General features: G+C 50.7%; 2 protein-coding genes across 5 annotated transcripts; both read right to left on the bottom strand.

Moving 5' to 3' along the window:
- Positions 1–6,229: 6,229 nt before the first annotated feature.
- Positions 6,230–29,028, bottom strand: CDC42EP4 (CDC42 effector protein 4). Of its 2 annotated transcripts, none has more exons than XM_053568348.1 (2): positions 28,883–29,028; positions 6,230–9,146 (listed from the first exon to the last, which is right to left on the bottom strand). In XM_053568348.1, the coding sequence occupies exon 2, from the start codon at positions 9,032–9,034 to the stop codon at positions 7,973–7,975; it is 1,062 nt and encodes a 353-aa protein (XP_053424323.1). In that variant the 5' UTR covers positions 9,035–9,146; positions 28,883–29,028; the 3' UTR covers positions 6,230–7,972. The 2 variants fall into 2 exon arrangements, with proteins under 2 accessions (XP_053424323.1, XP_053424324.1); XM_053568349.1 differs by lacking the exon at positions 28,883–29,028 and adding an exon at positions 27,868–28,412.
- A 15,882-nt stretch (positions 29,029–44,910) lies between these two features.
- Positions 44,911–339,448, bottom strand: SDK2 (sidekick cell adhesion molecule 2). Of its 3 annotated transcripts, XM_053568347.1 has the most exons (46): positions 339,445–339,448; positions 297,437–297,523; positions 181,102–181,261; positions 150,797–150,903; positions 137,651–137,798; positions 131,721–131,854; positions 124,644–124,755; positions 123,242–123,432; positions 123,020–123,103; positions 121,115–121,309; positions 119,862–119,978; positions 118,314–118,481; positions 117,274–117,376; positions 112,848–113,024; positions 112,324–112,460; positions 111,605–111,752; positions 109,228–109,368; positions 106,498–106,679; positions 105,899–106,014; positions 100,138–100,333; positions 99,884–99,982; positions 99,316–99,507; positions 97,924–98,045; positions 97,137–97,246; positions 96,871–97,021; positions 94,077–94,314; positions 93,260–93,375; positions 92,445–92,634; positions 90,906–91,004; positions 89,323–89,517; positions 88,026–88,227; positions 86,998–87,101; positions 86,437–86,507; positions 84,950–85,085; positions 82,857–82,913; positions 81,474–81,575; positions 81,246–81,361; positions 74,610–74,796; positions 72,239–72,376; positions 69,889–70,050; positions 67,689–67,814; positions 63,216–63,380; positions 61,830–61,970; positions 61,424–61,562; positions 59,675–59,801; positions 44,911–49,254 (listed from the first exon to the last, which is right to left on the bottom strand). In XM_053568347.1, the coding sequence occupies exons 2-46, from the start codon at positions 297,498–297,500 to the stop codon at positions 48,901–48,903; spliced, it is 6,519 nt and encodes a 2,172-aa protein (XP_053424322.1). In that variant the 5' UTR covers positions 297,501–297,523; positions 339,445–339,448; the 3' UTR covers positions 44,911–48,900. The 3 variants fall into 3 exon arrangements, with proteins under 3 accessions (XP_053424322.1, XP_053424320.1, XP_053424321.1); XM_053568345.1 differs by lacking the exon at positions 339,445–339,448 and having other exon boundaries at positions 297,437–298,098; XM_053568346.1 differs by lacking the exons at positions 82,857–82,913; positions 339,445–339,448 and having other exon boundaries at positions 297,437–298,098.
- Positions 339,449–574,273: the final 234,825 nt, after the last annotated feature.

Genomic DNA, 574,273 nt, shown 5'->3' on the forward strand with positions numbered 1-574,273 from the left:
GCCCTCAAGCCAGGCCCCGGGCAGTGACTTCTCCACCAGACAGGTGCGGTGGGCACAGAGCCAGGGCCCTCAGGACTTTCAGGGGCCCACACAAATGTTTTCATTTCCTTTAAAATTAGGAGAAAATCTGTGAGCCTATAAGTAAAATAAAATAAGATCTGGCACAAGTAACACCCCTCTTTTCTAACAAACTGTGGAAAGAAAGTTCTACAGAAGGGACTGAGTGCCAAAGGATTATACACTCAAATGGATCGAAATGAGAAAGGGGTTTTGTTTCTTAACAGAGTCTCACTCTGCCACCAAGGCTGGAGTGCTGTGGCAGCATCATAGCTCACAGCAACCTCACACTCCTGGGTCAAGTGATCCTCTGGCCTCGGCCTCCCAAGTAGCTGGGACTAACACCATAACACCTGGATAATTTTTTCTAATTTTAGTAGAGACAGGGTCTCACTCTTGCTCAGGCTGGTCTTGAACTCCTGAGCTTAAGAGATCCTCCTGCTTCGGCCTCCCAGAGTGCTGGGATTAGAGGCATGAGCCATTGTGCCTGACCCGAAATGGTGAGGTTTTTGTCTTTTCATGTTCCTTTATCAATTTCTTTCTTTCATATTTATTTATGTAATACTACTACTTAAAAGGGGTGTTATTTTAATGTATATTCATCTTTATATCAACAGGGTCATAAATATAATTAAAAAAAATTTTTTTTTGAGACAGAGTCTCACTTTGTTGCCCTCAATAGAGTGGCGTGGTGTCACAGCTCACAGTGACCTCCAATTCCTGGGCTTAAGTGATTCTCTTGCCTCAGCCTCCCAAGTAGCTGGGACTACAGGCACGCACCACAACACCCAGCTATTTTTTGGTTGTTGTTGTTGCAGTTTGGCCGGGGCTGGGTTTGAACCCGCCACCCTTGGTATATGGAGCTGGTGCCCTACTCACTGAGCCACAGGCGCCGCCCAATTTTAACAATTTTTATAGAGGAAGGGGCCCGTGAAAGTCACGGGCCCCTGGGACCGTGAAAGTCATGTCCTCCTGGGACCATGCCTCTTTTGTCCACTGTTGTATCTTCCAGCACCTCCAGGAATGCTTGGCACATAGAAGTTGCTCAACAAATAACTGACGAATAAATGGATCTCCACTATTATTTCTGCTTTTAAAGAATATAGCCTTGGGCGGCGCCTGTGGCTCAAGGAGTAGGGCGCTGGTCCCATATGCCAGAGGTGGCGGGTTCAAACCTAGCCCTGGCCAAAATCCAAAAAAAAAAAAGAATATAGCCTCACGTTTTCTATAGTCAACCAGGGGAGGAAGAATGAGTTTGATGCAGCAGCCTCCTCCTAGTCGGCCATGAAACAACACCCAGGCTACCCTGGGTATACAAAGATCAGCCCTTATGCCCAGCCTATTTTCTTAGTACCTTCCTCAAGCCACCTCTGTGTGGCCACTTCTCACTTGTACCCACATAGCAACATTCTACTGGCTAAAAGAAGTGTCAATTTTCTCAATCAAGCAGAAGTATATACATTTTCCCCAAGGAACTCCATAAATCTTTTTTTTTTTTTTTTTTGCTTTGAATAAAAAACATGTGACCTGAAAACAGTTTCATTTATCTTAAATTGTCCTTTTTTTTTTTTTTTTTTTTGAGAAAAAAGTGTTTCGTTCCTTCTCTAAGAGCAGTGTTTTTCAGTCTCCGACAGGATATTTGGCAATGTCTGGGGGCATTTTTTACCGTCACAACTTGAGGGGTGCACAGGCAGCCAATGGGCAGAGGTCAGGTCTGCCACCAACCCCCAATGCACAGGTTGGTTCCCAATGAAAAGAAGATCCAGCCCCAAAAGTTGATAGTGCTGAGGCTGGGAAGCCCTTCTCTGGGAGAGTCTGAATCACTTCTCTTGGATGAATGACGTGGATGACATCAGGACTTGGTCTTAGGGATCTGTGTCTTGCCATCACATGGCACATCTCTGGGGAAAGCAGCCTGTTGGGATTTGTGCGACTGTACCTGTGCCTTTGGCTGCTTAGGCTACTCTAACAAAATACCATAAACAACAGAAGTGTATTTCTTACAGTTTGGAGGCTGGGATGTCCAAGGTCAAGGTGCCAACAGATCTGGGTTCTGGTTTATAGGTGTCCTCTTCTCACTGTGTCCTCACATGGAACAAGGTAACTCTCTGGGGTCTCTTTTATAAGGGAAGTAATCCTTGTAATAAGGGGGGCCCCACCCTCATGACCTAGTCACCTCCTGAACTCCCCACCTGCTCATCCTATCATCTTGGGGGTTAGGATTTCAAAATAAGAATTTTGAGAAGACATGAACATTCAGACCATTGTGGTCTGTCTTAAGACTACTATTAAAGGCGTTACCTAGGGCGGCACCTGTGGCTCAGTGAGTAGGGCACTGGCCCCATATACCGAGGGTGGCGGGTTCAAACCCCGCCCCGGCCAAACTGCAACAAAAAAATAGCCGGGCGTTGTGGTGGGCGCCTGTAGTCCCAGCTACCCGGGAGGTTGAGAATCGCCTAAGCCCAGGAGTTAGAGGTTGCTGTGAGCTGTGTGATGCCACGACACTCTACCAAGGGTGATAAAGTGAGACTCTATCTCTATAAAAATAAATAAATAAATAAAAATAAAGGTGTTACCTATGACATCATTTCTCACTCCTGTAAGAATTCCTCTCAGAAAAGGCTGAGCTGCTCTTGTCTCTAATAGGCAGATTTCCCTCTTTGCTCTGACTAGTAGGAAGCTCAGAGTCCCATTTGCAGCCCACCTTTGAAAATGGTGGAGGCCCATCCATCCAGAGAAAATTTCTCTGTACTACCCTCTAGGTTCATTGTACTATTTGTTCCAGTGTTGTTTTCTCTCTGATCTATTTTTATACTATTGTGTTTATGTAGTTTTGTAAGCTGCCTCCAATCCTTTTTGGAACCAAGCAGGCCATAAAGAACACAAAATTCAGCAGAGCCCTGTAGCCTTGATGTGTACTTTTTAACATGCCAAGTGTCATTTTTAGGGTTGGACTCCTGCTGGGGAAGGCAGTTCCCCTTGGCTCTCCGGCCCTCCTGGGAGCCCTGCTCTTAGAGATCAACAGCTCAGTAGGTTAGAGCAACAGGTTTTAGAGGCAAAACTGCCAGTATCCATCTGCCTGCAAATACCCCTCCTTCCCCCAAAATGTTCTTTCCAGTCTCCCATCTGTCTATTGGCAGGAAGCCACAGGGCCCACAGGAGATTGCAAAGGGGGCAGTAGAGAGATACGCGCTCCCATTTGTATTCCTTATTTTCCTTTCTTGCATCTTAAATCAGGGACTCCAGGGTCCTGGGAAAAATTATGAGCATGTTAACACTATAGGTAAGGGGTGTGCCAGGAAGGGCGACTGCCCAGGTATGTAGGGAGTGGGGCACTTTGGAAGCCTGACACTGTGCCAGGGTCTAGGTGAGTCAGAGGGCTGGGGAGTGCCACACACACCTGAAAAGGACAACCCTTCCATATGGCCCCGAATTCTAGCATTTTCCAGCTACTTCTATAAATACAATACTCCCACCTCTGCGAGCAGGTTCACCCCTCTACCTGTCCCTCACCTGCCAGGCCACAAAGCCAGTGAATTTCATAACCTCTGCTCCACTCCACCCAGGGGACGTGGGACAATCAATGGCTTGTTCTCCCAGCTCTGAAATGAGGGGGAGTAGCCAGGTATTGTGGCGGGTGCCTGTAGTCCCAGCTACCTGGGGCTGAGGCAAGAGAATTGCTTAAGCCCAAGAGTTGGAGGTTGCTGTGAGTTGTGACACTGCTCTACTGAGAGCGACACAGTAAGACTCTGTCTCAATAAATGAATAAATAAATAAAAATAAAAATAAAAATAAAATGAGGGGGAGGAGGGGCCAGACCCTAATCTTTGAGGATCCTAAGAACCCCCTGCTGCCTTCCTATGCTCTCACAACCTCTGTTCCTTTTGTCTGCTTTCTTCTGGGAATGTGATACAGTGTTGGTGGAGAGGGTATGGCTGGGTGTTGGTGGTGAATGGCATGTGGGCTTGACAGACAAGGGGCCCTACCCAGAGCCCTGGTCCAGAGGGACCCTGGGAAGGGCAGGGCAGGCCAGCATTTGGACTTCAATGTGTCAGCAGCTGTTGCTGATGGGGCCTTGAGCTGCTGAGGCCCCACCTGACAGCAAGCAGCACACCTGTCCCTTGGGGACACAGCCCATGTGAGGTGGGCATATCCCGCTCAGCCAGGCAGCCGCTGACCCTTTATGCTATTGGCTCAGCCAGACCGCTGGCCTGACCTTGCCATTCTGGGTCCCACAGTGTAAATAACAAGATCGGAGAGCCTAGTGGTTGTGGAGAAGGGCTTCGGAGCCCATGACTGGGTCCCCACACCAGCTCCTTCTTTTAATATTCCTGGGGTGGGGGGTGGCTGCTTCCCCTATAAAATAGGGTGATAGGAATAGTGCCAACCTCAAGGAGTTGCTGTAAGAATTAAATGAGGCCAATACAAAGCCTAGTAGCAGGCATGCAGCAGTCCTAAGTGGTGGGGGATGCAGATGGAGATGCCTCGAAGGCAGCTGGGTCCAGGCCTGGGCAGGCAGTGGGGCTGGTGCCAACTCATTATTGGGCCAGAGGACTCTGGGTCCCATCGTGTTCTGGGAAATGTTGGCTGAGATCTGAATTATTAATAAAATTACTAAATTACCCAGAAGTAGTTCCTGGTCCCTTTGAGTTTTTGGAGGCAGAAGAGCCCTACAGACACTTTTAAGGCAAGAAGTGCCCTGTGGGGACCCTAAGAACCTGAGACCAAGAGGGAGAGAAGACGGAAGGACCCTCCCAAATCCGCTCAATTTGTTCCAAAGAAAGGCTCAAGGTAGGACCTTGTTATAAGGAAAGCTTTTTGGTAAAAAGTTGAACACTGAGCTGGCACGTAATTTTAAAGATGGAGAAAGTGAAGTGACTCAGAGTGGGAAAATCACTGGCTGAGGCCACCGGCAGTTCTGAGGAGCTCTGTGGCTGGGTGCGCTCTGCCTGCTCCCCGCGCTCTACCTCCCGGCCCCTGGAAACCTTTACTGGCAGGTACGACCCTTGAAGCTGAGGGTCAAACCAGCCCCTGGGTTTTCACCAGTGGTGGAGAAACAGACCCTGGGCAGTGCAGGACAGCAGTGTTTCCCTCTGGGGAGGCTAACGCCATGTCTGGGAGGGGCAGCCCCCACTCGTCTGCCTGGGCCTCACCCAGACACTGCCTTTTTTCCCCCCAGTCTCTAGAGTAGACTGTAGCCCCAGGGACCTGTCTCCCCATTCCCATCTCTACCCCTTCTTCCCACTCCCTCCTTTGGAGTCACCACAAGGCCCTGGGTGATATTTTAATTATTCCTCTAATTGCTTCCCAGAGACATAATTAGTGGGGAGCCTGAATTTCCCTGTAGATGCTCAGAGGGGAGGGGAAGGGTTTTCACCAGGAACTCAGGGGCACTGGGATCCCTGAGATTTCCCCATCTTTCTGGAGAGCAAGTGAGAGCTTTAGCCAGCAGTGAGCCACCCTGCGTGGGCCAGTGTTTCCTCCCGAGAGGCGCCCAGGCAGAGGGAGATATGGAGCCAGAGGGGCCTTGGGTCCTCACCTCTGGGCCCTATTTCCCAAGGCACTCAAGAGCGCTGAGGGTTTGAAAGTTAACACCGTAACACTAATTCTGGACTGTGGAGAAGGCAGCCTCGTGGACCCCTTAAGCATATTTCTTTATCTGGAAGATAGGGATATACAGATTCTACCTGGCTGAGCCCCAAGGTTGTACCAATAACCTGCCCCATGTAAGGTGATTCTCCAGGCCTGAATAGGGCAGAAGAGAGGGGAAGACAGAGCCTTCCCCTCCCCAAGAGAACCAAGTGCAGAGCCTGCACGCCACCATCCTGGTGGTGACAGCTCCCACACACCTCCATATCTAGGGGCTTGGGAGAACACAGCCTCCTGCATCCTAATCACAACTGGGCACACCCCCAACCCACCCCCATCAATGTGCACGCCCCACCCTGTAAGTGTGAGAAGAGCCCCATTTTACAAAGAATGAGGTACAGGGCATGTGAGTGACTAAGTGCCAAGGCCTCCAAATGCAGGTAGTTGGGACACGTGAGGCAGAGGAGCACATGAGGGCTTGTCCTTCCCAGAGGCTGCAGAGCAGTTGGGGAGGGCACGGCCCCAAGAGACACAGAGCAGCTGCCTCAGGCCCCTGTGGTCCAGCAGGGCCAGCCTCAGGACCCCATCCTGAAATAACCCTTCCCAAAAGCAGATAGAGACACCAGGCATGCTATAGGGCTTTTTTAATGTTTCCTCACTGTTTTAACAATATCATGAAAAAAATAGTTTAGAATCTCGAACTGACCTGGAAGGGTTTCAAGGGCACCTGGCGGGGGCTGTGCCCTCCCCCACCGTAGGAGCTGAGCCACTACAAACAGAAGCACCAAGGGGACACTGAATCAGGGACTAAGTTAGTGTCTCGAAATCAGGCGCTGGCAAAAAGTCAGAGGCCAGAGCCCTGGGAGGGACCCTAATTAGTTCCATCTCTCCCTCTACTGGATACAGTGGATTCAGGGAGGTGGGTCAGCCGGTTTGCAGGACAGAAAAGCAGTCAGTAGTCCCTCTACCCCTGAGCTTCTTTCTGCTCAATCCCCTCAGGTAGATTTACAGGATGCGGTGAAACTTAAATTTCAGGAAAATGACAAACAATTTTTTTGGTATAAATCTGTTCCGAATATTGCACGGGGCATATTTATATTAAAAAATGTTCTTTTACTTAAATTTCAATGCAGCATTCTGGGTTTGGTTTTGTTCTTGCTAAATCTGGCAACCCTACCCTCTGGGACCTGGCCTCTGAAGTGGGGGCGGGGCCCAAGAAAGGCAGGGGAAGTAGCCAGGACCCAGGGTGCAGGGAAGGAGAGGGGAAGGCAGGCCCAGCCAGGAGCAGCTCCCTCCACCCCCATAGGAATGAAATATTCTTTTCAAAGAAATCATTCTCTAGGACTTTCTACACTGGCCTTCTGCTGTTAATAGCCACAGGGAGGTAGGAAACCAAACATAGACACCCTCCATATAGTTCTAAATAAAGAATAAAGTTGGGAGGTGCTAATGTTGTTGAGCTGGTTTCTTTGCCAAAGGATGTCCCCTTAAAGACTTAAGTGCGACAACAGTCACTGTGAACTTCCAGGAGGAGACTTTGTATCAAGGTTTTCTAAAAGGGTTTGAGTCCCCTTCTGGGGACAGAACTATGAACACCATCCTGACATTACACTAGAAGGATTTAAACATAATAAAGAACAAACCAAGCCCTAGGGGCTGAGCAGTGACAGCCCCAGGCCTGTTCCTAGTGTCATCCTGTGAGGAGCCCTTCTTGAAAATCCAAGAAGCCTGGGGGCTTCCCTTTTTTTTTTTGTCCTGTTCTCTTCCCCTGGAAGGGGCTGCGTTTAGTGTATACACTTGGGTCGGCCTTCACCCCCACCCCAGTCCAGGTCAGCTCCACGGAGCCCTGGGCTTTCTGGTGCAAGGGCCGGGCAGTGTGACCACCCCCGTCCTTCTGCTGCACACACTCCATCAGCCATCACCACTGGTCATAGCAGAAACACTAGTAGGGAAAAGGACAGTCAGGCGTCCCCAGCCCTGGAGCCAAGGCTGCCTCTGGGCTGCACATGGCAGGAACTCAGTTTGACATCTGGCATCTGTCTGAGGCCAGGGTGCAGAAAAGGGAGGCCAAGGGAGGAAAACTGACTCCTGCCTCAAGGATACAGCCTCAGGGATGGTAGGATGTGCACGGTCAAGTTCCCTGGGTCCTCGGAGGATCCTCTGAAGGCCCTCAGGTCAGGCCGATATCCTTCCTCCCTTATCCACAAGGTCCAGGGTCCGTGGCCTGATGTACAAGGCTCTTGGCTGCCCCTGCACTATAAGGTCAAAGATCAGAGTGAGTGGGGGCAGGGAGTAGACGCAGCCAATCCCTGGAGCGGCCCCGGCCTCACACTCGGATCTCCTCTTCTTCCTCCTCCTCATCCATGAAGGAGAATTCCTTGTCTGGCTGCCTGGTGAGAGCGGCCCGAGCCCTGTCCGGGCCCCGGAAGGCAGGGCTGCGTTCCTCCAGGACGCCCGAGGTGTAGCTGGACAGGGAGCTGCTGTCCCGCGTGGTGTGGCTGCCCACACTGCGGGCTGAGCCAGGGCTGGGGGCGGCCGCCGCCCACCCCTCATCCTCCAGAGCGCGGTAGGGCAAGTCCTGGCCGGCCTTGCCTTCCTGCCTCGCCATGGGAGGGGCTGCCGAGGCAGGCAGGGGAGCCTGGGTGACAGAGCCAGGGCCCTTGCTGCCGTGGTAGCAGTCATCCTCTTCTGCAGGGTCCCACTCTTCTTTGTCCATGATGCTAAGCACATCGCCCAGCATGGAGGGCCCCAGGTCGATGTGGAAGGACATGATGGACTCTGCGTGCTTCAGCCCGTAGCTGGCCTTGGGCACGATTGGCAGATCTGTCAGGTCCCCAAAGGCCTGCTCATCGAGAAGGGGGTCGGGGGAATGGGGGCCTGTGGCCCCGTTCCGCCGGGGCACGGCCTCCCGGACACCTGCCTCCTCGTCACTGCCCTCCCCGGAGGCAGCCTTCTTCACGGGGCTGGACGATAGGCTCTTGGGTAGCTTGCTGGAGCCCTTCTCCGCAGCCTCCTTTTCGTTGAGCTGGGGCAGGGACATGGCGTTCTTGACAAAGATGGCCGAGTCCCGCAGGGAGCCCAGCATGTCCCTCTGTTCCCCATCCCCTCTTGTCACCGACTGTGACCGCTTGCTGCCCCGGAACTTCCGGGACAGGAGGCTGCGTTTGGAAGACGAGGAGGAGGCCTGTTCATCCAAGGACGCCCCGTCCAGCTCGCCAGCCTTGCTATTGAGGAAGGAGGTGTCCCCAAAGGCGTCTCCGGCCCGGCCCACATGCATGGTGTGGCGGAAGTCACCCAGAGGGGCGCTGATCATCTCGGCCGTGAGGTCCACACGGGAACGGCGTTTGGAGTGCACCGAGCTGGACACCAGCTGCTTGAGGATTGGCATCCTGCCAGATGGCTGAGGAGGAGGGTCCCCCCCAGGTAGCAGATGAGTCTGGGTTCAGATCTGAAGTCCAAGTCCAGTGGGTGGAGGGGGAAGTCACGCAAAGATCATAGGGCTGCAGGCAGAAGACAGAAAGCAAAGGGTTAACACTGGCCGTGCGCACAGCAAAAAAGCCCATCTGCCAAGGAGTTGCCATTTGAACCCCAGCTCTCCCACTGAAGTGCAATGTGAAATGGGCCAGCAATCAATTTTATAACTCTGCCTATTTTCACCTATAGGTTCTCAGAGCAGAGGAGTGATTTTGCAAATCTGGTTAGCGTTCCTGTTGGCATAGACAGACTTGTCCTGAAACTTGAAAGAGTTTTAATCTCTTTTCTAAGGGAAAATGCCTCCCCTATCCCTGCAAACCAGGATGCTGCTAGAGCAGACGGGGCCATATCTATAGACAGGTGCATATGGTCATCCCAGGGGAGAAACTGGGTCTGACTTGGTGTCTATGAACAGCCAGCCTGGAGACATGGTGGAAGTTCTTTCTGCTGTCTAACCTCCATCCCTATGGAGTTAATGGACGTCTCAGTCTGTGTCACAGTCCTCAGACAGAAAAAGGAATGGTCAGGACCGGCCCAGGGAGACGGAGATACTGCCCAGCTCTTCTGTGTACGTGACGTGGGTGGCACAGTTCTCGTTCTGAATCAGAATTGGGGTGAGGCTGCTGGGACTCACAGAACCAGCTCCCTGGCTTTCCAGTCCTTGCTGATGTCCTGTCAATGTGGATCCTGCCTGTGACATCTCCACTGCAGCACCCCAAGCTCTCTCCTCCCAGCGAAATCAAGACTGCTCAAGACTGGGAAGCTCTGTCCCAGCAGCTGTAATCATTAGGGCAGAGGGAGGCACGGGCTGGACGCTAGGTGACTTAGACTCTAGGTGACTTAAGACTCCCAGGTGATGAACCAGAAATCCAAAGACCAGCAGAAGTGGAGCCCAGGGGGGCTTGGAGGCACCATCTATGCCTCTCCTGACAAGGGCCAAGCTGAAGTTCAGTGTTGGGTCCAAAACAGCCCCTTTCTCCCCAAAGGGACTTACCCCAAATGTAGCTGGGCAGGGTAGGGGGAGACAGGTCAGGGCAGACTAGGACACCAGGTGCCTGCCTCGTACCTGGTCCTGCCAGCAGAATGCTCCCCAGGGGCACCTCAGTTCAGACTTTCCCACTGTCCAGACTGTGGATGCCCACTTGAGGCCACAGCATCCCACCTAGCCCCTAACATCAGCCTAGCAGTTATCCCTGTCTCCCCAGCTGTCTCTCTCCAGTCCACCGTTCTCTCTTAGCTACAACAAGATCCATCCAGAGGACGCCCACCCAGCAAAGGCCCCTAGACCAGTGACCAGGCCTTGCCTTTCTCCCCAACATGTCTCTTGCCCTCCTGACCCTCTGTGCTCAGCTCTACCTCCTGAGCTTCTGTGAGGGACACACCCAATGTCCTTTAGGGTTCAGCTCTCAAGAAACCTTCCTCAGCTGGGGCAGTCCTCCTGGCCACCTGCCCCCTCGTGGCACTCTGGATGTCCCCGCTCCCTGCTGGCTGGACTGTAATTTTCCCACTGGAGCGTGAGCTTCCGGAGAGTTCTCACAGATCTGCTCACCAATGAATCTGGTCCAGCGGGGCATCCCTCAGCATTTCCCCTTCTCAGCCTACAGCTCAGCTCCGGGGCTCCCTGCCTGACTGCTCTGAGTCCTGTCTCCCATTCCCTACACTCTCACTACCCTGCCAAGCTTCTGCCACCCAGTCTGATGGCTCCCGCCACCAGCAAGTGACCCCCTCCCGATGCCCAGGCAGGCACATTGCTTATCACTCAGCAAACAAACTTCCCTGGGGCGGGTGGGGGAGCCAGGTGCCAGGGCAGACCTCCCACACAGAACCAGGCAAGGACACTCCTTGCAGGCCCCAAGCTAAACCTCTACAATCAGTCATCAGTCAGCACTCCCCGCTCCCCACCAAGCCCTTAGGAAAGTCACCTTCCCCTAACCCTAACTGGAATTGTCCCTGGGGCTCCCCTTCTGTCTAACCCCATTCTCTACACAATTAGACATTGGATAGCTAGACCAGGAAGGGATACTTTTTGCAAAGGGCCAGAGTGAACAGTCTCAGCTTAGTGGCTGTAGCTTTTCACAGCTACTTGGCCTTCTTAGTATCAAAGTAGCCACAGGCAACTTGTCAAAAAGTGGACGTGGCTGTGCTCCAATAAAGCTTTATTTATAGAGAGCTTCTCGGCTGGTGAGCACACCGAGGTGCTGGGAGGGTGGGACCCTGCCTCCACCCTTTACCTTTGACTATTCCTGAGCCGTATCCTTTATAATAAACAGTAAAAGTAAACAAAATAAAATAAGCCACCCCTCCACCTTTATTTACAAAAGCAAATGATAGACCGTATTTGCCCATGGGCTATAGTTTGTGGATCCCTGAATATGGTGTGTGACCTTCTGGGCCAGCCCTGGACCTCCAGGCCAAACTTTGGGGAAAACTCTCCAGGGCTAGGAGAAAAGTAGAGTCTGCCTCCTCGGTCACACTGGGAACTGAAGGAAAATAAGCAAGATTTCAAATGAACTCTCAGTCTCAGGCACCTGCTGCTGCCAGTGCAGTGAGGGGACCGGGAAGGCCTTGTCTTCCACCTGCCTGCAACAAAGTTGTTGTGCAATCCTAGAGCAGGCGCTGACACTACTGGTACTTTGGGCTGCATGTTTTTTTCTGGGCAGGGGGGTTGTCCTGTGCACCGTAGGAGGTTCAGCAGCATCCTTAGCCTCTGCCTACCAGGTGCCAGCAGCATCCGCCCCACTGCCATGACAGCCAAAATTGTCTCAAGATACTTTCCAATGTCCCCTGGGAGGCAAAACTGCCCCATGCGGAGAACCACTGACCCACAGTGAGAACACACAGGTGAGAACAGAGCAGGTGTGACTTGCCAGGTAAGGCAACAGCAAAAAGGGAGATGGGGAGGAGGCAAGAGGGAACACAGTGACAGGGACCTCCAGAGTTGCGTAAGGGTTTCAGCATAACAGCAGGAATGCCCAGGCCGAGGAGCAACATCACACTCTGTGGTTTCCTGAACTTAAGTGCTTATTAGAAAAAAGAGAAAGGAAAACCACAGGCCCCGCTGCCCGTGCTGCACACCACTGTGGCCTCCATTGTTATTCCAAGGCTTACATGTAGTGTGATGATGCATGGGTGGGTCCTCCCTGCCCCCCAGCACATCCTACCTACCCCCCAAGCACATCTTTGTGGGTCAGAAGAGACAGTGGGAAACTTAAAATCCACACGTGGTGCTGCCACGTTCATGTACACCCACCCTAGGCCAGAAGCCCCAGGGTCTCCCCCACGGCCCCACACCCCAGAAGAGCAGGCCCCAGTCTGCCCAGTGCTGTCTGCTTCCTGTGATCACACTCTTGGGGGGCTGGCCTGTGAAAAGCCACCTTCAACATCCAGCAGCGAAGAGTCTGAGACAGCCGGGCCTCAATGTCATTGCCTGTTTGGGCCACCACCCCAGCCAGGAGGGATGGGTTTCTGGGGTCCCAGTGCTCAGAATACATAGGCCAAGCAGCAGGCTGGAGGGCCAGCAAGGGCTTGCCCAATGGGCTGCCTTAAGTCCTTGGTTTCACTGGCCTACGTGACATCGAGTCACCTGGAGCTTCTAACAGAGAACATGGAATTTCAAGGTAGGGAAGAGAGGACAGCCCTTGCTCCAGCCGGAGGCTGGGACTGCTCCTGGGGTGCTAGCAGTTTGGGAGGCTATAGTGCCCACCCCAGAAGGGGACGGTGCCACAGGGAGCTATGGGTTGGGAAGGGATGTTGCTGGGCACCATGACTCAGCTGTGGGGAAATGGCCGAAACAAGCTGCCCGACAACGGGCAGCCACTCCCCACAGCCTGCCCTGGGAGGGACACCCGCTCCCCACCCCGGAAGCCACATCCCACTTTCCTAGCAGGGCAGGAAAACAGCTCACAGCTCTCTCTGGAGCCTCGGGAGGACCAGATTCCTCTACTGTCAGCCTGCTGACCACAGACCCTGCCCTGAAGGCAGAAGTGGTGAGCCCTCCCCTGAAGGCCAGGTCCCTGGCTGGGTCTAGTCCAACCAGGCCCATAGCTCAGCCCCAGTCATGGGACTAAATTGGAAAAACTTGCCGAGACCCCTCGCCCCCCTTCCTGGCAGGACACACAAAGAGCACGGCCCTCCCAGGTCAGCCGGCCTAGCAGCCCTGAGCCTGAAGGGCAGGCTGAACCGACACACCCTGTTCTAAGTGTCCAGGCAGGGGCCAGGCCCGAGCTCCCCTAGGGCAGCCAGGCTGGCCGCTCTCTGCAGCTGCCCCATGGCTAACCCCAGTACACAGAGCACACAGCCCTCAATGCACACTACCACTTCCACCAGGCAGTGTGCCCTCCATCAGGCCTGGCCGGGTTATTCTGACCATCCATGTGACACTGGGTCTAGGCAACGTGGCTGGAGAGAAGAGGCCTTTTGGCACATGACAACTTCAGTCATGACTTGGATTGGCTGCAGGAGGCTTTGTTCATTTGCTCATCATTCATTCATTCTTTCAATGACTTTCTGCAGACCCACCAATACCAACTCCTCTAGGCCATAGAGATAAAGCAGTGAAAAGAACACATTGTTATTCCAAGGTTTACATGTAGTGTGAGCATGCATGGGTGGAGGGTGGTGGTGTGAACCTCTAAGTAAAACAGACTGTGAGGAGGGCAAGGGAAATGGGGTTATGCCAGCAGGTGTGTGTATGGGGGAGGAGGGTCTGGGGAAGGCCCTCACAGTGAGCTGACCATGAGAAGGAACCACCCATCAAAGGGCAGTCCAGGCAGAGGGAGCGGCTTGTGCAAAGACCCCGAGGTAGGAACAAGCTTATGGCATTTGAGGAACAGAATGAAACCTGCATGGCCAGGGGCCAGATCACACAGAGCTCTTCCTATAGGACTAGGTGAAGAGTCTGGATGCCACTCTGTGTGCACGAGGAGGCTGACGGCCATGTGTGAGCAGGAAAAATCTAATCTGTGCAGTTGGAGGCTCCCTGCATTGGTAGCGCAGAGGGCAGGGAGCAGGAATTCAGTCAGGGTGAGAGTTTAGGTCAGAAAGGAGGGAGACCAGTGTGCAGTTGTGGCCAAGGAGGACAGAGGGGGACACGTCAGGGCACATCTTGGATATAGAAGCCCTAGGAGTTGCTGAGGGGCCAGAGTTGCTGCTCCCAGCCCCAGGCAACCCTTTCCTTGTCCACCTGGCAGGTGAGGGGCCCCTTCTCATGGGGAGGGGCTGATGTCCTACCCCTAAGGCAGAACCTAACTCTGCCAAAGCAGGGAGGCATCCTGCCACACATGTATGTCAGCCTGGGGAGGCTGTGTGGGGAAATCAACAGAACACGGGCCACTAATCTCTGAGATCTGAGGGACCCTGGCTTTTGTCACCAAAGAAAGGTCTGATGCTTTCTGGAATGCTCACTAGCCTTGAGCTGCAAAGACAGGAAGACACAGGGAAGGTAGAAGAATGTTCTACTCAAACAGCTGATGGCAGCTACGTGAATGGGAGAGAACTGTGGCTGCATCATTGTTACACATTCCTAGAGGAATTGCCACAGGGACTGTGCTGTGATTTCTGGCCAACTGTAGTACTACCGGGAATCTTTTAGCTCCTTTACGTCCCCTGCCAGGAAGGCCTCATACAGAAAGTGACGTTGCACAAGTGTGAGGTTAAGGCTCACTGTCTTAAAATATTCTGAGCCGAGTAGCCATAACTAATAATAATTGTTTTTAAATGCCCAGAATGGGAACATCAAATATCACTATTATGACTCCTGTACCATTTACGTGTCTGTGTTAAATGTCTCCCTAAAATACCTGGGTGTGGCGGGATCATACTCCCACAGATGGAAAGACCAAATTAAAAGCCTTGCCCTAGGTCATGGATTGAAGCCAGGACTTAATTCCCACTTCGGGACTCCATTCGCCAAAACAGCAATGCAAGATCAAAAGTGTGGGAGCATTGTATGAAAATACTGAGCACGTGGGCGGCGCCTGTGGCTCAGTCGGTAAGGCACCGGCCTCATATACCGAGGGTGGCGGGTTCAAACCCGGCCCCGGCCAAACTGCAACCAAAAAATAGCCAGGCGTTGTGGCGGGCGCCTGTAGTCCCAGCTGCTCGGGAGGCTGAGGCAAGAGAATCGCTTAAGCCCGGGAGTTGGAGGTTGCTGAGAGCTGTGTGAGGCCACGGCACTCTACCGAGGGCCATAAAGTGAGACTCTTGTCTCTACAAAAAAAAGAAAAAGAAAATACTGAGCATGTAATTTACATGTGGGTGTATGCATGCAAATGTATTCTTACAGGTTATATATGTGTCAATCCGTGCATTCATTTTTAGTTTTCCTAAAACAAACAAACAAACAACAATAACAACAATAAAGGCTCGGTGCCTGTAGCTCGAGTGGCTAAGGCACCAGCCACATACTCCAGAGCTGGCGGGTTCGAATCCAGCCCGGGCCTGCCAAACAACAATGACAACTACAACCAAAAAATAGCCGGGCATTGTGGCGGGCACTCGTAGTCCCAGTTACTTGGGCGGCTGAGGCAAGAGAATCACTTAAGCCCAGGAATTGGAGGTTGCTGTTAGCTGTGACGACACAGCACTCTACCCAGGGCAACAGCTTGAGGCTCTGTCTCAAAACAACGACGACAACAACAACAAAAAAAACACTACGAGTATTAGTTCTGGTGTGTCCTTACCACATGTCAGTGGATTTTCTGACATATCCCTGAGAGTGCTACAGCACCCACGATGTCACATGACTCCCACTGAGACTGAGAGATGGGACACCCAGGAGATAATCCAACCCAGTGGCCTGGATGAGGCTGTTGGGCAAGGAGAAGCTGCTTGCCAGGGGTCACAGAGTTCAACCCAGGTGGTACTGGGGCTCGAGGGCCTTGCCTCTTGATCTAAAGACTTTTCCCAGATGACATCTGAAGTGACTTACTGCCAGACACCAGGTCAGACCTTCTGGTGTTTGTTGCAACCTTGTCCAGATTAAAAGTTGAAAAGAGCTTCCTTCTCACCCAGCAACTGGCACAAGGTGCCACCAGGCAGGGAGATAAAAGTTATAAAACCCTGATCCAAGAGCTGCTCTCAGTCAAAATGATCCCAGGGTGCGGTGGTCTTGGGGCACCTGCAACGAAGGTGAAGTGTCTTCAAATAATGGCTTTAAATCAAGTATGATTCAGTCTCAGTGCCCATAGCATAGTGGTTACGGCACCAGCCACATACCCCGAGGCTGGAGGGTTCAAACCAGGCCCGGGCCAGCTAAACAACAATGACAACTGCAACAAAAAATTAGCCGGGCATTGTGGCAGGCGCCTGTAGTCCCAGCTATTTGGGAAGCTGAGGCAAGAGAACTGCTTAAGCCCAAGAGTTGGACATTGCTGTGAGCTGTGACTCCACAGCACTCTACTAAGGGCAACATAGTGAGACTCTGTCTCAAAAACAAACAAAAAATACTAGTATGATTCAGCAACCTCCACGTGAAGAAACCCAGCCCTATTAGAACTATTTCAGAGGAGGGAAAAAGTCACACAGGTATTTGGTGAAACCTTACTTACAATAGCAAAAGACTCGAAACAACCTCCCGTCCAATGGTAAAGGAAGGTCTAGAAAGCTGGGAGCCATTAACTCAGTGCAGTCACGAAAGACGGGAATGAAGGCCACGCGGCCACGTGGAAGGCTGTTTCCCAAACGGCAGTGAGTGGAAGGGCACAAAAAGGGCAGGACCATACACTTGCTCACACACAGTGGTTGCAACACTACACAGGCATTCGTGAATAAAGACACAAAGGGCAAGCAGAGCAGTGAAGTTTTGTTTGCCTGGAGAGGAAAACAGGCTGCTTCTTTAAAAAAGTTGCCTTTAATGTGGTAATGCCCTTTTAATTAAAAATAAAAAAATCCCAAAGCATCAAAGGTTGAAGGAAAAGGTATTAATTTCAAAACTATCTAGTTCTCGGGACTCAGCGGCCGAAGCCCAGGACAAGGCCCCAGCCAGGGGTCTCCATGCACCCCGCAGCGCTCTTGCGTCTGAACATCGACTGATGTCTGCCTTACTTTCTCTTCCTCCTCCCAAGTCCCCCCAGAGCCAGGCCTGTTTCGTAGGTCTGCATTTTATTCTAAGTTGTCTGTAACAACCTGATGTCCAAGGAAATGGGGAGATAAGAACCCCCCACCTCCAAAAATAAATAAATAAAAAAGAACTCACTCCCCAGCAGCTGCTTCCTGACGCTGGAGCCGCCTCCGCTGAGTAGATGAGAGACAACAGTCACTCCCACCCCACCGGAGGCTGGCCTCTCTCCAGTGACACTTAAGCTCTGAGCTGAAGGCCAGCCTCCTACCGGACAGCGGGATCCCAGCAGACACATCCTGGGCAGGTGCAGGTTTAGCTGCTGCTGCACCTGTGGCCCCAGCTCGGTGAGACTGGTCAGTGTGAGGGAGCAGAGGAAAGCAAGAGGGGGTGGGTGAGGATCGTACCCGGCCACCTGCCAACCCCCAAACTGTGTGCAGAATTAGCATTACCACCAACAGTTCCCACTCACTGGGTGTCTGCCACATGCCAGACATTGTGCCTGGGACAACGCAAACTTGTGTCCTTGAACCTCAAAGCAACCCTGCAAGGAAGGTCCCATGATTTCCCCCTTTTTAATCTGCCCTTCTGGTCTGTAAGGCCCCCAATTCAAAGCAAGGAAACCTGAGGCTCGGGTGGAGGGAATGCTGCTCCACATTCTCACAGCTTCCAAACATTTGGGGATTTGAGCCCACCGCTGGCAGACCTGCACATGGAGAGACAGGCTAGGAGGGGCTGGGGGACCCATTTATCTAAGACTCTTGAGGGTGGCGCCTGTGGCTCACTGAGTAGGGTGCTGGCCCCATATACCGAGGGTGGTGGGTTCAAACCCAGCCCTGGCCAAATTGCAACCAAAAAATAGCCGGGCGTTGTGGCGGGCGCCTGTAGTCCCAGCTACTTGGGAGGCTGAGGTAAGAGAATTGCCTAAACCCAGGAGTTGGAGGTTGCTGTGAGCTGTGATGCCATAGCACTCTACCGAGGGTGATAAAGTGAAACTGTCTCTTAAAAAAAAAAAAAAAAAGACTCTTGGAACTGAGACTCAGGGTATCGCCCCCACATCAGAGATCTGCCCCCAGGGATGGCTGTATGTGAAGCCTCTTCAAAAGTGAGTCCTCTCAAGGAGGCCCCTATTCCTACTTCTGCCCTTGGGATCCTCCCAGGGTTCTGATTCCCTGGGAGGTGTGGGGGCTGGGGGAGACAGACCACTCTAAAGCAGAAGCCAGGGCTCCTTCGGCGTAGTTGGGAGTAGACAGCACAGAGACATTCTTACGCCCGCTCTGCACCAATCTTCATCTTGTCTTCTTTGGTTGTTTCAGCTCCTGATGGGGAAGACCAGAACCCTGACCCAACACCGCTCTGAAACCTCCAGGCTGGGTGCCCTGAGTGCACTCTACCCTCACTGCCTGACTGCCCACACAGCTCAGGCTTGTAGACTCAAAAGGGCCACTGCCCGGCCACATTGGAGCAGGTTCCCTTTCCTAGAGAAAAGAAGCATCTTCTGCTTTCACGGCCCCACCCTGGAAGGAAAGGAAAGAGGCAAAGTCCCAGATTTTACTGCATGTTCCCCGCAGCTGCAAGCAGGGAGGCTGGGGAGGTTGATGAATCAGCCAGAGCGGGGCTCACAGGGTGAACTGGACGAGGAAGAAAGTACCGCTCATGCCAGAGCTCCTCAGCTACTTCCACTTTCCGATGCCTCCCTATGACTTATTCAGTGACTTACGCCGACACCGGCAGCCACTCGCCTCACATGGCCACTGAGCACTTGAAATGTAGTCAGTCCTAATGCAGAAGTGCCCGAGGATAAAACACACACTGGATTTCAGAGACTTATTATGAAAAAGAATGTATTTTTAATACATGAATGAGATTAACCTTATTACTATTTTTATATTTTATATTGATATTAATGTTAATATACTTTAGTTCAAATATAGTGGGTTAAATAAAATGCTTGATGCATTTATTTCCTTTTATTTTTTAAAATGTAGCTGTTAAAATTGTCAATTATACCCCGTCTCTACTAAAACAGGTGCCCATAGTCCCAGCTACTCAGGAGGCTGAGGCAAGAGGATCACTTGAGCCCAAGAGCTTGAAGTTGCTGTGAGCTGTGATGCCACGGCACGGTACCCAGGGCAATGGACTGAGACTATCTCAAAAAAAAAAAAAAAAAAAAAAAAGTCAATCATGTACAGGACTTGTGTGAGACTTCTATCAGCACTGATTTAGACATTTTTCCCTTATTACGCCAGCAGCACTTTCCATTATCAATGGGGGAATAAAGTCAACCATTCGCATCTGGACCACAATATTTATGTGTTAACAAATTATACTACATTATTTTAAATTGAGTCTTAATATCTAATTTTCACATCCAGTCAGCCACCCACAAATGCGACGTTCGAAACTCGTACAACTATCCTTTCAGTGAAACAGACCCCTATCTTTAACTATTTCCGGAGGATATGTTCTTAAAAATGAGTAAAATTACTTTGCTTCCTTATTGTTAATTTGTTCTTTGCAGGTTATGCCAAGTTATAGTTCCACCAATATAGGATGTTGTCCCACACCAAGGGCTACATTTTCTTTTACTGAACTTGAAAACAACACTCTTCTCCATCACCTTGAAACTTGCAATTTGCATCCCTTTTGATTACTAATGGGTGTAGTTTTTAAAAATGTGTTATTGGCCTCCGAACCCTTTTATCCATTTTCCTGCCTCGGGGTTGAGGGGCAAGGGCTTGTCTTTTCCAGTGGATTTGAGGGACTTCCTTAAATGTTAAAGCTGCTTAAATCTTTGACAGTCATATTTTGCAAACATTTCTGCAAATTTATCATATGCTTGTTTACATTATGGTGATTTTATTGTTTGCTTTCCCATAGAGTGCTTGTTAATTCCTACATCATCTAATCTGTTCATAGTTTCTGGCTTTTATATCATGAAGCAAAGACCTTCCTGACCCCCAGGTTTGGGGTGGGGGGATAAAACAGGAGGAAATAACAGCAAACTAGAGATGTCTGTGACTTATAAAACTGTGGGTCACTTAAAATAGAAAAAAGTACATAGTCATTTTAGTTACTGATTCTTTATAAAATTAATTTCATTTTAAAATATGAACAAAGCAACAAATTCTACCTTTATTATATATTGAATTCTTTATGATAGCACCCAGCCATGGGCCTATTTTCAGACTTCCTTTCCTGTTCATTGATTTTTCTTTTTTTTTTTTGGAAACAGTCTCAACTATGTCATCCTTGGTGGAGTGCCGTGGCGTCACAGCTCATAGCAACCTCAAACTCTTGGGCTCAAGGGATTCTCTTGCCTCAGGCTCCTAAGTAGCTCGGACTGCAGGCGCCCGCCACAACACCCGGCTATTTTTTTTGTTGCAGTTGTCATTGTTGTTTTAGCTGGCCCGGGCTGGGTTTGAACCCACCAGCCTCAGTGTAGGTACCCAGTGCCCTACCCACTGAGCTATGGGCGCCGCCATTGATTTCTGTTAATTTCTAAAGCAAGTCTATACTGTCACTATGTATAATATGAGTACCATCTTAACTTTTTTCCCTAAAATGTTCTTGGGCTTTTCTAATCTAATCTAGTCTTCCGGATGGACTTTAGAACATTTTATTAAGTTACAAAAGAAATCCTGATGGATTACACTGAAATGGAAAGAAAATAATAAATTACTCCAGGAAAAATTAACCATCCCAATATTAAGTCTTCATATCCATGTATTCAAGTCTTACAGACATTCTCCATTAAATTTTGTGGTTTTTTTCTAAGTCTTACCCATTTCTTGTCATGTGTATTCTGGATTATTTTATGGCTTCTTGTCATTGCAAATGCATTTTGAATACTTATATTTACATTTACACACTTACATTTTCTGACTGGTTATAGCTGGTATATGGGAAAGTTACCTTTTCCCCTCTGATGCATTTAATGGCCACCTCACTAAAACTTAACACTGCCTTGCATGCTCTAATCAACTTTAAGATTGAATCTTTGGGGCTCTGCAAATAGACAAGCTCGTCATCTGCAACTAATAATAATTTGGGGCTGGGAGTAAGTGGCTCGCAACTGTAATCCCAGCACTATGGAAGGCTAAAATCGGAGGACTGCTTGAACCCAGGAGTTCAAGATCAGCCCGAGGAACACAGAGAAACCCTGTCTTTAAAAAAAAAAAAAGGGGGGGGGGGAATAAAAAGAAAAAGGAAAAAAGTGGAATGTGCCTACAGTCCTGGTACTCCGGGAGGCCAAGGCAGGAAGATCACTTGAGCCCAGGGGTTCAAGGCTGTGGTGAACTGTGATCATGCCACTGTACTCCAGCCTGTGCGACAGAGCAAGATCCTACCACAAAGAAAGAAAAACTGATGCCGGAGGTGGCGGGTTCAAACCCAGCCCCGGCCAAAAAACCAAAAAAAAAAAAAAAAAAAAAAAAAGAAAGAAAAACTGCTTCCTTCATTCCTTATTTTTATCTTGTTACATTTGCTACAATTGCCAATATAATGTTCAACAATACTATTTACAGTGATATTTTATGCCTCAGTCATCTGCTCCAGTAGCCACTAGCCACATAGGGCTACGAGGCTTAAAACGTGGCCAATATGGCTAAGAAATGATATTTTTTAACTTACTTAATTTTAACTATTTTACCTTTAAAAATTGATGTTTGATTCAGTTACTGGAAAAGTACGTTTGAAACAACTTGAATACATCAATCTACTTTTCAACTGTCAATTTCATGCATTCCAAATGCTGATTTAGTATCTATGAAATTTAGCATTGAAGCTGAAATGTGCTACAGCTGTAAAATACACACAGATTTGGATATCTTCATAAAAAAAGCATAAGATATAAAAACCTAGACAAATATAAAGAGACAAAATGAAAAAAGAAGAAAACTCAAAACAATAAAACATGAAACAAAAAAGCAGGAAAAAATGAAATAAATGATAATATTTTAATGAACAAGGTTAAAGTACAGTATATTACTAAGATTGATTTCCTCTTTCTTTAGTTTTTAGAATGTAAGGAGCATTATAGTCCTACTGACAGCACTGTCCAAGCATTACGCTGCTAGCCCATCCCGCTCACCATGGTGATTGGAATATCATCCAGATACTCTCCATCATCTTAAGGAATTCATAATTCTTACATTTTATAGGAAAATGATGCCAATAACTCAGCCAGACTGAGCTATGGAAAAATACATCATGGCTCGAATACTTTACCCTTTAGTTGCTGGAAAATACAGGAGGAGTCCAGTCCAGTGTAAGCAGTGCCTTGTAATCAAGGCATTCTGGAATAACGCCTTCCAATGTGACTCTTGACCAATACCAAGACTGTCTGCTGAGGAACCCACTCCGGGAAGTGTTATCCCAGAACTCTCCCAGCCTGAGGGGATGGACCCTCCCTGGACCGGCAGTAACTATTCCCGGGCTATTTAATAGGTTGTAGAGAAGTCTGAGAAAGAAGGTAGGATTTATAGTACCAGGCGCTGTGCTGGATGCTTTCTTTTGATTAAACTTCTTTTAAGAAATGTCCTAGGGCGGCGCTTGTGGCTCGAGGAGTAGAGTGCCGGTCCCATATGCCGGAGGTGGCGGGTTCAAACCCAGCCCCGGCCAAAAACCACAAAAAAAAAAAAGAAATGTCCTAGGCATTTGAAAGACTTTATTCTTGTATTCTTCCTCACACATCCTCACCCTCCATCTTGCAGATAAGAGAACTGAGGCTTACAGAGATAAATGACTCACTCAAGTCACACAGTTGGTAAGGACAGAGCTAATGACCCAGATGTGCTTGATTCTGAACTCTGGGCTTTTTTTTTTTTTTTTAATGTTTTTTTGTTGTTGTTTTTTTCCTGTTTATTTATTTATTTTTTTTGTAGAGACAGAGTCTCACTGTACTGCCCTCGGGTAGAGTGCCGTGGCGTCACACGGCTCACAGCAACCTCTAACTCTTGGGCTTACGAGATTCTCCTGCCTCGGCCTCCCGAGCAGCTGGGACTATAGGCGCCCGCCACAACGCCCGGCTATTTTTTTGTTGCAGTTTGGCCGGGGCTGGGTTTGAACCCGCCACCCTCGGCATATGGGGCCGGCGCCCTACTCACTGAGCCACAGGCGCCGCCCAGTGAACTCTGGGCTTTTAACACTGCCCTGTAAGCAACATCAGGGGAGGGTCATAGTGTCACTGTGGCTCAGGCCTAGGAGATGTGACGAAGGTTATGGATGCTTAGACACCCACAGGACACACAGTTTTGCATAAAATTTCAGGTTCACACCTCCCAGTCTGGGCACCCCATTCCCTACTAACCCATGAAAAAGTACGGATCAATCCTAAGAAACGTAGACCTGAGGACCCCACTCCCAGAGGTCCATCCTGTTGGGAACTGCTGCGCCTCGTGGGCTGGAATCAGCCACTCTCTGCCTGCCTCCCCCAGTTTGCTGCCACATCTACCTTCGTCCTTAGCCCAGGACCAGATGTTTCAAGCCCAGGGAAGGAAGTCAGCAGGAGGATGAAGGAGAAAGCATCGCCTCCTACCTGGGTTTAGAACAGCCCCCAGAAAAGAAAAGGAGCCAAGGCCTGGGAGTGACCGCAAGTGGACAACTGAGGGGTCAAGACGGTGTGGAGCCGGTGACTCAAGGATGTCCGGCAACTTCACTTGTTTACAGGGTCCTTCCTGGAAATGCACACGTCCCACAGCCTGCCACCTGACGTGAGTCAGCGTCCACCCGCTGGGAGAGGAGACCCGGGAGAGGCAGGAAGGGTGCCTGGTGCCCTCCCACCACTACCCAATGCCCCTGTGCCAGGCAGACCTCCCTCCTCTGGAAATGGCCCCTCAGTTTTTGCCTGGATCTCAGGAGGAAGAAGCGGGGCTGGAAATCAGATCTGCCAGGCCTGGTTTGGTTTCACTTCACTTCTCCCAAGAGTCAAGTGATCAGCTGAGGAGTGGAGAGTTCAAGAACACTCTGGAGGGTGGGGGTCTCTAGAAGGAGACCTGTGGATCTGGACTCACTCCAAAGCAGGCAGGCAAGTGTCCCATCTTGGCCCTGCCGGAACTTGGGAGCAAAGGGCCAGACCCCAGGTGACCAGTCATGTGCGCGTCAGTCCCCGCCTCAGCTTTCAAAGTGATTGATAACATCGAGCACCTCTCAGCCATTACTACAGGATTAAATAAACTAACACACAGAAAGCATTCAGCACAGTGCCGTGCTAGGGGTGGGCACTCTTACCTGTGTGCTGTGAAAATGATGCTGCAATGTGCTCTCAGCCAATGCCCTGTGTTTTAGAGAGGCTGGGGGGTGGGGTGGAGTTCTGGCAAACCCAGGGACACTTGGGCCACTGCCACTCCTCTAAATTCAAAAAGAACACACCTCCGAGGCTGCCTAATACAAAAGACTCCACAGTGAGCCATGGCCTGAACCTTTTCTCAAAGTCATGGGGGTCCCTAGCATTACCTATGACAGGGGAAAGGGTCCTCTAGCTGCCTAAGCCCACACATGTATTCTGCCTGCCCTCTGGAGTTCCCATCAGCAGCAGGGTTGGGCAACTCTCAGACTTGGTTTCTTTCCTGATATGACTTCCCTCCTCCCTTCTTCACCTTTTAACCTTTAATGGCCCAGGACAGAGGAGCCTGGTTTCTCTCTAACAAGACTTAAGCTCTTTCCGATTTCAGTTGAATAGTGTGGGGAGGAGGTAGGTAAAGAGAAACTCCCCCATTCCTCCCTAGGATAAGGATAAAAGATAACCCAGGAATTTGCAGACCCCTGGGTGCTACTAGCAACACATAATGCAAAGAAAACTTCAACAAGACAAAAAAAACCAATAAAATACAACTTGCTCCTTTGGACCAAAGCAGATGCTCATTAGAGGTGCCCACATATTGTCCTGCACCCTCGGTTCTTCTTGGGCTCTCCCAGGCCTTCTACCAATTGATCAGGAGTGGGAGGGGCAGGGGCAACATTCTAGGCAAAGGAAAAGGGAGACCCAAGTAGGTAGGAGCTCCTACTTGAGGGTAGGAACTTGTAGGGCAGAGAGCCTGGAACACAGAATCTGGCCTCACTGTCACATTTGGAAAGATCTAAAGCTGAGGTCTCCAGACCAAGTGCACTGTACTGTAAACACTTCATGGGCACAGGCAAAAGGAAAAGCTAGAGACTCACTCAGGAAGGCTAGAGGCTGCCCCAGCTGGCCTCCTCTGCTACCCAGATAGCCAAGGCAGAAGATGGTAGCCAGAGAAGATGGTGGCTAGCTGCGACCAAGCACAGATGCCCAGGGATTTTCTCAGATGTATTCAGCTCCACACCAGGTGTGCAGATCACTCAGGAACACACCCCAGACTGCCCTCACCTGAGCCTCCCCAAAAGGGAGACCCATTCTCAACTTGGTGGAGAACACCAGTTCCCCTGCTCCTGGCAAAGGATGCCAGCGTTGCCACCTTGGCATGGAGCCCAGAGTTACAAGCTGGCAGTGCCTAGGGGGGGACTCCAATGTACGTTAGTTGGAAGGAAGCCCAGGCTCCTCAAGGAGGCATATTTTAAGCTTCAACTTCAGGGGAACAGTGATGGGAATATAGGAAACTAATGGCTAGCCTTTCTTCACATACACCACAAGCAAACAGGGTTGTGTCCAGGCCTCCTGAGGCCCCCTCTGCACTACCATCCGATTCCCTGCCCACATGGGCTTAGCCTGCCCAGAGCACCCTTGAACTACTGGCTGGAGTTGGCCTTTCAGATACTCTTCCAGACAGCCCCTCAAAGTGTCCCCTGACTGGGGAATTTGATTCTTTTCCCCAAGGTCTAGGAAAGGCCTCCAGTACCTAAGTCAGAAGACTAAGCACAGGTCAGCTCTCTCAGCTTCCAGGGCGGGATTGCTCAACCCTCTTCCTCCGCCCCCAAGCCTTATCTCTGGCATCAACCCAGATTCCCGTTCTTTCAAAGGACAGACTCCTCCTCCCTCCCTCTCCACCCTTGCAGGGACAAGCTCCTCTGAGTCTGTGGAACAAGAAGGTCCAGCCAGAGAAGTCTAGAGCTGCTTCCCAGAGCAATCCCAGTCACACTGGCTTCTGACACCTCCACTTCCAACCCAATCCAAAGGTGGGAGGGGGAGAGACTGAAAGGGCATAGCCCGTCCTGGCCACAGAAATCAATCAACCACTTCTAAGGTGGGAGAGGTTCGAATCTCTGAACCAGAGCCAACTCAGGCCCATCTGGAAGAGCTCCTGACTTGTCAGGAAGGGTCTCAGTTTCCTCTCCTGGGTCAACATTTGCCTACCCCTTCCCACCCTCCTGATTTACAGATAAGCCCCCCACCCTTTGCTTATGACTACCTGGTCTCAGTCCAGAGGCCCCTGACTCGGGTTCCAGAGGCACCAGGGTGGAAGTATGCTGGGTACACACTTGGGAGCGCGACACGCATCCGTGGGGGGTGGGGGGTGGGGGAGTGGCATGAGCAAGAGACAAATAAGGGGAAAAGAAGGGTTAAGAGAGAAAAAGGCAGAACCACCAGAACATGGAAGAAATGCTCCAAGTACACAGCATAACCCAAGCTATCAGTCCTCGAACTCAGGGGGCTACAGGTAGGGCTGAGACTCACCCCAGGATTGCCATAGGCTCACAGTATCACACTGGCTCCTCCTAGTCCCTGCAGGCACCACCAGGATCCCTCAGAAGACCGGGAACCCCAGTGGTGACCTCCTGAGGTTTACTGAGCCCCCTCTTGTGGGAAGGAGCAGCTGTCCTCAAGCAGTGGAGGGACCAAGTCCAAGTTCAGAGGAGATAAACCACCACACTAATCAGTCAGTCACATGGGTAGCTCACAGGGACACTTGATGAGAGCAGGGGACACACAGGAACTACCACTCTCAGCAGGGTCCCAGCTGCACGGCAGGGATGGAGCCTCACCACATCCCCTTGGATGCCCCACTACTCCAGGGGAGCCCTGGGGCCGCCTGAGGCCTGGCTCAGTTCCAGCCTACTCTCCAGTTCTGGGAGGAACCCACAGCTCAGCTCTCTTCCTTTGTGCCCTGTTCTTTGTTCTCTTAAAATTCAGTCCATCCTGCTGGTGGTCCCTCCTCCAAACCAGCCTCAGAAAGGGGCGGGGGCTGCTGGGAGTTATTAGAAACCCAGACTGAGCAGAGAAGTTGCAAGCAGGGGGCCCCTGTAACGGGCCCTTATTGTTTACACTCCCTGGACCAGCAGAGCTTTCTCTGGTCCAGATGGCCGCTGAGGGTGAGTGGAGAGAGACTCTTCCTCCAGCATCCAACCCCTCCAGGGAGGGCAGGAACCCTCACAGCAGAGGGCCTCTCCAGGACTCTACACTGATTCAGCTGCTCAGCTACCTGGGCCAAGGGGCGTTGGACTCAGCGAGGGATGTGGGAGCGAGTCGGACTGCAAGGGGTGGGGATAACGGAGGGGGAGAAGTTCGAGAAACAAGAAAAGAAAAAGCACTGTATTTCCCCTCCATTCTCCCAGGGAGAAAAGGAAAACTTCCAAAGCCCCGGCCACAGTCATCGAGCAAACACAAGGAAACTGGTTTGAGTTAGAAGAGAACACCCCTCCCCCCAACCTCTCTGGGTCTCTCCCCCCACACACACACACTCTGTCCTCTCCCAGGAAGCCGGCCCAGCTCCAGCCCTCCCGCCCGGGCTCCCAGTTCCCTCCCGGCTCTCCGGTCTCCGGGCTGGGGCACTCACCAGCAGCGGCGCGGCTCCCGCGCAGGCGGGACAGCTCCTGGGGGACGTGCCAGGGGCAGGGGGCACTTTTGTATCCCCGGTTGGGGGCGCTCCAGGGAGGGGGCGGAGCCAGCGACAGCCGATTCTAGCTCAACCGCCCGGGGCGAGTGATTAAATCATTAACCGACCGCTCCCCGCTCCAGGCGCGCGGCCCCGCGCGAGGCCGGCTCCCCGATTCCCCGGCTCCGAAGGGGCGGCCAGGTCGGTTGGGCCCCACCCCGCCGGGAGGCGTCTGGGCCTCTCTCGGCCGCGGCCTCCAGATCTTCCGAGGTGGCAGGCGGGGCAGGAGCCTGGCGGGGGAGGGAAGGGCTCGCGAGGGGGTGGGATTGGTTCCTTCGTCCATTCCCATCCAGGCAGCTCCTTCCCTCCTTCTCCTGGCCTGGTGACACTGGGTGGCGTGCGCTGCAGTGTGTGTACGAGAGCGAAAGCGTTTGTACACGCCTCCGCCACTAGAGGCAAATAATTCGGTTCTTATCCACCGAGAACTCTTTGCGCATACACGCCCCCTCGGGGAGACCCGGCCGGCCGCGCGCCGCGGATGGTAGCGCTCCCACCCACACCCACGCACGACTCGTTCCTGGGCAGGGGGGTGGCCCTCTGCAACCTGACCCCTTCCCTACCTCAGCGGCGCCCTTAGCCAGGCCCGCGAGTCCCACTCTGGAGAGAAGAAATCCAGTCCCGGCGACCCTGTGTCCGGCTCTCTGCCACCCTCCCCTCCCTAAAACCGGCTCTGCTGGGATACAGGGTGAGCGGCGCCCGGTCCCAGGCACCCAAACCGCCTCCACGCGCCCTGGCCACAGTCCTGCCGCCCCGGGGAGGGCGCCGTGGACCGGAGGGTCTCCCTGCGCCTTCCTCCCCGCAGCCCAGGTTTTTGCAATCCTCTTCGCCCCGTATGGGGGCTTGAGCCCCCCAGGACGAGCCCACCCAGGCCTCGCCAGCAGGTTGTCATGTCTAGAAGCGGGTGCCCGTCACCTACCTCGGTCCCCAGAGACCCAAGCGCCGAACTGGAGTGGTTGCTTCCCCCCTTTCGGTAGGCTCCGCTCGGCGGCAGGGCGGGCGGCCCATCTCAGCGCCGGCGTTTGTCTCGCTCCGGCGCTGGGGCTTTCAGGGCTGGCAGCCTCCGGGACACTCCCCTCCCAGGCTCCGCCCGCGCCCGCCCCCCGCCTCCTGCGCTCGCCGTCACTGCGCCACCGCAGCCAATGGCCGCCGGCAGCCTTATCCCGGCCGCTGGTCCTGCAGTGTTCAAATCTGAAAGCCGGAAACTCTCCGAGTTTCTCGTGGGGCGGCAGCTTCCGCAGACCCCACTGCCCCAGCCAGAGCTCCAGCCGCGAACCCCTTCTGAACCCCTCCAGGGACAGGGCCGCGCCTCGCTCTGGTCTCTTAAGGCTCTTTCCCATTCCGCGTAATGACACGAAAAAGATAACGACAGCCCTGGTGGCGTTTCTCGTTCTTGCTCCCTCCCAGATCTGCTAATCACCTCCAGGCCCCAGTACTGCCCGAGATGGCTGCAGGAGGCCCGACGCCACCAGATTCGTGGATTCCATCCCAGACTTAATGGAGACAAGAGGGGGCGGGGAAGACCCGCAGCACCCGGGCCGGGCCGGGCCTGGGTGTGAGAAGGCTCTGGGCAGGGCGACTTGGCATTGATGACTCTTAAGTCCCAAGTCTGTAGCCTTTGCTTCCAAAGTATCAGCTGAAGCTAAATTTTGCTCCTACGGACCGTCAAGGGGGATTAACTCCTGAGACGCAGGCTCAGGCTCCACTATTTTCAGAAGAATAGTTTCCAGTGGTAAATGGTCATTACCAAAGTAATAAATATTGAGATAATCAACAAAAGAGTCCAGACCTGTGGACACAGAGCGAAAGTTCCCTTGTCGTTAGGTCGCCTCTGGTTTTTAAAGGGGGTGAAGGTGGTGAAGGCTTTAGATTCTTTCACACCAGTGGCCGGGAGGTCCCTCAGCCCCTAGGAACAGCCATCTTTCTGAGAACTCCACAGCCCTTCCCTCTGCCAGTGAGAGCAATCACTTCTTGGGATCTAATGGTTGTTGCTACTGCATCCTGCGGTGACGGGAAAGATGGGGTTCAGAGTAGTTTAGAAAGCAGACCCCTGAATTCTATCTCTGGAGGGCTCACCTCCCCACCCCTGATGAGCCTCCCTCTGCACACGTGTCCCACAAGCAGCAGGTCCCTCTGCCTGCCTCATCTGGCAGTTGTGGAGAGGAATGAGATATTAGGTGTGAAGGGGCTTTATGAATGTAAAACAGCCACAAGAGAGTAGATGGTTGTGATTTGGGGGTCAAAGATGTCCTCAAAAGAAACAGGAGCTGCAACGGAACTCTGGGAAAGCCTGGTTGGAAAGAGGTTTGGAAGCACCTCTGGCTTGCAATTCTAGCTGTGTCTTGTATGAACTGACAAGTTACCAGCACGCTTCCCTATCTAGCAAATGAGACCAGCAGCCTGCCTTCCCTCACTGGGATGAGATCACCCAAGGAAGGCACCTGGCCATCCCCTGGGCACATGTGGCTGCCAGTGGGTCCCTAACCACTGGTGCCCTCCCCCACTGCTCCCAGGTGGAAGCCCTCCCCATTCCAGGCTGGCCAGAACCTTTTCCTTCTGAAATCACAGCTTAAGTCTTATCTATTCCAAAAACAGCTTTCCTGGTTTTCTCTGAGATTATCTCCCTCTTCCCATCTCCTTTTCCATTTCAAGTAAATTATTTTGCCCCCTCCCACTAGCTGTAAATAATTTTTTTTTTGTTTGTTTGTTTTGTTTTTGTAGAGACAGAGTCTCACTTTATGGCCCTCTGTAGAGTGCCGTGGCCTCACACAGCTCACAGCAACCTCCAACTCCTGGGCTTAAGCGATTCTCTTGCCTCAGCCTCCCGAGTAGCTGGGACTACAGGCGCAGGCCACAACGCCCCCCCCGCTAAATTTGTTTTCTTTTTTGCAAGTGTTTAGGTTGGGCCTTCCCAGTTAGATTCCATATCAATTTAAAAGGCCTCTACGACAAAGTCTTAGGTCCCTTTGTAATTCTGTTCTTTATCCAAATTCAGGCTCCTTCCACAAACATTTAACATTAGTGGGGCGGCGCCTGTGGCTCAGTGAGCAGGGGGTGGCAGGTTCAAACCCAGCCCCGGCCAAACTGCAACAAAAAAATAGCCGGGCGTTGTGGCGGGCGCCTGTAGTCCCAGCTACTCGGGAGGCTGAGGCAGGAGAATCGCCTAAGCCCAGGAGTTGGAGGTTGCTGTGAGCTGTGTGATGCCACGGCACTCTACCGAGGGCAATAAAGTGAAACTCTGTCTCTACAAAACAAAAAACATTAGTGGAGGTTTGCCTTTGGGGACAAAGATAGGAAAGTCCAATCTCTGCTCTCTTGCTCTCAGGATGTCTGCAGTAGAAACAGGATGCCCAGGGGAAGGGGCTCAGTAGATGCTTCTAGACTGCACTGTAGCACTGTGGGGGAAACTTGACTTTTAAAAAATTGCTGGCTGGTCTTGGTGGCTCATGCCTGTAATCCTAGGCCTCTGGGAGGCCCTGGAAGGTGGTTTGCTTGAGCTCAGGTGTTCAAGACTAGCCTGAGCAAGAGCAAGGCCCTTTCTCTACTAAAAATAGAAAAACTAGCCAGGTATTGTGGTGGGCGCCTATAGTCCCAGTTACTTGGGAGGCTGGGGCAAGAGGATCACCTGAGCCCGAGTCTGAGGTTGCTATGAGCTATACTGTTACCGAACTCTACCCAGGATGACAGAGATGTCTCAACAAGAAAAAAAAAAAGGAGGTGCTATTTTTCCTTGATGTTTGGAATTCCAAGCTTCCAGACCTGTGGATTTCTTTCCTCCACTGAAGCTAAGTTTTGCTCTAACCTGGTAGGCTAGAGCTGTCCATGAACACAGAGAAGAAATTAACAAAATAAAAAAACTTAAGGCTTGAATACCTACCTTGAAATTTCTGGCAAGCTCTCTAAGCTCCAGATTTGGGGGAAGGATTTGAGGTCTTAACTGCACCTTTGTTGTAACTTGACCTACAAGCCTTTAGGCCTAGGCGTGTGTCTCTGCCTGTCTGGGGTGGCTGGGGCCTGCCTCTGGCACTTGGGCAGGATCCTTGCACTTTGTGGGGCTGGCACGTCAGTGGTGCAGCTCCGCCCCCCAACACACACCTCCCAGTGATTGTTAATGTTGGGATCTGGGCATTTTATTTGACATTGTTTTTTTTGTTTGTTTGTTTGTTTTGGTTTGGTTTTTGAGACAGAGTTTCATTATGTCGCCCTCGGTAAAGTGTCGTGGCATCACAGCTCACAGCACCCTCAAACTCTTGGGCTTAAGCGATTCTCTTGCTTCAGCCTCCTGAGTAGCTGGGACTACAGGCGCCCGCCACAACACCTGGCTATTTTTGGTTGCAGTTGTCATTGTTGTTTAGCATGCCTGGGCCGGGCTCAAACCCACCAGCTTTGGTGTATGTGGCCGGAGCCCTACTTACTGAGCTACAGGCGCCAAGCCTAGTTGACATCATTTTGCCTGGCCCATAGAGATTGGTTAAGAGGATGATTAATCTATTTTCTTGCAGAGAAGTTGGAAGCCTCACTCATTCTAGGCTGGTCTTTGTGCTAAACTGTGGTTCTGGCAGGTTATTTCCTTTTCTGAAATAGGCTTCCCACAAGAACAGTCTATGACTTCCCATGGCTCTCCTGAGTTTCTCTATTCTCTACTGAGGTGAGACAAGATGGTCCCGGACTGGTCATCTCAAGGTGTCACCAGAGCCTGGTGTCAGCACAGTTTAAGGTGGGGCCTTGCTGACCCAAGTCAGAAGCCATCTGTTGGGGGTCTGAGAGGCTGTTTGACTTCTTACTTCCCTGTTCTCGGGAACCACCTGGAGCCATTTCACAGGGCTGGGCCAACCTCTGCTGAGCAGCTGGTAAAACCCTGAGGACACCAAGTTGCTGGCAGAGTGCCTGGGGCTCCGGGCAAAGCCCCCCACCACCACTGTGGGAAAAGTACCTGCATGTGGGGGCTCTTTTGCACCAGGCTTCAGTTGCCTAGCCCCCCTCCTCTGGGGGAGCTAACACATGTCAGGGCTCCACGGCAGCTGGGCCACGCTAGGGTAGAGCAGTAGGTTTTCCCCATGGGTTCCTTGGGGACAGGATGGTGTTCAGTGTGTGTTGGAATCTCCCATGGGGGTTCGCACACTGTACGTTTTCTAGGAGAATGAATGAGCACATGCTCAGTCCACACCCTTCCCTTCCCTTCCATTTTCAACCTCAGCCTCTGACTGAGCTCTGTTTGGCCACTTCCTCCACAAGATGAGCTTTGCTCGCCTTCTACAGCGTCATACATCCTCTTAGAGTGCAACTCCCAAGGGCTCAGGGGGTGAAGAAGGCTGCTGGGCCTCAGAGGTCTCCTGGCCCAGACAGATGCTGTTCATCAAGCTGGGGACTCTCTGGGAATAGAAGGTGACAGCAGGATTGAGCTGGGCCCAAAGGAGAGATGAGGTAGGTGGAGGGGTGGTACCAGAGATGTCATGAAATTTATTGGAAATGAGGCCAGACGTGGGATTCAGAACACCTAGGTCATACTTACTGTGTGACTTTACAGGAGCCACTTGGTCCCTCGGAGTCTTATCTATAAGGAGGGCATGGTGATAAATCAGACCACGGCGGGTTCGCAGAACGATTGGGGGAGATAAACTATGTGGTCCTGCTTTATGAACTGTCAAATCCAACAGTTACTGTCAAGATGCCAGTTAACTGTTACTGTTGTTGCTAAGTTGAGCTTTAGGCTTCTGGGTATTGTGGCTCCCAAAGCCCAGGCTTCCCCACCCCACACTGGGCAGTTCTGGCTGTCACTGTGCTTTGTTATGTTATTAACAGGTTGCCCTGACCACTGAGCTGGGGCATTTCCAGGGAAGCAAAAGATGATATTGAACTTCTTGAGGGAAGAGTGGGCAAAAAGAGCCACAGCCAAAGCCCTGGGCTCCTGAAAGTTCCACTAATGGCAGGGACTCCTGAAGGAATGTTCCATCTTATCCCCAGATTTATGAAGGCCAGAGCTTCACTTGCCAGTGACCCCTGGGGAAAGGGAGAGAACCCAGCAGTGCCCTGAAACAGAGGCTTCCTCCTGGTGTTCCCAGGGCCCTCAAGTTTGGATTAGGACCAGAGCCCCAGGGCTCCGATGATCCTGGGTTCAAAGCCTGACTGTCACTGTGTGACCTGAGAAGTCACTTGAGCTCCCTTATACTCAGTTTTCTCACCTGTACAACGGGGACCACGCGGGCCCCACCTCCAGGTGCTGGCATAAGGTTGGTGGATGACGTAGGCAGAGCACAGCACCAAGCCAGGGCCGGGCCGTGGGCCTTCTTGAATCCCAGCAGGTCTCAAAATCAAGGACCCAAGTTAGACCTTTCGGATCAATGTTGGTCCTGAGTGTCCATCCTTGCCACGGAATGGGGACATCCCTGTTAGTGTTTCCTGGAACTGAGATAACAGAAAAAATTAACAGCTTTATCTGTGAGAGTCGGTCTTGGCTTTCTGATGGTAGGTTCACTTAGAGTGGTCATGCCTTCTGAGCTCTGAAGAACGGCCGACGAGAGCTAGAGCCCTCCCAACCTCCAGAGAGCTGGAAAGAAAGGGTGTGGTGTGAGGACAGCGCTTCTGTCTGTGGTGCTCTCCTGAGAGCTCAGCTCAGGGGTACATGTGACTTAAACAAGACACACTTAGAGAAGGCAGGGGCCACTGCTCGAGTACTTTTTTTATTGATCAAGCCCTTTACTGTATATTAGGAGCTCCATGTCTCAAACCCACCAAGTAGTTGTTACTCCTGTCCCCTTTTCTTCACATCAAAACCAGAAAAGACTAACTTACCCGAGAGTGAATAAGGCCAGATCCTGGGTTAGAAACACCTATGGTCAGGCTGCAGCCTCAGATCCACGAAACAGCAGGAAAGGATTCCAGCAGAAGCAAGAATCATTTTGCTTCTATCCTGAGCCATGGTGGGTGGGAGGAGGTTGCCAGGCTGAGCCTGGGCCTCATCTTCACCAAGCAGACAGACTGCCTGGGAGGGGTCTATGTTGTCTCAAGGAGAGTGGACTTGTGCTGCTTCAAGGCATTCTTAGCAGGCCACAGTAATGGCCCAAATCACCACCTGCCCCCCTCGCCCTCTGCCATCCCCCAGCCTGCATACACACCAGAGGCCCCCATCAGCTCTCTTCCCAGAGCTCAGCTCATGGCCTAGGGGTGAGGATTACTGGAGCTGACGGCATCACTCAGCATCCTCTTCATCCCAATGTGATGTGACACCTCTGCCCAGATGTTCCAAGCCCTTAAAGGAGCAGTCCCCTCCAATCAGGAGATGCTGGTACTTGCACCATTTACTGGGGCACTCCCACCTTCTACATGTTCTTTGAACCGAGCCCCCCAGATCCCACACCCTGTAATTAAGCTCTGAAGCTTGGGTACTTCTGTCTGAGGCTCTTCCCACTTTCCCAGCCTCCTACACCTAGAAAGAGAGGCTCGTCTGAAAGAAAAGAGGCTTTAAGAGACGAGTGAGATGTGTCTTACCCTCTTGTCTAGACACATCTGACCCTGAACTCCAGCCAGTGAGATTGTGATTTTGAGCCAATAGTTGCAAAAACAGGGCCAAAAGGGGGAAGGGCTTGGCATCTCCGTGCCCCCCACTCCCGGGTTGTAGGGAGAGTGAGGGGAAGGTGCAGGAAAAGGTATTTATGGGCCGCCCGTAATTGTCAAAGCTCATCACTGTGGCTGCAGAGTTTGTTTTCTCTTCTCCAGAGTTTTTTAGTTTCCTGAGTGTTATCTTGGGAGTTTAGTGTATGTGTGTGTCCTTTGGTCTTGGGAAGCCTGGGAGTCATAACAACAACAACAACTCATCCTGGTCTGATGTCAAGGCTAATTTATACTTCCAAGTTGATGGCTTCATGCTACAGGACACCAGCTTTCTCCACTCTCCAAGCCCTCTGTCAGTTGCTCTCTAGAAAATAGTTGTATTGGAAGGCAAAAGACATGAGGGAGGCTGGCAATGGGGGCGGGGGGCACGTTGCCCCAGGCCCGGATGGGCAGTGTTTTCGAGTAGCAAATACAGTCTTGGCTGAGTAACGTCTGGGGAGTCCTCCAGCTGAGCAAAATTTTGTTTGTCCTAGGTCACCAGGAAGCAACAGGGACAGAGAAGTTGGGTGAGGAAGCTTAGGGGCCTTGTAATTGAGTCTGTGATAAACTAATTGCACAAATGTTTTCCGAAGAGAATGTTTCTCCCTTCTTTATGAGCAAATAGTCTGGCTGCTTTAGGGAGGGTGATAGAAAATTAGAGACCAGCTAAACCACTCACTTTCCAGAACAGAAAATAAAACCCAGAGAGTTGTTGAAGTTGAAGTGACTTGTCCAGGAGCACACATGCCCCTGTCAGCACAATCTGGGAGGAGATATGAGTTCTCCTAACTCCAGGCCAGCAATTGTTCTACTAATGGGAGATTTTCAAATTATTTTATTTTTGTGAACCGTGGATTCCTCCTCCCACGCCCCCTGCATGTGAGACTGTACGTGCTATAAAACAGATCGGTGGTCCTGCTGTGTGTCAAGTGGGGTGAGGGTCCCAGAGCCCTGTCTGCTCTGACTTTTTCAATGAATTTCTTGGGGTACCTTTGGGAGGCCCAAAGACTTCAGGATGCTGTCTGAAAAATCATAACACTCACATGAAAAGAGTAAGCCATCGAGAGAGTCTCTATAAGATGCTAGGCTCTCCTTTCCGAGTTTTACAGCAGTGGGGCCGCAGGACTCAAAATCTTTGCATAGCTCCCTCCTCGGCATGTGTGTCCTGCCAAATAGTATCTCTTGGCTCCTGGGCTTTTGAAAGGGGACCTTTGCTAGTGGAGGATGACTTCTTATTCACACCCCTCTCCCCTCTTGCAAAATTTGATCCTGCACCCTACTCATTTCCTCCCCCTTCCTTCCCCACCCCTTTAATTTCACCACCACTTCCCCCTTTCCCAGAGGGTTGCAGAGAAGGTGTGGGTCCATGTGAGACAGCTTGTTAGCCTTGTGGAACCCACAGGCAGGCTTGATGGTCTTATCCAAAGGCAGACTGCTTAGTCTGTGGGTCCAAGCATTCTATTTGGCATACACAGTTGTTCCAATTACTATTCTGTAGCAAAACAAACTCCTCTCACAAAACAACGCTTTTATTATGCTTCTGGACTCTGTGGGTCTCGGGAGTTTGGATAGCACACAGAAAAAATGGCTTGTTTCTGCTCATGATGTAAGGGGCCTCATCAGGGAAGACTTGGAGATACGAGTGACTCAGTGGCTGGGGGCTAGAATTACCTGGATCATCTTCACTCACACGTCTGATGGTTGCTGCTGGTTGTCAGCTGGGATCTCAGCTGGGCTGTCAGCCAGAACACCTACCTATGTATGGTCTCTCATTGTGGGCTAGTTTGGGCTTCCTCCCAAGATGGCGGCCAAGTGCTAAGATGGAGAGTCCCAAAAGAACCAGGAAACTATGTCACCTTTTATGACTGTATTAGATCATCAGACCTGACACAGTAAAGTACCACAAACAGCAGAATGATTGTCTCACCATTCTGAAGGCAGTGTTGGGTCCCTCTGAGGCTTGTGAAGGGGAATGTGCCCCAGACCTCTTATCTAGTCCCTGGTTGCCTCAGATGTCCCCTGGCTTACAGAGGCGTCATTCCAGCCTTCCATCTTCACATCTTCACATCGTCTCCCCTCTGTATACATCTGTTACTGTGTCCAAATGTCCCCCTTTTATGAGGACACCAGTCGCATTGGACGAGAGCCTACCTAATGACTTCATCTTAATTTGATCATCTGTAAAGACCCTGTTTCCAAATGAGGTCCTGTTCACAGGTGTGGGGTAGGAGTTCAACGTCTTTGGGGAGGACATAATTCAACCCATTACAGAGACCTAGCCTTGAGAGTCACAGAGCATCGCTTCTGCCTATAGTCACAAGGCCCTCCACCCAGTTTCAAGGGGAGGGAGCGTCCACACCAGCTCTCCATGGGAAGAGTGTCACAGGCGTGTAAAACGGGAGATGTTGCCGCAGTCATTTTTAGAAGATACAGTCTGCCACAACAGTGTTTAAAACACGTATATTTTTAGTTGCTAGTATTTAAGCATACGGGAAATTTACATAAAAACTTGATTTCTGGTTCTTGAGGCATCAGAAGGACCTGACAACATTGGGTGCTTATTTCCCCATGCCGGCAACCAGGGAGTGCCTCCCCCACCCCCACCAGGTGGGTGGGCCCTCCAGCTGCCCCACTCCCCCCTGTGCCCCCTGGTCCACTGTCAGTTGCCATCTAGTCTCTGTGCGGAACTGCTATTTCTCTTGCACTCAGCCTGGTTCTTTCATGAAGGTCCTTGCAGCCTCTCCCTGGGCAAGCACCCTCCCTGAGTGTGCCTCCCCACCCAAGGCTCTGCAGAGGAAGCTCCCGGGGGCAAACCTCCAGAACTTCCCCTAGGGTGAAATCTCCCTGTCAGGACCTGAACAATTCCACCCGGCCCCACCCCTGCCCTGAGAGCAGGCAGAAGGCAGCACAATAAGCCCTGTCTCTGATTCATGGCCCCAGTGTCTGCAGGACTGGTCCAGGCAGGACGACTGGGCTGGACAAGCACAGGCAACAGGCTGATTGCAGAGGGAAGGACAGGCTGGGGGCGGGAGGCTGCCCGGAAAACTGCAAACAGATGTGGTCATCATAGGCCCCCCTGGATGGGGTCCACTGGCCTCTTTCTGTCCCTCTACCACGAGTCTCTTTCCAAGAAATGACACCAGGGGCTACTTCTGGGGTGGTTTCCCTGACCTCCTGCCAATCCCATCCATTTGTATCTTCTAGAACAGTGGTTCTCAACCTTCCTAATACCGCAATGTATTTTCATTGTTACAAAGGAGTCACCACCCACAGGTTGAGAACCGCTGTTCTAGAACTTTTCCAGATATTCTCTGCTATTGGCCAAACCCTTTTGCAATAAATGCTGAGAAAGTAAACAATGCCAAGATTGCCAACGCTGTTTCTGTGTCACCCCAGGAGACTCAAATTGGAGCAATGATTTTTGACACAGGAGAGTCCACTGAGCGGAGAGCAGCCCTAGCCCTAGAGTCAGGGGCTGCTTCTTGCTGTTCTGGGCTCCTGCAGGAATGTGGGCAAGTCCCCTCTCCCCGAGGAGCTGAGCCCTCTTTAAGCTCAGTTGGGACAGACCCCAGGCATTAAGGATGTCCCTGAAGACCCTAGCTCTGCCACCTTGCACACCAACTTGGCCTCTCTGTGTCTTTTGCTCCTGATTTTGTAAGATTGAACGAGGTAATTTCTGCAAAGTCCTTTGCAAAGTGTCCGAGTGTGAGCTCTTGTTAGTATTCACATGTGTTCCTGATGCGTGTGTTTCCTCCATTTTGCATCATGCTGTTGGGGTCCAGAGCAATCGGGACTGGCGTCTCCCCTGCACGCCCAGACTGGAGCAGGGTGGGGTGCGGTGGGTCCGGGCACCAGGGTGGGAGCCTGCCCTTCCTCCCCTCTACCAGGCCCAGTGCCAGACCAGAAAGGGGCAGGTCCCGCCTCTATCCACAGATGGGCAGGCTATGCCTCTGTGCACCCCAAGTCCAATGCACCCAGTGCTCCCGAGACTCCCTGCCTTTACCCAGAGTCACAGCTGTTGGGGAGGGGCTCAAGAGTCCAAGTCACCAGCTGGGATAGAGTTACAGTCACCAGCCTCTGTGATTAATATTTTGCAAGTTGATGGCCTTTCCTGACCTCAAGGAATGACTGTTGTTTGTTTCTTAGTGAGGGTAGAGAGGATTCATAAAGGGGAGGAGGTTGGGAAGAAACAGGAAGACAAGTATCCTATCTACATAGTTGCCAATTTAATTCAGGGCAATTCAAGAATTGCCTTCCTTTCCTAGAGAAATCTTAGACTGCTGGGGGTTGGGGGTAGGAGAAGAAGGGAGCGGAAGGGAAGTTCAAGGTCCCAGCAGTGCCTCATGCTTGCTGGGACCCCACCAGCCTCCACCAGTTTACTGAACCTAGATTCCCAGAGATAAAAGATGCACATTGGAGCTCCCAGGACAGCTTCTCTCTCAAGCTCCGCTCTCTCCTTCTCTAGGGCTGCTGTAACAAATTAGCACAAACTGGGCCCTAAAACCAGCAAAGATCCATTTCCTGGCAGTCCTGGAAGGTGGAAGTCCCACATTAAGGTGTGAGCAGGGCCGTGCTCCCTCCACAGCTCCAGGGGAGGATCCTGCCCTGCCTGCCCCTCCTCCCTCCAGTGCACGTGGCCATGGGGACATCTCAGCTCCCAGCTGCATCTCTCCAATCTCTGCCTCTGTCTTCTCATGTTTTTTTCCATGTGTGGCTCCATGTGTCCTCTCTTCTTCCTGTAAGATCCCCTGTCACTGGACTTAGGGCCACCCGATCTAACAGGACCTCATCTTAACTAATTACATCTGCAAAGACTCTACTTCCAAATGAGGTCACATTCTGAGTTCCAAGTGGATGCAAATTTGGGGGGAACACTATACAACTACTCTACTACCCTTGAATACCTTATCTGGGGGTCACACCAGAACCCCACAGAGGTTCCAGCAAACGTGGATTGGACCATAGGCCACTTCAGACTGTAGTTGGTTAAATGCCTGAACCCACCTGTTTCTGTGCGGGCCCATGGCTAAGGATGATTGTTATAATTGTAAGCGATTCAGAAGAAATAACAACCAAAATGATATTTCCTTTCCTTACATGTGAAAATTATATACAATTCAAATTTCAGAGTCCATAAATAAAATTGGATTGGAATACAGCCATGCACATTTGTTTGTGTGCCGTGTGAGGCTGCCTCTGCCTTAGCGCAGAGACTCTGTGGCTCACAAAGCCTGAAGTATTTACTTTCTAGCCTTCTGGGGAAAGCATTCGCTGACCTGAGGACATTGCTATTCTGAAACAAAGTTTCCTGCCTAGACTGTGACCCAGTTTGAAGGTCTCTCCCTCTGGGTCAAGGAGCATCTGAACCCTGGGCGAAGGTTGCTCAGTGGTTAAGAGGGGGTCACAGTGACACCAGGCAGGCCTGGGTTCAAATCCCGGCTCTGGCATGTCCACGCAGGTCCTTTTCTCTCTGCATGCAGGAGTGTCTTTATCTCCAAGTAGGGAGGGGGGGACCTCACATTCTGGGGCTGCTGGGAGTATCCACAGGTGAGGCCTTTGGCAATGTTTACAAGCGCTGCACCTGCTTGCCAGAAGGGCTGCTGTTTCATGAAGCTCTAGTCGGCTTAAAAGGTCTTAGGTAACAGAAAGTCAAAGAACTCTTAAATTGTACAACACACCAGAAAATTCCACCCGTTATGGTGAAAAATCCCATAGGCCTCTCCTGTCCATGCTCACCTTCCCCTCTGCCCCACAGAGGGGCTGCCCCTTACAGACTACATCCCAGAACCCTCTGAACTCCTGTGGAGTTTGGACCATAAGAAGCCCAAGTGGGAGAATGGAAGGTGGCCAGAGAGCAAGGCTGGGAGCCATGGGCCCCCCAAGACTGGGGAGGTAATGACACCAGCTGGGGTCCTGGGGGCTGTGGTCCCTTAGCTTCCCAGCACCTCACCACAGCCTGGTGAGTGGTCTCTTTATTAAATGCTCCTCAAAGAAGCCCAATATGAGGACGCCAGTTCTTCCCAACTTCACCGATAGACTCTGAAAGCCTAGTCTAGCTCTCCCAAAGTTTCTAAGATTCCGAAATTTTCCACTGACATGCTTTCTGGCTAAGAAGAGTGCTGAGGCAGGGTGGAATACGGCTGGGTTAGGTAGTAGAAATCAGAATGACCCAAGTAGAATTGCTCCAAAAGCTCTGGGGAGATTCCACGTCAAGGTCATTTTATCTGTGAACAATGGCAGTAATTCCCTGCCTGTATAGAGCGTCGCATGGCTTACACATCCTGTTCACACACCATCTCCCTTCTAACACCCACTCACTTTCCTCTGAGGGATACAGAGCAGGGACCATCACTCTCATTTTCTGGAAGGAGAAAACTAAGGTCCTGAAAGGTTTGCATGAAGCCCCACAACAAGGTTAGAATTGGGACTTAACCCAGGCAGGTGGCTGTTTGAGCAAATGAAAACAGAGGATGCCAGGACGGCACCTGTGGCTCAAAGGAGTAGGGCACCGGCCCCATATATGGGAGGTGGTGGGTTCAAACCCAGCCCCCGCCCAAAACTGCAAAAAACAAACAAACAAAACACAGAGGATGCCTGGTTATATGTGAATTTTAGAGTTTATGTATTGTTTAAATGAATAATGTTTTGGGATAAGTATATCCCATGTAAAATATATTTGTATTTTATTTATTTATTTTTGAGACAGAGCATCAAGCTATAGCCCTGGGTAGAGTGCCGTGGCGTCACAGCTCACAGCAACCTCCAACTCCTGGGCTTAAGCCATTCTCTTGCTTCAGTCTCCCAAGTAGCTGGGACTACAGGCACCCGCCACAAAGCCTGGCTATTTTTTGGTTGTAGTTGTCATTGCTGTTTGGCAGGCCCCGGCTGGATTTGAACCCGCCAGCTCTGGTGTATGTGGCTGGCACCTTAGCTGCTTGAGCTACAGGTGCTGAGCCTATATTTTATTACTTTAACTGGCAACTCTAACTTGGGCCCAGGTTTCTGATATTCAAGGCCTATGTTTTCTGCTACAACAATGATGCTGACCCATAATAGGCTGAAGACAGCCTCTTAGCAGTGTAATTTCTCTCACATTTCACAAAAACTTGTCAGTCTTGGAGACTAGGAGCGGAGAAAAGTTGGAGGAAATTTCCTCCAAACATTAGTGAAGTCAGGGCAATTTCCTCCAGACATTAGTGAATGTGTCCCAGACCCTTCTGTTGGGAAAACTGGCATGGGATTAGCACAGACCCTCAAACAAAACCCTGGGTTTGAGAAGGTAGTCAGAGAACAAGCCTCCCTCTGAATTTGGGATCACAGCATCCCACCTGGTGGGCCAGGACTGAGTAGGAGATATAGCACAGGGTTAAAATTGACTTGCTGGTCCTCCCATGCCACCCCCAGCCCCAAATCACGGCTTGTGTCCAGGACATTGTCCACGTAGCTCTCCTCCCCTCCAACATGGCAGCCCCATGGCCCACCTGTGGGAGGGGCTTAAGCTGAGGGCCAGTAGTTGGCCTGGGAGCCAAGAAGGACAGCCCTGGTGGTTTGGGCCTTGCCCTCCTTCCAGGTGCAAAAAAGAAACAGGGAGTCTGGGGGCCTGGGGGTGAGCCCCTCTGGAGGTCACCTTTATCTAAGAGGTGGCCTCCCTCTACTTCCCACCATGAGTCAGAGGAGATGTTTCGCCCATCCCATTTATGGAGGCATAGTAAGACTAACAGAGGTTGAACTCAAGTTCAGGTGGAAGCTGGAATTAGTGGGAACCCAGGTTTGCCAAGCCCATGCTCTATAGTGTTAACCCCAAGGATAGTTACAAAAAATGAAAAAATGGGCAGCACTCATAGCTCAGTGAGTAGGGCGCCAGTCACATACACTGAGGCTGGCGGGTTGGAATCCGCCCCGGGCCAGCTAAAGCAACAATGACAACTACAACAGAAAAATAGTTGGGCGTTGTGCTGAGTGCCTCCCAGCTACTTGGAAGGCTGAGGCAAGAGAATCGCTTAAACCCAAGAATTTGAGGTTGCTACCCAGGGTGACAGCTTGAGACTCTGTATCAAAAAAAAAAAAAAAACAACAACAAAAAAAGAGTGAATGTGTCGAATTAGTTATGGACAAGAACTGTAAAATATTAGGTTAAAATAATATCTAGGATTCTGCTCTTGTATCAATCCATAATTTCTATATGTCCTTGCTTTACTGTAAAGAAACAGGCCAGGCACAGTGGCTCATGCCTGTAATCCTAGCACTTTGGTAGGCCAAGTTGGGAGGGTTGCTTGAAACCAGAAGTTCAAGATCAGCCTGGGCAACAGTGAGACCCGTCTCTACAGTAAATACATAAACAAACAAATAGAAACTGGAAAGCACTAGTGATAAAATTATAGGTGTGATTTATGCAAAGCAGGCAATAATAAAAAACTATCCTTTGAGCCCATTCTCATAAAAAAGAATAATGTTATGACCCAACATCAGATTGGCAAAGGAATTCACATTTGTGTGTTTTAAGTAAAAATAAAGTGTTTAAAAGTATATAAATGTAAGGACAAATTCCCTGCTTTTCCTGTGTCTCAATCAGTTGAGCACCCTCTATATGAATAAATGTCTGATGTGCATTATATAATCATGTGGATAATGCAGAATAAATATACCCAGGAATGGCATTAAATGCACAATTAAAATTATTTCTCCATCACTCTCTCTCATTTGAGTTCATGTGATTTCATGTACGTGAGATAAACGTGGTATAATGAAGCCCCACTGTATTCAGAAATTCAGCCATCTAACCCTGGCTCGATTAAGTGGTTTGGGCCACCAAACACACAGGGTTTCTCATAGCAGCAGGATCACTGGGACCTGAGATGCTAGCTTTATAGAAATGAAAGTAAGGGTTCTCAAGGAACTTGACTTAAAATATGGGAGGCAGCAAACGTCTCAGAGCCAGACTTAAGTACCTAACTTGTCTCTACCAGTTCCCAAGGGCAAGTCACTTAAACACTCTCTGCTCCAGGTTCCCTTCGAGAGGGTTTCCACATGTTAACATGTTATGCGTAAAGGGGTCAGCACAGTGCCCGGCACAGGGTGAATGCTGTGTTAGAAGTGTTAGCCAAGGCTATTATTTGTATGATTATTATTCACTGTCATTTGCATAATGCATCTGAGAAGTTCTTATCCTAAAAGTTTAAAACAAATAGAATACTACATTTCCCTTGAAGGCACAGGTGTCAACTCACCTGTACATTAAGAGCGCAGACAGACTGGACTGTGACTCTGCAGAAGCTCAGCATGGCTATACAAGCTATGTGGGGAAGGGGGTGCCCCGTTCACCTTCCGGGGAGAAAAAGAATAAATGTTGCCTCAAAATTCCAAAACAAAAGAGTTTATTTATAAAATACTGACAGTTTGACAGGACATGGCACTTCTCATGGTATATTTCAAACCAATTTCTTTCTTACCTTTCATTTAAAAAATAAACCTGCTAACGAGCTATATGACATAGATATATATATATTTTTTATTACAGATAGACACCTGCCATAACGAATATTCTCCCCGTAATTTTTCATTATATCTTTTAAATCAAAAAATAAAGATTTGTGTTGAATTTTTTTGTTTGTTTGGAGTCTGTAGGGGTGAGGAAAGGTAACACATTTAAATGCTTTTGGTCATTCTTATGGAAACAAAGAGAAGGGGAGGTGGTCCCAAGGGGTCACCTGTGCTCAGGTGCTCAGGGGTGCTGTGTGCACATGTCCACGGGCGCCCCAGCCAGGGGCCACACAGAGGCACCAGGGAGTGGGTGGTGGCTGCTCAGAGGGTCTTCCTCTCCATCTCCTGCCCACTGGCCTCCCCGCCAGTGGAGGCACCGTCAGATGTGCACTCTGGGAAGGGGAGGGAAAGCCCCCACCCAGCCAGAGTGACGCTATGGTGAGGCTCTGGCACCTTTAGAAGCGCTGCCCAGGGAGATGTGGGCAGCAACAGAAGGCCTCAAGGCAGCATGCGCTGTGCGGGGCAGTCCCGCTGTGCCCTTGTTTCCTCTGAATCTTGGCAGTGTCAGGTTTAGGGTAGGAACTGTTATGGGAGGGGAGAACACGGGGAGGCAGCCTGGGTCTGCAAACTCCCTGGAACCCTTGGAGGAAGGTGCTTCCGGAGCCCACAGCAGTTTTTTTTGGTTTCTCTCGGCAGTCTGGGTGTAGCAATGACGTGAACTCCGGAGGCGCAGCCAGGAGGGTGAAAGAGCAGCCCTGGTGTGCCCAGCCTGGGTTCCTGGGTGCCACACTGGGAGATTTCCTTAGGGCACAATGAGGCAATGCCAAGGGTGCCCGGTGTGTCCTGGCGGAAACCCTGCTTCTGGTGAAGTCATACGAGCAGGGCCCTGGCATTGTTGGCTCAGGAAATCAAAGGCCAAGAAGACTCCACATTATCCATGGGCAGTGCCCACCGCCACTTTCTAATGTGGCCAGAGGTCTGGGAGGAGGGCTGGGAACCTCCACTTCCCCCCAGCAGATATGTAAACAAGGGCAAAGACATGTCTTCTTAAAGACTCTAGAGTTTCACAGCTGGAAACTGGGGCTTCCAGATGTGGCTGGGGTGGTGGAGGCAATATTTCAGATGGGTGGGCACTGGCTAAGTGTGGGGCTTTAATTTTGACCTCATGCACTCATCTTAGATTCTGGTTGGCACAGAGTCCTTGCCCTCTCAGACAACAGATCCCCAGGTGCAAGTGACCCAGGCCGCCCATGCCTCCTCGGGGGACACAGCTTGGGCTATCAGAGGGAGTTGCAAGAGCCTCTTTGCTCACATTCATAGGTGTGTGTGATCTGTGTATATCTGTGTGTGCACTTCATGAGCACAGCTGTGCACCTGCACCTCACTGCATGTGCACACACGCATTGGCACGGATGCACGTGAGTGTGTGAGGAGAGGGTGGAGGAAAATCTTAGTGCACCAAATGGTTCATTAAAGGCAAAGGAAAATCGGCCTCATGTGCAGTTTATACACACACAACACGACGTTTTTACTCACCCCTCCCTCCTCCCTGCCAAATCCTGCACTGGCTGGGATAAAATAATTCCCTAATGCAAACTGAGAACGTCCTTAAATGGTTACACACTTGGAAGATAGGGAAAAGAATGAAGTTGTTAAAAAATAAAAAATGAGAGAAAAGAAAGCACAGCACGTGCTCAGGTGGGCAGCTGCAGATGTGCTGCTATGGAGATGCCAGATGCTGCAGAGGGGCCGCGGGGGCTGGCGGGGTGGGGGTGGGGTGTCCAGCTAACAGGTCAGAGGGGCCCTGAAGCACCTTAGTTCCTGAAGGAGCAAAACCTCAGCCCTTTGACCTCCCCTGGGGGAAGCATTCCTTCCACGACCCCTTTGGTGGAGAAACCACTGATGGAGCCCTGGAGCTGGGTCAGCCTGTCTGTGGAGCTGCCTTGCCTTTCAACATATCCCAGTGCACGTTTCCTGGGGGCCAAGTGTGTTGGGAAAAGCCTATGGCTGGGTGCACCCTTTCCTGGGCCTGGACCCTGACTTCTTTCCTTAGTCACCATTACGCAGTGTCTGATTTGGGGCTGGTATGAGGGTGTGTGCACGTGTGTGTGTGTGTGTGTGTGTGTGTGGAGATGCAGGCTCTCTCCCCACTTTGGTTTGCTTCTGAAATCTCCCTCCCCTCAGCGGGGCCAACAGGGTCTGTGCTGAGCACATCCAGGGAGCCCTGCGTCTCCTACTCATCCCCAGTGGGCCTCGGGCCAGCTTCCCAGGGCTGGCCAGGATTGTAGAGGGGCCTTGGACAGCCAGGGGAATCAGAGAGGCTCCTCCCCAAACCCCTGTGTCCGGAAGGACTAAGTGGGTGGGAAGATCCAGGCCACCAGAAGTGGCTTTTTAAAGAACATTCCTTGGCACGGTTTGTGTGTGTAAAAGTTTTCCCTCCCACCAGCTATTCTGGTCCCTCGGTCCCATCTGACCTGGCCTGGCCTGGCTGTGCATCTTGTTGGCCTGGCTGTGCATCTTGAACTGGGCTTCCTGAACTACCCTTCAGCGTTCCCAGCCCTGGCTGGGCGGAGGACAGCCCGGAGAACTCTGGGTGCCCCAGACTCTGCACCAGCCTGGCCTCCTCGCTGGGCTCCTGTGCCTCTGTGCTTAGGAGGCTGTGGGTTCAGAGAAAAAGGGACATAGATCTGAAAATGAGGACCCAGAGGGATTTCTTTTGGAGAGGATCCACAGACTTTTTTCCCTTGCAAATGCATGGGAGGGGTGTGTGTGCGTGTATGTTGGCAGGAACATACCTATCCAGGGGATAGTGATATCTGCTCAGGTGGAGGTTCCTCAGCCCCCTAGCTCCCCACCCTAGGCAAGCCTAATTTCCTTGTTTTAGCAGCTCCCATTTTCCTCCTCATTTAAGAATGGGAAAGGTAGTACCTGGATTGGAAGGAAGAGAACAGTCAAAGCTTCAATCTCATCTTCCTGATTTCCTGCAATGCATTTTCCCATAGTCTCCAGGCAGCCACCTTACACCCATGCCCTCCCCCCAAACCCCAAGCCTTCACCTCTCCTAGTCCTTGCTCAGGAAAGTGAATTCCAGCAAAAGGAGGCCGGGTTCAGTCCTGGGGGAAGTGTCCCTCAGCCCTCAGGGCCCTTTTCCTTTGATTCACAATTTAAAAAATAAATGCAGGAACAAGGAAGTAGCTAAGCAAATTCTTACCCTTTAGTTTTTTTTGTTTTTGTTTTTTCCTTTTTCTAAATAAACCAAATGCTTGTGGAGAAGCTGAGTCAGGGAGGCAGGCAGAAGAGGCTGCCGAGACAGGGCAGGTATTTGGGCACGGCCATCTGATGCCTGCCAGCCATGGGGATGGCGCAGGGAAGGAGAGGTGGGGGCAGAGAGAAGGCAGGATTTGCCTCTGGGAACGCCCATCTTTTTTGCACAGGAGCTACAGCAGCTGACCCGGACTTCCAGCACACGTTAGAAGCGGGCAGCTGGCTGGATGTCCAGAAGCTTCTACCTCCCTCAGCCATGACCTCCTGACAGCCCTCCGGTCCTTTGCTTTCTCTCCCCCTCTCTCTCCAGGGGCCCAACCCATTTGGTGCCCGCAAGGCAGGGACATGGCCACTCCCCAGCTCTGTGCAATTCCCAAAGGAGCAGGGAAGCCCCGATCTGGCGGAATAACCACTGGCCACACTCTTCATGGTTTTCTCCCCCTTCTCAACACTGGCTTTGCTGGTCCTGGAATTTCTGGACAAATAAACTTGGGAGGTGAAGAGTTGACTTGGTTTCTTGGTGTTTTTGTTTTCTGGCAGGCAGTGGGAGGAGGAGTGAGGGAGGAGCTTGGTTTTTCTTTCTTTTTTTTTTCTCTTCTGTTGTCAAACAAATGATGAAAATCCTGCTATGGGAGCCCGGGAACCAGGAGCGAGGCTGCTGGGGGGACGGTAGAGGGTGCTCTGCTGACTTGGGGGGTTCGGGGGGTTTTGGGGCGTTGGAGTCCGGCTGGCCTTGGGCCGGAAGAGGCTGCCCTGCTGGGTGCTGTTGCTGTTGGCGATGGTGGTGTGGTCCGGCTCGCCCGAGTCGCTCTCCGTGTAACTGTATGCCTGGGCCCGTGAGATGCCTTTCTGCTGCCGCCGCCATGAGTTGTAATAAGTGGGGTCGCTGATGTAGTGGTTCACAAAAGAGTGGGCCTTCTGGTGGCTTGAATCGACCTCGTACTCACTGTCACTTCCCTGGGAGGACACAAAATCAGGGTATATCAGTGGCCCCACAGGGACAGGATATTGTAATCAGGGCTGAAAGCACAGACCACTGGTTCGAATCTCTGCCCTACTTCTTTCAAAACTTGGGCTGTGGGCATCTCAAACATTCTTACCATCACAGGGGGATAAGTCCCTCTGTGCCACATTCTGTCTCCTTTACAGCAGATTTTAGACATGAAGCGCCTACTACAGTGTTGGCACCAAACACTTGATGTAGCGCTAACCTTTGTTTTCGTTCTTTTTTAAAAATTTGAGACAGAGTCTCATTCTACAGCTCAGGCTAGAGGGCTGTGGCATCATCATAGCTCACAGCAACCTCAAACTCCTGGGCTCCAGTGAGCCCTCCTACCTCAGCCTCCCGAGCAGCTGGGACTACAGGCTTGCACCACCATGCCTGGCTACTTTTTTCCATTTTTAGTAGCAATGGGCGTTTCACTCTTGCTCAGGCTGGTCTTGAATTACTGAGATAAAGGGATCCTCCCACCTTGGCCTCCCAGAGTGCTAGGATTACAGGTGTGAGCCATCTCACCTGCTCTAGCCTTTTTTTTTTCAATTGAAGTGAGTTTCACATAACCTCGAGTGAACCATGTTAAACAAGTGCCTGATTCAGTGTCATTTAGTACTTCAAAATGTTTTGCAAGCATCACTTCTGTCTAGTTCCAAATCCCTCTCACCACTCTTTCCCTTTTCCCATCCTCCTAGTCACCTCGGCCCTCTCCTCTGTCTCCTGGAATTTACCTATTCTGGATATTTCAGATAAGTGAAATCATACAATGTGTGGCCTTTTGTGTCTGGCCTCCCTGCGGCAGTGGAATGTTTTCAAAATTCATCCACAACATACTGAGTTCTCATCTCTGTCCAGCCAACCCCGGAATAAGAGGCTCCAGTTAGTGAGAAAATGCTGGTGCCTACCCCTGTGTATTCCAAAATAAAAGCAACACTCAGTTATAAAATAAGCATGGAAAAAACATCAACAGAAGTTCTGAATTTTCATGCAATGATAACCTCAAAGCTTTTTTTCTTTGAAAATATGAAATATTAAATTATTCTTTTTTTTTTTTTTGATACTTTGGTATCCTAGGCACAGGTTTCATCTCCCTATAGGGGACATCAGCCCGAGACAAGAGTCAATCTGGGTTTCAAAGTAAAATCTGAATTGTGGATCTAAAAATATCACACATACCCCCCACCCTGAGCTCCCAGCAATGTTTTGAAAACTAATAAGACAACAGATGGGGCCGCCCTCACAAGTCTCTGGAAGAGAAGTGCTCTGATTTCAGCGAACAGCACACACTCAGTGAAATGCAGCTCGGGGGACCCCACCCAGGCTTCCTTGCCCTGGCCTAGCTAGGGCCTGAGGGCAGTTATCAAATTATGTCAACCTAAGGAAAACTTATTATGGGCAGTGGTGAGGTGGGGGCAGAAAACCCAGCTTGCCTGATACAAATGAATTTGGGATGGCCATCTGTGTTCTGCTTTATGGGTAAATATGGAGTGCTGAGTTTGGCCAAATAACTTGTTCTCAGGAACTCAGGTCTTTCATAACATTGGGACCTTGAGAGACAGAGCTACGGTGCATAGAACCATACTGGTACCAACTGCCCAGAGCGGGGGCCTTGCCTGACAGCATGAACTGCCGACCTACACCAGCCCCATCACCCCGGTCAGTGTTCACACCTCTGGGCTGCAGCTACCTGAGCACCAAGGCTGTGTGCTACTGTGGCCATGTGAGTGGGGACCAGAACACCAGTGCAGACAGGGTGAAGGTTTTTGCTTAGGAAACCATCTAGCTGGGCTTGAACTCAGATCTCCCTGACTTCCAAAAGCCACGGAGATCCTCACTCCCACACTCCTGCCTGGGGCCCGCAGGACAGGAATGAGAGCCTCTTCCCTCCTATTGTGGGTGGGGGGATAAATGCACCTGAGCCCACCTGCTAATTTATGCCCTCTGGCTTCTCCCCTCCCTCTTCTCACCCCTCCTCAACCCCAGCCACTCTCCTTACTGACCCCCAACCCCAGCAGATTACACCACCACCACCTCCATCCTCTTGGCGGCCAGAACTGGCTGGCCAAGACAATGGAAAGTCCCTGGGCCTTCTCCCCATGACGCAAAGCCAGGGTACAAGTCCCTTTCTGTGCCCACGGCCCAGCTGCGGGCCCAGGAGAACAAAGGGGGTGCACACAGGCAGGGTGGCAACCTGGGACCAAGCCGAAAGCATCTGAGTGAGCAGTGTGGTTGCTGCGAGGCCTGAGGCTGAAGGTCTGGGGATGTGGGGGGCAGAGGGACACCCTGGAGTTTTCTCCTCTTCAGGTTGGGTCTCCCTACCCATTCATCAGCTGGAGTAGTTGCTGGCATTGTTCCCCGAAGTTCTAGAATTTTGGCTAGCCCCAGGCCTCAGCTGTGGAGAGCAACCCCCAGGTCACTGTGGGCCCCCATTTTACAATGAAGGATTTCTGGGGTGAGAGGTGGTTATGGCCCTGTGAAGCTTCTGTTCCAGCTGTGCTCAGCAAGGTGTTTGGAGCCACCACTCAGCCTCAGTGTCCTTGTTGTGAATGGGCAGATCTCACAGTGCAAAGAACTATTTAGGAGAGAGTGAGGGTGGGCCTCTTCAGGAGGGGGAGTGAGCAGCCTAGAAGCCCCCCTGGATCAGTGGGGCCAGAGCCAAGTGGGGGAGGCTGACTCAGCATTCAGGCAGCTGGGAAGGGAGAGGAAGGTTTAGCTCCTGCCCCTACACCCCAAGAGACGTGCCAAGAGGGGGCACATCTGGCCCGGAAGTGGCGGGGAGCGGGCCTCTCTGGCCCTCCCAGGGACCCATTCATGCAGGATCATCATGGCACTGGCTGTCTGCAGACCACCTACTGGGTGCCAGGCACCCTGTGGGCAGCAACCTGCGAGGATGGAGGCACAAAGAGGGGCAGCTGGGAACCAAACCGAGCTGTGCTGCAGGAGCGGCCGGGCTGGCTGCAGAGCCTGCTCTGCCCTCTCTCACCAGCTCTCCAAAGACCAGGGAGGGGGTCTTTGCATCAGCGACTGCTGATCCCGCCTTCAACTCTGTGAACATCTGTTTCTTTTCGGGGTGGGGGTGGGGTGAGAAGAAAGAAAGTGAGGGGGGACCAGGGGCTCCTATTGCAGCTTTCAACTCTCATGGGCCTTGATAATTGAATGCAGCTTCCCAGGAACTGGCTCAGCACAAAGGGGGCCTTTCAGGGGCTGCCCCGCCAGACCGCCAGGCAATCAAGCTTCAGCTCCCTAGTCCCTTAACAGCCCCTCAAAGCCACTCAATCAGCAATTATCAGAGTCTGGGGAGGGCAGCACAGACTCCAGGCCTGGTGATGGCAGTGGGGAGGGGGCCAGAAAGAAGGAGGACCCTGGAGAAAAGCGGGGGCAGAACTAAGCCCTTTCACTTTTTTGTTCATCTTCAGCCCTCATGATCCGGCAGCAGACCCCACAGGCAACGGGCAGGGGACCCTTACGTTGCTGAATCTCATGAAGTCTGGGAGGGATGTGTTACTCTTGATGACACTGGGAGGGATGTGTTACTCTTGATGACACAGAAGTCACCCTGTGCAGCTCCTTTGGAGTCTGGAAGCTAGAGCCCCCTCCCACATCTGCGGTCCCAGGGCCTCTTTAGCACCAATTCTAGCCTGAAGCTGGCAGCACCTCTGTGCTGGTCTCCTGGCCTGTGACCTCGGATGCCCTTACCCTGGAGCCAGCTGGGGCCCGCCCTGATTAAAGGTGGGGGTGGGGGTGATGTGCTGAATGTCTCTGGGTTCCTCTGAAAAACCTCACTCAAAGCCCCTCAAGGCAGTGTTGTTGGGGCCCTGGGTTTCCTGTGCTAAGACAGCTGGAAATTTGCCAGGAATGTCCTTTGAAAAATGCCAGCTCAGACATAATATCGAGTGTGCTCCTTACACCCTTATAGGTAAAGTGACAGCCAATGTGTGCCTGCCCCTCAGCTGTCACAGATGTCTGTGGCCAGGGGCTTCTCTGGAGGCCACTGAGGTGAGGCTGGAGGCAGTGAAGGCCTCTCTCTTTCAGTCTCCACCCCATGCCAGGCAGCCAGGAAAGGGCAGGTTGCAGGAGGCATGGCCTTCAGAGTCAGCGGGCCCTAGATCTGAATCCCAGCTGCCAAACTTCTGAGCTCTGTGATTGAGGACAGCTTCTTGGCTTCTCTGAGCCTTGGTTTCCCCAACTGTTAAATGGGGATATCCCACTTGAATGGCGGGTGTTTGAGGTTAAATTAGAACATGCAAAACACGGGGCTTGGCACATAGCAGGAGCCCCGTGTGTAGCCGTGTGTCACGCTCCCTGGACTTTCTCTGCCCTGTAGTGTGTTTTGAGTTCGGCATATGTTTGGGTTTTGAGTTCGGCATATGTTTGGGCTGCCAGAGTCTGTGCGGGTCGGGCCATGGAGAAAAAAGAGGGGCGGCCTCTGCTGAGCCTATGAGATGCATCACAACCAGATGGACAAGTGACAAACATGGTTAAAAGGTCAGAGCCACTCAGCAGAGGGCAATGACAGATTGTGACCATCGCTGCAGCCATCCTGGAACCCACACGGCTCCCTTCTACACATGAACTAGTTGCTCGGCAAATAAACGCCCCCTCCTCCAGGCAGAACTGAGACCCCAGGTGGAGGGGCCCCTTCCCTGAGGTCTCACAGCACTTTGTCTGCCCCTGCACCACAGGAAATAGACTTTTCCTCACTAGTTTCTTCCTGAAGTCGCCAAGGGTTCCATAATATTTTAATGAGAAATGAAAATGTGATTATTTACACATAGACGGTCTAGATTTAAGCCACTATAATGCAACCTTTGTAAGAGTTTGACTTGACCTCTACTGTAGACGCTCATTTATAGTAGAACAAATACCATATTTCTCATGTATATTGCACTTTTTGGCTCAGATTTTTTTTTTTTTTTTGTAGAGACAGAGTCTCACTTTATGGCCCTCGGTAAAGTGCCATGGCATCACAGCTCACAGCAACCTCCAACTCCTGGGCTTAAGCGATTCTCTTGCCTCAGCCTCCCAAGTAGCTGGGACTACAGGCACCCGCCACAACGCCGGGCTATTTTTTGGTTGCAGTTCAGCTGGGGCCGGGTTTGAACCCGCCACCCTCGGTATATGGGGCCGGCGCCTTACTGACTGAGCCGCAGGCGCCACCCTTCAGATTTTTTTTTTTTCCCCCCCCCGTACGAGACAGAATCTCACTTTGTTGCCCTCGGTAGAGTGCTATGGCTTCACAGTTCACAGCAACCTCTAGCTCTTGGGCTTAGGTGATTCTCTTGCCTCAGCCTCCAGAGTAGCTGGGACTATAGGCGCCCACCACAACACTTGGCTATTTTTTTGTTGCAGTTTGGCCGGGGTCAGGTTCAAACCCACCACTCTCGGTGTATGGGGCGGGTGCCCCTACCCACTGAGCCAGAGGTGCTGCCCTTGGCTCAGATTTTTGAGGGTAAAAATAAGGATAGTAGCACAGGGTGTCCCTAAAGTCACCATACATAGGAAAAATGGAAAATTGTCACTCTATGTGCCTTTACAAAGAGGTGAAACTATTTTGTAAATAAAACAATTACCTACACACAAACAAAAATTTGAATTAAAAATTTAAAAGATAAGACTTTTTTCATGAAAGTTTGGGCCAAAAATGTGGGCATGCATTATATACAGGAGAGCATTTTACAAGGCAAAATATGGTGGCTGTTGAGTAAACTCACCAAGGAATGAATGAATGAACTCCGTGGAGAGCCAAACCATCACTTACTCCTCACAGGTGCCACAGGGGGTCTCACCTGTGCAGTGTATAGGGCAGAGGTAACTGGAAGGTGTGGGGCTTCCTGACTCACTCTGTCTCTGTCTTTACCTGCAAACAGCTCTCATACCACTATTTGTGGTTTCAACAAATAGTACTGAAAATATGATTCATCCTATATATTTTCTTCTCACTTTTCATATAAGCTTAATTCTATTACAATGTGCTTGAAGGGGCTGTCCATCCATGATATTGTAAAGAATTGAAGATCAAGATTGGAAGGCGTGTATCATTGGCCTGGAATCTCCTTTTTTGTTGAGATTTATCTGTATGGTAAATACATATTTTTCTCTACCAAACTTGGGCTCTTATTTTGAAAACAGCTGGAATGCTGCCGCACTGCAGTTTTAGAAGCTCCATCAACAAGCCATGGGCTCTTTCAGTCTCCAGTCTCTAGGCACACCTCCCCTCGGCCTGGCGCCCCTTCTGTGCTCCTGGAGACACAGCTCAACTCTACCCTTAGCCCCTTCTCAGGGAGCCAGGCCCTCTCTCCTCTAGCCCCTCACCCACACTGGATTTGGCCTTTCTCACATCTTATAGTTGTGTGTTTGTTTATAGGTCAGATTGACTTCCTGTTTATTACCATATCACAGGGAAGTGGCTAGGCAGATTTCTGCCAGTTTTGGAATTCGCGATTTGGGTGGTCTGACTTAGAATATAAACCAGGCTGGTGTGTACAGAACTCACTCTTAGGAGTGAAGGGGGAAGGGAGCCTTCAACAAGGTAGGTGATCACTCTCCTAAGCAGCCAAAACTGAGCAGCCCACATCTGAGTGGCAGCTGGGCCTTAGGGACGTGCTGTGAATGAAGTGTCACAGGCAGGGTAACTTCCAGCAAGCGGCCCCATCATCAGCTCCAAATGAAAGTCATAGGGGTGGTTGCTCTGCACCCCAGAAACGGCAAGATGGCCCAGCAGCTTTGCACCTGCGCCAGTGAGCAGCAGCAGGAATGACGTCTCTGAGGGAGGCCAGTGCTAGGCATGTGTGTAGGATAATATTTAGAAATAAACATATCCTGCTTCAAGCACACAAACTCAGTGTGAGTTTAAAACGGTCACACAACAATGTGCTTCAAAAATAAGCATTGAGAAGTCAGTGTCTGTCTCTCCCTCCACACCCACTGGAGCTGGGCTCACTGTCTAGGGAAGATGTGGACACTCAGGCTGAGCTGCTGCTAAGACACAAGACCCAGGAGCATGGAGGAGAGACCCCCAAGCTGAAGCAGGTCCCCTTATCCCCTCACTCAGTCAGAAACAGCTCTGTCATCACAGAATCATAGAGCAGTCTGCCTGGGCACTCTTGGTGACAATTGGGGGCTATTCACCGCCAGCATGGGAGCAATTTAACAGTTAACAGTGGGTACAGAATACCAGGGCCGTGGGATGGGGGGACACAGGGGACCAAAGCCTTCCGAGCTGAACGTTCTCAGTGTCTTCCTGGGCTTTCCTTCTATGAAGAAGCCAGTGCTGGCCACAGCCTCCTAGGACCTAGACTACCCATGGTGACCCTGCAGCTGAGTGCCTGGTTTTCAAGAACAATTCTAGAGCAAACAGACCCAAACTGTCCTGGGTACATTTTCAAGAGCCCTGTGATGAGCCTAGCACTGCACCACCCTGGCCACAGCTCAGTTAACGTAGTCCCCATGACAGCCTCTGGATGGCCCTGCGCTGTGTGGGTGAGGGGCTGTGACGGGCCTCCCAGGTCAGAATCATTAAGGGGCAGGTGTCAGGACTCACACCCTGCACTGGCACCTAACCATGACAATGTGCTACTCTCCAAAAGAGTGTCTCCTAAGCAGCCCTCAGGGAAGGCCCGAAGGGCCCTCCTGGTGACCTCATTGTCTAAAGCTGCTAGGATTTGGGAAGGACTCTAGTGCCTAGAGCACTTCCTTTGAGTTTCTTTGTTCTTTGAGGGTGAGTTTGGGGTTTTTTTTTTAGAAAACCCATAGTTACTTGTCAAATGCACCAGATTACAGGAGTGAAGGTGAGTATCTGGTTCTCTCAAGTATCTCCTCAGCGGGTTCTGAAGGCTTTTCCAGAAAGCTCTGCAGTGAGGGTGACATGACTGGCCCGTGGGTGGGGCTCTGGGACAGGGTAGGACCTGGAGGTGGCTGACTGTAGCCAGAAGACCTGTGTGCAGTGTCTGGCCCTGAAATGCCAGAGCTGCAACCCCAGCTAGTACTTTCTGTCTTTTGGAGCCGAGCCAACTTGGACTATAGGCACCTGCCGCAACGCCCCGCTATTTTTTAGAGACAGGGTCTCGCTTTTGCTCAGTCTGGTCTCCAACTGGTGAGCTCAAGCGGTCCACCTGCCTTGGCCTCCCAGAGTGCCAGGATTACCGCATGAGCCACGGTGCTCATCAGTGTTACTCTGAAGGGGCCACGCTTCTTTGAATGTGTGAGTCTGGGTGTTGGTCAGGAAGGAGCAATAACTTTGCAGCCCCAAATCTTCGTTTCTCTATCCTGGGGACCTGTACTTGCTATTGAGTCCATTCTGGTGGTTAGCTTTTCATTCTTTTAATGACTAGTGACAGAAGGCCCAGGTACCATGTACCGTTTAAGACACTACAGATTCAACGGTGATCAGAAACATCACAAGTTCCTGCCTCTGTGGAACTTGGCTTTCTGAGTAAGTAAGCCTACGCCAACCAGGCCTCGCGGGACTCAAACCTTGAACCATGACGACCTCTGCAGGTCTCCAGAGCCTGGACTATGGTTGCCTGCCCTCAAGGCGGCTGCTTTCTGCACCCAGGAAGCCTCCTCTCTCTAGGGCATGTGCTCCATGGGAGTGACTGCTCCAAGTTGCTATGGAAACAGTGTTCCCTTGATGGGCTTGTTCTGAATAAGTCAGATGGAAGGCCAAGTGGGGATTTTTGGCACTCTTTGTCCGCCTGGGGAATAGCTTCTGAAGCAGGATGCTCTTCAGTTCAGGGGCTTTTCTCTTGGCCACTGCATCAAAGCTGGGGGGGGGGCCCAGCATGGCCCCATGGCCAAGGGATGATTCTGTGTCCCTCTGAGGGTCCTTCAGACTCATGCAGAGATGGTGACAACAGGCTTGTGAGATACCCGGGCAGTATCTTCTGCATTCAAAGGGCTCACTGCCCAATAGGTCAGTGCATAGACAAAGGGGGCGGAATAATAATGTCCTCTGCATAAGGCCAAGGTCCAGAGTGGCCAGACAGGGTCACACAGGAAGTCCTTCCTACCAGCCATCCCTCTGCATTGACAGAGGAATCCTGTATCACAGCCCCACGAGCAGAAGGAGTTCCTTTTGGCTTTCTGACTTCTACCTGGACTGTTTAGAGTTGAATGCTGGTTGCCAACTTTGTGGGGAAGAAAAAATTATACTTGAGGAAAAGGACCCAGGCCCCTGTGGGCTGACCTCGTGAGTCCCTAATATCAATGTGGCTGCCCATGGGCTCAGGGCAGCTCTACCCCTCCACTGAGTCCCAGCTAGACTAAGCCAGTCTAAGTTGGGGTCTCTCTCCCTGCCAGCTCTGAGCTAGGGGGTTAGGTCCAGCCTTCCCAGCTCTGCCAAGCCCCTCAGTAACCCTGGAGCCGAATAAACAGCAGCAAGTGAGAGGCTTGAGCCCGCAGCTTGCACCGACCCCGGGCTTCCAGGCACCTTCGGCCCGGACAACAGCCCTGCTTCCTGCTGGCACATCTTCTTTTGCCTCCTCTCCCAGGACTGGGCAGAAAGGTCCAGGGCATGGGATACAGTGGCCTTTGGTGTCCCCTTCCTTAGCAACTACCAGGCTTGGCCGAGGCCCGGGGAGAAAAGCTGCAACGTGGCATGGCTGGAACGCACTCAATGCCTCCCTCATGACCTGGGACAGCGTCCCCGAGTGACCCAGCTAATGGCAGCTCCCTAAAGCTCTGTGTCCTCTCAGTATAAAAGCTGCCATTGGCTGCATGGATGCCACGTGCCGTGCTCCGTGCTGAGCCCTCCTGTGCCTCATCTCGCAGATGTCCCTGCAGCCCCCTGAGAGAGTCTTCTCATCCCTTCCTGTTCTATAGATGGAGAAACTGCAGCTTAAAGAGGCTACTACCCGCGATGCCCAGCGCGCAGGCAGCAAAGCCGGGGCTCAAACTCAGGTCCAAACCTCCAAAGCTTAATGCCTTGCTGGTCTACACTGCCTCCCACCCTCAGGCTGCAGGGCACTGATCTGAGTAGTTAAGGTGAGCATTTGCTCAAGCCTCTGGTTGTTCAGTGCAGGGCTAGAGGTCAGCCTTCTCCTTGGAGTGTCCCTCTCTGTGCCTTCAGCATGCGTCATTGTAGGCCAGGCCTGCTGAGTAACTGAGCACATGGGGTGACTGCTGCCAGCCTAGAGAACCGTGCTGTCTCATGGGGACCTCGTATGATCAAGGTTCCAGGGACCCCACTGGCACTGGGTGCAGACTCGGAGCAGAACTCAGGAGGTGGCAGCTGGTCCACATATGACTTCGGGGTAGTTCCCTGGGCCCCTTAGTCTGTATGGCCCCATAGGGGAAGGAAGGAAGAAGCCGGGGTGCCCACTCCGAAGCTATATCCTTTCACTGCCCCACTGCCCTCTCCAGGGCACCTGGCCCTCCTCCCCTTACCTGAGAGTCGGAGATTTCTGAGGGCTTCTCCGTCAGGCTGCTGCTCTCTGCGGGGATGAGGTCATTGTATTTAGTGACATCCTCATCGGAGTAGTGGAGGCTGCCTGGGCTGGGCCGGGGAGGAGATCTGGAGAAAGAGCAGAGAAGTGGGGCTGAGAAATGGCTCCACTCAGCTGCCCCTGCCAGGAGACCACAGCAAGGCCTGGGGCAAGTGCCCACGAGTCCCCTCCACCCCGTGCTCCTCTTCCTCCCTGTGTCCACTTCACAGAGAATGGGCTTTGGAGAAAAGAGTCTGGAGGAGGATGAGGAGAGAAAAATGAGGTGTCTGCTCACTCTGGGGGAGGAAAATGTCACCATGGCTGGGTTCAGGGCCCCAAGCCTTGGGCTGGTTTGGTACAAATGGCATTTCCACGTACACACAGTGGCACAGGGACACACGGAGGCCTGGGTATGTGTGCTGCGCACCGTGGGTGGGAGAGGCCAGGAGAGGTCGGGGAAGGAGGCAGCTACTGGTGAAATGCCCCCTTGTTACATGTGCCAGGGCCCTGGAGCCAGCCTGGCGGGCCTGAGTGGCCATGCTGGGTCCGGCTAGGTCTGCCCTGGCAGCCGCAAATGGCTCTTTCTTCAGAAGGCTGGACCTGGCAGGGGATGAGAGCTCAGTCTCTCCAGCCCGCGAGCCCCTCCCGCTGTCCGCCTGATGAACACACACGTCGCTTGGTCCCTCCAAGATGGAGACAGAGAGAAGCTTTGTGAGCTCCCCTGAGGGAGGACTGACTCCCTGCCTGCTGCCTCCAGCGAGCCGGGAATGTCAACAGGGCTGAGGCTGAGACAGGCACCTCTCTGCCCAATCTCTCCTCAGCTCAGGGGAGCATGAAACTGCCACGTCATGTCCAGGAGGGCCAGGTGGGCCCAGCAGCCATACACGCCCTTGGAAATGGGCAGCCCAGTGGCCATAGGAAGAGACGTCAGGAGCAAACAGAAGCTGAACACATCCTACTGGCCTCGTCCTTCCCTCGAGAACGCTGTCCTCTAATGGTATAAATAAGGACGCGGAGAGAGGGTTTCCTGGACAGACGTAGGGGTAGGGCAATGCTACCATGGCTCCAAATAGCTCCCATCCCCTGCCCAGTCCAGCCAGTCAGGGAGCAGCAGTAAAGGGGGGGGGGTCCTGCTCTGTCATTCAGGTGTGGCTGCCCAGTCTGTCCCTGCGGGGGCAAGTGACTACTTGCAGGTCAGTTCCCAGAGCAGTCAGCTCCAAATAGCAGTAGGTTGGTTTAAAAAACGTGGCCAGTTATTTGCATTCTGCTGTCATTGGCAGGAGCCCTCAGTAGCCACCTCCCTGGTGTGCCCAGGCCCCCAGGCTGCAGCTTGGCCTGGTGGGGCCAGTATAACCCCTAGCTGTACTGCTCAGGCCAGGGGTAGGGAACCTGCAGCCTTAAGGCACTTGTGACCTTCCTGGTCCTTAAGCATGGCCTTTTGACTGAATCCAACTTTTACTAAACAAATCCTTTCATTACAAGGGGTATAGCAGAAAAAGATGAAACTTTTCTTGCTTCCTTTGGTGCTTAAAAAAAAACAGTTTGAAATCAGAAGGCTATACCTCTGCTGTTCATTCCCAGCCCTAGGGCATGAATGCTGTTTCCCAGGACAGGGTAAGGCCAAGTAAGTGCAGCCTGCTCTGTGATCCTCCCTGGAGTTCTCCACTCTGGGCACTGCTGGGGTCTGGCCCCCAAGCACAGGGCTCACTACCTGGTGTACAGGCCGTTCTTCCGGCAGAAGGAGTTCTTGACAGAGAGTCGCCGGTTGTTCAGCTCCAGGGCAGGGAAACTGCTTTCATCCAAGCTCATCATCTCCCCATGGCCTAGGGCTCCAGACTTGGCACTGTTCCCTGGGATGACAGTGGTGTCTTTTAGACCTCGTGACTGCCCATCTCCCACTCCACTCCCCCCACCTGGCTGGGCCACCCCCCTTTGTCTTGCTGGACTTGAGACCAACATAAGAGACTAGGATTGTGTGTAGGAAGCCCAGGCTGCCACTTAGCAACAGCAGGTGCACTGCTGGGAGGACACACCTACCACCTCCTGCCCTGGCCTAAAGGGAGACAGACACATGAAGGTCATGTCCAGCCCACAAGGCTCAGTGCTAGTCCTCTCACCTGCGTCTGTCTTCTTGGCGTACTTCTTGCTCTGGCCACGGATGATGAGCACAAAGACCAGAAGCAGAATGAAGATGAGGCCAACCAGGGCGAGGACCACCAAGAACCACCACTCCTCGTAGAAGGGGTTGGCTTTCTGGGCTGGAACACAGGTGGTGTCAGGTTGAGTGCGCTCAGCCTCCTCCTGCCTCCAGACCTTCTGCTCCAGCGGGGACCCTCCCACTGCCCACAGAGTTCACAGGAAGGCAGGGTCTCTGCCCTATGAATGTGGGGACAGTTTTATCTCAATGCCAGTCTGGTCAGTGGGTAAAGGGCTGCCTGAAGGGCTGATGTGAGATGGGTTCTGGGGTTGTTTCCCTACTCACTGGGAAAGAGTGCTGGAGTTGATTGGTGATGTCTGCCAAGGATACCGGTGGGGGACTGGTAGTGTGTACACTACTTTTCTTTTTTTTTGGTCCTTGACTAGGGGCTACCTTGACAAATAGACCTAACTTTGTGTGGGGACATGTGCCTCTCTGGCCTATAAGAGGCCAAGAGAGCTTTTCCTAAGGCTCAGTTTGGACTGATTTATTTTCCTGGTGGCAGAAAGCCAAGCAGGTGGGAGGATGGATGCAAGGAGGTCTTAGAATGCCTCTTCCATGCTCCCCATCTTCTAAAGCTGCGTGTGACTCTGCTTTCTGCACCCATCCAGAACTAGCCAAGCTGTTGTGAGCAAAGGGTGGGCTCTTCTCTTTCAAACCCGAAGCAGCTCTGTCCCATAACTTAGTTCTATCAGTATGGGCAAAGGAAGATGTGCATGGGGGTGGGGGAGATGGCAGGATTCTGGAGGGGAACTGCTAAGTGTCCTGCCTTGGGGAAGGGGCCTGAGCACCCAAGATGGTTATTGATTAGATCTGAGGTCATGTGTTTAGATTCTAGAGTCCTTTGTGTGCTCTGGGACATGAAGAAGAATGAGGGCCTTTACCCTGCCCAACTTGAGCACTGCCCAGTAGATCTAAACCCTGTCGGTGTCAGCTGCTGCTCCACAGGCTGCTAACTTGTCATCTTTGGGGGACGGTTTCCACGGAAACATAGTCCATGGCCTGGCACCCTCAAATCTCCTGGGCAGTAAGCACATGGAAGCTCACATCTTGGCCCATTGTATCATCCCTACCCAGAGCTTCTGGATTCTTGAATAGGAGCCCAAGAGATCCAAGGCTCCCACTTCATCTGGAGTTGAGGGCTGACCTGGGCCCTGGCCCCAGCACTGACTGCTATGGATCCTGGAGACGACAATGGATTCCCATCCCCACCCCCATGCCTTCAGTACTCAGGTGCCTCTCCTTCCCCACTGCCCAGCATCTGTCACCAGGTTCTGCCAAGGGCCACCCTCTCCCGGGTCAGTACCTGGAACAGACTGGGAGGGGCTGCTGGGGGTGCCGAAGCCATAGTCATTGACTGCGATGACTCGGAAGTCGTAGCTCACACCCGGCTTCAGGATGTCCATGCTGAACGTGTAGGAGCTCACCTCCTTGGGGATGTCCTTGATGAGGATGTCCCACAGCCCCTCATCTGCAGGGGCACAGAGAGGGAGCCCCGTGAGGCGAGGGGAGACAGAATCCCCCTTCCAGCCAGTCCTGACAGTGCTCCCTGGGGGCCGGGCCTGCTTGACCACCATGCTCACAGTGGGTGCTCAGATCGTGGTTTGCAGAGTTTTATAAGAGGACACCTTCAATTCTTTTAAAACAGATGACACATAAAAAGTACTACACAGAAGGTACTATCACAACCAACCCAGCACCACCATCCAGAGAAAGAGGCTCAGCACATCAGTGGGCAGGAGGAACTCTGCCCATTCCGGCTTCCACGTCATTGAAAACGGTGGCAGACATGATTTTAAGTGGCCGCCTAGGATTTTATCCCATGGGAATATCCTTCTTTACTTAGCTAGGCCCCTGCTTCCATAACCCCCTTTCATTTGATGCCACCACTGCATAAAACATATGGCAGTGGTGGCATCAGATGAAATAAGAGAATGTCTTTTCTTCTTTACAGTAGCAGTTGCAGGAAGGATCTGGGTTGCCTAAGATTGGTCAAGTTCCCTGGATTTGATAGGGCCCATTCTCAGCTGCCTCCTCTCTTAGGAGCAGAGATCAGTGGAGAAAGAGGGTGCTTAGATGGCCACCCCATCTCTGAGTTCCTGAGCTTTCTTCAGGCTTCCCTGTGTCCATGGCTCTCTGGGCCTCACCCAGTGGGACATAATTTGCTCTCAACTTTGTTCAAAAGGAAAGAGAGAGCTGCCTGTGCCAGGGAAGAGACGCACATCGACCACAGCCCAGGAGCATCCAGCATTTTGATGGGGAGGCCAAGAGGGGCCCTGGGCAGACACTCTTCACAGCCAGGGCTAGCCTGGCTTGACCGAGGATGAATCTCCCATCTGGCCAGTGCAGTGTCAAGCTGCCCTGGGCCCCGGTCAGAGAATCTCTTCGTGGAGGAAGGTCATTGGTGGGCCAGGCTCACAGGTTCTCCCTCCATGGCCTGCTCCTGGGAGGTCACCCAGTGGCTAGTGGGTCCTCTAGGCTGCTGCCATTGGGGAGCAAAAGATCCCTCAGTCCCCCGACCCAAGCACCTCTGGCTTTGGCCTCTGTGACACCATTCTTCTCGTCTGCTTCCGGACCCTTTCTCAGAGTTGCTCTTCAGGGGGGTCTGGGGCCCAGCTCCCACCCACACTGGGCTGATGGCTTCTCCCTGTTTCCTCACCGCACTCTTTCATAGGCCAGCTGTATACGCCGAGTACCCCAGTGGGGGCGCCTCGACTGCCCTACCATCGTTTGTGAATTCTGGACCAAGCGTGTGCAGGATCTACTGGGGGGCAGCCTCCCCACTCCAGCATGGATTCCCCCTATTTGGAAACGGCCGTGGGGGTCCTGTCTGCATTCAGAGCCGTTTTCACAGAGAGCGCCAAGACCTCGGCGTCATTCTTGGTCAGGCTTGTTTTAGGATTCTGCTTTGTACACATCGCATCTTCTTGTTTAATGTTGCTCTCTCCCCCCATCCTTTCCCCTTCTGGGCTGTGAAACCCCTCAAGGGCAAGGGCCACACCTAAGTTGCCTTTTTTTTTTTTTTTTTTTGAGACAGTGTCTCACTCTGTAGCCTAGGCTAGAGTGCCGTGGGGTTCCTGCTCACAGCAGCCTCAAACTCCTGGGCTCAAATGATCCCCTTGTCTCAGCCACAATACCTGGCTAGTGTATATATATATATATATATATCTTGGTGAGACAGAGTCTCATTATGTCGCCCTCGGTAGAGGGCCGGGTGTTACAGTTCACAGCAACCTCAAACTCTTGGGCTTAAGCAATTCTCTTGCCTCAGCCTCCCAAGTGCTGGGACTACAAGTGCCCACCACAATGCCTGGCTATTTTTTTTTGTTGTTGCAGTTGTATAACTGACCCGGGGTGGGTTCAAACCCGCCACCCTCGGTGTATGTGGCTGGTGCTGTAACTAGTGTGCTACGGGCACTGAGCTAACTTTGTCTATTTTTAATAGAGATGGGGACTTGCTCTTGCTCAGGCTGAGCTCAAGCAATCCACCTGCCTTGGCCTCCCAGAGTGTTAGGATGTCTAAATTGAATTCATCAGCCCAGCAGCTGGCCCTGGCTCCCTCTGAGTGCCTACTGAATGAATGAATGGAAGGGAAGCCTTCTGGAACTCCCTGGCCTTTTGTGGCATGGGTGTCCAGCATTGGCGCTTTGGGTCTTGCAATTTAAGTATTGGGGTATAGATCCATTTTCCCCATGTGACTTTGAATTCTTTCACTCATCTTCGAATAACAGTCATGATGTTGATGACCAGGATGGTGACAAAAGTTGGCACCACTCCTTTGTTAAGCATTCTGGGTCTACATGCTTTGCTTTTCATATCTACAGCCGTGGTGAGAGGAAAAACTACTGTCCCATTTTGCAGATGAGGACACTAGGGCTTGGAGAGAGCTGAACTCTTCTTCCTGAGGTCACACATACTTCTTGTCACCGCAAGTGGCAGAGCTGGCCTGACTCTGGTTGCCCAGGACAGGTGTGCACACTTAGTAATTTGCTGGATAGGCAAATTACTTGCCGAGGACCCTGCTGCCCCCTTCCAGAAGCAGGGCCTCCCGCCTATAATTTAACCCCACACAGAGACAATGGGTGGGGTCAGGGCAGCCAGGCCAGGCCAGAAGCTGCTAGAATGTCACACTGTGGTTCTGGCCTTAAGCCCTGGGAGCTAGCCATGCAGCAGGATGAGTTCCCTGGGCCTGTAAATCCCCCGAGCGAATCTCTCCCTGGGCCTACAGTGCCCTGCAGCTCTCTGGCGTGTTCGATTTATCCTATGTAGCAGGAAGAAGGGCCATGCAGGGGAGGCCATGGGACAAGAGCGCTTTCGACCTGAAGACCAGAAGGGGTAGGGGGCACAGAGGGAAGGAAATCCCCCGCCGTCCTCAGTCAGTAGCCTGCTCTCAGTCAGTCTCAGGGACAGCCCCAGGCCCTCTGCCCTCCTTTTTTCCTTTATCTGGTTTCTGACCCTGACCCCCAGGCGTCGGGCACTGCCTTAGTCTTAGCCTTTTGTGGGGTCCTTCCTTTCACTCTCAGTCCTGATTACACCTGTGGCCAAGTCATGGTCTCCAACTTAGAACACCAGGGTCCCATGCTGGGCCTCCCAGGGAACAGTGGAAAATCAATAGGGCCCAAGTCCAAGGCCAACATTCCATAGCCTGGCACCCTGGCTGGCCCACTTGGGTGGAATAAACAGGTGCAGGCCCTGGCTGGGAGAAGCACACTCTGGTCTCCTGGCCAACTCGGCAGCCAGCACCGGAGGGCCAGGAGGGACCATCTGGAGTGGGGAGTGAGCCAGCTCTGCGTGTGTCCTCTGGCGTGGCAATGGATCCTAGCAGCCAGGTATATTAGCTACTTGCAACTGCAATTATTAACATAAGATTAAGGCAAGGAGGGATTGGAATGGCTTCCAGGAGCTACTAGAATTATTACATTAACTCTTTGCTGCGGCGTGCTGAGCACCCAGCTACCCTGAGGTATTAAAGATTTATCCCTGGGATGTTTCCGTATTCCTCCTTAGATGTAGGAGCTACTGATACACTTGAATTCTTCTCCTATGATTATTATTTGCTATTCAGGCTGCGGCAACAAAGTCTTTTTTTTTCTCCGCTTCAGTCACCTAAGCACGGATCCATGGCATGCAAAGACTACGCCTCCAGCCCTTGCTGACTCTGGCACCTCTGATTAACTCAGATGCCTAGCAACATGGGAAGCCAGCAGGGCCGAGGCTCCTATGAGGGTGCTGAGCCAGGAAGCGGGTGTCAGGACAGTGAAACAGGAGCAGTGGGGACGGCCCCCAAGTGACTTATCAGGCGCTTGTCTCCTGATGGCTTTGGAATTTCTTGTGATTCGATTTCAGGCTTGACAGGAGAGGTTGGTACAATTACAGGAACAGCTGAGACAGCCTTGATGGCAGAGATTGGACTCAAAGAGGTAGCTGGGGTCTTCTTAGCTCTGGGGCAGAGGTCAGTGGGGTCATGTGGAGGGTGTGATGTTTAATCTCTGGAGCCCAGGGCTCGTGCCCCAACCTCCTCGAGGTCCTTGGCCCAAGTTGGTCCACACCAGCACCAAGAGCTGTTCCTGGGGGGCTTCCTGGGTATTCCCTGAGAGTCTGGCTCTGACGAGGCACCCGTATCCCACTCTTCAATAGCCCTCAGCCCAACATCAGCTGTCCTTCCCAGGCAGAGGACAGACACAGTGCCTCTAGGAGGGACTAGGGAGGAAGGAGGTCTCCACCCAGGGAGGGTGGAATCTGGGCCCCATGGGGCTGGGGCCAGCGGGATGGGGCACACCTGAAGGCCTGGCCTCTATGACGTAGCGGGTGATGGGCCCTTTGCCGGGGTCTCCGCTGGACCAGTGGATGGCAATGGCTGAGCTGTACCTCACGATGACGGGCACTCCGGGCGGCCCCGGGGCACCTGCAAACGACACATGGAGGGTAAGGGGATATATGGAAAGCAGAGGTGCCACCAGCCAGCCCCCATGCTGGTCTGCTGGCCCTTGGAGCCAGAGCAGGAGAGGTGACCTTTGTGGTAGGAGGAATAAGCCAGGGGCCTGTCTACAAGGGATCCCAAGCCCTTTTTCTCTTGGGGGTGCCGATGCAGAGGCCCAACAGTGTGCAGTCCCTACCAGGCCCACCGCTCCCAGATGGGAGGGCTGCCTTTCCAGAGCCTGACGCACAGTAGGTGCCTCCTGCATGCTTGGGGGACAAGGGTACGGGTCAGTACAGAGTTTGGGGGTGACAGGCTGGCTGGGTGGCCTCTGCCAGGAAGAAAGCCAAGTCCAGCCTTTCACTGAAGTTCCTCCAGGGCCCAGTGGAGACCGTGAGCCTGATGGGAGGCCGGCCCGGACTTACACAACCTGGCAGCCCTGCTGGGCCCTGCACCCATCCTGACCCATGGGCTTGGAGGGCCTCATTTCCTTCCTTCTTTCCTTCCCTGGGTATCATCCTGACTATAGCCCCAGGGCAAGGGCAGCAGGGATCACATGTAGTGGGGGACATAGCCCGGGAGGTGTGAAGGGTCGGGTGGCCCTCAGGACCCCCATGGCCATCTGCACAGAACAGCAGTCAGGGCTGAGGGAGCCATCATCTCCTCCTGGACCGAAGCTTCCAGCCAGTCCAGCCACCGCCAGGCTGCATGCTCTGCTCTGCAGAGCCGTCCACCCTCTCAGAGAAGCCCCACCTCCTCCTGGGTCCTCTCTGCCCTCCCTCGCCCTCTCCATACCCCTGGCCAGGGAACTTCCAGCCTCAGGTCAGAACAGCTGGTCCTTATCTTTGGACAGCCCTCTCCTGTCCTTCCCCTCCAGCGCCTGCCAGCTCTCTCTTCCTGCCTTTGTTTCCCAGGAAGCCAGCTCAGGTGAGAGGCAGCTTGGGCTGGGACTGGGGGCAGATGAAGGGCAGGGCCTGTGTATGTGTGCATGCTTGTGTTTGCACATGCATGTGTGCGATTGTGCAAGTGTGCGTGTGCACATTCAGTGTGTGTGTCTCATGGGGGTGGCTCCCTCCCCGGCAGCCATCTTCTAAACACTTTGTTCCAGGGAGTCCTGTGGCCTCTCTGCAGAACGGGACTGTGAGGAGTAGAAAGTGACCACATAGAAAGAGAAAGTGAAGAGTGACAACTCTGTAGGGCAGGCTCCCAGACCCAGGGCTCCTCCCAGGGTCTCCACCCACTCCTGGCTGCTGTGCCTGGTGCAGGAGGAGTTGGGATTTGGGGAAGGGCTGTGCTCCTTCTTAGGGAGGACACAGCAGTGTGGCCTGGGAGGTGGGTGGGGCGGCAGAGGGGTGAGGAGGGAAGCTGGGGCATTCTGTGGGAGGGTTGGGAGGGGTGGTGGGACAGAGGTTGCCAGGCTCTGCTCCATCAAAGAGTTTCTCAAGGTGCCACTTTCCCAGGAACCTCCAGGGACTCCTGTGATCAGTACAGATTGCTGGGCCCCACCTCAGCCCCAGGGGATGAGCATCTCTGAGCATCCACCCTGGGATGGTGATTTTAGCAGGAGCCGAGTGTGTCTCTTTCAAACCTCGCTCACTAGCTCAGAGGAACACTGCAGGGAGTGGGCTGGGGGTGTTCCTGGGGGTGGGAAGATGGCTCTGAGCAGGTGGAGGTGGGGGCCTGCCAGGCTGCCTCCTTCCTGGACAGAGGTGATGGGGGTGGCAGGACTGGGTGGGGAGGGACCATTAGAAAGGAAGGAGTAGAGTTGCCAGGTCAGGCCAGGCCAAGGGTACTGGGCCTGAAAGGGGAAGGGCCATTCTGGGGTTTGTGGCTTAAGGAACCCAAGGACACTATACCACTAACTACAGTAGAGAAGTTGGGTAGGAGGGGGGAGGAAAACGGCGGGGGGGGGGCGTGCTGGGTAGCAGGGGAAAGAGTGAGCCCCACTCTGGGTCCCTAGGGTCTAGCACAGCTTTTGACACCCAGGGCCTTCTGACTTGGGGTGAGGGGCTGAACAATTTAATGAGGAGGGTGGCAGCTCACAGTTGGCCCGTCACTCTACCTTCTCCTGGGCCTGTGGTGACGTTGGCTTCAATCTCCGGCCCGTAGGTGAAGGTCTTGGCTCTGATGCGGAACCTATAGGTCATCCCCTCTGCCAGGTCCTTCACCTTCAGCCACAGAGGGTTGCTCCCCTTCACGTCCACTGTCACTATCTTGCTGACTCCTGGGGGTAATCACAGCATGTGGGAGCTGCAGGGGGGCCATGGGGAAGGGGTGTGGCCATGGTTTGAGCCCCTGGACACTGGGCAGGGGCTTCGCTTCTTCAGACCAGGCTGAAATGTCACCCCTCCCCATACAGCGCCGTTGCCCACGTTACTTAGAAGCCGATCTCAGGAAAAAGGGCTCCATGATTAAGTAAGTTCAAGAAAAGCAGCATATTTTATGTGTCTGCTGAATAGCCCCTGGATCCTTCAGCATCTGGAGGAAAAAAAACTCCCCATCCTGTAATATAACCACTGTACTCAAAATTTATTACACCTCTATTTTATTCCCCTAGGTAACCTCCCACAAAACTAGAATTCTAAGGATAATTTACCAGGCAGTGTTTCTGTAAAGATGCACAGAAGTTTAGAGTTGGAGGGGATGTGCTTATGACCAGCTCCGGCCCCTGGGCCCCAGCCCTGCCAGGAGCTCACACTGAACCCTTCATCACCTGCACCCACCAGGCTCTTCCATCCCCAGACTGCAGCTGCAGGGGGGGGAGCTTGGGGTACCCCTCAGGAGGGGAGTCTGCACTCTGTGCTTTCCAGATCCAAATGCTTCCATTCGCACCCAGGGCCCATCTGTTTTTTAAAAGATAGAATGATGTATGCTCAGGAGCACCTTCCTGAAAGAGGCAAAGGCTTCCCAGGACCAGGAGCCGGGGCTGGGGCCTGGGGACTTAAGTAAGCTCCTCCCACTTCTGAACAAACTCCACATCAAGGCTTTGGTTGTTCCTACAGGAAATGGGGCTATAGGGTTCCTGGGAAGCTGGTTTGCTGCTGACAGCAAACAGAGCGGAGGCAAGAACTGGGGTTTGTACACTGCACCGGCCAGGCCAGGCAGCATGTAGCCACACTTGGTGGCTGGGCTATTGCGTGGGGATGGGAACATGAGTGCTGAGGAGGCCGTGTGCTCCAGATCCCACCAGACTGAGCACCCGGAGGCAAAGTGCTCACATCTGTTGGGCCAGGAGGGCCAGGTGGAGGCTCCTGGGAAGAGAGTTTGTCCTAGGTTCCTGCATCTGTCTTTGGGACTGTTGTCCTTTGCCCTATTCCTGGGCTATGCGCCTGACCAGACACACAAGGGGCTCAGCTGCCCCGTGGTGTTTTCACACATGGAGTTGCTGGCACCAGGTAGTGGCAGGAAGACCGAGGGCCATTGTTCTCAGGGGTGACCCAGAACTGCTGGCCATAGCCACATTCCCAGGGCCCTGCGCCTTGTTCTTGCCAGGCTCTGTTGCTACGGGAGGGGTGAGAGCGGGTTGGTGACCCAGAAGCCACCACACCCAGCTCTCGCTGGAATGAGACTCGGGCAGTGAGAAGCCCCATCCCCACCCTGCCTGAGTCCCTGTCCTCATAAGATGGTTGCCGGTAACAAAACAGCAATGGTTTCTGTACTGTTCACCTGAGCTCAGGCTTAGCACCCAGGGCTGGGCAGCCCTCTGTGGGTAGGAAGCTGGCAAGTGTCTGATGTCTACTGTCAGGGTCAGTGTGGCCCAGCCTGGAACAAGGTCCCTGATGGGTCCTGGGGGAAAGGGGAGGCTGTGAAGGAGGGTCTGACAATAGCTTGAATGAACAGGATTCAGGACACATGGGGGGCTGACTGCAGAGCAGGGTTCTATAACTGAGGTCCACACATGGTAAGAGGGGTACAGTGGCCCCAATCCTGGGGAGAGGTTCTAAGGCTTTGCTTCGATTCTCAACAAGGTTTCCGACTCTTCTCCCCCAAAGACACAGAAGGACTAACCCTAAGGTTTGGGAAGGAGTGAGAATGGGGTGGGACCTTGGGGGATCCCCCTGCTTCCTGGGCCCGACAGTCCTGTCCACTTTGGGACGCTGTATCTGGCTCCAGGTTCCCTTCACCCCTCCCCCATTTTCATTGACCAAAGAGGAAGGATATATGAGGTATTTAAAAATTCCCTGCCTGGAAGTTAACAGCCCAGGCCCCTGTTCCAACTTTGCCCTCAGTCTGCTGCTGCTTTGCCTCGGAAACTCCTGTTTTCTCGTCCAGGCCTCAGTGACCCCTTTTATAAGGTGGGGATACTCTTGCCACATCTACCCCACGTGCAGTGGCTATGACGGGGCCCCTGAGGAGAGAGGGCCTTTTTGCAAAGCGAGAGTCTGGGGTGCGTGCTGGGATGGCCTACTCACCGTCCACAGGGGTGCAGGGCTCATACACCAGCCTGTAGCCCTCCAGGATGCCATTGGGGAACTGCGGGGCTTCCCAGGAAACGTTCACGGAGGTTGTGGTCAGCTCGCTGAACCTGACCAAGCGGGGAGCACTGGGGGCTGCGGGAGACAGCAAGCAAAGGGTTTTGGTTTCTTCCCTCTGTGGATGCCTTGGGTTTGGCTCCAGGGAACCAGCAGGAGTACTGGGTCTGGCTCAGCAAGAACAAGACAGCAGGAATTAGCATGGTGGGGGCTGTTAGGAGAGTCACCAGGGGCCAGCAGGCCCCCTTCCTCTCCTCTACTTTCCAATTCCAGAGTCCCAAGAACTGGGAAAAAAGGAGACTTTATTTTCACTAGAATTGAGGAGTTCAGCCTTCCTCCTGAGTGGCTCTGAGCCCCAGCTCTGAGTATGGGATAAGCTGGTCCTCCCCCACCACCACCCTTGCAGGTGACGGTGGGCAAAGTCTTTTCCTGACTTTGTGGGGTTCCTCTTTTGGCTTCTGTGGAAGAAAAGACAGTGGGTGTCTTGGCAATAAACAAGCAGATGCCAGAACTGCCTTGGACAGACACGGCCTTCCTTCCAGCCCTGCGTTCCGGGGCTTGTTATGGAGACACCATGCTGTTAGGGGTGGCCAGAACCAAGGACAGTCCAGCCCTCCGGAAGAAATGTTTTCTTGGACTGAGAACCCTGGAGGGACTCTGCAAACAAGGGGGCAGGGGCTCCTGTGCGCAGGGAGACCAGAGGAGGGGAAGGAAGCACTCCACTTCGCTGGCTGGGGTGGGGGGTGTGGATGACCAGCTATTATTGTCCAGTGTGGCCTCCCATCAGGCCGGAGCTACTTGCGACCTGCTTCTGGCCCCTGCTGCAGGAGGCACAGTCAACGAGTGTCTTTGAAGCAGGGAGGTGAGATCAGGGGGCCTTTCCTGCCTCTCCTGGGAGGGATATGGGACAGAACATTCTGTGCTTCTGCCACAGCAACACAAGCCTTCTGGCTCCCAGGGGCTCCCATCTGGCCGATGACACTGGCAGAGAGTGGGAAACAGGCAGGGAGACCACTTCCACACCAGACGCTCACTCTCAGCCCAGCCTCGGCCAGGCCCCGGGGAGCCAGCAGAGCAGAGGGAAAGGCTGCCCCGGGGGCCGGGTCTTATTCCCAGAGGGTCATGATAGGCACAGACTCCCCACGTTGTAACTGACAATGTAGGAAGCAGCAGGTTGGACAGATGCTCAAGGGAGGCCAGGACAAAAGGCTGTGTGCCAGTTCACCAGGTCACAACTCTTGGTTCTCTCAGAAACCCTGGGTTCCAGCCTCTGCTCCCCTGCTGATGAGCTTGACTCTGGGCAAGAAGCAGGACTTCCCAGGTGACCCCTCACTCATTGTGAAAGAGGGATGCTGGCCACCCTGACCGTCCTCAGGGCTTCTGGGAGGGTCGCATGTGACACTGCCCAAGAAGGAACTCTGGATACTCATTTCAGGGGTTTGCTCTGCACACACAGGCCGAGGGACTCTTGCCACCAGCCACTCCTGCCTAGCCGCCCTGCCTCCATCCTCTCCCCCTCACCAGGCTGCCTCCTGCACAGCAGCCACTGTGACTCTCTCAAAACAGAAACCATATCCTCTTGCTCAACTGCTCCAACCTTCCGACAGCCTCCCTCACACTTAGACTTAATCCCAATCCCGACCCCCAGACGCTCAGTGACCTGCTTCTGCCCCATTTTCTTGCAAGCCACCTGGCTTTCTCTCTGGTTCCCTAATCTCCCCTGGGCTCCAGGCCTTCACATCTGCTGTCCCCTCTGTCCGGAACTACCCCCTCCTTACCTCCCTACCCCCTGCCTCCTGAACACCCCCTGGCTGACCTCTTCTCCTTGCTCAGATCTCACCTTCTCAGGGAGGCCTTTGTGGGCAAATCTACCCAGAGCCCCCCACGTGCCTCCCCGCCCCGCCCCTTGGATCACCTGCCCTTGCCACCACCTGCAGCTATTCAGCTGCTTGGTGGATCATCTGTGATCTGCCCTGCTGCCAGGGCAGGGAGCTCGGTGACCTCACTCACTGTTGTGTCTTTACACAGTGTGGCCTCAGAAAAGTCACTCAATAAATATTTGTGGGATGAATGAAGCCAGGGAGATAGAAGAAAGGCTGGTGGGAGCAGGGCAGGGGCTCGAGGGGGCTGGCTTGGGGTGGCTGCCTGGGGCTCTCACAACTTGTGGGGACAGCTGCTTTTCCCTGAGCACCTGCTGCCCTACTCAGGGCATCTTGGGGGAAGGCAGCTGCCTCTACTCCCCTCAAGAGCCTGGACACTAGATGTTCCCCCTGCTACAGAGCAACCCCCCCACCGCAGAGCCCTGCCTTACCTGCTTGCTGGGTCTGGCCCCTGGTGGGGGTGCTCCGAGGCCCATCCCCAGCAGCATTGAAGGCTGCCACGCTGACCATGTAGGCAGTGTAGCCAGTCAGGTTTTTGAGCTTCACACTGTTCTCAGCCAGGAAAAGCGTCTTCACCCGCTCCGTGAGGTTCGGACGCTGGGCTTCCCAGAAATAGATCTGCGGGCACAGAGGGTCATGGAGTGACAAAGGCAAAGAGGGGCCTTCCCTCCTGAATCACGGACCCGGGGTCTAATAAACACCCTCATTGTTAGGGGTCACCTAGGAAATGGTATAGAAGCCTTTAAGAGTGGGTTTAGAAACCCTCCCAGAACCTTCTTTCCATAGCCCAGCCCCTAGTGTCTACCTGACTATAAATGTGAGGGCAGGGCCCCCATGCATGGGGGGTGGGGGTGGGGTCCCTTGTGCCGTCAGTCCACTGCAGTAGTGACAGATCAGCGCTCAGGAAACAGTTCCTGGAGGAACAAACCCAGTGTATCCTGCAGGATTCTCAGCCAAGGAGGTAAAGACAGCACAGAGCCCACCCCAGCGGAGCATGGTGTGTGGGCTGCTGGCACTGCAGTGCCTGGGAGCCGGCAGCGGATGTACCTCGGACCTGCTCTATCAGCAGCTGCAAATGATAAGACCCCCCAGCACTGCACTTGCACACAGCGACTGCAAAGCAGCTGCAGAGGACGGCCAAGGTTGCAATGGCATTACTAGCAGGACGGCTCAGCCAGGCGGCTTCCCAGAGCTGTGGCTTTGTTGTGTATGGACATAGTGAGGATGAGGACGCCTGTTTCCCAGGCTCAAGCAAGGCCAGAAGATTTCCCCCAGGGACTTGGCTGGTTTCCCAAGGCTCCTCGTGGTAGATTTTAGGCCAGGAACACAACAGATGCTCAATAAGGTTTTCAAATGTTGCACGTTCAGCGGGGGTGAACACTCCTAGCTAGTGACGCGTGGAAGGCTCTTAAACTAGTTTTAGGTCGGCGCCTTCCAGAAAGCGCGGGCGGATCCCCCAAACACACAGAGACTTGAAGGTCCTTTGGCGCCACCTGCTGTCCAAAATGTTTTTTGCATGCTACGTCAATTTCTCAGTTTTCCGGACGACGCTCATCAAAGTGTTCCCCCTTGTGTGAAGGGATTGTTGGGACACCTTGTTATGAAATCCTGGCTTTTCTCCAACTCCTCTTCCCTTTTAAAAAGGGATTCTTCTCATATGTGTAGACGAGTGACTGCTGTAATCATCCATTAAGTCACCCATTCATTCACTCATCCCTCCCTTCATAACAACGGGGATACAACCGCCAACAAAGTTCCTGACTTTGGTATTCAGGGAAAGGTCAGGGTAATGCTAAAAGCCTGGGTGTTATCAGCACACAAGCAGCATTTTGCCACTGCACACCAAGAGAATTAATGGATTCTTTTAGAGAAGAGGGCCATGAATTGATTCCTGGGGCCTCAGGTGTTCAGTGGTTGGGGCAGGAGTCAGCATAACAAAGGAGAGTGGGGAGAAACAGCTGAGGGAAACTGAGGGAAGGAAGCATTTTGAGAGGAGGGTGGGATCTGCATGTCACATGTCACTGCTCAGTCCGTAGTCCGTGAGGCCTGATTTTGATCCATGAGTGACACGGGGATACCAGGGGCCTTGGCAGGAAGGGCCAGGAACCTACTTGGAGTAGATCAAGACACAAGGGGAGAGGGATTGGAGGTATGAGAGCAGATTCTTTTGAGGAATTTCTATTGCAAAGGGACCAAAGATGAGAGTAGGAAAAGGCATTGAGAGAGGAAACGTGTTCCAGAATGCTTTGATGTCCTGCCCATGGGAGGCATGCCCTAGAAAGAGAGAGGGTCAATGGCTGGAGCCATGATCTTGGGCAGGGGAGTGGGTTCAAGTCCAGAAGCCAGGGTTGTATAAACACATAATCTTGGAGCCCTGAGCAGGTGCATCTCATTTGTGTGTACTGAATTCAGCAGACCTTTGTTAGGTGGATGATTGGCAGTAAGAGGGACTATCACTTGTGCAAAAGGAGATGAGCCCAGATCCCAGTCCCCAAGGGCCACGTGGCCAAATTGGAGCACATAGACAAGTTTCCAGGTGTCTGCCAAAATACATCCACCAGAGGGCAGGATTGGGGTCCATCCAGCTTCCTTGTGACCAAACACCTAGAATCATGCCTGGGACATCATTCGTACTCAGTAAATACCTGCTGGGTGAATAATGTCGACAGGGCAGGTGCAGGAGCATACCATTATAATCACCACCTTCCTTCTATCCTTCTCAATGCCCTGCCCTTTATTTTCTTCTTTCCAGCTTTACAGAGGTACAAGCAACAAATCAAAATTGTACAGATTTAAGGTATAAAACACGATGTCTTGATCTATGTATATACTGTGAAATCATGACCACCATCGAGCTAGTTATCTGTCACCTTGAATAGCTACCTTTCTAAAAGTTTTGTGGTGAGAACACTAGAGCTACTCTTAGCAAATTTCAAGCATATGCAATATCATTAACGATCACCACCCTGCTGTACTTTAGATCCCAGAACTCCTCTTGCCTGAGGCCTTGTACCATTTGACCAGCATCCCCTTATCTCTCCACTCCCAACTCGATTCTACTCTCTGCTTCTGTCGGATTATTTTCAATTCCATGTATATGTGGGATCACATCATATTTGTCTTTTTGTGCCTGGCTTATTTCATCTGGCACGATGTCCTTCAGGTTCATTTTGTTGTTGCAAATAGCAGAATTCCCCTCGAGGCTGGATGATATTTGACTGCACACACACACCCCGCATTTTCTTTACACCTTCACATTCAGACATTTAGGTTGTTTTCACATTTTTTTTTTTTTTTTTGTAGAGACAGAGTCTCACTGTACTGCCCTTGGTAGAGTGCCATGGCGTCACACGGCTCACAGCAACCTCTAACTCCTGGGCTTACGCGATTCTCTTGCCTCAGCCTCCCGAGCAGCTGGGACTACAGGCGCCCGCCACAACGCCCGGCTATTTTTTTGTTGCAGTTTGGCTGGGGCTGGGTTTGAACCCGCCACCCTCAGCATATAGGGCTGGCGCCCTACTCACTGAGCCACAGGCGCCGCCCTGTTTTCATATTTTGGCTATTGTGAATCATACTGCAATTAACATGGGAGCACAGGTATCTCCCCAAGATCCCTATTCTGGTTATTTTGGGTAAATACCCAGTAGTGGGATTGCTGGATCATAGGATGGTTCTAATTTGAATTTTCTGAGGAACTCCCCTACAGCTACTAGTAATGGCTGTGCTAGTCTCCATTCCCACCAACAGCGGCAAGTGTTCCTTTTCCTCCATACTTTTGCCGACACTTACCATCCTAACAGGTGTGAGGCGATCTCTCACTGTGGTTTTGATTGATGATTGATCACCCTGCCATTCAGCCACATCAAGGGCCTTGTATACCCGTTGTTTTCTTTTGAGAAATGTCCATTCAGGTCCTTTGCCCCATTTTTTAACTGTGTTCCTGTTCTTTCTTGCTTCTTCCTATACAACTAGCAGAAAGCCAGCCCTGGTGAGATCGGTCCACACTCTACACAGCTGGGGGAAGTTTGTGAGCACAGCCTCAGGTGGGCCACGGCTGGGCTGGGCTGCCCTGCCCCACCCCTCTATTAAGATTCCTGCATTCTCCTCCCCTTTCCTCACTCCCAGCTGAGACCATGCACTGGGAAATTGAAATGATCAGATGAGACTTCACCTACCCTGCTGCCTCCTCTTCCTCTCCACCCACCCCTTCCCCGACTCCCTCCTACCACCCCAGCTGAACTGCTGGCACCCCTTAAGGCCACCCATGTTTATACACTAAATCCCAGACCCTCTCGCTCACCCTGGGACATCCTTCCACCATAGCTTCCTTGCTTCCCTGAGCTGTTAAGTTTCTTTTCTATCCTCTATCAGCACACAAAGTTATTTTTCCTATCCTAAACCCTCCTCTGCTGACAGCGTGTCTTTTCCTAGCTTTCACCCTGATTCTCTGCATTGCTTTAAAGCAAAACTCCACACATGGACTGGCCCCATTCTGTCCTGGATCCACCCCAAGCAGGCCTCAGCACCCTCCTCCACCCCCAATTCTTGTCAAGTTTGCCCATGAACACCACCATGTGACTGCAACGTCCAGGGCTCAGCAAACTTTTTCTGCAAAGGGTCAGGTAATCAATATTTTAGGCTATGCTGGTCACACATTCTCTGCCACTAATTCTCAGCTCTTTCCTTGTGTGAAAGTAGCCATAGGACAATTTGTACCCAGATGGACACGGATGTGTTCCAATAAAACTTTATTTACAAAAAATGGTGGCCAAAGGGACTAGGCCTGTGAGCTGAGGTTTGCCAATCCCTGATGGCACCTTGCTCTGGCTCTCTTCAGCTGTGGGCCATCTCATTCTCCCTCCTTCAAGAAGCCTGCTCTTTTTGTGGGTTCTGAGACCTCACTCACTTTTCCCCCAAGCTTAGGTTTCAGGCTTTGTTCTCTGTGACCAACTCATCTCCTGCCGGCACTGTCTATGTGCTGAGGATGCCTCAGTTCCCGTCTCTGGCTTGGACCCTCTCTCTCGAACTCCACACATGCACCTCCAGCCCCACTGTCTCCTCTTGAATGCCCAACAGACATCTTCAACCGGATACCTCTGGAGTCTGTCACCTGATCCTGCACCCCGGCCCCCTCCATCCCCTGTCTCTGCCTTTTCCTCAGTGATTGGCAGCTCTGTCATCCCATCATCATCCCATCACTCCTTAGCCTCGGATCTGTCCTGATGCCCCTGCTCTCACAGGCCATGCCCAGTTCATTAGCAAATTCTCTCAGCTCTGCCATGAACTGTGACGGAAGAGTGACCACCTCTCAATGATGCTTCCACCTGGTCCAGAACCCCATTCGAGCTGACCTGGGTAACTCAGCCACCTCTATATGGCTCCCAGGCTTTCCCCATCCCAGCCCCAGCTCAGCAGGGCAGTGAGTGTGACCTTCAACTGTCATCTACAGTCAGCGTAGCAGCCAAGCCCTGGAGGGCCCCAGGTGTGCTGGCCCTGTCTTCCCATCAAGCTCCAACTCACTCTGGGGACACACAGGACACTTTGCACTCTCCAAGCACCTGCCTACCTCAGGACTGTTGCTCTTCCTTCTCTGGAACATTCTCCTGGATCCAAGTGATTCATACTCTGTTCTTCAGATTTTTTCATATGTTACCATCTCATTAAGTCTTTTCCTAATAACCCTATTTAACATTCCAAACCTCCCTGCAGGTCTAGCTCTCCTCTAACTGGCTATTCGCTACCATCTGGTAAGTATCATTTATTTATTATATTGTTGATATTCTCCCCCTAAAATTTAAGCTCACGTCGTCTCTTTGCTCATGGCTTTACCCCCAGCACTGAGAATAATGCTGGGCAGAGAATAACTGCTCCATAAAGGTGTGTCAGTGAGTGACAGAAAGACCGGGGCCCTGGGGTGGTGCCTGGGTGTGCTTGCCTGTGCGCGGGTCACAGGTGGTCTGACCCAAGTGCAGAGTCATCTCAGCTGTGATGTGTTAACATCGTCGGTGATCATGGATGTCGATGCTGCTGTGCCGGGTAAGTTGTGCCTGGGAAGTGGCCGTTCCCTGATCCCTCATTTCACATCCATAGCTGCTGCCTGTGCAGCAGCAATATTTTCTGGGACATGCAGACGTCGGCTGGGTTATGTGTGGTACTGTGCACCCACATGCTTCCTGGGTCTGGATATCAACTTGCGACTTCTGAACCTCGACAGTCTGGAGGCTGCCAAACTGCTGCCGGCCCCACCTGGCCCCTCCCTCCTCAGGGGAGGCATATGCTGGAGGTGCAATATTTAGTTTTCCCAGCTGGTGCTTCAGGGCAAAGACGTGAGGGGTGCCATCCGTCTTCAGAGCTTCCTTGGCAAGATGCCCTTCCTCCTTCACCCCAGATGGAAAGCAACTCCTGTCTTAGACTGGGGCTACCTGATTCACAAGCCAGGAGGCCTCAGCAAGTTCTTCGCTGTGGCTTCAACATATGGGATGAGGGGCTGGGCAAGGGAAACCCTTAGGTTCCTGTGGCCCCCACTCTCCACCCTGGGTCACGGTACTGGGGCTAGTCTTAGGAATAACATCCAACCACCGAGAATTACTGGACACTTGTGCAGGAGACAGGACTCAGACGCAGCTAAGGGCTGTGTGTTCCACCCGCTCCAACCAGGGGGACATACTCCTTTTTGAAGCCACTTCCTCTAGTGCTCGCATGGCCAGGGCATCCTCTCCACCCCAGGGGTGAAGGCCAGCAGACCCAGAATCGAGTCAGATTCCAGCAGATTTGCACTCTCTGCTCTGTCTGTGGCCTCACCAGGCCTGGCTTGGAGTACTCTGCCCCTGAGCTCAGCCTGCCCTTAGGGGAGGGGCGTAGTTTTGCCCCAGCCGTATAGTATTTTTGCACACGGGGTACAAGCGGCCATGGTGGCAGGTGTGCAGCAGAGTCTGAAGGGGCACACCTGGTTGGGAGGAGGAAGGGCCTGGGGAAAGCTTCCACCTTCCACCTGTGGGTGGCTAGCCACAACCCCCCTACCTGGCCCCCTGCCCCAGCACCCCTTTGCTTTGCCAGAGCACCCCTACCTTGTACCCCTGGATGTCTCCATTCTGGCTGTCCAGCGGGGGTGGTTCCCATGTCACGTCCAGCTGCGTGGCTGTGGCCCCGTGGGCGGCCACGTTGCGGGGTGCTGCTGTGGGCACTGCAGGATGTGGAGGTGGGGAGTGAGTGTGCTAGAGAGGGGACGGGGGCAGGGGAGAGGGGTTGGGTGGGGAAGGCGTGCTGGGGGGCCAGACAGGGCAGGTGGCACTCACCTGCCTCCCCGACAAAGACCTCCTGAGGGGGGCTGGGGGGCCCCTCGCCCACGGTGTTGTACACGCTCATCCTTATCTCATATCGCCTGTGCTTAGTCAGGTCTGTGGGTGACAGCAGAGGAGGGACACACACCCAGTCACCGTCCCTGCCGGGAAGGAGCTCTCCAGGCAGAGGCTATAGGGGAGGGAGGAGGAGCCCCTGCAGCTCTAGTCCCCTGTGCAAGGCTTCAGGAAGAAATAGCTAAGAGGTAGGGGTCAGGGAATGCTCTGTCTCCCTATCAGCCTGGACAAGGATGATGCTGCTGGCTTCCTGGACTGGGCTGAGCATACATTTTATTATCCAACTGGACACTCCTGAGACTGTCACTCTGTACACTGGGATGACTGGTGCAAACCAAAGCTGCCGTGGGCAAGCTGGGCTGTAGGGCCATACCCTCTCCACCTGCCCTGTCTCCCCAGTGGGACAGGTTGCCCATAGCTCCCAGGACCAGGGCTCTGAACACTGCCCACAAGTTCTTTATATAGGTAGGCTCTTTTCTAGGAGAGGCGCTTATTGGATGTGAATTCTGGACTGAGAAACTCTATATTTTTGCCAGGTGTAGGGTGCTGGCATGAGGATGCCTGGCAGAAGCTGGAAGAGGAAGGTAGCTGTAAGAAAATAGGCTGGATCACCCTAAGTGGGGTCCACGATCCCTGCTGAAAGGTCCTCTCACCCTCTCCACTCTTTCCTCTGGCTACGGTTGTCTCCTGCAACAGGCCTGTACAGTGGGGGAGCCAGCCTTGTTAACTGGCCGTGCAGCTCATTCGGGCCAATGGCACTCAAACAAGGCCACCCTCTCCTGACCGTGAGGCCCTCCCACCCAAGGCCCTGCACCTTAGGAAGAACCATGGCTGGGGTTAGAAAAAGATCAGGGTAAGAGAGTGAACCTGCAGGAACGCGGCCTGGGCCCCAGAAGGAAGATGGGGACTGGGAACAAAATTGCTGTCTGCTCCCTCTGAGGGAAAGCCCTGGATCACAAGACCCCACTGGTTCAAGAAGTGCCCTGGATGTGACATGGACACCGGCCCACCCACCCAGCAGAGTCCCACAGCTCCTGCTGCAGCCCTGCGGTCATGGCTCCCCTCCCTGTCCCCCTCCCTGGGCTGCAGATTTTCCTTCCCCATCTCACATCCCACATAGGCCGAGCCTGGGGGAGACTGAGCCTGGGAATAGCCTGCTTGTTTGTGTATTTGGAGAGATCACGTGAGTTAAGGGTGGTCCCATTCTTTAAGCACCCTGGGGTGGGCACACTCCTTGGCCTGTGGTCAAGTGTCCTTGAGGCTCTGTTCCCCATCCCTGTGGGAGACCTGGGCCTGCGGCAGCAGCCGCCATGCAAGACTTACTGTCCAGCTCGTACTGCGTGAGGCTGGGCCGGCTCAGGTTGCGCACGGAGTACATGGCTGGGGGGCGCAGGGGGTCAGAGGGAGATAGCAGACAGAGGAGTTAGTGCACACACATCCCTGCCCTGCAGACAGACCTCTGATAAGGGGGTGGATGGGAGCGAGGTGGGGCTGGCCAGGTGATAGGCGGAAGGAGAGTTTGCAGGTTCCTGAGTTAGGGGTCAGGATAGGAGTGGGGGGAGGAGGTGGCTCCCAGCCCATGGTCACAAGTTGTCTCAAGCCCCTTAGAGCTGGCCTCCAGGCGGACAGCTCAACCCCCTCAAGCCCCAACTGACTCCCTTATTTCAAGGCAGAGTTCCTGAAAACTGCTATGAAATATGGGAGTTGTTAATTTCTCCATGTGAACCAGAAAAAGTTTTATTGCCTGGAAATATGACTGCATTATACACAGGCAATATAAAATTGCAACCACAAGCACATGTTGCCAACAAAGAGAAAACAAAAAGCACCACCCAAAACGCAAGCTGTTGGATCAGCTGCTTCCAGATATACAATCATATCATCTGCGAAGGGCGAAAGTTTGATCTCTTCTGACCCTGTATGGATACCCTTGATCGCCTTTTCTTCCCTAACTGTGGTGGCTAAAACTTCCACTACAATGTTAAAGAGCAGTGGAGACAATGGGCAGCTTTGTCTCGTTCCTGATCTGAGTGGAAATGGTTTCAATTTAACTCCATTCAATACGATATTGGCTGTGGGTTTGCTGTAGATGGCCTCTATCAGTTTAAGAAATGTCCCTTCTATACCAATTTTCTTAAGTGTTCTGATCATGAAGGGATGCTGGATATTATCAAAAGCTTTTTCTGCATCAATTGAGAGAATCATATGGTCTTTGTTTTTTGATTTGTTTATGTGCTGAATTATACTTATAGATTTACATATGTTAAACCAGCCTTGAGACCCCGGGATAAGACTGACTTGGTCATGATGTATAATTTGTTTGATGTGTTGCTGGATTCTGTTTGATAGGATCTTGTTGAATATTTTTGCATCTATATTCATTAGTGATATTGGTCTATAATTTTCTTTTTTTTTTCTTTTTTGGCCGGGGCTGGGTTTGAACCCACCACCTCCGGCATATGGGACTGGCGCCCAACTCCTTGAGCCACAGGCGCCGCCCCGGTCTATAATTTTCTTTTCTTGTTGCTTCCGAGTTTTTCTATTAATAATCCTTTGCTCCACACTCAATCATTTTGCTGTCTGCTAACTCGCTAGAAGACAAGCTCGCAAGGTTCAGGAGAGCTGGGAGGGGAGATGTCAAGATGAACGTCGGGAGGAGACGCTGTCAGACTGCTGCCTGCTCCCGCTGGCCTCTGCTTAGTGAGCCCCTCTCTCCCCGTGCAGCGGAGCCTGTGACACACCACCTCCCAAGTGGCCTTCAGTTCCGTCTCAGTTCTGCAATAGCCTCCAGCTGGCCTTCCTGCCTCTGGTTAGTCCCCTTTCACCAAGCAAAGCCCTCCTCCTCATGCTGCCAAAATGACCCACTTCGTGCAAGAGTCCAGCCATGTCACTTTCATGCTTAGGCCCTCCCAGGCATCCTCTCTTCCTGTGATTTCCATCTGGCTCCTGCTATCTCTGCTTCCCGCTACAGAGGCAGGCTGGACTTCCAGGACCTCAGGGCAGGGCAGTGACTTTCCCAAAGAACAAGAGGAGGCCCGGACTGCTGCTCTGGGGGTGTGACTGGGCATGGCTCTTAGTCCCTTGAAAGCAGCATGCTCCCTCCCACATGCTCCCATCCCTTCTGCCTGGTTAACTGGGCATCACCCTTCAGCCTCAGCACCTACACCACTACCAGGAAAGCCTCTCTTGACCTTCCTGACGTACTCCACAGCTGTCAGCCGAGGGGCCTTCGATGCCTACTCGGGGCTTACACCTGGAACGCCTGGCTCCAAGAGGGCAGGGACCCTGTCTGTCTTGGTTATTAGTGTCTTGGGGCACATAGAAGGTGCTCAGTAAATACTCAGTAAGCGCATGAATGGGAGGAGGAGCAGGGCTCCAGGTCAGAGGGATCCCCGATTCCCTCAGGCATCACTCACGGGTCAGCTCAGCCCAGGCGGCCGCAGGGTTGTTGATGCCTCGGAGTGTGAAGCCCCTCAGCCCTTCATAGAGCAGCTCCCGGTACCGGATCCGGAAGCCCAGGAGGATGCCGTTGATCTTGTCCTCTGCTGGGGGCTGCAGGGAAGGGAAGAGGGCGTGGGGAGGGGACCTGGGGCACGGCCCCATCCTTTCTTCCCACCAGGACCCTGCAGCCACAGAGCAGGGTCTATGTCTCAACCAGGAGATGAAATCAAGATAACATGGAGCAGTTTTAATCTGCAGAGCATTTCCAATGAGGCCATCCATTGCCGCAGTGTTCCCTGGGAGGCAGGTAAGGGCCAGAATCCTTTAATTGCCCTTCAACAGAGCAGGAAACTAAGGCTCAGAGATGTTAAGGAACTGGCCCAAGGTCACACAGCATCGCTAGGGGCTGGAGCATGATGCTGGACACAGAGTTTTCATAGAGCTATTTCTTGTCTGCCTCACCACATCTCCAGCCTCTCCGGGCCTGCTGGTCCTCACCTCGCCACCTGGCCAGCATTTCCTCCCTTCTCTTCAGCACACAGAAGGGTAAGCACCCCCCTCCCCATTATTTTCTCTTTGCTTCCACTCCCAGCTTTGTTGGAGAACTGGCTTTGGGAGAAGGCAGGAACCATCTTTTATGCAACTGCTTTTAAAAAACCTACTGAAACGGTTCATCCTTTTATTAGCTCCTTAATTACTTCCTTGGCTGCTGTGGGCAAGTCCCCACCCCCTCTGCCACGCTGACCAAGCTGCTCCAGCCTTGTCCCCGTCACAGCTATACTAGGTCATTCTTATCTGAGGCGAGGCATGTGCCCTCCTGGTTTTGTCCTCAATGGATTTCCTTTTGGGGAACTATATAGATGGGAAAGGGCAGTGCCTGTCCCTCTGCCCCATAGAAGCAGTCGGGAGTCTGCCCCTTTGAGGCCTCTGTGGGTGACCTGCTGAGCCAAGGCTGGGCTTTAGAGGGCCTGAGAGGGTCCTGACGAGCAGGACAGCCTGGGCTCTGAGTTTGGCCCGGCCTCCTCCAGGCCACAGCAGAGCAGATTGTGTATCCCGCAGACAGGCATGGAGGAAGGGGCATCTCCTCTCCACCTGGACAGTGGGTCCCTGCCCATGGTGACAGACATAGGTCTCAAGAATCCGTTCACTGACCACTGGGCCTCAGGCTAATAAACCAGACCCTGCTGCCTGCTAGCTGTGTGAGCTGAGGTAGTTCACATCCTCAGGCTCAGCCCTCACCTGCAGAGGGGCTGATTAACACCGGCCTGATGTGAATATCTGGAGAGTATCTGTGTGTGTGTACAAGCATGTATAGACTGTTCTGTGACATGCACACCTTCCCAGGTGCTCTGGAGACAGAGAATCTGGGGACCCCAGAAAGCCCTGGTGGGGACTGTTGGCTTGTAGTCCTGGGGCAGAGCTTATCTGAGTCCCCGTGGAAGCCCCCGTCTGCTGGGCTTACCTGCCATCGGATTAGCACGGAGGTGGTAGTGTGGGGGGTCACTGAGAGGATGGTGGGAGCTTCATCTGGGGCTGCAGGGAGAGGCAGGTACGTGGGCTCCAGGGGAAGCAGCCTCAGGTCCCCAGGAGCCCATGGGGACCAGAGTCTGCTGGCACCAGACCACAGGGCAGGTCCCGGTTAAACACCCTCTGTGCCCACTGGCCCAATTTCTGTAGAACAAAGGGCCAGTGTGGGGGGAGAGAGGTGCTATGATCTAAGCTCAGCCAGAACCCAAGGGTCCCAGAGGCCCCTCCCCACAAAGCCACAGGCCTCTATGCTGCTGCTTCCTGCCCCGTTCACTGGCAGCTTTCGGGACCTCAGAAAAAGAAGGCACTGGAAATCAGGTTAGGCCTGGGACCCTGAGCCCTTGCATAGGCCCCTTTGGCCCCAAACTCCTTGATACTCTTCCCTGGGGCACCTCCCCCATTAAGAGAACACCCAGCACCCAGGAAGTGGCTGGTGAGCCAAGAGAAAGCCCCCCCACCTGGAGAAGGTACTCCCACCGGGGAGGAGGACACTGACCGGCCTGCAGGGTGGTCAGCGACTCTGACTCCTCGCTGAACTCGCTGTCCCCAATGTCATTGGTTGCCTTCACTCGGAACTTGTAGGATGTGAAGGGCTTGAGCCTATGGGAATCGGTCCCGTGAACCAAGGGTTTCCCTGAAGACCTGGGCCCACACCTCCACCATGGGGTCTCACTGAGCTCTCCCTGCTCGGCAAAGGGGCCAGGGGTGCTGACTGACTGCACAGGGTCGGGGGGAACACTGGGGCTCTGATAGGATTGCTGCTACGAAGGGGACAAACCAGGTTCAGGCCCTGGGGGTCCAGGGAGCTCAGGCCAGTGCCCCCAGACCATGCCAGCATGGCGTGCCTCTAGCCCCCATCATAAGCCATAGGTCCCCAAGAAGAAATGTCTCTGTATGTCCCACCTCAGAAGACACACAGCCACGAAAGCGCCAATACCTCTCTCTCTGAACAACACCAAACCGCCATCTCTCCCTTCAATTTAACACATTTAGGAAGGGTGGAGCCTCTCAAGAGTTAACCCACACTTCATCTCTAGAAGCCTTATTCCCTCTCCAAGAGGGATTTATTGGGGATGGGGAGGAAAGTATTGCTCAAAACTCCCGGTCACATCAACTGGAATGTAAAAACTACAACCCACTGGGAATTAAACTGAAGCCAGAGTTGCGAATGCAGCTCCGCTGCCCTATTAAGGCTGGAGAGGAAGATGCTGCCTGGCTGGAAGAATCTCTAATGAAGGATGACAAGCACTTCACTGGAGGGGCACTTCTGGACTCCAGAAATAGATAATTAAGAGGCTACCCTCCCTACCAGGGCTCTGGAGGGAAAGCAGTAGGGTCTTAGGAGGGAGCTAATTTTGTGGGGGCAAGAGTAGACGGGAGGTCTTCTGGGCATGCGGATTAAGGGTTGGAGGCGGGGGGCAGGCTGGGGTGTTCTCAGAGGGCCCCCTGACCTCTGCCCCCACTACAGGACCACCGCCAGGGTTGCAGTGCAGAGTGGAGATGCTATGGGACCCCAGGCCTCACCTGTCCACGATGAAGGTGGAGGCATTGTGGCTCACGGAGGCGGAGTGCAGTGTCCACCTGCCGCTGGGCAGCTCGCGGGTCTGGACGGTGTAGTAGCGTACAGGGGACAGCCCGTCACTCCCCGGCTCCCAGGACAGCAGCACGCTGCGGGCTCTCACGTCCTTCTGGTGCACCACCGGCTTGCTGGGGGGCTGCGGGCGGTCTAGAGGGGTGGTGGAGGGCAAGGGGCAGCTAAGCCTGCGCAGGGAAGTGGCAAAGAGGGCTGGACTTTCTCAAGAGGGGAGGAGATGCTCTGGGCTCGGCCTGGTGCTGCCTCCCCACTGATTTCCATGCTCACAGAGGCTTGGCAGGATCTCCCCCCTGTGCACAGCCCGCACCTGGGCCTCTTGGTCAGAGATGCCCCCTCACACTCCTAGAGCCCTGTGGCCTGTGAATTTTTACCTCTTGGGGCACCCCCTAACCAAGGTGGAAGTGAGGAGGTCCCATGCCCTCCCTAGCTCCTTTGCTCCCATGGCAACAAGGCTTGGATGTGACTTGCACTGCCCCCCCACCACCATGGAGTAGGATGGAGCCCGTGTGGCCTGCTGTGGACTCTGCTTCCCACCACCCCCTCACGTGGCTTCCTTGTTTCCCCACCCCACTTCCCCGTCCCCTCCTGCAGGGCTCCTCAGCTCAGCATCGCTGGCGTTTGGCATGGTGGTTCTTCATGGGGTTGGGGGGGGGCTGTCTGTGCCCTCAAGGTGCTTAGCAGCCTCCCTGGCCTCTGCCCACTCAATGCCAGTAGCAGTCCCCAAGATGTGATAACCAAAATGTCTCCTGATATTCCCAACGTCCCTGAGAAGGCAAAGCAGCCCCCCAGTGAGAACCATCGTCCTACTAGTTTTTTCCGGTGACACCAATTGGGGCTTCAAGCCCACTTCTGAGGACCCCAAAGTTGGGCGAGGTTCTGGCTCAGAGCAGCAGGGTGCTGGTGGCTAGGGCTCCGGGCTGCAACTCTGACCCTACAGCCCTCCCGGTGAGACCAGAGGTGCGATGGGGAAAGAGAGAGGGAAGCTGGTCACCAGGTCACCAACTTCCCTCTGGAAAAGCAGAGCTGAGCAGGCTTCTCAGGAAGGGAACTCCCAGCTTAGGGATGGCAGATGCTGGGGCTCTTGCTGACCTTGACTTCAGAGATGGGAGCCACTTTCCAGTCCAGAGCACACTTGTCTAACCCCCAGCCTTCCCCTAGCAGAGGCTCCAAGCTGGGGGTGCATCTGTGACTGCCCCCAGGCCTCCCTAGCCCCCCATGGGCAGTCACCTCTCTTCTCAGTGGTCACCACTAAGGCCTCGGCAGCTTCTCCCCAGCCTTTGCGGGTCTGAGCTGTGATGCGGAACAGGTAGACGGACTCTGGCTTAAGGCCGGTGGCCGTGTACTGGCGGGCACTGGGCGCCAGCACCTCCACCGTGGCAGTGTTGGCTGTGGTGGTGTTGAGCCGGTGTGTGATCTGGTAAGCTGTGGGAAGGAAGCAAGTGACTGTGCAGGCAGGCAAGGCCAGCTGCCCTGCCCCAGGACCCCAAGAAAGGGCCTCTTTCCTTGGCCACAGCAGTGTCTGTGCATGGGCCATCTTGGCTGTGGTTTGTCTGAAGGCCTCTTGGTTACTTTCCAGTCTTGAGCTGCCACCTGGGGAGTATGAACCATGGACAGCACAATGTCTGTGACCCCCATAACAGTCCCAAGGAGGAAACGGAGGCTTGGAGAGTGTTTTTTTTTTTCTTTTTTGAGACAGAGTCTCACTCCATCGCCCTGGGTAGAGTGCTGTGTTGTCACAGCTCACAGCAACCTCAAACTCTTGGGCTTAAGCAATTCTCTTGCCTCAGCCTCCCAGGTAGCTAGGACTACAGGCGCCTGCCACAACGCCTGGCTATTTCTCTCATTGCAGTTGTCATTGTTGTTTTAGCTGACCCAGGCCGGGTTCGAACCTGCCAGCCTCAGTGTATGTGGCTGGTGCCATACCCACTGAGCTACAGGTGCTGCCACCACCCACTGCCACTGGTAGTGGTAAGTGCTTGAGCTGGAATTCCTGCCCAGGTTGTCTGGTCTAAGGCACTTGGCCTCCCACCCCAGCCCCCTAACTCGGGGGGTATGGCGTCCATCTGGGGCAGGCATTGCATGAGGCAGGACTGAAGGCCCTGGTACAGGTACATGTAGCCCAAGCCACCTTTTCTTTTTTTTTTTTAGAGACAGAGTCTCAGTTTGTCGCCCTCAGTAAAGTGCCATGGCGTCACAGCTCACAGCAACTTCCAGCTCTTGGGCTTAGGCGATTCTCTTGCCTCAGCCTCCCAAGTAGCTGGGACTACAGGCGCCCGCCACGATGCCCGGCTATTTTTTTGTTGTAGTTCGGCTGGGGCCGGGTTTGAACCCACCACTCTCAGTATATGGGGCCGGCGCCTTACCCACTGAGCCACAGGTGCTGCCCGCAAGCCACCTTTTCAAAAGAGGGGGCTGAGGCCGCAGAAGGCAACAGACTCACTTAAGTTTATGCAGCTGCTGACTTCAACCCTGGGTATGTGTTGGGGTTGGCAGGGGTGCCTTGAATGTGAGATGAAGATTCTGACCCACAGCCTCCCTCCCCTGAGCTTTGGGCCCTGCTTCCCAAAGCAGTGGTGTGGGTGTACTGAGCTGGCCAGTGTATCCTCACTTGGTCATGCCAAGCAACGGCATCTGAGGCCAACCAGATGGCCAGTTAGCTGGGACACTGACCTGGGCCTCCAGCAGATAACCTTATAGATTAAAAACTTCTAGCAAGAGGTGTAAGACTCAGATCCCACCCTTGAGGAAATGTGGACATCTTATGCTTCCTCCTTCTTGTAGCCAGGGCCCGGGACGGGGTGAAGGCCTACCAAGAATGATGCCGTTGGGGGCCGCAGGGGGCTGCCAGATCAGCCGCACGGACGTGGTCCTCACCTCTGGGAACAGGATACCCACGGGTGGTCCTGGGACTGAAGGCAGCAAAGGAGAAGAGGCTGACTGTGAGGCTGCCACCTGGCCCTGGCTGCAGCAGAGCAGCCAGCGGGGTGGAGGGGACCGGGCCGGAAGCTCAATGAATTTTCTTGGAGTGCTGCTCTGTGACTGGACTCCCAGTGTCAGGAGCCAGGGACACGAAAATGAAATCAATGAGGTTTCTACTCTACAATAAGTGTTATTTGGCAGCAACTAGAAGGTAGAATGAGGTTTCTACCCTCAAAAATAGCTGTTATTTGGCAGGGAGCCAAGGCTCCTGCTTCCTTTAGCTTAGAGTCCATGTACGTGCCAGACCTGGGCTGCCCTTATAGCCAGGCACACGGGCCCTGCCCTGGGTCTGTGCTTTAGAAGGTCCAACTTTGACTTTCTTCCACCCGTGGGTGAGGGGCCATGGGGCAATGCCCAGTTGCAGCCTGCACCAATCCTTTCTCTAGACCTTCCTCCAGAATCCTTACGGTAGACTGTGCACGCCTGGTCCCAGGAATAGCCAAGGGTAGTTGTTTTGGGGGTGTGGCTGGAGACCAAATGGTGTAGGCCAAAGGTAAGGGTGGGAGACAATGGAATAGAGGGTGGGGAGACTGGGGCGGGGGGACCTCTTCCTGTGTCACCTCCTTCTAGCACAGGATGCTAAGATGGCTGAGATTTCTAAACTTGAACTTGGCCTCCCAGGTTATTATAAGGGTATATTTATCAAGGCAGGAGGATGGAACATATTTAATTTAACAGTTCATTAACTTGACTTAAGACTTTAGACTTCACAGACGCATGGCATTTGGGCTTCCCTTTGCACTCTTCCTTGGATCCTGCGAATGTCTGAGGTGGGCAGCACGTGTGTGGGGAGGGGACAAGGGAGGAATCAGTCATTTTCTGATGGGGACTTAGGCTGCAGGGAGAGATGCCTGGAGCCTGGCTGGGGTCAAACTGGACCAGGAAGTTTGTGCCAGGAAAAATCAAGACTTTCTCTTCCATAGACCTTTATTCAAAGTGAATCTGCCCTAGGCAAAAAAAAAAAAAAATAAAAAAAAATAAATAAATAAAAATAAAACTGGTGCAAAGTCCCTGTTGTGTACCCTTTTCCTGGCGAGAGGAAAAATCTAGTCTTGATTCGTCCCTTGCCCCCTCCACACACATGCTGCCCACCTCAGACATTCGCAGGGTCCAAGCAGGGGTGCAAAAGGAGCCCAAATGCCACGCGTCTGTGTAGAGGGCAAGAGACTGAATCAGAAGTCAGACTGCCCTCCTGTGGTCTGCGAGGACATAGGGGCCGTAATGACCATCCCCTGAGTAAACCATCCCCTTAGCAGGTGACTAAGGGAATTGTGTCCTCAGAATGTGACCCCAGAGGGGCAAGGCCAGGTGGGCAGCAGGAAGGACGGCCCCTCCCAACCTCTCCCTTGGTCACCAGGGTTTGCGCTCACCATCATCCAGTGTCCGCTCCAGGACGGGAGGGTGGCTGGGTCTGCCGTCCCCGACGCGCGTGAAGGCCAGCACCTGAATCTGGTACAGCACGTACTTGCCCAGGCCCGTGAGCTGCGCGCTGCGGGACGAGTTGCCTTCCACCAGCCAGGACCGCGGCTGTACATCTGAGTCCTTCTCCTTGAACATCACCTGCCAGGGCCCAGCACTGCATGAGGGCCCCAGCCTGGGTCTCACCCACCAGCATCGCTCCCAAATCTCAGCCCCAGGAGCGTGGTGGGCAGACTTGGGCTCTTCAGGGTGGCTCTGCCCCGAGGGAGAGGTGGTGATTAAGCTAGTGTTCCCAGAGGGCTATGGACACAGAGATGAACCCTGCACAGCACTGGAAGTCTCCTTAGAGGAGCACCCAGGTGGGAAGACACGTCTGGACAGGAGGTGTGACTGTGCGAGGTCACACAGATGGAAGTGACAGAGCTACATCTGACAAGTTCAAGGCAAGGAAGGGCTGTACCACGTAGCTTGGCACAGCTATAAGAGGGATTCTAGAAAATAACAGAAACAGACTGGGCCCATCAGAGCTGCCAGTGAGGCTGGAGCCGCCCCAAGGATGCTGAGCCCTCACTGGACTCCTCTCTAACTGAGAAGGACTCCTTGGGCACTGTGGTGACAGGAGGATGGAATGCCAGGCAGATCCCTGCATCCACTGTAGGAGACAGAGATGCTGAGGGTGGACAGAGTACCATGGGCGGGGAGGCTGGGGGAGCCAGTGTGGTGAGACCCAGGCCAGTGTGTCCCCTCCTGGGACAACAGGACTCACCTTGTAGCCCAGCACAAGCCCATTGCGGTCGGCCTCAGGGACGTCACTCCAGCGCACCAGCATGCTGCTGGACGTGGTGGCCAGCGCAGACACGTTGGTGGGGCCAGAGGAGGGTACTGGGAGGAGAGGGTGGGGACAAGAAGTTAGGAGCCAACGCGGAGCCTCCAGTGAGAGGAACGGCGGGTGATGGGGTCAAGGGCGGCTGTACGTGGAGGGACACATGGCACAGATGTCTCCACACAGCACCTGATCTGATCCCACTGCGATGTCTTTTGAGTTTGGAATTTCAGAGAGGCTATTTCTGGCTACAGGTCTGCTTCAACCCCCTCACACCCCCGCTTAGGCTAATGTTAGATGAACTCGTGTTTCTTGCCAGCACAGCAGTGGGGCCTGTGGCCCAGAGGAGCCACCTGTCATCTAGAAGGTTTCAGGAGAAAGCTACAGGGCGCTGAGCCACATGCAGATGACTATTGACGGTACACTGGGCTCACCCTCTGTGGCGATCCTGGCCAGGCCACTAGGAGCTGCCACTTGTGCTTCTGGAAACTTCTGAGGGCAAACCCTTTCCCCAACCCTCCATCTCAGGCTCTTTCTGGCACCATTGTGTGTCAAGGTTAAGGATGAGGTCAGGGAGGTGGCTGAGAACCCCTAGGGAATAGTGGGGCAGTGGCAGGTGCTGGGGGACTTGGCAACATGGCAAGTGGCTCAGGCCTGAGGAGCACAAAGATGGAAGTTGTGTTTGAACAACATCAGCCTGGCTGAGCACAGAGAGACAGGAGCAGCCGTCAGCAGGGAGGCTGGGCAGGACGGGCCATACCTGACTCCCGGGTCCTGCCCATCACCATCTGGCTCCAGGGCCCACTGCCAATGGCGTTGAAGGCCTGGACCTGGACCCGGTACTCTGTCCACTCCTCCAGGTCCTCGATGGTGTACTCTCTCTCCACCCGGTCCTGGACCATGTGGCTCAGTGTCTTGCCATGGCCGTCTGACCGGCTGTACTTGATCTTGTAGCCCACCGACTCGGGGTTCCCATTGTACTCCATCTCTGGCAGGGGCTGCAGCAAGGCAGGGGCGGTACAGCGGCTGTGAGGTTCATGCCCCTCCTCCAGGGAGCCTCCAGGGCTGCCCAGCACACTGCCCAGCTGTGTGGCTTAGGCTGTGTAGCTCTGTGTCTGATAGCCTCTGTCTCCCTGGGGAGGCTGGAGAAGCAGCGCTTATTCTCCACCATGCAGGTGACAAACTCGTTACCCTGCCAAGGGAGTCTGGCCTTTTGAGGAGACCCACAGGGCTGTCTGTGCCACATGCTGATGAGCATAGCCACCTTTGGCCCTAGCTGTCTCTGCTGCTCAGCTCTGTCACTAGGGCTGCCAACACACACTGGGTTAAACTGCCTACAACATCTGGCCTCGCCTCATACCTGCCCTTGAGGGAGCAAGCGTGGGGAGAGGCAGGAAGTCTTTCCGTCCAGCAAACCTTAGTCTCTTCTGCTGCATCTTCAGCCTCATCTGAGTCTTATAAAAAAGACAGATTTCTTTCCTGGGCCTTAGGACTGGGCTGATGGGGCTGAGGTGGTCACTGGTTTGAGGTTGCTGGGATGAATCTGGGCAACACTGGTGGGCAGTGGAGGGGTGTGCATGTGAGGGGAACCCATGGTTGGAGGCAGGTGTGAGTGCAAAGCCGGCCTTCTGCTCCTCCTCTAAGGGGACAGGGCTGGAGCGCAGCATCTTCAGCCCCTGCCTCCCCCATCCTGTTCACCAAGGGGTTTAGGGGCTCACCACTTGCTGACCACTTCATCCCATCCCTCCACTTCAGCCCCTGACTGCCCTCTCACCATGCACCCCCTCCTGCTGGCCCGCCCCCTCCTGCAGTCACTTAGTGAAGCCAACCAAAGCCCATTAAGATAGCGATCGATGGGCCTGAGAGTGGGAGATGGGACTCGTGGCACGCTCCCGCACCTGCGAAGGAAAGGCAATGGACCATGCACCATTAGCACTGGCCTGACAGGTGCTTGGGGCCCTGCACCATGAAGCAACTGCCTTTCGAGTATCCCCCTCCGGCCTTGCCCTCCACATTGGACTCTTTAACCTTTTAGTATTTGGAAACCTTAAAGCAGGGGTCCTCAAACTATGGCCGGCGGGCCACATGCGGCGGTGTGAATTGTATTTGTTCCCATTTTGTTTTTTACTTCAAAATAAGATATGTGCAGTATGCATAAGAATTTGTGCATAGTTTTTTTTTTTTTTTTAAACTATAGTCTGGCCCTCCAACAGTCTGAGGGACAGTGAATTTGCCTACTGTTTAAAAAGTTTGAGGACGCCTGCCTTAAAGTGAGATTCAGGGGGCAAGAAGAGAGCCAGGCCCAGGTGGTGGTGGGAGTGTGGGAAACGGGGGGCGGGAGGCTGCACAGTTAAGATGCTGCTGGTGCATGAGGCACCTGCCATGGTGCTGTGGGTGGCTGGGCTGGGTGGGGACAGCTCTGCTCCGTGTCCCCACCCTGAGAGAGGAAGCACAGCTGGTAAATCAGTGAGCCGAGGGCTGGCATCAGGCTGTTCCCATATGTGAAAGGCACAGTGGCTTCCCAGTGAACCTGCCCAGGACGGTGTGTTTTGTAAGTCATGTTTGAGATGAACTAGGAAGAGATCTTATGTGGAAACTAAAGGAGTTTTGTGGTCCTGGGGCTGGGGGAGCAGAGGCAAGTGGGTGCTTTCCTACACTAGTGTCCTCAGACTTTCCAAGGAGCCCTGGTGTGTGGTGCTCTTCCCCACATCGATCTTAAAAGTCTGGTTTGTTCCAAGCACCTATTGGGATTGCCACTTTGTGGAACCTGTACTGGGAAACAATGTCCCAGGGGGGCCTGGTGCAGGGGCAGACTGCAGTGTGCCCAGGGGTTCAGGCTGTGAATCTGGGGCTACACGTTCCCTGGCTTGGGATCCCAGCCCTGCTGTTAATTAAAGGGTGTATGGGAGCCTTGGGCAAGCTATCTGATCTCTTTCTGCCCCAGTTTTCTCATCTGCAAAGTGGGAACCAGGATCACTCTGCTGTCACAGGCTTGCTGAGAGGGTTCAACGCCTGACTTTGAATAGAGCACTCTCAGCAGTGCCTGGCAGTAAGGAAGCCTCAGCACATTAGCACTGTCCCCCTGGGCAGTGTCACGGGGGGTAACGACCTGCAACATCCTTCCTGGTTTATGGCATACTCCCTGACTTAGCATGGTGGGAGACCTGGCACCTGCATGCCAGACCCATTACTTGAGAGCTGTGTGGCTGTGAGAAAGTTCCTTACCCATATGAGCCTCAGTTTTCCTAGCTGAAAACTGGGACAACAAAATATGTGCTCTGATTATTGGGAGGATCAAATGGGATAAAAAATGTAAATCTCTCAGCACTTGGCAATGCTCAGTAAGCAGCCTTTCCTGGCTCTTTCCCCTCATACAGGGCATTTCCTCATCTGGCTAAGATCAATTATCAGGCACCTTACCAGGCGAGTAAAAAAGTAAAAAAGAAGCAGCAGTTGTAGGTGTTTGGAGCGTGCCCTGTGTGAGTCAAGGTGGCCATGCAGGGCAGTGAGGGTCACAGAGACATCCTACCCTGGCACCCTTGGGAAAGCCTCACCATCCAGCGGAGCCACAGGCTGGTCTCGCTGGCCGTGCGCAGAGACACATTAGCCGGGGCCATGTCAGGAGGTGCCTGCAGGGTCTGGATCTTTCTAGAAGGCTGGCTGGGTGGGCTCGTGCCTACGATGTTCACCTGGCGCATGCGGAAGCTGGGGTGGGAGGAGAGTTGAGAAGATGGTCAGGGCTGGACCCCAGAGCCAAACTCTGTCCCCATGTGGGCAGCCCTTCTCGTCCACATCCCCACCCCCAGCTCTGCCCTGTTACCTGTAGTAGGTGAAGGGGTTGAGGTTGGGCACCTCCATGGAGCGCGCGTCAGGCTCGCCTGAGAGCTGGTGAATCAGCAGCCACTCCTCTCCTTCTCCGATCATGCCCACCTGGGAAAGGGAGGGACCCTTAGTCCTGTCCAGCCCACAGAGCCGAGGTGGGTGTGCTCCGAGCCCCAGCTCCTAGGAGGTACGAGCTTTGCCCAGGAAAAATCTTGGTTCAAATCTCAGGGCTCCCTGGAGGGCATCAAATGGAGATCCCTCCTTCCAGGCCCTTAAACATGCCTGCAGGAGTGACTCTGAGACCTTTGTGTTACAGCCTCATAGGGTGCTGGTTATACACACATGTCTGGGCTCCACCCTGCACTGGCCCATCAGAACCCCTGGTGGGGGGGTGTCCAGGAATCTGTGCATTTCACAAGCTCCCCAGGTGATTCTGCTAAACGCCTGGGTGCCGCTAAAACCCAAGGGCCAGGATCAGTTTTTGCCAGTGGGACGTAGGTGTCGGAATTTCTGAATGTTCCCTGGGTAATTGTAGGGTGTGGCTGAGACTGAGAACCACAGGTGACAGGGTGGCAGGCAGCAGCTGGGCATCTTTCCAGGCCAGCTGGTCAGCCCCCCACCAGGAGGGGTGTGCGTTTTCACATGCACAGGTGAGGTGGAGATGATATTGGGAAATGTGGGCATGTGGGGGATATGGGACCATCATAGTTACACAGACTGAAACACGCACTTGATTCTGCTCTTGAGAGTGTGTGGTGCCCGGGCTGCCCTCCGGCAGGTCCTACCTGGGCCTCCACCAGCCAGCGGGAGATGGAGGTCTTCCCGTCATAGCCGGGCCTGAACTGCAAGGTCACGGAGCGTGGGCCAATGTTAGAGATGCCCAGGTTGGTGGGGGGCCCTGGGAGTTCTGGAAAAAGAGAACAGGGTGGGAAAGGAGATGGGGCAGGAAGGCCCTTCCATAATGGACAGGACTTTTGGGGCACAGAGGTGAGCTGTGTGTCAACCAACACTGTTGCTGGAAATGACGTGGGTGGACCACAGCCAAGTCCTCATCCCACCAGCAGCCTTAGTCCCTGTGTCTGACAGCACGTCAGTCACTCAGGAGGCTGAGACAGCTCCGAGGGTGGGAGAGCTCTCCCAGGGCCAGGCAGCCGGGCCGGGTCCTTAAGAGGCTTCCTCTGATAGTCTGGATGTGAGGGAGGTTGAACTGGAACCAAGCCAGGCTCGGGAAGAAAGCGACAGGCCCAGTCCTCCCTCTACACCCACACGACCCCTCCCCCCTCACAGGCCCAGTGCTGGCTGAGGGAGGCTGGAAGGACAGGTGCGGAAGGCGGGCACCCTGAGGCTCTTGGGGCTCAGGATGACAGAAGAGCACAGGTTCTGGGGTCGGACTGTCTGAGTGGGAATCCAACTCCACCTCTTAGAGACTGTGTGTCTCTGGGCAAGTTGCCTACCTCTCTGTGCCTCCGTGTCTCCCTCTCTAGGATGGAGATGATAATGACAACACCTCCCTCCGGGCTATTGTGAGGACGAAATGAGTCGGCGTGTATAAAGCTCTTAGCTCCACACCCAGGGGACACCACATAGATACGTGTGCCCTGGCCATGCCCAGGAGCAGGCCACACAAGCGTAGCCTTACTGAGCTAGAGGGACCACACGTTATCCAGTCTAACTCCCCATACTTATAGATGGGGGAAGCTGAGGCACAGAGGAGCCACCTGACAAGGTCCCAGCTTGCTCTTTGCAGGAGGCCTGAGGTTACTCCCACTATGCTCTGCTGCCCCCCAAGCAATACTTCCACGGGTGAGAATCCCATTTGGACTTTCTGGGTGATACTGAGAATTCTTCCCCTCAATCACAGACCCTTAGGCCTGATGCAGGGCCTGGTGTGCAGTAGGGTGTGAAGGGAGGGGCCGGTGGGGCAGATGAGACAAGGGCAGGGATTCCGGGGGCCTGTGTTCTTCTGAGAGCTGCGGGAGGAGCAGCAATGAGCCTGAGGAGCCCCTGTCTGGAGACCTGGCCTGAAGGGAATTCAGCCTGCTCTGGGGAGGACCCAGACCCATGGACTACAAGGGCAGGGGAGGGCTCTGTGGGAGGAAAGACAAGGGCCACCTCCAATGGGACGCTATAAGGAGGGACAACGGAGGCCGGATCCTGTCCTGAGAACGTGTACTGACCTGGAGGTACCCCAGATGAGATGGTTGAGGCAGACACCTGGCCCTGGCCCTTGGAGGTCATGGCAGCCACCTCGATGGTGTAGGTGGTGAGGGCAGTGAGGCCTGTGACACGATACTCCAGGGTCACGTTGGGCAGGTAATGTGTCACGCGGGTGTTGGTTCGGTTGTACTCCTCCCAGGAGATCCGGTAGCCTGTGAGAGCAACCCCCCCCCAAGAGTTGGTGTGAACTTGGCTGTGACTGTAAGTTGGCCCTGACCCTTCACTCCACTTCCTGCATCTTTCCTAGGTTGGTAATCAGACCCACTGGGAGTTACCGGACTGAGGCAGGTGGGAGCTGCTGGCACTATGCTGGGGCCCTGAGGGTAAGCTGGGGGGATGCCACCATAAGTGGGGATTGCAGGAAAGAAAATCACTGTGGCAGCCACTTACGTCTGTGGCTGAAGACCTAGGACATGTAAAGAAGTGCCAGGAGCCTCCTCTGAGCCATCTCTGCTCTAAGGCGGGGGATGGATGAGCTGACCTGCCCGGCCCTGGCCACCTGTGACTCAGAGACACCGTGGTGCTTACCGGTGAGGATGCCGTTCTTCTCTCCTGGCTCCTGCCAGCTGACCTTCAGAGAGGTGTCCAGGATTTCACTGAAGCTCAGGTGTCCCACAGGCCCAGGCACTATACCCCAAAGGCCCCCACCATGCCAGTTAGAGCCAGAGAGAGACCACCATCCGCAAGGCAGCCTGCAGGCTCAGGACACCCCAGGATGGAGACAAGACCAGGACCGCCTTCTGCCCCGAGCGCCCTGCCTGGCACGGGTGGGAGGTGCCTACCATCCTCATGGGTGCGCACCAGCTGCGGGGTGCTGCGAGGCCCGTCTCCGGGAGTGGTGAAGCACAGCACCGAGGTGAAGTACTCCGTGAACTTCTTCAGGCCAGACACGAAGCCCACATGAATGCTGTCTTGAAAGTTAGGCCGGGCAGTCACCATGGTAACCTCCTCCTCCTGCTCCGGTTCCCAGGCAATCAGCTGGGGAGAGACCAGCAATTCAGGCAGGGCAGTAAGAGGGTTCCCAGTGAGGCCCAGCCCTCTGCCATAGGCTGGACTAGCCAATGGTCAGTGTTCAGGAGCTCAGGTTCCTGTGGTGCTCCCTCCCCAGGGAGTGACAAGCAGTGCAGGTGACCCACGGGCTGCTGGAGTTCACTTCAGTGCACTACCCCACTTTGTGGGCTGCTGGCTCTGTGCTGGGTGCTTTCCTCAGTTGGTTCTCACTTGATTCTCCTGGTGGCTCCCTGGGGGAGGCATTTCACCAGGACTGGGCTACATAACTCTGCAGGCCCAGTATACAATGAAAATGGAGGGCCTCCTTGTTCAAAAGTCATTAAGAACTGCAAGGCGACATCAGCAGAATCCTTAACTCAGTGTGGAGCTCTGGAGGACTGTGCAGGTCGCACACCCTTTTTATAGAAAAGGAAACTGAGGCTCCGAGAGGCTCACACAGCTGGGGGAAGCTGATGCTTGGATTCCAGGCCCTGAGCTCTTCCATGTTGCTCCTTACAGTCTGGGGCACCTTGGATACCTCTGAGGGTCACTTCCTGCAGAGCTGGACTTTTAATTTGTGGGCAACTGTTATCTTACACTGCTTTCAAGTTGGGATTTCAATCTTTTTTTTTTTTTTTTTTTGTAAAGACAGAGTCTCACTGTATGGCCCTCGGTAGAGTGCCGTGGCCTCACACAGCTCACAGCAACCTCCAACTCCTGGGCTTAGGCGATTCTCCTGCCTCAGCCTCCCGAGCAGCTGGGACTACAGGCGCCCGCCACAACGCCCGGCTATTTTTTTGTTGCAGTTTGGCCAGGGCTGGGTTTGAACCCGCCACCCTCGGCATATGGGGCCGGCGCCCTACTCACTGAGCCACAGGCGCCGCCTGGGATTTCAATCTTAAACATCACCCAGAAGCAGGGTACCGGCCAGAAACCCCATATGGAAACCACTTTCTCTCCAATCTCCCCCCTGCACCCTCCACCCACTGGTTGCCTAACCCCCCTCCATCGCGCTTCCTTCTTCTCTGCCACCTGTTCTCTCACCTTGCACTCCTGTTTTCTGAGCCCTTCATCTGTCTACAACAATGACAGCTGGTTTCAGAGATTTCCTCATTTATTTGAAGTTGATTAAATTGCAATTAATGGTGAAAAGCAACACTTGATGAGTTTTAATAAGCACGGGTATTTATAGATATAAAACAATACCAGACCAATGTCTCCTGATTAACTCGTGCCTATACCGATGCTTAATCTTCTCCTTTTCATGGCCGTGTGTTTATACAGGATGTTTTGAAATTTAATTGGTTTTGTGGAAAGATAGCCTATAGCAAGTTAATTAGACACTAATTAGACCCTAAAAATACCAAACAAAAATACTAAGTGGCATTTAATAAGGATGTTAAATATCCTCCTTATTTCGGTTGTTTCATAGCAATTAAATTGCCGAACTTCTTTGGAGTAGATTAAGAAACAAGTTTAATGTTTTAATTTAATTAATGTAAATTTGAATTAATTATGCTGTTAGAATTAATTGTGTGGTGTGTTCCCTGGCAAGTGTAGGATCTGGGTAAATATTTTTTTTTGTTGTTGGGTTCAGGCCAATTATAATCACTATAATTAAAAAAAAAAAAAGGAAAAATGTGTCTTTACAGATGCCTTAAAACAGTATCACTGGGCCTTGCTCACAAAAATGACCCAGAGGAAGTGCAAAGGGTCACATAAGTGTGGCTTTGTGGAGTCACAATGTTGATTTCATTACCCTACAGGTTCACGCCTAGAGCTCAACATGGTGGCAGAGCCGTGGCTTCCTGTGGCTGTTTCGAAATATTTCCATTGGGATCTCCAGCTGCACGTGAAGAGGAGATGTGGGGAGAAGAGGACTTCCCTTCAGGGCTGAGAGACGAGAATTGCCCTTTACATCATTCATTTCCTCATAGGGGCTGGGCTCTGGGCAGCTGTGGGATGAAACTTTGGTGCTCAGGTAAACACATACTGGGGCTACTGTCTGTTGGGCTCTTACCATCTGAAATGATTTCAAACCCCTTTGCAGAGCCTGGCACTAGGTTAAGCCCATCCCTGACCAGGCTCATTTAATCATCACAATAAGGATTAGATGGCAATCACTGTTCCCTGCTGTTACAAAAAAGGAAACCCAGGTTCAGGAAGGCTGAGTAGTGTGCACGTGGACCCACCAGGAGCTGAATCCAGATTTGTGGACCCTGAGATCTTCCATGACGACCTCTGTTTCCTAAAGGTCCACAGAGCTGCTGGGGGTTTAGGGTTTCTCTGAGATGTCTCCATGACTGACTTCTCCTTGTTAGAAGGATTGGGAGAACCAGGATTGAGGCTGATTTTTACCCCAAATTTGCTTTTTGGATTTGACTTTGGAACTGCATAAATGTTCTACATAATTATAGAACAAAATTAAACTAAAAAAAATCAATCCCTAAAAATTGAAAACAAAATGAAGCAAATAGACCTAATGATGGATTAAGCTGTAGCCACGTTACAGAGAGAAATGATTTCCAACACCTTTGCAGTCATGTGGAGTATATCCCCAGGGGGTGTACCCCAAGCACAAAAAGAACTGCAAGAAATTGGGAACTATTTGCAGTAACCAAAGTGTTGGTACTACTATTCCAAAACTGTTATGTGTGTGTGGGGTAAAGTAGGTGAATAAATACGCTGGTGTTGTAGGAACTGGATTGCAGTCTGGAGAAAGATACTGACAAAAGACAAATAAGATTATTAAAAGGCTTGTAGACATGAATTTTGAATTGAAATTATCAGTCTCTATTTTATCTTTTTTATTTATATATTTTTAAAGCAGCCACGCTGAGACTGAGCCCTGTGTAGTTGATGCGCTAAGACACGCACTGCCTGTGTAACCAGTGAAGCTGATGGACCATGCCTCAGCACCATGCTATTTTATCTTTTTTTTTTTTTTTTTTTTTTGGTTTTTGGCCAGGGCTGGGTTTGAACCCACCACCTCCGGCATATGGGACCGGCACCCTACCCTTTGAGCCACAGGCACCGCCCTATTTTATCTTTTTTAATAAAAGCATTTCCTTGCTATCCATTAACAAAACCATCCATGAAAAATGAGCACCCATGTGCCCAGATTGTGGTGTCTAACTATCATTTCCCACTGCAAGGAACAAGAGGTCCTTGAAGACTTGGCTGATCCCTGGCACGGTGTGGGGGGAATATATATAGCTTGGAGCATATTGTCATACCAGATTGCCAGGAGCTACCAGAGACTATGGGGATTATGCAGAGAGGACTCACAAGTCAAGTTGAAATGGCTGATGATGGGTCAATTTGGCATTGGTAGGAATAATAAGGGTAGAGGATTAAAACATATCAGATGTGTTTCTAAAAATCCTTAGGTACATAACACTACCAGAAACAAAACAAAAATATGCCTCCCTTCCACCTCAAACTTACCAGTTACTTTAGGCAAAAGAACTAATTCATTATGCTGAAAATTGGCAAATAATTGTAAAGAATTGAGCATCTGCCCTGTTTTTCCTAGATGAATGGAATTTCCGGGAAATAAACGGTGGGACCACACCTATGATGCATATTGCAAGGGTACAAGTCAAATCTGTCAAGTGTAGAACATAAATGTCTTAACACAATAATCAAGTAAATGAGGCAAAAGCTATGTTGATTGGTTTGATGTAAGCACATCAGATTGTATAAAAAAAATCAACACATTGTACCCCACATATGCATAAATGTATTCATGACCTATGTGTATATGACTTAACACAAAAAGAAAAAAGTTAATAAAGAAAAGCTTTCTTTTTTTTTTTTTCGGAAAGCAGTTCTGCTAATAAATCAAGAAGAAATTATAGTATTTGCCTATTTGCATTTTACAACCTGTATTGAAATAACAGGTCCTACAAAGGCTGTCGCGGCCAATAACATCACAGCAAGAGGGACAGCCAGCCTCTGTGCCTTCTAATGGAAATACACAACACCTTCCAGGAAGTAATATTTCGAAAAATAAAAATCATCAAACCTGAATCTGATTAGCCTCTAGCATTAAGTTGCAATTTACTGCAAATATAGTGTTCAGGGGAACGTGTTAAATGACCCCACGGGGATACAATCAGCAAAATCTAGACTGTGGAAAATTCTATAGAACAAATGACTTAGTTTCCACACCAAATAAATTACAAGAAATGAAAGAGAGAAGCCATAGATCAACTGAGATTTAGAAACCCCCCAACTGACTGTGATTGTGTGAACTTCATTTAAATTCTGAAGCAAATAAACCAAGGAGTAAAAGAAATTATGTAGCAATCAAGGAAATTTGAAGGCTGACTGGATAGGAGATGATATTAAAGGGACTGCTGATATTTTTAGGCATGATAATGATAATGTGGTTATTGTGGTTTTGTTTAAACAGAGACCTCAGCTATAATATATCTCTATAGAAATATTTATGAATGAAATGATGCAATGTCTGGGATTTGCTTCAAAATATTCTAGGAGAGGGGACAAGGTTTGGGGAATAGATGGGCCATGTTTGGCTGTGAGTTGGCAGTTGCTGACGGTGGGTATACAGGTGTTCACGAGAGCCTTCCCTTTACTTCTGTAGATGCTTAAAAATGTGCCCAATTCCCTTCTCAGTGGAAGTATGCAGGAACAAACATGGCTCTTTTTTTGTGATATAGCAGAACCCAAAGAAGCAGGGGGGGAAAAAAATCTCTGCTTTCATTTATTTGTACTAAAAAATTAAGTTATAGCAATTATTTTATTATTAAAACCACAATATAACATTTTCTTTATAAGGGTAAGAAAAAGTTCTGGTTTGAATCTGAGCTTTGCATTGAACTTGTCTCTCTGTTTTCCCTAGAACAAGGGACTCCTTTATTGTGCCTCAGTTTTTTCACCTGGAAAATGGGGTGATAATAATATGTCTTAGGGCTAGTGTGCCGCTTGCATGAGAGAACAATGCGAGTAGCCTGGTATATGGAAAGGGCCCTGTCTGAGCTTTTCTCACTCTTCCACCAGCTGCTGTGCTCCCAACATCGGGGTGATTCATTCTCACTAGCCTTTATGGAGTAGCTCCTGGGTGCTGGGCACTGACTGGACCTGGGAATCTGGTAGCCTCTGCAGCCTCTTGCTCTGGGTCACCGTGAGCCATTGCCTTAATTGTGCTGGCTGGCTGGCCCTTGAGGCCTGGGAGCTGTTTGCCTTAAAAGTTTGTAGCTCAGCCCTCCCATCTGTGGAATAAAACTTGTGCTTAGAATTGGTGGCAAGAAGCTAATTGTTCCCAGCTCAGCTCCTCTGCTCCTTGGCAATGTGGGCCTGTCCTTCCGTCTCCCCTGCCTGCCCCTAGGGTCCCTATAAGGAGACTTTTCCAGCAAGAGCTGAAAGTGCTGGGCTGCAGCCCCCAACCCAGAAAGCTCGGTCTGGCCTTGGGTTTGCACTGTTCCTGGGACGGAGAGGGCTGGGGTGGCTGCCCCCTCTTTTGCTGGCTCCCAGCGTCCCCCAGAGAACCTAGAGGCCTTCTCTTGGGGCAGGGAGAGGCCCATGTACCTTGTAGCCTTGGTTGATGCCGTTAATGAACTGGGGGCTGGGGGCGTTCCAGGTGAAGCGGATGGTCGTGGAATTGGTGGCTTCTGCGTGCACGTTGCCTGGAGGGACGGTGGGAACTAGAAGGGTGAGAGAGGCAGGGGTGGGGCCGATCAGTCTATCTTGCCCTGCTCAGTGGAGGCAACCCAGAGATGGGGGCTGTAGACCCTGCTTTGTCACCCCCCCATTCCCTCCCCTGTGTAGACGACTTAAGGTGCCTTCTACTCTCTCTGGATTAGCTTGGGTTTAATAAAACTTGCCTCATCGCCCTCACAGTGCACCAATAAATTAAGGGGATGGAGATGAAACATTCTCTGGGGGGTTTTCAGGAGGAACGCTAGATGTAAGCTGTTCCCTGATCCAGTTAATGTGAAATTCACGGAAGGGCCAACCTCCCTGAAGCCTCTGCCCTTCACCAGGTCCTAGCCACCTGCCTCTTCATCTGGGCACCCTCCCCTCTTGGAAGCTGGGCATGGCAGGGTGGTTCCAGACATAGACTGAGGTTCATAGGGACTGGCAGGCACAGAACCCGGGAGACGCAGAAGCACCTGCACCCTACCCACCTCCCTGCAGCGTCCACTCGGTGACTTTGCTACTGTAGACACCCAGTCCTGCGCTGTTGTAGGCAGCCACCTCGATCTCATAGTTGGTCCAAATAATGAGATCTTCCAGTAGCAGGTTGTTGACATCAGCATCCGTGATGTTCTTAAACTGGTACCCAACAGGCAGCCCAGCCAGGCAGTACCTGCGGGGGTGGGGGGGTAGGGAGGAGTCAGTGTTCTCTGAGGGGGAGGAGTCAGTGCTCTCTGAGGGGGAGGAGTCAGTGCACTCTGAGGGGGAGGAGTCAGTGCACTCTGAGGGGGAGGAGTCAGTGCTCTCTGAGGGGGAGGAGTCAGTGCACTCTGAGGGGGAGGAGTCAGTGTTCTCTGAGGGGGAGGAGTCAGTGTTCTCTGAGGGGGAGGAGTCAGTGCTCTCTGAGGGGGAGGAGTCAGTGCACTCTGAGGTGGAGGAGTCAGTGGGCTCCGCCTTTTGCCCCCAGAATTGTCTAGAGTGGTGCTGCCTGTACAGTAGAACTTTGTGGGATGGTGGGGCTGCTCCATGTCTGGGCTGTCCAATAGGTGGTCGCTTGTGCATGAGGCTGTTACGACCCTGAAATGTGTTTAGTGCAACTGAGGAATTTGAGTTTGACATGGATTTTTTTTTGGTAGATATATTGGAAAAAATTTTGAGATTTGCGACAATTTGAAAAAACTTGCTGGTAGACTAGACATAGTGAAAAAATTAAGAGAAAAGTAGGTCATAAATACATAAAATTTAAGGGCTAATCAACTGTTTATGTTCTCAGTAAGACTTCTGGTCAACCATGGGTATTACTAGTTAAGATTGGTGGGAGACAAAAGTTATATGTAGATTTTTTTTTTTTTTGCAGTTTTTGGCCGGGGCTGGGTTTGAACCCGCCATCTCCGGCATATGGGGCCGCCTCCCTACTCCTTTGAGCCACAGGCACCGCCTATACGTAGATTTTTGATTGCACAGGGAGTTGGTACCCCTAACCCCACATTGTTCAGGGTCTATTGTAGTTTAAATAGCCGTAGGTGACTGGTGGTTACCTGACAGGACAGGTGTTAGGGGATGTGTCTGGACTATTCTTTTTTTTTTTTTTTTTTGTAGAGACAGAGTCTCACTGTACCGCCCTCGGGTAGAGTGCCGTGGCGTCACACGGCTCACAGCAACCTCTAACTCTTGGGCTTAGGCGATTCTCTTGCCTCAGCCTCCCGAGCAGCTGGGACTACAGGCGCCCGCCACAACGCCCGGCTATTTTTCTGTTGCAGTTTGGCTGGGGCTGGGTTTGAACCCGCCACCCTCGGTATATGGGGCCGGCGCCCTGCTCACTGAGCCACAGGCTGATGGGGGAGGAGAAAGTGGTGTGCTGGCTGTCCAGGGATGCTGAGAGTCCCCAGGGCAGTTCTCACAGGTCTCAGCCTCTGAGGTCATTGGCAGAACAGGTGGGTTTATTCTCCTCCTCTCTCTAAGAGGCTCTCTGACTGTCACTTATGTAGGTGCAGTGAAATACTTGGGGGTCCTTACTCCACCATCTCTACCTCATATGGAAAAAAGAACTCATGACACCAACTTGGTGGAATCTGTACAAGCAAATCTCGGGTGTTACACGTGGAGGATGTATAACTCATATGAGCACCACAATGCACACATACCTTTGAGTCTAGTTACTGGAAAATGAGGGGCCCCCAAATATTCTGATGCATTATATTACTCCATAGCGGTGGTTCTCCAAACCTTAGAATGCATCAATATCTCCTGGAGCATTTTTCTTTTTGGTTTTTGGCCGGGGCTAGGTTTGACCTGGAGCATTTTTAAAAACACAGATTTCTGAGCTCATCCCCAACCCAAAGTTTCTGATTCAGTAGGTCTTGAGTAAGACTTGAGAATTTGCCTTTCTGACCAGTTCTCAGGCTGTGTCGACGCTGTCTGTCTGCAGACCATGCTTAGAGAATAACTGCCCTTTAGGGTGAACCAAAAACCTGTAGCAAAATGAACCAGTGATGGAGCACTCCAGTCAACAATTCTAAGTCTGGAGACTTGCAGTGCTGGGGGGTGTGCATGTGCAGGGACGAGGCGCGAGGAGTTGCCCAGCGTTTTGCAACCAGCTGGGATCCAGAATATTGACGAGAGTTCTCAGAAACCTCAAATAACATGCTAATTTGGATTTATGAATCCCACGCGTTAGTGACCCTTAATGACTCTCCTTTAGGTTACTAGCAAAGGAGTCCTCCTCAGTCAAGCATTAGGGTAAAAGTCTATCTCACTGGACTTCACTTCCAGTAAGAACCAAAGAAAGAACTCTTGCTTTTCAATCAATTCTTGGCCCGTTAGTTTCTTTGCTCACTGTTCATGTTGACAGAAATTTGGCCTGGGCTGGTATAATCTCCACTTCCCAGGTGCTGGCCCCTTGGACAGACCTCCTTCCTTGTTGATCTATGCCTGTGTCAGCTCTGACATATGGCAGACTTGTCCTTCCACAGATCTTTAGGTGACTGTACTAGAGCACCTCTCTCAAACTTTCCTGCTGGTTTCCAAGGCTCTTGTGCCTAGAAGTTCTTCTAGGAGTCTAACCCAAGCCCTTCCTACCACGATCTAGGCAATTCTTGCTGCCTGGCTCTTGCTCGATGGAGAAGGGCCTGCCATCAGTCTGCATTGTTTTCCAGTTCAGTTCCAATCTTCCCATCCCCTTCCCCTCAGATTGGCTTCCTGTCCTGAGAGTAAACACTTACCTGATGATGTAGCCCTTGAGGATTCCATTCTGGTGGCTCTCAGGAGGCGGCTGCCACTGGATCATGATGGACTGATTGGTCCGGCCACTGGCAATGACATTCTGTGGAGGGGCTGTGGGAGGTTCCTCAGGGAGGGAGACCCTGGATCAGAAAACACCAATGCTCTTAGTCCTGGGGGCAAATGCAGGAGTTTAATAGGATATGGGCTCTGCCAGGTCCCTTGAGCATTCTACATAATTGTTGTGTGCTTTTGGGCAAGTCATTTAACCTCTCTGAGCTTGTTTCTATACAAGAATTATAAAGATCTGCTTATAAAACTGGCTGAGGCTCAAATGATACAACATAGACAGCAGTCTTTTAAAAATGTTACAAAATACCACGTGTGGATTTTTGGTGCAACAGAGGGGTGAGGGCCTCAGTTTCCCATTTGTCAAAGAAACCGCTTGTTTGGGCTTTAAGGAGACAGTGTGCAAGTATTTTAGAAGTAGGAGTGTTAAGTGATCGCCTTCCAGTTGCCAGTGGATGGTGTACCTTAATGAAGCCTCCTTTGCTGACCAGCTGAGCCTGGTTGGGGTGGTGGGGGAAGGGCACGTTGTGTGGCTGAGGCTGCCAAGGGGGCCCACCCTGCCTCCGGAAGCCAAGCACTATGACGTTTCTCTCTCTGGCATCGCTAGGGAACACCGTGTTCCGCCCAAGTGTATTTTTCACATCACTGACACGTATCCATTAAAAACAAAAGTTAATTACTTTTGATGGATGTCTTTTCCTTTTTGTTTATTTTCATGTTTCTGCTTTCTGATGGATAGCTTTCCAAAACACACCATGCACGCCCATGTTTTCATAAAGATGGAACTGAAGGTGATTTCGCCTTTTCCTCGCCGACTCAGGGCCGTGAGTATGAAGATCTGTTAGGCAGACGGAGCAGTGCTGCCCAGCACAGCTGCAGAGCAGGGGCAAGGCACAGGGTGGGTGCCCCTGCACGTCAGGCCACTCCATGCTTGGGATTTTGTGCCTCCAGAGGGACTGGGCTGTGTCTGCTTGTTCCCAGTCCCAACTCCAGTGGTTCATATGTGGCGTGGCCCACAGGGGGAACTCAACCAGCAGTGAGTGAGTGAATTCTCCTGTGTCAGCTCTCCATGTAGGGCTGTCACCTGTCACTGTTCCCTCTGGTGGGAGTGACGTGAGAGTGTCAACCTAGTGAAGACCAGAGAGACCCACGCTTATCAGAATGGTGGCAAAACCACACTGATGGATTTAAGCTGGGGGGCTCTTTGTATGCACCCATGGGCGATTCTTTTTTGTTGTTATTTTTTTATTGTTTGGGATTCATTGAGGATACAAAGAATTAGGATACACTGATCGCATTTGTTAGATAAAGTCCCTCTCATAATTGTGTCCCGCCCCCATGAGGTGTGCCTTACACGGTGACCCACCATCTCCCACTCTCCTCCCCTATCCACACTTCCTCATTCTCCAACCCCCTCTTGTATTAGCTCATCTGCTGCCTTCCTATTAGAATTCAGTACATTGAATTCTTCCTTCTCCATTCTCGTGATGCTTTACTAAGAAGATGTGTTCCACCTCCATCCAGGTTAGTACAAAAGATGTAAAGTCTCCCTTATTTTAATGGCTAACTAGTATTCCATAGTGTACATATACCACAACTTGTTAATCCATTCCTGGGTTGATAGGCGTTTAGGCTGTTTCCACATTTTGGCGATTGTAAATTGAGCTGCGATAAACAGTCTGGTGCAAATGTCCTTGTGATAGAAGGATTTTTTTTTTCTTCTGGCTAGATGCCAAGGGCGATTCTTACAGAGGCACGCCCACATCTCAGGCACCTGTTAGGTGTGTCACGGTCACTCTGATCTCTCACACACATCTTTCCCAGCAGAGGCGGCTGCTTGTTCCACTGCGCTGAGGTGGATGGAATTTGCCTTCTACATAAACAGGTGTTCCACATCATTCGCTAAACAGATTACCTGCTATTTTTATTCAATTTCCATCATTTTACAAAAGCTTTGCTGGAGCCCTAACAGAGCCTGGCGTTGTGCAAGGCATTGGGTGTGGAGATCCATGTAGACCCGGCATCCCTCTGGAGCTTTGCGACCGCTTAACAACCATGGTGACCCACGGAGATGCAGAGAGGAAGAGGCCGGGCTTTGAACTTGCTTGGCTCACCGTTAGCATTTGTCGGGCACCTCGGTGCTGTACCCGCATCATCTCATGCCCTCTTTTCAGCATCTCTGAGAGGTGGTTTTGTTACTGGCTGAAACTTAGCTGGGACCTGCCACCTTGGTTTTGGCGTAGGCCTCCTCCCCCAGCCCCGCCCGGCTGGAGCCATGGAGATGCCCCTGGCAGAGCGCCTGCCCCTCACCTCTCCGTGTCCTTGCTGAACTGTCCTTTCCCCACATCGTTGATGGCACAAAGACGGAATTGGTAGGAGCGTGCGGGAACCAAGCCCTTGACAGTCACTGAGGTGGCTTCAGGGTCCACACTGGCCAGGAGTACAGTCCAGGGGGCATCTGCAGGGTCAGAGGGTGGGGCAGAGGCGGGCATCTTAGACGGGGACAGTGCATGCTTCTGGTGCCCCATTCCCTGCAGGGGTACAGGTCCTTTGGGCTGGCAAGAGAGGGCATCCCGGCTTGGTCCGGCAAAGCCCAGTATGTCATTTTCTAGGTCCCATCAGTGGTGCGGTCCCAGGGTGGAGGCAGGGACAGGGTGCTGGGAGGACGCAAGTGCTCAGGAGGACTGAGACGCCTTCGTCTTTCTTCCCCCCTCAAATTGACGAGCACTGTTCAAATTACGCCCACTAATTTTGGAGTGCCCAACTTGGGGACTTGGAGAATGAAAACAAAAATTAAAAAAAAATGTAACAGTCATTTTCTTCAAGGCTGCTGCTGTGCCAGCAGCTCCCAGGTGCCATCTCACTCTGCTGTCCCACAGCCTTGACTGGCAGACACCAGCATTCCTCGGACAGGCAAGGAAGCTGAGGCTATGGCAGGAAAGCTTTGTCAGAGGCCCAGGACCAGGAAGTGGGAGCCGGGACCCCAGCCCTGGGCTATGGCGGGGGTGTGGGGGGCAGGGGAACCTTACTGTTCTCCGACATCTCCAGGACGTAGCGGATCAGGGGGCTGTTGCCGTCGAAGGGCTTGGCCCATGTCAGGTTGATGGCTCTCCTCTCCGTGGTGCTCAGAGTGGCCACTGGGTGCTCTGGGGCGTGGGGCAGTTGCCTAGAGGAGAGAGAGGCATGGCGGGGCTGTCCTGTGTGGTCTATAGTGACACCAGGGTCTTGGGCTGGTGGGCCCTGCACGACTGTCCCTGACACCTTGTGCTCAGACATAAAACAGCCTTCAGGACACTACCTGGAGATTCTGGAATTGGAGCCTGCCTACCTAAAGCCATCCTCAGACCCACCACAAAGCTCTTGACAGAGGGCTTAACAGAGCTGGGAGAAAGGGGTCGAAGGATGCTTCGGGTGTGTCCTCAGAGAAGGTGAACAGGCCCACGTCACCCGTGGCCTGGTGGCCTGACATGAGGAAAGCAGGTGGCTCTGAGCGCTCTGGTCGCTGCTGCTGCCTGGACCTCCTTTGCCCTGGGCCTGGCAGGGCTGCCCTTACCTGACTCGCAGGTGGGCACTGCGAGAGTCATTGCCTCCAGCTGAGATCACCCGGCAGGTGTATGTGCCAATGTCCCCTGACCAGGTCTGTGAGACGTGCAGGGAGCCGTTTTTGTCCAGGCGGATACGGGGGTTGTTGTCCATGCCCAGAGCAGCCCCGTCCTTCTCCCAGACGTACCTGAGAGTGAGAAGCACCGATGAGAAAAGAGAGGGAGGGGAGCTCCAGGGGCTGGGCTCAGCACAAAGCCTGTTGCCAGAAGAGAGCTCCAAAGGTGGGCAGGGGGCTTTTCAGGGGCCACAGCGAGGACTGGGGAGGAGGACAGAGGAAGTCTGAGAATCCCAGGGGAGTTAATGGCATTAAGTCATTAATGATCATTTACACCTTTAGTTCAGGTAGGTCAAAGCGGTGTTGCTTTTGGCCAGAAGCCCCTGCAAAACAGCCAGCACAAACGAGCCAGTAAAGGTATTCTTCCAAAGAGGTTAAGAGATTACAGCTGGAAAAAAGAATTAAAGTTTCCGCATAGACTACATTTTGGAATTAGTTTTATGAGGGGAATCATTAGATCGATGCATCACTGTGACAAATTGACTTTAGTGTCCAAAAAATCACTTTAGCTTCGGTCGGTCAGTACAAAGGGGACTTGAGAAATTACACACATACCAGCTCCTGACAATAAGAAATATCTTCTCTGGAATTGTTCTTGAGGAAATGCAACCATTATCATTGTCATCAATGCACTCAGAGTGCCAGCTTTGGGGGGTAGGATGCCATTCTGTCCCCCCTTGGTTCTCAGCACAAGGGTGACTGAGATGCTTGCAGATAACCCCAATAAATGGGGGGAGCCGGATGGGGGCTGAGCTGCAGGCTCATAGAACTATCTGGGTTTAGAGATCTAAGATTACTAGGGAGAGCGAGTCTGTCGTATTTTTAATCTAAGTTTCGAAGTCCGCTAAAGTTAGCCATTGTTATATATTTTTAATGATACGTGGATATCTAGCAATCCATCCATCCATCCTGTTTTGAGAGCTGTTTTTTCCCTGCAACCAAATACCAAATTCTTTTTAATGCGACATTCCCACCCTGGTGTTTATTGATGCTTCAACATGGTTGCTCTGTAATTTAACTCATCCCACAATGCTGGACATTCAAGTTAGCTCCTTGTTCTCTGATATTAGTTATTGCTATGATGAGCATTTATGTACATTCCAAATCGCTTCCTCAAGGACAAAGTCTCAGCGGTAAAATTGCTGAGTTAGTGTATGGCTCTTAATACATATTGACAAATCAACAGCAGTAATCACCTTCAAGTCACCTGTTTATCTAGCAAAGAATCGCCCTTACCAGCATTCATGGAGAGGACAGAATTTTACTTAAAAGCAGATCTAGTTGCAGAGAGTAATTCTCATGTAAGAAACAACCTGGGGCAAGCAGTCTGTGCTTCAGGAAGTGATGTTTTAGGAAGCAATTATCATTGCTGTGAAGTATTTGTGCCAAAACAATTCAACTTGAATCTAATTAGTGGTCACTCAAATATGATTAGACACACAGGGGACAGCAGAACAAGTTAACAATACCATGAGAAAGTAGCTAGTCAAATCCAGAATGTGGAATACACATATTCTATGTGGGGGTCACCAAACTATGACCTGTTGCCTGTTTGTGTAAATAAAGTTTTATTGGCACACAGACGTGCCCCATTTGTTTATAATTTTGCACTATGAACACAGGTGTAGTCAGTCATGAGTCCATTCAGTTCAGGTAGGGTAGACATTTTTTCAAAATAATCTGCAATTATATAACTGGCTATTGAGCAAAATTGATGAGTGGTTTTTGGGGTCCTCTTGACTTTAAATAATAGTTCTCAGGATATGAAAGATGTGGCAAAATAGTAAAAGGATATTCATAATGATATTTCTTAATATTGCAAAAATTTAGAAATAATCCAAATATCCAGCAACATGGAATTGGTAAATATCCACGAAATGCACTACTGAATGATTATGTGATTTGTGTTATACAAAGACATTTATTGACACGGGAAGAGAGTCACAACAGGTTCTTAGGGGAAATGCTGATCAAAACCCAGCATGTTTCTAGTTTAAAATGGTACTGACTTTCTAACTGAGGGAAACAGATAATTTTACTTTTCTCCTCCTCTCTCTTTTTCATTTATTTGCATTTTCTATCTTTCCCTCTTAAAATGGAGTGGATTCCATAATAAGAACAAAATAGAAATATTTTAAAATAATGGCTAAATGTGGATTATTCAAATTTGATCTAGATCCAGATTAGATACCACAAAAAGGTGTTTTCTTCTAGAACTGTTCTGGAGGTTTTCGCTGGCAACCTGCACCTGCCCAGGACCTCAGCCCAGGACCCGAGCTCTACTCTGAGAACGTGTAACTCAGGGTTAAGTGGCTGCTGCTTTCGCTGGATTTGGTTGTTCAGATCCTTTCTAGTCTGTCTGCTCAGGGAACCCTGTTGTGTTCCAGCTGGAACAGGGGCTTTCAATTCTGGTGACACATTAGAATCACCTGGTGAAGTTATTAAAAAATGCTGATGTCTGGGTCCACCCTATGCCAAGATTTACCTCCCGAAGGTGGAAGTCCCCTACCCCATATCCAAGGAAGACAGGCTGAGATGGAAGATGTAGGGGTGGCCTTGAGCTTGGATTTTGTCAGTCTGGGGGATGAGGGGATGAGTTCTGATCTCCCCCTGTCTTGAAAAGTTTGACCTCAATGGTTAATTCCATTTAGGTTGAGTACCCCTCCAGTAAACTGGGACAGAGATTTCTCACCTGTAGGTCTTTGGGGATCCCTAAAGTATGGGTCTGCAGATACATGGCAAGAGATCCCAAATCCCTTTGCACACTAATAATTGTCTAGAGAATGAAAAAAATGTGCAAGTATTTCTCAAACATAAGTAGACAACATTTTTTTTTTGGCCAGGGCTAGGTTTGAACCCTCCACCTCCGGTATATGGGGCCGGCGCCCTACTCCTTTGAGCCACAGGCACCATCCAATTTTATACATAAAAACGCCAATTTTATACATAAAACACCAATTTAAAGTGATACTGAATTAACACAGCTTTTTGTTGTTAGGGAAATTGTTATTATTCACAATTAGTGAATGCTGAAGTACAGCTTCTACCTAACGCACAGGTCTGAGACTCACAGCAGTGTTCTACGTGGGTTCTCTCTGAGGACCTTTTTATGGTTGGTATATTTATTTATTTTTAGAAAAATCTATTAAACCCAGAAATAAACATATTGTGGATTATCTGCTGATAGTGTTCTAACTTCATCTATGTGATTTCAAGGTTCATGTTTGCATATGTGCCAGCACCACAAGATGACTGCCCTAAAGGGTCAACATCTGACAGCGAATGAGGTGTTTCTCCAACTGGGGCCGGATGTGTTCTCTTTGGCCAAGTGTAGGCCGGTGGAGCTGGACCCGGCTCCTGGGGGGTCTCATTTGGTGTGGCCGCACGGACTGTCATATGAGCAGTGACCACCAGGTGGCGCCCCAGGACGCAGCTGCCTCCTGGAGCGAGGGCAGCGCCGGCCCCTCCATCTCCACGCCCGCCCGTGGCTTCCTCGGTGATGATGTTGCTCTCGCTGGTAAGGTAGAGAAGCAACATGTAGGGCATACTTATTCTAAGGAAGCAGTTGCCTTTCCCCTGAGCATTCTGGAGCCCAAGGAAGAGACTGCAGGGAGGATTCCCTCCTGGTTTTAGTTCACAAAGCCGTGGGGGTGGGGGTGGGGGTAGGGGTTGGGCCAGGTGTCCCTCTCCCAAGCTTGGGTGGGGTCCAGGCTTTTGTGTCTTTTTTGGTTGCTCCTCCCAGCCTGTCCAGTGGCTTCCTCAGCAGGACCAGGTGCCCTGGAGGCCAAGTCCCTTGCTAAAGGCCCCAGCTTCCCCATGGTGGATTGGGGTGGACTCACATGGAGACCTTCCCCTCACATGGCTGTCTTGGAGGGTCACTCCAGGGGTCATCTCCTGCCCCAGCCCTCTGGCTGATGCCACGTCTGCTTACCCAGACTCCTGTGTGGCTCAGTTGGTGGCCAGAGGGTCTAAGCCTTGGGGTAGAAGGTGTCACAGAGTGCCACCCAGACTCATCTCTATCCGCCTCTCTCCCTATTCCCTCTCCCATCCTTCTTTTCTTCATTTTTCTGCCTCTCTACCTCTTTCCCACCCCACTTGGACATCACCTCAACTCAATTTCAGGTAGCCCAGCTCCCCAGGGTTAATTCTGCACCCCTATCTCACAGCCCTGCACTCAGCCCTGAACGGCCCCCGGGTGAGGCTGGGCCCCACTGCTGGCCACGCTGACCTCCCTGCTATTGATACTCCCCCAACTGTGAGCTTCCCCCACCCTGGTTCTCCCTCACCTTGCCTGAAGTCAGAGCAACAGCAGAGCTAGTACCTGACGGTCACTCGGGGGTCGTGGGTCACTCCGCATACCATGGAAGCCTGCGTGCCCTTGATGACACTCTGGTCCTGGGGTGGCCTGGTGATACGGGTCCGTGCTAAAAGACAGCGTGGAGATAGCCTGGTGAGCAGGGGTGTGGGCTCCAGCACTACACATGTGGCGTGTATGAGGTATGTGGGAAAGACGTCTTCTGGGGACTTGGGGCTGCATGGCTGGATGAAGGCAGACCTGGTCCAGCGAAGGTCCCAGTTAAAAAGAGTAACGTTCTCCCCACTACTGAAGTTCTCAGAAGCCACACTGATAGTGGGGCTTGTTTAATGTTGCTGTCACAAACCCATGTAAGGGATGGAGAAACAGAAGTCTGAGGACGGGCAGGGCCTTATAGCACCTGGGGTCCAGCCAGTGAGAAAATAGGGTCTTCAGATTTCCAGGCCAGTGCTTTGCCCACCAGCCTTCCACCGGGCTCAGCCCAGACAAGTGGCACACAGGTGTGTGTGTGTGCTGTGTGGATCCCAAGGTGGAAGGGTCGAAGTTGGGCTGGGACCGAACCAGCAGGTGGCCTGTTTGGGTGAATAAACTCTTTCTGGAACACAGCTGTGCCCTCTGGATTACATACTGTCTGGGCCACTTTCTAGAGGTAGAAGAGAACTTAGTCGAGAAGCCGTGACAGAAACTGGCTCAGAAAGCCAAAAACATTTACTATCTGGCCCTTTACTAAAAAAATTTGCCAATTTCTGTCCTAAAATATATGGAGACAGCTCTCCTGTAACCTCGATGTTCTCTTAACTCAGCCAAGCATGGCACAAGCTCTGCTCACATGGTGCTGTTGGTGGAGCCTTTACTTTCCTGGTCTCTGGCCTCTGAATTAGTTTGTCATTGTCCCTCTGATGAGAAGAGCCCTGACTGGGGCAGAAAACAGTGTGCAGAGGCTGGCCGTGTGAATGTGCTCATAGGCACCCTGTGTCCCCACGACCTTCTGGGAAGCACATGCTCACGCACGCATGTGTGGAGCCCCCCCAGCTCTGTACACTCACCCCAAACGACCAGGTCTGCTGAGGCCTCATCCACCCCACGAGAGTTGGTGGCCAAGCAGGTGTAGGTCCCAGCATCGGAGATGTGCGTGGGGCTGATGAGCAGGCTGCCTGACTCCAAGGGCGTGAAGCGCGGCAGCTGGACGGAGCCACTGGCCAGGATACGCTCCCCTGAGGGTGACATGGGGTGGGGGACTCAGCCTTCAGTCCCCTCCAGAGCATGTCCTGTCCCTCCCCTGGCAGGCTCCCAGCTCCAGAAATGCTAGAAACGGAGGGGACAAGCAGTGGCGGGGCTGAGCCCAGAGAGGGCTTCCTGGCTCAGGGATGGGTGCAAGGCACAGGGTCCCAGAGGGGCCTGGAGCCCCGTTCCCGGGTGCTTTTCCCCCCTGCCCCCCACTTCTGCCCTTCACTGGAGAAGACTACTCATGGCTTCCTGATGGCCGTGAGCCACAGCCTGGCACGGCCTGTGGAGGCAGCTGGCACCTGGTGTGTGTTGGGGAGACAGCTTTGACAAGGTGACAATGGGCACTCTGTGCAGGATGGTCTGGAGAGTCACCTTCAAGGGAGTGGAGGGAAGTGGTGCGGGTGGGGTGCAGAGGGATGCCCTGGTCAGGACAGACCTCCTTCTGCAGTGCGACCTGGGGAGGCCTCATGCCTAGCCTGGGGGGAGGGTCCCCATCAGAGAAAGAGAGGAGGGCAAGTGCGGGAGTGAGCCTTAGAGTGTAGATTTTTGTGACTGTATCATTTTAAACAAAATTCTCCCCTCTGTAGAGGGGCACCTCTGTGTGCAGCTGGGGATCACATGTGTCCATTTGCACACATGTCAGGTGGGTATGCTTGTCTCCATGTCTTGGCATGTGCTCCGTTATTTCCGTAAGCATTTACTGAGTACCTGCTCTGTGCCAAACTCTGCTCTAGCCCCTGGGTGACAGCAGTGGACAAGCCCGAGAGCCCGGACACTGCGGGGAGCAGGCAGTGGGCGAGGTGAACTGCAGATGACCTCCTTGTCAGTAGGTGGGGGATGTGGACTAGGGAGGGAATGTGGGGAGGGCCCACCTGAGCAGGGAGCTACTGTGTGCAAAGGGAGGGGTGTGAAGTGGATGTGTGACCCCAGAGGGGAAGAGGGAGCCAGAGGGACTTAGGTCGGCAGCTTGGGCTCTGCTGAGCCACCCTGGGAGGAGAGATGGCCTCCTCCCTGCACTGAGAGCCACCCCCTCCAGGATAACATCTGTCATCAAACACTCAGGGCTTCCCAGCACCATGCAAGCCTGTCACATACATGTTACGGACTAGCCTTCACGTCACCCCCGAGGTACATACATTCCCATTCTCAGTTCATAGATGGAGAACCTGAGGCTTGGGGTGAGTTGAGGCTGGTGAGCCCAGCATGTAGTGCATATTGTGATGTGAAAGATGCTTTCTTAGGCTGTGCAGTGTACAGCCTTCACAACTGTACATGGGGAGCCTAACCTGGCTGGCTCCAGAATCTAGTTCTGAAGGCTGACCCAGACTGTCACATGGCCACACCCTCTGGAGGTTTGTCTCACCTACCTTTCTGCCAAGTGATAGCTGGCCGGGGTGCTCCTGAGGTCTCACATGCCAGCACCACTGACATGCCATCGATCACCGTGCTATCCAGGGGGCCCCTGGTGATGTTGGGGGCGATGCCTGCAAACAGACAGTGGGACCGCTTAGCCAAACCCCAGGAGAAGCTCCTGTAGCCAGAGGGCCCGGGAACTTGGAGCCTACCAAAGGACAGGTCCTCATCCCCCCTGGTGTGAGGCCTTCTTGTTGCGAAGGAGCCCATGAGGGCTCCCCCATCGCCTGCCCTATGGAAGGACCCAGGTGATGCCAGTTCCCACCCTGCTTTTTCAGGCAGCCATTTGAGGGAAACCCAGGACCTCAGAGGGCAGCTCACATCCTCCGTGACAACATAAATGAAATTTACCCTTGAACAGCATGAAATGAAAGCTCTGGCTTTGTAAAAGAAAAACAGTTACTGCCAATAAGGGAACTTTGCCCACTTTCTAAGAGCACCAGAGAGCTCCCTTCAGCCTGGCTGCCTTGTGACCTCCTTGTTCTGTGCTCCTCTTCCCTAACCCCAGCACTCAAGGCAGGGTCTGTCAGATGTTGCAGGAGCAGGACGGAATACTTGCATTTGGAAGCGAGACATGAGATGGCAGCTCCTCAGTAGCCACCTTTGGGGCAGACCCAGCTCCCTCTGCCCCACGGCTGCTTGGCCCAGGGGACTCAGTTGCTCTAGGAGGCCCCTGAACAGCCTTTGCTGTTGAGCTGAGAGCACCGGTGCCCTGCACAGAGCTTTGTGCTTTGAGCCTGGCCACCCACAGCATCATCTGTGACTGACAAAATAACTCCATGAAGCAGCATGGGCAGCTGTTACGGCCACTAACAGAGACTCCAAGAGGTTCCCCCTCTTGCCAGTGGGGGAACTAAGGTGAAAGCGCTGGTTCTCTTCTTTGGAAACGTGAACGCGTCTCCTCCCGTGAGAAGGGGTTGCTTCAGGCCTGGAATCAGTGGTTTCATAGCTCCCTCCTTTTCTCAAAGAGCCAGTGAAGCCAGCCTTGTCTCCACAACACTGGGGAGAACTCCTAGAGCCTGAGACCCCCTCTGGAGTCTGGACTCGGGGCTGCAGAAGCCACCCAGGCTGCTGCACAAGGGACAGTCTTGGGGATCCTGTCTCTGCAGAATGGAGTGTGCTGTTCTCAGAAGCCCCTTGGCTTGGAGGGCAGCTGTGTCCTGGGCAAGAGGGGCTCAGGGGCAGGACATGGGAAGGCCCAACTTACTTGTGACGGCCAGGTAGGTGGAGGTTTGCACCTCGCCAGCCGCATTGCGAGCGAAGCACTGGAACATACCAGTGTCGTCGGGCACCAGGCTGCTGATCTGCAGACTGCCGTCACCAGGCTGCCGGAAGCGGGGCAGCTTCTCCACCTCTACCACGGCCGCGTCTTTGTACCAGGTGATGGTGGGTGGCGGCACACCTGTGGGCAACATGTGGGCCCACTGTCAGCTGGGAGGGGTGCTCAGGTGCAGGCTGAGGCCGGAAATCTGAGGGGGGCCGGTCCCTGGTGTGTCTGGGCCTCTAGGACCCTTTCAGAGGTGCCACTGGGGTCAGTTTAGTGTGGAATTCTGGATGGGACAAACTAATCTCTCTCTCTATATATATATTTGTTTTTGAGACAAAGTCTTACTCTGTCGCCCTGGGTAGAGTGTCGTGGCATCATCCTAGCTCACAGCAACCTCAAATTCTTGGGCTTTAGTGATCCTCTTGTCTCAGCCTCCTGAGTAGCTGGGACTACAGGTGCCCACCACAACATCTGACTAGTTTTAGTAGAGACAGGGTCACCCTCTTGCTCAGGCTGGTCCTGAGCTCAAGGGATCCTCCCAGAGTGTTAGGATTACAGGGGTGAGCCACCACCCCCAGCCTCATTTCTGATTTTTTACTACAGTGTTTAGCAGAGTGCTGGAAACCTCCAAGCAGGGGATGGTGTCCCAACCCCACTGCACATAGAGGTGCATGGGGCTCCCTCAGCCCCTCCATCTGGCCTGCTGAGTCCTCCCCTCAGTCTCTCCGGGTGGCTGCTCAAAAGTCACTTCCCCAGATAAGTTCACCACACCCTGTCCAAAGCAGCCCCCATCCATCTAACCCCCACTGAGCCCTTGCTTCTCCTTCCTGGCGCTCTCCCACCCTGCCATCAAACCATGCCATACTTCATCCAGCCCACCCCTCGCTTCCTGCTCCATTGCAGTATTTCTGAGGTGGGGAACTGTCTTCTAATCGACAGCATGTCATCATTTAATTGGCAGCCTTTTTTCTTTCTTAGTGGTACATAAAATAATGGGGCATCTCGCAACTCATGGCATTTTAGATAAAATGAAATAAGGCATCTTTATTTGTTTGTTGTCTTGCCCGTCTCCCTCCCAAGAATCTACGTTCTCTACTAGCAGGGATTTGCCTGTATCTCCCCACCCCTGAGAGCGATTTCGGCACATGGTAAGCCCTCAAAAAATATTTATTGCACGAGTGAATGATCTTTGCCTTCCCCTTGCAGAGTCTCAGAAGGGGAGTCGTTTTTCACCCCTCCGGCACGAGCCTCCCTCCCGCAGAGCTACACTTGGCCCCTTTGCTCAACGCCTCCCATTGCGCACGTTCTTCTCTCTCCATCATCCCGGATTTCATCCTGGCTGCAGGCTGTCTTTGGGCTCCGCTGAATCAGACGGAGAAAGGGTAGGGATGGGAAAGTAGAAATTCTTCAGCAAGTCTGACAAGGGGGGTTAAGTAGGAAAAGCGGTGGGAGGAGACAGAGCAAAATGGCCCAAAAAACAGCTGAGTGTGAGTGGCACATCGCAGGCGAGACACGCCCAGGGCCTGCTGGTTCTGACATTACAGTAATTTGGCATTGTCTACAACTCTCAAATTATGGGCAATTTGGGCCTGCAACCTGTCCTGAAATTACGGTGATTGGGGTTCATTTGTTACTCTCACGTTATGGTAACATAAGGGCTGATTTCCAGCTGGAGATGATGGTGATTTGGCCCATTTGGCTCCTGGGTACCTCGCCCAGGCAACTACTCTGTGCTGGGGGATGCGGCTTTGAGAAGGGGGTGGGGCTTAGAAATGTCCCTGACAGGGACGGGAGAGGCTGAAGGCCTGGGAACTCTGTGTCCCTCCAGCCGTACCACCACGTTACCTTTGGCCCAACAGGGGATGTCCACCACCTTCTCCATTTCTGCCGTGATGTGCCTCTCGGGCTCCTTGACAAACTGAGGCGGCTCTGCAGGAGGACGGACCAGGGAATGGGTCAGAGCCTGCTCCTTTAGGTCCAGCCGCTGCGGGGGCCACCCTTAAGGAGGCTGCTAGCTTAGCTGCCCCCAGCCCACAGGAGAGCCCCAAGTGCCCTGCTGTGCCTCACCCCACACGGAAAGGTAGGCTCCCCGGACCACAGACGGGACGCTGCTACTGCGCAGGACGGCCTCGCACTCATAGTACCCGGCGTCCCTGCCCGTGGGGTTGGGGATCGTGAGCCGGCGGTTGTAGTCACTGATGCCGCTGGACAGTGGCGCCCCGTCCTTCTTCCAAATGATGTGCAGCTTGATCAGGGGTCTGCAGGGTGGGAGGAAGGGGGTGTTCAGCCACAGGGACTTCTGGAGAACCTGCCTGGGGTCACATGCCTCCTGGCTACTCTCTACCTGCAAGATCTAGGGGTCTCAGTGTCTCCATCTGGAAAATGGACACAACTGTGCCTGCTCATGGGGTTGCTGTGATGATGAATACATTAAAGCAAGTACGTGTGTGCAACAGGGCCTGGCTGCAGGGTGGTAACTCTGCTCAGCAGCTCTGGCAAAGCCGGCAAGCAGCTGCCCCCAACCTCCCTCTGTGTGCTGTGTCCCACCCAGACATGCAGCAGCAATGTGGAAGTACAAGGGTGAGGGGCCCAGAGGGTGCAGAGGACAACCAGCGCAGACAGAAAAACCTGCCCCCACTGTGAGGGAGGCGTGAGTACGAGCCCTTCTATGCTGGAGCCCTGCGCTCCCAGGCTCCCGGGGTTTGGTCTTTCCAGGTACTTCTGCACAGTTCTGGGTGTACCCCAGAGGATAGGTCCAAAGTGGGCCTATGCTAGCCCCACGGGGTGTGCGGCAGAGTCCCATGGAAGAAGGGTCTGCGGCTGTGCAAGTCTGGGAAGCACTGCCTTGGGTGAGGTTGGCCAGGTTCTCTCTGGGGGTCTTCTCAGGGCCGTTAGTGAGCCCAGGGGCATCCTGGCAGCATTTCCCACACTGGGGTTTCCTAGCGCTCCCTTTCAGAGATGCTGCAAGAGGGACGTGCTTCCTGGGAATCTTCAGCCTGAGGGGACTTTGGGGACATCAGTCTGGCTCTCTGCAACGTATCAGTTCACCTTTGCTGAGCACTCATGAGGTGTCAGGTCAGGCTGGTGTCAGTGTGCCACTCCTCTGCTCAGATCACTCCCGTTTTACGGCTGAGCAGTTCAAGGACCTGTTCATTGTTTCCTCTGTAGGAAGGTGAGGGCTGCATGTGGCTGGGAAGGGGCTTCAGTGGCCCCTGATCCCAGGTCTGCCTTCCTGTCAAGCCAACACTCTTAACCACCATGGAAAGTGTCTCCCTTGCACACTGGTGTGCACACAAGGCCCTAATTTGAGAGGCAGTCTGCTGCACTCTGGGCTTCTGCCATGCCCCAGATGTCCTGGACAGGCTGGATGTCAGGATGCAGCCTTTCAGGATTGTGGTTAATCTCCCGTCAGTTCAGGAACAGCATTAAAGTTAGGAGATGGAAGCTGGGGCTGCGGGGTGTAACCCACCTGGCATTGGCCACACACTCCATGGTGACCTCCGAGGTTCCAGCCACCACACTGGTGTTCTTGGGAGGGATGATGATGGTGGGTGCAATGGGGTCTGCAGGCCCCCCAACATCTGGGGGAGAGGTCAGATGTTAGCTGGGTGCAAAGGTCAGTAACCCCATTCCTATCCAGCCCCATTAGAGGCTAAAGCCATAGAAGAATGGCCTGCTCCATTCATGGAGTAGAGCAGGTGGTCACAGGGACAACCCCAGAGCTGAATTTTTGGATACTGAGCCTGGGGACTATCTGGTCCCTCTTCTTCTTCTGATGAGTCACTACCCAATGTCCACGGACAGCCTGACACACCTCTTGTAAAGCAACCACGCCCTCCCTCCCTCACCACACCATCCAGCTCTATTCTCTTCAAAATCCTTCCCTTACTTTGTTGATTTAAATCTTTAGTACCCACCTCCTCTACCAGAACCCATACTCTCTGTACCAGGCCGAACGATGTCCTTCCCACCCCCAAATTCATGTCTACCTAGTGGCTAAAAATGTGACCTTTATCTGGAAACAAGGTTACTATGGATGTAGTGAATTAAGGTGAGGACACATGGGTCATGGTGGGCTCTTGCTCCACTATGACTGGTGTCCTCATACGAAGAGGGAAATTTAGACACAGACATATAGGCAAGGTGACCATGTGAAGATAGAGATCGGAGTGATGTATCTACAGGTGAGAAATGCCACGGATGGCCAGCAACACCAGAAGCCAGGAAGACAAGCTTCAGTGAGCACCGCTCTGCCTACAACTGGATTTCAGACTTCTGCCCTCCTGGACCAGGAGAGAATAAATCACTGTTTAATAAGCTGCCTGGCTGCTGGTACTTCTTTATGGCGGCCATAGGAGACTAATACAATGCCCGAGGCAGGAACCACATGGATATTTGCTCTGGGCTGAACTGTGTCTCCCTCCAAGTCATATGTGGGAGGCCTGACCCCCCCATGTGATGGCATTAGGTGGGGACTTGGGGAAGGCGTTAGGTTTAGATGAGGTCATGAGGGTGGGGCCCCCTTAATGGGATTAGCGTCCTTAGAAGAAGAGGAAGAGACCACAGCTTACTCTCTTTTCCTCTCTGCAATGTGAGGACACAGTGAGAGCATTGGTGGGCCAGCCAGATAGAGGACTGCAGCACACTGGCACCCTGACCTTGGACTTTTGGCCTCCAGAACTGTGAGATCATAACTGTCTATGGCTCAAGCTCCTGGCCTATGGCACCATTATGGCAGCTGATCTGATTCAGTCACAGAGAACGATGTCTGGCACAGAGTAGGTGCTCACAGACATTTGTTAGCTGAATAAATGAGTGCAACTAGAGTTATCATCATACAGCTCCCAGGATCAATGACCAGAATTAGCAAGAACTTCCCATGAGCAGGTTTTACTGGGGGGAAAAAAGAAACACCCCAAATTCTTTTAATAGAGGTGGTAGCATTTCCTTTTATATTTTTTTGAGTTCTTTAGGAAGTGGCCAGGTTTTTATCTTCAAGGGTCAGCGTAGGCCCAATATTGGCAGAAACTCTAATTCTCTGTGCACCTGCTCCACAGCTCCTGAAAATACAACCTCCGAGGGCCCTTACCCTCAGGACAAATCTATCCAGTTGGCACCCTTCCAGAAAGCTCTGGAAGTAGCAGGCCAGGATGACATGTGGGGCCCGGGGCAAGAGTGACAGGACATCCTTTATGGGGCCGGGGGGAGAGGAGGGTGGCCCCTCTCCCTTTCTGGGCCACCCCGGTCAGCCCTCAGGAAGGTTTTCCTATCTTGACTCCAGGACTTGCCAGAAAAGGCCCAGGAAAAATGGGAAGAAAATGTAAAAAATAAAGTAAAATGAAGGAGGAAAGAAAGGAAGCATATAAAGCAAAATAATTGCAACAATATAAAAGCCTCATGTAGGTGCCATAAAGAGCGATCAGATTGAAAGCTGCTGATATAGCTGAATCCATAAAAGTGTGCTCTAAGTTGTTTATTACATGTGGGGTGCACAGGTACCGCGGCCCAGATTAATGGGGCACGAGGAGGAGACAGACAGAGCCTGAGCCGCAGGGCTGCCTGGCAGGCTAGGTAAACAGGGTGCCCTCAGGAAGCCGAGCTTGTCTAGAAATACGAGTGCTGTCCCCAGCTGGCCGGCTCGTTGGCTCCAGGAAGAATGGAGGGCAGATTGACACCCAGCAAGGGACTGGAGCGAATGTCCAGGTGGGGGTGGCAAAGTGGGCCTGGAGTGCAGGGGGCGTGGCACACAGTCGGTACTCAATAAATGACAGTCTCTCCTCCTGGGGGTTTGCCTGCCTATGCAGGGTAAACTCTACTCACCACCCCAGGACTAGGTTATGAACCCAGAGAGTGGGGTGACAGGCCTCGGGGGCCACTGGACTGAGGTTAAGCCCCATAGAGACCAGGCAAAGCCTTGCACTTCCCAGGACTAGGGTGGGTAGGCAGCTTTCTGGAACTTGCAGAGGTGACAAAGGTAGGGCATTCGAGAGCCGGAGCACTGTGTGAGCCAGGGTGTGGGCACAGTGCCAGCATTGACAGGGATGGACATCCTCTGGGTAGAGGTGAGGGTCCTGGTCACATACTGCCCCTTCCAGGAGAAAGTGCTGATTGGTGACAACCCTTTTCCTGCCTGAGCCCAGATGTGTTCTCGGAATCTTTCTTAACATAGTGCAACTAACAGACCAGAGCTGGCAGGTGAGAGGAAACCCCCTGTGCAGGGGGAAGAGTTTAGACCAGGCTAGACTGCTGAGGTTGTAGAGGTCCAGCTCTGGGCTGGAAGTCGGCCCCAGGTGGGTGCGGTGGTGGCAACAGAGATTAAACCAGAGGACAAAATCAAGGGGACTCGGGGTGGTCTAGGTCTGGAGGAAGATAGAGGCCTATGAAGGTTTAGAGATGGTTTAGGAGGACAGTGGAGGCCTGGGGGAGAACTGGTTGTCAGAGGAGGGAGGCGAGTTTGGATTCTCTCGCTGAGGGCGGGACGGTGGCAGGATGTCTGAAGGAGACATTTAGGGATGTGAAGAGGCAGGAGCCCACTGTTGATGGGGACCTTTGGCCATTTGTGTAGGCACACCAGGTGAGAGCAGGAGCCTGGCCAGATCCGGGGAGCGTGGGAAATGGCGGAGAATGGGAGGAACCGGGGGCCGAGAACTAGATTGGGGGGTGCTTGATGACCTGGGGGAGGAGGAAGAAGTGACAGTGTCAGGGAGAATCTCCAGGGACAGAGTGTGGTGGTAGGTCCTGGAAGGTCAAGGAACAGGGGTACTGGGAGGGGGAGTCTAGCAGAGTTGACTGTTCAGGGGGCTGGGCAGCCAGTGGAAGGCCGGATCTGGATCTGGGGATCAAGATGGAGAGGGCAGTGGGGGAGGAGCTGACCAGTGGGGGAGGGAGACACAGGGTTCCCTTCCAAGGGCAGCCAGTTGAAAGGGAGATGGGTGCTCCCTCTGAGACTGACCCCATGGGGCCTGAGCCTGTGAACTGACCTGGGTAGGGGTTAATGTGCATCCTTTGCAGTCGGGAAACCAGTTATTAGTAAATGCCACTGGGAAGTGGATGATGTGATCTATCTGGCCCAGGTTCCTCAGCTTTCCTCCCTGTGAACCATAGGTGATAATAACTCGACCACCTGCCTCTGCATATTGTTGTAAGGGTGAGCTAGGTGAGCTCAGCAGAGGCTGAGACAGGGGCTGGTATGCAGCGATGCCAACAGAATGGGCCATTGGTATAAGCTAGAGGCAGAAAGGGACAGCTCAGAGTGGACGGAGGGAGGCAGAGATGGCCAGGGTGGCATGGACCCATCCTCTTAGGAGGGCCCTGCTGGGGAGCACTGTGCTAAGCTGTTTCCCTCTCTTGGGGACCAGCCGGGTGGGGGGTGGGGGAACCAAATACAGGACACAGCCAACAAATACAGGACACAGACTCATTAAATCCATTTTCTGGACAGAGGCCCAAGCAGGGACAGTGCTCAAAGCTGGTAAGGACAGGCTGGCCTAGAAGACAACAGTCTGTAGCTGGCAGGGGATTGGGGGGACCCTCATGTCTATAGGTATCCCCCAGGACCCCCAGGGTAGGAGCTGCCAGCTCCTGTCTGAGATCTGGGGCCTGGGAGGGTGCTGTTCCTTGCCTTGGCTGGGACTGAAGCCAGCACAGGGTGGTCTGGAGCAGATTTACTATGAATGAAGGCTGCTCCAGCCTCAGTGAGACACTGGGGCAAATTGGGCCCCAAAGGTCAAGCTATGCAAATAACAGGCAAGGTTGAGCAAAGGGGAGGGGTGTCTTCCAGGGGAGCTCCTGCCACAGATCGGGGACCCAGGGTGGAAGGAGGCAGAGGGGGCTTCTACATGGGAACCAAGTTGGATCCCACTGCCCCTGTACACCTTGCATAAAAGCCACAACAAGGGACATCTGCCATGAGCCATTCTTCCCAAACGTCTCATTTAATCCTCCCAAATTGCCATAGGCATCAGTTTACAAGATGAGGAAACTGAGCTTTAGGGACCACGTGACTTAGGTCCAGAGCGTGGTGCTGCACGGGTGTTAGCCACACCCCTCTCCTTATAACAACAGGCCACGGGCCACACGTGCTGTGCTCGTGAAATGCAGCTGCTGCCCCTTTGATTTAATGTGATTTAATCTTAACTAATTTACATTTAATTAAGAATGGATTCCTCAATCCAGTTATTAGGACACCTTTAAGTATATGTGGAACAACTTCTGCATATGAGACTCTACCTTTTCAGCTATAAATCTTATGAAATCTAAATACAGATCACGTTTTTCAGATGAAAATTTAACAGCGGATTGAGATGTGCTCTAAGTGTGAAACACACAAGGATTTTAAAGACAGGCTACAAAAAACAACCCCATGTAAGATATTCTATTCATATTTTTTATACTGATTGCATATTAAAATGATAATATTTTGGTTACGTTGGGTTAAATAAAATATGTTAAAAAATGAATATCATCTTTTTACTTTGTAAAAAATGGGTCTATTGGAAAAGGTAAAATTCCTTATGTGGCTCACATTGTATTTCTATGGGACAGTGTGATCCCCTGGTGTGGGGTGACCACCCAGGTAGAGAGTGTCCAGTTGCTGTGACAGTCTGGGTGAGGTCATCACGGTTACCCTGCATGAAGGACAACTCCTGGGGTCACTGGGTTGCTCTGCATTTCAGAGGGGCATGGACTCCTCAAGGCCGAGGGGGCACAGGAAGGGGTGTGGAGGGGAGAGTACAGGAAGGGGTGAGGGGGAAGGGGGAGCTGGCACTGGCCGTGGGAGAAGTTTCCACTGCTTCTGAGAAACTGGCTAGCAGGCAGGGGGGCTGGGGGATTTGTGGCCCAGAAAGAGGAGCAGGGTTCTGAAGTGCATTCACTCTCAGGGGGAGAAATTTGATAAAAATTAGCTGATTCTGCTCTCAATCACCTCATTAAAGTGGGAGCTGGGTGGCGGCAGGGTGGGAGAAGCAGCCAAATGGGTGAAGCCTGGGTAGATGGAAGGGGGCAGAGGGACCCTGCCTTTCCTCCTGGGGCCAGCTGGAGGACTGGGGGGTGATTGAAGGTGGATCAGGGAACTGGGACCCCCCCTTACTCAGCTGTGGAAGCAGCCAGGCTAACTCCTACGAGGAAGAGCTGGTTGCTGGAGGAGGGGCCCAGAGAGGAAGGCCCCTGACCTGGGGTCTCAGGGTAAACTGACTCACACAGGAAGATGCCTGGTTTTGACTTGGACCATGACCCACTCCCGTGTATCTGACCCTATCTTTGACATTGCACCTTACCAAACCACTGGATCCCACGAGACTCCAGGAAATCTGGTCCCTGGAAAATAGCTGACCAGCACCTATTAGGGAAAACCATCTCCCTCCCCTGACTAAATTCTTTTTTTTTTTTTTTTTTCTAGAGAAACAGCAGCGCCAGGTCATGGCCAGGGCCCAGACTGCTGAAAGTTGACTGAGACCCTGGTCCAGGTCAATGTCAGTGGTCACACCGTGGCCCTGATGGGTCAGTATCCAGAATGGAATTCTTTGGTCTAGGTTGGGGAGAGAGAAGCAGGAATGAGTCCTGCTGGGGTTTGAAAGGTGCAGGGACGGGGACTGGCAATTTTCTGGGCCCTGCAGGCACTGGAAGACAGAAGCTGGGAGCAGAGGAGGGGCACAGCAAGGCTCCCCACTGGCTGCGTCCTCATCTTGCTGCTGACAGGCGCCTACCAGTGCATCAGGGATGATAAATGAGACTTGCTTTGGGAGCAGGCATCGTACAGATGTGGAGGGATGTGAACATCTGGCTCCCCCAGCTCCAGCGTCAGCTCAGCTGCTGCAGGAAGCCTTGGTCTTGCCTCCCCAGCTACCCACTCCACCTTCTCTGTCCTGGGGTAGGAGCATGGAAGGAGGGGCTAGTCCAGCAGGAAAAACCCCGCCTGGGAGTGGAGTGGGGGACATCCTAGCATCTCATCAGTGCAGAGAAATCTGGCTTCAGTCTTGCCCTGACATGTCTGTGCAAAGCACACTGAGGGAGTCGCCGCTCATGTACGTCCCACTGAGTGCTGAGTTCTCTTGGGGAGAGCTTTGTCTCCCTCTCCCAGGGAGTTGGGGGTGTCTGAGGATGGAGGGGACCTTTTAGGCAGATACCTGGGCAAAGGGACTGTGTTCCCATTAGTGGGGACCTCCTGGCTCTGCGTACAGATGGTGCCTTTTATGTGCCAGGTGCGTAGAGGCAGTTAGTATATTTCTTCAAAAACAAGCTTTGATCTCCCAGCTCTCCTGGGGTGCTCACCTGAGCACTCACCCACGCATATACTCTCTCGCTCTGTCCCATAGCCCTGATAACAGTCTTGCTAAGCACCTCCTCTCCCGATGCAGAGCCTCAGATGTGTCACAGGAACGGGTTCCAGGGCTCAGCCCCTCCTCATCCTCTCTGCTCTGCGAGGGCCCCTGCCCGCCCATTGCCCATCCCCACCACTCCATCTTTCAAATGACCCCCTGGAGCCCCATTCCCTAGATTAATGCCCAGCTCCCTGTCGGGTCCCAGGCCCCGCCACAGGCTGACTTACTGTCCACGGCGAGAGTGATGGGCTGGCTGGTCTTGTTATCACCATTCTTGTCATTAACGGCCTGCACATAGTAACGGCCAGCATCAGGAGCCACAGTGGATAGGATGACAAGGGTGTTCTCCAGCGTGATGGCTCTGGGAAGAGGAAGAGGAAGAACATTCCTCTGACCGGCCTGAGGGGAGCAGGGACCCGGGGCAGGTCGACTGCTCACACCTCACCTGCCCCAGAGCTCTCCTCCTGTCCACCTCCCAGCCACCTGCTACCCATAAAGGGACTTGTTCTGTGAGCTTTGAATTCAGTTGAGAGGCCGCATCACAACTGCAGGTTCCCCACTGCTGGCCAGCACTGTCACCACGTTCAGCGTGCAGAGTTCCCAACATGATGCTGACAGCACAATCAGGCCCAGGTATATAGCACGTTCACGGCCAGAGGTTGAGATTGTCCACAGGAAGCTCCCCCAGCCCCTACGCCAAGGTTGTGCTAGGAGTCTTCTAAGCACCCCTCGAAATCTGTCCTGTGTCCTGCCCTTGATGGCCGTGTGCGGTTATCTCTGTCTGGGTAATGAGAAACGTTGCAGAATGAATGAGTGAATGACGGTGAATGAATGAATGGATGGTAATGGATACTACGTATAGAAATGAGCAGGGCCATTCCAGAATCAGTGCCTTAACCCTAATCCTAAATTTGTTTAGATTGATTCAAAGGCCCCAGCAAAGACTTCCGGGGTCCTATGGCCCTCAGGTTCCCTTTCCAGGTATCAGCTTCTACCTCCCTGTGGCTCGTCACCAAGTGTGGGCCCAGCTGGCCTGGCAGGGAGGGAAAGGTGGGCTGGTGCACTGTGGGTACAAGGATGGGCCTTTGCCCCAGCTGGTCCTCTTCCTGAGGTCCCATCACACAGCTCCTCCACAGGCCAGGCCCATAGGTCCCAGACCCACTTGTCCAAGTAGGAAGCTATGAGCTCCACCCAGGGTGTCGCCCATGTGGGCTCTGCCTGTCCCCTCCTTTCACCCACTCTCCCGATGACAAACAAAACCATTAGTTCGTCAAGTCTATCTGCAGATTTTAATGTGATGTGCCCGAGACAGCTGTTAAACATCCTTAATGCTAGTTTAACAAGGACAAATCCAGTTGAATTCTTTTCAAATTTTCCCATTAGGTGAATATTTCAGAGTTTTAAACAGGCTCTCAAATAAACATCCCGTTAATGCTTCTCCAGCCCAGCTTTCTCCCAGCCTGGCTGTGCCGGGCCCTCCTCTGTCTCCTGGTTTTGGGGCTTTGGACACGGAGACTCACACTGTCAGCGCAGCCCTCCTGCCAAAATGGCCGGGCATCTTAATCATGTCCAATGTACTTTTATTTTTTCTGAAGAGTTCTTTTAACCTCCAGCAAATGAGGTGAAAGGAGGTAGGGCCAGAGGCAGGCTAAAATATTTTCAAAGCCGCAAAATGGGATAGGGATGGTGACCATTTTCCTGCCTGGGAGTAACCCCCAGGGACCCTCGTCCTTAGGTGGATAGCGTAAGTGAGGGTGGCTGGGCTATGGGTCCTCCCCCGCAGGGCTCTGGGTGGGGCAGGCAGGTGTAAGCTCTGGAATGGTGCACACCTTCCTCCTGGGCAGGCTGCAGTGACCTCACCTGTGCGAGGGTGGCAACAGGGAGACGTTGGTGCAGTTCCTTCCCTCCCTGAGGGCGAGGGATTATGATTTCAGTTGCTGTTTCTGTTCTTTCCCCATTTGGCCTCAGGCAGCTCTGCAGCCCACTGACTGTCCCCCCCAGCCCCCAGACCAAGGACCAAACGTCAGGACCAAGGGCCACCCCATAGGTGGCAGTGCACAGGGACCATGCAGCTGCAATGGCTGCCTAGGAACAGGTTGAAGGAAGTCTCTGATGAGCTCACTGGGCCGGGAGACTTGGCCCACTTCCCAGGTCACCCGCCTGTCCTGGTCCCCTTTTGGCCTCCAGAGGCTCCGACCTCCAGTTTCCTCTCTCCTCAATTGGGAAGGCTCCCTATCCCTCTTCTCTCTGCGGCATGGCATTTTGTCTATATCATGATCGATCCTTCTACATCAGTGGTTCTCAAATGGGGGTGACTTTGCCCTCCAGGGGACATTTGACCATGTCTGGACAACTTTGGTGGCCACAGCTGTGGGGGTGCCACTACAACCAGTGGCAGAGGCCAGAGATGCTGCTAGGCAGGCACCCTACACCCTGCAAGGGAGGGCGGTCAGGCCCCAGACACAGAGCGGCTGTGGGTAAGACCCCGTCCCAGGTGTGGTGGCCCACTGCCCAGCGCAGCCCAGACTCCCCATCTGTAGTGGAGGGCTGCAGTCTCCGGGGAGCAAGGGACCTGCTGGGGCGGCGGGGCTGAGCTGGCGGGACGTGGAGGGAGGATGTGGTCCCCTCCTTGGCCTGCACCCTAAGCTCCTCCTGCACGATCCTCATCTCTTTCTGTCCCCATCAGAGTGGAATGACTCACAAGGCCTGTGTTGGTGCTGGCAAAGCTCCCATCAGCTGGGCCTCCTGCATGGCTGTTGGGGGCAGGACGTTAAATCCCAGGAAATCCACTTCTGCTGTGTTCGGCCACTGAGATTTGGGGTCCATCTGCTATTGCAGCCAGCACAGCCTTAATCGGCACCCATAGGAAGGCACCCTGGATGGGGACCCGCAGGACCTGGGTTCTTGTCCCCAACGTCGAGTGGAATAGGGGGAGAGAGGCCTGTGATCTGCCCTCCCTGTGACCCCAGCAGGTGATTAAGGAAGGTTGCTGGGTGTTTCCCTCTGCAGGGTGACTGTCCCCTTGATAATAGTCATGGATCTCACTGCCAAGGTGCACACAGCTGTCTCTGGCACTCTGGAAGCTCCTGGCCAGCTGCACCCCAGATGCACCTCACACAAGAAGATGCCGGAGGCGGAATTCTTGGGGGGCTGGGCCCGTAGGCTCACTTGGCCAGCAGAGGCTGAGCTCTATTTCTCAGCCAACACCTGGGTTCATACTAGGCCTTGGCTATTCAGCTCAACTTCTCTCTGCCCTCTGCCCCCCACCTGCTGCTCCTATTAAGCCAGCAGCCCCTTCTCCTCTGCTTCATGGAGCCCCCAAGTATAATTTAATTACAAATAAGATAAATCATCCTAGAATGTGTACAGCGCCCCCAGCACACATCTCTGTGAGAAATCTTGTCTCCTTTTCAACAGTGAGCCCCAGGGCACAGGCCAGGTGCTTCTACTAATCCCACTTCTGCCCCGAGGTGAGAGCAGCCTCTGTAGATAGCTGGGCCTCCTGAGCCCTGTGCTCCCCTCTGGCTGAGAGCACTCATCAGATATGCATCTCTGACTTGGACACCAGAGAATTTGCTTCCAGGGACCCTTTCCACCAGTTATGAATATTAATCTTTTATAATTGCTGAGATAAAACCACCACAGTGTTTTATAGTAGTTATGGCAGGAGTACTGTAGTAGTAGGAAGGGTGTGGGGTGTGTGTGGCCCGGAAGGTGTACACATGTGCCAGCCAGGGCTGTTCTGTCTTGGTGCCAGAGGGTGCTGGGAATGAAAAGAGGGTAAGGACAGAGACCAGGACTGAGAAGGGAGGTGAAAGGTTTAGGAAAGTGATGATGGGAGTGGGCTAGGGAAAGGGTTGCATCTAGCATAGCAAATGTGGGAGATGAGTGCTAGCACACCCCCTCCTGCGGCCATGGCAGACATTGCTAATCAACCATGATGCTCTTCCCATGAGTCTGGATAGGGCCTCAGACTTCTCAACACAGTCTTCCAGGCAGCCACTACTAATTGATTGACATGCAATAGGGCATGTGAGATAACCTCAGCCAGGAAGCAAGAAGGGTGCTGGGCCTCGTCTACCTAGCCCAGCACCTGTGTGGTAGAGCATCCCCCTCTACAACATAATCTCAATATCTGTGTTAGGGTTAACCATTCTCCGCTGGTTTTGTTGAATCTTAGGCCTAAGGGGGGCACAGTATGACTCACACAGCCTGAGTTCCACCTGTTAACTCGGAGTGTGACTTCAGTTCTTCACCCTGATCTGTATCCACATCCTCTGCCATGTGACTTTCCAGGTATCCTCTCTATAGCCACAAAAATGCTGCATAACAGACTTAAGGTTTGGAGTCTATTTCCCTGTCTTTTGATTCTGAGTTCTGTCATGTCTTTGCTTTGGCCAATGGGATGTTAACAGAGCTTAAAAAATGTATCTTTTTGCTTCCTCTCCTGCTCCTGGGCAACTGCCAAGAGGATGCGCTAGGTCTAGCTGGGGGGAAGATGGGACAAGGGACACACAGCTAGTCACCCCAGTTATCTAGTATGAGGCCTGTCTAGATCAGCGAAGAGCCAGCCAGCCCAGATGAGTGAAAGAGCCCAGCCAAGACCAGAAGAAACACCCAGGCAGGCCCAGGTGAAACTACCAACCTAAAGACTCATAAAAATCAGTGCTCAGGGCTTTAAGCCATTGAGGTATTTTGTTATGCAGCATTTTTGTGGCTGTAGATAGCTGATGCATCCTAGGATATTGGTTCTCAGCCCTGACTGCACATTAGAATAGCCTAGAGAGCTTTAAAAACTCCTGATGCCCAAATTTTATCCCATTTCAATTAAATCAGAGTATCTTAGGAAGGATCAGTATGTTTCAAAACTCTGGAATGATTTCAACAGGTAGCCAGGTCGAGAATCACCGTAGCAGGACTAACTTCTGCACAAGTATAATCACTTCATTATGTCTGTGTACCTGTTCTCAGGTGTTTTTTCCCATAAGACAAGACTTAATGACCCTGACTCCGGCACCTGTAAGGTTAGAATCAGCTGTGTGAGATTTGGCAAAGTAGTTGAATGCTTGGGAGCTTCACTTTGTGAAATGGGAATAAACCCAGGACACAGGGTTATTGTGGGGCCATTCATTCAACAACCTCTTTTTCAGCAGGTGCTCTGGGGGAGGGAAGAGAATGAGATTGAGAGCATCCTTTCCTCCCGGTGCACAGCTGTCCTGGAGGAGAGGGGACGTGCGCAGTGTGCCCGGCGCAGTCTGCAGAACACAGCAGCCACTCACACGGCAGCTGCTACTATTACCATGATACATGATACGTGCATGATGATGTTGTTACTATGCTTTTTCCACTAGAAAAGAACCAGGCATCTATCCCTCCACTCTTTGCAGAGACCAGGACAGGCTCTATCCAGCATACATGGCAGCTGAGTAGATCAGGAAAAGAGTGGTCTTCTGAGATAAGGGGAGAGTTGGAGCGGGAAGAGGAAAGCCTGAGCTGGCTCCAGGCCCTGAGGGGCCTCAGGAGGGCAGGGAGGGTGGTTGCACCCTGGGAGGAAATACATTGCTCTTGCCTTCTGAGGAGGTGTGGGGTGTTGGCTGCCACAGGTGACCCCAGGGGACACACAGAGGAGTCCTTGTGAACACTAAAAGGACTGTGTGTTTCCCTCCCGAAGGCTTCCCCTGGCCACACCTCCTCCCTGTAGCCAAGACACACATGGCCTTCGCACACCACTGGATCCAGCTCAGGAGACACCCAGGGCTGCCCGGCTGTCCGGGAGATGCCAGCACCTTCACTGGCCTGAGTCCTGGGCCTGTAGTCATGGTGACAGTGTCTTTGTACGTGCCAGTATGGCGTTTGGCAGTGCTCTGGGAAGCAGATATATTGTTCAGCTGAGTGTGGAGGCCATGCCTTGGGAGTGCCCAGGAAGGGGACCGAGTGTGGGCTGCAGGCTCCAGCCCTTGCATGCACATCCCAAGAAAGCCCCTCGTAAACCAGACTCCTGCCACCATCCTGGGAAGCCCCACCCCTCTGGCGATGCCCCAGAAAGCCTGGCAGGGGCTTCTGTAGAAAGGGTCCTTCTCAGCCTCGGGGCCTGCAGCTGGCCCCAAACCTCTCCCCCAGGGAGGGCCCCCTCCCGACTCCCAGAGTGGGCACTCACATGCGGCCGCTGGGTGGAATCTTGCGGCCATCCCGGAACCAGGTCACCTGCGGCCGGGGGAAGCTGGCGATGCGTGGGGCACGGAGGACTGCTGCCTCCCCATGGGACACGCTCTGGCGCTTCTCGCCCTCCTCAAAGCTGCCCATGTCTACAGGGGGAGAGCACAGGCAGGGGTCAGGGGCAGAGGTCAGCCTCGGGAGCTGCCTGCTCCTGGGCTGGGAGTGGTGTCTGCAGAAGGAACATTCAGGGCCGATAGGATGACTGTGGGGAAGGGGGCCACGTTGTTCGGACCACCCCAATCAGCCCACCGCCCCATTTTCTAACCCACCACTAGGGCATGCCCTGCTTTATACCTTTTTATCTTTCTTTTTTTTTTTTTTTTTTTGTAGAGACAGAGTCTCACTGTACCGCCCTCGGGTAGAGTGCCGTGGCGTCACACGGCTCACAGCAACCTCTAACTCTTGGGCTTACGCGATTCTCTTGCCTCAGCCTCCCGAGTAGCTGGGACTGCAGGCGCCTGCCACAACGCCCGGCTATTTTTTGGTTGCAGTTTGGCCGGGGCTGGGTTTGAACCCGCCACCCTCGGCATATGGGGCTGGCGCCCTACTCACTGAGCCACAGGCGCTGCCCAATATACCTTTTTATCTTTCTATCTTTGAATCAATTCAGCAACCATGGGAGGTTGGCCATTATTTCACATATTTTATGACTGAGAAAACTGCCCAAGTGGGCTCAGAGAGGTTAATTTGTCCAAGGTCATAGAGCTAGGAAGTGGCAGAGCTGGGATTTGAACTCAGGTCTGTAGGCCTGGAGTCAGGTGAGGTGGTTCCTCCTCCACACAGCACTGCTTCCAGCGCAGTGGGCAAGGGAGTAGGTGTGAGGCGACTGGCAGGCTCTGGGCCCTCTCGGAGAGGATTTCCCTCCCGTGCCTTGGTTGTGCCATATGTGAGGTTGCGTGGACATAAACACCATATGGCTCTTTTGAAAACATGCTTACCCCCTTGGCAGATAAAGGGGAGTGTTTGTCCCTGCTCCCATGTTCTGTCAGCCAGGAGGGGAGCAGAGCGCACAGGAGACAAGCAGAGGGGACTCCCTGGTTGCCTGCCTGCTGGGCTGGGGGACGGATTCCAGCAGCAGTGGCTTGGAGACGGGGCTTGGGAAGGGCTGTTTGTGCTCCCACCACACCCTTGAAAATTAATGTCTCCCTTCCTGCTCTATGTGTGGTCTGTGGGTCAGGAGGACGGGCACCACTGGGGTGCCCGCCAGAAATGCAGAGCCTCAGACCCCACCCCAGACCTGCTGGATCAGAACCGGCATTTTATATTTATTTTATTTTTTAATTTCAGAGTAATGCGAGGGTACAGACAACAAGGTCACAGTATTTGAATTTGTTAGGTAGAGTCCCTCTTATAGTTGTGTTCCACACCCCAAAGATGTGTGATACACCCCTAACCCTCCTCTTCCCTCCTCCCTCACTCCCCCTTCCCCCAACTTGAATTGAAATGAGTTTTTCTCCTATGTAGGTGTGAATACTAATATGATGCCTATAGGTTTCATATTAGTATTGTGTGAATTGGATATTTGCTTTTCCATTCTTGTGATACTTTACTGAGAAGAATGCGTTTCAACTCTATTCAGGTTAATACAAAAGATGTAGAGTCACCATCTTTTTTATGGCTAAATAGTATTCCACGGTATACATATCCCACAGCTTGTGTCCCTGGTCAACTGTGAGAGGCACTATTTGTCCCAAATGGACCTTCAGTGTCAGTATCACCTGTAGAGTTAAGATGCTGATGGGAGGCACACCCCCAAAGCTTCTGATCACCCCATACTCTGACCCAATCACTAGGATGTTTCTGGGCCTGGGCTCACCACACCTGTGTGCAGTGAAGTTTGACTGCAGACTCACAAGTCTTAGTCCCCATGGTTCTTACTCGTGGTGCAGCTCAGGATGCCCTAGGCCTCGGCAATCCCACAGTAGTGTGCTCCATCTTCTCTCCTCCCCTGGGCACAGAAAAGCCCTGCTTCAACGCACCTGGCTCTCTTGAGTCCTTGATTCATTTTCTTGACCTGCAAACTGCTGTACACCAAAATTTGGAACCACTGGCTTACACTTTCATTTCCAAAGCCCTGGATGTGACTCTTTCTGGCCACACTAGTTCCTTGGGAACCCTAAACAACCTAATGGTTTGACCATAGTTTCTCTATAAGTGACTCTCATGACTCCTCTGGCTCCGCTGTGAGCTCCCAGATCTAATTTCTGACAGTTTGTTGGGCACTTCTGCCAGAAGTGTCCTTTGTCACTTCCTGCCAAGCTCCTCCTCCTTTTTTTGAAGGTCTCGGTCTGTTGCCCAAGCTAGAGTGCAGTGGTGCCATCATAGCTCACAGCAACCTCAAACTCCTGGGCTCAAATAATCTTGCCTCAGCCTCCTGAGCAGCTGGGACAACATGTGTGCACCAACACATGGGCTAATTTTTTAATTTTATAGAAACGGGGTCTTGCTGTGTTGTTCAGGCTGATCTTGAGGTCTGGACTCCAGCGATCCTTTTGCATCGGCCTCCCGGAGTGATGGGATTACAGGTGTGAGCCACGGCATCAGATCTGCCTCTTGCATTCTTGGCTCTGTTAATAGCTCCTCTCCCAACCCTGATCACCTAAGCTCAAACCCTTAGAGTCTAGGGAGGCACTTCCCTTTCCTGTCCCCCACAAAGTCCTTCTGCTCTTCCTCTGGACCATCAACTGTCATTTACCAAGGCCCCTATGTCCCCTCAGGGGCCTGGCCCCTGACTCCAGTTGTGTAGACTTCCAGCATGTCTCCTACATTGGGTCCCCTTCCATCCCTCTGGCCACATGGCTGACCTGCACGGAGCATTTGGTATCTCCTCATTGCCCCAGGAGACTCTAAATTCCCTTGACTGGATTCAAGGTTCCTACCTAATCTGATCCCAACCAGCCTTTCTTGCCTCAATGCCCACACCACATCCCTCCACCCTGAGTCACTCACACCTGCCTCCCACCTTGGGGCCTATATTTGCTGGGCCCTTCCTGGAACGATACGGAACAAGCTGTGAGTCACCCTGTACCATGATTCTGCAGCATCCTGGAAGGAGGTAGTCAGTTAAGTGTTTCAAAAAACCTAATCTGCTGTTAGCCTACTTGCTCTAAACTTGGCAGGCAGTGTGTGTAATCATAGTTGCCTTGGAGTCTTTGAAACCTGAGTTCAAATCCTGGTTCCTGACAGCAACTGTGACCTTGGGTAAACCTTTTGACCTCATTGAACCTTAATTTCTTCTTCCTAAAATAAAGTTAAGAAGAGTTCCTTTTTTATAAGTCATACTGAGGATTACATGGGACAATATGTGTGTGTCAGGCTTTGTCTCTCCAAAGACAGCTGCCTCAGTATTTTGCCACCATTGCAGAAAGGAGTGTGATTAGTACCTCCTTTCATTGAGAAGTGGGGACTATGTCCCCTCCCTTGAATCTAGGGAGCTTGTGACTACTCCACCAATAGCATGTGCTGGAAAGATGCTATGTGACTTCTGAGGGTAGGTCATCAAAAGAATACAGCTCTCACCTGGCTTTCACTCGCCTGTCTATTGGCCCTTGGAATCCAGCCACCATGTTGTGAGGAAGCTCAATGTGGCCTAAGCGGACAAAGGAACAGCCCACATGGAGAGGAGCTGAGGCTGCCACATGATAGCCAGCATCAACATTAGACAGGGGAACAAACACATGAGCCCTCCGATAATCTCAGCTCCAGCCTTGGAGTCTTGCAGCTGAGGCCTCAGTCATCACAGAGGAGAAGCTCTGTGCAGAACACAGCAGAACAGGCTAGCCGTTCCCTTTCCTGGTTCCAGGATTACAGAATCTGTGAGCATAACAGATGACTTCTGTACACCATTATGGTTTGAGGTAATTTATTACACTACCATGGAAACTGGAAGCATATATAAAAGTGCTAAGAATATATCTAATATTTATAGTATTAAAATATTGGAATCATACACATTTTTCACAGTTTAGTTTGAATGTCACCTCCTTAACCCACATTACCCCCAAACCATCCAAATAGAATCAGAAAACAAAGACTCGTTGAGGACTTAACCCTACGTCAAGTTTCTCTCTAGGTAGACTTCATGTGGATCATCTCATTTAACTCTCACAATAACATGATAAGCCCAATTTTAACGAATATACAGTTTTAGTTGTTTTAAAATTTCTATTACTTGGCTCTGTCTATAAAAAAATTACATCAATGAATCACATTGATTTCAGTTCTTAAAATAATTTTATCTATTTAAAAAACTTTTCACAGAACTCAGAAGATATATTTGAACAATTTAAATCAATTTTATGGTAATAGTGTTTCTTTCTCCTCTCTCTAGTTTTATTAACTCCATTTTGTTGGTGAGGAAATGAAGGCTCGTGGAGATGGGGTGGCTTATCTCAGCATAAACAGTCAGGGCCGGGCCTGGCCAGCACTCGCACCCGGCCCTCGCTTCTGCAATTCCTGCCTGCCTCTTCATGACTCACATCCTGCATGAAAATGCTGCATGCACATTCTTGATCTTTTTCTAACAGATGGTAGAGGCAGTTACATTCATGAGCAAATCTTGCAAGAGACCTGGCCCCATGCTCTGCACACAGTAGTTTCTCTCAAAATTCTCCCAATGCCATCATTCAACACACTCTTTTTGGGGTCAGGCAGACTCTGTGGTGGGCACTGAAGAAAGACCAGGTCCCTGACCTCTTGGGTCGTCTAGCCTAGTCAGGGAGATGGGTGTAAGTACACTAACCCACAGCAAATGTTCAGTGGCAATTGTTAGAAGGGAAGGAATGGGGTTCTTCACGAGGGCAGTAGCAGGAGCACCTACTTTAGGCTGGAGGCGGGTGAGGCTTCTTTCAAGCTGAGAAATAAAGGAGTGTTAGCTAGGGGTGTGTGTGTTGGGGAGGAATTGTGTGAAGGGAGAAGGCGTAGTCAGAAGAAATAACAAGGCCAGTGGGACAGGGTGGTGGGTTTGTTCAATGGACGGATGGATGTTTGGATGAATAAATGGATGGATAAATCGCTGGATGGATGGATGAAGAGGGGAGATGGAGGGATAGATGGATAGATGGAGGAAGGGATGAAGAATGTATGTATTTATATTTATTTGTATGTTTGGGTTATGGGATAGCTGGTTGTACAAGGTATATATGTTTGGGTGGCTGATGGAGGGTTGTATGTAGGGGGGTATGTTTGGTGGCTGCTGGAGGGTTGTATGCAGGTGTGTATGTTTGGTGGCTGCTGGATGGTTGTATGTAGAGGGGTATGTTTGGTGGCTGCTGGAGGGTTGGATGTAGAGGGGTATGTTTGGTGGCTGCTGGAGGGTTGTATGTAGAGGGGTATGTTTGGTGGCTGATGGAAGGTTGTATGTAGAGGTGTATGTTTGGTGGCTGCTGGAGGGTTTATGTAGAGGGGTATGTTTGGTGGCTGCCGGAGGGTTGGATGTAGAGGGGTATGTTTGGTGGCTGCCAGAGGGTTGGATGTAGAGGGGTATGTTTGGTGGCTGCTGGAGGGTTGTATGTAAAGGGGTATGTTTGGTGGCTGCTGGAGGGTTGTATGTAGAGGGGTATGTTTGGTGGCTGATGGAAGGTTGTATGTAGAGGTGTATGTTTGGTGGCTGCTGGAGGGTTTATGTAGAGGGGTATGTTTGGTGGCTGCCGGAGGGTTGGATGTAGAGGGGTATGTTTGGTGGCTGCTGGAGGGTTGGATGTAGAGGGGTATGTTTGGTGGCTGATGGATGGTTGGATGTAGAGGGGTATGTTTGGTGGCTGCTGGAGGGTTGAATATAGAGGGGTATGTTTGGTGGCTGATGGAAGGTTGTATGTAGAGGGGTATGTTTGGTGGTTGCTGGATGGTTGTATGTAGACGGGTATGTTTCCTGGCTACTGGAAGGTTGTATGTAGAGGGGTATGATGGAGTGTTGTATGTAGAGGGATATGTTTGGTGGTTGATGAATGGTTGTATGTAGGTGTGTATTCTGGTGGTTGATGGATGGTTGTATTTTGCTATATGTTCATATGGTGAAACAGATGGAGGCCGGAAGGGCACAGCTGGCCTCAGTCCAGCTTCTGCAGTTGACCCTTCCCTGCACTCCTCTGCTGCACAATGTTCAATCCACACTGTGGCTCTCAGGCCCCCAGGTCCTCCTGCTCTCTCCATTATTCCACTTCATCAGATGTGCTTCCTGGGTCTGCTCAAGGAGAGCTTTGCCCGAGGAGGCCCTTTATGTGTTTGTGTATGTATGTTTTCATGTCTCACCCTTGTAAATACTGAGCTGCATCAGCCAAGGGCTGCAAAAGTGGGGTAGTCAGCCAGGCAGTGCAGGAGTGTGGGCCAGAGGAAAGGAAACCCAGTGATGAAGACCAAGGGCCCAGGGTGCCCAGGAAAACCATCCACATGGGGGTAGAAACAGGGAAGGGTTTATTGCCCCTGCTCTCTGAGGGATATGCTTGCTAACACACCATGTTATGCCCTACAGACCTGATTCAACTGTCCCGAAAAATTCCCCCAAGAACAAAGAAGTGTGGGCTTGGGGCACAGCAGGATGTGGCCTAAAAATTATTCCTGATGAATTTGGTTCATATCTTAAAAGGCCTTGTAAAGTAGGAGCCCTGCTTCAGAAGATATTCATTGCTTTTATGTATTTATTTTAAAAACACTTTAAAATCATGAAATACATCATGCATACAAAACAGCAAATATAATTATATGTATAGTTTAAAAAAGATGAATAAAATAAATACCCCTGGACCTGCCACACCGTGTAAGGACTAGAACACACCCTCCCCTCCCCCCCCGCACTCACCCCGTCCCCCTCAGAGGTCGTCTCTCTCCCGGGTTCTGTGGTAACGGTGCCACTGCTTTCCAGTTTCCTTACACATGGATGCATTCTTAAACAATTTATGGTCAATTTAGTCTGTTTTTAGGCTTTTTATACCTGGGATTATTCTGCATGTAGTCTTAGTCTTGCGTGGTTTGCTTTTTTGTGCCTTAGTTTTTGGAGCGCTACTCAGATCCTTGCACTTAGTCATTTTCACGGCTGCCTGAATTCTATGATCATAATAGCACAGCTCTACTGCATATTTGCTTTGTTTTCAGCGCTCTGCCGTCCTGCCAAGCACGGCCCCCTATGGACCCTCGGGTGCATAGGCTAAGGGGTCTCTAGGGTATAGGCCTAAAAACGGAACTGCGGGTTGTAGGGTAGGCACACATTAATTTTACTAATAATTCCAAACTGTTTTCCCAATTTGTATCCATTTACCAGTTTACACCCCCACCAGCAGCGACGAGAGTTTCCACCAACACTTGGGCTTAGACTCTGGTTTTTGCCAAATTGGAAGGCATGGAATGGTATTTCATCGTGGTTTTATGTGTTTGTCATGGAAACGACGCTTCTCCCTGCAACCAGATCATATCACGCCTCTGCCCCAACCGTCCACGACTTCTGTCTCATTCTGAGTAACATCCAAAGCACAGACCACAGTTCAGAAAGCTGTTGTCTGTCCCTAAGTTCCCCTCACCTCACCTCTTTCCATCCTCTGCTTCTCTCTTTCTGCTCCAGCTACCTGGCTTGAGACAGACACCCAAGTTCACCCCAGGGCCTTTGTACCTGCTGCTCCCTGGGCTGGAATGAGCTCTCACTCTGTCTCCCCAGCTTCCTTGGAGTCTCTGCTCAACTTCACTTCCTCCAAGAAGCCCCTCTCCTCCACCCTATGCAATAAGACCCCTCCTCTGTTTCTGCATTCCTTTCACCTGGCTTCAGTTCTCCTTATAATACCTCACCTTTCTTCCTATTACAAATGAGATTATGCACACACATTCACCTTTACATCTTGTATCTCTGGCTGCTTTCTTTGAGGGCAGGGAGGTGTGTCTTGGTTTTGTGTCCTGTTGTGCCCTCACTACCTAGAACAGTGCTCAGCAAATGTGGGGGCACACTACATAATAGTTATTTCAGGAATGATTTAAACATCCAGGTTAAATGGGTGTTCCAGAAAGACACAATAATATTATCTCGAACTGTCGCATGGCCCCTAAATCTTCTACATTTGATATTCATGCTTCAGATCGAGAATTTAGAAAAACAGCCATTTAGGTAGCATTTTAGGCATCAACTCAGTCTATGTGACAATGGGCAACTCCAGCCTATGTGACAATGGGCCTGATTCCCTCAAACCTCATTTTGTCCAAGGGGCTGCCGAGCTGCCTGGCAGGAGGCAAGCCTGCTAGCCTCCCTGGAAGGGCCCCTTGCCCTGCGATGGGTGGGTGGGTTTGGTGCTGGTTAGTGGTTCCCAGTCTGAGCCATGCAGAGGTGGGCTGGGGTGGGGAGGGGTGGCATCACCCAGGCGGAACCTGGACGTGGTGAACTCCAGGGAATCTATCCCCTCTGCAAGGCTCTCCCAACCCTGTCCGCCATACATCTGCTTGCCAAATGCCAGAGATGTATGGCAACTTTAAACATACAAAGGGACTCCTGGGTGGGGACAGGAAGGGGTTGGGGATGAGGGGATGTTTTATTGACTTCCCCTTAATTGCTGTAATTAAAAACATGTAAAGGATCCTTTTTTAATGACTTTGCCATTATCATTAGTTGTTAGCACAGCTGTCTTATTAATTTCTCATTAGAACTCAATTCACAGCCCCTCTTTGGGAATGGGGCTGGGGTAGCAGGGAGAACTGGCTGCCTGGAGCACCCGACACACCCTCCCCACCCTAGGAGGCAGAAACAGCCAAGGAGGGGAGAGGAGGGATTTGGAGGAGCAGCCATACCCCGCCTGCCCTCCAAAGTGTGTATGTGTGTGTAACACAGACGGCCAGACAGATGCAGGGGATCTGAAGGGCATAGACCTGGGAGAGCCTCAGGACCAGGTAGGGTGAGGGGAGCCAGGTGATGAGGGTGACAGGTATAAGGGGGAACCCACTCTCAGGTATGCAAGTGCAGGATGACCCCTGAGAGTGAGCGCCACCTTGAATTGGGCACCCCTAGTGCCTGCCTGCTGCACCCCAGTCCCAGCCCTGAAGAGTGGGAGTACAGGGGTGGCTAGGAATGTGCCTTCTTCTTGGGGGGAGAGAATTAGAATAAGAGAGGTTCTTTATTTCAAGACATCCTGCCTAGGTGACCTCTCAGAGAGAAAAAAGTCTATTCCTCCCTGAGTGTTGGCCAGGCTGGGAACCAGGTGCGGTGGTTTGTGTGCACTGATTCAGTAATCCTTTCAACCTGCCACCCAAGTAGGTACTGATAGCAGTGTTCCTTTTCACTGAGGAGAAAACACAGGCACAGAGAAGGTAAGTAACTTGCCCCAGGTCACATAGCTTGTGAGAGTAAGACTGGATTTCAACCCTGGGATCACGGCTGGGTTCATGACTACACCCTGTCATGCAGAAGAAGGTGAAGGTAGAATTATTGGCTGTGAGACCTTAGGCTGTCCTCGAACCCCTCTGAGCCTCAGTTTCCCCATCTTGACACGCAGCTCATAAGGTCAGAGCCATCCTGGGAAGCCCCTGGAGGAAGACATTCACACAGTGACACTGGAGGACAGTGTTCTGGAGGGTGCTCTGCACCAGGGGTGGGCCGGCTCTGCGCCTCTTTGGGGATGGTCCTATCCAGGCTGGGCCATGGGCCCTGACCCAGAGAGTCTCTTTAACTTTATTTTATTTTATTTTTTTAGAGACAGAGTCTTACTCTGTTGCCCTCGGTAGAGTCCATGGCATCACAGCTCACATAAGCAGCCTCCAGCTCTTGGGCTTAGCAATTCTCTTGCCTCAGCCTCCCCAGTAGCTGGGACTACAGGCACCCGCCACAACACCTGGCTATTTTTGTTGTTGTTGCAGTTTGGCCAGGGCCGGGTTTGAACTCGCCACCCTCGGTATATGGGGCCGGCGCCCTACTCACTGAGCCACAGGCACTGACCTCTCTTTAACTTTAATAGCTGGAATAAATTTCATTCTACAGATGGGGAAACTGAGGCCCAGAGAGGGAAAGGAAGGCGCCCAGAGTCCTAAGTGAGTCCGTACCTAGGTTGGGGCTAGAATCCAACACTTTCTGACCCCTGTGGTCACAGTGGCCATTAGATCAGGGTGGGGTGAGGATCAGAGATCATACCACATGCTGCCCTGCACAGCCACACTCAGGATGGGGGGCTGTTGTGGGGGAGAATGGTTTGGCTGGTGTCACCTTCCCCTGAATCCAGAATCCCTGGGGGAAGGGGTGGGGATTGGACAGTGGATTCTTCACCTTCCACATCTAGAGAGGGAGGCCAACCCTGGGCTGAGATGAGTGAGTCCGACCAGGGAGGAAGCTGGGGAGAGTAAACCCTTCCTTCGCAGGTTGGGGTGAGTATTCATCTCAAGGCCCAGACAGCATTATCGGGGGCTTCCCATATTTCCTAGCTTTAGGCACCAAAGGGCTGCACAGGGGTTTCCACTTTCTGATGCTATGGGGAAGCAGCTTCAAGGCCTGAGAAGCCATGTGTAGTGTTGGGTGCTGGTTCCCAGTGCTATTCTGGGGCAGCTGCGGATGGTGGCCAGGCAGGTGTTAACCTGGGTCAACCTCTCCACTCCCTCTTCACACCTGCCAAGGTGTCCTGCCTCCAGGGATGGGGGGCTATACTCCCATATGCACAGCTTGGTGGTAGCAGCACAGTATAGCATGGTGGGAAGTGGCGACAATCACGGTCACAACTGTGTTCAGAGGACACCTGGAACCCTGGACCAGAAGACCAGAATCCTCCAGGGAGAGGTGACCCACGGGCAGGCCGAGCTGGCAGGAGGGCATTGGGAAGGGCCAGCCCATTGCTTTGCATTTGGCCAGGACGGCATTTGCTGGACGCCATCCTGCTCTGTGGCCTGCTTTTTTTCTTTCTTAAAATGCTACTATGGAATATGAATGGCGGCTGTCACCCCCTAAACTGTGCCAGCTAGGCTAGGAGCTCTGGAGTTCTGACAGGCTTGGGAGGCAGGTGTTATTAAATACGTTTTATGGATGAGGAACCTGAGCTAGGCTGAGGCTCAGAGAAGTTCAGTCACTTTCCTGGGGTCGCACCCAGCAAGTGCCAGGTACACCAGGGTCTTTATCTAAGGCCTTCTGTCCACGATCAGGAACCCTTGCAGATGGGCCCGGTCACACTCCTCCAGCTTGGGGTAGGTGGACACCTGTGGGTCTGGCCTGGTTTCCAGTAGAGGCCCCCAGGCTGGGTTTGCATGTATGTGAGAAGGCGCCCGTATAAGGTGGCAGTGAAGGGGCTGAGTCTAGGGTGCATTCATTCCTGTCACAGCCGAGGAAAGTAGCACGTCAGCCACGTGAACACAGACCTCCCTTCCTTTCTTTCTGATCAGCACAGCTAACCCAGGGACACTGTTATTTCAAATCCAGAAAGTTCCTACTGTCTCCTATAAGCCAAGGGCTTGGAACAGACCTTCTCCACCCCCTACCCCAGCAATCTGGACTGAGTGGTGTTCTGGGTGGTATTTCCAATTGCACGTGCACCCCCCAAACATACACCTCCTGTACGCAGGTGAGCACAGGGGCTGACCAACCCAGACACACACATCTGTACTCGTAACCAATACATGCCTGTGTACACACTTGCATGTACTTTCATGCACACACACGGATACACATAGGCATGACACACGTGCACACACATGCTCACAACGTGGGTAGGGTAGGTGTCATTTCTTTCAAATATATAGGTGAGAGGCAGGCTGACCCAGACACACATGCACGTGCACACGCACAAGTATCCATGTGCATAACTTGCACACACACACACACACACACTCATTCCCTCCCAGACATACATGAACAAAAAGCAGCCTGACCCAGAGACGGCACGTGTCTCTCCAGAGCCCCAGCCCAGGTCCCCACTGCCCCTGGACTCTTGGCACTGACTAGATGGAGCGCCGGGGAGTCCTCCAGCTGCTGATAGCTGCCTGAAATCCATCATTTTAACTCAGGGCTCTTCTGCTCCTTGGAGTAAGTCGAGTTGGCATTAGTGCTGATTTATGGGGACAATCCGTCCTCCACTTCTGATTATGGTTGTTTTCCATAATTATTATAAACACTCCTTGCCTCACTCGAGATTTTCTTTCAGATTACTCTCTGTACTTCTCTTCATAGAGCAAGCTCTCTCCTAGGCGAACTCAGAGGCGTGCCCCATGGGCTCCAAATAAGAGGGTGTCTTTTTCTAAAAAAATAAAAAATGTGGGGATCTTCTAAGGATACCTACATTCTCATGTCCCAGAAATTTTCTCCCTAAGAAAACCCAGAATGAAATAGCCTGTAATGACTCTCATTTCTAGCAAACAGCAGGAATTTCAGGAAGGGGACAGAGCTTGGATGGGATACTGGGTCGTGGGAGAGGTGTCAGTGGGAGCTCTAGGGCCCTGGTCCCTGAGATTCCCTGGGTTCTTCTGCAGCTGCCCTCCTCCCATTCCTCATGGGAGGAATGTCTGCTGGGGTGTGGCAGCTGTCACCCTCAGGCCCAGTGGGGGTCTCCTGCTATACTTTCTGTGGATGCTCGTTCATCCTGCCTCCTACTTCAAGGGACCTCCCAACACCTCCGAAGATGATGGGCACTCCCAGGGTACTGTTGCTCCAAGATGAGTTAGATAGAGCAGTGAAGGCCCAGGGAAATCTGCTGAGAGGAGGGCTTCGGCTGGAGAGGCTCAGGGTGGCCATTCTCAAGACCCCCCTCCGCAAATGTGAGGCGGACCCCAGAGGAGGCGCCTAAAGCAGGTGGCAAGACCTCATTTTGAAAAAGTAGTTGTTTGGTTCCATTTGAAGGGCACTGAAGAGGTCACCCTCATCTGCAGCTCAGAGCACCATAGAGCCCAGCGCTCTCTGGCTGTGTCACTGGGTCACAAGGCCAGCAGGTGCATGTGGCACCTATCTGCTATCTGACCCTGGGAGCACCTGCTGCCTCTCTGGGCCTTGGTTCTACAACTATAAAATGAGAGCACTGGCCAGAAAGGCAGGGAGGGTCACCTTGCCCCCTGCAGGTGTGCACAGCCATGGCTGGATCTGGCTGTACCCAGAGTGTGGACCCTGCAGGCCTCTCGCAGCCCACTCCCCCACCCCAGGCCCCGTTGTACTTACAGGCCACCTGGACCTCCGTCTGCCGCTGCAGCAGGGCCCCCATCCGGTTTCGCACGATGCAGCGGTAGAAGCCCGCGTGTGCACGGTCCAGGCTGGTGATCATGTATCTAGGGGACAGACGAGACAGCTGGTGAGCGAGGCAGGCAGCTGCAGGGGGCAGAGGTCAGGGGCAGCCAGGCCACCCTTTTTGGCAAAGAAGGGGACCAGAGAACACTTCACTCTGTCATGGGGCCACAGGGTCCCTCCCGCAGGCAAGGAGACCTTTTCTCAGCTGCCCAGGAAGTGCCCTTACTTTTCCAAGGACGGAGGTCCTATTCTCCCAAGTCCTTGGTCCTGCTATGGCTCATCCTCCCAGGGCTATGTCAACTCTGTCTGACACTGCTGTCCTCCCCTGCATGTGACTCATGTGGATGAGAAAGGTGGGGACATTGATTTTTAGGCCTTGTATAGGACTGTGCTGTAAATATTAATTGAAATGGATGGATGTGACAGAGACGGGGAAATTTACAAGTTTCTCCAAATGCTCAGCATCATTCCTTCCTTAAAATTACAGACAGCTCCACTGCAGCGGGGTGGAGGGAAGAAGGCAAAGCCTGCAGGCAGCCAGCCTGCAGGTGTGGGCAGGATGCACCATTCCCAGCTGGGCCCATGGATGCTTGCCCTGGGAACACCTGTCACCCAGAGAATAGCAGAGTGTGGAGCTGGAGCAGGCAGCTGGAGACCTGGTGTGGTACCCTCACCTGGCTGAGAGGCAGGTCGGTGAGAAGAGGGCCTGACAGTGAGACATGGCAGGGTGGAGGGGGTAGGGGTCAGGGGCTCGTTCCCTGGTTCTCCCTCAGTGGTCACCTTTCCTGTTCCTGGGCAACAGTCCAGCAGGGCCCTCAGAGGAACAAGGGGTTCATGCCTTAGGTTATCTTGCTCCAATCCTTGGGTGTCCTGGGGTTTGCCCAACCGACTTGGTGGACAAGTTCATTGCTGCCTGACCCAGGGATATACCAATATGGCCACCCTGGCACGGAACAGCCTTATTCCCAGGAGTTGACAGTTTTGTTTTACACGAATTTTGGCTAGGGCCTTTTATTATTATCACCATCATCTTCTGATGGTGAAACAACACCTCTCCCTTTTACAGCACCGTCTCTGCAGCAGATGCTCTATTAAGTACTTTTCATATGATTCCTCCCTCCACACAGCAGTTCCCAGACTACTGAATATCATGGACCAGTAACACTTAAAAAAATGGGCAACACAAAACTCTCAACTTTTTACTTTGGCAAGATTATTAAAACCAGCCAACCAGAAAGCAAATAATCACAAACACCACCACCGCCACACAAACACACACAAAGAATAATACGAAAAAGTGCAAGAAAGGGAAAAATAAATGGTCAGCATTTTGTTTTAAAAGGACATTCCCGATGATAGAATGGAAACCTAATTTCAGCACAGAGGCTATTGGGGCACATCTTTAAACTTAAATTTCACATGATGCTCCCTGCCCTGGCCTGACTTATCTCCTTTCTGGGCACAGTTGCAGACCGTCATGGGCCAGATTTGAGACCTTTGACTTAATCTCCATGCTGACCCTATGGAGGAGGTACTTCTATTAGCACCCCTGTTTTAGAGGTGGAGAAGGTGAGCTCCAGAAATTTCTTTTTTTTTTAAATTTTTTTTTTGTAGAGACAGAGTCTCACTTTATGGCCCTCGGTAGAGTGCCGTGGCCTCACACAGCTCACAGCAACCTCCAACTCCTGGGCTTAAGCGATTCTCTTGCCTCAGCCTCCCGAGTAGCTGGGACTACAGGCGCCCGCCACAACGCCCAGCTATTTTTTGGTTGCAGTTCAGCCGGAGCTGGGTTTGAACCCGCCACCCTCGGTATATGGGGCCGGCGCCTTACTGACTGAGCCACAGGCGCCGCCCAGCTCCAGAAATTTCTCATCAGTGACCTATAGTTTCCCACAGAGTAGGAGGCAGGGCCAGGGTCCCTTGGAGACTTTCTGACTCTGAGCTTGGCCGTGAAGTGATCCCACAGCCCCAAGGCCACCTTCTGTCCCACACTGCACAGGCCTGACTCCCTTTGGCTTTGTGCATAACCTAGGACCTTCAGTCTGCCTGAGCCTCTTATCTCTGCCACTGGCTGCAGCTCTTATCTGTCTCTCGCTGTGACTGTGCACAGCGTGGTGACAGGGAAAGTAGCAAGTACTTGAGCTCCGGCAAATCTCTGCCCTGTTTCACCCCGTCCTCACGCCATCTGCTGCCTGCCCTCCCCCCGCCCCCCTCATCTCTCCTGAGGCAAGGGGCGGCAGCTCTGGGGAAATGTCTGGGTCTCTAAAATGATGGGGTGACCCCAGGCAGGAGATGGGAGGAGAGCTGGCTGGAAAAGCTCAGAACCTTTGAAAACAGAACCAGATATCACTAAAAAGCACCCAAGAGGGGAAAATAAATAGAAGTGTTCAGCCTCTGTCATAATGAAAGAAATTAAGATCCAAACAACAAGATGAGGTTTGCCTACTATTCTGTCAAAGAGTTTCAGGTATGGTCAAGAGTGAGGGGGAAGGGAAGGCTCCCCTGTAGGTACCTACAGTACCCTGATGGTATTGTAAATGCAAATCTATCCAAATTAGCATATGTAACTCTTTGACCCAGAGGTCGTGCTCCTGGGAGATGGCCTTTGCAACTCTGTGCCCCCCAAAATATGTACAAGGACGTTCCCTATAGCATTGCAGGTAATTGCAGAGACTGAGAAAAACTGGAAGCAAGCTAAGCGTCGGCCAAAATGGAATTGGACGGATAAACGATGCTGCAGCTGCGGGATGAAAGAAGAACTCCTTCATGGGATGAAGGCAGGAGGTCTCCAAGATACACAGAAGAATCAGGAGAAGAATCAGGGTGAGAGCAGAGGGGAGTTTGGTGAATAAAAACATCAGATAGTAAAATTCTAAACAATGTCAGAGGTGACCAGAATTCTTGGGGACAAGAATTATAACGTGTTCTTATCCCCCGCTGTTTATTGATATGGGCTACCAAACCCTTCCTTTAATGTTTTAGATCATATGAATCGAACAATAAAAATAATTTAAGTTTGCTGACAAAAAAAAAAAATCAAAGAATAGCGTGATGAAAGGATTGTAGAATATCATTTGGGTAAATTGAAATAGTAATAGATTTCTCTCTGCATGTACGCAAATATATGTGTGCAAACACACACACACAACCACACAAACACCCTGGTATATGCATCAAATTTTTTTGAGATGAATACTCCAGAATGTGTTATCTTCCTTTTGGGAGAGGTATCTGGGATGTGGAGGGAGGGAGACTGCTACTTTTTTGATTTTTATGTCTGTCTATGCCATTAGGATTTTCTTTATCGTATGCATATATTGCTTTTATTTTAAAAATAAAATAAAAAAATGCACTTTGTGCATATAATTTAAGTGTACATTATAAAAAAAAGGCACCAGGGACTCATTGGATCTGGGTTTGTTTGCTGATGTCAGTGAAGTGTGGTGAAATTTAAACTTTAATAAAAGTCAATTTCTGCAGGAGATTCTATGTCCTTTTGCTTCAGCCAGGAGCCCGCAGGCCCCTACCAAGGCCATAAGGAAGGCCAATGGGCTTCTGGCCTGTCCCCTCGCCTGAGGCCTCCCTTCTGTCCCCCTCCACGGTTGAGGGCAGGTGCTCCCCAGCCCGGCAGCAAGGGCCCTGGCTTGCTCCTCCTGCCTCCTGCTCCCTGGGCTGCCTCCTGGTGCTCCCTGCCTGGGAAACCTATTTCTGGCTTGGAGGCAACATTATTTAAAGTAACAGTTCCGCCCACTGCCTTTCCTACCAGGGAAACCCACTTCACTCTACCCAAATTGCAGTTCTTATCTCCCCGCCTCCGAGGCAGTGGAAGAGCCATTTGGCCAGAATCACGGTTTGCAAATCTAGGACTCTGTACGCGTCTCCGATAATGACAGTAACAGCACTCATTAACGCCATCGTGTTCCCTCCTGGACTGCCAGGACACACTCAGCCCGCAGCTGAGTCCCACCCACCCGTGGCTGGCAGCCCAGCAGGGGACTGGCTGAGTCCAGCCCTGTACAGGAGGGTGAATGAAGTGGCTTCTGGAGGAGGGAGGACCCAAGACAGCCCTGCCCACACCTAATCCACCCATGAGGAAATGTGACTTGGGAGAATGTGCCAAGATGTCCCTGCCAGGGAGATCTGGGCTTGACTTTCATTTCTGCTCTTTCTTAGGAGCATGGGCTGGGCAAGTTATGGAGGCTTGCAAACCTCAATTTCCCCATCTGTAAAATGGGGATAAAGATGGTCATCTTTAACGTGAGCCTCCCAAGAGGCTCTGGGTACAAATGCTTGGCATGTGGTGATGCACAGATGCCTGTTAAATGGAGGGGTGACAAGTAAGTCATTGTGGGGAGTGGAAGGTACTGGGGTGAAATATACAGGGACTTTGGTAGGACAAAGAAGGTATGGCAGGAGCCCTCCCCCTTGAGTGGGGATCCTTGAGTGGGGCTCCATGCCAAGGAACAGGGGACCACAGAGTCCCTTGCTTGCCACATTCCTCAGCTCTTGGCCCCCAGCCTCCCGATTGGCTACCGCTGTTTGCCTCTTCAAGGTGGAAGGGCAGGAGCCGGGCTCCTCCAGGGTTGGGCAGCAGAGCCTCTTCCTGGTGACCTGCAACCTCATTCTCCATCCAATGAACAAGAGCTGGGTGGGTGTGGCCTGCAGGAGTCTGTGCACACCTGACTCACCTGTCCTGAGGTCCCTGCAAAGGGCTGCTTACTTATTAATTTATTATTTATTATAGGAACTATATCCACATGATTCAAAATTCAAAGAATAAAAGAAAAACTAGGGAGCAAAAATCTCTTTCACCCTAGCCACCCAGCTGCCTTCTCATCCCTGACCTTCTCAGCTCACAGAGGCAGGAAACTGTTGCTAATTGTTACTTGAGCACCTTTTCAAATTTCTTTTTTTTTTTTTTTTTTGTAGAGACAGAGTTTCACTCCATCGCCCTCAGTAGAGTGCCATGGCCTCACACAGCCCACAGCAACCTCCAACTCCTGGGTTTAAGCGATTCTCTTGCCTCAGCCTCCCAAGTAGCTGGGACTACAGGCGCCTGCCACAACGCCCGGCTATTTTTTGGTTGCAGTTTGGCCGGGGCTGGGTTTGAACCCGCCACCCTCGGTATATGGGGCCGGCGCCTTACCGACTGAGCCACAGGCGCCGCCCTTTTTCAAATTTCTTTATGCAAATGAAACAAATACACATTCATAATCTTTTCTACACTGGAGACTCACGGCCTCCTGTATGCACTGCTCTGCTCCTTGCTTTGTGCAGGTGGCATTATACGTTGGAGATCTCTCCATAGCTAGATATGAGCATCCTTGGGCCTTCTGACAGCTGCTGAGGACGGAAGAATCTTCTGGATGGACGGAGCTTACTTTCTCCCAGTTAGATGGTCAAAAGGAGCAGGCGGTAGAGAGAGGGGCTGAGGCCTGGGCTTGGGGCTGGGGTAGAAAGACTGTGGGCAAGGAGGATGTGACAAGGACCCGCACCCATTCTTGTTATCCTGGTCACAGAGCGTCCTGATTTTAATCCGGCAGGACCCCGAGGCTCAGTCCTTTCTTCTGAGACAACGAGATGGGCTTGGGGTGGAGGGCAGAAGGCGGCCGTGGGAGAAGAGCCAGGACAGATCATTGGATTTTCAGAGACAAGAGAAGAGCAGGGGAGAAACTAACCACCTGACAAATGTGGCATCTTCTCCAGCACGCGGGGAGACACACAATGCCCTTTTTGGTTCGAGTCCTTGAGTGTCACAGTTGATATTTAAAATGATTCTTACTCGCATTAAATAAGATATTTCAATTCCACGAAGCTGTCAGGAGCTGATGCGGACACCAGAAATAATAGGCACACTCTCCTTGTGTTGTCCTCGTTAATAAATCAGACGCCCAGAGATGCGCGCGGCGATGCTAACATGGAGGAGGGGTGCGTGCGTGCCCACGTGCCACTTGTGTGCACGCACAGAGCACACTCATTTACACCCGCCCGTGTGCACAAGCACGCACACACACTCCTGCACACACATGCTTGCTCACACCCACATGAGTGTGCACACACAGGCTCCCTCCCACTAGACCTTCTTTCCTCAGGTCAAAGTACCCAGAGAGCAGGCAGCTGGGTCATCGTCTCTACTAGGGTGTTAGCTGGGGTCACTGCAGATGGCTGAGGCTGACAGGTTTCAGGGACAGCAGCGGGCAACAGAATCAGAAGACCCAGGTTTTCTTCCCTCTTCCCATGGGCTTTAGGCAACAGGCAGGAGAGGCAGCCGTGCCGGGTAGTGGCATACCCACACGTGTGTGTGTGTGTGTGTCCTCAGACACCTGTGAGCACACACGGAGCCTGTTCCGGCAGGAGGGAGACTTAGACTGTGGTCAAGGAACTGGCCACCTGGTTGGTGGCCTGCTAGAAATGAACTGACTCTACACTATGGATCTGCTTTCGCAAAGATTCTTCAGGAAAGAAGAACTCTTTCCAGGGCAATGGAAAGGGAAAGAATATGTACCGGGTACATACAAGGACAACAACAATAATATACATTCTGCAATAACACAGCAATAACTGTTACCGTCCTTGTACGGACTGTCACTGCTCGAAGGGCTTCAACACGTATCAATTCATTTAATCTCCACAATACTGGAAGAGGCAGTGCTAACATCAACCTCAGTTTAAGGCTGGGCATGGGGGTTCACACCTGTAATCTCGGCACCTTAGGAGGCCAAGGTGGGAGGATCACAAGAGAACAGGAGTTCGAGACCAGTCTGAGCAATATAGTGAGACGTTTGTCTTTACAAAATATTAAAATATTAATTGGCCATGGGGGTGCAGGCCTGTAGTCCCAGCTACTCGGGAGGCTGAGGTGGGAGGCTGAGTTTGAGACTGCAGGGAGCTATGATGTGCCAATGTACTCTAGGCCCGGACACAGAGTGAGACCCTGTCTCTAAGAAAACTACAACAACAACGACAACAAATTAACTCTGTTTACAAATGAGAAAACTGCAAGAGTAACTAACTCGCCCCAGGCCACGGGGCTAACAAGTGCCCAGCATGTTGGGACATCCTAGCATGCAGAGAACATGGACCTCAGCGGGAGGTGTATCCTACAGTTTGGGCTCTCTTATTTCCGAGGTTTGCTTTGAAGGACAGACAGTCTGCCTTTCGGCCCTGTGCCCCTTTCACATGGAGAGAAACAAGTGTTTCTGAGCAGGGCCTGAGGATTTGCTCTGGACCATGTTATTCAAAAGCTACTGCTAAGTACTAGCCAGTCTGGGGACAGCAGAGGCTCAGGAAGGAGGAGCTGGGTGGCTCCTGCAAACCCTGGTGGGTCTTCTGATTATGGAAGGGGGAGCTCGGGGATGGCAGAGGCTGAGACAAACAGCCAAGTTGATGGGCATGATAAGGTCACTGGAATGCCGCACTTCCCTCTGGTAGCAGTCTTACGGGACCTGAACTTATTGGGGGGGAGGGGAGAGGGAGTGAGGGAAAGAAAAAAGGGAGGAAGAGAGAATGAGAGAGAGAGAGGAAGGGGGAGGAGAAGGAGGGAAGGGGGAGAGAGAGACACAGAGACAGCCTGCACAGGGAGCAGGGGAGCGGAGGCATGGCAGTGGGCCTGCCTAGGAGGAGGATGTCAGGATACACCCTGTGGTGAGGATGGCAGGGCAAGTCAGGACCATGATTTCTGCTCTTCTATTTTAAGCGGTTTCCGTCCTGGGCTGTAATTCCCCTCCCACATCTCTGGTAAGTCTATGACAGGCCCGACTGGCTTCTGCTGATGTGCCTTGGGGAAGGATGCTCTGCTCCTGAATGGGAGGGGGAGGCTTGTTGAAGAGGAGGCAGCAGCCTCAGGAGGGGAGAGGCCGAGGAAAGATCCAGAATTGGTTCCAAGTAGGGGTCTGGAGAGGTGGCAGGTGAGCCCAGGCGACGTAAGCACAGTCTTCCAGAATCCCTGGAAGGCCGAGGAGGGGCCTGGACTTGTCCCCATACGGAGGATGGACATTTGGATAGCAAAGAATGTGGTGGCTCTTGGAAGTGGAGGGACTGTGACCCTGACAGTGCTGATTAAGCTCAGGTATCAACTTGTCTGGGCTAAGGAGTGCCCAGACAGCTGGTAAAGGATTAAATCCAGGTTTTTCCAGAAGAGATCAGCATCTGGTCTGTAGACTGACCAGACAAGATCACCCTACCCATGTGAGCACCACCCAACCCACCAAGCGCTCAGAGAGGACAAAAAGGTGGGAGGAGGAGGACTCTGCCCTGTCAGAAGATGGGACATCTATCTCCTGCCCTTGGACAGCAAAGCTCCTGGTTCTTGGGCCTTTGGACTTTGGGACTCACACCTAGGGCCTCCCCACTTCTCAGGCCTTTGGGTTCAAACTGAATTACACCACTGCCTCTCCTGGGTCCCCAGGTTGCAGTCGGTAGTTCAAGAGACTTCTTGGTCTACATAACCAGATGAGCCAAGTCTCATAAAAAAATATAGCAGAACTTCCATAGCTGACCACCTCCCTACACTGACCACCTCCTTAAGTTGACCTAACTTTCATAGATGGACAAGCACCGGATGTATGTGTCAGTATAGGAGGACAAGTGGACAAGTTGGCCTAGTGGACACGTCCAGGCCCCTCCTCAGCCATCCAGGGATTCTGGAAGACTGTGCTGAGCTCGCTGGACCTCGCCTTATGCTGAGTGTCTCCACATGCTGACGAGTTTGTTACAGTCCCTCGTGCGGTCACTTACAAGGTTCCACTCGTGTGTATAGGTATATCGTGTATGCTTAGAGCATCTCTTGTAATTGCAGAAGCCAAAGGTGACTTGTTTATTTTTTATTGGTATATATTGAGTATTACAATTTTAATAAGTTTTTTTCCTTTCTTAAAATGTGCATACTTTTTTTTTTTTTTAGCAACCTGGGTGTGTGTGTTCTGCTTCTCTGGAGAACTCCGACCAGTGTGCTGAATTCAGACCATGGGGGATAAACAATGCTGGTCACAGACACCAGGCTCTTCCCATTCACCTGTTTGTGTCTCAGCTCATAGGCCTATGGGGGCTGACCACCTCCGTTGAGGGGCAGATGGGGAAGGAAGGTTCGGGGGGCAGCCAGGACTCACTTAGGTCAGCAGGGAGAGACCCAGCCAGGCATCAGGACCCACACGAAGACCCAGCCTCTGGCAGGTGGAGGCCCCCAGTCACCTTATCCTCTGGCTCCGCCAAACTTTTGGCAGTTTCTAATGGAGACGAGCTGCCCCTCATTTCTCCATGTGCTGCCTCAGCCCACAGGTCCCCTTCTGCTTTGAGCCAAGACGTTTCCTCCAGGAGCCTATCTCAAATCCCCCCAGGCCCCCTCCGAATCCTCTCCAGTAAGACCTGGAGCATTCATCACAATTCAATGTAATGTTTTATTTACTTGCACGTGTCTCCCCGAGGCTATGTCTGTCCACTACTCCACACCCCACACCAGGCCTAGAACAATACTTGACCAATTACCAATACTTAACCAATTCATACTCCTGGATGAAACAGCCAGCATGAGCAGCCAAATAATGTCCCTGAGTGATGTCCACGGTGTAATCCCCAAAGCCTGTGAATGCTATCTTACAGGGTGTTATGGGTGGAACTGTGTCCTCCCACAAGAAATGTTGAAGTCCTAACTCTGATAATCGTGAATGTGACCTTATTGGAGATGGGTTCTTGGCAGGTGTAATCAAGTTAAGATGAGGTCATTAACAGGTGTCCTAGTCCAATAGGACTGGTGTGCTTATAAGAAGAGACACAGGGAGAAGGCCACGTGATGGTGGAGGCAGAGATTGGCATGATGTGTCCCCAAGCCAAGGCATGCCACGGATTCCAGCAATACCCCAAGCTGGTAGAGGGGCCTGGGGCAGATCTTCCCCCAGAGCCTCAGAGGGAGCCTGGCCCTGTCACACCTTTGCTTCAGGGTTTTAGTCTCGTGAACTTTGGGGGAATAAATTTCTGTAGTGGTCCTGTTTATGGCAGCAATAGGAAACTAACATATAAGGCAATGGGGGCTCAGTGGCTGTGAGTAAGTTAAGGATCTTAAAATGGGAGAGTATCTGGATTAACCAGGTGGGCTCAAGGTAGTCACAGCGTCCTTGAAGAGGGAGAGAGGAGAATCACAGCGAGGGGGTCACAAGCCAGGGAATGCAGGGAGCGTATAGAAGCTGGAGAAGACAAGGAGATGGTTCTCACTTAGACTTTCCAGAAGGAACACAGTCCTGCCAATATCTTAATTTTAAGACTTTTAACCTCTGAGGTCCAAGAGAACAGGTCAGCAATGTTTTAACTCACTAACTGCAATATTTGTTACAGCACCATGGAAAGCAAAGACAGCCAGGTGGACCCCAGGTCGGGGGTGGAACCAGGGAGACTGGCTGACAAAGTGGGAGTTGCAGTGGGTGGGGTGAGGGTGGGTACGGTACATTCTCTGCAGACCCTGGAGAAGCAGGCAGCTGCAGGGCTGAGCTGGGCTGGATGCAGATGTCCCGAGGGCTGCTCAGAAGAGATGCAGCTGGTGGGCTTGCATGACCACCTGTGATGGGTGGTCAGCTGCAGTGTGGGGGAGATGCCTCGGGGTCTCCCTGCTTTGACGGAAAAGCCTACAAGGCTCTCATTGATCTGGGCCCTCTGGTCCATGTCAGGGTGGCTGGCTGTGTTATTGAGCTGGGGGCTGATAACTGACAGCCCTGGCTTGGGCTGGCTGGAGGAGGGTGTCTGTCAGCCCTATGACCTTCGGGCCAATTAACTGCTCTCAATGAATAAGGACAGGACTTCATTAAACTGTTATCTATCAGCCCAGCACTGCACATAAAGGTCTGGCTGGCTGAGAGGGCAGGGGAGGAAGCCATGTGGGCCAGCGAGGTGAAGATGAGAGCAGGGCAAGGCTGGGAGGCTGAGAAGCACTTCCACACGGAAAGGGAGCAGAGGGACCCTCCCGCATAACCATCAGGATAGCAGCCTCTGAGCCAAACTCCTGACATCCACGGTCTGGTTACTCCCACGGAACTGCAGGGGGAAGGAACTCCTCTCCCCACCTTATACTCAGAGCACCTGGGCTCAGAGAGGTCAAGCATGTTGCCCAAAGTTGCTCAGCTATGAGATAGCCAAACAAGATTCCATTTCTGGTCCAACTGTGTCCTTAACCCATGTACCCCCCACCCAGGGGACCTGTCCTGGGTTCCTGGAGACCACTCTGGAGAAGGTCTTCTTCTCTGCTTATTTCTGCTTTGCACCCATGAGAAATTCCTGCAGGGAGCTGCCCAATCTTGCCTTGATCCAGGAGCTGTGTCATAGCCCTCCTGCCCCATTCCCGGGTGGGAACTGTGGTCTAGATGGGACGAGAGAAAGGAGCCCTGTGATATCACTCAAAGTGAAGAGCAACACAGGACGTGGTGTTTTATTATTAACACTAGGAGCAGAGAGAAGTAAGGTGCAGAGAGGACAAACTGTCCAGTTGCAAAGGGTTAAGGTTCAGGTTGCAGTAAAAATGACTGGGAAAAAAGTGAGATTCAAGTGGGAGTGATATGATTATTATTTTAAAAAATACCCCCAAACCTCCAAGAAAACAGAAAAGCAGAAAAGAAGAGCATCTGCCCTCACTCAGATGACAACTATGCTGTAGGATTCCTCCTGCTGCTCCCACCTCCTCTGCTGGGGAGAAAGGCCTCTCCATGTGGCTCACTCAGGGGCCAAGGAGGGCTCCTGCACCCAGCTGAAATTCTTTATGATTCTTTTTATGCCAAGGTGGATCAGAAAGAAACCAAATTAAAGCAAGCCGCTGAAGAGCCTGCACGGAAACTGGGCCTCAAAGGACCAGGTGGCCCAATCGCCGTGAGCAGGAGGAGTGGCCTCCCAGGCGTGCAGGGGAGAAGTCTCCTTCTGCGGCCTCCAAATAGACCTGCCGAGGCCGAGGCACCTCCACCGCTCCTACCCTGCACCATGGTGAGCAGCTCCCTGACCCAGAGGGCCTGCTTGCCTGGGGGGAGCATGGTGCTGGGCCATGAGGGGAGGATATTCTTTTCTTAGTGCTGCTGAAACAAAGTGCCTCAAACTGGGTGACATAAACCACCAGAAATGTGTTCTCTCACAGCTCTGGAGGCCAGAAGTCTGGAATCAGGTGTCAGCCGGGCTGTGCCCTCTGAAAGCGCTCAGGGAGCTTCCTTCCTGCCTCCTTCAGGTCTGGTGGCTCCAGGTTTCCTTGGCTTGTGGTGACATCACTCCAGTCTCTGCATCCACCCTCACACCGCCTCCTTCTCTGTGTGTCTGTCTTTATTTGCTGTTCTCTGTGTATCCTCTTCTCATAGGGACATTGTCATATTGGATCCTACACTCGTGTGACCTCATTTTAACTAATTACATCTGCAATGAACCTACGTCCAGATAAGGCCACCTTCTGTGGCACCAGGGGTTAGGATGTGAAGATATTTTTTGCAGGGGGAACAAATTCAGCATGTTTCTCAGCCCATGGCTTAGAGACCAGGGGCCGGTGGGACTTGGGGGGTGCATGTGTGCAGGGGTGGGGTGGGAGGGCTCAGGTAAACACAGGTGCTGACAGGGGAAATTGAGAGCAGGAAAGGCTTTGGGGAGGAGTTGCTGTACTGAGGGGAAGGCAAGGAGGGATAAGGGGTGCTGGGCAGGATGGGTGATATCGAAGAGCAGGACTCTTGGGACCCTGCATATGGCACTGGCCAGGGGAAAGACTGGACCCATAGCCCAGCCAGAGCCCACAGGGCTTTGTGGGCTGGGCTAAGGAGTTTGGGCTCTTCCCTGAGGACGGTAGGAATATACTGAGGGTATTAGAACAGAGGTTGGCAAACTACAGCCCACAGGCCACCTCTTAACAATAGGTGTACCAAGAATAGCTGTTATATTTTAAAATTGTTAAACAAAATCAAAAGAAGAGTAACATCTCATGACAGGCAAAAATTAGATGAAATTCAAATTTTGGCATCCAAAAAGTACCCCTGGAACACAGTCATGCCCATTGGTTGGCACGTCATCTGTGGCTGTTTTCGCTGAATAGCTGCAACAGACTAGATGGCCTGTGAGGCCGAAAACAGTCCCCACCTGCCCCCTTACAGTAGATGCCAGTCTTGGTGTAAGATGGTCAGGTTCACTTCTGCACACAGCTCTCTCTGTCTGCAGGGATTTGAGCCAGATGAGGCCAAAGAGCTGGAGGCCTTTTGGTCTTTGCCACAGACCTGGGGAGAGATGATGGGGCTGACCATGTGCCAAGGGGTTGGGGAGGGGCAGAGGGTGCCAGCAATGCTGGCATGTGGGGGTGCTTGATGGTCTGGGGTGGGGTAAGTTCAGGGGACACAGCTGGCTGAGGGGAGGATGGGCTAGCTGATGGAGAATGCAAGGTCTTGGGCTAAAAGGAAAAGAATGGTTCGTGGCTACAGAGGACACATGGGGCGGAGGGAGGTCCCTAAGAGGGACTTTGGGTTTCAAAGATGTGAGGCTGGGGCGTGTTTAGATGTTGCTGGTGGGAGCTGTTAGAAGGAGACAGCAAGGGCGGCGCCTGTGGCTCAGTCGGTAAGGCGCCGGCCCCATATACCGAGGGTGGCGGGTTCAAACCCGGCCCCGGCCAAACTGCAACCAAAAAATAGCCGGGCGTTGTGGCGGGCGCCTGTAGTCCCAGCTACTCAGGAGGCTGAGGCAAGAGAATCGCTTAAGCCCAAGAGTTGGAGGTTGCTGTGAGCTGTGTGAGGCCACGGCACTCTGCGGAGGGTGGTACAGTGAGACTCTGTCTCTACAAAAAAAAAAAGAAGGAGATAGCGAGAGAAGCACCAGTGACTGTGCCTGGCGGCAGGATGGGGGCTGGCAGGGCCTGGTTCACTGAGGCAGGGAGGCAGGAAGCGGGAGGAATTCCTACAGTGGCATCCAGTTCTTCAGGGAAGGGGGGGCGAGGGCGGGGTGCTGGGCAGGAGGTTCCAAACAGCAGCTGCAGGGAGCTAGGGAGCAGACTGGGGAAACCACGCAAAGGCCAGGTGAGGTGGGTACCGTGGCTCTGTACAGGTGCTGCCATCTCTGCAGGTGGCTGGGTTTTTGTCTTATGGAAGGAGTAAGATGGGTTAAAAGCTGGGCTGAGGCTGAGGACCAAGGCTGGGGTCCCTCTAGGAAGCAGATGGGCCCACATGCCGAGGGTCTAAAGGCACTGACAAAGAGACGGAACTGGCCTGGTGCACTGGTGGGGCAGCAAGTCCAGCCGGCAGGGAGCTCATGGCCAGGGAGGGAGTGACAGTGAACAGGCAGAGGCTTTCCACAGCCTCGCTGCTCACAGCATGGTGTGGGGAGCAGGGGCCTGTGTGTCACCTGGGAGTGGGTCACAAAAATGCAGCATCTCGGGGTCCCACCCAGACCTATTGATCAGAATCTGCAATTAGGAGTTCCCAGGTGATCTATAGCATACCAAAGTTTGGAGCACGCGCAGGGGTCTGTGAGGTGAAGCAGCAGGTGAGCGGGGGGAAGACAGAGGCTGGAACGAAGGTGACAGATGATGACAGGGCCAGGTGCTGCCAGTCCTGTTTCCCCATTTGTGAGATGACTCTGATTATAGTCTGATGAAGAGGCTGATCATAGCCCCAAAGAGTCAATCTTTAAGATCCCCACCTGTGGCCTCAGACAGCTCTCTGCTCCAACACCCACTGGACCTGGGGCCTCAGACAAGGGATGAGACCTCCTTAAACTCCATCTGCACAAACGCACACTTCTCCAGAGTCCTCCCTCTGCACGTTTTATCCTCCTACATCTGGTATTAGAATGTCCCCTTCAATTTCAAGCAACCTTCCTTCTACCACTTAGCAATAATTCACAAGCTGCCATCCTGCCAACGCCCACTTCCAGGGCAAAGCTTTTGTAATGTAGTGTGTATGCCTCTTAACCATTTCACGCGTGACATCCGTAATCATTTTTACTAGGTCCCTGTCTTTTTTTTTTAATCTATCATTCATGAAGTTTTAGCGTGTCATTCCCTTCATCCCATTTCTCCCATAAGTCCTGTGCTTTCTATGGCTTATTTTGCATGGCACGGGGATTTTTTAGGAATGCATAACATCACATCATGGGAGAACCGACTGCCAAGTGCTTAGCATGCACTGACATTCAGTAAGACACGTGTTCTTATGTATTTCCTGTTGTTACTGATCATTCAATCATCGTCGGAGTGCCCACGGTGTGCCAGGCACTGCATCAGGCTCTGCGTGTTAGCAGTGCACTGGAAGCATTAATGTGCTCAGGCAGGACCAGGTGGGCATGTAGCTGTGATTGTATGAGCTCTTTCCAGCCGGCCTCAGCTTACTGCCCAGCCGAGTCTTGCTCTCTGATCTTCACCAGGCTCCTGATTTCCCCAGGCCAGATGCTGTGGGCTTAATGAATGTTGATAAGGTTGGAGGATGAACTAGAAGTTCCCAGACGCTCCCTGCAACTTGCCTGGCAGGTCAAGGGCAGCCAGGCAGAGACCTCCCCCGCCACCCTGCAGTGCCCACTGATGGCAGCCCTGGTGAGGTGGGGGGTACATGGTGAGACACCCATTCCCTGTCCCAGGCCTACTTGACTCAAGGTCAGTGTGGACCTTCTCTGTCTGCAGCAAGGTCTCAGATGTGGCTAAGTTTCTCCTCTCTGGTATCTGCGGCTATACCTCCATCTATATCCGTGTCATCTTTATCCATGCCCACGTAGGTAGGGGAGCTAGCTTTAATTTGACTAACAAAGATGTGAAACAACCAAAACAGAAAAATCTGTCATATGGATTTCATGTTCTTTTAAAAAAAAGAACATTTTTTAATATCAAAAAAATATGAAAGACAGTTTTATACACAGAATGAATTTAATTGTGTAAGAGAGCCTGCCCATGGCCCGGGTTTTGATCAGTTCACAGTTGACCTGCTCCAATGCCATCCTGTACCTACCTCCACTCTTAAGAACCAGTGTTTGAAACCTGGACATTCCCTCACAACCCCGCAGGCCTTCCCTGCCCCCTCAGGGTGTGTCCTGACTTTTTCACCTTTTCAGTGGCCTGTCTCACCTTCCCTTCTTGCAGCACAGTTGGTAACTGATACTTTGCCCAATACACGGTGGGAGTTCCACAAGCCTGGGCAGACTGACCACTTGCACAGCTGGACAGCACCCCACTGACACACAGGATAAAAGGGGTCCTGAATCAAACCACCCAGCTTTGCTCTGCCCAAGTAGCTCTGCTCTAAGAGCTGGGGGGTGCGGGTGGAGAAAGAAGGTTTTTTGACTGTGTATTTTACTTGCTGTGTGACCTTGGGTAAGTTGCCTAATCTCTCTGTGCTTCAATTTCCTCAACTCTCAAGCAGAGGTAATTAACTATAGATACTAATCTGGGGCAAGCAATAGCTGTTCTAAGTGCTTTACATGTGATGATGCGTTTACTATTTATTAACTACCCTCTGAGATCAGCATTAATCATCTCCAAATTTGGCAGATGAAAATGAGGAAACCGGGTGGCGCCTGTGGCTCAGTCGGTAAGGCGCCGGCCCCATATACCAAGGGTGGCGGGTTCAAACCTGGCCCCGGCCAAACTGCAACCAAAAAAACAGCCGGGCATTGTGGCGGGCACCTGTAGTCCCAGCTACTTGGGAGGCTGAGGCAAGAGAATCGCTTAAGCCCAGGAGTTGGAGGTTGCTGTGAGCTGTGTGATGCCACGGCACTCTACCGAGGGCCATAAAGTGAGACTCTGTCTCTACAAAAGAAAAAGAAAATGAGGAAACCAAGGCACAGAGATGTTAAGTAACTTGCCCAAAATCACACAGCCAGTGAGTGGCAGAGCCCACTCTTCACCACCCTGCTATAGCCCCTACCTGAATATCTGTGAGGATTAAAGGAGATAGCACGTGCAGTGTGTCTGGTGCCAGGCCGGTGATAAGCACTGTTTAGGAGCTAGCTGCCGCTGCTATTGTTAGTGCTGTTATTATTTGCTTACTCATCTGTCCTGGGAGAAGGAAGCATTGCCCTCAGCCACCCTAACAGGCCCCGACGCTGGCCCAGTGCCCACTCAACTAAGCCCAGGTTTGTCCCAGCAAGCCAGCCCAGGGACCTTCACCACCAAGTGTCAGGAATTCAGGTCCCAGAGCTTCTGCTTGGCCCCTGGGCAGTTGGGCCAAGAGTCAACTCTCGCAGCTCTGCATGACTAACCTCCCACCCCCCACCCCTGACACCTGTGGGAGAATTAGACCAAAACTGCCAACGAAGCCTGGGAGACCCATCAGCTAAAAAAGGTAATTGGTGCAGGTGCTGGCATGGGCTGGGGAGTGGAGCACCAGACCCCAATATTGTGCAGCGACTCTATTAAGGATGAGGGGTCCATTTCTTTCTTCTCGACATTGTGGCTGACTTTGTGACTTGCTGTCACCCACGAAAAGTAAGGCTGGACCACTCTGACTCTAGGCCTCCAGGGCCTGGCCCACCTCCGTTTGCCCTCTCAGATCACAGCCTGGAAAGACCGTGCCATGGAGGACAAGAAGCCACGTGCAAAGAGAGATCAGCACCTGCCCCACTCTTCCCCCCAAACTCAGCCCACACTGACGGCCAGAAGAACTCAGCTTCATGGGGAGCCCAGAGAAAGAAGAGAGTGGCAGAGAAATGATAAGCCCTAGTAGTTGAAGCCACCACATGTTGGGTAGCTTTCCACGAGGCAGTGATAACTGACTAGAGTCTGTGGACAAGGCCAGGATCCTGCCCTTTGTACATTCTCTAAGGTCATAAGGGAAAGAGCAGCCCCAGTGGCCTGAGCCTCTGGATGTGCCCTGGGTTGACCTCCAGGGCCTGTGCCCAGTCTCCTCTGGGGACACTGTCTTTTGTGGCCACCGTTCCCCATTCTATAGCAAGGATGGCCTCATTCTCCCCCACCCCTGTGGGCCCACCTGTGCCTGGGCCCCCACCTGTGCTCCCTGCCCATCTTGAGCTGAGGAATACTCTGGCATTCTCCAGCCCCAGGGGCTGCTGGTTAGAGTCAAAACCCCTCTTTTCAACAATCGCCCCACCCCTAGACGTCCTGCCACCCCTGAGGACTTGGGCACCCCTGGGAGAAGACTGGGATGGGAATTTCAGAGTCACAGAAATCCCAGCTCTCCCACAAATCAGAGCAGAGAACTCTCTTAGGGGCACAAAGACCCAGAGGAGAGACACAGAGCCCTCCCATGCTGAGAGCTCCCTGAGAGGGGCTCTGAGGCAGGCACAGAGGAAGCAGGGGTCATTACTAACTCCCCGGGTGTCTGTCTAGACCATTTGCCTGCCTGAGCGCATAGCCGAGTCAAGATCTAATTAGTTTCTGTGCCCTGGCCGAGAGCCAAGGTGGGTGCAGGAAGACCTGGGAGGGTCAAAGGGAGGGGGGCTCTCAGGGCAAGCTGGGGTCTCTGGACCAGCTGTGTGGGGAGAAAGGATGAACACCTCATTTCCATACATTAGAATATCCCAGATAAAAAGCATATGTGCCTCTGACAGAAGCCTCCCCCAGGACTGTGATCTGCGCCTGCCCTACGCCCATCTGCGTGCACTGGTTACCAGGGATGCAGGCCAAATTCAAATATGTCAATTCCAGGTGATGAATGATCAAACTCTTCCTAATTTGCATGTGAAATTTCCTTGTGGTGGAAATAAATAGCCTCAGTTCATCAGAGAAGAGCTTTCCTCAGGAGGCTTTCATTAAAGGCGGCAGCACGCGCTATATTTGCATGATCTGTGCCGCTCACTGGGGAGTCTGCGTGGACGTGGCCACCTGGTCCCCAGGGCTGCCAAGATGGGCTGTGAAAAACGCATCTGTCACCGGTAGAGGGAGATGAGGGGGAGAAGAGAGGGTGTGGCTGTGGGTGCACACCTGTGCACATTCCACACTGCGTGCTCACAGGAGCCGGCGGTGGGTCCACATCCCCAGCCCCACACTAATTCTCACTGTGACCTCGGACAGGTCACTTTACCTCTCTGCCCCAGTTTCGATATCTGTAAAATGAGAAGTGTGATAACGACTTTGTACACTTCCCGGGCCATGCTGGGAGAAATAGATGATGACACCAGCGAAGGCCTACCATGCACGGCTGTGTGGGGACCATGCTGTGTGTCCCCAGAAGCCCTTGCTTTGATGGACATGCAGAGCTGCCCATCATAGGGTGCACAGGTGTCTTTGAGAGAGGTGCCCCTCCCTACCTGCCCAGTGGAACCTGTGGCTTCATCGAAATGTCTTCCCTAAGAGCTGTGGGGCTCTGGCATGATCTAGTGGGCAGACACATGGGGACGCCGAGGGAGCTCAGCAGACATCGAAGGGGAGAGAACGGTAAGAGCAGACCTTTGTCCTGCGGGGGCCCAGGCCTGGCAGTGCCCACTATCCCAACACAGTGAGTTGCTCCCATGTCCCTAGGGGCCAGCCCGACCAGGGAGATGCCACCAAAATCACTGGTCTTGCTGTCTTTACCTCTAATCATGCCAGAATGCAGCTGAGTTCCAAGCAGCCTGGGGCAGAGGCTCAGGGGTTCTGGGATTGAATTCTAATTCTGATGTGCCCTGTCCCCAAGGAAGTCACTTCTACTCAGAGCCACAGTGTCCCAGCTGTAAGACAGAGGCCAGGTGCTAGCTGAGGCACTCCATGGCCGTGTGACTCTCCTAAGGCCCTCGGTCCTCCCATTTTGTGCCTCTACCCCCACTGCTGCCCTGAGCCCAAGGCAACACCCACCACCATCTCCATCGCAGCCTCCTTGGGAGTGGGGGGCCCTTCCTCCCCAAGCCAGCACCCATCGTGGAGCATGAGGAAACAGGTTGCCATGGAAACAGCCAGCCAAGGTTTTAGAGACTCCTGCTTCCTTTTTTGACTTTCCCCTTACACTTTGAACTTATTAGTCTTAATTGACATAATTATTGTAATATGTTAGCCTGAGGCACCAAGAGCTGGCTGTGCCCCTTGCGGCCTCCCACCTGCCCTGCCCTGCCCTTTGGGGATCTCCCTGCCACGGCCCCCTGCTCCCCTCACCTCAGGGTTAGGAAGAACTTGTTCTAAAGCAGGAGGGTGGGTGGGACAGGTGACAGTGTGGGGCTGCAGGCCTGTATTAGGCGGCATTTCCGAGTGTCTTTGGAGATCAGGCGGGGTGTGTGACAGGTAATTAAGATCCCTGGCCATGGCCACACCCCCGTGTGCCCTCCGCCAGGGCCTGAGCCTCTGTGCCAGTCCTGTTAGCAGGACTGCCGGGAGGAGGGCAGGGGTAGGCTGGGGCTGGACTCCTGTGCTTCTGTGTGAATGGGCTTGAGCCGGGCTCTCGGTCCCTTTGAGCCTGCAACTTCTCCTCTGGGTAATGGGGATGTTACATCTGCCCTGCTCGTCCCCCACCAAGTAGCAAATACAGTGGTGTCAAGGAAGGCACCACTGTGCCACAGGAAACACCATATCCTGCATTGTTACGAAAAAAAGAGGGGCTGGAGGGAATCCCAGGAGAGACTGGGGGTTGGCCAGTCACTTCTGTCCTGTCCTCCTCCCATGCCAGGCCTCTGTGCCCACTCCTCTCCATGCCAGGCCCTGACCCCAGCATGGCAGGACCCTTATGCATGGAAGGACACTGTCTCCAGCTAGGAGAGTCGTGGGCACACCAGTGTCTCACTGTAGGACACTGTTCTCAGCAGAGGGTGCTGCTGCCCCAGGGCATGTTTGGCAAAGTCTGGAGACATTTGGGGTTGTCATATCTGGAGGGGGTGTCTATTGGCACCTAGTGGGTAGTGGCCAGGGCTGCCACTGAACACCTTACACAGGAAAAAACTTTCTGTCCCTGTTGTCAGCAGTGCTTTGGCTGGGAAGCCCTGCTCTAGCTCTGCCGTCCTCCTGGGCAGCAGCAGGCTGTGGTCTGAGGGTCCTTCAACTGTGCTTCTTCCCCTCACTCCCCCACTGAAGGCCTGCCCGGCACGTGCAGCGGATCCTTCAGCCTCCCCAGCTTCCCTGGATCTCCAAGAGTGGGAGGAGGCCACCTTGGGTCAGGGGAAGGACAGCCTCCTCCTCCTCCCAGCCCCTCCCTGAGGATCACCACATTTCTAAACTCGTTAACTTTTAATTACTACCTTCCCTCTGCCTGAGTACACTGGCTCCATGCCACGCACATCTCTATTAAAATTCAATTTATGCCCATCATAACTAATTCCTGCACTTCAGTTTCCTCACCGTCAGCCTCCAGCTTCAGACACGAGGTCCAAACACAGGGCTGAGCTGGAGTAACTCTCCCGAGGGGTTGGTCACAGGCAGACGGCTCTGACTTCCTTGAGGAATCTGACCTCATGGAATGAAGCATTGGCCAGGAGGGAGGTGGGGGAGCCTGCCTTGCTCAGAGGAGGAAGGTGGGTGGGAGTCGGCATCATTTTCATTGGTGTCCAGGCGCTCTTCCTAGCACTTGGTCTTGGGTGACATTCCCAGTGGCCCTGGGAGGCAGCTGTTTTGTTATTCCCATTTTATGGACTAGGCAACTGAGGCAGGGGTGAAGTAATTTGCTCTGAGACACCAAGTGAGCCAGAGACAGGACTGGGACTCACACTGGGGGAGGCTGGGGCTGGGTCTTGGAAGGTGAGCGAGGGTTTGTCAGGTAGAGGTGACAAGGACAGCACAGGTAGAGGGGAGGTGAGCGCAGGCCTGTGGACGCTAAGCAGCAGAGACTGCTGGCGAACTGCTGGACTCCTTCCTTCAGGGAAGAGGGCTGGGGAGGGTGGAGAATGGAGAGAAGGGTAGAACTGGGTCACACTTGGAGGACTGCCACCTCCTGTAAGACTCAGCCCAGAACTTTTTTCCTGGAATTCCAAGCCCAACCTCTGCCTTCTCAGGCCACTGTCCTCCTGCTTCCGTGGCCAGCTGGCTCATCCCACCATGATCCTCCCTCTCCCCATACTTTACTATTTGCCTGTGATGATCCCCTCCACAGGAAAAAACTTTCTGTCCCTGTTGTCAGCAGTGCTTTGGCTGGGAAGCCCTGCTCTAGCTCTGCCGTCCTCCTGGGCAGCAGCAGCCTCCCCTCATCCCCCACTCACCCCATCCCCCGCTCCAGAAGGCCCCCAGACATCAACGTTCCTAAATCTAGCTGACAGTTGTAGCATCCAGCAGTGGCTGACATGTTGACCACTTTGTCCTTCTGTGTCACCCTGGTCTCTAGCCTCCCTTCCCCCTCCCTCCAACCACTTCCAGCCCCCTCTTGGCTGAATTCTGGCGGTTGGTTTCTCCCCGTTATGCCCACTGGGACCTCAGAGCCCTTTCCTCTGATACCGTACCCATCCTCTCATCCTGCCGTGTTGACATCGGTGACTCCTAAGTCACCATCTTCAGGCTTTTCTTCTACTTCCCTGCTGGACATTTCTCCCTGAACGTCTCTCCCACCATCCAACACTGAGCACAGCATTTCCCCAGAAAGCCCCTTGTCTGCCAGGGTTTCCTTCCCCAGTGCCTCAACTCCTGCCTTCCTCCCTCTCTCCCATGGCCAGCTGACTGTCTGGTCCTGCCAATTCTCCCTCCTAAAATTGTCTCAGACCTGTCCCTCCCTCCCACCGCCCATCACGGTGCACAGGGCTCCCAGAGGGCCGTGCCCATGTGCATCTGCTCGGGTCCTTTCTCTGGGAAAATCCAGTCAAGGGCTCCACAGAGCTTCTGGCTGAAAATGCAGGTCCTAAGATGGCCTGTAAGTCCCCACCGGGTCTGACGCCTGCAGCCTGCCACTGTCTCGGCCACACTGACCTTCTGCCAGGTCCTCTGGCCCAGCCCGTGCCCACTCACTCGGCTCCCCCCTGCACACCTGCGACCTGCCTAACTCTTCTCATTCTCTAGGTCTCAGCTCCCCAGGGGAAAGCTTGACTCGTACATTCCCTCCAAAGCACGCATGTAAACCCGAGTCCATCAATGCCTGCTCGGCTATTTACTTCTGCTTATGTGCTCACAAGGCAAGGATCTTACTGCCTTATTTAGGGCTTTAGACACTGTCACCAGTGCCAGTGTCTGGTCACAACAGGCACAGGTGGACCTGTGTGGATCCCCTGCCAGGTTCACCGCCTTCTCTCATCATGTCCATTCAGCTCAGTGTCCTGAGTCTCCGGGGGGCTGGCCAACCCCTCCAGCCCCGACTCATCTCTTTCCGCCCCTCACTGAAACTTCAACACTCACTTGACCTTGGTCACCTACTGTCTCTCTGGTGGGGCACAGGGGGGTGGCCAGACATTGCCTCTTGTGTCATCCTCCTTGCCTAGCTCTGTGCCTGGCAGGCAGAAGCCCCCAAGTCCTTGCCTGATAAATGAGCAAATGTTGACATCTCCTGAAGTTCCTTTACTGGGATGGGAGGCAGAAGACCCAGCTCTCATCTTAGCTCTACGACTTCAGATCTTGGGGAAGAATTGGAACCTGAGCTTCACATTCCTCGTGTATCAAGACTCCTCCCTGCAGAAGCTGCTGCCGAGAAGGGGAACCTCTGTGAAAGAGGCCTGCACGGAGCCTGGCAGGGGGTAGGGAATGGTTTGGAGTGTTCCTTAGGAAGGGGTAGGACAGGGCCGTGTCTATGGTAAACTCCATGTAAGTGTTGGCTGTGAATATTCCTCCTGCGGTGGTGGCTTGGAAAGAAAAGACAGGCACAGTGAGGAGTGCAGAGGGACACGTGGTTGGGGCCCTGAAGACCCTGAGTGAAACCCTACTCTGCTTTCTAGCTGTTTGGCTTTGGGCAAGTTGCTGAACCTCTCTGAGCTGACTCCGAGTTATGAAGCATGGCCAATAACTGCACCCAGCTCCCAGGACTGCTGTCAGTAAGAGTTCAGCTTGGCCGCCGGCCCCAGCCTGGCATGTGCTCTCCTTGGGGAAGGCCCTCGGCCACCTGCTCTCACTTCTAAGGGGAGGCCAGAGACAGGGCCAGAGAAGTAAGGGACAAAGCAGCCGGCCCAGAGAATTTCTCCTCATCTTCTCCTCAGAGGAGTTTCAAAGGCTGCCGGCGGCTCTGAGTGTGTCTCCCTGCCTGCGTGGCCCCTGCCAGCATTGTCACAAGTATGAGGCTCTCTGCCTCAGATGGACTTTTTTCCCTGGTGGCCGAGCCTGTGCAGTTCCTGATACCACAGCTCTTAACACCCACCCAGCCTCACCACCAACATCAGCCTGGCCTTAGGGCTGAGCTCTGCCTGGGGCCAACCTCCACCCGGCTGGGGAGAGGAGTGGTGCGAACCATCTTGTGCCCTCCCGCCTGGCCCTCAGAAGAGGCTCTGCCTTCTTGCCTCTGAAGGCAGACAACCCACAGTCTGAGTGTAAGTATTAGCTGTGACAGCTCTTCTACTGCAGAGGCTTAGAAAGAAAAGATAAGCACAAGAGGAGTGGGCAGGGACATGGGGGTGGGGGGCCTGGAGAGATTCTGGGTGACATGTGACTCCAGGTACTGGCTGTATGGCCTTGGGCAAATTGCTGAATCTCTCTGAGCTGCCTGTGATTCCTAGTTATGAAGCACGGCTAATAGCTGCGCCTAGCTCTCAGAACTGCTGTCAGTAACAGCCCGGCTTGGCTGCGGGCCCCACCCCGGCATGTGCTCTGGCGCCCTGGAGGAAGGTCCTCTGCCTCTGAGGAGACAGAGGGGCCAAGTGCCCTGCGTGTGTCTGCGCAGACCTCCGGCTCTGCTCTTTGCATGGTCCTGGGCAAGTTCCAGAACATCTCTGAGCTTCAGGTTCCTGTCTGCAGAACGAAGGTTGCTCACCCCGCGGTGCTGTTGGGGGATGACGGATGTGAAGGACTTGTAGGTAGGTGAGCCTCCATAAACACTAGTGCTCCTGGGGGTGTGCCTGATGGGGCAGGGGAATCTCGGTGCATGCGTGTGGGGCATCTGCCTCACTCACTTTTTATTTTCCTATTTGATTTTAAGTATGAGAATAATTATGCAGGAGGTATTAGCAAGGCAGGACCAAATCATGTGTTCAATGGCCTCGTCACACGACAGGTGGTACTGACTTTCCTCCCTCTCTCCTCCTCCATGGCCACCTATTCTGTCATTTCTCAAGATGGTGGGGTCATCACCAGCCACACAGTGAAACCGGTGTAAACTGAGGCCGAGCAGATTCACCCTGGGGGGAGGGGAGCTGAGTGGGGAGAGTGTGGCCTGCTTTAAGAGGCTCTAACAGCCACTTGGGGGCCCGACTTTTATGACTTTTATGTGTGTTAGCAGGCCACATAGTCTGTAAGTTGCAAAATCACACCCACAAACTACGCATAGGCAGGCTCCCGCTGTTAAACCTGCACACAGAACTATGGAGGAATCACACATTCACACACAACAATACATCCCGTGAGTGCTGTGTTCAGCCTGCCTCCCCGCCACCCCTCCCAACCCCCATAGTCACTTTGTAAGCTGCTCGTCTATTCCTGGGTAGAGGTAGGCAGCAGGGCCAGTGCCCAGACCCCGGGGAAGGTCCCCAGGCAGGGTCTCTAAGAAAAAGGATCTCTTATCTTCAGAGTCAGATTTTACTCTGTCCTCTAGGCTTATATCCCCAACCCTGACTGCTACAGCCACTTGCCTTCTCAAACTGGAAATTGAAGGTCAGTTTCAAAATGGATAAAGATTTGTCACCAACAAGGGCCTCTCATAGCACTCGACCAAGAGGAGCTCTGTAAAGTGTCACAGGCCATGGCGGTGTCATTGGCATGGGAGAACAGAGCCCCCGGTGACCCCCTGGAGGAGACAGGCTCATCTACACATGTGATTTCTGGTGGGTTTGTTCTCAGATTTGCCCCATGACTCTATTGAAATAGAAACCTTGGATAATCCTAACAAGCACCATTACTTTGAGGTCTATTGCCCAGACATGGGGCTGGCTTGACCCCTAGACTCTCATGTAATCCTTACAATAACCCTCTAAGGTAGGTATTACTGCACCTGATTCCAGGAAGAGAAAACAAATTCCGGGGGCTGACTAATTCTGTTCAAGGTCACAGAGCTGGCAGGGGTGTGAGTGTACTCAGATAGGCCCTCTCCAAATTCTGACTTCTTTCCTCTCTAACCCCAGTGACGGACATGGATCCACATGCTTGTGCCATAGCTGCACATGCTCAGAAGGGTGCATGAGCTTGTCTTCACGTAGCTGCCACACACACGCCCCAGACCCATTTGGTTACAGACCCCACTGAGATTAAAGATCTCAGAGATTGGACATGAATGTAAACTTTCCTTCCTTTGGAAACGTACTTAAATTTATGGCAGCACTTCTAATCTTATTTTCGCTCAACTTGCTGAGTAAATTTAGCTATTTTCCTGCTTGAAAATTGGATATTATCACCCTACTGAAAGCCCGGGGTTTGTAAAAAATTGGGAAGTCCTGAGTAAGCAGCGGTCAGACAGCCACAGGAGGGTGGTGCTCACTTCCCATGTAATGTGCTCTTCCATATGTAAGGATTACAAGAGGTGAGCCTGGAACATTCTGTTGAGCCCAAAACAAGGAAGTACAAAACAGGTCAAAAGAACCCGTGATCCAGCTTGAAAGAGCTCCATTGGCCCAATTTTGGTTAATAGGAGCGTTGAAATGAACAATGACATGAGTGGATTAAAACACAGTAAAAAATATAATCCATCAGTTCATACTGATGTTAAATTATTTGAAGGGGTGAGAAGGGAAAGCACTTTACAAAAGAATGTCAACTTCTATAAATAAAAGAAAATCTCCTTACCACAACCACCATGGAAAGAATTGATTCAGGTTAGACTCATCAATGGATACGAAACCAGTGGGTGGGAGATTTCTGGGAAGGAGAATAGTCACACCGCCCCAAGTTATCTCTCTACAGGCCACTCATCAATGACAAAGAGAAGATATCTCGCCAATGGAGAAATCTGGTTGATCACATTGACCAGTTGATCAGACCTGACCAGTTGATAATCAGGCAAACCGTCCTCAGGTGACTTCCAGCAGGAAGTGTCGGGGATACGCACCTACAGAATATGGTTGCTAAAAATATTAAATGTGAGTCTAATCAGAAGGCTATAACTGGACAAATACACATTGAGGAAAATTCTGCAAAACTGGTTGGACTCTCAAAAATGCCAAAGCCACAAAAGAAAGGAAAAATCAACGAGGAATAGTCCTAACTGTGAGGCATATAAATAGTCATGACAATTAAAGGCAATGCATGGTCCCCGATGAGGTCCTGTATCAGACAACAACAACAAAATGGCCATAAAGGACAGTGGGACGAATAAATGTACATTAGGACAGGTGGAGAGATTTGAACACGGGCTGTGTATTAGATGGCAGTATTATACGATATCGATGTGAAATTTCCCAAGTGTGAATATTGGGCTGTGGTTCTGTAGACGAATGCCTTATTTCTAGAAAATAGTACTTAGGAGTGAAGCAACATGTCTACAACACATTCTTCAATAGTTCAATGAAGAAAGTGCATGTGTACACATGTGTACGGAGGAAGCAGAGCACGCCAATTAGCAACATGTGAACAACTGTTTGTGGCGTGATACTTACACTTTTCTAGCAGTTAAACATTTTCAAAATTAAAAAGAAAGTAAGAAGGAAAGTAACAAGCAAGGAAGCAAGCTAGCACCTGCTGTGGTCCAGGCCCTTACTGGGGACAAGGGTGGTGTTGTGGACACAGGTGGCTCCCATCTGCCCATCACCCTTTTCTCCTCCCGCTAACAGCTCTTCCTGTCCTTCCCTTCCGGGTAGCTATAGTGTGGGGTAGACACATGATGCAGGCCTGGCCAATCAGTGCTCCATGCTGCTTCCCACTGAGATTGGTCGGGGATGATATGAGCTGGACCAATCAGAATTCTTCCCTGAAACTACTAAGTGGAACTTCCAAGGAAGTTCCTTTTGGTCTGCAATCAGATAGCTACAGCCTGTGATCCTGGAACTTCTCAGTGTCCCTCATCACGATAATAAAGTAGGAACCCACAGGTGAGCACGGCTGGGCAGCCTGGGGGAGAGGGCTTGGCAGTATCAAGTTCTTGGTTTTACATCCAGGGGCCCGTGGGGACCCAAGGTTCTGGAGCTCTGACCTCAGTTCTGTGGTGTACTTGCAAAGTCCTGTGTAAATGATGAGAAGGCAAGGTGTCAGGGGATGTGTTGTGGGCAGTGGCAAAGGACAGAGGAGGGAGAAAAATGTGTGTGTTTGTGTGTGTGTGTGTGTGTACGAGAGAGAGAGGGATAGAACACGTGTATTATCAGGAAAGGCTTTTTAAAAGAGAAGAAATTTGAGCTAAGTCTTTCAGGATAGGGAAAGTTCTAAAAGGGGCAGTGTTCCCCCTGGAGAGGTTGGGACACTTTGGATAAAGGCAAAGAAGAGGGAATATGCAAAAAATTGTCCTGAGACTTATAGTGGTCTGGTTGGTGGGCATGTATTAGCCCAGATGGGAGTAGCAGGAGGTAAGAAGATGCTCTGATCAGGAGCTGACCTTCAAGAGTTCTAAAGTCAGACTTTACCCTGGGGACACAGCAAGTTTTTGAGGAAAGGAAAATCCTGATCAAACCTGCACTCAGGCACAACACCGTCACCATGCCGTAGGAGCCAACCCTCTCGGGGGCAAGGAGGAAAAGCGATGAGTTTCCCAAGTGCAAGCTCATTTATTTCCCGTGAAAAACTTCTACCCCACACAACTATAAAATGGAATATTTGCATTCTCCCCATTGCTTTGTTTTCTAGAATTTGTAGAGCACAGTTAGCAGAAAGATCGCTGAGGATACACATTAAGGAAGCTATTGCAGCAATCGTTCTTCAGCGACAGGCAGTCGGTAGATGGTGAAATATTCCAGCTCTGAAGTCAGACAAGTTGTATTTTAAGTCCAGCTCAGCAATCTAACCTTGGGTGATTTGTTTAACTTCTCTAAGCCTCAGTTTGCTTATCTGTACAATGGGGGAGCTTACTGAAACTATCACAGGACTGACAGCTGGATTACATGAGATAACCAGAGTGCACATCGTAACGTCTGTCATATAATAAGCTCTTTTTCATTGCCAATGATCATTATCATTATTATTATCAATAGCTGCTGGACCCTGACTGCTACGTGAAGGCCACCAGGGATAAGAGGCATCCCATTCCATTGCTGGGCAAGTCTGATGCTTCAGCTGAGCTGGAATCTACTTCTGGGTATTACCCACCCTTGTGTCTTAGCTGTGCCAAAAGTACAGCTCTGAATCAGATAAATAACTGACTCTTCTCCTGGATCCTGCCTTCAGCTCCCTGCCAGAAGTCCTGGGCAGACTGGGAGCCCTGGAACCACTTACATTTGTCAGGTGCCATCTGCATGCACTCAAGGGCACCAGGTGGCAACTGAAAACCATTGCAGGGACTGCCCAGGGAGGCCCCTCTGGGTCCTTGTGGTCTTTCTGGAGAGCCCAAGGCCCCAGTTGATCAGCCCCAGAAGACCTCTGGCTTCCTGATGCAGGTCCCTCACCATCTGTAGGAGGGGAGGGTGGTCTTCCTGCTCGGGACATACTATGCAGTCCAGCCCAGTCCAGTCCAGGGCCGAGGCAGAAAGACCTTGGTGGTGGGGGACACCCCAAACTCTGGCCTCTACACTCCCCAAAGGATGTGGTCTCTGGGGAGGACAGATGCTCAAGCAATCAACCCCCTCCTCTCATTTGCATTCCTGTCCCTGGTGGCAGATTTGTATCAACATCACCAGGGCAAGACAATCTTGTTTCCCCAACAAAACCGATTATGTACATCAGGCCAGGGAATTAATCACCAGCCACAGGGTTGGAGCCAATAAAAAAGGCAGAGATGTGAGGATAAGTGCAGGAGGGAGGCAGGCCAGGCCCGGCTGCCTCAGGCTCACCCTGCGGCGGCAGATCTTCTCTGGCTGAGACCCTGCCCTCTGTCCCCACTTTTGTTCTCCCCACTTGGAAGTGTCCTGGGAGAAAGAGGCCAGCAGGCATGGACACAAACAGGGAGTGAAGATAAGCACGGAGGACCTTGGCAGGTCACCTCCATGTGCCACCTGAATTGTCCCCTAAATAGATGTCCCCCCCTTTACTGATGCCAGGTTGCTGCATGCCCCACCCATCCACTGGACCCAAGGCCTCCCAATAGAGCCCCCTGGAGGGTTCTTCTTGACTGTGGGGCTTGGGTGAGGACCGGGCTTGGGCCACGGCCACCGCTGCTGGTGACGACCCCCTGCTGGTCATGAGCCACCCTGCCTAGGAAGCGCCCAGCCCACCACCCAGCCATCCTCTGCAGGGCTGTCTCACCCCCAGCCCTCTCATTCTGCAGTGAGGGAGGCGCGTTCACCTGTATTCCAGGGAGAACTTGGTCAGCTCCCTGTTGTTGTGGAGCCACTTGAACTCTAGCGGCCAGCTGCCCTCGGCCATGCATGTGAGCACCAGGCGGTTCCCTTCCAGGTGGACCTGCGTCCGCACAGGCTCTGTCTTGAAATACGGGGACACATCATCTGTAGGGAAACAAAGCCACCAGTTATCACTTTCTCACCTGCGTACCTTGGCTCATTTAGAAACCTGACGCTCTTGGGCAGGCGGAGCAAGGACATGTGGCTAGGTAGCACTTGAACTTGGGTCAATCTGACCCCAAGGCTTGGTCTTCAACATGAGTCCGCCACACACTCCAACCAGAGCCCTGGTACCCTCTCTGCCGGACCACGCCAGGCTCACAGACCTGCTGCCATTCCCACGCTCCGGCACCTTCCATCCCTTCCTGCTCAGAGTACCTGTCCACCCCACCCTCTTTGCTCTTGAGTTTCTCCCCCCCAGAGGAGAAGGCAGGAGGCGTCTAACTGTGCTCCAGCCACAGAATTACAAATTTCACTAGGAAAACAGGGAGGTGCCTGGTTGACACACAAGTCACAGAGGGTAAGGGGTCCCCTGAGTCCTGCTCCCCAAGGTTGGGTGAGCCCCTCAAGGGCCTCAAGCACAGAGTCAGTCCATGGGCCCCTCCACTGCTGGCTGCTAGATCATTCTGTCCTGGGCCAGCCTGCTTTACCTCCCCACTCACAGGTCAGCTGTCCGGGGACAGGAAACTCTGATGTTCAGGCTGTGGGGAGGGGGCCGAGTTGTTGCTGCACCTACCTCAACCCTGTGACCTCACTCATCCCAGAGAGCAGGCCCTGTCCCCACGGTTCCCTGCATCTGCTTTGCATGGGAAGGATAGAAATGCAGGCACCTGTCCTCTGGGGGACAGAGGGTAGAAGCGAGAAATGGAGGCACCTGTCCTCCTGGGGGACAGAGGGTAGAAGCGAGAAATGGAGGCACCTGTCCTCTGGGGGACAGAGGGTAGAAGCGAGAAATGGAGGCACCTGTCCTCCTGGGGGACAGAGGGTAGAAGCGAGAAATGGAGGCACCTGTCCTCTGGGGGACAGAGGGTAGAAGCGAGAAATGGAGGCACCTGTCCTCTGGGGGACAGAGGGTAGAAGCGAGAAATGCAGGCACCTGTCCTCTGGGGGACAGAGGGTAGAAGCGAGAAATGGAGGCACCTGTCCTCTGGGGGACAGAGGGTAGAAGCGAGAAATGGAGGCACCTGTCCTCTGGGGGACAGAGGGTAGAAGCGAGAAATGGAGGCACCTGTCCTCCTGGGGGACAGAGGGTAGAAGCGAGAAATGGAGGCACCTGTCCTCTGGGGGACAGAGGGTAGAAGCGAGAAATGGAGGCACCTGTCCTCTGGGGGACAGAGGGTAGAAGCGAGAAATGGAGGCACCTGTCCTCTGGGGGACAGAGGGTAGAAGCGAGAAATGGAGGCACCTGTCCTCTGGGGGACAGAGGGTAGAAGCGAGAAATGGAGGCACCTGTCCTCCTGGGGGACAGAGGGTAGAAGCGAGAAATGGAGGCACCTGTCCTCTGGGGGACAGAGGGTAGAAGCGAGAAATGGAGGCACCTGTCCTCTGGGGGACAGAGGGTAGAAGCGAGAAATGGAGGCACCTGTCCTCTGGGGGACAGAGGGTAGAAGCGAGAAATGGAGGCACCTGTCCTCCTGGGGGACAGAGGGTAGAAGCGAGAAATGGAGGCACCTGTCCTCTGGGGGACAGAGGGTAGAAGCGAGAAATGGAGGCACCTGTCCTCTGGGGGACAGAGGGTAGAAGCGAGAAATGGAGGCACCTGTCCTCTGGGGGACAGAGGGTAGAAGCGAGAAATGGAGGCACCTGTCCTCTGGGGGACAGAGGGTGGAAGCGAGAAATGGAGGCACCTGTCCTCTGGGGGACAGAGGGTAGAAGCGAGAAATGGAGGCACCTGTCCTCTGGGGGACAGAGGGTAGAAGCGAGAAATGGAGGCACCTGTCCTCTGGGGGACAGAGGGTAGAAGCGAGAAATGGAGGCACCTGTCCTCCTGGGGGACAGAGGGTAGAAGCGAGAAACAGAGGCACCTGTCCTCCTGGGGGACAGAGGGTGGAAGTGAGAGAGGACAAGGGCTGACAGAAGACAGTGGGGACAGAGGGCGGGGAGGCACTCAAGCCCAACACTGAGGAACTTGCCCTTTGGGGGCTGGATGGAGCTGGGAGGTGGGAGCCAGAGTCTAGTGACAGTATCAACAGGGACTATAGCATTTGCTGGGTTCTGGGCTGTTTCAGGAGCTCTACCACAGGCTTGTTTAATCCTCATGGCAACCCCACGACTACAGGGGATTATAATCCAAATTTCATAGAAGGGACGCCAAGGCTCCAAGGGGTTAGAAACCTGTCCAAGGTCACAGAGCCCTGAGGAACGAGCTGGACCTTGCAGAGGCCAAGTGCTTGAGCCCACACAGCCCTCAGGGAAGTGGGGACCAAAGTGGGAGGGGCGGATGGACAGGAGGGAAGAACCCACAGACCCCCAGAGTTTGTGCCTATGAGCCCTGGCACGTGGTAGACTGAGGGAGGGAGTTCCAAGGAAGTGCCACTTGACAGCCAACCTACTGAGCATCCACTAAGTGCTGGGGCCTGGAGCGGCATGCTGAGATGTCAGGTTCAAGCTCTCCGGCACAAGTGCATACACCTTCCGCTGACCACACAGTGCCCAGAGGGTGGGCCGTGCTAGAAGCCATGCAGGGAGAAGCTGGCAGGGCAGGCCCCAGGTTTCCTGACCCCCTGCATCCACAGACCTCTGTGTTCACACTACTGCTCTCCAGTTGCTTGGGTGGGGGATAATTATCCACCTTTCAGAGTCTTAATTTCTCTGCCAGAGGACCTCAGGAGAGAAACGGCTACCTCAACGTCTAAGCAGTGGAGGAGGTAGTGATTGTGAAAATGCTGGCCTTGAGCAGACGGCCTGCAAACACCCACTTCTTCCCTGAATGCTGAAGCCAGTGGGTAGACACTACCAGGCAGCCTTCTTTTGGACTAAGAAAGGAAACGAACCAGAGGAAGGCAGTGGGAGGAATGATGGAAAGGTGGAAGGGGGGCCCAGGCTGGCCAGGCAGCAGCAGGGACCCTCCTGCACCCTGGATGTTCCCCAGGGAGTGGCAGGGGGCAGGAGCCCTGGACCTCACCCATCCTGTCCTCCTCAGATTTCACCAGCACTGGGCATACATGGTCTCTGGACAAGTTCAGCATTTGTTTCCAGGCCTCACTCTGGGCTCAAGCACAGACTTACAACTCAACAGAAGCCATGGTGCATGTGTGGGGCCTAGTCCCCTGGCTCTGTTGCATGCCACCCATAAGACTTGCCCCCCACCTCCAAATCCAAGGGCTCAACTTCATGAGAATATAACTTGGGATGGTTTGTGGGGGCTCTTTCTTGAACACTCACCACCGCTACGGACCCTCACTGTGGGGGCTAACATGAGGGTGGGTTGATGATGGCTCAGAGGTGGCATAAGGCCTCACCCCCACCGCGGGCGTGTCTCCTTGTCTGACCACTGGTGTTTCAATTGTGCATTTCTTATGTTTATCTTTTCGCCGCTCTGCTCACAACTGCCAGGTGGACATACTATCCTAAAACAGGTTGAGAAGGTGCTTGGGGGAGGAGTGACCACCATCTCTTGGTTCCTCTTGGGGTGCTTGTGTCTCAAGGCCCTAGCCCACCTCGAGCCGGGTGGTGGGGAGGGCAGCGGGCACCCATTCACCCAGGAAAAGGACTCCCTGCCTGCTGCCTGCCAGGCCGCCAGCTCTGCTCTCAGCTTAACAAATGGGCACATTCTCACTTCAAAGGCGCATTCATATTCTCCAGCAGCTTTCAAGAGCCCTTTGAATCGCGTTTTTAAAAACCCTCTGTTCGTGGCTGTCATCACTCCTTTGTTTTAAAACAATAACGTTCCCAGCCCCCGAGTGATTAAATCCCTTCCATGCAGGGCTGACTCAGAGCTGGAACAGTCAGAGGGGGCGGGTGGTGTGTGCTTGTGTGCACACCCGTGCACGGGCGCGGGCACACACGCTCCAACACCCTCGCCTCTGTAAACCTGCTCACTGGGCAATTTGCTCCCAGGTCTGCATTTGCCAGTTCATTCCTCAGGCCCTCCCAGGGGTGCCCGCCTGCAGCCCAACGGCTTTTGCTTTTGCGATGATTCTGCTGGTGGCTGCTGGAGATAATGAGTCCAGGGAGGAGGGGGCGGGAGGGAGGCCTTTCCCCCAGGCGCTGCTGGGTCCCAGGCCTTGAGCCGAGCGCTCCGCATCCCTTGTCTCATGTTGTGCTCACAAGGCTCCTCTCCCCAAGTGCCTGCGGTGCAGTCATCCCTGTGATGGGGTGACCCTCTCCCCTAAGATCCCCCGCCCTCTGTATACAGGGGATTCTGGGAGGGAGCCCTATGCAGAATGCAGGGCAGTGGTAAGGAGTCCAGCCAGCCAGTTTTCCTCAGTGGACCTGGCAGGGGTTTGGGGGTGTGGGTGCCATGGGACGAAGGTGGGATAACAGTGCTTGTACATATGTGTCTGTATGAGTTCACATGTGTGTCCTTGTACCTGTGAACGTCAGCGTGTGAGTCTGTGTACCCCTGTGTACGCACCTCTATGTGTTCAAGTGTGTGTGTTTATGTGCCGGGACAGATTTCTCTGCTGTGAATGCATAGGAAGGTAACACAAACCATTGGCTGACTTGGGGAAAGTTACTTAACTTCTTAACTTCTTTGTACCTTAGCTGCGAATAGGGAATGTTTGCTGTGAAGATGAAACAAATTAATAAATACATAGCGCTCAGAACAGAGCCTGACACATGCTACAGGAGGGGCTGCTGTTATTACTATTGATCATACAAGCAGATGGGCAGATTAGCCCAGAGAGAAGAACTCACATCACATTGGCAGGGGTCAACAGCTCCCTTCAACCTTAACCCTAGGATGGTACAGTGTACAACCTGTGCAACTGTACATGGCAGCCCTGCAAGCCACCTTCTCTGTGGGAAGAGGATAACTGAGAATGGAGGAGAATTTTGGATAGAAAGAATTAACATTATAAAGACGTAATTCTCTTATAGCTTTCTTCACTTCAAAAACACATCCATGGAGGAATTTTTTTAAATATACCAAAGAGATACAAATGGATAGCCAAGAAAATTCTGAAAAAGAATGGTGAGCAGGAGACTCATGCAGACCCTGAACTATATTATAATTAAACCACGTGTTCTCATACAAATAGATTGATGCAGTCTAGAAGTCTAGAAATAGACCCCAATACATATGGGGGGTATTTAATGTACGATGAAAGTAGAATTTCAAATCAGTGGGTGAAAGACCAATTATTCCATAAATGGCTTTGGAACAGCTAGGGAGCCATTTGGGAATAAAAAATAAAGTTGAATCTCTTCCTGAGATTTTTTACCTCAAAAATAAATGCTAGATAGATCAATGTTTTAAACATGAAAAACGAAATTCTAAAAGAACTAGAAAAAAAAATAACAGAGATTCAAAAATATACAATCTTGGTAAAGCCAAGTACTTGCCAAGTGCTTTCTAAGTACTATACAAACTCCAGAAGGTCATAAAACAGATTGATACCTTCTACTATATAAAAATTCTGTGTGGAACAAGGACGACAACGAACCTTGTAAATAAAAAGAAGCAACCAATGACAGACCGGGGGACGATATCTGCAACTCTTATCATGGGCAAAGAGCTAATTTTCCTGATATAAAAACATTCCCACAAATCAATAAGAAAACGGTTAACAAACCGATAGAAAAATGGGCAAAGGATATGAAGTTCCCAGAAAAGAATTACGAATGACTCTGGAACACGTACAGAGATGCTTAGCCTCATGATAGGAGAAAGGCAAACTAAAACTCAGTAAGGTACCATTTCTTCCCCATCAATCAGCCAAGATGTGAAAGTGTGATACTCAGCGCTGGCCAATTTGTAGAGAAATAGGCGCGCTGGCACGCAGCTCTGTGGGGCTGGAGCAATTCAGCAATTGTATCAAAGCTAAAAACGCACACATCCTCCAATTCTCAGCTCTTCAAGGAATTTACCCTCTGCAGACACACCTGTGCATGTGTGAAATGACAGCACTTCAGAGCCATACGGCTTGTAAGAGCAAAAGCTGGGAAATGACCTGAATGCGCATCAAGAGTACACTGGGTAAAGGAATGACTGCACCTCCAAACAATAGAGGTCCCCGCAGTGGATGGCGCGAAGCTGATCCTGGAGAACTACCGCTAAGTGACAGAGTAAGGTACGGAACGGGGGGCATACTCTCCTACCATTTATGTAGACGTTTTTCTTTTTTCGTCAAGTATAAAAATGTATTTGCCTGGATAGGCATAGGCTCTTTCTAGTGGCCAACTGGTCCCGTGACACTTTAGGGAGGACTGAGTGTCTGGGGACTTGGGTGGGGTGGGGGGTTACCTTTCACTTTGTGTGACCTTTATATCATGCCACAGGGATGACTTCTTTTTTTTTTTTTTTGCAGTTTTTGGCTGGGGCTGAGTTTGAACCCGCCACCTCTGGCATATGGGGCCAGCGCCATACTCCTTTGAGCCACAGGCACCGCCTGGGATGACTTACTTCTTTATGACCAGATATGTGTATCCATGTACGTGAGTATGCGGGGTGAGCAGTCTTGGGGTAGCCCTGCTGGAAACAGGGGAAAGCACAGATTCTATGTGTATGATTAGGGGGTATCACTTGATAGAGGTCCCTGACTACCAAAGCCTGAGCCCCTTGAATGAAGAGCTGCCTTCAGGGGCAGGCAAAAGGCCTCGGCTCAGGGCTTCCTTCTAATTTCCCATGCAGGTCAAGGGGCCGCTGATGGCCATTTTCCCTCGACATTCCCACTGAATACTCCCATTGTCATCCTTAGGCTCTGGCTAAATGGCCCTATACAGAAGCTAATCTCAACTTCAAATTTCTTCTTCCCTGTAGCCCCCTGAAAAATAATGTCCAGAGTTGTCAGGCTCCCTCCACATCCGTGTCTCTGGGATTTGACCCCCCAGCCAGCCCAGCCCTGGGAACCATACCTCCCATGGAGCCATTCCTTCTGGGAACGCTGGCCAGCAAGCGGGCCCAAATGAAGGTCTCCACCAGCCACTGATGGGCCAAAAGATGTCCATCTAGCCTCCAGAGCAAGCTGGAAGGGGTATGGAGCTGGGACAGATTCCCCTCTCAGCTTTGAAACAGCCACAAGCCTTTTTTCCCTTAGTTGTTACAAGCTTCCCTGAAAAGCTCAGGAACAGGCGGTAGCCTGGGACTTCTAGATCTCCTGCCATCTCCTAGTCTTGACCCCCTTCCTTTTGTCCTCGCTGATCACTGCAGCCACCTAATGGATGCCTAGAAGCCTGTGCCTCTGAGACCTGGCTGGCCACAGACGCAAGCAGACGGGAGGACCCACCCGTCCCAAACCTTGCTTCTCCCTAAACTTCTATTCCTGCCGCCACCTTTGTTCCACACTATTCATGGAAGTTTCTATCCATGGAGCATTTGACATCCGTCATCTCAGTTAAGAGTCATGAGGACTTGCCAAGGAAAGTACTGTCGTTGTCCCCATTTGACATGTGAGAAAACTGACACTCAGAACGTTTCCATAATTGGACTCTGACACAGAGCCCCGGTTCTTTCTATCACAGACACAGGGATTCCCAAAGCTGCCTCTCCCTTCACACCCTGAGACCCGGAGCGCCGCAGGCAGCAGGTGGAGAATGGGGGACATACACTGAGGTTGGGGGACCTCGCTCAGCGTGCTATGTTTGAAGTCACACGCAGAGGTCATGCGGCATTTCTACTCCAGCTCACAATGTCACAGCCTAGAGCCAGATCTGGGATGAGGGTGGAACAAGGCCGGGACGGGAAGTACTTGGAAGGACAATGGTACAGAACATGTGTGGGGAGAGGCTTGTCTGCCGGGGTAAGGGCTCCAGAGGGACGGGCTGACAAGGAGCAGAGAAGGAAGGAGGTCACACGGCACAGAAGGTGGACAGATGTAAGCATGACGCACCGAGTAAACTGAGGCGGAGGCCAGCGCCTGGAGGGCTCCTCGGGCAGAGGAGGCTCCACTTGGAACCTCAGTCTCCAGCTCTACTTTCCACATAAGCCCCCTGGAGCCATCTTTTCCAGGAATCTGGCTTGAAGGTCCCAGTGGGAGAGGATAAATTAGGTACACATCCTTTTCCTATGCTAACTAAAGTTTGGCCTCCAGCAAACTCACCTCCGGGCCTTACCTCTTGTCTCTTGGGTAAAAGAGAGTTGGAAGCCCTTGCCCTAGAGACTTCCAAGGCTTGATAGGGGGATCAAAGGAGCTAAGGGGTATGAAGTTGGAGCAAACCACTTGGTACCTCAGGGATGCCCCTTTCTGAGACACAAACCTTTGGGGGTGACCACATGGGAAGAGATGGGGGCAGGGGCTGTTATGACCATTGCACCCATTTCCTGCTTCCCAGAACTATGTGCTCAAGGATCTGGCAGACTCCTGAATATTCCACATCTGACTTTTTCAAATTCTGCTCTCTCACCGTAGTCATTCTATACTGGCTCAAAACCTGGGTTCTGCCTAGGATAGCTTGTATGGTCTTGAGCAAAGTGTCAGGACTGGGGTAGAGACAGCCTGAGCCTCAGGAAGGGCTGCAAAACCCAATACAGGGGTCCCGGGGACAGGGTGCTACAGCCTTGCAGACTCTCTCCAGCTGCTGACAGAGGCCCCTGGGCCCAGGGCTGCCTGACATTCCCTTTCCTTCCCTCCTCCATGCCTGGCACAACCCACTGCTCCTGCCCCCCAGCCCTTTCCTCATGGGGTCCCCTCCCATCATTGCCTCTCCCACCAATGAGATGCTAATTTATGCCCCTCCCCTGCCTCCCTGTCTCTTGGCAGATGCCAGGTCCAGTGCGGCCCCTGTGCCGCCTGCATGCCAAGTGCTTCATTAGCCAGGAAAGAAGCTCCCGTGCTCCTTAATCTAATCCTCGCCAGTGACCTTCAGGAGCCAGGCACCTTCCAACATTGGGGGGCCCGGGAAGGTGAAACAATCAATTATGCCGTGGCCCCCGCAGCTGCTGCCGAATGGATTTCTTGCTCAAAAAAGCATGTTTGGAAAGCATCTAATGGAATGGATCATCAATTTGTTTGAATACACATCTAATCTGATTAGGGGGGCCTGGCCACCGGGGCAGCCGGTGCAACCAAGCCTGGACATGGCCCTGGCACCGTCAGCCAGGTGGTGAGGCCCAGCCCAGGGAAGGAGGGGTACGTACCCCAAGCCCACCACCCAGCCTTCCTGGGGTGTGGCCCACTGTATGTCCAGCCAAAAAGTCACAGAGAAAAGAACAAATCACACAGATGCCAGAAGGACTGTTTTTCTACAGCCCTGACCTTGGCACACAGCCTGGGACAGAGAATATGCTCAGGAAATATGTGGCGGATAAGTGACAGTAAAGCCCGGGGATGTTAATATTGTCACCTCCAGGGTAAGACTAGCTGATGCTTGCACCGGGTTGAACAGTCCCTGCCAAATTCACATTCTTCTCGAGACCTCAGAATGAGACCTTATTTGGAAATAGAGTTGTTTCAGATGCAATGCGTTAAGGTGAGGTCACATGAACGTGGGGTGGGTCTTCCAGGACTGCTGTCTGTACAAGAGGGGGAGAAACGGAGCAGGGACAGGTGAGGAGAAGACCCCAGGAGATAGCAGAGGCAGGGACTGGGCAGTGCAGCTGCCAGCCGTGGAGCACCAGGTCAGTTGCAGCCTTTGGGGGCTAGGACGAGGCAGGGGGATCCTCTGCTACAGCCTTCTGAGGGAATGTGGCCCTCTTGTCACCTCAATTTTAGAATTCTGGCTTCCAGAACTTCATTAGCCAGGAAAGAAGCTCCCGTGCTCCTTAGAGAAGAGAACAAATTTCTATTGTTTGAAAGCTGCCCAGTTTGCAGTATTTTGTTACGGAAGCCCTGGGAAACACACGACGCCTTTTGGAAACTTCTGTCCATCACTTCTCAGTGTGGCAGAGACTCAGAGTCCTGAGAAGTGAGTCTGGAGCCTGAGTCTTGCCTTGAAGGACCAGGGACAGTCCTTCCCAGATATGCCATATCCATGCCCCAGGGCCTTTGCATGTGCCATTGTGCTCCTGTGGGGAACCCTTTTCTTTCTTTCTTGGTGGGGAAAACATAGGGTTCAATCCATGTGAGCTCCTGTCCAGCACCCCTTCAAAGCTCAAATGCTGTGTCCTCTGTAACATTTTCCTAATGTCTTCCCTCAAGTCCCTCAGACTCCTGAGGTCACCTCTCTCACAGACTACCATGGTACCAAGCCACCCCCTGGAAGGCAGCCTGGGCTCTCTCATCTCCTCAGTCCTAGGAGCTGGCACCAGCCTGGTACGCAGGATGGCCCAGACCCAGACATGAACAGTGGATGACACACTTGCTGTGAGCTCAGCCAGGTCTGTTTCCTCGAGAGGGGCTGACCATCCATGGGACCTCTACGTCCCTGTCCAGCTCTGGTGCTGCAGGGTCTGAGTAGCTGAGAGTGGGACAACTACAGGGCCTGGAATGGGCCATCTGGGCTCAAATACAGTGGGCTCTGCCCCTCACTGGCCTCGTGACCCTGGGCAGCTCTCTGTACTCTGCACCTCAGTCTTTCCTGCTGAAAAATGGGAATAGTGGAGCCTGCCTCACAAGCCTGTTGAGAAGGGCCTGCCTCACAAGCCTGTTGATAGACCAGTGCCCAGCACGGAGAAAGGGCCCACCAAAAAAGAGGCTGTTCTCCCCCCTGTCTTTGCTTGGCATAACCTCTGCAAACCCATCTCACAGCCAGGGCCTCCCACAGGTAAATAACACCCAAGCAACCCCAGGCTTGCATGGAAAAAAGATGGTTCTCATTTCTGATAGGTTTATTTTGCAATTAACAGAGGGGAAGGAAGCCCTTTCTTACATTTCAGTTGGAGGGTTCAGAGATTAAACTTACACCATTGATTAGAATGTTTTTTGCCTAACGGTGCTATTATCATTTTAGTGTATTCAGATTCATTTGAGCTATAAAAGCGGCGATAATAAAATTCTCACGAACTCCTGGAATTCCTCCCAAGAAGTTTGATTATGCTGCATGGACCACAATCCTCTCCCCCTCACTGACCCCAAGACAGGATGGCATGTTGGAACCACTCTCTGGTTTTACTGCCTAGACCTAAGGCCCGGGAAATCAATGACGGCCTGTGTCAATGGTCAACTTTGCGGGGCGGGGGGTGAGCTGCCAGGCCAGGTCTGGGGGGCTCTGTGGAGACATGGTCCCTCCTCTTGTCTCTGTCACCCTTCTTTTGGGTGATGTTCTTGAAGCTTCCTCATAGGTGAGCTCTCTCCACTGCCTGGGTACCACTCCTCAGCCCATCCCCTAAGCTTGGGGACTCTAGTGACATACAGACACTGGCCTCCCACGGGCCTGGAGGAGGCCAGAATAAGGACACATAGGTCTAAGGGATGCTCCTGAGGACTCACAGCCTGGGGATCTCCAGGCTCTACCCCTTTGGCCAACAGCAGTGCCAGCAGACACAGGACACAGAAGGCTGTGCCATAAGGAACACACCAGCAGTTCCAAAGCACTGGCTGGGCGGTCAGCTAAGAGCAGACGGCGTATTGAGCTTGAGGAGAGGGAGACAGAAGTGAGGGGAAGATGGGGTTTAGGGAGGTGGCCCAGACTTAACACCAGCTTTGATTTCTTAACATGAAGGCAGAGGGCTGAGCTGGGCAGCAGATCTTTTAGGGGCTTGGCCTGCCCACACCCAGATGGGTTTGTTTCACCCAGTTTCAGGGGCTTCTCCTCACTTCCCGGTCCCTGGTATTAGGGCCGGGCAGCCCAGTCCAGGGAGAAGGACAAAGAAAGGGCGTGTTTTAAAAAAAATGGAGACTTTACATCCTTCGTATTAACCTGGATGGACGTGGAAGACATTATTCTTAGTAAAACATCACAAGAATGGAGAAGCATGAATCCTATGTACTCAATTTTGATATGAGGACAATTAATGACAATTATGGTTATGGGGGGGAAACAGAAAGAGGGAAGGAGGGAGGGGGGTGGGGCCTTGGTGTGTGTCACACTTTATGGGGGCAAGACATGATTGCAAGAGGGACTTTACCTAACAATTGCAATCAGTGTAACCTGGCTTATTGTACCCTCAATGAATCCCCAACAATAAAAAAAAAAAAAAAAAAAAAGAAAGGGCGTGTTTGTTAAGGCCTATTCCAGGCAGACGGCCTCATGTTTACCTTTTTAAATCCTCCCAACCACTTTGGGGGTGTTATGAGCACCTTCCTATTTCTCTCCTCTGAAGCTCAGGGAGACAGGGACCGGGTCACATGGGTTTTGAACCCACAGCTGTGCACCTCCACCTCCATGCAAGGCCTTTGACCTCCCCTGGAGTCAGGGCTATGTTTGGATCCCACAAAAGGAGTCCCTGTGGCTGGGCCTGGGGCTGGGGGAAAAGCAAAGCGTGCGTTGTTCTCCACACAGAGGCTGAGAGATGGAACCGCCCCTGCCAAGGAAGAACACACATTCATCAGGCTGGTGACCCAGTGTACCGGCGCTTTGTGGCGTGTAACAAAGACTGCAGAGCAGAAAATTGGAGTTCAATTTGCCGTCCATCCTGCACGCAGCGCTCAGCCCATTCCAGTCCCTGGCAGGCACCTCTGTGCTTTGTCATAAATAATAACACCACGCAGCTCCACGGCCCTCTCCGTAGTTATAGTCCTCGAGCAATTTACAAGCTGGATTATAGACAGAGGCCCGCACATGCCTGCCCATGGGCACATGCTGCCTGCTTACAGCCCCTCCCTGGTCATGCGCGGGGGCCCCACAGGCCACCCTCCTGTCCTGGTGTCACCAACCAGGGGCTCTGCCCAACGTGGAGGGAAGCAGCCCCTTGTCCACACCCCAGACGCTGAGCTCCGCTCTTGTCCCAGCCATTGTTCTGGCCTCTTTACTGTCTGTGGTGGGCAGCAAGAGCCCACTGCCCCTTGCTGGACCAAGGTCATAGCTACCATTTTTCTCTCTCCACCCACTTTAGAAAGCGGGTCTGGACCTCCTCCCCTTTGATCAATGGTGTCTCTGTGTCTCCATGGAACTCTACTGAGGGGTCGTGAAACAGCAACTGAGACCCATTAGTTCAACTTCTCATTTAATGTACGTAATGCCTGGAGCCCAAAGAAGTGTAGGACACCATCTCGGCTGCTGTACTGGCACTGAAGCCCAGGGCCACTGGCACTCAGTTCACGACACGGTGCAGCAACCTTGCAGGGAGGCCTGCCAGGGCTGGGGCAGACTGAGCTCCCTTAAAGCCCCTGGAAATATCCCTGAAGGGAAGGCCTTTGGGTCAGAGCTGGTTCCCCTCCTGCCATCAAACTGAGTAAAACTGAGGTCACATATTATATGACAGCATTTATACAAACTACCCACCATAGGGAAATCCACAGAGGCAGAGCTCAGACTGGTGGTCGCCAGGTGGCTGGGAGAAGGGGTACTGGGGAGCAATTGCTTAATGGGCATGGTGTCCTTTGGGGTGATAACAATGTTCTAGAATTCAGGAGAAGTGGTGGCTGCTCATCATTATGAATGTACCACAAATGCCACTGAATTATTTGCTCTATTATAGGATAATTTTATGTTAACGTAAATCTTCCTGCCATCAAAAATAAATAAACAAACATAAACTGGGTGCGGGGTCAGTGCCTGGGTCCTCCTTCCCCTGCCTCTCTGCGCAGGCAGTCCTCAGGAAAAAAGCTGCAGAGGAGTTCCGAAGACCCCTTTCTGTCCTAAGGGGTCCCCTGGCTCCTGGCTCAGCCACCAGGACTTAAGAGCATCTCCCTGAATAACTCAGGTGCTGGCTCTGCTTTTTGGTTCTGAAGGTGTCTCTATTCAGTCTCAGGGGGGCAGGACTCAGAGCCTGTGCTGGTCCCCTCTCTGGGCCACTACTAAGTTTGCAGGACATTTCGAATGAGGACAGAGAGGCTCGGATTTGTGGGTGGATGGGGGGTTGAGCCCCAAGTGTGCATTTACGAGCTGCTCGATACCAAGTCAGCACCTGTATTTTGGGAGCTACTGTCTCCAGGTTTGTACCAGGGGGTCCTGGAACACCTCCCTTGCTGGACTCAACACCATAGAGTGGACAAACACCCAGGGGCAGCACGGCTGGCTGAGGGCTTGGCATGCAGAGCTCACGCGGAGCTGGACTCTGAGCCCAGCCTCATGCTGGGGCCTCTGATGTGTCCTGTTATTCGCTCTATGTGCTGTGGGGTAGACTGCTCGCGATCCCACCTGACAGCTGGCGAGGTTGGGTCACTCCCAAGGTCATGTAATGAACGGGAAGAGGCCTGGGTGGAGCTATGAGGCCACACCAAGGGTTAGTTTTTTTGCACAATCCTGGTGTCATCAAAGGCCAATTCTGATCCCTGCCCTGGGCTGCAGGTTGACCCCCTGCCCCACCCCTACTCACCTTGGCCTGGCCTACCTGCCCAGCTCAAGTGCCTGGGTGGCAGTGACTCTCCCAGACAGCAGCCTGATCTGCCTGCTCAGGGAAGCAGAGGGAGTATTCTGCGAGGGACAGAGGGAAAGGCTTCAGGGCTCCTGTTCCAGGGGGCTGCATTCATATACCCCTGCTGGGGCTCCCTGCAGCCTCTTTCAGAGCCCATCTGTTGTGCACTAACCGTGGCCCAAGTGCAGCCTGCAGTAGGAGGTGAGAGTATCGGGGCTCTGCTACTGAGCCCTGATGGTTATCCACCCAGGGAGGTCAGTTGGCCTCCCTCTCACTCAATGCCACATCCCCAGATCTAATCAGGCCCTTGGTCTTCTCTGGAGGAGCCTGGGCCCAGCAGTTGACACCAGGGAATATGAGAGAGACACAGACACAAGGAAACGCATACCAATGAGAGAGCGGGCCAAGTTCACCCCGGCACCCTTCACATTGAAATGGGGCTTGTGTCGTCTCTGCCTCTGGTCTCCAGCCCCTCCCATGTGTGACATGAGGGGGGCAGTGGTTGAGGCTGGAAGCAGAAGAAAGCCTAGGCTGGAGGCCAGGCCCTGTCCCAGCTGTGCCCCTAACAACTAGAGCACCCTTGGCACCCATAGCCTCTTAGCTGCCCTAGTGGGAAGTATGGGGGGAGGGCTCATAGAGCCCCGCCTCTCTTGTTGGCAGATAGGGAAACAGAGGCTGAAGAGTAAAGAAGGATTGGAGGCCAGATTTTCTGAAACCAAGTCATCATGCCTCACTTGATAGCTCTTGGCCTTATCTTTCCCACCTGTTAAATGGGCACAAGGGTTTAATGGATATCCATTGTCCCTCTGCAGTCTAGGTTCTGCCCCAGGCTTTCCTGAGGATGTGTGGTTAGGCTGAGAGACACGCTTTCCTACATACCCCAAGCTGCCCTTCTCAATGGATTCCTGCTCCCCACCCCACCCCATGGGCTGAACCCTACCCCCTACAATACAGGTACCAGTGAATGTGACCTTACTTGGAGAAGTCTTTGCAGGTGTAATCACGTTCAGATGAGCTCATGGGGGTGGGGGTCCCCAATCTGACATGGTTGACAGAGACCCAGAGAGAGAGACGGCTATGTGATGACAGAGGCAGAGACTGGGGAGACGCAGCTCCAAGCCACGTGCCGCCTAAGGCAGCAAGCAGCACCAGAAGCCAGCAGAGGCAGGGCAGGACCCTCCCTGCCAGGCTCAGGGGAGTGTGGGCCTGCCGACATGGTGACTGCAGCCTCCTGGCCCCCAGAATGCCGAGACAAGAAACTTCTGTGTTTTCAGCCCTCCAGTCTGTGGTCCTTCATAACGGCAGCCCTAGGAAACTAATCCATCTCATTGCCAACACCCCCAACATGCTGGGCACTAAGCAGAGACCCTGTCCCTACCCAGGTTTCCCAGACATGCCCCCAGCAAATGAGTCCCCTCTTGGGACTCACCCATTCTCCATCATCCCCCAACCCCAAGTGACCCTTAAACTTCTGAGCGCCCGGCCAGGCTCTCACACACCTGGATCGTTTCTGTGCTTCGGTCCCTAATCTGGTTTCTTCCATGAAGAAGGAACTCAAATATCGAGCGAAGGGATAAAGTATAGGAGTTTCCTTGTTTCCAGAAGGCTCTGTGACACTTCACACTGGCCCTGGCTGGTCCATGCCGGCCCCAGCTTGCCCACTCCGGACCCACAGCCACATCACGCAGCAGCTCTGCAGCTGGGCCCAAGCGCAGCTGTTGGTGGCTGACTGTGTCCTGCTCAGCAGGGACCCACGGGCAGCAGGATTGGCATACTAGCAGGAGGCTGATGTGACTGATGGCTCTGCCCCAACAGGCCCTTTCCAATCCCTTCCCTGGAAGCGAGAGCTTTCTGGGAAAGAGAGCAGCATGGTCCCACCGCCATCCCCCAGAGTACACTGACTGCCCTTCCTTCCTGTCCCTCCTCCTGCCAAGGCTGAAGCTCTTGCCCCTGCCCTGCTGGACTAGGGGATCAGTGTGGAAGGCATGGTTGGTATTCACCATGTCTTGTGCTCCCCTTTTCTCTGGCAGGTCACCCCCATCCAAAGAGAGTGATGTGACAGTCACATATTCACTGCCCCCCGCCTCCACTCGGTGCAGCTGGCGAAGGGCCCTCAGCTTCCTCGGGCCGGACAGCTCTGTGCTCTGTGTGGTCCCTGAACCCACTTCACAGATGAGAAAACTGATGCTCAAAGGCATGAAGTGACTTAGCCCAGGTCACACAGATGACCCTGGAACTGGAAGACAGGGCTGTTGGTTTCCAAAGCCCAAACTCCTCACACCATGATGCATGAAGCAGGCTGAAAAGGTAACAAAGTTACCTGTAGGTGCTCCGTCCCCACCATCCTGGGGTCTCGGAGAGGCAGGAGCAAGAGGCCATCGCTCCAGTGGGAACACTGTTCCCAGGGACTGGGGCTGGCCTGGGATTTCCTGGGAAAGGCCGGACCCGGGCCCCCAACAGAGACCAAACCACCACGTACCTCACACGGGGGAGGCTATGGATGGCTGTGAAGAGACCCACCTTCCCCAGGACCCTGGGCAGTTGGCCACTCCTCCAGGCCTTGTTTCTGGAGGTCATGATGTGGCAGGTGACCTCTACCCACCCCTCCCCAGGGCACCAAGTTGTAAGCCAGATGGCATTTGAGGCAAGAAGCTGGGAGAAGTAAGGGCTCTCATCACCAGCTGTGAGACCTCAGCTCCCCACAGACAGCTGACACAGGGAGAGGGAGGGCCACAGAGCAGCCCTCCAGGGGCGAAGGCCAAGGGGTCCCAGGAGACCCTGGTTCACTCCCGCCAGGCCCAGGTGTGGGGGGCAGGAGGGTGGGCCGGGAGCCTGGGGTTTGGCATTGGACAAAGCCGGCATGGGAAAGTGAGAGTTTACAGGAAGGCTACAAGTTACTAGAAAGGACAATAAATTAATATAATAGGGCTGCTTGGATGGTGACAAGGGATAAAACATGTGGCCCAAAAAAGTCCCACGCGAGATTGTCAACAGGATGAATGAGAAGGGAAGGTGGAGGGGGGAACGAGTGGGACCAGGAGGCTCCCAGAACAGCCTGCAGCGGCAGCGGGTGGCTGTGCTCCCTGGGCTCCCCTCCTTCTCCACCCCTTCTTGGATCAACCTGGAGTCTGGGGCTTCCTGTCTATATGCCGCAAGGGGTTCCTGCTCTTTCCACTGGCTCCTCCACCCCCATCTACCCAGGAAGGACTCCCCATCTCGCCCCCTAGATTTCCAGGTCCCTTGACTCTATCCTGTGCAAATGCTCTCTGCCCTCAGCAGAATATGCACTTCACTCATTCATTCACTCAAGGGTCAAGTCACTCATTCCGCAAATGCTTTTTGAGCACCTATCACGTGCCAGGAGCTATCGCAGTGAGGAAGAAGGAACCCGCTGCCCTTGAGGAGCTCACAGGCACATGGAGGAGGTGCAGGAGCTGCTTGACATGCTCTGGAGCATAACAGAGCACAGCCCTGCATGTATCGGCCCGCTTGGCCGCTGTGGAGGCACCGTTCTTGGGACTGCGAGGGACCCTAGAGGAAGGGGTCCTTGAGCAGCGTCCTCAAGGGCCTGGGGAGTCAGGCAAGGGCAATTGGGAAGACTGGGTGGCAGAAGGTGCCATTTGTACAAAAGCCAGGACTTGAGAGAGGAAAGGTGGCTTCTAGGAACTTCAGTATTTTAGCAGGATGGGGCTGCAGGGTGCAGGGGGTGGGGGTGCAGATGCACGGGCAGGCCTGGGGAAGATGAACAGGGATCCAGCCCTGGCTTTTCCAGTTAGGAGCTGCATGACCTTGGGCAAATCTGTTAACCTCTTTGATCTGGCTTCCTCTTTGAGGCAAAGAGAATGAGGCAGGAATAATAGTGCCTGCTTCAGAGGAGAAATGAATGAATGCATGGGGAGGCTCAGGGTCCCAGAGCTTAAAGGGCTTATAAACTGTGCCGGAGGAGCTTGGATGTCATCCTGAGGGCAGTGGGGAGGCACTGTGTGTGTGTGTGTGTGTGTGTGCACGGGTGTGGGTGTGTCTGTGTGTATATGTGTATGTGTGCATGTGTGCACAAGTGCACTGATGGCTTGTCTGGGCAGGACCAGCCTGTGGCCCCATAAGCCAGCCCTGATGCCTCCACCTCCATCCTCTCTCGGAGGAGAGTCAGACACAGAGGGAAAGAAAAAGAAGTTAAGGTCTTGAGTGACCTTTGGTGAGACTGAGTGGAGGACCCTCCACTTCTCAGCATAGAGGACCTCGATGTCGTGACTCATCCCACAGATCTTTCTAGCTCAGGGAGTGAACACCACTGGGCGGTAGAGACACAGGATGCTCACAGCCAGGGAGGGCGGAACCCGTGAGGCATGACCACCACCGGGCACTGGCTCACTGCAGGTCAGGAACTTGGCAGATGGGCACTTGGGGCAGAGTGGGGCTACCGAGGAAAGTCGGGAAGCCCCATCAGGAAGCCCCATGGCAGAAGGGGGCAGCGTGTGAGTCATTGGCTGGTTGATCAACCCAGTGGCATTGGTCTGACAAGGGCTCTGCACAGGGGCTGAGGGCAGGATGACACAGTCCTCGAGCTCATGGAACTCAGCGGCTATCAAGAAACTTAGGTGTTAAATAGGGATTGCAAGAGCGAAGGTGTTTGGAAGGTGTGCAGGTGGCCATGGGAAGGCACAGACACAGGAGACACTCCCCCAGGGCGGAACCCAGGCAAAGAGGGGCAAAGAGTTTGGAAGGGACAGACGGCCTGGTTCACGCAGACTGGGCTGGGAACTAGGAGGGGGCGCTTGTTTCTGGAGCCCCAACAGGACAGGAGGAAGGTGGAAGGAACAGGAGGAGAATTCACAGGGCGCTCACTGGCCTCATCGCCAGGCCTGCCTGGGTCTAGGCTTTAAAGGCATTAGAAGTTGCTAAAGGGACAGTGTTAGCTCTGTGGCTTTCTCTACCTCTCCTGGCAGTGTGGAGGGGCTGGGGGAAGGAGGGAACAGTGGACGCTGAGACTGCAGGGGGAGGCTGCTGTCAGAGAACCGCTTTGCAGAAAAGATGCTGAGTCCAGTTGTGGGCATGTCGTGTCCAGGGGGAATGTCCTGGTGCATATTCAGGCCTGGAACCCAGAGAAGGGGCAAGGGGACATCAGTTAGCATGTGTAGGAGACTGGGGCTGCTACTTTACAAAACTTCCCAGAGAGAAAAGGGAGAGTGAGGAGGGAGGCAGTTCTGTGGCCACCGCTGAGCACATCTCCAGAGCCTCTCAGGGTTCTTACCCATTGGAGGTCCCTCAGCCCACTCCCAGTCTGTGCAGGTACAGTTGAAGGAACTAATGTGCGTCAAGTGCCTGCAATGTGCCAGGCCATCCCAGGTCCTTTAGGTGACACACCCAACCCTCAAGGTCACAGTTAGGAAGCAGCAGTGCAGTGAGGCTGAGGTTCTGCCCCAGCAAGGTCAAGTGGGGGGAGAGGGATTCACACCCGGGTCTGGCCAAGTCCTCAGGCTCTTGTCCCGAGGAGACCTGCTGTCTTGATGAGCTGTGGGTGAACAGGCAGGGCTGCCTGCACCGTGTCCTCCATCGCCTTCTCCCAAGCAAGTGGCCAGTCGTCCCATCCCTCCACCCCATCCCATCCTCTGCTGACTCTTTCACGCGGCAGGGCTCTCACCCAGCACAGCAGATCCATGTCTCTGGGGCTCATGTGCTCATCCTGTACTTGTCCCTGAAGGTTGAAGGTTTTATTTCCGGGAGAGAAGAGAGATAACTTACGGACAGGTCCATGCATCCATTACCCTTTGCACTCACTCAGGGGCAGGGGCAGGGAGAGCAGGCCTCGCCCCTGCACCTCAGTCTTCTTTGGGCTCCTTGGCCTCCCCCAGCACCTGCAGCTCGTTTGGTGGCTGTCCTGGTGCATGCTTCTTGTTCCTCTCTCTTTTCTGTCCTGAGTCTTTTTACATCACTTTGGCCATGTGAATGCTTCCTTTGGGGGCTTAGTTTTCTTTTCAGGCATGTGGGGAAAATATTTCCCTGTCCAGAAGAAAGATGGTTCTGAGGAGAGAGGAGGTGGTTTGGCTTGTAGCAACAAGCACGTCTGAGTAGGCATGAGGGAGCCCTGCAGGGCATGAGGGGGACGGAGGCAGCGGAGGTGCAGCAGGGTGGGAGGGACCAGGCTGGATGGCGAGAGGTTCTCCCTGGGCTGCAGAGCTGGGCAAACCCTCTTTGCCAGAAAGTGTCTCAACTTTCTCATCTGAGAAAGGGGGTAACAGCATCAACATCAAGAATGGAGTGACAATTAAAGAGGACAGGCTAGGAAGCCGGCTTATAACAAATGGTAGCCGCGTCAGGTTGGGGTACGAGGGTGGATAGTGCCCCTCAAATTCATTTCCGCCTGGAACCTCCTAACATGACCTTAATTTGGAAATAAGGACTTTGCAAGTGTAATTAATTAAGGTGAGGTCATCCTGGGTCAGAATGAGCCTTAAACCCAGCAACTGGTGCCCTTTCAAGAAGGCCATGTGTAGACACCCAGGGAAGGAGGCTGCATAAGGATGGGCTAGGAGCTGGAGTGACGCAGCCACAGAGGACACTTAGGGTTGCCAGCAAAGTCCAGGTGCCAGGACAGAGGCAAGGCATAGTCTGCCTTGCAGCCTCTAAAAGGAACTAACTTTTTGGCACCTTGATTTTCAACTTCTCTGTTCTAGACCGCTGAGTCTATTTCCGCTGTGTGAACCACCCAGACTGTGGCAATTTGTTACAGCAGCCACAGGGAGTGAACACAGTTGGTAACAAAGCAGAGAGAGATGTGCCCTTAACCTGCCTGCTGCCAAGAGGGGCCATGTGAAGTTCTGTATGGACATGGGGTGGGGTCTGGTGGAGCAAAACCATCCTTTCCACATTCTAGCAGGATTCTTTAAGCTTTGCTCCAACTTCTAGTGTCATCTCTGGTGACCATCTGTCGTGGCCATTTGGGTCTCCCTAGGACCCGTGGAATGCCAACAACCCCATACACTGGTGTCGGGGCTGAGCTGGGGCAGAGGTGGGGCAGGGAGGGATGGGAGGGATGATGTCACAGTGGTTCTCCCATGTGTCTGCCTCCCACCTCCACCCACAGCCTGGCTCCCCCCAGCTCCGGTTCCCACTAACTTTCCTCCATCAAGGTCTTAACAAGTGTCACGGCACCATATTAGCTTTCAGAAGGGAACCATTTTGGGCAACTGCTAGCAAGAACAACTATACCCCTATTTCTCCAGCAAATCTTCTGGCTAAAACCCACAGGAAACGATGACCCCATCTGTTTTCTCTGACAAAAGGCATCAGATTCCTCCTGATCCCCAGCCCTACGGAAGCTCACCACACCTTACTGGTTCTATCACTTCCTCTCAGAACTCCCTAATCCGGGTGTCTATCCCCTTCTCCTGGCCTTGCAGCCCCTCCTGCCCCTCCTAGGGTTCTGCCATGTTGGCGTTCCCAGCACTTTCTCATAGAGAGAACAGTCGCTTTTCTTTCCTGATTTTAGTTATCACTTGGATGCTAATGTCTCCCAGATCTTTAACCGTGATTTCTTGCCTGAATACGTCAATTGTATTTTGAAGGTCCAGGGTGCTCACAAGTTTAAAATTTCCAAAGCTGAGCTTAGGTCTCTGCAAACAGGGAAAGTTCCCCTAACTCTCTACTGGGGTTAGCAGTTTCGTTCACCTAGTTGTCTGAGCTGTCCCTGTCCCCTCCTCCCTTCCCCACCTCCCGTCATCACACCCCCATCCCAGGCCCTGGGAGCCCTGGCCACTCTGCTACGATGCTGCTTTGGCTCCAGAACTTAACACGTGTCTGGGCCATGTCTGTGTTTTATATATTTTAGCTAACAAATTAGTTAGTCCCACAGGGTTTACCACCTAAGCATTTCTTAATCTGGGGCAAGTCCCTCCCTCATCTCCTTTCATCTCCAATCTAGAATCCATCTCCAAAGGCACCCCATTGCAGACAGGACAAAATATTCCTTCATGAAGAATCCATAGCCCTTATTGTCATGGAACCTGATACAGGGTGGAGGTTCTGGAAATGCTGGTTAAACGGAAGAACTCTCCAGCTTGTGATTTCCTTACAAACCACACACCTTACTCTGGGGCCTTCACTCTGGACACCCACCGCCTGACTCCCACCACCCACTTCCCCGCCCCGTAGAGGCTGAGACCCCTGTCCCTGTCCGTGTGCTCCAACCCTCCTCACAACGCTCTCTTTATGCATTTGTCTCTCTCTCGAGGGGCTGATTTTGTGCCCCCAATCATCCCACGGGACCGTTAGCAATGTCTGGGATGTTTGTACCTATCACAATTTGGGGAAGGGATGCTATCCGCATCAGGTGGGTAGAGGCCAAGGCTGTCGCTTACCACCCTACAGTGCACAGGGCAGGCCCCACCACAGAGAACGGCCTGGCTCAGATGTCAAGGGTACCAAGGCTGAGAAAGCCTGGCTCAGATCTGTCTGTTCCCATGCCCCAGGGCCTAGCCTTGTGCCCACTGCATAGAAGGCCTCCCCATGTGTTTGCTGAGTAACTCTCTGCCCTAGGCCTAGCGTGAAATCCAATCATTTCTTCTCCCAATAGGAGGCCTGGGCTGCAAAGACAGGCTGCTGGCTGTCCCCAGGGCCCTGGAGTCAGGTGGCAGCTGGGAGCACTGTCCTTCAGAGAGACATTGCTTCCTTCAGGAGTCAGGGAGGATGCGACCGTTTTAGCTAACAGGTTGCCAGGGCTGTGATAACGTTGCCAGACAGTGAAATTGCCCTTCTCACCAACACTGACTGGCAGGCTGATGAGACAAACGGGCCTGTTAATTACGATTGTAATGGCAGTCACAAAGGGGATAATTTTTCCAAGGAAACAGGGGACTGAGGCTCTCATCCCACCAGAGATGGGGTCTAAGGCTTTGTCACGTTGCAGAGGAAGGAAGGGTCGCTTCATTATGGCCACTGCTCTGTGGGGGTGGTCAGCCGGGTCTGTCTTCAGTCACAGGCTTCCCAGGGGCCAGGGGCAGGTCAGCAAACTCTCTGACAGCCTCAGCACAGCAGTTTGCCAGACAGACGCTTAATAAGGACTTTAATAAAGATGAGTATGAACATCAAAGGGCTCTCTCAGCTTTCAGGTGCCGTCTCTCTCTGTTCCTCTCCAGCCACCTCCCTGTCTTGGAGCCTCTCCCTCCGGCCCTTCCAGAATCCCTTGTGCCCTGCAGGACACGGGCAAAGCGGCCCTCCTCCAGGCAAGGCCCAGGAAGTCCCCCTATTGGTCCCCTTTGGCTGGTACGTGTTGATGGAGATGTGCCAGTAACCGCAGCCTGACCCGGTTCCTTAGCACCCCTGGTCCAGCAGCCAAGGTCATGGCGGGCATGGTGCCAGGGCATGCTCGGGGCCCCATGGCCGATTGGCACGGTGGCCTGGCCTGGGTTCACAGCCAGGCTGCCAAGCCCGGAGGAGTGACATCCCCAGGGCAGGCCGAGTACATCCCCTGGCAGCCTGTCTTGTCACTGGGCACAGGTTTGTGTCTCCATAAGAACGCGAACAGTCTGGGTTTCCCCAAGTCCCTGGACACAGGCCCTGAAGCCCTCTAGGGACACAGAGCATCACTGTAGCCCAGTGCTATGTCCCAGGGCTGCGTGGGAGCAGGGTAGGCCTTTCCATCTGCAAGCCTCACTTCGCAAGATGCTCTGCACTGCCACTTGGGCCACACCCAGCTATGGATATGCCAGCGAGGCTTTCCAGAAACAGTCCTTCACCCCTAGGCAAGTTGGGGAGCCCATGTGGACATTCACCAGCCCCTTCCCTTCAGCCCCCGTGGGACTCCCTGTCCCCAGCAGGCCCCTCCAGCCTACCCTTCAGCTCTTCCAAGGAAGTGCTGCTCTTTGAGACTCGGCCCCAAAAGAAGGGTCATTATTGCTAATGCCTTTTCTCCCCCATCTGTTGTGATTGTTTACACTCCACTTGCTAATTAGAGACTAATTAGCTGGTGTTGAAATTCATCACTTTCCAAACACAACTGGCAGCAGGAAGAGCACAGGGAAGATGCGGGCAACATCTGCACCTCCGCGTCTGCCCAGACCCACTCTCTCCTCCTCAGCCCCTCTTCCTCCTTCCGCCTTCCTTCCAGTTAGCCCCCAGGAAACCTGGGGGTGTCTGCTCTTTCATTCTGTCCCCCACTGCAGTGCAATGCACATCTCACTGTGTGAATGAATGCTTGTGTGAATGAATGAATGAGGGCCAAAGAGCAGGTGTGACAGCAGGTGTGTTGTTGGGGGAAGGGGAGTGAGATTAACTAACTGGTGGGCATTGGGACACAAAGCCACCCGTGGTTCTGCAGAAGAGGGTGACGGATGGAGGAGGACCTGCAAGATGGCGTTCATGGGGGAGAGAGGGCAGCATTAAAGATATGATCCAGGTGGAGACCTGAGCTACACAAGGCCTTGGGGTGCTGGGTGGGGGTGTGAGGAAGGACAGACAGAGCTCATGTACAGCAGGCTGGGCAGCAGGGGAGGTGGCAGAGGGAGGCCGTGGCCTTGGAAGAGCAGAGACCTGGCACTGGCTGGTGTGGGCGAGGAAGGGTGATTACACAAAAAGAAATCTCCGTGGCCCGGAGATTGAAACCATCCATTTGCATGACAGCCAGGAGTGAGCGGGCCTGGGTCCTGACCTTCCTCCTCTCATCTCAGGGAGAGCGGCTGCTATTACCCAAGTCCCTTCTTCTAATGAGGCTGTGGGTAGCAGCCAGCTCCCTGGACTCCTGCATCTCCTGGTCTCCCTGTGGGGATGCTGAGATCCAGTGGCTGCTGGACCTGAGGGACCCAGAGGAGGGAGCAGTCTCAGCCTCCAGCCCAGGCCCTGGTGCACAGTTTGAGGAGGACTGGGGGTGCTCCAGAGATGCCCCCAGGACAGCCTGGAATCCAGAGGGGGAAAGAACAGCACCTGCTCTCTGTCCTGCTAGTGACATCCCAGAAGACAGCACCCTACAACCAGGGAGCCAAAAGTGACCTCTGCTCGAAATACTCATCTGTGTGTGACAAAACACAAGTTTGCCCTCATTCCTGTGTGGGTTGTGTGCACGTCTCACCTGACCTTCCTTGAGTGTGGGATTATGTGAAATCCCCCCCTCTGCCACTTTCTTGCTGTGCAGCTTAGGAGATGCTGCATAACTTCTCGGAGTGTGCTTATTCGTCTGTAAAATGGGGATGTTAACACCTCTCTAATGGGGTTGCTGTCTGGACAGAGGAAGTGACGGTTTCATCCTTTTGGCATATTGCCTGGTACTCACATGCCTTTGACATAAATGCCAGAGCGGGGCGTTCTGCAGTTTGGCTGCCTCCTGGAGAACACAGACTGCCTATTTCTTCCTTCCTCCATCTTTCCTCGCATACAGTGCTGTGCTGGTGAATGCTTAAAACCCTACTTTCCAGGAAAAATAAAAAGCCCTGGTTTGCTGCATTTGCCAATTTCCCTGGTGTAAATCCTGATACCATAGCTGATTTGAAGTTGTCAACAGGACATCAGTGAACACAGGTTAGGAAAAGAGGTGCACTGCCTGCTCGTCACCCAAGTATGGTGCAGGGCAGAGATCTCTATCAACGAACGTAACTAGCTGGGGGCAGATTGGGAAGCCGGGGAAGGCCAATTGAGAGCCTGGCACCCAATGCTTTGATCAGAAGTGGTCCTTGTCCTTGCATGGAGGAGGGGAGAGGGTAGCTGGGGGTGGGCTGTGCTTGCTGGAAGGACCACACCCACCTTCCAGATGCATAATTTCTTCCTGATTTCTCTTCCCTTCATGTCTATCCTGACACTTTCCCTTTGCTCGTTTCACTTATCTTATAAACTGTTACTGTGCTCCCCTCACTCTGTCTACACTGGCAAACTAACCCCATTTACTGCCTGGCAGGGTTTATGGGCAAGCACAAACCTGGGTGCTGACGTGTGTTCTCACACTGGAGCTGCATCAGATCACCCGGGGGGCTTGCTGGACCACAGATGTCTGGGGCCCACAAGCAAGCTCCCAGGTGATACTGCAGCCTCTGGGGGGTCCAGAGACCACCTTTTGGGAACCACTGGGCTTGAGGGAGAGCTGGGGTCAGCAAGCAGGCACCTTGGGGCCAGAGGGTGGCAGGCAGCATGGGGCTGGGAAGACCTGGGTGTTGGGGAGTTCAGAGTAACTCAACTCATTGTTGGAGTTCCATCCCCAAGCCTCCCTGACTCTCAGGAGACCAAGCCTCAGTGACTGGGAGGTCTTCACTGACTCCCAGCCCTCTGTCCTCCACATACTCCATGCCTTGAGGCTGGGCCCCCGGGTAAACCCCCGACCCCCCACTCTGTAACAGAGCTGAGTGTGCCAGTGCCTTTTCAGCCAGGGGACAGCAGGCCTGGAGGGCCAGGGAGAGATAGCTGGGCTGCTGGCTGTCACCTAGAGGCAGCAGGAGACCCTGCCCTCCACACTGCTGAGGGGGGTCCCAGAACCAACTCACTGCTCTCCTTCTTCCCCCAAGGCCTACAGAGGCCCCCCACATAGGCCAACAACACAAAACTATTAACAGTTTCTGCCTTGCACCCCCTGGTCATACTGGGGGCAAGTGACGAGGGTCTAATGGGGGCTTCTTTTAGGTTGGGGGGGTTACAAAGGGGTACCAGAGGGTGCAGGCCACCATGGCTGGCCTTCCCTGCTTCCTGCTGATATTCTAATCTCAGCCTCTGAGTAACTAATCCCTTCTAATGGGATCAGCATCTCTGCCCCCACTTTATTTACACAACAGGGACATGGAGCCCTCCCCTAAACAGTGGCAGGAGGGGCAGGAGTGAAATCTGGGGTGCAGAGGCAGCAGCCAGCCTGAGGCTTTGGGGATCATGAGGATGGATCTTAGCATGATGCTGATTAGAGTCAGTAGCTCAGGATGTGTGTATGTGTGTGTGTGTGAGAGCGCATGCGAGAGTGCACCCATGCACGTGTGTGTGTGCCTGGGTGCTTGGTTAATACTCAGCCACAGATATTAATCCCTTTTTATGCAGAGAGACGATGGAAGGTAAGCCCTGAGAAATCAAACTTGAACCTCAGCCAGCCTTCTGCCCCACTCCCCCTGCCCCTGCCAAATGGACCTGTCTGTTAACGAGGGAGATAAACGGAGAGGCCATCAAAGCAGATTTTCAATCTGTCGATTTTGCTTTGGGGCCTTCAGAACTTGATTTCTCACCTCCCCCTTCTGCCCGAGCCCCTGGCCTCCACTGCTTTCGATTCCCACTTTGTTCCCCACCCCCCACGCTTTTATCTCCTGAAGTTGGATCTATTGACCCGACTCATAAGGGCTCCTTTCATCGGACTCCAGATCTGCTAATGCAGAAGCAGCGGTGGGGGCAGCAAGGAGCAGAGAAGTGGGGAGAGCCTGGGGGGAGGGCTGTGGGCGAGAGGAGGCTTTTTAGAGGTGGGGTGGGGAATGTGGAGAAGCAGGCTGAGGCCTATGCAGGTGGGGACAGAGGCAGATGGAGAAACTCAACTGAGGTAGGGACAACGTGTGTGGAGCTGCATGAGATCACCCGGGGGTCTTGCCGGACCACACTGAGGGGGCTGGGCCCTTCTCCATGTGCCAATCCCACGGTGAATCTCCCTGGTGCATTGACTCAGTTTCCCCACTCTGAATTCACTTTGCTCTTAGTTGTCTTGCCAGGAGGCACCCTGAACCCATTCCTACAAGAAAAATGAAAAATGGTACTGAAGTATAAAGAACCCCAGCTTTTCTATTCGTGCACCCCCACCCTTCATCCGCATCAAAGAAAGGGGAATAAAGGGGGGAGGAGGGGACTTGGTCTTTGAGGCTGATCTCACCTGGCAAGTGGTACCCACTTAGCCCTTCAGAATGGGGTTTTATTCCCATTCTGCAGATGACCAGAGCATGGACAGGTAACTTACAGCTGGTACCTGGTAGACACAGACTTGTGACCACGGTGGGTTTTATAGCACCAGCCGGCAGGTAGAGCTCAGTGTATATTTATAACTACAGCACAGATGCAGAAGCCAGACAGCCTGATCTCCAATAGGTGCTGTGACTATGCTGATTTTACAGATGGGGAAACTGAGGCCCAGGGGAGGTCAAGGAACTTCCCAAGGGCACAAAGCTACAAATCAGAAGATCCATCATGAGCCCCTCAGTTTGTGCCACAGCCGCCCCACCAGGCCCCCCATCTCTCTTTTGTCTTAGACTCTCCTGGGCTGCTCCTCTACCCCATCCCCATCCCTTTGCCCCTTTTTAAAGGGGTCACTTAGGGTCTTCTGCCAGAAACTCACTCTGTGATGCTGGGGCCTAGGGGCCTTAACACAAGATTTGGGTTTTAAAATGCATAAGATAGCTTTTTTAGTAAATGCAAAAATAAGGAAATGGCGCCAGGTGACATTTGAAAAGATGAATGAATGAGCAAACCACCTCCTGGCCTCCTAATGAACAGAAGAAACAAAATAGGCTCTGCCTGTGCCCAGCCCACACTAGGGGTTTGGCCCTTGAGAAACATCACCATTCCTTCAAAAGCACCAAACTCTGCCACATCAGGGTGCAGGAGGGGAAGAGGCCAGGAAGAAACATTTATAGGGCACCCAGTGTATGCACAGCCATCTCTTCTCGGCCTTAAATGGTGAGGAGGACACTGGCTACAGTGTTACCACTTTCCAGGTGGGGGATGACCAGTCAGGAGTAGAGTGTACCTGGAAGCCAGGACCCTGGACTCTCTAGCCCAGTGCTCTGGTGGCTACACTGTCACAGCTCTCACTGTTAGGAGACCTAGTTCCTGACCCATCGATTGACATTCTGATTTCCTCTGCACACCCTAGGAGTGTTGTCCAGAATGTAGTGACCCACCCAGAGGAAGGGGGCAGGTGACCTCAAGAGAAGGCCAGAGAGTGGACCAATGGGGTAGCCCCCCCATGCTGAGTAGCACTGTGCAGCCGTGTCCCAGGTCCTCCGGAGCCCCCCTCCCCAAAGAGGAAAGGAGCCAGCTTATGCCCCTGCCCACCCCCCAAATCTCCCAAGAAACCAAGGAGAAGCCTTAGGGACATTCCCTTGTCACTTGAAATTTGTTTGACCATCACTCAGTGGACAGGTTGAGCAGGCCCCTGAAAGGGAAAAAACAACCACAAATGGGGAGAGTGAGAAATCATTCATTTGTCATCAAAGGGAAGTGAAGTCTGTGAGGGAGGCAGCCCAGGAGGGCCCGGGCAGGGTGGGCAGGGTCAGTGGAAAGGTGAGATTAAACATGCAGCTGTGTGTCAGCCCCACCGCTGAGCACATCCAGAAGCAGGCAGAGGCCGGCAGGAGAGGAGGGCACACTGACCAGGAGGGGAGGGAGAGTGGAACCTGGAGCCGGGGCTGGCAGGAGGCAGAAGCACGGCCAGGGTTTAGGCCCAATGACCCTTTGGTGAACGCACAAAGCAGGTGACACGAAGCAGGTGACACAGCACCAAGCCTTCTGCTTGGGTGGGAGCGAGGGTCCTGCTGAGCCTTGAATTGTGTCCCACTAAAGGACCCATGGAAGCTCTCGTCCCTGTGCCTATGAGAGGGCCCTTCTAAGGCATCAGGGCCTTTGCAGATGTGCAAAAGTCAAGATGAGGTCAGTAAGGTGGGCCCTAATCCACGGTGACTGGTGTTCTAAGAAGAGGGAGATGTGGGCAGAGGACACTGTGTGACCACAGAGGCAGAGACGGGGGTGACGCAGCTGTGAGAAAAGGGCTGCTCATGATTGGCGGCCACCACCAGAAGCAAGGAAGACCCAGAGAGATTCTCCTCAGTCTCGGACAGAGCTGGGCCCTGCTGACATCCTGAGTTCAGACTTTGGGCCTCTAGAACCGGAGACAATAGATTTCTCCTGTTTGGAGCCAGCCAGCTTGTGGGACTACATCACGGCAGTCTCAGGAAACTAATTCAGGTCTCAAGAATGACTTCCAACCCTGACTTGATTTCTCCTACCTCTTTGAATCTAACTGCAATCTCTCCTGCTATTAGTGATGATACTACCCTGTTTCCCCGAAAATAAGACAGTGTCTTATTTTAAGGTGTGCTCCCAAAGATGCGCTAAGTCTTATTTTCAGGGGACGTCTTATGGTTCCTGTAAGTAGGTCTTATTTTCGGAGGATGTCTTATTTTCAGGGAAATGGGGTACTGTAGTTTCAGTAGTGTCACTCACCGCCTCTTCGGCCCTCCTAACAGAGTACAGGACTTGGTCTGATATTTCTTACTAAACCCATTCTATCAATGAGGAAACTGAGGGCTAGCTAGGAAGGGTCATCTTTAGCACACCTGTCAGTCCGCGAGTAGTAGAGTCTCAGACTTGGGCACCCAGGCCAGAGTCCATTCCTCTACTTCTCCCCTCCCCAGCGTGGTCTACTCCTCAAATCAGGTCCCATCTAGGAGAGCAGTGAGCAGATAAAGAGATAAGTCAGTGGTCCAACATCTGTCTTCACTGGAGCAGGGACTAGGGCTAAGCCCCCAGGGCCCCTCACTCCAGCCACAGATGCAGGTGCGGAGCTGTGGCTGCACGGCTTGCCCCCGTCTCTCCTGTGGTGCTCACATTGCAAACGTGCTGTCAGTCATCCAGCTCTGTCGGCTACTGCCCTGCCACGCTGTGGGGCACCACCCCCAATCCTGGCTAAGAGCCAGGGGTAACTTCAGAAGAGCTGTGAGGACAGCTCTGGCTAGGGACAGACAATAGACCCAAGGGGCTGCAGTACCCACAAAGGGTGGAGCCCCTGGGGTCTATAGGGCATGTGTGGAGAAGGCTGACTGCCAAGAGCTTTGTGTCCTTCCGAAACATGGAACGGTGCCAGGCCCCGGCTCTCCCTGCGGGCAGAGCAGATGCAGGGCACGGATAATCCCCAGGCTGCGGATGGCATCAGAAGGACCAAGGCCAGCTTTGGCAGCACACTTAGCACGTGGGGCACCTCGCTGGCTGCTCCCCCCCACCCCCTCTCTGCATCCTCACCTCCATCCCCATTTCACAGATGAGGACACTGAACCTACAGAGAGCCCAGGTCACCTGCCCACTCCTTCCCTCTGCCGCTCCCTGGCTTGCATTTCTAAAGGCATATTTACCTTCCCGATCTCATCTGCTTTTGTTTGGTTTGATATGAAAATGAGTTTGCCCAGAATGCACAGCGGCAGAAGGCAGCGGGCGTGGGCGGAGCCGTGCTGAGTGGCAGGAGGGAGCAGACAGAGTTAAAAGCAGTCTGTCACTAAAGGAGACCCGCCCCCGAGATGTGTGAGATACCGCCAGCATGGGACCCTAGGCAGTGGGGCTCTTGCTTTGGGGGAACCACATGGGCGTGAATGCAAGTCCCGGCCTGTTTGCACCTGCGCACCCTCAGGACGGCACCACATCTCTTTGAGCTCACTTCTTTTGCCGATAAACGGTGACAACTGCGCCCGTTTCACAGGGTTGTCGAGACGAGGATTAAATAAAGCAGTGTCTGGGAAGCATGTGTTGCAAACTGCCAAGTGTCATGCAATACTGAGGGTGTATTTTTGGATTCTCGGCTCCCAGGGGCCTCGAAAGTGCCCAGGACTGGCCAACCCCATCCCAGTGGAGGAAGTGAGCTGGCCCCATGTCCCCACAGGGGGCCTGTGCCTCTCTGTCTGGCAGGGCCCATCCTCGTGCTGCCCACCCCTGCCTGGCACCTTCCAAGGCAGCTTCCCAGGGACCGGGCACAGCTGGCAGGTTGAAGGTTGAGGCTGGGACTCACCTGGTCATAGCAGGGGCAGCTCCTGGAAATATGGCTGCTCCATGGCCGGGGGGGGGGGATGCAAGAGAGGGCAGGGGTCTGCCCATCAGAACTCCCCTGGGACAGCCCTGGCTTGGTGAAACAGCTCAGTGGGAAAGAAGGAAAGCCCACAGAGCCTGGGCCTCTAGCTGGGGCAGGTGCAGTGAGGGACCCTCAGTGACCAGTGCCCTGCTGGGCAGGCTGGACGACTATCCCCTCTGTGAGGGTGGGTGGGGGCAGGGCAGGCTTATGAGGCAGCAGAGGACTGTTAGCCCCGGGGAAGGCCAACCATGGAGGGGCTGGTGCTGGAAGATCTGGGACTTCTGGCCTCTGGCAGTGCCAGGTGGGGCCTCAGATCACTTGGTCTCTTTCTCGGGGCCTGCAAGGGACCTGAGGCTCACATAATTTGGTAGCCTTCTTTCAGAACACAAAATATAAGATATAAAATTAGGCATAAAAGTTCCCAAATGGGGTGACGCCTGTGGCTCAACGGAGTGGGGCACCAGTCCCATGTGCTGGAGGTGGTGTGTTCAAACCTAGCCCCCAGCCCTGGCCAAAAACTGCAAAAAAAAAAAAAAAAAGTCCCCAAATGGCCACAGAGGTGAGGTGCCCTGAAGCCTGTGGGACACCCTGGAGATGACTGCAGTCTCACAGATGGTCAGAACGTATTAGGAAACACACTCCCTCTGCACGCCCAGAGTGCGCAGGTCTGGGATGCGATTGGTGTGAGTCCCAGGAGGAGAGTCAGGTCATGGGCTCTGGGGCCGTGCTCCCTCTGCAGTACAGACAGGCGTCTCCCCCACTCCCTGCAAGGCTCAGCTTCCTCTTTTATAAAGGGGGGAAGGGGACAGAGGAGCCTATAGATCCTCCCAGCTGTCACTCCTTCTGGGCTTCTGCAATTCTAGGAATAGGGATGAGTAACCTGTGGGCTTCAACTTCCTAAGGACACTGGAAGCTTCCTGCCCTTTGTCCAGGACTCCAGGACTCCAGAGGGACCAGGGAGGGCAGAAGGAGGACAAGGTAGTATGGGATGGGGTGTCTCCCTGGGGCTGAGGCAGTGACAGTGCCTGGATACCTAAGCCACCCACCTCTCCTGGGAAAAGATTCTATATTCTGAGAACAGGATGGTGCACAGCCATCACCCACCCCCTCACCTCCTACCCCCATAGAACCAGAGTTCATTTAAGCAGCAATCAGCCCAGCCCGCCTCCTGCTTCCTCCTTCCACTAGACAGAGAATCACTGCAGAGGAAAATACCAGGTTCCCCAAACTCTTCCTACAATCAACTCTGGAGTTATAATCACAGGAGGTGATGTGGGTGGGGAGTGCACCTAAATGCAGGGGTGGCCGTGATTCTGAGCCCAGGAAAAGCCTTTGGCCTAAGACAGAGCACTCTGGGTGCAAAGCCAGGTCTGTCCTCCAGGAAGCCCAGGGCGTAGTGGGAGAGGCAGCCTCCATCCCCCTGGGTGATGTCACTCAGCAAGCAAGGACAGAGAACCTTCTGGGTGAGGACACTGTGCCAGGCAGACCCGTTCCATGGGAGGAGGCAGACACTTAATGATGCCCAAGTGATGCTCAAAGCTGCAGGCAGAGGGACACCTGGGGGACACTGGGAAAGCTCCCCAGAGGAAGTCACACTTCAGAGTGGTCTTCAAGGTGAGTGGAGAGAAGCAGAGAAATGAGTATGGCATGTTTGGGAAACAGGAGGTAGTTTCACGTGGCCAAAGAAGGTCAGGGTACCTAGAAGCAAGGAGACGCTGCAGCTTTATCCCACAGTGATGGTCACTGCCCTTCCTGAGAGGGTTTTTACCTGCTGGACTCCTTTAAACTATCATGACAGACTATGAAGCCTGCCTGGCCCCTCATCCCGAGGTTGCAACTTTGGTAACTTCCTCCAGGAAGTCTTCCTTGACTGCCCCATGGACAGGCTGGGGCCTTCACATGTGTCCTTATAGTCCCCCTATGCCTAGCACCATCACTGCCATTCCCTTGCTTGTCACCCCCACCATGAGGACAGGGATGTTCCAGGCTTGTTAATCACTGTGTCACTGCAATAGGATCTGGCATGTAGCAGCTACTTCAATTTATGGAATGGAGAGACAGATAGATGGATGGATGACAGGAAGGAAGAAGGAGCCGTGGGTGGATGGGTAGAAGGACAGATACACATGTCTGCATGCATGGACTGGCAGGGGGAGGGAAGAGTGGGTGAACGGACGGCTGGATGAAGCTCACCTCTACTGGACTCACTCAAAGCCATCCTGCGTCTTCCCCAGCCCCCAGCCTGCCGCCCCCCTACTCCCACTGTATGTAGGTCGGTCCCAGCAGCAGGAGGGGAACCCTGCAGAGAGCTGATTGTGTCACCAGCTCAGGGAGACTTTCCTTCTTAATTAATTAATGTATGTACATGAGAGCTGCTTGAGGGACCATGGTGGGGATAGGTTAGGGGTGGGGGAAGGGAGAAGGACTGCACTTGAGTTACCCATGTCTTCTTGCAAGCTGGAAGGGACCAGAAAGAGGAGAACCCCCACCCCCACCCCTCCCCCGCCTAGGCTGATTACAGACAGCATGCAGGGAGGAGGTTCAGGACCGCACTGCCATTTCCAGCTGCTCCCCTAACCTGATCAATGCCAATTAACTTAAGACCCCACTGGGCTGGATGGTGCAACCACCAGGGGCTCCCTGAGGGGTGTCCCTGCTGCTGCAGAGGCTGCCCCAGGTCTGCCCAGCAGACTCGTCTGTCCGGTAAGGTTCTGGTGGTGTTCTTCTGCTGACCTCCAGGTATGCCTGGGGGCAAGACCCTTCTTCTGTGCCTGTGCTGAGCCCCTGTAGCCCCCAGGCTGCCCCCATCCCTCCCAGGGAGCTGGAGCTTTCTTAAGAACATACGAAGAGGTGAGAAGAGCTGCCCACAGGTGAACAGGAAGGGACTGAGGGGACAGCCCTGGGTGGGTAGAGGGTCTCTAAGAGGGCTGGGGTTACGTTTCTTCTCTGCAGCTCAGGATCCGGGAGGTGGTGGGTCCTGCAGGAGCCTGGCTGTAGATGGGGGAGGCTGATGGGACCCAGGACTAAGAGGAGGTCAATCCCACCACCAACTCAGGTGATGGGGATGGGGGAGAGGCTGGGGAGAGTGATGGCCAAAGGGGCTTTACAGGAAAGGTGGGGAGACAAGCCTTGCAACTTTGGGAACTGAGAGAGGGGATGGGAGGGAAGCCTGGGCCAGCCCAGCTGCCCCCTCCTCCCTTCTCCCCTCCCCAGGCTGTGGCAGGGGCAGGCTGAGGCAGAGTCCAGACCTACCCTCCCTCTCATGCAGGAGAGGAGGAAGGAATCAATTAATTCATTAGGCTGACATGTCTGAGAACATGGCTCCTGGGACTCGATGGACCTGGCGGCCAATGGTGGTTTAATGGGCACTTTCTCTCTGAAATGGCATTTGGACCAGCTGCTTCTTCCACAGCATGGGACGTGCTTAAAGATGTGAGGACCACAGGCAGGGCTGCTGCCTGAGGCAGGCGGGGCAGAGAAAGCCAGAGAATGGTAGGAGGCCCTTGGCCAGGGAAGGGCCCCTCCCAGTTGCTGTGGAGGCCATGCTGCCTCTGCTCCCAGCTGCCCCGGGACAGGACACTTGGATAAGGCCCCTCTAGGGCTGTAGGTGCAACAGTGCTGGCGGTTTGGTGGGGAGACCTTACTGCCTATCTCTGAGGCACAGGGCCCTTGTAGGTTCACAGAAGGTGTCTCCATAAGGTGTCCCATAAGTCCCTTTCAGTCTGACATGATTGGATCTGTGATCTGGTGGGAAATTTACATTTCAGAATCTACAGGCTTTTTTCAAATGCCCAACCATGAGGTTCAGGGTCCTGAGAACCTGGCAGCTCACAGGGTACAGGATGGCTTTGTTGGCACAGCTTGTTGGTGGCAGAGTTGAGATGTAAACCCAGACTCAGCAGGTCCTACAGGCCACACTCTCAGCCACTCCTCTGTGCTGTCCTACCAGGACCGTGGGGAAGCTGGACCTGGCTCCAGAGCCAGGCATAGGCTCCATGTGCCTGCCTCCTCCCTCACACATGTTCTTAGAGGTGGGCCCGCTGGTCCCAGCCTGCCCTGCCTAGGGGATCTGGCCTGCCTTCAGCTTAGTCTCCTCTTTTGGACACAGCTGCCTAGTGACTTGGTTGGCACCTCACACAGTGTCCACTCCCCTCCCTAGGAGCTTGGACAGGCTGTGGGCTTTGGGCTTAGATGGGCAGCAGGCTCTGAAGCTAGACCAGCCCCTCCACCTCCCTGTGCTGCTGGCAACCTCAGCTCAGACTGGGCAGGACTGCAGCCGGGGTGGCAGCTGAAGGAGGCCGATGGCTATGGAGAAAGCAGGAGTGGGCAAGTCCTGTTCCCAGCCCCTAGCAGACCTGCCTGTGCCATCCCAAACAGGGCAGTTGCCACAAAGCCATCTCCCTAGTCTCCCTCTTGGTCAGAAGGGACTGAGTAGGAAAGAACAGTTCAGAATGCCAGGGACTATGTTGGGTGCTTTTTGCATTTTGATTTTGTTTAATAAGATCAGCTGAAGTGTTATTAATCATCCTTTTTAAAGATTGAAGAAACTGAGGTTGAGACAGGTTAAGCCACATGCCTAATGCCACAGGCTACAAAGTGGCAGTGTGATGTCATTTACTCCTGGAATGTGTGCCCTTGCTGCTGTCCCAGAGCTTGGAGAATTCTGGTGATGTGTGTGCTGAGGGAGAGAGGACCCTGCCACCTGGCTGGCTGGCAGTGTGACCTGTGCCTCCAGATACCCTCTCCTCCATGTCCCTGTGAGCATCAAATCCTGCTCCCTGCTCCTCTCCTCCTCCTCCTCCCTGCAGCACCCTGGGCACAGGGTGATTGTTCCTCCTGGAACATGTGGCAAATAATCCTGATCCCATTTACAGGACAGAGAAGTGGATGCCAAGGCCCGACTGGCACATAAGCCAAGAGTTCTGGGCTCTCCCTGCAGACTGAACTTGCTAGGGCTCCCATTGGCCTAGCACTTGATCTTAGACATCAGCATGGTCTGCTCCTAGGAGGCCCTAGAAAGGATGTGACCTTGGACACTGCCCAGTCCTTGGACATGGTCCAGGGGAACTGGAGTGGGAGAAGCTCAGGCCTCCCTCTCATCAACCAAAGGTTCAGCCTCTATGTGACCTATGTACTTAAGCCTGCTGTTGTTCCAAGGATGGCACCTGGACATGGCTTCTCTGGGACCTAGCCAGCCTCCTGTTGGCCCCAGTTACACGCTCAGATTCCCTAAGACATGTCATCTCTGCCAGCAGCTGAAGCCATCAGGTTTTTCTTTCTCTCAGTACCACATTGAGTGTCAATGACAGCCCTGGCTGCCTCCTGAAGAGGCTCATCAAGGACTCCTGTGCCCACAACGCCATCAGCCTTCTTGTTGTTTGCCAAGGAACTGGGTGCCAGCAGCCCCCACCCTGGCCCTGTTGCTGGCTGATAAAGGAATGATTTTCCTGCCAAAGGAAAAAAACCCTGCAAGCAGCAGTCTTCACTTGTAAGGAAGCTCTCAGGTTCACAGAAGATGCCAGAGTGTGGAGCGGGGAGGGGCAAAGGAGAGAGGAGTGGGAAGAGAGGAGGGGCTGCCTCCTCCTGGCAGCCCTCCTGGACTGCTGCAGAGCAGCTGGCCAGCCAGCTGAAGCTGCTCCTGTTGAAGAAAGCTTCCCACGACTTCCTCCTTCCTCAGGGCTCTGTGGATGCTCTTTGCCCTTTAGCTTATACGTGATTAACTAATTTTTCGTTAAGTGATTAGATCCCTCATTCATTCAACCCAAAACCATTCATTGAGTGCTTGGCATCATAAACAAAGATCTACCCTCTGCCCTTGAGTTACTCATGGAGCAGGGGAAGAGAGAGAGCGCTGTAGGGCAAGGATGAGGGGCTAATCCAGCCTGGAGAGGTCAGAGAAGGCTTCCTGAAGGACTGGGTGACTAAGTCCTAAAGGATGGATGGGAGTCAAGCAGCAGAGGTGAGGGGTAAGCTCTAGGTGGAGGGGGGCCAAAGGGAACATGGCAGGTCCCACATGTGGGAGATGGGGGAGCGGGCAGAGATGAGCAGCGGGAGGGAAGGTGTGAGAGGGCTGTAGCAGACAGTAATCAGATTCTGCACCAGAAAGATCACCTCTGGCTTCAACTTGGAGTCTGGAGGTGGAAGGCCAGGTAGGGCAGGCTGTGATCTGGTTGAGGAGTGGTGCTGACCAGAATCAGAATAAGACAGTGGGTGGGGTCAGTGGGGGTGGAGAGAGGTGAACCAAACACCCTGATGCTCACCCTCCACTGCTCTGCCCGTGCCCTGGCGGGACTGAGCTCTGTTTCTTGGGCTTCTGAGTGCTCTTTCATGGTCTGGTGCTCCTGGCTATTTTCAGATCAGGGTGAGCCAGCTACTTGGAAATGAGCTTGGTGGAGTTCTGACCCTGACAGGGCAGGGTCCAGGGTGATAGCAGACTAAGGGGGCAGGAGCCATTGGCTGCCCCTGGCCTCTGAGTCACTCTGCTCCAGAATTGATGGCTCTGAAATCTTTTCTGCCAGATGCCGCATCCCTGGAAAGGACCCTAACCTGTAACCTTTCGCCCTTCTGGGAAATAGCTCAATTATTGGGCAAATGAGGAGCTGTCCCACAGTGGCTCACCTGGAATCAGAGGATTAGAAAGGGCTGGATGTGAGCACATTGTGGGTGAGTGGGTGTGGGGGGGGGAAATGCGGAAACCCTGGCAGGTGGGGAAGTGAGAAGCCACAGAGCTAAATATCCTCTCCCACCCCAGCCTGCCCGGTCACCTCCTGCCAGGCATGTCCCTTCTTCAAAGCAGAAATTCCATGGTAGATTAGCACAGAAGGCATTTGCTACAGGGTACCGGCTGCAGGTGAAGGAAAGCTGAGAAGCCCAGTGAGGCACAGAGTGGTAACTCAGGGAGCAGCAACACAGAAAGCCCATCTGCCACCCTTAGGCTGGAGGGAGCCAGGGAGGGATTGGGGTTGTGGAGCCCAGGGCCGGTCACCCATCCCCTGGGAGCTGGAGCCATGGTCAAGCCACCACTCTAAGGAAGCTGGGGAGGCCAGAAGAGAAGGGAGAACCCTGGCTCTTCTCTTGTTCCCATCCCCCACCCACCCCCACCCCCCAATCTCCTGCCAGTGCCTCTGACCAAACCCATCCTGGAACCAGCTGACCCCAGAGCCTGGCAACCAGAAGACAACCACCTGCGATTAGGACAGAACAGAAGAAGGACAGGGAAAGGATCTTGGCGGGGGTCACAGCCCAGGAGGGGCACAGTGGGTCACGATGGTAGTCTTAAGCCACAAGGCATGCCTGCCGGGGGCTCGGGGCTCACCCTGCTTTCCTTCCTGTCCAGTGCCAAGTGTTCGGCCAGCACTGCCAGGCGGTGGCATCTGGCTTCTAACCAGCTCCTGGTGCCATAGTAATGAATGCCCAGAAGCTCCCGGCCCAGCCCAATTCATCAAGTTCCCAGTGGCAGGTGGCACAGCCAGAGACCTTGCCCACCAGGAGCTTAATCCCCCAGACAAAGGATGGACTCATAAAGCACTGGGAGCTGCCGATTGCCTGAGCCAGCCTAGGAGCCTTGCAGCTCCTGCCAGAAAGGGAGGGCACAGCCGATGCTGGTGGTTTTCTCTTCCCTCCTATCATTTCATGTGCGCAGGGGGCTGGAAAGGAAGCCTAGAGCTCATCTAGGCCATTGTCCTGCCTCAGTCCCTACCTAACACATCCCAAGCCAAGCAGACACTAATGCAGCCCCTCTTTTTTCCTTATCTCCTTGCATGAATTAACAGCTTCCACTGGATGAAACAGTCAGCAGGGCAGCCATGGGCCCTGCCCTCATGCTGCTTATACACAAAGGGCCTCCAGCACCTTCCTCCTCTGTCCCCACAGGGCAGGGAGACCTTCAGAAGGTCTGCACACACACACCCCTGCCCCCCCCCACCCCCACCCCACCCCCCGCCTCATATGCTGTTGCTTTCCAAACTCTCAGCTTTCTAGAGGAAGCCAAGACCCATATATCCAGGAGACCCAACTCCAGGTTAGAGAGGAGGACGGAGAGGGGGAGGGCATTGGATTCAGAGGGCTGTGATTGGCTGCCACCAGGCTGACAGATGAGTGAAGGGACCAACCAAGACACTTGGGCAGCCTGAGTGGCAAGCAACCTAGAGCCGGGCAGATGCTGCTGCGGTCCCCAGGGCTGCCCTCCACCCTTTGGCCAGCTTCTTCCCTCCCTGTCTGGAGCCCAACTCTAAATCTCTTTGACATAAAATATTGTCAGAGAGCCGCAGCACAGAGAGATTAAAAAACAATAAAGAGAGCGAAACCCTCGTCTATAATTACCAGCCTCTAGCCGGCAGCAGCAGAAATGCACTAAAATTTTAATAGGAACCACTGCATTTAATTTAACGACACATTTTTTCAATTACCAGAATAATTGTTTTATTCATAAAATGAGTTTCAATAAAGAGGGTAATTTTCCTTTGTTTTTATTATTCATTTGTGCAACATATTTGAGATAGAATTCCCTCATGTTAAGGCAGCTTGGCAAGGACTCATGACATCTGTGGCATAGGTTGAAATCGGAGGGGGTGCAGGGGACCTAGGAGAAGGTGGACGTCCACATGGCCAGGTGACAGCCGGGTGGTAGAGGCACAGGCCTGAGTGTGCTAAGTAGAGCATCAAGCCTCTGTCCCCTGGAAAGTCTTGCAAAGTGCCTTGTACTTCACTTCCCATATTCATCCAGCCTCTCATGCTCACATCGTCCACTCACACTTGCTGAGCTCCCCGTGGCCAAGGGAGATTAGAAATGCACTGATGGAGGGAAGCAGGAGCCCAGATCCTCCCAAAACATCATCCTGCTAAACTGTAACACAGTCAGAGGCCAGGACCACTTGGAGGAATAAAGAGAGGCAGGCAGGCACCACCTGCCAAGAAGGCAGCCTGTTGCTAGAGAATTGGGAGCAGATTGCACTTAGGGACCCGGGGCTTCTCTCTCCCCAATATCTGATCAGATCCTGGTCGTGACCAATATCTATTGGGTGCCGACCAGGTGCTACCTAGATTAGCTTCTCAGCACCCAAGAAGTAGGCACTAGCACTACACTCTAGGTAGGAGAACCGAGGTGTGAACAGGTGAAGTAGGACTGGCAGGACATGGGAGAGCAGGATTAGAACCCTGCTCTAAGCCAGGCTGAATGCAGTGCCTGCAGATGATGAAGCTACTACCATGCCATGGGGCCTGGCGTGGGCTGCCTCTCCAATGGAGTTCCCTTACCAACTTTGACTTTGAACCAACTCACTTGCACTGCCCGCCCTGGCTTCGTTTACACTGCACTCTAAGCTCTCTTCTTGGCAAGCTCTCAACTCAAGAGCTCTCACCCGGAGCCTCTGGCTGGTACTTAGAGAAAGCTGGACTGTCTAGAGAGGAGCCAGAAAGGAGACGTTTGGGCCCATCTGGGTTCCGGGAGCATCCTAATCCGGGCCCTGTGGGATTGGCTGCAGCCCCCAGGTCAGGGCAGATGGCTGTGGCTTCTCTGGGTGGATGGATGCTAATAAAGAGGGGGCTCAGTGGCACGGAAATACCCTCTGGGGTGTGTGTTTATGCTGAACCCCATTAGAGCCAGATGAGAAGGGGCAGGACAGATCATAGTGGGCCAAGGGTTGGAACCTGAGGCTACCTCCATTAGGGAAGTTGATGTTGATGACAATTCTCACTGTCAAGGGCTTTACTCACACCCATTAGAGTCCTCATTGTGACCCTGGAAAGTAGGTATTATTATACCTTTGGTAATGATGAGGAAACTGAGGCCTTGAGACAGGTGGTTCTCAACCTTCCTAATGCTGCAATGTATTTTCATTGTTAAAAAGGGGTTGCGACCCACAGGTTGAGAACTATTGCCTTAAGAGATCAAACCAGCCTTGCTCAAAGCCATTAAGCCAGTAAGCAGCCTGGCGGGGAGTCACCCCAAGCCTTGCTAGTGTTTCCTTGTGAGCTGCCCTCTGGAAAACCCAGATGGCACATAGTTGGACAGGATGGGACAGAGACGTCTGAGGCTCAGGGTCACCACGGAGCTACTGTACCAGCCACATCATGCATCCCACCTGAGATCTCCCGCCGCAGGCCTGTAAACTCCCCACCCCTCAGCCCCCCAGGAGAACAGCCCTGCCCTCTGCCCCATTATAGCACAGCCTCTGCCTAGAGACAGGACTCATCCCCTTTCTGAAGAGTTGCAGGTGGAGGGGCAAGTCCAGCTCTGGCCTGAGCCTTTGTTTCCTATGAGCCTCTCTGGGAGTTCCCAGTGCTGAGAGGAGAAGGGATGCAGAGGCGGTGGGCTTCCTCTGAGAACACCTCTTTGAAGGAGGACATTTGGTAGCCCCAACACATCCTCCCTTACCCTTGCTCCTCACTGGGGAGGAGGCCACTGCTTGCTAGCCCTGGAGCAGACCCACTGCCCTCATCAACTCATGGCCTCTGGCCCCTTTCAGGTCTTCTGCTCCTTCCAGGAATCCCCCCACCTCCCCCACCGTGACACCCTGGGCCTCTTAAGGGCACAAGTTGTCCTTCCCTTTGGAAGCCCCATGCTTTCCACAATTTAGGCATAAGGGCCCAGCACCTGCATGAAGTGAGACAATTTCCACATTGTGAGAGGTGGTTCTCACAAATGAGGTTCCCTCAAAATTCATATATTGAAGTTCTAAGCCATGGTACCTCAAATATTTGGAGATAGGACCATTCAAGAGACAATTAAGGTTAAATGAAGCCACTGGGGTAAGCCCTAATTCAGTATGACTGGTGTACTTTAGTTTTTTTTTTTTTTTTGTAGAGACAGAGTCTCACTTTATGGCCCTCGGTAGAGTGCCGTGGCCTCACACAGCTCACAGCAACCTCCAACTCCTGGGCTTAAGCGATTCTCTTGCCTCAGCCTCCCGAGTAGCTGGGACTACAGGCGCCCGCCACAACGCCCGGCTAATGACTGGTGTCCTATACAAAGAAGAGATGAGGACACACATAGAGAGACCATGTGAAGACACAGGGAGAAGACGGCCAATAGCAGGCCAAGGACAGATCCTTCTCTCCAGGTCCTCAGAAGAAAACAACCCCAATAGCACCTTTGCTCTGGACGTCCACTCTCCAGAACTGTGGGAAAGTAAGATTGTCACTTAAGCCACCCAGTCTGGTATTCGTTACAGCAGCTCCACTAAACGAGGACTCACGCTTTTGTACATACCTCTTCCCTTCCTTGGAGCTTTCCTTCTGCTTCTCTGCAAGTGTAAGTTCTATGCATCACGCTGTGGCTCACAGCCCACCTTCTCCAGGAAGCCTGCTCTAATTAAACCCACTCTTTTCTCCTGTAACTCTTTGGAGCTCTCAGGTGTCCTGCTTGTAGGATATTGATTTACACGTATTCACGGGTTGTTCTGTAAATGTTACTGAGTCAATCGAGTGTGGGTTTTGTTACAGGATCAAAACTGTGAGCTTTCTACTGCCAAGGTCTGTGTCTCTTCTGTCCTCAGGAGCCCTCTAGGTGCTTTGAGTACAAGACAGCTTGGTGTCTGGAGTGGCTGGGGACCTGGCTGGGGACCAGGCTGGGCAGAAGGAGGAATGGGTCCTGGTTTGGTCCTTTGACAGCACCGATATCCGCCCCCATGCCTGGGTGACCCTAGCCTAGAGCATGTATTATCTAGCTGTGTGGCCAGCCCTAAGCTAGAGGCTGCACTCAGTCTTGTTCCCAAGAAGATTCAAGTTGAGCAGAGATCACAGAGGCCAGAGAAAGTAGAAAGAGTAACACAGCCACCATCTGTATAGATGGGCCAGAGAGGGCCTTATGGAGGACATGAGTCTCGGCCTGGTCTTGAAAGGAGGCAGGACTTGATTGGTTGAGGTAGGAGGGAGCTTATTGTGAGTGGGGAGAGCAGCTTGTGCAGAGGTGTGACATGTAAATGAATGTCTGGCTGGACTAGCCTGGAGGAGGTGTGCCTTGAGAGTGGTACGCTGGTCCCTGGACCCCATGGGTTTGTCCCCTTCTCTGTGTACTGAGGGTGCTACTGAGGACCAGGAAGGCAAGGGGCTTACCCAGCATTGCTCATTGTGTCCAGGCTTCTGGGAACATGGAGGTCACTATTCCGTCCCTCTCATCAGACAACCCTGGCTGGGCTAGTGCAAATCTCCCATCGTCTCCCTCTCTGCCTCAAAGTCCCCAAGCTCATCTGGGGAGGGCAAGGAAGGGCCCAGGTGGGGGCAGAGGAGGAGGAGGGGGGGCTGCCAGGCACCAAGATCACATAAGCAGCAGATGTCGGTGGATTAGCAGCTCTGCTTCCCAAAGCTGCCCGAGCCACTTAATATTCAGCAGACAGGATCGCTTCCCTTTCATAAAAAGCAAACATGGAATTGAAATCTGCAGACTCCAAACACCTGGGGAGCTTTGGAGTCTCCAAGCCTCGGACCTCAGGAAAGGGGTCCCAGCAATGAGACAAAGGGACAAGAGGGATGCAGGAATCCTTGCTAGTCAGAAACAGTGGATGGTCCCTGCCAGGAGGGAGGCTGTGGGTGCGCAGAGGGGCCTGGGCCTCTAGGCTCCAGGGACAGGCCCAGGGATTTGGGAGACACAGGGGCACTGTCCATGTGGCTTGTGCTAGACAATTGGCAAAGTGAGGCCCCTTTTAGAAGTCACTGCCAGGAAATGATACACGAAAGGATCATTCCTCTCCCTCTTAATGACCCCAGACACCGGGATGGAGGCACCGCTGCTGAGGCACATCAGCAAGATGGGAAGCTGCAGTTTCTTCCAAATAAACAGATCAACAGAGCAAAACAGCAAACAGCTTTAGTTAAACAGGAATAATTCCAAGAAGTCAGTGAGATTTTACCTTATGGATTTGTTGGCTGTTTTAAAAATAAATAAATAAAGGAAGATGATTTTCTTGGATTAGACAGAGCTCACCTTATCCATACGGGAAAGAAACAACTCCTGGTGTCAAGTGTGGCTGGGCAGCCTGCACAGGTGATGCCCCTTGGACATGAAGCTGTTTGTGGTCAGGCATTTATAGACCGTGAGTCACTTTTAGTAGACACATTCATGTTTGACCTACACACAACTCTTTCTTTAAGCACATATTTTAGGAAAAATATTTGCTGAATGCCTGTGGAGCTGTTGTTGTATTGTTGCCATTTTTGTTTCCTCCTGGAAGCTGTCCCCAGTTTGGAAGGAATTTAGTAAGGGGCACTAACTCAGCTTGCCCGGGTGGAAGGTGAGGATGGATGCTCTCAGCACCAATTCTGGAGGCAGACTACCCAGGTTCAAATGTGAGCTTTGCCTTCTGTTGCCTTCGAGACTTTGGGGGATTTTAGAGCCCTAGTTTCCTCATCTGTAAAAGGGGGGGGGTGATGATTAGAATAAAAACTCCCTCACAGGGGAGGCCTGGTGAGGCCTATATGGGTTAGAACTCATGGGGAATTTAGCACCAGATTTGTAGCCTGAGGCTATGGCTAGTGTTGAAATTGGAACCAAATGTCAATAAATTTCATTCTTACAAGTTAGAAACAGCCTGTTAAACAGGAAGCGCAGACACTGGCATTGATCTGCTGTGGCTTGAATTCTTCAGGATATTCTGGCTGTGTGAAATCAAGCAAGTCACTTAACTTCCGTGAGCTTCAGCTTCCTTATCTGTGAGATGGGAATAATGATAATACATTCCCCATAAGAGTGAAGTCCTAAGTGACTGAATAACAAATGCCGCTGGCCCTGCTGAAGGAGGCCCCACCCAGCCAAGGCTTAGGTCAAAGGCCTTGTAAGAGCCTCTGGACCTTGAAAGAATGTTTTATTATATTTCCTTCTCCCCTCCTTCTCGCCCTTCTTCCTCATCCTCCTTCTCTTTTTCTCCCCCCTTCCTCCTCCTCTCTCTCTCTCCCATCCTTTCTGTCCTTTCTTTCTGTCTGGGAGCTCTTCTTTCAATAGAGGGTGCAGACTGTCTGAGCTTTGAGACTCCAAAGCTTCAAAGTCCTGCCATTTTAACTTCCTTTCCCATTAAGAGTTCCTTGAACTCCGTGAGTCCCAATTTCCTGCCCTCAGGAAGACCTGCCTGCCGCCTCTCCCACGTGGTGATATGATGGGAAACTCTGCCACCCGGCAGCAGAAATTGGCAGCTGGTGGCATCGACCTGGCTTCTCTCTCACATCTCCACCCGGGGCTCCCTTTTGAGGACGCCTCCTCTCCCTGTTTCCCTGCCCATCCCCGACACCATGAGGCTGGGAGCCTCAGGGGTGTTAGCAGCTCCAGCTCCATGTCTGGGAGTGAGGCACCTTCCACTGAAGCAGCAGGGATGCAGGCCAGCTGTCAAGGGGGACCCCCAAAGTTCCACCCATAACTGACAGGGAGGCAAGACTTTCATCCCACAGCCTCACTGCACAAACGCTGGGGAAGCCAGCAAATCTGAGACTCTGGATGAGATTAGCTCTGCATAGGGCTCATGCAGAGTGCTTCCATTGATAACAATACTTCCAGAATGCTTCCATTAACAATGACTATGCCTAGGCAGAGACAGAAAAGAACTTATTCTGAAGCTAACTTCAGTTGGAAGGAAGGGAGGAAGGGAAAGCAGGGGAAAAGGAAGGAACAGAATAATGATGGAACACGTTTGCATGGCACTTTAAAAATGTCCAAGTACTATTATATCATCCAGGTTGCGAAGTTCACTGCTCAGGCATTATTATCCCATTAGACAGATAAAGAAACTGAGGCCCAAAGAGGAGGAAAGCCTTTCCCACCCCACATGTTGAGTCAGTGGCCAGGTTAGCAGAATTTGGGATGACCACAATCCCTAGGGGCAAGCTGCCGTTGGGTCTCAGCCCTCTCCCCCACCCCCCCCCAATGCGTGTTTCTTGCCTTAATCCTGGAGCCTCAGAGTTAAGAGATGTTCCCACCCACCGCAGCGCCAGGCCTGGCTCTGCAGCCTGGCTCCCAGGATGAGATCTCATTTCAAAAAGTGAAAAATCAGCTACAAAGCAAAGTGCAACAGGAAAACACCTGTGGGAAGGGAAGAGCACAGCCCCCCTCCCCTCCTCTCCCTTCTCTGTAGGGAGAAAGAGAACACTCAAGGATGCTTTCAGACAGAATCCCCACCCACACCAGGACCTGCAGGCAACAGCCAGGCCCTGAAAGTATTAATATTTGTCCCAATGCAGAGGGCAGAGTGACCCCAGGAAGGAGACAGCATGGCCGCCAGGTTCACGCTTTTACTGCCTGGCTCTGGGGAAGTTATGCAACCTCTCTGAGCCTTGGTAGAGGTGATAGTAACACATCCATCACAGAGTGCCAACGAGGATTAAATGGGATAATGTATGCAACACAGTTGGCAAGGAGCAAGGAGCTAAAAAATGGAATATATGATATGATATAATATACAATATCATAATTACACTATAATGTGTATATTTCTTTTTGTGGGCTCTTGAGAAAAAGAACTTTCTGCTGACATGGAGGGATGAGAGGAGTGGTTGGGGAGGACCCCGAGATGAGACCAGGAAGCCCTGAACAGTACGCGGGGGTGGGAGGGGGCAGGCACGCTGCCCTCTGGCCCGCCCCTCCCTGGCCTGCTACTGCACTTAGTACGGCTGCTCTCCAGCTTCTAGAGGCCGCCCCACAGCCTGAACAGGACACTGCAGGGAGGGGTGGCCCCTCCCCCTTTAATTCTTCCCTTCCCTCCTGTCCTGCCAGAGACAAGTGCCCCTAACACCAGTGCTCCAGAGTCAATGCCACAAAAACCTTGCCAAGATGGGACACAAGAGAGGGGACTCTTATCACCGGCCTCATAACTGAGCACTGGCAGCAGCCAGTTGTCATGGCCTCTTACTAAGCATTTCTTCTTCATCTTCAGGTCCGTGGGGTCAGTGGTGATTAATATGGGGTGGGACAGCATGGAGGGTTCATGGGGGGACGGGGTCCTCTGGGCTGTCACACCCTGCAAAGCAGGTCTGTGTCCTTGGTCCTGCCTTGACAGGTCTTTGGGCTGTCACACCCTGCAAAGCAGGTCTGTGTCCTTGGTCCTGCCATGACAGGTAGTGTAACACAGAGGACAGGGCACAGCCCTGGACACACACAGAGCCGGGTTTGAGTCCAGCCTCAGTTTCCTCATTGGTAGGATGCGTCACTGTTAGTGCCCCTACCAGAAAGCACAAGAATGACCTACAGACAGGGTGTCATTAAAATATTTAATAGCCAAAGTATCTTAAGAATGGAAGAAAAAGTATCCAATGTACTCAGCTCTACTATGAAACCAAATATAAGTGCTCATACCTCCTTATGAAAGCTATAACCCAATTATAGCCCAAGATGAAAGGGAAAGAGGAGGGGGAGGGGAAAGGTGGGGGGAAGGATGGGTGGAGGGAGGGTAATTGGTCGGACCACACTTATGGTGCATTTTGCAAGAGAACATGTCAAATCTACTAAGTGTAGAGTATAAATGTCTTAACACAATAATTAAGAAAGTGAGGTGAAGGCTATGTTAACCAGTTTGATGTTAAGTATTTCAAATTGTATATAAAACCAGCATATTGTACTCCATGATTGCATTAATGTACACAGCTATGATTTAATAAAAAATATATATCTAATAGACAGAAGCAAGTGGGCACCACTCAAGGGGCTGGAGCAGGGCTGGAGGCCCCCACTGCTGCGCCAGGTGTTAACCCTTCAGGTGCTGGGACAGTTGTTCCCTGGCTGTGTCAATACAGAACATCAATACCTTGACACCTACACAATGACAGGGGAATCCTGGGGACCACACACCCAGCTGGCAAGGTGACTGTGAAGGCTGGCAAGGTCATGGGTGCACACAGTGCGTCATGCAGAGCTACTGGCTCTCACCTCACCCCCACCCCCATTTCAGAGACACACAGTCTCCCTGACCTGCGGGCAGTGTCTGGGCCAGCAAGGACTTGTCTCAGGATTTGAGACCCCTTTGAGGTCGCGAAGTGGGGTAGGGGGTGTGATGCCAGCCTGGCTCTTCCTTGCCCCTCCCACCTTGGCCGTGTACAGCTAAATCAGCCCTACTCCACTGCCAGCTGGTATAGGAAAGAGGAGAGACACTGCCTTCCTCCTGTCACTGTACCCAGACTTTGAGGACCTGGTGAGTGTTCCACCCCAGACTCTACAACTTGGTGTTTCTAGCCAAGATAGGGCTACAGGAAGAACTATTTTGGGCCTGGAAAAAGCTGTGGCTGGCATGAAAAAGGAGACGATGATGGGGTTGGCAGGGCTGGCATCCTCTACCCACCCCACCCCACCCACTGGCCCCATGGGCAGCCCTCAGTCTGGCCTCAGCACAGACAATGAGGAGGCCATGAGGGAAGTGGGAGCTACAGGAGAGAGACCTGGAAGGCAGCTGGTGTAGGGGAGTAGAGGTGAGGGCATCAGCACAGGGCTGCCTGGGAGGCCCCCAAATGGTGATGTGGCATCAGAGCAGGAACCACAGTTCCCTGGGCTGCCACAGAGAAGGATAGGCAGCTTTCTTCTTCAGGCTGTACTCTGTGGTTGTCATGGGCCTAAGAGGTACATGACACTGGGCTGTGTGGGGAAATGGGGATCATGATGTCACTGGCCACCTTCTTCCCATGTGAGACTTAGGGCTGGCCTCTGCTCTAGCCTCCACTAGCCATGAGGCTGGACTCGAAGCAAGTGAAGGAGCGGCTGAGTGGGGGGAGCCAGAGGGCCCTGGGCACCACCACGGTGTGGCCACCACACTGGCCTCCCCTAGAACAAGTCTCTGCTCCTGAGGACTCTGTTCTGGAGCTGGGATGAGGGGAGGCCACGGTGGCACCAGCTGCAACAATTAAGGGAGGTTGTCAGAAATCTTAGTCATCAAAGTAACTAACACCTTCCTGTCGTATTTCAAAAAATTCAAATTAATGTAAAAAATTCCACATAAGACAACATATCAGAATGTTGGGCATACTCCAGGATGTCTGGGACCGTGGGGATGTGGAAAGGGTGAGCCTTGCAAGCATAGGGACTGATCTCTTTGTTAAACATCATGGAACTTTTGCATTAATTTGGATTTTTAAAAATATTGTATTAAAACACTACAGTAGAACTTTCATAGTTGACCACCTCCCTACACTGACCACCTTCTTATGTTGACCTAATTTTCATAGACTAGACAGGCACCCCGTGTACCTGTCAGCACCGTGGGCCTAGCTCCTTATGTTGACCACTTCCACATGCTCACCAGTTTGTGATAGCCCCTTGAGCGGTCAACTTACAGAGGTTTTACTGTATTTATTTTTATTACTGGAGTTTGGAGGCAGCTCCAAAATTATGCACTTGGTCTCATTCTGTTCCCTTTTTAGGTATCATTAACTTAGCTGTTTCTCCCACCCACTCTGAGACTTAGGCCAGGTGACGATATGAGAGAACAACATGAAACCCAGGGGAACACGATGCCGGACGCTTCTCAAAGGAAGAGGGGACAGGAGAAGCAGGTAGGAGGAAGGCAGGCACAGGGCAGGGGTGGGGGACACAGTTCTGGATGCCCAGGGTGCCGGGCAAGGCTGAGGACAGGGGAGTTGAGGGTGGGTCTTGGGGTGTGAGCAGCCAGAATGTGGTGGGGGGAGGGGAGAGGGAGAGAAAAGCTGAACACAGAGCAGGGCAAGAAAGAAAGAAAAATAGCTCCCAGAGACACTGCAGGAGCCCAGGGCTGCTGTGTACACTGGGTGCATGTTCTGCATGTGTGAGTAACACATTCTGACTCATTTCATCCTGACCCAGACTTAGGAGGTGGGTATATTTACTTTTCCCATTTTACAGATGTGGAAACTGAGGCACACACAAGTACCTGAAACTGTATTGCTGTGTTAAAGCTGGAATACGAGGTATCAACCCAGGCAATCCGACCCAGACATCAGCACTTTTAACCATCCAGGGAGGGAAGAAGGAAGGCAGGGCAAGGGAAGGAGGAGTGAGGTCTGCTCAGACATGGCCCTATTGCTGAATGCCCCCCGACTGGTCCTCAGACTGCAGCTAGCAAGGAGGCTCAGAGAGACACCTGCCATCGAGAGGAGCTGTGGACCTCAGTATGGCTAGACATGAATCATAGGCAATTTCACTTCCAGCCAGAAGTGAGCTCCCCAAGAAATAAGAAACAACTCTATTTATAAGTCACATTATATCTAACATGTCTTAGGGAAATTCATAACTAAAAAAAAATTTCTTTTAAATCCCTTTGTAATTGTTCTCTAATATATATCTCAGTTTGAAACTCCACAAGCAACTATCAGATGAACCCCCTCCCACAGACAACAACAATAAACAACAGCCTGAGGCCTGGACAGTAACCAGAAGGCGGCAGAGACTAGAGGACAGGAATGACCATGGGTGAGCTTCCCATATTTATGCGTTTTGCTTGAGGTCAGGCCCTAGTCCCTGCTAAGTTGTGCAGCTATTATACAATCTGGATAGAAAATCCACAGTCTTACAGGCATAAAGAACTAGAGCACAGAGTTCAGGATGACCACAGCAGTTAGAAATGGAAGGTGAGAATCTCATAGAGAGGACAGCCAGAGGGAGGAGCCACAAATTCTGTATATAAATTCTACTCAAACTATAGGGTGACCTCTGAAATAGTCATGCATGGGGCTGGCGCCAAGAAGCCTAGCAAAGGCTAGAGAGACTTAACGGACATTTCTGCTCTTGCCCACCATATAGGAGATAGAGTTTGGAATTTGAGCCCTGCCAAGTTAATTGTTTCCATTAAAAAAAAAAAAATCAATACACTTTAGATTAACATAACGAAATCTAGAGATTCTACAATGTGTCCTTCAAAATGTATAGGGTAGAGTCCAAAATTTTTAGGCAGACAAAAAAACAGGAAAATGTAATCCTTACACAATAGAAAAGGCAATCAAGGTGGACCATTTTAAAATGGCTAGTATAACTAGTCTCAAGGACATAAAGGAAAATAAAGTCACAATGAATGAGCAAATAGGAAATCTCAGAAGGGAAACAAAAACTACAAAAAAGGACCAGATAAAATTGCTAGATCTGACTACAATATCCGAAATTGAACATTCCCTGGATAGACTTAATAGCAGATTAAAGAGAAGAGTCAGTGAATGTGAAGACAAATCAAGAGAAAACATCCAAACTGAAGAAAAGACAGAAAAGAAGACTTAAAAAGCAAACGCAAAAAAACAAACCAGAGTCTCAGGGACTGTATGTAAAGAGGCCTAACAGATGGTGTAAATGGAGTCCTGGAATAGGCAAGAGAATGAATAAGGTATAATGAGCCGTTGAAGGAATAAAAGCTGAAAATCCCCCTAATTTGGAGAAAGACAGACCAAAGATTCAACCTCAGGCAGGATCAATACAAAGAGCAAAGAGTCGTTAACCCAAACGATCTGCCAATGGAGAGATCATCATCCTTTATCTTATAAACCACTGGACAGAGGACCAGCTTCTCTGTGGAGTTTCTGTAACTTTTGTGATACATTACATGACAATTTTACTGTCATCTCCCTAAAAAGAACTCAGGAGTGAGAAGTAAAAAGGCACCTAGTAGGTACTAAGCACCTTTGCATATATTTTCTTTTTTTTTTTTTTTTTTTTAGAGACAGAGTCTTACTGTACCGCCCTCGGGTAGAGTGCTGTGGCATCACACGGCTCACAGCAACCTCTAACTCTTAGGCTTACGCAATTCTCTTGCCTCAGCCTCCCGAGCAGCTGGGACTACAGGCACCCGCCACAATGCCCGGCTATTTTTTGGTTGCACTTTGGTAGGGGCTGGGTTTGAACCTGCCACCCTCGGTATATGGGGCCGGCGCCCTGCTCACTGAGCCACAGGCGCCGCCCTGCATATATTTTCTTAATCTATGCTCACCATAACCTCTATAAGAACCAAGACCTCTTGTCTCTAATTTATCTTATTGCTTTATTAATTAATTTTTTTTTACAAAAGTAAAACCTGGACAGAAGCTTACTAAGGCTCTGAGATATTAAGTACCTCACCTAAGATCATACAGCTCGTAGTAACTGGTGGAGGTGGGGTTGGAAGCCTAACCCCCAAACCCATTTTCTTGCCTTTGTGTTAGTACCTATTAACACCGGTCTCATGGTGAAATCACAAGGTGAGGAGTGGGGCTTTCAAAAATAATCTCCAACCCAGAGTAATTGAATCAGAATGGGCAGGGCTGGGGTCTAGGCATGGTGGGGTTTTTTTTTTTTTCCTTACCACGATACTAATGAGGAAGTGGTTTTTTTTTTTAAGTACCTCCATGTGAATTAAGATGTGCTATGGATTGGTAACCACTATTGTACACTATGCTATAGTCTGGAAAATATCAGACCAGAGAAGGAAATGGAGTCACTGCTGTTTACACCAGTAGAGGATGGTTAGAACATTCCATAAAGGCCCTTAGAACAGGGCTCCTGGCCCTGGTCTGTAAGCTTGTAACCCTCCATCCTTGTCTTTTCCCAGAGTTCTAGAAGATGCACAGCTGTCTCCCATTCTCAGCTATAGAAGCTATGGGGGTGATAAAAGCTTCCCAGGAGCCTCTGCAGAGCAAGGGCTGAGTTATGGGAGGCCACAGCCCTGGACGCAGGACACTTACTCTCAGTGAAGGATGAGCAGAAAGACCTCAGAGCCCTAACTCCTCCAGCCTGGAGGAGAGCAGGACCATTACTCTCCCCAGGACCCCTAGGAACTGTCCTGCAATCTTGGGGAGACAGTGAGGGAGGACGCCAGCCAGGCAGACACAGGATGATGGCACCATAGGCCAGGCTTGCCGCTTCTTGCCCCACCATTCACACCCCTGCCTCCAAAACCTTAGCCTGGCCTCAGGACACAGCTCCAAGCACCCCTGCTTCCAGCCCAGAGACCGTATGAGACTATGAGCTCCGGCCTCTGGTTCCCCAAATTCCAGCACACAGTAGCTGCTTAGCTAGTCTCCAAATGCAGACAGAGGTACAAGAGGCGGGCTCTCACTGCTGGCAGGTGAGTGGGTGGTGCAGCTTTGCGACTTGCCATTGGATTAGCCAAAGTGAGACCCACTGAGAACCCCTCTTGTGCTGGTGACGATGATAGTGATGACCTAGCAGCTACCCTTCACGGAGCACTCACTGCATGCCAGGCACTTAACATAGATTGCCTCATGGCCTCCTCATAACCACCCCACACTGTGCTATTATAGCTCCATTTCACAGGTGTGGAGACTGAGGTTCAGAGAGACAACGTCCCCGCCTGTGACAGAACTGATAGCACAGCCAGGTCTGTCTCTAATGCTGTTCTCCTCACTCCTGTGTTCCTCCCACCTTACTCTGGACTGAACTGAATTTAACTCTAAAGGACTCCCCCACCGGGTTGTGCCCAGGCCTCCAGGAATGTGACAGACCCCCACAAGTTCCCTGTCCCCTCTAAGATTCCTGCTTCTGGGAGCTCCTTACTGCATCCCAGCATGCAGCCTGGGGTCTGCTGTGAGCCCCGGCGTGGTCCCCAGAGGCCCACTTAGGCCCATCCCAGGCTCATTGACCAACTGGGGTCCCCGGGGGAGCATGTGGGAGCCCAGCCCAGCAGCCCCACAGGCACTCCCAGCAGCCTGTGCCTAAAGACCGCAGAAAGCCATTACAGCTCACTTAGCCGTAAACAGCTCTCCACAGCACTCATTAGGGCCACTGAGGAGCGCTCCTGGAGTGGGGGGGTGCTGAGTGGGGGCTACACCTCCTTACTGGAAATGCCACAGACTGCCTTCCAGGAAAGGTAAGCTGGGCTGGGGCCTGGCCAGCACCCCGCTCTCTCCTGCCCTCTCTGACTGCCCAGGTCTTATCTCCACCTGCCACAACGGCTCTCTCATCCCTAGGGTGTTTCCCAGCTGGCGAGGAGCTAGGGGCAGGCCAGACCAACCCAGCTGTGGTCAGTATATGGGGCTGACCACACTGGCCAAGACTTTAGGTGTGTGGCCCAGTATTCTGTCTCCCACACAGGAGAGCTTTCCCAAAGATTTTCACCTCTGTCTCTACAAAATCCTATTCAGGGCCCAGTAGATACCACAGGGCTAGGGCAGGTGCCCTTATCTAAATGGGGTGAACGTGGGGGCCCCAGGCTTTTCTGCTCACTCTCTCCCACCCTGTCCTGTCCCTTACTGGCCACGAGGGCCGAGGCAGGTGGGTGCCAGGGGACCGTGACCAGCGCACAGGGGGCTTTCTCTGTCAGGGGCTCTCCCGCCAGCTCCCACCACCCTCTGCACCCTGATGCTGCCCCCGCACCCGGCCCTCCCTGCCTTTCAAACTTCCTTGCTCTTATCACCCAGTTCTTCTTCTCAGCAAACACCCTATTTTCCAATTACATTTTTATTTGTGTGGTTATTTGCGTGTTGTCTGCTTTCCCGGCTGTTCTCTGAGCTCCGCAGGGACAGAGACGGTGCCTTTTAATTTGTCTCCTTATCTCCGGATGAGCCCAGTGCTGGGCACACGGGGGCCCATGGTGCAAACCCGATGAATGAACGAGGGAGGGATCCGAGGAGATCATGCTCAGTTTGCTTTAATTTCGTCCGGAGAAACGGGTCTTGACACCTTCCCATCACTGAGCACTCCCACAGCGCCCGTCCTCACAGTCAGGCTTCTTCCACCCGGACAGCACCAACTTGTCCTTTTCTTTCAGCTGAGGTGCCTCCCCCAGAAGGTCCTGGCCCCATCAAACACCCAACATGGTCCCCTGTGATGGCCACCTGGCTGTCTCCTACTCAGACTAAGGGGCAGGGGCCTAGGTGCCTGGCACAGATGTGCTGAAGGAACGAAGGAATGAAGGAACTACTGCTACTCTGGGACAGCACCTTCGCCTCAGGGACCTGACGACCTGGCCGTGGGATGGCCCCTTGCCATCCTCCACTTCCTCCCAATCAGCCATCCCTAGACACCTTCCTAATGCCTGAGCAAGACATCCCAGAGGACGTGCTCTGGGGCCAGCAGGAGTTGGGAGGCGACCAGGGTCTTTCTCTGTGTTGGGACAATGATGAAGCTAAGGACGGCGCCAGAAGAGACCCTGAGCTCCAGTGTGGTGGGCTGGAGGCCACCAGATTCTGACCCCACTCCTGCACCAGGGTGAGGACACTGGTCCTGGGCACTAGCAAGGCCAGGGCCACTAGGTCAGTCAAATTTCACTACCCTTCTGAATGCCCCACAGGCCACTCTGGGCCCCCCGCTGAACGCCTCTACAGATGCTGCCCACACACAGAGTCAAATCCAGAGTCCAGCTGTAACTTGTGCAGCCCCACGTGGATAAGCCACTACTCTCTTGAGCACTGGCCCAGTCTCCCCTCCACATGGACACACAGCCTTTCCTCAGGGCCTTGCTCTCAGGCTCCCTTTTCTCTCTCCACCTTTGTCTGGGTCACTGTCAAATGTCACTTCCCCCACAGTGGCCAACCCATGTCACCCCAGCTTCTTCATGGCCTTCATGGGCCTTATCCTTCCTTTTTTTTTTTTTTTTTTTTGAGACAGAGTCTCACTTTATCGCCCTCAGTAGAGTGCCGTGGTGTCACAGCTCACAGCCACCTCCAACACCTGGGCTTAGGCGATTCTCTTGCCTCAGCCTCCTGAGTAGCTGGAACTACAGGCGCCCGCCACAACGCCTGGCTATTTTTTTGTTGCAGTTTGGCCAGGGCCAGGTTTGAACCCGCCACCCTCAGTATATGGGGCTGGTGCCCTACTCACTGAGCCACAGGCACCGCCCACCTTGTCCCTCCTTGACGCCCTCTTGTAACTCGGCACTTCCCCATTCTCTGCCCCCCTTGGGAATGGGAGCTCCAAGAAGGCAAGGACTGTGTGTCTGTGTGCTTTCCGCCTGTCCCCCTAGCCCTAGAACTGTGCCTGGTACACAGAAGGTGCTCGAGAAACATGTGTCACATGAATGAATTAATATTTTAAAAATTCATTATTGGTTAATCAATCAGTCCCTTTAGGTCAAATCTGTCTGTAGAGGTACGTCAGATCTCAGCTGCGATCGATCACCCCGATCAGAGCTGACATCACATACATGCATGAATATGCGTGCACACACACACGCACAAATGCACACGCACACACAGGTCCCTGCACATGTGAGCACACAGCTAGCCACTGGCATTCCCCCTCCCTCTTCTGTGTCTTCAATCCCTTGGACACCCAGATCATGAACTTCATTTTTCCTCCTGCCTTTTCACAGTAGCAACAACTTAGGCTAATACCGTGTGTATTGGTGCAGAGTTTCTCATCCCACCCTGCTGGAGTGCTCCCCACTGCCCCGTGCTGGGTGCCTGCACGTGGCAGGAGGCACACCCTGGAAACTGGGTTGAGTTTACTCTTCACCGTCATCCCATCCCCCCATGAGAATGCAAGCCCCTCAGGAACAGACCCTGCCCCTTCCTGAGAAGCCCAGCCCCCAGCTGCTGCTGACGTCCCTCTCCCAGCCTGCAGGCAGCTGCGTTGCAATTGCCTGGGTATGTGCTGTCTCTCACGCTAGGCTGAGCTCCTGGAGCCCAGAGATTGTCTATTCATCTTTAATTCCATAATTACAAAGACAACAATCATATCGTACTTGCCAAGTGCCAGACACAATCCTACATGCTTTACACATATTAACTCGTTTAATCCTTACACCTCCTTGTGAGATAAATGTGATGATTGCCCTGGTCTGCAGATACGGTACAGAATGGCTCGGAGAGATTACGTGTTTTGCCCCAGGTTATGTGGCTTGCAAGAGACAGAGCTTCAGTCCCGGGGGTCCGCCTGGGAATCCATGCTCTCCGCTGCATCACTATACCACTTTTCCCAACCTAGCACGGTGCCCAGCATTCAGCAAGAGTTCTGGAAATACTTGGTGAAAGAATGAATCAATGAATGAAGTGCTGGTTTGGAGTGACTTCTGAAAGCCCTAGAGTATTTGGGGGCAGATTTAGACTCTCTGAGGGAGGGACCCAGGAGTCTTCCATTACAAATATAATCAGCTTCCCCCAAGCAGGGACTCAAGGAAGGTGGATTGTCCAAGCCCCTAAGCCAATCCACCACCAAAACCTGGAGCAGAGAGGACAAGTGCCTTCCCCAAGTCCTAGGCCTATCTGTGTTAAGATGCAGGACTTGAACTCTGAGTCTGTCGGTAGTTCTTCTATGCCCAGATGCCTCTGGGTGTTCCCTTGGGTTTACTCTGGAGAGTTCTATGTGCCCAGGCTCAGGACCCGCCCTCTTTGTTAAGTTGTACTTGGGTCATTGTTAACATGAGCATCTGACCTTTTAGTACAACCTGCGGAGAGGCGGGAGGCAGCTTGGCATTAAATGTTTATGAAGGGAGCTGGGGCAAGACTCTGGGTGCATCTGTCGGTCCAGAAGGGGAGGTGGAGGCCATGCTGCTGTATGTGGGGTGGGAGGGTCTCTTCTGGGTGACAGCTGAGCCTGGTGCTGGGGGCTGACCTGGAAGGACACACACACACACACACACACACACACACACACACACACACACACACGGCAGGGCCATGAAGTTGCCGCTGAACAGAACCAAAAGGCAACCAAATTCTGACACCCAAGGGGCTGCCCAGGATGTCTGGGAGAAGGTAAGTGTGGAAAATGTAAGATGATGAGCCAGATGGTGGGTTTTTCAAGGATGGAAAGAGCATCTTAAGGATGAGAAGACTGTCCCAGGATAGAAGGGCGTCCCAAGGACAGGAAGGGCACTTCAACCAGTAAACAGGATGGGAGAGGAGAGACGTGTTGAGGGAGAGTAGGCTTAGTGAGGGACAGAGAGAAAGCCAAGGGCGACCAGAGCAGATTCTCACCGCTATTGAACAGCAACACAGCCTAAGAAGATGCAACTTAATGCACTGCGAATAAAAAGGTGGCATTTTTATAAGGATCCTTGTAGTCATAGGGATAGTACACTCTCCCACAGATTCCCCAGAGAGGCCAGGGGGTTGCTAGTACCCACAGCTCTTCCTCGCCCTGTGGACTTTGCTCGGCTGTTGCTGACAGTGAAATTTTACAGCCATTGCCATAAACCCTTCAGCCTTAACTGCCTCACTCTGCTCTGGCCAGCTACCCCAGGGAACGCTAGTGCTGCTCAATTAGCGTCCTGGGTCTTCTGCGCAGTTCCAAGAACAGGTACTGATGCCAAGGCCTGAGGACTCTGTGAGAGGCATCAGGGCGCAGTGGTGGCCCTGCTCCCTGCTTCCCCAGTCTCGTGCCAGCCCCACCTGTGCTCACTTCCAAGGATCATGCCCCCAATGGGGACAGTCCTGGTTAGGGAATAAGATATAGGCTGGGTGTGGAGCTGAAGACCTCAAAGAGCTTTGGGATGACTGTCCTGAGAGCACTTCCTTGGGGCTGCATCTGGGTCCAGAGCCAGACTGAGGAGAGGGAGACGCTAACACCCACGAGTGCTGGTCGCTCTGGCTCAGGGCTTTTCAGAGACCTATAAAGTCTCCAGTTGAGTTTATCCCCAAAAACTCCTGAATGGGATCCGTTGGCACTAAATTCCCCGGATCAAATCCTGTTATTCCTCTTCTTACTTACTCAGCAGACAGACACTGAGCACGTACCGCGGCCCAGGCATTGTGCCGGGTATAGGAACACATGGGCAGCCCCTGCCCTTCAGAGGCTGAAAGTGCAGGGGGAGGAGAGGGTCCCCAGCCGGCATGGGAGGAATGATGGCTATGGTTCCCACCCTTCGTGGGTCAGACTGTTTATCATGGGTCAGTTTTCTCCAGGAGATCAAGGTGTCTTAATTTTTACCAGTGCTGGAATCAGCCCTCCCTGAGAGGTGCACAAGTGTGTGTGTGTGTGTGTGTGTGTGTGTGTGTGTTAGGCCACCGATGATGTTGGGCAAATCCTTGATTTTCTTATGCTTCAGTTTCCTCATGTGTGAAATAGCAATGATGTTCATATGTGGTCTGCAGAATAATGTCCCCAAAGAAGTCCATGCCCTGATACCCAGAATCTGTGACTATGTTACATTGTGGTGGCAAAAACGGTAAAGTTGCTAACCAAATGACTTGAAAAAAGGAAGACTGTCCTGGGTTATTGGAGCAGGCCCAGGGTAACCACAAGGGTCCTGAAATGCAGAAGAGGGCGGTGGGAGAGAGTTATGGCAAAGCAATGCAACAGGAAAAACGCTCAATGAAAGGCAGGGAGCCTCCAGAAACTGAAAAAGGCAAGGAGATGGATTCTCTCCTAGAGCCTCCAGCTCTACTGACATCTTGATTCTAGCCCAGGGAGCCCCTGGACTTTTGACCTCCAAAACTGGAAGATAACACATTTGTATTGTTCTGAGCCACCAAACATGTGGTAATTTGTTATAGTAGCTACAGGAAACTCACATGTCATGTCTACCTAATAGGATTGTCAAGGCAATTAATGACTTGATGAAATAGCAAATGCGTACACATGTTATTATTTAGGGGACCATGAGGACATGTTCTGTGGGTCAGGCCTAGGTGGGGTTCCTCATGGAGATAGAATGAAGGTTCAGGAGTCTTTGGGACAGAGGATTCAGCAGGCAAAGGGCCAGGGGCAGGGATTGGGGTTGGGTCAACAGGGTAAGGAGCTGAGCTTCCCAGAACACATCAGACAGGTAAGGGGGGCTCACCTTGTGCACCTGGCCACTAATGCCGGCCCAACCAAGACACTGTCTAGGCTGACTCCATCTCCCATTCGAGGCCTTGTTCTGGGACGTGACAGCCTGCCTGTACCCTGCGCCCTAACTTATCTCTACCCGGTGGTGCCCAAGTCACTATTCCTAAACCAAGCTCCCTGCTACATTTCCCATCCCAGGCTTCCTCTCCTCAGGGAGGGGCACCTGAGAGCAGCCCCAACATCTCCCTGCCCCTCAGCATCCTCAACAATTCCTCCTGAGCCTGAAAATTCTAGCTCTTTCCTCTGGCACCTCTATGTCTCTCCATCCCCACACCAGGGATCTGGCCTGAGCTGTGGCCACCTCCGCTGGCCCATTTGAGAGCCTCATATCCTTCTTCTGCATCCTCTTTTGGGCCTTCCAGGGCCATCTCCTCCCCACAAAGAGCTCTTCACAGTCAAATCCTGCCAGGCTCTTGGAATGGAGCCCATGGAGTTGGGCCCCTGCTGCCCTCTGCAGCCTCACTGGGCACCACTTTCCAGAATCTCCTGCAGAGCCCCTGCCCTGAACCCTGCATCCTTTCACTCTGTATCCCCCACTCCTCTTCCCTGACTGTTTCCTTAGTTTGTTTAGATCTGGGCTCAAAGGGCACACCCCCAAGGAAACTATGCTGGGCTGGGAGTCCAGATGCTGGCATCCAGTCCTGACCCCTGTGACCTTGCAATGTGGTCATGTTTGGAGACAGGGTCTTTGCAGAGATCACTAAGTAAAATAAGGTCACTAGGGTGGGCCCTATTTCCACAGTGTCCTTATAAGAAGAGATAGGACATAGATGTGTACAGAGGGACAACATGTGAGGATATAGGGGAGAGAGGGCCATGTATGGCCAAAGATAGAGGTCTCAGAAGAAACCAACCCCACCAACACCTTGATCTTGAACTTCCAGCCTCTGGAATTGTACAACAATAAATTTCCATTATGGCCACCTAGCAATCTCCATCCAGTGGCCTAGGGTGGGCTCTTCTTCCTGTTAGACACTCTCACTCATCCTGTTCTTCTTCTTGGCATGTACAGATTTGTAACTATATAGCCTCTGCCAGACCACAAAGCCCCATTTCCTGCCACTGATCCTCTGAGGACATGGTTTGCTGTCTAGGCCAAATTTAGTTACACTCACTCCCCAGAGTCAGCCCCTCTTATCTTAAGTGCAGTTCTCAGTTCTGCACTGTACCCTGAGTAGGTACTGGGGACTGTCCCCTCCCTTGAAGGGACAGTCTTCTTGGTCACCACTTGCTTCTCTGGAACATGGGCTCCCACTGACTCAGCCCAGGTGGGCTTCACAGGTGTGAGACTTGTGAAGTCACACAGGGCCCCAGTTCAGCAGGACCCATGCTTGGTCAAATGCTTTGCTGTTGCTGTTTTGAATTTCCTCAAGCTTTTATCTTTGGACTTGTGCTTTGTGAGTGAAGTGCCCTGGAGCAACAGCACACAAGTAAGAGCAGAGGAGCTTGATGGGGAAGGAGAAAGCCTGACATTTGGGTTCAGGCTGGGTAGCCCTTGTCCAAAATGCTGGGGACTGCAAGTGTTCCAAGTCTGGGATTTTTTTTTTTCAGGTTTTTGAATACTTGCATCATACATTTACCAGTTAAGCAGCCTAAATCTGAAAATATGAAATGTGGAATGCTCCAAAATCCCAAACTTTTCGAACACCAACATGATGCTCAAAGGACATGCTCACTGGAGCGTTTTGGATTTCGGATTTGACGTCTGAAATGCTCAGGCCACACCTGTCCAGCCTTTCACCTGCTTCTCACACACGGGCCAGGGGTGGGGGGGAGGTCACTTTACACTGGGCCCTTCTTTGCCAGTAACCCAGGCAGAGCTGAGCTCAGTCCCCCAAAACTTCTGCTAAGGAGTGGCTCCCTCTCAAGGATGCCTTAACCCTCCCAGAGAGGGCTTGGCGTTCATCTCCCTCCCTCACATCACCTTCGTTCTGACCTGGGATCCACACACCTGCAGACCTTGCTCCTCTCCTCACCTTCAAGGTGCTTTTCCAGGCACCCCCAGCTGTGGCGCTGCCCTGTGACCTCCCCTCCAGACTTATAGCAGGTGATCGGTCAGTGCTCCCCAGATAAGCCGCCGGCCACCCCTGCCTCTCCACCCACTCAAGAGGCAACACCCCAGAGGGCCAGCCTTTCAAGGGGCCTTCATCAGAGGACACCCCAAAGAAGAGACTCCTCTTCTCCTGTCTGTCCCCACCTGACCTGGGGCCTCTCTGACAGCCTGGTCAGACAGTAGTGAGTCTGCTGAGTGGGACAAGGTGTCGGATGGTGTCATTTGGGGAGTGGGCAGGACAGCCATTGGCAGAGCTGCCTGAGGGCGTCCAGCCTATTTAGAGCTGCACGGCCCACTCTACCCCTTGGGGGTCAGTGCAGGAACCCTCTCCAGCACCCTGTCCTGAGGCCTGGGTTCTGTGCTGATTGTCCCTGCCCCGCCCCTCCCCTATGTTACTAAGCACCCAACTTTGGGCTGAGCAGGGACAGTACCTGCTCTATGGGGGGAAGAAGGAACAAAGCAGGGGAGCAGGGTGCTGTGCAGGCACCAGCATTTTGTGGGGTTTTTTCATGCTGCAACAGCTGGTGCTGAATCTCAGAGCCTATGGCTGTGGCAATTATCAAAATGTTTACTGTGTGTCACTATTAATAATGCAGAATCCCCACTAGCCTCCTAGTCAGAAAAAGAGTGTGACAACCAAGGGGCTGGGCTTTCTGGAAGGGTCTGGCTCTCTTGCCTGCCAGGTCCTGACACTGCCTGGGCAGCCTCAGAGCAGGGAGAGGCTGCATCTTAAACGGGACTTTCACTCTCTCCCCTTGCTCAGCCAGCCCCTGAGAAGAGAACAGAATCCCTCCCTTCCTTAATGTCCCTCTTCACTCCTTCAGACAGCTCTACACTCTAGATCTGTCTACCTAGGAGCCTTCCAGAAGATTCTAACCCCCAGCATTGCACTCTGTCCTCTACGAGCAGAAGTGTGGTCAGGTGGGCTCTGGTCTCATCAGCCTGCCTCCCTGCCCTCCTCTGTGAGCTCTTGGGGCTGAGACATGGTCCCCCTACCAGCCCCCTCCTGCCTGCCCCAGGACCTTTACATGTGCTGTCTCCTCTCCCAGCAAACTGATTCCTCCCCTCTCTGCCTACTAACTCCTACGCAATCTTTAGGGGTCAGTTTAAATGTTGCCTCCTTTAGGAAGCCCTCCCAGACCCTCCATCTAGGTTATAGCCCCTGTTCAATATTTTCATAGAATCCTGTAAGTTGACTGATGACACCAATCCCTGTACTAACTAAATAATTTGTAATCTAATGTTTCTCCCTCCCTCTGGACTGAAAGCTCCCTGAGAGCAAACCACGGTTTCCTGCCCAGTGCTATCATCTGAGCATGCAGTAGTCAATTAATTCCCTTGGGATGAAGAAGTGAACGCCAAGGACATGCCCTGGTATGTGCAGACAGTACCTGCTGCTTTCCCCCCACTGGAGGGAGCACTTTGGGCTGCTGGGGCGTGCTGGATGGGCGGTCTGCTGTGGGACTAGAATTCTCCTCTCTGGAACAGCCCTGCATCTCTGTTGTCCATCCCAGTCCCCCTCCAAGGTACGGCCAGCTACCCCCAAAACAAAGCGGCAAGAGGGCTCTCGACCACTGTCCCCCACTCAGCAAGATGCCACCCCCCAAACTTCAAGGACTGCTGGAAGCAAAATTAGAAGAACTACCCTGTGCAGTGTGCCCTGGCTTTGACGATGGTCCTTAGGCCTCACCCCTGCTCACAAACCCATGAGCGCCTGGGCCTGCCTGGGGGCAGTGCAGGGACGAGAGCTGTCCACTAGCCATTCTGTCTGGGACTCGGACTCAAGCATGACCATGTTGGTGGTGGGCAGGGAGCAGCAGACAGTGAGGGCCACAGCCGCCGCCCTGGGCTGCCTGCCACGGGGGATTGGTGCCCATCTACATGAAGATTTTGACTTCTAATGTCAGGACACTGGCCACAGAGCCTACCTGGAATGGCCTGATTGGCAAGGAGGCTTGGCGTTGGGGGAGAAAAGTTCTTGCGAAGAAAGGCTGCAGCCCTCAAAGCTGGCCAGATCTTCCCCAGAGATCAGATGGGACAGGGGAGGGCATGCCTCCAGCTCCCTGTCCAGTGGGCACCCCAAGTCAGCAAAACACCTCTTGGCTGTGTCCTGTGCATTGGCCAACATGGACAGCTGGCTGCTGGGGACCCAGCCTCCCCTGCAGGCCTTTTCCTAGCTCCAGGATGGGGTATGGGTAGAGGTCCCATAGGGTTGGCCAGGGCTAAGAAGGTGGGAAGCCTACTCCTTTCTGGGGCTCTGAGAAGAAAAGTGTTGGGTGGGGTCATCTGATGGCACTTTTTCAGACATGAGTGCTCTGATGCCCAAGGATAGGACCTGTCCTCTCTTCTCCCAATGAGGGCAACAGCTGGCTCTGAGGACGGGGCCATGTCACTCCGCGCTATTCTGCTCTCGTGTCCACATGAGGCTTTGGAGCGAGTCAGCCCCCAACAAGTCCTTAGAGCACCTTCGGGTACCGGGGCCAGACCAGGGGCCATGAACTCTGGATGGAGGGTTCAGGGGCTGAGGCTGCCACTCCTGGTTCTGTGACCAACTAGCTGTGCAACCTTGGGCAGAACATGTTCTCCACTGAGCCTTAGTTTCCTCAACTGTCAAATGCAAGGGTTGGATCCCACATCGCAGTGGGGTGTCCCTGCTTTTTTCTCTGACTCTGTGCTCATGGGGCTTCCCTGCCTCTCCTTCCCCCATGTCCCCAGCTCTCTGCAGCTGAGGAGGAGACGTTGATTTAGAAGAGGAAAACTCAGAGGTCAAAGCCTACTGATTTGATATAGGTGATGGATGCTGATGGCTACTCTTCTGTGGTCACTGCTGATTAGAAACCAGTCTAGGATGGAAGATGAAAGACTGGAGGAGAAGAGGATGGAAGAGGGTCCATGCTCTGCTTAGGCCCTTGGTCTTGCTCAGAGAACAGTGACCCGGCACGCTGACAAGTGTTAGCTCACTCAGACTGCTCAGCCACCCAGCAAGGCAGGTGAAATGTGAAGAACTGAAGCTCAGAGAGGTTAAGTAACTTGCCCAGGGCCACACAGCTGAAGGCAGAGCCAGGACTTGAACCTGGATCTGTCTGATTCAGAATGCATATTCTTTCCCTTATGTCTTACACTTCCGGCTATGAGTGGCAGGGTCTAGGGGGATTCAGTGATAAGGGCATTAGGCTGAAATCAGGAGCCTGTGCAAGGCCAGCCCCCTCCTCTATCATCAGTCAGTGTGCCCTTGGACAGCTCAGGGGCTCTTTCTGGGCCTCGGTTTCCCCATCTGTGAAATGAATGAAGTTGTCAGTGCTTCTCAAGTTAATGTGAACAGGAATCTCTTGGAGGGTGAGAAACAAATTCTTGGGCCTGCCTCCAGCTATGCTGGGACCCCAGTTGGTCCCAAGTATGTCAGTGCTGGTGCTGCAGATGTCTGGACCAGCTCTGAGTAGCACTCACCAGAGAGCTTCTATGGTTTCTTTTGGATCTCAAAATGCACGACTGTTAGAAGCTTGGTGTGGGGGAGGGGCAAGGAGGAGGCCAGATAGTCATCAGAGCACACCCAGGGCAAACCCTGATCTCCACAGCTTGTGGGTGGGGGGAGGAATATGCTGGCCACAGCCCTCTGTCCCCCTCCTCTCTAGCAGGCCACCTATATCCCTCCTGCACTGGGGAGCCCTTCCCCCAGAGCCTGGACACTGCTCTCTGGCAAAGGGCGACAGTGATAAGAAGGGGCTCAGGAGCCAGGCAGGGGCTTTGGAAATGGGGGCTCCTCCACTTAGGAGCTATGTGACCCTGGGAAAGTCAGTTGAACTCTCTGAGCCCCAATTTCCATGCCTTTAAAATAAGGATGAGACGGGAATGACATATAGAATATTGTTTACATTAAATGTCCACACCCACATGCATCCCTGTAGACTCATGTATGCATTAACACATATATGTTACATAGGATGTCCTGGGATAAGAAATGGATGGTGGGCTTTTTGGCCGGAGACGCCATCTTCCAGTAATTCACCAAAATGACAAACACAAAGGGAAAGAGGAGAGGCCCCCGATACATGTTCTCTAGGCCTTTTAGAAAACATGGAGCTGTTCCTTGGGCCACATAGATGCGAATTTACAAGAAAGGTGATATTGTAGACATCAAGGGAATGGGTACTGTTCAAAAAGGCACGCCACACAAATGTCACCATGGCAAAACTGGAAGAGTCTACAATGTTACCCAGCATGCTGTTGGCATTGTTGTAAACAAACAAGTTAAGGGCAAGATCCTTGCGAAGAGGCTTAATGTTCGATGAGCATATTAAGCACCTTAAGAGCCAAGATAGCTTCCTGAAACGTGTGAAGGAAAATGATCAGAAAAAGAAGGAAGCCAAAGAGAAAGGTACCTGGGTTCAACTGAAGCGCCAGCCTGCGCCACCCAGAGAAGCCCACTTTGTGAGAACTAACGGAAAGGAGCCTGAGCTCCTGGAACCCATTCCCTATGAATTCATGGCATAATAAGCATATAACATAGCACACAGGAGTACCAGCGGACCCATGTTTTTAGGTGCAAGAACCTATTTATTCCCCATGAGCTCATGGCATAATAGGCGTACAGCATAGCACACAGGATAACCAATAGTCCCCATGTAACAGTGATGCAAGGTGCTGGAACCTGTTTCCCATGAATTCAAAAGTCAATCAAGCTTTGTCACATTCAATGGCAAGGCGCCTCCCTGAGCTACTGGAATCTCTTCCCCTATGAATTCATGGCATGGTAGATACAAATAATAGCATAAAAATGTTTCTTGTTCATTCACTACAAGTGTGTTTTTTTCCCCCCTCAAAGAAGTATTAATGTGTCCTAAAAAAAAAAAAAAAGAAATGGATGGTGGAAGTTAAGATTGACACGGTCGGGGACTCACAAGTCATTGGATACCTTTGGGGGAATCTCTGTATTTCAAGTTTAGCTGTCTTATTCTTCCAAAATGAGGTTCCACCTGCTTCCTGGGGCTGACATAGGGCTGATGGAGGTGGTCCCTACAAAAGGTTGAGCTTAATGCCTGGTATACAGCTAGCACTTGATGAAGTGCTAGCTCTCTTTCTCCCTTCTCCTCCCCAAAGACCCCCCCCCCCAATTTTCCCAGCCCACCTGCCATTCTCCTGGCCTGGACTTCCTCCCTCTTCCCTGTTCGCTTTTATATATTTACCCATTCTCCAAAAGGAAGGGGTGAGTACGGCTAGATCAATCCATCCACATCACTCACTTGGCTCCTCTCGCCTCCTCCTCCCACCCCTCACCCCCTAGCTGAGACTAAGCGCGCGTAAATTCCTTCTGGCTATTAATTAAAAGCAGCCTCTCTCTTAGCGCCAGTGTACTCGCCATAAATTAATAGCGGTCTTCTTAATCAAATCTTATCTCCTCCTCAAGCCATAAACACACAGAGCTCAAAGTGGTATCTCTGCGCACCCAGCCGTGAGATTTAATTTCTGATGCTTCAACAGATGGTGTAGGGTGGGTGGGAACCTGTTGGGGGGGCCACCCCAACTTAACTCCCAGAACCAGACCCCTAGTGGACCAGCTGGGTTGAATGAACCGCCTCCCCTGATGGTTGGGGGTGGAGCACGTCTGGTTCTTTAAACCTGAAGGTTTAGCGGTTTAGCTGCTATGATGACAATCTGTGGCCTTATGGCACCTTTCATATGTGTCACCCCATCTGATTCTCACAAGGAGCTGTAGGCAGCTCTACAAGGAGGCTGGGAGTAGGAATCCCCTATCAGAGATGGAAAAACTACGCATAATGTGTTCCTTAGCATCAGGTGTGGATGGAACTCCCGCTCCGCTGCTTTCTAGCTGCCACTCTGACCCTCAGTTTCCTTGTCTGTCCAAGTGGGGTTATGTAAAATGCCTCCCACAGCTCCAAAGTGAGAATGGGATAAAATGCCACATGCAGTGGCCCAGAGGAGTGCCCAGCCCAGAGTGACTGCACAGGGTATAGAGATTTTCCACTAAGTGACCTGCCCAGGATTATCCATCTGTCCAGCTACAAAGCGGAAGAGTCTGGATACAGACTCCGACTCCGTTCCACCCTCTTAGAATTCCATCCCCAGGCTCTGAAGCCTGAAGTCCCTTTGGATTTGCTAGGTCCCTTGGGCAAGCTTGGCCTAGCCCGCCCCTTCTCCTGGCCCATAAACCCCTACCCCAGTGAATGTCCATGAGCCCCACGACTGAGGGGGAGCCAGGAGCTGTCTGTGTCCCCAGACAGACCACGGCAGAGACTGGACAGAACATACAACTGGCAAACTCCCTGCTGCTGCCGTCACCACCCGGGGTGTTCCCTGGTGCACCTCTCTCCCTGAGTCACCCCAGCATCACCACCCTATGTAGCAGCTGAGAGTCTCCAATTTCCCTTCGGCTGTAGGGGCCTCAGGCCTGTCTCTCTGCCCATTTTCTCTGTCCCTTGCCCAGTGACTCACGCAGACAAGAGACAGAACTCGGAAGCACTTCTAGAGCCACTTTTCTCCTTCCAAGCTGACAGGTGCAGGTGTGCGCTCTTCTGGCTCTTGGTGCCCTTGGAAATCAGCTTTGCTGTCTGAGTCCAAGCACTCCACCCCTCGGCTCCTGGGCGAATGGCCCTCCCTGCCTTCATCAAACCCTCAGTCCCACTTCTCCGCCTCTGGCTCCCGGAATTTCACGGAATTAGCATCACCTTGCCTAAGCATACGGCTGCTTCCGCGTCAACATCTTGCTGCATTTTGAGTCTGAGGTTTTGTTTACTGTAAAATCATCAGGTTTGTCTGTAATTCTTCACAACCTTGGGGAGGCTTCCAAGAAACACCTTCTCATCATCTTTTCCCCTTGCCACCTCCGAAGCCCACCACGGTCACAAGGCGCTCACACAGCGGTTCTCAAAACGGGGTTCCTGGAGCAGCTGAAGTGACGGCAGCCAGGAACTTGGTAGAAAGGCACGTTTGGGGGCCTGCCCCAGACCTGATGAGTCAGAAATTCTGGTGGTGCAGCCAGCAGTTTGTGTTTTTATAAGCCTTCAGATGGCTCTGATACACATTCAAGTTTGATAAGCAATGCTGTAGGTCACTGGTTCTCATTAGGGGTGACTTTGGCCCCCAGGGGACATTTGGCAATGTCTGGAGGCATTTTGGGTCACGGCAACTGACATCAGCAGACAGAGGCCGGGGATGGTGCAAAACAGCCCGCAATGCACAGGATGGTCCCCACCACAGAGAAATTATCTGGCTCAAAATGGCAGTAGCACGGGGGCTGAAAAATCTTGCTATACCCAGGGACAGGGTCGCACAGTTCCAGGGTCCGGTTCACACAGGGCTTTGGTGATAGCAGGGGGATGCAGGGAGGCCTCTCTGCGCGCTGCAGGTGCTGGACACACATTAACCCACTTTAGTCCCACAAGGGCCCTGAGAGAGGGGCCCTCTTCTGACAGCCACATCACAGGAGGGGCCAGCCACCCACAGCACACGCAGCAACCCATCCGAGGCCTCGGCCGGCAAGCAGCGGGGCAGGGGTGGGAGCCCACAGCAGCCGAGGCCAGAGCCGGGTCCTCGGCTACCGCACACTTGACCTCGTCATGTACAGGGACTCGGCTGCTACTAAATGATTTGCTCGGGCAAGAAAGGACAATGCAAACATGGCACCCCCCACTCTCTCTTTCTGTCTAGTTAGTGCCTACAGTATGCTCGTCTCCAAGCTGACTGCTCTTCTGTGTCATGGTTTTAGTTCCAGGATGCAAGAAATTCCCACTCCAGCCTGGAGTGACGAATACGTGTGGGCACACGCACCGAACGCACAAACACACAACCCTGACCCACAAGGGGCATCTCTTTTGGTCTCTCCGGGGTGCAGAGCTGTAGGTGTGTGTAGCATTTGGAGAAACTGAATGGAATGACGGTGGCCCCTCAGGAGGGCTGGGCTTTGAGGTGAGGAGCAGATCTGCAGGTGTGAGAGAAGTAGCCAGAAAAATGCAGACAAGGAACGTGGCCTCAGAGTCAGGAAGACACATAGCTCTGAATCCTGCTCCATCACAACCAGTGGTGTGAGGCTTGACAAATTGTTTACTCCACAAGCCTCAGTTTCCCAATCTGCAAAGTGGGGACATTGCTGCTGGCCCCACAACATCAGGGAGGGATAAAAAGAGAAGCAATGGGATACCCGGCATCTACTCCTTCACAGGCTGCTCCTGAGGTGGCGCCAGCAGGTGGCTGGCCCTGAAGCAATGGGAAAGCTGGTCTGGTCATTGGAGGCTGGGGCTGGAGGAGGAGGGGGACAAACTAGCGACAAGCCTCATCCCCAGACAGCAGGAGCAGAGCATCTTGGTTCTGAGAAGTCCGCAGAATCACTGCAGACCAGCAGGTGTTACAGAGGTGCTAAGTACCATTAGCACCTAATTACATCTTTGTCCTTGAAGTAATCAGGTGAGCTAAAAAAGGATTAGAAAGCAGAGCATCTTAAAGAGAAAGCAGGCAGTCGCCAGCCAGAAATGTCCCCAAACATGCCCAGTCCTCTCCAGGGTGTGGCCTCCTTGCAGTGGCCAGAGGGCTCAGGGACGTCCAGGTGGTCAGAGAGGACACAAGGACACAGCCAGTGATAGACTTTCAAATGCCACCTCTGAAACTCTTAACCAGAATCGAGGTCTTGCCTCAATGGGAAACAGGATGCTGGTGAGGGTCCCTATGAACAGGGAGGCATTTGACAAAAGAGGACCTTTAGCAAGACAGGAATGGGACAGCTGTCTCTGGGATGGATGGAGAGGGAGGTTGATTCAGTGACCCAGGTGTGTGCCAATGTGGCTGAGTGCCATGAACATGCAAGAAAGGACAGGGACAGGCAGCCAACACCACTGGCCCAGCCATTCACTTCTCCTGTTGGAGAAGATGCTCAAAAGCTTGAGGGTCCGACAAGAAACACGCCAGCAACTCAACGCTGGCCTTGCCCATGGCTGAGAATGTGAGCTGAGCCCCAGTACCACCCCTGGAGCAGAACACTCAGGGCTGCTCCTTTAGACCCCAGCCTCTCGACAGTGCAAACCTGGAGGAAATACAGGTCAGAGATTCTAAATCTCAGAGGCGGGCCCAGCGGTGGCACATCTGCCCTTCCTCTTCGAGAACACCTGCGGCGTGTGTATGTCCTGTCTGGTAGCAGCTGGATCCTGGTACTCCTGTTCTGGAGTGTGCCTCCGGACAGCAGAGAGGGGCCCACTGAGGGTGTGATGTCCACAGGGACTGGAGGTGGCTGGGGTGTTGTACTGGGGCTTCTAGTCTCCAGCCCTGGCCATGTCATGCTCCTCCTGAGCTCCACCATGGGCTCTTTTAGATAAACACAAACACAGGACACCCACTTAAACTGGAACTTCTCTTCAGCCCAAGGCTGTTAGAGCTGGGCTTTTCAACTGCAGAAACCTGCAGGACATGCAGAGTGTACTTGCAAACTGGGGCACCACGCGGATGCTAAAAGGTGAAATGTTTATCTGCTATTCAATCCCACATGGGCATCCTGCCTCTGACCTGGCACCTGTCCACCTGGAGATGCCAGGAGCACAAGAACCAGAACATGTCGTGGTGAAAAGCACAGGACACGCCAGGACACCCCGTCCCCTCTCAGCACTCCCCACTAAGGTGGGCACATTATGTAGCTTTGGGGAGCTGGCTGGGCTGTACAGCGGATAACCCCCAAGGGCGGCCCTTGCAGATGTCAGGTTGGGGGGGCACCACTGTCTGCAAAGGTAAGGGGGCCCAAGTACTGAATGGATTGGAGGTTCAAGTAGGGGTTAAAGGTGCCCCTTAGGCACCCCGGCCTTGCTAGGGACACAGGACTCATGCTGCTAATGTGCCCAGCCTCAGTCCCTCACCTAACAGAGGAAGAGAGTTGATCTCCACGGCCCCTTTCAACTTAAAACCCAGACGCTGACGGCAGGCTCTTGGCCTTGATGTGTCAGTAAGAATGCATTCGGGGAATTGTAACTTGTCTACCAGCAGCCTCCTCAACATATAAAAAGGGAGGGAAATCCACAGCTGGAAAGAAGCATCATGGTTGAAGTCCTCAGCCAGGCCTCATGAGCTTGGCTCCATCCACCGCTTGGAATGATCCAGGCGCCTCTGCCCCTCGTCACACTGAAATTAGAGGTTGCTATGTGGGGTGGAGTTGCACCTGCTGGCAAGGTTAGACCTGTGTGATTAGAATGTGTGAGAGCAGATTTTATCCAGATAATAACAATTAAAATGATCAAAATGGAGTCGGAACCCAGCCAAGGAAGGCGTGTTGGAGGGAAAGAGTCTTAGGCCTTTTTATTTTTTAAGCAGGCCAACTGCACGTTGGCTGTAATGACTTCCTCCCCATGCTCTGGCAGTGCCTCCAACCATCTATCCCCACTAGCTCCCGGCCTGGGTGGCTGGTTTCAGAGATGTGGCTGTCTAGAGTCTATATGGGCATGCTAGGAGCCGTCACCCTGAGCCAAGCCCAGGGCAGGAAGAAGGAAAGAGGAGGTGGGGACTTAGGGAGGCTGGCTGAAGAATGCAGGGATGTGGGGGGCGGGGGGAACTAGACCGGCTGCTTCCAGGTTCTCCCCCTCTCTGGAATGAATGTCCAGAGAGGGCCTACTGAGCCCACCGCATATGACACCAAGTACTCTGGGGCATTTATGGCACCAAAGGGTTACAGATGAGTGACTTGTGCACACGCCTGGCTCCCAAGCTCACCCCAGAGTCACATGGGAAGAACCGTCAGAGTTCAGTTGGTGCACCCTGCACATTCTACACGTGACATCCAGGACGGGGCTGGGGGGCCGGGGGGCTGGGGGAGGAGCTTTCCTAAGCGCAGAGCACACTCCTCTCCCTTTCCTACCCTCCACCTGGCCCCCACTCCTTCAAGGATGGGTGCCTCCATCCTTGTCCTCTGCCACATCCACCCATGCCACCTGACATTCCAGTGCAGATGTAGGCCTCCCTGGGTCTGTCTGTCATCCCTGGGTCCAGAGTTGCTCCCGAGAGGCCCAAACACCTTTGTAATTCCAGTTGCTGGGGACCTCCGAACCCCCAAACTTTTGAGGGTAGCACAAAGTAAGAGAACTTCAGCATTTGTCCCCAACCCTGTCTAAACCACAAGAGCAACCTTCTTCCTTCCCACGTGGGCAGGCTCTACCCTAAAGGAACAACTATGGTGGGGGGAAAGGGTTCCCCCGGGAGACCATGAAGCATGTGCTCAGGGCCCTGGGGTGACCTGGGCAGCATTGGCTTTCCAGGGGTGGCCAAGAACTCTAGACCCAGAGGCAGGACACCCATCTTAGGAGGGCCAGAGCCCTCGGGGGAAGGAACAGATGGCACCCAAAGTTGGAACCTCCTCTCTGTAGTGCCCCCCCCCCATGTCATTCACGTGATGCCTGCTGATCAGATTTGGGGTTTCTTAACACACGGTAATCGGATCTCGGGAGGTGTTAACTGGATTAGGCAGAAGGCTTGCAGAAGACACTGGCTGCAAGTGGCTATTAAATGGCCAGGAAGCCCAGGCACATGACACGGGCAGGTTTCCAGACTCAGTCGTCCTCCTCTTCCCCCGCAGGAGGATGGCAGGCTGAGGGGGTACGTTGAGGGCTCAGAGGAGGCTCCAGTTCCTCAGCCCTCTTCTTATTTTGTCCCTGTCCCTTCACTGACCCTCCCGAGCCACATCACAGCGTCCTTCCTGCTCCGAGCCCTGCTGGTGTGGCTGGCTCTGCGCCTGGCACTTGGGTTGCATTGCCTCCTCTGCTCCCCACAGGGAGCTCACAAGGCAAGTTTCCACATCCTCATGAACAAGAAAAAGCAGAGACGTGGAGGCTAAGAAAATGATCCTGTAGCTTACAGTAATGGATATGTTTGGGATTCCAATCCAGGTCTAGCTAGTACTTTTTCCATCTCAAATCCACCTTCCCCAACTTAGTCCTGTCAAACTTACCCCAATGCCGGGGGCCCACCTGGTAGACTTCCCACCCTGGCCAGTCTCTGAGGGTGGTAATTTGTGGGCCCTAAGGGGAGGTCGGCCACTGGACAGCTCCGAATCCCCAGCACCTTAGGCAAGGACACTGGCCTTCCCACCACCAAAGGTGAGGGCCTGAGCCCGGGTCTTTAGACTGTTTTAGACTGAACAGCCTCAAGGCAGACCTTTCCTTGGGTATAAAGATGCCCTTTTGTCCCCAGGTGCTGCTTTGTAAGACTCTAGAGGCAAGAACTTGGGTATTCCTGGAATGTGTGTGGGGGTGGGGGGAGAGAGCGTGAGAGAGAGAGATACAGAGAGAGAATATCAGATAATCACAGAAGTTGGAGCCCCGGCGCTGTGGTTGCTGTCGGTCTCCCTGTCTACCCTACGATGGATAGATGACCACACACAGCATACACACAAGTGGACAGATGGTGCACTCCCAGCACGCACAGCCGGCCCTCTCCTCTGGCCTTCTCCCCGCAGCACCTACGGGCATCTGACATATAGATTCGACTTGTCTCCTCTACTGGTCGTGATACCACCATAACCAGAACCTCAAGGCCATGACAACAGAGACTCTGGCCTGGTGCCGTGCTCCCACTGCTGTGCCCCCAGTTCCTGGCACAGCCCCTGAAAGAAGGGCATTCAGTGATCACCTGTTGAAAGAGTGGAGCCACCAGAGAAAGTGAATGAGAAGGGGTGAGGGCCGGGGGCAGGGAGGAGCAGCTGGGTGAGCGCTGGGCCACATGCATGTGAGAAGGGTCGTCTATGAGACATGGAAATGGGGGAGTGGCTGAAGATCTTTAATGCCATTTGTTGTGTAACTCTCTTGTCCTCAGCTTTTGACTAAGAGTGTGCCCAGGGAAAGCCTAGGCATGTCAAGTGTGGCCAGGCCTGGAAGGTGGCCCCTATGGCACCCAGAGACTCTGCACAGAGCCAGCTTCCTGTACAGCCTTGTGCGAGGCTCTCAGCTCACATGTGACTGTGGACCCTGGGGGCCCAGAGGAAGCTGCCTGCTGCAAGGACATTGCCCAGGGCAGTCTTGGGGAGGTCATCAGGAGAAAAGCCTCTCCTCCTTGCCTGGAATGACCAGTGACCTTCTGGGGAGATCTGGAGTCATGGGAAGGCGGTCTGGCACCGAGGCCAGCTCCAGATGGCCCCAGCTGCTAGCCACAGCCCCAAGGGCAGGCAGGAAGCTGGGATGCAGGGAGTTTAGAGGAGGGCCTGGGGGGAGCTGTGTCATTTCAGGCCTGGTGTCCGCAGACCCTGGCAAGGGCTCGTCTTTTCTGGATTGCATGGACACAGCCAGAGGGCAGCAAGGGTCTGGGGTCACTGGAAGGGCAGACCCCATCCCGTTGGGCTCCCTGTTGGCCAGGACCAGCTGTTGAGGGTGCAGCAGACACAGCCCAGGCAGGCTGATGGGGAAGCAGGGAAGCCCAGGGGCCATGGCTGCAGGGGGACATAGTGAGGCCAAGAGTAGAGGCTTTCCTGGTTTTCTGGTCCCAGCCCCCCTCTCTCACCTGTCCCAACATGCTTGGCCTGCCCTGGGCAGGGACACACATGTAGGGGGTCCTGGGTAGCCTTTGGACAGAACTACTGGGCAATATGAGGAAACGGGCTCTGGAGAGGGGACCCACAGGATGTGTGGAGGCTGTGGGGGCCTCCATGAGAGAAGGCAGCCTAGTGTCCTGGTCAGTGACCAGGATGAGGTGTCAGCACACCAGGGTCCCCATCCTCACTCCAACAGGTAACGTGGGGGAAGCTTCCTCCCCTCTCTGGAGAGGGGGCATGGTGTAATGTGAAAGTCAGTTGGGGGTGGTGCCTGAGGCTGAGTGAGTAGGGCGCCGGCCCCCTATACCGAGGGTGGCCGGTTCAAAATCTGGCCCTGGTCAAACTGCAACAACAACAACAGAAAAAAAAAAAGAAAAAGAAAGTCAGTTGGAGCTCTACGCTGGCCCAGAGACCTCTGGCAGGTACTCAACCTCTGTGAGCCTCAGTTTCCTCCTCTGTAAAATGCGTTTGCACAAGTATATGAAAGCACCTGTCACACTGTACTCTGTCGATATATCTATGAATTTGCACACCTAGTCATTCTCCGTGCCCCAGTGCCCCAGCCTTTGAAAAGGGGCATTGGCTGACAGATATCTGATCCCTGCAGCATGTGTCCCGGGAGCTCCATCAACCCCTCCCAGCAGTCTCCAGCACCCGTCATTCCTACATGGAGAGGAGGAGGGGCAAGGATGTAGGGGAGGACACAGGACAGGATGGCTGGTCCCAGCCACCCTGACTTTTTGCCCCCATTAGCGTCTCCAGCCTTTATCTTCCCCCATGGCCTCCAGGTGACAGGCTTCTGGTGACAGCTCCCTGCCACAGCCAGAAGCATCTAAGCAAAGGAGGAAAATGGAACTGTCTTGGAATGAGAGGGACTGACCTTGTCCTCTGAGGCTGACTACTCACTGGCCTCCCTCCTTTCCAGCCCAGGAAGGTATGGGGGAGACCCTGACCATGTCCTTCCTAGGGCCCCAGGGACCTCTCCTTGCGTCAGTCTGTACCTGCTCCATGCCTGAACCAGGCCCGGTGTACCTGTGCTCACCTCACCTGCGTGGTATCCATGCCCACCCTGGCCAACCATTAGGCTGGCCCCAAGCTCCCCCGTGTGTTGGCTGCCCTCTGATGCCCATGCTCCTGGCTGGCTTGGAATGTCTTTTGTTCTCCCCACCTCCCAGGGACTTGCCAGGGTAGAGAATCTCCCTGGTACTGGCTACCCAGTTCCCCCTGGCCTGCTATGGGCCTCTGGCCACCCCTACTACCAACACAGTAGGGAACCCTGCCCTAGACGGAAGAAGAGAATTGGGGCAGTGCAATTTCTGGACCCTGGACACAGAGCTCCATGATCACATCTCAGCTCTGCCAGGAACAACTGACTGACCATGGGCAAACTATTTAACTACTGTTTTGTAAAGCAGGGGACTATATACTTTGCTTCTAGAACTTTCTGAGATTATGTGTGTAGCTGGCTGGCATGATCCCTGGCACATGGATAGCACAGGATTGACGAAAGCATAAATGTCACAGTTGTGCTTCTCGCCCCAACTCTCATGACTCATCAAATGATGAAGCCTTCCTGCAATCTCCCCTCATCCTTCTAGAAGTGTGTTAATAGGAGGTGCCATCTTGAGCTTCTGCACTTTTTATTTTATTTAGTTTTTAGGATACCCCTATAAGGGAAAACATTCTCCTTCTAGCTCCATAGATGAGGAAACTGAGGCTCAAAGGGTTTGGGTTACTACTCTGAGGTCACATAACTGGCTGATGGCTGACTGGAGAGCTGCTCTCAGGTGCCCTAAATCTAGGACTGTCCATCACATGTCTGCAGGGGCAGTATGCTAGGACTCCTGCCCTGCCACTGGCTACCCACTGTTATTTGGAAGTCATATGCAGAGTGAAAAAAAAAATCATGGACTCAGGGGCAGCTTGCTAGGGTTGGAGAGTGAGCCTCAGACCCTACCCCCCTGCCCTCCTGGGTCAGGGTCACCCAGTCATCGTGGGCCAGCTCGGGCGGCACCTCCCTGACAGCCAACTGGCTGAGGCAGCCACATGCATCAGCCAATTTTGTTTATTCTCCAGCCTTGTTTATAAGTCGATAAAATTCATAACACAGACAGTGCCTGGCTCCCCTGGCTCCTCCCAACCCTGGCCTGGCTCTCTTTCCCAGGGGATGTGGCTCTGCTCCTTATAGAAACCACTTGCTTAAACCAGCCCCACTTGAAAACCCATCACTGTCAGTAAATGACCCTCCAGGACAGGAAGCTGCCCATTAAGTGAGAGGCATTGGGCAGAAGGTGAACCGCTGGCCTCTTTCTTTCTGGGGGCTCCAAGGTGTCCTGCTGGAAGCAGTGGATCTGCACCCAAGGACGCCCCTGAAGTCCACACCTGCACCACCCACAGGGGAAGCTGGGGGCCCTGGACAGGGCAGTGAGAAGCCCTGGATTCTGGCTGGGGGCTGTCACTGCCAGCGAACTGCAAGACTGTGGGTAAGTCCATGATCCTGACCTCCTGTTTGCGTTTATACAATAAAATGAATGGCTCCAGACTGTTTTGCTTTTACCTTTAGCAGAATGCTTTCTTTCAGTAAAATTACTGAAAGAGTAATTCAGTAGAGTGCTCCCCAACAGGTGAGGGAGCCGAAAACAGACTCTTCTGTTTAAGGAGCAAGTGGGAAATGTACCATCCACCCAGAAAGAATCGCCCCTTTTCTTATTTTCCCAATGAAAGTCTAGGGGCTTCTAAAAGGCTAAGGCTGGACGTTTTTCACTGCTGCGTCCTGCCCAGTGGGCCTGACCCAGTGACGTGTCTCTAGGGATGTGTATAGAGGAAGAGGAGAAGTACGTAGAAGGGAGGGAGTGAAGAGAGGAACGGAAAAAGGAGGGAAGGAGGGAGGAGGGGGAGGGGAACACAAGTTAATCCGCTTCCTTTTCTCCTCACCTCAAGCATAACTTAAAACCCATCCTTCTACCCTGAGCCATTCCTTTCCTTCCTGGGACTCAGGATAAAATGAGAGGCCACACCCCAGTTCCCCGCTCCTGGGATCTGGGGAGCTAAGCCAGTGTCTTCACCACAGGGGCCGAGGGCTCCTGAGCTGTCACAGAGTGGAGGCTGTCTATCAGCGAAGGTGGGTGCCCAGTCCTGTCTGCTGACAGGATCAATGTGTCTCACACACCTGTGGTTATCTGTCAGAAGTGTGTGGCTGCTGTTGCAATTAATAAGCCAGACGTCCATTTAGAAGTGATACTGAATCCACAGCAGCCCTTTCTCACCACATGTCTTCTCAAACAGTGGTTGCTAAATAAATACCCAAGGGCAGGCAGAGATCCCTGAGTTTCCTGGGACAAGGGGTCCTGGTGCCGGCAAAGGAAGGGACTGGGTCCTGGGTGGCCCAAGTCCTGGTCAGCCCCAGCCGCCTCTGGGCGTAGCTGCTCCTGCCTTATCCTCAGTCCTGTCCAGTAGCACTGGATTTCTCTCCAGAAGCCCAGAGATGGCAGCTGTCTGCTGGGCCAGAGGCCACATCTGGAATTCATCCTCTTCATTAAATGAGTGGCTGTTTCCCAAGCTTCGGCTCCCTTGATCCCCCAAAGCCCTGTTCATGCTGCTAACAAGGACAGTAATTTGTTCATTAAAAATGGGCTGCCTGCCCGACAGGCCTCCCTGGCTTCTGCCTGCCCCGGGGGAGGGGGTCAGGGAGGGGTAGGAGCTTCTCAGTCCCAGGGGCAGGGGGACACCCAGGGCCTCTCCAGGGCAGATCCTCACCTGTTCTGGTCACTCAGACCCTAACTCCCCACATGACTTTGAGGATGCCCAAGGCAGTGTGGAGACAGTCAGTCCACCAGACAGCCCCCGGGAGCTCTTCTCCCACTCTGTGACAGGGTTTTGTGGCCATCCAATCAATGCTGACAACTGGATCTGGCATCAAGTCCCTTTGCAAACCACAGCCCATCAAGAGGCATTTATTGTCGTGCAAACAGTCCCCTCCCCAGTGCCCAGCCAGACCCATCTCCACTCCCTGCTGGGTCTCCTTGGTCTGTCCTTGGAGCAGCTCAGACAACTGATCCAAGCCACTCCCTCGTTTGCATTCCAATCTCTGCCCAAACTGGTCTGGGTCCACTGGGGGACAGAAACCAGGGTACCAGGGTCTAGGGGTCAGGACCCTGTGGGCAGCAACATGCCTGAGAGAGGCCATGAGGCCTTCAGACCTCCAGTCATTATTAATGATCTGCATTTGAGCATATTGACCCCCATATGAGGTGATGTACTGGGTTAAATAGTGTCCCCCCAAATTTATGTCTATTCAGAATCTCAGAATGTGAAATAGTGTTGTAGCAGATGTAATCAACTTCAAGGTCATGCTGGATTAATCCAATGATGCTGTCCTTATAAAAGGAGGGAAATTTGGATACAGACACACAGAGAAAGGAGAGGATGTGAGACACAGAGACCCAGGAAGAAGACCAGGTGATAACTCTGCAGAGCGTAGGGTGGCGCCCTACAAAACCAAGGACCCCCAGGGACTGCTGGCAGCCTTCAGAAGCGAGGAAGAGGCAGGGAACAGATTCTGCCTTGGAGCCTCCAGAAGGAGCCAGCCCTGCTGACACCCTGATGCTGCACTAGTTCTGGACCCCAGAACTGCATTTTAAGCACCCAGTTTGTACCACTTTGCTGCAACAGCCGAGGTAGAGTAACACGGGTGGGCAGGTTTGGAAAACTGAGGCCCAGAAGTTGGAGTGGTTCATCCCAAGGTCACAAAAACAAGGCAGGGACAGAATTGAGGCTGGAATTTGGAGTCCTACCTCCCCGCCACTAGGATCCCCTGTGAGTCCCAGGACTGAGAAGGAGCACAGGAAGGGAAGCCGGGGCTGGAGGGCCTGGGCACTGCAGGGGTGGGGTTTCTGCCACTGCATCCTCAGCTGCTCACGCAGCCCTGGAGCGGGGTCCTCGGCGGGGGTTCCTCATCTCTGAATCAGTATGGAGGATTCTCTCCCACTTAGCAGAGTGCCTGGCCAAACACATGGTTGGAAGAACAGGAAATATAAGTTCTTTTGCAAAATCCTCCTTTTTGGATGCCAGATGGAAATAAAATTGGACGACTTTTTTTTTCCCATTCTCCGTCTCTTAAATCTCAACAAACCCACACAAGGAATTCTGTGTCTGGGTCTGAGCACGGCCTTGAGGAGCGATGTTGATTTAACACAGGGCTTCTCCAGTTTGGGCGGGTCACCCTCTCGGTGGGGGCTGTCCTGTGCACTGTGGGATGTCAGGCACTGTCCTTGGCTTCTAGGCCCACTAGATGCCCAGAGCACTCAATCCCCATTCCCTGCAGGTGGTGACAACAAAATATCTGGAGATGTTGTCACATGTCGCCTGGGGGGGGGGGCAAAGTCTTCCACCATTGAGACTACTTTGTGCTGGCCTTAGGGGGTACAGAGATGAACCCCATCCTTAGAGGCCTCTCCATTGGGTGGAGAGGGAGGGCAAAGCACTGCCCTTAAGGAGTAGGTACTTAAGTATGGCAGGATAAGTGTGTAAGTATGTCCTAGAAGCCACCATTGCTGTCTGGCCTTGCAGAGAAGAAGCTTCCTATCCCAGGGGGTGCCCAGGCAGAGGCTGATTCCCCTGTGTGGAAGGGCTTCGTATTCTGGATGGAAGATTCACACTGACCACCCAGGTCCCTTCCCCTAGAACAGTGAGATTCTACCTGTGTGCCATGGCACACTGGTGTGCCGTGTGAGGATCTTAGGTTGTGTCATGAAGATTTTTAAAGATCATTAATTAAATTATTTCCAAAAGCAGTTCAAAGCACAGTAAGTATATTCTTTTTCTTACTCATTTATTTGATCAACATAATTTAAGTGTGACGTGGAAGTTTAACTACAGGATCAAGTGTGCCGTGAGATAAAAGTGATTGAAAAACACCGCTTAAGAAGATTCTAAAACTCTCTGAGCACCAGTCCCACTAAGTTGGAGAGATGACTCCCTTCTTTTCTGATATGCAACCACCTAGGTCCCAAGAACCTCATATTCTGAGCTTCCCAGGATGCAACTCCAGGCAAAACAACCTCCCCAGCGTACAGGCAGCTTGGTCCCCCAGGGCTCCCATCCCCAACTCTGAATCTATAACAAGACAGCAACCACTTAATACTTCACTGTTCTGTGCTGAGTACTTTTCAAACATCGTCTCATTAGCCTTCTCCTTAAAGCTGCCCTATGACAGAAGTAGTAGTATTCCCCCCTTTTAAAGAAGCAGAAACCAAGGCTCAGAGAGGTTAAGAAAGTTGCCAGAGGTCACACAGCATGTGATTGGTAGAGCTGGGATTCCAACCTGGGTCTACCTAATTCCTTTCATAACACAGGTCCTGGCACACATGGGATCCCCGAGGCTGTCCACCACGTGGGCCACTTCCTGGGGGAACAGAAACCAGTGGTCACAATGAGCCTCCTCTTCACAGCAGCTCTAGAAAGTGTTGAAGAGCAGAAGACATGAGAGGGAGGAGGGAGGGCAGAGCCTACAACAACATCCCCAGGCAGGAGGACAATGCCTGTCTCAGTGCCCAGGGCCAAATGGGCAGCAGGCCCCCTGGAGGCTGCCACAAGGAGGGAACGCCTGCCCCAGGCAGCACCACCACGTCAGCCTCCCTGGCCACAGGAGTATTTATTTCCAGGGTGAGGCTGGGAGTGGTTTCCAGGTGGGGGTCCATGGAAATAACGTGCTCACAGACACTCTCCTGAGGGAACAGAGCCCCATTCAGCCGAGCGGGCCCACAGAGCTAACAGGTTCCAGGAAGAGGGAAGGCAATTCCAAGAGGGACACCCAGTCAGAGCCAGCCCCTTCACCACCCCCATATCCTTCAGCTCCCTGCCAGGAAGACAAAACAGGCATGGGGCACAGAAAGGGACCTGGCGCTAGGGACACCCCCAGCTTGCCAGCCCACAAAACACAGCATTGCAACAACACACCACACTTTACATCACCAGAGACCCGTGGGCAGTTGGCTTAAAGGTACAAGTAGTTGCCTTGGGACCCCCCCCCACCATCACCTCTGCCTCTTCCCCTGCTAAGTCTCGGGGCTGAGGCAGGAAGACAGCTAGAAAACCGTCCCCAAATTTCAGGAGAAGTTGAGGAGCTGCTCAACATGAAGGGCACAGGGATGGGGGTATGGGCATAACACTGAGATTTTGGCCCAAGACATTGGGTGATGGACGGGTGGGTCCCTCACTGGGACAACGGGGATATAAACAGAGAAATAAGGGAGCTTAGTTTGGGGGCTGGTGCTGAGGGAAGGATTGGAAGATGCTGGCAAGGTCCAGGAGGTCTGGGGCTGGTCACAGCTACTTTGGCAGGAACTGTGGGAGAGGATGCTATCGGCATGGTGACATCAACCAAAGCCACAGGGGGTGAGAGTGGGGACGTTGGCAAACACCAACATTTAGTGGACCACTGCAGGAGGATGTGGCCACAGAGCAGTCCCCGAAGAAGAATGGGGAAGGCGGGAGCACCCCCACCCCCACCCTGGGGACTGTAGGCTGCTGAAAGCCAAGAAGGAGAGACCAGCTACAGACAAGAGTTCTACAGAGGGTAAGGCCTTTAGAGCTTCCAGGGACATGGAGGTCACAGGTAGCCTTGACCAGGAAGCTTTTGAGGAGGGAGGGGCAAGGCTGAAGGTGGGAGGGCAGTGAGGGGTGGGAGCAAATGGAGATGTCCACTTCAAGGAGACTGGAGCAAAGGAAAGATCTAGGGAAGAGGCTAGAGGGTCCAGGGAAATCGTCAGAGTGGGGAGCCTTGGCAGGTGTGTGCTGAGGGGAAGCACTTGGCAGAGAGAGAGAAAGAAGGTGCAGGTGAGACTGAGCAACCGAGCAGGTGAGGGGTGGAATCCAGGCTCACACGGAAGGTCTGGCCTTGACCACAGGAAATGGGAGCGCAGGAAGGCTGTGGTCTGAGAAGCTCTCATTTGAGGGGTTCTCCACCTCTTCAAGTAGGCTGTGGGGGCCATCTGTTGAGCAGAGGTAGCCAGAAGGACCCATAAATCTCATCTCATGTTTTCCTACTCTTTCCAGAGTCAGCCCAGCATCACTAGCCCAGTAGAGTTTCCATGTCACCTGATCCTAGAGAGTTCCCTGTCCTTCCTCTAAACTCTGGCAGTCCCCGGGACACCCCATGCCCTGACTGCACACACCATGATGGCGTGTTTAGGTGTCTGGGTTCCTCGCTAACTCTGTGCACACGCTCACAGGTCAGACGCACGTGTTCATCAGTGGCCCTGGGCACACAGCAGGTACTCCCAGAGCTTGCTGAGTGGCAGACACAAGGGTTGTCTATTTTCTGGCCCTACAGACTCAGCCTTCTGTGATTCACCAGGCCTGAGAAAGCTGACACCCCACTTCCCTGACAGCCCAGAGAGACCACAGAAAACGGTGGAGTTTGCTTTTTTCTCCTTGTGTTTTAAGGAAAACAAGGAAAACACATTCACTCATACCAAACAAATAAAATGAGGTAACCCTGTGGAAGTGCTGATGAGATCTAATTAGCGGAGACGGGCCTATGCTGGTTTTCCTTCACGAACATCCTATTTATTTGTGGGGGGCTGGCCAGGCGCCTCATGCTTGTTTCTTTTCTTTCTTTCTTCTCCCCCTACTCCTTCCCTGGGGAAGCCGGATGTCACAGGGGCTTAGGGGGCAGGTCTGTTGAGCCCCTCTTCTGAGGCAGGGCAGGGAGCTGCTTGTGGGGGAGGGGCTGGTGAGTAAAAGCTGGGAGAGGTTTGGGGGGAGGTAGAAAAATAGCAGCTACCACCTAGTCGGCGCCTGTCCCGGGTCAGGGCCTTTGCCGTTTTCAGCGCCATCTCCAACACTCACAACTGTGCAGGCAGGAATCAATGTTTCCACTTTGCACACGACACCCAAGCAGGTGTAAATCCACCAAAATGGTGTGGCAGGTGAATGGTGAGATTAGGTCCTAATCCAGGTGTGGCTCTGTCCAGGGCCTGGTTATTATTTTTTTTTTTGGGGGGGGGCAGGGGACGGAAAGCCTCTACCCACTTCATCCATTTAGAGTCCGTCCAGATTTTCAGTTCTAGAGATGGAGAGGGCAGGGGGGAGTCGACCAAGTAGGCACTGGTGTTCTTCACTCTGGAAGCACCTGCAGGGCTAAGCAGGAGTTGGGTGGAGACCATGCTGGGGGGCCTCCCTCCGTGCTGAGCACAGTAGTACCTGGTCAAAGGCTGAACAAAGGCCTGGGTGATTTTCCCAAGATGGAAAGCACAGGAATGGCCCAATAGCCAACACTTTTTGAGTGTCTCCAACATTCAAGTCTCTGTATTAGACCATGAAGCTGAACCAAGAGACTAGACTATGTGGCTAGACAGGTGCTGGGGACAGTCTCTTCCTCCCTTATTCATTCAACACCCTTTCTGTGAGCGGCCTCTTTGTCCCACATTCTCTGGAAGAGACCTGTTCCCGAGAAGAGGCAATTCTTGATGGAAGTGCAAATAAGAGGTGTAGACAGAGATCAAGAGGACTTTGTAGAATCCTCCAGATCTCTAAGGAGAAAGAGAAGAGTTCTCCTCTCCACCAGGATGGTGTGGACATGAACAAGCCCTGTTGGGAGGCAGTGCTGTGAAGGAGCACAGATGAGCGTTGCTCTGATCCACAGGCGCTTTGGCCAGTGGGATTGCTGCATAGCATACATTTCCTGGCCTGAGAGCAGGGAAGGCCACATTCTTTCAGCTGTTCATTCTACAGCTATGCATTTGTCCCACGGCTGGGCATCTGGGATCCACCAGGGACTTTTAAGACAAAGATCGCTGCCTTCAGGGAGCTCACACTCTGGCTGGGGCAGATGACGATGAACAGCAGTAAACAGGTAAATGATCGAATAGGTTAGAGACATGTGTCACAGGGATAAAAAGGAGAACACTTGGCAGGGGCAAGGGTCTGGGCGTGGGGAGAGGTATTGGGCATAGGCTGTGGTGCTCAGTGATGGAGGTGGTCCGGCACTGCTGGGGGAGGATACAGGGCAGATGATCAAAGAGGCAGCCAGGGAGGTTCCTGCAGTGCAGCGCTGAGGGCAGCAAGGTCAGCTGACCCAAGGTTCGCAGCAGGGGCCGCAGGGCAGCTTTGAGAGACGACAAGGACCACAGAGCAGAAGCTAACGGAGCAAGACAAAGGGGTCCCAAGAAACAACAGGGCTCAGGTCTCAGGGGCCTCACAAGCTTTCATAAGGACAACAGTTTTTACTCTGAGGGTTTGACACTGCAGGCTCTGACTTCTGGGGTTTTTAGTCGTTGTTGTTAATACTTCATGTTGGAAGGGTTTTAGGTTACTGTCCAGTTGCGAAGACAGAACAAAGCATTCCCATAGACCCCATCCCCAGTTCCCTGTTTCCTTGATGTGTACCATGGTACAATTGTCACAGCCAGGGAACCAATGTGCTCCATTTCCATTAACCACACTCCTCAGTGTGCTCACATTTTCCTGGTTTTCCCTAATGCCCTTTTCTGTTCCCAGACCCCATCCAGGATCCCACATCACATCTCCTTGAGCCCCTCTAGACTGTGACAGTTTCTCTGACGTGCCTTCTTTCTGGTGCCCTTGACAGCTCAGAGGGACACTGGTCAGGGACTTTGCAGACTGTCCCTCAAGTCGGATTTGTCTCATGTTTTTCTCAAGGTTAGATGGAGCTTATGGGTTTTGTGAAGGGGAGAGCACAGGTGACTTCCTCATCACATTCCATCAGGGTACACGCTACCAACCTGCCCACTCACTGGTGAGATAAATCCTGGTCAGCAGGGTGAGACAGGGTTTTCCAGCTTTCCTCACTGTAAAGTCACTTTTAAAAGTTCCCTTCTTATTGTGCATGCTCTTAGGAAGCCAGCCCACTAAGTGCAGGCTGCGCTCAAGGGGAGGGAAATCACATGTATTTTTTAAAGGATCATGGTAGTTGATCCTTTGTCACCCTGCAGTGATGACAAAGATGACAGTGGCCAGGACCAGTGCAGCGTCAGAAGAGGAGCTAAGCTCTGCATATATTAGCAATGTATAGTCTATTAATTATATGGTTCTATTGGTACAGGAGAAAGAGCAGAGTCAAAGTCTCCAGGCCTCAAGGTTTGGCTGGAGACAACTGTGTCTTGGCATTGCCCTTAACAAAGCCTGGGGGAAGGTCAGGAGCCTGCAAGACCTTGGGTGTGCTAGGTTGGGAAGACTTGGTCTGGACGGAGCTTGAGAGACAGGTCAGGGATACACACGAGCGTCTCAGGCACAGGGACTGGAGGAGATCACTAAGGTGAGTACTGTGGGGAGGAGGAGAGAGCGGAGGACTGAACCCAGGCTGCCCTGTCATCAGAGGCCGTACCAGGAGCAGGAGCCGGCGAGGGAGGCGCCTAACCCACAGGGACCTGAGAAAAAGACTGATGGATGGGGGCCAAGGGTTGAGGCCCAGCCCCACAGAGCAGCTTCGGTGGGTTTAGAAAAGAAAGAGAAGAGAGGGTTTAGAGGCAGGGGCATTAACGACTTTTTCAAGACATTTTGCTGGGGAGGCAACAGGAGCCTCTTTGCCCACATGCCGTTAACCACAGTTCACCAGGGTCTCCCCATATCACAAACAGGCCAAAGCACAGGAAGGAGGGAGGGAACCTCTGGGACCACGATGGGAGGAAGAAGTTATGTGAGAATCTCCTGGAAACCTCAAGAGTCCGTCTGGTAGACAGAGCCCCTGCCGGCTGGGGAGATGCCCCAGTGCGGCTATCAACAGGCACCTGTTAGGAGTTAAAAACAGTCTTCAGGCCTGGAGGGAGCGCTGGGGCAGTGGGCCAGGCAGTGTGGAGGGAAACAACTGCTCAGGTGCATGAGCCAGACAGAGGGGCCCCCAGGCACCCCTGCACACCCCATGTCCCCCTCCCTCGGGGGTGTCACTGTCTCTGGAAGGCACGAAAGCCTGGGATGCTCTGGAGCCGCCACTCTCCAAGGATCTCCAGACAGTGGGGTTGAAACTCCCTGAAAGTAAGTCCTAAAAGTTGTTGCTCATGAATATGTGTGCAATTTTCTCTAGGGAGAGAGCCCATAGGTCCTGTCAGCTCTCCAAAGGCATCCATCTCCTCAGGAGAGATGGGAGCACCCACCAGACACTTGTGAAACCCAGACATGCACCTTGTCCCCTGCTCCAGCCCAGAAGCTGCTTGCTCCCTCCAGACACTTCAGAAAGGGTGGAAAAAAATCAACCAGCCATTCTGTTACCAGCCTGAATTTTGGCTCATGATATGCTTCAAATGGCTGTAAATCCCAGGGACATGACTCTGTATCTGGGTCATTCACTGGGGCTCCGCGATTCACAGGGCAGCTTAGGTGCGGTGAGGATGCTGACAGCCAGCAGAGCCAGTGGCCCTGCTCATTTCCCCCAAGCAGCTGTGAGGGAGGCAGGGAGTGTGTATGTGTGTGGCTGGGGTGTGTTTCTGTGTGTCTGGGAAGGGTGGACAGGGAGTATGAGCGTATGTATTTGTGTATACATGTGTTCATGTATATATCTATGCATTTGGTGTGTGCACAAGTGGGGGTGTGTGTACATGTCAGAGGTACAGAGCCAGAGCGTGGAGATCCCTTGTGCATGGGGGCGGGATGTGGCCCCCACCTCCCAGCTTCTCAGAATGAACATGAGGAAGGCAGGATGTGAAATCAGCTACAGATCTCAATTCTGAATCTCCTGCACAGAGTGAAATTGCATTTTACTAGAAATGCAAGTAATCATGTAAGGGCAGGCATTGTGGTCATGCTTCAGTGATGCAAGAGGCAGCCCAGGGGCTCAGAGAGGGTGTGGTATTGCCCAAGCTCACACAGCTCTGAGGGACATAACTTCTGGTTCTTCCCGAGGGGAAAGGATCCAGTGCCCAAGGAGGAGCATTTAGATCTTTTCTCTCTTGCTCTCTTTTTCCCCCTCTCTCCCTCTCCCTTTCTCCCTGTGACACAGAGAGGGACAAAGATCCCTTCATCCAAGTTCAGCCTCCTGGGCTCTGTCCCTCCTTCTCCTAGCATTGGGGCTGTGACCCTGGCTTCCCCTGAACCTCCCTCTGGGAAGGGCCACCACCTTGGAAGGCCCAACACATCTAGGCACCGGGCACTTTCCAAAGAGAACCATGATTAAGCCAGCATCTTCTCTCTGCCAGAGTCAGGGCCTGCTCTAGCCAGCAGGGACATTTCCCAGAGCTTTCCAGAGGCACCCAAGAGGCTAGGCCATGGTACAGCAAGGCTGGGTATGGCCATTGTGTGTCTCTTCCCTGCTGGACACCTAGCTCCTGGGACAGGGGCCTTGGAGGGGTCCCAACACCTGGGCTGGGTATGTGCTTCCTTGATCCCTTGAAGTCTCGGCCCATGTGGCCTCTGCTCACGTGGTTGTGTAAACTCTGTCGGGGACTGACCAGGTGTGAAACTTGGAGGGAATTGCCAAAGACCTCGGAGCCTCCGTTTCCACAGCTTCCCTGAGATTGGACACTGGGAAGAAGCTAGAAAGGTTCTATGTGTCATTAGGGCTCAGGGACCCTGTCTTCACCTTAACTCTGTAGGGCACACTCACCCCATTGGGACCCACGCCCTTGGCAACACAAAAGGAGGGAGTCCAGCCTCTGCCCGCCCCGTGCCCTGCCGCCTGTCCTGGATGGAGATGCCATGAGGCCGGGTCAGAAGACGGTGTCTGTCTCTAGGCTCTGGGCTCAGACAGGGACGGAAGGGGAAAAACGGGAACCCCGGGCACTGGTTGCCGGTCACAGAGGGTTTTCCATCCCTCAGACACTTCTCCGTCTCAGGAGGGAGCCCACTTTTCCCGTCAGCCACCAGGGAAGTCTCCCCATAGCACAGTTGTGAATTAAGCATGCAGCCTAATGAGTTGATTTTATTAGTTTGCAAACGCATTGAGAACTCGTTATCAAAATAAACACCAATTCCTTTCACCCTGCCGCAGCCTCTTCAAGAGAGTAAAGATAAACACAGATACACAATGCCTGTGACCTGGCTGCACGTGGGCTGTACGCTGGCCCCTGCATGGTGGCACTGCCTTCATAGGGTCCCTGTGGCCCTGCTGGGGTCCTGGTGAAGAGAAGGCTGAGGGAAGGGAGTTCTCTGGCCTACAAGACCAGGTGGCTTCCCCAGCCTGACCCCATCAGGGCTTGGGAGTGAGGATAGGAGAAGAGGCCCAGAGGACCAGACAGCCCATTAATAATAACAGCAGCAGTGTGCAGGAGGCCTCTTATAGATCAGGCTCTGCTCTGTGCTGCGGGCCCTCTGATCTTCCACTTGTTCCATGGGGGAGCAAATAGGATCCCACTTTGTAGATGAAGAGATTGAGACCCGCTCAAGGTCATGTAGGGAGTAGGAGATGCAAAACAGCATGAGAGATTTTAGCCACGCCGGAGGCTTTCTCCTGCAGAGTTAAGTGAGGCCTGGATGAAACACAGCAAGACTGGTTTTCTCAAAAAAAAAAGCAAAAAACAAACAAACAAAAATGATCTCCATAATGCTGTGGCTGGCCAGGGGGCAGGAAGATGGACAAGCTGACCTTTGGAGGAGCAGCCCAGGGCCCTCCCAGCTCCAAACCTGGTCTCCCTGGAGACACCACTGAGTGAGTGGCCTGCTCCCCTGCTCCCCTCCCCTCCCCCACACTCCAGGTCCCTCTGGCTCCAGGCCCTTAGACAGAGATGGTTCCAGGCCGGCGGCATTAGCCACCAAGCCAGCAGGACAGGGACCGTATTGTCATGCTCTGCAGCCCGTGGTCTCTTTGGAAAGGATGTTCTAATCCCATTTCATCCGCTTTCCCTGGCTGTCAGCTGTTTGCAGGCATTTGGGAGGCAGGTTTCTGTAACTGGAGCCCTGGTGCGGCCCCTCCCCCACACATGCTCATCCATCTATCACCCTGTCCCAGACCCCTGTGTTGGCATCTTGGGCCTCCCCTCTCCCAGCTGCCCCATCTCTCTTTCTATTTTGGGCCCATAGCAGGGCAGGGCTGGGATGCCTCAGCCAAGCCCCCTCTGATGAGAAGGAGGTGAACCTGGGGGGGGTTGTCTTATGTAGTCCCTAGGGAAGGAATTAACTAAATTTTGGTGACTTTCTGCAAGTGAGGAGTGGGAAATAGGAATCTAAAAAGGCAAAGGACCTGTGCTCCTTAATTCAAAGTATCCTCCATAGCACAGCCAGGGACCTTGAGCTGTTAAAACAGAACAAAAGAAATAAGACCACAGCCCCTGCCCCTCTGGTACAGGAGATTCAGAAGACAGAGCCTGGCTTTCCCAGACTGGCCCTTTGGGGCCCCTGCCCTTCCCCAGACCTCTGTCCCTCCCCTTCCGCTGGACTTTGTACTTAACCGCTTTTTGTTCCCCAACTATGGCCTGGACTGTCCAGCCTCTGGCCATTCACTGAGCCTGGGACGCCCACTCCACCCTCCACTGCAGGCCCGGTTCTTGCCTGACTTCACAGCTCAGTCCAGGTAGGGATCTGGCTCTTCTCAGAAACTTTCCTGAACCCCAGCATGAACCAGGTACCCGGGCTTGGTTTCTTTAAAAGACTTTATGACGCATCTTTCTTAGCCCGAGTAGAGGTCAGGACCACAAAAACACATTCTAGCCATCTTTGAAAGACAGTTTGTAAAGGCTGCTCCTAAATTGTTGTGCAAATCACACCTGACACGGAGTAAGTGCTCAGTAAGTACCAGCTACCTCTATCATTGCTACTTTGCTTGTTCTATTTTTCAGCTCTTTGAACCGTGCCTGGCAAACAATGAGTATGTACTTGATATTAAAACTGTTGGCTCAAGAGTGCAGGATTCTATTTTAGAGTCTTAGCTAGATATGGCAAAAGAGAACCTTAAACCTCACTGATTTTAACATTCTCCTGTCACTGATGATGAATTGGAGTCCACAGAAGTAAAGGAACTTGCTCGAGTCCCCTGAATTGGTCACTGGCAGATCTGAGCCTAGACCCAGGCCCCCCGATTCCCTGACAATATCTTACTCACTGCCCAATGTCCTCCTCATCACTAGCCCTAGCCCACGTGGAACCACGTACTCTAGGAGGGCAAAGTGAGTCTTTGTAGAATCCAGGTCTTTGCATAAAACTCAGAGAACACCAGGGAAGAGGCAGGCCCCTCATTTCTGTGCACTCACAGAAAAGGAGGGAAAAACTCATTCTCCCCAAGCTCTGTTCCTTCCTCCATGCCCGGCCTTGTTTCTGTCTCCCACATGTGGCCCCAGGGCCTGCTGATGGCTGCAGTGAGAGTTGGTCTGAAATAAAACTCCTAGCTGGGTGGTGCCCAGGATGTGGGCATGGGGAGACAGGGTTCTGGGCAAGCTGGTCCAATGCCCCTCAGAGGCCACATTTTCAAATCACAGCCATGTAAAATAGGCCGCACGCACAGATACAAATGCACACAAAAACACGCATATACACATGTACACACAATAACACACTGAATACATACACACATCACGTGCGTATAAAACGTACACATGCACACATACACAAATATGCACACAGAAATGTGTGTACATTCATGCACACGACCTACAACGACACAGAGGCCCATATACATGTGAGCGTACAAACACAAACTCATTATGAACACACACACACGTATTTCTTCCCTCTGTGTTTGAGCTTGACAGCCCACACAAAGTACATGTGTGGTCCAGTTTGTGGAATTTGTGCCTCTTCTCTCCCCCCAAATGCCATAGAGGGACCAGGAAGGCAAATTAGTTGGACACGTCCTTGCAAACTGACCTCAGGGCACTGTGAAACCCGTGTTCAACTGCCCCAGACTTCCCCCCCAGGCTCCTTCACCCTCCCCACCTTCTCCCACCTTCTCTTGTCTTCTTCAAGCTGAGCACCTGCCTCCCCACAGCCTTCCCAGCCCCAGCTCAGAGTCTCCCACTCGCCACAGGCAGCCCAGAAGGAGAAAACAAGAAAGAATGAGGGCAGTTGTGACTGCTTTCTACCTGGGCGGGCTGACCCACTGCCCAGCGGAGGGCCACTGTGCAGTGTAGCCCTGAGCATGTATTATCTTTGCTTGGTTTGTTGCTTTGGTTTGTTTCCTTTTCCCGGATGAATTACCATGTGGCAGCAGATCCCTTTTCTGGAGCAATGGAGTTTTAGTCCTGAGTGTTTGGGGTGGGAAAAATTGATGTTCCAAGATGATGTGAAATAAAGAAAACAGGCTGGGTGCAGTGGCTCACACCTGTAATCTGACCGAGGCAGGAGAATCACTTGAAGCTGGGAGTTCAATACCAGCCTGAGCAATCCAGTGGGACTCCGTCCCTACCAAAAATAAAAAAATTACCTGGGGTGGTGCCTGTGGCTCAGAGGGTAGGGCGCCAGCCCCATATGCCAGAGGTTGCGGGTTCAAACCCAGCCCTGGCCAAAGAAAAGAAAAAAAATTACCTGGGTGTGGTGGTGTGTGCCTGTAGTTCCAGCTACTTGGGAGGCTAAGTGGGGAGGACAACTTGAGCCCAGGAGTTCAAGGTTGCAGTGAGCTGTGAAGACACCACTGAACTCTACCCAGGGCGACACAGTAAGATTCTGTCTCAAGGAAAAAAAAAAGGGAAAGAAGGAAGATAAGAAACTAAATAGTCCAGCTAGTTTTTGCAGAGTACCGTGACAGTGTGAGAGTCACAAGGATAGGAAACCCTGTCCCCTGGGCCCAGCCCTGGGAGAGGTGCTGAGAGATGGGCAGAGGAGTGTGTCCTCTGTGTCTCGCATGGAATGCCTGGGGAGGGGTCAGGTGCCAGGACTCAGGGACAGCTGAGCACGCAGGGGGTTGAGGGGTGGGCAGAGAAACAGCTCTGCTGGGAAGAATAGAGGGGAAGGAAGGGTATAAGGGTGGGTTTTTGCCTGCCCACACATGGCACAGGGGAGACCAGCAACAAATACTTATTGAATGGAAGAAAGAAGGGTAGGAAGGCCATAGCTGTGAGTACATACGTGTGCAGGGGTGGGCGAGGCAGCCGGCCTCATACCAAGCAAAGGAGGCAAAGGGCCACGGAGTGGAGGGGAGAGGACTCCAGGGGGTGTGAGTGACAGCAGGACTAGCAGTGAGGACAAGCTGACCACTAGGAGGGCCTCCTGATTCTAGACATGGGAGATCCTAGGGGGCTTTCCCAGCGTTTCTTAGGGAAGCATCTGTCACCTGCTCTCTCTGGAGAGTATGGAGAGACAAAGAGTCAGCATTTCTCTTTCCAGAATGGTTTGAACATAGTCTTGCTCTAGGCAGGGAGTGAGCACAGAGACCCATAGAGTCCCTTCTGGCTCCTGGATCTGACTTGGAACTCCAGGCAACGGAGGGAGGAAGGTCGCAGGTGGCACTGCCTATAACCGCATACACCTGGCTGCCAGGAACTCTCTGTGTCCAGCATCCCTGGTGGGGACAGGGAGCTGATGAGGGGGAGCTACTGCTATTTGCATTCTCCTGAATGATTTACCATCACTCCCGCCAATACAACTCCATCTCCTGGTGATTTAACTGGCTCTCCTGAAATCATAAATAATTAGTGAGCTGGTCCCTTATGCCACTTAACAGTGTGTGTTTTCAAAGCACTTTATGCCCATTAACTAAAGAATTCTTGATCTACTTCCAGGAGCAAAGGACAATAGTAAGAGAGTACCCAAAAAGACCTTTGGAAATCACGTCATCCATCCCTCCGCCTCTAGGAGGAAAACGAAAGAAAACCACATATAACCCTTTTTGATATTTTTGAGAAAATATCAACATCTAAAGGCCTTTAAACAAAACAGAAGAAAGAAAAACAAGCCATAACCAGGGTAGGCTGCTCTCTGGTAAGTTAAGGACAACTCAGCATGCCAAGAAGCCAAGGGGGTCATGCCATGTATGGTAGGCCAGGGAGGGAGGTCCCTTAATGGACAGAGAAGTGGTTAATTTAACCTAAATTGCAGAGACCTTGAAGCAATAAATAGGTTTCCTCACCTGCAGGTAGGGAAAATGATAATTTACAAAGTAAAAACCATTCATTAGCCTGTAAATGACACAGTTCTGATGCTGAGGAATGTCCCTCTTAATTAGCTCCCCCACCCTTGCCCAGACACATTTTAAGTTGTGCTTTTGGCTCGGGGCAGAGATGGCCCTTCATGCCAACTCACCTCTCCCTGTGAGGGAGCAGTCAGGGTGTCTGAGGATTCATTTACAGTTGCCGGAAACCAGGTCCTCCTGGGAGGCAGCAGTCAGCTAACCCCAAAGGCTGTGGAGCCAGAAGGAATCACAGCGGCTTCACTTTTTTGCCCTTTTAGAATCACAACTTCTTAATTATTTGATGAGGATCTATTGAAAACCTGTTGTATTCCCAAGACAGCCCTGAAAAGTGAGGAAAGGAGTCTCTATGTCAGCCCTACAAATAGGAAGGACACCTCGCTCTGGAATCTGGAGTCCACTTCATTCCCAGGAACCGCATGGGGGGACTCAGGGGAGCATGGGCCAAGCACAAGTCTTCTGCAGAGAATGTACCTGGACAGGTAGCTCCCCATTCTTCCACCGCCCCTGCCATCCTCACTAAGCCAAGGAAAACAATGTTAAGGGGAAAGGGGGGAGCAATGTTAGGGGAAGGTGAAGGGTCTGCATCTGGTATAGCTGAGCAAAGTCCTGCCAGAATACCAAACCCACAGCTAATCACTACATGCTCTGAACAGAATGCCAAAAAAGCAACTCCAGAAGGCACTGGGGAGTGGACCAGAACAGGCAGATTCCAGAGAGGACTTGGTGCTTGGGAGATATGGATGACACAATGTGAGTCTCCTATTTTTTTTTTTTTTAATGTTCAACTTAAGGGCATGCAGAAGTCAGCACAGCACAGAGAAAGCAGAACACAGCCGCGGCAAACAAAAAGTGTGGTACTATCCTAAGGATACACATAGAGGCCAGAGGAATAGAAGAGTCCAGAAATAAGTCCATACATCTATGGCCAGCTGATTTTTGATAAGGTTGCCAAGAAACCCAATGGGGGAAAACAGTCTCTTCAATAAATGGCACCAAATAACTGGATATCCACATGCAAAAGAATGAAACCCCTAACTCACACCACATAAAAAAATTAACTCAAAATGGATCGACAACCAAAATGTAAGCACTAAGCCATAAGACTCAGAAGAAAACATAGGGTAAAGTCATGCTGACCTTAAGTTTTGCAAAACATTTTTAGCAATGATGACAAAAGAAAAAATGATATAGCTGGAAAATGAAAAACTCTTATGTAGCAAAGGGTATAATCAGGAATATGAAAAGACAATCTGGGCGGCACCTGTGGCTCAAAGGAGTAGGGCGCCGACCCCATATACTGAAGGTGGCAGGTTCAAACCCAGCCCCGGTCAAAAACTGCAAAAAAAAAAAAAAAAAGAAAGAAAAGACAATCTACACAATGGGGAAAAAACTGCAAAAAAAAAAGAAAGAAAAGACAATCTACGCAATGGGGGAAAATTTATGCAAACTATATCTCTAATAAGCATTTTGTATCCAGCATATATAAAGAACTCCTACAACTCAACAATAACAAAAAGCATGATTTAAAAATGGGAAAGGACTTGAATAGATTTTCCTTTTCCAGAGAAGATCTACAGATGGCTAAAAAGCGTGTGAAAAGATGGTCAACATCAGTAGTCATTAGGGAAACACAAATCAAAACCACAATAAGCTAACGCTTCACATCCACCAGGAAAGCTGTAATTAAACAAATGGAAAATAACAAGTGTTAGTGTGAAGAAATTGAAACCTTCGTACACTGCTGACGGGAATGTAAAATGAACGGTTCGGTATCTAGAACACAGTTTGCTGGTTCTTTGAAAACCTAAACATAAAATTACCATATGACTCAGCAATTCCACTCCTAGGTCTGTACCCAAGAGAACTGAGAACAGGGATTCCAACAAACACACATACGTCCACGTTCACAGCAGCAATATGGATAATCTCCAACAGGTAAAAACAGCCCAAATGTCTATTAACAAACAAATAAACAAATTGTGCCATATACCTACAATAGAATACTATTTGGCCATAAAAAAGGAATAAAGTACCGATACATGCTATAATGTGGACGGGCCTCAAAAACATTGTGGTTGTGGGTGGTGCCTGTGGCTCAAAGGGATAGGGCGCCAGTCCCAAATGCTGGAGGTGGTGGGTTCAAACCCAGCCTTGGCCAAAAACCACAAAAAAAAAAAAAAAAACAGAAACAAAAACAAAACAAAAAAAAACATTGTGGTTGAGGAAGCTGGATACAAAATGTCACGTATTGTACGAATATCCAGAATAGGTAAATCCTAGATTCAGATTACATATTGGTTGTTGCCAGGGGCTGGAAAAGGGGATAAATAAAGAGTGACTGCTGAATTAGGTAGGGGGGTTCTTTTCAGAGTGATAAAACATTTTGAAACTAGATATAGGTGGTAGTTGCACAACATTGTGAATATACTAAGTGCCACTGTATTGTTCACTTTAAAATGATTAATTTTATGTCCTATAAAGTTCACCTAAATAAAAAAAAAAAAATCTCCAAAAGAAAACTCACAATCTAGAATTCAGGGTAACCACAGGCACTAAAAAGTGAAGGCAAGGCCTTGAAAGGAGACAGCCAAAAAAGCAGGAACTCCGAATTCTGTGCAAAGACTCAGCCTAAATCTCTGGTTGACCCTTGAACCATTTGTGTTTAGGGAAAACTGCAAGTAACCCAGCTGATGATAAAAGAACTGAACAGCCAATGATCTGAGATTTAAGCTACTGCCCTGAAAGAGAGCTTGCAGTTGGATCAACTAAGTTAATTCCCACCAAAGCAAAAATAAAATCAATACTCCTTGAAGAAATATAACAGAATCTCAATTCTCCATAATATACCACAAAGCCCAGGATACATTCAAAATTAGTCCACATACAAAAAACCTAGAAAATGCATCCCATTCTCAAGATAAAAGCCACGAGACAATCAACAAGGTTGACCTTGAAAGAACCAGATATTGAAATTAACAGACATGACTTTTAAAGCTATTACAACTATACTCAATGAGATAAATGACAGTGTACTCATAATGAATGAGAAAATAGTAAATCTTGAGAAAGCTAGAAATTCCAAATATGGAAATTTTAGAACTAAAAAATAAGATATATCAAATTTAAAACTTCACTGGATGGCCCTAACAAAAGAATGGAGAAAATAAAGGAAATAATGAGCTTGAAAACATGCTTATAGAAAGTATTTAATCTGAAGAACAGAGAGTAAAAACATTGGAAAAAGGTAACAGACTGGGACACTACCAAAGCATCTAACACAGGCATTCGTGAAGCCCAAGAAGGAAAGAGAGAATAGGGATGAAAAAAAAGATTTGAAGAAATAATGGCTCACGTTTTCTCAAATTTGGTGAAAGACAAATGTACAGATTCAAGATGATCAGTGTACCCTAAGCAAGATAAATACAAAGAAAATCAGACACAACAGAGTCAAACTTCAGAAAACCAAAGATAATGAAATGTTTGGGGTCCTTCTCAGCTACCTGTTCTGTTTTAGCTGTGGAATGATGAGACGGACCTGGAGATCAATCAACATGTCCTTTAGAGGCGGCTTCCTGCCCACATAGCCTCTGCAGGTGTCCTCAAACTTTTTAAACAGGGAGCCAGTTCACTGTCCCTTACACCGTTGGAGGCTGGACTATAGCTTAAAAAAAAAAAAAAAAAAAAAAAACTATGAACAAATTCCTATGCACACTGCACATATCTTATTTTGAAGTAAAAAAACAAAATAGGAACAAATACAATCACACCGCCTCATGGGGCCCGCGGGCCGCAGTTTGAAGACCCCTGCTACTGTATGGGGGAGGATGCTGTGCTCTGAATTTCCAACTTTCAGTAGGCTTTTCCCCGTCTCATTCCTGCTTAGCCCTAGGCTGTAAGTACATTCGTCTCTGCTGAACAGAGAGGTCAACCAAAGTGGAAAATAAAGCCTTTTAACCTTGGGTTGCCAGAAAGTCAGCAACATTTTGGGACTGGAGTCTCCCTCATGCCTCTAGCCTGATCTCCGAGCCCCATAGAGAGGTCTCTACTTTCTCTGTGATTCTCTCTTGACCTGCAGCTTGACCCTTCTGGATTCCAGAGGCCAGGGCTATTATCATGGCTAGATGGGTCTTCTCAGCTCAAGGAGAGAAATAACAGTGCTCAGTTCAGTGTTTGAGGACACAGGGAGGTAGGAAGTGCTGCAGCTGCTGCACAGGCTGAAATCCACCCCCTGTCTCACCCAGAGGGACTAGGAAAGACATGAAAAGATAAAGAAAGTTACAAGAGGTGACCCTTGGTCCCATGCCTCACTCACTCTTCCCATGAGACAAGGGCCCCAGAAGGACCAGAGGGGAGACAGCTTCAGTGGATCTCCTGAATCTCCAGTGGCCCAAGAGCCATGCTCAGATGCGATGTTTGGTATTACATAAATATTTGTTAAATAAATCACTGCGCAGGTGAGGCTGAGGCTGGTCCAGATCTCTAGCTTCTTTAGCTCTGAAGTCCAAAGTCCTCAGCTCAAAATTCAAGGAACTTGACCATGCAACTCTTTGTCATTCCTGGGAGACGTAGCCAGGGGCCCACCCATCCTGCACTTGACTGACAGTCCACTTTGGGACTTTGCCCTTGTACTGTCCTTATTTGAGTTCTCTTCCAGAGCCAGCCTGCAGCTCTGCACTCTGTCAAGTGAACATCTTCATGCTCCCAGGCCAGAAGTCCCATCCTCTTCAAAGTCCTTCCTGAATCCTCCTTCGAGAAGGCATGTCGTCCCCTCAAGATCATTACTTCCTATTTCCTTTTATTTAACAAATATTTATATAATGCCAACCATATGCCAGGGGCTCTTCTAAGAGCTTTTACAAATAATAACTGAGTTAATACTCACACTGTCTCTTGACATGACCTACTATTAGCTCCAATGTACAGAGAGGGAAACTGAGGCTCAGAGAGGCTAAGCTGCTTGCCCAAGGCCACGGAGACACTCTGGCTCCAAGGCCCACCTGCGCTGTTCTCCACTGCTCTGTAAATTGCTTAAGAGTAGGGATGCTCAGCTGTCTGTCCAGGTCTCTGAGTGGAAGGACGGAGTATGAGGAAGGAGGCCTTGTCACTCATTCCCAGACACTCAGAGCTTGAGTGGCAGGATTGGATAAGGAAGACCATGCCCTATTTCAAATTGGTTTCCTGTCCAATCTGCAAAAGCGGGGATGGGGTGGGGAGAGCTCAGTTGCCTAGCAGCTCCCTCCATCTGATGCTGGGACTACGTCCCATCATGGTCTGCTCCACTGTAGCCCACCCTGTTCCCTCACTCCTGTGGGCTCAGAGCTCTGGGCACTGAGCTCCTCCCTGGATATGTAATAGATCCACACTGTGCAGGAAATTGCCCTTAAATAAGTGATGGATTCCCAGGAGAGCTCTCCTGCTTGTGCCCCAGGAGGATTTGCTGTTTTGTTTATTTAAGGGGGTGATTCCTTTTCATGCTCTCCTTCCCGCATCAAAGGCCGCACTGCAGACCCTTACAAAGCAGGGCCTCTGGCTGTTTTTCCAGGTTCTCACTGCTGGCTGGGGCAGGGGGTAGAGGAGTTCCTCCAGAATGCAGGAAACCGGGATTCAAAATAGACAGTATTTAGGTGACCAGTAGACTCTCCCTACGCACTCCAGGAAGACTGGTGGAACTGATGGCTCATGTTTAGGAGAGTAGAAACCCTCTCAAGATCTTATTTTAAGATAGCAACACCAGCAAACAAACCCTAGTACTTTCCCAAATCTAAGATATGTACCCATTACCTGGGGATCTTAAAATGCAGATTCTGATTCACTGGGTAGGGTGGGGCCTGAGATTCTGCATTTTGGGCAAACACTGAGTCCTGCCACAAGCACCACTCTCAGTCCAGAGTTAACCCGCTTCTCCTGGGGGAAACGGGACCTCAGTACTGGTGGTGGGGGTACTGCTCTTAATAGGAAGGAGTGCTGTTTCTCCAGCACCTGTTGTGTGCCAGGCGCCCCGTGCCACTGCTCTACAACAGAAGGGAAATCTATCCAGGCTTGCAGGGTTTTCCTAACCTTACAGGGTCAGCCGGTCAACAGGATGGGATGTGAAAGGTGTAAACGACAGCATCCAGAGATTCAGGCCAGGTTTACTGAAAGGAGGGGGTGACCCGCCTTGGTGGTGCAAAGGGCTTCTGTGGCCAGGGGCAGTTAGAGATGACCTGTTATATAGGGATGTAGGAAGTGGGCAAATTCCACAGTTTGCCTAGAAAGTTGGCCCGAACTTCCCAGGGGCTGGGCGAGCCAGATCCTTTGTGTCTGTGTCTTAGGAGGAGAGGAGAAGGAGGGAAAGGGAAAGGATTGGTGTGTGGCTGCCTTAGGCCCCCCAACAGGAGGAAAACACACATAAGAAGAGTAACATTTTCTGTAAATAGGTATCACTGCTCCATTTTACAGATGAGGTAACTGAGGCTGGGTGAGAGCTTCAGGATCTTGCTGAGTTCCCACAGCCACCAAGCAAGCATCAGGGTCACGATATGAGGCGAGGTGTGCTCTGGCTTTGAGACAATGGTATTTTGTCCATGGCGTCTTCCAAGCTAAGGAAGGAGCCAAAGGTAGAGAGAGCAGCGCATTCCAGACAGGATGGGACAAGCCGGCACCCGATAAGGAAGAATTCCAAGTTCTGCCCCTCCACTCCCCTGCCATGATGAGTAGTCTCCCAGACAAAACGGCAGAGCTTAAGGGAAAAGTTTCTAGGCTGGCTGGCCATCCTGGCTTCCCCTTGTCTTACCCCCGGGAACTGCGATAAGAGAGTCTTCTTGTGTTGTCAGCTCTGTGAAACCCAGAGAAGGTGGCAATAGGAAAACATGACCCTGGTGGTTGGACTCTGCTGCACAGAGCAGGAAACTGAGGCCTGGGAGAACAGGAGGGTCCGTGAAGTTTCACCAGAGGGCAAGGCAGGCTTCATGCATGGGCTTGTGACCTGATTAGTCGCCCCAGCCCCCATGCTTAGAAGGGCCCACCCTTGGTTTAATACTCTCTTGTCACCATCTTGAAATTCTTAAGAACTTTTAACAAAGGGCCCACATTTTTGTTTTGCACCTGGCCCTACAAATTACACCACCAGTCCTGCCAAGGGTTGGAGAACATGCAGGGGCTCTCACAACTGCCTAGTAACTGCGCAGCACTGAATGAGACAGCCTGTGTCTGTCTGTGGGCAGGCTGGTGCAAGCCCATATCCCCACGGCAGCCAGCCCCGTCCACACCCCAGTGGCAGCCAGCGCCTGAGGGAATGGCGCACAAATGAAGAGTTTAGGGAGTGAGGAGTGAGGAGTGAGGAAGGACCTTCCGGGCCTGGGAAAGTGATGCCACAGAAAGGTGCCCAAGGCAGCCTGAAAACAGCCTCCATGTCCTCCCATGCCTGCAGACTAAGGAGTTGGCCAGGGCTGGGGAGGAGAGGAGAGGGGGCTGGGTCTCTCTAAGGAAACCTCCACCCCAACAATATCCAGACCCCTGATGGCTACCCACAGTGGATACTTGGAGCCCAGCTATGTCAGCCTGTCCCCAGGGACTCTGCGTAATTTGAGCCAAGCCCCTCACTTCAATTTTGAGATGGGACAAAGCCAGGTGAATTTGATTCAGAAGCTCTGGCCTGCCCTGAAGGAAGGCCCAGCTCAGGGGGGAGGGTTCCCTCCAGCTCCCCATCCCCCACTGGTTACTAGGCCTGGCAGGGCAGCCAAAGCCTGACATTCATTCCTCTGGGGCCACTGTCCCCAAGAGACAACAGGTGCTGGCCTCAAGCAGGGCAGAGGAAGGAATGTGGGGCTTGGGCAGGACAGGGGAAAGAATTCATCAGCATGTTCTAGGAGGATGGCGATGGGGAGAGGGAGTGATCTGGAGACCTGGGGACCAACCATGAGCTTGGAACTGCTGTGGTGAGGTTTCAGAGGGGTGGCCCCTCTCCATGGTCCCCTCCTTATTTTGGCCTGCCTGCACTCACAGAGTCCAACACTGGCTGGGGACCTAGGATCCAAGGAGGACCTTTGTGATATCAGACAACTGGAGAATATTGCCCACAGAAGCATCTTACATGTCTTGAGCCAATTCTGGCCCATTTTTTGGTTGCTAGGATCCACACTCACAGGGGCCACTGTGAAGATTAACTGCGTTAATACCTGGAGGCACTTAGACCAGAGCCTGGCAGGGGTTATATAAAGGGTGGACATTTCCGGATTTCACCCATTCCAAATACACATTTTTTTCATTTTTACTTCTTGGGGGTCAGAACACATCCTGTTGTGGGTTAACCGGAAGCATTTTTTTTTCTTTTTTTTTTTTTTATTGTTGGGGATTCATTGAGGGTACAATAAGCAGGTTACACTGATTGCAATTGTTAGGTAAAGTCCCTCCCGGAAGCATTTTTTTTTCTTTCTTGGCAGGTACATAAAATATCGTGCCTTTGAGTTGATGTGTCTTAGGTTCAATATGGGATGAGATGAGGAGGAGGAGGAGGATTCCGCATACCAAACTGCATCTTTCAGTGATGCCTCCTTCCTTGACAGTTGAGCACCCCTCAGGGTGCTCCTGAGCTCCCTGTGCCCTCTGGGAACAGGCACAGTGACCCCAGGAGCTGGGGAGGGGAAGGAGGGCTGGGCACACAAAACAAGTGTCCAGGAGTGGAAGTGCCTAAGGGCAGGGCCACATCTGAGGAAGCCAGTTGGTGTAGCCAAGCGCAACCTGACCTTGGTGGGTACACACTCCTGAGGTCCTTATTTGGTACCTTCGATTGCAGCTTAGCAACAGTAAGGGGAAAAAGCCCCCCAGGTCCCCTCAGGACCACGGGGCTCCTCTTGCCCTTTGCTCCAACGTCACCTTCTCCTCTGGGGCACCATTGGTAGAGTCCAGCCCTCTGGGACTCCTAGGCCACCTGCTTCTTCCCTGTACTTAGCACTTTCTGCATCATCTTATGTAACCCACCTCATGTCTTCACTGGATGGGGAGCAATTTGAGGGCAGGGACCCGCTTTGGGCTTTGCTGGATCCACACTGCTGCTTGGCACACAGTAGGTGCTTAGAAAATGCACAACGAGCAAGCAGAGGGTCATGGCTACATGGATCGTGGGGGAGGCTTCTGGCAAAAGCTGCTTCAGCCAGAGTGTCCCTTTCCCAGGAGGGAGGCCTCTCGGCTGGGGTTGGTTTTCTTTTCTTCCAAAGAAGGAGGTGAGGTGCAACAGGCACAAGAGCCGCCCGCGGACAGACGAGAGGAACGCCTGGCGGTCACGTCCCCAGGTACACCAAGCTCACGAGCTACCGAGTTCCAGCACACACCCCTGTGGGAGGAGTGGACACAGAGCTCACAGGGCAGGAGTGGCTCAGCTCGGCCACTGCGTGACACTGCAACTCGGGCCGCAGGAGAAGCGCCTTCTTCTCGGATCTTTATGCCAGGCCTTCTCACAGTATCAGCAGCACCCAGGACCCTTTTAGAAAGCAGATTCCCCAGCCCCCCTCCTAGACCCAGTGCTTCAGAAGCTCTGGGTTTGAGGCTCAGGAATCTGCATTCTAACAAGCCCGCCAAGGAGCTTTCAGTGTGGGCCCAAGGGTAAGGACCACTGCCCAGGCCATGCCTCCCCTTTGTCACGAGGCAGCTTACACCTGGGATCTGACAGTATGGCTGTTGAGGCCCACCTCAGATGGAGGGGCACCCCCTCACCCCTTCCAAGACCGGGGGCGCCGAGGCCCAGCACAGCGATGGATCTATGTCTCCTCCTTTCTCCCATCTCCCAATGTCTGGGACACACATGGTTGCTTTTGCTGGGACTCCGCCTGGGCTCAGAAGACCCAGCATCCCCTGAGCTCTTCCCCAGCAGAGGTGGAAGAGAAGCCACAGTCAGAGGCCTAATCTCTCTGAACTTGTCCCTGGGGTTGGACATTCCAAGTTCCTGGACACACAATTAAGTTCTAACATTCCAGGGGAGGTGGCAGGCTGGGGGTGCTCAAACAATGAGCCTGTGTTCCTCCTCTGCCTTTCTGCAGGATTATTCTTGAACTAGGGCTCTGCAAGGGAGGCTGAGCCATCAGAGCACCACTGACACCCTAGTGGTCCCTCCTGCCTCTGCTCAAGGCTCCGCTGAGGGTAGGGGGGCCCCTAAGCACACCACCTCCCTTTCTAGGGCCAGACAATGTTCCTTTGCCCTGATGGTTTTCAGCACTTTCTAGGTTCTCCATCCACCCTGGCGTTAGGGGGTAGTCAAACGCTGCGGACACCTCTCTTCTCCTTTCCCCAGGGCCAGGCCTCTCTCTTTCGGGGGCAGTGGGGAGCAGGCAGTGGACAGAGCACTCCAGCCACCTGAAGCCACAGCCAGAAGCGTCTCCCTGTCTTCATTAGTGCAATCACATCAACACTGACAGCAATGTATTTATTACTGTCCCAGCAATAACCATTTTTCACCCAGTGATGCGCAGACTGATCGTGAGCTGGGGCAGAGCTAATGAGAAGCACCCCTCGGCCCTCCTTGGCAGCTCCAGGCCCTCGATGGTCTGTCCACCAACCCACTCCCTGCCTACAAATGCTTCACCGGGGCAGGGAGAGGAGGGACTTGAAGGGGGAAGGTCAAGGGTCACCGGCTGAGCCAGCCAGCATTGTCCAAAGCCAACACTCACACTGCCCATGGGAAGGACACAGGAGGGCTGACCTAGCAATCCGGCATGAGCACTGGGCACAGACTCAGAGCAGAAGCTCTTCCTCTGCTCTGGGTCCCGAGTCCTTGAGCCAGAGCAGAAAGACAAACTACAGCGAAGGGCAGGCTGGCTGGCCCACAGGAGCCCAGATGCCGAGGGAACGCTGCTTGGTTTCCTGAAGCCTGAGAGACTTGGGAGGAGTGTAGAGGAGGCGCCTGAACCCAACTGAGGTTTCCTGAGCGCTGTCAGGGCAGGGCGGGCTGCTCCCAGCTGCTGCAGGGGTGAAAATTACAGTAAGTCCCTCCTTCGCCAGATGATGGTCTTCCAGGAAGCTCACATTTTCTGGAAGGAACCTACCACATCTAAATGAAAAAGGCCCCTGTGTGGTGGACATCCCTCTGGGGAGTGGCTTCTCCCCTAGTACTTGGTCTGACACTTCCCAAACAGGACCCCGCTGGCTTGCCCAGTCCAACAGGAGGAGGAAGGAGGGTCCAGGGAGAATCAGGAGACTGGTCCTCTCATGGTCTGGAGCAGACAGGCCAAGGCTGAGGGAGAACCCAGAAACCACCCCAGACACCCGACAGGGTCACTGAGTAAAGGACAATAGCCTTACTCTCAGATCCAGCACCCTCAAAAGACTCTTCCCTGGTGGACCGTCATGGTGGACCAGTAACATCAGCGATACGATTGCTTTAGAAAACATTACAGAAAATTTGAAACACAAATGGTTAAATGTGCGTGCGTGTGTGTGTGTGTGTGTGTGAATGTGCGTGCCTCTGTGTGTGTGAAGCATCTTAGACTCTTCTAGACAATATGACGCAAGAGATCATCTCACTCAAGTCTTTCAAAGGCAGGTTTTGACATGTATCCTGGGGGCGTCTAGGAAACCATGGGAAAACTTGCCACCACCTCCCGGCAGCACGGATCAGCTTTAAAATATCCCTTGTGTGTTAAAATAGAATTCATACAGGCCATGGGTAGAATGCAAATCCTCCTAGATTTAAAAAATGGAAAAGGACAAGCAGCAACTTTGGCTGCACGGCCAGGTCCTCCGGGGCACGTGTCCACCTTCCTCCATGGTGACAGTCTCCTGGGGAGGCGTTTGGAAATGCTGGGTATGCCCCCACATTTTCCCAACAAGGACATTTCTAGCCACGCAAGCTCAAAGATCCAAAGGAACCCAAGGAGAACCCTTGGTGTTGGCCTTTGAGGACACCGCCATCAACTGCTTCGGACGGTGTCACTGTTGCCTTCTCTCCGATTTCACTGGGATCCCCTGCAGCACCCTTCTCATTAACTGGGAAAAATAATTTATGTCTAATATCTTAATCTATGTTGATGAAGGGTTATGATCAAAATTCAAGTTTATAATTAAAGAAATCAGTTACACATACACATTAAAAGATAATTCAGAATCAATAAGGCCAAAGTGTCCAATGAGACATCTAGACCATCAGCATCCTGTGAGCTTGGAATGGAATGGGAGGACATGTCCCGGCTGGCAGTCTTGTGTTAAATTATGAGGGTGCAAGTGGGATCTGGGTCAGTGGGGAAGAGGACAGGGTCTCCTAAGGGCAGCAGAGGAGGAGGGGAATTAACGGGTTGGGGGAGGGCAGTCTGAGCTTGGGGGAGGGTTGGTGTGAGGCTAGGCAGAGGTGAGGATGCAGCAGCGTAAGCACCAGATGTGGAGAGTTTGGTGTTGGGACCACAGTCATAGGGAAGCCACTGGAGGTCTGTGAGCATGGGAGTTACAAGACAGGTCTCAGCATCTAGTTCCCATCACTGTAACCTATGGGCATTAAGAGAGGGCTCTGACTTCCGTCAGAAAGAGGAAAGGCTGTCCCAGGCTGCACTCTGTGCCCTACCTATGCCATCCAAGCCAGGGGGAAGCCTCTGGTCAAAGGAGACAATGGCCATATGCCCTGGACCCACCAGCCCAGGTAAGCAGCATGCTGAGCAATCCCCACAGGTGGACATCTGACCTGCAGGCATCACCTCTTCCTTCCAAGTCAAGAGATGTGGGCATGCTACTCAATGTTGCTCAACTTTGGTGCTAGCAATGCTAATAACATTAATGCTGTCTGGCCAACCGGATGTTTGTGAAAGCCACCCACATACATTTGAGGTTTTATGAAAGAATCCAATAAAAAAAAAATTCACATTAAGGCCTGAACAGCTGATAAAAGCTTGATACGTGGGTTCTTTATAGTGCATTTGCATTTTAAGTTACAGACACAGAATGTCTCAACCAAATAAGTAAATCCCTAACAGCACATGTTTGGGTGCCACTGGCAGGTCTGTGAAGGACAAAAGGAACAGAAGCCTTTGCAGTCAGGGCACCCATCAAATTGCAGGCCCAACGTTCACCTAGCTTTCCTATCAACAAGATGAAGATAATGATGACAGTGACATGACAAACATGTTTTCAGTGTCTGCTATACACTAAGCCCTGTGCTAAGAGCTTAGCACCTCTCATTACGGGCCATCACAACCTAAGGAAGAAAGTACTACAGTTATCCCCATTTTACAGATGAAGAAGCCAAGGCACAGAGGTTCGATTTCTGTGTAGATGAGGCTGTGTAACTCATACAAGGTCACCCAAACAGTAAACACCAGAAAGGATTTAAACCCAGGAAATTGTCCATATTCTAGGTTTCTTTGTGGTCTGAGCCATCCCACCTGGGCCCTGCCCCTCCAGGGAACCTCCATCGTCACATTCTGCTCTCACAGTTCAAAGCAGAGAATTAGAGGGTCTGTTCCAGATTCATAGTTAATTCATCTTACCTGGCGACAGCTAGGAGTTGGGGCGTCCAGCCATATTTCCGACCATTACGCAGATTGTGGGCAACACAACTGCCTCCCTGACCTGCACCTCCAGAGGGGTGCCCAGGGGAATTTGCTGGAGATCTAGCTCTTGCAGACCCTAAAGAGTCACTGGTGTCTACCCCAGAAGCAGAATGCCTGAATGGGCCTCATTATAGCAAATCATATTTCCTTCCGTTAGAATTATCACATCATCAAAATTTCATCACCCCTCTGGGTCACTAATAGCTTCCTATGTGGCATCAAACTTTAATTGGCTTTCTCCTCCTCTTGTTACCCCTCCCCCACATCCTGTTCAATTTAGAATCTTTGGGTCTTTCCTCTTTTTTGTGGTGCTCAATCCCTGGCAAGTCAATCAGGAATGCCCCAAGTGACCTTAAGGTGACTCCTTAAACAGCTCTGGGACATCTCAACCCCAGGAGGCCAGGATAGGAGAGGACCTCTCCCATTCTGCTAAGTTAAAGCCCAGTGAGAACACAGATAGGGTCGGGGCATGAGGAGGAAGGGAGGGGGAGCTGGAATTGCAAGGCCTATTTCCAAACTCCATCACTTCCTTGGATCAGCCCCAGTCTTCCCACAGCACAACTGTCTGGGTATCTCCCTGGTCCTCTCTCCTTGGGAAGATGGTAATGGTTGCTATGGAGGCCAAGGACAGCCTGGGGCAGTGGAAAGGTGTTGGTACCGTAGGACCCTGGGTCAAGTCTTGACTCCTTGACTTTCCCACTGGAGAGACTTGGGCAGTTAATCTCGGAGGCTCAGTTTACCCATATGTTGGAGTCATGGGGAGGACAAAGACAGACAATGGTGGTAATGCCCTTGTCTGACAAGCAGAGCCATGTACTGCAAAAGAAGGGAAAGAGAGTGGGGTAGGAAAAAGAGGTAGGTAAAATACAGAGTAAAGACGCCAGGGAAGAAAATCTGCCAGTGAAATGCAGTCCGAGATCCTCCCACCCCAAGAGCACTTGAGGAGGCAAACACAAAAGCATGAATTTAGCTGGAAGTGTCTATAAAGTGCTTTTGTAATTTGTCAGGCTCCATTCTGAGTATTCTATTTGTATTATCTCATTTAAGCCTTGTAAGCCTTTTATCTTTATTTTATAGACAAGGAAATGGAGGATGAGAATGTTAAATGACAGAGCTTGAGCCCAGCTCAGCCCAACCCTAAGGTACCCAACACTAGACGTGCCACTTCTCAATAGCTGAAAGAAAAAACAAACCAACCCCAAACAGAAGAAGTAGCACAGACTGGGGGCTGCTTCAGGAATGGCCCAGCCTTGTGCAAAGTAACTTTCTGAGACGCAGAGACCACATGTCTTCTCCGTGGTTATGAAGGAACGCGAGGCATTCCCAGTGCATGCGACCCCGTTCTCTTTTTCCAGCACAGGGAAGCTTGCACTTCCCAGCCCCTTGCCACTGGGAGGGACCACGTGATCAATTCTGGCTAACTGGCTGCAAGGGGAGGAAATACAGCTGAGAGTATTTAAGTGTCCCTGCAAGATCTTCCTTTCCCTTTTTCTCTGTAGCACTGATCGACAACTCTTTATATTCTGAACAGCTCATCCATGCATTGATGGGCATAACCCCCAAACTTTCTACCCATCCTCCCCATGGCTTCCTCATCACACAGCGGTCAGGGATTCGGTAAGGACCCAGAGGGCACCTAACCTAGAGGTCAGGCCTGCTGACCTGATAGCTTCACCTATCAGGCCAGAGTTGGGACTAGCTGAGAAAAAAGTACAAGAAGATCTGAGCTGGGGCTTCCATCTCAATGGCAATACTACCCCATTCTACATAGACACAATCCAGAACAGCTGGAGGACAGGGCTCCTGCCCTTGGGGTGCTCAGTGCACTGAGGGCTCTGCGGCTTGGGGTATACGTGATTGTGCATAAGAAACCACAGGAATTTCCCAGGCCAATCAGCCTGGATGAGGGGTAAGTGGCCAAAGTAGGCAGGTAGGGGCCAGACAGGCAAGGGCTTTGTGCCTTGGGTAAGTGTTCATTCATTCTTCATTTGCTCATTCTTATTTGTTGAGCTCCTTCTATGTGCCAGGCACTGCCCAATGACTGGGAACACAGCAGTGAGTAAAACAAGGCCTCTGTCCTCCTGAGAGAGAGACCAACGGCCAGCAAGTCAATGCGTGTTCATTGGAACCGAGTGTGATGGAGAAGGTCAAGCAGAGGGAGGGCCGGGTGCAGGGCGATGCCACACCTTAGGGTGCTAGGAGGCAGAAAAAGCATGTAGAAGACAGTCCTGAAGGAAATGGGAAGTGGGCCTGGCAGAGATCTGGGAGGTGTGGGCACCACTGCAGGTGCACCAGGGCTTCAGGTACCAGTGGGAGGCCTGGTGAGACCCAGGAAGAAAAGGCAGTCAGGTAGGGACAGGGCAGCAAGATGAGGTGGGAAAGGAGGAAGGGCAGCGGTTAGGACATCCCCGTGGCCTTGCGACACCATGTTATAATATTTAATATTTACAGACAGCCTGTTTACAGTGATTTGGACAATTTCATTTTATTGTTCAAAATAGCTCTGTAAGGTAGATACAATTATTTTGAACTCTTATTTGCTCATTTTTCAGGTGAGAAAACTGAGGCTCAGCTCAGCATCACCCAGTGGGTAGAGGCAGGATTCAAAGGGGCAGAGCCCATGATGGGAGCCATTGCCACATCTGAAGCCTCCCCAGGGCTTCCCAGGCCCAGCCAGGGGCTTTCCAGTCCAGACGCCTCGCCCAGGGAGTCTGATGAGACAAGCCCGGCAGCTTTCTCCCTCCCTCCCCCCAGGATGCTGAGCAACCCTGGACAGTCCTGGCTCAACACTGCTTACTGGCCCTGCCTTCTGCCCAGCACGTGGATAGCAAAGGGTAGACAGTGTGGGTGGAGGGGGAGGCAGCTGGGATATCTCAGCAACGGGCTTGTTTTCCATTACAGGCAGTGGGCCGCTGCCGGCAGGCGCTGCTCACCCATTTGTTGCTATTGGCATCCCAAGGCCCCAAATTATGATGACTAATTCCCACCGCTTTAGGCAGCTCCAGGGCTGTCTGCAGCAATGTGCTCCAGGGGGAACTGGGGTGGAAATCCCTCAGGCAGCATAGTAACACCCAACAACAATTCCAAGTCAGTCTCTTGACTCTCCGAAGGGATGGGAGAGTCAGGAGGGATCGGGAGGGAGGGTGCTAGCCAATCAGAAGACCCCTCAGATCACAGCCAGAGCCTAGGACAACCAGCCATTCAGAGGCCAATTTCTTAATCCACATAACTGTCCAACAACCAGTGTGTTTCATGAGGTATTGAGTCCTCCATCACCAAGGGAATGCAAGCAGAGGCCCATGGCTACTTGTGGTTGGTTTGTAGGCAGGGGACAACTCTAGATGGTTTTTTACACGTCTTTCAAGTCAAACTCAGTGATTCCCAGCCAGTCCTTAGGATAGAGGACAAGCCCATTCTCCCATGCCCTTTAGTTACAGCCCAACTACGTCCTGTGGTACAAAGTCAAATGCAGACCAATGTGCAGTTTAACACATCATTTTAAAGTCGCCCGTTCAGACACTGTTTAAACAGAGGACCGCTGTAAAGGATTTGGCCTCCTTCCCAGCCTCCCTGCCCTGCTAGAACAAGCCTCCTGGCCCCTATGCTGGCCTTCCCGCAGAGGACATAAGGGAGAGGCGGTCGATAAATATTTGCTGAACAAATGCATGAAAGGGGAGGATTTCTGAGGCAGGTGTCAGACTGCCAGCAGGATCAGGCCTCTGGTGGGGTGGGGGGGGCACCTGACTCTGTCCCTCCCAGACAGGGGCCATCTTCTATAGTCAATGGAAGCACCAGACTATAATTCTCCTCTAATCGTGGCCAGAATGTTCTGGACTCCCCAGCAGAAGGCAAGGGGTGCAAAAGGCGAGAGTAGGGACATCCCCCCATCCCGCTCTTGTGGCAGCTGAGCCCCAGGCAAGTGCGACACTCGGCCTCCTCGTAATTAGCAAAAGGCCCTGATCAATAAGTTATTTTTTGCTGTCAGTAATTAATAATTACAGCTTAGCCACACCATGTAATTAAACTTTCATCTGGCTCCCTCGAGTACTGTTTGGCTTTTATTGTGATTAGCTCCCAGCACTAAACTTTCTCCCTTCGGAGCCCTTTAGGAGCCTCCAGAACTGGAGTTTCCAATCCTCTGTCAGGGTTTTCCACTGCCTGGTTCACTCAGCTCAGACTCCCTTTTGTTCTTTCCCCAGGCATGGTTCTTTTGAAAGAACCTTCTGGACCAGCTGGCTCAGCTGCCGCTGTTCGCCTTCCAGCCCCTGGGGCTCACTAGGATGACCTCCGGCAGTCATCAAGCTTCCAAGCACATGAAAAATCTCTGGAGATGCTTGTTGAAAGACAGACTTCCAGGCTGGCTCAGACCTTTCCAGTCAGGGTGTCTGGGAGGGGAGCCCCGGAATCTGTACTTCTAAAAGCTCCCTGGGAGTGAAGCACTCAAGGGCCCATGGAAGGAAGTTAAAGAAAGGGCCTGAGTGTGGAAAAGGGGTTCAAGGTCTTGTTGGGGGGTGGCAGGGTATCATCTTTTAGGCCCTGGTCCCTTGGCTTACAGTGTTAAAACAATTATAACAAGGATGATAATGACAATTGCCATGTATTAAGCACCTTCTGTGTGCCAGGCTTTGCTGGGGGCCTCCCCTGGAATACCTCAAATCCTCATATTGACTCTGCCAGGCAGAAGCTGTTATTCCCAATGTGCAGACGAGGAAACCAAGGGTCTGAGTGGCTCAGAGCCTTGCCGAAGGCGGCCTCTCTGCAGCTAAGCATCAAAGCCAGATCATGAAAGCCCATTCTTTCAGCTGCCAAAGCCAATACCCTTTCATCACTGCACCTCATTTGGGAAATGAGTTTGAATCATGTGACATTGGTTGTGGGGAAAATGGTCAAATGTTGGCTTTCAGTATAACCAGGTGATGTTACTCAGGTCCAGCACCTGAAGCAAAACAGTCACCAGATAAAAGCCAGTGGCAGCAGTCAAAGGAAGGAACAACTGCTTGCTCCCTCATTCTGTGTCATACCTGGAGAATGGAGAGCGTGGGTTCAGAAGTCAGAGATACTTAGTGGCTTCAGCTACCCCCCAGGACTAAGGGCATGGCCTCAGACTGGAAGAAACTCACTCTCTAACTCTAATACAGGTAAGGAAGGACCTGGTGCCCTAACCTCACCCCTCCATCACTCAAACCCAGCACTGCCCCCAAGCCTAAGACCACATTCCCACAGGGGTCTGCAAGGTTTGCTGCCTGGGAGACAAATGGAAGGAGGGGGCCAGGGGCTGGAAAACACTCTGAGAGCCAGAACACAAATGGAGCAGCAGGGGACCTGGGCAGCCTGACTCAAAAAGGCAACAAACGAGAGCGGAGCAGGAGAGGGAGTGAAATCAATTGGACAGACTTTCACGGCTGCTGACAAGGGAGCCCCTCCTGCAGGGAGTGCAGGGACAGGAGCAGCCTGGCCTTAACTTTAACAGGACAAGTGGGATGTTGGCTTCAGGTGTCTGGTGCAGGTGTGGAGATGGGGCAGGAAGGGCCATGAAGATCCCAAAGGGAGGGCGATCAGGTGCCCTGGGGACTCGATAAGGGCCTGGTCCTTGTTGGGACAAGAATTGGTGAGCCACCTGCTCAGGGAATCATGCCATTGTTGGTGTCTGTGCGGTATGATGTTAGAAGGTTCCAGACAGAGGCCCTCCACGCCTCCTGGCTTTCCCCAACTAACCCCATGGTCATCTCAGAGCAAGTCTGTGTGATGCACCAGGGCAGAAGACAATCTGTTCCTACCCCACCCGCCTCACAATCCTCCTGGGCAGACATGTCCCAGGCAAAGAGACCCCAGGTAAGGAGACTCCAGCTGCAGCCAGTCCTGGATCCTGGGAGAAGGGCTCAGGAATCATCTGGTTCCAGTCCTGTCTCTGCCCCTAGATAGTAGAGTGGACTTGGGCAGGTCATCTAATGCCACTAGGCCTCAGTTTCCTTATCTGTTAAATGGATTGAGATGACCAATGAGGTCCCTGCCTGCTTGGAGATTTTATGATCATAAAAATTATAACTTTTATTACCTTACATTTATAGGGCTTGTTACAAAATTTCTAAGTGCTTTTTACATAAATTACCTCGTAAAACCATGCCTTCAACCCCGTGAGAACTGATTATTTCCATCTCTCTGATCTTGGCTCTATAGGTTGCCTGACGCTGGGGTTCCTTCTTCTCCGCAGGCTTGGAGACCCCAGGGGTAGACTGGGGAGTGGGTTGCAGCCCCCCGCAGTCCGGCGCCCCAGAGTGGTTCCGGGCTCCCTCCTGAGCCTGGAAGAGGGCAGGCTAAGCCCTGCTAGAGCTGGAGCTCCAGTCCAGGCTTCCTCTCTCTCCGCCCCCAGCAGGCGCCGCTCGGACACTGCTGGCACCGCTGTCTAAATCAGCAACCCCAAAGGCTAGAACCGCCGGTGGTGCAGCCGCCCTTGCCCGGGCAGACCTGCCTGAGGACTGGGAACGCCTGTGCCTCCGCCCTCAGAGGGGGACAGCGCAGATCACGCCTCCTATGCTTCTTAACACTCCCACTCCCAAAGCCACCAGTCCCTCACCGCTCGGTTGCTCGGGGCAGCCACAGGTCACAGCCGCGGCTGCAGAGACAATTGAGCGACCAGTGGAAGCTGGAGGCAGAGGCGGGACGCAGGGGGCGGAGGGGCGGGGACCGGAGGGGAGGCCTCAGACCCTCCCCGTGCGCCGCAATTACAGTGGGTCCAACGCCGCACCCGCGACCTCGGCTCCCGGCCCGCGCAGCGAAGCAGCTCAATCCTCAGCAGCCGGCCAGGCAGCCAGGCTTGGGTACCCGTACACGGCCAAGCTGGGCAACTGCCCTCCCGAGCGAACAAGCCGGCACCCAGCGCTCGCCCACCCCACTCCCTTGCCCCGGGCAGCCGGCGCCTGCCGGGCAGGGCCTTGTCCTTTCCCGCGGACGCTGAGCTGGGAACCAGGAGCCGGGTCTGGGCAGCTCGGTGGAGCCGAATGTCGCACCCCTCCCATGCCGGACCCAGGACCGCCACAGGGGACGGCGCCCCGCCCCCGCCCACCTTAGACTCTTCTCAGTCTCAGGGGGCGACCCCCACCTTCTTCCATTCGGAAGCTACAAGTCTCGAAGACTTGTGCCCCACCCCAAAAGACAGCCTCCAAAACTCGGAGGTGGGTGTCTGAAAACTCCCTGGAGAAAGCTCTGCCAAGGCTAAGCCTGGTGTCCAGGAGGCCACCGCGAGGCCAGCCAGCTCCCGCCACCCATCCCCCGTCCCCGTTCCAGCCCCCCAGCCCCACGTGGGGGTGGCCCTCCTTACCTTGGGCTCCCGCCGGGCCGATCTGCAGCAGAGCCAGCAGAGTCCAGATCAGCAGCCTCCACATGGTGACCAGCCTGGAGGGGGGTCCTCCAGGTCCTCCTCCCCGGCACCCTGCTTTATAATCCTGATGGGGTCGGGCACCCCGCGGCTTCGTCCCGGGAGACTGTCCACAAGGCTCCGGGCCCGGGTGTGATAAGCCCGGGAGGGGCAGCGCTGGCGACCCCAACCTTTCCTCCGCCTCTTCTGCCCAAGTCCGATCCTGCCCGCGCGCCCGGAAGGAGAGGAGAGAGCAAAAAGAAAGAGGCAGACCCGCCCTTTCGGACTCGGGGCACCTCTCTCTGACCACCCCAACTCCGACTCCGCCCAAGCAGGGCGGCCTCCGCGATCCGGCCGGGTCGCCGGCCCAGCTCCGGAATAAATGGACAACTTCAGGAAACTTCCTCCCGTGGCCACGTTGCCCGACCCCCGCCCCCTCCCCGCCCCCTGCTTGGGTTCTCCCGGCCGACGCAGTCCCCGCCGTTCCAGGCGCCGGGCCCCAGGCCCCGGAGACCCGGCCCAAACTGAGCACAGAGGCAGACGCGGGTGAGGGGCTTCTTTCAGGGGCGCCGGTTTCGGGGGGCGCGGTTAGCATAGCGGTCCGAATATCCCTAGAGCTGAAGTTTTCTTCTTTCTAACTTTGCAGTCGGCATCTGGCGGGGCCGAGCCGCCCCTCTGGGCTCCACCGCCCTAGCGCCGAATCCCGAGACTCCGGGTTGCCCCCTGGGGACGCCGGGGCCGGACGCGCCCTCGGCTCCGCGCCCAGCCGGCTCGCAAACTTTGCGGGGCCGGCGGCCAGGCGCTCAGCCTCGCGCGCCCATGTCTGCGTCGGCCGCGGGGCGGCTGAGGAGGCTGCCGGGCTCGGAGACCCCGACTGTCGCCTGCGCCCGCGCGCGGATCCTCCTGCCGACCGGAGGATGGAGATTGGCGGCTCTGCCCGCCGCCGCGCCCTGGCCGGAGCTCTGGGCGAGACGCACGGAGAGCCCGGCGGGCAGCCCCGGCTTCGGGGACGCCGCGTCCCCTCGGCCGCCTGGCTCTCGCAGATCGCTCCGGCCGGAGGAGCAGCGGCCGCCTCAGCGCTTGGCCCGCGCCGCCGCCGCCCGCCTCGGCCGCCCTCCGCTTCCCGGGCTTGGCGTCCTGAGAGCTGCTCCTGCCTGCGCGGAGCCGGAGCTGCGGGGGCAGCGTGAGCCGGGGACGAGCGCGGCGGAGGCGGAGACGAGGAGAGGGGGCCGAGCGCTACCCCGTGGCCACGACTGGAGAGCAGCCCGCGCGCCGGGAGGGGGCGGCGGCGGCGGCGGCGGCCCCGAGCCAGGCCCGGGAGCGAGCCCCGCAGGAACACAAACCGTCTGCGCGGCCGCGGGCGCCCGGGTGCTGCGGGACCCGCCGGGGGCAGCAGTTCCAGCCTCACGCCGGAGCGGGGAGGGGTGCGCTCGGGCACTCGCTCTCTCGCCCAGCCTTCCCCTGCAGCCTCGGTGGCACCCCGCTCTCAAAGGCCTCAATTCGACTCTGGTCTCGCCCCCAGGTCCCTTCCCCACAGGGAGTGACGGGGGTGGGGCGACGGTTCGGGAAGAGGGAATTGGTCAACTGGTTATCGCAGTCTCCCCTTCCTAGGTCCGGCTCTCAAATGTCTGGAAATGCTCAGAGCGGAGAGCGAGACAAAGGGGAGGCCTGGGACCCACCGAAGACTGAGAAAGTGAAGTTGGTGCCAAGGCGTATGCATTCTTTACGCATTCTCTTTTTACTTGGGAGCTCTGCTTGTGAAGCGTAGAAGAGAAGGAAACTGGTGGTGGTGGGAGGGGACACAAAGGAGCGACGGAGCCCGGAGGTGTCCTCTGCCCCTGAGGGCGACTGGGCTGGCTCAGGGGACCCAGTTAAACTTCCCTGGGCACTAGGGAAGTGCCTTTGTGGACTCCTTCCTCCACTAAACAATGTTAAAAATATTTTGGGACTGTGTTGGCATAAAGACAAGTATATTAATGTTACATATTAAAACATTCTCTTTAGCCTTTCTGATTTTAATAGAAATTAAACATTTCTATGGGTCCTGAAAAGACTGTGGTCTCTGGCACTGGGCCTGCAGAGTTTAGTGGAGAAGGCAGCCTTGCCCTCTGGGCAGTTCTGCTGGGAAACAGCAGAGATACCGCATGGCTCACCACAGCCCTTCTCTCATTTCTCTTCCTGGGGTCCTGTGAGTCTGGCCCCTTACTGCTGCAGTCCCTTTCTGGTCCTTGAAGTCTAGGACTTTGCCTACTGACTCTGCTGACTGCCCAGGGGCAGCTCCTTCCCTAAGGGTGTCCCTCTGTTTGCTGCAGAGAGGACATCCCCCCTGCAAAGATTTCATTACTCTTAGAGTCTCATATCACCTGCCTTGGAAGAAGAGCTCTGAGCATTTGCTGAAAATGGCTGAGAAGCTGGCCTGCCTTCCCTACATCCCCTCCAATCATCTATTTCAGACGGTGTTTGGCCACTTTTCCCTGGGGAACCTGTGCTCCCAGGCCAAAGCCACTCTGGCTGGCTGATTGATAAATGGAAGGGCTTTGGGGGGAAGGCAGCCTAGATAGGACCAGCTCTCCTTCCCCTTGGTGGCCACACAACTCCTACTTGCTTAAGTGAGGCCCAGGTGTGACCTCACTGCCCACCTGCCTGCTCTGAGCACCCCAGGTGAGGGCTCAGGCCCTTCTCAGAGCAGTAGGAACAGCTGGGCTTTAGGGTGCTGTTACACTGCTCACTCACAGAGGGGGCCTGAGAGCCAGATTTGCAGCAACTTCTCTTCCTTCTTCACCAGCAAAGGAATAGCAGAAAGGCTGCACCTCTGTTCACAGAGAGTGGGATTTCACCTGGATACAAATGTCCAAAACCTGGGATTCCACCCTGCTGGTATCCAATCCCTAGACTGCTGCAGCCAAGAGACTGAGCTGGATGTGTGTGGGGCCTGGAATGGTGCTTGTTCCCTTCCTAAGAGGAGGCCTCTTGTACAACCATGTGGAGCCCTACAAGCCTGGGCTTTAATCCCTAAAGGCCATGATAGGGGGCCAACCAGGGGCTGGAGTGAGGGAGGAGGTGCCTATTCTTTATTGGAAGTCACCAGGGCTGCCTGCAGGTTGGAAAAGAGAGAGGAACATAGCCTGCCAGCAGATCTCTGTGGATGAAGATTCAGGCTCTTTCTGGCCTCAACCTACGCACACACAAAGGGAACTCTCTGTTTTTGCTTCTTATCAGAGAAGGCTGAGCCAGGAGCCTGCCCCTTTGACTGAGAAAGTCACTTGCAGACACCATGACCTCATTCTTGCCACCAGCGGCATAATTAGAAGGTTGCAGACAGTGCAGTTACAGTGCGTGGCTCTCCCAGGCTCTGCTCTGCCTGCCTGTTGCAGCCCTGCCCCTTCCTAGTGGAGTCTCCGCAGACAGCGCTCCTGGAACACTCTGGGGATGGGATAGGGTCTTCCTTATTTACATCCCCTCTCCCTCCATCCCGAGGGACAGCACCTTGAGGAAGACTCTTCTCTCCCTTCCTTTGACTCTGTGAGTTTGGGAGGTGAGGGGCAGAGGCAGAGAGAAACACAATTCATTCCCAGGAAAGGGAAAGGCCTGGGTGGATGCAATTTGTCCCCACTTCTGCCTTCCCAAGTAGATGTGAGTTTTAAACATCCCCTTCTCCTAGAAAAACATTCGCTGAACCCCACATAGGACCACGCATAATCAGTGAAAGAGCCTCACTGCAGAATTTGTCAAGCAGCCTGTGGGGTGGGAAGTATATTATCCCATGTCCCAGCCAAGGAGATTGAAGACAAAACCCAGGACAGTCAAATGAAACTGTCCAATATTGCAGAAGGCCGAGACTCTCTAAGGTGGTGTAAGCCCCACCATCATTTATGCACAGAAACCAAAGGGTAGGCAGGGACAGAGGCAGCCTTTCAATATAGTTATTGTGTATTTTTTTCTTCTATTTTCAATCTCAAATGTAACAGCAGCTGGAACAGAGTGTTCAGTGGCAGGATCAGACTGCATCTTCCACCAGCCCTAGATATGTGTTGGGGACCTACAGGGACCAGCCAGATAGCAGGGATCGGGGTGCTGAGGAGGAAAGGGCACACGCCTCTACCCCACCCCTGTGCCCTCATCCCCTGCTTCCTGCTCCCCAAGTTACTCGGGTGCCACCCTTAGCCAAGAAGTGTACCCCATGGCTATTTTGCCAGGGATAAGGAGGCAGAAAGAGTGAGCATAGGATTGGACACGCTCAGTTTAGAAGAAAATGAAGGGGATGGGAAGGGGAGCCAGAGTAGAGGAAGCTGTAAAGCGATGGAGCTTCAGAGCAGAAGTACTCCCATACCCATTCATCCTTCCCAACACCATGTCCCAAAGGCTCATTTCTCTGCATGAGGTTGCTCTCAGGGTGGCTGTGGGGGGGCTGGGCCAAGACCCCCTGGAGTAGAGACCTTCAGCACAGCCATCTCTCCCCTCCTGGAGGGAGCTCAGACAACTGACGGCCTTGAAACATGGGCTTCGAGTAAATAACTAATGGCATCTGTTTTTCATTGTTGTTCTGTTTTGAAGGTAGAGAAAGGGAAGGAATGGACTAGATAGCAGTGGTTTATTAATCTCATCTGGAGAGACAAAGGCCCTGGGTCCCTGTCTCAGGCAGCTTGGGACTAAGATATAGGTTGCCAGGCTTAAACAGCAGAGAGTTTGGTTTTTGTTTTTCAACTATTTTGTTTAATTCTGGAAAACATTCTCAACACACATAAAAGCAGAGTGTACAGCATAGAACTCCGATGCTCAATATGGTGGTCACCAGCCACGTGTGGCTACAGAGCACTACAAATGTAGCTATTGACACGTGTTGAAATGATAATATTTTGAATATGTTGAGTTGAATAAAAAGACTTTTTAAAGTGGATTTCATCTATTTCTTTTTCCTTTTTAAGCATGGCTATTAGGAAATTCAAAATTACACACATGGCCCACATTATATATTTGGGGGGAATGTTGGCATTTACCTATACCTATGACTTCAACCATCAGCAACACATGGCTCAACTTGTTTTATTTATAGCCGTGTACTTTTTATTATTTTTATTTTTTTTTACTTCTTTGATGCCATCTTTACTGATGTACATAAGCTACATTTTATTGACAAGAACAGATATTTATTTCTCATGATTCTGGAGACTGAGTAGTCCAAGATCGAGGTGCTGGTGAGGGCTCTCTTCTTGGCTTATTGGTGGCTACCTTCTTGCTGTGTCCTCTGGGAGGGAAAAAGAGAGGAAGAGAGAGGGCAAGGGGAAGGCAGAGGGGAGGAGGGGAAGGGGCTCTGTTCTCTTCTCTTTTCATAAAGACGTTTATCCCATCATGAGGTCCCCATTCTCATGACTTGATCTAAACCTAATCACCCCTCGAAGGCCTTACCTCCTGATACTATCACATTGAGGATTAGGGATTTAACATATGAATTTGGGAGGAGACACAATCTTAATCCTGGCTCCACCCCACTCTCTATATTACCCCTTAAAATTTGCTTTCTCTTAGGAGAATGGTCCTAAGAGCTCAGTATACATATATGGCCGGGCCAGGGGCAGCCTGTGTCTTTAACTTTTCTGTGCCAAGGTCAAAATCACTACAGGTTTTACTCCTGGCTTTCAAGCTTTGGGATCTGGGGTTTCCAAAGTATGGCTGGACATATACCTAAACAGACCGGAGTTCCAGTTGAAGGAGAATATCCCCAAACCAAGACTAGCACAGAAATGTTCACTGGCTTGCTGGTCTGAAGCCAAATGCAAGCTGGAGAGAATAGAGGTTAAGAGACCACGGGAGACAGCATTTTTAAACAATAAAAACTGCTAAATGTAGGCTAGGCTGGGAAATGAAGTGAGGAGAGAAACAGAATCTTCTGTATCTGGGCTGCTGTCAGCCATTCTGGGGCATAGGCCAAGAGCATGGGGTGGAGGTGGGTGGGCCAGCCAAGACTGGTAGAAAATATAAGGCTATTTCCAGACAGGAGAGGGCGCTATAAACACTGCTGGAGGGTCCGGGAAGGAGGAGGTTGGTTGGGGCAGAATGTGTACTTTGTGGTCATTTCAGACACAAAGAAACAGTACCCACTTTATATGTGAATGTCTTTAATGTGTCTACCGTAAGATATATAAGCACCATGGAGAAGTCTGCCTCTGGGTGGCTGGGACATTGATCTTTGAATTGGACAAAGATTTAGAATCATTTAGGGCCATTCAAAATCACAGAGCGATGAACTCTAACTTGAACAAGGGTTATTTATTTAAACCGCTTAGTACAAAAAGATACTAGTGTATCTGCCTCCCCTGCCCCCCGCCCCCGCTCCGTAAACATCTGAAAGCTGAGAGAATCTACCTTTCTGAGTCTTCAGAGCCAAGTTCTCACAATTTAAAGGGCAAAGGCCTTTGATGGGACATGTTCCCCGCCAGCCACTCTGACCTCCCTGCCCTTCTGCAGCCGCACCTGAAACATTCCCCCTCCCATGTCCTCAGGGCTCACTCCCTCACCTTCCCTGTGTCTGTTTAGATAGTACCTGTCCAGAGAGGCCTCCCTGTCACTCACCTTGAAAGGGTAATCCCACTTTGGGGCGATGTTCAACACAGAAAATTCTGGTGACTAATCACGGCTATTGCAGGCTGGTCCCTGGCACCAGCACGTATTGCTGCACGTCAGCCCTGCTGACTCACAAACACAGGTGCATTCACACATGTGCACACACATCCTCCCTGTCCCCCTTTCCTATTTTGTTTCCCTTCGGCCCTTTTGCCACCATCTGATATAAATACTACAGATGTCACTTATTAATTTATTTCTTGCCTGCCTTCTCTCACTCGACTATAAGCGCTTTGAAGGCAGGGATTTCTGCTTGTTCCTCTTTGTGCCTTCACAAAATCCAAATCAGGCTCGGTGCCTGTGGCTCAAGTGGCTAAGGTGCCAGCCACATACACCTGAGCTGGCGGGTTCGAATCCAGCCTGGGCCCACCAAACAACAAGGACGGCTGCAACCAAAAAATAGCCAGGCGTTGTGGCAGGTGCCTGTAGTCCCAGCTACTTGGGAGGCGGAGGCAGGAGACTCACTTGAGCCCAGGGGTTGGAGGTTACTGTGATCTGTGATGTCACAGCACAAACTAACTTTTGTTTTTTTTTGAGACAGCTTGAGGCTCTGTCTCAAAAACAAACAAACAAACAAAAAAAAAATCCAGGGCGGTGCCTGTGGCTCAGTGAGTAGGGCGCCGGCCCCATATGCCGAGGGTGGCGGGTTCAAACCCAGCCCCGGCCAAACTGCAACAACAACAACAACAAAATAGCCAGGCGTTGTGGCTGGCGCCTGTAGTCCCAGCTGCTCGGGAGGCTAAGGCAAGAGAATCGCGTAAGAGTTGGAGGTTGCTGTGAGCCGTGTGACGCCACGGCACTCTACCCGAGGGCGGTACAGTGAGACTCTGTCTCTACAAAAAAAAAAGAAAAATCCAAATCAGAACAAGTGATGATATTTGTTCAATGTGATCAAAACAATGAGAGATAATACACCTGACATGTGAGCAGCTTTTCAATTTCATCACTGTGTCTTTACTTCCGTTGACCTTGCAAATGAAGCTATTTATACCTCAAATGTGTGTTTCCCGGTATTTGGGTTTATAGACTCCCTGATCCCTAAAAATTAACCCAAAGTGGTGACTATCTGTAATATATACAATCGCGTACATTAAATTCATTTCCAAGAAGTAAGGTTTTGCAGAGCTAAATAAGTTGGAAGACAGCATGAGTTTTAGGCCTGAAGCTACTTTTTACCAACTATGCAAAATATAAACACATTCTAAGTTCTAGGCTGTGAAAGACCGAGGCCTGCTTTCTTGGTTTCTGAAAATGATGCTTCTCTTTATTGAAGTTTACACCTCAGAATCCCTAAAAGCCAATGCATATGAAATATGATTTCATTTACATTCTAGGATCAAAGCCCACCAGTGCTGGGATGAGATAAAAATGCGGGAGAGAATGAGGCTGAGACTGAGTGTCTCAGAGATCTGAATTCAAATTCCAGCTTCACAGCTACTGGCAGAGGAAGCCACCTTTCTAAGTCTTCATTTCCACATAGATCAAATGAGACTGATAAAAATACTTGCCTTATAATATTGTGGAGATTAAATGAGAGAACATAGAGGGTTTGGCTAATAAAAATAATAGTAACCAGTATGATCCAAAAATCATTCCCTCAATGATTGCTTAGTTTTGTTTTGTTTTTTGTTTGTTTGTTTTTTGCAGTTTTTGGCCAGGGCTGGGTTTGAACCCACCACCTCTGGCATATGGGGCCAGTGCCCTACCCCTTTGAGCCACAGGCACCACCCATGATTGCTTAGATTTTTGGAATGATCTTGTTGTTACTCAAGATAATGAAACTCTAGACTTTAGAGAAGGAGTGGGTAGACTGCAGTCTGTGTCCAGATCTGGCCCACCAGCTGTTTTTGTAAATCAAGTTTTATTGGAACTCAACTATGTCCATTCATTTGCATATTGTCTGTGATTGCTTTAGCACCAGGACAGTGTAAAATAGTGACACCACAGATCTTCTGGCCTGCAAATTTTAAGTAGTAACTATGTAGCCTTCTACAGAAAAAGTTTGCCAACTCTGCTGTAGAAGGAAATGAAGGCAAGTCATCCCATATCTTTCTGTAGACTTTTGGGTTCTGAGAGTACACCTGTCCAGGTCTGCTCTCACCCTCATCTGCAGGTAGAAGATCCACCCGGCAATCCTTTCAAACTTGTCTGAAGCCATCCGAGGGCACCAGTGCAGTGATTTGAGGTTATCCTAGCTTCCCTGCACCTGACTTTTATCTGGCTAAAAATCGCAGAAGTCTGTACAATGTAGAAAGTGGAACAGAGAACAAATCTCCTCTGTCTTGGGTACAGAAACAGCAACCTGGTTTGCTTGTATCACTCGCTTTGTCCCAGAGCCCTGTAGACTCTAGGTCCCCCCTCTCTGCCTTAACAGACCTCCCTGGACTTGGTTCTTCTCTGCCTTATTTATCCCACTGCTTCCTTTGCCCTTGCTGCTGTGGGCTCATGGCCTTTTCAAGTCTCTCTCTCCTTCTCACACTCCTTTACATGTAAGCTCCTGGCTGAGATCTGCCCTGCCTGGGTCTGCCATGGCCAGAAAAGCCCTGCCAGCCAGCGCTCTGTTGAACACAACAGGGCACTTAGTCAGGAACACCAAGGTCGGGTCTGTTCTCCTTTCCTTAACTTCTATCATATACCCTAAATGAGGCTGAATCTCCCTAATTCCTATAAACGCACAATGTTAAAGTGTTCCCTGGAAACTCCCGTTTGTCCTTAACCATTTTATCCAAGGCCACTCTCTCCTTGCTGTCCTGTTCCAAAATCCTTATAACTATCCACTTCTCTCTCATGCCAATTTTCTACAATCTGATTTTTACTAGCTTCTGTGAAGCTTCATTCCATTATAGCCGTGCATTTCTTTACACTAAAGCATTTTCCTTGCCTTTTGTTTTCATCTCCCTCTTTTCTTTCTTTCTCCTTTTTTTTTTAAAACAGGGTCTCACTCTGTCACCCAGGCTGGGGTGCCATGGAACAATCATAGCTCACTGCAGCCTCAAACTCCTGGGCTCCAGCAATCCTCCAGGCTCTGCCTCTGGAGAAGCTGGGGCTACAGGGGCATGTCACCACACCTGGCTAATTTAAAAAATGTTTTTGTAGAGACAGGGCCTGCCTATGTTGACCAGGCTAGTTTTGAACTCCTGGCCTCAACAATCCTTTCTTCTTGGTCTCCCAAAGTGCTGGCATTACAGGTGCAAGACCCTGTGCCCAGCCTTATTTCCCTATCATCATTGAACTCTGAATTTTCCCTACGGATGCTCCCAGAGAAAAGGATCACTTTGCCTTCCTGGTCACCCTTCTTTGGTGTGGGCAGGGCGGGCTCTTCAGTTTTGAGGATCCATCCCCCACCTGTGCTTCCATTGCTGTTAAGTTTTTGTCATTGGTTTTCTTCTCATGACATGGCCTGCTCTCCCAGGCCTAGATGATGGCACCTCATTTTTTTTTCTACCATTTGTCTCTTGACTTGTAGATAAATTCAGAAAATCAGTCCTGTGTACTTAGGCTATGTTACTTTTACTGCCTTGCTTTTCCTAAATTTCAGATTGCATTATGCCAGGAGATGTATTTAAAGGTGGTAAGAGAAACAGTCCCGAGAAACAGAAGCCACACAGTTATTGTCCAATCAGCCATGCTCCACATCAGGGTATCCTCCTATTGGAGTGATAGTTTGGCTGGGTATATAAAATCCCAGGTTCAAAATAATCTTCCCTCAGAACTTGAGGCCCCTGCATTTCTGATGAAGCCTGTGATGCCAATTTTACTCATACAGATTTTCAGACAAATGGCTTGTTATGCCTGGAGAGAACTTCTTGTTTTTCCCATCCTGAAATTTTCCCAGGTTATGTTTCTGTGTTGACCTTTGTCATACATCCTGCCTCGAGAGCGCTTTCCCTCTGGTAGAGACGTGGGCCTTCATTCTCCTCAAGGAAGCTTCCTTTGATTCAGTTTTTTATCATTTCCTCTCCTCTGCGTCCTCTGTTCCAGCTACCCAGCAGTTGGACACTGACACGAAGACCAGCAACATGGGTGTGACCTGGGCATGTGTCAGGAACGCAGGCTCCCAGGCCTCCCCCCAGACCTTCTGAATCAGGTTTTCCGTTTTCACACGATCCCAAGTGCTGGGTGGGAGTTCAGCGTTGAGGATCCCACTCTGCTCCTAAGCGTGTGCCCAGAGGGCTGATGGAAGAGGTGGCTGTCCTCCTCCTCCTCCTCCTCCTCCTCTGCACTCCCACCCATGCACGGGATGTGCATGCACAGTGCCTTGTGAGAAGTTCTACTTTGATTCACTCTTATCTCAGGTTTTATTGAAACAAGGAAGGCTGCACGTTGGAAGAGCCCTCGCTCCACACCACGTTGGTCCTCGTCATCAGCCTTCATCTTTCCCGGCTTAGAAAACAGGGATGAGAGACCTTCCATCTCCCAAGGGATCCTTGTCGTCTACGTACCCGCCTCTCCTGGCGGGTTCAGTCATTTACTTTCTGCTAGCTCTTTTCTTCACACCTTTAAATAGAAGCAGGTATTTCCCAACTTGTAAAAGCTTCACTTGGCCCTTTTGCCTCTTCCGGCTCTCATCACATTTCTCACATGGCTTTTCCTGCCAAATTTCTTGAATTCATGCAAAACAGGCTCTACCTCGGTTTCTTTACATAGCCTCTTCCTTAACTCCTGGAAAGCTGGCTTTCGACTCACAGCTCTCTCAAACCCCCTCTACTAAAAGGCCTTCTCTCAGCCTTTTTTCTCGAGTCTTCTCAGCGGCACGGGCCGTGGGTAACCATTGTGGCCTTCTGGAATGTGCTCTTCCCTTGATTGCCGGGACACAGGGGTATTGCTTTATCCCACGGAAGGAGGAGCGGGAAGATGACTTCTCCTGCCCTTCCCTAACTGCTCAGCCCGAATCTGGCCACTTCGGAGAGACTTTTCCTAATGATTGAATTCCACACTCATCTACTGATTCCACCCAGTTCCCTCCTTTTGGGGTACACTGTGTACAAAGACCAGTCAAGCCACGCAGTGATACGGTTAATGCAACGTGCATCTCATCCCACTACCCAGGTCAAAAGCTACGAGGGGCAAGGACAAAGGCTCGTGCCACTGGGAATGATTGTTTTGGTTGTTTCTGCTGCCCCAGGACAGCTGCATAAGGGGCAGCACCACTTTGAAATGAAGGGCCATTTCTTCATATTCCCAAAGATAGTGGCCACTTGCAAAGGCCTGTGCCAGGGGCTTTCCTGCCCAGAGGTGGCGTTTCCTTCTACTTCACCCATAGGCATTGTGTGGGCTTGCCGTGCCCCCGGCCCAGTCTCGAGTCTCTTTTATGCCCTTTCTCACATTTATCCCTGTTTAGGGGCAGCTTGTCAGTGCGATTTCCTAACGGTCTGGTATGTCATTCTTCTTTCCTACTCACGACATGAAAACATTTCAGAGTTTGCTCAGGGTCCGGGTGTGGAGGTGTTATGTGGGCATGGGAAGGTCAAACTTGCTCCTTGAATAAGAATGAAGCCCCTGGCTGTCCACATAGAGTTTGTGGCTCTTCTGGAAAGCTGAGTGGCTGCTTTGCTCCCCTGGCTGGCAGCCTGGGTCTCCTTGTCCCAGGGCCTGTGGCGAGGATGTAGTGCAAAGGAGGAGGAGGGGCAGCGGAGGCCCTGGAGGAAGGCAGGCACCTCTTCCATCAGCCCTCTGGGCACACTCTTAGGAGCAAAGCAGGATCCTCAATGCTGAACTCCCACCCACTGTATCACTGCTTACCCTGAGGTCTCACTGCCCCTGATACTCCAACCAGACCGTGTCTCACCCTCTGTATCCCACCTATCACCAAGTCTGTGCTTCTGTCTCCAAACAGACCTAACATCTCCACATCCCTGTCTTTTTTGCCGTTGTCCTCTCCAGCCTCCTCCAAGTTCCACCTGGACCTCGACTGGGCCTTTTAGCTCTCCGCCTCCATTTCTCCAGCCGCCAAGTCCATTCTGTGCAGGGCAGCCAGGATGATCTTTTAAAAGTAAATCACACGATCAGCTTCCCCTTCTTAAATCTCTTCACTATTTGATGTTCTTCTGAAATTATCATTCTTTTAGGTGTGATATTGTATTCTGGTTATTTCTTTTCTTGAAAGAGAGTCCTGCTCATTTTGGAGATTCCTACCATAATATTTGTACATGAAAGAATCTGATGTTTTAGTTTCTCTTCAAAATAATATCAAGCGGGTCAGGGAAGTGAGAGATTGGCTACATTGAAGCAGGCTACACAGCATTTCATGGTACTAGGCTACTTCTGCATGTGTTTGAAAAATTCTATAATGAAAATGTTTAAAAAAAACTTGCAAAAATTCTTCATTACTCAAAAGATTCGAACAAACAACTAAACGTCCTTGCCATGGCCTGCCAATTCCTGCCTGACCCTGCCCTGCCAAGGCCACTGGCCCCCTCTTTTCCCCTTCACACCCTGTTTCTGAGGCTCCACCCACTATGTGCCCCTCCCGATGGGCTCCTTTCAACTGCCCGGAAATTCACACTCTCCCTTCCTGGGGGCATCTCCTGTATCTTCCCTTACATCTGGGGTCAAGTCCATTTTCTCCAGTTCCTTCTGGCTACTTCCCAGAAGTCTCACTTCAAATCAGTCTTTCAGAAATGTCCTTTCCAATGCTCTGATTTAAATTTAGGCTGGTGAACTTACTTTCTCGCTCCACCCTTTAATTTTCCATCCTGTGCTGACCACAATTTTGGTTGGTCTTCCCCGGGAGGTGGTGCATTCCACGAGGGCAGAGTTCATGGCTATTTTGTTCACTGGTGTGTACGCCAACGTCCAGCACTGTGTTGCAAAATGAAATGAAGTGGCCACCACAACCTCAGTCTCCTTCTGCAGAAATGGCCCTTGACAATTAGAACAATAATTAAAATGAAAAAAAAAAAATTGGTACTAAGGCTACAAGAAGCCATGAATCTGCCATATTGGATCAACAAGCATCAAGCACTTTTTTCATATTTTCTCCATGATGGCTCTCTTTTATTAAGGTGTACAAATGTAGCAATTTGCAGCCTTAAAGAAAATTGGAGACTTTACTTCTTTCATGTTTACATAGGTGGAGCTGGAACATATTCTTCTTAGTAAAGTATCTCAAGAATGGAAGAAAAAGTATCCAATGTACTCAGCCCTACTATGAAACTAATATATAGCTTTCTTATGAAAGCTATAACCCAATTATAACCTAAGAATAGGGGGAAGGGGGAGAGGAGGGAGGAGGATGGGCGGAGGGAGGGTGATTGGTGGGATTACACCTGCAGTGCATCTTACAAGGGTACATGTGAAACTTACTAAATGTAGACTATAAACATCTTAACACAATAACCAAGAAAATGCCAGGAAGGCTATGGTAACCAGTGTGATGAAAATATGTCAAATGGTATATAAAACCAGTGTATGGCGCCCCGTGATTGCATTAATGTAACAACTATGATTTAATAATAAAAATAAATAAATAAAAATGTAGCGATGAGGTCACAGTGTACTGCGCTTCCATCCCCAGACTTACCCCTTCCTTTCTCAGAAGTAACTACTATCGTGAGTGTGGTGTATATCCAGTGCATATTTTTAATATTTTTATTACAAATGTGTGTATCTATAAACAATACACAGTATTGTTTTATGTGCTTTTAAAAATATATGTAAATGGCATAATATGCTACATAATGTTGTACCCCTTACGCTTTCCACCCAGCGGTATCGTATATATGTGGGCGCGCATATATATTATAAATTAGTTCAGCCGTTGTCTCTGTTACATAGCAATCAGTATATGAACACAGCACAATTTATTTTTGTATTCCCTTAATGAGGTACATCTGGCTTATCTCCAATTCTATCTCTGACAAGAAGGCTGGAAAAATGTTCTTAAATGTGTGTGTCCCCCGCTTGTGTCCCTCAGACCCATCGGACTGGCCAAAATAAATGAGGGAGAACTGGCCAGGTGGTAAAGCAATGGGGTCTCTCCTGTGCTGGGGGTGGCACTCTGTAAATTGACATAATTGTTTTAGAGAGCAATTGGTAATATCTAGGTAAGATAAAAATGCTCACCCCTGTGTCCCAGCAATTCTACCCCTGTAAGAAATTCTCATTACCATAGGCAAACTATGTACTTTTTTCCCATTTAACAGAAAGCATAAAGGGTATAATATTCTTTTGTGACAAAGTTTAGGATGCATTTTTATATACGTTATCTAATTTGACAGCCACAACCCTAGGAGTAACATTATCCCCGTATTGTATACAAGGCCACACAAGAGTAGTCTGGTGCTGGGACTAGAATCCCAGGTGCCTGACTTTTTTCCGAGGGCATTTATATTTCCCACACTGCCTCACTATGTGTTTATGCTTTGAAGAAAATTAATAAGCTCCGGACATTTGGCAGGAGATGCCGCTAGGCCCCCAACCAGAGAGAGACATGTGCCTCGACCAGGCCTTGTGCCCTTCTCCTGGGGGCAGTAGGTCTTGGCTGCTGACAGGTCACAGCTGCCCTTCCTCAGAGAACTGCCTTTGGCTCTCTGGAGTGGCCTCACCTAGAAATGCCTGGAAATATTCCTCAACCTCCCTTGGCAGGGGGTCCCCTAGCCCATGGCTAATTGATAACAGGTGTACAAGGCAGGCCTTACTGTTTCAAGGGAGGACAACTTTATGGTACCATTTATGATCCAGAGCTCCCTGGGGGCTGAGGCAGAACTTCAGCAGATGCCACATCCTCGCCTCGCTTTTTTTCCTGCCTTATTCTGCTTTTCTCACTCCTCTCCACCTTCCTCCTGCAGAAATTGCTTTTACCAGGATTCTTATCTCAGGCTCCTCTTTGAGGGCCATGATTTTCAACATCTAACATATATGAAGATCACCTACAGGGCCTGCTGGGCCTCCTACTCAGAGTTTCTGTTTCAGTTGGTCTAGAGAAGGGCCCGTAATTTGTGTATCTAGAAAGTTCCCAGGTGATGCTGATGCTGCTGGTGCAAGGACTACACTTTGAGAACCACTAGGGATCTGACCTAAAAGAGTTGGCGCCAGGAGAAGGGGTTCTAGAACTGGACAACCTGCCGGTGTGAGCACTTATGTTGGTGGCAGGGGAAGAATCAACGGTTCCTGACATGTGGTAGCAATATAATTCCTGTGACAGCTTATATAGTTGGAAGAGGAGGTACTGAATTTTGCAATATTTCTGGCATTTGAGCATGATAGCAGAGACAGTAATTTATAAGGATTGTGGAGTTGAGAGGCTGTTTCTGGGAGCCACAGGTGAAGCAGAGAGAGAATGACGGGCCCACATTGGCTAATCACCAAATCCAGACCAAAGAATAAAAACCAGAGGATCTCTTTGGCAGTGAAGTTCTTCTCTCCCAGAGATGAAAGACCAATCAGGCTGAAAACTAGACTCAGTTTCTAATTTTCAGGGATGCAGAGCTTCAGAGAAGCTTGAATTCTTAGCCTTAGCAAGTCTCCCCCGCCAAAGTCAGGGTCTGAATGGGGAAATTGTAGGGCCTGAGATTTAGGCTTGTGATGTCCATGTATTTGTGATTAGGAACCTTGGTGGAATTCCCTCAATCCTCAGGGCCTTCGGAGATGGCAAATCTCCTTTATCAGAAGAGAGTCCATTAACTCAGGTAAATGTACATTAAGGAAGAGCATAGGATATTTTAAGGCCTGGAGCAGGGCGCAAATTGACAGTGCTATGCAGGGACTCAAAGTGCTGCTTTGTCTTTCCCATTTGAGTAGAAGCTTATGGAGATCAGGCAATACATGGAGTTCTGGCTGAGGGTCATCTCACAGCAGCTCCATTGAGTCTATGGACGCAACTGTGGGTCATTTTCCTAGTTCAAAATGTATAATCAGAATTACCAAACTCAGAAGCTGGCTCAGTCCTTGTTGTCATTCCTTGGCCTATGTAGTAGGAAGAACTATTATGGTGGAAAAGACCAAGTGAAAGTCCTTGAAATGAACAGCCACCCTGCCCCCCACCAATCTGAGATAATAGATAAAGCTATTTGCACACTAGGAGGAATGGCAGAGGTTGATGCCTCAAAGACTTACAGGTTGTAGGGGTGGTGTCTTAACTCTCATGTTGTCTGACTCCTGTAAAACTAGATGGAGCACAGTAGCTACCAGTGGACTTCTGCAAACTTGAGCTAGCCCCAGCCCCAGTTGTGGCTGCTGCCTTAATGTCTCATCTTTAGGTTCCGGTATGTGGCATGCAGCTACTAGTCTGGCAAATGCGTTCTTTTCAATGCCTCTGGAGAAGCAGGAAAGGAAGCAGTTTGCATTTGTGAGACAGCCAACTGCAAACATTCACAGTCTTGTCTCAGGGATTCCTGTTTATCTCAGAGGGATCTGGGTGTCTAGACGTTCCACACACAACGTTATCTTGGTCCAGTGTATGGATCCCATCTCAATATATGGACCTCATAAGCAAGAAGTACAAGTTCTCCAGATACCTCGGAGGACCAGATATCTCCAGAGGGTAGGAGAAAAACCAACAAAAATCAAGAGTCAGGAGGCACCTGTAGCTCAGTGGGTAGGTTGCCAGCCACATACACCCAGGCTGGCAGGTTTGAACCTGGCCCGGGCCAGCTAAACAACAATGACAACTGCAACAAATAAATAGCTGGGTGTTGTGGCAGATGCCTGTAGTCCCAGCTACCTGGGAGGCTGAGGCAAGAGAATCGTTTAAACCCCAAAGCGTTTGAGGTTGCTGTGAGCTGTGATGCTACAGCACTCTACCGAGGGTGACATACTGAGACTCTGTCTCAAAAAAAAAGACCAAAAAAACCCCCAAACAAACATAAAAAATATCAAGAGTCAGCTACATCAATGAAGCTTTCAGGAGTCTAGAGATCTGGGATATGCCAGGAAAATTTCTTCCAAAGTAAAAACAAAAATAAAATTGCTGCATATTCTTGAATCTCTTACAATATGCAGTAAAAATCCAGCAGCTGCTGGACCAATAGAGCAGTGGAATGGCCTCTTGGAAGTATATGGCTGAGGCACCAGATTGGAGACGCCACCGTGGGAGGAAGGGGTGTGGTACCCCAGGATGTGCACGCATCCCCCAAATCTGCTGGCTCAGACATCACGGGATAGAAGTGGGAGCGGCTCTAGTTTACTCCCAGTGACTCACTTCAGTGGTTTGTAATTTTCATCCTTGCAACTTCAGGGCTGTGAGTCTGGAGGCACAGCTCCCAAAGGGAGGGTGATTCCACCAGGACACATGGTGAGGTCTCCCTAAATTTAAAGCTATGGCTGCCACTGCTTTGACTTTGCTGTCTTCATTCCAGTGGCCATTGAGCAAAGCAGAAAGTCTTTTTCTTGGGGTGGGGTAGAACTGTTGCCCCTTATGAGGGCAGGGAGGAATCCTTGGGACACTTAGATGCCCAGTTTAGATGGCAGCTCTTGAATATTTTTAATTGGAAATAGGTGAGTATAATTACGACGTGGTAGGTACAGTGTCTAGGGGCTCAAGCCATCTAGGCCAGCAGCCGTGGGTGATCCAGAAGGGTGACCGAGCAGGCAGAAGATGAGTGTGTGTTATGGCCTCAGGAATAATTGCAATGGCGAGACAAGTATTTGTCCCATTAGCCCTCCTTTTAAAGTTTTCCCACAACCAAATTTCCTCCACAAGTTGACCTAGGAGAAAGAACCGGCCCTAGATGGAGTGAACTTCAGGTGAGAAGGAATGTACCAGATGCTGCTGGATGGGGGACCGTGGCAGGTGCTGCTGGGGGTGGGACTGTGGCAGGTGCTGCTGGAGGTGGGACTGCGGCAGGTGCTGCTGGAGATGGGACTGTGGCAGGTGCTGCTGGGGGTGGGACTGCGGCAGGTGCTGCTGGAGGGGGAACTATGGCAGGTGCTGCTGGGGGTGGGACCGTGGCAGGTGCTGCTGGGGGTGGGACTGCGGCAGGTGCTGCTGGAGGTGGGACTGCGGCAGGTGCTGCTGGAGGGGGAACTATGGCAGGTGCTGCTGGGGGTGGGACCGTGGCAGGTGCTGCTGGAGGGGGGACCAAGGCAGGTGCTGCTGGAGGTGGGACCGTGGCAGGTGCTGCTGGAGGGGGGACCACGGCAGGTGCTGCTGGGGGTGGGACCGTGGCAGGTGCTGCTGGAGGGGGGACCACGGCAGGTGCTGCTGGGGGTGGGACCGTGGCAGGTGCTGCTGGAGGGGGGACCAAGGCAGGTGCTGCTGGAGGTGGGACTGTGGCAGGTGCTGCTGAAATCTTGCCTTGTTTTTTTTTTTAAACCAGGAAGCTGTATCCAGTCCCCAGCTATGGTGAATGTTGACTGCTACCGCTGAAGGTCCAGAAAATTGGCCTTGACTATCAGGAATTTCCTGGAGATATTGGGGGGTTACAAACACCCTCCCCACTCAGAGTTAGCCTGCAACCAAAGACACTGACTTCAGGGTAAACAAGTCTGACACCTTGCCTCAACAGAGGGCAGCTCGATGCTGCCATCCATGCTCCAGAGAGCCTGTGGGATCAGGCTGAGGTCAGACTTCACAAAACTCATGTCTTTGCTTAATTTTGTCCCTTTTTTAATTCTTAATTCCATGTCCCTCAATGCCTTATAGGTTCTTCCTTCCAGGAGCACCTCTTCAGAAAGCCACTTGCATAGGATTCCTTCATTCCTCAATGAGGAATCCCTCATTGAGCCTCTGCTTCTGGAAAATACAGCAAAGACTCTCTTATTAGTTTTTAAAAATATTTTTCTCAAGGTTTGACTAGCAGAAAAATATACAGAAAAAAATGACTCTCTCCCATCACTCACTTTCACCCCACTGGACCTTTCCAGGCATCCTCACTGGCTACAGTTTGTTGCCTCTTGTGGTGTGTGCGTGTGACTATAATAGTTTTGATAAATAATAAGTAGCATATCAAGATTTTTATGGAGTGAGTCAGTGGAAAAAGCATTCTATAGTTTTTGTGCAATTGGAATGGCCATCTGTTTTTCTATTCGATTTTCTAATTGGTTACTGCCGGTAAATAGAAAAGCTATTGGATTTTGTACGTTAACTTTAACTTAACTCTATTTGTTCTAACAGGTCTTTGGTTGATTCTCCTGTATTCTCTAGGTTGATAATCATGTTATGTGCAAATAATGACAGTTGGGCCTCTTCTTTACCAATATTTTCTTCTTATTTTATTTCCTTATTGCTTTGGCCTGTGCCGCCACTACAATGTTAAATGGTAGAAATGACAGCATTTAAACTTTTATTGAGAGTATTCTTAGTGTTTTAGTGGGAATGCTTTGAGTGTGTGACTATTCAGTGTGACATTTGTGCGTGGTTTGCTAGAGCACATAGGAAACATTACCAGGCTGTAAAGTTTTCCTCTCTCCCATCAGTCTTTTCTTACTGAGATGGTTCAATGTCAGTAAGAGGCTGGACAGAAATAGGAGAGGTTTGTCCAGTAAACTAATAGATAAGCTCAAACCCCTGGCTTATTTCATTCATGTTGCTGTAACAGAATACTTGAGATTGGGTAATTTATAGAGTAGAAATGTATGTCTTATAGTGCTGGAGGCTGCGAAGTCCAAGATTAAGGTCTCTGCTTCCAAGTGAAGCCTTGTTATTATGTCCTCACACAGCAGAGGGTGGAAGGGGAAGAGAGGGCTCCTTTCCACCTCAAACCCTTTTCTTTCTTTCTTTTTTTTTTTTAATACTCCTTTATTTATTTATTTTTGCAGTTTTTGGCCTGGGCTGGGTTTGAACCCGCCACCTCCGGCATATGGGGCCGGTGCCCTACTCCTTTGAGCCACAGGCGCCACCCCTCAAACCCTTTTCTAAGGGTGCTAATCTCATTCATGAGGAGAGAGCCCTTATGACTCAATCACCTCCAGAAGGCCACATCTCTTATTGCTATTGCAGTGGGGATTAAATTTCAATATAAAATTTGAAAGGGACATTATCATTCAAATCCTGGCACCTTCCCTTCTAGTGTCCATCTAAGTTGTAAACCAGAACTGAGATCTGTCTGAATTCAGAAGCAGTACTTTCTTCCGAACACTCTGGGAAAAATTAAAAGGATCATCCTAAACAGGCTTGACATTTTGTACAAAGAACACGAATTTCTTTTGTAATTAGGAAAGAAGTTAATTAAGCTTAAGCAAATAATTATAATACAAACAGCCTTGAAAAGAGAGAAAATGTCATAGCACAGCAACTTAATGCTTTGGAATATTTGTGGAAGAGAGGCACATGTCACCAGGTAGCCAGCTCCATTGATGCATCCTGCTTTATCCTGTGGTTTGTAGTTGGTTTAAATCTTGATCTCCCCTTGCCCACCTCTTTAGCTGCTGAAGTTTCCCCCCTCAAATGAAGGTCCCATTAATCACCCCATAGTTGTTTCTTGTAGCATGTTGAGTGAAATATGCTTTGGAGAAATGGCCGCCTTGCTTCAGCCATAACAGCTCATGTTTCTCCAAGGGGAAGAATGGCTGGAGGTCCTGAGGTTCTCTGTGGGGAATGGGCTGATCCCCACCGGCAGTGGAGGTTGCCTGTTCTCCTTGGCTGGGGCAATCAGAGAAGGATCATGTTCTGTCCCTACATCCTCTCCAGTTCCAAGCTCAGCTTCTAATGGCAGAAGAGCTCTGAAACCTCCTAAAATAGCCTCCTGCTAGAAAGAGGTAATGCAATGCACACCACAGTATGCACATTGATTTCTATTTTTGGTTCTTATCAAGATTTATTTTTCATCCCTTCAGGTAAATAGTGACCTTGGACTCACCGCCTTCCATATTTGCAGCCTGAGTCAATGAATCTTGGTATTGACCTCAGGGGCCATCGATACCTGCTTATTGTTGAGATATTTCAATGTCAATACATGGCCCCATGGAAGTGGAAGGGGACCTGCCCAGCAAACCCAGCAGCTAAAAAACCAATCCCTTTTCTCCCAGTTGTCATCTTGGCACAGAAGGGGCTGGTGCTAAAATTGATAACTTTCCTGCAGGGAGTGGGAAAACAAACTCACAAACATAGCCTGAACCCTGCTAAAGGGAACTTTCTCAGAATTACTATCCATTATTATGAAAGGAGAGAAACACCCCTGCATGTCCTGTCTCTGTCTCCCCTCCAACCCTCTCTCCCCCAGCCCCCACCTGAATCACACTCCATCATATGAGAATGTCTGAAAGACTTTGGAAAGAGATGTGTGGTTACTGAAACAGCTTTTTACCCACCCACCCCCCCCCCAGCTTACTTGATCAGGGAGGCTGGTATAGTAAAAAAAAAAAAAAGCTTACATTTTAGCATCAGACAGTTCCAGAAGCAAATCCTGGAGCTTCCTTACTGACAAGTTTTCCCATCTGTAGAATAGGCACATTGCACACTTTGCCGTGAAGATCAGAAATGCTGTCTGTCTGTGAAATTTCCTGGCACCTAGCAAATGCCATAAATCCTAGTTTTTGTTGTTTTATTGTAACTACTATACTTGTCCAGGTGAGAGGCCAGGACTCCCACTTGTCCCAGTTCTCACTCCTCGACAGTCTCTGCTCTATCCCCTTATTGTTTCCTATTCATAAAAGGACTTCAAGAAAGAATGGCTGAGGCTAAATACGTTCCTATCAAATTGTTTGTCTTTACTGGCCACGCTTTCAGCTGCTGGCCTGCTTATTTGTCCTTTCTGGTGTGCTTGGTCTGGCTCAGAACTCCCTGAGGGCAAGGCTGATCTTGGACGGAGTTCTCTGGGCCCAGGGCAGGGGCAGGGGCTGTCCTTGACCTCCACTGAGCAGCTGTTTCTACTTCCTTCTGTGTAGGTGTCATGACTTGCTACCCCTACCTACTTTCTGTGCTGCCCTTCTTTTCTCCCTGGTGACTTCAAAGCTCCCAGCAGCCCTGCTGATGGATCTCTTCTAGCCCCTTTCTTTCCAGGCCCTGCCCTGCCCAGGGTACTTGGACTATGTGCATGGCCCTGGGGATGTTGGCAAAGGGAGGAAGGTTAAGACCACCAGCCTGCAGTGCCTTGACTCTGCCTCTGGCCAGAGTGGTGACTTGTCCCAGTGGTGCTTACACTGTGGTGAGTGGAAGATACTGGGAGGCACCAGCAGTTCCATTGCCATTTCTATTTCTAAACTTGCTAAGAAATGTCATTTTACAGACGAGGAAACAGAAGCTCAGAGGGTTTTAGAGCTGCGGCTTGATCTCAGTCTGTTTGACTCTGATCTCACGCACAGTTGACTTACATTGGAAGGAAGGATTCTGAGGATGGTGGAGAGATCAGAAGGAGGCACTGAAGCATCTGTTTTGTTATAAATATCCTTGGTGCCCTTGTCCTGACCTGGATCTGAAATCCTAAGAATAGAGATAGGGAACACCAACCCATCTTTCTTAAGATCCTTTCCTGGCATGGCAGCCCAGCCCTCAAAGCCCAGTTTCCCCTTCAGAGTGGACTTTACACAGCGGGGGCCAGCATTGGCCAGATTCCCAAATCCTCTGCCTAATGCCACTTCTGGACACTGGCTCATGCTGCCAAAAATCTAAACTTCAAAGCAAACACCCCAAACTCAAGAGTACTCAGACTGAATTATAAATTTGCATATGCAAATCAACACTTGCCCACACACACACTCCCCTCCCAAACAAGCAGAAGTGAAAGAGCACACTTTAGCAAGTGGTAAATAATGTTGTCAAAGCTTCTAAAGTTGATAGAGCTTCAGGATAGTGAGCTGGCATTTAGTCATTCATTCATTTATTCATTTAACTCCACAAATGCATTGCATGCTTACTGTGTCAGACACAGCGCTAAGACCTAATACAAAAGATGACAATTCCTGTTATCTGTTAAGTAAGCACATTTGGTTTAGTAATTAGTGTGTATCTATGGAGACGTATGTATGGATACATGTAATGTATACAAATAATGCATATATAGTACATATATTCACATGTATGTATATGTATATAGTTCATTAACTACAGGGATCTTACCCTCAAGGAACTCAAAATTCAACAGAGAAGACAGACATGTGAACAATTATGATACAGTGAGAAAAATGGCTTTAATGTAGGCAGGATCAAAGAACATAGGAGACTAGTATAAGAAGTGCCCAAGGCTAGTGGGGAGATAGGGAAAGACTTCAATGGGGACGCACTGAAGGCTGAGTGAGCATCTCCCAGACACACAAGGAGCAGAGGAGCTGCCCAGGCAGAAGGAACACACATTCACTTGGTAATTATTTATTAGGACATTTGCTTCTGGCTAGAATGGATTTTTGCTCCCAGTTATGACAGAAAGTTGCAAGAGACCAACACTCTTACCTTTCTATCCTGGAAATAAAACCAAGTTGGTTAAGCTTGGTTTTGTTTAATCACATCTTTTGAAATCCATCAGAGAGCTGAGGACACAAATTTACAGGTCTTTCCTGGGACAGAAGTGACCCATGACTATGAGGATGGTGAGACTAGGACTAAATCCAGCACAGATGGGAGTTAAAAAAACACAAAAGTACAAAACCCCAAACAAACCACTTTATAACACACTTTTAATAGTCTTGTGGAGGCTGATGTGACAGATCTGTATCTTGCAAAGCCCAGTCCCAACTTCCAATTTATTCCCAAGGGACTGAAGGCAAGTCAGGAGAGCTGAGAGATGCCCTCAACATCCTCCGGAACTTCACCAGTTTCAAAGCAGCAGCCAACCAAAGGATATAGGCAGAGAAGCAGGGTGGAGAAACTGCCCAAGGCAGAGAGCCAGCCCTGAACCTGGAGAGCAAAAGGACTCCCCAGTGGACCGAGAACCCAACATCTGGGCTCTAATGCAGAGTGAGATCAGCCGTGGCTCAGACTTGCTGTCACTCAGATCTCAAGCCCCACTGCAGGGAATCCAGCCTTAAAACATTTCCGGTCCATGGTGAACCAGTTGTCACTGAACCTCAGACTCAACTCTATTTAACCACAGATGAAGCTGACTCAGCCTCCCACCTCCACGAGTAATTCTTGTGTACTTTCGTTTCTACAATTCTTCTATACACAATGTCTGAGATATAATTAAAAATTACAAAACACTTGATGAGGCATGAAAATGTAACCTATAATCAAGAGGGGGAAAATGTCATTAAAACAGACTCATAGATATTCCAGAGGTTGTACTGAGAAAACAACAAAGACTTTAAAATAATAATTTCAAATATTGTAATGGATTCAGAGTGAGAAGGGAACAACCTATGTGAACATATGGTGAATTTCAGCATCAAATGATAAAAAAGAAGCAAATGGCTATTCTAAGACAGAAAACTATTGTATGATAAATAATTCATTTAATGGGATTAATAGCATACTGGAGATCATAGAAGAAAGGATTGGTGAGCTTGAAGACAGGTCAAAAGAAGTCACCTGCTAAAGTGGAAAGAGAGAACATCATGGGGCTTGGTGCGGAAGTATCAATATACTCTAACGTGTATGTAATCAGAGTCCTAGAAGGAGAAGAAAGAAAATGCAGCAGAAGAAATATTGAAGTAGAAAACAGTTAAGAATATTCCAAAATTGATTAAGGACATTAACCCACAGATCCAAGAAGTTTAGTAATCTTCAATCTATATTGTGGTGGGTGTCTGTAGTCCCAGTTACATGGGAGGCTGAGGCAAGAGAATCAATTAAGCCCAAGAGTTTGAAGTTGCAGTGAGCTGTGATGCCATGGCACTCTACCCAGGGCGACAGCTTGAAACTCTGGCTCAAAGAAAAGAAAAAAGAAAAAATTAATAGAAGAGTTAAAATGGAATACTGAAAAATAATTAATACGAAAAGATGGTGGGAACTGGAGAACAGGGTGTATACAAATGATAGGAAAAATAAAAAGGAAATATTGAAAATAGGATAATTAAATTCAACCATATCCATAATTTGTCAAGCTATAAACTCTCAAATTAGAAGACAGTGATTGTCAGAATGGATAAAAGCAAGACCTGACTATATGTTCTTTACAAGAAACACAATTTACTACAAAGTTGTGGACAAGTTGAATACAAACACCAAGCATAGGAGCCCTGGTCTGTCTGCAGATTATCAGACAAAGCAGACTTTCAAACGAGGAGTATTAGGGCATTTCATAACCTTGTATTGATAAAAGTGAATTTTTCAAGAAGACCTAATGGCCTTAAATCTGTAGGTAATTAGTAAGAAAACTTAAAAATATATGAAGCATAAATTGGCAGAAATAAAAAGAGAAATAGACAAATATGTGATGAGAGTTGAAGATTTTTGTATCCCTTTATCACTTATTAACATAAAAAATAGGCAGCACGTCAATAACAGACACACAGGGTTTGAACAATATTATTAAACAACTTGGTACAGCTGACATTTATAGAACACAACTATACTCGACAAATATACACTTTTCAAACGTATGGGAATATTCATCAAGATTGACCACATACTGGATCAAGAAAAAAAAAGCCTCAAAGATAAAAATATGAAATCTCACAGACTATGTTCTAAAAGTGTTATGTCATTAAATGATAAATTAATAACAATATGATTCTAGAAAATCTGCAAATACTTGGAAATTAAGCAATATATTTCCAAGTAAACCATTGGTCAAAGGAAAAAAATCACAAGAGTAAATATTAAAAAATATTTTATCTTATTTATTTTACTTTGTTTTCTTTTAGCTTTATTGTTACATAACAGGTGTACGAATTTTAGGATATGTGTGATGACTTAACACATTCATATATTTTGTAAAGATCAAATCAGTGTCATTGGGATGTCAATAACCTTAAATATTTGTCTTTTCTTTATGCTAGAAACATTCGAATTATTTTCTTCCAGCTATTTTGAAATACACAGTAGATTATTGTAAACTTTTGTTACTCTACTGATGTATCAAACACTAGGTCTTATTTCTTCTATTGGACTGTATATTTGTTGCCTTAATCAACCTCTCTTCACCCCCCACCCTTCCTGACCTCACATAACCACCGATCTATTCTCTACCCTCATGAGTGTCACTTGTTTAGCTCCCATATATGAGTGAGAACATGCAATGTTTATCATTTCGTCCTTGGTTTATTTCACTTAACATAACAACCTCCAGTTCCCTCCATGTTGTTGCAAATGACAGGATTTCATTCTTTTTATTTTATTTTATTTTTTATTGTTAAATCATAGCTGTGTACATTAGTACAATCAAGGGATACAATGTGTTGGTTTCATATACAATCTGAAATATTCTCATCAAACTGTTCAACATAGCCTTCATGGCATTTTCTTAGTTATTGTATGTAAGCATTTGTATTCTGCCTTTAGTAAGTTTCGCCTGTACCCATTCTAAGATGCACCCTCCACCCTAACCTGAATAAATGGCTGAATAAAATTCTATTATATATATATATATATATATATATACTACATTGCCTGTATCTATTCATCCGCCGATAGGCCCTTAGGCTGATTCTATATTTTGGCTACTGTGAATAGTGCTGCAATGAACATGGAAGTGTAAGATATCTCTTTACCATGTTAATTTCCTTTCTTTTGGATATATACCCAGTAGTGGAATTGCTGGATCATATGGTATTTCTAATACTAGTCTTCTGAGGATCCTCCATACAGTTGTCCATAATGGCTGCAGTAATTTATACTCTCACTAAGAGTGTGTGAAGGTTTGCCGTCCTCCACATCTGAATCAGCATCAGTTATTGCCTTTTGACATAAGCCATTTTAATCAGGGTGAGATGCTATCTCTCATTGTGGTTTTGATTTGTGTTTCTTGCATGATTAGTTACAGTGAACATTTTTTTCCGATACCTGTATGGCCATTTCTTTTTTTTTTTTTTTTTTAATTAAACCATAGCTGTATACATTAGTATGATCGTGGGGCACCATACACTTGGTTCATAGATTGTTTAACACATTTTCATCACATTAGTTAACATTTTGTAGCATTTTCTTAGTTATTTCTTTTGAGAAATGTTTATACAGATCTTTTGCCCCTTCTTTAACAAAACAGATGATTTTCTTTTTTTGCTATCAACTTATAGATTGTTGTTATTAATCCCTTGCCAGATGGAAAGTTTACAAATATTTTCTCCCATTCTGTGCATTGATTCTTCACTTTGTGATTGTCTCCTTTCCCACACAGAGGCTTTTAGCTTGATGTCATCTCTAGAAAGTATTTTCAGCTGAATGTAAATGAAAACATAATATAGCAAAAGTTGTGAAATGAAGTTAATTTGGTGTTCTAAAGGAAAGTTACAGCTTTAAATAGGTATAATAAAAAAGAAAGTTTTAAAACTCAACTTAAGAAGCTGGGAAAAAAGAAAATTAAACACAAACTAGAAGGATGGAAATATTAAAGATAAAGATAAAAGCAGAAATCTGTGAAATAGACAATGGAAAAGCTATAGATAAAATTAATAAGGATGACCAACAAGCAAAAAGCTGGTCCTTTGAAAAGGTTAATAAAATTGATGAAGCTCAGAAAGATTGATAAAGAAAAAAAGAGAGAAAACAAATTGCCAATATCAAGAGTTAAAGAGACATCATCCAGCCTGAGCAAGAGCAACACCCCATCTTTATAAAAAAAAAAACAGAAAAACTAGCCACGCATTGTAGTGGGCCCCTGTAGTCCTATCTACTCTAGAGGCTGAGGCAAGAGGATCACTTGAGAACAAGTGTTTGAGGTTGCTGAGAGTGACACCCCTCTAACCAGGCCAACAGAGTGAGACTCAGTTGCAAAATATGAAATAAAATAAAATAATCATCATACAGATCCCATGGACACTAAAAGAATGATAAGGTAGTATCATAAAGATTATATGCCAATAAATTCGACAACTTAGGTGAAATGGACAAATTGCTTGAAAAATACATTTTTGCTTCGAGAAAACTGAAAATCTGAATAGCCTTATATCCATTACACACGTTGAATTAAAAAAATAACAGTTCCAAATAGTTTTAGTGGTGAATTCTCTCAAACTTTTAGGGAAGAAAGAATACCAATATCACAGGTATAGATAATGAGGAAAAATACCTCAACTCATTTCATGAGATCATTATATCCCTTGTACCAGTGGTTTTCAACCTTCCTAATGCTGTGGCCCTTTAATACAGTTCCTGTGGGTCGCGACTCACAGGTTGAGAACCGCTGCCTTATACCAAAAACTAATAAAGCAGTTTCTAGACAAGAAAATTATAAAGCAACATCCATCATGAATTTGAGTGTAAAAATTCTTTTACAGAACCCTAGCAAATTTAATTCTACAATATTTAAAAAGGATGACATATTACTACCCAGTGGGTTTACCCTAAGAACACAAGGTTGATTTAACATTAAAAAAAGCAATTATTGCAATTAATTATATAGTGGAATAAAAAGGAAAAAAAAATTCGGTCATTTTAATAGATGCAGGAAAAGCATTTAAAAAAAATCCAACTCCATTCATGATTATTTATTTATTTATTTATCTCTTTGATTTTTAGAGACAGTGTCTCACTGTCACCCAGTGGCGTGATTATAGCTCACTGCAACCTCAAACTCCTAGGCTTAAATAATCCTCCTGCTTTAGCCTCTAGAGTAGCTGGGATTGGAGGTATATGCCATCATGACAGGCTACATTTTGTTTTTTACTTTTTATAGATACAGTGTCTCACCATGCTACCATTAATAATTAAAAAAAATTTCTCAGAATAAAAAAATAGAAAACAAGAAACTTTTTCAACTTAATAAACGGCAATTATGAAAAATCTAAAGCTAAATTATACATAATTGTGACATACTAAAATGCTTTTTTAGTAATATTTAAAAAGAATGCAAGAATGCCCACTCTAACTTGGCCAGTGCAATAAGGCAGGAAAAAGAAATGAATGCTGTAAAAATTGGAAAGAAAGAAGAAAACTATTTTTTATTCACAAATGACACAATTGTAAACATATATAATTCTGATGAGTTTACAAAACAATTTCTAGAATTAGTGAAGTCAGCAAGATTTTAGATTGTAAGATCAAATATAAAACTCAATTGTATTTCTACCATACATTAACAATGAGAAATTGGAGAATGACATTTTTGAACAATATCATTCAAAATACCATACAAAAAATCAAATATGTAGGAATAAAATTTAACAAAAGATGCATAAGACCTCTATACTGAAAACTCAACTATTACTGAAATTAAAGAAGACCAAATTAAACAGAGCAATATGCCTTGCTAATGAATTAGAAGAGTCTGTTTTTAAGATGGCCATTCTCCCCAAATTAATCAGTTTTCAATACAAATATAACCAAAATCCCAAGAGTTTTCTTAGTAGTAATTGGCTGCATATAGTTAAGGGCCCAGAAGAAACAAACAGCCTTGAAAAACAATAATAAAAATTTACCCAAGAACTATGAAAACATAGACCCACAAAAAGACTTGTGTAAGAATGTTCAAATTAGCATTCTTTTTAGCAGCTTCAAACTGAAAACAACTCAGGTGTCTATAGACAGCAGAATGGATGATCGAGTTAGTGACACGCTCAGCAACAGGGATGTGCCACAGACGTTGTCTGAACGAGTCCAGACAGAGCACTGGGAAGGATCCCATTTTTATGACCTGCAAGAACGGGCAAAGAAAATCCATGGTCATGCAAATCGGAAGAATATTTGCCTTTGCAGATTCATCAGTAGGGGGCATGAGGAAAAATTTTGAGGTGACCAATGTTCTCTATTTTGATTTGGGTTGTTGTTGCATGTGTGTATACAATTGCCAAGAACCATTTTTTTTTTTGTCGCTTAAACCTCAATATCAGAGGGAGAGGGGAGGTAGAGGAAGGAGGAAAAGGAGAAAGAGGAGGAAAGATACGTAAGAGAAATCCCAACCAAATGCAATATATGGACGTTGTTTGCAACCGGATTCAAACCAACCAACTGTGAAAACCCATTTTGAGGCAATGGAGAAAAATTGATCGTGAGCTGGGTGGTAGAGGATATTAAATAATTATGGTTATTCTCACTGGCTATGAAAATGGTATTATTGTCATTTGCTAGAAATACATATGGATATATATAAGAGTGAAATGGTTTGATGCCTCAGATTTGCTTAAAAATGCTTCAGCCAAAAAAGTGGATAGGAATATTGAGTAGCAAGACAGCAAAATTTTGATAATTATTGCAGCTGAATGAAGGTATATAGGGGGCATATTACTCTATTCTCTCTACTTTTGTGTCTGCTTATAATTTTCCATTAAAAGTTTAAAAAATAGAATTTAAATTAACATATCAACCATAGATTAGGTCATCATGTCACTCCTCTGTTTAAAATCCTCCTGTGCTTCTCATTTGAGAGTAAAATCCAAAATCTGTGCTGTGTACACAGGAATCTATTAATGGGTCACAAAATCAATCTCCTGCAGCATGGTCAGCATTTTTTATTATATGAAATGGAACAAAATGGATCAGAAAAGTGAAGAAAAAATACTAAGAATAAGAATGTTCCATGCATAATAAAGATATACATTGCTGTACAAAACTACAAAACTATTTGAGATTGGCTATTGTGTGTATGTCTGTTTTACCAGTGGATTATGATGGGAAATGTTTGGAAAACATCCCTGTGTAATGTGTCCCCTCAATCTCATGTCTCTCTACCTCACTCCCCTCCCCTCACCCCACTCTTGCCGTGTAGATCTTCTTGCTGTGTGTCCATCATGCTAAGCCCTGCCCCGGGCATGCACACAGCCCCCTTCCTCATCCTCATGTACCTGCTCACATAGCACTTTACAAGACAGGCTTCCTCAATCATCGTGTGCAGGCTTACTCGCTAGCCTCCTTCATCAGCTTGATTGTATAAGTTAATGTGCTTACCACACCTGGCTTCCCCACATATTTATGGGTTTACCTGTTCACTAACTCCCTCCAACCCCCTCCCAGCATGGCAGCCTCATGAGACCAGGGGCTTCACCTATTTTCTTCACTGCAGTACCTCCAGCACCTGGAATATCACTTGGAGCATTCTAGATACTCAGTAAATATCTGTGGAGTGAAAAAGGTTATTGAGTGCCTAGAACCGTGCTCAGAGCCAGAGAATGAGCAATAAACAGGGGAGATGTGGTCCAGACTCTGGTAGAGCAGAGTCTGTAGGAGCAGGGACACATGGCTGTGTGATAAATGTTTCATCTGTGTAAAGCACAGCCCAGAGAAGCTCAAGTCCCTGTGAAAGCCTATAACAAAAGGATCTGTGTGTCTGTATTGTGTGTGTGTGTGTGGCAGGTAGCTGTGGGGGGAGGATACCTGCAGGGAGAACTTTCCTGAGAACAACATGAAGAGGGAGGCCTACTCATCCATAAAAAGACAGGCAGTACAATTAAAAACAGGCAAAGGACATAAACCACTACTCCGCACAAGGCCACATGTGAATGGCCATAAGGAAATAAAAGGGCAACCAGTATCATTAGTCAACAGGGAAATTCAAATCAAAATCACCAGGAAATACCACCACACACTCATCAGAATGGATAATAATTATTGTTGGCAATAATCTGGGAGGAATGGAAACTCATTGCACTGTGGGAGAATAAAATGGTGCAACCACTTTGGAAAACTGGTATATAGACCATATATACCTACTCTTTGACTTATCAATTCCATTCTTAGATATTTACACAAAAGAAAAGACTTTGAACGCAAATATTCATAGCACTTGTATTGATACATTACCCAAACCTGTAAACAACATCAAAGGTCTGACAACAGGAGAATGGATGAGCAAATTAAGCACTGTGTATTCAGACAACAGAACACTACTCATCAATAAAAACTAGTCATGATGTGCACCACACATGGATGAATCTCAGAAGTGCTACGTTGAGTGAAAGAAGTCAGACACACAAGAGCAGATAATAATTGCTTGCATTGGCACGAGGTTCAAGAACAGGCAGACCTGATCTTAAAACTATAAAGAACAAAGCAGCACTTGCCTGGTGATGAGACACCGATGAGAAAGGAGCCCAAGGAGACTTTCTGATGTGATGGAGATAGATGTTCCACCTGTCTTGATTAGGTGCTGGCTGATGAGGATGTTTTCTATTTCTTTATTTGAGTGATGGTCATACAGATGTGAACATTTGTCAAAATGCACCAAACTATACACTTAAGATCTATGCATTTTACTGTATGTAAAAAATATCTCACCTCTCCCCCCTGGGAAAAAATCTAACTCCTGAAGAATGAAATCAGCCTTGGGTGAAGGACAGAAGAGCATTGTAGGCAGAGGGAACCATGACAAGAGGGAAAGGGCTTCGTGTACTCCAAGGATGGAGCAGAGCCCACTGGGGTTTGGAGGGCAATGGGAAGAAATAAAAGGCAGCAGACCGGCTGGGGTGCAGGCTGCATGGGTCTCACTCATTCTGGACTTTATCAGCCAGGTAAGAAAAAGAAAATAACATCAGATGCGACAGAGAATGGATGTCACAAGAAAGAGCAAGAGGTGGGAGGGGCGAGGTTGGATAGGAGGCTGCTAACAACTGTCCAGGCAGGGAGTGGGGTGCGGTTAGGGCAGGGAGAGTGCAGGGAAGGAGGATCTGGTTCACAGCACTTGTAAGGTAGTGTCATGGCTTGGTGAAATGTATGCTGCAACCAGGTAGAGAAAGGAGAACGTCTTTGTAAGCTGGGGGGGGTCAACAGATGTTTTGAGAAGGAGTGACGGATGTAGTGGGTGGTGAGGCTGGACAGAGGGGCAGGGGCAGTCCTGCTGGCCCCTCACAAAGACCTACTCATGTAGCAATCTCTTGCTCTTTAACAAATTACTCTAATATTGAGTTACTCCAACATTGAGTGACTTAAAAAAACAACCATTTAATAGCTCACGATTTTGTAATCTGGATTGGGCTCAGCTGGGTGATTCTTCTGTTGGTCTGGCAAGTGGTCAGCTGGGTCTAGGCTCAGCAGAGACCACTGACTTATCTGGTTCCCCTCCTCCCTGCTCTCTCCCTTTGTCTTTCTCTCTTCATATTATTTCAGAGTCTCTCCTTCATGTGCTGTCTCCTGCAGGATAACTGTACTTTTTCCATGGTGGCTCAAGGCTCTCAAGACAACCAGGAAGAAGCTGTCAGCTTTCTTAAGACTTAGGCTGTGTGCTGCCACGTCGTATTGGCACTGTGTTGATTGAATTGGACTGTACTGATTAAAGCACATCAAAAAGGCCAGCCTAGATTCAACAAAAGGTGACCACAAAAAGTCACTAATATACAGACCACACAGCTACTTACTAGCCACGTGACTTTGGACAAGTTATTTAAATCCCTCAAAGCCTCGGTTTTCTCATCTTCAAAATGAGGATAATACTAGCACTTACCTCATAGTGTCCTTGTTTGGATTAACTAAAGAGTGTGGCAGAGTGCCTGGCATAGAGTGATGGTAATCAGCGTCAGCACCATGGCACCTGCTGCTGCTGTTACCGCAGAGATGAGTCACTGAGCCCCTGCCCAGCACACAGTCAGGGCCTCCCTGACCTCACTCTCCTGACACAGGTCTCCCATTCTGTGCTGGCAGCAGTGGGCTGCCTTTGAACTTTGATGTGTTGGGCATCTCTTGTTTCCTGCCAGCATCCACTGCCCAGGGAGAAAGGCCCATCAGTCCTGGCAATGCCAGGCCAGGAGCCAGCCTGGCTCAGCCCCTCTGTCTCTCCCTCCCAGCCCCTTGTTTTCTTTTTGTTAATTAAATATGAATCAACTATTTACATGAATGTTAACTGTTGCCATGCCAACCCAGAGAGCATCATGGAGGGGCAGCTGACTCTGCCCACTCCAGGAAGCTGTGCCCCAGCCTCCGTCTCAAGTCCCTGCTCCCAGGCCTCTTTGACTCTCTGCCTCTCATGTCTGTCTCTCTCTCTGTGTCTGTCTGTCTGTTACCCCTGTGTCTGTTTATGTATCTGTCTCTCTCTTAGGTGTCTGTCTGTCTGTCTGCCTCTCTTCACTCCCCTGTGTCTTTCTCTGTATGTCGTTCTGTCTGTCCCTGTCTCTCTGTGTCTGACTGTCTGTCTGTCCCTGTCTCTCTGTCTTTCTCTGTATGTCTTTCTGTCTGTCCCTGTCTCTCTGTCTGTCTGTCCCTGTCTCTCTGTGTCTGACTGTCTGTCTGTCCCTGTCTCTCTGTGTCTGACTGTCTGTCCCTCCCTCTCTGTGTCTCTCTGTCTGTCTGTCCCTGTCTCTCTGTGTCTGTCTGTCCCTCCCTCTCTGTGTCTGACTGTCTGTCTGTCCCTCCCTCTCTGTGTCTCTCTGTCTGTCTGTCCCTGTCTCTCTGTGTCTGACTGTCTGTCTGTCCCTCTCTCTCTGTGTCTGTCTGTCTGTCCCTGTCCCTCTGTGTCTGTCTGTCTGTCCCTCTCTCTCTGTGTCTGTCTGTCCCTCCCTCTCTGTGTCTGTCTGTCTGTCCCTCCCTCTCTGTGTCTCTCTGTCTGTCTGTCTGTCCCTGTCTCTCTGTGTCTGACTGTCTGTCTGTCCCTCTCTCTCTGTGTCTGACTGTCTGTCCCTCCCTCTCTGTGTCTGTCTGTCTGTCCCTCCCTCTCTGTGTCTCTCTGTCTGTCTGTCCCTGTCTCTCTGTGTCTGACTGTCTGTCTGTCCCTCTCTCTGTGTGTCTATCTGTCCCTCCCCCTCTGTGTCTCTCTGTCTGTCTGTCTGTCCCTGTCTCTCTGTGTCTGACTGTCTCTCTGTCTGTCCCTCTCTCTGTGTGTCTGCTTCTCCATCTCTTGTTGTCTTGGTCTCTTTTTCTGTATCTGTCTCTCTCTGTGTCCTTCTGTCCATCTCTTTCTCATTAGTCCCCTCAGGGTGCTTTTCTTTGTAACACCCAATTCCTGCCTATCAGTCCTGAAGAAGAGCAGAACAGCTCGGTGCCCATAGCTCAGAGAGTGGGGCACTGGCCACATACACCAAGGCTGGCGAGTTCCAGCCCCATCCACCCAGGCCTGCTAAACAACGACAACTGCAACAACAACAACAACAACAACAACAACAACAAAAAATATATATATATATAGCCCAGCATTGTGGTGGGCGCCTGTAGTCCCAGCTACTCGGGAGGCTGAGGCAAGAGAATCGCTTAAGCCCAAGAGTTTGAGGATGCTGTGAGCTGTGACAGCACAGCACTCTACCCAGGGTGACATAGGGAGACTCTGTCTCCAAAAAAAAAAAAAAAAAGGGAAGAGCAGAACGCAAGGCCACCACATCTTCTAGGCAGCTCTTACAGACCCTCTCCCCTCTTCTTTAATGTTAAAAGATCCCCATCTCCTACCATCTCCCAGTCTCCCATATATTTACCTTCTTTCAGTTGGGAAAATGCATAACAATGAAAAGTTGCTGTGAATTCAGCAGTACTTTAAAATGGATGTATTTTATTCATTCTAGTCAGTGTGAGAAATACCACCACATATATCTGAGAGATGGATAATTGATTCTGATTTCTGGCAGGATTTGGATTCAGAGCCCACGGCTCTGTCCCCTACACTCTGCTGTGATTCTGGGGATGCCCAGCATGCTCTGTTTACAGGTCAGAACCCTGCATTCGTCCCTGCTGCTCAAAGTGGGGTCCACAGATCCCACTGTCAGTCTCTCCTGGAGCTTGTTAGAAATGCAGGATGTTGGGACCCATTCCAGACCTACTGATCAGAACCTATATTTTAACAAGATCTCCTGGTGATTCTGTGCACATTAAAATTTCAGAAGGCTGCCTTAATAGAGACGGCTGGGGTCACCTGCCGGCAGTCAATTAACGGTAGCTGCTAAGTGCACAGGCTTTAGAACTGGCAACCAGGGTGTGAATCCCAGCTCTTGATCCATGCAACACAGATGGAGGGAGCTCCTCCATGTGTCGGCCCTGGGGTGCAAGCCAGGGACACAATAGAGGGAAAACCAGGCGTGGATCCTGTTCTCCGGGCACCTGCCGCCTCACGTGGGAGACATGTGCTGATGAATGTGGAAAGACGTAAACACAGATCCATCCACCCATCCATTCTGTTCATTTAGTGCCTGCTCCATGCCAGAGACTGCTGCGCACAGACAACGGAACTTGGCTGCACCCAGAAGTCTAGGAGGGCTTCCCTGAGGAAGGGACATGCGCATAGAGAGTGAAGGATGTGTTGGAGTTCACTGAGGGAGGATTGGGTGGGTGGTTATAGAAAGTTTCCTCCTCATCATCAATTGTCAACTGTGGCTGAAAAGACAAATGTGCTGAGCCTGAGATATGCCCGCGGCATGGAGCTCCCAGAGGTCACTATCGACTGCAGTGGGAGTTTTTTCTTGGGAGCAGCTGGACTGAAGCCAGGTTGGGTGGTTGAAGGCGTGTGAGTGGGAGGAGAGGGGAAGAAAGGGTAGGCAAAGTCATCTATCTGAAACTGTTTGCCAGGCAGGAAGGAGGGGAGACAGCAGACAGCTGCTAACGTGACCCAGAGGGAGGGTTTTCTGTTATTTGTTCTTCATAGCTAGGGAAGCTGCTCTGGACTTCCGTGTGACCTTGGGCATGTGGCTCATCATTTCTGAGGCTGGTTTCTTCTTTCTGTGTAAAATGGGGATAATGCTAGGTACAACATAAAACCCAAACCGCTGGATATTAATCATGTTGGAATTCCTCATGGAAAGTGAAGGACCCTTGTTTGGGGCATGCCCTGATTAGAACTGCTGGAAAATTAATAAGGCGGCCCAGGGCCTTGGGTGTGGGCAGAACCGATCTGCCTGAGCCCCAGCAGGAAAGTGGCAGCAGCCCTAGAGAGAAGGAAGCAGAGAGGGAGGTGGCCATGATCTCTGGGACTGATGCAGAAGGTGACCCCTTTCCCACCGGCCCTTGCGCACATTCCCTCTGCTGATGGTGCAGGGGAGGCCCTCGAGCTCTGCAGATTTCCTTGTCTATCTGATGAGAACCAGACTGAGGCAGTTGAGGAAGGGCAGATAGCAGCGTGCCGAGGGAAGTCCCTGGGTGCTCAGCAAGATTGGGCACGATTTTTGAAGGACAGCGGTAGAGAAACCAAGGGTCAGGCCAAGTTCACTCAGTTCTTCAAGGGACACAGAGACCACACCGGCATTGGATTAGGCCTGTTACACAGGGCACTGTGTTGCAAAGCTACTTTAGAGGAAATGACATAAAGCAACTTGCTTACCTCCATTCATGCTGCTAGATTAACAATCGCATATTAGGCACCTGCTGTGTGCCTTGCACACTGTTGCAGATATTAGAGTTGCAACACTCAGGGAAATATTCAGAGCATACATTGTAGTGGAGGGAGACCCACGACAAGCAAATGAAGACACACAGTATATTATGTGATGATAAGAGGTGTGGAGAATAGAAAAGATTAATTTGTGTTTTTATGAAGGAAGGGGTACATGTTGGGGGAGGGAGGGTCATTCCAGTAGGGTGATCAGAGAAGGCCTCTGTTTAGAGTGACTTTTGAGCAGAGAACTGAACGAGGGGGAGCCCTGCAGACATGTAGGGTAAGATCGTTCTAGACAGAAGGAATTTAGCAAAGTGCTTTCCATCTAGCTGGGAAGACGAGACTTACTATAAAAACCATAGCCCTAAACTTGAGAGCTCCTAAGTGTAGCAGGTAGCTTGTGACAGATAATCAGAGGAGGCAGAAGTGACCAGCCAAAGAGGTCGGATTGGCTGACTTTGTAGCTGAGAGTTTATATATATGCAAAAGGGAAGAGAGGTGTCTCATTGGGCAAAGAGAATGGTGATGACAAGGATACCTCGGTAAGCACACTTAGGACATGGTTGACGGCAGATCCTCAAGGCGGCACAAACACGGCCTCCTCTGAGAAGCCTTCGCTCAGTTCCCTCTCTCCACCAAGACGTGGGAGGCCCCTTCCTCCTGGCAACTCTATACCTTGTGTCTGCCACTATCAGCACTTGTTTCATTGTGTCCTGTTGTTTATTTTTACATGGGTCTACCCCAGGAAGTGGTGCTGATCTGCCCCTTGGGGCTTGGCTGGTCCACATATTTATTCTTCTAGGGCTGACATCCAAATGGAGAGTTTGGCTAGAGGTGGTCAGGGAGTGGAAGGTAGGCTGAGGAGGGGACTTGAGCCCAGATTGGAGCTAGAGTTTGGGAAAGAGAATCTGGCTGTTAGGTAAGATGATTTCCAGAAGAGAATCTGGGCAGAGAAATTGACTCTCAATGATACCAAGAGCCACAGCATGGCCAGCAGGGGTGAAGTGGAGATGGGTTTACCTTAATCATGAGCAAAGAGGATGAAAAAGGGAGGAGAGAGAAGAGAGACCTCATGGAGAAACTGGCCCTTAACCACAGAGTGTAAAGGAGAAGGTACTGTTGAAAATGACCCCAAGTTAGGAGGCTTGGAGGTTGAAGAAGAGAAACAGCCTCACCCAGATAGAGCCAGCCTACCCACGCCCTGTACAGACTCGTAGTTCATCTCACGGATCCCTGCCACACATGACTGTCCTCACTTTACTCTTTGGAAAGCGACTTTCAAACCATATTACAGACACTGGCATTTAAATAACATTACTAACAAGGAAGTCCAGTAACTATTCATACACATTAGAGTCAGTTTTGAGTGTCTTTAATGGAACCTGGACAGGTGTATACAGTCAAGATGGTGTTAATACACCTGGTGAATGGAACTACAGCTGTAAGAATGTGAGGCTGAATTCATTGGTGCTATACAATCACGATAATGATGATGATGAGCCTACCTTGCTAGAGCACATTAAAATCAGATTAATTAGTTAATTTAAAATAGCAGTACCCATTAAGAGCATTAAGAACACCTTAACTCGATTTAGTGTCCCAGCTGTAAACTTCTCGGAGCTTTTCTCAAGAATCATCTAATTTTTTTTTTATTTATTTTTATTAAACCATAGCTGTGTACATTAGTATGATCGTGGGGCACCATACACTTGGTTCATAGATCGTTTGACACATTTTCATCACATTAGTTAACATAGCTTTTGTAGCATTTTCTTAGTTATTTTGCTTTGGATTCATGATACTGAGATGAGGCTCCCCATTTCTTTCCTTCATGTGACAAGTATTTATTGAGCACCTACTAGATGCCACACCCTCAGCTGGAATAGGACAGGGCCCTGTCCTTGAGGAGCTTGCCCTATAGTGAGGGGGATGGCCTAGGGAGGGCTGTGATGGGTCAGGTTGGCCACCCAGTCCTGGGGACAGGACAGCGTGTTCTAGGGCCAGGCAGCCTGAAGCCCGAGAGGCTGACACAAACATGGCTGACATCCATCTGTGCTGCCTGCAATGACAGCGACCCCCCAAATCAAGCTTATCACTGTGGGTTTGCCAGGAGGCAGGAAACTCAGAGGCGTGCATGTTGGGGGAGAGGACAGAGTCACTGTTCTGGACTCTTCTCTCCTGTTACACTCACCACCCTCAACGCTCCAAAAGTAGGGTCAGACCCTGGCCCTTCCCCTCTGTGAATAGGGGCCAAAAAGAGCCCCAAGGGGGTCCAAGTCTCCTGGGCCTGGTTTTCAGAATTGCAGCCATCTCTCCCTGACAGACATGAGAAGCCAGGGGAGTGAGATGTTCTGGGTTCAGAGAGCGGCTGGTGCAAAGGCCCTGGAGTTGTAAAGGGGCCACATGGTCTGGGGCTGTTGGAGATCAGCCTTGCCTGAGGTGAGGCCAGAGACGGGCCTGTGGGAAGAGTTTGGGTCCCATTCTAGGGGCAACGAAAGGGCACTGAAGTGTTTCCAGGAGGTGAAGACAACACATTTTCCAAAATATCCCTTTGGCTGTTGAATGAAGACTGATTGGAGGTAATCCTGCAGGCCCCTGCCATCCACGGGATTTTCTGGGATAATGAAAATGTCTGTATCTGTGCTGTCCATTCATCACCTGTGGCCATGGAACAGCTGAAATGAGGATCGCATGATGGAGGGCTGAGTTTAGCGAGCTCATTTAAGTGTAAACGGTCCCGTGTGGCCAGTGGCCATTCCACTGGGCACAACTTCAGACCCCTCTCCGGTGGGGATGTCTAAGGGGTTTTATCCCAAATAGGTCAAAGGGGAGGCACATTTTTAAGATTTTTATTTTCCTCTTTTCAAAGAGCTTTCCAGACAGGCCACCAAGTGTATTCACTCACCATGGGGATGGGGTGGAGCCTCTCTGCCTGTGTCCTCCCCCACGCTGGCGTCTCCCGTCCTTCGCTCTGGTTCTCCGCAGTTGAAGGAACTGGAGAGCTTGATCGGGGGCTGACTGCAAAGCTGGTGTCTATGGCTCCATCCCTTTCTTTTTCCCTCCCATTGCAGTCCGTAAATACTCCCAAACCCATTTCCTAGAATTAAAACAAAACGAAAACATGTTCTCTTGGACCTAGGACACAGGTCAGGCATCCCTGCAGGGGGGAGGGGCCTTGGCATGGCCAGCTGCCCCCTGGGAGGAGGCAGGCTCACTTCTGCATTTCCTTGCTCAGTTTCATACGCGGTGGAGCTTTCCTCAGCATTGTTTTTCAATTAACAGCCCCAATCCTGTGGATTACAGTTTCTCATTTGCCAGGATTATTAGCAATGAAAATACTAGCAATAATGATAAATATTTGCTGTAGAAATCTGCCCAGAGCCCCTGCTCTCCCCTCTCGACGTAATTAAAAAACAAACCAGGTGGGCAAATAAAAAGGCTGGATGACCCCTCTGGCCTCCAGGGGACACGGGAGGATCATGGACCCCAAAGAGGACATTAGTGCCACACCAGAGCCACCAGTAAATATGGAGTAAAACAAATGAAGCTCAGCAGCAAAGGGAGAAGCCTAATAAATCTTGCCCAAAGTGGCTTTCACCTGGGGCTCTAAGCTGTAATTAAAGGGGCGCCACGGAAGAATAGCGGGGGTGGGGGGTGGTGGCAAGGACTGGAGCTTGGGAGAGAGAATTGCTCCCTCTCTGCCTTTGCGCCAAGGGCTGGGTACCGAGTCCCCCCATGTGAGTGGGCACCATGGATCCTTCTGACTCCCCACTTTCGATCCCATCTTGACCCACCCTGTGGGGGTCCTGGGTCAGCCAGATGCATGCTCTTCACTCCACCTGCAGGCCTTCCTGCACCCTCAGTCTATCCTGCTGCCCCCCTCATGGTTTGCTCATTGCTGGGGCAACCCCAACTTCCTTCCCTTTCTCCCACCTCCTGTGCCCTTTCCTTTCTGCAAAGAAGATCTCCAAAGTCACCAGCTCCCAGGAACCTTTCCTCTTGCAGCCAATCCTCTTCAGACTGTCCCTTTATGTGGGGTCCAAGAAGAGCTAAATGCACCCTGAGCTCTGCCTCTGAGTGACCTGTGTGACCCTGGGCAAGTCAATGGCTCTCTGGTCCTCAGGGCTCCCATCCACAGAAGAGTGGCTTCCCCAGCAGTGTTGTTCCCAGGATTAAACATGATACTCTGTACAGAGCCAAGCATGTAGCAGCTGTGCAGCTACAGGTGACTGGAGGACCCTCTTGCCCCACACCTTTCCCACTCAGAGGCAAAGCCTGTGTGCAGCATTTTGGGGTTCACAGTGCAGTGGGTATATTTCTTGTCCTTAGCTGTGTCTCCCCATCAGACCGAGGTGATGGCCGCTTCTATTTGTCCTTCGTTACAATAGCTGATACAGGGCTCTATGTGCTAGGGCTGCCAAATTCGTGATGCAAAGGAGATGGTGAATTATTGGGATGTGTCTCCTTTCTGTTTTCCCGGGGACGCTGCCTCACCACACTCACCGCTGGCGGCCACTCCTGGGGAGTTATAATATTTGCCAGGGTGACCACAAAGACTCTACGTCCCTTGCTTCAGGCTTGATATCTAGACAGACCTTTGCCCATTAGCCCCTGAGAGAATAAAAATGATTGTCTCCTCCCCAGCCGGCCTCTTCTCCCCACCCCACATCCTGGACACACACTCGCTTCCCTGGAGGACAGGATTCCCTGTGCATTTTGGGGGTACTCTGCCTCTTGCAAGTGAGTTGTGGGATCTTCCAACCCTGGCTAAGAAAGCTAAACAACAATCTATATTTCCGACAACGCATGGTGCCTCACACTCATTTATGATACATTTTCAATGCAAAAAAAGCAGGTTACAAAACCGTATGTAAACTAAGAGCCCATTTTAGTTGGGGGGGGGGAATCCCCAACTGTATATGTATCTATGGGTTGCAAATCGGAAGAGTGTACACCAAAATGTTAGCAATGGTTTTTTTGTTTGTTTTTCCTGAGTAGCGGGCTAACAAAGGATTTTGATTTCCTTCTTCGTGCATATCTGTAATTTTCTGATTTGTTTGCACAAGCATATATTTCTTCTGTCTGAACTAAATAAACAAAGAAAAGCACCACCAGGTTCTCCCAGGCCTCGTTTGCATACATTTGCATGCCGTCCCATCAGATGCCATCCATCAAAGATCTGTTCCATCAGCCTTCAAGAATGGAAGAGGCTGGGCACTGTGCCTCCGTCGTTTGTGGTTTTGAGGCCCTCCCTGCGAGGACCCTGCACACCCCCTCTCTGAGATCTGGAGCCCAGCCTGCCTCCCCCACCAAGTTTCTACCCAGCATCACAGTCTCCAACTGGTCTACAACAGTGACACCGACCTACAGGCAACAACAGTTCTGTTGTCACATTTCCAACCTCGAAGGCATCTGGATTCCACTCTGTTGGCAGCATTTTCATGTTATTCTCACCGCTCTGACCTTAAGTGGCTGATTTTTCTTTTTCTTCCTTCCCTTGTATTTCACCTCGCCTCCCCTCCTCCCCTTCTCTCTCCTGGCTGCAATTGTCTGAGCCAAGCATCTGAGCTGTCTCCAGCTTGCCTTGCCGCCTATTTTTGTACTTTGTGAAACCAAGGATACAAAGGGCCATGACTGTCGTGCAGCTCTCAGTCCTGCGACGACGTGTCTGTCTCCTCGGCTGGGGCTGGATCACATCTCAAAAACAGTTGCAGAGTGTAAAGCTGCAGAAAGATCATGCAGATTGGTGCAAGTTTTATCTGACTCTTTGTGTGGGGAAAACAATAGATCTTAGGACACACACACCCTCTGCAAAGGGACCCAAAGTCTGTTTGGACTATTCAATCAGGAACATGTTCTCTTAGATCAAATGGGCAAGGTACATTTCTTGCAGCTGATAACATTCACATTAGGTGGGATGGATACTCCGTGTTCCAAGATATCCCTTGATCCTGTAATCCCTAACACATCTGTTGTCATGTTCTGTGGCCACCACCCACCGGGTTGCAATTTGTGGAACGTTGGTTATGTGCTTGGTGGATATGGCTGCGTTCAATCCCAACATTTATTCGTTAAAAAATAAACTGACTTGTATTGTGGGCACCGGCATTCAGAACAGTGTCTGACACTTAGGGGGCATGCAATAAGCTGGTTTATTGTTCATCTTCCTGGAACGTGGCTGTATGGAGTGGCCCCAGTGTTTGCAAACATAGGTTATTATTTCATCAGTCATTGCAGGAGCAGTAACCCATTTACTGCATCCCTACCTCTCTTCCCAGGTCTAGTGAAGGCTTCCATTTCACCCCCCACTCCAGCAATGGGAAACAAGAGTTAGGCACAGTGTTCGCTTATGTCAGGCAGCTGGTGAGTCGCAGGTGGTAAGATTTGCTTTTTTCTTTGATTACAAAGCCCATTAGAGGTTCTCCTGTGGGCCCGGCCGGAGTCCCCCCCTCCTGCGGTTTAACTCTCTTGTTTTGTCCTTGGGGCTTGATCATCTATAAGATTGTCCTTCATGAATGCAGTAGACTACATCTTGTGTCCTCCCAAGTGTGTTTGTTGAAACTTAACCCCCGATGTGATGGTAGTTGGAGGTGGGGACTTGGAGGGCTGATCAGGTCATGAGGGTACAGCCTACATGAATGGGATTAGTGCCTTTATAAAAGGGACCCCAACGATCCACCTCACTCCTTTCAGCATGTGGGGACCCCGCAGGAAGGTACCATCTATGAACAGTAAGAAGTCCTCAGCAGACACAGAATCTGCTAGCATCTCCATCTCAGACGTTCCAGGTTCCCGAACCACGAGCAATGCCTTTCTGTTGTCAGTGGGTGACCCAGTTTATGGGCTGTTGTTAAAGCAGCCCGGATGGCCTAAGACGGGAGCTTGTGGCTGGATTTCCCTTCACTTGCTGTGGCCCTGCCTCCCTGCTGGTCCTGGCCAGGGCATCTAAAACTTGTCCCTGGCCCCTGCTCATGGCTCGAGGGAGCCCCATGAGATGGTGAGGAGAGAGCAGGCTAATGGCGGGGTGAGGGGTGGGATTTTAGAGCCCAGGCTGCCAGTTCTGCGGTGGGCTGCCGCCATGTGGGGCTTGTGGAAAGCCCCAAATAACAATAAATAATAGCGATAATCATTGCAATGAAGATGGCAGGAGACAGACTGGGCTGTAAATTCCTAGGCCCGCGGCCTGCAGGTGGTCTCTCCTGTCTCTTATTTCTGGAGGTCAAGAGCCAGAGGGACACTGCTCCTCCAGAGCTGGACTTTGCAGCTCCAGGGCCACAGCAGAGGGTCAGAGAGTCTGGCAGACATAAGCCCTCACGTAGTGTGGCTGCTCTGTCCCGGAGGCACAGAGGGCCACAGCACAGCCCATGCCCACCCTCCCTGGCTTCTCATCACCTATGGCGGCCACCAGCCAGAATCTGGGAGGGTGTCTCTGTCCCAGAATCCTTGTGCCAGGCTCTACTGCCAGAAAAACTAACCTAGAACCCTGGGCCCTGGGGCTCAAACCATAGGATACTGGTGATGGTTACAGAGAGAAACTAGGCCCCAAGATCTGCTGTCTATTCCTGGGAAAGCTGCAAATCTCGGGATTCACTGGAAGGATCCCCAACAGCCCTCATTCCCCCCAAACATAGATGCATACAGACACACACAACCATACATACACACACCCAGGCACACATCCATGCACATATAACCACACGCGGCACACACCCATGCACACACATGCATGCACCCATGCACACATACTCACGCATACACATCCATGCACCTGTGCACACACACAGAACCACACATATGGATGCTTCCATGCACACATACCCATACATATATGTATGTCCACATGCCACAGACTGGATGGACTTGGGGGTCTTTGACATGATGTCTCTGCAATTTGAAGGGAGAGAGGAGTCTATTGACAAACCTGTCAACCTTTGCCCAAGGCCAAGATCATGCTGAAGGTTTAGAATTTCTTCCCTTCACGTTCACTTTCTAGGGAGGACGATGGACTCCTAGGAAGTCTCTAGGGCTGAAAATTGATTTCTCGATTTCCACATGTGTTTTGCTTTCAATTCAGAGCACAGAAAAACGCAATCCTTCTTCATTGATCCCTGGCAGAAAGCATAGCGGCTGGAATCCAAGGGACAGGGGTGGCCGGGGGATTCCCCAGCGTCCTCTGTGGCCCAGAGAGAGATCGAGCTTCAGAGGAGTCCCCTCCTTGTTAGTTTTTAAGATACATAATCTGCTTCATTTGTTTTTTGGTCTGCTTTCCCCCTTTTTGCAGCAAACAGCACAGACCCAGGAAGGCTGTAATGGCTGTCTCAGTGCAGGAATTCACCTTGCCTGCAAGAGTCTGGGTTCACTTTCTGTGAATAACTCTTTACCAAATAGTATGACCCTGCCTGGAACCCAGAAATTAGACTCCACTAAACATCATGGGTTCCCCCACTTGCCAGCATCCTTGGCATAAGTAACAAGATGGTGTGGGGCCAGGTGTGGTGGCTCACGCCTGCAATCCCAGCACATGGAGGCCGAGGTGGGTGGATTGACTGAGCTCACAGGTTTTTTAAGACCAACCTGAGCCAGAGTGAGACCCTGACTCTAAAAATAGCTGGGCATTGCAGTAGGCTCCTCTAGTCCCAGCTACTTGGGAGGCTGAGGCAAGAGAATCACTTAAGCCCAGGACTTTGAGGTTGCTGTGAGCTGTGATGCTATGGCATTCTACCAAGGGTGACAAAGTGAGACTCTGTCTCAAAAAACAAACAAAAAAAAGGTGTGATTACCTGGGTGCCCCACAGTCTGAGTCTTGTGTCTACAAACTGCCTGTGGACATTTAAGCTCCCGGACGCTGTAATTCAGGGAAGGGGTAAGCCACACTCTGTCACTGGCATGGGGGTTTCCCATTATCTTAGAGGATTGGGGGCTGGTGGGGTCAGGCCAGCCAGCCAGAGCCTCCCATCTTTGGCCCACAGGACCCTTGGGCTGTTCTTTGCCACCGTCACTGTCTCAAATGTGCCACCGTGCTTGTCCTGGCTCTTTCCTCATGAACCTCTTCCCTTCATTTCCCAGGAAGTGCTTTGTTCTTCCTTGTCCCCACCAGCCTGTCCCTGGCACCACTCTGGTCTTGACATTCTCCCCTCTCAGGACCACTATTTTTTAGGAAAAAGAAAACCTACTCCAGGTTCTGGAAAGATGAAAAGAATCTCACCCTTTCTCAATTTTCCCCCTTCTTATTTCTGTCCCCTTTGTGGCCACTGCCCAATTTCTAGATGTTATGGGATGAACTGTGTCCACTTAAAACTCACATGGAATAGGGGTTGAAGTCCTGACCACCAAGAACCTGAGGATGCAACTGTGTCTGGGGGCAGGGTCATTGAAGAGGTGAAGTTGAAATGAGGCCCTTAGATGGTCTCTCTCCAATATGACTGGTGTCCTTCTAAAAAGAAGCAATTTGGACACATGAAGGGACATGTGTGTGCAGAGGAAAGACCATAGGAGGACACAGTGAGAACGTGGCCATGTGCAAGCCAAGCGAAGAGGCTCAAAGGGAACCAAACCTGCTGACAACTTGACATTGACACCGGGAATCCAGAACTGTGAGAAAGTAAGTTTCTGTTGTTTCAGCCACCCAGCCTGTGGTATTTTACTATGGCAGCTCTAGAAACTAGATGATGTAGCCATTTTCCCAAAGCACGTGTTGGACAGTATGGAGGCGTGGAGGGCGGGTCCCTGACTGGGAGTGTGTCAAATCCCGGCTGCGTCACTCATCACTGTGAGGCCTTGGGCAAGTTCCTTGCCCTCTCCATGGCTCAGTATGCTTATCTAGTAAATATAACAATGGCAGGACCTACCTCCCGCGTGTTTACAAGGATGCAGGGTGTAGACTCTCAGAGAGCAGCTCAAATAGTCCCTCTTACTATGAGCTGAGACCAGTGGGTCCTGAAAGCTCAAGCTAGAGGGCAAAGGCACATATGGGTGTGTCTGTCACCCTCCTGCTGCCCCAGATGGCTCCCTGTCCACGGCGAGTCTCTGTGAAGGTCAGTGACTGCTTCTGCTCACCTTTGAGAAACAGAGAACTGGGGGAGTCCCAGTGCCGGTGGATCGTGGTTGGATGTGCATCTGGTCCACCCAGGCCGGGAAGTCCTGAGCAGCCCTCTGAGCTGCAAGATGGGCACATTGTCTGTCTCCCATTTTGAATGGTGAGCCACACTGTCCCCAACAGAAAGGGCACACACGCTCAGCAGGAGACCACCTGCAGAGAAGGAGGAGACCCAGCTTTGGAAGCACAGGCCTAGGACTCAATCTCCTTCCACCATTCACCATTCATGATGCCTTTCCCGTCACTGAGTCTCTCTGCATCTCAGGGTCTTCACCTCCATGTGAAAGGCAATGCCAGGCACCTCGTAACATTATGGTAAGGATGTCATTTTAAGTAGCTAATAAGAATAGTAAGAGCATAGCAACTACTTATTAACTACTATTTATGAAAGAAGGCAAGACATACATAAAAAAGGAGAGTGCATTATTTAGATACAGGCATATCGTCAAGTTATTGCAGACTTGCTTCCAGACCACTGCAATAAAGCAAATATTGCAATAAAGTGAGTCACATGAATATTTTGGTTTTCCAGTGCATGTAAAAGTTATGTTTATACTATATTGTAGTCTATTAAGTGGGCGATGGCAGTGTGTCTAAGAAACAAGGTGCATCCCTTAATTAAAAAAATATCTTATTGCTGAAAATTGCTAGCAATCTTCTGAGCCTTCAGCGAGTTGTAATCCTCTTGCTGGAGGAGGGTCTTGCCTGAATATTGATGGCTGCTGACTGGTCAGGGTGGTGGTTGCTAAAGGTTTGAGTGGATGTGGCAATTTCTTAAAATAAGACAGCGATGATGTTTGCCACATCCATTGACTTTTCTTTTCACTAAAGATTTCTCTGTCGCACGCGATGCTGTCTGATAGCATTTTTACCCACAGTAGAACTTTCTCCAAGATTGTAGTCAATCCCCTCAAACCCGACTACTGCTTTAGCCACTAACTTTATGGAATGTTCTAAATCCTTTGTTGTTATTTCAAGAATGTTCACAGCATCTTCGCCAGGAGAAGATTCCATCTCAAGTAATCATTTTTTCTTTTTTTGCTCATCTGTAAGAAGTAACTCCTAGTCCGTTTAAATTTGATCATGAGATTATAAGAATTCAGTCACATTTGCAGGACTCTGCTTCTAATTCCAGTCCTGTTGCTATTTCCACCACATCTGCAGTCACTCCCTCCACTGTGAAGTCTTGTAGCCCCAAAGTCGTCTATGAGAGCTGAAACTCCTGTTCATGTTTGTGTGATGACCTCTTCCTGTGAATCATGAATGCTCTTAATGGCGTGTAGAATGGTGAATTCTCTCCAGAGGTTTTCAATTTACTTTGCTCAGATCCGCCAGAGGAATCACTGTCTATGGAAGCTAAAGACGTATGAAATGAATTTCTTAAACGATAAGTTTTGAAAGTCGAAATCAGTCCTTGGTCCACTGACAGCAGAGTAAATATTGTGTTGGTCAGCATGAAAATAGCACCAATCTCTTTGTACACCTCCATGAGAGCTCTTGGGTGACCAGGTGCACTGCCAGTGAACAGTTATATTTTGAAAGGAATCTCTCTTTTTTTCCTGAGCAGTAGTTCTCAACAGTGGGCTTAAAATATTCAGTAAGCCATGCTGTAAACAGATGTGCTGTCACCCATGCTCTGCTGTGCCATTTAGGCAAAGTAGATTTAGCTTAATTCTTAAGGGCCCTAGGATTTTCAGAATAGCAAATGAGCACTGGACTTCAACTTAAAGTCGCCAGCTGCATTAGTCCCTAACAAGAGAGTCAGCCTGTGCTTTGAAGCTTTGAAGCCAAGCACTGAATTCTTTTCTCTAGCTATGAAAGGCCTAGATGGCATCTTTTCCCAGTAGAAGGCTATTTCATCTACATTGAAAAGCTGTTGTTCTGTGTGGGCGTTTTCTTCGGTCATCTTAGCTGGATCTTCTAGATAATTGCTGCGGCTGCTCCACCAGCACCTGCTGCCTCACTTTGCATTGTTACGTTAGTTCTTTTTCCTTAAACCTCAGGAACCAACCTCTGTTAGCTTCAAACCTTTCTTCTGTAGCTTTCCCACCTTTCTCAGCATTCACAGAGCTGAAGAGAGTCAGGGCCTTGCTCTGGAGTAGACTTTGGCTTAGGGGAATGTTGTGGGTGGTTTGAGTGCAGACCACCCAAACTTCTCCATGTGGCAATCGGCCTGTTTCACTTTCCTGTCATTTGTGTGTTTGCTGGGGTAGCACTGTTAATTGCCTTCAAGAACTTTTCCTTTGCATTCACTACTTAGCTAACTGGCGGAAGAGGCCAAATTTTCAGCCTGTCTCAGCTTTTGACATGCCTTCCTCACGAAGCTTAATCATTTCTAGCTTTTGATTTAAAGTGGGACATGTATGACTTTCTTTCACTTGAACACACTGAGAGGCCATTGCAGGGTTATTAACTGGCTTAATTTCAATGTCCTTGTGTCTCAGGGAATAGAGAGGCCCAAGAAGAGGAAGAGAGATGGGGGGACAGCCAATGAGGGGGGCAGTGGAACACACACAACCTTTGTGGATGAACACATTACTGACCAGTCAGACTTTCCCAGTAACATGGAGAGTTTCCACTTAAAACTGCTGATCAGCTGGGTGTTAAGATGTTAAAGGTGCTGGGGGATTCTGTATGATAAGCAGCTGAGAGAGGAGGCAGGGCAAAAGAATAAAATAGGCTGAATTTGGGACAACTGGGAAATGAGAATGGGAGAAATAAGTCTAGGAACAGCAGCTGTGTTAACACAGTGTTGATGGAACGTTTTTACAAAGAAACGATCCACATTATGGGTAACTCCTGAGCAGACACCGGTGTGTTAAGTTTGATATCTTATACATGTATGGGTGCAGTTTATGGCACTTCAAAAAAATTACAAGAATAATATCAAAGATCACTGATCACAGATCACCACAACAGGCACAGTGATAATGAAAAGGTCTGAAATCGTGTGCAAACTTCTCAGATATGACCAGAGATACCAAGTGAGCCCATGCAGTTGGAGAAATGGTGCCTAGAGACTTGCATGACGCAGAGTTTGCCACGAGCCTTCAATTTGTAAAAAACACAATATCTACAAAGAGCAATAAAGCCAAGTTCAATAAAACAAGGTACACCTGTACTCTCTCTTCGCCAGACTGGGGGCCCTTGTATCACTTAACCTGTTGACTGAGATTATTCCTGAATGTTGGGAGTCCCAGAATCATGGTCAAGTTCTGTTCTGGTTAATGGGCTCAGGACAGCTCCTCCTGAGTAATGTATTCGCTGAGGGTCTGCCAGGAGAAGTTTCTGCAAGTTGTCATTTTGTACGATGTGAGGGCTACCAGACCTGAGGGCCCGAGGGGCTGGCAGGGCGTGCTGACAGTGGCAGGCACAGATGCAGGTGGGTACGACTTGTGCATGAACCTTGGTGTCCCTGACCCGTCTGCCCAGCAGCCACTGTGGGCTTGCTGCTCCCGGAGCTTCTGGTCAACTGAGTGTTGTGTCTGCCAGAGGCCTGGCCATGTGGAGGAGGCTGAGTAGCGAGACTGGTCCCACTGGCTACACCGTGCGGGATGGTGCTCAGTCCCTGGGAAGCTCTGGGGATGCTGAGGCAGGCCTGGGGACAGGCTGATTCTTTCAAGGCAAGGCTCTGCCTGCTCCAGACTGCAATTCAAGATTTCTGCCTGTGCTCCACCCCATGACAGGAACGAGGAAGGGCAATCTACCAAGTTGACTCAAGTTTTATTAACCTGTCACCCACGGGGGGGAATAGATCAAGAAGTCCACATTATTGAATCATTGGCTTCAGGAACATAGACATCACTCTGCCCCCAGTGCCCCCGGCTACATGACACAGCATAAAACACAGGCGCCTCTCTCCTGTGACCTGCATGAAATCAGGATGTGCAAATAATTAAATTCTATTTCTTCTGGGCTTCCTAATGCGCCACGCTCCCCTTGGGCTTCTCGTTGCGGTTGTAGTTTGTTTTCTGTAGCAGATTTGTTTGCCTCGTTTTATTTTTCTCTGACTGGTATTGAAATGAGTTCATACCCACACGTGGACGAGAAATTGTGCCTGAATGTGTTGGGCAGGGACTACGTCAGAACCGCCCCTTGGACAAGAATGTGGAAAGTCAGTTCTCAAAGAGTGACAGTGTTTCCTGCAGGTTCGCCGGCACTTCCTTCCCTGACGGCGCTCGCCGAGCTTGTCTGCCTGCCCTCCCTCCTTCATCTCGATTTTTTGTATCTATTTATTTTCTATATATTTTTATTCATCCATCCATCCATCCATCTATTACATATCCGATAAATATTGAACTCTTGTGCTGGCACTAGGGATTCAATGAAAGGAGGAAAGATAGCAACCTTCCTGTTGGTAGCAGAGTGCATTTATCAAAGACAACTGCAAAAAGTATCTCCCACATACTCTTTGCAATATGGCCTTGCCATCCCCCAGTTCAGTTCAATCTGAACTGGACTCAGTGATTCACTTATAACCAGTGGAATGCAGCTGAAGTCGGGTGATAGTGAGTGAATCTCAAGGCTGGATCCAAAGAAGCCACAGAGCTCTCTTTGGGGACTCTAAGAAGTTCACTGAGACCATCATGCTGGGGAGGCCACCTGCCAGTGCTCTGGTCAACAGCCCACCTACGGCCAGGGTGAGGAGATAACAGCCTCCTACAAATAAACATAAGATTATACCCGAGGTCATAGCAACATTGAAGCGCTCTGCAGGATTATGAGAGTGCATTGGCCCAGTGTGGTTGAGGAGATTGCCCCGAGGAAGGGGCGGATCGATTGATATTTGAAAGAGTAACAGGAATTTAATAGGAGACGAGAGGAAGAGTATGCTAGCCTAAGCAAGGGTCCTGTGGCAGGAAGGAGACAGGTTGGGGAGCAGGAAGAGGCCAGAGGGGAACATAGGGCCACTCTCACCCACTGTGCTCAGGATCTGGGCCCTTACAGGGAGAATGATGGAAGCCAGCAGTGTCGGTGTTGGGGGTGTGACTATGAGCATCTCGAGTGCTGTCCTAGAGATGACACTCTAAGTGTTAATGATGCAGGTGAGAACCAGTTACTCAGTAGGACCGAGGTCCTTAGGGGGGCTGCATTCCTGCTGAGAGTTATGGTGCCTCTCTTTCCTAGAAAAGCCCACAACTTCCAATTTAACTGCGTAACCTTGGGTAGGTCATTTCACTCTCTCTGGGGACTGGACGTGTATGGATGATTTATAGGGCCTTTCAAATTCCATGAATCAAAGAATCAATCCTCAATGACTTTCCCATCATGACTAAAGAGCTCGCTAAACTTACATAAATAGATTAAGTAGGCCAACGACATGAAATTACATTTAATATGATTCATTATCATAATGTGCTATCTCTGCAGAGCTATCTCTTTTCTCCCTGGTGCCGGCCTTGTTTTAATAGTGGCACGAGGGTTAGGAAAGGCAACTGCCAAGCAAACATCCTGTGGCTCCCTGGGGAAAGCCCGGCCATGTCAAACTGCAGCAGAGAAACAAATGTTACACACATGACCGTGGCCTGGACATGAAGCTGTGTCCCTGTCTGGTCACTACCCCGGCTGCAGATGAAGCATGGTCACTCACTAGGAGGGGGACATGCTGGGGACACCAGTTTACAGCATTCACTTGACGAGAACTCCACGCCATTCAAAGGCAGAGATCACGAGTTTGGAGTTAGTCACTTTCTGGGACGGTGGACCAGTTATTTTACTTCTCTGAGAAGAACTTTCCTCTAAAAGGGAGATTAAAGTACGAATCTCCCTACCTTCAAGGGGTGATGTAGAGATTAAATAATTCCTGTAAATTCCTACACACTAGGCACCTGGCACATAGCATGTGCTGAATAATGTTGACGATTATTATCCCGGTCAATCCTTCAGCGCTGTTCCTGAGTAATTGAAACGACACAGTTGAGATTACAAATGTCAAACCCACAAATACCCAAGGCCCGCTGCATGAATTTATGCCCAAATTGACTGTCGGAAAACAGAGAGTCAGTTCAGCTTGTCTCAGTAATCCCTTTTGCTGTTTTCATACAGTCCCTAGTTAAAAATAAAAACAAAAACAAAATTGTGAGTAATGTTAAGCAGAGGTTCCCCCAAGCCTGGTGGGTCCAAATGAGATTTGAAGGCACACTCTGGATAACCAGCAAGGCCCCTTCTTCCCTGTTCTGGGATTCACGCTCTGGGCTGCTGCTTGGGCGGTTGCATAGACATGCACACACACACACACACACGTACACAAACACACACCTGTGTGCATGCGCAAGACAAATAACTACCTGCTCAGAGTGGGCCTGGAAAATTAGTTTGTTTCCTTGATGCGGTGGCGCTCTGCGCCGCATGATGAGAATGTATCACGAGTGGCAGGAGCAGCAGAGGCCTGCCTGCTGGGGTTGAGAGGTGAGACAGGGAGAAGGTGACAAGGAGGGCTGGCGCCAGTCGGAGGCCCGGGCTGGGGACCGTGCGTCTTCGAGGCGGGCAAGATAAAATGGTCGCATCTTGGATCCATCTAGACAGTAAATTTTTTGAGTCCCTATAAGCGAAAATCAATATTGGCACAACTGTGTGTCATTAAAAACTAAATGAACATGACAAAGCCAAACGGCTGCCTATTAAACAAATGAGTTTTCTGTCTGCACAGGCACAGCGGGTTATTAAATTCTTTATTACAGGAACATCGCCCATTTGAAAGGGGTAAAAATACGTCTTTATGAGTCATCTGCATGTGTGGAGCAGCATGTTCTTCCTGGGCTTGGTCTCGACGCACCACAGTCGCCGACCTTCTCCTTCTGGGGGAGACAAAGTTCTCTGAGCTATCAGGGGAGGCAGAGAGAAAAGGGTTTCGTGGCGCCTGCTACTCATGTGTCCTGGGTCCATCCATCATTACTTTATTGATTCATCAAGGAGTAGTCATTGAACACCTATGATGTGACAGGCAGTCTGCTGGGTCCTTGGACAGTCTTACAACTGTATCTCAGAAGAGCCAGGGACCTAAAAGCCAAGGATGTTTATTTTCTTCCCTAACAGGAAGCCTGGAGGCAAGGTATTTCTAGAGTTAGTAAAATGATTTACTGATGTAGACACAGCTTATTTCAATCTTTGTGCTCGGCCATTCTCAGTCTGACACTCCTTCCCTTGTGGTTGCAAAAGGGCTGCCGTTGCTCCATACATCTTGACCACACACAGCCATACCCAACTGCAGTTTCAACCCCCCACATTTCACTGTATCAAGAGGTAAAATCTATTTTTGAAGCCCCCACATGCTTCTACTCAGGTCCCATTGTCTGCAGGTGGTGCAGATGCCTAAGCCTTGGCTATAAGGGAGGCTGGCAATGTGTTGTTCATAAGGCTCCTGCTACCCCTCTGAGAAGGTTTCTCTTCCTCTTTTCCAGGCATTTGCAATTCCCTGGATCCTCACCTCCCAGCTGCCCTGCTGCATGCTCTGCCTGGGCACTTCTCTTGCCGCACTGGCTTCTGGCTGCTTTCCTAGAACTCTCCTCACTCTTTTCCACTTTACTGTATGCTCCAAGGGGCTGACTTTTGTAGGGACATTCAAAAGGCTCCTTTGCTCCTTTGCCTCCGGCTTCAGCTGGGAGGGATAGGCTGGACATCAGAGGGTGAGAGGAGAGGGAGAGGCTCTTCATTTCCTAGATGCCTCCTTGTAGTTGCTGGGCTTACTCTCGTCCCTCTGCCTAAGGCCACAGCTCCTGCTGGTCTTCTGTAGCTGCCCTCTGGGATTCTGGCACCTGCTCCCTTCCCTGGCTGTTCATACCGGAGTGCTGGTATGAAACACGCTCCCCGTGGGACTGCCTAAAGCTGCTCTCAATTAAACTCTCACCACGTGTGTTCATCTGCTTCTCACCGGCTGCTGGGGGACTGGCCTGCCGCCTTTCCACAGCTTCTCTGCCCTTCCCTGGGGTTGAAACATCTGACTCTGTTTTCTGAATTCTAGCTTTGCCCCCTGGAAAGTGTCTTTTTGGTCCTTATCAGTTCTGTACCTATAGCTGCAGGCCAGCCCTGGGCCATTGCTGTGCCCTTTTGTCATCATCCCAGACCCCAGCCAGGTGTGTGTCCTGGCTCCCATGTGCCCGAGGAGCATGTAGATGCACTGACCTATACTAACTGGAAATTTTTCTGTCCTCAGAGGAGGAAACACAAGGGTAAAGCCACAGGGCTAAAGGAAGAAGAAAGAATTTGGGAAGAATAGAGAGATTGCAGAGATGGGTGTTCACTCTCTGAACAGCCCACTCTACCCGGGGGAGACTGTGGACCGTGCTGGTGCCTGATCAGCCGGGGCACATGCCCACTGGGGTTTGTCACCCACACTGGAGAGTGACCTGTCTTCTCTGCTTCCTTTCAGGGTTGCTTCCGGATCTCAACCAGGTCTGAGAAGCCGCGATTCAGGACTTAGCACCGTAGTGTACATTGTTATTCTTATTTTTCTGAGTAGCCAAGCAGAGTAGACACTGTGGTCCTCACTTTATAGTGAGAAAACCAAGGCGCAGAGACATTAAGCATCTCCTCCAAGGTTATACATTATTTCTTTTGGGGAGTGGAGCAGAATCCTGCCTCCTGACTTCAAATTCTGCACTACTTCCTCGATGCTGTGGTTTCTAGTCTCTGCTCGGAACAATCTTGGGTTCACTGAACTGAGGAATCTGTCCCACCCATGAAATAGGATAATAACTACTTTTTCTCAATTTGCAGATAGAATGCATTAGTATGTATAATTTCTTTGATTATTCTGTTGTTTTCTAATTTTTTTTCAGAGTCTTATGGCACTTTCCTATCATCAATAGCAGCATCTCACACAAAATGGGACGTGATTGAGCACAACGTTACGTAGTTAACTCCCATATCTCAACAGCTCTCAGTGTTCTGCACAGGTTATCATGTACTTCCCGGTGCTTCATGCCCAGATTAGTAGCTTGAGAACCAATTTTCCACAATTTTTTCCAGACCTTGAAAGGCTAATCTAGACATTTCAATCTCCAGTGTGAATAAAGTACAGTGACTCCAGAAGGGCTGTTTTGAAAGGATGTAAGTCGGTATCTGGACTCAGGGGGATGGAGAACTGGGATCCATTAGTTATGCCTGTGACAGGCACAGGCGTGGGCACTGTTAACATAATTGCCATTCATTTTTAGTGTACCCTGACTCAGACATGTCCCTCCAGCAGAAGAAGAGGCTGATTTCAACTGCTCTTGGTTGTGGCACCCCTTAGGATGACATAGGTGCATGAGAGAGGCTGAGCTGGCCTTGTTCCCCTGCCTGCATTAAGTGGTAATCACAATGGCATTAATGTTGATCACACAGTATCAGTTAAACATGTTTTTTAATAGCCACGACAATGGCCAAGCTCCATCTGCAGACTTTGACCACTACCCAGCAAAGGGCAGCTGCTTGGTTTACATGATGAGAACATTGCTGGCACACAGCCTTGTCTGTCATCCTTGCTTGCTGGAATTCAGAGGCGAGTCTCTCTGAAGGTGACATAGTGGATGGTGGGTTGTCTGCTGCTCTGCTGAAAGAAGAAGGGTGGAGGGAGCGGGGAGGAGCAGGTTACCCAGCGAGTTTAGGGGCACATGGAAGCAGTGACCCCTTCTGGCCAACAGAGGAATGACGTGGACTTGCCAGGGAGGGTTGACCCATCAGGGGGCTGACTGGCCAGAGAGGTGATGGTGGGAAGGACTGACGAGAGAATTTCTATCATGACCCATCTCTTCAGGGATTCCCTAAGCAACCGTCTCAACATCTCCCACCTCTTAGAGGGAGGCAGAATGAATGCGTGTACAGGGAGGATGTGGGTGTGCCAATGAACCTCGGCTATCTCTTTTGGAAAGGGCTAGAAGGGAATGGTGTGGTGAAGAACAGCTCTGGAAGCCTCAGGGACAATGGGCCATGCATTTGAGAATTTTGGGGAGTGACCAAAGCTCTTGGTACGTTAAGGCTTGGTGCTGGAGTCCAACAGTGGCCTCTCCTTGTATTCTGTCTGCTGGTGACTCCTGGGGACACTGTCCACTATCTTTGGAGAGGTGGGCCATCCTGGAGGCTGGTGCAGGACAGAGCTCTGAGGTGCCCTACCCTGGCCACTTGCCTGCTGGCCCCGTATGTCACAGCCACCTCTGACTGTTCTGTAAACCCCTCCAGGCCTTCCCACCTTGGCACACAACACTTCTGCCTAGATGACCTTTCCTTTCCTGACCCATCTGGTCTACCTGGTCTACTTGGGCACATTCAACTTGTCTTTCAGGGCTTGGTCTAAGGTCTTCCTGGACTGCACAGTAAACTGCTTCCTCATCTACCTTCATGTAACACTAGTTATATGGAGCATGTTGTGCTGGAGTTACTTATTCATATAACATCATTTAAAAAATAACAACAGCTATGAATTTGGGGGCATGTCCTCCATGCTGGGCACTGAGAGATGAGCATGGTACAGTGGTCTCGTTTCAAAGTGCCCAGCGTCACACAGCTGCCGTGGCCCTCCAAAAAAATAAAAAAGCTTTATTTATGGCATTTGCCAATTTCTGTGGTGTAAATACTCCACAAATTACAATTTTAAGCTACTGATGCTTTAATGATGGGCTTGCAATACTCCTGAAAATTTAGCAACAGGTGTCACAAGCTCGTGGTACAAGCTGGCATGAACCGGATCCAGATCACCATGGTGACAGCTGCCTCCACCTCCAGGAACTAGGCTGTGAGCTGCTCGAGAGCAGGGACAAGGTTCTAACAACCCGTGACTCCAAGTGGCCCACAAGGCGACTGGAGCTTAGTAGCTGCAAAGTTAGTGTTTGTTGAAATGAGATGGATTTCAGAGCACAGAGGGCAGGGGCAGAGGTTTCCTGGACAGATGCCCTACAGGACGCTGCTTTCTCCTCCTCCTCTGAGGACACATCCAAGAGGTTGAGACCTCAAAGTGGGCCCAGGGCCTGGGGAATGTCAGGGGCAGCAGAGGCCTCTGGGCTTGGAACAGAAGTCACATCTGGGCGTCTGACAGCCTGAGGTTTCCAGGCAGTGGGCAGCCAGGAGAGGTTCAGCCTCCAGCCTCAGCTGTTGTCGTCCTGCCAGGCCCAGTTGTCCTGGGACAAAGAGAGGGGCTGCAACATGCCAGGTGGTGGACAATGTGGCCTTCACCCTGGCCAGGCCAGGCCAAAGCTGACAGGCAACATCCTCCCTGAGTAATGTGTATGAACACGTGTGTGCACGGGAGAAGGGTCCTGGAGAACACCCAGGGAAACCTAGGACCTGTGTGTGGGGTGGGTGGCATAAACCTTTATACCACAAATGTCGTGAATGTGAGATTTTCTTTTATCCAGCTGAGGCCCGAACAAGACGCTGATAGTGAGCAATAGAGATGCTAACTGGAGTGTGAACGTGTGTCTGAGCAGGGCCAAGGTCAGGAGGGGAGGGTCTAAAGAAGAGACTTCCAGAGTGGACTCGGGTCCCCACTGTGGGCAACCTGGGCACAGGGACCCTGGGGCCATGAGAAGATGACCCTTGTTAAGGGCTAGAGCCACTCCCGGAGCCAGGTGGGGCTGTGTGGGAAACTGAGCACCAGTGCTGGCCAGAGGAGTGACTCTCAAACTACAGGGCCCACCCGAATCATCAAGGGCCTTGTGGCTTCACAGGCAAGTGATTGCATGGTCTCCCAGCTCCCAAACACCAAAGACCCCACACTCAGAAGGGCTTAATGTGCTGCTATTGCCATCTTGAGGTTCTTAATAGGTTTTGAACAAGGGGCTCTGCCCTTTCCTTTTGTCCTGGGCCCCACAAAGGCTGTAGCTGGTCCTCCCGAAGGGGCCTGTTAAAATTGCCGGGTTCTTCCCCCAGGATTTCTGATTCAGAACAGAATCAGAACCAGGTGAGAATTGTGCGAATCCTCTGAGCCAGAGGAGTCATATAGCACCATGGGATCACGATAGAGAAGAGGCCCATCCAGACAAGCTGTGTGGTGTGGCCGAGTCAAAGCTGCAGCCACCAAGTCAGAAGCCAAAAGGGTGAAGCAAGGGTCACTCTGCACAAACCTTTATTTCTCAAAGGGTCAGGGAGTCAAAGCGCATGGCCTACCCTCACAGGTGGGACAGAATTAAGAGTGAGCATGCGAGAAAGGACGAGAGGACCCCAAAGATCAGGTCTTGGGAGGAGTAAGCAAATCTGGTGTGAAAAGCAGAGTCTGAAATGGGCTGAGATTGAGTCAAATCAAGCGAAGCTGAGTCTCATAGAGCAGCGTCCCTGGACCTACCCACTGCTTCAAGAGGGAGCTGTACTCTAGAAAAAGAAGATTAATATGCTCTGAGCCAGGAGAATGGGGAGTGGACTGTTTCCAGCTCTCAGGATGTGGGATGGTGGGATCCTGGGGTTACCCAACAGCCCTGAGGTCAGGTTGGGTGTCTTCTGCCCGGAGGAGTTTTCGAGACTATTTTTAGCATATTCTCTATTACAAAGTGATTTCTCACTGACCTGTGTTGGAGCCTGAATCCTACCATTTAAGCATTTTTTCTTAGAGATGAAATAAGGGTTTTTTAACCAGAGATTATAGACCCCTCGGGAGTCAATGAATAAGCTTTGGAAGGTCCACGGGCTCCGTTGAAATTGTTTGTGAAATTCAGTGCACATTATCTGGACATATTTTTTCCTGGGGAGAGTATCCATAACTTTCATCAGGTTCTTAAAGTGTCCTGTGACCCCCTCAAAAAAGGATTTATTGGAAGGATTTGTCTCAGAGGGGGATTATTCAGTAAATGGTGTCGGGATAACTGGCTCACCTTTTGAGGGGAAAAAAGAAACACAAGATCCCCACCTAACTCCTTACACCAAAATACATTCCAGATGGGTCAAGGATTTAAATGTTAAAGGGAAAAAAGTGAAACTGTAAATGATATAGGAGAAATCTGGGTAAACACATTTATATAATGTTGGAGCTGGAAATTGGTTTCCAAAGTGAAAATAAAATTCGGAAGCCATCTAAGAGAAGACTAATTAATTTATCTCAGAAAAATTAAAACTTTAGTGTGGGGAAAAATAAAGACAAGGTACAAATGAGGTCAAAAGACAAGGGGCGAATAGGAAAAAAATAATTATAGCACAAATCATAGCCGAGAAGACAATTCATTACTTTACAATGTTCAGACAACCCCCAAGAAAAAATGAAAATAACCAAATATAAAGATGCACGTCCGGTGTGGATGGGCAGTGCGCACTACAGAAATACAATGAGACGATAGGAAGATTAAAGAAATGCTAATGGCACCAAAAATGGGCTTATCATTTTCTCTAACCTCACAGATAGATCAAAATTTATATTGATCGTGTTTCATTGCTTGGGTATTTTATATCTTATTTAGATCACATCTGGATGTTTTACATCTTATTTAGATGGCATTGTATTCGAAACAATGCTGTCAGAACCAATTTTGTAGCTAAATTCATCCTTATTTACTTAAGATAAATTGCTGAAGGATCACCAATGTTTAGCATCATGCCATTGATCTGGTCTTTTCCAAAGTGATCAGAACAGGCAGGCTGGAGCCAGGGTCACAGTACAGGGGTTGCAGCCCTCCTGGGAAGGGTGGCCTCGGAGCTCGAGACAAAAAACGTGGTAAAGAATATTCATGGAGTATGGAGCACCTGTTATGTGCAAACTGTGTGTCAGGCACTTTTGAATTTATTAGGCATTTCATTTAAGTCTATAGCAACAAGAAGTCAAGCAATCTCTTCTTCTCCTCTGTACAGATGAGAAAACAGAGGGTCAGAAGGATTTAGTAACTTCCTCAGATTGCAAAGCGAGGTATGAGCTGGGCTTCAGGACACAGGTGTCTCTGGCCTATGAACCTACGTCTCACTCACACACCAGCTGTTCACTGAGGGCGGCAGCAGATCCTTGGTGTTGTACTTCCGGAAGGTGGGAGAAAAGAGGAAAGGTATTGCCAGGGAGGTGGATGGATCCCCTAAAGACAATTTTGTCCTTATTTACAATTTTCCTGGAGGTTGGCTCTGCCCCCGGGTGATGTGTCTGTCTCAAGAGAAAGTTCTGCAATGAGACTGAGGGGAATGGATGAATAGAGGTTAAATAGCAATGGGGTTTGCTCTGCTCTGCACCCCTCCCCCAACTTTTTAGGTACATTTAAGTGGGCCACCCAGGTTAACTGTAAGCTTTCATTGCCACAAGTGCGCAGGAGCTTTCATAGACTGCAACAACAGAAAACAGGCTTCTGTGTTCCTTCTGGTCTCAGGGAATTCAAACCCCTTCCTCAACTAATGGCTGTAATTGGCCTTCCCCAACTTGGCCAGCCTATTCAGCTTCCCTACCTCATCCCTGATCAGACCACTCTTCCTCCCTGGGTCACCCAATTCAGGTCAAAGTCTCAAAGAGCAAAGAGCTGGTACAGTGTTAATTTTTAAGTGAATCTTAACAATGCAACATAGGTAGGGGTTTGGGGGCTCAAAGATAATATTACAGGGGTCCTCAAACTTTTTAAACAGGGGGCCAGTTCACTGTCCCTCAGACCGTTGGAGGGCCGGACTATAGTTTAAAAAAAAATAAACAAACTATGAACAAATTCCTATGCACACTGCACATATCTTATTTTGAAGTAAAAAAACAAAAAGGGAACAAATATAATCACACCGCTTCATGTGGCCCGGGGGCTGCAGTTTGAGGATCCCTGTAAGAGGAGCCAGTCCTCTGGACCACACCGTGTCTCCAGATCTGCTGGAGCCCAAGGAGAGAAACTGTGAGTTTGCATAAGCAGAGAGAGGAACTGCCCTGCTAGTGTCTATGACGATAAATTTCTTTACCCTGCTATTATTCTAGGGTGGTTACCAGTTAAAATTATTCCCCAAATATCGGGCTATTTCTAAAGATACAGAACACAATGAGAGATAGTGTAGAAAGTATGAAAAGACTTTAAAAAATGTACATATTCCATGACCCAGCACAATTTCACTCCTACAAATTTATCTTAAAGACATAATCCGATTTGCACAAAGATCTATGTACAATATGTTTTCACAGCATCTTTGATACTATTGGAGAACTCGTAACAAACCAATTGTTCAATAAAAGGAACTGACCAAGAAAATTAATGTGGTTATTAAAAAGCGTGCTTTAGGAAAGATAGTGCTGTGGCAGAATGGTCACAATGTAACAGTTGGTGGCAGTGGCGGGGGATAGGGAAGCCAGCTAGAAACGGTAAGTACAACAGTACATATGTTTATAAAGAAAAAGCCCTGGGAGGAGAGAGAAAGAAGGCTGGAAATCTATGTAGCAAAAAATGTTAAAGAGTTTTCCTCCAGGGGATGGAATTACAGGCAATTTTTCTTTTCCTTGTGCTTTTTGGTTTCCCACTTTTACTGCATTGACTCCCTTTGTAATTAGGAAAAGCATTTTTTAAAAGAAGTGGTTCTATGACCAGTCCTTTGGCTCAGGGTCCTGTGGTGGCAGCAGCGGGGCTGGGTGCTTGGAGGGGTCTGCTCAGGGCAGGGCAGCTGTCAGGTGGAATCCAGGATGCAGGCGGCCGCAGCCTGCTCGGCTGGTGGGAAATGTGAGTGTGGCTCGTGAATGCTCCTGCCGAGGTCACTCTCCCCTTCCTGATCCCACGGGGGAAAATCAGTATCCCAAATACCCAGCTTGTTGGACACAGTATTTGATCGAAAATCCAGTTCCTCGGATTAGTGCTGGGTTGAAAAATGATCCATGAGTCCCAGGAGATGGAGCAGAGCTGGAGCAGAGCTTGGAATTTATAACCCAGCCTCCCAGTGCTGGGCCTGGACACCACACAATTTTGACAGATGATTCTCACGAGAAACTTTCAGTTTCCATTTGATTATGGGCCCATAAACACAGATTGCAATTGAGCAGAGTTAGAGCTGTGCCCGGATTGGACCTGCCAGGGCTCAAGGAGCCTTTCCGGACAGCCCTGGCTTGCCTGTCGCCGGCTGGTTCTGAGCAGCTGCCCTTATTTCTGCACGTGGCTGTTGAAAGCATCCACACGCATCCCTTGTGTGGGTGCCTGCGTCTCCTGTGAGGCTGGGTGGGGACGTGTCTTGAGTCACTCAGTCCCTATCCAGCTATGGGTAGCGCACGAGCTGCACTGGTTCTGGGGGGTTTCAGCTGACTTTGGTTTGGGGTTCCCCGTCTGTTCATTCACCATTGGATATTAGTGAGCAGCTGCTGTGCGTCAGAACATAGGCCTAGAGCAGTGAGTGCTTTTCACTTTTTATCTCAGGGCACACTTGAATCTCTAGTTAAAGTGTGCAGCACACTTAAATTATGTTAATTAAAAAGAGAGAGTAAAATAAAAGAATATACTTAACCGTGCTTTGAATTTCTTTTGAAAATAATTAATGATCTTAAAAATTTTCACAGCACGCCAGTTGAAAATCACTGGCCTCGAGGTCCGCGGTAGACAGAGGGGTAAGGAGAATAAAGCCTCACTGCTGTCCTGGGTGGAGTCACGCTCAGAGACGGTGGTACATGGATTCATTTAGAGAAAAGCCCAGGGGACTAAGAGGGCACAGAGGTTGGTGGGAGGAGAAGGCAGCTGGGCTATGAGGAAGGGAGGTTGGCCACTCAGTGTAACTCAGCAGAAGTGTCTGGAGCACTTGCACTGGGCTAGTCCCCTCTCCCCGGGATTAGCCAGACAATGGCAATGACCCTGAGCACACACTGCTTCTCATTGTGGAACATTTCTTCCAGCATTGCAGGCTGAAACTGCTTCCTCCTTTCTCCACCTGTATAGAAAGTATCACGGGTTGCTTCAGGGCCCTCCAGGAAGAGGACTAGAGAAATCCACAGCAGGGTGACACTTCAGGGGTCTGGAGCCTTCAGCTGGAATTAATTCAACAAGCACATGTGGGCCCTCGGCCAGGCACTTGGAAAAGCAACGGAGAGGCCAAAAGAGTCAAAATGTGTTCTCAGAGGAGAAAGAGACAGGCAGAGACCACAGCCAAAGATGCTAGTGCCTGTGTCAGGCATCAGGTGCAGAGAAGGGCAGGGGAGAAACTTCAGGCAGAGAAGGGATGAGAGGGGATGGTGGCCAGGCGTGTGTCTTATGCAGAGATGATGGCAGCTGGGACCGCGGTGACAACAGAAGAAGTAGCTGGAGGTGACTGGACTCTAGATGCATTTTAAAAGCAGAGCTGTCAAGGTGAGGGTTTAGGGAAGGGAGAGAGGAGTGGAGGGTGATTCTAAGGCTACTAGCTTGAGAACTGGGAGGGTAAGTTGTCGTTTATTGAGGTAGAGGCACCTGGGAGAGGAACAGATTTGGGGGTAGCTGCTTCTCCTCCATGCCTCTGTCTCAGGGACTCCCCAGTGCCACGGTCCCTTAGCCAGGGCCATGCCGTGCCACACGGCCTCTTCACTGAACTCGTGCATCAAGCTCTGTGCAGACAACGCAGCAGCTGACAAGGACATGCCTGCCCGGGTGGCCTTCCTGTCCTGTCCTGGACCCAGAAGCCAGGCAGTTCAGCACCATCCCCTGGGCCCAGACTCCCGTGGCTGCTCCTGCCTCTTGGCCATGCTCCACGCAGCTCTGGTTCCTTCTCCATAGAAACACGCCAGGCACCCCGAGGCTTGCAGGACCTCCCGCCCGGGCAGGGTCACACCAGCCTCTTCTGTGTACCAGCTGCTTGGGCCTCTGCTCTTTCAACCCTGCTCCTGGGAGGCCCTGGCTCTGCATCCTACGCAAACACATCTGGACTTCTTCAGACCCCATGACAGGAACATCTGCTGCCAGAAGGAAAAGGACACAGCGGCCCATTTGTAACCACTCCTGATTGTCTCCAGCCGCCAGATACTTGCACTTTGGTTATGGATTTAAGGGCTTCTAAGATGTTTCTAGAAGCGTGTTAGTGCCCTGGGCCTGGCCGTGTCTGCTGTGTTCCAGGCGGTGGCAAGAGAAGTGCACAGAGCAATTGTGAGCAGCTTGTGCAAACCTCCTGCCCAGGTCTCCCTACTCTTCCCAGGACAGAACAGGGCACAGGGAGGGAGAGCAAGGTGACGCGGCAGACACCCGCCACGTCCCAGAGCAGCCCTGGCAGCTGAGAGGGCAGGTGCATGAATTCCTAGCTGCCTTGCCCTCGGCTGGGAGGATGGGGGCCTCTGGGCTGCGGGCCTTGGGGGTCCTCCACAGGATTAAGCTCCAGTTGCCCACATGGGCTCAGTGAGCTTCTCGCCCCGGACTACCTGCCCCCAACCCCAATACTCTCCCACCTCCTCGATGGTGGTCCTGCGTTGCCTAAAGCTGGGATCCTCCTCCCAGGATCTGCTTCTGGGTAACCTGAACTTAGACCAGTGATGGCCAAGGTCAGCATCTGTGGGTTTATGGGTTGTTTCTAGGGCAGTTCAAACAGGTGCCAGAGCCTGGGGATTTTCTGAAGCCTCAGAACAGGGCCGGGAAGAGCACACGAAGAGAGGATCCGCTCTGAGTGGGGCTCAAGGCCAGGAAAACGCAGAGAGTCAGTCCTTGGTAAGGGGCACACACATGATTGCTGAGGGAGGGGTTTCTCTGGCTCCTCCATCTCCCTCAAAACAGGATCACGCTTCCTTGTTGGAATTTTAAGCCAATTAAACCTCCATTCCTGAGTTGGAGACTTGGGCTGCATTCAAATAGCTAATTGGATGTCCTGTGACACTGCAATGAGACCAAGGCCATGGAGCACGTGCAGGGCCCCATGGGCCTCACTGCAGCCTGCAGTGTGGGTGTGGCTCCTTCACTCGCTGCTTTAGTGAAGTGGAACTTCTGGAATTCCTGAGCCTCATTGCTCGGCCAGTGTGATTGTTTCCTGAGCAATCATGACATCAGCCATGGGTCAGCCACAGAGTCACTGAGGTCAACCTGTGCATTTTGCAACATGGGAGCCACACCGCCATGACGTACTTGCCACCTGTCACTCACCCTCTCCCCTGGCGCTCATCCTGTTCTTGTGGTCCATGGTGAACAGGCTTTGCGAACCTCAGTCTGTCTCATGGAGCCTCTGCAGGGGCGCATCTCCTTCTGGACCCACGTGAGTTGAAAGAGGGAGGCGCTTTCTCATTCACAGTGGCTGAAAGGACAGATATTAAACCCCTCACACTGAGCTTGGCAACCTATTGAGGAATGGGAGGGGATCTGGTTCTCATGTGCACAGATGGGCCTGTTTGCAAATACTTTCTTGGATACCTGCTAACAGGACATCCTGGCTGGGGTGGGTGGTTATGACTGGAGACCAAACAGACCTCAAAGAAGCACCTGCCACAGGAACGGCAGCCTCCGACTATCGGCCAAGAAAGTGTTTGTGTGATAGCCTGTCTTTGAGTGGGATTCTTTTAATACGCAGGCTGGGATGGGGGTAAGGGCTGGGAGCAAGAGGAAGAGCCAGCCCCCCCGCCGTGCTTCTGGGACAGGCATGGGCTTCCATCTGGATGGGGGAGGATGGGATAGAGGTGGGCAGCATGTCAAAAAATCAACTTTGGACATGTCACAGAAGTGCTTGGCACCCGGTTTGGGCTGACAGTTTCTCCAAGAGCTGATGCTAATCCAAGAAGGCATCATGCCCAACCCAGTTATCTCTTGGTCCCAGACTTGTCCAATTTTCTTCCCAAGGACAGGCGGCACACACTGTGCCCTCTTTGCAGTGAGACTATACTGCAGTTGGAAAGGGAACCATGTAGGGGAGACTTTGCACAATGTCCCAATGTCATCCACAAGCATGCAGTTGTGTGTGGCGCTAGGCCAGGCCTCTGCAGAGAGAGACTCTAAAACTCCTGATGCCTTCTGGGATGAGGGTCGCAAATAGCAGGCAGGGATCTGGCCAACCCATCTTCTGTGTCCCAGGCAGATATGGTTCATGGTATTCTTGTGTTAATCTGGGATACAGCCTCAGAATCCTTCTTAACACTACAATCCAGCAGGCAGCCCTAACACTGGGATTCAGAAGCCGATGCCCAAGATTAAACTCATTTTCCACTTCTTTCCTGGGACTTATTTTTACAGTTTGAAGCTGATTCCCTGACGCAGATAAACATGGAGCAGATTGTGTAGATATCTCAATCAGAAACATTCAGTGATTTATAATAGCAGATATGATTGGTCACCTTCCCTAAAAGTTAAGAGTTTTAGCCACAATGCCTGGGTTCGAATCAGAGTACCGTGTGATTCATGTCCCTGATTTGATGCCACCATTTGAGGTGGGCAAGGTATAGCAATTTCGATGGCCTCTCCCAAAGGGACCCCCAGAATCCAGAGTCTGGACAGAGAGCAGAGCAGGTAGACTGATGTCTCCGTTCTCTGTAGCATCTCAATGTGCTCCCACCTCTCCTTTCTCCTGATCTCCCCTTAGGTAGGTTAGTGCACCACTTGTCCTCCTGCCCCGGAAAGGACACATTAATAATTATACCAGAATGACAGGAGGTGTCCCAGGCTAGCAGGGAAGTATGGAGTCCATGCCTGCAGGCTCTCTGCTTTCACATGGAAGGTGGGTTTGTGTGTGCTTTGGTGTGTGTGTGTGTGTAGTGTGAAAGTTGATGGGCGTGCTATGGAGCTCCGTGAGAAACCTGATCCTCCCCTGCTGAGGGGTCAGTCCCCTCCTATGTCCCTCTGGATTCTCCTGCCAAGTCTCCATGGAGCTCCTGGCTGAGTGATGAGGTCCCAGGGGCTGCAGCGATTAATTAAGCCTCTGCCCAGCTTTTGGCACAGGCACAGCACTGTTTGAGGGCCCTTTGATTGCCCGGCATTGGTAGCTCCTTCCTTCCTCTCAGAATCAAGATCCTGCTACGAAGCAGTGGCATTTGGCAGGGTCGATCTGTCCAAAAGCTCAGCACCAGGTTTTGGGTAAACCTTGGGGACCATGTCCTTCCAGCTGCAGTGTCCCTGATGTGCCTACTTCACTTTAGGATCTTTTGCAACAACCAGAGTATTGCTGGACAGTAACACACAGAAGGAACTTCTGAGATCTTAGAGCCCAGCTGAAGTTCCCAGAGGGGAAGGGGCCTCCGGGAGCCTTCCTGGGGAGGGGGATGTTTTTTGCTCTGGTTCTGGCCAATGTCACCGTGTGTGGAAGAGATCCAGGCCTGGCTGGGGTCTACAGCTGCTGGTGGTAGGGGCACAGGACAAAGGGCTGGACATAGTCGGCGCTGGCTGAGGCTGGAGTCCTGCTCGGAGCATGCTTATTGGAAGAACTAGGCAGAGACTCTCAGAACCATACCTAGAAGCAGATTACACAAAGAGTCATGGGCCAGGCTCTTGGGAGGCTTGGGCCCCAGGAGAATTAAGTCCACAAGCAGCCTCTTTAAAAAACTGTCAATGACGCACTGACCTGAGAGCCACTTCGCCACCCTGAGACGGTGGACTGTGGTTCTGTGACAGGCTCTGGCTCAGCATCTGATACTGAGCAGTGGCTGTGCCCTTGTCCCCAGACCTCACCATGGAGGGAGACAGTGGCACAGCTCTGTCCAAACAGCCAATAATGCAAAAATCACCTCTATTTGGAACACATTAGGATTCCAATTCACAACAAATTTTCCTTCCTAAACTTGCTTGGCTTTGCAGATGTGGCCTGCTGATGGCACAGCAAGGGCACAGCCCCCATATGGGTGGAAAGGAAGTACCAGCAGTGAGTCCAGAATTTTCAGGTGAAAATCTTCTTTAGGGAAACTAGGAATGAGGTGGAGGTGAATGTGTGTGTGTGTGTGGGGGGGGGGAGGCAGGCATAAGGTGTTGGGGGAAGCAGGGGACACGGGACCCAGCCCAGTGACAATGCTGAGGGCAGTGACACCTGGTGATCATACTGCAGCACCATCTTCCTCCTCCCGCTTGTGGGGGCCCAACGATTTCACCTATCACCTCAGTTTGCCTTGACTCAGCCCTGTGGGGTGGGTGCTACTGTGGCCCCATCTTGCAAATGAGGATGCTAAAGACCAGAGAGGACCGTTCATGAGATCCCTGCACTAGTGAGTGACAAAGTAGGACTGGAAGGCTGCCGTCTGCCTTTGGGGCCCTGCACTGGTCTGACCCTGAGTCTGGTCCAGGCTAGACAAGCTTCCAGAATTAGTGTCTTTCAGCTCTGATGAGGACAAGATAGCTGCAGTGAGGGCGGTGGTGTCCCTTGTGCCCTTAGGCTCCAGGGTTGTTCTTCATTTTCCATGCTGTGGGCACACAGGGTAGGCCTTGGACCCTATGATAGTCTTGAGCATTTTTCTGTGCCCCCTGACAACATAAGTGGGGCAGGCAGAGGCTGCTGACCTGTAGTCAGAAGGTCTTGGGTAGACGTCCTGGCCCTGTCTGCATTAGGGTCCTGGCCAGGGGAAAGAACCAACCTGTTGGGTACCTCAGGGCCCTGGGGTCACAGCTCTCTGCCGGGCCTCCTAAGCCAGGGAGGGCAAGGGGTGCAGAGGGAGCTGGGCAGGCTGGGCCACACGCAGCTCCCTCCCTGCAGAGAACTGCAGAGTCAGCTTCTGGTATCCAGTGGCTGAGCCCAGCACCTGCCAAGCCACAGCAGGAGGGGAGCGGACAGCTCCCTGGGCCCAGTAGTCTTGGTGCCGGCTGGCCTGAGCAGAGCTGGCCACCGTCCTGCATAGAGGCTGGGGCAGCAGATGTGGGGTGGGCAGCATGTGGGGTTGGCAGAGGAAGGGCAGGAGGGCAGGGAGAGAGGAAGGTCGGCAGCCCTCATGGCCAGAGGTGGCAGAGAATGCACCAAAATGGCTTACGAGAAATGAAAAGAGAAAGGACGTCTCTCATCGGTTCCTTTTACTAAAATAGCCATGCTTGGCTGGATCCAGGGGACAGCCTTGGGATTGGTCTCTCAGTTTTCAGCTCTGTCTCCTTCTGCATCAGCTCCTTGCTCAAGCACTAGGGCAGGATGGTGGCCTATTCTCTGTCTGTGGGAAAGCGAGAGCTTTTTTGCCTCAACCAATGAAAGCCAAGTTCTGGTCCTTCATTTAATCACATGGCATTCACAAACAAATCCTATACCTGTTGGTTGTAGGCTCCTGGAGTCAAGAACTGGATCAGCCCCACAGGGAATGGGATGGGAAAGGGAGGTATGCCCAAGGCCCCAAAATGGGAATGGAGGCCGGGTAGTCCAAAGGAGTCATCAGTGAGCAGGACAGTGTCAACCTGGATAGGTCCGAGAGCTGGGGTTCTTGCATGGAAGGGTGTCTGGGACAAGAGAGGGAGGAAGGAAAGTGCACAGGCCTTCCTGTGGATGGGTGAGTACTGAAGCTTTTGCTCAGAGAGAAATTACTGAGCTCTTGGCACCAGGGTATGGCCATAAATGAGCCTGATGGTGCTGCTTTCAGGAGGGCTCAGGTGTGTGTCAGTGGAGGTGTGTGCACACCTGGGTGTGTGCGGAGAGGAAGGGGATCGCTTGCTCCCTGGGAATGTCTCACCCATATACCTTGATGAACCTCACCAAGAATAGCTGCTATTTCCCTACTGCCTTAGACAGTACAAAGTTGTCCATATTATGTGTCCTGGGGTCTTCTCAATGCCCGCCAGCAGCAGATAAGGAGATATTACTAGGATTTCTGTGGAGCAAGCGAGGCAGGGATGCATGGTTCACATAGAAGGTAAGTGGGCTGCCCCTAGGACTGGGTTGCCTGTATTGGACTCTGGGCTTGGCCATTTACTAGCTGTTTGACTTCAGATCACAGGCTCACCTTCCTGTGCTTCAGTTTCCTCATTTGTAAGAACAGCTAATAGCAGCACAGGGTGGTGTGAGGCTGAGAGAAGTTGGTGTGACCTGCTGCTTGGTATGCTGCAGGAAAAGAGATTTGGGACACATCTTTCAGTCTTTAGGGCTCAGCCCTGCAGCTGGACCAGTGATTTCTAGAGCCCTCAGCCAGGTGTTGTGTAGCTTTAGATAAATGTTTCCCATGGAAGGCTCTAGAGCTCTCCAGTGAACACTCCTTCCTGCAGCCAGAAGTGTAAGCAATTTAAAGGTCCTCTGGGACCCGTGGTATGATGCTGAACTGGTGAGGCTGTGCTATACCTTTGTTAAACAGGCTGGCTGACACCATGAGTTTGAGTGTGGAATCTGGGAGGCCTCTTGACCATTACTTCAGCCTGGCTGAGGGCTCCAGGGGCATGGAAGCTGAGTTTTCTGACCTCTCTTCCTCAAAAGGCATATGAGGTCTGATAATTAAGTTCATCAGATAATCATCAGAGATGACATTGTTTGCACACAAAACCAAGCAACAAGAATATTGAATGCCACTCAGCAAGACAGTGCAACATGTTGACATGAACACAGCTTGAGACACTGATATACCAAGGTTATGAAACCTTATCGAGTTGTTTGTACGGTGCTGCCAACATAAGTACATGGTGGAAAGTTTGCAAACTTAATTGTCAGACCTCTATGATGACAGCTCTGTGGCCATTCCAAAGAATTCCAAAATAGTTTTGAAGGGTGGAATAGGTATTGGCATAGCTTCCCAAGGGGAGTACTTCAAAGGTGGCCATAGGCCATAGTGATATTCAGCAGTGAGGTATGAAGCACTTTTTCTAAGATGAGTTCACAAACTTAACTGCCAGATCTCATATATAGAATAATGCAGAATATAGTGGTATGGGAAAATGGAGTGAATAGAGCCAAGCAGGAGGAAGTTGGACTGTTTGCCTACTGGGGAAAGAAGGGAGACTACAGAGCCTCCCTACTCAAAGTGGAGTCTGTGAACCGGCAGCATCATCCCCCAGAAACCTTGTTAGAGGTATAGGACCTCAGATGCACTGCAGGCATATAGCATCAGCAGCTGCTTTTGAATAAGATGAGTGAGTACACAAAAATGTGTGAGAAGCACAGTGTTGGTTATTGTCAACCCCAGGGAGGGCTTCAGTTCCCCCAGCCAGGCTAAGCTTCCCCAGGGGTTCCATGAACTAAGAGAAAGAACCTCTGATACGAGTCCAAAGACTGATCTCTAGACCCCACCTCCAGGGCTGCACTGCTCAACGTGGGTGCCACTAGCCTGGGAAAAGTGTAAATGTAAATCACCGAAATTTAGGGCAATGACATTTTGGTTCCTCGGTTGCACAAATCACATATTAAGTGCCCCAAAGCCACATGCAGCTCATGAATACTACACTGGGCAGCACAGGCTATAGAATGATTTCATTATCATGGAAAGTTCTACTGGGCAGCATTGGTTTGGTGTTTGATGTTTGATCGTATAGCCACATGGTCTGGATGTCTCCCTCCTAATGGCAGCTTCCCTCTGAGGGTGTCAGGAGAGAGGGATGTATGTGATAAACCTGCAAGTGACAGATGTGTAAAAACTTAGCAGTGTATGTATTGGGGGTGGGGAGGGCCTGGCACTCAGGAAGCAGCTGAATAAGAACATCTGGTGAAAATCAGGCTTTATGTTCAGGTGAGATGCATTGGGAAGGAAGTTAAAGAAGGAAGGAAAGTTAGCTCTAAATCTCTGCCCCTTCTTGTCACCAATTTAATGAACCAGGACCTAGGCTCTTGGTGGTTTGGCTTGACTGGTTTGGCACTCCAAGTCCAGTGCTCGACTTACTTTGTGTATGGGACATTAAGAAGGACTTTATGCCTGCAGAGAGGGTTTCAATGAGATGAGTATGACGTGGTGGAAGAGAGACCAGGTGAAAGAGGACTAGTCTAGAACCCAAGAACTTATGTCTGCAGTCTTGGTGGCAGGTGGCCAGGTGGAGGTGGTGCTGTGGAAGGACGCTGCAGTCAAGACCAGGAGGTGGTGGGACCTAGGTTGGGGAGGGAAGGCCTGGCTCTTTCTCTGATCATTATTCTCTTCTATGACACCTGCATGGGGCAGAAGCTGGGGAATTATTCACCAACATCCCTGTTCTCTTCCTCCTGGACCCAAGTTTCTGTGCACCTCTCTCCTCCCTCGCCAGGCGCATCAGGTGATTGAGCTCCGGCCCATGGAATCTGGATAGAAGGACTGCTGCCACCTTCCAAGGCTGGGCCCTAAAAGGCTCTCTCTGTCTTCTCTGGCATCCCTACCAGATGCAGATGGCAGAGTGGAGAGCTCCTCAGTCCCTGAATCCTGCTGAGATACTGGGAGTGAGGTGCCTTGTCCCCAAAAGACAGAGAAGGTTGCAGCATCCCAGCCAACCCTCTTTAGATAATCACCGCAAGGAATAAAACTTCATTGTTGATTTTTAAAACACCACTAAAAATTTGGGGGATGTTTGTTATAGCAGCTGCTGTACCCTGATACGGGGTGTGGGGTGTGCTCTGAAGTTCTCATATCCCAAGTAGATATCATAGCTTTGCAAGATCCTTGTAGATCCCTGCAGAGACTGTTCTTTCCCCCTCCCTGAGAATCCCTCTGCTCTTGCTTCTTCCAGCCTAGGAGTTCTGTAGTTCTCTCCAACTGGCCCATCAGGTCCCTTAGTCCAGAAGTAGTTCCTAGGTGGTGGCTCCAGGTTACTGTCATGTCCATGGGGTTATGGCAGATCCTGGAACAGAAGTCCCCATACAGAGTCTGTCCATCCTCCTCCTATAGCAAGCCTTGCCCACTTGTGGGTCAAGAACCCTCCTGTGCATTCCACAGGATACAGCCAATGATACCCACCCCAGTCATGGCCTGCTGTATTGTAACATGTCATTTGCTCTGAATTGTAGTTGACTTGTCTTGCCTGTCACTCCATCATGGGGTCCCAGAGAACTCCATTGGTCACCTTGTGGAGCAGCAAGAGCCAGACACACAGATACTCACAGTGGCAGGCAGCTTTGGATGTGGCCCTCAAAGAAACTCCCTCCAGGCACTCATGTTCCTATGTGACCCTCTCTCCCTTAGAGTGACCTAGACCTGCTGACTTGTTGCTAATGAACAGAATGCAGCAGCAGTGATAGAGATTTGGCTTTCAAAGACTTGCTCTATTGTCTCTCCTACCTGATCAACATACTCTACAATAGCAGTTCTCAACCTATGGGTCGCGACCCACAGGAACTGTATTAAAGGGCCACGGCATTAGGAAGGTTGAGAACCACTGCTCTACAAGCTCTGAGTTGGTATGGCTCATGTGGCAAGGAATTGAGTGGCCTCTGACCACGAGCCAGTAAAGGAGTAACGCCCTTGGTCCAACAGCCCATGAGGAACTGAATCCTGCCAACCACTGCAGAGTGAGACTGGATGTGGTGGCCTCACCTGAGCCTTCAGATAAAACCCCATCCCTTGGTTGACACCTGGGTTACAGCCTAGTGTGAGGCTAAGCCATGGCTGGATTCTTAACACCCCAGAAACTGTGAGATAGCAAACGTGGCTTGTTTTAAGCTAGTAAGTTATGGGGCAATTTTTGTAGAAAAATTGCACTACTGTGCAGTAGTAGAAAACTAACACATGGATGAAAAAAATTCAATGAAAGAAGGAAAATTGCTCCTTATAGTCCAGCAGCAGAGGGATTGGGGTTGGGTTGATGGCAATAGGGGAAGTGGAAGAGAACCAGGGTACAAAGGTGAGGCTTGGGTGGGGACAGGGAGGTAACAGGATAGCACCAGGGGCCCTCTCAGGTGGGGCCACCTGATGATGGCCCTGGGGGAAGCTGTTGCCTATGCCTGGAGTCCCAGGTAGGTGACAGCTCTCCTAAGGTTCTATTCCTGAGGCTGACAAGGAATTCCACGTTGTATCCACGCAGCTATAAATATTAAAATGCACCAGAGGAGAGATTGCAAAATAGGGCTATGGACAAGATACAGCTCTGAGCTAGAGAGGAAACGAGAATGAATTTCTGTCTTCCCGTTCTGGCTTCAGTACGTGGAGTGCAGAAGGTGCTGCAGGTGATAAGGAACAGGAAGCCGGTGCCCTGCAGCTGGGGGGTAAAGGTGGTTCTGGAGGCGGGGAGACAGGTGTCATCTAGCTTGGGGTCCTGGCAGTCTTCATGAGACCCCCTCCCCAGGAGTCAGAACTCCTCCCCAAACCATCCCAGCTACTGCTACAGAGCACAGCTTTGGGGTTCCAGCCCTGCTGGCCCCACGCTGGAGCAAAAACAAAAAAAATAAAGTCACATCAAAGCAAACAGGCGAAGTGCTACTGCATGGGTAAACATGGGCTGTTTCGGGGTTGCCAGCCCAGGCTCTGAGCATGGCAGCTAGCAGGAGAAGCCCATGGCATCCTCCCACTCCTCCATTCTCATGCCTTCAGTCTTCCTTGCCTTCAATTCTTCTCCAGAACCTTCTTTCTCATCCCCTGGCTTCTTTGGCATTCCTGTGGCCAGCACCGTCGCTGGATGCTCTTGGTCACCTCCCTGACCTATGGCTGCCACAGTTTCCCGATGGTCTCATTTCCCTCCTTCCCTTTAGCTCCTAATCCAACCTGTCAGCAGATTCACTTTGGGACACTACTTTGACATATCCCCTCGCTGTTTAAAATCTTTTATTTGTCCCAAACCAGGGCAGAAATGGTTGGTTTGACATGTGCGATGCAGAACCCTAGGAACCCCTCCCATGACCTCTCAGATTGGCCCTCATCACACAGGCTGGTCCCCAAGCCTGCCCTCCACCCAAACGTGCCTGAGCCCTTGTTTTTTCTCACACCTCCCACCCAGCCTAGCAGGTCCTGACCAGTTCTACCCCATGTGTTTTCCTGCACAAATTCTACCATCGTTCTTCCAACCCAGGGCAAGTCTCAGCAAATCCATTCCCGACGATTGAAGCCCTAAGCACGTTCCCTGTCCTCTGAACTCTTACACAATCTTAGCCTGTGCGATTCATTTGTTAATTAATCATGCACTGTGCTGCCTTGAGACATCCCCCCCCCTTCTGTAGCCTTGCACTGATAATTAACTCTTTGAGGGTAATCTAAATTTTGTTTGTTTATACCTTGGCTTCATGCCCCCGTGACTTCCTTGGGAGCAGACATCACAGCTTACCCCTTGCATTCTCCATGGAGCCTCGCACTGAGGAAGGCCGGTTGTAGGAGCGCAGAGTGTTTGTGCTGGGTTGTATTCTCTCCTTCCATAGGTCCTGGGACACTAGTCCCTCTTTTCCTCATTCATTCATCCATCGATGTCTCCTTTGGAGACATCCTTAAATACTATTTCAGTCCCATCTGTGTTTCTCACATTCCACCCTCACCCTGAATACTCTCAGCCACATTCACTCTTCCCACCACCGCTTACGTGATGATGGCATCACTGTTGCCCTAAACTGCATATCCCTGTTGGACCCCTACAGACCTGCAGACCCAGACTGAACCTGCTGTGTTGGTTTCCTACACCTGCTGTCACAAAGTATCACAAATGGGGCAGCTTAAAATAAGGGATTTATTCTTTCCTGGGTCTGGAGGCTAGAAATCCAAAATCGAGATGCTGCAGGGCTCTGCTCCCTCTGGACGCTCTACAGGAAGAGTCCTTTCTTGTCGCTTTCAGCTTTGGGCGGCTCCCAGCACCCTTGGCATTCCTGAGCTGGAGGCTGCATCTCTCCGGTACCTCTTCTCAAGGATGTCCCTTCCCTTTGGTCCCGGTCTTCACGTGGCCTTCTTATAAGGACACCAGTCTTTTAGGCACCCGCTTTAGGGCCCACTCTAATCTGGTGTGCGCTCATCTTAATTGCAGCAAGAATTTTGAGATAAAGAGGTTCTAGGTGGTTGTGAAGTTTGGACACTACATAGCCCAGTACACGCACCGTCTTGACCCTCAAGTCACCCCCACCTGCCCAGTCACCTAGACCCCAGAAGCCTGGGGCTTGTGCAGATTCCCTCCTCCTGGTCCTGTCCTCAGCTCTGATCGCTATTGACACTACTCGCAACACTCTCGTCCCCAATCCCTCCAACTCAGTGCTGTGGCCCAGACGCTCACAGTCTAGGCCAGTGTGGCCCAGTCCTCTCTTTATGCCTCTCAGGATGCCGCTTCCCGTTGGTCTTCCCCATGCCTTGTGATGCCACAGACACACTGGATACCTAGTTATTTGCGCTGTGTACTTATGGGCCTTTAGACATAAAGAGTAAGATTTTTGGCTCCTTAAGAACCAGTTGTGCCACTTTGGCCCTCTGGAGGGAATATCACCCCCATGCAGGATGCACAGGCTGTGACGACACCCTCTAAGGCGTGTGCTGGCCCCCACTCCTCCCCACACCCATCCATCCTTCCTTTTCACAAAACACTAAAGGGAGCCTGTTACTGGATGAAGGAATGAATGAATGAATGAGTGACATCTTCTCTGCACTGCTTCAGCTGCCCAAACACCTCGCCTGGACTTTGCTACCTGCCCGTTCCTCCTCTGGAGGTGCTGCTATCCAGGGGCCTGCCCCTGCACTCCTATGGGGCTCGCTGTGTGCATTTAACTCTGCTCAGGGCCCCTGGGCCATCTCCTCCTCTCCCTTCATCTTCACATTCCAGCTGAGTCCCTGTAGGCCTCCCTGGAATGCCCTCCTGTCCTGTCCTCCTTGCCTCTTCTGCCCCAGGCCACCTGTGTGTGGCTCCAGGTGAATGACTGTGCCCACTGGCTCTTCTTCCTGTGGGATCCTTCCCCTCCAGGTCTTTGGGTGGGGGCTGTTACTCTACCCAGTGGGCACATGGTCTTTAAGAATCCCCACCCACTGGACCTTCCATTCATATCTAGTTTCTCATCCGACATCCCCAGGTCATTCACCAGGCAGGCTTAATTGGTGTGACCCCCAGCCCATTGGCAGATCTAGTGCTGGGGTTGGAAGGGAGTGAGTTGCTAGCTGGGTCCCAGTTGGCCCATTATGTGGATGCATGGGGGATGGGCAAGGAAAGTGGGAAAGTGTTCACAAGACCCTGGGGCCAGTCCTGAGTCCTGGTGGGGTCCCCAGGAAGGAGCAGATGGCTGGGCAGGGAAGTAGACATTGACCACCCTGGTCAGACTTCACCATGCATGATGGAGCCCCTGTCCCAGGCTTGTGTCTCCTGGGAAAGACTGCAGACACAGACTGTGTTGTGACCCGCTAGAGGGTATAGAAGCCCTGGGGCCCATGTGTGAATGTCAAGGCAGCGGCAAGGCAAAGGCAAGCCCCCTTTGGGGAAGTGGACGGGGTTGGTAGAAAGAGGAGCGTGGACAAGGGGAGAACCATGTCCAGTCTAGACAGAGGTGGAAGAATTGTCTAGTCCCTAACAGCCACCTCCTCTCCAGATGCACAGCCCTCTCCCCTGTGGGGGGCCTTGCTCTGTGGACCTGGGCCTGGTCTGCTTGGGCGGGTCTGGCAGCAGCAGTGGTTTCCATCAGTGCTGGCTGGTCCCTGGTATGAGTATCCTGCAGCTGCTGTGACAAGTCGTCACACAGAGAAGGCTTCACATGGCAGAAGTTATTCTCTCACAGTTCTGGATGCCAAGAGTCCAAAATAAGTCTCTACGGGCTGAAATCAATGCGAGACTGTGCTCCCTCTGAGGCTCCTGGCGAGCATCTGCTCTCGTTGAGGCCTGTGTTCCTTGGCTTGTGGCTGTCCCATTCCGGTCTCTGCCTCTGTGGACCCTCGAATTCTCCTTTTCTGTGTGTGGTCCAGTCTGCCTCTGCTTTCTCTGTGACTGCACTTGGGGATCACCCAGGTAATCCCAGATAATCTCATTTTAAGAACCTTAACTTAATCACATCTATAGAGTACCTTTTTTTGTATGTCGGGAGACATTCAGTGCTCACCACATCCCCTTTGGCCTCTGTAAGTTATGAGAGTTCCTTCCCATCAAAGATCTCATGGGGGGTGGAGAGGTGTCGGCTACCCCCTCTCCTGCACCTGTGCTTGCTCAGTGCCTCTTCCCCCTTCTTTTCCTGACTCATTTTGGAGTCTACGGAACCATGTGAGTCTGGAAACAGTGTTCACTGTCCCTGCAGTAAGCACATGTGGAAACTCAGGCCCAGCCATCAGTCAGTCCCTCCAAAGAATTTCCACTGGGCCAGCTGGTATTGTTTTCAAACGGCTTGGATGAGGATGAGCTGCTATTTCCTGGGGTGTCCCACTGGTCCCTTGGTGGGATGTGGTGAGTATGCCATGCTGGGTGAGGTGGAAGGTCAGGCCCCCAGGCCTGTTGTCTTCCCACATATTCTTAAGGAGGGAACTGTGCTGGCCTGGGCTGGTTCCTGGACCTATCCGACCAAAGACCGGGACTGGATCCCCATCATCTCCCACCACACTGATCCCAGCATGCTGTGGTTCAGAGGATGACTGTCTGGGTGCCCCCCTGGGGATGACCAAGGACAGCTAATGGCCAGCCCTTCACTCTCATGTTGGGAACTAGGTACAGAAGGACAGATGGCAACAAGAGGACACAGGGTGAGAGAAGAACAGTCTAGGGAAGACAGCACAGCTGCCACATAAGGAGTAGAAAGAATGGATGACTTCAAGTCAAAAGGACTGGATGCAAGCCCCTACTTCTGACTCTCTGTGTGACCTCGGAGAAGCCCCTTAACTTTTCTGAGCTTCATTTGGCTCATCTGTCAACTGGGAATAACAATACCTCCGAGGGGGTGGACAAGATCAATGGGATAAGGTATATGGAAGGATTTTACAAATTCTCTCTACATGCCAACAATGTTTGTTATTCCAATCTCTATATCCCACCTGCTAAGTGTTGTATACACCTACTGTGACAATTAGAGGATTCTAGAACCAGATGAGGGTTGGTGATTTTTGTTACTCCAAATCCTAAGGACGTGGAGGACAACTGGCAGGACAACATGGGGAAACCTCAAATCCTTTCACCTGTACTGAAGGGACAAGGGAACACAGAGGCTTCCTAACCTGACTTTGTTGCTGTTTGTTATTCTTGGGAGGAAAATCCTCTACCTGATTCTGCTTGAAGCTGGCTGTCTGGAGTGATGTCTTGACAGGATGATGGATGGCGGCCAGGCACAGTTTGTGACACCGAGGCACACATTCTGCATTCTTTATCAGCAGAAGGCTACAAATAAGCAATCCAGTTACAGGGATCCCTGATAAAATTCACTGTGGGCCCCGGCGACGGTCACACTGGGTTCGACAGTGCAGAGGCCGGGGAGGCGAAAGGCATGTTGGGAACGAAGCGTGGCCACTGGGGAAATTTTCCCTGAGCCGGAGGCTCTTGTGCTGGGAATTCCATAAAAGAACAGAGACTCAAACCACCTCTGACACTCAATCGTCGTGCCATTTGAGATGTGATGGAAATTACACAGGGAGGTAGCCGAGGGCTGTGTTGTGGCCACCTGCCTGCGACCCTGATGTCAGAGTTGATTTGGTTTTGTTGAGATGTGGGGTGTCATCCTTGGGAGTGCTGGCGGGAAGCCAGCTCAGCTGCCTGGTTCACTCGTTTGGCTTCCATCAGATTTACTGGGAACTGCTGATGCCCAGTGGTGAACATATGACCCCTTTGAGGACAGATAAACTTGCCTCAAAGCCTCAGTATCATACAGGCGTGGATACCAACACAGCCCTTGCTACTTGCCCAGAACCATCCACTGGCTGTGAATTTTGTGGGTTTAACAAAACTTGAGGGGTGCAGGGTGGGGTGGGCTCCTAGGGCCCCACCTCCTGGGCTTCCACACCCACCAGTGGGAACCAACAAACTTCTCCTGTGTTTTTTACGGAGTGGTTTTTCACCCATTGGGTTCTGAAGTCCCAGCTTCCATCTCAAGTTGGCTTACCAAAGGAGTTTTCTTTTTCTTTCTTTCTTTTTTTGGAGAAAGAGTCTCACTCTGTTTCTCTGGGTAGAGTGTTGTAGTATCATACCTCACAGCAACCTCAAACTCCTGGACTAAAGTGATCCTCCTGCCTCAGCTTCCCAGGTAGCTGGGACTACAGGCTGGGTCTCTGTTCTATCCACGGGGCCAGTGTCAGCACCCTTCTCATTCCCAGTGCTGTGCAGGTTTGAAATTCTGCAGGACACATGCAGCCCCAGGTCATTTTCCATTTTTAGTAGATATTAGGTCTCACTCTTGCTCAGGCTGGTCTCGAACTCCTGAGCCCAAGTAATCCATCTGCCTCACCCTCCCAAAGTTCTAGGATTACAGGCCCAAGGAGTTTTCAAAAGCAAGCCATCTCTCTCCCTCCCACCAGCTGCTGAGGGAAGGAAACACTGGCCACACTCTACCGTAGTAATGGCTAACACTCAGAGTTCTCACTGTGGGCTGGGCATTGATTCTCTCAGGGAGGTAGGTGCTATGTTTACACCCATTTCGTAGATGAAAAACTAAACCACAGGGGAGTCTCTTGGCCAAGGTCACAGAGCAAACCTAAGAAGTCTGACTCCCGTCTTCTCATCATCACCAGTTCCCTGGACCTTCTCTCAAAGGTCCCACCCCTCAGTCTCAGCCCCCTACTCCCTCAGCCACTAGGGCTGAGCAGCCTCTCTGGCGCGTGCGTGCTACCCTGTCCCACCAGCTCCACAGCGACAACTTCCTCCCCAGTTGCCCCCACAGTGTGTTGCTCCCGAGGGCAATGGCAGGGCCAGGCCAGGGCTGGGGGGCCTGAGCTTGCATCCTGGTCTGGCCCTTGCTTTCTGATTTTGCCTTGGCTAATCCCTGATGGAGGGTTTCTGCCTTAGTATAGGCATTTGAGACATTCAAGACTCACCTCCATGTCCCCACCTCTCTGGGAACCAGATCTTGTGCCAAGTATGGTTTTGACATTCCCTGCCAGGCCAGGAGGGCTGCATCCCGTTACATCAGGACCTGCTTAGATGAGTTTCAAGAGCACACCTGGAGATGAGGGCTTTGTTTCAATGAGCCTTTCCACCTGGATTCCAGAGACCACCTGTTCTTCCAACATTCCATCATCCTGATTTCTTGGCGTTGGGCTCCCTCCTGACTCCTGGCTTGTGCAGCTTCTCCTATGCCTTCCCTGACATCCGAGATGTTGACATCTGGTAGCCTGGGAGCCTCGCCCTCCAACTTAGGTACCTAATGTGCAGAGACAGCCTGGCAGCCAGAGGCAGGGAAGGCAGCACAGAGGGGCTGGCAAGTTGGACAGATCTGGGTTCAAACTCCATGTCTTCACCTGCCAGTCACAGTGTTGGAAAGCCACAGGGCCCCTCTGGGTCTCTGTTCTGTCCACGGGGCCAGTGTCAGCACCCTTCTCATTCCCAGTGCTGTGCAGGTTTGAAATACTGCAGGTCACATGCAGCCCCACAGCCAGATGCGGCAGGACGCTGACTCTGTCTCCCTTCTCGTGAGCTACTCCAGCTCCATCTCCTGTCCTTTTCCCATCACCAACAATGGCTCAGCCTCAGATGGTCACTGTCACTAGAGCTGATCGGAGTCCAGACTCCTTATCTCCCCCAGCCCTGAGTGTGGGAGAAGACAGCAGGGATGTCAGTGACAACAGTCGGGTCCCTCCTTCTAGGGCATCTGTTCTGCTGCTGCCGGAGACGTAGGGTGACAGGAGAGTTTTGCAAACCGAGACGTAAACTGGTGCCCACCCACATGAAGGACTGTACTTTCTGCCCTGGCGAACTTAAAGGAGGGTTGGTGTGGGCAGTCAGGTCTCACCCCTACCCCTCACTGTGTGCCTTATTGTGGGCTGAGGTGTGTCCCCCCAGATCCAACTGCTCAAGTCCTAACCCCCAGTACCTCAGAATATAATTGTGTTTGGAGATTGAGACTTTGAAGAGATATTTATGTTAAAATGAGTTCGTTAGGGTGGACCCCAAGCTAATATGACTGTTAAGAGAGGACATTTGGACACAGACAAGCACAAAGGGAAGACCAGGGGAGGATTCAGGGAGAAGACGGCCATCTATGAGCCAAGGACAGAGGCCTCACAAGAAATCAGCCCTGCCAACACCTTGACCTTGAACTTCCAGCCTCCAGATTAGCAAGAGGATATATTCCCGTTGTTTAAGCTGCCCAGTCTGTGGTACTTTGTTATGGTGGCCCTAGCAAACGAGCTCATGCCCCAAGCTCAATATCCCACTCAGATGACCAGAGAGGCTGCAGAAGGGCCCAGGCCCAGTGCAGAGCACACAGGCAGATGGAGGCAGCAGAGAGGTGCCCAGAGGCTGGAGACCTGTTTGTACACAGCAGGGTGCCAGGCTGGCCTTCCATTTAGTAGAATAGAAAATCTGAAAGAGGATTAGTGAGGAATTTGGAATTATGCAGGACCTGCTAAGTTTATGATGGCAGAACCCAGCCCTGGCACAGGTGGGGTCCACTGTGCCCAGCCACAGGGCACCCCCTCCCCACACTCACCCTCACCCCTACCTATAACGAGCAGGAGGCAGACCTCTCACGGTGGTTCTTGCCTTCCCCACCCGCAGGCTGGGCAGGCCCTCTCTGCTGTGCAGCTCCTGCCTCCCAGAACCTTCCCCAGCTCCTCCTGCCTTTGGCTTCCTCTCCTGGCCTGGCCTGTCACCATGCTTTCTGCTCCTCCCAGGTCCTGCTTCCTGTCTCTTCTGCCCTGGCTCTTGAGTAACGGATTTATGAGCACATGGGGATGATTCTGTGTTCTCCCAGAGCACAAACAGGCGAATTCCTCCAGCTTCACTGCATCTGGGACCTGGACAGACGCTTCCCAGTAATGTTGTCCGAGGCTCAGCTTCCCCACCTCCTCCCTCGCACGCAGTCCCCAAGGGTCAGCAAACTCAACTGTGAGAGCTCCGACATTTGCTGTTCTGGGGCCTGGATGAGATTTTATATCCTCTGTTTTTGATTTTTCAAAAACACATGTTCAGCAACATTCACCCTGTTCTGTTCTCTGATGGACTATGGAAGAATCAAATATAAATTTTGGTGTGTATTGTGTCTGCTTCCTCTCTCTCCTGGCCCTCCTCCTCTCGTTCTCTTTCTCCTTTCTTCCTCCTCCTTTCTTCTTATTTTGATGTGTACCTTGAATCAGATATTTTTCTGAGGGTCATTGGCCCTATGCAAGAAAAAGATTCCCCAGCTCAGCAAGACATGGGATACATTTCCCCTGGGGAAGGCCCGTCCCTCCAAAGCTGCAGCCACAGTGATGCTGATGGGTCATGATTGCAGTGGGAGATGGGGTATAGGAAGCACGTGTCTGGACAAGTGGACACTGAGGTTCACGACCCCCCAGCCACGGCTCCTGGGATGCTCCCACCAGGGAGGCTCCCCTGGGCCCAGCAGAAGGGGCAGCTTTCCTGTCCCACCCCCGCACCCCTGTCTGTGTATTCTTCTTCCTCATGGCCCCACTCAAGCCCCAGCCTCTGCAGCCCACATTCCTTCCCAGGGCAGCCCTTCCCCATGCTCTGGTCCTCTTGCCTTCTACTCCAACATAGTCCCTTGCCACCTGGCACCTCCTTCCTCCTCGGGTTGGTTCTGATGGCTCTTCAGTGAGGCACAGCTGCCTCCTTCCCCAACACTGTCTCCCCAGGACAAGCAAATCCTTTGTCCTTCTGGTTCTCCCTGACCTTGTCCAGCCTCTTCATTTTCCCATGATGGAAAGTTTCTACCAAGGCTGGGAAGAATTTCCCACCTTCCTCCCCTGGAGCCCCAGGAGAGGAGGGGGAGGGGAGGACAGCAGAGGGTGTCAACCTTTCTCTGGGCCCAGCCAGCACTGGAGGGTGACACAGCTCAGAGAGGATGTACGGAGGGGACCCTGCGGTGGGATCAGCCTGGATCTGCCCAGATGACCTGCAGTCCCTCCCCAGCCCAGGGAAGGGAGTGCACCCTCCCACCTTGGCGGGTGACCTGTCCTGCTGTCACCAGCTCTACACTTCACAGGCGCCTGAGCTAGGGATTTAATCAGCCTCTTGGCTATTAGTCCCCGAGTAGTAATTGAAGTGGGCTGATTGGACCTATCTATTAGGCCCGGGGAGCTTCCGGGAGACACTCTCGGAGCGTTTCCTCCGCCTGCTCATCTATCTGTCTGGCATTTTATCAGGAGCCTGGAGCCCGTGCTTGAGCACTGAGGCATTTTACAGTATTATTATTACTTAGCACTTATAACACACTTCATCAATGAGAGGGTCGGCGGCCCAGCCGTAGCTATAAAGCGAGGTGCTCAAGATAGAGAGATACGGATCTCGCTTTGGCGGTGTAATAGTTGATGCCTGTGTCTTGGGTTCCTTGTGATCTGCTCATTAGTTACGTATCTTCAAAGAGAAAGCCTACCTTCTTTCTCCAACACATGGGAGGCACAGAGAAGGGTGTTGTGGGCTGGGGAGGCCCATGGGGAGGGCTTAGCCTGGGTTCCTGCAAAGCAGGGAGCTGAGTGTGATGATTTATCTGGGAGGTTTTCCTGGGGAGCATCAGGAGCAGGGTGGAGACGTGAGACCTACATGACACTTACGAGGGAGATAAGCCAGGGAAGAATGCTGGCCATTGCTGGGACAAGTGGGGCTTGGCTGGGAACTGGGCAGAGAAGAGTGCCTTGAAGTTATTCCACTCACAGAGTGAGGAAGTTGGACATTGGCCGAGGCTGCTTCTGGGGGCATCAGCTGTCTGGCCTTTTGAACCTGGCCTCTGCCTGGGCTGAGGGAGGCCGGAGAGTCCCAGATGCTTCCAGGGTTGTGAGCAGAGCCCTGGCAATGGATGACAGCTGCTCTGTAGACTGGACACAGGTGTCCTGACGAGGCGACAAGCCCTGGTGAGCCAGCTCTCCTTCCTCACCTCAGCCCCGACAGCCATGTCTTTTGCATCTGAGGGCCGGAGGTGTGGAACATTCAAAGAGGGGCATGACATGTAATTCAGGTTCGAACACTGGTGTCGAACCCTTCTGGCTGTGTGACCTTGGGCAGGTGACATCATCTCTTTGAACCTCAGTCTTCTCATCTGTGGAATGGGTGTAATCGTGTCACCTGGCCGGATCGTTTGCAAGAGTCCAGCAAGCGAGCGCCCATTAAGCACCTGGTCCTGCGCCTGACCCTGCCCCAGAACAAGAGCCTCTCTTTCGCCCTCTGTCCTTACCCATACTTGGGACCCACTTCCCACTGGGGACATTTTGACTTATAAGGGTTTCCTCTGGGGCTCACATTCCTAGGGGATGGGCTGCCCATTTCTGGGACATTTTGCATCTTTCCCACCTGAGCAGGGAAGTACCCTACTGGCCACGCTGCAGCCTGCTGCTGGGGGCTGAAAATTTCCAATATTCATCAGGCCAAGTAGAACTAGGTAGCATCCCCTGAGGGGCCAATTTATACAGCAGCTTAAGTATCTCTTAAAACTCCTTTCTCTTCCCGGAGAGTTGGAGGCAGTTGCTGTTGCTGTTTCCGGCTCCCAGCTCTTTTTCAAAGGGCCTTCCCCTGGGCAGATGGGAAACTTGCAAGGAAAAGCTTTCTTTTTTCTTACACAGTTTTTTTGTCAGTGGCAGAATTATTGTTCTTGCCTCATCCTCTGAATTCCATAGAGTAATCAGGGAGCCCCTGGGGGTCAGGTCTCAAGCCCCCAGGGGGGCCTCCTGTAATCAGCCTTTCCTAATTACCCCTCTGGCTTCAGTTACCCCCTTTCTGCTCCCTCTGCTTTTCTGGCTTCCTCACGGCCAAATGCTTGACATGAGGAGCTTGTCTTTGTGGTCCCCAAAGTACGTGAGTAGTGGGAACTTGGTGTCCCTCTCTCCAGAGTGATGACAGCATCACGAAGGGTGGGAATCAGGCCCTGTACCTTTTTGGGGGCTGGGGGAGCTGCTGCCAACTGGCTGTGGGTGAGACAGCATTGGAGCCTGCCACAAGGCCGCCTGCCCAGCCCAGGTAGGCTCTGGGCAGGAGCCAGTGTTGGCTACAGAGAGGATCCATCAGCGCTGAAAGGCCTGGAAGCCCTTCATCATATTAAAGACCAATTCGGTGCAGATTAAGAGGACACAGCATCCGTTCTCTTGGGCTTGGGGAAGCCATCCATCCTCCTGGAGCCGCTCTTGGTGGGAGGGGGAGCTCTGGGTAGGGATGGGAGAAGGCTCAGGTAGCAAGATGGTGAGGAGAACCCTGAAGAGAGGCTCCTATTGTGTCCTTGTGGCTCTGGTGACCTCCGATATGCGGAGCATTCTGCCTCCTGCACGGGGCCAGGTTTTCAGCCAGAGCTGTGAGTGCTCAGGTGTTTACGCTCTTCCTCAGCATCAACCCACCTGGCTTCTCCCAAGGCTGGGAGCTCGGCTGTGTCAGGGGCATTGTCAGCCGCCTTCCTCTCTTCCTCCTTTGTCTGTCCTTGCTGCAGGGCAGTCCTGAGAAGTCTGAGATCACCTGTACCTTGGGGACAGGCTTCTTTATGGTGGGGGTGGCGGGGATACTGAGGAGGGGACAGGAATCTGCTCTGTTTCTACTCTGCCTTGTGGGAGGACACGTTGGCAGCCAGAAGGTCTGGATAGCTTGAGTGGGGGAGAAGGATGGGATCTGTTCACTAGAGGAGGGGCAGAGAGAAGAAGATGAGCATTTATTGAGTCCCTTTTGTATGCCAGGCACTGGGCCAGGCCCATTTCTAGGTTATCTCATGATAGAAATACAGAGTGGTGGTCAAGGTATCAAGTTAGAAGAATCCCAGCTCTTCAGTTTCTGGCTGGGTGACCCTGGGCAAGTGATTTAACCAACTGCAGCCTCACTCTCTTCATCTATAAAGTGTGAATAATCAAAATACTGTATCTTCCTCCAATAGTTCCTGTATCCAAGCGCATGCCAGTGTGCCTGGCCCATTAGGATGTGTCCTTCTGTTATCAATGATCACATGATGCAGAAATCACACACTTATTTTTGGTAAATGCAGCAGCCAACCTTCTGAGATGTGAAGAAACTCTTCCGAGGCCACTGAGTTAGAGAGAGGAAGAGGTGAGAGCTGGACGGGGCCTGGGATTTACAGGCTCAGAAGTCCAGACCCTTCTAAGACATCCTCCAATCTCCATGGGGAGAGAGATAAATGATCCCGGGGCTAGCAAGGTACCCGCCTGCTCAGCCACCTTGGCAAGGGCAGGGGGCCAGGCTGCCAAGCTCCTGACAGCTGACAGAGCTGGGCAGAGACTTCTCCTTGGAGCTGGCGGGGAAGCTGCTCCAAGGTAGGCCCTGGATGACGTGGCAGGCGGCTCTGCCAGGGGACAGGCATAAACTCTTTAACTTTGTGCGGGCTTTGTCCTTCAGCAGCCTGGAGAAGGGTCGGGCAGTGGGAAGGATGGCGGGGGAGGCGGCGGAGGCTGAGCCCCACACTCACTCACTCACGGCAGATTTGACTCTGGATAAACAATTACAGTCTATTTACCTCAGACCATATGGTGTTAGGGAACAGGTGTGCAGGTAATGAAGAGCCCAGCTCCAATTAAGCGTCTGGGAACCCGGCCGGATTCCTGCTGAATCTTTTGCTTGGGCTGAGGCCCACTTACAAATGAGAGCTAAAAGGACGAAGGAGGCTTGATGCAGTGGGAGTGGGGGCCTGAGATGCCAGGTTGCCAGGCAGGGGCAGCCAGTGGCTCCCACCTACCGTTTCATTCCTGCTGGCAAAGGGGGTGCAGATCCCAGGGGCCTCCTGTGGGGCCCTCTCCACAGCCACCTTGGGTGCGTCTGGGACTTATGATGAGAGATGATTCACAGCCATTCATCTATTGGAGAGGCTGTCCCCAGTAAGTGTCAGGGAGAGGAGTCTGGAAGACATTTCTGTAAGACCATGGGGTGGGGCAGTTGCCTGTCACTCTCGGTCCAGTTCCTTCCACCTCTGGCCCCTCAACCTTGGCCTTCATTCCTGACCATTCAGCACACAATTTGGGACACCTCCTACATGCCAACCTGGGCACTGGGACACGCTGATGGGCAGAGTAGACCAAGCCTTCTCACTGAGTTTATGTTCTAGGCGGTTAGAGATTTCAGACATTTTAGGGGAAAATGGAGTGAGTCAAATAAGGTAATTTCTGAGATTGGCAAATGCAAGGAAAGCACCTCATCCCATCTGCTTGACAGATTCGTAGTCATACCTATAGGTCCCGCTCAAGAAGGCCTTTCTTTTGATACCTCCCAAATGCCTCCAGGGGTTGGTCCCTGCTCCTCAGGGCTCCTGGTCATGGCTATCCCCATTACAGCACCTGGAGGTTTTTGTAAACAGCTGCTCCTGTGCCACTGTCCCTCTAGGACACTGCCCTTGTTCAGGCTAGGGGGAGTGTCCAGCCCATCTGCTATTTCTGGCACACAGCGTGGGGTCAGGCAGGGAGAAGAGGGTTTGGTAAGAGATGGAGAGGATGGACCTGAGCCTCTGCAGCCTGTGGGGAGTCGTCTAGCCTGCTGAGAAGACATTGTCCACTCTGGCCTGGCCTGAGAAGGTGGATGACCTGCAACGTTGGTGAGCACCAGCTGTGGGAGGAGCCCCCCACACCACGTGTGATCACGGAGCGGGCAAGGTGCCCTCACCAGTGTGGAGGCTGCACACAGAGACAGAAGGAAGATGAACAGCTCCTGTCCCCACGGTGGGCTGCTGGGAGTGGAGCGAGGGCACATGTGCCAATGAATCTCTCACGTCAGTTTTTACTGCAGCAAGGAGGCGACGCAAATGAGGGAAGGTGGGGCCGCATCGTTTCTTCTAGGAAGCCCCTGTTCCCGGCATGGTGAGGAGTCAGGCAGAAACAGGCATTTCTCACGCTCCTCTTCCTGGTGAATATTTTTGTCTTCTTTTATTTTGGGATTTCTGCCTTGCTTTAGGACTTGCCAGATCAAAATCAGCACCTTCCCTGCTGGAAGATCCATTGGAACATCTCCCTGTGGGCCACTCGAGCATGGCCAGGCTCTCCTGGGCACGGGGACCCACTCGGCAGGGCTCTCTGCAGCTCTGTCTGATGGTAAAAGAGGTCTCCTGAAACAAACATGCAGCTGGGTTACAGGAAATGGGTAAAAGATGATTCCAAGGAAAGTCAAGGTTTCAGATAAAGGACTTGCACAAATTCCAGGGACGCATGGTTTCTGGGGCAAGGATTCTGGAAGGCTCCGGCCTCCTGCTCTCCCTGCCTAACACAGAGGGCAGGAAGTAAACTAAATGGGTTTCGAGGCAGGAAACAAATTGGGTTTTTAAAAAATGCTCTGGTTCTAATGATTGGAGGGTTTATTCATAATCCTGGAGCAGAAAGTGTGCCTTGAAATCTATGTTTTGTGTTGATAGCTTCTCCCTAATGGGCAAGATCTCACATATGATAGGGTCATAAAACACAGAACCCTGCTGGCCCTGCTACTTGTCTGATAAGGGAGATGGAGGGATTTCCTAGAACAGAGTACAGCCCCCTCTCACACCCTGCCCCATGCTTCTCCCACCCCAACCATCTGGGCTCCTATCTTGCCCTGGCCCCCAGTAGGCAGGGAGGGAAGGAAGGAAGGGGGCAGAAGACAGAGCCCTTAATACAGAATGTCCCTTGGAGCCAGAAGTTTCCAGCGTATTGGAAGACATGATCAACAGAAAACAAATCCCACACTTTGCAGTAAAAGGGTTCCATGTTCTAGGAAGTCTGGGAAACGCCATAGTCCATCCCTCCTCCCAGAGATTTAAAACACTCATTGTCATGGTCGTGGCTGTGATAGTGTGCCAGTAAAGGAAACCGACCTGCCCAGTGGTTTCCAAACTTGTTTGACTACAGAGCCCTGTTTTTCCCCAACCCGACCCTGTGGGGGTAAACATGGGCGTATGAGCCTGCTAGGGCTGCCGTGAGAAAGCAGCGCGGACCGCAGGGCTTAAACCACCGGAGTTTACTCTCCCCCAGTTCTGGAGGCTGGAAGTCTGAGGTCACAGTGTGGCAAGGTTGGTTTCCTGGGCCTGCAGATTTGGCTGCCTTCTCCCCGTGTCCTCACGTGGTTGTCCCTCTGTGTGTGTCTTATAAGGACACCAGTCATGTTGGATTAGGGCCCGACCCAGTTTACCTGGATTAGCTTTTTAAAGACACTGTGTCCAAAAATGGTCACAGTCTGGGGGTACTGGGGTTAGGACTTTCAGCAGATGAACTCAGGAGAGGGGACACAATTCAGCCATAGCAATAGTAATGGGTCTTAGTTGGACCCAGGGGGCAGGAAAGTGGTGAGGTGGCAGGGTCCCCCGTGCTACAGCACGCATGCTTTATTACATAACAGCAGTGCTGTTACCAACAACTGTGTGTGTGACGCATTTTGCATGTTATAAATAATTTTCTGTCCACCAATTAATAGGATCCTTATAACAACCCATAAGGTAGGAGAGCCTATTATTATTTCCACTTTAAAGAAGAGGCTGCCTATGCTCAGAGAGGCTGAGTCATTGGTTTTGGTCACCCAGTGACTAGTGGAGTCAAGGACTAAACCCAAGTGGGCTTAAAGAACCAGGCCTGAGGCTGGATGTGGTGGCTCACACCTGTAACCTCAGCACTGTGGGAGGAGAATGGCTTGAGTCCAGAAGTTCTAGGATGCAGTGAGGTATGATTGAGCCACTGTACTCCAGCCTGAGTGGTAGAGCGAGACTCTGTCTGAGAAGAGAGGGGAGGGGAGAGGGAAAGAGAGGGGAGGGGAGAGGAGAAGAGGAGAGGAGGCGAGAAGAACCAAGCATGAGGATCCCTAAGATTAATAACCTTCCCTCCCCAACGTGGTCACCAATGTCACTGGGAGCAGAGGCCAAAAGACATCCCAGATGAGCCATCTCATCTGCACCTCAGGAGCAGCTACGAGGGCCCTTGCTGCCAGGAGCCTGAGTACCTACAGGTGACATTTATCCTGATGAGTCTGGGCACATGCTGGGGCCAGGCTCTTTGCTTGCCAGCTTGGATGGAGAGCATTTCCCTGCAGCTTCTCGAGTGGTTTTAGATGAGCTGACCCTGCCGGATGCTGCAGACACCTGTCCATTAGAGCTGGAAGCCAACCAGGGGGAAGGGTTGGAGACTTCTCAGCTGCCCCACAGGTCAGACCAGGGCAATGCCACCCCAGCCTCTCATCTCAGAAACAGAGGCGGGCCTGGGACTGTCAGTGAAACCAGACAATTTGCTACTCCAAAGGCAGGAGATGGCGATGGCTGATTTAGCAGTCCCAGTAAATCAGCTGATTTTGCTTTGTCCCAGCCCATCCTAGCCCGGCCACTTGCTGTTTGTTTCCTCAGAACTCCTTGGGAGGGTTTGATAACCAGACAAATTCCTTTCCTCCCAAGCCAGCTGGCCCGCTCTTCATGGGTCCTTCCTGTTGGTCAGAAGAGGTGGCTCTCCAGGTAACCAGGCTGCAGGGGCATGGGTCCCCCACCTTCCCTAGACTGACTGGGCACACCTGTTGCACATCTAATCCAAGATGCTTGGCAGGGGGGAGCAGCAATCACCAGGAGAGATGAACCAGGAGAGCAGACCTGGCCCCGATTCCAAGCTGCTGAGCCTGGGGAAGCTGATTCACCGCCTGTGCTTCAGGCTCACCATTGGTACAGTGGGGCTAATGCATAAATGCCAAGGGCATCGTCAAGGTCCTGATCAAGGAGAGGTAAAAAGTACTTTGCAACACATCCAAAGAGCTGTACAGGTGAGAGTTGTTAGGAGAGGCTGGGGGAAGCTGCTCTAACCTGAGAGCAGGTACAGTGGCTAGAGACTACCTGGATGCCACTGGGAGGGCACTACACCAGGCAAGACTCACCCTCAGCCTCCAGAAGGGCTTAGCAATAAAGAGCCATGAAGCCTGGTGCCTGGGTGTGCCTGGAGCAGCTACAGGACACGTGCACTACCCAGTCCTGGGGACGCCACCTGCATGAACACCTTTGCATGTGGGAAAGAAATTCTCTGCATGTGCCATTTCCTCTGCCCAGGACTCTTTCCAACACCACATCAGGCAGGTCTGACCCCTGGGAACCTCAGCAGAGGGGGTCTCTCCCTCCCTCTCACAGGCTTGCTCCTGTTGGTGGTTCAGTTCTGGAACACCTCTCCAGGGAAGGGACCCAGAAATCATCCAAGCTGGCATCTGTAGGGTGAAGCCAGGACTAGCAAGGAGAGGTGAGACCCAGGGTGTAGGTGTCAACAGGTGGTCACGCTTAGGTGACACTGCACTCACTCTGGCCTGAGTGTGACCACAGCCTCCACTCCTGTATCCTGGGTGCCTCTCTCTTGCTTCAGCCCAGCCCCAGGCCTGCTTTGGGGATCTACTGTTTTGAAGTTCTCTGTCCAGTGACACCTGCTGCCAGCTGTAGGTCGCTGTATCTTACTAGGTTAAAGTCGTTCAAGTTTTGTTTAGCAGAAGACAGGCACTCTGCCAAGGCCCTGTGGGGTCAAGTGGGTGACAGGAGGTCACGGGAAAGACCAGCTGAAGGATCCTGGAGTTTGGTTTCCTTGGGGAGAGGAGACAGATCAAGAGCGTGCGCATGTGGAATGGTGGCCTCCAAAAGACGTGTTCATGTCTTAACTGGCAGAACCTGCGAATAGGACTTTATTTGGAAAAGGGGTCTTTGTAGATGTAACTAAATTAAGGGTCTTAAAATGACATCATCCTGGATTCAGGGGAGATTCTAAGTCCAATGGCAGCTGTCATAAGAGCCAGGCAGGGGGAGATTTGGGAGGGAGCAGGAGAGAACCATGTGGTGACCAAGGTGGAGAAGGGGGTGAGGCTGCTTCAAGCCACGAGCACCTGGAGAGAGGCAGGGAAGGCCCTGGAGCCTGGAGAGGGCGGCGCCTGCTGCCACTGTGCGTTTGGACTTTCAGCCTCCACAGCCACCAATTTCTATTGTTGCAACTGCCCACCCCCAGTTTACAGCAATGGGAGTCACAAGGCTATAATAAGGATGTCATATAAAAGAGGAGGTGGGCTAGGTTGAGGTGGAACTGGAGACTGAATGAGGGACCATGGGTGGGAGTTCCAGGGGGTTGTCTTTCAGACAACGTGAGGAAGAACTTTCTAAGAACAAGGGATGTCTTGCATTGAGGCAGCAGCCTCGGGCAGTGGGGAGCTTCCACATCCCATACCACTGGCTAACCGCCTCTGTCCACGTGGTGGACAGGACCCCTATGCAGAAAAGGAGGGGACAGATCAGTAGTCCATCGCACTCCTTTCCCAAAGGACATCTGCTGAATGGGGCCCCATGTTTGTGGATCACGACTGTGACTCACTCAGGAAAACATGTCAGAACGCAAGCGTGAGGGTGACATCGTGATAGGAATCAGCTTGAATTAGCTCTAATTTCCTTTTACAAAAAACGACAATATTTGCAAATGTTGGTACTATAACTGTTAATAGTAATTTGTTAGCAGGTAGCTCACATTTCCTGGTGAGGCATCGCTGGGACTTGGCACAGTGGTGAGAAAGGCCCCAAGGTCTTCTAGATGGCGCCAGGCAGGCTTCTTGTGCCCTCTGAGCTGCACATGCCCTGGGGATCTTGTTCAGACACAGGCGCAGACTCCCCAGGCCTTGGCTGGGGCTGAGCTGCTGTGTCTCACATGCGCTCCCACGTGATGGTGATGCTGAAGTTTTCTGGACCACACCTGAGTAGCAGGGATCCAGAGGGCTCCTGGTCAGTCCACAGAATGTCCAGAGCTACCCTTGGAGGGGACAAGGGGAGGCATCTGGTCTCGCTACATGTAAGTTAGGCCAGAGCAAAACACACCCTTCCTCTCTGGGAAAGCTGTTGGAGTGTGAAAAGGGACCTGGGTGGCTGAGATGGACGTCCTCAAGAAGTGTGTGCAGGGAGGCCTGGAAGGTGCCTTTCAATGGAATAATTTGGGGTCTCAAATCTGCCTGGGCTTTTGTCATGTCTGGAATCAAAGGAGTTGGTGAGAAGAGACAGAAGGTACCCTACAGCCTGCATTTGCGGGGCTCATCCCCCCGTGCCCAGCTCTCGGGTTAACTGTCTGCTTTAGTGCTCACGACCATCCTCCACAGGAGTCCCCCAGTTATGAATAAGATAGGCCCTGTAGGTTTGTTGTTGAGCTGATTTAGTATGTAAGTGGGAACAGGTACATTTACCTATTACCTGTAATAGCCCCTGTTGGTAAGTGTGAGCCACACATCAGTAGGATGAGTGCAACTCGGGGACTTTCTGTGTATGATTCAAGTACTCCATGTTGCTCCATTTAGCAGATGAGAAAACAGAGGCATAGAGAGATTAGCAATGTGCCCATGGTGACCAGCACTACCTGGTGAGGCCGGCATTGAGCGGGCTCTGAGACTTGGGAGTGGTGTGGCTTATCAGTACTACCTTGCAACTTTTCAGATAATCTGGTGGGAGGCCCTCCCACAGAGCCCTCCCAGGCTCAGCAGAGTGGCGTGGGGAGCCCAGAGGCCGGCAATGGGGTCCCCGCACGCAGCCTCCTCCCCAGACTACCCCCTCTCCCATCCATGCTTTGATGCAGAGCCCCCGCGGCTCGCGCCTGTGGCATGATTAGACTCGGCTCCTCTTCAGCTTTTAACACAGCAGGGCTGCGGGCAGGCACGGGCTGGGGAGGAGGGGAAATTGCCACCCTTGGCTCAAATTGCCACCACTGCTGGATGGAGGGGAAGATTCCTGCACATCAAGGAGAGGTTGGGGCTCCAGGGAGAAGGAGGAACAGCCAGTGTGGCTGTGGGTGAACAGCAGGAGCCAGCCTGCACCTTATAGGATCAGGATGGACCGCCCTGCTGTGTTCTGTCTCCTCATCCTCCTCAGACCTCTTCCACCTTTCCAAATCTTCACCCCCACAGCGACCCCCCCGCATTCCTATGGGCAGTCCCATGTGGGAAACAAGACACCGGTCCCTCCCCAGCCAAGGAGAGCTGAGTCACGTGTCTCCATGGCTGACTCTCTACAGCAATGGTTCTCTACCTTCCTGATGCTGTGACCCTTTAATACAGTTCCTCATGTTGTGGTGACCCCCAACCATAAAATTATTTTCGTTGCTACTTCATAACTGTAATTTTGCTACTGTTATGAATCACAATGCAAAAATCTGATATGCAGGATGTATTTTCATTGTTACAAAGGGGTCACGACCCACAGGTTGAGAACTGCTGCTCTATAGCAAGGTGCAGAGATTGGGATGGGAAAGCAAAAGTAGTCAGACCTTTGGGGACAGGGAACCCTATGGAGCAGGCCAGACATCTTCTCAGGCCACTGGCTGGTGGACTGGAGTTCACCCACTGACACCCTACCCCCCAAACAGCATCATAGCATGGTCCCCGGTCCCTCAGAGGCCCCTGCAGCCTTCTGAGAGAGGCAATCCCTGCAGAGGTCTGAGTGGTAGCTTCATCTCTGAAAAAACAGGACAGACTCCAAGAGAAGCACATAAGCCAATTAAGAGCCCAGCCCAGCCCGGCGGCTCCCGCGGCTCCTGCTCTCATCTTGCGAGGCGCGTGTGGCTCGGGCTGCCGGAAAGGTACAGTGCGTCCTAATTACACACTCCATCGTGACAGGCGGTGTCAAAAGATTAAAGGAATCAAACCAAGTGGCTCTCTGTCGGCCCCACCCCCAGGAACCAGAGCCGCTGCATGAAGGCGATTATGGTACCAAGGTGGTGGTTAGAAAGATAATTTTCTGAAGGCCCCGTGCCTGCTGCCGCCTCCTTTACGAAGTTGCATGTCAGCACTGCAGCTCGGCCACTTTGTCTGGGCTCCGGAGATTCATCTTCTTTTTTGTTGGCACAGCTGAGCAGAAGGAAACAAACTCAGCAGCTCTCCCTCCTTCCACCTCTGCCCCACAGCCCACTGCGCTTCCCAATCCAGAAACATTTCTTCCCCCTTCCTCTCTCTCTCCTCTTCTTTCCTCTCTGTCTCCCCTTTCCATTCTCATTTTTCTTCCTGGCTGTTCCCACTGGCTGTTCCCACTTCATCCCGTCTGCTCTCTGCATTTCTCATCCTTCCCGTTCTTAAATTCCTGTTCAGCGTTCAAGGAGAAGGAAGCCATTGTGCCCAGCTGCAGCTTCTCCTTTTCCCCTCTGATGTTATTTGAAATAATAACAGTAATAATAACCACTCTGGATGGAGCCCTCGCCTCTTGCCAGCCCTGTGTGGTGCCTCCCTTGCATGGCTGAGTAACCCTCAGGATACATTATCAGATAAGGAAACTGAGGCTCAGGGCTCAGCCTCAGGCCACTTGGGACCAGGATTGTGAGTTCAGCCTGCTGACTGCAGAGGAGCTCCTGACTCTGTCCTGTGGAGGGGGAGGATGGGATGGCTAGAAGGGCCGTTGGAAAGCAAGCTTGGGGTGGGGTCACCTCTGAGAGCATCTCTAGACAGAGAAAATGGGCATCAGTTGTGATAGGGAGGAGCAGGGGACCAGGACCCCCACCCCAGCTCTGGTGGATAAGCCCCTAACCAACTTTGCAGCAGTAACGATGGACTGTACTCTCTGACAAAGAGAACCTGTGTCCTTTGGGTGTGCTGAAGCAGAGCAATGACCCAAACTTTCATCATGTCCCAGGGATGGGCTCCTGAAGGGCACTTGGCAGGATGGGACTTTCCTGCCCTCCATCTGAAGGGCTCTTGTTCACATCTCTGTACCTTCAGTATCTGCAGGGGTTTTGCCAAAATCTAAATCTTCACCGAAGGGGTCCTCTAAAATCCTCTCCATGGGGACATTGTGTCCATCTGTGAGTGGGAGCAAAGAGGCCCAGAGGGCTTGGTGGAGGTGGGCACTGGCCCGATAGTGATTTCTTCTGTTTCTGGGGGGCAAAGACACCCCTTGGGGTTGCAGGGGAGGGCTTGCTACTGTTACTTTAGTGCCTCACCTACAGGGGCGGTGTCTGTGGGGGAGGGTGCAGGGGGAGGCGGGGATGTGAAGCCCGCCTCTTTCCGGCCTCCTCCTCCTGCTTCTGTCCTGTTGCACTTGCAACAGAGCATCAGGGGGGATTAGGGATCTAAAAAGTGGCCTCGGAGGCAGGCATAGTGGCCAGCACCAGTTAATGTGGCTCGTCTCCATTACCGTAATAACTAACTGCGTAATAACTGGCTTCCCCACTAATTCTAACTGAAACGCGTGATGGTATCTCCAGGCAGAGAGTGGCAAGCTTAAGTCTCGGCAGACATCTCAGGGCCCCTGGCTTCACGTGGCTGGGACTGCGGCCCTCCTTGGGCATTCTGTGGAGCAGACAGTGGCAGCAGACAGAAGCTCCGTGCGGCTGCCAGGAACCACAGCTGATGATAAAAGCCATTAAAGGTCAGCTGGGAATAGAAAACTATTTATGTTAAATGTCACAGATTAAGCCGCAGAACGAGCCTCAGGTTGGAGCAAAGGGTGAGGTGAGAAACGGTGGTCACCGGCTGCCTCTTTTGGGGCCCAAGGAAGGGTCAGGGTAGCCTTGTGAGGTTGGGGTGGGGCTGGGGGCAGGGATGCCAGGCTACAGCTGTGGGCTCCACAGGTGATTGGCCAGCCTGTGCCCCATCAAGGTTGCTAGGCGACCTGCAGGGGAGGTGTGGAGAAAGAAGATGAACAGACAGGTCTCTGTCACATCATCACAGAAGGGGACAGGCTATCTCCAGCAGGGCATGTGGGATGGAGGCTGAGGATGCTGGGGGAAGCTGGGGCCGACGCTCTCACTCACAGGGTGGCCCTTGCTGGCTCTCTGTCTGGCATGTCGGCCTGGGGGAGGTGTGGGTGTGCTTAATCAGAGCTGGGAACAAATGCCACGTGACTGATCTATCTATTTAGCCAGAAGAAGGAGGTCACAGAGACATGAACAGCATGCCCTGTTCCCCACCCTCAGACGGTCTCGGGGGATGGCGCTTCAAGGCATAGGAGGTGCTTGAGTGGGCGAGGCTTCAGGGCTTGACGGCCCGAGCCAGCTCCAAGAGAACCAGGGCCCCTGGTCATCCCCTGCCTGGAAGTGCCTGGGCCCACACACCCGGCGCGAGCCCCCCCCATGCATCATGGCTCAGCCTACTGGTTAAACTCACTCAAGGAACCAGTTTTTTCAATAGGCCCAAAAGTATTCGTTAGAAGTTCATTTGATCACTAAGGCCCCATGGAAAAGATTATCGCAACCCCTGATGCTCTCCCTGGGGACCGGTTCGTTCTGAGGCAGCAATTTCATTTCCATGTTTTTCAGCTGCCCGTCCTGCTTCAGGACCGCCTTGCGTGAGTACAGGGAGTGCAAACTCACTTCAACCCTGGCATAAGCAGGCATAATTAGGAAGGCAAGTCTAGCGTGTTGGGGAAGCAGGCAAATTAAATACCACCCCAAACCCTGTCAAGTTTGGAGCTGTGTCATAGTTTTCCTCTGAGAGTCGGGATCATCTGTGCCACTCGTAGGGACCTTGGGAAGAGAGGAAGCCACCTCCCCACTGACACCCCTGGGTGGAGAGCAGATTTTCACCAGCCCAGGAAAGTCTGTCCCTTGCTCTTTTTCTATGTGCTGTTTGGCTAAAGAATGACTAACTCGGAAATGATCTGCCCTGGAAGAACTCCCAGGAGTACAGGTGGCATTGAAAGACCCCAGGAGGCCTGAGAGTCCAGGCAGGTGGGTGCTGGATCAAGACAGCAGAGTGTGTGTATGTGTGCGGGTGGGGGGCTTGGTAGGATGTCTGGGGGTGAGGTGAACTTTTACAGGGAGATGCTGGGAGGAGTTACGTGTACTCCTGCCCCCGAAAGATGTGAATTGGCAGTGACCCTGCACCAGCCCAATGGTTGGCCCTGGACCTACAAACAACGCTGAGTAAGGCCATTATCCCTGCTTCCAGAAGCTCATGTGAAGAGGCAAGATCAGTGCATTCCCAGGGAATTAGAGTTGCTTAAAATTGTCTCTAGGAGACAGGTAGATAGGTGGGGACCCAGAGCCCTGAGAAGTACAAGTAGGAATACCAGGAAAAACAGCAGGATGGGAATGCGCTTGGGGACAACGTTGGAACTACCAGGCCTTCTGGAGTCAAAAGGAGAAGATGGGTGAGGGAAACTCGGGCCAGATGAAAAGCCTTGAACATGCTTGAGAAGTTCAATGAAGTTAAGCTGAAGGCAAGAGACGGTTACACACTGTTGCCGGGCAGGAGGATGAGACGGCATGGCCTGGGCTTTGGAAAGAACTCTCTGGAAGCTGCAGGGAGGATGTGCTCCACGCAGCAGTTCTCAGCCTTGACGGCATCAGAATCATCAGGAGGGCTGCTTAAAATGGGAATCGCTGGTCGCTGCCCTAAGAGTTTTTTACTCAGCGTGTCTGGGTTGTGGCCAGAGAAATTTGCATTTCTGAGAAGCTCTCAGGTGCTGCTGCTGCTGTTGGTGCAGGGACCACTGTCCCACTGGAGAGAACTGGAGATAAAACAAGAGGCTAAGAGAGGACAGGCTTGAGAGCCCAGTCAGGGCCCGGGACGGGCAGACAATGTGGTGGGAGGGAGCACTGGCAGGGGGTGGGGCATGCAGCAGGGGGTGGGGCACATGGCAGAAGCCAGATATTGGGCTGAGGACAGAGTTCCAGCTCAGCTGGCCAGAGTGTAGGGCACTGTGCTGAGACCCCTGAATGCCCTGCTTTTAGGCAGTTAGGCCACTGGTCTGGGACACCTATGCAGCTACAGATGGGCCTGGATTTTTGAAGGTTAGCAGTATGCAGGGCCGTGACTCCAGCAGACAGGCCCAGAAATAGCACAGGTGGGAGAGAATCTGATTCACCGTGTGCGTGAGGTGCCAGCCCAGTTATGGTGCTCCATGGCTGGCCTCTCTCTAAATGGCAGCCCAGGCCTGAGAGCATCAGAGCTTCATATCAGATAGACACGCTCCAAGTCCCCAGGACACAGGCCCTGTGCAGATCAGCCCCCGAAGTCCCAGGCCTGGCTGGTGGTCCCACTGCCTCCAGAAGACATATCCTGGGAAGAGTGCAGACTTGGCCACGGGGAGGGCAGCAGTGGGTATTCCATCTGCTTCTGCAGCAGTCCCGGAGCAGGCGGGGGCTGTAGGGGAAGAGCAGGTGGCCAATCCCCCCAGGAAGGGGAACTGTGGATGACCTGCTCTACCTCTGTCTCCACGGTCGGGTGCCTGCATCCTGGCCCTGTGGTCTCTTGCCAGTCTGACCCACTCAGTGGTTTATTTAAAGTAAACGATATGTAATTCTGTGATTGGAGGGGAGCGTCTGTCTAGACTTTACACCAGTTAGTTCTGTCTTAAGGACACCTCACTCAATTCACTTTGGAATGGACCCACCTGATGTCTGTGTGTCTGCCGGCCGGTCAGGAATACGTGCAAGCTCAGCTCTGCCTGGCGTCCTGCTGCTCTCAGTCCCAGAGTTCTTACCCAAGTACCAGAATTGCAGTGCAGACACTTCTTTGGAGACAGCGGCAGGATCTCTGTCCCTGAACACATTCATCCTTGAGAATCTGTTTCCTCCAGGAGCCACGTCCGGAATTGTTTTCGCTTCCGAACTTTCTGAACCTATGGCCCCCAGGTCCCTGCGAGCTCTGTTCCGCTTCACTCTCTTGCTTGTTGTCACTACTGGAATTTCCATCTCCCCTGCCCCAGGGGGCCACACCTGCCCCATATTTAGCAGCTGGCTCTGACATGTGCCCCTTATGGTATCACTGTCAGCAAGGACATCTCATCTTTAAAGCCCAGTGACATTTTATTGATTGCTCCTTCCAGACTGAGGTTTCTCCCCTGCCCACAGTGGCTTTAGAGGAGGCTGTTTAGGCTCCAGAGAGAAAGGGAGTGTCTCTGGCTGGGTGGCCCTGTCTGGAGGAGAACTGGAGGGCAGGAGGCAGCCCAGGAAGAGGAGAGAGAATGAACACAGGCAGTGCAGGGCAACGTGGATGCTGCAAGGAGCAGGTCTCTCCATTGTCCTGCAGGGAAATGCCCACCATAGGCCTGGGGCTGGACGGGCAGGACATCCAGGCAGGGGCAGCCTTTAGGGGTGAGTCAGCTCAGCCAGGCTCATTCTGCCTCTGCCAGGGGTGCTTCCCATCTGCAGAGCCCTGTGGGCTCTTCAAACCTTCAGAAGAGCTGGGTGGGCACCCAGCAGTACAATCAGGAGGGAAGATAGGATTGCAATAAGTTTGGAAGGGAAGAGGGGACAGAAATCCTAGAACCTTCCTGCAAGGATTCTCTTCTGAGATCTGAAACACTAAGACCCCCCCGCCAACCCTGTGCTACCAACCCCAGAAGGAGACACCGTGAAGCACGTGCAGCAGACCAAACTTAGCTTCACCAACATCAGCCCCTCGAATTGCCACCATGACTCTGCAGGGAAGGGCCAGTCATTATGATCCACCTGGATGTGAGAAAATGGAAACTCAGAGAGTTCAATGACTGGCCCAAGATCATAGCAAGGATTTGAGACCAGGACTATCTGTCCCCCAAAGCCTATATTTGCAACCATGACAGCCTTGTCCAAAGTGCAGGTGTTACTTGAGCTCCCTGGGCCTGAGAGGGGGTGGGCGGCTCACAGAGATCCCCCCACCTGCATGGAGGAGCCTCTCCTCCCAAGCCAGTCACACCTGCTGCATCTCCAACCATCAGCTTTTGAAAGAAGATTGGCAAAGTCTGGCTCCAGAGCCAAATCTATCTTGCCACCTGTTTTGGTACAGATTTACTGGAATGCAGTGATTCCCTTCATTTCAGTATTGCCCGTGCCAGCTTTCCTATGACAATGGTCTAGTCAAGTAGGTACAACAGAGATTGGAAGGCCTGAAATGCCTAAGATGTTTCCTTACTGGTCCTTCCTGGAAAGTGTATTTGTCTTAGTCAACTTGGGGCTGCTATAACAAGATATCACAGACGGGGTGGCTTAAACAGCAGATGTTTATTCCTCCTGGTTCTGGAGGCTGTTAGTCTGAGGTCAGGGTGACAGCACGGTTGAATTCTGGTGATGGCTCCCTTGCTGGCTTGCAGACAGCCACCTTCTTGCTATGTGCTCACATGGTGGAGAGAGACGGGGCTGTGGTCCCTTACTCTTCTTATAAGGACACTAATCCCCTCACAGAGGCCGCACCCTCATGACCTCATCTAAGCCGAATTAATTCCAAAAGCACCACCTCCAAATGCCATCACAGTAGGGCTTCAACATATGAATTTGGGGGCAAGACAAATATTCAGTCCATAACACAAGCTAACAGGTGTCTGGCACAGCCCAGCCGAGATGGCGCCAGCAGGCGTGCATGGAAGGAGGTGTGTGAGCGTGTGTGCGAGAGCCCCGACATCTGCACAGGTTTTCTCTTGCCTTCTCTCTGGAGGCGATGGAGTGGGTGTGAGTGGGCAGTGATTTTTTTGCTAAGAGAGCTGGATTTTAGAGGCGTTTATAGTCAGAACAGCAGCACAGTGGCTGCTGCTGCTGCTGCAGAAATTTAAGTAATTTTCTCCTAATTAAGCAATTATCTCAGAGCTAGCTTCTCCCATCTCCAGAAACTTTTTGTGGAGGGTGAGGAGCAGCAAGATGGGGGTGTAGCTTGGGAAGGACTCAGATATAGAAACTTCCTCACAATAAGTTCCCTGCTGAGCCAAGAGCATCAGTGGCCGGGGAACAGGTGGACTTCAAAGGCATGCTTGACAATGACCAACTGGCCCTGAAAGGCACCATTCCTGGAGCCAAACACACACATGGCAACAACTCATAACAGGAGATCTGAGCTAGCGAAGGGCCCTGAGAACAGAGAGCTGAATCCCAAGTTGGAGCAAGGGAGGATGAGCAAAGCCTTGAAGGTTTCCGAGGCCAGAAAGTGAGGGAGGTGTCATCCTTTTGGGGGGCAGGGGAAAGCTGGGAACTCCTGAATAGCCCGTCCTGGAGCAGGAGGCTCCTCCCATCTTACCATGAAGACTTCACGTGGTCATGGATGAAAATAGTTATGGGCACCATCATACTCCAAGAGAAGACAGTCCACAGATCGCCACAACTCCTTCTGCAAAGGCTAGGACCCTCACTTCCCTAAGGTGGTCACAGACTCCACCATCCACTTTAGGGATCCCCACCCCGGAATCACAGGGCCTGGTCTGGGAACCTGATGGAAACTTTCTTTTTTTTTTTTTTTTACAAAGAACTCCTTTTTATTTTATTGTTTTTTTTTATTGTTGGGGATTCATTGAGGGTACAATAAGCCAGGTTACACTGATTGCAATTGTTAGGTAAAGTCCCTCTTGCAATCATGTCTTGCCCCCATAAAGTGTGACACACACCAAGGCCCCACCCCCCTCCCTCCGTCCCTCTTTCTGCTTCCCCCCCCATAACCTTAATTGTCATTAATTGTCCTCATATCAAAATTGAGTACATAGGATTCATGCTTCTCCATTTTTGTGATGCTTTACTAAGAATAATGGAAACTTTCATTGATGCCCTTCCTTGGGGTGGGAGGGGAGCAGCAGCTGTGGTCCTGGAACCCTGAGTCCATTGGCCCAGGCTCTGTCTGTGCTGGAGCTTGACCCACTGCTGGCGGACACTCCATCCAGCTGCTTAGAAGTATGGCATGGTCAGGTGTGGTTGGAAATTCAAGGATGGCTTTGTAGGGGTTATAGCAGCTCTCCGAGTCACTTGAGAAAGAGGTTGCTGTAGGAGCCCAGGAAGGTGAGCCACATCTGGTGGGTAAAGACCCAAGGGACCTCCAGTAGGGAGAGCTGCAGGCTGAGACACACAGAATTCCCTGACATCCTCATCTCCCGGACCCCAGCTGCAGCCGGGGAGGTGGGGGGCTCTAGGCAGCTCCAGGCCCCACCTAGCCCTGAGAGCTACAGTTGGTAAGGCTGCTAAAAGTTACACTGTATTTATTTATTCCCTGCAAGTGCACAGGGACCTGAATAAAAGGAAAGGGCAAAGCTTGTAGAGAGCATAAAAAGAGAGTTTAGTTTTTATGCAGTGGTAACCTGGGAATTAATTCCCAGCTGATAGAGGTCGCACGACAGTTACTGAGTTTTAAACAGGTGCAGAGAGGACTCTGGGGATCTGGGGAGAGGGCGCTGGGACATGATGGTGGAAGGGAGGTGGGTGGGGCGAGGGCTGGTCCATGGGGAGAGGGTGTTAGGGCCCCATTTCAAAGTGTGGTAGAGCCAATAACTCAATGCTGGGCTCATTCAGGCCACATTTATTGGGCACTTACTGTGTGCCAGGAATTGGCTGGATGCTGTGGAGGTCATAGCAATGGATGGGCAGGGGCCCCAGATCTCAACACTGTTCTTGTCTTTTGTGGGTACCAAAATGTGCTATGCCTGGGGCCAGCAGGCGCAGCAGAAATAGCATGACCCAGGAACCAGACACCACGGGCAGGAATTCTTCCTTTATCATAAACTCTGCCTCCTGGGCAAGACGCTTAATCTCTCTTTGCCTCTGTTTCCTCACAAAGACAATAGCAATAATCCTGGTATCTACCTCCAAAGATTGTTCTGCGGAATGACATTAACAAAAATGGCCCAGCACACAATGCTTTCTATGAGAGCAGTTATGAGAGGGGACCTTTCTATGAGAGGTCGATAGCTCAGTTGAATTTGGGGCAAAGTATCATGATGGTACAAAGTGATTCATTGGTTGAAGGGATCTGGGAAGGTTTCACGGAGGAGGCGATATCTGATCTAAATTTTAGATGAGTAGAGAAGAGAGGTAGGACTTCTAGGCTCCAGGTTGAATAAAGTCACGCAGATGTGTCAGCAAGACCAGAAGGGACTGCCTAGCACTGGAGGCTTGACATCCTGGGTTGTCCTGGCCAACTTTAAGGAGCTCCCCCTTGCCAAATATGCAAGGGTGAGCTTAGGGTGATGGGTGGTAGACAGACCCTAACCATTCGTGGGAAGGAAACCAGGCAAGAACGCCTGTTTGTCTGCCCTGCCCTCCCGGAATCATGAGTGAGGGGCTGGGGGGCTGTTTCAGCTGAAGGGAGCAGCCCACAGCTTCTGCAGGTACAAGGCTATTCTGTTGGAACCGTCAGGCTGGGATGATGAATACTTTTGAGAACTTGTTGAGTACAGACCACAGCTGTCCTGCTAAAATATGCCACGTGCCACACTGGATGCAGCTTTACGTTTTCTAGCAGACACATTAAAAAAGTAAAAAGAAACAGGTGTGATTACTTGTGATAGCATAGTAACCCAATATGTTAAAAATACTGGCATTTCATAATAAGCATCAAGGAATTATTCACGAGCTTTCATGCCAAAGTTCCTACAAGCCCAGTGTGTGTTCCACCCTTCCTGCACTTGCTGGCCAGTGTGCAGTGAGCCATGGCTTGGTGGGGGGCAGGGCTGCTCCACCCCACAGTGAGACTTCTCCACTCTCAAGTCCAGAGCTGCATTGCCTCCCTATGGCTGCCTCAGTGTGTCCCTCAAGCACATTGGCAGCTTGCGGCTGAACCACTGTGTCCTGTGATACCATTCATGTCGGCAACGTCAGTGCTGACCAGCTGCCTTCTGCAGCAGGTGACTGGTGGGTGGGGGTAGGGCAGCAGGTAGAGCTGGGTGGGGCCTTTTGGCTGATCCCGAAGTGCCTTTCACATCCTGGCCCTTCTGGAACAATGATTCTGGGAATGAATGGGAACAGAATTAAGAGATGGGGACTCAAGCTGGGGAAATGGCAGCTTCAGTGGCTTGGGCGGTGACAGCCACAGAGAGGAGACCACCCATGCTTCTGCCCACCACATGTTTGAAAATACACAGAGCTAGGGCCTCCCCTCTGCTCAACACACGGGCATGTGGAAGTGTGATCACAGAAACCATTTACTCCATGCCCAACGGTGCAATGTTCTGATAGGCATGAGCCCAGGTAAGCCTCATGACAGCCCTCAAGACAGGTCCTTTTATTACCTCCGCTTCAAAGATGAGAAGTTGGAGGCACAGAGAGGTAAAGCATCTTGTCCAGGGTCAGACAACTAGTTGTTGGCATGGCCAGCATTCGGACCTGGGTTGGGCTCCATCAAAGTGCCAACCCTTCCCCACCACCGTCCAAGCTCATAAGTGCATTGTCACTTGGAAATGACATCACGCTAATGAATGGAGAAGGCAGTGGGGAGACAGACGAAAAGTTGGGAGGCTGTTGAATGACTGGCAACAAGGAGGGGGAAGGCTGCCATTTGGCTCCACCAGACAGGCAGCTTGGGTTGGCGGGAATCGGCATCCATGTCTGTCCTGGCTGGGCTGGACCAGGCTGGGGTTCAGACAGGCAAATTCCCGGCACATAGGCCCCGTGATGAGGGGCGTGCACCACCCCAGAGGGAGCCACGGGAAGGGATGCCTGTGACCTCATCGGCTGGGCCAAAGCCAATGACGTCACCAGGAGGGCAAGGAGCCAGGCCCAGCAAGTTATTTATGGAGACGGCTGGCGGCCAGACGCAGCTCCTGAGCGGTTTCAGATGTGGTTAGGATAAAGCCTCCAGCTGGCCTTGTGGGGCCGCCAGGGCCAGGCAGGAGGGTGAGGAAGGAGGAAGGATGGTGGAGCCAGCCAGCTATGGAGGAGGGCTCCAGCAGGGATCACAGGGGCACCGTGCTGTGTATTGCCTCTGGTCTCTGCAGCCCTCCCTTGGGGACTGTGTGAAGATTCCAGACGCAAGCACCAATGGACATGTGCACCTACCTCTGCGTGCATGGCTGCCGTGTGTGCACGTGCCTCCCTGCATTGGAAGATGCACGCTCTGCTCCCTTGTCCATCGGCGCCCTGAGTGACGGTGTGTGCAGTTAAGTTTGTGAGCACGTGGAGATGTACATTTTTGCATACTGTGTGTGGATGTGTGTGGATGAGGGAGGGAGAAGGAGAGAGGGAGTACAGGAGAGCTAGCAAATACGAACCGAGGAGTCACTGGAGGAGAGAAATCACTATGGGAAGTTGGGAAATACAATTTCAGCGGAAGATACAGAGGCACTTATAGAAGCTTCAGCCAAACCAGACAAACCTTTCAATCCATTTATCAAAAACGCCTGCAGCTCTGCCGCCTGAGCAGGTGCAACAAGAATAAAATATTGAGCAGAACCAGCAATTGTGGAACTGGAGGAGTCCAATAAATAAGAAGTTACTGAGAAGCCCGCCCTGACTGCAGGGGGTTCGCTTTGGTCGACCCCTCCCCCCATCATGTTCTGTGGTCTATGGCCACCAGGGACCAAGGCGGATGGCTCTCTGGTGTTTTGACGCTAGACCTCTGGGAGGGTGCCCGAGGTGGTTGGGGAGGCTGGAGTGGCCAAGCCCTGTGTTGACTAGCTTTGGAGTGCTGGTCACACAGGGGTCCTCGGCCTTGCTAACTGCCCCCCTTCCCTTCAAAATCCCCTGTGAAGGAACCAAAACCACGAGACCCTGAGTGCAGCTTTGATGGTTGTTCCTGACTCTCCGCGGGGCATTGGGGTGTGAGTGGCAGCCAGATTGTGACTAAGGGACTCCTAAACCCAGGCCCCAGGACTTGCTCTCTATGAGGACCTCCCCCCACCTCCTGGGGCTTGATAATTTGCACTGTTTGAGTGGTGGGTGGGAGGATGGGCAACACGTGACTTCCCACTGAATGGGGAACCCCATCATCTGGTCCCTTCTCTTTCATGCCAATCTCTCCTCGACTCCAGGAAAAATTTTTTTTCAAATGCTCCTAAACGTGAACCCACAAAACAGGGTATCTAATTGTTGTTGTTTTTTTTTTTTTATTGTTGGGGATTCATTGAGGGTACAATAAGCCAGTTACACTGATTGCAATTGTTAGGTAAAGTCCCTCTTGCAATCATGTCTTGCCCCCATAAAGTGTGACACACACTAAGGTCCCTCCACACAAAAAAGGGCTCTGCCTCCCCCTTTTATCCCCCACACAGGCACTGCTCCCACCCTCACAGTGTTACCATTTGCTTTCCTCACACCTGCACACCACCCCATCCAAAATACAACCTGGTCTGTCGCATCTTGACACCAAGAACCAAAAGGGCAGGTGGCGCTCCCTGGGGGACTCTGTGCTGCATGGAGTGGGCGGGGATGGGAATGGCTCAATTGGGTGACTCTAGGCCAGGGGATGCCAAACTAAATACCTGGCATCCGGAATAGGGCAAACCCTCCATAGGAGGTAGAGGGTTAAAGTTTGACAAGGAAAGTGGCGAGTACCAACTGGCCATTCTGAGGGACAGAAGGGAGAACCCTGGCTCTGGGTCATGTGGGCCACTCCTCTGCTTTCAGAAATGTAGCAAATGGGAGCCCCACTATCCCTAGAATGTTCTGAGGAAGCCAATGTCCTAGCCACAAGTTGCTCCTCGAGCTTGCAGGTCCCCAGCCTGGCTGTAGGGGGCCCATCTTGGTGTGCTATGCTTGCGTCCTGTGAAGAGGCCCCAGGTCTGCAGAGAGGCAGATGCTGAATAGAGCCCTCTACTTCTTGCTCCAAAGGCACCTGCCTTCTAGGAAGGAATGGAGGTGGGACAGTAGAAAGAACTTCCCACCAATCATCATTCTGGAATTCTAGGGACAAATGTCATCCCCAATGGTGACAGGAATGTGCCAGTCTAGGGGAGCAGCTGTTACTCAAGGCTGTTACTCTTATATGGCATTTGTACAAACCTGCGTCCTGCCCTTCTAGTCTGCTGGCCACGGTCTGTCCCTTCCCCTTTCTCTGCAGCCCTGTTTCCATCCTGAGCAGGCCTCAGGGTGGGGAGGGGTGAGGGGAGGAAAGTTGCCAGGGCAACCGTCCCAGTGCACGCTTTCTTCTGCCTCCGGAAATCTGTGAGAAGAGGAAGTAGTCATTTTCCTGGGGTGCTGGGGTACAGCCCCGTAGAATCAGAACTCTGGGGGTCACAGCACTGAACAGGAGGACCCGTCCCCAGCACACCATCTGCTTCCCAGCTGCTCATATCGCCAGCGCCTTTAAAGATGCCATCTGGGCTTCAGCCGGTGTTCCAATGGCAGGGGTGAGGGGCTGTGCCTCTAGTGAGCTGCTCAAGGAAGGATGTCATTTCACTGGCTTTCAGAGGGCTTGTCCCCATTTTCATAGTTTTTTTTTTTTTTTTGGCAGCCTTACTCAAAGAGATGTGCCCGACTGATGATGGTGTTGGTGAGGATGACAATGACATTGCCGTGTGCTAACTCCATGGTGGATGCTTCACTTGTGTTATCTCTTTAATTAGCACAGTGACCCTATGACATTGATCTTACTATCCCCATTTTTCATACGGTCAAACTGAGGCTGAGAAAGCCTATGTAACTTGCCCAATATCCACAGGTAGAAAGGAACAGATCCTGGACCCAAACCCAGGGCTAGATGATTCTGAAACCTGTGCTCTGGCCTGGGCATTTTTCTGCTTCTGCAAAGGATATGGTTTAAGGTGGGAAAAGTGTAAAGCCAGGCAGAGAGACTGAGTCTTCTTATAGTGCAGAGGGACCACAACTTTAGGCAGGGAATGCAGAGCAAGTAACTCATCTCGGTTTGCCCTGGACGTGGATGGTTTCAGCGCTCGCCAAGTCTTGCATCTGGGAAGACCCCTCAGTCCTGGGTGCACTGAGACAGTTGGTACGACAGACAGAGTGAATATGAAGGAGGGTCTGGACTCATCTCCATGTGGAGACCCACCTGCCTTGGGCGGCTTAAAGAAATTTAAAGCTCAAGTCAGGACAGAATGGGCTCTACTGGCAAAGGCTTTTACAGGGAGTTTGCCTGTGGTTCTAGGGTCCACCAGCTTGATTTCCTGCCTGCACTGAAGTGATGTTAGGTCCTTCCCCATGTTCACACTTGGCAGCAAGCTTGCCACGTCCCTGCCACACCTAGCCCTGGTCCTACCTAGATCTGATTTCCCCGTAGATGCGGAAGGCAATGTTTTCTCAGCCCTTTATACCATCGACAATCTCCATCCTACATAAGTCAGGTCACAAAGGGATCATGGAGGAAACTGAGGGTGCCAGGAATGGGGCTGCTGATGGGGGCCCACATAGCTGGATACAGGATCCCAGGCCTCCAGGGACCCGGAGAGCTGGTCAAAAGCGAGAAGAAGAGGAAAAGAGAAAGCCAAAACTCCTGGCCAAAAAGAAAAAGTTCAATCAGATTTGTAAAGGGCACAATTTACAAATCCGTCACATATTTTACTAGGCTGGGATTTACGGATTAGCCTGTAATACTTAGGCGGCTTTTTGTAATAAAACCCTGAGCCGAGGCAGCCTTGGGGAAGTGAGGAGGAAGAAGGAGCCTCCTCTCTCTATCTCACTTTCATTTCCCCAGCATTTTTTGATCTAGGCAGCCCCATTAATCTGTGCTTTATCTGCCTATGGAGAAGGATTGAGCTCTTTATTGGATTTTTGTCAAGAATAAATGATTTAGTTTGGGATATTGTGGAAACGATTTTTGTGGTATTACACCATCTAATAAATGAAACAGCAGGGATCAATTCCTTTCTTGCAATGTGTTCAACAGGCAGGGTGAAATATGCCCCACGATTATTTGGTATTGCACTCTATAGATATTTATAACTGGGTATGACTGGATGTATATGGGTCTGCCCAGGTGTGAGCACCTGTCCTGGGTGATATGATCCATTAGCCCCAAAGCACGAGACTTGGGACCCATAGTGAAAGGCCGCTCAGAGATGCAGATCAAGTTCACTTTGGCAGTCGGGGCTGAGTGCTGCAGGGAGGGAAGCAGGCGAGGGATTTTGGGGCTGGGTTGGGAGATTGTATTTACCAAGGGCCTGGAGCTCTGCACAGGATGGGAAACTAACAAGGTGGGACATCAGTGCCACAGCAGACCTGGAAAATGCCCAGAGTATGGGGATGACCTGAAGAGAGCTGGAGTCCCACCTTGCCCTAGTTTACAGCCCATTGCCCTCTATCCCTGGACATTGCTTTGAGGGGAAATGTCTGGAAGTACTTAGAAGTGGGAGCTGGCTTTCTGCCCAGGTCGGCTCATAAGGTTTATATCCTTGAAGGCTCACAAATATTTATTGAGAGCCCATCCTATAACAGTGCTTAGCACAGGACTGGCACAAAGTAAGCTGTATAGAGATATTTATTCACAGATCGACAGACAAACAGAAAGCTTTCAAGATGCCCTTCCTGGCCCCAAACACCCACTGTTCTTATAAGCACAACCCAAGAAAAGTAAGAAAGTGACAGGTGGTCAACAGGACCCAGTGAGAGGTGGGAAAAGTGCTTCTCCATGCTTCCCAACCCCGACTCTAAAGAGTAGAATAACCACAGAGGTGGGAGCTGGGGCAGAGGCGCTGGGTTAGCACACCTCACATGCCACCCAGAATTCACACTTGAGACATCAGCACCTTGGCTCAACTTGTCAAAAGTGGTCCCTTCAGACCACGTGACTGCAAAACCAGCAGAGAAGGTATTGTGTCCAACCTTGCACCACCATGAGCCTTGTGTGCTGTGCCTCGGGTGTGGTATTTTGTAAATATTCATCAAATGATTGCCTGGAAGAATGGGTATCAATATCTAGTAGGGTTCCTTCACCTAGCGCTTCATGAAGTTGGTGGCTGTCACCATTCCTTTATTGCCTTGAGGCCCCCCTTCCCACTATGTTCTGGAACTGTCATGGGGGGCTGACTCTGAGACACTACAACTCCCTATCTCTCTACCCAGAGCACTTAATTTTTTTTTTTTTCAGTTTTTGGCCGGGGCTGGGTTTGAACCCGCCACTTCCAGCATATGGGGCCAGTGCCCTACTCCTTTGAGCCACAGGCGCCGCCTGCAGAGCACTTAATTTTTGCACTACACTACAACCTCCTTGGTTGCCTGCCTCCCTACATTGACCACCTCCTTAAGTGGACCTAATTTTCACAGACTAGACATGAAGCACACGTACGTATCAGCACGGTCAGTTTAGTTCCCTGTGTTAACCACCTCCGTATGTTGACTAGTTGGTTATGGTCTACTGGGTGGCCACCCTTCAGAGGTTCTACTGTATTTTGTCTTCACTGGCTGTGTTTTCTCTGCCACAATCAGAATTATTGGGGCTCGATGCTGATGGAAATTTTAAGTACCTTTAGCATAAAAAAGTCTCTTCTGCCTATAGTTCAATTTGAAGATGCATCCCCCATCTCTGCTCCCTCCCCCTTGCTAAGAATTTCAGCAGCTATGAGAGTTTCTGTTTAACCATCTAAAAAGTCATCCTCGACACCACCCCACCCCCCTTAAGCAATTCCCATACATTCGTTTGGATGTTCCACAGGCAAGATGTGGCTGAGCGCTGGGTGCTGGGGCTGAGGTTGGGTCCTTGTGGGCCGCTTGCCCCAACTCCCCACCAGAGGGCAGTTAGGAGGCCTTTCCTTCCAACCCCGGAGGCCAGCTGACTTGGGACTGGCCCTGAGCCCTTTGGGTTCCCTTCATCTTTCTCCTGACTTGCTCTGTGGCCTTTCCACCACTTGGATATGGAAAGCACCAAAACAGTCATCGCTGTTTCAACCATGGACTCCTCTGAAAGCCCCTTTCCCTGGATATAACACCTCCCCAGCAAGACAGTTAATAGTCCTTGCAGAAAGAGTTGTCCCCCTTGGAAAAGAGGCAGACTCTGAGCAACAACGTTCTGCCTGTTTGTTCTTCAGACCCCAGAGATCTGAGCCAGGACAGCTGCTTCCCTCTCGGTCTTGTCTGCTCTACTCCAACCTGCAAGAACTCCCCCCTCCAATCTCTCCCGCCATCTCGCTTGTGGACCCCCTCCCTGACTCTACAGCTCATTCTCAGCCCAGCAGCCAGGGCAGCCACCCACAGCTCAAGCCTTTTGGAACTACTCCTTCCCCAGAATGAGAATCACATCTTCACCATGGCCTCCAGGCCCCTCGCGGTGACCACTCCGCCCACCTCTCATGCCCAGTGTCTGCCTGCCCACCCACCTGACGGAGGCCACACTGGATGCCTTGCCCATGTGATCAAATAATCCTGGCGCCCTCCTGCCTCTGACCCTTTTCTCTGGCTGTTCTTTCTGCCCGGAATGCTTTTCCTACAGAGCTCTGCAGGGTCGACTTCTTCTCTGCCTTGAAATTTTTACTCAAACACCAGGTGGCCTTGCACAGACAGGATAAGAGTACATCTTAGAGAGCCCCAGTGCCTGCCCTCGAGTTCCTTAACTGACAGACACTTGCCGGCCATCTGACACCGCAAACAGTGTTTCACCTCTCTGTGCCTCTGTTTCCTGCTCTGTGAAATGGGGAAATAATGACATTAATTCATGGGGTTATCATGAGGATTAAATGATTTAATATTTGTAAAAGGCAAAAAGATTTATATGATCTGAAGCGAAACCAGAGTATAAAATGATTTAATATTTGTAAAGTCCTCAGGGCCTGACTCAGAGTGAGTGTGACATCAGTGATCACTAAAGGGCTGAGTCCAAGGAGGCTGGCACCACCCGTCCTGCGTAAACATGCAGCCAGCTCCTCACCTCCACCCCTGCACGCCCATCTCCCCCCGCTCTGCTGTCACTTGAGCCCGTTGCATGTGTCTCCTCTCACCCTGCAGCTTACCTACTTCTCATGTTCATTGCTACTGTCTGTCTCCTGCAGCCAGTGTCACTAGAACACTGCCAAGGCAGATACTGTGTTTTGCTCCCTAAGGCCCCACTGGCAGACACGGTCCCTGGTCCACGACGGGCAAGCATTTGTGGTGTGAACACACCCATCCCCTCCACATCAGAGCTGCTTACTTTGTTGAAAAGAATGCTTTTCTGACTCTACAAGGAAAATACGCAGAAAAACTCCTGCTGCAGAAGCCAGACGTGGTGGAAGGCACCATACACGGTGTGGGAATGAGTGAAATTCCAGGTTGGAGGTGGCTTCCTCCAGCAGATGGCCCTGAAATTTACCTACAAACTTAGGGGGTCAGAAGTCCAAAATGGGTGGCTTGTGAGGCTTCGCCCCCTGGGGCATCAGCAGAGCTTGTACCTAAGGAAGAGTCTGCTCCTGCCATGCAGCTTGCGCTGGCTGCCCACGCCAGCACTCCCTGGCCGGGGGCTCCTCCTGCCAGTGATCGCATCATTCCAGTCTCTGCTCCTTTCATCCCATGCCCTCCCTGACCTACCTTCCTCCCTCTTATAATGACCTCTGTGATCACATGGGGCCCACCCCCAGTATGCATGGGGCCCCCAGCATACTGTCTCTATTTTAAAGCCCTTTCTGCAAATAAGGAGTTGTATGTGTGTTCAGGAAAAAGTTAAAACAAATTTTAAGATGAAAAGTGGCCTGATGTCCCCCACATAAAATCATCTGAATAACATGTTTATGTGTAACTTGAAATCATTTTTTATTTTAGTGCTAAAATTCATATGTACATATACATTTGTATGTGTATCCGCTTACATATGCATGCACACACGTGCACACACACATACGTGTAGAGATAGCACACACACATCACATATACTACTCCGAATACTCTGTATTCCAAATGAAGCACGGGAGGTAAGGGTGGAATACAACTTTCCTTTCTGCATTACTCGAATTTCTTTTTCTGCATAGTTAGAATTTATTTCTATATGGAGAGTGTCTTACTTTGTACTTTAAAAAGGCTTTCCAGTGAAAACAAATTAAAACTAGACAGGATAAAGCCATATTGTGGGGGTATGGAAAATAGAGACGTGTATAAAGAAGAAAACCTTTGATGTATTTCTGGCCCTCTCTCAGCATATAGCATGTGGCTTGTGCTGAATATGTACTTTTAAGTTCTTTTTAAACTTAATTTTATATCATGAGCATTTTCCATATCACTAAAGAGTCTTTGCACATATATTTTTAATGGCTGCATAATATTCCTGCATAGATGCCTCATCGTTTATTCATCAGTCCCCCATCAATTTCCCTTCCTGTCTGCTTCATCCCCCCACCCCCTTGCTACTTTAATGACAGATGAGAAACAGCAGCTCTCACACTTCCTGGCCAATGAATGTATATCTGGAGAATTTTGGAGACTATCAAAGTTTCTGCTTCATTACTGTAAAGAGGGCACAGACCAAAGAAAATCAATATCTTCTTCCTTCAAGGAGCAGAAGCCCTCAGCATCATTGTTTCAGGGAGGTAGGTGACCTACCAGGTTTCTCTGTATTTTATCACTTGGGTCTCCACATCCCGTTGCCCCATTCCTGGCAGGTGCTCTGAACAGAGCTACCTGGCCTATTAGCTCAGGAACACAGAAGTTTGGGATAAAAATAAGATTAGGATAAGAGCTTACTAATGTTCCAAAAACAGACCTCCCAAGGCCTTGCTGTCTGTCCTTTCATATGAGAATGCACATTGTGTCCATCAAAGATGGTTTGCAGCTTGGACAAAAAATATGAGGGAACCAATGGAAGACACAGGAAATTGGGTATTTTAATGAGGTTGCTAACCAAAATAACAACACTTCTCCACAGCAGCCTTAGTGGCTGAGAGAGGGAGGGGGGTTGGGGGGCCAGGGAGGGGCACACCCAGGGACAGCCTCCCCCTCGGCATGACATTTTACATCCAGCTGGGCCATGACCATGCATTTCTGGTTGCACGGGAAGAGCGCTGACCTGCTCTGGTTTGGTATCAACACAATTACAGAGGTGATCTTAAAATAGCTTTTCCGCCTTCGGAATAAAACCTTTTGCATTGAGCGGAATCAGGGCAAAGAGGTTAATTGAGAGTTGACTCACAGGCTTAGGTTTGCAGAAAGGAGGTTCAGGTGAGGTCCTTTGCAGGAGTTATTTACCTCAAAGCTTCAACCCCACCACCCTGCAGACTAAGCTGCTCGGGAAGCCTGAGCCCATTCTGGTTCAGTCCTGGTACCCAGGATGCTTGTTCCTACCCTCAGGGAGTTACAATCGATGAGTATCAGGAGAAAGGAAACTTGAGAAGATCCATAGTCTTGCATTTTGGAGAGTCCTAATTCAACATTCTCTCCTTCCCCAGGCAGGGACCATGAATGACTTCATAGCAATGGGACCCACCGGACTTTAGAATCTGATTGGGTTCAACTGAAAAAATAAAAAACCCAACAACACATAAAACCAGCCATTGTTCTGTGGGCAATGAATTAAACTCTGGTGGTCATGAGGGGGTCTCAATCTAGGAGGAAAACAGACGTAAAAATAACCAATCTCCGTAGAGGGAGGGGTCAGCATTCTGGCGTTCTTTCGTTCATTTTTCATGCATCCAGCCATTGCTACCTGTCTACTGTGTACCAGGTACCGTGCTGGAGTTGGGGGCTCTGTGTGCTGTGACAGATATGACCCGTGCCAACATGGAGCTTATAGTCTGGTGACAAGGTAGACACTGAGTAAATAGTAATGGAAGACATCTTGGATATGCATTTGTGATAAAGGCATTGGGGGAGTGCAGAAGCCAGAAGAGTTCAATAACAGAGAACTTGTAAGCTTCCCTAAAACAGGAAGATGGCTCTAGCTCTGTCATAAGTAGCTCCATGATCTGCCCTCCCCCCATCAACACTTTGCTCTATCCTGCTTCTAGGCCCCTCCCCACTCTCCACCCCCAGCTTGCCTCCAAATCCTCTCCAGGGGTCCTCAAACTGTGGCCCACGGGCCACATGAGGCGGTGTGATTGTATTTGTTCCGGTTTTGTTTTTTTACTTCAAAATAAGATATGTGCAGTGTGCATAGGAATTTGTTCATAGTTTTTTTTTAAACTATAGTCTGGCCCTCCAACAGTCTGAGGGACAGTGAAATGGCCCTCTGTTTAAAAAGTTTGAGGACCCCTGCTCTACACATTATGAGAAAGTGCCACTCACAGCCCATGGATCCCAAATGCTTGACTTCAGAACCCACACACTTGGACATACCACTGTACCCCTGTGTTCCCTGGTTTCCTCCTCCAGGAAGGGGGCATAATGTCAGTCTCAGGCGACCGTGATGATTAGACAGGTTGAGGGGAGAGTGCCTCATACATGGCGACACTTACCCAGGTATGAGCCGCACACATGCCAGCTGCTCTGCTCGCGCATGAGTTGTTTCTCCCTTCAAATCTACACAACTTTGAGGCCGGGCTTGGTAGTTCACACCTGTAATTCCAGCACTTTGGGAGGCTGAGGCAGGTGGTTTGCTTGAGCTCAGGAGTTCAAGATCAGCTGGAGCAAGAGCGAGATCCTGTCTCTACTAAAAATAGAAAAATTAGCTGGGTATGGTGGCAGGAGCCTATAGTCCCAGCTACTTGGGAGGCTGAGGCAGGAGGATCGCTTGAGCCTAGGAGTTTGAAGTTGCTGTGATCTATGACACCAGGGCATCCTCCCCAGGGTGACAGAGTAAGACTCTGTCTCCAAAAAACCAAAACAAACATAAAGGAAACGACATGACTTTGAAAGTAGAGCACAGCAGTTCACAGTATCATCCGTAGCCATTAGTATCCATACCCTTGGCTCTCAAACTTGAGCCTGCAGCAGAATCCCCAGATGGCTTGCTAGAGCAGATTGCTGGGTCCCACTCAGAATTTGTCTGATTGGGTAGGTCTGGGGCAGGGCCTGAGAATTTGCATTTCTAATAAGTTCTGTGTTGATGCTACTGGTGCCAGGGACCACACTTTGAGAACAACTGGACTCCACTCACTACTTAGATTTTTGAGGCAGGAATCTATAAATTGATGCATATTTGAGCATCTGCAAAGTGCCCACCACTGGACTAGGAATGCTCACATATTTTATTTTTGCCACAAGATAGCAAGGTGGGCTTTATGAACTTACCAAAGCTCTGAGAAGTTATGCAACCCTTCAGGAGGGTTACTTGTGACTTGTGGCAGACCCTGGTTGTGAACTCTGACCTCTGGGTGTTGGTTTCAGTGCTGTCCTTTCCTGTTGCTTTTTGAACCCAGTTTTGGGATAGGAACCAACCCAAGAGTAAGGAGGGTAGTAAGGAACCCTCTGGAAAAGCGTCTCCGAGGCAGATCGGAGGTCTGCATGTGTGCGACATTTACCTTGGGGGTGATATGAGGCAGCCCAGGGGCTCAGCAATAGTGCACCCAGGACTGCATCCCCAGCCACAGCTCTGCCCTGTGGCTCTCTGGGGCCTCAAGGAGGACACAAGGATCTCAGCCTGAGTGGCTTCCAGCAGCTGAGGAGCAGCCTCCAGGGCCTGAGACCCCTAATACCTAGGAATGGAGTGGGCTGTTTCTCAGCCTCTCTACCCACCTTCCTCCCAGCAGCCAGAAAACAGGTGTTGGCCTTTAACAGGAGAGCGCCAATCTGAAGGAACTGCTCGGCCATTAAGGCCTGACACATACTACAATTTTGATAACTAAGGCACAAATGTAGAAGGCGCCAAGAGCCCCACAGTCCAGTCATAGCTGTTGGGGTGAGTAAAGAAGGGCAGGAAGGAGAGGTGGGCAGGGGTCCCACCTGGTGTCCCTCCTTACAGCCTTTCATCCTCCTGGTAACCTGGAGACAGCCCGGGGCTGAGCCAGGCCTGAGCAGGCAGAACTATTGGCCTGGAGGAGGCTCAGAGCGTTGGCAGACCTCAATCTTACCACCATGTCTTACCCTCGCTTGCAGGGTTCTAAGACCCTCCCCAGCCCTGATGCCACAAGCCTCTGAGATGCTGCTCTGCCTGGGATTTGCATGTAATTTGCATGCGAGGGCTCAGGTCCTCCCTGTCTGGCCTTTCTCTGCAGAGTGATGGGGAGGAAGCAGTGGCCTTCTCTACTGCCTTGGGGATTGGTAACCCTCCACAGCACAGCAAACTTCTTTAGGGGATTTCAAAGCCTGGGAGGCAAGGTCCTCAAGAGTCACCTGCGGATCTGGTTAACATGTAGATTCCAATCCATCAAGTCTGGGGTGGTGCCAAAATCCAGCATTTCAAACAAGTTCCCAAGTGATGCTGTGTCCCAAACCATACTTGAGGAGCCAGGCTGTAGGGTCATGGGTGTGTTGGAATCTCTAGGGAGCTTCATTTCTGCTCCCGGGCCCCACCCCAGAGATTCTGATTTAATGGTTCAGCCTTGGGCATCGGTGCCTCCAACGAGCAGTGTGGGCTCCACTGCGACAGGGGGTGGAGTCTGGCCTTGGAAACCAACAGGCCTAGAACAATTCACAGAGCGTGAGAACTCCGGCATACCCATCTGCAGAACAGTGACAGTACGGTGCTGACCTCCCCCAGAAAGGAGCAGATGACGGGGACGGCTCATCACAGGGTGAACACTCAGCCATGCCTCCACCTGCTGGAAATTAGACTGCTAAAACTAGTTCCAGGAGTAGGGACGGCATTGCTTTGTTCTTGACACATCTGGGGTCCAGTGTCTATAAATGGTGGTGAGGGGTGGGCAGGGAGCCCCCAGGAATGGACGTCAGCCAGAGAAGTGGAGAGTATCCCATGCTCACTTCCTTCCTGACATATTTTGCATCAGGAGGGCGTCTCTTCTGTGACGTGAGGAGAGAAAGGATTTGGGAGCACTTTTTGCTCGTGAAAAACACCCTCCCACCCTTGTTAATCAGGCTTTCTTCCCTGGCAGAGGATGGAGAGGAGAGGAAACTTTCCCTTCACATAAGGGCATCTGCCTGTCTCCCACTTGGAGACGAGATTGAAATAGCTTTTTCAGATCCTCCAGTTAAGCTGACACATGCGGCTCCTCCAAACCTCCGCGGGGTTCCCCCCAGTGGCAGTTATCTCAGCTCCAGCCGAATGGCTCTATCTTGCCATAGCCTGCCAGCTGTCTTGCTTCACCACGGAGAGCGGCTGGGGCCCCAAAGCCAGCCCCAGTGTAAACAGCAGCAGAAAAACAGACGCTGGGCCCTGGGGAGGGGAGGAAGAGGAGGAGGGCTTTGAGGCTGTTGGGCTACCCTCCATGTGGTCAACTGGTGCCCAGGGGCTGCAGCTGGGTTTTGAGGCCTGCTGGTGCCCAGCAGGGCTGAGAGTGATCTGAAGATGACACAGCTAAAAAAGCATCACTTTAAGGTGTGGAAGGTAAATGCCACTTCTGGGCCAGAACCATTCCCTGGGCTGGGAATGAGATAATGAATTATTACCCAAGGAAATGAAATTGCTAATAAATTCAAAAGCAAAGCACGGACAGGTTAAACTCCATTTTTAAAAAGGAGCTGGTGATTTATAAAGTGCCCTCTCTCCTTGCCTTCTAGACCACCACCACCAATCACGGTTCCTCTCTTTCCCCCACAGGCCTGGCCCTGACCCCCTCTATATACAGACCCCAACCCCTATTTGCCTCTAGTTCTTTTTTTCCCTCCTTTAAGCCATTTGCACCCCCAATGGGAATTTAAATCCCAAATTGTGCTGAAATTTGGGCCAATTGGTTTCAAGAGCTCAGTCCCCAAGGGATGGCTAGGAGGAAATCTATCTTCCGTAGAAGTCCATTCCAACCTTTGAGCCAACAAATTACAAGGAGAACCAGCTCCGAATAGGTAATCAGGCTCTGGAGAGTGGTACCAGGCAGTGGCGCACGCAGCAAGCAACTAATTGACTTAACCTCCGACTAACCTCCTCTGTGACCTGGCCCTCTCCACATTTGGGGACACTTGCTGACTGCAACATTTCCCTTCTTACTATATTTGCTCTAATCCCTCCCAACCTTCATTCCCCAAATCCTGGCCCCCTCGAGAGATCTGGGTTCTCCTCGTTCCCTGCCTGAAGCCATCAGGCCCCTGCTGTCTGACCTCATTGCCCGTTTCCACGGTGACTAGCCTGTGATGTCACTTGTGTTGGCCTGTGAGCCTTCGGGTGGGTAGGATAAAAGCAGCAGGTGCCCAGGAAGAGGGAAGGAACAAAGACTTTGTTTTCGTGCCATCATTCCTCATAAATAATGAAAAACTAGGTGTGCTGAGGGTGGGGGAGGGGGAGATCTAAGTCCGCACCCATTCCTAACCAAGCTGCTGTGACATTGCCCTCAGCTAGTGAAGGCAGAAAGGTTTCCCCTTCCCCAGACTCCTATGCAAGTACCCCACTCCTGTGGCCATGATTTAAAAAGTCACACAGTTAAAGAGTGCACTAGGACTCAGTTTCCTGAGTGGGCCATGCTCCTCAGCCTGCCCTGAACCCTCCAATAGGCATGACTCAAAAAGAGGCACACCCAGGCCAGCTCCTGCAAGTCAGGCTCCAGAGCTCCCTCCTCACAGCCTGGGCTCTGCAGGAAGGCCCAGGGCCAAGTGGCTTCCCAAAGTAGCCTCAGCAAGCAACATAGTTCCCCTTGGTGTTCACAGTCCTTTTTTTTCCATCCTGGCACCAAGAGGAAAATGCCACCTCCACTTGGAAACAACAGCTCGGGCAGACTCTCCCCGGTCTGGAAAGCTCACTTCCACAAGAGTTTCAGGTAATTTCCAGCACAGCCTGAATTAGGGGAATTAGGCTGGCTCAGACTTCAGGTGTCTCAATTACCTGGGCGATTTGCATGTTTATGAGAGAAGGGGATTGAACGCTGGCTCCAAGCAAATTCAAAATTCTGACTGTGGGGGCCCTGAGGCCTTCTCTGCTGCACCTTTACCCACCACCAAAGGGCGGGGGAAGCAGCCTCTCAGCCAGCAGACCAGGGAACTGTCGCAGAACCACAGAGCAGGTGACGCGGGAACCCAACCGTCCCCAGGGCCATCCCTTGCCTTAGTTTCTCTTTCTGAATCTGCCAGAAAATAAAGGTAACTGGCTAAGAACAGCTCCAGAGAAAAGTGGGAGAAGAAAGTGAGAAAATCTATATTATTGATCGTTCATGCCTAAGGAAAAAGAAGACAGAGGATTCCCATAGCCAAGCCAGGAAGTGAAGAGTTAATCCTATAATCTAGTCTGCCAAGGAGCAAGGCAAGACTGGAGCTATTTTCAACCCTCAATGTGCATGCAGAATGCTTGATGCTTTGGGGGTGGAGCTGGGAGACTGAGACCAGCCACAAGCATTAATTGAGTGCCCAGGGTATATACAGCCTGTTCTCTAGGCATGGTGGAATTCCAAAGAACAGGGGGACTCTCTGCTACCTTCTATTAGAGCGTGGACCGCACCCCTTCCCCAAGCCACGGTCCCCTCCTGGGCTCTTTGAAGTACCTACCAATGCCAGATGACCTTTTCAGAGTTAGATCAATTACACTCAAGTGAAACAGCTTAGGCATTATAGCAAAGTTACGCTTGCAAACCCTTCTAGTCGTTGGAATAAGAGCTAGCGCACCACGCCTTGGCCGTGTATCAGATTCACCTGGAGAATGTTTTAAACTTCTTGGTGCCTGAGTCCTGCCCCAGAGAGTATGATTTAATTAGCCTTGGATGCCGTGGCATTTTTAAAAAGCTCCCCAGGTGATTTAAACATGCAATAAAGGTCTGAGAACCACTGAGCTGGAGATTCCAGGATTTTTGAATTATTTAATGGTGAGTCTTTGGGCTGAAATTGATCAAGTTTGATACGCCACTGCTGGGATCAAGACACACTCAGATTTTATCTCACCAGGTAGGCTGCCATTTTGAAACAAAATAGGGAAGCTAGATTCTCATGTATTATTGTAATGGATCTTAATGAGTTAGTACCAATGTCAATTTGCCGTTTACTTGAAGGAGGAGGTGGCAGGAAGAAGAAATATTAAATTATTATTAAGAGTGTCATCTGTTGTATGCCAGGAACTGTGCTTGGAAGACTATACTCATATTTCCTTTATTTTCCTCGTTTTACAGATGAGAAAGCTGAGTTGCAGAAGGGACTAGTGATTTTGTCAAAGATTGCATAGCTTCTGAGTGTTGGGAGATGATTTTCCATGTGTCTCTCACATTTCTGTATGACTTAAAAACAGAGATACCGACTGCCTTTGTTCAAAACTATCTTTACAAGAATGTGTGCACCGTGAACAGCTTTGGAAGATAGAGTCTCCCTCCAGAACAGAGAGGAGGCATGCTTACTGCCCGTTAAAAAAGATTCAGATTCCCTAAGCTCAGGATTTCTCTCTTGCAACATAATCTACTATGTGTGCGGGTAACAACTGCCCCTCTTTGTATCAGCTGCCCCTCTTTATCTTATGGAAATCACAGCTTGGGATACTGGTAGAAAAACAGTGCTACTTGGCTACCCCTATTGTTGTAATAAACTGTCCTTTATCTCTGATCCATAAGTCTCTTGTCTTCTGTCAGTGTCAGTGAAACTGGCAAGCCAGACTAACTTGTTAACTTGCAAACAGTGTAACATTTCAGACCCTGCACAGTTCTTGACAATGAGTAGTGGATTTGGCCTCTTAATCTAAATCTTTTTTGCTCTAAGACCTGTGCATTTAGGAAAAGGGTAAGCAAGAGGTGATCTCAAAACTCTCTTCACCAAAGACCACTGTTCATCTATGTAAAACAATACAAATTAGTTCCCTTTCCTCTTGATAAACAGATTCAATCTGTATCAAGAGTTAAATGGCATGATGAAGTCCCCTGTTGGTTTCAGCTTCTGCTTGATTTTGAGCTCTGAGCTAGCTCTACTTTTCTCTCAAGAACATGTCCCTTGATCCCATAGAAATGGCCTCTAGGCCTTGATGAAGCAATCTGTGTCCCACTTTGGGTGTCAGCACCCCAAATCCATTCACTCGGTGGCTCTCTGAAGCCTATTACTGCCTTGTACCTACTCATCTTTCAAATTGAAGAGAAATATGATTTTCTCCTGGTGTCAATGACCTGGATACACCTTCATTTGTGACCGTTCCTCTTTGAGGTCAGAATTTTTAAGAGGCTGATTCTAATCAGAGGGTCACTTTCTTGGTATCTTCAAAAGCTCTTTTCTAACACAATTCTTGACTGAAACCAAGTTATTGGGTAAGTTAATTTTGAAATATTGGCTTCCTTTCAATACTAATTGCTTTCTCTTCTAATGGATGAAAATTTTACATACGATGGCGATCACTAGTAGCAGGTGCTGTGTAATTATCAGCTGTTAATTATTATTATTAAAAAGTATTAAAGATATCTACTCTTTATGTGCCAGGAACTTTTAAATATATTTAATAAAGTATCTCAAATCTGCTCAACAACCCTAAAAGGGAAGTAATTTACTTAAAGAAGCTGACATATCAAGGAGATTAAATGTCTTGGATACGTGGCTAGTAAGTGGCTGAGCTCAGACCTGAGGTGGTTGCTGTCCAGCTGAAGAGCCAAACCTTTCTATGCCCATCTGCCCTCTTTAAAAAACCAGCTTTATTGAGATATAATACACATACCATGCAGTTCACTCATTCAAAGCGTACAAATCTGTGGTTTTAGTATATTCTTAGATATGTACAACCATTGTCACAATTTTAGAATATTTTCATCTCTCTAAACAGAAACCCTGTAGATTCCTGTTATCGCTGGCTGTTTCCCAACCACCCTGGTCCTAACCAGATGCTCCTTATAGCCTCTTTTTCTAAAGAAGCTGAACATTTTTTCCTCTGTACATTAAATATTGCAGTATATTTATTTGCATTTATAAATTAGTTGCTTTTTGAGGTTCTGAGAGGTTAAGAGTTGCTAAAAAAAAAAAAAAAAAGAAGACCTTCTCTGGTGTTCCCTGGGGTTGGTTCTCCTCCTCCTGTCCGGAGACCACTGAGAAGGGCCTAGGGAAGCCCCAGGTGACTTTGTGACTCTGTCAGGAGCTGGTTCCAGAAGGTCTGTGTTAGTTCTACGTTGGTGGAAGGCTTATATCTCATGAGCAGAGAAGAGACTTCTCCATCCATCTCCCTTTCAGATGCAGGGAGAATTGATTCCAGTCTCCCTTGAGAAGCGTCTCACTGGTCCTTTATTATTATTATTGTTTTTTTTGCAGTTTTTGGCCAGGGCCGGGATCTAACCCGCCACCCCCAGTATATGGGGCCGGCGCCCTACTCCTTGAGCCACAGGCACTGCCCCTCTCACTGGTCCTTCTAAGGAGGGTTGGCTATTTAGGGAAGGTGACCTTGTCCAAAGAAGGCTCTGTCAGCACTGGGCTGGGGCCTGCCAGGCTTTGGAAGCTGACCCTGAAGGACCCTGGTGCTTGCAGTTTTAGCCGAAAGGTATAGATAGGGGTTACTGCTGGGGTGTGGAGATCACGGGGAAGGGCTGCAGGAGAGGGAAGGCAGCCACTAAAGTGTGTGTCGCTGACCACTGGGTCACTGGCTCTTGCTCTCATAAATCAACTCTGGGAAACGATGTAAAGTGCCCACCTGAGAGTTCTCCCCTTCCCTCCCATACAGGGACAAGGAGGCTGGGTGTGTAAACACCAACTTCCAGGAGTCTGGTGGAGGGCTTCCCCCAGAGGGTATTAATTCTTCAGTATTTGTGGTGCATTGTGTACATGTGGGCAGAGCAGCCTTCTGCAGTTTGGGGAAAAGCCCTCAGGCAGAGACATGCAGATACCAGTTGTCAGAGGTTGGCCGGAATACACAAAAGGGTTGGGTCTGAGGAACACGGTGGGCACCCATGGCATCTTCTGCAGCTTGGCCTATTTTACCTCCAGCCTGTGTGGGCTCTCTCTCTCTCTGGGATGGGACTGTGGCCACAGCACTACGGCTCCCCCCTGCTCTCTAAAGACAGGCTGCTCCTTTCCGCAGTACATTCATTAAATGAAGTTTATTAGTAGCCAACTGGCAACGTTTATCACTGATGCCAGAGAACTCCCCCGCCAAGTTCTCCGAAGGGTATGAGAGCGCAAACAAGACGTGGTGCAGGTGGAAGTCGCTCCAGCAGGAAAGGCACAAGCTCCACCCCTTTGGGGACAGGGCTCAGTGACAGGGCTCATCAGAGTCTGGTTTTCCAGCTGCAGCCAGATGGGGGCCCGCTGTCCACGCCCAGGGGCCCACGCTGGGAGGGCCCATCGCCTTTTTGGCTGATCCTGCGACAGCAGAGCACCTTGGGGCGCCTCTCCTTCAGGAAGAGAATGGAACTTTGGAGGTCTCGGCAGCCCAAGGTCATGTCTACCTTGTTGCTAGTTGGCAGAATATTCACTTGTTTGTTCATTCACTAACTGATTCCTTCATCCATTCTCTTCTATGAGTCAGGCTATGGCAGTCATGAGATAGTGACAGGAATTACAAATGCCATCTTCTCTCACAGACCTGGAACGACACGTGAGTCCAGCAGGATCTGGACTCCCTCGTACACTTGGTAAATCTGAGGCCTTCCATGTGTCCCCAAAGGGTTGGAACTCGAGCAGAGGTGGCGATAGGGAGGTCTCTTCCCTGCTCCTGAGGTTCCAGCCTTCTCAGCAGCCCCCAGCCCCTGGCTCTAGCTCTATACACAAGTGGGTGGGAATCTCAGCTATGTCACTGGGTCATAAGCACCGTTAGGAGAGGGCACAGGTCCTGCTCTTCACTGTAGCCTCAGAACCGAGTTGTACCTGGCACATGGGACGTTAGTTAACACGTTGATTAACGTCTGTGCCTGGATGGCTGTATTGTGCCTTGGGGGCTAATCCTTTACATATTTTTAATGCCTGTGTATGTCTGGATGTCAGTGCACGTTCCTGTATCTGTGTGTCCTTGTTTTTCTAGGTTATGTAACCGCGTGAGCCTGCGTGTGGGACAGTGAGAGAGAGAGACAGTCCTTAATAGACTCGGGCTCCTCTTCATAATATTCCGAGAGAATGATCATTTTCACTTCCCGGTGTCTGACGTTGCAAGCCCAGTCTGCATGTCCCACACATGTACAGCTCCCCAGATTTTCAAATATTTATACCTCTATATTTAAAATCTGTGAAAGTTCTCTTTCTCATGCCTTATACGCTTGTGTTCTTTCTCTCTTTCCACTGTATTTCCCCCTCGTCCCCATATACATATGTATATGGAGGGAGAGAGAACGCACACACCGAGCCACTCTTTCACTTCTGAGTTGGGGGTAACAGAAGTGGGAGCCACCACCCCAGCCTGAGACAAATCCTAAATGATGAGCCCACGGGGGAGGGGCCCAGCAACTCAGGCTTCTGTCCCCAAACCTCAGTGCTTCCTGCAGAGACAGTCTGCCCCTGGGAGAGGGTTCCTCAGGTCAGGCCACAGCAGAGCGTGGAAGGAGGCGAACTGAGTGATGTTTGCCCAGGGCTTCAGAGAGAGGCGTTGAGCAAACATCGGCATTGCCGGGGTTTCTGACGGCTTAGGGTCTTATCCCTGTGAGGTTATGATGTCTTATGATGCTGACTGAGAGGCAGAGGAATCACCCCCGAGATTCTTCTACATGAGATTGCCCCTGGCCCCTCTCCTTCCTGCAGCCAATGGCTGACAGGAGCCCCCCTCTCACCGGCCTGAGAGACCCGATGCCCCTCGGGGCCCCCGTGTGTGGTTCCCTCTGCCCGTCGAGCTTCCGCTCCGCAGGGCCACTTACTCTCTTTCACGACTCAGCTTCAATATGTGGGCTAAAGGGGGACCTCCAATTCTGAGCTGTGAAAGAACCCTGCACCAATTTCTATCACTGAGGGACAAGTTTCTCACTTTTTTTTTTTTTTTTTGAGACAGAGCCTCAAGCTGTCACCCTGGGTAGAGTGCCGTGGCATCACAGCTCACAGCAACCTCCAACTTCTGGGCTTAAGCAATTCTCCTGCCTCTGCCTCCCAAGTAGCTGGGATTACAGGCGCCCACCACAACACCCCGCTATTTTTTGGTTGTAGTTGTCATTGTTGTTTGGCAGGTCCAGGCTGGATTCGAACCCACCAGCTCTGGTATATGTGGCTGGTGCCTTAGCTGCTTGAGCTACAGGTGCCGAGCCAAGCTTCTCACTTTTTAGATTATCTATACGTCCGGCTGCCCCACTACGCTAAGCCATGACAAGTGCAGACTGTCATATCTGTCTTTTAACCAGAGCCAACGCATAGCACAGAGTTGGGCAAAAGTGAACTTGGGGACAAAGAAAGGTGAGCCCAGGGTGTAGTTGGTGGTGAAGGAGAGTGCGATGAGGCACACTGACAAGGGACCTGTGGATACACTCACTGGCTTCTCATAACCTATCTGTGAAGAAGGGCTTATTACCTCCATTGCACACGTGACAGAGCAGAGGCTCAGAGGTCCCCACAGCAGGTGGCAGAGCTGAGAGTCAACCCAAAGCTGGGCCTCTTGGTCACTGTGTTGTGTGTTAAGACACAACATATAAATGTACTAAAAGGACAAAATAGTCAATAAAGTTTACATCCATTAGTGAGTGAAATGCTTGAGGATTTGGAGGCCGAGCAGCTCCTGGGAGAAAGGTCTGCTGTGACCTCTCAGTATCCCTTTCTGCACCCCACACCCTCTTCATCTTCCTTTGGTCTAGTCTCTGCAGGTGAGCGCCAAACCCATTCTTCCTTCCTGACGTATGACCTTTACGCAGACTTTTCCTGCAAGCAGAAGGCCCCTTCCCTGTTTCCAATCAGACCCATCAACTTCCTAATAAAAGTGGCCACCCACCCCCCACTACCCTCAGAGGAGAGCGGGTGGAGAGTCAGGCCCGATGAGGGCGGGCGTCTTTGCATGCGTTATTTTGAGACCTTTGGTCTTTGAGCTATGTACTATCTGCATTTTAGAAAGGAGAGCTTTGAAGCTCAGAGAAATTGGGTTGCTTGTCCAAGATTACCCAGTTTGTAAGATTAACCTTAGAAAATCTTCCTGCCTTTCTTAAGATGAGTATTTTGAGCTATGAAAGGTCTTTTTAACCTGGGTGGAACTAATTGGTGTTTGCCCAGGACTTCCGAGGAGAAGCACCGGATAAACCTCTGGTCTCTGGAGATGGCGAGTCTTATTTCTGGGAGGTTAAGATGTCTTATGTGTCAGTGGGAGGCAGATTTCTCCTGGCTGGGATGGACTGTGGACCGTTTCCCCATTCTGCAGCCTGTGTCTGACGCCCCCGCCGCTCACTGGGAGTAGTCTGCTGAGACTGCACCACTACGGCCCCATTGATTAGAACCTCGAGAATCCCTAAATGAAGGCAGGGCCTTGGGCTTCCAGGGTGAAGTCCTGATCCCCAGGGAGCATCTGGAACCCCTGTGGGTGCCTCCAGGGTATGACCTCTGTTCCCCTTTCCCAGAAGTGGGTCAATGACCAAGTAAGGCCAGTGATATCCAGTCCCCACATGGGCAGTATGGAGATTGCCATTCCAGAGTCAGAATGGAACATAGGAGGGCCCTGGGACAGGTAAGAAGGTGGCACCTGCTGTGTGTGTGTGGGCCACACCTACTGTCTGCCCTGCTCCACCATACCCTGGGTCCCAAAGGTTGACCTGAGCAGATCACCCCATAGGCACCCAAGCCCTGTGGCTTCCGATTAGGTTTGGCCAATGGGGAAGGAGGAGATGAGGCCAGGGTGGCTGGGGCTCACTACTGGAAGGCTGCTGCTTCCCCCACGATAGACTCTTGCCTGTGATTTGCACTCCTGCCTGTGGGTACCTATCTCTCCTCTTGTCTCCTTGAACTTTGGGTGGTAATAGCTCAACTGCTGCACACTGGGAGTGACTGGCTGCCGTTCTCCCTGCCTTCGCCTTTGAAAATGATCCCTTTTAGATAAACCGACCCCAAATTATCTCATTTGAATGCCTTTCCCATTTGGATTATGACTAATCATACCAAAGTAGATCAGGGGCGTTTGCTGACCTGGATTGAATCTGGTAAAAGTTTGCCCTCATTGTTGCTGATGTATGAACGAATATGGGAATTTTGTATCATTTTAAAAGCGTCTACTTACTCCTCTCCCCGAAACTACTAAGTGTAATAGGTTACCAGACACACTATAAATCTGGGTTTCTCCAGCCAGTAATCGTCCCTGAGGGGCAGGGGGGTTTGAATGGATCATTTTGCTCTTCGCCACTTGGACATCCTTTCTCATCTTCAGAGAAATCTGATAAGAGGCTCCGATTGTTTGCAGCTTTTATTGACTTACCATGGCTTCTGACTTCTGGGAGGAGTTGGTTATTGGCCGGGAGTTATGAGCTTAACATCAGCAGTTTGGCAATTTTCTGAGAGCCAGCATGACATGAATAGCCGCCCAGCAAATCTGGTGATAATTTTGAGCTGCGTGAAACAAGACTGTGCTCTGATCTCTTTCTTTTGAATGTGTATCTTAATGACTTGAAATTCTTTGTGGATTATCTGGGTAGCCCTCTTTCTATAAGAGACAGAAGAAAATTCAGCAGTTTCTTTGTTGTCACTTCATTGTCACAGCACCGCCACTGTCTAGCTTCTCCTGACCAGCTAGCAGAGTGACTGGCTTAAGCATAACTACTCTACCACAAGGCCACTTGTTTTGGGTAGATGTACCTACCCCATGCCCAAGATAATGGGCTGACATTCCAGCAGTTGCACTTATAAGTTAATGTCTTTGTTACATAAGGATGAGTGTTATAATCGCTCCATATGATTTTTAAGCAGCTCCATCCTTCAAATCAGATGCACCATGATTGTCATTGGAGATTTCCCAGTAATCAGGGTAAGAAGCACCTAACTCTTGCTTTGAAAAGGAGCCATATCCCAATCATCATGTGAAAGCTGGGCCTTTGTGTGTTCACCTACTATAGCAGGGCCGGATCGTTTAATCAGGATGGGATAGGTTTTGCTGCTGTAACAAACAATTGAGAAAACCTCAGTCACTTAAAAACATGAGTGCTTATATATCTCTGACATCACACACCAACGTGGCCAGACCACACCAGAAACCACACCACCAGCACCCCTGCTGTGCTCGACACTGTCAGTCTCCACAGCAGAGGGGAGAGACAACACGGCAAAGCACCTCTGAACGCTTCTGCCCTGAAATGACCCATCTCACTTCTGTTCATGTTCAAGGGCCAAAGCAAGGGCCCAATGCGCAAGGTGGGGGATGTGATCCTGCCAACTTCCCAGACAGAGCCAGAGCCCAGGGGGTTGTGATTACCCACAATGACTCTCTAGGGCTGATAGTTTCTCAGGAAAAAAGTCTGGGTCTACCCACAAAGCATCTGCTCCTGTGGAAAGGACTGTGTGTTCAGGTGACATTTTGATTAGGATACTTATTTTCTGCAAAAGGATACTGTGCTGATCTAGGGCTGCCATAACAAAGTACCACAACCTAAGTGATTGGAGATAGCAGAATTTATTCTCTCACAGCTCTGAGGTCAGATCCAAAATCAAGGTGTTCTTAGGGCCATGGACCCGTGGAAACCCCTAGGGTAGGGGTCCTCAAACTGCGGCCTGCGGGCCACATGAGGCAGTGTGATTATATTTGTTCCTGTTTGTTTCTTTACTTCAAAATAAGATGTGTGCATAGGAATTTGTTCATAGATTTTTTTTTTTAACTATAGTCCAGCCCTCCAACCGTCTGAGGGACAGTGAATTGGCCCCCTGTTTAAAAAGTTTGAAGATGCCTGCTCTAGGGTCTAGGGGAGGATTCTTCCTCACTTCTTTCAGGTGATCCTCACCCATTGGAGCATCACTCCAGTCTCGGCCTCTGTCTTCACACGTCCAGCCCCTGCCCCCCGCTTCCCCCAACCCACTGTGTGTCTGTGTCCAAATCCCCTTCTTCTCAGAAGGGCACTGGCAGGTCTTCCCTCCTCCACTATGCCCTGATGTTAGCTTGATTCCACCTGCAAAGACCCTACCTCCAAATAAGGCCACATTCACAGGTACCAGGGGCTATGACTTCAACATGTCTTTTGGGGGTGACACAACCCCCTGTAGACACACAACATCTACTTGATCGATTTTCTCTAGACATTAGTACATGGTTTTATTTTGTTCTGCTTTGTTTCTGGCGAGCTGTTCAAAGCATCTGACAGGCCCTTAGTCAGCGACTCAGGAAATCCACACCCCAGGCTCCGCCCCAGCAAGAGAAGAGACCCTTGAACATTTGGCTGATCGAAGTTTATCAAAAGCTGGGCTGGGGACCCCCATGGTGCTGGGGGCTCATTTGAAGAGAGTGAAGTTCATTGTCACATCACTGGCTTAAAGAGTTTTCCGAGTTTTGTTTTTGTTTCCTTTTCAGCTGTTGTAACTAAGGAAACTCTACTTCAAATGAAACCCTGAGGCTGCCTCCCCCGAGTAGCTGCAATAACAGGCCCAGGGAAAGGTGGGTGGTGTCCTCCCCTGGAAGAACTTCAAAGTGCCTTCCGAGTTCCCAGTCTCTGATCCTCAGTGGAGTGGAGTCACCGTGTTCTGGGGACAGTATCTGCACCTGCAGCCTGCCTGCCCTCTCTACCTTCCCTGGGGCCCAAGTCAGGTTGGCTGCAGTGGGCTCCCATAGAGTTTGACCTACTGCACCTTACCTGTTCCCTCCCAGCATGGACGCAGCCCTCCCTGACACTGCCGAGCATGGTGGGCCTGACCTCTCCTGCAGCACAGAGCAGAGATCTGAGACTCCAGCTCTGGAGGAGAAAGAATGAGTCTGACCCAGTAGGACTGTGGCTTAAAGAGCTAAAGAAAGAGGGACTCAGCCTAGTTCAGCCAGAGCTAGTCCTTTCCCTGCACTGGGCTTCTTCACTTAGCCAGGGCTGCTCCTTCCCTGCACTGGGGGTGGAGTGAGCTTCATCACCCAGCCAGGGCTGCTGCTTTCCCTGCACTGGGGGTGGACTGAGCTTCCTTACCCTGCCTTGGCCTTCTTTGGGTGGCTCCTTACCTGAGGGCCTCCTGGACTGGGTGATAGAGGATGTAGACATCTGAGGTTAGTCCTGGCCCCAAATGCCATCTGGTCACACCCGCAGCATCTCCACCCTTCCCATGGCCACAGTGGAGAGTGGAAAGCACTGATAGGCCTCTTTTCCTGGAGTAGTGCTTGGGCTGCTGGTGGGTTCCTGGAGCTTTGTGGAACAGTCTGAGACTCTCTTCTGGAGACTGTGCCTCTCAGCATCAGCTGTGAGTAGGATGTGGCCAGGAGCTTTGGAGATGTGCAGGGACTGATATCTCACCTCCATGTTGTCTCTGAACCCCAGGGTTGGGGGGCCACCTCTGGATTACAGGTGCTTCTGATGTCAGTCAGGGTCAAGAACCACCATCCCAAACCTTTTGGCTTCATCCCTGGATCAGAGCAGATTATTTCTATGTCCAAGCTGCCCCTTGGCTTCATTCAGCCTGTAAGAATCACCCACTCAACTGTGGACCTGTGCTGACGCTAGAGATATTGGGGTTGATGGCAAGTCTCACTGAGTCAGCATCCACCATGTGGAGATCCATCCCACAAAAGCTTATTTTCTTGGAAAATGATAATCTCGTAACTGATAACGCTTGTCTGGTTGAGCTGCTCGGATACATGGACTTTACTGTGCAGTTCAATTCTAGCAACCTCACGATCCCCGTGGCTCCAGAGGCTGCATGCCACCTTCGCCACTGACCTTGGGTTCCTGTCTTCCTCGGTCTTAATTTTGCATCATACATTGCTACTTCATGGAATTGTCTGTAAGTGCCAGGAACACTTCAGGGAACAAAGTGACATATAAATTTACAAAATTGCAAACAAAGGTGGTGAGTCTGGTGATGATGGTGACGAAGAAGCTTACTGGGGCCAAAGGACACCATTTAGAAGTTAAGGAGAGCTCCTCAGGCCCAAGGGCTCCTGCTAGGCGTCCCCTCCTCTAGAAAGCCTTTCCTGACCACCAGGACTGGATTCACCATCTCATGCTTCTCTATCAAAATGACTTGTTTAACCCTGATCTTCCTCACCACTCCATCATCTTGATATGTGTAAAAAAGCAGGCCTGTGCTTCTCACGGATGTCACCCCAGCACCCAGCACACATGGCAGAGCAGCCATTGGATAGATGTTTATTGGACGAGCAACTGGAAACAGCTGCAGAACTCCGCTGCTCAGTGAAATATATGAGAAACAAACATTAAGGCTTCGTGGTAAGAAGGTGACCCACAGAGCAAGGCGAGAGGGAGAATGAAGGCAGACAGGAGGGAAGGAAGGGTGGAGAGACAGAGGCGCGCTTCAGCCTCTGAGGAGGGGCGTGAGCAGGAGTGGGAGGTGTCCCAGCAGCTACTGTTTACCAAGATCCCAGTGAGCCTTCACAGACTGTGTCTGTTATATCTGCACACGTCTCCCAGGGCCAGCCAGCCACCCCCACTTTATAAATGAGAAAACCGAGGCTGGAGGTACCCAAATTGTCTGTAATCCATCAAGCCCATGAGTAGCTAAGTCAAATTGAGTCCAAGGGTCTGTGGCTTCGAAACTGAGACACATAAAGACAATTGTCGAGATCTAAACGCCCTGCCTTCCACTTGCTTCATGAGTGTCTGTCCATTTGCCCGATGCATGAGACTCTGTTCACAGCCAGTCTCCATCCGTGTGGCTGCTCACCCGCGTTCGTGTAGGGACGAACGGAAAAACAGATGAAAGCTTGCCCTCTGTACTCAGTGAGGACAGATCACCAGGATTCTAACTTGGGGCTGAGCAAGGAGAAAGACCCTGGTGCCTCCCCTTGCCAGTGACCTGGGGTGGTGGCAGGGTGCTGGGGGAGGGTGGCTGTTGCTGGGATCCCTACCAGCCACCAGCCATACCTCCTCTCAGTACTGCCTATTGAGAGGAGCCCATGTTGGGCTCGAGGGTGTCAGGCCAGGCTGGCAGAGCCCAGGGAGGCAGACACCAGCTGGGGCCCTGCTTCAGTAGCACAGCTGCAGCTGTGCACCCCAGGGCCAGTGGTGGCCTTCTTCCCTCTCAGCTGCAGTGACTGCTAGCCAGAGGCTGTCCCTGCTGGATCCTTGCCACTGGCAATCCCGGTCTCCATGATTGAAGGTGCCTCATCCAGACACCAAAATCCAAGGCGTAGGGTAGCACCAAGGTGTGCCCTTGGGGCAGGATGATCTGATTTGCCCTGGCTTGTGTCTTTAGATTTGGAGGCTGTGGGGATCCTGCCCAAGATACATCTGATCCAAAGCTTTAGCTTCCACTCTAGCTGTCTTTCATCTAGAAGTCAATTCCTTATGTGCAAACAAAAATGATAGCAGAACAGAAGCTTTGAGGAAATAGCCCAGAATATAAAGGCTTTAAAACCCCAAGAAAGCCCTGAGCATTTTGAATTACTATCCTGAGTCAATCAGGGCAGAATTGTCTTCTAGGCTTTGAATCAACACTGTCCAGCCAGCATTGTTGATTCAGGAGGGCTTGAGAGTTGGCCAGGGTAGAGAGAGTGTGTGTGAACCCTGGGATCAGAGCTCACTAACCCTGCCTTCTAGAGCTCTGCCAGCCTGGGCTCCTGACTCTCGGGCTCTGCTGCAAATTATCTTGTCTTTGTTGACTTCTCCACATCCGCAGACTCTGTGTGTGTCTTAGACCCACCCACTTCATTGAATTATTAGATTTATAGTCCTCCTGGACTCTTGTCAACTATAATTCAGTCATAGTTTCTCCCTCAAAGGGAATGAAACAAATGACGTACTTCAGTGTTGGTCTGATGGATGCAAGTTACACGTCAGCAAAACTTCCCCGACAGGAAGGTCTGAGATGGACCATCAACAGCAGCGTCCTGCTGGTCTGCAGAGGGGCTTTCATGGTGGAGAACCGAGCATCACTTTGGGCGAGGAAGGGAACTGGGCGGGTATCCGTGGCTCTTCTGGGCCTTTGGGTTCTCTAGTGGTCATGTCTTTGGCTAAAATCTCAGCAAAATGTGGAGGAAAGGCTGCTCCTACCGCAGTTTTCTCTTGGCTCCCTGGAATGATGAAGCAGAGGCCTGGCTTCGTCAGAAAGATAGCCACTTCCAGAGGTATGGTCAATAGCAACTGTCAGGGACAGGAGACGGAGGCTGGGGCAGCAGTGGTACCTTCACACGTGCTTATTTGATCCCACACCAGCAGGCTCAGCTACAGTCACCAGGCCACTGGCTGCCCTACAAGGTAACTGTCACAACTGGATCCTCTTGGAGTATTTGATGTTACAGCTTAGCCCCTCAGAGTAATCAGGATGAGAAGGGACATGGGGAAGTCATCCTGAGCTGTGACCACTCTCTTGGACCCTGCATTTCCTGTTCCAGGGAGACTTGGTGAGTGTCTAGGGTGAGTGTCTAGGGCGGTGTCCAGTCCCCTGGTTTGTCTTCAGAATCTCAGTTCTTAAGGGTCATCTGGTCCACTCATTCAATGTATGGCAGGCACCTTCCCAATTGCCCCTGCCTGCAGCGTCCCCACATATTTCCAGGCAGAGCAGAGGAAGATTCCACACATCACATGGTCCCTACCCCAGAGAGCCCACAGTCTGGCAGGGGGAGACTGCCCACACCACCAGCTCAGGAAGGTGGCATCTGAGAAGGCAGCATACTGTCTGCTTCCCACCACGGACATTCTTAAAAAGAAAGAGCTGTGGAGTCAGTAACAAGATCAGTGGTTGCTAGGGGTTCAGGGCAGGGTGGTGGGAAGAGAGGGTTGAATAGACAGAGCACAGAGGATTTTTAGGGCAGTGAAACTTTATCGCACGGTACCACAACGGTGGGTACTTAGCGTCCCTTTGTCTGGACCAGTGTTTCTTACTTCTTTTATTTCATGGCACACTTGGACCTATAGTTAAACTTCTGGGGGCACACTTGAATTATGTTAATAAAAAAAAAAAAGTTAAAAAAGGAACTCTTAACTGTGCTTTGAACTTCGTTCAAAAATAATCTAATTAATGATCTTTACAAATTTTTGTGGCACACTTAAGATCCTCTCACGGCACACTGGTTGAAAATCACTGGTCTACCTAACAAATGCAAACACTGTAAAATAATTCTTTATACCCTCCAATTAACCTGAAATAATTAAAAACAGGAAAATAACTGGTCTAGACCATAGAATGTCCAACACCAAGAGTGAGCCCTACATGGAAACCATGGACTTTATTTAATAACAATGCACCAGCTTTGAATCATCAGTTGTAACCAACGTGCCACACTCAGCGGGTTGTTAATAATAAAGGGCCCTGGGCGGAAGGGAAAGGTATATGGGAACTCTCTGTACTTCCCACCCAATTTTTCTGTAAACCTAAAACTCCTTAAATAACAAATCTATTAATTTTCTTAAGTGCAGAGCGAAGAAATAAAGAGAGGAATGGAATAATTCTGGGAAGTTTCCTTGAAAGGAGTGCATTGTAAGGAGGGGGGATGTGGAGGGGAGGAGGAAAGGGAGGGATTGTTGCCAGAGGTGAGCATGTGCAATTTCCCAGGATTTCCCCAAGACATCCTTCCTTACCTGAAACCCAAATCTGTCTCTTTTTTGGAGCTGGCAAGATCCTTGTAAGTCCGAGACCCTAGAAAAGGCAGAGGGAGAAAGAAGGGAAGAGAGTGGAGAGAGACAGCCAGGGAACACGGCTTCTGGTCCAGGAGGCACAAACCACAAGTGCAATTAGTCAAAAAAGAACTTGAAATTGAAAAAATGTTTCCAAGCCGAGGAGGGGAGTACATAAGTTACTGCAGCCCCAAGACATTTATGAATAATACAAGTGCCGCGAGGTGGTGGAGCCAGAGCACAGTTAATTAATATGTACAGGAGCAGAGATGCACTTGAAAAACAATAGGGCTGTTTCCCCCTCGCTAGAAGTAAAAATATTTCCAGAAAGACTGACACGTTTATTATTTTCTAACATAATTACCTTATTGTGCAGCGTTTGTAATGGAACACATTAGAGGCGCCCAAGCACCTGCCTGGCTTCCCGGAACACAGAGTGGTTTGGTGGCGTTGGGCACGGAGCTGGGAGGAGGCTGGCAAGGTGGTGGCGGCGGAGGGGTGTCTCGAGAGCTGTGCACTCACATACCTGGTGCCCTTTCTCTCTCCTTCCTCTCACTTTCCCTAAACCTCAACCCTCCTCCTTCCGCTCCCTCCCCCGCCTTCCTCAGTCCACCCCCACTCATTTCTGGGGACCTGTGTGAGTTGGTGGCAGCTTGAAGGGCAGGGCTTGTACATTTGAGGTCGTCTGATGGCCTGAGAAGGCAGAGAGGAAATGTCTGCAGAAGTGGGAGACACAGAATTGACCCTGTGCTGGAGCAGGAAGGACAGAGGACAGGAAAGGCCATCCCGTGACCCAGAGCAGCCTAGTGGGGAGACCCTTCGGCTTTCCTGCCACTTGGGAGACTTTCATAGGGAAGAAGGGTGAGAACGTCAATCTGGGAGAATGGGACCCTGGGATGGCACAGACCCAGGGTCACTTTATGTCTCTGAGTTGAAATGTCCTCACCTGTGGAGTGAGACAGACTTCTGACATCCCTGCTGCCCAGTGTTCTAGGACTCCACACCTTGGTCACTTCAGATAAGCAATGAGCCTCATCATCCTGTTCAGGCATCCCCAACAGAGGGGGTGCCTGTCTTCTCCTTTCCCCTGCCATCAGCTCCCTGCATCGCCACACACACTGCCACTGCAAGCTTGGCCCAAGCACCCTGACCAGGCACACTCCAGCCCTTGGCCTCCTGGGGCCTCCTGCGGACCCCCCCATCCCAATGCGCCCACTGCTCCTGTCTCGTCCTCTCCTCACCCTTCAACACCGACCCCTCTGGCGTTTTGCCTTAGCCCTCCCCCCTTTCCTTTTCCTGGGTCCTTCTGTGGTTTGATCATACAGATAAATCCCATATCTGTCTTTAAAGCCCAGCCCTTTCTTCTGAGCTCCAGAATTTGCAAATACTGCTGCCGATGGGACATCTTTATCTACTTAAAAATCACCATCTGCAAATGGAGGCCTTTATCTCCCCACCCCAAACCTGATTTTCCATTTCAGGGACTGGCATTCCTCTACTTTCACAATTCAAAAATCCAAGAGGCTTTCAAGAATCCCTTTTCCCCTTTATATCTCAGATTCATCTTCACACAAAGCGTATCTCACACCCCAAATATCTCAGGACCCTTCTATCTTCGTGGCCACTGTCTTCCTTTGTTGAGCAGAGTCACAGAGTAGCCTTCTACCCGCTCGTCCTCCCTAGGGGGCTGGCCAAGAAGCTGGCACTTGGGTGGATGGTAATAAATAAGCTTTGTTTATTTATAATAAACGGTAATAAATAAGCTCACTCCGTTTTGTAGTCTGCATTGCCATTTGTCCTCTTTCTAAAATCCAGAGCATAGTTTATCTTTCTTTGGCTTGCAAACCTCCAGATCCACCTCTGACCTATGGGGTAAAGTCTGATCTGGCATGGCTCCCACTCCCTCCAGCTCCCACCCCACTAGGCACGGTGGCAATACAGCCCCCCGTGGGCATTAACCCAAAGGCCCCAGCTCGTGCTTTGGTGCTTTGTGTGTGCCCTGCCTTGTGCCTGGAGCATTATTCATTCGCCATCTGGTCAACCTGTATCATATCCTAAGATTCACTATTCTGATTGACTGTAACTGTGTAATGATGTAATAATGTAATCATACTTAATGACTTAAAAGAACACTCATTTTATTACTGCATCTTACACAGTGCTGGGCCTGACTGGGCTCAGATAGGCATTTCTTGTTTGTGGTCTCTCCCGTGGATGCCGTGGATGCCATCAGACAGTGGGTGGAGCTGGAGTTACCTGGAGGGCTTTCTCGCATCTTACGGTGTCTGTTGGGATTACCTACAGATTGTGTCTCTGCCTGGCTTGAGCTTCTTCCCAACCTGGTGGCCATGTTCCCAGAGCAAGAAGCCCCAAAGAGAGAGCAGCAGAAACTTCTCAACCTTTTCTAACTTACCCTTGGAAATCCTATGGCATCACTTCTGCCACATTCCACCCATGAAGGTTGCCAGAGGTCCTGCCCACGTTCAACGACACATAGACTCTACCTCTTAATGAGAGAGTGGTAAGGTTCTGAGAGAGCACATGGGACTGAAATATTGTCCTAACAACTAGGGCAAAATGCCAGCTGCCCCTCCCCACTCCAGGTTGCTCCTTTTCTTACTGCTGGTATCCCCTCTTGCCCATATTGCCATATTTTATATTTTCAGATCTTGTTCCTTGAGGACCCAGTCTATACTTTACTTTATGCTTGGCATGTATTAATAATTAGTATTCATTAAATGTTTGCGAATTAATGACTGAGGAACTGAGAGACTGAGTATGACCTTACCAACCTGTGCAGGAGACTGCTCTTGCCAGAGTGCTCTTCCCAGGATGGGCACTGCCCAGGCAGAGGTGGCAAAGCTGTTTCTCACCCCTGCATGGACATGCCTCTTAGGGCTGCCATTCAAGACCACTTCCCCAGCTAAGGACTGTGTGTGACCTGCATGCAGCTGTGCACAGGTATAACTCCTCCATCCGGAGCCCTCCGTTGCTCCTAGCACTGCCTCCACCTTCTCACTCCTCTCCAGCAGTGGAATGAAGGGTTGCTCCATTGAAGAGAAGGAAGTGCCTTGTGGGAAGGCTTGCTGGGTCAGTGGGAGGTGGCGGGGAATGGAAGGTGAGGCTGCCCCTTCCTTCATTCCTTCCATGCCCCACTGGCCCTCTGGAGCTGCTGCAGTGCAGAAATATCCCTTCTCATTTCCTAGCGCCATTCCCCAGCTGCCTGGCCCCATCACTGGGCCTTTGGAGCAATTGTTTGCTGAGCCATTCAGCGGGCAGCTCCCTCGTGGGCACCCAGCCCCACCGCCTGACAGGCTGTGTGCAAGGGGACAGGCCTGAATGACTGTAATATGAACCATGAAAGTGGATATTAAAGGCTTTATTACAGGGTGAGGACTGCTAATTGCAACGTTCCTTTCAGGAAGCTGGAGCTGATGAGTTTAAGCTGCAGCACCCAATTATTATAACTCTGTCAGCACAGAGCAGGGGAGAGGCGGGGGAGGAGGAGGAGGCAGGCTGAAGGCACAATTACCTGAACTTTATCCAAGGCACACATAGCCAGCCTGGAATTTTAAAGGGAGATTGGTTCTGCTCTGAGCTTCCTCCCTGTCACAACCATGTTGTTGTTGATTTCTGATCCCCAACCCCTCTCTCCCTCCTTCCAGGCTTCTTGTGGAAGAGATGACATTTGTGTACATCATCTGACACCCAAGCTCTCTCCAGTCCTGCCAGCAACACAGTCCCTGTGCTGTGATCTCCTGAGATCAGAGGTCATTCAGGAGACCTTGGGATCAAGCTGCCTAGTTTGTTTCGCAAATGAGAAAGCAGGCTCAGAGAAGAAGGGCATTTTCCCAGGTTACCCAGCTGGTAAGCAACGCAGCAGGGCAGGATTGGCCCTGTTGATCTATCCAACCCTAGCCTAGCTCTTAGGGCTCTGGGGCCATATTCCAAAAGGTAAGTCAAGGGTATTGGAGTCTCCTTAAAATTCAGCAGCAGGTATAGACATTACCCACTATGTACATAAGAATGAGTCTGCATCTTCCGGTGTGCTCATGGAGGAAGAAAATGGTGTCCTCACCGGGGACATGGCTTATAGACAACATCATCATTGAAACTCATCACCATCCAGCTCTCAGTGCGTTTAGCACTTTACATTTTGCAAAGTGCTTTCAGACATTTGTGCATTCAGATGTTGGTGAGTACCTACTGGGTGCCAGGTGCTGGAGAGATAAAGAGGTGACAGATGACATCCCTGTCTGCAAGGAGCTCACAGCTTAGAGGGAAGACACACAAGCTAATCGACAATTATAATACTGTGTGGAAAGTGCTAGATAGAGGTGTGCCCACACATCACCTCTTTAATTTAATCACATAAATTTAAGTGATTGCACATAAAAAGCTAATACTACAAGGTGCAAGCTGCTCAGTGCCAATTGAGCAGTACAGAGAGCAAAAAATAGAGTTGTTCCCTGGTGGGAGAGCTCACTCTTGCATACAGCAACAGCAACCAATGGCAGCTTCATTCCAATTGAATGGTATGGGTTCAAAAGAGGAGAGGTGGGTTCTCAACCTGTGGGTTGCGACCCCTTTGGGAGTTGAATGACCCTTTTACAGGAATCGCCTAAGACCATCCTGCATAGTAGATATTTACATTATGATTCATAACAGTAGCAAAATTACAGTTATGAAGTAGCAATGAAAATAATTTTATGGTTGGGGGTCACCACAACATGAGGAACTGTATGGGTTCTGGCATTAGGAAGGTTGAGACCCACTGAATTAGAGGGTCTAAATCTGAAATACTAACTCCTCCTTAACTCTGTCCAAGAGCGTTCAGGTTATCCTTGCCAAGGTAAAGTCAGAGCAGCGTAAGGAACATGCTGGTCTATGTCCAGTGGATTCAAGATGCCGCAGAAGAGTGGTGAGGGCCTGAGGGCTCTTCCCACATAGAACATCACATCAACAGTTGGATGGTTATGAATTTGGGGAAAGGGCAAAGTCGGGGAGATCTCACTCCCTTTCCTTGGACTTGTGCTTGGTTCAGAGCTAACTCGTCAACCAAAGAGCCCTGATCCAGAAGGAGGTGTGTCTTATGAACTGAGATGCAGGAGGTCAGGGAGCTGCAAATTGCAGAAGGGGTGGAGCCAGGGTTTTCCTTCAGACATGTCAAATTTGAGATGTCTTCTAGATAACCACACGGAGGCGAATGGATTTAGATAAACAGTTTTGGAGTTCAGGAATGATATATAGGCTGGTAGTGAAACAATTTGAGTTCTGTTGGCTTATGGACAAAGAATACCTAGAGACAAAGAGACAGGGAGAGGGAGAGAGAGAGAAGGGTGAGGAGAAAGAGAGTAGAAAAAATGAGATGGGCATAGGTTGTAAGGTTGTACTCTGGGCCAAAGAAAGAGAGGTGGGAGCAAAGCCAAAGGTGTAGGGTATCCCGCATGTGAAAAGAGTGAATGGTCATGAGAGAGTGGTGCCTGGGGTAAAATATTGCAGAGGCTCTGTGCCTGTGGCTCAAGCGGCTAAGGCGCCAGCCACATACACCTGAGCTGGCGGGTTCGAATCCAGCCCCAGCCCGCCAAACAACAATGATGGCTGCAACAAAAAATAGCTGGACATTGTGGTGGGCGCCTGTAGTCCCAGCTACTTGGGAGGCAGAGGCAGAAGAATCACTTAAGCCTAGGAGTTACAGGTTGCTGTGAACTGTGATGCCATTGCACTCTACCCAGGGTGAAAGCTTGAGGCTCTGTCTCAAAAAAAAAAGAATATTGCAGAGAGACCAAGTAAAATAAGGACCAAAGAGTGGCCGCTCAGTTTGTCCATATGGAGGCCCTGGTTTGGACAGAAAGTGTAGAAGCCAGCAGGAACAGTGGGAAAGTGAAAGGCAACAGCCCTAGACAAGTGAGTGAACTTGACCCTTACCTCACACCATACCTTGCTCAACTGGCACCAAACAGATCTCACTTCATAGTATGTACAACAGCTTTTTATGTGTAATCACTTGCACTTGTGATTAAATTAAATGGGTGTGTGTGTGTGTATACCTCTATCTAGTGCAGTGGTTCTCAACCTTCCTAATGCTGCGACCCTTTCATACAGTTCCTCATGTTGTGGTGACCCCCAACCATAAAATTATTTCTGTTGCTACTTTGTAACTGTAATTTTGCTACTGTTATGAATCATAAGGTAAATATCTGACATGCAGGAGACCCCCAAAGGGGTCGTGACCCACATATTGAGAACCACTGATCTAGTGTCTTACACCCCACATTATAATCATTAGGGGCTTGTGTGTCTCCTACACTAAGCCATGAGCTCCTTACAGAAATAGAATCTGTCATCTTTTTTATCTCTGGTATAACTTGCAATGGATCATGGACATAAAATCTAAAACTGTAAAACTTCTGGAATAAAATGTACAAGAAAATTTTGTAAACTTAGGATAGGTGAAAATTTCTTAGGATGCAAAAAATCATGAAAAACATTAATAAGTTACACTTCACAAAAACATAAAAATTCTGCTCTTCAAACCACATTAAGAAAATAAAAAGGCAAGCCATAGACAGGGAGAAACCATTCATAACATACATATCTGACAGGAGAATCATATCCAGAGTATTTCAAGAATTCTTAAAACTTCATAATAAGACAATTCAATAGAAGAAAAAGGGGATGATTTAAACAGACATTTCACTCCCGAAAAGGAATACATAAGAAGATGCTCAACATTATTAGTCATCAGGAGACTTAATTCATATGAGCTTCTATAAAAAGATGCCATGGACTGGGTAGCTTACAAACAACAGAAATTTATTCTTTACAGTTCTGGAAGCTGGGAAGTCCAAGATCAAGGTGCTGGCAGTCTAACTTCCTGGTTCCTAATTGGCCATATTTTAGCCATGTATTTGCATGATGGTAGGGACAAGGGAGCTCTCCATGATCTCTTAAAAGGGCACTAATCTCATTCATGAGGGCATCACACTCATGACCTTATCACCTCCCAAATTCCCTACCTCCTAATATTATTACATTGGTAATTGGGTTTCAACATATGGATTTACAAGTATTCAGTCTATAGCATCAGGAAAATGCAAATTAAAACCAGTTTTGACAAAGAGACACCACACTCTATGCCAATGAGAATGGCTAAAATTAATATTAGCCATTCCAAGAGTTGGTGAGGATAAAGAGCAACAAGGGCTCTCTTGCATTGATGGTGGCAACGTAAAGTGACCCAGCCACTTTGGGAAACAATCTGGCGTTTCTTAGGAAGCTAAGCATGCAGCTAACCTGTGACCCAACCATTCTACTTCTGCATATTTACCCAAGAGAAGTGAAAATGTATGTCCAAACAAGGATGTGTATGCTGATCTTCACAAAAGCTTTCTTCTTAAAATTCTCAAACTAGGAAGAATCCAGATTTCTATCAATAGGATAATGGATAAATAAATGGTGGTCTATTCATACAATGGGACTCTATTAGGTAACAAAAGATGAATTACTTATATGTGCAACAGTGATAGGAACCTCAGAAATATTACGCTGAGTGAAAGACACCAGACATCAAAGAGTACATACTGTATGATTCCATTTATATGAAATTCTACAAAAGGAAAAACTACCCCTGCTGATAGACAGCAGATTGAAGGTTGCTGGGGGCTGGTGGTGGGAGGGGGGATTGACAGTGAATAGTCATGATAACACTTTGTGTGGTTTTGTATCTTTACTGGCATTGTGGTTACATGAATGTACATATTTGTCAAAACTCATCAAACTGTATGTTTTGTTGTATGTAAATTGGATCTCAGTAAGTTGCTTTTTTACAAAGTGAATGGATCAATCCTATACTACAATACCATATTCTTTCCAAATATTTAAAAATATACATTATTTCTATAAATAATGCATGGACGCATCCAGAAGGAAGGTGGGTCTGATGGCTCATGCCTGTACTCTTAGCACTCTGGGAGGCCAAGGCAGGAGGATCTCTTGAGCTCAGGAGTTTGAGACTAGCCTAAGCAAGAGCAAGACCACCTCTCTACAAAACATAGAAAAATTAGCTGGGTATCATGGTGAGTACCTATAGTTCCACTACTCTCGAGGCTGAGGCAGGAGGATGACTTGAGCCCAGAAGTCTGTGGTTGCTGTGAGCTAGTCTGAGGCCATAACACGCTAGCCTGAAGCAACAAGGTGAGACCTCTGTATCAATGAAGGAGGAGGAGGAGGAAGAGAGACAGAAGAAGAAAAGAAAGAAGCAACATCCAGAATGTACAAAACAAAATGCAAAATGACTGTATTATTTACTTCTGGGCCAAGGTAGGAAGATAGGATTAGAAGACTCAGATAAAGGCAGGAGGCCAAAGGGACTTTAGCCTTAATTATAGTGCTTTAATTTTTTACAAGGACAATGTGTTCACATATAACCTTGTACTTAGATATTTGAAAAGCGTGAACAGCAGATATAAACAGAGGCTATTCCACTATCAAATCTCAATTGAAAGTCTTTTTCACCTGTTTGGACCAGACATTCCCTTCAATTATTTATTGCGTATTCGTGTTTCTAGCAATAAAAGATGAGACAGGCTCTCTTTCTCTGCTCTGGCCCTTCCTTCAGCTCATTCTAAAGAAGCCCAAAGTTCAACACCCATCACTTACCAGCTGGGGGACCAATTTACTCACATTTTTAAGCCTTGCTTTTTCTGAACCATAATAGCACCTGCCACATGGGGTCCCTGAGGGATTCAATGAGAAAAGAGAGGTAAAGAGTTTGGCATTGGGCTTAACAAATAAGAACAGAGATTACTCTTTTTTTAATATGATTATTACCAATTTTATTGATGCTAAGACAGTTTCCCCCTATTTTAACATTCCTGGAAGTAGACATAGTTTACAATAATGTCATAATTTATTTGGCTGGTTTTTTTTCTTGTTATGTAAAGTAATTGTGCACCTGATAATCAGTTGTGTCTTAGAGTCTATGAAATATGGTGAGAGTAGCTCTCTCAGCCTTCTGGTGAGTCCCTGTCGATATTTAACCAACATTAGAAACAGAGAAAAAGCTAATCCTCCTACCAGGCTAGGAGAAGGAGAAAAATCAGGAATGATTTAATTAAACCATCAGCACCACTTCCCCAACAATAAAATGTTCCATCTGGCACAGCTGTCACTTTAGGGAAGGCCCAGAAGTCAGAAGCCTCTTGGGTAACGATCTCTGTCTACCTGCTGCTGTGCCACCTCTCCCCTGCCCGGCCAGGGCTGGTTCCTTACTCCTCAGCCAGGCTACCTTTCTCCACCTCTTGAGCTTCCCCACCTCTGGCCTTTCTCTGCAACAATGACAAGTATCCCTGGGGTGGTCTCTTACCCCTTGCCTCTATTCCCCATACCACAGCTGTCTGAAAATTCAGAAAGGGCATTTTCGGTGTGCAAGATGATTTCTCAGTAGCAAGCCACACAAGCCAACCCTGGCTAATTTGTGTAGAAAGAGATTGCTTTGGGAAGCAAACAGCAGGCTCACAGAGTTCATAGGAAGGGTAGAGAACCAATCTGGGAAAGAGAACAGGAGCCAAGAAAAGGCAGACAACAGGAATGAAATGGCCAGGGTGCTACTGCTGGTAACAGCCACAGTGTACGACCCTGGCCCTGGGACTCTCTGAGCTGTAGATGCTGCAGTGACACACCCATTTTTCCCCACAATCACATCCCTCTTGTAATACTCAAGGTTCAGCTATAAGTGCTGAGTTTCTTGACCAAGCCATGTGTTCTCAACTTACTTCTGTGTGACGAATGGGAATGTTGGTCCCCTTTAAATCCTCCTCCTCCTGGTGACCACTTGGCACCACAGTGGGGTATCTGGCCACCAAGGAAGGGACTAGAGACATACTGGGTGGCTAAATAATGCCAAATGTTCACTGCTTTTGTTTTTACCAATGTTCATGCTTTCAATATTAGAAGTTGATTTAGAGGTGGCACCCGTAGCTCAGTGGGTAGGACGCTGGCCATGTACACCAAAGCAAGTGGTTTTGAACCTGGCCCGGGCCTGCTAAACAACAATGACAAGTGCAACAAAAAAATAGCTGGGCATTGTGGTGGGCACCCATAGTCCCAGCTACTTGGGAGGCTGAGGCAAGAGAATCGCTTAAGCCCAAGAGTTCAAGGTTGCTGTGAGCTGTGAGCTGCTGATGCCACGGCATTCTACTAAGGGTGATGAAGTGAGACTCTGTCTCAAAAAATAAAATAAAAAATTAAAAAAAAAAAAGAAGTTGATTTAGAAGCCCAACACTCAGAAATGTTTCCTGTTTGGTATTTTATCTGAAGTTCAGATACCCAGAGACTTCTTAGCGAGGCTCAAGGAGCCAGGTTAGCTCATGGGCAGGACTAACAGAAATTACTCCTGTGCAACCCCTAACTGTCCTTCCTTACGAAGTAGTGTTAATGTAAAAACCAAGCTCTGTAAAATATTTTAAAGAGGTTTATCCTGCACTGAATGTGAGTGACCATGGCCCAGAACAACATAAGCTCTAAGGTGCACCTGAAGCCGTTGGATTACAGTTGGGTTTTTTATATATTTTAGGGAGATAGGAATTGCAAGTAAATTTATAAATCAATACAAGGAAGGCATCCATTGATTTGACCCCAAAAGGCAGGATATCTTGAGGTGGGGGCTTACAAGGCATAGTTGAATTTAGGGTTTCTTTACTTGGCAACTGGTTGGGAGTATTAAGCTTTGTCTCAAAATTTAGAATCAGTAGGAAGGTAAGATAAGGTGGTCTATTATCTGTCATGTGATACCATGCCAACAAAAAAAGGTGTTTTACTAGATTTTATGGATTCTGTAGTTCAACCTTTGAGGTCTTGTTTATAATTTGGTATCTTATTGCCATAACGCGTCTGCTTTCTCAGTCTTTGGTCTTTATTTTAACAATAATGCTGGTAAGTGTTGTGTCTAAACTCCAAAAGGTGGGGGCTGTAAAGAGGCACGTCCGACCTCTCTTCTTGACATGGCTGAGAACTCAGTTTTAAGGTTTCTCTGGAGTCCCCTTGGCCAAGAGAGTCTCAGTTCAGTCAGTTGGAGGCTTAGGATTTTATTTTTAGTTTACAGTAGAAACAATAACATTTTATCAAAGCAGTCATGAAAAAATAATAATCTAGAATTACATATGTCATTAGTGATAGTCAATTAAAGTAATATTTAAGGAAATGAAGACATCTGTATATTTTCTCAACTAATGCTTAATTTATCAATTATAGTTAAAAGGTAATGGTTTTCAGAACAGCAGAGTCAACCCAGAACTTGTTGGAAATACAAATTTGGGGGCTCCTCCCCAAATCTGCTGCATCAGACCTTTGGGTGGAGCCCAGCAGTTTTTTTTTTAACAAGCCCTCCAGTGTGGAATTTGATCCGTGTTGAAGTCTGAGAACTGATAGTTTCATCTTAACTTGGACTACCAAGAGAGCTTTTAAAACATTCAATGCCCCAATACCCAGGCACCTCCCCTAACCAATTAAATCTGCCTGGTAACAAAAGCTTCCTAAGTGACTCTAATGTGCAGTGAGGGTTAAGGGACACAGACACATGATTATATAGAATGCGTCTAACATCTTAACCTTCTTTTCAAAGAAGCTTCTTGTGTCTACTAACTTGAGATTTTTGAAATTTTCACTTTCCTGATAAACTGATCCCTCTCAAGAGAGAAGAACGTCCCCCCTTCCTTTGGTGCCCTGGTGGTCTCCATCCAGGGGGCAACAGCCACAGTAACCAACATCAGAAAGCAGCCATGGGCTCCTTCCCAGAGCAGAATTCCAGGTGATCGCCTTTTAGTTCTCTAAAGAAGGTTTCTCACAGCCCAGCACGCTAACATGCCCTCCCCCATCCCAATCGATGGGAATCAAGGACCAGGTGTTGTTTAGGTGCAAAGCAGCTGTTAGTGTTTAAATCAGGATTCTTCTCCATCTCTCCGTTCAGGTTCCTCTTTGCCTCTTGGCTGCCTCATCTTCCTTTGCAAATGAGCTCTTTTCGCTTGCTTGCTAGGGAATATGTCCACAGGCAGCTGTAGGATTGCCTCATGCTCCCTGAGACCCAAGAGAAAAGAGGGCATCTCTCATCCTAAGTCAGTGTGCAAAATCCCAGGGAAGCTTTCTAATAGCTTAGCTGAGCCTACTGGATTAAACAACCAGGACTAGTTCACTCAAATCCTAGGGGCAGGGAGTGGGGTCTGTGACCAGCATTGTGGGAAGAGGTGCTGGGCAGACAGGCCCTAAAGTTGTTAGAGCTCAGTTCATCCTTTAGCCACTTTTATGACATGTATATTCAGCTTTTGTGTTTGGGAAAATACAGAGGATGCCCCCCAAATGTATACTCATTTTAAGAAAGGAAAAACTGTATTAAAATTGTAATACTCCATAGATACTGAGAACAAAAGATGAATATAAGTCACGTTGAGCCACCTCTTGTAATTGCAGAAGTCAAACGTGACTGGAGTATTACGAATTTAATACAGTTTTTTCCTTTCTTAAAATATGAATACATTTTCTGGGTGCCCCCTGTGCATGTGTTTTCTGGCACATACTTCTGTCCTTATAGGGGTCAAATGGGTCAGGGGTAGCTTTAATGCCCACATATACAAGTACCATTTGAGAACATATTTTAACAGGACAGGGAGGGTTTTTGCCAACCATACATTGCACATCCAATTCAGAGAAGACAACCAGGATGGGGAGAAGCTTAATTTGAAGAATTGGTGAGAACCAGGACGTGTAACCCAGAGCAGAGCAGAGATGGGAACGGCTGGCTTTTGTTAGTACGCAGAGTTACCAAGTTGACTTGCTCCATGTGGCTTTGAAGGCAAAATTATTCTCTAAGTAGCCACAGGGTCAAGTCCCAACTCCTTAGCATGGAGTCCAAAGCCTGTCTCCACTTTCCAGAGTCATGTCTAACCTCATCTTTGTGTTCTGCAGGAAGCCACTGTCAAAGAGAAAACAGCACCGTGTTCTTGTTAAGGCAGCAAGACGGATTTCATTCAGGCTACTGAGGAGAGGGAAAAGGTCATCCCCAGCTAAGATAAAGGTGACACAGGTTTTTAAAGGGTGAACAGAGGTAACAAAAGGAGGCTCTGGAAGAATGGAATAAAAAGGGTCAGGAGGATGCTGGGGAAATGGGAACTTACAGAAGGGTTAAGCGGAGAATTGCTGAGAATGGCGTGCAAGGTGGCCTGGCGTAATAGATGTTCCGAGGTTTGGCAGCCTTGCATTTTCCTGAGCAAAAGCTCAGAACAGGGGGCTGGGCTCAGTTAGTGCGGGCGGAAGCCACTCTGAGGACTGCCAAGTGTCTTAGCACAGTTTGGGCAAGGTTCTTGGGCCATGTGGGAGTTTATAGTTCTCTGGAGGTAAGGAGGGACATGGGGAGGGGGAGAGGACAGGAGCACCCAGATTTGTCATCTGTGCTGAGATGCGCTCAGTGCCCACCCAGTACTAACATCTGCGGAGCGGACAAATGAATGCGTGCAGGTCAGAGGAGCACTGTGGCCTCTCATCGCCCCTCTGGGCCTTCCTCTGGGGGCTAGATTTAAAGTTTGGGCAAATGAGTCAAAGTGTTTACCCTGAGTCTGCACAGGGGTTCGTTAGCAGTGAGGAGACCCTGAAGGCGGGATCTGGGTTAGACAGGTTTTAGTCCTTTCTGCATCTTAAACATGCAACTCTGGACAGAGCGATTAATCCGACTGACCTTGCATTTTCTTAGCACTAAAATGAGAACACTAATAATGCCTGCCCATTTGACTTGAGAATATGCAAGATTTCACACACCAGCACAGTCTTCATGTGGAACCGTGCTTAAACAAAGTTACTTTCTCTTTGCCTAAACAGTTGTAACCATTTTGTCCTGTTATGTCCCTAAATGCAAGTTTCAGAAGACAGAGAGAATATCTCAGTTGCACAATGTCCTTTATTGCTAAAAACTCAATAAAGATTCTGCTGTCAGTGATGGGGACCACTGTGGTTTACATGGCTGCATGAGATATCCATCTTTCTTAATCCGGACACATGGGACAGAGTTTTCTCCAAGACACATCCATGAGCCACCCATGTCAGGGTCACCTGAATGTAAAATTTCTGCTTTGCTGGCATTTGTGGGCACTCCAAACCCGCAAATCCAGAGCTCCTGAGAGTGAGGCCTAGAAATCTGAATGTGAGTTTGCTTCCTAAACTGATTCTTATGCACACTAAATTTTTCACTGAAAAAGGTTCAAGTTCACTGAAGCAAGTGTATGCCTCCTGCCACCACCCTGGAAGTCCTCATAGACCCCATAACAATGCATCTTTTCTATGAATCAAAGGTCTCCTATGATACTTCATTTCCAGACAGTGTGGGCAGAATCACATAAAACAGCCCATCCTCCCAACACAGAACTTCTGGGAGGCTGTTGTGTATTTTTGAGGCCACTCCCATCATGTATGACCCTCCACACTCTCTTCCCTTGGACCTCCCTCTCCTTAACTCTTGTAGCCTCAATTTTTCTATTTGCTAAACCGTTAGGCATGTCCAACCTTTTTGCTTCTCTTTACCACGTTGGACAAAGAAGAGTTGTCTTGGGCCGCATGTTAAATACACAAACACTAAGGAAAGCTGATGAACAAAAAAGAAAGGTCTGTGAATAATTTTTGCAATATCTGCCACCACAGATAAGCAAAGAAGTCCTGGTGTAATCTGCACGTGGGCCTTGGGTTGGACACCCCTGTGAGGCCTCAGTTTCCTCATTTGCCAAAAAGTGATAAACACCAAGTTTAAATCGGTGGATTACCTGCCTGTCCTGGTTTGTGAACCCAGCATGGTTGATCACCCTCCTTGGCACATAACAGGTGCGTCTGCAAAGCTCATCTTATTTCCTCCTTACAGCTTTGCAGCAAGGGTGGGAGGGGGTGATGCCTGCAGATTCCTGGGACTCAAGAAAGGCCCATTGACAAGGAGCTTGTCAGAATCTGTATCTAACGAGATGCCCAGGTGACCTCTTAGCATGTGAAAGTCTGAGAGAGCCTGGCTTGGTGTTCAAATAATAGTTCTTTCTACCTACTCCCTAACCGAGAGCTTATAAAACGAATGGGTCTTCAGGAAGGGATAGCTCAACTATGTCTCCATTAAGAAATTTAGAAAGAGTTTTTAGGGTGAGGGTAGAACAAAGAAAAGGTCAATTATGGGTTTCAACATAGTCAGAGATAAGGTTGACTTCAACATGGTGGGTACCTTGGGCAAGCCCGCCACACAACCTCTCAGAGAGCACAGTTTATACTCTCAAATACCCAAAGATGCTAGAGCTCCCTGGATATATTCACTTATTCTGATGTTAAGATTGTGATGAGTCATTAAGTCAGGCTGAACCAATTTAGACAGCCCTGCTGGCACCACTGCAGTGGTCCCAACGACCTAGGGGCTTATCCAGTGAAAACCTATGAAGGGCAACGACCCATTGACGGGACAGAGGATATTCCCACAATGCTCCTCAAGTCAGCAGGTGCCCTCATTAGCATATGGCTGCTCCCAAAGCCCAACCTGCAGGAGGTGGCTATTCTATTTCCATTTACACTGAGGCTGCCTCCAAACTGCAGTTTTACTGAATTAGCCCTGTAGGACTCAAAGGAAGTGATTCAGAGAGATCTCATTCAGATTAACATGTAAAATTTAATTAAGGAGGCCTGGGCTATCTCAAAGTTTAAAGCCATTTACTAAGCCTGGGAGCTACAGAGTCCTCCCAGAGACTCCTGTATCTAGGGGGGCAGGGGCAGCCCTTTGATCATTAAGGGCTAAGAAAACCTCAGTTTGCATATTAAGGTCAGGAAATTATGTTTTCACTTTTCCCACTAGATAGACAAAGTATTCAGCTTGTGAAAAAAGAGCGATTCTGAAACTCCAACAGAAAGCAAGGCCCTCCAAAAGGCATTGGCCAGGTCCTCATCTCTAAGGGGCTCTATAAGTAAATTTAATAACCACATAAAAGCCACAGGTACAAGGGAGACAAAATCTCTGTCCCAAGGAACTGTAAGGTGAATAGAGAGATAGACACAAGCCACGCAAGGAAGTATAATAAATGCAGTGTTTTGTCTGGGGGACAAGAGAGCGAGATTGGCTCACGCCTTGGGGGTGATTCCAGGAAGGCTTCTTGGAGGAGGTGGCACTCCTTTTGAGTTCTCTTGGGGGTTATTCTTGCAAATAAAGAAATGGGTGAGTGTGGAAAAGAACATTTTTGGTAGAAGGACTCAGTTAATTCTGAAATTTGTACCAACAAAGCTTCTTTAGTTCAACATACCTCTCTGGAAGATTCTTTCCTGCTTGACTCTATCTGGCTTTGGAGAACTGGCAACTTCAGCTCCCTAAAACCTCCAGACTGCGAGCTCCTGGCAGGCAGAGCCAGGGTTTGTTCAGATTCCCAGCAGAGTCTGCAGAGGACGCTGAGCTTTAAGGGAACCTTAAAGCCAAACAAGAGCCCTTAGCACCATCCCCGGGCCCCTCCCACGTGAGCTGACTCTGCCCGCTCCTTTTGCCTGTATAGAGAAGTGGGCCTTTCCCCCCCTCCCATCACTTTAAACCTCGTAGAATTAAGAGAGTGAGGCAGGATGAGTGGATTTACGGCCTCAAGTGAATTTCAAGATGAATAAGGACAATCACAATTAAAATCAAATTTCTGAGAGAGGATTTGCTTTCTTTCAAGGAGAGAGTGGCCTGGCCTTGCCCACAGCCAGGGATGCTCCTTACTGGGGCTGGAACGCTAGGACCCAGACAGGCGGGCGCAGACACCTAGGGAACGCAGCCACCTTTGAAGCTGATTTTCTGAGGGCTCTTTCACAGAGGTGCCACGGGAGAACAAACACCATTTTAATTACTCACCAACGGTGAGAAGGGCCCCTCTTCTCAGACGTGTCTTTGCTGTCTCCCTTCTTCCTTACTTCAATCTTCACTCCGACTCTCTCTTGGCCCCTGGGGTGGAGAAAGACACCAGGCAGCTGTTTCTCCTGTGGACCCAGTGAGAGTAAAGCAGGGCTCTTAGATGGTGGGAGGACTCAGGAATTTGCTCATAGAAAGCAAGATAATAGCACCCACCTTCCCAGGGGACTTACACGCTTTCCCCCCCTCTAATCTTATAGCTTTCAAAGTAAGTATTATTAGCTTTATTTTGTAGATGAGAGAAAAGGTTCAGAGAGGTTATGAGACTGGCTAAGGCCACACAGCCGGTGGGTAGAATTTAAGTCCGGGTCTTTTGAGCCCAAAGTCTGGTGGTTTTTGTCTGCCCTTTTGATATAGGAGTGTTAAGAGGAGACAGAGGTCATGCTAGGATGCTGAGAAGGGGCACAGACTTGGCTCCATCGAGGAGTCCAGGTCTCTGAGGTCTGCCTGTCCACTTCTTCCCCAACCTTCTGGGGAAGTCCATTCCTTAGACTCCCCCCAAATTTGGTAGGGTTTCTCTTAGTGTGGAAGCTCTGGCCTTCTTCCCCAGCTATTTCCTTCTTTTGGTGATGTCAGAGGGAACCTAGCAGAAGGCCTGTTAAGACATTTCATCTGTTAATCTGGAGAAAGCGTTGGTTTCCCTCCTTTCTTTACAGTCAGGTCCCAGCTAGAGCCTGGAAAATCAGGGTAGTTCTGCCTTCCCTCTCCACTGCTGGGGACATCCGGAACTCTCTGGAGACTTGCTTGGTTGTCACCTTTGGGAGACTGGGTGCTAATGATGTCCAGTGGGTAGAGGCCAGGACACTGTCCCCAGCGCAGAGTGATCCAGCTCAAAACACCTCCAGTACTGCGGCTGAGAAGCCCTGCTGTGCAACTGAATGGCCTGTGAGGGAAGAGAGGGGAGCCCCTAAATGCCAGGCCTTAGATCTAGGGGACACAGACACCCTAGGGAAGAATAGGTGTCACTTTGGGGATGCGGGGTAGAGAGGTAGTGCACAGTGAAAAGGCTGAGCCTCTTTTAAAAAAATGATAAAAACTTCAAGAGGGCAATAGCGGGGCCTTAAACCAGGTTGGGGCTCTTATGGGGCCCTGTGGGAGGGCACAGGGTGCCCTCTGGCCCCCATGAAGCTGGAAAGAGCCTCCTTCTGGTCCCTGGACCCTCCCAGTGTCCTGCCCTCCAGAACTCGCTTGCTCAGACCTGCCCTGGGCACGTGCCGATCCTCCAAGCCTGCTGAAGGCCAGACACCAAGAGGGCAGGGCCCGCTGAGAGTCTGAAGTGGTAGACTCGTCTTTCTTCCATGAAGGGAAAAGTCACTTTTCACTGCCAAGAAACGGAGAAGCAGGGCAGAGTAGACTGCCTGGGAGAACCAAGGCCTTCCTGGTCCTGCTGCTTCTTGGGAGGGACCGAGGGTCAATACACTGGGTGGCTTTTCAAGCACAAAGCATTTAAGAGGGGGAGGAGAAAACAGAGAGGGAAAGGCTTCCAATTTCCCAGATATTTCCCCTGAAGCTGGTGGCCCCCATCCTGAATTGTGTGGCTCTTTCTTTGCTGTCACCCCTCACCTGCAGAGGGCCTCTCTGACCCTATACCCAGGATAGGAGGGGAGGCAGACAGGACTCCCTCTGAGCGAGAGATCCTGGAAATTACCTTCTGTCCCTCCTGGAAATTGCTTTCTCTCCCTCTGACTCCGTCCTCAGCCCAAGTCTCCCCCACCCTCCCAATAAGCGAGCTCCTGCCACCTAGTCAGTGATATTGCCTCGTTTTTCTTAAGCATTTGACAATTACATTATTCTGCTGTGCTGAGAGTATTTTTACAAACCATTTCCCATCCCTTTAGGGAAGGTGGGAGGGGCTTCAAGGAGGTGACGGGAGCCCACCACAAAGTGCTCACCCTGAATCAGATCCCTAAGGAACAGGGAGGAGGGCCCCAAGACGGGCACGGGCAACGCCCACAACAGGAAGCTGCAGAGATTTCCAGAGCCTCAGCTTCCCTTTCAAGACTGGAAGGAAGAAGAAGAGGAGGAAAGTCCAGGGAGGTAGGAGCCCCCCACACCACAGCCAGAGCCACCGTGTAGCTCAGATCCAGGAATGACAGCTGGTGTTCTAAACATTCAAGTGCCTGTGGTTTTCCAGTATCCGTATGAGAGTCAGCGTGATATGCAAGCTAAGAACAGGGACCCTGGTACTAAACTCTCTGGCTCACACTCCAACTCTGCCACTTACCGGCTGAGTTCATCTTGCTGTGACTCAGTTTCCTTATCTATAAAATGTGAGATGTACGTCATCAGGGTCATTATAAACAACTTACATAAAGCGCTTAGGACGGTGTCTGACGTGTGGTAAGCTAGTATGAGTAGTTGTTTAAAAAATTGAATGAAGAGATTGAATCCCCACAGCGACCCTGAGAGGTAGATGCTCTTATCATCCACATTTATAAATGAGGACACTGGGACACAAGGAGGTCCAGACATGTGCCTACAGTCACACAGCTGGGCTGAAGCAGAGCCCGGATCCAAAGCCAAGCAGGCTTCCGCCAGGACCATGTGCCCTCCCAGAGGGGAGCGTGCCCTTGACTACGCAGGTGCACATGGGTGTAGGGGCCAGGAGACTGTGTGTGGGTCTGTGTGTTGGTGGCTTGCCCATTTCCTCACCTGAAGTCACGCAGGTTCCTGATGTGGTGGGCAGCTCTTCCAGCTGTCGTGACTCTAAGAGGCCAGGTGGCCCTGGTTTCTAGTTGTCCTGGCCTCAGGCCTGGCCTCCAGGATGCAGAGCAGTGTGGGTGCAGGTGGCTGCTTTTAGCCTTGCTCTCTGCACCTGCTCTTGGCCATTATTGAATCCCACAGCCAGGGCTGGCGACAGGGTGGTGCAAAAGTGATCTGGAGTGGATTTAATCATTGTTCTGATGCCCGCCAGCCCTTGTCCACTTAGGGGTTCTGCCTGCTTCTCTCTGACATGACAGCCTGGAGACTCAAGGTGATGGGATGACCAGAGCAGCCAAGACCTTCCCTTAGGACTGGCCTGCCCTGGACCACCTGGTCTAAACCATCTTTTCCCCTTCTGTACCTTCTTTAGGGGCCCTGGAATAAAAGCCCAGGCTGGGAGAGCTGGGCTGACATCTTATGGTTTAATTAAGTCCTTGAAGCTAGTAGTCAGAGACCAAGGAGGAGGTGGGTTCAGCATGCCTCCTCCTCTTCCTCAGACCCATTCAGGGTGGCCCTGATGGTGCTTGGGGTGAGAGAGGAAGGGAGGGGTCTAGAGCAGAGATGGCCCCAGCCCCGTATCCCTGAGCTCAGCCCAGCACATACTCTAGCTGCCCACTCCCCAGCCTTCTAGAATCAGCCCCAGGATGGACTCTGCCTGGTCTAGGTAAGCAAGAAGGTCCCCCCATCCTCACAGTGCCTTGCCCCTGTGCCTCACTGCCACCCCCACACAAGAAGCTAGTCCCAGCCCAGACTTCAGATTTGCTCCAAGAAACAACTCCCCTGACCCACCACCTGGGTCAAACACCCCAGATTGACCAAGGAGAAAGAGCCCAGACATCATGTCCTGAACTTCTCAAGCTGCCCATACCAGATCCCCCGGGGTGCTCTACCCTAAAGAGTGCAGATTCCTGGACCCTCAGCCTGGATTTCCAGAAGCCAAATCTCTGGGAGTGGGGCAGAAATCTGAATCTCATAAAGTCCCCAAGGGACTCTTACTCGCTTTACAGAGGTGGTTCTTACCTTGGCAGTACGTAGAGTCCCATGGAAAATATGAACTATTTCCATGCCAGGGCCTCGCCCCTAGTTCAAGCAAATGAGGGGCTGGGCTGGGTATCAGGGATCAATATTTTTTTGTAAAGTGATTAAAATGTGTACACAGGATTGAAAATGATTACTTCAGAGCTTGCAGACCACCAACTGGGTCTTCCCCAGGACAACAGGAAGCAAGAGACCTGGTGTCAGCTGTAAGGGCCAGGTGGGTGGGGCAAAGGCCGGAGATTCCATGACCTGCTTCCACTGGCCAGGCAGTGCAGAGGGTGAGGAGGGGAGCGTAAGGGAGGCGAAGCGAGCTCTGCATAAGACCCTGCTCTGGAGCTGCACAGATGCCCAGGAGAGCAGGTTTATGCAAATGAAGCAATTAGAGAATAGTTTAAAGAGTGAGGGAACTTAGGAAGAAACAGCCAGCAGAGCTTAAAGAAGAACTGAGCTTAAAGAAGGGAGTGGACTCATTCAGCCAAGGCAGGAGCTGGGAGAAGTGGGAGGTCAAGGTCTTCAGTCTAGGCTAGGTTAGGGGAGAAGCGCCCTTAAGGAGGGGGCCAGCCCTGCCCAGAGTCACCTTTGTTATTTGGGGAGTGCCTTTATTTTATTCAATGGTGTTTGGATGAGAACAGGCCAGTGCATCTCACAGAGGAGCCTGCTCCTCCCCAGCTTCAGTCCCTGCTCGGAGTAAACAGGCTCAACTGAGACACCCCCTCCCCAGGCTGCCAGCTCCCCACTTGCTCTCCTCTGTCAAAGGCAGCCTCCTCCCGGTCATGGGCACGCTCCTGTCTGTGGACTCTCCAGGGACCCGCTCCTCCCTTATCCTTTTTCTCTTGAGCTAATGAATCATTTCCTGTGCACCTGCTCTTTGAAAATCCTCCCTCACCTCCGTCTCTCCTTCTCTGTTTCTTTTCATAGCCTGGCTTCTCCAAAGGGCGGCCTGTCCTCGCTTCTCTCTCACTTTTGCACATTTATCTTCATTGTGGTAAAATATAGATGACATAAATTTTACCAATTTAACCATTTTACACTGTACAATCGATGACATTGAGTGACTACATCCAAAACATTGTACAACCATCATGGCTGTCTATTTTCCAGAATTATTTTTTTGGGGTTTTTTTTTTTTTTGGCCGGGGCTGGGTTTGAACCCGCCACCTCCGGCATATGGGACCGGCGCCCTACTCCTTGAGCCACAGGCGCCACCCATTCCAGAATTATTTTTTATCATCCCAAACAAATTCTGTACCTCTCAGACAATAACTTTTCATTCTTTCCTCTCTCTAGCCCCTGGCAGCAACCTCTATTCTTTCTTTACGAATTTGCCTATTCTAGAAACTTCATGTAAATGGACTCATGCCGTATGATTTTGTGCCTGCCTTATTTGTCTTGGCACAGTGATTTCAAGGGTCATTGTGCTGTACTGTTACCACCCAGCCTGGGCCACCTGCCCGCTGCCCGGAGAGGATGCTGACGTCCAGAGACAGCAGAGTTTGCAGCAGAGAAAGGTTTTATTCCAGGTAGTGCTAAGTGGGAAGATAGGAGAAATATCTCAAATCCACCTCCCCGAGAATTGGGGAGACAAAGTTTTTAAAGACAGTTTGGTGGGCAGAAGATCAAGCAATCAGAGTCTGTAATTGGCTGGTTTTGGGGTGAACCCATCAGTCCCTTGGTTGGGTCAGCCAAAACCCCTGGAATGCTGTTCACTGGTTGGGTGTCTGAACCAGTTGAGTCAGTTTCTTGGTCTGGGTGGGTCCATCAATCACTGGAAGGCAGGACCTGGAAGATACCTCAGAAACTACCCCCAGGCCTAGGTTCCAAACAGGTGCTGTGATTTATGGAGAAAAGTGATGAATCTTTATGGCCATCACCTGTACCCTCTAGAGTAGCAATTATAGAGAAGCAGATGAGGGGACAGTAACTATTATCAAGCAAACAAGGGAAGTGGCTAGTTTTCATCATTATTTCAGGGACGTCTGTTCCTTCACAGAGCTTTGGGGCCCTTACTCTAGCTCTCGCCTTGTCCCCCTCCATGAATTTGTAAGGGTGATTTCAGAAGCATGTGCCAGAATTTTCTTTCTTTTTTTTTTTTGCAAGTTTTCTGCCTTTATTTTCATGGCTTTGATTTTTTTTTTTTTTATTAAATCATAGCTGTGTACATTGATATGATCATGGGGCATCATACACTAGCTTCACAGACCGTTTGACACACTTTGATCACACTGGTTAACATAGCCTTCGTGGCATTCTCTCAGTTACTGTGCCAAGACACTTAGATTCCACATTTACCAAGTTTCACATATACCCTTGTAAGATGTTCTTTTTATGGCTGACTAATATTTTGTTGTGTAGACTGCTCACATTTTGTGGATCTGTTCCTTGGTTGTCTATTCTTCCTCCAAAACACACTGTTTTCACCCCTTCTTGTTGTCTCTGCTTCTACAACCCTGGCCTAAGTCACCACTTTCTCCCACCAGAAGGCTTAACAGCCTCCTGTCTGGACTCTCCCCTCACTCTTTCTAAGATAGCTTTATTGAGATGCAATTCGTATGTTATGTAATTCATTCTTTCATACACTTCAGGCTGGGTGCAGTGGCTCATACCCATAATCCCAGCATTTTGGAAGGCCAAGGCAGGAGAATCACTTGAGGCCAGCAGTTCAAGATCAGTCTGGTCAACTTAGCAAGACCCCATCTCTACAAAAAATAAGAAAAATTAGCCAGGTATGGTAGCATTCACCCATAGTCCTAGGTACTTGGGAGGCTGAGGCAGGAGGATCACTGGAGCTCTGAAGTTGGAGGCTACCGTGAGCTCTGATGATGCCATTACCACCTACCCAGGATGATAGAATAAGACTCTGTCTTAAAAAAAGGAAATAAATGAAGTGTACATTTCAATTGTCGTTAGTATATTCTACATGGGTGTAACCATCACCGTGGCCAATTTTAGAGCATTTTAATAACCTCAATGATAAACTATCACCCTTCCCCAAGCCTCAACCATCCCAGCCCTGAGCAAACTACCTGATCTATATTCTATTTCTATAGATTTGCTTATTCTAGACATCTTGTATAAATGGAATCATACGATGTGTGGTCTTTAGTGACTAGCTTTTTTCACTTAGCATAATGTCTCCGAATTCATCCATGTTGCAGTATGTATCAGCAATTCATTCCTTTTTATGCCAAATAATAGTCCATTGTATGGATCTATCATGTTCTGCTTATCCATTTCTCATTGGATGGATATTTCTGTGGTTTCCCTCTTTGAGCTGCTACAAATCACGCTGTTAGAAACATTCAGTACAAGTTTCTGTGTGGATGTGTTTTCATTTCTCTTGGGTCTGTACCTGGGAGCAGAATTGCTGGGTCCTGGGGTAATTCTGTTCACTTGCTTGGGGACCTGCCAGACCACTGTCCAGAGCGGCTGTCCCACCTCATCTTCTGCCTTTTCAAATCTCCTCTTCACAGAGAAGCTGATGTGATCTTTTAAAAATGAACTTCCATTCATGTCTCTTTCTTCTTTTAAAATCCTTCAATGGCTTCTCAGCATTCTTAGAATAAAATGCAAATTATCATCATGGCTCGCAGGGCCCTGTGGTTGGCCACCAACCCTTTCTGGAATCATCTATACCTGCCTGCTGGGCTCCCAGTCCCACTTCTGCTGCTCCAGCAGCTTCCAGAACTGTCTTCCAAAGGCACCCAACACCTCGCTCTGCCTGGAACGCTCTCTTCCTCCTTGTATTAGCCTCCCGCAGCTGCTGTGACAAAATGCCACATGGAGGGTACCTTTAAGCAACAGAAATTGCTTCTCTCATGGTTCTGGAGGCTGGAGTCTGAGCTAAAGGTGTGGGCAGGGCTGTGTTCCCCTGAAGGCTGTTGGGGAGGATCCTTCCTGCCTCTTCCAGCGCCTGGTGGTGGCCAGCAGTCCTGGGCATTCCTTGGCTTGTAGCTCCTTTGCTCTGGTCTCTGCCTCTGTGGCCACATGGCCGTCTTCCCTCTGTGTGTCTGCGTTCACATCATCTTTCCTCCACGCATGGCTGTGTCTCTTCTCCTCTTCTTAGGAGACCCCCAGTCATATTGGAGTAAGGGCCCACCCGGCTCCAGTATGACCTCATTTTAGCTAATGACATCGGCAATGATCCTACCTCCAAAGAAGAACATGTTCTGAGCTTCCAGGGAAAACATGAACTTGGAAAGACCATCTTCAATCCATTCTTCCCTGGCTCCTCATGTCTCTGCTCAGATTTCATCTCCCGCCACCCATCTCCCTACTCCAACCCCAGATCCCCTCTCCCACTACCCCTTTCTTATTTCTTTTTGGTGCCTTCGTGAACTGTGATTAGGTATTGTTCTTGCTTCTCCGTTTCCCCTGCGTGGGTGAAAGCCCTGTGAAGGCAGCCTTCTAGTCTATCCTGCTCATCACTCGGCCACTGTAACCCACTGCCTGACACAGAATGACTCTTCAGGAACTTGGAAGGAGAAAGAGAAGACCCTGCTCCTGCAAGAGGAAGCCTGGATGCCAGGAACACTGGGGTGGGGCAGTTGGCCAGCACACGCTGTGATACAGGTCAGTGCTTTGTTCTTTCTGGTGGCCGCGTCATAGGCCATCATACGGATGGGCGCACACCACAGGGTGTTTACCATTTACCAGATGATGGACATTTATATTTTTTCCATCTTCTTTTCAATGGATACAATATAATTGTACCTACTGGTGGGGACAGTGTGACATTTCCATACATGTGTAGAAGGCACAGTGATAAAATCAGGGTAATCAGCGTATCCGTCATCTCCAACACTTGCCAGTTCTTTGTGGTGATAACACACATACAAAATCTTCTTTTCTAAAGGCTGAGCATGGTGGCTCATGCCTATAATCCCCGCACTCCGGGAGGCCAAGGCAGGTGGATTGTTTGAGCTCAGGAGTTCGAGACCAGCCTAAGCAAGGGTGAGCCCCCTTCTCTAAAAATAGCTGGGTGTTGTGGCGGGGGCCTGTAGTCCCAACTGCTCAGGAGGCTGAGGCAAGAGGATCGCTTGAGCCCAAGAGTTAGAAGTTGCTGTGAGCTGTGACACTATGGCACTCTACCTGAGGTGACAAAGTGAGACTCTGTCTCAAAATAAATAAATAAATAAATAATAAATACAAACTTCTCCTCTAGCTACTTGGAGCTATGTAATATTTTATCATTCACTATGGTCCCCACCTGTGCTCATTGAGTGCTCAAGACCAGCACTCCTTCCTCCTGTCTCAACAATGGTGACACCGGCCCACTTCATCAGCCTTGGTGATGGTGTAGGTTCTCGAGGGCAGGATTCGGTACTCTGACACTCTCTGCACCTCCGAGCTCTGATGCCAGATGGGAATTTGGAAAACATGTGCTGATAACTGTGCAGAAGCCACAGTCTGATTCCCAAGAGAGCAAGCCTCTCTCGAGGGCCCGTAGAGTAAGAACATGTTCCTCTGCCAACCTCCTTCTCAGTAGGACGTGTGAATCAATCCTAAGGGTGTGCCTTCCTGTGTAGGATGGATGTGGGTTTGGGGAGGGGTTCTGGGCATCCATCTGGGCTTCCCAGACCAGTGGGACCCAAGGTTGCAGCTTCCCTGGTGGCTCAGTGCTGGGCCCAGCGCGTGGATGGCCTCAAGCCCCTGGCCGCCTTCCTTCCACAGCCTTTGCCGAGAAGGAGGCGATTTGGATCTCATGTGCGGGGAGGAGTGGATGTGGCAGAGGAGGCAGCTGCGGGAGTGTCAGCAGACAGGGGCGCAGTCTTTCTGGAGCTTGGTGCAGAAATAGCACCCACTGGGTGGGAGTGTCTGCTGTCTGGCATCCTGTGGAGGCTCTTCGGTTTCAAGGTACGTGCCAGGAACAGAGTGGGGACTGGAAAACCAGGGTGCAAGATTGCAACTGCGGCTCCACTCCTGCCTTCCTGTCCTCACCCTCTGCAACGTGACTTTGCAGCTTTCCCCCTCAGGAGATAGAATAGCTTTCCCACCTGTGTTGCTTCCCCAGGGCTGCTGTAACAAGTGCCATAAACTGGGCATCTTAAACAACAGACTGGGTCCAAAGTCAAGGTGCTGGCTGGGCCATGACCCTCTGGGGGAAGATCCATTCTGTGTTTCTCCCCGTTCTGGGGGCTGCCAGAGATCCTTGGCATCCCTTGGCTGGCAGGTCCGTCACTCTGAACTCTGCCTCTGACTTCAAGTGTCTTTCTCCCTGTGTCTCCCTGTCTCTGTGTCATCCTCTCTTCTTAGAAGGATACCAGTCATTGGATGTAAAGCCCACCCTAACTCTGGGTTGATTACATCCTGAGAGTCTTAGTTTAATTACATCTGCAAAGACCCCGTTTCCAAGTCAGATCTAGAGGTTCCAGATGGACGTGATTTTTGGAGGAACTATTTAACCTACTGTATTAGCCCTTGAATCTGAACTGGCCTCATCTCTTGCTTTGGCCAGTAGAAGGTGGTCAAAATGACAGTGTGTCCACTCTAAGGCCACGAAGCTTCCGCTCTTGTTTGCTAAAGCCTGAGACCACCTGTGAACAAAACTGAACTAGCTCATGGAAGATGAGATACAACATGGAAAATGGACCTGACCTTAGCTGAGACCATCCTCGACCAAATGGCCTCTGGCCTACCCAGCAGCTGTGCAAATGGAGCCAGCTGAGCCCTCCCTAAATGGGCAAGCTGCAGAATCAAGACTGAGTACATGGTGGTTTTTTTAAGCTACCAACTTTGGGGTTATTTGTTACACAGCCATGGATAACTGATTCACAAGATGTGATTGGCTCAGGACAAATAAAGAAGAGAGAACCATTTCTAGGGGCTGGCTGAATATAAAAAAAAACTAGTGGCCTTAGACCTGGACCATCACTAGTGGCCAGCAGTCTAGACATCTTCTGAGCTGCCCTCAGAAACAAGTGATACTACTGAATTCCCCAGTGGTGTACACACCCACACACCTCCTGGTATCTCTCTGTAGTCCCTTTAATGTGAAGTCACATACACAATGGTGGCTTCAAAAGGCATGGAGCTGGTGGCGGTGATTGTGACAGAAGCCAGGTTCACAGCCCCCAAGAATAAGGTAAAAATAAGAAATTCCCAATCAGCCCTTTCTGCTCACTGCCTCTCCATCTTCTGGAGCATGACAGGAGGTATATTCCTTCTGTGCTTCTTGGTCACGTGGAAGCCAAGAAGTTGCCAGTCTGAAATCCCAGAGATGGGACCCCCCACCTGGCCAGGGCCAGCGATTAAGAGCCCGAGAGCCAGCCATCAGCGGGTGTTTCAAAAATACTGTCTGAAATTAATCACTTGCCTTGCAAGGGTATTTATTTTCTCCTTTATACCTGGAGAGAAATGGGCCGTGAACTGGAAATTTCCAGAGCAATAGGCTGAACTTTTTGTCTGAATGAGAACAACTTTCTTTTAAAGTGCAACCGTTTACTCTGTTCAATTTCACCATTAAAGGACAATGGCCAATTTTCTATGGACCTGGGATGTTGGTTTTGTTTAAAGAGTGAGTGTGTGGGGAATTTACTAACCTCGCTGTGATTGCCCATGAAAACAGGTTATTTAACAGGATTTAAATACTGTGCTCTGAAGCTCAACAGCAGCCAGGAGGCAACTGGAGAACTGGAGTGTTGGTGTCCCTTTTAGCGTTTAATGAGGAAAGGCAGGAGTGATAGATAAAAGAAAGGTGGAGAGAGACAGGACAGAACCAGGCCTGAAGAGATTGGTGGGAGGACCCCAATCAAGAGAGAGAGTACCTGCTTTTTAAAAAAAGTGATATTAAAAAAGCCATGTATTCATTCAATCACATTTTCACAGGTCTAATTCAACAAGCGTTTGTTAAACGATCAGCTAGGCTCAAAGCTCCCAAGCGGTATTAAACTAAAGCAGATACGGAGCCTTGTGGGCTTCCTGGAAGAGGCATTTTGGAGCCAATTCTTAATCTAATTTTTTTATTCTTCTGCAAGTTGTACCATACCAACCTCCTGATCTCCCTGCACCTTGCTGGCTTGCAACCCCCATGGACTGGGACTGGTAAGATCCGTGCTTGTGAGGACCTGGGCCACACAGGAGGAGGTGATCAGTGGGCAAGCAAGTGAAACTTCATCTGCATTTACAGCCAATCCCCATCCTTTCCATCATCGCCTGGTCTCTGCCTCCTGCCAGATGGCTAGACGCATTAGATTCTCACAGGAGCATGAACCCTACTGTAAACTGCACATGGGAGAGGTCTAGGTTGTGTGCTCCTTATGAGAATGCAATAATAATGTAGATAATGTGCTAATGAAATGTAACAATGTGATAATAATAGAAATAAAGTGCGCGGTAAATACAATGCACTTGAATCATGCTGAAACCATTCTCTCACCCTCTGGTCTATGGAAAGATTGTCTTCAACATGGAATTGGTTCCTGGTGCCAAAAAGGTTGGGGACTGCTGCAATAAATGACAGCTGTTACCATCATCCTGATGAACCACGACTACTGCGAACAGGTCGTTCCCTGAAAGACTGGAATTCTATTCTACAACTGCCATTGGTAAAGTAATCTATGTTTTCATTTGAAAATACAAAAGCATGAACACCCCTGCCCAAGCCCACCTCAGTGGAGGTACTGTCTGAGTAGAGAGAGTTTCACCTCTGGACTTAATTCTCACAATTACTCCACCTGCTCCCAACTTCGTCTCCTCCAAAGCACACCTCGTCTTTGAAGACAGACTGTACTGGGCGAGGGAACAGAAATGCTCAGTTATCTATACAAACGGCAGGAAAGAAATGCTCCTCCTGCCCCCTTAGACTTGAGAATATATTCGGTGACCTCTCCACACTTCAGCCTTCCCTGCAGATTCTGTTTTGCTTACTCTAATTTCCAAATGACTTTTCAGCTCCTGTACGAGAATCGTCTGACATAGATGTAGACCAGGAGGACGTGGGTGGTGGGAGAGCACATTTTCCAAACCCCAAACCAGGACCCAGAGCCTGAGAGGATTTGTGTGGGGGTGTGTTTGAGAGAATGCAATCTGGGAGACATTGTTTGGTTGCTGAAATATTGGCAGTTCAATGGTTTATGGGCACAAAGGAACAGAATTCTTGAAATCAGAGCTGTTCTAAAAAATCCAGGGTGTATAATAACCACTGTGGGTCCAGGCAATCCAATCTTGAGTTTTAAGTTTGCTGCAAAACCGCCACCGCAGGGGCCATCCAGGGTTTACCACCAGACATGAGGTTCCCCATTATCGTCTCTTACTGCTCTGGACATCAATGATTTATCATTATTATTTATTAATCAATGGCTGTTAGTTCTTGGCATACTATTTGCCTGATGGGTATTTGCCCAGGTTTATCCTGAGCTCACAAGAGCAGAGGCTATGCTGATTACTCTGTCCCCTGTTGCACCCTCAGTAGACAAACCATGTATTTGTTGGCTGAAATGAACACAAGAGGATTCCTGGGACATGCTCTTTACCTTGGAGAAAGGTGGCCAGGAGAGTCTTGCTCTCTGGTTGGGTCCACAAGTGGCTTTCCCTGTACCTGTGGCTATTGTCCTAGAGGAACCAGCACAGCCATGCATTGGAGGGGGACAGAGCATGGCCTGCCCCAAATCCCACAGTAGGCCCTCTCAGAACTCCAGAGAATGTTCCATCTGCTTCCTTCTTCTGGTTGCAGCGATGTAACCCAACATGCACAGAATCTGAAATGCGGTGGGAACCAGGCTGTGGGCTCTGGTTTAGAGTAGCATCTGCATTGCCCCACCCAGACCCCTAGCACCTGTGCGGCCATCGGCTGGGCGGGAGGGAGTCAGCGGAGGCAGAAGCCTTGGCCTCTTTGTTCTGTCTTGTCTCTTCCTTCCCTGTCCCTGGGTTAGGCTAACAGCTCACGCCCCGATGAAGTTCTGGTCTCCTCTGTCGAGTTTCTGGCGTGAGCTGTCAGTCTTGGTCAACAGCAATTTTCCAACCTGCTCCGTGTTGGGAGATGATGGCGGGAGGAAAGTGTGGATCTTGAATGTGGGACAGGAGGAGGGAGAACAAAATGCAGAGAACTGGAAAGGAGAGTGACAATACTGAAGCAGTTATCAAATTATTTAAAAGACCGAAGCTGTAGTAATTTGTATTTAAGAAAAACGAAGATGTGGTAATTCATGTGTTCCTTCATTAACACATTAAATAACAGGATTTAGCAGCAAGTCTAATAGCTACCATGAGTTCAAAGTAGTGATGAGCGTAAACAATGATAAATTCTATTGTTACGTATCATTATCTATTATTATATTCAAGCTTAATGAAAATAAGGATTTCTTTTCTCCACCCAACTTCATGGAGACCCTGAATTCTATCATGGACTCTAGGACATACCCCGTGTTAGGCTGCTGTGTCTTTTTGCTGTGTGCTGAGACATGTCTGTTTTCGTATCTTTTCAATCACATCACAGAAAACCCCCCAAGAGGCCCTAGGAAGTGTGTGTGTGGAGGGTGACGGGATAACCATTCTCACTGTGGGAAAATAAGTGACTCTGTAGGCTGTGGTTTACCTGTTGGATCCAGAATAGACACCAGGTGCTTGAGGGTAAAGGCACAGGCTGCTGGGAGATCTGGTCCACCCCTAGCAGTATAAATATCTGTCCTAAGCCCAGAGCCACAAGCAAACAGATGTCCCTCTGTATCTTTATCAGTTGCCTTACTGGCTCCCCAGGGACCATTCCTCCCTGTGAGCCCCCATATCCTAAGGGCAGCTGGAGGTTTCAACACTGTGTGTGTGTGTGTTGGGGGAGCTGTGTGCTCTTATGTTCTTGAAACCATGCCTGTGTCAAAGCAGCCCCCAGAAGCTCAGCTCTGGAGTAGACAGACCTTAGTCTGCCACTTTACAACCCAGGCAAACATCAACAGGCTTGCCCAGGTCACACAGCTAGATAACGGTGGGTATGGACTCTGAACCATGTCTCAGGGCATCCCGTCCAGAGCTCCTTCTGCTTAAGACTCCTGAAGGTCACGGAGGGCTCAGCCTCTCCTCTGAACTGGTTGTCTCTCCTAGCTCCATGCTCTGATCCATCGCCCAGGTGGTCTAACTCAGGGCATTTTCAGGACCCCCCATTCTGCCTGCTGCAGGGACGATTCTACTGCCACCTCCCTCTGGCTGTCAGCCACCAGGGAGGGGAGCGGAAAGCTCCACCCTCCGTCCCAGGTGAGGGTGGGGTGCGAGCAGCGCTGAGACCAGACCTCCCAACCCCAGCCTCTTCACTCAGCTGCCAGCCCAGCCTGCTCTCTAACTGTGGGGGCCAGCCCCCAGCCCACTATGCTCCTGAGGAAGGGGAGATGGGAGACAGGGCAGGACATAGGGCAAGCCGGTGGCAGAGGCTGGAGGGTGGGTGGGGTGGTGGGCACAGTGCCAGTCGGGAGGCTGGCAGTCAAGCTAAAGGATGGAAGGGTAAGAGGCGTTCCAGGCAGTCGGGCGTGTCACATTATTACGGGAGAAAAATTAGGCCAGAGCCTGGCTCACTCTCTACCTCTGTCTGAGTGATCATCACCCTTATTATAAAGCAACTAATTATTAGCCTGGCTCATTAGCAATTATAAATCTCTAACTCTAGAATTTTATTTAAAAAAAATGACAAGTTAGCACTTAATTATTTTCGCAACTGCCTGGATCACACACACTATTAACGCACCCAGCCCCAGTGGCTTTTGGGAGCAGGGCTGGCCCTCAGGTACTATGGCAGAGGCCCTGCTTTGCTTCCCATCCAGAAACCAAGGTGTCACCCTAGTGGCTGAAACCCAGCACCCTGAGGTGGGAGAAGTGATGAACTCTCTCCTTCTGCTTTCCAGTAAAAATAGAAGCAACACATCCATTGAGCATTTCTGGTGCCAGGTGCTTGGCGCGCATCATCGCGTTTAATTTCCCGCAGAACCACGTGGCGCTGACACCATTCCTCTCCATTTTACTGATGTCAATCCTGAGGTCGTGACACCTGTCATATGTGGGCCTTGAGCAGTCAGCTTGGGGGTAACCAGCTTGGCCTGACTCACAGCCCATGCCCTGCACACTACTACCTGCTCAGCCACACGTCTCCATGGTCCTGACGAGGGAAGAGCTGCACACAGGAGATAGTCAGGACCCCACGTACACAAGGGCTCCCTAACACTTGCCCGGCAACACATTAGACCGCGGCCTTCCTCGTGGAGAAGCCCCAGTGATGGGCAGGTGGACGGGAGAAGAGCCCTTCCCAATTCTTAGTGAGCTGGAAACTTAACCCTCCACAGCATTTCTAGCCTCCTGTTGTTCCCCAGTTTCCACCAGTGCTCTCCTGCTTCCCCCTCTTGAGCACTAACTGATGGATGAAACAAAGGAGAAGGGGCTGCTCGAGGAAGGCAGCTGCCCCCTAGGTAGCCTCTTCCAAGCCTCATCTCTTTCCCTCTTCCAGGTCTAAGGAAATGACAATAGTTGGGAAGAGCAACCCAAGATGGGACAGCCAGAGGTGGGGGACAAAGGGAAGACAGATCATGAATCCTCAGGCCCAGAAGATGGAGGGACTCTCCCACCAGGCATATGGGATGCACTGCCAGAGCAGCTCAGCAAGGCGAGGGGAGCCCAGAGCAAGCCAGAGCCCGGGGGTCGTGGTGTCAGCATCCCCTGACTGCAGCGGACAGTGCTTTCCCTGTTAAATAAGGGGTGGTGGCTCAGACTGTTCTTTCAGCTCTGATGCCCACTTAGATGATTTTGTAAGGAAACTCTGGACATCACAGGCAGCAATTCAAACAGACATTGCCCCATAAGCACAGTCCGAGGTTCACAACCCTTGCCAGAAGTGGTAGCTGTAACCTACCCGAGCCACAGAGCTGCAACTTTAATTGCATGCAAGTGCAACAGAGACAGGTGCTAGTGACCCAGGCAGTTTTTGTCAAAGGCTCAAATCTCAGCTCTGTAAGTCACTAGGTCTCAAAAATCTGAGAGCTCAAGGAATCTAAGTGCCACCAGAATGGACACAAGGCTCAGAAGACGTGCTGTGGATAAGGTCTGCTCCTCTTATCCCACAGACCTCAGAAGGTTTCTAGAAGGAAGTGACCGCCTCTAGATGAACAAGAAGGTCAGCTAAACAGGGCAGGTGTCCAAATACTATCCCATAAGACTCAGGAAAAAAAAATCACTGGAATGTCACCGAGGAAGGAATCCTGGTGAGAATGAAAGGAATCCTTTGATGAGAAGCTTGGAGTGACCATAGTTACCATATGTCCTCAAAGAAGGGTGACGCAGTTACTTTGGCATCCCTGAGGGGCAGACAGCCTGGGTTCAGAGACAAATTGCCAAAACCAGTCATAATACAGTCTGACCTCTTGGGGCACTTCTTAAATGCTCTGTAGGTATTAACCCATTTAACTTTCTGGCCAAGGCGAAGAGCAGTGGCCGCATAACCTAGAGACAGGGATGTCAGGATCAAACTAGGTGGCCTGACTCCAGGGTCCCCCTGCTCTTAACCACAGTGGGCTGCCTCTCCACTTATTGAGTTCCCTGTCTACCAAGGTATGCAAGAGAGGCCAAGTGACCACAGGAATCGAGTGCTGATGGGGACAGATAATAAGGTGGGTCTCATCCTTGGTCCATTTGATCACACAAGGCCAGAGATCCCCTCAGGCTGACCCAACTGTAAGCCCTTGTGTTTAGGACCACCTTGTTCTGCTCTCTGAATGGCCACCCATTCTGGGCTGGAAGGGCCTGGCCTGCCCTGAGATGCTGAGATTCTGTGGGAGGAGCCCTCTGCCCAGAGTCCCCGGCTCTGGTGCCTTCTTCCCCCAGCCCTGCCCCTAAGACTCTAGCCAGGTGGGCCTCGCTGGGACCAAGACCCAGATAGCATCTGGTCTCTGGCTCAGGGCTAGTCAGAGGCCTGCAGAGCAATTGCCCTCCTCAGCTCCTTCCTTAAGCTCTTGAGGACACCCCTCTCTGCCGTGGGCGGCCCTCCCAGCCACCCCTGCTGTCAAGCGAGTCTTGTGGAAGCCATGGCAGGTGACAGCTTCCTGCCTGGGAACAGCACCTCTCAGCAAACTGACAGGTAATTGGCCCCTAAATCCCTTGGGAGACACAGGGAGGATGAGGAAAAATTACGGCTGTGGAACTGAGTCTTAAAAATTATATCACTTTTGCTGACAGCGTAATTACTCCTTTTTCTTGAGATTTAGTGCAGATCTCCAATCCTTAAACAGTTGAGGGATATTTTAAGGGCTCTTTCATTTCCATTCTTCCTTTCCCCTGGGCCTGCAAAGGTGGCTGCTGGTGTTTCCAGCATCTCTGCTCCTCCCAGGGGCAAAAGTACCCCTGAGCTGGCCTTGCAGGAGGCCCACCCTAGTGGAGAGGGGCAGAGGTGGCCATGAGAGAGGGGCCTGCACACCTGGCCAACTGCTTGAGTATCAAGGGAGGTCCCTCAGCTTCCCAAGGCCCTCCCCTGACAGATGTGATCCTAGCCTGCAATAGGTCTCATCCTTATGGCTGGAAGGTGACCTGGCATCTGCTGCAAGCCCCTGGAGTGTGCTCATCACTCCAGGGCATGGGTTAAGCCCCAGGTGCTCTCTGGGGGCGCCTGCTTATTACCATAGCCTCTCTTAGTATCCCTTCCTTCGCCAGCTCTGTCTCCCTTCCCCTCACAGACTTCCTGAGCTTGGCCCTCTCCAAAAAAACAAAAAAAAACTACCTGCACCCAAATCCTTGTCTTAGAGAAATCCAGACTTGAGGCCCCCTCCTGCAGCTGTGGGCACTGACTCCTGTTTGGAAGATAGTGTCCTCTAAAGCAGAGGGCCGGGCTGAACAGTCCCACATGAGCTCTGGTCCCATTAGTTGCAACCTTCCCCATGGGCAGAAGTAAGGCAGAAGGCCGTAGACACCCTTTCTCCCGCCTCTGGTCCACGTGTGAGGGGCATCTGCATTTCTGAACCTAGAAAGAAAGAGGCTGGAGACCTGCTCAACTTCCCTAAGCTCTCAGTCAGGTTGACGTGGAATCCAGGGCCCCATGGGCAGAAGCACCCGTCTAGCTCAGACTCCAGTGGGATCGGGGATCACAACTCTGGGATTTGTCTGCAAATGACTGCCAGGAAAGCACTCTGAGTGGTAGAGGCAGAGGGTGGGGGCAGAACGTCCCAGACCTGTGCTGGCAAGTACTTGGATCTCTGCTGCTGTTGGCAAGACCTCAGAATGATCACAAGGCCCACGGCCAAGGGCCAGTTCAGGAGATGAGTGGATGTGCTCAGGCCAAGGGACTCAGTCCAAGAAGGCATTTTTGGTAACTCTGAAGTGCCCAGCTTCGGGCTAGACATACGCCAGATTCCATTGTTCACGGAGACACCTCCACAAGGGCAGAGGCAGGAAACAGACAGGAACTAAGTTTCCCAAGGCAGACGCTGGATAGAGTCCTCCTGTCCTTGGATTTTCTTATCCTGGAATCTCCAACCAGACCCCTGGAGGTGGTGAGGAGGGGCGACTTCCTAGTCTCATCTCCCCTGACATCCTGACGTGTCTGTTGCTTCCCATCACCATCACCCCACCTAACTGTGCACTGCTAGCATCACGGCTGTCACCTGAACCCGTGACATTCTACTTCCTGTAAGGAATAACAGTAACTCACATTTATTAAGTGCCTACTGTTTGCCCAGCACTGAGTATGCTACATATATAAGTTCATTTACCTCTCAAAGCCACCCTCTGAGGAAGGTATTATAATCACCAAGCACCAATCACCGACTCATCCTCCATCACCAGCTTCTTCGGTGCAGAGACGGGATCTGATCCAGAGTGAGCTCCTGACCACTAGCATAAATGTCTTTGAAGTTGATAGCTAAACATGATGTAGGAATAGGATCTTGGAAAGTAGCATCTCCCTCCGTGTCTCCTTGGTCCTTTTTGCTTAGATCTTGGTTGTTTTCCACGCAGGCATGGAGGTTAACTATATGTCAACTTGACTGCGTCATGAGGTGCCCAGACATTTGCCAGACTCCATTCTGGCAGCATCTGTGCGGGGGTTTCTTGATGAGATTAACATTTGAATCAGTAGACTGAGTAAAGCCAGTTGCCCTCCTCAAGGTGGGTGGGCCTCATCCAATCAGTGAGAGGCCTGAATAGGACAAACAGGCCCAGTGAGAGGGAACTGCTCCTGCCTGACTGCTTGGGCTGAGAAATTGGTCTGTTCCAGCCTAGAGCAGTGGATGGGAATTTACACCATGGGTTCTCCTGAGACCTTTGGACTCATACGGTAACTACACCATCGGTTGTCCTGCTGGGGCTCCATCTCCAGCCTCCTGCTTGCAGATCCTGGGATTTCTCAGGCTCTATAACCATAGGATTCAGTTCCGTATAAGCCACCTATTTCTGTACACACACACATACATGTGCATCACACACGTGTTCACCTGTCAGTTATGTTTCTCGGGAGAACCCTGGCTAATGTGGATTTTGCTTCTTGAGCACAAAAGTTCTCAGCTTCTTCTGGGACACTGTCATTGTCCCAGCCAACATGGAGGTGCTGCTGGCAGAGGCCTGCCTCAGACAGATGGGGCGAGAAAGAGCACCTGAGGGTCTGCCAGGGGTCCCTAAGCCTGAATGGATCAGACCTGGCCCTGGACATAAACTCCAGGTGAAAATTCCCGTGGATCCGTCCCAACTCCGGTAACAATAATAGAGCACCAAGGAAGTAGATGTTTGGGGTCATCCAGAATCCATCTCCCCTCTCTATGGTTGGGAAAAGTTCACAGCTCAGAATCTAAACGTGCCAGTAACTTGCTTTGCCAACTTCCGCTGCTTGTGACCAGACTTGACACCCAGATGTGTCCTTCCTGGACATTTTTTTGTCTGGAGATGGCCACAGAGAAGCAGGACAAGAGGAGACCGGTGGTTGTGGTGGCAGTGGCCACCATCCAGCCCCCAGGGGACAGTAGTCCTGCAGTGGCTGCAGTGGCATCTTGTATCCAGGACTCACATCCCAAGGGCCTCAGTGGAGGTGGGTGGAGGGTCCTGGTCAGACCAGCCCCGGGGTGTGACGTTGCCTATGGTTCTGTCTCCAATGTTGCAAAGCCAAGGCCACCTAGAAATTCTGCAACTGCCCAATAATACCCTTTCACCCACTTTCTTTGCTGTTTAAATCAGCCAGAATAGGTTTCTGTTGCATCTAGAAAGCACGGAGGCAACCAGCTCTGGGTCTGACACTTGGAGCAGTTTATCCTTCAGCCCCACCCCAGCCTTTATCTCTGCAAAACTGAGGTTCGGAGAAGTGGAGTCATTTTGCCCCAGGTCAAAGACTTTGGTGGAGCTAGGATTCAAACCCAAGTCTTAGTGACTTCAAAGGCACCATATCCCCAGCCATCATGGCCCCCAGGTCTCTTTTCTGCCTAGATTCTTTCCTCACCAATTTAATTATACCAATAAGTAAGAGAGAAAGAGAAGAAAACCCACTACACGGGATGGGCTGAGGAGCCGAATTCTTTCTGAGCTAGATGCTTTTCTCCAAGTCTTCAAGGAGGTGTCGGCAGCTCTTTAGTTCCAGCTGTGGCGAGAACACAGTCCTAATGTATAGTCACAAGCTGGAGATGAAAAGCTGCGCCATGCCCGGCCATTAATCCTCACTCCGCGATCCATGCGCCTGGTGCAGAGGCCCATCAGTGCTCAGCAGCTGGGAGTGCTCCCCAAATGCACGGCGGAGGCCACAGAGTCAGGGCTCCCCTGCCACACTTTACTGTCCACCCTCATGTCCTAATAGCCACATTAATATTTTGTGCCTCAGTGCTGGTGACAGATGAATTAATGAGTTGCCTCTGAGCTATGGGAAGCACACCCCAAGAGAAGGTAGAACTTAAGGAATTTAAGCGAACGGCCCCACTGTGCCTACCTTCTCAAGCCCAAGGTGGGTGAGTCGGAAGTTCCTGGCAAGGGTGAGGAGAGATGGTCATTTTTCTGGCATTGATCCGTGGGTTTTTCATTTGCCGGGAGCAGCCTGGAGCGAGGAGTGTGCAGGATGAATCTGAAGCACACTCCACTTCTGACCCATATTGCACAGGGAGGGAAAAGCTGGCCTGCAGAAGGGTGTGGGGAGGGGACACAGGGAGCTCTGCTCTGGGCCTGTGTGGTCCCAGGCATGTTAATTGTATAGATTGCTGGCTCCCCAAGGCAGCACAGGAGCCAGGCCTGTGTCTGGCTGCACAGGCCTGCGATTGAAGCTACAGGAACAAGGCTCAGCCTCAGCCTCCCCTCTGTCCCTCTCCTCTCCACTAGCTTCTGTCCCCTCCTTGGTCAGTGTTCCTCACCCAGCCTCTTTCTTTTGACCTCTGACCCTCCACACTGCCATCAGCCACAGGTTAATAGTGTCCTCTAGCAAGCGCCTCCTCTCTGGGAGGTCACTCAGCTCAGCCGCCACCCAGTCCCTCCTGAGAGCAGCCTGTGGCTGCCTTCCCTCCTTTCCCCCACCACCCTGCCTCCTGGTGGTGGAAGGTGCGGAGTGAACTTTGGAATTGGCCTCAGCGAGCATTTGGTCGTGGCTGTGGGCCTGTCACTTACTCTCTCTGATCCCAGACTTCATGGGCCGTGCAGGGAAGGGCACCTGCCTTGCAGAGTTGCGATGAGGTTAAGTGGAACTCTGCATTCAAGGGAGAGATCTTTTTTCCTGCATGTATAATGGCAGGTGCTTTCCAAGGAGTGAACTCGTCCCATGGAGACCTCTGTGTCCTGAGTGCCTTGATGGGTCAGAAGACACAGAGTTATGCCTAGGGTTAGGGTGAGTGCCTGGGAAGCCTGAACTTGTTTGCACAACATAGCGAAACTTAAAACTTTGAGTCCAGAGGGAGGGGCCGCAAGGTGGCAGAAGGCAGCAGAGGCACAGCCAGGCATAAAGTGACCAGTGAAAATGGACACTGTCATGTTAGCCAAAGAACTCTATGACTAGGGAGTTTGCAGAGCTGTTTAGAAGTCCTCCATGTCCCTCTAACCCCAAAGCCTTTGAAAAATTGGAGGAGGGGCATGAGGGAGTCTTCCTTTTGTTTGCTAGGAATCAAGAAACTGTCATGTTGACTGTCACGTGGTCCAAGATAGCACACATCTTGGGAGGCTGGGTGGGGACCCAGTCCAGAAATGAAATCAAATGGAAGCAGGAGTTCAGAGTTGTAGGAGACCACAAGGGCAAAGTGTCCCTGGGGTGTGAAAGGGAAACAGGCCACTGTCTCTAGATATCAAGGGGCAGGGAGGCTCCATCTGAAAGCTGGTGACTTGTCTGATCCACCTGACTTTGACTTAATCCCCTTCCACCCTGAAATCCACTGTGAAGGTTGCAGGTACAGGCCCTTCTGGTGACACTTCATCTGCCTCTGAAGCAGGCCGGGAGGGACAGGGTGAGAAGCAGATCCCTAAGGCTATGTCCTCGGAGGACCAGCTGCCTACAGTTCATGACTCCTGGTCCCCTCCCTTCCCCCCAGGCCAGAGCTGTGTGTGCATGAACAGAAGCAGACAGCACAGGCCTCAAAGGAAAACCTGTTATGGCTTCTGCTAACAGAGAATGACAATACCAACCGCATAGCCACTTCCAAATTGGGAACTGATAAATCATTAAACTTGTCACATTACTCAAGGAAAGCTGGGCTCTGGTCAGTGGGGAGGCAGGCTGCTCTGCGGACCTGGTATAACCACTCCAATCTGAGGAGGACCAATAGAAAGGTCGGGGAGACCCCTACCTCATCCTCTCCAGGGCCTGCTGTACCACGCAGCCCTGGGGCTTTCTCTCCTCCCCTTCCTTCCTCCAAAGCTTTTCTGCAAATGCAGAGCCAGATGCTCAAGTCTCAATGCCTCCATGTAACCCCTGGCTTACCATAAGCAGGTTTTGAACCTCTGTATGCCTCAGTTTTCTCAACTATAAAATGGGAATAGTCACATCACCAGCTGCACAGACCTGTGGAGATAATGAAGTCAATTCATTTATGGAAAGTGTTTGGAACAATGCCAGGGCATAGACTCAGAGCCCCCAAAGCATTAGGCGTTGTGATTCGTTCCTAACAACCTCTGCAAAACTGCCCCTGCCACAAACAAGGCCGGATTGCTGCTCTTGGGATTGGGAGGGAATATTTTGTTAATCTTTATGCCACTTCTGATTTACTGTGGAGCACAGGCTGGGCCCTCAGCTTCCTCTTCCTGTAACTTGGCGACATCATGACCACAAGCTAGAGGTGGCCACAAAAGAGCTTCAGGTGCTTTAGGGGAGCAGATAGGAGGATGACAGTCTGCGCTCTGTCACTCACCCTCGGGAGTCGTTGAAGTGGGGAGTGCTGGAGGGAGCGGGAGATTACTCAGCACCACATTCCGGCCTCTCAGTGGACACTTCATTCCACCCTCCACAGGAACATTTTTTTTTATGTCTTTCAAGAACTTTCTTCTGAATCCATTAGGGTTCTGGTGGCAAGCAACAGAGACCTGTGCTGATGGCATGTCTAGAAGGATATTGGGGCACACAGTGTTGATGAGAGGATAAGGAAGGCTTGAAAAGTGGAGACCCAGGGGGTCTGAAGGTAGGCAGCAGAATCTGTCTGGTAATTCTTCCACCCCATGGTCTCTGGACATACCCACTGCCCTCAAGAGACCACTGTAAGCAAATCCTAACTATTTGTGCCTTTTGGCTACTCAGGCCCAAGTCAAAGCTGGAAAGTATGATTGGCCAACTAGTCATATGACTGGACTTTGCCTGTCAGGATTGGCCACACTGGGTCACCTGACAGGATCCTGGCTGTTGGGAATGGTCACCTGACTGAACTCTACTGGTCAGGATTGGCCAAGTTGGATCACCTGACTGACCTTGGCTTTCAGAGAAAGGAGAGCCAGGTCCCTCCCTTGGCTGAGCAGTGGGGAAGGGCAACTGTGTCTTGCAACATTGCCTGCTATTGGGGGGAGCCAGGATGTACAGAGGCCCACTGCCATCCTGAAGCTTTTCCGCTTCCCTCCTCCCCATCCTCCCGTTGGTCCTGCCAGGGCAGTGCTATATTGGCAACTTCCCCATGTCCTCCACTCAGGGCAGACAAATTGGAAACCTCCCTTGAGGGGAAGGATGGCAGGAGGGGCTCTATTACAAAGCAATATTCTGAAGGAGAAGAGAGCCATTTGGGCAGGAAGACACAGCCTGTGAATTTGGCTTGTCTCCCCACATCGGGGGCAAGATTGATTTTATTCATAAATACTCTCAGTGATCTTGAGCTCCAAAGCAGGCTGCAAATGGCTGCTAATGAGTCCCCTTGACCTTCCCTCTCCCTACCATCAGCACCACTACCCGCCTAGACCCCGCCTTATACTTTATCAACTTCGCATATTTAATGAATGAGCGAACCTGAGCGCAAAGACCAAAGTCCTTGAACTTAGTGGGACCTTGGCATCCCCAGAACTCACGCAGCCCTTTTAAGCCACTATTCCACCTTTCTGTCTCACACTCAAACCCACGTTAGGGGCCCCTTCCCCTGCAGCCCAGGCGGCATCCATGTGCCTTCCTGGCTCAGCTTAGGGCCCCTGACTTTCCCCACAATCGGAGTCTCCTCCCTCGCCCCATAGCCCACACCCATCACAGTTTTCCTGTCCTCACTGACGGATGAGAATAATTGGTACCCGTCCTCTGAGGACCCCCTCCATGTGGTTCTGTAGACAACGGATTTCAAATTGATTTAAAGCCTGTGTCATGCCAGCTTAAAGAAAAATCCCCACAGAAATTAGCCAGTTTAGCATTTGAGGGATGCTTAGGAAAACCTGCACTGGGCAGTTACAGAGGAGGTGCCACGTCCCCACCAGGCCAGAGAGACAGCAGAGGTGCTGAGGAAGGCAGAGCCAGTGCTGTAGATTGCCCAAGGACACCAGGACACCACCTTCCACTGCACTCCAAGTCCATCTCTTCTGGCACAGTAGGAAACTGGTTTAACTGATGATTCGCTCATTTGTACACTCACACCTTCGTCCACCAAGCCAAGTGAGCACCCGGCGGGGGCTTCAACCGAAGCCCTTGTCATCTGTTGCCTGAATTGTTTTACCAGCTGCCTAAATGATCTCCCTGTGTCTAGTCTCTTCCTCATCCAACCTGACCCCTACTTCCCGTAGCCACCAGGGCATGCTTTCCCCAACACAGAGCTAGACAAGTCACTCTCCTGAAGAAAGACTGGGAATGTCATTCACTTTAACTATAAGATACAGGTCGTCACTTTGACGCAAAGCATGAAAGTCTCTTCCTGGCCGCTGTCGAGGTCCCCAGCCCATCTCCTTGGTGCCCCAGGTTTGGGGTGCAGTGTTTAGCCACACTGATAGTCCATAGGGAAGCACATCTGAGAAGGTCCCCTCACTCCAGAGCTGCTGTGAATTAAATTTACCCCTGGCCCCTTGCCAGGCATCTTCACAGCCACCAGGCCTCCTTCTGCAGGGCTCGTCACCCTTCCCTTGGGGTGTTTTCTATACATTTGGTCCACAGATTTAGTCATGGTTAACTTACACATAAGTGCTTCGTGAGAAGCCTTCTTGACACACCCAAGGGCAGATAGAGGTGGAGCCCAGCGTAGTGTCTGGTTAGTGGTCAATAACAGTGAGTTATTGGCCAATACAGGTCATCACTTTGAACCAAAGCATGAAAGTCTCTTCCCGGCCACTGTTGAGTGTGATGTCTCATTCCGAGCTGCAAGCTTCAGACAGAGGAGATGGGCAGACACGGCCCTGCCCTCAAGGGTTCATCTTTTAACAGGAGACTACCCTTCTGCTGTGCTATCTTCTAACTAGTCAAATGGCCGTGGCAGGCGACATTTTTGATGGTTCACAGCATTTATCTATTCAGTATTTATTCTGGGTAGGGACTTTGTTGAGTGCCATAGACACATCACTTTGTTTAATCCCTGCAAGTTCCCAGGTGGGAGCAAGTTCCAACCTCACCTTAGAAACACACACCCTGGGCAGCGCCTGTGGCTCAGTCAGTAAGGCGCTGGCCCCATATACCGAGGGTGGCGGGTTCAAACCCGGCCCCCGGCTGAACTGCAACCAAAAAATAGCCGGGCGTTGTGGCGGGCGCCTGTAGTCCCAGCTACTCGGGAGGCTGAGGCAGGAGAATCGCTGAAGCCCAGGAGTTGGAGGTTGCTGTGAGCTGTGTGAGGCCACGGCACTCTACCAAGGGCCATAAAGTGAGACTCTGTCTCTACAAAAAAAAAAAAAAGAAACACACACCCTTATGGCCCTCCCCAGACCCACCGAATTAAAGACCTGGGGGAGGTCTTTAATTGGCCATGTTTAACAAGCCCTCCAGGAGCTGCTGGTGCCTGCGCAAGCACAAAACCACCCTAGGGGAATCATCTTTCCAATTTTCAGGAGAGGACACTGAGGCTCTGCCACAATAAGTAACTCACCCAGTTAGGAAAGGGAGGCCACATCTTGACTGCCGAGTGTGGTTAGGCTGAAAAATAGTTCCTTCCCCCCAAAATAGCCACATCAAAATCCCTGGGACTTGTAAATATGACCTTATCTGGGGATAAAAGGTCTTTATAGATGTAATTAAGGATTTTGAGATGAGATGATCCTGAATTATCCAGGTGAACCCTAAAGGCCATCACAAGTGTCTTCAGAAGAGGAGGCATTGTGACTATGAGACGGAAACTGGGGTGGTGCTGCCGCAAGCCAAGGGTTGCTGATGGATGTCAGGAGCTGGAAGAGGTAGGAAGGACCCTCCCCTAGAGCCTCCAGAGTGGCGGGGGAGAGGACGGCCATGCTAACACCTGGATTTCAGCCTTCTGGCCTCCAGAGCTGTGAGCGAATTTAATTTATGCTGTTTTAAACTGCCCAGTTTCTGATAATTTGTTACAGCAGCCTCAGGAAACTCACACACAAAGTCACACAATGCTGGTGCTGTTCCTGGGAACTTGATCAGACTCCCACACTGACGGAGCAGGATGCTTGATGGCAAGCTTTCTCTCTGGCAGCTTTTCAACTTGAAGGGAGGGAGAGAGAGAGGCTGTCTGTTCTTACTAGAGAGGCAGTCTCCCGAGGGCAGGAAGTGGGTCCTGCTTGTCATTTTATCCTCAGACTCACTATGCGGTTCATTGAATGAAGATTTTCATCTTGGGGCCAAAACCACAGGATGTAGCCAAGATATCAGAGCTGGCTCCTTCTCAGGGTTAATGTTCTTGGGCAGGAAGAAAATCTGCGAAAGTTTTCCGAGGCCAGAGAAGGTGGTGAATCACTCCCTTTGAGAGATTTCTTATACATGTTCATCTCTGAAGTAGCCAAATGAACGGAAGCACCGACGAGCTTCTCACGCTGTAATGTGCGCAGGCAGTGCCAGGGGAGCTTGTTAAAAGGCGGATTCGGATGCAGCAAGCCTGGGCTGGGCCTGAGAGCCTGCATTTCTAACAAGTTCCCAGGGGCCACCAGGCAGCTGGCCTGCGGACCAGCCTTGGAGTTGCAAGATTGTGGAATAGAGATGACTCTGAAATCACCTTCCCCAACATCTTCATGCCAATGGGAAGGAAACTGAGGCTGAGATGGGGAGGTGGCTCGCCCAAGGTCACAGAGCTGAGGATCAATATCTGATGCTGATCCGAGAAGCAGCTCTGGCTTATAGAGGCCAGAAGGATGGAGGACCCTCCCTTTCGGGTAACGGGTCCCCCTGACAATGCCACCCTGGCCGGTTCTGCTGCCCACCGTCCTCCAAATTTTCAAAAAAACATCAGCTGACAGGCTGATCGATAGGCCTGCTCATCTGTGAGGTTTGAAGCCCTCTCCACAGATGTAATCAGGGCTCCGGAGACGTCCTGGCAGTGGGATGGAGGGAGGGAGCACGGCAATACATTTAATCAAGGAACAGATGGGGAGCTGATAGAGTGCGTAGAAAAATCAGGTTTCTGTGATAACATTCTCTTCCCCCGCTCAGCCCCCGCATGCCTCGGCTTCTCCAACAAGAACTCCTGGCACAACTCCACCCTGTCTTTCCCAAAGATGCTTTTCCCGGGAAGCGGTGGGCCCCTGGTGATGCAGAGGGGGGAGTGGCAAGGAGGCTGCTGCCCGTGGAGCCCCCCACCGTGTCCCGCCCCAACCTCAGGCTCCCCTCTGTGCCGGCCAAAGCCAGAGGAGGCCGGGAAGCCAGGGACCTAACAGGCTGAGCGCTAAAGACTCCTCACAGGCTTCCTGCTGGCAGCCACAGCCGGGGGGAGCTGGCAGGGAGGAAATGGATCCCACCTGCCTGTTTAACCCCTCACCCACTGTCCAGTGCTCCGTCCCCATTTCCCCTGGAGGCACCTGAGTCACAGATGTCCTGAGATCCACTGCCATCCACTCCCTGGGGACGGCTTAGCCCTAAACAGACTTTGGGCAATGTGGCAATGTCTAGGGTCATTTTTGGAGTGTCGTGACTGAGGCGGTGGCATGCTCCTGGCTTCCAGTGGACAGAGGCTGCTGAACAGCCCACATGCCCAGGACAGCCCCTGCAACGTGAATTATCTTGCTCCAAATGTCATCAGAGCTCGCTTGAGGAGTTCTGCTCTGTGGAAGGCCAGACGCTGGCAGGGTTTTTCTCAAAGTGGCCCGGCCCACCCCAGTAGGTCTGTCTGGCTTCTTAGCCCGTTTACATTCAATCCTCAGGCCAGCACATTCCCATTCACCCAGGTCCACACACTAACTCACACACACAGTCACACACTCTCACGCTCACCGTTACACACAATTACACAGGCTCACACTAACACACACATCTGACACTCCAAATGCTGCAGCATTAATGGGTCATGAGGAAGTGGAGGACTGACCCTGGCAGGACACTGACCTCTGAGCATCTCAGGTGCTTACTGTGGTGATGCCCTTCACCTTTGAGATAAATGCATGAAATGCTCCCACCCCCGGAAGCCTCCACCTCTTATGTAGTCCCAGGAGATCCACCTATCAAGGGGGTGGTGGAGGGGCGTGGGGTCCGGGTGCAGCCCTCCCCAGGCCTGTACCTGTGCTGCCTCCTGCAGACCTGTGTGGGCTCTGTCCCTCCCAGCACAGCTACAGGGGAGGCCTGACCCTGCAGCTCCATTGACGGCAGCTGCCACTGGAGTCCCCACCCAGAGCTCGGTGATGCGCGCTGATCTTTGTACAACAGTAACAACTGACCCCCTCTTAGTATTTCCCAGGTGCTGAGATCAATGTATTTAACTCACACCCCCAAGTCTTCTCTGCCATCCTAGGATGATGTTTTATCCCCATTGACAAATAAACTGATTCTCAGAGAGGTTAAGCAACTTGCTTAGGCACACAGAGCCAGTGAGTCGGCAGGGTACCCAGAACTTGAACTCTTGACGGACTCTAAAGATCATCTCTTTAGTGACAGGTCCCTGATGTCCCTTTGGTTGCTCCCCGAAGCAGCCCCCCACACCCACAGTTCCGGCATTACCTGGAAGCTTGTTAGATGCACAGAATCCCAGCCCTACCCTGGCACGTGGAATCAACACTTTCACATGGGGGACCTCAGGCACTCAGGTGCATAAAAGCCGCAGTTCTGCAGGAGGAGGGCCGTGTTCTTGGAGGGTGGGCAGGGCTGGGATGAAAGGACAGGGATGAGAATGTGTCAGAGGCTCTGGGAACCCCAGAGCAACTGGGGTGGGTGCGAAGTCCCTCTGGGCCAGCTGGGTGAGGTTTCTGAGAGGTTTCACGTGCTGACTGCCAGGGCTGGATGTCACCAATGTCCAGCCACATCCCAGCCTTCTCTCTTTGGCTATTCAATGCTGACTTCCCACTTGGAAATTCCTCTTGCTTCTAACTCCCTAGGCCCCCTAGGCATCCCCTAACCCCACCAAGTGCAGCTGGTTGGATCTGATCTCTGGCCCCAAACAAGCCCAGGCTCCTGTCTGTAAGAACAAGCTTCCCCCTGGTCCCCACTTTCGTCCTCCCAGCTACTTCCTGAATTTGTTTTTTCTACCAGTCTTTTTCTCTCATTGGAAACATTTTTCCTCCCATTTGAGCTGGGACTTGGGCTCTTCAGGGGCCTCTGAGGTGTTGTTTCTGTTACCAATTAGAATATAAAAGTGCAGCTATTTATCAAAGATACACATAAAATAACGCCCAGCTGGAACTGCAGAGGGGCAAACCCAGGTGCGCTGGTTCTACGCCGTGTGATCGAGAGGCTGGGACTGCATCTGACGGTTCCCTGCGATCCCACATGGGGGTGGTGTTATTTCCATGTCACATCTGAGGCTTGGGGAGGCAAGTGACTCCCTTAAATCCTGAGTACATGTATAATCACAGCTAAAAAGAGTCAGCAATTGTGATTAAATGAATTACCCTGATGCCTGCTTCCTCCTTCACTCATACCACACCCAAGGTGGCCAAGACCAGCTGAGAACTCAAATACCCCAAGCCAGAAAGTTCCAGGAACAGGGTGTTCTAATGAAATATTGTGGTTCACAGGATTACTACACGTGTTTTAGGTTTATTTATACGTTGTTTTAAACAGCAAATGGGCTCAGTTTTAAGACAATGAAACATCATTTCTTGGGAGGTGACTACGGGTGATGGGAACTGTTAGGACCTGGCTGGGGGGAGTTGTCATTCTCCCCTTGGTATCTTGAGGCAAGGATCTCCAAATGTTTCTTAAAATTGGCCTATTGAAAAAGGAGTAGATTTATTCTGAATTGGTAAAAGGTTGTGTTAGGACCAGTCAGTTTAGAAACAGCAGGGAGAAAGTTGGATTTATAATAGTTATTAACAGTAATAGCATTCTTTGAGCACTTACAATGTTTCAAACACACAGGGCCCTCTTCCTCTTACCTCCAAGTTTCTACCTTGGTCTTCAAATGAGAACCTTCTGGGACTCCCCAATCGGGAGTGTGTTGGGGAAAGAGTCTTTACTCCTCCCTAAAGGAGGGGAAGCAGGCCTGGTTGGGAGAATCATGGCATCAGCTGGGCCATGTCCTAGCCTGGTAAACATGCTTGGGACCAGGCTAGCCTCAAAGCCACCACTGTCCACCTCCTGCTGCCAGATCTCGGTTCTACCCAGGAAGATCTGTTAGGCAGCCACCTGGTTAAGGCAGTGAGCTTGATGGCCTCAGGTCTCTCTCAGGCAGAGTCCAAGGTCTAGGCTTGGAGAGGGGGGGTAGAAGACCCTGACCTTGGCCCTGGGAGCATTCTCCTCTCCAGCTCTTTCAGGGAGCCCTGGGTTTTACAGCAGGGGTCTGCAAATGTTTTCTCTAAAGGTCCAGTTAGTAAATATTTTGGACTTTGTGGCCCAGTCTCTGCTGCAACCCCTCAACTCCCATTGTTGTGCAAAGCAGCCACAAACAACAGGTAAATGAGTAAGTGTGGTCGTGTTCCAATAAAGCTTTATTTTCAAAAAACAGGCCACAGTACAGCAGGGTCGGGGAAAGGTTGGTACTCCCAACTTGGGGATTTCTCATTAACCTGGCAAATCTTCCCAGAGCCCCCTGGGGTCCATGCTGTCATTATCTCCATTGTAGCGATGAGAAAATGGAGACAAGTTCAGCACCTTGCCCTAGATTCACACTATTGCTGACATGGGGTTAGAGCCAGATGGGGGGACTTCAGAGAACCTCTGTTATTGCTGCCGGTTGGAATCATAATGAGAAAGAAGGTTGAACACTGGGGAGATGGCTGGCATGGGGAGGGTGTCCCTCCCTGGCAGCTTGTGAATGAGGGCTGGGTGTGGGGTCAGTGTCCTTCTCAGGCTCCCTCCAGCTGTCCTTGCTCCCACCAGGACTCACGGGCCTGTGCTCTGAGAACCCGGCTTTCCACGCTTTCCTTTGTGCTGTCTGATGAGCCTCACACTGTGCTCTCTGAGGTCAGGGGCTCTTTGGTTGTACCTACGCCCTGTGTCATGTGCCCTAGACAGATCTCTATGCAGAGGAGGCCTGGCTGACCGGTGAGGGAGGAGGAACGTGGTATGCCATCTGGGAGTGGGTGTGCCACCCTGGGAGTGGGTGACTCCAGAGCCCCGAGGGGCCCTTGGGCCCTGCCTACCATCCCTGGCAGGGGGCACCTCCCTCCTGAGGATGGAGGTAGTGAAGGAGGCTCTTCATTTTTTTAAAAAGACTAAAATGCAAATCAGTTGTCTGACTCTCATACTAAACACTGTGCCCAGCAGGAGGTCCTTGCATAACCTGCAGCGCTGACAAGGAGGAAGCCATAACAAATGCCATCTCGGGCGACAAGTGGGGGCCTGGGCCCCCCACAAACTACTCTGTTTTTCAAAAGCTTCTACATGGCCAATCGCCAGGGATCCCTGCCACTTTACAGAAGTGGTAACTGAGGCTCTGTAAATGGCAATTGTGCAGGCATCTGTCCAGAGCTCTGACCTCCTCATCAGGGTTGCAAAGCTAGGTAGGGTTGGTACCAGATCCATGTGAGCGGTCTGGGGTTCTGTCTGGCTTATTCATGGCTGTCTCAGAAGGCATTGCCTGTGTCTGGCACAGAGTAAGTGCTCAAGAAATATGCATTGCACAAATCATGGGCGGCTGGGCCTGGGAGGGGAGAATTGCCCAAATCCGACTGCCCAGCACTCAGTTTCTCTCACTCCAGGTACAGAGATACATCTGCCTGATAGCTGGACCCTGGAGCCACTCTGGGGAGATGGACGTGCGCTTTGTAAGTTAGCAATCTGCCACCTACAGTACAATAAAAACAACTAATGAATTTAAAGCCCAGGTAAGTCACCAACAGGGTGAGCGCCACTTGATTACAAGCCTGCAAGGCACTAGTTTTCTGATGGGGACAAGGGCCACTCTGTGGGAGCTTCTCCTGGGCCAGGCCAATGCCAGGTAGCCACAGGGCACACGGCCATGGCAGATCTCCCTGTAGGGAGCTGTTTGGTGAGAGCACAGTGCCCCGAGGCTGACCAGAAGCAGGGTCAGTGACAAGCCCGCCCCCACCCCACAACTCCTGCCTCCAGATCCCAGGCCTGGTAGGGTCAGTGCTGAGCTGGGTTCTCCATCCACACACTGGGCTGGCATCCTGCAGAGGTCTGCGGCCTTTGCAAGCAGGTCCAGGGACTAACTAACCCTCAGCATTCAATGTTGGCATCATTTTGGCTTCTGCTGAAACCCTTTGTCTGCAGAGGGAGATGGATTTCACATGGAGCTGGCTTGGCCACACCTTTGCTGCTGTTCCTGGGCAAGTCATTCAGCCTTCAAGCCACAGTGTCTTCTTCTCTAGTAGAGACAACATAAAGAACGTCGTAAGACAGTACCAAGCAAATAACCATCATATGAGAGCCCTGGCCGGCCAATACCATCATGTATTAAACCTCCAATCTCAGCACCATCGACAGGGGAAGAGGGACGGCTAAGGAAAAGCAAGAGGAGAACTCGGCAGCTTCCACTCAGCCTGGCCGCAGGGCCAGGTCTCCGTCCCTCCATCCAGTCTGCTTCCTCTGCTCCTCTGACCTCACCAATCCCTCCAGCTTGGCACCAGCTAAAGGCTCAGGGAGAAATATTCAATCTGTTCTGAGAAATTTCTACACAGCCTGCCTTTTCTTTCAAAGGCCTCTTTGTGGGCCTACAGCCAGGGCAGCCCCACCCCTACCCCCGTGCCCACCTCCGTGATGGCTGGAAGATACCCCACATGCTTTCCAAGGAAGGCTGGCCACCCTCGGTGGTAGAGACCTGATCTGAGTTTGCACCCTTTCTGGGCAGCTCCATATCTAGCAAACAAGCCAGCTCACTAGGAGGCCAAAGCCTTGGCCATTCTTGCCCAGCTTCTACCTCTGTCTAATCCCGTATCCTTCCTCTTGCCATGCTGGGTGAATCCCTCATAAATATCACACACCTGCCTTCTTGGACAGCCACCACCACCCCACTAGGAAAGCCATCTCCACCACGAGCAGGTGTCTCACTGAGCCACCCACCCAGATCCCACCCCTGGCAGGACACCCCCCCCCCCAGGAACCCCCTCGGCAGCCAAATCCCCTTCATTCTCTCCACCCCAACCCCCTCAGCTCAGCTCCAGTCTTACCTGAAGGCGTCTCTCTCTTCTTTTCCCTTCTCCCCTCTGAACATCTTCATTTCCTGCTGCTGGCTGTCTGAGGAATTGTTTACCGCCATAAACCACGATACAATTCCATAAATAGGTTATTTATCCTTCCTATTATTATTCCCCATTATTTATTTCAGAAACTCTATTATTAAATCTGTAAAGTGTTCGGTGATACACTGGCAATGAAAGACACTATATAAAGGCAAGTTTATTATTATTATTACTCTGTGATTAAAACAAGGAAGAAAAATGAACCATATTAAATCAAATTGGACTCCCTTTCGCCCACAGGGGCCCTGCTTTGAGGTGAAGGACGGGCCCCCGGGGCCCAGGCTGGGCGAAGGCTTTGTCCCCCAGGTTGGCTGCTCTCCCAGCTCCCTTCTTAGCTGTTGTCAGTGACACCAGGGAGAAGCACAGATTTGCAGGAGTCTCTGTTGCCGGGTGGAGTTTGTTCTGGGCAACGTGAAAACGATTCCGTTTGCAATCTTACTTTTTGCCATCAGTCACTGCCAGTGACATGAAGAGGTAATAGAAGTGCCCAAGAATCCTGCATTTTATTTCCACTCGGCAGCATTTCTCTTGCAGGGGAAACATAAATTCAGCCGATTTTTGTGCAGATTTTGCAAAATTAGTCTCTTTCCATCCAGTTCTGTATGTATATATATACTCCACGCAGGGACAGAGGGATGGTTGGGAGCTGTGATGGGAGAGAATTCCACATACAAAACCTCATCCGGCGAGAGGTGGGGGAAGGGACAGGAGGGGAGACATCTGGTGGGACATGCTGTGAGCTGGGCCACAGAGGCTTGCTGCTTCACCTGGAGACATCCCAGTCTTCAGGGCCATGGTCTTCCAAGTGTGGCTCTCTGGACCAGCAGCACCAGAATTTTCTGGGGACTTGTTAGAGATGCAAATTCTCAGGCCCCTACCCTAGACCTGCTAAATCAGAAACTCTGGGGGTGGGACCCAGTGATCTGTTTTGACAAGCCAGAGAGAGGTGATTCTGATGCAACTCCGGTGCCAGCATCTTGCGACTCAAAGTGCCAGCCGGTGGCGGCTTCGCCAGGGAGCTTGTTAGAAATGCCAGATCTTAAGTTCTCCCAAGACCTACTACTGGATCAGAATCAGCATTTTCACAGGCTTCCCCTGCAATTCTTTCTTCCATTAAAGTTTAAGGAGCCCAGCTTCGGTATTTTGCTACTCTGTTCAGCGTAGGGGACAGGAGAGAGCTTTTGAGGTGGAAGCGATGGACTGGAGCTCTCCTCGGGTGATGGAGGAACAAGTGGACAACTTAGGAGTGAAGGATTTGAAGTGATTCGAGTTAGGTATCTGGGGGTTAATTAGAGAGGTGCAAACAGCTGAATCCGATGCGGACTTTTCCTGTCTGAGTTGAAGGCAAAAATCATCTCAATGGGCTGAACCTGAGACGGCTGACTCCTTAGGAGCTGAACTGACATCTTGTCATTGTTGTCAAATCCTGATGACATCCCCACCAAGGGAAAGCACCGTAGAGCGTACGATGTGATTATCTTACGATGGCCTTCGGATAATTTTATACACTATGGATGTCACAAAATCAAGCACCCTCATTGCCAAGTTGGGATGTGTTGCTATGGAAACCATTGGACTGAGCATTGAAAGGCCGGGATTTCGAACCTCACCCCCTACTCTGACCTGCTGGGGACTTAAGCCAAGTCACCCCACGTTTCCATACTGACTCCCACCCTTTAAATGTCATCCTATCCCAGGATCAGTGCACGCCATTTAATCCCAGTGAGATGGGTCCTCAGCCCCACTTTGTAGACACGGGAACAGAAGGACAGAGAGATTAGGGAGTTTACCCAAGTCCATGCAGCTTCTAAACTATGGCATCAATGTCCAAATCCAGACCTGAGACTCCCCCCCTCCTCTCTTTATTAAGGTAGAATTGGCAGATAAAAATGGCATGTATTTACCATATACAACAGGATGTTTTGATATAGCTATACATTGTAAATGATTTAAACTCCAATTAATATATCCATCATCTCACTTCTCTTTTTTATGGTGAGAACACTTACGATCTCCTCCCTTGGCAATTTTCAGTGATTCCCAAGTAAGCAATCCATTATGATGGATGGTAGTCACCATGCTGTACCATAGGGCCCCAGAATTTGTTGACCCTAACTGACCCTTTGTACTCTGGGCCCAAATCTCCCATCTCTCTGGTCTCTGGTGACCACCATGCTTCTCTCTAGAGTAGGACTGAGACTTCAATAGATTGGATGGTCTTTATCCTGCCCTGCCTCAGTCTGCCCAAGTATGAAATGAGGTGAATAATGCCCCCCGTGGTTTTTCTCTCTAGGTTTGTTGTACAGATGAGACTGCAAGAGTTCTTAATGGCTTCCACCTGCAGGGAGGGCAGCACGTCCTCCCAGCCTCACCTCTGCCCAGTCTGGTTTTTGGCTGAGGGTAACTAGGGCGGCAGTGGCTGGTGGTGTCTGTGACTGGTCAGCTCCTCGGGCACCCTGCTTGCCAACCCCTTCGAAGCTCACCTCTGCCTCTAACCAGAGACATGAGAGCTGTCTGAGTGGGTGTGCGCGAGACCTGTTAGCAACAGTGACATAGAGAGTGTGAGGGAACGGTGATGGATGGAGCCTCTAAGTCACCGCGGGGATGACACTGCTTGATTAAGCTAAGTACTCTCGGCGGCACCTCAGCTGGCAATTGCTCATTTATTTATCTTAAAAGAAGAACTGATTTTTCCCCTACATACTTCTTCACAAACTGTAAATGTTTCCCAGCTCAGACCAGCCTGGACACAGCCTTCTGGGGACAGGACCTCTTGTTACCTCAGAACACCTCTCTAACTTCCACAGGGCTCATGCCCCTCTGCCAGCGACCAGTTACAGTTTCTTGGCCACCCATGTGTGATGTGTCCACCTGCCCCTGTCCCCAGAAACACGTCCTCTTCAGAGTATGAGTTGGCCTGGGGACCATGGGGTCTGTGCCCAGTGGAGGTCACCACTGAGCAGCTCGGAGGCCTGGACTCCTCACCTCTGTGGTTTGGGGACCTCTTTGCAGTTTCCTGGAACGAGGCTCAGTTGTCCCTGTGAGGTGGAGTAAAATGGTTCGAGAAAAGGGCAGTTCTGAGCAAGCTGCTTCTGGAAGCCTGATCAGAATCCAGACAGGCATTTCTCACAGTTCCCCAGTGAGTGGCAGCCTTGTCCTCACCCTTGACCCTGAGGAGTGAAAACAGCAGCTGTCAGGCTGAGGACCAGCCAGGCCCTGCACACACCTCAGATGCATGCTTCACCCTCCTCAGCCCTGCAGGTGCAAACCTCCCTCTGGGGCCTCCTGGCCTCTGCTTATCACTGCGGGAGTCTCAGGATCTAGGGGACAGAAGGGCTCTCACAGATCAAGTGGTATTTCACAAACAAGTGAAGCAACTTGCTCACACTCACAGCTGCTCTTGCAGACCTGGGGTGGAAGCTCAGGTCCCCAGACTTGCCTGTTGAGGAACTGTGTCCAAACCCACCACAGTGAGGCGCTGCTGAGGCACCAGCTGCCTGCAAACCCACGTGGGAGCAGTAGAGGCATGCACTCATGTGTCCACACATTCATTCATTCTCTTGTTCATCTGTTCGTTCATTTGTTCACTTGTTCAACCACTATTTGTGTCCCGCTGTGCGCCAGACACCACATAGGGGTTTATAGTTCAAGCCAGGCATCCTCAAACTTTTTAAACAGGGGGCCAATTCACTGTCCCTCAGACCGTTGGAGGGCTGGACTATAGTTTAAAAAAAAAACTATGAACAAATTCCTATGCACACTGCACATATCTTATTTTGAAGTAAAAAACAAAACGGGAACAAATACAATTCAAACCGCCTCATGTGGCCCGTGGGCCACAGTTTGAGGATGCCTGGTTTAAGCCCTAGAAAGGTTAACAGGATGAGTGACTTGCCCCTGTACTCAACCTAATTGGCTGTAAGCAAAGCCCGAGGAGGGTCAGGATTCCCTGGGAGAAGACTTGATAGGCCCCCCAAATGAATTAAAACAAGTTAAATCATTTGCCAGGCCAGGCAGTTAGGGGTTTTCACAGTGTAATACACATGCTTGAGTCTCCCTTCCACACCCAATGGATGTGGAAAGAATGATGAATGGATGGCAAAAGAGAAGCAGCAGACAGCACAGGGACCCAGGAAGTGTGGGCTGGTCAAGTGTGCCCTGAGCTTTGTGCCCTGCATGACCACGAGTATAGCCGATCTCTTTGGACTCCCACCCTACTGAAACTGGACTTTAATTTCCAGGCTTTTGGTCCTCTCACCACCTGAGGGCCAAGTCCCTGCCCATCAACCCACCCCACTGGGGAGCCTGGTGCCATCTGTCACCCACTTCACTCTGGACCTTTTCAACGCAACTCCAGGTTCACCCAGGGGGTCATTTATTTCCTCCTTGGAAACATGGCAATTGTCGAAGTTAGTAGTGAGTTATGAGGCTGGGGGAACCTCGGTTTCTCTTGGGCCATATTTCAACTCAGGCAGCTCCTGAGCAGGTTTGCATGTGGCTTCGGGGATATTTCTCAGTTCCATCTGATCTCCCCCAGCCCCCCGCATAGCTCTGCCAGGAGGTATGGGGGCTGAGGATGAAACCTCAGGAACAGGAGGCTTCCCTGAGTCCAGTCCGCAGAGCCAATCTTTGCATGGACATCTGAGAACAGAGCAGCCAGCCTTGTGATTAGTGTTTCTGGCCTCTGATGGACCATCTCCTCTTGGAACCGTGGCAATCCTGATGACTGGCATGTCCTGAGCCCACACTTCTCTGCTGCTCTGGGTGGGAACTTCCTCTCCAGCCTGGCCTCTTTGGGGAAGGAGCATTTCCCTGAGGAGTGTATCAAGGCTCATCCCTTTTGCCTCTAAGAGCCACCTCCGTGACACTGCTGCCTCCTTCGTCCCCACCCACTTCTTCTTCACCCCCTTCAGACTCCTCACTTATTAACAATCTACAGCAACTAGCCAAGTCACTCCAGCCCCTGCAAGAGGCAGGTAGATAATGACGGAGCGACTTAGTGCCGTGGTAACAAATTGTCCGTATTATAGCACTTTACATCTTGATATCCATTCTCCTCCACGGGCTTATCTGTAAACCGACTGAATTCACACTGGGATGCTAAGAAAATAGCTGTCATATAATAGATGGGGTCTCCCAGAAAATGAACATTTACAAATGGCTGTAGCATTTACTTAAAATGTCATGCCAATTGCTTGCTGTTGTCTTTATGCAATGAGATTGATTTTACTGCTCCTTGGAGTCCTCAGCCTTGATGGGTAGTTTTTAATGCAGCAGGGAGATGCTTGTGCGTTTAATCTATAAATACAGCGTGCAAAGGCTGGGGCTCTTTAAGGTGCAGCCCTGTGAGCTGTCCAACCCTCTTATTCCAAGGATCCTCCTGTCTCCTCCTCTCCTCCTCCTCCTTCCTCGAGAAGTAGGACCCGGGTAGGGTTTGAGTTGATCCTATTCATGTATGGAAATGCATGCAGATCTATGCATTTTGTTTAACAAGTTAATTCATTTGCCAGGCCAGATAGTTAGGGGTTTTCACAGTGCAATACTCACACTTGATTCTCCCTTCCACATCCAATTATGCCCTGGGGTTTTCCTTGTAGAGTTAATAGAGTTGGAGTGTAATATGGGATAGGAACAGAGGTGGCTTGCCTCTTGGAGAAAATGGCTGTAGGATCTCCCCCAGATGAGAGCTCTTGGGGGCCTCAGAAATCCAGCCCACCTGGTGGACATCCCTCAGGAAGTGTACCTCGCACTACCGCAAAGCATGGATGCTTTTTTCTCGTTTATCTCCTAAAAAGCTCTAACAACCATCTTCTGGCTGCTGCCCCAGATCAGAGGACACAGCCAGCCCCATCCCTGAGACTCAATACCCAGGCATCCCCGTGGAGTTTTGCATCCTCCTCCACTAGGAAGTGGACAGGAAAAGCTAAGGGAGGGAGGGATGGAGGCGCTGCCGAGGCTAGGCAGAATGGCTGCATTGATGCTCCCTCCCAACTTGCCCTGGGAAGATTTCCCATGGCATTTAGAAGCCTTGAGAGAGCCCTTTCCAACACCAGAAGCCTCCTTGCACCTGCGAGGGCACAGCATTTTCATCCCTGTTGTTCCCTCTTGCAGACCTGGGTAAGACCTGAATTGCCTTTAGACGCTGGTGTCTCTTTCAACAGAGGAGTTAGGTGTGTCTGGTAGCTTATCATCATTAACGGTAATAATAACTCTGCACCTGTGTCCCGTTCGCAGGCGAGCTGCTCATTCATCATGCCACCGGATCATGGGGTGGGGAGCACTACTCCCTCCCTACTTATCCTCTACTCATTTCTTCAATGGCTATTTTTTGAGCATTTACTTAGAGCCTGGGCCTGTGTGAGGACCTGGGACAGAGCAGGAAGCACACAGCCTTGGGTGCTGCTCTTGAGAGCATCTGTATTCTGATGGGGGATGGAGGTGAGTGAATGGGAGCAAAGAGGGGCCTGGTACCTGCCACTCCTGGGCCTGCAAGTGGACTGCTCTATGTGGCCTGGGAATAGCAGCGGGAGAGGGTTTAGGGCAGCTTTCCTGGAGGAAGTTCTAGGGATACTGAGGCCTGAGGGATGAATGGGAACAGACCCAGCTGTGATTGATGGGGGTGGATAAGGTACAAAGACAGAGTGTTTGGGGGCAGTGGGAATAGTATTTTCCAAGGAACTGAAGCTCAGAGGAGACAAGACATTCCAAGTCTCATGACTAGGAAGCAAGTATGAGACAAGTTTCTGTGATTTTAGGGTCCCCGGGCGGGAAATTTTATAGGTGGGGAAACTGAGGCAATGGTCAACCCAAATCTCCAGACCCTGGAGATCACCCTGCCTCTTAGGAGGATAAACATCAGTAATCCAGCCCCTTCCATGGAAAATGATTACCCTTTGGACAGATTAGAGACAGCTGTGGTTATCAATGCTGGTCTCAAAAAATTATTAGAATATAAATAATGATTTAGATTAATCATCAGCAAATGACCCTCAGTGGAGACAAGAAAATAATAAAGAAAGCCAATGTTCAGAGTGTTATTTGTTACTTAGATTCAGGACCTAGAATGTCATTAACATTTGATAAATTGCCAAAGGAAGGGGAAGTGCCCTTTCCTCCATGGGGCCTCCGTCTCTTCTCATCCTTTGGGCCAGGTACCGAACACTCATGGTCAGGGACAGAGTCACCACGCAGTCGGGCCCAAGAGTTCACCTTGTCCTCATATAGGGGGGAACTGGGAGTTACAGACAGAGGAGGCCATGTCTAAAGTCATAAGAGATTTGGTGTCAGAGTAAGAAATGGACCGTGTGTCAAACGGTCTATAAAACCAGTGCATGGTGCCCCATGATTGCATTAATGTACACAGCTATGATTTAATAATAAAAAAAAGAAAAAGAAAAAAATACATCGGGCAGCTTTAGATTCTTCTGCACCAGTCAAACCTTGGAAATGCAAAGGCTCTCTTCAAAGGAAAGCAGCTCGAGGCACCTCCTTGAAAAGGCTGCTCCCACCTCTTGTCCCAGGGGACCCTGTTTCCCCAGCAACCACCGCTGGGCAGGGGAGGCTGCACTCCTGCCAAAGGCAAAAGTTACAGGCCAGCCAGACACAGAGCCTGGCCAGGCTGCTCCACGCAGGGGGCTGACCGTGTCAGGTACATTTACTGGTAACTAGTCAACCTCAAAGTTAGCAGATTGAAACAACAGTCACTTGGTGATCTCATGGCTTCTGTGGGTCAGGAATTTGGGCAGGCTACAGGGGAAGCTTGTCTCTGTCCTCTGATGTCCCAGGACTCAGCTGGGAGGACGAGAAAGCTGTGGCGACTCAGCAGTGTGAGGCTGGAATCATCTCGAGGCTTCTTCACACACAAGTCGAGTGGCAGATGCTTGGGGCCAGGGACCTCAGCTGGGCTGTTGGCCAAAATACTACGTGGAGTCTCTCTGAGAGGGGCTAGTCCGGGCTTCCAAACAGCAGGGCTGCTGAAGTTCAAGAACAAGAGTCTCGGGAGAGCTGGGGGAGTGCCTGGTGTTTCTATAATCAGGTCTTGGATGTTACTTCATGTCCATGTGTTCTATCCGTCAAAGCAGTCACAGAGGTCCTCTCAGGATCTGGGGCTAATAGTGCTAGGGTCAGATGGTAAAGAGAGCCCATGGGATTGGAAAACGAGATCTGTGCCTAAGCAGTGCTTAAGCACCCCGATCAAATTATTATACATGTATGAAAAAAATTATTGAGTGCCCGTTATGTGCCAGACACTGCCCTAGGGGCTGTCCTGTTTTTTCTCGGGGAGTTTGAAGAAAAGCGCAGAGCAACTGCAGAGTCACCTCAGGGAGAAACAGATGCGAAAAGCTGACGTGTGACTAGGAGGTGCCCTTGCCACGAGTCTTTCCCCCAGAAGCAGCTGCCTCTCTGCATGGACACAGATGTCCATCTCCACCCTGGCTCCCAGCAAGGGCAGGCTGAGGGCCACACAGTGTTGTCATGACAACCCAGGGACTTGCCCACCCTGTACTCCTGCCACGCTGTGCAAAGGGGGCAAAATTCTGTGTGCAGAGCAGCCTTCCTCAGAGGGTCACAGGCTCCTGGCTTTCCTCTCTGGCTGAGCACAACCCAAACATTGCAGTCACGTTCCCTTCCCACACCCCCAGCCCGGCCCTGCCCTCAAAGCACAGAAGCTGTTCCAAGGCCCTTCCTGGCCACGGCCCTCCCTAGCCCCTGTTAACCACTAAATCTCCCAGAAGTGCCCAGACTTGCTTCCCCTCCCCTTCTCCCAGTCTGCAGCACCATTTTTATTTTCAACACACCCCCATAAGCTCTTACAGGACACTCAAAGGCCACCTGCTACTTACATATTCCCAGTCACAGGCAACTCACTCCAACTCATGTGCAGACAGCCAGACCCTTAGGAGATTCCGCAATCTCCAGCAGAAATAATTATGAACTAAAGGGATCCCCCCAGGCTGGGCCAGCATTTGTGCTCATGTATAAATAGGGAACTTCTTAAACATTAATTGTGGTGGTAGATGGTGGGGGTAGATGATGGTGGCGACTTCCCCGACAGAGATGGAGAGTGTGTTAATGAATGTGGGCGGGGCCCAGCCGCAGAAAGGTGGAGTCAGGCTGATAGGCTGGGCACAGGAAGTGGAGGCAAGACCCAGGAGGAGCTGCTTAGGAAATAGAGATTTGGGGAGGGCTGAGGAGGTCACAGGGAAGCTGGATAATTTGTGCACAGCAGATTTGAAGAGGGGCAAGAGAAAGTAACCACGAAACTGTTTGCACCTCGGAGGCTGAAGGTCCCAGGGTGGTTAATGGAAAGACAGCTGTCCGGCAGACACCAGGCTGGATGGACCTGGGGTCAAAAGAGAGAAAGACCCAGGGATGAATGGACAGAAGAGTACAGAGTTGGACTGGGAGGTAAGAAGTCAAGGCCGTAGCAACAAAAGCTGCAGCCTGCCTTCCTTCCTTCCTTCCTTCCTTCCTTCCTTCCTTCCTTCCTTCCTTCCTTCCTTCCTTCCTCCCTCCCTCCCTCCCTCCCTCCCTCTCTTCCTCCTTCTCTTCCTTCCTTCCCTCAACAAGGGCTTGTTGGATTTCTACTCTGGGCAAAGCAGTGGATTCAGGGAGGAACTGGCTCCACAGCCTTGCCCAAGGTGAACTGAGGGAGTGACTGTGCACAAAGCCCAAGTTCATTCTCAGCAGAGTGGAATGCCACAGGGGGAGAACTGCTTTCCGCTGTTTGGGAGCCACAGAGGAAAGAGGCTCTCGCACGGACAGGCCTTTCTGTCTCACCTGCAGCTTAAACAACCCACTTCTTTGCTTAACCTCCTCTGTGGCCCTCCAGTGTGTCCTGTGCAAACGCCATTCTCTGACTTCCCAAATCCTCAGCTCTAGTCTCCCTCTGCTGGATGGTCTTGTCCTTGTCCTCTCTCTCCTCTGTCACCTGAGCCTCTCCTGACCCTCCTCCCCTACTCCAACCCCCCAGGCCAGACCTGCCTTTGTATCAACCCAAAGAACTCTGGAGGGCTTCCCACCCTGTACCTCACCCACAAATGAAGTCGGGGTGGTGGGCAGTGGCCATCCCCCTTGACTTTTGACTCCTTGGCTCCATGGCCCTCGACTGGGACAATACCGCCCATCTACAGGGCCTTGAGAAATGGGGCAAGTGGTTGTTCCAATGATGAAGGTGCACTGCTGGCATTTGGAGCATGAAGACCAAGGATGCCTTACACTCTGGTGCCCTGTGCAAACCCACATGGTGATGAATTGCCACCAAGGTGCCCTGCTGAGAAACATCAAGGGGCCCTGCCAGCCCTCTCCCTTCCTCTCTTACTCCAGGATGTTAGAGCTCACAGGCCAGCCCAGCCTCCCAGGCTCTCTCTGCTCTGTGGAAAGGTCTCCATCCAATTGGCCCATCCCTGGAGAGATGTCACCCTAAGAGGAGAGCTCAGCAGGGAGGATGTGACAGCCCACCACCACCCCACAGTCTTGCTAATCCAGCTTTTATGGATGATAAGCTGAGAGTTTTAAACTCCCTTTCTCTAAAATCTAAGCCCATCTCTGGACTGGTTCCAAACTCAGAGAAAGGACGGAAGCTGTGACGGCCCACTGATGCTCAAAGCCTAACAGGCTGTGCGGAAGAGGCAAGTGGGTCTATGCCTGAAGCTCGCAAATCCCCCCAGCAACACCACCCCGGGGATTCCAGGCAATGAGCATTCCCTGCCCCTGCCTCCAGTGTGAACCCAGGACATGCTTTCACGTATCTTCATACAACCTTCTCTGCTCCCCCTGTGTGTTTCTCATCCACAAGGGTCAGATTTCTGCAGCCCCGAAGCCACAGGCAGGGAGGTATGGGGACTGGAAAAGAGACATTTTCCTCTAAGGGCTGGGGGGAGGGCTAAAACCCTGCCTTCCATACGACTGATCAATGTGAGAAAATTGCTCTTTCAATTTTAAATTGCTCTTGGTCATGAAGACACCTGCACCCCGGGCACCTCCAGAAGGTTTCTACCATGGGCTCCATATCAAAGGAAGACAGACTTATGACTGGCTCCCCCAGGCCCAGGCCGGGGCTGCCTCCTCTGACCTCAGCCCAACTCAAGGGAGGAGCCAGCCTCCCCTCCTCTCCCTGGCTGCTTTTTCTGCTGCTTCCTCCAGGGCAGCAGCAGGCACTGTGGCATTTAGGAGCTCCCCTGAGAAGAGGGGACGCCTCGCTGTTCTGAAGAGAGTGAGAAGTCTTGCCTGTGCGGCCCCAGTGAGCTTGCCTGAGATTGGAGCAAGAGCACCCTGCCTGTCCCCCACTGTAGCCATTTGAAAGAGGTCCTTACTTCATCAAGAAGGCCTGTGACCCTTCCTCACCTCCCATCCGCAGGGGAACCTCAGCTCATGCCTGCAGCTCTGGAAGCTGATCTAGCCTTGGCCCAACTGCGGCTTCCAATACACAAGTGTCCCCGAATGCGTTCCAAGCTGGACACGAGGCCATTTCTAGCACCTCTCGCCACCTGCAGTCTTCCTGCCTCATTCCACCCAGACGCAAGTGGTGTCATTGTCGCCGGGCAGGAAGGAAGGAAGGAAGGAAGCCCCTCAAGGTTTCAGCTTATTTCAGGGTCCACTCCGTGGGGCCCTGGCCAGGAGCTGGCTCGCCACATGCCAGCCTGTCCCAGAGCTGTCTCTACACTGCTCCCAATGCCTCGCACAGCAGGGTCCCTGCCCCTGCGTCCTGATGGAGAACAGTACTTCCAGGAGGGAGGAGCCGAGGGAGAGACTGACCTCCAGAGCTGACACCCCGCCCTCTGCTGAGCCGGCCTGGCTGGTACTAGAGCCAAACCCTGTCACAATCTCCCTTTATAAGGCCAGAAAGGCCCGGAGGGCCAGCATGGACATTAACTCTTCCTTTCCTGCACAGCCTCCCCTAGGCTGGGTCCTCCCCGCTCCACTGGCTCCTGTCTGCTGTTGTGGCCAGGGATGGGGGTGGTTGTGCAGGCTGGTGGCTCCTTCAGAACCCCAAGATTCCAGTCCTCTCATCAGCTTCTCTCCCCCACCCTCTGCAGCATCTGCTGTATACATCAGCAGGTGGGCCAGGACAAAAGAAAGGAAGCACAGAAGCCACCGAGGGGGAAAGCTTCAGAATCATCATAACAACATTCAAACCCGAAGAGTTTTCAAAAGAGAGAGTGCAATTGGCATGTTCTCTGAATCATTTCCCAGTTTTGGATACAGCATTCGGCAAAAAATCAGATTGGCCCAGATATCCCCGAGACCAAGGAGAGGGCAATAGCTTGTGGAAAGAGGATGTTGATTGCAGTGCTGGGTGGTCTGTATCCAGGCTGCAAAAAAAGAGGTGCTCAGACTCTGGGACAAGGCAAGGAAGTGCAGACTGCAGGTCATAGAATACCTTTTTCCCAGAGAGTCTGCAGGGGTCTCCCCAAATCTTTGCCCTTCTCTTTGAACCTGCTCAGGGAGGGCTGCAGGACAGGGCCCACCATGCCCGACATCCACACAGGCCTCAGGAGGGTGGGCTGTCACCTGGGACCCCCAGTGCCCTGTGGTCTGCCAGACCCTCAGTAAGCAGGAGACATGGCGTCACTCTGGGCATCAGGGAGGAGAATGATCCACGAGCTGGTCCAACAGATAGAGGCAGATCTAGTTTGAGAGTCTCCAAAGATGATATTACTCAGCAGCCTCACACTTTTCATCTGGAACTTATTGGAAAACCTTGCTAAGGGGATCAGCTGCCTCCTGGGCTCCGACTCCCCGCTCCCATCCAATTGGCAGTAAGGCCCTTTAAAGTATTACTTCTCGTCACCATGAGCATTGTATGTTCCTGACAGGATAAGCCCGCCACAAATTAATACCTGGGGCAGATCCTAAAACACAATTCTTCCCAGCTGCAATAATTCCAGCCAACCCCTCTATCTGCACTGACAGATGCAGTAAATCTTTCATGGTTGCAATTCATACATTGTTTTTTTTTTTCCTCTGGTACCTGAAATGGCCCAGACTATAAACTTTGCCTCCTTTTATGATTATCGATGTGCTTATGGGCGCCCATGTTGCCTGCACCACCAGTGACCTGCCTAGGTCCCCCGTGGCGGCTGCCTGTAGGGAGGCCCACCCACGGCTACCATGGCTCTCTTTACCCTGCTGCAACAGTGGGCTGGAGTCTGGGAGGGACAGAAGCGAGCAGGGCTCCTCTGGCTGAGCAGTAGAGGATGGTGACAAGGGAGCAGCAAGGGGAGGCCACTGAAAGGCAGTGAGGAACTTGCAGAGGTCCTTGGCCCGGGAACGCCAGGAATTGCCATGTGTGCCCTGCCTCCTCCCAGATTCTACGTGTTGACAAGCACAGCACAGACAGCCAGATCTGCAGAGAAGCTCCATCTGCAAAGTGGAATCCGTGACACTAGCCCTGCCCGTTCTACAGAGCTATGGGAGGCAGCACGCTGGAAATGGTAAAAAGCCACATAGATTTGGGGGTTGGGGGGTAGGTACCCAGGTTAGTCTGGACACGGCAAGTCTGGACATCAGCAGGTCATCCCCCGACCTGGACTGGGGACACAGAGGCTGCCACAAGAAATGGTCACAGACCCCGTGGCTTAAAACAACAGAAATTCGCTCTCTCCCAGTCCTCCCAGCAGGCCTGGCTCCTTCAGGAGGAGAACGAGCTCCATGTCCTGTCTCTGCATTTGGTGGCTGCCAGCAGTCCTCGGTGTCCCTGGACTTGAGGATGCATCATGCTGACCTCTGCCTCCACCATCTCATGGCCTTCTCCCTGGGGGTGGCTGTCTCTCTCCTCCTTACAAGGACACCAGCCGTTGGACTTAGGGCTCACCCTAATCCAGTGGGACCTCATCTTAACCAATTGCCTCTGCACAGATCTTATTTCCATGGTGGTCCTGAGGTCGGGGGACAGCATTCCATCCACACAGGAGCAGTGGGGGGGACTCTGCCCAAGGTGCCCCTAGCAGGGTCCTCTTCTGATCCTTGCAGTCCCTCCAGGGGACACTCTTCTGGTTCTGCCCCACTCCAAGAACTGCTCAGAGACAGGGATGTCACCTGGCCTCCCTGCTCCCTGATGACTTGGAGTCTCGTAGGAAATCCAGGGAAGCCTAGTGCTGCCCTGAAAACACTCTAGCTCCTCGTCTGACAAGGATGCAGCTGAGCCCCCTCCCACCCTGGTCATCTGTTTTTAAAGAACTATCACAGGCTCCCCTCACCCTCACTGTGTCCTAGCACCTCTAGTCAATTCTAGGACTACTTCCCTTCCACTGTTCCTCCAGGGCCATTTTACCCACAGCGGAGAGTCTCAGCTGTCGCCCTGTAGAAACCCATCCCCAAATTGCACAGTCTAAATTATACATTAGCTTTTTAAGCAGCACTTTAAGCTGGCAGGGAGATAGATTTTTATCAGTGGTGAATGCCCACCTAGGGCTGCTAGATTTCATCTTGGGCTCATATGACGGGTAATAATTCTCTCACCCCGCCCCCCTTTGTTAAGAGACATGGCCCTCGTCTCTCTCTGTGTGTGCAGGCACAATAACACACTTGTTTCATGCCCCCATGTCTCAGAGCCTGCTCCTGTCCCAAGCTCTCCCCACTTGTGCCTTTCCTGCCATTGGTAACCACTGGTGGGACATGGGAGGACCTCACGGCTACCCTCATTCATGGTGCCTGGGCAGAAGCAGGTGACACAGTCACTCTGCCCAAGGGACACCAGGATATTTGCTTTCCGATGCCCATCCTCCTGCTTAATCTCTGGAGAGAGGCACTTTTGTCACCTGCTCTGTAAGTAAATGGTCTTGACATTTTTGGCAGCAACCCCTTTTCAAGGAGGCAGATATGTCCCCCAGGGCTGGGCTTCTGGAGAGAGGAGGCCAAGGTGTTTTTCAGAATTTTCCTGGACATGTGTCCTTCCCAGTCCCCTCCCATCTGCCACTCAGGGAGGTGTCTGTTTCCCTAAGGCCCCTGCAAATCCCCAAGCCTTGTCTGTCCCTGAGGATTCTGCTCCCTCCCCAGCCAAGGCTGATCCTCATTCCATGGGACGCTGATCCTGTTCCCTCTGGGACGCTGCCCTTGCCCTCTGTCAACCCTGTCACCCTGTCCTTGCTGAAGGCAGGCAAGGAGACCCTGGTGGCCTGGTTGAGGCTGGAGATTTTACCACCAGCCCAGGCACCTGGGAAACCTTCGGAGTCTATGGCTGTGAACTCACAGCACGGCCAGCCCAGGCTGTCCACCATTCGAAAAGGCTTCTCTATCCTAAATGAGTTGTTCAAAGCCAAGATCAATTTTCTTCTGAAACTTGGGTAGATCAATATGAACAGTAGCATCTGCCAAGGTGTGTGTGTCTGTGTTCATTCTGCTGGGGGTGGGGGTGCCCCTCCCCCTCCCCCTCCCTCTCACCCTCTTACTTTTATCTGCCTCCACTCCATGACTTTCCTCATATTGTCACTCCAGAAGGGACAAAACAGGATCCTGAATTCATCTGAGGGAAGTGGGTGTGTGTTCACCCTGGGTGCAGGGGACACTGGGATCTGTGGTTTCTGGGAGGAGGATGCAGGGGACACTGGGATCTGTGGTTTCTGGGAGGAGGATGCAGGGGACACTGGGATCTGTGGTTTCTGGGAGGAGGATCCCCTGCCCAGCCCTGCTCTTCTTCTGTTTCCTGAGCCCCAGGCCAGATTCACAGCCTGTGACTAAGCTCAGGGGTTGCAGGGGAAAGTCACCAGCAGGCCAGAGTTCCCCGGGGAGCTGGGCAGCTCTGAAGCCCACTGCCTAGCTTAAGTCACATCTCTGGGATGTGGGCGATCAACCCTACCAAGCTTCAACATCTTCCTCTATGCATCAGGGATGACGGGGTCCTTCACAGAACTCCACTTGACATGGAGTAATCACTCACTTAATAACAATAGCAGCCAACAAATGAACAAGCCCCTACCACAGGCTGAGCATCCCTAATTGGAAAAGCTGAAATCCGAAACGCTCCAAAATCCAAAACTTTTTGAACACCGATTCAATGATCATTGGATTTGGGGATTAGGGATGCTGGAGGTAAGTATAATGCAAACATTCCAAAATCTGGAAAAAAAAATCCAAATACTTCTGGTCTCAAGCATTTAGGATAAGGGATACTTAACCTGTCTGTGATGGGTGCTTGTTTAAGCACTTTACCTACATTAACTCCTTTAGTTTTTGTAACATCCCGTGATTGTCTACCATTCTTATCCCCTCCTTGCTAGAATGAGAAAACAGAGGCCCAGAGAGATAAACAGCCTGCCCAAGGTTGCACAGCCAGTAAGCACAGAGCCAGGATTCAAACTGGGTATCGAACCTGCAGGCCTCATCCCACCATAAATTACTATTTTTTGCGCTGGGTCAAGTGAGGGGCAGGCACACAATGCCCAAAGAGCACTGGGCCATCCCTTGTCCTCAAGCTTCCTCCCCGGCCTCTAGGTGGTCTCCCAGGTGAAGAGGGACGATTTCGGCTTCCCCAGGGTTTTGTGTGGGCAGGAGCTTCCGCCACTGAGTGATTTAACCACATTGAGCCCGCTATGCTCAGCAGCCTGGCTTAGAAGATGATGATAGAATAAGATTTAAGGGCCTGGACAGCAGACCATCATTCTCATCAGAGCTGATAGAAGGGAAGGCGTTTTCCTTCCTGGTTGAGTGTGGATCACTCCCCTTCCCCATGAACCCGCCCTCCTGGACTCTGGCACCTTTTGAGAACACCCCTGCCCCCACAGCCCAGTGCTCCTGAGAGCCTCACACCAGCCCTGCTGTCTGCAGAGGAGCCCCCTACAAGGCTACAGGGCAGAGTGTGGGCTTCTTAGGGATTCACTCAGCAAGTGTTAGTCACGTGCACACAATGTCCCTTACCTCCCAAAAGAAAGCTCCTCCCCTGCTCTTCTGTGCCTCAGGAGGGCTCCCTGGCCACGCTGGGCCCCTCCACGTGCCTCCTGAGCATGAGCCTTCACCCCTCCCCTCCCCTCCATGTAAACACTGAGGGCTTTGCTCATGTGCTCCCCCTCAGGGCGCGTGGTCCTCACCCACCTGCAGATTTTGCCATCACAACCTCCAATTACTTTAGATTGTTTTAGATAAGTACACCACAACATTTTACATGATCTTAGAGATTGATTCAAAATGTTAGACACACACACACATACAGATTTCCACCCAGACTTCCACTCTTATGCAGAGAAAAATCACCTCTCTTGGGATTTCTGGGACCAAGGAAGGTCCCCGAGGTTTCATGCACATCCATCACAGGCCACGCAGTGGCTACGGGAAGGATGTGGCCCTTGGATGCCCACACGACACCCAGCGTGTTCTTCAGGTGTGCAAAGAGAAGAGGGTCTTCGCTTCTTTTCCCAGCCTTTGTGAGCGCCTCTGTGCTTCTCATCTCTCATTGCTCCCCAGAGGGTCTTCCACATGCCTTGCTAGACAGCCTCTTTCTCAGGGTGCATCCCTGAAGGATGTTGGCTCATATAAGGTGGCTTTCAGATGCTGTACGCATCATGCTCAGCCCATTTTTCCATAGAGTTAGAATCAAACACCATCACCTGGCTGGGTTTGCGCTGCTCTGCGATAAACTTCCAGCTCCCGACAGTGACCTACAAAGCTGTGCACCACGTGCCTGCCCAGCTCCCTTGCATGCCCGCTCCCTCTGGCTCCCTCTTTCCGGCCACATCTGTTTCCTTTCTATTCCTCAAGCACACCAAGCCCTCTCCTTCTCTACTGTGTACTTGACATTCGTCTGCCCAGAATGACGCACTCCAGCTCTTATCATGCACAATGGTTCATTCTCATTCTTCAGGTCTCCCCTCAAAAGCCCCCTCTTCAGAAGTGCCTTCCTTCCCTGCCCCAAGAGTGAAGTGTCTCTCTCTCTTCTGGCCCAGCCTCTTGCGGTATCCCTGACTATTCACAGCACTCAGGACTGTAGTTATGTTGGTGGTGGTGCTGGTGGGATTGTGTTGGCAGAGTGGTGATCTGTCTTCCCCACTAGAATGCATTACTACGTGAGATCAGGAACTGAGTCTGTATTTGTACAGTAAAGGATTAACCTTGCCCAAAGAAAGGTTTGGCTCTTTGCCCTGGCTCCTGGTACTGAGCCCTTGGCATTTCCAGCTTCATAAGAGTCTTTGTTCACCTGGAGTCTTGGGCCATGCCAGATGGTCTCTGCTAACAATGTGAATTATGGTGGGGGTTGCAGGGCCTTGGGCTTAACCTATGAAGGGGCTAGAAGTTAAGGTCAACCACACAGGCCATATCTATATGACCAAGTCTCAGGTGAGCAACCGTGATTGGGTTATCCCACCTCATTGCTGGTAGAATAATACTGTCCATACCTTCACATAGAGAGGACAGCCCAGCTCATTCCTGGTCTCTCCCAGACCCTGCCCCAAGCACCTCTTCCCTTAGCTGGTTTTCACTGTAACCTTTCACTGTAAGAAGCTGTAACTGTGAGTATAATGTCTTTGCTGAGTTCTGTGAGTCCTCTAGTGAATTATTGAGCCTGAGGGTGGTCTTGGGGACTCTCCAAACTTTCCAGTTGGTGTCAGAAGGGAAGTAGTACAGTCTTGGGAACCTCAGACCTTTTCAGTATTATTCATGGCTATTTTCCCAGGGCCGAGGATCACATGTGGTATGTGTAAGTACTCATGGAGTATTTGATGATAGTGAATGCTCTTGCTGGGACAAAGACCTCCAGGATGCAACCAGCACATCTCCACAACCTGTAGCACCCTCATCCCACCACATTGAAAGCCCCACCAGATAAATTCCAACCCCCCAAAAGTGCTGAGCAACTTCGGGCCTCTGGACTCTTGTATCAGCTGCATTCTTTGGGGATCCCGTCATCACCCACCACAACTTCCCTGATTCCTCATTAACTTTCCAGAAGCAGCGCAAGAATCACCTTCCCCCAGGGCTGACCCCTAAGTGCTGCCTTTCCAAGCCTGTATGCCTTTGCTCTGGTCTGGATTCCCATAGCATCCTATATAACCTCCACTGTCACACGAGTCATCTGGGCTATAATTGAAAAGGCTTCTGAGTCTTCTTTCCCTAGAGCTATGTTGCATTTGAAAACAATCTTCTGCCTAGATAATAGAACTGGAGCTCTTTGAAAGCCGGGACCTGTGTATTTTGTCTCTGTGTCTTTACTAGTGGGCACTGCGCTAATTACAGTAGATGCTCAGTAAATGCATCAACAAATGGATCCCCTCAGTCAGGAGAGGTATAAGGAAGGTTAGGGATATGGGGGGGGGGGGAAGTTCAGCATCACTTTCAGAAACAAGATTCTGGGTACTCATTCTGATGTCTACAGAGAGGGGCAGGGATAAGCTGTCAGGAGGCCACCCTCTCAGGAAACTGCTTGGAAGTAGAACAAATTGCTCTGCACGCAGGTAGGAAACACATGCCTCTAAGCTTTATAGATGTTTGCCTAATCCCAGACACGGCTTGTGGGCAGCAGAGCTGGCTGCCCCTTCTTCTCTGTAGCAGGCTGATGCTAAGATGATCTAACGTGATGCCTACCTCCTGGCATTTACACCTTGTGTGATTTCTCCTTGCTTGTGGGTTGACCTGGTGACTTGTTCTAACCAAAGGAAAATGGCAAAGGTAATAAATATTACTTCTGAGATTCATTTTAAAAGATTGCAGCTTCAGTCTTTTTTTTTTTTTGAGACAATCTCATTCTGTCACCCTGGACAAGGTGCCATGACATCATAGCTCATAGCACCCTCACTCTTGAACTCAAGTGATCCTCTTGCCTCAGCCTCTCAAGTGGCTGAGACTACAGGTGCCTGCCACAACGCCAAGCCAATTTTTCTAGTTTTAGTAGAGATGAGGTCTTGCGCTTGCTCAGGCTTGTCTCAAATTTATGAGCTCAAGCAATATTCATGACTCGGTCTCCCAGAGTGCTAGGCTTATAGGTATGAGCCACCACGCCCAGCTGTTTGTAACTTCTGTCTTACTAGTGGACTTTCTCCCTTTCTGGCTTTCTTTGTGTGTCAAGGCACTGAGAGATCGTCTGGCCACCAGCTATCTGGGAAAAGGAGCCCTCAGCCCAAAAAACATCAAGGAATTGAATATGGCCAACAGCCCCAGAAGTGAACTTGGAAGGGAAGTCTTCCTCAGTCAAACCTTCAGATGAGGCCACAGCCCTGGATGACACCTTGATTGCAGCCTGTGAGAGATCCCAAAGCAAAGGACCCAGTTAAGTCACACCCAGGTGCCTGACCCTCAGGAGCTGTGAGATAATAAATGCACATTGTCTTAATCTGTGAAGTTTTGAGGTGATTTGTGAAGCAGTGATAGATAGCTAATACACTTTCCTAGCCCCGTGGGTTTTCTACTTTGGGTCTATGTGACCTTGGGCAAGTTCTTAACACCAGCTCTGTTATTAGGAGCATAAGATGATATACCTGCCTCACTGGATTATTTTGAGGATTAGATTAGATCATACATATAAAGCGCTTACAGCAGTGATAATATTTATACTATTTATTACTACAGAGGTTGCCAAAAAAATGTATACATATTTTAAGTGATGTTATCTATGTATTACTCTTCAAAGATTAGTTGAAGGCACTGTTGGTCAGGTGTATGTAGACATGCTATGCAAATCCATTTTACCTCCAATTCATATACTTTCTGGGAATGATAGAATTTACTTCCAGCAAAATCTCTTGAAATGTGTATATACTTTTTTGGCACCCCCTGTATAGATTATGTCATATAAATATTAATGGAACGCATTCTTCCAAATCATCATGGCTTAAGCTCTCACCTGAATTAGGACATACAATTTATCACATGCCACCCATATAACCCAGCACTACCACAAGGCAGGAGAAGCAAGGCCCTGGGACAGAGAGCAGCCTTTACATTCATAGCCTGAAAGTCAAGGGCTGGTCCTATATCGGCTAAGCCTACCTCCTCCAAGCTGCCTGGTATCCTGACCCCCGACTTCAGACTTTGGGCACAGCGAGAGGGGAGTTGCATACATAGGTCTAATCATTCAACTATTTGCAAACAGTCAGGATCCATGTCCCCTGATTGTTAAGGGGAATTCAGTACCAAATCATTACAATTAAATCCCATTATGGACAGTCAGAACATAAAACAGTGCCCTGCAGGAACACACCAACGCCACAGAAAGCCATTTGCTCCTATTGCAGCCAGGGTTGCAGCTAGGGTTGCTTCTGGTGGCAGAGCCATTTAAGTCCAGGAAGAGGCTCTTTTAGTGGTAATCACTGTGCTGGTCTGGGACCGGCTCGGTCCCAAGAATTTACTCTGGAGTTGGAAGGACTCTTCCTGAAGCCACCACCATCATCCTGGGGCCATTTTGGCAAATCTCAAAGGCCTGTGTGTAGGTGGGGGTGCGGGGAGGGGAAGCAGGCAGGGTTTGTCCTTCCTCTAAGGGCCTTAGCCACTTCTGTCCCTTTGGGGATGTTCTTGGTTTGCACTGAGAAGTTCGCTTTAGGCTGAGGCCAAGCTACTTGCGAAGTAAATGCACTTGTGAGATTGTCTCAAGCCAAGTGTACGGGTTAGAGAGCCATGGGAATTCTGCTTGGAAGGATAAGAGGGAGCGGAGCTTCTAGAAGAGAGGGTCTGAGCACAATTTATGTTCTGGGCCTTGAAGAGCTTGTCACTGGCTTCCCAGATACAGCCTGACCCCCATTTACTTTTTAAAACTGCTTGCGGGTATGCAGACACCTCTGAGGATTGGTACTGCCAGCATCCCACCAGGGCCTCCCCGGGGATGGGGGCGTCTGTCTTTGTTCTTCTTTCCCTCAAGGTGACGGTGCTGAGGCATTAGGAAATGCACGAGGCTGGACCTCGCACGTGGGAGCCCGTGTGAATGGCCGCGAGTGTTACAGCTAATGACCATCCGCAGATATTCCCCGGAAGACAGGATCGGATAATTGCTATCAGAGCGATGCTTCTAATTAACTTTCTCTTCCCAAAACTAATTGTCTAATTTAATAGGCATCTGCTATTTTTCATAAATGTGTTTGAACTTCACAAGCCAAGTGATTTTTTTTTTTTAGCAGATAGTCCCAAACTCAGAAAATAATACATTTTGCATCCGATCTTGTCCTTGTCAACTGAACAACAAATTGATAAGGAGGAAGCCAAATAGAAGTATGATCCCCAAACACCCCCCTCTCATGGGAATTAGGGCTATTTCTACCAAGTGAACATGCTAGACCCAGTGTGCACAGACTACAGTACAGAATTTCTCTCCCTCCAATCCAGGCCCTGGCTGAGGAGAATCACATGCAGCAGTGGGGGGGAAGGGGGTGGGCTTCACACCTGCATGTGGTCCTGTGTGCTGTCTCTGGGAGGCCGTGTTCTTTGTGACAAGGATCTTGGTAGGTTCCATGCCATGTTCAGGGGGAAACGGGATTATACAGGTTTGCAGCTTGTTACCTCTGGCTTCCCACAGCCTTCACGCTGTGCACCTGTAGCCAAGTAACTGCCGATGGAGCAAACATCTGCAGCCTTGCGTGGAAACATCCAGTACTCCCTGTGTTCACCCGGCGTCCCCCTCCCTCCATAACCAGAGCAGCTGAATGGAACAGTGGTGCCAAGTAGGGGCTGCGTTCGTTAGGACAGGGTAGCTCAGGCTCCAGCAGCAGACAGCTCCAGAGTCTCAGGGGCACAGACTTCAAAGGCCTGTTTCTAAATCCTGCTGTGTTTCCACGGGGAGGGACAGGCTGGGGGTGGGGGAAAGTCTGCCCCTGCATGGGGGGTGTAGGGGAGGAGGTCTGGGTAGCTAGAGTAGCCCAGAAACTCGCTGGCAGAAGCAAGGAGGAGACAGATTTTTTTCTGTGCAGGAAGAAGCTGTCAAACTTCCAGAGACTTCTTGGAGTGGGATGAACTGCAGAGGAGGTGGCCCAGCTGTTTGCAGAGGGGCTTCCAGCAATAGCTGGGGGTAGAATTCAATCTTTAAGATCCTTTCCAAGTGAATAAAATCAGCTTTCATCACTCACCTGGTTTTAAATAATCCTTGTGTTGTGGTTTGAATGTTTGTGTCCCTTCCAAATTTCATAGTGGAATTGAATCCCAGTGCCACCATGTTAAACCTTGGGCCCTTAGGAGACAATTAGGCCCTGAGGACTCCACCCTTGTGAATTGGATTAGTGACTGGCCAGAGGAGCCAGCCGGGTGGCTGAGGCCTGTAATCCTAGCACTTTCGGAGGCTGAGGCCGGTAGATTGCTTAAACTCAGGAATCTGAGACCAGCCTGAGCAAGAGTGAGGCACTGTCTCTACTGAAAATAGAAACAATTAGGTGGGCATTATGGAGGGCATCTGTAGTCCCAGCTACTCAGGAGGCTGAGGCAAGAGGATCACTTGTGCCCAAAAAGTTTGAGGTTGCTGTGAGCTATGACGCTACCGCACTCTACTGAGAGCAACAAAGTGAGACTCTGTCTCAAAAAAAAAAATTAAAAATAAACAGGCCAGAGGGAGCCAGTGAGGCCTTTTTTGCCCCTTCCATCCACTCTGCCTTGCGAAGCCCCAGCCTTTGTCTCTCAGGAGGACACAGCAACAACACGCCATGTGGGAGGCAGAGACCAGGGCTCGCACAGACACCAAACCTGCGGTGCCTTGATCGTGGACTTCTGGCTGTTCCATTTCTGTTCTCTGTAAATTTCCTAGTCTCAGGTATTTTGTTGCGGCCCCACAAATGGACTGAGACACCCTGCCACAAGCATGTGGCCATCCAGACCCGTGCAAGGCTAAGCCGTGTGAAAGAGAGGCTGCAGTGGAGTTGGGAGACGGCAGTGTGGGGGTGGAGGAGGGGGAGCCCCTGCTACGGGCTCAGTTACCCTTTAGGCGGCTCCTTGTTCATGCCGTGGTGCTCTGAGACTGAGGCTGTGGTTCTCACGCCCCAGGATGGCAGACATAGGGTCTCACTCTTGCTCAGGCTGATCTCAAACTCCTGAGCGACTGAGCTCACCAGAGCCTGGACAGGGATCTGAACCTTCAGATGAGACCCCAGCCCTCGATGACAAGTTGATTTCAGTTTGTATGAGACCCTGAAGCAGGGAACCCAGGGCAAGTGTGCCTAGTTTGCCACAGAGTGATGTTTTAAACCACTAAGTTGTGTGGTAACTTGTTCTGTAGCTAATTCCAGGAGGCCAGCCGAGGGAGCACAGTGCTGACATTAGCATTTGAGATTTGGGTTTGGATCTAAGACAGGTAGGAGTGCCAGGAGGACCGGACCCCAAAAGCTTAGCCGGCGAGCGGCACTTGGGGTCTCAGGCAATGTACTTGGCTAGAACCACCTGCTGAGCCCAGCTTGGGGGGCCCCCAAGATGTCACCAAGTTGGAGAGGTCGGATACTGGATAGAGCAGTCAGCTCAACTTTCAAAAAGCTCAAACTCTTTCACAGCACTGAGAGCCTCACCCCGCCCTATTCATCTTAGATGTTCAGCTGAGTCATCTTCAAATACATTTAAACTGTCTAGAAGGGGATGCTAACAGCCACCACTTATTAAGCAGTGGCCATAGCCCTGGTGCGGTTCTCTCACCAACACAATCAACATTTATCCTCCAGATGCTGCTGAGAAGCAGGTGCTATTATTCCTATTTGATGATTAGGAAATAGAAATTCAAATGGACCAAATTACTTGCTAAAGGTCACTCAGTTCCTAAGTGGCAGAGCTGGGTTCCTCATCGAGTCCCAGAGCTGTTCTCCTTCCATGAAACTGTTCTCCCACCCTGCTCTTCAGGCAAACAGAGGGGTCTCAGGAAAGCTCCACTCCTTGCCGCCTCCTCTCCTGAACCTCAAACCTGAAAACAATTACAAGCCAAGCGTCTTCCCAACAAAAGACAACTGACCCCTCTGCCACCTTGTCACAACCAACCTGAATCATCTTCCAGCCATTATTCTGCTCATAAAACCTCACACCTATTAAAAAGTGTTTCTGCAGCCCATCAGCACCCTGATTGCAAAATATAAAGAAAAAAAAACCCATCTTTTGCTTAATTTAAAGATATTTATGTCACACTTAGAAATGTCAAACGTTTTCATTAAATGCTCTCCCACTTGGGCTGACAAAGGGACACTGGGATCTTTGGGAGACACTTTAATCTCAATCAATTAGGAATAAAGTGGTCCTAGCAGTGTGTTGATAAAAGAACACTTTAATTTTAGAGCTAATTAAATATCAACAATTGGAATGCGGCAACAGACACTTAACCTGCAGTAACCCATTATTTATTAGGAATATAATGCATTGACTCTGGATATGAAGTGAGTTGTAGTATTTTAATACCAGCTGTCACAGTCCAGCAGGCCCCTTTTGTTTCACTCCTGCGCAGTCATTTCCCAGGCTCTGCCGGGGTCACTCCTGCACCCTCTCTTGATACAGATTAATTAAGCTGGACACACCACAGGCATACACACTGGCATGGGGGTGCCTTGGCAACCAGGCACATGACCCTGGGTTGGGCAAAGATCTGGAAGCAAGGTAGGTAAAGCTGCTTGTCTTTGAGTTACTGTGTTTAAAGCCCCAAGGTAGGCAGGCTGCAGTGGCTCATTTCTGTAGTCCTAGCAACTCTGGGAAGCTGAGACTGGTGGCTTGCTTGAGGTCAGGAGTTCAGAACCAGCCTGAGCAAGAGTGAGATTCCATCTCTACTAAAAACAGATAAAGTAGCCAGGTGTTGTGGCAGGTACTTGTAGTCCCAGCTACCTGGGAGGCTGAGGCAGGAGGATCACTGAAACCCAGGAGTTTGAGATTGTTGTGAGCTGTGACACCATGGCACTCTACCCAGGGTAACAGAGTAAGACTCTGTCTCAGAAAATGAATAAATAAAAAAATAAAATAAAGCTGCAAGGCAAAAGGCTGTGAGCTTGGGCGGCGCCGGTGGCTCAGTGAGCAGGGCGCCGGCCCCATATACCGAGGGTGGTGGGTTCAAACCCAGCCCCGGCCAAACTGCAACAAAAAAATAGCCGGGCGTTGTGGCAGGCTCCTGTAGTCCCAGCTACTCGGGAGGCTGAGGCAGGAGAATCGCCTAAGCCCAGGAGTTGGAGGTTGCTGTGAGCTGTGTGACGCCACGGCACTCTACTGAGGGCAATAAAGTAAAACTCTGTCTCTACAAAAAAAAAAAAAAAAAAAAAAGGCTGTGAGCTTGCTGCTCCAGACCTCCTCTGGGTCCCTAACTTAATCATACACAGGGAAGATACTCTCCCCTCCGACCTCCCGTAACACCCCCAAGTCAGGCCTTGGATCTGTGGCCCTGACCCCTGGTTACCTTTAGCACCTTCAGTCCCCGCCCCCGGCCTGTGCTCCTGGTATCTCTACGGGGCAGGTTATCCGTTCTCACCTCTCTCATCAGTGGCAGGTCAAGGAGCTTGGCGACCATTCATTCCTGGAGTGGTCGACAGACTCCTACTCATTTCTGGAAATTAGGAAGAAGGGAAGAGTGGAAAGCATCAAAACATATGCCCTGCCTCTTCCTAGGCGGGGGGCTTATCTTTTCAATGAAGACGTAGTCACTACCCTTGCAGGAATGTCTGTGAAAATTTCGTGAAGTAATGGATGTCGGGTATTTAAAAAACCTGGAGCAGCCTGACAGACTGCATACCTGGTGAATATCATCAGGTAGGCAATGGATAGGAGTAATGACTATTAAAATACCCAGTAAATGCAGTTTTCCCGCAAAAAGAATTAGCTGCTTTTTTATTTCACTTCTTTTCCATTGATTTTTCTTGAATAAATTTTGTTGAAATCATTGGTTGCTATCATCTCAGATTCTGCATCCACCTGTTTGTTGGATGCCATCTGACCCAGTACTTAGTCCTTGATCTGTCCTCTGTCACTGTAGAAATAGTTACAGGGAAAAAGAAAAAGAGAGAAGAGATAGCAGTTGATGTAGGAAATTTCAGAAAGAAGAAAGTAGCTGGTCTGGGGTCAAAATGAAGGTGGTTGTGACGGCTAATGCTCACGGCAGAATACGTCCTTTTCTAAAGGGAGAAAAACACCTGTTTCAGCTGAGCCTGAAAACATGTTTGAGCTGTTCTCTCTCCTCTGTTCTCTGCTCTCACTGAAGGGCGGGCACAGGGAACCTGACTCAGGGGTGGAAAGTATAAACACACGTGGATAAGGGAAACACAAAAACTCCTGGGATCTATTTAGTGCATCAAGGAAAAACATGACCTAAATAAAATACAGCCAAGAGGGTCCTTCTTAAGACAAACTTTGATCACTGGAGGGTAACAGTAGCAGTGTGTTGAGAAGGATTCTGCAGCACCACCCCAGCGAGGCTGGAAAGATGTCATGATAAAGTAGTTACGTCTGCTCTGGGTGCAGGATAAGGGTCATGGCAGAAAGTATGGGTCAATGATTGTTTTCTATGTCCTTAAACCTTTCCTAGTTCACTTGGAATTTTGAAACATCATCTAAACTACATGCTAACTGTAAGCTGGGTAAAAGTTACAGCTGTGGGCATTGGACAAGACGGTCTAAAGCAAGAAATTTGGCAGTCCTGGAAGACCTCCAAACTCATAGTCCCCTCTCTGTACTCAAATTACTTGTTCCATAACTCTTGCCCCGGAAAGGCAGACTGCGCCCCTGCCCCTCTTTGAAGGGTGAATCTAACACCCCTACCCAGCTATTAGCCTAATCCTTTCATGTGCCTGGAGGGACCCGTTTCCGCTTCTTTGTGTCTGCTGTTGTGCTCAAGACCAAACTTTTATCCACAAGGGTCCAGGATCAGGGACTTGGAGTCACAGGCCTGGTTTTACATCCTGACTGTCCACTCTTGGGCCAGCTCCCTCGGCCTTGGTGTCCTCATCCGTAAGATGGGAATAAACATAGTACCTGCCTCCTAGGAAGAATGACCATCTTGTTTATTGTCTATACTGGGACACTTATGAGAACTATTCATCATTAAGCCAGAAAAAAGGCATCATCGGGATCATCCCACAGAAACCTGGGTGTGCACTCCCCCTGAGAATGGGGATATTGTGAGGCTACACATGGGAAACGCAGGTACCTTCCTGGAACAAGCCTCAGGACAGCCTGGGCCGAGACCACTCTTCATGCCCTCTTCAGGGCTGTTTCCACCAGCACGTTAGCACATGAATGTGCAACAATTGCTTCAAAGAATTAACTTCACAGGCCCTTGCCCTCTCTGGCTGGTACTGCATCTCTGCTCTCCTCTTTAAAGGAGATTTAAAGAAAAACAACTCTCATCCTATCTCTGCTCTCGAGCACCATTTCTCTCCCGAGGGGCTTCTTCTTCACTCTGTGATGGGCAACATCCTCCTCTGGCCTCTGCTCTGTGTGGCCCATCCTCTGAGACCTCTGTACCTCACCTCTCACTGCCCCCCAGATGGCCCACTCTGCTCCAGCACATAGGCTTCCTGCTGTTCCTCAGATACTCCAAGTTCTCCACCTCATGGCCTTTGCATTGGCTATTCCTTCTGCCTGGAACACTTTTCCCTGCATTTTCACATGACTCGTTTCCTTGCTTCATTTGGGTCTTCACTCTCAGCCTGTTTCTGCCTGGTTCATTATAATACTTCTGCATCTTAAAAGTAGACTATCCCTTAATTGGATGGGATGGGGGAATGTACAGGAAACACAGGTATGTTCCTGGAACAAGCCTCAGAAGTGCCTGGGCTGACCCTGGTTCTTCCTGTCTATGCAAACCAAGAGCTCGTTTGCTCCTTACTGTGTCCTTCAAGCCCAGAACAGTGCCTGGCACATGGCAGGTGCCCAGTCAACACTTCCCGAATGAATGAAGTAAGTAGTATTATGGGGTATGATGATCTGTAGTACATACTATTATCATTAGTGACAGTGTATAGAATTGAATTGACTTTCTTGGATATCCAGGCACATTTGAGGTTGTCTGTTTTTGAGCTAACTCCCAGTCCCCCAAACCATCCCCTGTGCCAGTCTGTGTGTTTTGGGAAAGTAGGTGTTCCCCTCCGAGAGGTGCACAATTTTCCAGATGGACCCCTGGCCCTTCTGAGTTTCAAGCTCCTCTGATGTGATCACCACCAGCTCCTCTGATGTGATCACCACCAGCTTCTCTGATGTGATCACCACCAGCAGGAGCAGCAACACAGACTGAGAGCCCTGCCCATCCATCAGGGCTGGGGGCGAGGGGTTCTCTGTTGTCCTTTCTCAAGCTCTTGCCCCCCTCAGGCTTCCACTGAACATCAATGACTCATGCCCGAAGCAGACTCCAGGCCAGAGGATGCCAACTGGTCTAAAGGAGGAGAGGATGAGTATGAGGGGACCTGCCACCTCCTTCTGCAGGTCTGCTAGGCTGGCCTGAGGCTTGCTGGACCCCACTTCACTTCCAGGAGTGAGTGCAGTGGACGTTGGATCCTGATCATGGTGGCTTTCTCCAGCCCAGGGAAGCTGAGTCTTGGCAGGAAAGCCTAGGGCCAAATAGGTTGAGAAGAACCTTACTTCCCTGTAGACCTCCCAGTGGGCTGGACCCTGGCCCCTGCCACTCTTCACCCAGCGTCAGCTCCATCAGGCTGCCTGGTCCTACCTTTCCACCCCCCCACCCCCCACTGCGCTCCCTGCCCAACCCCATTTGGAACCTTCCATGCACATCCCTTCCCCACTTTGCTGTAGGACTTCAGGGACAAAGCTGGGCTGGATGCCAGCTCCCTTTCTGGTCCTGTAACTTTGAGCAGGCCATTGAACCCAGGAGTCAGCAAACACTTCTGTCAAAGCTGACAGTAAAGATTTTAGGCTTGGTGGGCCACACAGTCTCTGTCACAGCTACTCACTGCTGTCAGCCCATGTAGCTCAACACCAGCCAGGAACAATCCGTCAGTGAATGGGTGTGGTCATGTTCCAATAAAACTGTTTATGCAAACAGGAGGTGGGCCGTAGTTTGCGGATCCTGATTTAAGCTTTCTGAGACTTGGTTTCCTCCTCTATAAAATAAGGATCATTATACCTTCATAAGGTCACTGAGAGCTGATAGAGACAAAAGTACTTAAAACTGCACAATAAATGTGGGGTTTTCTGGGTTTGGTTTGGTTTCACCCCTGCCCAGAGGAGCTGTCTAGCTGTGCCACCCTCCACGGTGCTGCAATCGGGCACATCACTTTGACATCCTGCCCGCAGCCGCAGACCCAGCCTGCCTGCGCGCTTGTTTACACCGGCAGCTACTGTGCTTCTCCTCTGCCAGTGTGGGATGCGAAGGCCTGAATGGGCGCCAGGCCTCGCCTGGCCATGAGCGGCTGTCTCAGCTCCTGACGAGGCTGAGCCACACAACGGAGACGCCGCCTGATGCAGCCGGGCCAACGTCTCCTCTGTGCTGCACCAGCTTCGTTTCCTTCTCTGCGGCCCCATTCTGCCTTTGCCTTTCTTTATTTCACTTGCTCGTCCTCTCCCCTCCTAATCTGCTTAATAGCTGGCCTCCCCCTCTCGTGAGCCCTCTCCCCACCCCTTGATTCCCCCTTTCTTTCCAGTCCTAATAGCCTGGCTGCGCCTCAATATAATGAAAGCTGCTGACTAGGAACCCCAGCTGTCTGAGTTACTTCCTCATTAGAAAGGCAGGGCCTGAGGTCTGGGGCTGCAATGAGGCAGCAGGTGCTCCCTCTACCTGGTACCCTGGGTCCTGCAGGAGACAGCAAGGGTCTGCTGGCCTCTGTCCAAGGGCAGCCCCAGCTCCACTCCCTTTCCCCAGTACCTTCCCAGTTCCACAGCTGGGGATGGACTGACTGGCCAGCAGAATAGACAGGAGATGACTTGCCCCAGGTCGCCCAAGCCTCCTTCTAGCCTCCTTCCAATGGAAGCTTCATCCTTTGGCCTGCGCAGGTGAGCCAGTGGTTCCCAAGATCTACCTTTGGCTTCAGAGAAGTCTGCCCTGTGAAGAGGTTCTCACCAGCCAACTGAATCCCTGAAGGAACAGGAGAGAGGAGCTGGACTCCAAGAACCCACCCCACCCGCCTTTCCTCTTCAGAGCCCTGGGTCCTCAGAGGGATCAGTAGCACCAGTGTCAAAGGAGGCCAATACCCCAGCGCACCCTCCTCCCAGGCCCACAGTAAGCGGGGTCTCCTTTCAGCACCCCACCTGCCTCTCCCGGAGAGCTCCCCTGGGTTCAGAGCTGCTCAGAGCCTGGCAGAGGTAAGCATCCTACAGGTATAGCTGGTAAGCTGTTATTTTTAAAAGCTGGCTACATTCTGAGCCTTTTACTCTCGGGTCTTGGAAGATTTACTCACTCTTTTGTTTAAGAAAACACCTTAATGGGCCTGTTGGCCCCGGGGTAAGTCTAGATGGGAGAAGATTGAGACAGAAACATTGGCTTGCTCTGCATCATAAAGTAAAAGGAAGTTTAGGGGGGATCCGACTGGGAGGATGAGGGGGAAACAAAACAGGCTGGTTACCGCTGAGGAGGGCCTGGGGGCTGAGGGTCTGGGTCTGCCAGCCACTGCTATTCTGGCTACTCAGTTGGTCTTCCCAGGAGGGGGCTGGCTCTCCCTGTTGGTGCCTGTTGACTGAAATGCTGCTCCTCCCCTGGCCAACTAAGAAAGGGTACTGCTTTCTGGGGGTCTATTCCTGTCACCAGAATGCCTGGCACCTTCACCCCTCACTGCCCACACCTCCTTCCCTGGCTCAGAGGTTGGAGATTGGGAAATTGTAGCCCTTAGCTGTTTGGCTAGGGACCCTCCCCTCCACTCCTGTGCGTGAGGTCACAGCATGCTTGCTTGTGCCTGCAGGTGAAGATTCTGCTCATCTAGAGGAGAAAGTCTGCTCCAGCTCTCAGTTCTGGGACTTGAGAAAAATCATCCTTTTGTCAGAAGTATACAAAGTCACCACGCAGTCACATGAAACCCGTGATGGCTTTGCTCTCCTCTTGTCTTAGGATGGTTCTCTCACAAGGAGATCCTGAGACCAGGAACCAGGTGCGACCAGTTTATCTGGAGGGTGATAGAAAAAAGCAGAAGTCACTGGGCGGCAACGGTAAGACAGATAGGGGAGAGAACCCCACCGGGGGGTGCGCTGTGGGCAACCCGACCTCAACTCCTCCGGGGACCCACCCAGAAATGACGAGGAATTTGCTTAGAGACCGTCCCCACAAAGGGGACCTGAAACATTTATCCTGTGACTCTGAAAGCATTTGAAGCATTAAATTCCCCGCACTTTAGGCTGCTCTGTGCACAGAGTACATGGCTTGTGCAAGCTTTTGAGGTACCAGGGAAGATCAGAAGCTGAAAAGCAGAGAGTCCTGGGCAACTGAGGCTGGAGGCTGTCAGTATAAACAGGTGCAGGTGAACTCCAACGTGAGCCCAGAGGTTATGGGATGGGACCGCAAAAGCATTTGCTGTAACTCCCAACTCTAATGTCCCCAAAGCTGACTCCAGAGAGGGCACAGCTAATAAGGAAGCAAATGATTTGGGAAAGCAAGTTCTCCTGTCCTGGTTTTCTACCTATTCCTAAGGTTTCCGTCCTTTAACTACATTTAAACAAGGAGTCAGCAAACATCTGAAGAATGAACTAAGACCCATAGTTTTGGATTTTCATGAAGTTGTCTGTCTATAAGGCAGAGACACGATGAATTTAGGAAAATGTAGGCTATGTACAACAAAGACTTTATGACCATAGTATATAAGGCCTGCCATATTCAATAAGAAAGTAATTACAAGCTGATAGAGAAAACAGTAAGATTATACAAACAGGCAGTTCACTAGAAAAAGAAAGACATGCATCTTACAAGGGAATTTGTGAATCCTAGTACATGTGGAATGTAAAGGTCTTAGCAAAATAACTAAGAAAATGCCACAAAAGCTATGTTAACTAGTGTGATGAAAATGTGTCAAACGGTCTATGAACCAAGTGTATGGTGCCCCATGATCATACTAATGTACACAGCTATGATTTAATAAAAATAAATAAAAGAAAATAGCTAATAAATATCTAAAACTATTTCAATCTTATTCATAATAAAAATAATTTACAAGATCTTTTTTTCATTTAATTACATTGGCAAAAAGTTTACAAGATTGATACTAGCCAGAGTTGGTGAGGGGGTAGAGAAACAGATATTCTCCAGCTGACTACTCTTTTTGGAGGGCAGTTTGGTGAAATGTATTTATAAATGAAAAGTGGGCATGATCCTTGACTGAACAGTTCCACTATTACATGCACAGCCCCAAAGAAACATCACCAAAAGTGCAGAAACGTATTAGATACAAAGAAGTTCACGTCAGCTACAGCAAAAGAATTCAAGCAAGTCTAAAACATGTGTAAGGAACATGGTGAAATTGCAGCATTATCACACCCCGGAATAAAATGCACCTATTGAAAAGAATGAGATGGACGAGGCACCGTGGCTTATGCCTGTAATCTTAGCACTCTGGGAAGCCGAGGCAGGTGGATGGCTTGAACTCACCAGTTTGAGACCAGCCTGAGTAACAGCAAGACCCCCTTTCTATTAAAAATAGAAAAATTAACCAGGTATCATGGCAGGTGTCTGTAGTCCCAGCCACTTGGGAGGTGAAGGCAAGAGGATTGCTGGTTTTTTTGTTGTTGTTGTTGTTGCTGCAGTTTTGGCCAGGTCCAGGTTCAAACCCACTACCCTCAGTATATGGGGCCGGTGCCCTACTCCCTGAGCCACAGGGACCACCCAAGAGGATTGCTGGAGTCCAGGAATTTGAGGTTGCTGCAAGCTGTGATACCATAGCACTTTAGCAAGGGCAACAGAGTGAGACTCTGTCTCAAAAAAAAGACAGAGAGAGAGAAAAGAATAAGATATCCTTGTAAGAGGTCCATTAAGTAAAAGAAGAAGGTGTCAGAACAATATTTTATCGTTATCCCATTTTTGTAAAACAAAAAAGTGTACCTGTATTTGTGTAGTGTGAAAAATACCCAGCAGGTTTCCAGATAAATTGGTAATGGTGGTAACCTCCAGGGAAGGAAATCAGAGTGAGGATGAGCACAGCAGGGGTCAGAGGAGTTGGTGCTATAAAGTGGAATTTTTAACTTTCTTTACTGTTATTTGGTTTGTTATTTTTATAATGAGCGTGTGCTCTGTACACAATGTAATGAAAACCCATAAAATCTAAAGCACTAGAGATAAGTAGAATTTAAGATCATCCTAGCTACTCTCATTTCCTAAATTTGCTCTACTGGATCTTCCTAGAACAATTTCAGGCCTGTTTCATAAATGACAAGCTGGGCATCAGGGGCACAGTGCAACTCCTCACGTTACGCTTCTCATAGGGCCCAGCTGGCTTCCTTCAGGCTGATCTCTGGGATGCCTCTTACTGTCTGGGTAAGGAGGATACTTTGGTTAACTACAGCTGTACACTAAACATCCCAACACCTAGTGGCTCAAAACAATAACCATTTATTATTCCTCCCATGACTATAGGCCAATTTGACCAGGCTTGGCTAATCTCACCTGGGCTTACAAATTCAGCTAGTGAGTTGTGATCAGCTAGTGAGTTGCTGGTGGCTGGTCCACGATGTCCTGGACTTTGACAGTGTGGCTCTCCCCACATGCCTCTTACATCTCTCCAGCAAGCTAGCCTGGGTGTGTTCACATAGTGGAAGCACAGGTGCCTGGTGGAAATGTACAAGCACTATTTTAAGCTCAAGGTCATTGCCAAAGCCACTCACAGGGCCATCAACAGCTGCCATGCAAGACCAGGTCTCTCTACCTTCTGCAGTGAGACAGTTGCAGGTGCACCCCTCCCCAATGCATCAGAATCCTGGCTGCTGGGACTCCAAGTTCTGAGTCAACTACTGGTCATTGCAGCCTCCTCCACAATGGGCTCAGCATGGGGATAAAGTAGTCCAGTCTTCCAACTGCAGGAATGGCCCCCACAGCACAGAGCAGAAGAAGATCAAGGAATCTAGCTGTGGTTATCTGAGGATTAGCAGTGGGAGATTGCCCAGCCTTCTAATCTTCTGGGATCCCAGAGTGAGCTGAGGATGGGAGGTTGGGCTGTGGGGGAAGCAGAGAGGAGGGAGGAGTGAAAACTCTGTGGGGACAGGGTGGGTATGAGTTTGTCCCAGCTGTACCTCATCCAGCCTGCTGTCTGGCCGCCACTTCCCCTCCTTTTGTCTCCCATATCTCCCCACCCCGCCTTACTCCTGCCCGGTCATGTATATTCAGTCAGAAATTAATTGTGCAGAAACTCCCAATGTTTAGCTCTGCCCTAGGTGTCCGTGAGTCTATTTCCTGCTCCTAGAGTGGGGACTGAGCTCACCTCAAGCCCCGCTGCTGTCCTAGTCCCCCGACACCCTCTCTCCCACCCCCAGCCCTGACCCGCGCTCCTGTTCAGCACACTCTCTCGTGGACAGCTCCTTCGCAGTCTGCGGGGACTCTGGCGTGGAGTGATAGATTCTGCCGCTTTCTGCTTCCAGGAAATATTGCCACTCGCTTCACATTTATCCTGCCCCTCATCACCGCACGGAGGCCGAGGCTGGGGCGGGCTCACAGCCATCTATTTTCTGCGTCTGTAGGAGGAGGAGGACAGGCTCGCACTGGGAGCGCCAGGAGGTGGGCTGGGGCTGGGGAGATGGAGCTCTCATTCAATAAGAAACAAATATTTATTGGGAGTCGGCTGTGTGCACAGAATTGCAGGTACTGAAAAGAGAGCAGAGAGCAGACCACAGGGCCTAGGGACATGCCACTCCCACCCATGGAGCCAATAAAGGTGGGGCATAACCTTTTAGAGGCTGGAGGGAGAGAAAGGGGGCATAAGCATGCTAGATAGAGGAATATCTGAAATCCGGTAAGAAAAACTTCCATATGCATGCCTTTTGATCCAGCAGTTCTGCTTCTAGAAAATTTTCTAAATAAATAAATGTGTGCAGAGATACATCTACAAGGTTATCAGAACATTATTTTCAGCAGAAAAATAACTGAAAAGCAACCTAATAGGAAACAAGTTCAGCAACCTATGGTACATCCGTGTAACAAAATACCATGCCACCATTCAAATGTGTGGGGTAGAAAAATATTTTTTAGCATACAAAAATGTCTGTGAGCCATCAAAAGTAACTTCCATCATGTTGGTATATATCATTCTGGCCATTCTTACACACATTTTTTGCACAAATGAAATAGGAACATATGGTCTAAACTAAAAGGTCTAGAGAAGTTTAGGTTATAAAAGAACTAAAAGGGATCATTGAAAGTAAGGGGCTGAGAGAGCTGAACCAGTCAGTCACTGGTCCTAAGAGGACCCACGCTGTCACACAGACCGTTAATAAATGTTCATCACGAGGACCTGAGAGCTGTGCAATGGTTTAGGAAGGTAGCCACATATGTTAAATGATTTAGAAAGATTTCCATTCAAAAGGGCCTCAAATCAAAGTTTTGCTAGTGAGAGAATAGGGGTAGATGGGATTGAAAACTTAAGTACATGGAAGAGTCCTGTCCTGTTGTGGCCAGATGAATACCTACCTGTGCTCCCTGAATGTAATCGGGGTCTTTCATCGTCCTATAAATATCTGGGTTTTGCAAGTTTTGTTTTGTTTTTGTTTGTTCGGTTGGTTGGCTGGTTTTACCTGCATTCCTGGATGTAGACACCAAAGGCAAAATCCCCAAATATTATGTGCCTGCTGGGAATCCCAAACACTCTGAAAGGAAAAAATGATGGCAGTAGGAACTTCTGGGGTGGGGTCTGTTTTGGCAATTGTGGGTTTGGTGCTAAATGATGAGCCCAAGCTGACTGGCTGGGAGCAGGGCTCTGAGTTCAGGGGTGGGCTGCAATGATGACTGAGGACTTTCTGGAAGACCAGGCTGCATCCTGAAGGTTGAGGGAGGTTTCCACAGGCAGGTAGGGAAGGTCAGGAAGGATAAGCAACTGGGGCTCAGAGAGGGGTGTGACTTATGCCACATCACACAGCTTAACAGGGAACCTTTAACTTGGGTGATGCTCTGGCTTCTGCAGGGCCAGGTGTGCCTTGAAGGAGCCAGGCGAGGGGCAGGCAGCCTCTTGGCTCCACTTTCTTGGAGTGTCTCAGACACAGAGCTCACGTGCACGGTGCTGTGGAGAGAAGTCCTGCACTCCGTCTGCTCATTTGCATGTGTAAATGCCTGTGTATATATATTGCTTATTAGTGTCAGTGGAATTTGCATTTTAAGTGGATTGGCTTGTTGGGCATGTTCTTTAGAGCCCTAGTCTAGAAAGGAATTTTCCAACTTCAGTGTTGCTGCTCCCTGTGCAATAAGCAATGGGGCTCTTTCCAAGGGGCCGACAAGAGGTGGGTAGATGGGTGCAGTGTGGAGGAAGAAAAGGGACACTGACTGGCATGTCCAGACATCAGTGGCCAGTGTCTCTGGGCAGGAAGCCACTTCCCCAGGCCCCTGCTTCCTTATCTGCTCTGTCTTCCTTGCTCACCTCACCAGATTGATTTAGAATCACAGGAAGATCATTGTTGCCATGGGTAGAAAAGTGTAGGACTCTGCAGCTATTGGCAAGATTGTCTTTCCCGCAGCCCGAACTGCGGCTGTTGGTGCCTTCTCTGCTGCTAACGTCTATACATGCTATTCAGCTCTGCACCTCCACCTGGACACAGAACCTGGCGTGTTTGCAAACCTGCCCTACACCCCCACAACTGTAATGGTCAGCCTAGGCTTCCCTGGACAGAAGAGACAGGGGGTGTGTAAAGTCCCTATAAGAATGAAAACATCCACACTAGTCATTTTCATTCTCCATATCCCATCTCTCAGGCCTTTCTCTCCACCAGCCATCCCACTGCCTCTGCTCTCTGAAACTTTACCTCTTTTTTTTTTTATTGTTGGGGATTTATTGAGGGTACAATAAGCCAGGTTACACTGATCACAATTGTTAGGTAAAGTCCCTCTTGCAATCATGTCTTGCCCCCAGAAGGTGTGGCACGCACCAAGGCCCCATCCCTCTCCCTCCTTCCCTCTCTCTGCTTATTTGTTGAACAGTGCAACTCTGCTCTGGTTTTGTGCCTACATTTGCTTACCCCCACCCTTTGAGAGGCCTGGCCAAACCACAGGCTCTCTAGGTAACCAGACTGCTCATCTGGGGAGGGGAGTCAGGCTGAGAACTGCAACCCGCCTACCATTTCAACACTGTTCTGTGGCATCAGGAATAGAGTGTTGGCTTGTTTCCCAACCTGTCCTCGGAGCTCTCCCAACACCCTCATTGCTTCTTGTCAATTTAATGGCCATAAATCTGGCTTCCCAAACATCCTAAGGGTATATATGTCATCCTTATAATCCCAGAGGACCTCTTTAGGAGTGACGGTGACAATAAGTTTCAGTCAACCAGTGACTGGACACATCTGCATCCCCAGGAAACAAGGAATGGTAGTATTGAGAGGACCAGGAGGTGGGAGGGGGCAGAGGGACAGGGATGGTCAGCCGCTGAGCTGGCTGAAAAATGTAATTAAGTGCAGAAGACAGACAAATCTCCCTTGCTGAAGAATTCTCAATAATTTCGGTAGCTACTCTACTCTTAAGGGGTAGAGACTAACTCTCTGATCCTTCAGTGGGGGTCATACATAGGGACTTTCTTCCAAAGAGTATAGCATAGAAAGGAAAAAAGGAAGAGTAATTTTCCACTGCCCGTATGTGATGAGAAAGGCACCTGACCTCTGCAGCTGGTCTTCCCCCCCAAAGCCTAGCACCCCCGTCTCACTGTGGGGGAAAACATCAGACAAACTCCAGTTGAGAAACATTCTACAAAATAACTGGCCAGCATTCCTCAAAACTGCCAAGGTTATCACAAACAACAAAAGTCTCAGGACACCTGACTACAAAGCATAATGCAGTCTCTGGGATGGGATCCTGGAAGAGAAAAAGAGATCTTTGAAGAAAACTAAGAAAATCCGAATAAGGGGTGATATTTGGTTAATAATAATGTATTGATATCGGTTCCTTAAGTGTGACAAATGTTTGATACTGATTTAAGCTGTTAATAATAGAAAATAACAGGAGAAACATCGTGAGGAATAGGCACTCTCTGTACAAACTTTGGAATAATTCTGTAAACCTAAAACTGCTCTGAAAGAAAACACTTGTAAAAAAAAAAAAAGTGTAGGTCTTGGCCAACAGTCCGCATGTGGCACTATACTCACACCTCTCTGGAACCAGACGAAGCAGCATTTCCGCTTTAGGTTCTGGGTACCAGGATTACTCATCAATGTCGGCATCACCAGATTGTCAAATGCTGAACAGCACCTTAAAGAAGGCTGGCAGCAAATCCCTCCAGCCCATAAGAAAATGGCCTGAGCCAATGGCATGCTGTTTGTAAGGGAAATAGTTGGAGTGCAACTCCTCTCCGTGTTTTTGACAGTGAGGGAACACATACTTCCTAGGCCATCTGGGCTCTTCCATTCATGGTGTGACCCTAGGCCGTGTGCTCATCTCCACTCAGCTTTAGTTCCTTCATATATCAGACACACTTAAAATAGCATAGTCTTTGCAGGATAGCACAGCACATATGAAACACAGGACACATTTATTCTGCTTACAAATGATTTTCCTAATTCAGGGGCCACAGGAATGCAAACTCCCATTAGCCCCAGTGTGGATCGTGTTTGTTTCAAACCCCTAATGTATCCTCAGGGACCAGAAGAATAGCTGGTACACAGTAGATGCTCAGTAAGTTAATTGTTATTCAGTCCTGGGTTCCATTCTGGACATCATGCTCATTGGCTCCAGCTGTCTTCAGAAACTCCTGACACTCTCCACCTTCTTCCATACCACATCAAAACTCACATGTAACATAAACATTAAATGCGGATGACTGAAAGATCCTCTGTACATAAACATTCATGCCCCAACTCCATCTCTTACATAGCTGATGAGAGTGGACCCCTGTTCTGAGACTACATACCTCTGCTTAGGACAAGGATGATGCAACACTAACATACGGGCTTCCATTCAATCAGTATGGTGGATTAGATACTTTGAATGGCCTTCCTTTTGAAACAGCTAAAATTATTGGAGGAGGGAATACAAAAGGTAAATATCTCTTTTGAAATACATGTATGGAACAGGAGGAAGCCATCCACAGAAGCAGAAATAAAATGAAAGTAAAGAGGGCCAAAGCCAACTTTCACCCTGAGAGTTGCTGCTTGAACTTGGAGAATTTGAGCTTCTATGTTGATGGTTGTCTGAGGCAGTGGAGACAGGGGAGAAGCCCTCAGTCTCATAGAACCGCACATCAGTCTGAGGTCACAGGGTGTTCATGGTGTTAGGGTAAGTGTGCAATACACCTGCCACATAGAAGAAGCCAAGGAGGAAACGTGCTTGTCTTGCTCAACCTTGGCATTGGATGGGGGGCGAAACATAAACTCACTTGAGACTTGGTAACCAAGAGCTAATTCTCACATGGGTCTATGGTCATAATTTTGACTGCCTATCGTCCACAAGTCCTCAAAAGGAAAATTAAATTTAGAGTTGTCCTAGCTTGGCAGACCATGGCAGAGACCAATGTAAGTCCCCCCTGAAAAAGTCTACGCCCACAGGCTTCGCAGAATTTTCATAAAATTCGAAGAAATATGTCCAAAGACAAACCTCCCAGAGATTATCCTGTTAAGACTCTATGAAGACAAAGTCTTAAAAAATAAAAATAAAAAGGAGGGCAAAAAGAATGAGAAGGTCTAGCATATGTCTAATCAAAATCCCAGAAGAATATTACAGGGAAAAAATGGGGAAAAGGTAGTATTCAACTAGATAATAGCTGAAAACTTTCAAAATATTTTTGTGAGGCACACGTTTTCATATCCAGGAAGCTCTGCTTAAATTTGATACTATTTCTGGATGGAAAGATTGGTGCTTTGAGAAAAATGTTTGGCACTTCTTCTTAGTTTGTAGACAGTTGCTAAAAAAAAAAAAAAAAATACTCTCATCCTGACAAGAAAAAGCTGGGTAAATTATAGACTAACAACTTTTCTTGAACTCCTCAGAGCTGAGGTCACCAGATAACTAAGCAGCCTGAAATCCAGAAAGGAACAAAGCCCTCCAAGCAGAGAAGGGGTGAAGATGACTTCTCTCATGGCAGAGCAGGGGAGAAGGAGGTACTAGGTATTGCAGCCAAGTAATAAGGAGAGCTGGCCAAAATTTTAAAGAACCACTATGGGCCAGTTGTGAGTTAGTGTATCAGTCTGACATAGTTGGGAGCATCTAATAAAAATAAGAGTTCCTGTTCACTCACAAGCTATTTCCCTCAAGCGTCAACCAGGCGTTCCTAAGAATGATTTGGAGCAGGCAGGACACGCTTAGTGTGCAGACCTGCACAAGGTGACCAGCTGCCACCATGAGGGAGGCGTAAAACTCTGTCATTTCCCTAGATCATTCTCTCTAAAAGGAAAAACCTTAAGCCACTAGAGGTGGGACTGCAAACACTTTTACCCACTGGGTTTTAAGGACGTGAACAACAGCTGTAAGGATAAAGAGGGAAGTTGCAGAATTCTGTCCTTTTCCTTTCCTACAATGCAAAAGCTATAAATCACTTGGGAAGGGAGAACAAAGCCTCTTGCCCACAGGCAAAGACACAGGGTAGTTGGAGAAAAAGATAAAAAAAAAAAAAAAACTCTCCAATGCCAGGAGAGGAGCTGGTAACAGTCCTGGGCTCTAGAGCCCATTCTGATATCAAGTGGAGATCTCCTATCACTGAGGGAGGACGAGGAGCCTCCTGTTCAAGACCAATTTCACATACAAGGCTGCATACCTACCAAAAGAAGAGGGAAATGGGGCGGTAATGTGAAAAGACTTTGCCCCCAAAGTTCAGGTGGACAAGGTCTCCCTAAGACTGAACCTGGGTGAGGCAACAGAGAACCTCCCTTTCTTTCCAAAAGCCTACCAAAGAGTTCCAAGAAATAGTAGGGAGTTCCCAAGAAACCACTGGGGAAAGGCCAAACATGGAGAAAGTTCTACTTTGTGGTACAGACACGATGAAACCCTTCCAGCACCCCAGTGCTCACCCCCAAGTGTAGGCAATAGAAGCACGTCCACTAGAGGACCTTAAAGCCTGTGGTCCATTGATGGTAACCATAGCAACAAAACCCAAACCTAGGTCAATTTGCAACTGGGCAACTCGCCTTTCCATCTTAGTGGCCTAAACAAGAAGCATGCCCATTTCCAGACATGAATGTTCCTTATCTCATGTAAATCTATTTTAACATGATGTCTGACATTCAATAAAAAATTACGAGACACACAAAAAAGGCAAGAAAACACAAATTCTTGAAAATAAATGAAACAACCCAGGAAATAAGACTCAAATATGATAGATGTTAGAACGATCAGCAAGTACTTTGGAATAACTATGATTAAAATGGTAAAGGATTTAGTGGAAAGGTGGACACCATGCATGAATAGATGGACAGTTTCCACTGAGAGATAGAAACTATGAGAAAGAATCAATTGAGAATGAAAGAAATAAAAAAGACATTATCAAAGATAAAGATCTCCCTTGACAGGCTCATCAGTAGCAAAATATAGATCAAATAATTTTGATCTATATTCTGAAAATAGATCAGTGAAAATAATTTTCAAAAATAAAAGAGAAATAAACACTTTTTTAGACAAAATCCAGAAGAATTTATTACTAACAGATCTGTATTGCAAGACTATTAAAGGAAGTGCTTGAGGCAGACTGATAAGGAGGAAAAAAGGAAAAGACAGACATTACAAACAATGGAAACAAAAAAAAGGAGATATCACTCCAGGTCCTACAGACACTGAGACATTAAGGAAATATTATAGAAAACCTCATTCCAATACAATTAGTAGCTTAGATTAAAAGTACACTTTTCTTGAAAAATACAAACTAGCAAAACTTATTCAAAAAGCAAGAGATAAGCTGAATAGTCCTATATACAGCATGTTAAAGAAATTAAATTCATACTTAAAAACTGCATACGATAGTCAAAAACCTTCCCACATAGAAACTGTATGCCCAGAAGATTACATGCACCCCATGGCAACTTCTTACAACATTTAATGAAGGAATAATGTAATTCTACAAAAACGCTTCCAGAAAGTAGGAAAGAAGTGAATACTTTCCAACACATTGAATGAGACTGGCATCACACTGATACTAAAACCAAACACATTACAAGTAAAACCCCACACACATACCCCCCAAAAAAGAAACACCAAAAAACAAAAAACAAAAAAAACCCCTCTATAAACATAAATGTAATATCCATTTGTGATTTTTTTAAATCTCTGAAAAAAAAAACTAGAAGGAAAAGGAAATTCTTCAACATGATATTGTTAATTTATGAAAACCCAGACCTAACATTACATTTAATGCTGAAATGCTAAATGCTTTTCCCTTAAGATCAGAAACAGGGAGGTGAGGTCCACTCTCCCAACTCCTATTCAACCTTATGCCAGAAGTCCTAGCTAGTGCAAAAAATCAAGAAGAAAAATAAAATGCATAAACAAAATAAAACAAAATACCACTAATTCTAACAAGTTCATTTAGAAAGAACATAGGATATAAGGTCATTAAATAAAAATCAATTGCATTTTCATGTGCTAGCAATGAACAAATGAAATTTTGAAAAAGTTTTTTAAAGAACCACTTACCAAATATTATCAAAACAGTAAAATGTATGTGCAAGATTTAAATGCTGAATACAACGCACAGATGGTAGAAACCAAAGCAAATCTATATAAATGGAGAGATACCGTGTGTTCATATTGTCAAGATTTCAATTTTCCTGATATTGATCTATAGGTTAACTATAATGATAGTCAAAATCCCAGAAGAATTCTTTGTAGAAACCAACAAGCTTATGCTTAAAATTCACTTGAAAAAGTGAAGGAACTGCAATAGCCAAAACAATTTTGAAAAATAAAAACGAATTTGGAGATTTATACTATTTAACTTGAAAATAGGCTATGCGCATATGCTCAATATTATTATACTGGGGGAAATGCAAATTAAAACTCAACACACTATTCCTACATACCTATCGAAATGGCTAAAAAGCAAAACAAAAACAGAACTTTGACAATGCCAAATGCTGGCAAGGATGTGGAGCAACCGGAATTCTTACACACTACCAATGGGAATGAAAAATGGTACAGCCACTTTGGAAAATGGTTTGGCATTTTCTTATAAAGTTAAACATACAGGGTGGCACCTGTGGCTCGAAGGAGTAGGGCGCCAGCCCCATAGACTGGAGGTGGTGGGTTTTTTTGGCCACTGCCAAAAAAAAAAAACTGCAAAAAAAAATTCAAAGTTAAACATACATTGACCATAAGTGATAAGCTACATAAAGGCCCCCTACCAGGATCTGTCTGCATGCTAATTCCCAGAACATGTGACTGGTACCTTGAACGGCAAAAGAGCAAACATCACCTTATATGGTAGCGGTTCTCCACCCACAGGAACTGTATTAAAGGGCCGCAGCATTAGGAAGGTTGAGAACCACTGTTCTAGGTGTTCCCAGTGGGCTCTAAATGCAATCACACGTATTCTACGAGAGAGGCAGAGGGAATCAGGGCCTTGAAGATAAAGGCAGAGACTGAAGTGATGTGGCCACAAGCCAAGGATCATCACACTGTTACCACGGCCACCATAAGCTAGGAGAGAGCCTCTGGAGGCATTGCGGAACTGTGATGGAGGATAAGTTTCAGTTGTTTGAAGCCTCTAAACGTGTGGTAATTTTTCATAGCAACCTTTGGAAACTAACACAGGAGTCACTACAAAAGTTTTGAGACAGACTGTGTTAAGGTCCATTCTTTCCCTTCCAAGAAACATAGTTGACAGTACCTTCTCTGATTCACCTGTGCAAGTGTCAACTTGCTTGGCTTACGGGCGTTGCTGGGAGGGCTTCATTTGTTTCTGTCAATGCAGATTTTATGTTTCTTGATTTTTATGTTTTCTTTAAACTTACATAATGACCCATGTATACCAGATAAACAGGAAATTTTCCTGATACATTTACCCAACAGAAATAAAGACATCTATCCAAACAAAACCTTTGCACGAATGATTATAGTAACTTTATTCATCATTGTCCAAAATTGGAAACAACAAATACGTCTATCAGCTGAGGAAGGGACAGATTATGGCACACCTGTCCAAAGAAATGCTACTCAATAGTTACAAAAAACCAAGAACAAATGATACGTACGACAGCCCAGAGAACTCTAAGTAGCATTACATGAGGTAAAATAAGCCAGAATCAAAGGGCGTGTGATTCTATTTATGGGACACTCTGGAAAAGGCAAAACTATAGGAACAGGAAATAGCTCAGCAGTTTCCAGGAGGTAGGGATTCAGGGAAGGAATTGACTACAAGGGAGCGTAAAGAAATGCTTTAGGGTTTGGGCCACATTCTACACCTTGGTGGTGGTTAAATGATTATATAAGTTCATCAAAATTAATGGAACTATACACCTACAAGGAGTAAATTTTACTCCATTACATTATACTGCAATAAACTTGAAAAAAATTATGAGATGCCAAAGAAAAAGAAACCATCCTAAAAGTGTCAAGACAGTGAGAAGGCAAAATCTACAAAGAAACAGCAATTAGGCTAGTGGCTCACTGCTTAACAGCGGCATCGGAAGCCAGGAGACCACGGGGTAATTTAGCTTCAATATCCTGGAAGAAAATTACTGCCAACCTAGCATTCAATATTCTGAGTAATCAGAGTCTGTCAGCAAAACAAAAAGAGGTCTAAATATTTTAAGCAGAAAAAGATTTAACAGAGGAAATTAGGTGCCTGCAAAATTGGTGGAAGGGCTGAAGGAGTAAAATTCAGATGATGCAGGTGGCAAACGCAGATAATCAGAAACGAGACTACAGATGAAGTCCAAAAGTTGGAAGCAGAATGGACTGCAAAGTCTGCAGATGTTGTCACCGAAGCTGTCACCACCACAGAAGAATCATACACCAGTGTCCACCTTTTCTGCCAAAGGGAGGCTTAAACGCCAACTCCTTCATGCCTCCCGAATCTCATGCAATGGGAGAGCTGATGGCAACAGATTCTGAAAAATACAGAGGTGCAACTACAGCAGTATTTAGAAAAGTTATGGCAAATAATTTGGGACAGGAGTCTAAAATGACTCCATCCTTATATGAGTCAGGAGGAACAGAAAGGCGTTGGTCAACTTTCAACCTTATGAAGCCAACTGTTCACGTGAAACAGCTAGGGAAACTCTTAAATACAATAGGGATAGAACACATAATCCCCAAGTAGATGAGTAAAATGAAATAGTAGAATTTTTAAAAAAGAAATTAAAAAGTCATTCTAGAACAGTGATTTCCAACTGGTGTGCTGTGAGGAGATCTTAGGTGTGCCATGAAATTTTTAAAAAACCATTGATGAAATTATTTTCAGAAGGGGTTCAAAACACAGTAAATACATTCTTTTTTTTTTTTTTTGACTCTTTTTGTTTTATCAACACAATTTGAGTGGCATAAATTTAACTATAGATTCAAGTGTTCCATGAGATTAAACAAAGGTTGGAAAACACTGTTCTAGAAGAAAGAGAAAAAAAGGAGAAACATCTGACCTTACGTGATGGGCTTCAGTCAAAATACAGTCAAAATTTTATTTAATGCATAAAACTGTTAAAAATATTGCATAAAATCATCTTCTGCTGTGTGTGAAAGGTGTACATGAAACATAAAAAAAAAAGAAACATAAATTTCTTGTTTAGACGTGGGCCCACCCCTAAGATATCTCACTTTATATATATGCAAATATTCTAAAATCTGAAACACTTCCGGTTCTAAGCATTTTGAATAAAGGATATTCACCTATATGCCAATAATCATGAGAATAAATTATATTTTTTAGTTATAATACCAAGATCATCAGACTATTTTTTTTTTAAATCTAGGTAATTGTGGTTTAGAAGAGTCAGGAAATATATGATGTTTGAAGATTAAACCTAAAAATAAAAGTTTCTTTTAAGGAGGAGGATATAACCAGAAAATACTAAACAAAATAATTCTGGTGAAGCCATACTAACATAAGATGAAATGAACTTTTAGACAAAAAGTACTACTAAAAATAATGGGACTTTCTACATAATGATAAAGGGTTCAATTACTCTAAACCTTCAGGCATCAAAATGTATAAAGTAAAAAGTGATAAAACTAAAAGAAGAAATAGAAACAGTCACCATCATAGTTTGAGATATTTTAATATATCTATCTCAGTTATTCATCAAGCATACAACAGAAATGATTCATACAAAAATTTGAGCAGTGCAAATGAGAAAGATCTTGTGGACATGTATGAAATATTGCACCCAACAATAGGGGTGTATGCATTTATGTCAAAGCATAAATGCAATAGTTACAAAGAATGACTCATAGAGCTAGCCTCAATAAATAATAAAACCATACTCCCTGGTACTAATGCATCCAAGAAAATTTAATAACAAAATATATACATGAAAATCCATCTATGTGGGAATTTTAAAAATCTAACTATTCATGTCAAAGAAGAAATTATTATGTATAATAAAAATTAGAAAGTAAAACTATAAATGAGTGATAAAATTATTCCACATAAAATTGCAACTAAAGCAGTATTTAGAGGAAAATTTATGCCTTTACTTTCTTGTTTTAGAACTAAAGAAAGACCCATGATTAATGATTTGAACATTCTATTTAAGAAGTCAAAAGAGTAGCAGAATAAATGTCATGAAAACAGAAAGAAAAAAGTATTAAAAGTTAGCAGCAAACTGAAGGCACAAAACAAAGTGCAACAGAAAGAAATGTCAAAGCCTGAAGTTGGTTCTTTGAAAAGAAGCTTTTGAGAAAGATCATTCCCTAGGTAGCTTACTCAGAAGAAAATAAAAAGGCGTGGAGGGTACAGAATGAAAAAGAAAAACAATATCAAGAATTAAAAAAGGGTTATAACTACAAAGGCTGCAATGATTAAAAAGATGAAAAGAGGTTAAGTTTTAAAACTTAGACAAAACTGGGTGAATTCTAGAAAAATCTAGTTTATCAAAGAAGCGATAGAAAACCTGGACAGTCTAATGACCTTTAAAGAAATGGAATTATTAGTTAAAAATCTTCCAGAAAGAAAAAACTAGGTCCAAACGATTTATCAGCAATGCCTATGAAATGTTTTAGGAACCAGTCTTCCAGATAATAGAAGAAGAAACCTGCCCTAGATACTTTAAAAGGCTAGCATAATTTTAATTCTAAAACTAGACAAGGATACTGGCAAGAAAAAAAAATCAGACTAATCTCATGGAAAAACTGCATTAGGCAGGATAGAATAGATCATTTAGTAGTAAAAAAAAAAAAAATCCAAAATCTCCCTGGTCTTGCATAGTAAAGGTCTGGTTCTCTCCCATGTTATAGCCTGTGGCAGGGCAGGCAGCTCCGCTCCAAGCAGTGACACAGGGATCCAGGCTGCTTCCCTCTTGGCTATAATCCCCTAGAACATGCGGCTTCCAAAATTGCCACAAAAAGGGAAGTAGAGGCTGGAAAATCATGTGAGGTGAATTCTAAGGCCCAGGCATAGAAGTGACTACATTATTTTTGTGGGCCAGCTGACTTGTGTTTCCCCAACATCCATTTGTTGAAGTTCTAGCCCTGGCACCTCAGAATGTGACTGAATTTAGAGATAAGCCCTTTAGAGTCGCAATTAAGTTAAATGAGGTCATGTGGATGTCCTGTCCTTCACCGCAGCTGGCGTCTTTATAGGACGAGGTGATTAGGACACAGACCTGTGAGGACACAGCAAGAAGGGGGCCGGCCATCTGCGGGCCAAGGAGCAACACCTCGGGAGAGACAAATCTGCTGACACTGCGATCCTGAACGTCCAGCCACCAAACGGTAAGAAAAAGACATTTCTGTGGTTTAAGGCACATTGCCTGTGGTGTTTGGTTAGGGAAGCCCTGGGAAACTCATCCAACTGTCAAGCTGGTAGTGAGAACTCAGTCACATGGTCCCAGTCTAACTCCAAAGGATGCAGGGAAATTTGCTGCTTATCTTTATTCCAGGGCAAAGAATATTGCGGGGGGGGGCTAAACACATTATATGGCTTCTGCCACTTGAACAATGATGTAAAAGCCCTAAACAAAATATCCCCTATAAATCAGCTAGAAAAAGTCAACCAACCCAATAGAAAACAAGCAATACAACAAACAGTCATTTACTAAGAGGGAAAGTAAATGGGTCATAAAATACAAAAAGTTGTGCCTTGCGGCTGCTTCTCTAAATGCAATCCTTTAAACAACAGCGTGGGTGTCCTCTAACAGATAGTGGTAATCAGGAACATGAAAAGGAAAACCCCATAGAGATGTCATTTCATAGCTACCAGATTGGTAAAAAGGAAAAAGTTCATCAGTATCAAAAGATGAAGATGTGGACCGATAGAAATACTTGTCTTCCCCTGGGTTAGAGTGGGTATTGGTGTAACCACGGTGGAAAACAATTTGTCAGTGCTTTGTAAAGTTGAGTATGTGCTTATCCTAGGACCGGTAATTCCACCTTTAGGTATAAACCTAGGTACATACAGTGGTGCCTCTCACATTCCAATGTGCATGTAATTTTTTTAAAACACAGATTGTAATTCAGCAGATCTGGGATAGGACCCTGAAATTCTACATTCAAAGTTAAAGCTACTATTTTGAGGGCCACACTTAGAGTAAATCAAACAGGAGTCAAGTAAATCAATATTTACAGAAACATATGTGATAGCCAAAACCCCAAATAATTTCCACCAGCAAACTATTGTACCAGTCTACTGGGCAAATAAATGGGAGCATATATATATATATATATATATATATATATATATATATAGATATATTTTAGCTTATGACCTAAATGTGTCAAGGCCTTTTCACATTTTTATTTATTTATTTATTTTTTTTGTAGAGACAGAGTCTCACTGTACCGCCCTTGGGTAGAGTGCCGTGGCGTCACACGGCTCACAGCAACCTCTAACTCTTGGGCTTACGCCATTCTCTTGCCTCAGCCTCCCGAGCAGCTGGGACTACAGGCGCCCGCCACAACGCCCAGCTATATTTTTGTTGCAGTTTGGCCGGGGCTGGGTTTGAACCCGCCACCCTTGGCATATGGGGCCGACGCCCTACTCACTGAGCCACAGGCGCCGCCCTATTTATTTATTTTTATTGTTGGGGATTCATTGAGGGTACAAGAAAACAGGTTACACTGATTGCATTTGTTAGGCAAAGTCCCTCTTGCAATCGTGTCTTACCCCCAGAAGGTGTGGCACACACCAAGGCCCCACCCCCCTCCCTCCTTCCCTCTCTCTGCTCTTCTCTTCCCCTCCCCTCCCTCCTTCTTTCTCTCTCTGAATGGGAGCATATTTATACACTGGAATTCTATTTAGAAGGGAAAGTGAATGAACCACAACTATCCACATTAAAAATAGACAAATCCAGCAAATATATTAGGCAAAGGAAGAAAGGCACAGAGAAAATACACAGTATGATTCCATTACAGAAAGTTCAAAACTCAGGCAGAGCTAAATAATGTATGGGCACACCTGGATTTATTATGATTCACAGATGCTGTGTTTTTGAGAAATTGGAGTTTTGTGGCAACGCTGTGTTGAGCGAGCCTGTTTGTGCCATTTTTTCCAACGGTGTGTACTCACATCATGTCTCTGCATCACAGCTCAACAATTCTCACAGTATTTCAAACATTTTGATTATCATTGTTTCTGTTATGATGATCTGTGATCAGTGATCTTTAAGGTTACTATTGTAATTGCTTTGGGGTGCCACGAACTACACCCACGTAAGACAGCTAACTTAATCCACAAATGTGGTGTTCTAACTGCTCTGTGACCAGTTGTCGTCCTTTTTCTCTCTCTCCTAGGGCCTCCCTATTCCCTGAGACACAGCAATATTGAAGTTAGCCTAAGTGATACCCCTGCAATGGCCTCAAAGTGTTCAAGTGAAAGGAAGAGTCACACATCTCTCACTTTCAATCAAAAGCTAATAATGATTAAGCTTAGTGAAGAAGGCATGTCAACGGCTGAGACGGGCCAAAAGCAAGGCCTCTTGCACCAGTTAGCCAAGATGTGAATGCGAAGGAAAAGTTTTTGAAGGGAACTAAAAGTGTTGCTCCAGTGAACAAACGATGAGAAAATGAAACCGCCTCATTGCTGACAGGGAGAAAGTTTTAATGGTCTGGACAGAAGATCAAATCAGCCACGACTTTCCCGTAAGCCAAATCCTCATCCAGAGCAAGGCCCTGACTCTCTTCAACTCTATGAAGGCTGAGAGGGGTGAGGAAGTTGAAGAAAAGTTTAAAGTTAGCCAAGGTTTGTTCATAAGGCTTAGGAAAAGAGACCACCTCCATAACATAAAAGGGAAAAAAGTTAAGCAGCAGGTGCTAACAGAGTTATCCAAAGGATCTAGTTAAGATAACTGATGAAAATGGCGACACTAACCCATAGTTTTCAATGCAGATAAACAGCCTTCTATTGGAAGAAGATGCCATCTAGGACTTTCATAGCTATAGAGGAGGAGTGAACGCCTGGCTTCAAAGCTTCAGGGAACAGCCGACTCTCTTGTTAGGGGCTAATGCAGCTGGTGACTTCAAGATGAAGGCAAGGCCCACTCACCATTCTGAAAATCCTAGGGCCCTTAAGGATTATGCCAAATCTATTCTTCTTGTGTTTTCTCAGTGGGACAACAAAGCGTGGATGTCAATACATCTATTTACAGCATGGCTTACTGAATATTTTAAGCCCACTGTTGGGAACTACTGCTCAGAAAAAAAGATTCCTTTCAAAATACTACTGTCCACTGACAGTGCACCTGGTCACTCCAGAGCTGTCTGTGATGATTAGTGCTATCTTCATGCCTGCTAGCACAATATTCATTCTGCAGGTCATGGATCAAGGAATAATTTTGACTAAAGCTATCTATAGCTACCATCACTGGTAATTCCTCTGATGGACGTGGGAAAAATAAATCGAAAAACTTCTGGAAATGACTTACCACTCTAGATGCCACTAAGAACATTTGTGATTCATGGAGAAAGTTAAAATATCAACATCCACAGGGGTTAGGAGGAAGTTGATTCCAACCCTCAAGGATAACTTTGAAGGGTTCAAGACTTCAGGAAAGGAAGTCACTGGGAATAGCAAGAAAGCAGCCTGAGGATGTGACTAAATCACTGCAATCTCGGGATCAAATCTGAACAGATGAGAAGTTGCTTCTTATGAATAATGAGCACAGAACGTGATTACTTGAGATGGAATCTTCTCCTGGTGAAGATGCCATGAACATTGTGGAAGTGATACCAAGGATTTAGAATATTCCATAAACTTAGTTGATAAGCAGTGGCAGGGTTTGAAATTGATCGAGTCCAATTTTGAAAGAAATTCGACTGTGGGTAAAATGCTGTTAAATAGCATCACGTGCTACAGAGAAATCTTCAGTGAAAGGAAAAGTCAACGGATGCAGCAAATTTCACTGCTGTCTTATTTTAAGAAATCGCCACAGCCACCACCCTGACCAGTCAGCAGCCATCACCAAGAAGGCAAGACCCTTCCATCAGCAAGAGGATTACAACTAGCCAAAAGCTAGATGATTGCTAGCAAATTTTAGCAATAAATTATTTTTTCATTAAGGTATATACATTGTTTTTTAGACAAAGGGCTACTGCACATTGAAAGGACTACAGTGTCGTGTAAACATCACTCTTGTATGCACTGGGAAACCAAAACATTCCTGTGACTCAATTTCCACGCAATAGTCACTTTAGTGCAGCAGTCTGGAATGAACCGAATAACTTTGATGTGTGCTGTGTTGCTCAGGAATGCCTATGTATCTGGCAGAACTTCGGAAAAAAGAGGAGGTAAGGACATGATTAGTATGAAACTCAGGATAGCGGTTACCTCTGGTAAAGAGAAGGAGGCGGCTGATACAGAATAAATGTGCAGGGCCTTCTCAGCTACAGTAACGCTCTATTTCTCAAGCTGGATGATGAATATGTGGGTATTTTATTCTTCTTCACACAGTGTATATGCATTTTAGGTATTCTTTTGAATAAAAAGGTAACAGGAAGACTTTTTGTATTTAAGTCTCAAGTGACTAGTAAAATAAATCTGGTAAATTATAAAAAGTCTACATTGTGAGAAGCAAGGTTTGCTTGTACCTCGGAAATAAAACACACATCCATCTCAATTTGCAAGTCAGGCAATATTGGACCCCGAAAGGCAAGCCTGGGGGATACGCTCTCTCTTTCAATTTAAGGATTTCGGTTGTAGACAAGGAGATAGGATGAGCAGAAACGCAGAGGGTGTGGAGAGAGCACAGAAGCCCTGGCCACATACCGACCAGGGGCAGAGTGGTCCGCGGAGGGTGGAGATAGCTCCCTTCCTGCAGCAGCATCTAAGGAGAAGAGAGAGGGCAGGGAGGGGCTCTGGACCCTGCATCCTTCATCAGTGTGGACGAACCTGATTTCCTTTTCTGAAACCTCATCAAACTTTCTCTCTCCCACCTGTTGGCTGAGGGAGCCGTAGTCAGGCCTCTGCACCCCAGACCAGCTCATTGGCCTGGGGTGCAGAGCCTCTGGCTCCCAGCCCTCTGCCTCCCACATAGGAGTGGTCCCAGGCCAGACTCCTCCCACCTCCCTGCAGGGAATTCCTCCCCTGGAGCAGCTCTGCTTGCCACTTAACCACCAGTGCACGAGTGATGATGAGATTGCATTTTAGCAGAGGGAAAAGCAAGTTATAAATACATCCTGGTGTACTATTAATGTCAATAATATTAGTGCAATTATTTCCAGACTAGTCAGATGCAATAAAAGCGGCAGTAAACAAGCCTGGAGCAGCCACCAGGTGAGCGCTGTGGGGGCCGCACAGCTGGCTGGCTGGCTGCTGGGAGTACATTGCTTTTGCTGCTGTCACTTGGGGGAGGGGGAGCCATAGCGTAGTGTATGGCTGCAGCTCCAGCTCCTGCCTTCACCTCCTGGCCAGGCCCTGCCACCTTCCAATAACTGAGCAAGGCAGCCATCTCCATTTGTAGCAACAATCATGCCATATACAACAAAAGAGAAAGAGATGGAGCTCTGTGCGCTACTGACAGATGAGACACCTGTAAACCCAGAGCACAGAGGATCGTCCAGCTCCACAGACCCTTCCTAAGTCCCCAGAATGCTGGCATTCCCCGTGCCCCTTCTCCTGCTTCATAATTATCCATTCACAAGTCTATCAACCCTCTAGACTCTGAATTCTCCAAGGACACTACAGGTCAGGAATCCCTGGTGTGCAGAGCAAGGCTCCGCAAATGCCAAGCTGTGAAATCCACAAGGCTTTGCCTGGCTATTTGGGACATGAGACACTTCGGCAGCTAAGAATGTGGGTCTGGCATCAGGTGGGCATGGAAATAATGGCTTTTCCCCCACTGCCTGGCAGTGTAACTTTGGGTCAGTTACTTGGCATTCTGTGCCTCATCTGTACAAGGGAGGTTATAAAAATCCTTGTCGTATAGGGTTGTTAAGAGGATAAATATAACTAAAGTAGCCCGCTGCCAGGCTCATATAAATATTTAATAAGCGTGCTACTATGTTAACAAGTAGATTTTTATCTATGATTATTAGAAAGGCAACTCCCTGGTGGAGATTCTTGTCTCAGCCCCTTGCTAGTTGTGTGACCTTGAATGACCATTGGTGACTGGTCCGGAACTAGGGCTGAGACCAGCAAGGTGCGCAGGGCGTAACATTTGCGGAGAGGCCTCACTCACCACCCGCCTCCTGCCCCTGCGGAACAAGTCCTTTGCATCTCTGTGCCACATAGTAAGTGATAAATGAAACGGTAGCTGCTCTTGTGGATAAAATTAATCTCCCCGGAACAACTGTCTATGAAGCAGACTGTTAGGATGTTGTACAAAAATAGTAAACCGGAGCCCACCAGCACGCTGAGAGGGAGGGAGGAAGCAAGTGGGGGAACAAAACGTCTTTCTTGGAGAGCCCCGGCCACCTTTCCATCAGCCACGTTTTCCTGCAGTTGGCTTGAGTGGGTTTCTGTACCTTGCAGATCAAAAACTCTTTGGCTAAGCAGTGATAGAAGGCACCAGAAAGAAAGCCGAGAATCAAATCCAGGATGCCTCCAGGACCACAGTAAGAAGTTTGGTCTGGGCTCGCACTGGCTGCTCTGTATCTCACACGGTGGTTCCCACCCACAAAGTCACCTGCATGATAACCCCTCACACACCCACCTCCTGGGCAGCCTGCTCTGCTGTCTGCCCACCCAGACTCCTCTCCTTTTCAGAAGGAGTCTGAAAAAATCCTTGTCTTATAGGGTTGAGAGAAAAGAGGGTCACCCGGGGTGTTCCAATGCAGCAATGTAAAACCTTCTGTGGCTGGTAGAGCGCCAATCAGAAAGAGCTAGTGTCCATTTTATTCTTAAAAAGGCTAAAGCGTCCTTCCCAGCAGCTACCTGCCAACTTGGGACTTTAAACAAATTTGCATGGAGCACTCCCTCTGGCAGGTCCTGCTCTCTACAAAGGCCTGTATATCTTTCCCCAGGACTTCCCAGCGGAATTTTAAAGAGGATTTTAGAGTGTGTCACGACAAGGTTCTTCAGAGTCTTCTAAATCACACCGCACAGAAGCCAAAGACGGCGCTGTGTCCCTGAGGGCGATTTGTCTGCTCTGATCAAGGATTCGTCCGCCCAGCCCCAAGCTAAGAAACTTTGCAAAAAATGTAAAACTTCCCATCAGTTTTCCCTCTCCCCCCAAATCGCTCTCAATTTATTTTATCCTTGTTCCCCCTCCTCTTTTCCCCTTCTTTCCATCATAAAATAATAAAGCAGGCCCAAGTGCATCTAATTCCCTCCTCGAAATTGCTGGAGAGGGGGCCGCCAGCCGTATTTACTACTAAGTGGATGCAAATTCACTTACCCTGATTTTCAAAGGCATGCGCCATCCCCGCCACAATATTGCTTTTCTCATCACCAAATGGGGCCTTGGCTTTATAATTTGGCAAAGCTGTCAAAACAATCAGATCTGGGAAGCTGGATGGTGGCTGCTTTCCGCCATCCCGAGAAAGCGCTCTTAACAGCAGCCGGGGGCACCTCTGCTCAGAAGTGTGCTCCGTGGAGGAGGCTGGTGAGGAGGCAGTGTTGTGGGAGGAGATGGTTTAGCAGGATATGGAGGGGCCGAGCCCAGAGACCAGGTTAGGAAGAGCTAGGCTACTCCATCCTTCCAAAACAGCCCCAGGGAGATGGGACTCCGGACCATCCAAGATGCTGAGGGAAGAAAGTGCTGGATACACATCCTCTACCACCCCATGCTCTTTTCCGGGATCTTCCAGGCCTACTGGCCACTGCAGCCGGCCATGGACTCCAGATTTAGGACTCAGGATGGGGAGAAAACCCATCTAGGGCCTGTGAAAGTCATGGGACCTATCTGAGACAGACTGATAGGAGAACTGGTGAATCTTCCCCAATGTACTTTTCAGTCTCCAACTACAGGACTTCTGAGGTGTCAGACACAAAAGCCAGCTCTGAGACTTTCCTGTCAATCCTCAGGGGCTCGGTGCACTAGCCGGGATTCTTTGGGTTTCAAAGGATAGAAAATCACATTGAACTCAAGTTGGTTGGTTTAAGCCACTAGATAGCTGGGGGGTATTAGTTTTCTAATGGCTACAGTGACAACTAACCACAATCTTATAGTTCTGAAGTCCACAAATGGATTTACATGGCTAAAATCAAGATGTTGGCAAGGCTGCATTCCCTCTGGAAGATGTAAGACAGAATTCTTGTCTTTTCTAGCTTCTGAGAATGCCCCAAATTCGTTAGCTCAGGGCCCCTTCCCAGCACACTCTGACGACTTCTTCTGTGGTCAGACTTCCCTGTCTCTTATCCTCCTGTGTCACCTTGCCATTCTGTCAAGCCCACTTGGATAACCCCAAGATGATCTTCCCATCTCAAACTTTTTAACTTAATCATATCTGCAATGCCCCTTTGTCATGTAAGTCTCTGGGGACATGATATCTTTTGGAAACTACTACACTAGGAGTGGGCTTCAGGCAGGGATGGATCTAGCAGCTCCAACAGTATCATCTGCATCTTTCCCTAATCTCTACCTCCATACTCTATTTCCTTTGTGTTAGTCTTATCCCCTATGCTGTTTTGTAATTCTTCCTCTTTATAGCCAAGAAAATGCTGCCTGTAACCCTAAACTTTGCCATTTCAAATTAGTAGATCCTGTGGGGGAAAAAATAATGTTCCTTTCTCCTTCCTTTTCCTCCTGGTCCAATCACCAGTCTCTACGTAAACTCCTTGAATTAAATAAGGCTTTGGGGAGAAGGATGCTCGAGAGAGCCAGGTTGGGGGTTAGTCAACCTAATTTGTGCCCATTATTAATCAGCATGTACTAATTTTGCAATCTGAGCTGATGATGCCAGACACATCAGCTACAAAGTGCTCCAGTAGCATTGTCTGGTCATTATGTAATCTTTTAAAGGCCAGGCCAATTGCACAGAGGCATGGGCAGAAATCCCAGATCTGCTCTTCTGGGGCACTGACACCTGTGGTGAACAGGGCTGGTTTCACCAGGTGTCTCCATAACCTTGAAGTCATGATACCAGCCACATAAAGTATTCTCCCTCCTGGGGTGGGATTATAATTAAGAGTAATTGTGGTCCTGCCAGGCTCCAGTCACAGCAATTACAGAGTTCTGGATATGTTAATATTCATATTTGCATGGAGAAGATGGGGGAATTTAGAGCATAGACCCCAAGGTGGGAGCTATGGCCAGGATGACCTTATATCCAAGTTTGCCAGGGACAGTCCTAGTTCACACCTGCTGGCCTGATAGAATCATTCTCCCTTTCACTCTCAAAAGGGTCTCTGCCTAACTGATAAATGTGTGGTGACCCTAATATTAACAGAGGAAGAGAAGAATTTATTTCCCCCGCCTATGGTTCAGCTGACCTCTGACCCAGATGGGGACTGCAAGGCAGCTGCTGGGGAAGACCCCTACATCACACCGGCTCCCTTCTCCCGTGCCAGCTTTAGAGCCAAGGAATAAACAAACCCTTCCTATTACAGAGAGCTGGGGAGCCTGTGATGTGGTTTTCTCCTAGCTGTCCCCAGCCTGCACACAGGACCTTCTTGGTCTGCTAGGGTCTCTTCTGTCCCTTCACCCAGATTTACTGGGGTAACAGCTCAGTTGCTCCAGGAAAAGAACTTGTACAACTTTCTCTTGAATTTATGTATATGAATACCTACGCCTTTATCTAAATGCATAAATGCAGTCATATGCATAAGGCCTCCCTCATAACTACTGGCAATCCATTTAACACACTAGTTGGGGCTCTTCCATGTATTTTTCATAATCATATTGTCCTATATAAATATAGACATACATACATACTACATGTCTGTAACTACATGTGTGTGACTTTTAATGCACACCCACATACATGCACTTGCACACACACACCCTTACTACACACTCATAGCCAGCGTTTTGCCATTGTTTGTTTTGCTGAATTCTATGATATTCGGTTTCTTGCTTTCCTCGTTCAACAATACCTTGGGGAAATCTTCCCAAGTCCTGTGGTATTGCTCTAATTAATTGTTTTCAATAGCAGATAACATCGCTTGGTATGAATGAACTATCATTTATGCACCCAGACCTCTAATGTGAATACTCACTTTGTTTCCACAGGAGAAATTTCCCAAATTCTCCAACATATAAATGCGTCGCACTTTTGCCCTAATGTTCTGGATGTGCAGATGATTCAAAAATCTTTTTAAAAGCATGTCAATTTGAAGGATATTATCAGCCACTGTTTTTTTCCTGAGATGTCACACTGACCCACCAAACTGTAGGCATGGCTTGGCACCCTCACACCATTAGTCTCTATTAGTCTGTTGTACCATTTTGTGTTTGTTTGAATGCGATGCTGAGCTGCGGTGACCATTCGCTGGGGCCCTATCCAGGGGACACCTCCATGTATTAGAAAGGGATTGGTCTTTGGAACAGACATCCCTGGATTCAGATTCTGCCTCTACCACTTTTAAGTTGAGAGGTTTGCATAAATACTCCTTTTCCCAGCCCCAGTTTTCTTGCTTTTAGGATAGAAGTCATGATACCAACCACATAAAGTGTTCAGTGAGATTATGGCTACACAGGCTCGGGAGACCCACAGCCCCCATGTTCTCCCCCAGCCCCAAATCCTAAATCATGTTGGGGCTTGAAGGGGAAAAGTTCAAATCAATCAATAGTGATGTTTAGGGCAAACAGTCCAAGCCAGATAAGCAAACAGAAACAGGCTGATTTCAGAATAATTGGATGCCCTGTCTTTGTTTGCAGAGTAGCATGTGGACCAAAAAAGCAGCTTGTGCCTGGTAGGATCCAGAGTGCTGGGGAGCCAGGGAGGGACAGTGGCCATGCCAGGGAGCCCATTCATGTGCTTGTAAGGAAGGGTCCAGAAGGCAGGAGCTGATGGAGGTTTGAGTATGTGAGGGAGGGGCCCTGCGGTAGGTGTACAGTGATAGCAGTGGCCTGAACCCTCCTGGCCATAGGCTTGATGTGGCAGGAGCGGGTGGGTGGGCATTTCCCCTCCTGGTAGCTGAGGTCACTTCCTGTCCTCATCCCACTCTATATATCACACTTCCCAGAATGTACCCCAATCAACCTGCCTAAAGAGAATGCAGAAACCAGCTCCACATCACAGATCAGTCATGCACTGAAGGTTTGTGTCTACTCCCCAAATTTATATGTTGAAGCCGTAATCCCCTAATGAAATGGTATTTAAAGACAGGGCCTCTGGGAGGTGATTGGGGTTAGATGTGGTCATGAGAGTAGTGCCCCCACCATGGGATTAGTGGCCTTACAAAAAGAGAAAAAGACAGAGCTGGCCCTCACAGGCACTCCACCCCCTCCCCGTGCCACGTGAAGACACAGCAAGAAGGTGGCTGTCTGCGGGCCAGGAAGAGAGTCCTCACCACATCCAGATCAGCCAGCACCTTGATCTTAGACTTCCAGCTTCCAGAGCTGTGAGAGATAAATGTCCGTTGTCGCAGGGCTCCAGTCTTTGCCATCTTTTTATGGCAGCTTGAATGGACTGAGCTAGCAGCCCTACCTTAACTTGTTAAGGTATTGAGAACAAAGGCCAATAGTGTTGTGAACATATCTGGTACTCCAGACTGAGTCCCATGGCCAGCACAAGCCACATGTTTCATCTATCACCATGCTCTGGGGGTGGGGAGGGGTGTGGGCCAGACAAGCAGAGAGACATCAGGGCTGCAGGACCCGATGAGGGGTCTTTCTCGTGGACAATTTACTCAGGACTCTGACATACTCCTTTGCATCACCCATGGTCTAAGCATGGTATCTTGCACAAAGTGGGAGCTTTATATGTATTGTGGGGCATTGATTAAAATTAATAGCTGTTGAATATAAGCAGATGACTGGGACCAGCAGCTATCTGGATTGGAGGAAAGAAAGACATCCCTCCCGAACCCCAGGCTCTGCCTGGAGCCCAGAGTCCCACCAGAGTAGTGGGAGCCACTGCTATTAATTACTTGGTGGGGGGAGGTCATTCATTAAAATCTCCAAAGAGGGAGCCATGTTAATGGCCAGCCACACTGTTCTCTTCTCTCAAGGTAAGAAGATATATTGCCCAAACTTACATTTTATCGCGTACAACCGAATAAAAATGATAGATTCCCCTGCCCGCCTTACAGCATCCTTCCACAGTTATTAAAGTCTCTAAAAATGTTTTCTTTAAAAAAAGGTTAAAAGAAAGAGCGGTAGAGAGAGAGAGAACCGAGAAGCTGGGAAACGCGGGTTGCTGGGGGCTATCCATCTTGTCAGCCGCGGACCACATAACCTTGATGTCACTATATTTTCTGCTCATATCCAGATTTACAATTTGCCAGCCAAGGAGATGGAAATGCCAAACCTCCTCCTTGGAGGTGGATGCTAGAAGGTTCTTAGAGAGGCTGAGCAGGGGGCATGGCAGCTCCGAAAACTCCAAAAAGGCAAGGACCCTGTCCCTGTGCTAATCGCAATTTCCCCTGAGTTGGGGAATCCCTGTCTCCAAGACCAAGAAGATGGATTGAAGCCCCAAGGCCCCAAATATATTCAGCAAGAACTCCTGTTTCCTCTGGTCGCTGAAGAAGGAGCAGGCTTTCGTTTTGGAAGGCCAGAAATTTACTCAGGCAAGTTAGGAAATGAGAGTGTTGGACGTTGGGCAGACAAGGCGTAAACGGGAAAGGAGATGCTTAACCTACGGCACAGAGTCGCTGCCGCAAGCCCTGCGCGCCCATGCACCTGTGTGCAATTGCCCACCACTCATCTGCGCAGCCTGCTGCGTCCCGGAGAGCCTTCAGTTCACCACTTTGTTAATTTAATTTTACTAAGTGGCAAGTAACACAATTATCTATCACCCATTTCCCTGTCGTATTGTGAATTCCTACAGGACAAGGCTAAGTTGCGCGCGCGCGCTCTCTCTCTCTCTCACACACACACACACACAAACACACTGGGTGCCTTTTGTAGGGCTCCACTGAAGCCTATTTACTCGAAGGTGGTAAAACTGTGTTTCAAAATTCTGTAATTCAAAATGTGTTATTGATCAATCTGGTCTCTTTCCAAATTAGGTCTCCTTAGCTAGGTCTTCCTGCACTTGTTTCTGGGAAAATCTAGACATCTGTCCTCTGCTCGCACCCAGATCAGACTCAGGCCTTCCTGAGGTTCCTACACTGTAGGGGGCCCTGCAGCCTCCCCAGAAGGCTTCTCCATCGCTTGGGGCTTTCCGCATTCCTGAGAGCTGCAAGCCTCTGGGAGTGTGTTCCTGGCGTGGCCTGGATGGTGGCCATGAATCTGTCTCGGGCCATTTGACTCTAGCTCCCCGTGCCAATCTGAACAGACACCTCCATCAGCCTGAGGCGCCAACGATCTATAAGCCATTAGCCAGGCACTATCAGACCACCAGACCAGGTCTTCTTTATGGGAATAAATGCAGAGGGGAAGGGGGGAGGAGGGAAGAGAGGAGAGGTACAGAGAGAGAAAGGAGGAGGGACCACCAGGTCCTCCCTTTCCTGTAGTAGTAAATGCTGGTGGTGATGATAACAGCAGCTAACGAAGAGCTGCTGCATCCTGTAAACGCATCCCATGGAGCAGCTGCCTGTAGCTCATCCAATCCTCACAGCAACCCAGTGAGAGAGACACATTACTACACTCACTTTACAGATAAGGAAACTGAGGCACTGGGCTGTTAACATCCCCAGGTTGCAGAGCCGCTTTAACCAGGTTGCCCGGCTCCCTAATCTGGGTGCTTCCAGCCACTGGGTTTATTGCCAAAGTCACAACAGCCTGGAGCAAGTCCGGCTCACAGTGGGCCTCAGAGTCCCTGCTCCCAGTTGGCTGCCACTGCGCTGCCAGGACTGGCCCCCAGCTCACCAGGCAAAGGAGGGTCCTTGCATGGGCCACAAAGACCAAAAACAGTATCTCAGATTTCTTCTAGAAATAAGTGTCTAAGCTGTTTCCTTTATCAGAGCCCCTCCGATTTCTTGTCATTTCAGGTCCAAAACCTTCCATGTCTGAGGTTCTTAGTGACCAGAACTCCAGCCTGTGCCAAACAGCTGTGCCAGGGCGGCTGGTCTCCAGAGTCTCCTGACGTGCCACTAACACCTTCTTACATAAGAGGGACAGAACAGGATAGAATGAGGGGTAGGGACGGATGGGATGAGGTGTAGGGGGGGTAAGAAGGGAGGGAGGGACTGTGTCTTTCCAAACTGTCCAGAGGCTCTCATCACCATTCTTTCTAGAAACTACAGATAGTCATTAAAACAGAAGCACCCTTCCATCCTAACACCTGCCACACAGCAGTAATGTAGGGCTGCTGACCAAGGGCCACTGACCCAGAACTGAGAAGGCCTCACTCTGGGCACATGAGCCCCCACATCCTCAGAGTCTGGCCCTCAGAGGCCTCTCCCCATGTTCTGGCCTCAGCCGTGGCCCCCAAACTAAATGGACTCGCCTATTCTTTTTTTTTTTTTTTTTTTTTTTTTGCAGTTTTTGGCCAGGGCTGGGCTTGAACCCACCACCTCTGGCATATGGGCTGGCGCCCTACTCCTTTAAGCCACACCCCCTCTTCCAAGAAGCCTCCTCTGACTTTCCTTTTCTCTTTGCTAGCGCAATTTAGAATTTGTTGCCCAAATGAACACTGGCTTATGCACGGTGTGACATTGATTTTTAATCTTGTAATCCAAATGTATAGCACCCACGTAGCCTGTGGTTTTGCCCTCTGGTAACTCCGACCAAGTTTAATTTTTTCAGTATTTAAGAATTAGACTCATAGAACTGTGGCGTATTAACCTTCATTAAAAAAATTTGGAAACACAGGCTCAGAGAAAGTGAAGCAACACGCTGGGTACCACAGGGCTGGTGAGCCGGGGTGAGGGGGTGCACACTGAGCTTGCCCCCACCTCTGCAATGCAGGGAACTTGGTATCCAATTTGGGTTTTCCTGAAAGCAGGCCCTTGGGCCAGGATGGGAGTGCCAGAGTTTTATTTGGGAGGTGTTGGCAGGAGGCTCTGTGTGAGAGGGAAGTGGTACCTACCCAAGGGAATGTGGAAAGCTGATTAGAAACTCATTAATGACCAGGTTACTACTGTGGACAGTGGGGACCCACCCCCTTGGGGCCTCCAAGAGCCTGCAGAGGTCATTGGGAAGCCGGGGCATTTCTCTAGCAGCCCCTGGCCCTCAGGGTCCAGAGATCCATTAGGAGAGGTCACTCCCAGAACCTCAGGCTGCTCTGCAGGGCTGAGCCCCCTTCCATGGCCAAAGAACCTTCAGAGGCAAAGAAGGGCAGTTTCTGGGGTGCAGAGTCTCCCGCAGGTATGTGAACTGTCCACAAGTAAGGCTGGGTTGACCTCCAAGCAGGTCTGCCACACCCGGGAAACACCTGCCCATTATTGGGAGTGGATAGAGGTGGGAGCCCCGACTTCCTTACATATCTGTGTCGGGTTTTCTTTGGGGGGAGAATCATGTCTTTGGCTCCAAAACATCATATCAGATAAAAAAGGATCCCCAGCCCAGGGACATATATCATCATGGGGGACTTTGAAGGGACACAGAGAAAGGTGTGCTGTCTGATGACACGTAGGGGTCATGACTGGGAGAGCTGAACCCCTAAGCTTCCCTTCTCGCCTGTGCAAGGACAGGGGTCCCTCCCACATGCCCTTTCTCGAGAGTATGGCCCTGTGTGGGGCTCGGAGAGAGGTGCTGTGTGTGTGTGTGGAGTGGGGGGGACATGAGGGTGAAGCAGACCCCTCCTAGCTTCCCATGCCCCTGGGGGAGGGCAGGTCGGGGCCTGGAAGCTTGCAAGCGTGCCACACAGGCCCCATGCGTGGGAATCTTTCCGGAAGCATTGAGGAGACAGAATCTCCACGTAGCCATAAAGGGGAAAGTCAAGCAGCGATGTCCTCTGGTGTTTGACACAGCTCCCGACACACCGCTCCCTGTTCTGAGTTTACAAGGTAAACTTACTTTGTTACTTTCACCTGCTGTCCTAACAGCCAAGCTCCTTCTACCTCGCCACAGGGCTTGCTTCCCCGAAAGGTGTCATGAGCACAGTCACACCCTGTACACACGTGCACGGGCACACACCTGACAAGACTGCAGCCTCCCACGGCCTCCGGCTAGCTGCAAGCCCGGCAACTGTAAATGCATCTCACTGGACCTTATTTTTCTAAAGAACCCCCAGAGATGCTCAGCCCACCGTCCAGAGAAGTTACAGTCCCAGGATGGACAAGAGAGGATCTGGAGGCCTCTCCCCACCACACCCTTCTCCAAAGAGGCAGAGTCGTGTACCCAGGGCACCGGTGCATCAGCCCATGGGGGGACAGAAGGGCTGGATTGGTGGTTGGAAGCATCCTGCTTTGCCCTTTTGGCAACAGGGCTTTGAACAGATCAAGTGGCCTGGCATGGGGAGACCCTCACCAGCCCCCACTGAAGTGACACCCCCACCAGATGCCACCCCCTCACTTCCACCGCTGCTCTGCTTCTGCAGCAGAGAGGGTGGGGCTGCTGGTGACTGGGAAGGGGTCAGAGGAGATTCTCCAGATCCCCCTCTGCCTATAACGCTATATGGACAATGTCTCAGGACCCTGGAGGGCCAGTTCTTTGCAGAAAGGCTTTTCCTGAAGTCCCCCAGGTGGTAGCCTTAAATCAAAGTCTTCCCACACAGCCCCCCACAGCCACCTGCCTTGGAAGACAGGGCTCAGATGTGCAGTGGGATGGAGCCGAGCCCTGGAGGCCCACGCAGGGCAGCCCAGCTCAAGACACGCCCCCAACGAGGGGCTTTGGTTCCCTTTTGTAGTGTTCCGTTTGCTGAGATCAAGAAGTCTGCGAATACTGCTTGGCTTTTGCAAAGTTCCTGTCAAACATCTCCCCTGTCAGCACTCCCCAGCGCCATGGCTAGGTGATCACCACCAAACTCCAGGTGGGGAAACTGAGGCTACAGGAGCAGAAGAGACTGAGGCATCAAAGTCACTCAGCAAGTCATTAGCCTGACACTCATCCTCACCAACCCTCTGACTCCTGAGTCAGGAAGGACATGGTGGTGGGAGAAGCAGGTTGGCAGAGAGACCACCACACTGACCCTTGGAGGCCTGGGGCACAGCCATTCCTCTTGCCGAGGTGGGTTGTGACCAGCAAGTCACTGGGAATAGGAGACAAGTTTTTTTTTATGGACTATACAAAGAAAGGAAAAAAATAAAGGAGAGCAGGGGGAGGGGGAGGGGACTGCATGACTCAGACTGGCTGACGCAGCAGCCTCTCGTAGCTGCCTGTCCAGGCCTCCCCCATGGGCCTCCCCTTTTTACATCAACATTCAATCATCTTTTCCCAAGCACTTCATCTCTTCCATTTTTATCTTAGGCTGCCTGTGAAAATTGGTGTGAAATGAAAAGGCAACTCTGCCTGCAGATGTAATCAATTGATTTGGCAGGTCACCCACGAACACCCAAGAAGGGGACAACCGATTTCCAGTGGACATCCCCCCACTTCATTTTCCTTCTCCCTCCCTCCCTTCCAGGCTCTCTGTCCCCTTCCTTTTATTTTTATGTTTCCTTATTTGTTTGGCCTTGCTTTGATCTTCTTATTATTTTGTGCTTTGTATTTAATGGAAATAAACCGGTTTATGAATCTCCCAACCCTTTCTGTATTTTTATCATTTTACATGAAAGGCAGAGAAGGAGAAGATGTGTGTCTTTCCCCCACTGTCCCTGCAGGACTCGGGGAGATACTCTGCACTCCCAGAGGTCTCCTCAGTCTTTCTGGGGAGAGAGGACCAGATTCAAGATCTCACAGGATCACAGCCTCCTAACACAGACAGGAGATGGTCTCTAAAACAAATCCCAGTGTGGAATGTCTCTCCATTTTTTGGAGGAAAGGAGCAAGTGTCCTATGTAGCAGAATTATATATTTTCATTCATTAATGCATCTATTTAAAAACACTTAATGAGCATCACTACGGGCCAGGCACCGGGGACGCAGAAATGAACAAAACAGTCATAGATCCTGCCCAAGTACATGGTCCGGCATACAGTAGGTGTTCAATAAACAGCAGACTCTGTTAGTTATTATTATTCTGGAAGTCTCTATTATAGTCCAAAATATTTATTCTTGTTCAATAAATGTCAGTTTCCTCCTTTCTAGAGGCAAGAGACGTTATCTTTGCATGATAACTGTTTCTTGGTCTTTGTTGTTGTTTTAACACAAGACGGAATGAGGGAAGGAAGCAAACATTTTCACCCCGGTCTAGTCTAGATGAGAAGATAGTCATTAAACACAAACAAGCTGGTAATTAAAACTAGTGATATGTGATATGAAGAAAAGGCACACGGTGATACAAAAGGACTTAATTTAGACAGTGGTGGGAGGAGGAAGCAGAGGAGCCGGCATCTTGGCGAAGCATCCCTTAACCCAGTGGCTCTCCAAGCAGGGTCTTCACAGCAGCAGCACCAGCAGGAACTTGCTAGAAATGTCAGTTCTTGGCCCACCCCAGAACTACTGAAGCAGAAACTCCAGGGACCAAGCCCAGCTATCTGGGTTTCGGTAAACTCTCAGGTGGCTCTGAGTACGAGAACATGCACTGAGCTTGGAGGGAGGAATCTGAGTTGCCCAAGTAACAGGGAGAGGGAACAGCATGGACCAGGGCCCTGAGGCAGGAGGCACCACCAGGCTGGGAGACAGCAAGACAGGGTGAGAACTGGGAGTCTCTGGGCCTTAGGACGACCATACAAATGTGTGGATTTTCTTCTAAGTCTACTGGGATCCCTGAAAAGGTTCTGAGCCGAGAAATAATGACACACAATGTCCGTGTTGTGTCATAGAATCCCGACACAGCCCAGAGCTGCTTCCAGCTGCTCCAAGCCCTTCCCTGGTCACGTCTGCACTTCTTGGATGGGCCCCTTCTTCTCAGCCCTCTGGGCTTGCCCGGGATGGTGCAGGAGGCCATAGGGGAGACTCTTTCTTTTCCTTCTATGCCTTTTGAAATCTGATGGAATTTTCTGTTTTCATATATTATTTTTACCTTTTTTTCAAGTTTCAATAGAATTTTTCAAAAACAATAGGATTAGAGATTATTTTTGTTTCTGCCCCACAAGTTCCTGAATTTTATGAAATAAAAGCAAACAAAATTTGATAAACCCAATATTTATTACATACTATTATATGTTGATTGATGACTTCACTCTCCATTCAACAAATATTTCCTGAGCACCTGCTATGCCCTGGCACCTCATAGGCCGGGGGTGGGGGTGGAGAGAAAAAGAGACCAAAATCCTGCTTTTGTGGACCTTCTATTCTCACGGCAGGAGTCAGGCCAACAGATCAACCCAGAAAGCAAAATATATGTTGGCATTTGCCCCAGAATAAGGCTGGTCAGAAGAGCCTGAGACGGTGGCAACTGGACCAAGGCTGGAGGGGACTCGAGGGGATCAGGGGATTAGCAGATTGGGCAGGGGTGACATTAGCAGGTTGCCCAGGGGTGAGAGGCATAGGGGAGAGGACACAGCAAGTCCCATGCAGGGTGCTGGCCCAGGGAAGGAAGCAGAGGGCACCCATGGCTTCTCCAAGGGAGGAGAAGAGGACAGAGGACAGAGGGAAGGAGCTTGTGAGCTGCTAGTGATTGGGAAGCCAGTGTGATCTCACATCCAGAAAGGGCCCCTGGGCTGCTTGTTGAGAACAGCCTATGAAAGGGGCAGGTGGGACAGGAGGCAGGGGGCCCGGCAGCAGGACCTGCCCCAGCGCGACAGGTGGGTGCAGTCAGACCCTGAACCCACTGAGCTGGAGGCCACTGGGATCTGCTGCTGGGATGGATAAGGGAGAGACAGCACCGCCCTTTATGGAGATGGGACTGAGGGACAGAAGTAGGTCTTTTGAGAAGAAGGAGTTGCAGGTTAATGCATTTGTGAATCTGATAGTTTAGGTCCTCTAAGGGGCAGATGCCAAGACAGGATTGGATGTGGGACAGACTTGGTGGGGAAGCCTGAGCAGGGCAGCCGGAAGGAGCAGGAGAGGCAGACGGATGTGCAGGCCTGGCTCCCGTGAAAGAGGAGGTGGAAGGGAGGAGGAGGCCGAGGAGCAAGAGCCTCAGGCCGATGGGGGATCCTTAAGCCAAAATCTCCCCTGGGAGTCCCGGATCCCACAGAGGTGGCCTGCATTGACCCCCTCCCACCTCTACCCTTACGATCAGGCTTGGTTGGGAGGCCCCCAGGATGTACAGCTTCAGTGTGCTGTGGCAGTGGGGTGACAGACACCAGGGTCCCCATGACAGAAGGTGCAAGTGGAGTGTTTTCATGGCTACCACAGCCTATTAGATACATAAGTGGAGACGCAGAGCAGGCAGTTAGATATATGAGCCTGCAGTTCAACGCAAGGTTCAAGGTAGAGATAAAAATTTAAGAGTCCTCAGCTTATAAATGGTATTTAAAAGCACGAGAATGAATAAGCGTGTGTGGCTGGCAGAGGTGAGTGGTCAAAGGACCAAGCCCTGAGTTGTAGCTGCATTTGGAGGCTGGACTAGGGGAGCAGGAGGGAAACTGGGAGTCCCTGCAGGCCCAGAAGTCCAGTAAAGAAGATGTTCCTGGGGGGTGTGGTGGGGGGTGGGCCACCTCTCAGAAGACCACAGATTCCTATCGAGTCTCAGCGGTTGTGGGCATCACCTCACTCAGCTGCTCATGAATGCCAAGATGTGCCTTGTCCTGCCTGACCCGTCACCTGCAAGGCAGGAGGTCAGCAATGGCTGGTTCACAGAGAGCCTCAGGGAGTCCCCTCAAGGCCTTCCTGTAATGCTGTCCACAAGGCTGCCCCTCTGATAGTACCCATAGTGCAACCGAGCCTGAGGCTCTGTTTTAGGGGTGCTTGGAGGGGCCCCTTTGAGAACAGCACCCACCAAACCCCCATAGGTGGACAAGACAGACCCACTGGAGACAAAATGCTGCTCTGAAACTAGGAGCACATTGTGACATCCCTGTGCAAACGGCGGGTCCTCAGGGAAGTCGGGCAGTCCCCACCCTGGGGGAGCCTGTCTGCCGACAAAGGAGACAGCCAAGCCACCTGAGAACCATTTCAGAGCTGCACTTACCTGCTCATTTAGCCCAAGCAGAAGCACCCGGAGGAAAGTTAGGGTGGAGCTCAGCAGAGAGGGCTTCCTGGAGGAAGACGGCATTCAGATGTGTATGAAAGGCTGCCAAGGGCTAGACAGAGAGAAGATAGGGGCCCAATCATTCCTCATGGCACAGTGGCCCAGGATTTCCAGAAGGCCCCATTCCACCATTTCCCAGCCATGTGCCTCGGCTTCACAAAACCTTCCAGATTCATTGTCATTATCTGTAAAATAGGAAACTAGAGTGAGATTATGTGTCTGAAAACATTTTATCAACTCCAAGGCAGTGGTTCCTGGACTTGGGGATTTCATAGATAAGGGAGGTTTCCAAAAATCTGGAGCTGATGTAAGGATTCCAACTCTATTTTGCCACCTAAGGACATTAAAACGTAAACAAACAATGGCTTGTCCATTGTCACTATGACATCATCAAAGACAGAACACACTTTATGCTAAAAACAGAAGGCAAAAAAATCTTTCTTTTTGAATGAAAGATGGCTTTTTCAATTAAAAAAAAAAAAAGAACAAATCCTTATAAGGGATAAAAATGAACTTATAGGAAAAACTCACTGGCTTGTCCTTGTTTTTCTCATTTCGCCAAAGATAAGAGACATTTTTCTATGAGAACATCGTGAGCTAAGAATGTGGGGATGGCACACCCAGATAAACAGAGGAAGCTGCCCGCTGTAGAGCTGGGGGCCCAGAGCTGCAGGCTCCCCAGGTGTTGGGGTGGGTGGTGTCAAAGTCTCCTCCTACCTGACACCCATTTAAGGCACCAAGGTCCCGCAGGGGGGAAGACTTTGTGTAAAGTTCCTTGTGTAGGGACAAAATAAGGTGCTTCTCTCCATGGGAGGAGTGAGCTGGGAAGAGTCAGGACCTGGTTAGCAGCAACAGTAACCACAGCAACACCCGTAATCACTGTATGCTCGCACTGTCCTCAGGCCTCCTGAAGGTTAACCTATTTCTTGCTCACAACAGACCCGTGAGGAAGAAACTATTATCATCTGTTTTACAGCTCGGGAAACTGGGGTACAGAGAGGTTGTGTCACTTCCCCAAATCTCACAGCAGTTAAGTGGCAGAGCCTGGGTGCTAATTAGACAGCCTGGTTGCAGAGTGTGTGCTCTTAACTACCCCATGGCATGGCCTTGAGAGAAAGGAACTAGAAAACTCCTACCAGCAACAGCCCCACTCCTGGTGTTCAGAGGCTGACACGCTGGATTCCAGGCTGCAAAGCCTCCTTCCCATAGGAATCCCCCACTGCAGTGGGCTGAACAGTGACTTCCAAAAAGATACATCCAAGTCCCACCCCTGGAAGCTGTAAACGGGACCTTATTTGGTTTTTAAAAAGGGGGGGAGCCTTTGCAGATATAATTAAAGATCTCGAATGAGAGCATCCTGGATTGAAGGGTGTCCTTACAAGAGACAGAATAGGAACATACAGAGGGGAAGGCCACGGGAGGCAGAGGCAGAGATGGAAGCCATGCCTCTACAAGCCCGGGAATGCCAAGGACTGTCCAGCAGGCAGGACAAGGGGACAGGCAGGAGAGGCAGGAAGGGCGTCGCCCAAAATGAAACAACTCTGCCCACATCTTGATTTGTACTTCTGGCCTCGTGCATTGTGGGGGATAAATTTCTGGTGGTTTAAGCCACCAGTTCCTGGTACTTTGTTAGGATGGACCTAAGGATTTTATCCGCCGCCTTTCCTACTTCGTCTGGCCACCTTCCAAACCTCTCCCTAGCGAGAAGGCCAGAGAGACCCCCAGAACCCTCACTCCTCTCACTCGCCACTGAACCCATCCTCAAAATGCTGACTCGGTGGGTTAGATCCCCATAGCAACGGCTCTGATGCCAAAACCAGGATTAGGACACCGGATTGGCCAGAGACGGGAGGAGGGACCGGCAGGCGGCTGAGGACAGGCCATGACTGGGAGCCCGCGGCTGGACGTGAGCTGCTCTCTAAGAAAACAGCGCTGGGAAGGGGCCTGGACCGAGAGGATGAGGGGCAGGTACAGAGGCAAACACCGGAGAAGGCTCCCGCCTGGGAGCGTGTGCGTCTGCGTCCTGGGCGAAGGGAGGCAGCCCCGGTGCAGGGACCGAGCGGCACCCTCATCACAGCTGGCCCTGCTCTCCAGCGGCCTTGCTGGCCCTCTCGCCCTGTTCCGCGCTGCGAGCAGCGCCCCCTGCCGGCGCCTGGCCTCGCCGTGAAGCTCCTTTCCTGCCAGCGACCAGTCCCTGAGGCTGTTCCATGCGACCCCCCACCCCGTCCCCGTGGCCGTCCTTTGCGCTGCCCGCCCGTGTCCTGGTCCCCGTGGCCACTCTCCCCGGTCTGCGCCCACGGCTTCTCCGCCCAGGCCCCGGTCGCTCACCACCAGGCTTTCAACCCTCCAGCCCTCTGCGGGCCTCGCCTGCTCCCGGATTCCCTGGAGACCTTGGCTGAAGCCTGGTGGGGGTGGGGGGAAGGGTTGCTCAGGGGTCCCAGCCCATTGCCCGAGGAAGACCTCCCTTAGCCCATGCCACACACACTCACACCCACACACAGACACACAGACTGTCACAGGCACAGATACTCACACACACCCCCACACACATCCACAAACACACACACAGTGTGATAGCCACACAACAGAGACACACCCAGACACACAAACTCACACCCCCCACTCATCCGCGAAGACTCTCACAAACACACACCCACAGACACACACAGACATACTCTCAAACACACACACTCACACCACAGACACATACAGACACAGACCCACACACAGACTCACAGACACACACACTCATACAAACTCATATACAGACACATCTGAATGCGCGTCTAGCCTCACTCACATAGACACTCTCACAGACACACTCCTACACACCAATACACTGAGTCATTCACAAGCACACACAGGCACACACGCCCACAGACACGCATGAACACACACAGAGCTTCACTCACACACCCTCCCACAGATGCACTCATACACACCAATACACCGAGTCATTCACATGCACGCACACACACACACTCACATCCACAGACACACACACACACAGACAGGCAGGAATACACACAGAGCTTCACTCTCACACACTCTCACAGACACACTCATACACACCAACACAGAGATTCACTCATATGCACATGCGCAAACACACAGCCGCGCTCACACAGAGATGCATACCCACAGACACATTCACACATTCATAGACACAGATACACCCACCCCCTCGGACACAGACACCTCCAGAATTAGTCGCAGACACACCTACCCAGTGACACACACATAAGTATACCATCAAATACATGCAGAAACTCACACAAACACCCAGAGGCCCACACACGGGCACACTCATGCACACACTCCCTCTTGTGCACATTCTGACCCACACACACGTCCCAGTCCTGAAGCCCAGGCATCCCAGCCACTCAGGCACTACAGTTTATGTGGTGACAGTCACAGAAGTGCTCAGGTCAAGCAACTGGGACTGGAGCAAGGTCATCAGTAAAACTCATGAGTGCCTTGGTGACAAGGGCCAATGCACCCTATTTCTCTGTCTCATCCCCTCTTTCACTGCCCCCACTGCCCAAATCCCCTAGCACAGCATAAGACACACAGTAAGTTCTTCATCTATATTTATTAAATGACCAGACATGACAGACCCAAGCCTAAACCTCCATAAAAGTGTGAGGTGGTCACCATTTTGTACTCTGAACTCAGCCTTAAAGCAGCCTTGGATAAAGCCACTGGGTCACTCTCCAAAGAAAAGGGAGAGTGGAAAAAAAATATCAATATCCTCGGACGTCTGCCTATATTCCCTGTACTTCCTGACATGAAGTCTTGAAGTCTTGCCATCCGGAAAATCTCCCTGTAGTTGCTATAAGCCCTGTGTGTTGGGCTCAAGTAAACCCTCAGCATTTCATTGTGGTATGAATAAATAAATGAATAAATCAGCAAGCAGTTTTCTCTGGATCTTAGCACAGGTCTAGGTGCCCTGAAGGCATCAGTCATGATGGAGAGGGGAGTTAGGTGGATGGATGGATGGATAGACAGAAGGATGGATGGTTTGATGATGGATAGGTACAGAGATGGATGGATAGATGGATGGGAGTATCCTTTAAATTCTGATCAAAACTTACTTCTACGACACTTTCTGGAATATTCCGGCTCCATTCTGATCTCCCTCTTTATCGGGCCTCTTCCTGGTATACAATGAATCCAGCTTGCACGACATTCTTGCCTGTTGTCAGCCCCAAGTGTGTGAGTATATATGAACTCATCTCCATCACTCCTTCCATTAGTCTATAAATTCCTCCTGAGCAAGGACTGAGCTGTATCCTCAAGACTTCTTTGGCAACACTTATGGGGCTGTGCCAGAACAAGTGTCCAGCGAGCCACCTGGGTCTCCCCCTAGTTAGATGGTGAATGCTGGGGGCAGTTCCATGGCAGATGCTCCTTGGAGTAGAAGTCCCAAGCTCAAGCGATCCTCCCGCCTCCCAGGGTGCTGGGATTACAGGTGTGAGCCATCAAGCTTGCTGCTATTTTCTATGCTTTGGTTTCTCCACACCTCTCCCCAGCCCTTGCTAACCACAACCAAAGCATCAACAGAACCAACAGTGCCCCCTCAGGCCTTGGCCTGTCCAGTACGTGGGTGATGGCCTCAGGGAGCAGAGACATCAAATAAATGCATAGGGAATGTTTGCCTACAGAAAGAAGCTTCCTCGGAATTCTGCTGGAATTCCGGGTTTTTGTCTCTGAAGATGGTACCCTGGAATGAATAGTCGCCTGTGTTCTTCCCTCTTGTCTCCTCCTCCCGCCAATCTCCTTAGCATCCTGGATTTAACACAAACACCAGAGTACAGGTCAGGGCATGTGAACTCCCAGCTTAGCCAATGGCTGGCTCTGCAACCTCAGAAGCCTCCCTTGACTGCCCTATGTCTCTTTCCTAGAAGCCTCCCAAAGGCCCAAACAACTTCCAAGTTCAAGGATTCCCTGAGCTCTACTAGCCTCTAGACCAGTGGTTCTCAACCTTCCTAATGCCACAGCCTTCTAATACAGTTCCTGTGGGTCATGACCCACAAGTTGAGAACTGCTGCTCTAGACAGAAGGGTCCAGGATGTACCTCGCTGCAGTGTGGGGCTGTCTGGGTGCCCTGACAGCTTATTCAGAGAGGAGAATATCTAGGGGGGGTGTCCAGCTTATGCCCTGTGGGCCTCATGAAGATTCTATGAGGACTGTTTTGCTTATCTATGGAGATGGATATTGCACAAAGTCTGCACAGACCTTTTTTTTTCTCATCAGCTTTTGTTAGTGTCTGTGTATTTCATGTGTGGCTCGGGACAACTTTTATTCTTCCAATGTGCAATAGAAAAGAAAAAAGATTGGACACCCCTGGGAACATCTCGTTTCCCCCAACCAAGCCCTCTCTAGGCTGTGTGGCCCAGGGGACCCGCAGGTCCACCTCCCAGCACGGCCGCCATCTGTCCACGTGGGCTCTTCTATTGTGTACGCTGTGTAGAAAAGAACAGGATTAACCCATTTGTTCAGTCCAGGACTTGTCGGGGTCACCTTACGTGTGGAGTATATGATGAAACCTCCCAGTGATGCCTGCTGACTGAACTAAATTTGACTTCTATAATGGCCTGAGAAAAGGTCGCAGCCTGGGACTCTGTATTAGTCTGTCACAGAAATTAAAGGGACAGTTTGCCATGATAAAGGACCATCTGCTTGGTGGCCTGCTCACCTTTGCCAGCGCCCTCCTGCTATCTTTTCTGATAATGTGGATAAGAATCCTCTTCTAACAGCTAGCAGGATAAATTTACTCTGCAGGACTACAGGTAAGCCAGGAACACAGCTGCCTACACCTCCACCTCTACCAGGACACACCTTGGAATTAAAATTGTTTTGGGGGAGGGGGAAAAGGAGCCTTTCTGAAGAGTTCCTGTCACCAATTTACTTCCTGGAGTTTATCTCTTTATTTTCCCAGCTCTGATCCAAAAAAGTAAGTAGGAAAAAACCCTCAGTTGATGACCTGTGGTTATTTGTGAGAGAGTGGAGATGGGAGAAGAATGAATGGAATTAGAAATATCAGTTTTCAATTCTTTTCTTTTTCATGTTTCTATTTTTTCTAGGGATGGGGGTCTCACTATGTTGCCCAGGCTGGTCTTGAACTCCTGTTCTCAAGTGATCCTTCCATCTTGGCCTGCTGAAGTGTTGGGATTACAGGAACGAGCAACTGTACCTGGCCTTCATTTCCCAATTTGTACACATGAATTAAAGTTTTTTATACATTTTTAATTTTTTGTATTTTCCAAATTAACAAAAAGAAGCAAGCACCTTCCCTGGGAGGTAGGGAGTGCTTATACTGAAAGCCCTGAATCTTATCATGAGTGAAACAGCAATGGGCTGCTGCGTCCCAGACGGGTGTGGGATTTCGAGGGGACCAGGGAGGGTGAGTGGGTAAGGAGGAGAGGAAGGACAAACCCTTGGAAGAATGAGACAATCATTAAGACTTAACATTTTTTTTTTTTTTTTTTTTTATAGAGACAGAGTCTCACCTTATCGCCCTCGGTAGAGTGCCGTGGCGTCACACGGCTCACAGCAACCTCCAAATCCTTGGGCTTAGGCAATTCTCTTGACTCAACCTCCCAAGTAGCTGGGACTACAGGCGCCCGCCACAACGCCCGGCTATTTTTTTGTTGCAGTTTGGCCGGGGCCGGGTTTGAACCTGCCACCCTCCACATATGGGGCCGGCACCCTACCCGCTGAGCCACAGGCGCCGCCAAGACTTAACATTTAATAACTCTGTGCGATTAGATAAAGAAGATTTCTCCCCATCATCCTGAGCCTTTGTTTTGTGGCTTACATTGCTGAGTTTTTTCCCTGCCAGGGTTTCCAGCCTCCGCACCATCAGGCCCTGTGCACGGATTTGATTCACAAACAGAGGCTGTTGCCTGGGGAAGGCACTGCTCCTGCCATCGCTGGGCTACTGGGCCTCCTCTGCAATAATTAAGGAATTCCTGATATGACTTGTTTGGGGGTTGCTCTGCTTTGCGGGGTTGATTGGGGGAGAAAACTTCCCAATAGTGGCTCTTGAGTGAACCAAAGTTGACATTGATGAGTGGTGCAAAAAACTCCCTATCAAGGAACTGGGCATGAACCTTCTGTCACAAAAATGGCGGACGCTGCTTCTAACATCACCTACTCCTATCAGCTCTTGAGAGAAAGTACTGGGAGAAAGTGCAATCCAGCCCTGGCTACCAGCTCCCGCCCCAGCTGCTGGGCTCCGGACAGACGAGGAAGGAAAGATCCAGCTCTACTGCAGACGAGTCACCTTGAGGAAGTATCAGTTTAAAACTGTCGAAAGAAGCCTGGAAAAACTGTCAGAGGCTCTTACATCCCTAGCACTGGCGAATCTTGACTCCCCGTATGACAGCAAAGCCCAGGGGTGTGCCACTTGCAGACAATTCTTGGCAAGATGCCTCTGGATATTACAATCCTTGCAGGAGTGTACAGATGGCCGAGAGAACACCCACTCTGGCAGCATGGGACCTTCGCTTGGGGAAGACATCCCTCTGATCATTAACTACCAGGCCCTGAGCCAAAGTATGTGAAGTCCCCATGCATTTTTTTTTTCTTTTACTGTTTTATCGTGAGAAACAACAAATATATACAAATAAACAGAATAGGGTGTTGAACCCCCATGAACTCATCATGAAGCCTCAACAATTACCAGCATTCCATGGTACCTATCTCATGGCTTCCTCCTTCCACTCCACACCCCTCCACTTCTTTACTTTTTCTTGGCAGTTTTTTTAGATAAAATTGATATACATTGCAATGCACAAATCTTCACTCTATGATTCTGACACATAGACACGTCCCTATAACCCAACGCCTCATTACAATAGAGAACACGTTCATCTCGCTAGAATGATCTGTATTGTCTCTTGCTAGTCAATAGCCAAGCAACCACTATTCTGATTTTTTTTCAATGTAGATTCAATTTAACCTGTTCTAGAAATTCATAGAGCCTGGATTCTTTCTGTGCACGTGACCCCAGCGAGATGATTCCCTGTTGTCACATGTACCCCTAGATCCTTTTTTATTACTCGGTAGCGTTCCATCCCGTGGCTATTCCACCCTCAGGCATCTGCTCTCCTGCTGAGAGACATTTTGCTTCTTTCCAGTCTGGGCTGTTATTAATCGAACTGCAATAAATAATTATATGCAAAACTTTTGCGGATATATGTTTTCATTTCTCTTGGATAAACACCTAGAAGCAGACTTACCGAGTCAGGGCGTAGGTATACGGTCAACTTTATGAGACAGCATCAAAACTTTCTGGAAAGTACCCGAAACATTTTACACTCCCACAAGCCATATGTGAGACTTCGGGCCGCTCCACATCCTTGCCAATATTTGTTGTTGATAGACTTTCGGTTTTGTGAATATTTTCTCCCGGTTTGTGGCTTGCTATTGCTTTTTCTTCGTTGTATATTTTGATGAGTTTTTCATTTTGAAAAAGTCTAATTCATCGATTTTGTTATCTTATTGTTTTCAGTGTTCTATTAAAAAAATCTTTATTTGCCCAAGATTGCAAAAATGCTCTCTGTCCCTCCCACCGAAACGTTTTAATGTCAGTTTTTATGTTTGGGTCTATTGTTTATCTCATATCAATTCTTATATATTGTGTGAGGCAGGGGTTGAAGTTCTTTTTCTTCCCCTGTGTGGGTACTTAGTTGTTCTAAAAGCATTTGCTGTAAAGTTTTCTCTTTACCCATTAAAATGTTTTGGTGCCATTGTCAACAATCAATTGATCATGGAAGCCTGTGTATGGCCTCGGTAGTCTGTTTTATTAAAAGGCAAAAGATTTATACTATTTGAAGAGAAACCAGAGTATAGTATTCTGTTTTATTAACCAATTAGTCTATTATTTTATTTTTATCAAAGATAGGGTCTTATTATGTTGCCTAGTCTGAACTTGAACTCCTCCTGGGCTCATGTGATCCTCCTGTCTCAGCCTCCCAATTAGCAAGGACTACAGGTGCATGCCAGCACATCAGCTTTAATTAGCTATTGTTAAGGCAATACGGGTGTGACACTGTTTTGATTACTTTATAATGAGCTCAAGTTTAGAAGTGTATGTTTTCCAACTTTATTCTTCCTTTTTAAGATTGGGTGGTTATTGTAGGTCCTTTGTTTTTCCATATGAATTTTAGAAGCATATTATCAATTTCTATTTTTAAAAAGTCTGGGGGAATTTGGGAGTGAATTGAAATAGGAGAGAATTTACTTCTTAATGATACTGAATCATCTAACGCTGGAATATTGTATTATTATTTATTATGTATTCTATTATTTATTATGGAAATTATTATTATTATAGAAATTACAAAAATGCATTATAGAAATTATCATAATAGAATCTGTCATTTCTCTTATTTAAGTTTTATGTGCAGAGGGCTTGCAGATATTTTGATAAATTTATTCTTGATGTGGGCTGAATTGTGTCTCCCGAATTTCCTACGTTGAAGCCCAATGTGATTGTATTTGGAAATAGGGTCTTTAGGAGGTAATTAAGGTTGAATGTGATCATAATTAAGTTTGAATGTAGGCTGCTAGTCTTGTAGGATTGGTTGCTGGTCTTATGAGAAGAGAAAGAGAGAGGGAGAACTATTTCTCTTTCTCTCTCACTCTCTCTCTCCCTTTCTCCCTCCCTCCCTATTTCCCTATGAGCATAAATCAAGAAGAGGCCATGTGAGGAGACAGCAAGAAGATAGCTATTTACAAGCCAGGAAGAGACACCTCAACAGAACTCAATCTGGCATCTTGATCTCAGACTTCCAGCCTCTAGAATTATGAGAAAATGAATTTCTGTTGTTTAAGCCACCCAGTCAGTGATATTTTGTCACGGCAGCCCCAGCAGACTAATTGTGTTTGTCTTTATTACTGAGGAATAATTTGGCTGGGTATAGAATTCTGGGTGGGAAGTTTTTTTTTCCTTTCAACACCTTATTGTTCCCTGTCTTCTAGTCTCCTTTGTCTCTGATGAGAAGTCAGGCATCGTTAATATCTCTTGATAGAAAGTGCTGTTTTTCTCTGACTGCTTTCAAGACTTTATCTTTGGATTTCAGCTGTTCGATTATGATGGGCCTAGGTGTTGTCTTCTTAGTATTTATTCTTTTGAGGGTGTTCATGGACCTTCTAGGATCTGTAAATTGATTACTAAATTTTGGGACTTTCAGACATCATTTCTCTAAATATTTGTTCTGCCTGATTTTCTGTCTCTCCTTCTAGTACTCCAATTCTATACATTTTAGTTTGGTATTATCCACAGATGTATGAGGACCTGCTTTTTTATCCCCCCGTTTGTTACTGTTCATTCTTCTCAGTGAAGATTTATATTGATCTATATTCAAATTCACTGATTCTTTCTTCTTCTGTTCCCCATCCACTACTAAATGACTCAAGGAATTCTTTCATTTCAGTTATGTACCTTTGGGGTATAGAACTATACTTCTAAATACAGCAGTCAGTATATATCTATTTAAATTCCAATTAACTCGAATTATTTTGTGGTTCATTCACAGAAGCGACATCCACATGTGGTGAGTGACTATTATGTTGGAGAGAGCAGCCAGAGAACATTTCCATCACTGCAAAAAGTGATGGCCAGCATCACTCTAGAATTTCCATTCGGCTATCTTTAATAGTTTCTATGTCTTTACTGAAATTTCCCATTTTGTTTCCCATAGGTGTAAATTTTCTTTAAGTCTTTGAGCATATTTATAATAGCTACTTTAAATTCCTTATCTACAAATTGCAATATCTGGATCATCTCGGGGTTTCTACTGGTGTTTTTTTTCCCCTTTCGTATAAACAACATTTTCCTGTGTCTTCATCTGCCTGGTGATTTTTGATGGCATACTGAACACTTTGAGTCCTACATTGTAAAGCCTCAGACTCCAGTTTTGTTCCTCTGTCAATTTATTCAATCAGGCAACTAAGCTGACCATCTAAATCTCCAAAATTCATCTCCTTTGACCAGCAGCAACTGAAATCTCCACTCAGTTCCTTCAGTTTCTAGTTTTGCTCTTTTTCGTCTTGAGTTCTATAGACCAGCATCATTATCACGTCCACCCACAAAATTCTCTGGGGACACTCCCCAAACACCCATATCTTACATGTGCCAAGAATTTGGGCAAATCTCATACATATGTAGATCTCATGGGCTTCCCTTCTGAGGTATTCTTTCTTTCAAGGATTTCCTTCCTTAGCTTTCTGATTTTCTTCCAGCCCTGAGGGCTGTCCTCGGACACCTCAAGCCAATACAGTGATGATTTTCTACGTAGGTCACTACAAAAGTTTTGAGACAGACTGTGTTATGGTTCCTCATTTCACTGCTAAGAGACACAGTCAACAACGTCCTTTCTGATTCTCCCCATGCAAGTTTCAACTTGATCAGCTCATCAGTGTTGCTGGGAGAGCTTCATTTATTTCGATCTGAGTGGATTTTATATTTCTTCCCTTTTGGATAGCTCCAAACTTTTTTAATGATCCACACTACCACTTCACACTACCACAGATGTGGAAGTTCCAGGTTAAAAAAAACCTCAAATTCCCAAATATCACTCATACAGGTAGTCTCTCAAGGGTAGACTCACCTCCAGTCTGTGCCTACTTTTTATCACACCTCTGTGCCCTTTTATAGTTTGTTCAGGGTTTATAATTGACATCTGTGGAAAGTCACTGGGACCAAAGTACTATGCAATTACCGGCAGCCAGTAGCTCCCTCCAGCATTTTTGTTTTCACTGTAATGTTCATTAAGTTTGTGTTGCTGAAGACTGTTAATATTGGGGCATATCACCACAGGAGGAGAAGCTTCTATTATTCATTGCATGGAGGAAACATAAAGCCTGGCCTCGTGCCCATAGCCATCAGAGTCCAAAGTCATCAGTACCTCTGGGTTAGAGTGGTCAGCAATCTCTAAGGAACATGGACTGTGTAACAGGAACAGTCCCAACTGGACCCAACCTTTCCCTCATTCCCTTTGAAAACTAGAAATAAACTTTACTTTCTCTTCTAAGGAAAGAATGGCTAGAGCTTGAGTATCTAATCAGCATTATCACATCCAGCAAAAAACAAAATTCTCCTTAAACTACTCACATACACCTATAAGTTGCGCTCAAACAGAAGCCTGGCCGCCCCGTAATAAACAGACAGCGGATACGCTTGTGGATGCTGAGAAATGATATAGCACAATGGGAGGACATGAATGCAAAGCCCAGGCCCTGTCACATTTTAGTTGTGTGGTCCTTAGACACTTGTCACTTATCCAAAGTGATCCTGAGGATGGCCTCTTCAGTTCAGAATTTCTGAGTGTTCCTTCGGTTTCCTACAGGTTTATGGAAACTCTGCTCCCTATGATTGATTCCTGGTATAAGATCACATTTCAGCGAGGTTCTCTACTGTATGGCATCATCCTTTGAATCATCTGGTATCCAGGTGAGGGAGGAAAACCATGATGTCATAAGTCCCAATGTCACCTTCTGAGGCTATAGCATCCAGGCTCTGGTATTCACTCTCCCTGAGATGAAATTTATGCAAACCTTACTGTATTGCCTCCAAAACTAGACAAAAGTTACCAGCTTGCCCGGGGCTTTTATTCCTTTTAAGCATATCTTCTATAAAAGGCAACCATTGTTGAATCACTCTAGCGCCACTGGGAAAGCCCTTCCGAGGAGCTGGCTCTACCAGCGAGCATCTGCTTCTCAGAATTTCAAGCAGTTATTGACTTCCTGGTTTGTGTGACTGCATTTGCAATGTTCTGTTTCTTTTTCTTTTTTTTTTTGGCTGGGGCCGGGTTTGAACCTGCCACCTCCAGTATATGGGGCGGCGCCCTACTCCTTGAGCCACAGGCGCCACCCTATAGTGTTCTGTTTCTTATCGGCACTTCACCTAAAGTGTGGGAGCTGCACGTGCCCACAACACAAGAGGTGGCCCTGAGGCTCCAATTACTTACCACTCAAGAGCAATGTCATCGCAGGAAGGAACAGTGCACAAACTGACAAAAAGTCCTTGTCTGTCTTAGCAGGAGTCTAATCGCTCCACAACTATGTGCAAACCTGTCTCTACAAACTGTACCCAGCACAAGACTCCTAGGCATTGATTTCGAGCAACAAGCCACCTCCCTGGCCGTGGAAGAGACTTGTGTTTAGTGCTTAGAACTAAAACTCACGTTTTCCAGCGGAGGTGGGTACCTGGCACTGAATTGTGCCCTGAAATAGCTCCCTGCTCATTGCAGATTAGGTTAAGCCACCTGCCCGGTGAGTTATCACTCGATCCATCCATTTGTTCCGTGCATATGTGAGTGTCTCCTTCTGGGAAGATAGCAGAGAACAAAGCAGACACTGGCCCTGCCTGCGGTAGCTTATATTATAGTTCATGAGACAGATGATAAACAAATGGATGAGTGTAATATCACGTATTATAGCAATAAGTGCTAAGGAAGAAAATAATAGAGTAGGATCAGACGCTAGACATGATGGGGTCAGGGAAATATTTATGGCAGAGTGCCTGAGGGACTCTTTCCAGCCAGATGGCATTTGAGCAGAGACCTGAAGGCCACACAGACACCTGAGGGAGGGTGGAGGCAGCAGCAAGGACAAAGGTCTGCACCAGGGGCATCTTTGCTGAGTTTGAGGAACGCCCAGGGGAAGGGAGGCAGAGCTGAGTGAGGAGGAAGCAGGGAGCTGGGAGATGAGCCGGGGCGGAATGAGGCCAGACCCTGCAGGGCCCCTCCTGAGGCTAACGTCTGGAGGCAGCAGCTTCCTCACAGCCCCACTGCCAATGCATCCCCGGCACAGGAGGAGGATTCACTCCCCAGTGTGACTAGGTTGCTTCCCTGTGGGACACCCTCAAAGGTGTCCCTCCCCTGCAGGATCAAGCTCCATCTCCTTAAGGGGGACCACAGGGCATCTTGAATCTGACCATTGATCCCTCTCCACCCTCTCTACTCTACAATTGTGCCCCAGCACACACAGGTTGCTGGGACCCGCCCTGCCCACAGGGAGCTTTTTCCTCTCCAAGCCATCACCTAGGGTAGGGGTAGGGGTCCTCTGTTCAGAAGGCAGACACTAAATGGATCCAGCTGGTGACTCCAGAGTCGGGACCGTGGTGGCCACTTGAGGCCCATCACTGGACTGAAATGGATGAACAAAGAGGAATCTATCCCAGGGTTTGCTCTTAGCACGCACTAAGGATGTGAAACCAAGGCAAGAGGGAACAGATACTCACACCACCGGACCCGGTTAATTCTGCCAGAGGACATCTCCTAGGACGAGTGCAAGTTTCTCATAGAAGACCTACTCTGTCACGCAAACTACAAAGCATTCTATGTGTACATTTACTCTCATCCTCACAACCCAAATCACACAGATGAGAAAAGTGAGCTTGCACAAATCCTTCTGAGAAGTGGAACTGGGATCTAACCCGCAGCATATGTGATTCCAAAGCCTTCCAAAACCGGGAAGGGAGAACTGAACGCAGCATCAGAGACCGGAGGGACCAATGTCCTTCTCATATACCAAACTGGAGCCACTGGCACACACATGTGCTCAGAGGGACAGGGAAGGGGCCAAGAGGATGATCTCTGCGCCCATCTGCCCATGTTCAGTTCCTGGACCTACCCAGGCTAGCTTATGGCCAATCTGTGCCTCAGTGGCCTCATCCGTAAAAAGAGACTGGTACCTACACCTTACCTTATAAGGATCAGAAGAGTTGTTTTTTGTTTGTTTTAAATGCAAAGAATCACTTGCTCACCCTTGGTAAAGTGCTGTGTTGTCACAGCTCACAGCAACCTCAAACTCTTGGGTTCAAGTGATCCTCTTGCCTCAGCCTCCTGAGTAGCTGAGACTATAGGCACTCACCACAACACCTGGCTATTTTTTAGAGATGGGGTCTGGCTCTTGCTCAGGCTGATCTCAACCCATGAGCTCAGGCAATCCACCGGCCTTGGCCTCCTAGAATGCTAGGATTACAGGCGTGAAACACCTCGCCTGGCCTGATCAGAAGAGTTAATTCCTGTACAGCACTTACGCAGTCACTGGTGCATATTAAGAGATCAATAAATGTTAGTTACACTAGCAAGACACAGCAAGGTCACCCCAAAGCCCTGCTCCAGACCACCCTGCTGGTCCAAGGCCTGTGTGCCAGAGGGCACAGGGTCAACATTAATCAGGATTTGCCTTTAGTTTCCATTTGAATGGAGAGGTGTTTTCTGGGGACCTAGTCCTCCATTCTTTGCAGCCCTAAAGCATGCAGTTGCTAAAAGCTTGCTTCCTGCTTCCCGGCTTTCCTGCCTGCTGTTCACTTTAGCATTCAGAGATGCTGCTGAGCCGCTGAGGTCCTCCCCAGAGTAGTTCATTTCCCCTTCACCGCACACTCCAAGGCCCAGCTCTAAGAGCCCTCGCCCCCCTGAGCTGCCCTGCCGGCGGCCCAGCTGATTTCATCACCCCCATAACTCTCTGGAATAGCTGTCGTCATGCCGCAGCTACTAGAGCAAAACTGGTCCGACTGTGTCTCCTGCACGGGCTTCATAAACTTCCCCAGGGATTTATTTAGTGCCCACTGTGTGTGTCCCCTAGATGCCTACTGAGGGGTCTCCCTCTACCATGCACCCCGTCAGCCCACACCGCCTGCCTCTGGTTCCTCTCTGGCCCCAGCCCAGCAGGGGTCCCTTGGGGCTGGGGATGAGAGGCCCCTCCCCCTGCTCCAGCTCTGCCCTCTCTCCCGCCACCATCTGCCCACATTTGTGCGTTGTCTTTGCCAAGATGCCACACGCTCTTGAGAGCGCACAATAGGTGCCAGCGTGCTCTCGCGCATGTGGGTGCCTGCAGCCTCCCGTCGTTCTCCCAGGCTTATTCTTCCGGGGCGTTAAGGGACCACAACGAATTTCTGAATCGGTCGTGTTCTTTGTGGTCACCGTCTGTTGTCATACACTGAAGGGGTAAACCGCGCTGCCTGTTCTTTTGCCTCTCTAGTCCCAGAGATTTATTTTCTAGAATTTTTTATTTTTTTGTCATTGTGTTGAAAGAACTCAAGAGAGTCTAATCGCCCTCCTTTCTCTTTTAGCGGAGCATAAAGCAGGGAGCAGGGACAACTCCCAGGGACCCACACCTGGGTGGGGGTTTGCATCTCTGCCTGGAGGTGATTGTGGAATCTCCTGGGTCTTTGCATTTGTTTTTAGACAATTATGAGCTCCACTCCCAGCGCAGATGCCCGACACGGCAGCCAAGAACCCAATCTCTAGCATTGGAGCCCATCTGGACAGTGACCTGCTGACCAATGAATGCCCAGAGGTGCTGGGATCCCGCCCTTCTGTACCCCTGAGGATGGGCCACCCTGCACTGTGGGAACAGATGACACTCAAATCTCAGAGGCTAAATTTAAGTTATTATTATCTCACTCATGGACATTTTGCTTGTTCTGGTGACTTTGGGACCTGGGTTTTGAGAAGTGCCCTCTCAGTCAGGGGGAGGGGATGCAGAGACTCACGCAGGCACACAAGGCGAAGGTGGCGATGCCTGCTTCTGGGGGCTGGGGAGTATGTCCCTCCACGTGCCCACAGCATGATGCCCTTCGCACTCTTCCCTCCTCAGAAACTTCCAGGTTTTTCTGTATCCGCAGCAGTCAGCTCAGTCCCTGATGACATCCTTCCTGGGCTCAGGTTCACGGGTTCCATTTGTCCCCATAGATGGTTTAAAAAACTTCTTGTATATTTCCCCAGGTCACACCAGTGTAGGGGTGAACACAGAGTCCCAGCATTGGTAGGAAGGGTAGGGTGGGAGAGATGCTGCACAGCCAGACGGTGGGAACCCTGGCTTCCCTCATGCTGTGCGAGGAAGGTATCCCTGGGGCTCCGGCCACACCACCTGCCTCTGGCTCCTCTCCTGCCCTCCAGCTCCTACAGGCATCTCTTGTGCCTGGTGGCAAGACATACTCTCTGACACTCCTGCCCCTCCGTCCTGGACACCTGAAGCCACCTGCTCTGGACTTTTGCCCCATGTTCCTCTGATACCCAGCTGTGGCCCCTCCCCTGGGCCCTAGACCTGTGTCTTCTAACCAAGCTCTATCCCCAACTGCCTTGCTCAGGCTGTGCTGATCCATTCATTCATCATTTCTCCCATGAGGCTGCAGCACTCCTGGCTGGACCTCTACCCACCCTGGGGCAGGTGCATGCCTGAATCTGAGGGCAAA

The sequence above is a fragment of the Nycticebus coucang genome, chromosome 18 (assembly GCF_027406575.1).
Source record: "Nycticebus coucang isolate mNycCou1 chromosome 18, mNycCou1.pri, whole genome shotgun sequence".
NCBI lineage: Eukaryota > Metazoa > Chordata > Mammalia > Primates > Lorisidae > Nycticebus > Nycticebus coucang.

Excerpts from the sequence above, each read along its gene's own strand:
- SDK2 (XM_053568345.1), bottom strand. The coding sequence starts at position 298,067 with ATGCTAACCGCGCCCCCCGAAACCGGCGCCCCTGAAAGAAGCCCCTCA. Across the intron at positions 94,315-96,870 it reads GCCTGTGGCTCCGCTGGATG|CCCCTGCCAGAGATGGAGTA; the intron begins GTGAGGCTTTCC and ends GCCTTGCTGCAG. Across the intron at positions 59,802-61,423 it reads AAGAACGGCCTGTACACCAG|ATCTCCTCCCCGGCCCAGCC; the intron begins GTAGTGAGCCCT and ends CTCTTTCTCCAG.
- CDC42EP4 (XM_053568348.1), bottom strand. The coding sequence starts at position 9,034 with ATGCCAATCCTCAAGCAGCTGGTGTCCAGCTCGGTGCACTCCAAACGC.